The sequence below is a fragment of the Nothobranchius furzeri genome, chromosome 1 (assembly GCF_043380555.1).
Source record: "Nothobranchius furzeri strain GRZ-AD chromosome 1, NfurGRZ-RIMD1, whole genome shotgun sequence".
Classification (NCBI taxonomy): Eukaryota; Metazoa; Chordata; class Actinopteri; order Cyprinodontiformes; family Nothobranchiidae; genus Nothobranchius; species Nothobranchius furzeri.
The window spans coordinates 83,961,774-84,437,195 of NC_091741.1; the positions used below are offsets into that span (position 1 = coordinate 83,961,774).

Genomic DNA, 475,422 nt, shown 5'->3' on the forward strand with positions numbered 1-475,422 from the left:
CAGTGGCGGGGGCCTTGTTGGGTTTTTCTGACGAGTACCCCGAGGAGGTTTGGGGGGCAACGTGTTTGCGGGGTGTTAGGGGTTCTGAGTCTGCTGTGGGTTGTGGGACGCCCTTGGTGGAGGGTGTTGATGGTGAGGGTAGGAGTGTGAGTATGGGGTGAGCCTCCATGTGGGGTTGTGTGTTTTCACTGGGGTGTGAGCGGGTGGTGGGTTTTTGGGTGTTGGTGGTTATGTGGGAACACAGGGTGGGATGGTACACGTGCCTGTTGTGTGCAGTGGGTTGTGCTGGCTCGGTGTGTTGGCTGGTGTGGCAGCATTATGCCTTAATGGCGTCTAGCCTGCCTTATTTCAACAAAGAAGAAGAAGAAGTCTAGGAGGCAGCAGTGCAGGGGTTCTGCTGTCCTCCAGGTCTCAGACTTTGGTTTAAACCCCTTCGTTTTGATGAGTTTTAACTAATGGTTTTTAACTCTGGGATGAATGAGTTTTAAAGGTTAAAGCTCTGAGTGATCCGAAGGGATCTTTTGTTGATGTTTACTTAGTTGACTGAGTGATGAAAATTTTTTAAGGTTAACGCTATTCTGGTTTTAAGATCAACTTTAAGGATTTTAAAAAAACCTTCAGTTTCGGTAAAACTTTTAACAAAGTTTTAAACAGGTGTTTTAATTCTTGAATCAGTTTTCTTTTAACCGTTAACCATTTTGAGAACTTTTCGTTTGGCATATTTTACTAATGCTCACCATCTGTTTGCATTTGTTTAAAGCCTTTTATGACAATTAAACAATTTTTATTTCACTGTTCCAAGTTCTCATGTTACCCCCTCCTTCACATTTTAACAACACATCAGGGTTGTAAAATGAATGGGGGCTCGTCCGGGTGCAGTGATATTTGGTTCAGTTGCATTTTTGGGTGTCCCCCTTATTTTCTGTTTTTCGCAGATCTAGAAGCAGATTCTTGTACATCCTTTATTGTTTATTTGTATGAACTCCCCCAGCACCACCACCTCTCCCTTTCCTCTCCCCCTTTCTCTTTCATCTCCGTGTATGTTGGGTTTTAAAACAACTGAAAATATTTCTACTAAAGTTTTGGTATTACTGTGAGTAAAACTGTAAATCTTGTCTTCGGCACTCAGACATCATTCTGATTGCTTTACAGCTGGACAGGACAAGGGGGGAGACATAGTTATAGCTATTTTAGTTCATGCTGATTAGCTGTGGTAGGTCTCTTGAATGGGGCTGACTTAAAATGTTAATGGATTATAAATAGGTTTGCCAAGTGGTGCATATGACAATGAACATACTCACACACAAGGTTTTCAAACTATTTTCACCCTTGATCAACTTAACCATGAATGCTTATTCATTCCTTTATTATTTCCTTCTAAAGTCATCCTGCTGGTACGGATCTTTCTACGTGAAGAGGAGAAAATCCCTGTTTGTGCTCCAGTGATGACATCACTACATTCAGAGGGGTTAGTGACTTAGTGGTCACTGACACATACCTGCTAACTGCATGTTTATTTGCTCCTTAATCAGTAACAACTTCAGCTGAATGCTTCAAAACACAAACACACACCAAAGAGGAGTTATTTTTAGGATTAGATTGACAGCGGTCGCGTTGCTTTCTGCTGCAGTCTATTATTGCATGTAGGTGAGCTGGAAAACACCACAAAACTTTAGACACGGTTTTTATGTCAGCTGATAAACACGAGAGAAGAATCAGCATCAGTCAACTGGAAGAAGTAAACGGTATTCATGTACACTGTTACACTAGTACTAGACACAAATATGTGTCCTGATTAACACACGGAGTGCAGTGTTTAGCAAATCTGGTATTTCATGGACACCAAACCAGTAACAGTGTGATTCAGTGTTGGAAGGCCAGATGGAGTTGGCAGAAAACAATTAATCACAGAAACAGTTGATTTGTTTTAGGTTTCTTTAAACATTTATGATTAAATTGCAGATTAGAAGAAAATATCTGACTATCCTCTGTGGCAAAGCTGCAGCAAAAATGAAAAGAAAACCTGAAGACAAAAGAGACCTTGCTTTTGCAGCGCTGAATATGAAGCAACAAGGTGGTGCATTAGGTCAGAGATGGAGGAGAGGACCATAAAAAGTTGTTTTACTGTTTGCTCAAAAGCAAAACCACTTGTGATTGCTCAGTCAAGTGCTGCTTTATGAACTGTATAATATGTGCACCGAACATAGCACGCAACTCATTAGGAGACATGGTGGTAACATTATGAAACGGCAAACATGTTCTTTCTTTGGTTCCCTTCTATGGATTTATGCTGTATAGGTTTATTGTAGGACTTCTGTATGATCAGACTCTGGCTCCACATTAGCAAGATAAAGAAGCCCGTGGCAGGAAATAGATGGTAAACACTGGCCTTAAGTGAACACAGGGGGCTGTATTTTTATAACATTTTAAGAATCACTGAAAAACAAAATGAATGAAGCAAAAAAAGATTAATTCTTGTAATTTATCACAAACTAGAGACACATATCAATGGTTCAGGCAGATTAAGAAGGTGTGGAATTCAAAAAGTATTTTCTTCTTGTGCGTGTCGGCACAGATAAACTTGTTACAGTATAAATCAGAATGTCCAAATGGAATTTCCAGTTCCATTTGTGAATAAGTGACAGGTCTTTACATAGTTCCTGTCAGGTCCAGTTCCTGGGCAAGCTCTCCAGAATCCTGCGACGGTGCGAGGGGTTTGTTACTCCTGCTGCACACAGGTCCTCTTCAGTGATGCCACTAGAACAGAGATGAATAATTTTATACTTAATATTCTAAATTAACATGAATATCAGCACTCAGTATGAATTTTTGATCTGGCTGAATCTTGACATGTCACTGTTTATTTTACTTGACCTTAAAGAAATGGTGCACATTTTAAAGACTGGCCTTAAAACATGCCTGCACACTGAGACCGGTTTTCCCTGCTGTAAGCATTCCTCTTCTTTAACTGGCCATGAAAGCTCTGCCCCAACCACTCTCTTACCACACAAGCTGGAAATCCTTGTGAACTAAACTTTATCTGAAAGTGCTTTAAGGTTGTTTTGTCTGAGTTCTACATGGTAAAAAAAACTAAACGTTCTCCCAGGATGTGCAAAGACAAATGTACGGCAGCCTCGAAGTGACAAACACAACAAAAATAATGACGTTTTATTGAGAGAATTTCCTATTTCACAAATTAGAAGAAAACAGAATCAGAGCCAAACACACCAAAAGAGGATTTATCATCTCAAAGAGATGAATGTTTTTTTTCTTTATGGTTGGGTCTTAGATCTATAAGTGTTTTTGAATTGTCAAGTTTTTGAAAAGCTTTTTCTCAAAGATTTTATTAATGAATGTGTTATTGTTATTTTGTCCAAGGTTGTGTTTTGCACCTTAGATCCACCGTACAAAAATGTTACCAAAGTGTTTTTTTGTTTTTTGGTAGAACAAAGAAAGAGAACCTGGAGCTTTAATGTAATCAGTGCAGATCACTAATAATTTTAGCCTTCTTAGAGCTTAAAATGAAGTTTGAAAAGAGAAACAACTCATGGTGAACTCTGTAGATCCAAAGCAGCGAGTTTAGCAACCATGTGAAGCAAGTAGGGATGGGAATTTAACACATTAATTACAATTATCCATCCATCCATTTTTGTAACCCACTTTCCCATGCAGGGTCGCGGGGTGGGGGGTGGTGGGGTCTGGTGCATATCTTCTGCTGTCATTGGGCACACAGGCGGGGTACACCCTGGACAGATGGCCAGTCCATCACAGGGCAAAATTACAATTAATTAATCAGGGAAAAATAATACATTAACTTTACCCCTTGAGCACGAACACCTCCCAATTGGGAGACGGAAAGGGTAGCATAAAAATGTATGCCCTATATAACAATAATTACAATCAAGCTGCACCTCTGACAAAACTGCAGAGCCTGCTACAAGACCATATAAACCTATTTTATGTGCTTCAAACACAACTGAAACTACAATTAAATGAATCATGACAAATCGCTCTTCATGAAGAAAAGAAAGAAATTTTTTTTTTTTTTACAGTCAGGTTTTGTAGTTGGTAGATATCAGGCAGGAAGTAACTTCATCTACAGCCGTTTTTATAAAAGAATGACGTCATTTTGCCACAACGCCGTGGCGGCATCTGGGAACCTTAAGTCATTTATAAGTGGTCACACCGCGGAGATAATGTGGCGCAATCGTGTCCTTGGCGATGGCGGTATAAAGGGGGTATGGGGACAGTCTCTGTGCTGCCATGGACTTCCATTTAACTTGGACATAACTTGTTTTTTATTGTGATCGAAGCCATGCTCGTTTATTTTATTTTTTAAATAAGCCACTTCTAAAGGGGTCGGTTCCCCACAGTCTCTGGGCCCTCTCTAATGAGCTGACTTCCAGCTCTAACAGAGAAAAGCTCTCGCAGCGCTGCAGCACTCCAGTTTGCTGTCTCAGCTGATTCTGTTTACAAAGGTAATATTTATGGCCCATTTTTACTTTCATTTTCAGTATAGTTGCCAGCCATAAGTCTGCAGTAACTCCCCAAGTGATCATGACACCTCACTCCGTTGCACCAAGGCGCAATCCCCGTTTATAAGATAGACAATTACCGCGATATTACTACCAAGTGAGTCGGAACAAATTCGAGCATTGCCATGCCAGCATGGCGCATTTACAAGACATGCCATTGCGGTAATATTACGCTGATTTGTCAGCACAGTGTGTCATGTAAAAAAGGTTCATTTGAACTTCATTACAGCAGGAGGATCAAGCACACACAGCATTCATCTTGTAACTTTCAGCAGAACTTCCCCTGAATTCTACACTACACCTCTATATAAATTAGCAGTGCTCTGCTGCCACCTAGTGTTCAGTTCTGTACATATGCCAACAAATCCCACAATGGTTCCCTTTATAGTGAAACCAAAGTAATCCAAAAGACATAGTGGTTACAGAAATATACTCATTAAAGTGTGGGTGTGTCATCTGTGCCTCAATAAATTCGTTAAATATAAAAAAAATTGCTTGGGGGCTAATTTTCTCAAGCAAATAAAATGTGATAAATCAAGATTAATTAATGTATCCTCTGATTAATGAAAAATTTTTTAACCCTGTCCCACCCAAAAAAAGAGACAGAAACCTTTAGTGTGCACTGGGGTGAGTTGGGTAAGTTCTGAGTTTGGGATGGTTTAGATGAAGTTACTTAAACTTAGATCACAGACTGATGTCTGCTGCCGGGATGATGCAGACAGCTCATGATGACCTGACATAACCCTTCATTAACATAAACCATTACTTTCAGCTTGCTGGTATGGTTCCTTGTTAAAGCCACAGTATGACATGAAAAGATGCTGTTCCTGATTTACCTGCTGTTGTCATTTCCTCAGACTGCACTGAAATGATACAAACATCACCCTCTTTACTACCAACCACACTTTCCACTTTAACTTGTACCCTTTTAACTCAAATTTAAGATAAAAAAAATTAGAGTCTAAGAAAAGAGTCCCTTACCCTGTTTTCACATTTACTTACATCGGCTTCAGATTCTCTTCTGAAAACTCTAAAGCAGCATCGATAACGTCATGTGTATTAGTATTTTTCTTCGGTTACCTGAAATAATCTAGATCATCCCAGCCACTCAGACTAAGTCCCAGGGTGTATTTCTGAAGTCCCAGAGTACTGAGGAGCTCCTGCACAGTTTCAGGCGCACATTTCAGGACCGACGCCTGCATTGGGACAAAACAGACATTTAAATTTTCAAGAAAAGGACCAAAATCGTTTTCAGTTTGTCTCTGTGAGGAGTATCAGACCTCTTTCTCCCAGCTGTAGCCCCGGTCTGCCTGCTTTAAAGGACCATTTCTACAAGTCATCCTCTGCCTGGTTGCAGACTGGCCTCTCTCCACTGATGGGAAGAAGTCAACTTCACTGAGGGACTTGGCTATTTGTAAAGCAGTAAGGGAGTTGTCTCCTGTTGGTGCCGGGGGACGTTTATCCACGATCCAGGAGGCCGAAGAGTGACGGTGTGCTGAGTGAGAGGAGGTGTATGGCAGCGCCGATGGGGTCTTTGATGCTTGGACTGCATTTGTTTTTGATGGAAGGAGCAGGGGTTTATCGTGTCGGGCTGTTTCTTTGATCATTTCAGAGTGATTCATGTACAAGTTCCTCACGTTGCTTTCAGGCTGCACAGAGTCCTGGACATGAGTTTTTCCCTGGTGTCTGTCTCTGAGAGGTGAAGTCTGCTCTTGGTACTGTGGGATGGGGTTTCCAGAGGGTGGAGGTGCAGGAGCTGGGCTTTGGACTGGAAAAAGCTGATAAGAGGAGCTGGTTTGGGGTATTTGAAAGTCGCTGGTTGGAGCGCACTGAGGTGGGAGAGCTGGAATTTCAATTTCTGTAAAGTCTGATCTTCGGCAGCTCCTCCGGTTGAAGCCATGTCGGACAGAGACTTTTGGAAGCTGCAAGGCCTCGTTACCGGACCAGATCACCTGAGGGTCCCTCCTGTGGGGGAGACGCTCCTCCACTCTGGGGGGGACAGACACACCTTCAAAGATGAAGTAAGCAGGGTTGGTGTAGCTGCTCGGAGTGGGTTTAGCAGGAACTCCGGTCGGTCTGCAACAAGTGAGCATGTCTCACATTATAAAAATTCTTTTCCAAATCTTTTAAAATTTGTGTCAGTGGAAAGTGTTAGAAGATGAGGCCAAACATCACAGAAAAGGCAAATATAGGAGGGTTCTTGCTGTCTCAGTAGCTCACGAGGAAAGCCACTGGAGACCTTTTCAGAGAACAAATGAAGTTATGAGGAAATTCTAACCAACTTTCAGCATGAAAGGTTATATAAGGAACTTCTCCTCTTATGGACTTTCTGTTTCTTCTGTTGACACAAACTCAGAGATGTAACTCAGTAAGAGCCCTATGAAAATGATGAAAACAGTGTTTAGTGTATGTTCTCCTGAGGATAAATAAACTCCCACGAGACACACTAACACGAGTCTAAACAGAAGCTGAAGATTATTCCTGTTGCGTTTTCTATTTGGTGCGCTGAAACGTGTAGGAAAGTGACATTCACTGAGGCGTGTTGCTTCAATCTGACACAACTGTAACAAAATCTGTTGATAGGTGTTTATGCGGAGTTCTGGGCTTTCATTCTTGATAAATCATCAAACATGTAGACTTGTAACTGAGGAGCAAAACAACATTTTATTGGTTTCATGCTAAGTTTGTTTTTGGTGAGTTTTCTGAACAGTTTAGGAAATCCATCAGAAATTCACATTTTCAAGCAGGATTCTAAAACAACTGAGTTACTTTTTTTTTATTGCAAACAGATTTATTAGGAATACTGATTTTTCTTAATCACATTCAGTGGTTCTTACCTCGTTACTGGGAGTCGTGTTGCTGCAGGAGACACGTGTCCCCTTCCAGGACCTTTATCCTCTTTTTCAAAACAAAACAATTCTGAAAAAGTAAAGTTAGAGGAAATGAAAACCCGATTTTGTAATAAGTGAAACTTCTTCAAAGTGCTAAAGGCCTTTGCCAGTTTGCAGTCACAGAGCATAGTGTTTGTGTGTGTGTGAAAAATCTGACCTGATGGCACATTACCCAAATGTCCTGTTTCTGTGTCTCAGGATGCATCTGGTCATAGTCAGTCAATCAGGAGTCAAAAGAGGAAGCAGCCAATAGATACCAGTAGGTTTGCAAAGTGAAGTCGGGGGTGGGGGTGGGGTCATTGAAGAACCAAGTAGATGAAGCAACACGAGACTCCAGGCAGGGTCAAAGGAGTCAGAGACAGAGGAGGTGTAGAGGGAAGTGATAGTGCAAGCAAGGCAGCTATTCAGAAAGAAATATTTTTGGACGACCCACCATAGATCTTGTGCCGTGTGGCCCGTCTGTCTTTGGGAACGTGGACTCGAACCCTTCCTCGGATGGAGCCCATTTCCTCACCCCGGTGACTCAGAAACGTCTCAAATTTCTGCGAGGCTCCAGTCAGCGAACGCAGAGACACACAGCATTCGCCTGTGGAAATGATGTAGCATCACTTCTAATTATCTAAACAAAGTTCTCAAATGTTACATTTCATCACCTTCTTATAATGTTTCTAATGCAATTAGAAGCTAAACTGTGCAGGAAACGTAGTTTTTAACACTTTAAGCTTTTCAAACTGGTTTCAGTGGTTCTTGAGCCAGAAAGCTGAGCAACTTCACACTGGACAGCACTCTGCTGACCAGAAACTGACGTTTTATGGTTCTGGTAGGAACACTGGTAGGAGGGCTCTACCTGCTTTACGGCAACAACTGTTCACTGTGACAGTAGCTCATATAAAGGCTATCATTTAGCTTTTTCAGTTTGCCAAACATCAATAAAAGCACAGGAAGAATAAGAATTTTTACTTAGTTCTTTTTTTGTTGGCATCGTGGCAGGGCCTATTAAAAAAATTAAGACAGTAATGCGTTTGGAGATAAAGCAAAGAACTAAAACTAGAGTGAACATCGGTGCGGCCTACACTAGCCTGAGGAAGCTAAAGGAGGCTATGGATTTATGGACTGATGGCGACCTGGCTTTGTTGCTAACTGGACTTAACTATGTAATCATGTTTTTTTTCCTTTGTGACTTATTCAGTATCAGTTGGCTTATGTTAGCATTAGCTCATTGTTAGCACTAGCTACAGCAGGCGACAGTTTTTTTACAACAGTTTTTTTCAACCAGTAGGAGGGAGAAAACGGTAACTTATTAAGTGTTGCTTTAAAAAACACAACAATACAATCTGAAATGAGAATGATTGTTTTGCTTTTTATTATTATTATTATTATTATTATTATTATTATTGTTGTTGTTGTTGTTGTTGTTGTTGTTGTTATTCTTTGAGATGATTTGCATCTTTATGGACCAATCCCATCAAAGTGAAGCAACATTTAGCAATTGACAGGAAAGATCCTGTGACTGGACTGACCGTACGACTCGAATCCATCGCAAGACTTTACAGATAGTAGCAGGTGCTGGTCCTGGAGGTATTCCATGTCAGACAAGACTGGAAAAAGCTATGATAAAAATAAACACTTGAAGTCAACAAGACAGATCATTACATTGTGTTTTAACCATTTTCAAACAGACCAATTTACTGACTTTAGGGAGCTGTTTGGAGGTCCATCCCAGTTTGAGAAAGCCAGGAACATCACAACTCTGTGAGTTATTTTCAGTGGAGCGCTGCGTCTCTTCAAAAAGAAGTTTTAAATCAGCATTTACAAATGAGCATCATTATCCTTCATCACGTCTTTTTGACATGTGGTCATACCTTCCAGACAGGAGGAGTGAAACTCAATGAAGAACTTGGCCTTGCTTGCTGTCTTCACAATGACATCAATAGCTTCCAGCTCAATCCAGGCTCTCTCCAAGCTCAAACTCAAATCTGCTTGGATTTTTTTTTACAATTCTGTTTCATTTAATCATGAATATTTGTATTCTAACAATTTCTATGATAATACACACCCGCCCCGGAGTTGCATTGGGACATCACTCCCACTTGGAATGTGGCAAAAACAGGTGAGTGGTCGCTCGTAAATATGTCATCTGTGCAACCTGATGAGAAATAAACCAGTAATTTACTTTAAAGTAGATGTGTAACTTTTTGTATGAAGTTATAATAGTTTTATGGTTGATTAAAAAAAAGGGTTTCTGAAGCTCTTTTCTCTAAATCCCTCTCACAAAGCGTTTTCAGCAGTTTTACACTTGTCAATTTCAGTACCTTCCAGAATGAGCCTTTTGAGGCTTTTTTCACTTTAAAAAAACAAGCTGGAGTTTACCACAGCCACCCCTTCCCTAGTCAGCTGAGAAGGGGAGGGGCTTGTAGTAGAACCTCTGCTCCTGAGGTTTGGTTATATCAGAATTTACTGTTTAATCTCCACAAATAACACAAGCCTGAAGGAGTTCTGTCATGTGGTGGAGTTACTAATGCTAACGGTTAGTTTTTTGTTTTTTTGGAAAAATAGAAAAATTGCTGACATAAGTGGCGCTGCAGTCTACTTCCAGCACGTTTCCAGCATGTTTTAGATAATGACTACAGATTATTTGTTTGATTAAGTAATGAACCGCTCCTATAAGGAAGGCTGAGGAGACATTTCAGCTGACGAACACACAGAGAGGAGATAGGTTTCATTTTCAGTTTGACCACAGAAAATGAATAACTGACATTAGGGAGTACTAAAGGCAAGCAAAACTGCCAGGAGTGCCTTTAAATACCAAGTTTCTCTGTCTTTTTATATTGTTCAAAGTCATTTTCCAGGATTTCAACCAACCAAATGTTTAGTGTGAGAAAAAATGGTCAGTCTGCTGCCCAGGTTAGTCACAGTCAGTCAGACCCAACAAATCGAAAAGACTCAGTCCTCATTAACCTGTGGGTTTATTTCTTTCTTGTTTAAGGCATGGTAGCTTCATTTGTATAGCACATTCATGCACAGAGGCAATTCATTGTTTATGTTAAGATCCCATTGTGCACAATGGTAAAGCTATTTTTATACACCAAAATAATGTTTTAATTTGAGCTTGCTTCTTGAGAACATTTCAACACTGAGCAGGTCTGATTACTTGTTAACAGGTTTTCTGAGTAAATGTTGTTCCTTTTATACATTCACACTCACCATATGCGCTACAGATGATGTGCGTCTCTGGGTAGGACTTCCACAGAATCCTGTCACACCACGACGGCACATTAACTCGAACCTATAGAGAAGGGATTTTCTGTTACATAAACCACGAGGAACTGTGCAATTTTCTGCCTGCAGATAAAAAATACACAGAGAAAGATGAACTTATTTCTGTTTTAGACAGGAGGTTAACTCTAAACCTGCTATTTTAGTGATAAGATCAGAGAAGCTGCAGTCAAAGTTAGTTATCCCCATACAGATTACACCCAAACAGGAACAAGTTACAAAGAAATTGCCTAAAGAAGAGTAGACTTGGAATGAAGCAGCAGTGGATCGCAGGCCTGGGCAGTGGCTTACTGACTGGAAGGTCAGGAGACTGAGCTCGGCATTCGTGTGCTCCCACTGTTTGGCCTTTGAGTGAGATTATAAAGCTTATCTGCTCCGGGGGCATCGCTCCATGACTGATCCGCGGCTAAGATCCCAGTTTCTAACAAATCCAAATACGTGCTTGATGCCTCTGTCTTTGCTTACTGTGTCACTAATCTTGTATTGTAAATCTTACTCTTGAAAACAAAATGCACACACTGTATAAAGTACCTATTTATAGCTTAAAATGATTAGAAATGAAAGCCAAATCAACAATTCCTTTAAAATGGTGCATTTTGAGACATGGATGACTAAATTCCATGCCTTGGTTGCTAGTTTATTATTTGTAACTGTAAACAAACTGTATTTCTCAAAACGATTTGGCAGCTGGTGTAAATCCAAGTGGAAGTGTTTGTGATCCGATTCCAAGTGCAGCAAAACCAGACTCACCCCTGACGTCTTGTATTTTTGCCACAGGTAGCAATCCCTAGAGCCTCTTTCATAACGATACGTGGGCGGAAATGCGATCTTTTCTTCCTCTTAACCAGCATAAACAGATAAATAAAGCATAAGTGGAAATGATAAAATGAACCATTTATTGTTTGGTCACTCGTGAAGCTCACTGAAATTAAAAAAGGCCTTCCTCTTGTGTCTCTCTCGGGTCAACTGGTCTGCACACATGAGCTCCTCAAATTCTCTCTTGGAGACGTGTTTCAGGATGTCCTGGAGATAAATGGAAATCATAAAGGAAGCATACATTTCACAAGAGCAACGTGGCATCAGCATCTATGAGAGTCGGGCTGACCTGCACGTCCAGGTCGAGCCTGTAGTTCAGGTCTCCACACCAGAAGAGATGGGTGAAGCGCAGACTGATGTCAAATCCAGAGAGCTGTTTGTCACCCAGAGAGAGAAGCCTCAGGATGTCCACAAAGTTCTGGTTCCTCCTGGGTGATCAAATGTCCAAACAAGGAATTATTTAATCAGAAAAGAAACAAAACAAGATAAACATTTCTTACATGGAAACACACAATGAACCTTAGTACTTTGTCACTTCCAGAGGTCAGGTGGCAATTAACAAACCCAAAGGATGTCCCATTAAAGAGGAAGGATACTCCAACAGCTCCCTTATTTCCTGAAATGACAAGTCAAACTCAAAACCTTTTCTAAATACTCCTGGAATAATCGGTATGACATTTAGCTTTTATCTGTTTGTGTTAAGCTGTAAAGTTAAAATCTTGCAAGAAAAAAAAAAAGCTCACCCAAAGTGTTTCCTAAGCCAGTCTTCACACTGGCTGTGTTCACATGGCTGATGCCACTCTCATGCTCTGGTTTCACAAACACAGCGAGCCTGATGTTCCAGAGGGACTGCACTGCCACCTACAGGACATTACGTTACATTACAACAATTTGATCACTCAGTCTCTCTCTCTCTCTCTCTCTCTCTCTCTCTCTCTCTGTCTGTCTCTCTCTCTCTCTCTCTCTCTCTCTCTCTCTCTCTCTCTCTCTCTCTCTCTCTCTCTCTCTCTCTCTCTCTCTCTCGACTTGTTTAAAATTACTTTTTTAAATTCAAGAATGTTTTTCATTAAATAAAAAAAATACTAACATATATTTTAGTTTTGTTACGTGTTAAATGAACAGATGTGGGCAACAAGTTGTCTCCAGACCTCTTCTAAACATAGCACAATTAACCACTCAGCTAAGTCTAAATTATTATTTTCTGCTGCTATTTTTATATGGTCCTTTATGTGGTTAAAAGCAAGGCTGCAGAGATGGCTTAGAGGATTTTCTATCAGAAGTTAACGCAGGAAATAGGTGTAGAAGGCTATTTGAATGTTCAGCCTGCATGAAAAACTGAAATAGTAATTAAAAATGTTTTTCAGTGAATCACACTACAGGTTTTTAAGAGGCAGAGAAATAAAATTAAAGAAATTTATGATCTAAATTTTAGAATAGTTTTGAGGAAACCTTTAAAAGTGTATTAGCTAAAACGTCTTCAGTTAATATTCACCAAACTAAATTAACAGCATCTGAGTCATTTTAGAACCAAAAGATGAATGTTGAAACACACAAAAGGTTAACACGCTGCTGCAATAATATACTCATTTAGAGGTAAAACTGTAAGAGTATTTAATTGTTTAGTTGATTATTCAGGAGAATCAAGTCAAACTAGAGATGATTTCCCAAATTTAACATGTTATCATGAATTCAGTGATTTGTATCAAAAAGCTAGCAGTAACTGAGATGTTATAAACATTAGCCAGCAGAAAAAGTACAATAGCTCATCGTTCATTTGCAAAAACGTGTATGTTCTTTTACAAATATTAAAATTTGACAGCTGGTTATAAAACAAACTTTTTTAAAATATGCACATATTCTTAGCTCATGCTATATTTCATATACTGCACAAGTATCTGTATTCCAAATATTATATCAAATACACCCCCACCCCCACCCCCCCAAAAAGGTAGATAAAAGATAATCACCAGTTTAAAGTCAACTTGAGTATAGCTCCGAAGGGTTGCCTTGACATGTTCAGTCCACTCCCGCTCCCCCTGTGGGTTTTCCTGAGTTCCCAAAGCATAAATGTCATGAGGAAGCAAAGCAGTGGACTCATCAGGGGTGCGTCCCAATCCACGACAGGTCGCCCATGACTGCAGGCTTCGAGGAGGAGGGGAACCACCTGCAAACACACGAATGATGCGATAGGGAGCCTAAGTCACGCCCATCTACTTCCGGACCATGGGAAGAACGAAAAACGTAATGCAAGTCACTGCGGCTTTAAAAGCTATTTTTTAATTCCGCTTGTTTTGTGCCATGGATTTCACATATTATGTCTGTGAATTTTAAAGACACATTTTGATACCAAGGACATGCTTATTTCCAAACAGGGGGAAACGTTATTTCAGGTTTTGTGTGAAAATAAGTCCAGGACTACAAATGTGCATTACCAAAGTGATGTCATTGCTCCCGGCCACGGAGAAAAACAGAGGGGAGATGGCTGTAAGTTCAGCAAACTTCAAATACTTCCTTCAGGAGCAAAGAACCACCATAAACTGGCCATGTGGTAAGTAGCAGCTATGCTAGGGGAGAGGAGATTATTCGGCGACGTCGTATACGCGACGTGCCGATGTCTGATTTGTAGTTGTGCTAATTACGAATTTTTACAAGCTGATGAATCTCAAAGTACATGACTGGTGTGGTCGAAACTCATTATTACTTTTCATTTAAATAGAAATACAACATATGTGTGATCCAAAGCGTAAGGCGAAGCGGATTAGAAAATAGCTATTTTAGCCCCGTTGACTTGCATTCTTTTTTTTTTTTGCTCCTCTGGGGGCCCATGAGTCGACCGGAAAGGGAGGAGACTTACACTCTCTATGGTGAGTTTTCTGTTAACAGCTAATGAAAATTATTGTCAACACTGAAATGATTACCCATATTCCAGGTGCCGACAAACACCGACACCAGATCAGGTTGATCCAGCTGAGCGTGTGCGGACTTCATCAGCAGCAGGAGGTGGCAGAAGGACTCACATTTCTGAAGGAGATAAAAATGAAGACATGGGGAGAGCTTGGATTACATTTAATGATGAGTTTTGTTGTTTTATCTCACCTGAGCGCTTTCAAACGTCATCTCCCGCGGTGTGTTGCGGTAGCCGTCAACCATCAAATGTACCTTTGCTGGACTGTTTTGGAACTTGACGATCTGGACAACTGACACATGAAAATTAGGCTTTAGATTTAGCAAAACAATTACTAAATAACAGAGGCGTGACCAAGTCACACTTTGCAGTCACAAGTAAGTCACAAGTCTTTCCAGTCAAGTCGCAAGTCAAGTCTAAGTCAAAGACAACTAAGTCCAAGTCGAATCAAAAGTCAATGATGTGGAAGTCCAAGTCAAGTCTGGGCTGCATGGTGGCGCAGTTGTTAGCACTGTTGCCTCGCAGCACGAAGGTTGCAGGTTCGAAACTCTGCTGCGGCCTTTCTGCGTGGAGTTGCGTGTTCTCCCCATGCATGCGTGGGTTTCCTCCAGGTACTCCGGTTTCCTAGCCTAGTGAACTAGACCAAATTCTTGCTTTGCAAAGTTTGGTCTAGGCACACTCCATTGGAACCTCAGCAGCTCCTACCAGGACTCTGGCTGGCCAATCACAGCTCTCTAGAGGGGTTTCAAACACATAAAGAGCAGTGATTGGTCCATAACGGTGGGCCAATCATAGTGCTCTATCTGCTTAGTGAACAAATCACAGAGCTTTATCCGCTTTGTGGGCCAATCAGGGCACTCTATATGCCTGGTGGGTGGGATGATGCAACAGAGTGAAACAAGAGTATGTCACATTCATTGTCCAGTGGAATGTGGAGATCATTTGAAAGACAACGGTAGAACCCGCCCCACAACCGAGAGCCCTCAATGGAGCGTGGCCAGACTAAATAATACATTTATTTAGTCTGGCTTGCCAGGCTACCGGTTTCCCCCACAGATCACAACATGCCCTATAGGTTATAAATTGTAAGCTGCTTTGGATAAAAGCGTCTGCCAAATAAATAAACATAAACATAAGTCCAAGTCATTAACTTTGAATTTTCAAGTCATAATCAAGTCATCTATCCAACTTCAATTTAATGACAATGATAATAAATAAATTCCAGAAATAAAGCTTCTTAAAGCTTGATTTATTTGCCGAAACAAGCAGAAAGTGCAACTGAAACTGGTTATAAACAAAGTGCTGCTGCATTTAGCAGAACAAAATCAAACCCAGAATGAAGAATGATTTATGACTGTTGTCCATGTCGTGCCACTTTTGTACTAAAATATCAAATATGCTCAAGTCATCATCAAGTCAACAGATGCAAGTCGATTCAAGTCACAAGTCATTGGTGTTCAAATCCAAGTGAAGTTGTAAGTCTTTATAGATCTTATCAAGTCAAGTCAGAAGTAAAAAAAATAACGACTCGAGTCTGACTCAAGTCCAAGTCATGTGACTCGAGTCCACACCTCTGCTAAATAATGCTAAAAGGACTTGGTGAAAGGTCTGACAGATGCACTCTAGCAGAGTTAAAAAAATGCTTAGATGCTCATCTATTTTATTGTAAACACTAGCATGCTCTCTAGTGTTCAGAAACTAGTATCTATACTTAAAGGCACATTCAGGCAGTAAGAATGAACAGGAACGTGTGCTTACTTCTGTCATGCGAGACCCTTTCTACACCAAACGAGCCAGCCTTCCTGTCAAAGAGCAACACTCCAGAGTCCACATCCACGGAAACCGTCTGTCTGCCATACCTCACCATCTTCACCTAACGACACACATACACATCAAGACTGGTGTTTCTGCTGGATCATAAAATTAGTTTTTTAATTAATAAAATTCAAATATAATATGTGACCGATGTTATTGTGAGATAGCATCTTTGTTGGTCTGATTTACCTGGAAGGAGTGCACAGGGAGCTGTCGGGCTTTGTGTCTTATAGGCGTTACAGCGGCAGGCGTCGGGTCAGGAGGAGGTGGGCTGGGCTGAGCTGCTAGATTGTGGTTGGTCACTGCATCTTGTAAAGCTTTTAAAACCTTCATAGGAAGGAAGACCTTTAGTTTTAGTCATCAAACTGGTAAAAATCATTGTCAAGATGTCTTTAGGTTAGTGATGTCTGCAGGATTGGAGCTTAGCAGCTCATTGCTGCAAACTCACTTTTTTCTCCAAAGAAGAGAGGAGGCTGACCAAAGCTGAGATCTTACACAACAAGTTGTCAATCTCCATGTCTGGACCCTGGTTACCAAAACACAAGACAAAAGTCTCACTGGGAACAAACCTTTATCCATACTGGAAATTGGATGGTTTGTTTCAGTACCTGTGCCTTGGTGGACGATAACGTGCAGCTTGGATGGTCGAAGACTTTGGCCAAAGTTTCCAGACTTGCTAGAGTGAGATCGATTTCACTGTAGAACCAAAACCATGCATGCATTTTATTATCACCAGTCACCAGTGATAAAACAGTCACACACACACACACACACACACACACACACACACACACACACACACACACACACACACACACACACACACACACACACACACACACACTGAGCTAGGGTCCATGTGAATCAAGGACAATCACAGTTATGCTGATGATGCACAGTTGTACATCTCCGTATCAAATCCTGGATGGTGGAAAACTTTCTCCAGCTCAACCAGGACAAAACTGGTTTTAGTTATCTGTCCTGAGGCCTAGAGTGAGAAACTTTTACCAAGACTACAATCTCTGTCTTTTAATCCATCTCAGCAAATGAAGAACCTGGGTGCGATTTTTGACTCTGAGCTGACTTTTATTCCTCACATGAAAATATTACTAAAATAGGTTTTTATCACCTAAAGAGCATTGCCAGAGTCCACCCCATTCTCTATCGGGCCAATACACAGGCGCTGATGCATGCTTTTATCACCAGTAGAATAGAATGCTTAAAAAGAGCATCTCAGGTTTACAACTCTTACAAAATTCAGCAGCACGTGTCCTGATGAATACAAGGAAGCAGGAACACATCATTCTGGTTTTAGAATCATTGCATTGGCTCCCCATACATTTCAGGATCGATTTTAAGGTTCTTTTGATGGTTTTTAAGTGTCTTAATGGTCTGGGCCCTTCTTACCTCTCCAAACTAATTTTACCGGCCGTGGAGAATGAAGCTTTATAAATAAAGTTCGATTGATTGATTGAATAGATTTTGTGCTGTGGGACCACAGGAAACCCACAAATGTAGAAGGAAAACATGCAAACTTCACACAGAAAACCCCAGATGACTTTCAAAACCAGGACCTTCCCGCTGTGAAGAAAATAGTGCTGCTAACCAACATCGCAACCAAGTGGCACAAGAGACAATCTTCATCAAGTCATCATACTTTAATAAGAGTCTGTATATTTAAAACAATTTAATTTAGGAAAATCCAGAAAGATGCTAACCTGTTGAGACCTTGGCAGGCAGTAACCAGAGTGCGCTTCAGGTGCCTTAAAGTTGTTGCACCTTTATGCATGTTTTCAATGTCGAGAGGAAGCTCACTGAAAAGGTAGTCGTTGAGCAGGCTGATCACATCACCTGCAGCACTTTTAACAAGAAAACCCCACATTTATCATCTGTGCATCTATTTTAGAGTTGGCTTTGATTTTAAACTAAATAAAAGTAAGACTGAACTGAAAATGATCTTCGGTTCAGATAACAGCAGAAGATATAACCGCATAATTTAATTATAGCACATAAGCAGCCGCATAAAACTGAGTATTTCACCAATAGCAGCTGTCCTGGACTGATAATAGATACAGATGTCTATTAGCAAAGAACACAATGAGGTGTCACTGTGAATAACTCTGTAATACTATTCAATAAGAAAAACTGATGCAATCTGCAAAAGCTTCCAACCTCAAGTTAGTTTAACTTACAGGAGAAAAACAGAATGAAGTTGGAGCTATTTTTGTTAAAAATTTAACAAAATGAAATCAAACAAGTACTTGGATGTATTCAAATCTTGTAACTTCTCCAGGAAAATGGCATGGGGAGCTGGTTTTGTTGTTGGTCCCATAAAAGACACAGCATTAATGGGGGCTGGAGTGGGCTTCTCATCATCTGTGTGAATAAAAAAAAAAGAACAGTCAACAATGATAAAGCATTTAACCATACAATTTAATAAAACAATGTATTTTCCTTATTACAGCTGTCAGTCAGTCAAGGTCCTCATCAGGAGGGTGCGATCAATGGGAAAGTGAAAGTGAAAAGCTGAAGCTTTTCTTCACATCTGACTCCCAGTGGTCAAATAGAATAAAACAATAGAGAAGAGTGGAGTGGAATAGAGCATTCCTTTATTGTCCCTCAATGGGGACATTTTGGTGTCACAAAGGCAAAATATGGGCCATTCCCATCTGTACCGGGACGACCCGGGCCGGGTAGCCCCAGTCGGCCCCAGCCTGGCCCGGTTGATTCCACACATCCTTGTCTTACGCCCATGTGGGCTGATTCTACCCACCAATCAGAGGCTTGCTCTAATGGAAGGTGTGAATTTGCTGTCAGCAGTGGGTGTGTTGGCCCTGGTCGGCCTGAAGCAGACCCCTTCGAGAAGAGGGCTGAGAATGAGCCTTGGTTGGCCCGGAAAAATACCAGGCCACCCAGATATGTAAACAACCTACGCTACCCGGCCCGGGCCGACCCGGTACAGATGGGAATGGCCCATTACACAGGCTAGAACAAACCATGGCAGTAGCAAAAGATTTTGCTCTGCAGGTCAGTTTAAAACACTCCATTGTAGACTCAGCAGGTCTACCATTGGCCCAAAAAGTTCTGTGTCTGACCAATCATTTGTTGGGTGGACTGATTGCTAAAGCTGCAGTGAAGAAAAATACAAAGATGGTGTCAGGTCAGGAACGAGGCTCATTTGAAATGGCTTTGGCATCACCTTTGGTACTTAAGTCCTTCAAAGAGAAAAATGATGTAATTGGCCATTTCTTAATACTCAAGGACGCGAGTATGTTCTTGTGTACTAGACAAGTATGTTCTTGGCAAGGACACCAGAAAGTCTGTTCTACCGGGTACGGGAGGACGAGGACGGCATTTGGAACAGAACTGTACTCCGTTGTGTCCTGGCAACGAGCGCTGCTTCTTGCTACTGTTAAAAAAAGACCTGACAACAAAAATATATTATTTGTATTATATTTGGCCCACTTTTGATCAAAACTAATAAAATACTAGCATTTGCCACTCTTTAATGAATAATAAAAGTTTTTTTCATCAGAATAAACCTACGGTGCTTTTATTTTGATAGTGGGTTAGCCAATTAGCATTTTGAAGGATCTTGAAGAGTAAAACCCAAACACACACAGCAAAATTCACAATTTAAACAAGATTATTTACAATAACAGACAACTTTATATTATTTTATTTATATTTCTAATATAAAACATTATGGTTATTAGATTTCTCCTCTGACGTTCGGAGTTTAATGGTTTGCAACGCAATGCGTTATGGGAAACTTTGCCGTCCCAAGTCCGCAGAAGGATGCATTGATGCATCTTCGATACAATGGGCGGAGTAAGAACACATCCGGGAACTTTGAGCGAACTTGTCGTTATGCATACTTAGGATTGGAACAGTCCATGGGCCGTCAATGATGACGTTTCACAAGGACATGAGTACACAAGTTCGGACAAGTATGCATATTGTGAAATGTCCATCGTCTTTTCCACTTTTTCTGCTCCGTTGACTGGTTTCCATAGCGATGAATATGTCATGTTATTTGTTGCTTCCATTGGTCCTAACACTGTCCAAAGGCGTGCAGAGACCGTTTGAAAGACAATCGTAGATTTTGTTCTACGACTGCATGGTTTCAATAGGTTATAGAATGACAATTTATTTACATGTAGGTGCTGTGTTTCACTTTTGTTTTGTTTGTTTTTCATTACTGCTAAGAGGCTGTTTAAGGACAATTGCAATTCTGTTCAGGTGTCGCTAATGAGAGGGAGGAATACACTTTCCTACTGTGCTTAATCTGAGTTTATGCTGAGTGGAAACGGTTTAGAGGGAAATGCCATATAATAATGAAATAAATAACTGTTGGACATGAAGATGGACATGTTGAACTTTGATTGAGCGCACGTAAAAACAAAGCCTACAAATTAGGGATGCAACGATACCAATTTTTTCTGAACTGATACGATACCAATACTTGGATCCGAGTACTCGCCGATACCGATTATCGATACTTCTACCACACACAAAAAATGCAATGAATTGGAATACAGGTTTTATTTTGTTCTCTGCTTTCAAATGGAAAATACTGTGAGGTGGATAAAAAATAAAATATATTAATAGAAATGATCACAAAACTAAAATATTAGGTGAACAGAAATGGCAAGTTATAGTGAAGTCACTTTCGGGCAACTGCACTGGTATCGATTAACTTTTACCGATACGATACAGATTCTGATACCAATACTGGTATTTAGCAACAAGTAGTGTCAAATGTAGGATCTAGCTTTTACACATATATGGGATGGCTTGCCAGGCTAGCAATTACATTTATTGTAGGAGCAAAAAAGGAGAGTAAAAAATAAGAAATAAAGAGTAAAATACATTCAAACATAACACAGAAACACTTAAAATATTTAAAATACACATAGTTAAAAAATGCTGAATATGTACACATTTTAAGAAATAACAATAGAAGCATATTGTGTGGATTAAACAATGGTGGAATATATTTACATGGAATGGGAAACACGAATTGGAAACTGTGAAAATGCAATGAGTGTGTGCAGAAAAATGTGCAGTTTACAAAAAGCAGCAGTGAAAAGACACTGCATGGAGTATGGAGCAGGGGTGGTTGCAAAGACTAACAGCTGCTGGGAGGAAGGACCTGCAAAATGTTCTGTGTCCTTAATCTCAGTTGTCTGATTAAATAAAAGTTTACTTAATAACTGTCAAATAAACTAAACTAATAGGTTTGCAGGCAGTGTTGAATATCTGCACCTGTGAGGTGAAAATATTTACTGAATATTTTATATCTTATGAACATCTATTGACTTAAAGCTGGGGTATGTAGTTCAAGATTTTTAAAACAATTCCAAAATGCATTTGACCATCTGACCCTGTTCTATGAAATAAAGTACAAAATTCTTTCATAATGTATGTCCCATTAGCCCCTCCTCTGGCCTAACACCAAAACAAATAATTTACGAGAGCCTAGAGCATTGACCAATACATTTGTGTATCCAAAAGAGGGAGCTGTCAATCAACAAGAATGCTCCCCAGTTCCCAGCATGCACTGCAGGGTCGGCTTTGTACAATAACTAGCTTGAGTGCCAACTCAACCTGCATTGAATTATTGTTAGTGTGTCAACTTTAAGCTAACTGTGGAAGATGAGGGAGGGTAACCAAAAGGGATTTATCTTTTGTGTATTGGAGCATAGCGTTTAACCTCATGATACATCGAACCATTTTCTTAGTCTGTTGTAGCTTTAGCAGGGCAGACAACGTTTGTGAGTGTCTGATGCTGGTTTTAGACTTTCCCCTATGTAATGGAAGGAAATGACCGTTTCCCCACTCCTCTGCTCAGAACTAGTCTGCATGAGATATGGCCTCAAGGTCTCATGCATTTGCTTCTAACCTGCTTCTTTTCAGCTCAACAGAAGAATGAAGAATGGACTTTCTCCTTTTAATTAATCAAAGAACTCTATTTTAATAAAGCTAATCACGCAAAGTGTTAGTCAATAAATAAGATGTGACCAATCTGTGAAATCAAAACATTAATTACTTTATTAAAATCCTATAGAATATAAAGGTAATATGACTTAAAATGTTCCAATAGGACTGATCTCACGTAGCATTAAAAGACATGACACATTACTTTCACTGATCCAATCAGAATCTGCCAGATCTGACGGAGGCGTGGTTTTGGTGGTGCTTGGTAAATCTGTCATCTTTTCATTCGACCATAAACCAAAACATCCGAAGTAAAAAACTATGCCCACGCCATCTCTAACGCCAGTTCAAAGCGTTCTAGAGAAGTGTCGGAGTGGCCAATCCGTAACTTTCCTCTTCAACCGAAAGAACCAACGACAAGCTGGATAAAATCTGTTGCCGTTCCACCTGCTGCAATGGTTCCTTTCAGAATAAAAGCTGAACCATCACGACCCAGGTGGGTCTCACCAGATGCCAACAAAACTGTCGTGACCCGGGAGTATCTCAAGACTGGTGGTCGGCTGCCGTGGCTGCTTCTACAGGCTCCGGCTCCACAAAGGTCAAGTTGGACCTTTACACCTCCTGATCTAGACGGGGACTTCCGCTCAGGGTATGTAGACTGTCAAATGGCGTTGAATGTGTTTATGAATCTCTTAATCAAAGCTTAATGCGAAGACAACACCTTCAGTTCCCATCAGAACTAATCCTTTCTTCGGATTTGCTGGTTCTGAGCAACATTACACCTCACCCCCTTCACTGTCTCATCCACCTTAGTTACACCATACATTTAGTGTTAAAGTTAGTCTAGTTTAATTTGTTTAGTAATACATTTTTTAACTTTCAAACTTGACTCTCTCTCTCTTCTGTTGTCTCTGAGTGAATACGAAGCTGTTATCTAATCCCTGCAATAAAAAGTTACAGTCTTCTGGTTTAAAATAACCTCACAGATCCGTAAGGTTGATTTCATATTTACTATGGAATTCTACGCCTTATGGCTTATTAAATAACATGTAATTTAAATCATTACACCTACTTGAACACCACAGATTTGAATAAAGATGAGTTTAGCAGCTCCTGCAGAAGCAGTAAGAATCTAGTGTGTCTGAGCAGGAACATATCAACGCGTAACTTGTCCGTTAGCGCTAAAATGCAATTATGTGTGCGCATGCGCTGCATGAGGCGTGGCTTTTAGCTCCTTCCAGAAGGCAATAGCTGTTCAAATTTCAAAATCTTCTCCTTCTCCTTTTCTTGATGACGTCACTCTACGTACCCCAGTCTCAAAGGTAATTGACAATAATATAATTCCATATAAACAACCCACCTGAGCTCTCATCCCCAGTGTCTGTATCAGGGGCGACGGCGTAGAGGAGAGGGGTGACCAGACCTTTGTGGGGCTGCTGGTACCCCAACACCAGATCCTCGAGGGTCCGAAAACAGTTCACCTGCACCCCCTGTGTCGACTGAGGGACACAGAAATGCAACAGAAACATGTGAAAAATGAACATTCATCCAGTTAAAATGAAGGCAGATAAGACCACAGAAACTTTTTACTTGTTAGGGAACAATTTAGTACCTACAAGTACCATTTATCATTGTTTTCTTTTCTTTTTTGTAACCACTCATGGATTAAGTGACATCAGTAAATTAGTGGACATGCTGTATAAAGGTTGGGGTACCAGCAGCCCCACAAAGGTATTTTTTTCAAATGGGTACAAGGCACCTGAAGAGATAAACGCAGAAACACAAGGTTTTAAATTAATTTAATTAATTAGTATAAAAAATGTAAAAAGTTAAATATTCATTTTCAATAAAGCTTGACTAATATTATCTGGAGTGCTTTTTGACTCATTAGTGGATGTTTCAGAAAGGATGCAACAGCAAATCATCTTTCAAAGTCTTTGAAAACAAACGTTTGAATTTGCATGACAGAAAAAGATGCATGCAGGTGAGGTTGTGTGGAAAAAGATGCCCCAGAGGGATTTGAAAAGCTGTGTGACCAGAGGAAGGTGTCAGCAGAGACAGCTGGTTACAGAAAACGTTGGCAGCTCTGTTTTTACTGCTGTTGAACAATCTCAGTAAGTTTAAAAGAAAGAGGGAAATATCATTATGATCTACTCGCAGATGCAACACAAGCACATGGCCTGCTGCTCACTGACTTTGCATCAAACCCATACAAGCAGTGCAGTCAGAAATTAAGATCACATAATCGCATAGCTACCATTTGCATGTACTAATTTAACATGGTACACGTCAGACCACAGAGCAGAGCGAGCTACTTCCCCTGCCCTCTTTTTAGAATTTTTAGTTTTCATTTTGCGGTAACAGAAACCGTTTTTCTGGCTTAAGCGACCCAACTCTTTTGCCAGGAACGCTTCGAATAGTATTTTTTAAAACCGCAAATATCTCTTGAAAAGTCATTTAAAAGAAATGAAAAAGGAGCAACAGACTTCAAGAGAGAGAGAAAGACAAAAGTGCTCCCAAAATAGCACTGTGGCCTTCTTAGAAAAACAAAAAAGTAAAGCATGCGACTAGAAAGAGTTAGTGGAGCAAATCCGGTGGGGGAAAACACAGACTGGAGGTTTATACTGATGGCAGTGGAAAAACAAGTGAAAAGCAACAAAGTTAAATGTCCTTTTGGGAAAGTAGGGAATTTTTCCACGTTAAAGGCTTGAAAATTACATCCAGAGATTCTGGACATTAAACTTTAATGTGCAAAGTTTAAATCACAGAGATACATGTCTCATTCACAAAGTGTGCTTGTGTAATCTTATGGTTGAAGGCTTTCATTTTGCGTGAGTTTATCACAGTCTTAGTATTAAATCGCTTTTTAAAAAGGCATTTGCTCTCTCTTGCCTCAAGCTTTGCCACATCCAACAGACTCATTATGTCTAATACAAACACCCCCATGCATGTGCAGAACAAGCCAGCCCACCCATTGGTCGGTGAATTAGTGTGTGGGTCCAGCAGGAATCTCTGAGACATGAAAACAATTTCTTCTGTGTGCTGAGCTCATGCAGCAAGCATGCGTACACATGGCAGGGATGCCGTTCAAACAACAGAGTGCAGTTGTAAGAGTGAAGAGGGGAAACACAAACACTCCTGTTCTCAGACCAACAAGGGAAAGCAAACCAATGTTTGATGATTTCTGACTACTTTTATGCTGCTCCTCTGTATTTCAGGCAAAGAACCATGTGTGGCATTTAATCCTCACCTGAACTGCCAGAAGCCCGTCTGCATCAGGAAGGATACGATACGTGTGAACATGACGTTGGAATCTTTTGGGAAACAAAAAGAAATATTATAATCAACTTTGCAATCAAAAATGGTGTTCTTAAATGTATTGTTGAAAAACTGAACCAGTACAACAAGGCGCTAGTTGTTAAAGACATGAATTCTGACACATATAATAATAATAAAAGATCTAGACTGTAAGAATTGAAATGATTTCACTTAACCAAGTTATGTCAACTGGTTTCACTAAACCTACCTGCTTATATGTTAAGAGTAATACGTTGTTATGTTGTTGTTAAAATTAGGGGTGAGCCTAAGTGCCCCCCAAATGGGGGCCAGAAAAGTTTAGCGTCATAATTACATAATAACATATATCAAACTGCACCTCTCACAAAACTGCAGAGCCTGGGCTACACTATATAAAACTGTTTTACATGCTCCAAACCCAACTAAAACTGCAATCAAATGAATCATGACAATTAACTCTTCATGAAAAAAGAAAGAAAGAAAAAAAAGATTGTTTTCACAGTTATGCTTTCTAGTTGGTAGAAAGCAGGCAGTAATTTTATCCATATGAACTTTATTACAGCAGGAGGGACAAGCACACACACAGCATTCATCTTTTATCTCTCAGCAGAACTTCCCCTGAACTCTACACTACACCTCTAAATATATATTAGTAGTGCTCTGCTGCCATCTAGTGTTCAGTTCAGTGCACAACATTTACAATGTTCCATATCTATTTACAATTCATCAATAATACAAACTAATATTTACACATCCCAACATATCCCACAGTGGTTGCTTTTATGGGACCAAAGTAATAAAATAGACGCTGTGGTTACAGAAACATGCTCATTAAAGTGTGGGTGTGTGCCTCACAAACATCATTTTTAATGGAAAAAATTGCTCGGGCGCAAATTGCCTTGAACGATTTAATTGAAATTACCGTATTTTCCAGACTATAAGCCACTACTTTTTTCCCCACACTTTGAACCATGCGGCTTATAATGAGGTGCGGCTTTACTGAAGATTTTCCTTCACCTGCCAGGGGGCGCTTTAGCAGAAAGTGAAACAGGTGGAAGTCAAAAGTGGAAATCGAAGAAAGTGCTCATTTTAATTTAGCACATGCAAGCAGCCGGCACGACGAATAATTATTTTCAAATCCATACCCCCCATCATGGTAACTACACGTATGAGTTCATATGTTGCCGCATTTAAGCTGAAGGCCATCGATCTGGCAGTAAAGGAGGGAAACAGTGCTGCCGTACGTAAGCTTGGCATGAATGAATCCATGGTTTGGCGCTGGAGACGGCAGCGGGAAGAACTCATTCAAGCCAGCTTCACCCGGGGATGATGACAGCAACACGGACAGCGACACTGACATCACCACAGAAAAGGTATGTAACGAAGCTCTTCTGAGGCTGTTCAACTCCGACACTGAAGAAGAGGACTTTAATGGCTTTAGTGCGCAAGAGGAAGATGAGAGCGAATTACTTCTTCTGGTAGGCAAGTGTGTTTTATTTACTAACCAGGCATGTTTTGTGTGCAGTTTTCATTTTCTAATCATCCAGGGCTTATTAATGCTGTGTCAGCGCTGTTCTTTTCTTCTAAACATGCATGCAAATTACCGGTAATAACGTGTCAGTTCTGTTTTTACTTTATAACCATCCAGAAATATGAATGCTATCAGTGCTCACCCGTGTTTAAAATTCGTTTTGTTGAATGAAAACAACAACGAAAAACTTACGTGTAGCATCTTTCTGTCTAATTATCTAATGTTATGGCCATACATGCGCTGTGCGCTGGAGACCTGCATGTGGCTGCTACGCCATGGCTTGTATTTGAGTGTGGCGTGTGTGTGTAGAAAACCTTTTTTTTTTGTTGGTGCGGCTTATATTGAGGTGCGCGCTATAGTCCAGAAATTACGTTAATCAAGATTAATTGCAAATCCTCTAATTACTTAGATTAAATTATTTAACTGAGTCCCACCCCTAGTAAAAAAAAATATATTTACTACTTTTTACATTTAAGCAACTAAGTTCAGAGGAACCAGTTGACATAACAGTAAAGGAAATTCAACATTTAATTTTGTACGGTGTAGTTCTGTATATTTTGTGAACAGAGTACCACAGTGGTAAAGGACAAAATAAAGCGAGGATGATATAGTGAGAAAAGAATGAAAGGAAAGAGAGTACACTATGAGCGTCCAGGCTCAGCTCTCAGGAATGTTTCTGGCTTGGGCCGATGAACAGTCAGCGTAGTGCGGTTGCTGAAGCTCCAGCCCACTTTTAGGGGCCCCGGGGAGGAAAAGGGGGTAAGTGGGGAAACAAGGAGTCATAGGTTTGGGTCTGAATCTGGACAGAGAAGTCTAAGTGATGGATAGCTTCTTTACAGGCTGATGTCAGTCGTTGGTGCCATATGGATGTGATGGGATGAGTGAAGTTGCTAAATCAAATCACAAACAGCCAAAACATGAATAATATTTATGTCAAATCCAAATTAGATCCTTAAATTTGGTTTTGCTAAAGTTACAAGTCTTCTGGATGCTCACAGGTTCACACAATGAAGTTATTTGCAGAGAAGCAATTCAAAACTTTTATAAAACTCGTGAATTTTGAGTGAAGTGCTTCTGATTTTCTTTACCAAATTTGTATTTGCCTGGTATGTCTGAGGTTTATGTGTCTGTGACAGAGAAGACAGTCCCGTAAGTTATCAGTGTGTGTGTGTGTGTGTGTGTGTGTGTGTGTGTGTGTGTGTGTGTGTGTGTGTGTGTGTGTGTGTGTGTGTGTGTGTGTGTGTGTGTGTGTGTGTGTATACACTCACAGTAGGCACAATGCATAGGCTCCTGGCACAGACTCACTGTCTCTTACCAGGTAGCTGCCATCCCTTCCCGCCCGTGCCAACAAGTCCTCTGCACAAACTCGGCTGATGTCTCGGTGATACCATGATGCCAAAGCCATGGCAGTTAATAGTCCAATGTATATTCATACGAGTAATCCTCATGAGGTTCTGAACGCTGCAGAGATTCCACGTTTTCTGTGCACAGAGGGCACTGTCCTGGAGGTCAAGTCATCAGAGTACACTGAGTGCTTGATCTAAATGTCTAAAAGTTTCTCATGATCCTTTTCACCATGGCTGTAGTGTCAACCCCATCAGCTAGCACTTCCTGGGGTCCGGACTACTTTTGAGTCACCCATATCAGTCGAATCGTAAAATCTTCCTCATCAACAAGAAGTCCACCTCTCAGCAAAAACTCCAGTCCAGCGTTCTGATCTTTTTTCCAGTTTTCTTATCCTAAGCTCTGAGTTACTGCACCCAGGTGTGTGTGAGTGTGTGTTGATCCATCAAACATCACAGCTGTGTTGGGGAGAGAGTAGAAGGAAAAACTGCAGAGTCTGAATGAAGCAGCCACTCCTGAGGCTATGACGCTGACTCTAGCTTAACCACAAACACAAGCCCTCCTTTTGTCCCAAAACAAAGACCTACATGCAAACAGGAAAAGGAGAATCAAGAATGGCAAAACAAACACATCAAGCAGCACATGCAGCGCCCACACAGAGACACAAACGTACCAGATGGAAGTCAGTCAGCACTAAAACCAGACAGACATGCAACTGAAACCAGACTAATTCAAATGATTTCCCAGCTCTGCTGCCTTATAAGGGAAAGGGAACACCCTCCAGTGAGTTCAGCTGATGACTGCAGATGGTATTTTTTTGTTGCTTTTGCTTTTTCCAAGTCAGGTCTCCATTTGGGGAATGACTAAATGGGTGGAGGCTAATTCCAGGGGTCCACCTCTCACACTGGATTTTTGTGTCCTGTCAGGAGTGTCTCCTCTGCCCGTCCCGCGGTCTCCAGAGCTTCCTCACATTGCTGTCAGAGCAGAGGGTGTGAGCAAAGAAAAAGCCACAGGACAACCCAGTTAAAGCAGACAGAGGAAGTGACTCGGCATTCCAGATGGAGGACAGATCCTGAAGAATTCGAGAGGGGCTCCAGTGCGTGAAACAGCCAGCTACTTCCCCCTTCCTGCTGCTCTTCTCCCGTTTGTTTTCTTCTTCCTGTTTTCAGGCTTCTCCCTGGCTTTTTCCTCAAGTTACAAAACAAAGAGATTGCATCCCACTCACTGGTCCAGTCACACGTGTCTAATCCTCAGCCTCTTCTTGCTTTGAAACATCTTTATCTGCAAATAACACGATCTTTGTTGAGATCTGCCTTCTCTTTTTCTCCAATTCAGCCTTCTTTCCTCACTTTCCTCCTCCTCTTGCTCATTCTTTCCCTCTCAGCAAAACACTCTCCATATGGTTATGATCATCCCCAACATTCTTATTTTTGCCTTCCTAGCACATCACTCATTAGTCACCCCTCCTACGTCCCTCCCACTCCATTAGCAGGAGCATAAAACCATGTAGGAAGTCTCTCAGTCCCTCATTTACTGCTCTGCCTCGTGCTGCTCAGTAGGAATTTACAGACCGTCGACCACAGACGCCGCCAAAACAAACAGACACAACTCCGTCTCAGTCAGATGATGCATCTTCTTATTAATTAAATAAATTTTTCCTCATTAAAGGTGCATTATATAGAAATGAAGTAAAAATGGCATTGTGTGGTAAAGTTTGGTTACTGCAACCAATTTAAACAACTCTGGAGCTTTATGCCAGCCATCGTCCAATCAAAATTGTCTGTGCTGCAGTATTAGCTCGCAGGAGACACGACAACCTCACACTCACTGATAGTAAACTGTTGTTACGTCCCTCCTTCCTTTGTTTCGAAGGGAGAAAAACTGACAATCCCCACAGCTGGATATGAACCATGTTTCAGTGTAACCTTCCTTCCAAAATGACATTACTCTTTTAGGATTTTATTACTGTAAAATTCTCACCATATTCTTGCAGACTGCACCTTTAATGTACACACAGCACCCCAAATTGACAGAAAAAAACAGACTTTTAGAAACTTCTACAGATTTATCAAAAAAAAGTATTCAGACCCTTTGCTGTGACATATATTTAACTCCGGTGCTTTGAATTTCTTCTGATCATCCTTAAGATGGTCCTACACGATCAATGGAGTCCAGCTGTGTTTGATTATACCGATTGGACTTGATTAGGAAAGCCACACACCTGTCTATATAAGACCTTGCAGCTCACAATGTACATCAGAGCAAATGAAAATCATGAGGTCAAAGGAACTGCCTGAACAGCTCAGAGACAGAATTGTGGCGAGGCACAGATCTGGCCATGGTTACAAAAACATCTCTGCTGCACTTAAGGTTCCTAAGAGCACAGTAGGCTCCATAATCCTTACATTGAAGATGTTTGGGATGACCAGAACCCTTCCTAGAGTAGGCTGTCTGGCCAAACTGAGCTACTGGGGGAGAAGGGCCTTGGTGAGAAAGGTAAAGAAGATAATGCTGTCATGGCTGATTGTTCTTCTTTTGTAATATTGCTGTGTTGAATTTGGCTGTTTTTAATATCCCAACTACGTTATTTCTGAGTTCTGCTTTCTTTCCACCATCTGTGATCTGTTGACATGCTAGTTCTGTTGCTACTATGAATTCATCATATGGTATTTCTTTTGGTGTTACTGCAAAGTTTAAACCTTTCTTTAATGTGCGCTCTTCTGCTTCTGTTAGTTTGTATTGTGAAATGTTACATACCCATGAGTTTGGTGTGGAGTTGTCTTGTATTTCCTCCCTCTTTTTCTTGTTTATGAGTTTGTTTAACTTCTTTATGTGTCTTTCTTTTACTTTTGTGAACTCTTTTTCCTGTTTTTCCATCATGTGTCCTTTAATTAGTTACATTTGTTTATCGAGTTTGTAATTCCTTGTTAGGTCCAGGTGTCTTCTTTCCAGTTCGTCTTCTGCTCGCTTCTGTTTGGTTATGACGTTTCTTATCCTCTCCTTGAGCAGTGCTCTCTGTGTTCTTTCTATTACATTTTGTGCTGTCTTGTCTTTATTGTTATTGTTTTTGACTGCTTTATAATTTCGATCAGACACAGAGAGAGGTGAAAGAGAAAGGAAGAAGCAAGGGGGGGGGGGGGGGTCCATAAAAATGAACACTCAATGATGAACAAGAGTCTGCTTCTAGACCTGCAGAAAGAGAAAAATGAACCAAAAAAAGGAAGGGGGCACAGAACAACACACAACAATACAACCAGAGCAAACTATCACTGCGTCAACCTGATGAGGAAATATAAAATCAGCATTGTTTTACTGAACAATCACACGATAATAAATCACTGTGCATTTAGTGCCAACCATATCCTTAAGACATGTGTTGAAAATGCCCAAGTCCATACTTATGAGAGCACCATGTGAGCACCTGTGTGTGTACATGCGCTTGTATATGTAAGGTTTCTCTATAGGAACGTCCAATAGAGAGTGTGAGAGACCACAGATCTGCCCCCCAAAGATGTGTAGGAGATGGAGGGAGCTCCAAGTCCCAGAGATCCATGAGCTGCCCCAGAGCACAGGGACCCCAGGGAGACTGTAACCAGAAAAGCCCCAGCCCCCTCTCGAGAGGTGCAGAGGATTGCCCCGGGGGATCACAACCAGCAGCCACCGGGATCGATCAGGCAAACTCCAAAAATCTTAAACCCCCTGACCTGGGAGCCGCAAACACTCAGGCTCCGCGAACACTCAGGCTTCACTACTTACTCCTAACCAATCAAAACCACAGACTCGGGCATGCCACGTCACCAGCCCCTCCCCTCTCAAGCTAAAACAGAGTGTGAAGCAGCCACAGAAAGATGTCTAGGGCTGCCACGATTAGTCGACTCGTCACAACGACGCCAACATATACAATAGACCTCATTTTATAAACATTTTTTAAATCTTGCCTGCTGCGGCATGTTCGGAGTTTGCTTTCTGCCTTTCTGGTCATCTGCCGCTTTAGCGCAGTGGTGGCTATCCAGTTCAGCTTCACCAACAGAGAAAGTGACGAGTTGCAACATAGCTGAAAAGTTCGGGAGCATTATACAAATTCAAAGGAAAGGCCCGTAGAGTGCAAACTCTGCAAAGCGAAACTCTCCTTTCACAGGAGTACATCGGCGATGCACGAGTATCTTAAGAGGAAGAACAAAGTGTCGCCTTTGTAAGTTTACCTCTTGTTAGCTGCTAACATCAACAGAGAGTTACTTGTTTTTATAGGTGTAGTGACACCAGTAGTGGTGGTGATTTTATTGCCTTTAGAACATGTTTGTATGTCACGTAAATTTGCTCTAATTACAAACGCTAATGATTTATTTCATCCCTCATCATTACAGTGTTAATGAAAGTGCTCCTCTTGAATGGACGAGTTTGTTGCGTGCACACCTCAGCAAGCTAACATCCTGACTGAGGCCATTGTGAGCACGTTGGTCACAAGACTCCTGTCAATGGTCAGTACCAAGGTTTTAAAGCAGTTCAACCCAGGATACCATGACAACCACAGACATATGACAACTACTATCTACCAGGCTGATCCCATTTCACCACCATGATGGAAAAGAAGAATTAAACAACTTTTAAGGTGTGTGTGGGTAGGTGTCTATGTGCGTGTGTGCATCTTTGTCTCAGTTTCTCTCTGGACACAAATAAAATAAACATTAGAATATAAGCATTTTATGATAAAATAAAAAGATTGCTGACTGAACAATCAAGAAACTAATATTTTCTTAAAGCATAAAACATTTTATTTGTGTTAAATGTTAGTCTACTTTATTAGATATAACAGAATAATTAATTTGTTAAATAAACTAACTTTAATATATTTTATCTTTGCTGTAAAGCAGACCCTCAGAGCTGTCGATGATCCCCTGACTGCTGACGTGTGGACCAGCCGTGCTGCAGAGGCGTACCTTGGTGTGTCCTGCCATTTCCTGAGTTAAGATTGGAAGATGAAGCGCTTCAAGCATGCCACCATGCCTCTTGTGAACACAAGTCATTTTTGTGCACAATTTATTTTTGGTTTTAGGTGCCTACCTCCATTTGACTATAGCATTTGCATTAACAGGTTACAAAGTTATTCAAAAGTTGTTTGATAAGCTATCATCTTGTCTTTATTATTAGATGGCACATAGCTGATCACACTTCAGAATAGAAGCTGATGGGTATCTTAGAGCATCCTGGTGCAATAAGCTAAACTTTTATGAATGACACGATTAGTCGACTAATCAACAAAGCTGGTGATTAGTTGACTATTAAAATAGTCGTTTGTGGCAGCCCTAAAGATGTTGCAGCGAGAAGAGGTGGAAAAAAAAATCAAAATACCAAACATAAAATGGTCAGGGCTCCACGTAAAATATTTTCTACAATTTAGAAAATATTTTTCAATAATTCACGATATCAATCAATATAAAAAAATTATCAATATACTTTTTTTCTATATCATCCAGCCCTACTGTCCACCAACGTTCACCATCCAACCTGACAGAACTGGAGAGGATCTGCAAGGAGGAAAGGCAGATGTCCCCCAAATTTCTGAAATTCTGTGTTTTTCTGTCAATGTGGGGTGCTGTGTGTATCAATAAATTAATGATTAATGATGTTGTCTCACTGCACCTAGGATCAACTGAATAGTGTTTGTTGTTAGCCTCAAGGGCAACCTGCTGGCTTGATTATCACCTGTAAGTCACTTTGGACAAAAGCATTTGCTAAATAAACAAAAATAAAATGAATTTAAATGGTTTTAGCAAATGGCTGAAATATAAAAAAGAGTGAAAATTTGACAGGGGTCTGAATACTTTCCATACCCACTGTATGTAAATAAAATGCAAGTGCAAATGGGAGAGCCACAATCTGGACATGACTGTGTTAGGGGACATATTTAAACCCCAGTGACTTCCTTTTCTCTTAAGATGTACACTTGTTATTTAACCACCTGAAAAAATAATTGTTATTTCCATTATTATTTTTTTGTATTTCGTGACATCCGCGTTCCTGAGAAGGCTGTGTGAACAAAACCTGGCTGACGCTATCTAGACCGGACCAGGTCAGGCCAGGTGTGAAAATGCCAAAAATGACCATCTACACTCATAGTGAAGGGACTAAACGGTAGTAAGGAAAAAGATCATGCCTGCAAACTGAAACTGATCCGGATCTGTGTCCTTTTCACACATCAGTCATTGCCCACTGGAGCTTTGTTCATTACGATGGCATACTAGGGCCGCCATGCAGTGAAAAAATAAACTCTAGGAAGAAGTGTTGAGATGAAAATCTAAATATCAAGAGAATTTTAAAATGTTATTTCCAGAAAAAGCCAAATATATACCCCACTTTACTCCTTAATCTGATTTAATTTGTTTTGATCTATCTTTTTGCACTGTGGGTTTGGGTGTTTTAACTGAGGAAACTCAAAAACAATCTGGTATTTTAGTAAATACAGGGTTTAATTTCCTGGCTTATTCTGTACCAGCATCCACATTAAAACGCAAAGAGCTTCCTTTAACCCTTCACAATAAGAGTCTAAAACTTAAAAATGTGCCTCAAAGCAACCAAATCCTACTTGTGTTATTTCCGTCCTGTAAACCGTGAATTATTTTTATAAGTTTCAGACATTTAGAGGTGCATATAGACGATACTATAAGCAGCCGAGAGACAGCACATGGTGTTTAACAAAATGTCTTGTTGGTTGCAATAACGATCTAAACAAAACTAAGGAGTCCAGTTAGGCTCACTTCCCAAAAGCATAGATTTGCCTTTTTTTTCTCAACATTCTGATTTCATTCTGGTAATGATATTTAATCTCAACACTTCGTCCTTGATTTTTTATTTTATTTGCCTAATGATGGCCCTGATGCACCATGGTAGTTTATTGTATGTTCAGGAGTTGCACAAGAAAAACTGTCTTTATAGATTCAGGTTTTGCCAGAGAGTCCTGAGCAAGGTAAACAATGAATAACAAACAAGCTATGTGTCACGTTCAGATTAGGAGGAGTAGGACCCAATATGCAGAGCACCAGATGACATGAGGCAGGAGTAATTGAAAAGATGGTAGAATCATTTATTTGGAAGTCTTTCTCCAAAAAAAGGCGGACAGGAAGTCAAGCAAGGTATCCAGAAAACAGGAACAAGTTCAGGAGTCACAAAAACATGCAGGAGTCTCAGATTTTACACGGGGGAACAAAACACGCTGACAACAACAATGGACCGACAAGACAAGGTTTTTATAAACAGAGAGGAGCAATTAGGGAAATAGGCAGCAGGTGTGTGGAGTGAGGGCTGGAGGGAAAGCAGGTGAATACAATTATCTAAATGGGGAACAGAACCAGAGGAGGGCAGATAAACCTAAACCTAAAACTATAAAACACAAAACTAAACCTAAAGACTGAGGGCAAAAAATCAACAACTAATAACTAGACGGATAAGGAGGACTAAAGAAAGATAGATTAGGAATGGGGAATGATTAGAAAGACACCTGAGGGAAGTCTACAGAGGGCTGGGGATAATAGTGGGACACAAGAAGAAAACCTGGAGTGGGAACTGGAGGGGCTGGGGAACAAAGGGACACAGAACATGACACTATGATTACAGACTTCTTATGGTCTGTCATTTCAAATAATGATAGAACATTTTAGACTCACCTGACTTTAAGTGGAGATAAAATTACAGATGTCTTAAGGCCATGAAGGAGCTGCAGAATACAAATGATGTAACAGGTAACATGCTGAAACCTGTCCAACAGTCAGCCAGAGTTCCTACACTTAAAGCTGTTATGGCAAATCCACAGAACAAGCTAGGTTTTGAATGCAACCACGGTCACGGAACACTCACCCCTCTCCTCGGGACGTTTACTTGAGACGCTTCGGCCAGAACCAGAAACCAGAGATGTCGGAGGAAACGAGATAGTGCTAAGCACCGATCACTGTTTTCTAGGTCCAAACGCCTTTTGTTGTCCTCGACTTTAAATGGTGTTTTTCTTTTTGGGACTCTGGTAGTTTGTCCTAAATGGTAGCAGCTGGCTGTTTCTCCTTATCTGACACCAGTGGTGTTCTGTGGCTAAATATGTGAGTGCACAATAAATGGAGGACCATGGGAAGAGTGGAAATGGTTCTTCCATGGTTCTGCTGGACCAACAACCGGTTGGGCCAATAGTTGCTTTTTGGTTCTAAAGGTGCGAGAGAACCATTATTTTTTTTTCATTTTCTTTTTAATCTCCACAATATAATCATAATTATGCTTTGTTAGAACATTGTGAAGAAGCATGTAATAATGTTTTAAGCTAATTTTTCCCCCAAATATGCCATTGCAGCTTTAAATTCAGCCAATGCACCGAGAAATCTTCACGTATACTCTGAAGTGTAAACCTTAACTGAGCTGTAAAAGAGTTCCTGTAAATAGCAAACCCTACATCACCATCTTAATTTAGGTTGTATATTTAAGAAGAGGTAATACAGTGGTGCCCTAATGCACCAGGAGAAGTCAGGAGTCCCTTCAGGAGACCATACGTGCCGTTTATATAAAGTACCTGCCTGAAATGGAAACAGCTTAACTGTAAGGAGCTTATGTGTGTCTATGTGGTCCTACACAGCTAAAGCTGCAACAAAAGTGATAACAGTTTATCACAAAGAGACATCATATCCTCCCTGGATCTTTTTATGAGTTACCGGATATAAACAACACAATAAAACTCATGTAATGTTTATTCGTAACCTTTGGACCTGACTATTCAACAGTAAACTGAGCCGGATTTGAACTGTAGAGCCTTACAAAAGCCCATGTGCAAACAATATTTGATATTAACCCCTCAAAAAGTCTTAATGCATTGTTTTATGAGGTAATTTATGTAGGATGCCCAAAAGAAATTCCAGCATTTAACAGACATGAAAATTAACAGCTCCCAGTTAGATAAAAGTCCATGATCATATTATGCAACATCAACTTGCGCGCGCGCACACACACACACACACACACACACACACACACACACACACACACACACACACACACACACACCTTCCTCCTGTAGCTGCTTGTATAAGCTTTTTTGCTTGTTAACAATACCTTCTTGTATAACGAACCAGCCAACAATCTGTTTCCTACATTTGCTTTATTTAGTCTGTTTTATACACATAAATATTGCCTAAAGTTTTCAGGTAGTTGTTTTTTCCCTTTTGTCGCGGGTTTTAGGTTTACCTTTAAAGTGTGTTTGTACACATCAGAGTGGCTGTGCTCATGTTCATTCTCAAAAGTGAGACCCCCGTGGTATTATTGACATAAATCTCATTCCTAACAAATGGATTGATGATGAAAAGTTTAGAACATAAGATTCTTAACAAGTGCTACACTTTTGGAAGTGTGCTGTGTTGTCAAAATTCAATCCAGATGGTGGCTGGAAAGGCATGTTTAAAGGGAAAAAAACCTTTCTTGCTGATACAATTTAAGGTGCAATCTTTGGGATTCACTAAATAGTTTAAATAAATACAAACAGGTCAAGTTGTAAGAGAAGTAGCCAAAAGATTTGCTTGCAAACTTTTTGTTATTCACAGCTGCAGAAACCTCTCCCCACCATAAACCAAGCTGCATTAATATATTGGGCTGGTGTTAATTAATCTGATGACCGTTAAACTGCTGAGATTACACTCCTGATTGCTGATCCGGCAGCATGATTCACACCAAAGCTGTCTGGTCAGGGAAGCTTTAAAGAGATCTCAAACCTCGTCCCTGTGTGACACTTAAAGTGTGAACACAACACACCAATCTGATTCATTATCTCTTACTGCCAGGGTGTCGTAATCCCTTCAACATACCAATCATCCACACTCGTCGTCAGTAATTAATCAATTACTTTTGACTAAGAAAAGAGGATCTACCATCAGTCCTCCCTCCAATAGATTATCTACAGCTGATAAACGTATATAGGTGAACATCATGTCAATTATATCACTTCTTTGCAACTAAATAACACAGTTTACCAAAAACTGGTAAATCAGGGTTTACCAGGGTGTGAATGTGTGTGCGCACAAGTGAATGAGCGATTGTGTTGTAAAGCACCTTGGGGGGTTCTAGGACTCTAGAAGGCACAGTATCTAATACAGGCCATTTACCAAAAAGAATGAAGCAATCCACAGGACAAAAATTATATTTGGGAGGGGACAATTTAGTCAGATATTTAAAGAGCACTGGTCCTAGAATGTTGACATTGGAAAAGCAGACAGTAAAAATGTGGACAACTCAGGTTTTATGAGACAATCAGTGCAGCTCTTCAGATATTCTTACAACCAGGCCACCCTGTTTAAATAATACAGCCTTAAGTATTCCAGACTAGAAAACAAAAACTTTCATTAGAAGAATTAAGTTTGATAGGCTGGATTTAATCTAACTTGTCAATTTTCCATTACCTTGATACCTCTAATAAGATGATTAATTATCACGAGTGGGTGCAAATTTATGGTACTGGCTTGATAGCTTATAATGTCTAAGCTTTGACGTTTCTTGCTAGTTAGCCCTTTTACCTAATCTCTCAGTCTTCTTATTTCCCATTTATTTCCACTGTGCCCATCAAATAAGGGCATATAATACAACTAAATGTTATCTGTCGGATATGTGATTAATCAGCCATCCCAATGACCATTAGCACAAGCAGGTGTGATGGTTTTTGCATCAACAGTCATGTTAGTTTTTAGTCCTTGGTACTTGCACAACATAAAGTCAGAAGGTCACTGAGATTTCTGTAAATCGTCCGTAAATCCAGATTGCTTCAAGCTAGCCATCTGTCGTCGTGGCGCCCATGATTCAAATCCAGCTAATGCCACTCTGCTTCAGTCTAAGCTTTTAGAAAGGAAATCCTTGAAGTTCTTTCAATCTTTTACCTTAATCTGATAATACGTTCAAATCTTTTGAATTCTGTTAAGCTAATAAGATATGTTCAACTTTATTTTAAAGTCTTTTGGAATAGAATCAATATATCATTGTCAGGAGTTTCTGAAAATCTAAAAAGTGTAATTTAGCCATTTCTCCATTATTACTCAGAAATTAGGCTCATTAAAAAAAATAAACAACACCCTGCATATGCATGCATTTGTTTATCATTACGCCGGTGCACTCTCAGCAGGAAGATATAAGCAAACAATGTGCAACATTTAACAGGATTCATATTCTTTGTCCTTGTTTGAGGAGTAAAAATGGAATCCTGGAAACAAGAACTGTTTCCAAGTGGTTAAAAGATTGTGGGTTGTGTCTCTGCCTGTTTGTTTGCTGATGGGCAGATTACTTTTCAGCACAATACTGCCATGACCATTTATGATGCAGGTTTCTGATTGGTACCAAGCCGAGATTTGGGTGTTTTATCACTGCTTGGTCAGCTTCTACCAAGAATATTCTTTGGTTTCTAGGCAGTGCACCTGGTGCAATATCACAGCTTCACTATGCAAACATGCACTGTCAAAAAAGGGCGAACTACATATTTTTAAACACTTAATTTTAAATAAGAAAGTATCCCGTTTTTGATGCTGGCACCAGTTCTAACCCCGTCTCTGAGGTAATGCCATTTATGATGTAAATACATTATTTTCAACCATGTTGTGAACCAAGACAGTAGTTTTATAATGAATTAATCAGATTTATTCCAAATCAGCCACCCTCCTGCCTTGTATAAGCAGGTAGGAGGGCTTAGAGGTTGGAGGGGCTCACTGTATAAAAGCAAATGCGAAGGCAGTGATTGTTACTCGCTCTTCATCAGCACAGATAAGAGAAGACTCACACACGAAGAACAAGAGCACGGTAAGACATCTGTTTCTCTACTCAAGACATCAAGAGCTACACATATTGAAACTTGTTTTTTTAATAATGAATGTTTACAAAAAAAGTAAAACCTATTTGGCTGTGTGAATAAATGCGTTCTCTGATTATTTTATGTAACAAAACAGTAAAATAAGGAGGTTTGTGTGATTTTTGGAGAACAGTCTCACCATCAAGTGGAAACAGTAAAATTAAGTGATCTCATCCTATGTTGACAATGAAACAATTTCTTTTTTTTCTTTTTAATTTGCAGACTGCATCAGTAACTGCTGTCATGTCAAAGTAAGTGATTTCTTCAATGAAAAATAACTAAAATCCAACATTAACAGTTACTTCAGATTGCATGAATTAAAAAATATCCTTTTAATCATCTATTGGAACAATAATACTTTCTCTCTAAATGGGAATCTTTTCTGTTAGCAGCAATCCTGCTATCCAGAATGAATGTGTTTTGACTAAAACCCAATAAATTGTGACTTGATAATTCCGTGTGCTGAAAGGAGCTGCCAATACACAAATTAAAGTTAAAAAAAACATTGCAAAGTGGCTCAAATGTAACATTCCTGTAACACTTTCATTATTTCACATTTTGATTATTTGTGCAGGATGTAGAAAACCCCTTATTAGTGTGGATTATGTGGATTTAATCCCAGATAAGAGATTTACAAGACAAATGACTAGGATTAAACAGGATTACTTGGCAAACACATGAAAGAGGCAAACACAACCCGGGATTATGTTTTGTTTACAGTATGTGTGCAGAGCAGTACAGAACAATTCATTCACATTTTAATAACAAAATATTACCAGTTTGGAGATCAGTTGATTTATCTTGTCACAATTTGTTTCAAACAACAGTTGACTTTTTCCCCAAAGGAAATTTTTGAATTCCCATAATGTTGCATAAATATGAGCTCACGGGCACGCCTACTTTCAAAATCAGTGTTCGAAGTACCAACTTGTCTTTAAACAAGAAGAGCAGAGGTGTGGAGTGGGGATTTGGGGAGCATTGATTGTGTATTTAGAAATCACATCGTCTACAAAACCATAAGTAACGTTTTTGTGACAAAGGAAGAAATTATTGAAATACAAGTAAACAAACATTTGCTTCATTTGGGGAGTTTTCAGAGTTGGTCTATATGCCAAATTAAACTTGTAATACTCAGTATGTCCCGTCTGTGTCTTGTTATAGAGTTTTCAAAAAAACGAGTGGAAATGGAGTCGTAAGTGACCTCTAGTTATTACAACGTGGTGCCATTTTATCTTACAGCCTCTAAGAATAACTCCTTTCATTTCCCTCAGATCGCCCTGTACCTGGGGAGGAGAGACTTTGTGGACCACGTGGATTCTGTTGACTTAGTTGGTGAGTTAACGGTGTCGTTCTTGTAAAATTACACACACGTGGCATTCTGTTTCAGAAGTGACAGATTTTTTTCTCTTTACAGATGGAATAGTTAAAGTGGACCCTTCTGGCCTCAATGGTAGAAAAGGTACATTTACTTTTCTACTTAATAAAAATCCTCAAAGTCAGCCAACATAAACTAATGCTATCATCTTCTGCAGTATTCATCTACCTCGCCTGTGCATTCCGCTATGGCAGCGATGACTTGGATGTTATCAGCCTCTCCTTCAGGAGAGACATCTGGTTAAAGCGCATTCAGATTTATCCACCCACTAATGGAAATCCAACTAAGACTCCAATGCAGGAGTCCCTCCTGAAAAAAGTTGGTGAGCAGGGATGTCCCTTCTCCTTCCAGGTAGCGTAAAACCAAATAAATCCTGCTTTTCTCCAGATTCAGCTGCAATAACCACTGATCATATTTTCAGCTGCTTTTATGTCTACATGTTTCAGATGCCAACAAACCTCCCATGCTCTGTCTCCTGTCAACCTAGACCAAATGATCGTGGAAAGGTACATTTACCGTATAGTCGTAGTAGTAATTCATAATCAAATATATTCAGTTACACAATAGTTCAGTCATATTTACATAAATCATTTGTATGAAAAGTAGAGTAGAGTAGTAAGTAGAAGTATAGACTCGAAAAGCCATACCCATTTTATGATCTATTGTTAAGCTACTAAATGTAGACGATCACCTTGTTTTATTATGTTCTGTTGTAGGCTTGTGGAGTGGATTTTGAGGTTAAAGCATACCTCGCCAACGATGCTGATAATCCAGATGAAGTTATTGACAAAAAGTAGGTCTGGACACAGTCAAACTCTGTTATTTCAATAAAGATAAGGTCAATGCAAAGGCTTTACCTAACATGTTACACATATCTGTTTTCAGGGACACGTGTCGTCTGATGATTCGTAAAATTCAGTATGCACCGGCTAACAAAGCCGGACCGAAGGCTGAATTGTCAAAGCAATTTATGATGAGTGACAAACCTATCCATGTGCAGGCTTGCCTTGAGAAGGAGGTACATTAAACTCTACAAAATCTATAAAACGTTGGTATTCTGAAAAGGTTTTGTGAAATTTTCAAAACACATCGTTCTTATGTTTTAGGTCTACTATCATGGAGACCCGATCACTGTTAATGTAAAAATTAACAATGAAACTACAAAAACTGTGAAGAAAATAAAGATCACTGGTAAGGACCAAAACCACAATGTTAGAAATGAATGAATACAATAATTTACTCCAAATAAAATGAATTTTTATTTTTGTTTTTTGTTTTAGTTGATCAACTAGCCAATGTGGTCCTCTACTCCTCTGACACTTACACTAAGGAGGTTTGCGCTGAGGAGTTTGAGTATGTTTTTCTCTGTATTGAATGAGACTGACTGACTTTTCACTTTTTACATTTTAATTTGATTAGTTATGGCTTTCTAATAAAAATTCAACTTTATATAATACTTTAAAGCTACAACATGTAATAATTTTACAGTGAAATAATCACAAAACAGTCTAATGTCTCAATCCTGCTACAATGATGTTCTGCTGAGCTGTGGTGGTCTCATGGAGGGGGCCATCATCTAGCACACTGCTGCTAATCACTTAAACATTCTCCCTCTCCTGGTAATTCAATTCAATTCAATTCAAGTTTATTTATATAGCGCCAAATCACGACAAGAGTTGTCTCAAGGCACTTCACATAATAAACATTCCAATTCAGGACAGTTCATTCTCCATAATAACTTTTTGCTTTCCTTGACGTTGGATGTGCTACTGCTAGTTTACCCGTTTCACTAAAGATTCACTAGGATAAGTACAATAAAGTTTATCTCTCGCCAAATAGAATATCTAAAATACAATAAAGTTTATTAGAATATTTACTAAGAAATCACAATGTAACCATAGACACATTGCTTGGTGTGTGTGTGTGTGTGTGTGTGTGTGTGTGTGTGTGTGTGTGTGTGTGTGTGTGTGTGTGTGTGTGTGTGTGTGTGTGTGTGTGTGTGTGTGTGTGTGTGTGTGTGTGTGTGTGTGTGCCTGTTCTGTCTTCTCGATCCCCAGTGAGTCATGGAGGATGGCTGCTTATACTGAGCCAGGATCCTCTGGAGGTTTCTTCCTGTTAAAAGGGAGTTTTCCTCTCCACAGTCCCTAAATGCTTACTTAGTATGAAGACTGCTGTAAGGTCACTGACACTAGTCAGTCACTTGATGCAATTTGCTGGGTTCCTTATATAGGAAACATTTTTTTCTGATTGGCTTAATGAACTGACCTGGATTGGAATGTTTATTATGTGAAGTGCCTTGAGATGACTCTTGTCATGATTTGGCGCTATATAAATAAACTTGAAATGAATTGAATTGAAGGAAGTTTACACAGAAACAGAATTCCTTCTCAGCCGGCTTGGTGGTTGTCCGTTTTTCTCCTTTAAAAAAGCTAAAAAGGGACGTAGTCTGTGTTTACAATATGTGAGCCTACAGTGGTGCTGAGTCTGCAAGGAGTTAACACTGCAACGTTAGCATTTGTAATTTGACAACAGCCGGCAAAAGCTGTGTTTTATAAAGAACCTAAGCCGTAAACAGGACTAACCAAGAAGTTATTTCTTGTACAAGTAAGAAGCCACAGCACCTTTCTTTTTACTCTACTGGCTAAAGAAGGCTAGAGGCTAATGCTGAGCTAACAATGCTAACGGTGAATTAGAAGCAATTTTTTTTTCTTTTATTTTCATTTATTGACATTAAAGTAAAAATACAAAACTAAATTGCTGCAAGCCAAAATGAAAAAGGGGACAGAAAGAAGAAAAACTTATGTTGTCTGCCCCTTTTAACTAAAATAACATTAATACAAATGAAACAATCATATGATTCTTAAAGAAATTGAACAATATAGTTCCTGGACTTGTTGGCCAACACAATCTCAACCCATGAATTTGAAAAAAAAAGAGAAAACAATTTACACAGAAAGAAGCATTAAGTTATAGATCTATATACATACATATATACACATATGAATACATACTAGTCTGTTTGTTTGTTTGTTTCATCCCCCCAACCCCCCTCCCCTCACACATTTAAAATAATTAGTTTTAATAATTGGTTCCAAATATATCTCAAGCTACTTTTCCAATTACCAACAACGTCATATTACAGTGAAATGTGTTTATCTACATCTCAACTTACTGTGCATGACTCGTCTTTGTTTGTTATCTAAAATCATCTGGCAACAGCTTTGAGTGTTTTAAATATGGGCTGCAGTACCCAAATTTGACCATAGGATGTCACTCAAATGTTGTGCACCTAACTTCTACAGAAAAAATAAAAAACGTCTGGATTATTTTTTTTATTTGAAGGAACAATGATTAAAAATAATATAAAGTGAAGATAATATTAAAGTAACAATATATTTTCTCCAGCATCCCCATATTTTTAAATGTATTTTAGTTTAGTAGAATTTTCTTTTAGTTTCTTTTAGTTTAAATTACTTGAGTGCATGTTTCAAAAGAATATAAGAACTGAAATTTGATCTACGATGTGATTGACCTGCCATTTAAAGCATTATAATGATCATAATTAAAATAGTAATGTTTAAAATGTGCATTGTTTTTCATGTCTTTTCGTTTATTTATCTTTTGTTACACAGAGAAACTGTAGGTGCATGTTCCACATATGAGAAAAACTTCCAGGTAACCCCTCTGCTGGCTAACAACAAAGAGAAGCGAGGCATTGCAGTCGATGGGAGGCTAAAAGATGAGGACACCAACTTGGCATCCACAACATTGTAAGACAATCTACTTTCTCTCAAACCAAAGAGCTTAAAGTGAGGACAGGACAGGTTTTCATCCACTTAACGAGTGGCACTAATGCAGCAGTACAGCGTCTCATCCACTTACACAAATCCTCAGCTCTGAAAGGTAAACTATTCCTGTCCTCACACAGGAGTCAAGGGGATAAGGAAATGCAGGGAATCATTGTTTCCTACAAAGTGAAGGTTACTGTAGCAGCATCTGGAGGAGGGTGAGATGTTGCTAAACTGAACACATCAATTCAGAACACTTTTGTGTTTTTCTGATGAAGCATAACTTGTCTTGTTGTTATCCCTCACTGAAGCCTGCTGGGTGGCCTAACAGGAAGGTACTATCATCCTTGTCTTAGTTGTTATGATCTAGTTTTACTAAAAGGACACAAACAACATTTCCACGTATTAAAATTTTAACTTTTTTTTTCATCTCAGTGACGTCGTCCTGGAACTTCCCTTGATTCTGATGTGCCCCAAACCAGCAGGTTAGTATCATTTTCTTACACATACTAATTAATAAACTGGGATTATTGTCCTCAGACTAATAAAATGTCAATTAATCTTCTGATCCGGTCATTTTTTATTTTGTTTATTTGCTGCACATCATCTGTGAATAATGAGCAGAAGTGTAAGTATTAAAAATCCCTGTTGGAAGTATTTTCTGGTCATAACTGGTGCTGATTTTCTCTCCTCTGTAATAGTGTATTTTGTGAACTACAACAATTTGCAATGAGTCTCATTAGCTTATGTGAGATCAACTCAAATGGAGTATATTTTTAAATGTTGACTTCTTCAATGGTCATTGTCATTTAAGCATGCCAAAACTCTAAAATTAACCCTTCAATGTTCAAAATGTTTCTATGGAATCAGTGTTCCCTCACCTGGGTTACCAGGGACCCCTCTGGAGCCAGACCTGGAAGGGGGCATGCCGATGAGCATCTGGTGGCCGGGCTTTCACCCATGGAGCCCGAAGAAGACACGTGGGTCCTCCTCACCGTAGGCTCACCACTTGTGGGAGGGGCCAAAGGGGTCAGGTGCAATGTGTGATGGGTGGTAGCCGAAGGCGGGGACCTTTGCGGTCTAATCCTTGGCTACAGAAGATGGCTCTCAGTACATGGAATGCCACCTCTCTGGTGGTGAAGTAGCCTGAGTTGGTGTGCGAGGTTGAGAGGACTCACCTCAACGCATGGCTCTGGCTCCAGAACCAGGTTCCTTGAGAGGGGCTGGATACTCTACCACTCTGGAGTTGCCCCCACTGAAAGGTGTCAAGCAGGGGATAGCCATGCTAGTTGCCCCCCATATTGTTGCCTATATGTTGGGGTTTATCCTGGTGAACGAGAGGGTAGCTTCTCTTTGCCTATGTGTGGGGGAACGGGTCCTGACTGTTGTCTGTGCTTATGCATCAAACTGCAGTTCAGACTACCCACCCTTTTTGGAGACCTTTGAGGGGGTGATGGAGAGTGCTCCTTCCGGTGACTCCCTCATTCTGCTGGGGTACTTTAACGCTCATGTGGGAAATAAAAGTGAGACCTGGAAAGGTGTGATTGAGAGGAACGGCCCCCTGATCTCAATTCAAATGGTGTTTTGTTATCGGACTTCTGTGCTCGTCATGGATTGTCCATAATGAACACCATGTTCAGACATGAAGGTGTCCATATATGCTCTTGACACCAGGATACCTTAGGCCACAGCTCGATGATCAACTTTGTTGTCATTTTATGTGATCTGCGGCCACATGTCTTAGACACTCGGGTGAAGAAAGGGGCGGAGCTGTCAACTGACCACTACCTGGTGGTGAGTTGGCTTCTATGGTGTGGGAGGATGCCGGTGAGACCAGACAGGCCCAAACGTATTGTGAGGGTCTGCTGGGAACATCTGGCAGAGTCTGCCAGAAGTAATTTCAATTCCCACCTCCGACAGAACTTCCAAAAAATTCCAGGAGAGGCGGGGGGCATTGAGTCTGAGTGGGTCATATTCCGTGCTTCTATTGTTTATGTTTATGTTTATGTATTTAGCAGACGCTTTTTTCCAAAGCGACTTACAAGTGATAATCGGCATATTGCCCTTGAGGCTAACAACAACAATAACAACAACAACTTGACATCAGTCATGGAGAGTAGGGAACAAGGAGTGGACAGTAGAGAGGGGGGACGGGTACAGGCAGGGTGCTAGTTAAGAAGATGCTCTCTGACGAGCAGGTCTTCAGGAGTTTCTTGAAAATTGAAAAGGAAGCCCCTGTTCTGGTAGTGCTTGGAAGGTCGTTCCACATTTGTGGAACAATGCATGAGAAAAGTCTGGATTGTCCTGAGCGTGGTGTACGCACTGCTAGCTGACAGTCCTGTGATGACCGGAGCGGCCGGGCCGAGACATAAGCCTTTGCAAGAGGATTCAGGTAGTTGGGAGCCGTACCATCTCAGACTTTAAATGCTAGTGTTAGCAATTAGAATTTGATGCATGCTGCTAGCAGTAGCCAGTGGAGCTCAATGAACAGGGGTGACGTGTGCTCTTTTTGGCTGATTGAAGACCAGATGCGCCACTGCGTTCTGGACCATTTGAAGAGGTCTCACAGTACAGCCTGGAAGACCAGTTAGAAGGGCATTGCAGTAATTGAGGCGGGAGATGACAGTAGATTGCACCAGGAGCTGGGTGGCATGTTGTGTTAGGTACGAGTCCTATTGGGTCTTTTTGGCCTGTGGGACTCCAGAGGCAGCTGATGGGTACTGACAGGCCAAGCAGAATGTGGCTCGGGTGATCACAGAGGCAAAAACCCAGGCGTGGGAGGAGTTAGTTGAGACCATAGAGCAAGACTTTCCTATGGCTTTGAGGAGATTCTAGTCCACCATCCGGCATCTCAGGAGGGGAAAGCAGTGCGCTACCAACAATAGTATGAATGATGTGCTGCCAAACTCCACTCGAGACATTGTGGATTGGTGGAAGAGTACTTTGACGAACTCCTGAATCCCACGACACGTCTTCCAGTGAGGAAGCAGAGTCAGAGGACTTTGGGTTGGGCTCTCCAATCTCAACCGGTGCCAGAGCTTGGTCCGCATTGCCGGCAGTAAGTCTCGCTCATTTCCAGTGAAATGGCTGCCCTTTTCACTGATTCTGTTCATTACTTTTATGGACAGGATTTCTAGGCACAGCCAAGGTGTTGAGGGGATCTGTTTTGGTGGCCTAAGGACTGAGACTCTGCTTTTTGCAGATGATGTGGTACTGTTGGCTTCATCAGAATGTGATCTCTGGCTGTCACTGGAGCGGTGTGTGAGTGGGAAGCAGCTGGGATGATAATCAGCTCCTTTAAATATGAGACCATGGTCTTGAGTCAGAAAAGGGTAGAATGCCTTGTCCGGGTCAGGGATGAGGTCCTTCCCCAAGTGGAGGAGTTTAACTATCTTGGGGTCTTGTTCACAAGTGAGAGAAAGATGGACCGCAAGATCGACAGGCAAATTTGGTGCTGCGTCTGAAGTAATGTGGGCATTGTACCGATCTGTTATGGTGAAGAGAGAGCTGAGTTGGAAAGCAAAGCTCTCGATTTATGGGTCGACCTATGTTCCAACTCTTACCCATGGTCACAAGCTTTGGGTAGTGATAAGATTGCAGATACAAGCTGATGAAATGAGTTTTCTCCACAGGGTGACTGGGCTCTCCCTTAGAGATAGGGTGGGCAGCTTGGTCATCCGGGAGGGGCTTGGAGTAGACCCACTGCTCCTCCACATCAAGAGGAGCAAGTTGAGGTGGCTCGGGCATCTAGTTAAGATGCCTCCTGGACGCCTTCCTGGATTAGGTTTTCCAGGCACGTCCGACTGGGAGAAAGGAAGACCCAGGACATGCTGGAAGGACTATGTCTCTCGGCTGGTCAGGGAATGCCTTAGGATTCCCCCGAAGGAGCTGGCCCAAGTGGCTGGGGAGAGGGAGGTCTGGGCCTCCCTGCTCGAGCTACTGGCCAGATGGATGGATGGATGGATGGATGGATGGATGGATGGATGGTTTTTGTGTGATTACTTTCAAAATCCTCACATCTGCTCTGATTTGGAAAGCTGCACAGTGGCTGTCACTATTTGCATGAGATAAATTGATAAACCTACGTAAGAAGTGGACTACCTCATTCTACAAAAGTGCTTATATTTGAGTTATTTGTTCTATACATGATTGCTTGCTGATTTAGAGAATTTAAAGGGGACCTATTATGCAAAACTCACCTTGTGAATCTTTTTTTATGCTACCATGTGGATCTCTTCAAACACTACAAATGTGAAAAAATGTATCCATCCATTTTCTGTCAGTGTTTGGTTTTAGGAATTGTGTGCCTAAAACAAGCTGTTTCAAAAAATCCCTGTTAATGATGTCACAAATGGGGAAATTAAAATAGAACCACCCCTCACATCCAACCAAAAAGCCCCTCCTGGATATCAGCATTTCTCAGTTTATAGACAAATTCAGTAAGTGATTTGTGGGTGTCGCCATCTTGCTGCACCACCATTGCCGCAATGTCATTCATTTTGCTGTCATTGTAAATTGACCCCCTAGTGACAGCATGATGATTACCTGGATTGATTATATTAGACAGTGGCAACCAGTAACTGATGAAGGTATATTAATTCAATACCAATTTTAATTTATGAATTAATCATTTGTTTGAGGAATAACAGGAAAGTTTAATAGGGAGATAATAGACTGCACCGTTAAACATGGTGCTTATAGCTTAAGTGTGCTGAAGTTTGCAAGCTAACAGTGACATTCAATCGTTATGGACAGGCTATGTGACATAAAAAACAGAACACAAGTTTGTGTTTTGTTTTAGATATTCAAGAATACTTTATTTAACGGCTGACGTCTGATGACCAGAAAAACTGCAGCTACAGGTCTGTGATTGAGGGTCAAAATGACACTAGCTCGGAATGGGTCAGGTAAATTTTACACCTCCAGGTTGATTGCACTGCAGGCAGAGAGTGCTACTGCAGCCATGCCTCAGTGCTCCTAAGGTGAAGAAGGTTTCAAGCAGGGTTTAATAGGAAGGCCCTGCATGGACAACGATATCTTGCACAAGATTTTTTTTCCAGATCTAGAGTTTTCTGCTGTATACAGAACAGCTGACGACTGCACACATCCTCCCAGCTTTCCTCAACGTTCCTAGACTGCTTACTTTCAAAAGCCTGCTTAACACACAGCGCCTATGGCTGCCTGACTGGGAGCTACCATCGCAGTAATGGTGGGGATCGACTTCCGGTTATTTTTGCTGAATTGGTCAGCCTGAGCAATGAATGAATGAATGAATGAATGAATGAATGAATGAATGAATGAATGGATGGATGGAACCTGAGCAAGGGATGAGTGGGTGTGGCCAGCTTCAGCTTACGTTCTTAAACATAGTTTATGCTTCTGCGTCGGTACAGAGACATGCAGCATTATTATCCATCCTTTCAAGGGCTCTCCAGCAGGCTCACGAGGACGGACGAAGTTGAGCCCATTTTTCTAAACATCTGTCGAACGAGACAGAGAATGCATGCTTGTGACTGGTCAGGATGCCATTTTCATCAACAGCACCGCCATTGCCCCCTCAAAAACATAAAGAGAGCTGAAGATATCTAGCAGCAGATATGGAGCAGCTCCACCCTCTGTTGTCCTGATGGGGAATTGCTTTGCAACACTCCCCAGGAGACGGAGAATTCCAAGAGCAAAACGTTTCAGTGTCAGTGAGTGTACATCTCTCCCTTGTGGAGCTGACACAGAAGCATAAACTGGGCTTTACAGTGACAGAGCCCTGAAACTGCTTATTGTGGAAAGTACTGAAACTGTCAAGCATAGTAATGCTGAAGTAACTTTACATGAAAGGGATTTTGTGCAAAAAACTTCATGAACATGTCTTGTATCGACCATAGAACTATTATAACTACCGTATATAAATCATGTGTTCTCTTTAATTGTGTTGTTAAAATATTCATCTCCACTTGATTTACAGGACAGACATCGCATTTGAGAACATAGACGAATGAGAAAAAGGAAAATCATCTTTCTTACCAAAAATACAGAAGACAAATGATCTGTGAAGAAGCACAACTCTGTGTCATACATTCACTCCTATGGTCTTGTTACTCCTGTATATACATTTTTGTAAATTACATTAAAAGTTCAGTTACTTCCTGATATTTTTTGAATAGCGTTACTAATATAATCGTGTATAGCTAAATGTGTACTACATGTCAAGCATGTATTTGTGCAAAAAATTGTTTTAAATGTAGAATGTTGATTGTTGTATTGAAGCAATTTGAAAGGATATATATTGATGTTATGAAGTGAATACTCAAATAAACTCGTATCAGTCCTTTGTCATTTTGCATAAAATATATGCAAAACTGCAAATATGTTTGCAGTAGTAATAGATTGCAATATACAGTAACCCTTGGTGTCTTTGACATTTTAAAAGGCCTATAGAAAGCTGCAAGAAAAGTTGCTCAATATCAATTTTAAAAACTAAAGTCTTCTTCTTGGAAACAAAAAGGGGAATGAAAAAATTTGAGATGAATCAATGATTTAACTTAAGTCAGCTGCTTAGTAAACGATCCATTTGTGGTAAAAATCCATAGAAATGTACATTTTCACGATATAATAATAAATAAGGGATCCTAATATAAAAGAGTAGACTCTTACTGTTGCGTCTCGCTGTTTGCCCCTTGGTTGCGCTATTTCACTGCAGTCTGAGTAAGAAAACAAAAGCGCTGGCTTGTGCAGGAGAAAGATCCTCGGTTTGGTCTTCTCCCCGGTCTAGACATCACATCATTAGCCACAAGTCTGCTACTTTAGCTAGATATTTTACACAAAATGTCCACCACGACCGGCGGCGGCGAGTTTGGCAACCCTTTAAGGAAATTCAAGCTCGTCTTCTTGGGTGAACAGAGTGGTAAGATGGAGACGACTTCATAACAGTTTAAATGTCGTATTTAGAGAAGTTAGTGTCAGCATTAGCTACCTAGCGTCCCGTGTTGGCTTGTCTCTTGCCAGCTGGGCCAAGTAATCAGATGAGCATCAGTGACTAGCAGCGATGTGGAACAAGATGTCAAAGTAAACGTGTTAGAGATGACGCAGAATAGAAATCTACCAACCTATTATTTCCACATTCGCGCTGATAGGATTTGGTAGCTAGCGATCGTTAGCCGACTGCGGCTCACCAAGCTAGCCTAACAATTCACTGTTCATTCGAATACAAAAACATCTTACAACGGTGATAAATGACTTAAACTGTTGTATCAGTGACATTATTACACATTTGTTTGTTGCCAACGTGGAGCAATTGCAGTAATTTAGGGTTGCTCATGCATCACCACTAGCTAGCTATAGCGTGATGCTAAAAACGTAGCTAAGTTAGCCAACTGTGCTTATGGACGTTAACTAATATTAACTTAATTTTAAAACATGGGCCATTATTTTGGTTATACGCATGCTAACGGTTTATTTAAAAGGGCTCTCTAAAAATCTAGGGGAAATTAAGTTTTAATATCTTAATTTGACATTTTAACAGGTAGCTAGTAATTAGCTGACAGCATCTTCCAGAGCCACGTCGGCTTCTGTGTCCAGAGCAGCTGGGCTCGGCCTTTTTCCTCTCCGAGGTCATCTTCAGGCACTAAACCTCACGCTGCCATGTGTGGTCGTATTTTAGTAATGTTCTGTGTCATGTTATGTTTCTAACATCTTATGGAGCAAAAAGCTTAGAAGCAGTCGTGTGAATCTATGAAATGTTGTGGCTCCACCCTCACTGCCAGCTCAGCGTGTGGGTTCAGCTGTTCTCTGCATCAGTGATGGGAGCAGGTTTACTCACCCAGTGACATCACTGGCATTAGGTTTTATTTCTGGGATTCCAGCAAAAATATGCATTAAAAAATAGATTAGGTATGCATCTTTTGATCATCTTGCAGTGTTACTAACTTTCCAGCTGCTGAACACTTGACTTGCTTTGTTTCCTTCTTACAGTTGGGAAGACCTCCCTCATAACCAGGTTTATGTATGACAGCTTCGACAACACTTATCAGGTAAGCATAGATGAATCGTGACAGGCCATTAATCCTGGTCCTCAATTATCCACCACCTTGCATGTTTTATTTGTTGCTGTGCTCCAACACACCTGATTTAGTGGTTTAATGAAGTCACTGAGTCAGATCGGGTGGGTTGTAGTAAAGGTCTGGAACAGACAGAAAAGTGACCAGTGTTGGAGATCAGGTGTATATAAAGTTATAGATGTTATAAAATTTTAAACATCTTCGCACAGATGTAATCCATATTAATTAATCATTGCAGTTTCAGACGTTTATTGTTCAAGCTGTGTTGTTAGCCTCTGTAATGCTTCATTTAAGCCGGCATTCCTAAAGAGAAGAGAACGCTAACCCCTCATTTACAGCAAGTGTGGAATGGATGTAGACCTGAATCCATGTGGCTTCCAGACAGACTGCTGCTTACACTAACTGTGGATCGTGTGCTGAATGTCTCTGGAAAGTTGCTCACAAGTTCACGTGATAACAACTGCGTGTACAGAGAGGAGCTGGTGCACAAAAGTCACTCTTGTCTTCTCAAAGCATAATATACTGTGAAACAATATCCCGGTCATGAACAACAATGACAGAAGTTGGACAGCACAGGTGTTATTTACAAATAAACCTAGCTGGAACACTGGATCATGTAATTTCTTCAACTTCATGACAATCCGCACGCAGCATCCGGAAAAATTAAAAACCACGCAGAAACATTCCAGAGCTCAACATCTTGATCCGTCCCGCACCACAGCCAATGGAAATGCTCTGATTGGGCTCGGCGATTTTTGGTCTTTGCGACAGCCACACAGATTCTCTCTCTTGTAGTTTTTGTTGATGATTACTAATCAAATCAAATTCTAATCTTGGTAGAATGTCTAAAAGGTTCAGACTAAATCATTTTTTATTATATTACATGCTGATTAAAATTTTCTATTGTAAATAATGCAGTAACTCGTGTCTCATCCACAACTTTCCTCACTTGTAAATTTAGACTGCTGCTTTTGTTTACAAGCATAATAAAAGACAGATAAAACAACTCCACCCACTTGTTATTTAAACCTACATTCAAACACATTTATGTAAGACAGTTTGGATGGGATACACTAAAGATGTGGTTGACTGAAGCAACATTTTTAATAATATTTCTGATTATGATCAATCACTCTGAGGTTTATGCAGGCTGAACATGAAAACAGTCTCCTACACATCTCCTGCATTAGCTCCTGATAGAAAATAGATGGTGAAACTCTAGGATTTAAAAATCCTAACAGATCTACATCACACTGTCACTTATCATTCATGGACACACCCATCTTGACTCATGATGAGAAAGGCTGTTGTTAATTTGGCATTCAGAAAACTAGAACCCGTCTCGATTATTAGAAACTAAATATTAGCATTAGCAACTCGGCCACACAGTAGAAGCTCCTCTAGGCAGCGCCGGCACTCCGCACACCACGCACAGCGTGTAGGGCACCACGCTGGGGGAGGGGCACCAAACGCAAGCTTATGAAAAAATAATATATATATGATAAAGACAGATTTCAAGATGTGCTAAGCAAGTTAACAGCATGTTTACAGAGAGAAAACAATACAAAAAGGAAAGGAGATGGACCGTGTCCACTTTTCACTCTCTGTCCGGGGCGTCCGGACTGGGGGTTCTTGTTTTGATGAAAATGTCCGGCTCTTCATCCAGGAGCAGGGATCGAATTATGGGGGAGTTGTATATCCTACACATCCAGGGGAGCTGGAAAAAAAGTTTTCTACCTTTATGACATCATTTATGGACTCTTTTGAGCAGAGAGCAGACAGCGGCACAACGCTGATCGTTGTTGCGCAGCACTCCAGGCTGCTGCGTCCAGAGCTCCAGGCAGCTGCTTGTCCAGCACACGGTCCATTCTCAAAGTGGTGCAACCAAAAAACTATAATTTACACACGATCATTGATGTCCGCACATGTTCTCTACTTTCTGTCTAATTTGTGCCTGAAGCGCTCTGCTACTGCGGAGCTCATCACCTGTGCTGTGGTGATTTCACCTCACTGACGCAGCATCGAAACGCGCTCTCCGCTTTGCGGTCAGGAGATCCCTTTGATCTGCTCAAAAGTAACTGATGAGGTGAAAAAGTAAGAATCCAGGCAGCAGTTTTTCTGGAGAGTTTAGAGGAGATGCAGGAAGATGAGAGACAGACAGGACAGGAAAATAGTTAAATAAAAACAAGAAAACAAAACTTGTTGAAAAGTGTTGAAAAATAAAATGTAGATTTATCTCCACTACACGTTTTTACCTGTATAAAACAATAACAATACACATGTAATATTTATACATCTGATACAATTCAGATCACCTTCAAAACTCAGTCACACACCCAGGGCCGTTTCAAGACATTTTGGGGGCCAAGGCAAAATGACCCCCCCCACACACACACACATCACCACCACCACCCCATAACTGGGCTCCCCAGAAGCCTCTGTGTAATTCATACCCTCTCCAGTAGTGTTAGTTATATGGTGTTTATAAAAGCCCCTCAGACATTACTGACATGTTCTAATATTATCAGATGAAAAACTAAATTATCAGACATGCTGTCTCATCTGCTTCTTTTATAAACTTGCAAAAAGTAACAAAACCATTTGAAAGCCACTATTTGTGGATTCTCTGAAAGTTTCCATGGAGTGTGTGACAACTTATTTTTTCATTGATCCTATCGTCTAATCTCACAGCTGAAACAAGCATCCTTAATAATCTGTGCACAGGAAGCGTACCGATGCTGTAGTAAAACAAAAGGTATAATAATTTATTATTAATAAAACCTTGTTGCAGCACTAAAGCAGAAAAAATGAGATTTTACAATAAATATGCTAAATATTCACATATGAATTGTTTTAGAGCCCTTTAATTGGCAGAATCTGATATTAATTTAGTTCTTACAAAAAATGAGTCCCAAAGTGGTTTGTGTGGCGTTGCCATAGTGTGACATCATAGGCACAGATCCCCTGTCCTCTTGTTTGGAAATGGAAATATGGTCACCCTACATTAAACAAACTGTCCACCCGGGCTTTTGCGCTGCACAGAGACGCTTCGCTGCCTATGACTGAACGTCAGTTGAGAGTCAGTCTCATGCAGACTGACCAATGAAGAGAGGGCCTCAAGTTAAGACCCTCTCCTCATTGGTCAGTCCACACGAGGTGGGTCAAAGGTTACCCTGAGCGGGTTTCATGATGTCAGGCATTCAAGTACTGAGTATATTTACTGCATATTACAGTAAAATATTCTGTATGTGACCATATAATGGTGATCCTTGGGTCGTGATGATGGGGCCCTTGAATATTGTTGCCCAGGGTACAACAAAGTGTTAATCTGGCCCTGCTTATTGGGCATTCATTAGTAGCTGAGTGAGAGAAGCTGAGAGGGAGAGAAACTCAGAGAAGCTTTAGAGCTTTTTTACTGCTGGAGAAAAAACGTAGCAAGTCATCATCTTCCTAAATGCAGTTATTCTCTTCTGAATCAGCACTTCTATAAAGAAGAAGAAATAGTTAAATGCAACAAAGGGAAATATCCTTTTATTCAGCCTGTTCATGCGACTTGTATCAAAAAATAAGTCTGAACAGTGTTAAAGGTTGTTCATCTAAAAATAGACCTTGAAGAGTTTGAAGATTTTTTTGTTTTAATAAGTTCATCTTAAAACATCTTTCTCAAGTAAAATAAAGTTTCCTCTGTGAGGTCAGGTAGGCCCATCTGTGCTGTTTTGCAACAGAAATAAACAAATGAATCATATTTGTCCACCCAAATACTTGATAAATATCACAAAAACAGGAAGGACAAAAACACCATCAAGGTAAAGTAAGAAATTTTATTTTTAAATAAGCAGCTGTTTGTGATTAATCATGAGTTAACTATGGACATGATTTATATCATTAAATAGCGTATGTGGCCTATAGGCTATGTAACTGAGATTTAATATGAAAAATTAGATAAACCTATTTTCAAATTAGGTATTTGCTCTATGTTAATATATATTTCATAAACATTTATGGGCCAAGGGGAACATCAGCTGCTGATGGTATAATTTGAAGAAAAAAGTCCATTATGCTAACCTCCTCCCTTCATATTCAGAATTTTCTAGTTGTGTGTATATTGTGCCTCTCTAGTCCTTATTAAAGGTTAAATAGTTTTGAATTTAGTCATGCCACATGCCAGTGATTTATAAGCCAATATAAACCTATAAATAATCTATTGCAGTATTTTTTTTACCATGGTTTAAAACTTTTATCTTATTATAGAATGAATATGACAAATTATCTTTTTGTGTTTGAATGCAGGCTCAATGAGCAAGTACATTCAAGGAGGAGAAGGGTTATCATTGGAGAAACACACGTGCCACAATCTGTGCTTGTGGTGTGTGGACCTGTTACATAGTTCTAAATAATAACAATATGGAGTTCCTGTGTTGAGTATGTTATATTATGTAAATATCCATCCTACTTTTTGGAAATAATAAGCAGGTTGTGCATACAAGAGAATTAAAGAGTATTTAAGGCGACATACTATGTATTATTGTGTTTTTTTTTTCTTTTGGTGCCTTTGTGCTTTGGGCACCAAAATAGCAAGCAACGGCCCTGCCTCTAGGCTTGTGTTATTTGTAGAGATAAAACATCAGTGTTGCAAGACAGTGGTAAAGCCACATTGCTGTTATCCAATCTGAGGCGAGATGACAAAATATCAGGAAATAAGACTCCAAATCCTGCCGTGTTCTGCCACTCTCTGCTGCAGCAGACTTGTCCCTGCTGATCCAAGCGCTTCTGGGCTTTTTTTGACCTGAGTATGACTTGCAAGGCATTCATTCCTACTAGAGACCACTGCAAAAGTATTGATTGAATGAGTTTTCCACACATTTATTATAACTTTCAGGGTTTTTCCTGGCTCAAATTGAGGCAGAGGTGGTACCATCCTGACCATGCGCCAGCACATGCATACTCTGTGCATTCAACTGCCTCATTTTTTTGAAGGCAAATTATTTTTTCGTAAGTGTTCTAATCAAAGCTTCTGTTGATTAATTGACAACGTTTCAAGTGAAACAAAACTGGATTGCTGCTAAAAAATATGAAATAAAACAACAAAATTATCAGGCTGAAATAACAGACTCTTATTATAAAAGGCTCAACAATATGCATTAGATTGGTGTTTAGTTCCCTTTTTCCCATCTGATATTTAAAGTAAAAAATATTTTTAGATATTTGATCTACATTTCAGTAACATTTTAGCTTTGTATTAATAACACTTGTCTTAGTCAAAGAAACACATAAATACATCCAGTAAATTATAATGCATTTCATTAACATGCATTTGTGTTAGAAATGGTAATAACATATAATTTCTGCTGTTAACTCATTCACTGCCAGCTGTTTCCTGATCACTAACGGCCTTCGCTGCCAGCGTTTCTCACGAGTCACAGAACGTTGCGTGCTAGCATGATGTCGATGCCAAAACAACCGAAACCAAGAGGAGACTCACCTCTTACATCAGGAAGAAGCCGCGTGTTTTGAGCGTTATCCGTTCTTTCATAATCCGTTGTCGAATTGTGATCGGCAGACGCTTTTCTGGTTCGCGCCTCACTTTTTTTACAAGAGCGGCCCAAAACGACCTCCAAACACATGGATGTGTTGCTTCCTGATCATGTGATCTGTGACGTATGCGGATGAAGATCAGCTTCAGGGCTGAGATGTTTGTTCTCTCAGCGCGGGGGCTCGTTCCGATGCTCAAACAGTAAAAAAATGCAAATGACGACTTTAGTCGTCATTGGCAGTGAATGGTTGGATCTAAAATGACGACTTTAGTCGTCAATGGCAGTGAATGAGTTAACATTGTAATGATGGCATGTCTATTATGTATGGGTTGGCAATAATCCAGTTTAAATTATGTTCAAAGATAGAAGCGTTTGTGAATTATACTACAACGGCTTGCCTAAGCGCTTTTCGGTGCACCGCTGCTGATACAGCGCCCCTGTAGTGGTGTAACGCTGCAACTGCAGTTAAAATAACATCCATATAGCTGGGGGCAGAGTGAAATCAGGCTGGGGCGGCACAAAATTAGCTGGGGGTGGCTGCCATGCAAATTTGAACGCAGGAAATACCCTGACTTTAGCATAATAAACTGAGCTATATTTTTTCTTATTAATTTATTTTTCTGATACATGTTTATTATTTTATCTTGGTTGCTGGAAAAGCTTTTATTATTTTCTTGAGGTGAGACATATAGTGATGTCCTAGGAGTTTCTTACTGCATGTGTTGCCTGCATGTTTTCTTTTACCATTTGATGATTGTATGTTTTATTGTGAAAACAAATGCAAAACAAAAATAGCCTTAAACTAGCATAGCCTGAGCTTTGAAAACCTGCATTTGAACAAAGACGAGACAGATCAGCAGCAAACAACTGGTACCTGCTGTAAAGCATGGTGGTGGAGGGATGATGGTTGGGGCTTGTTTCCACAGGACCTGGCTGGGCATCTTGCAGGATGATATATTTGTATATATCTCCTTGCCAAAGTACGCTTTGAGACAAATATTTTGGGACAACAGCCTAGATTTGGTAAAACCTGAAACTGATGACATCAGGAACTGTTGGCCGAAATTCCCAAATAATGTGTGTCTGAGAAGTCTGATTTAGTCTGAACTATTGCCCTTATTTCCTGATAGATACGCCGTTATGCTGAATATGAAATGGTTTGCACTCACATAAAGCTTTTTCAGAGTAATCTTTTGATGTTTACACAAGATGTGGAAAACTGGTTATTATTGTTCCTGTTTATTACAATATTAGGATATGAAGATGCTCACATTTTCTCCAAACTAGTCATTGGAGCATCTGAAATCAACATAAAAAATACTGACCCACACGTAAATGAACCTTTATAATACTGAATATCTCTTCTTTCTACCTGCTGCGTTCAGTCCACGTTATACTCACATTTGGAGGACATAGTCTAAATGCACGTTGTTTGTTTTACAGGCAACAATCGGCATTGACTTTTTGTCAAAAACCATGTATCTAGAAGATCGCACGGTAAGTCCCATTCTACCATGTTGTACTGTGTTCTCATCATCCCACTGGTGAAGTAACAATACTGCTAAAAAGCACGCATCTGCTTTTTGTGTAGTAGCCACCATTTATTTCCTGCTCATCGTTCACATTGTGGTTTTTTACACTCTTACATTTGTCATTCATTTAAATAAAAATGTGATCACATATTTATATATAAATATTTAGTTCCTATCATTATTTGTCAAAATTTTGTTTCCTTTCCATCCCCTGGCTTGATCATGACATTCCCCCCTTCCCACGCTCCCTCATTTGTATCACTGCCGGCCGGCTGGCCACAGATCCGGCTGCAGCTTTGGGACACAGCCGGACAAGAACGTTTCCGCAGCCTCATCCCCAGTTACATCCGCGACTCAGCGGCCGCTGTGGTGGTTTATGACATAGCCAGTAGGTATCATGGCCTTGCCTCTCCTTGTTGTCCTTCGTTCATGACATAGAAGGGCAGAGACCCCAGCATTTAGCAGTTGGACAGCATGAGAGGCCTGTTTGCATCCGCTGTGGTGATTAAAAAGCTCTGGCCAGAAGGGTCTGCTTTCTAAATGCTGTCACAAATCAAACTGATTATCAGTGTCTGTAACTGTCTCAATAATACCTCAGCAGGGTCTCCTTTCACCAGCCTTGTATGTATAACAGTCATCATCTCTCAGCCTTCTGCACTTGAAAGAATCCCCCCATTCCTCCACCAAAGGCAATTACATTTTCTTTGCTGCTTTGCTTGCAAACTCTTGACATCTATCCCATTCTCCACTTCTGCATTTCCTCCCCTGCTTTCCTGTATCCTTACCCTTTTTGTGCTCTTCTACGTTCCAACCCTCAGGTCCGACTCCAGCTTTGGGACACTGCTGGACAGGAGCGTTTCCGTAGCCTAATTCCCAGCTACATCCGTGACTCTACCATTGCTGTGGTTGTTTATGACATCACCAGTGAGTCAGGGCTGTACTTCTAACTTTCCTGTAGGGGCTTTCTAACTGTAAGAAAAACAAAGTTTCTGCTTGTTTTTCTGTCATGATTTCTGTGATAGTGTTCAGGATCCTCTTGAGAACTTTTCTTCTTCATGCTTTTCTTCAGAAAACGACTGCCTACTAACACACGACTTGCATAAGATGACCTGTTTTTGTAAAGAAGCTAAAAGCTATTGAAACATGCAGTGTGCTTATGTGGCCTGAATGTCTGCCGCGTGCACTAAATTGGTCTTTTGTTTTCATTTGCAGATCTTAACTCATTCCAGCAAACTTCTAAATGGATTGATGATGTTCGAACAGAGAGAGGAAGTGATGTCATTATTATGCTTGTTGGGAACAAAACAGACTTGGCAGATAAAAGGTAAAAGATTGTGTGAGAACTGATTAGTTCATTTTTAACGCTGCTCACTAAAAAGCCATGTGGGTTTTAATTTATACACTTGTAGAAAACAGGTGGTGTTGCAGAGGTGTCTCAGCCATTCTGAAGTGTATTTAAAGCTTCCTGAATAGGTTTTTTTTGTCACTGCAGACATTTTTATTAGCAAAAATAGAGAGATCGCATATGTGTTAACAAGGGCTGCATTCCACTTCTGCAGAAGTTTTCCTTGACAGAACCCTTGCTAATGCTCCCGTGTCTCAGTTTGTAGTTTGGGCTGTTATATGTTTTTGTTGTTAGTCCTGAAGCAGACAAAATTAACAGAGATAATTTAGTTGTTGGTTTTTGTTTAGAAATTTAGGAAGTTTATTTTTAATATCTCGATCCAGACTTCCAGTTTGTGGCGATAACGCACTACAACGTTGCTCACTTACTACCATATAACAAACAGAAGAAGAACACCTGTGCTTACCCTACTCTTTCCAGTCAAGAGGCAAGGCAAGGCAGCTTTATTTATAGAGCACATTTCAAACACAGAGGCATTTCAGTGCGCTTTACAATTATCAGGACATGATATGAAAACACAAATGAAAATACACATAGATAGAATTACAGTTTAGAGCTAAAGGAGAAGACCAAGTTACAGTGCAGATTACAGTGGTCCACAGACATCATATATGTTGACACCCCATGGACTGGCACTGCCTATTCGAGCTGGCGTACCAGCGGGCCACCATCTTGGATGGTTTCCCATTCGCCCCCAGTGCATTTATTTCTACTGAGGAAGGTGCTTACCCAACAAAAAAAATGCACATGTTATTATCCTTTTTAACAAAATAAGACACATAGAATGGCATGATAGTTAAAGTGACAATGTGTAGTTTTAACCGTTAATCTCTGGAAATATCCATCAAAATGTTGTTGAAAATTAATTAAATGATGCCCAGTTGTTGAAAATTATTGGCGGCATTGTAACATATAAACATAAAAATCAGGTCTAATATACATCTGAGTCTCAGGGCGATGTCATATTAGACGCCATATTTCCTTCAATGGGAGCCTGTGAGGACAAAACGCATTTACTGATTTGTAACAGAGGTTACAACACTTTTGCCAATCATAAACATTGTTGTTTTACACATTTACCTCTTCACATTGCCTGTGTTGAAAGGGAGTCTGATGCATACAATCTGACAAAGTACTTTCGAAAATTGCGCTCCCAGGGATTTTTGACCCTAATGGCTACCATTGGTAAGGTCTTACTTAACTCACAAATACTGCTTGTTTGCAGTGATTTAGGTATGTATTGCCCCCATCTCTAGAGAAAATACACACAGTCAGTTTAAAATACAAATATAATTAAAAAAAAAAAAATATATATATATATATATATATATATATATATATATATATATAGGGTTAAGTGTCTTGCCCAAGGACACAATAGCGGCATTTTCTGGTGGGAGCAGGGATCAAACCTGCAACCTTCTGATTACTGGACAACCCGCTCTACCTCCTGAGCTACTGCTGTCCCTGATAATTGTTTAAACAAAGTTATGCAGGTGCATAAATTTGGGCACTGTTGTCATTTTATTGATTCCGAAACCGTTAGAACTAATTAATGGAACTCAAAACTGGTTTGGTAAGCTCAGTGACCCTTGACCTCCACACACAGGTGAATCCAGTTATGAGAAAGAGTATTTAAGGGACCAATTGTAAGTTTCCCTCCTCTTTGAATATTCTCTGAAGAATATCAACATGGGGGTCTCAAAACAACTCTCACATGACCTGAAAACAAAGGTTGTTTACCATCATGGTTTAGGGGAAGGATACAGAAAGCTGTCTCAGAGATTTCAGCTTCTGTTTCCACAGTTTGGAACATATTGAGGAAATGGATTGGATGGAGATACTATGCGTCATTCATCTATTCTGCACACTTTACACAAGGAGATGCTGTATGTGAGAGTGAAGCAGAGGAAGCCTTTTCTCCACCCACAGCACAAACAGCTGCTTGAGGTTTGCTAAAGCACATTTGGACAAGCCACCTTCATTCTTCATTCTGGAATAAGGTGCTGATGAAACTAAAACTGAGTTAGTTGGGCACAAGGGGCGTTATGCATGGAGGAAAAACAACACAGCGTTCCAAGAAAAACACCTGCTACCCACAGTAAAACATGGTGGTTGATCATGCTGTGGGCTGTGTGGCCAGTGCAGGGACTGGGAATCTCGTTAAAGTTGAGGGACGCATGGATTCCACTCAATCTCTGCAGATTCTGGAGACCAACGTCCAGGAATCAGTGACACGGCTGAAGCTGCACCGGGGCTGGATCTTTCAACAAGACAACAACCCTAAACACTGCTCAGAATCTACTAAGGCCTTCATGCAGAGGAACAGGTAGAACGTTCTGGAACGGCCATCTCAGTCCCCAGACCTGAACATTATTGAACATCTATGGTGTGAGTTACAGAGAGCTGCAGAAGCCATCAGACCTGAATGAACTAGAGATGTTTTTTAAAGATGAGTGGTCCAAAATACATACAGTATCCAGACTCACTGGAAGCTATAGGAAGCGTTTAGATACTGTTATTTCTGCAAAATGTCTGTTATTTCTACTAAATATTGAGTTTATTTATTTTGTGGTGCCCAAATTTATGCACCTGTCTCATTATGTTTATAAATTATTGCACACTTTCTATAAATCCTATAAACTGTTTCACTTCTCAAATATCACTGTGTGTGTCACTTATATGAAATCTTTAACTGAAACTTTTTATCGTAACAACCAACGGTTTATTTTACAGAAACAATGATGACAGCAAATAAGCATACACAGGATTGACGAGTTAACGACTAGACTTAGTGCTGCCCAGACTAAAGTGGGCTAAGAAGGTTTTTTTAATACATTTATCAGGGTATCTGTGGGTCCTTAAAAAGTCTTAAATTAGCTTTTCCAAATTTAAGGCCTTAAAAATCCTTAAAAATGACAAATAATACTTAAATACAGTTTCCAAAGGTCTTAAATTTTCAAAGACCCAATAAACAAGATTCTTTTATTTCTATAAAATTTTCGTGAATTTCTAGTCAGTGTTCAGCATTTTTTGTGTATGATGTTGGCGTAAGCGGAACCGTACACATTCAGTTGGTTGTGAAAGGGGGCTATTTTTAGATGCGCACATTAGCTGGTTAAGCTAGTGGGAGCTTGCGCCATGGGGAAGTGCAAGTTTAATGGTAACTGGATGGTTAATCCCATGTTCGCGACGTGGTTAGCACCGTTTCAGGCAATAGCTGGAAATTATAGCTTAAATTTAATTTTAAAAATAGCTTAAATTTGGTCTAAGTGGCCTTAAAAAAGGTCTTAAAAAGTCTTAAATTTGGCTCCCTTAAACCTGCAGATACCCTACGTTTGTTTCATTAAGGATTGTTTATTTAAGCTGATGCTGTTCAGTTAACTACATTGGACGAAGTTCTTACAGGTGTTTGAATTCAACGTGTTTTCAGTTTGTATGTGCTTGAACTAAATGACATTTGCTGTAGCCTAATGGGCAAGGAAGGGAAATGATGAGTAAGAGCATATTTGTATGGCTCATGTATCTGTAAATCACCACCGTTAAAGTTCATGAAAACGTTGAAAACTCTGCTTAAAGATGTTTGAGTTAGTTGACTATGATTGTGTACCTTTATCACTGAAGTGCTCCTCAGAATGGCTGAAATATCCCTTTAGGTTTATTAACCGTACCAAATCCTTGAACCCCAGTGTGTTTCCCTTCACCCAGGTTTGCCTTTTACCAGTCATCGTTATGTTGCACACTCCAGTCTTTATATTAATGACTCGAATACTTTTGTTTCTTATCATTTGAACATATTTCTGTTCTGCCCCTGTTTCTGTTGCCTTAGTTTTTGGTTCCTTGTCTGCCTTTCCACATCATTTAGATTTTGTTTTTTTTGTTCTTTTTATGCATGTGTTTCCCTTCACACACCCCGTCCCCGCCTCTCTTTACTCCCTCCCCCTTCCACCTGGGACCGTGGCAGGCAAGTTTCTGTTGAGACGGCAGAGAGGAAAGCTCGTGAGCTGAATGTGATGTACATAGAGACCAGTGCCAAGGCTGGTTATAACGTCAAGCAGGTTTGTGTTCAGCTACAGCAGGCTCCAACGGAGACTCGTTCTCTGGTTTCACAGGTCAAAATGTCCTATAGGTCGGGAAGGGTGTGGAACAGGAATAGTTGTAGTAAAGGAGTTGTGTTGTGGGTGAATGATTTCCTGCTCTCTCCTCTTTTCTACTTTTGGATTAAGTTTTAAACTAACTTCTCTTTTTCATCCAAAAGCAGTTCTGTGTTAAGCTTTCTCTTCTTGGTGTCTTTGTCCATTTCTTCTCCCCTTTAATTGTCCTCTTTGCCACGTTTCTTTTCGCATCTTTCCTTTCGTCTATCTCCCCTCCTCCTGCTTGTACCGGAGCAGACAGATCACCACGGAGGAGGGCGAGCAGAGAGCTAAGGAACTGAATGTCATGTTCATTGAAACCAGCGCAAAGACTGGCTACAATGTCAAACAGGTAGCATGTTTTTTCCCTCAGAGTAGTTCTGCTAATCCTACCTTCAGTAGCTACTTTTCACTTCTTCTCTTCTCCTCTTATAACTCATCAGAACTTGTCTTTTTCATCTCATGTTGAACCTTTGAGTGTGTAAAACTTCATGAATTGTCTTCTCACCCCCACAGGCCTTGCTTGTAGAGAATACTTTTGTTACAGCTGCAGCATTTATTCCTCCTTTTTTTGTTTGAGTCACCAGAACTTTGTCAGCTTTCAAAAATATTTGTGGGTAAAAAATTAAGAACGTTGGGAGGCTGTGTGAAGTAGAAAAATAAGTGACAATTTACAATGTAATGTAAAATGGAACAGATAAATCTTAGATTCAAGGATAAAATAAAAAATGTGTGTATATATATATATAATTTGCTGTGATAATGGAATGCCTGAAATATTTATTTGTAAAATTTTTGACACAGAAATTATATTAAAGGGCAACATGTAAGAATTCTGCAGCAAAATCATCACAAAACAGTAATGTCTCAATCATGTTAGAAGGAAGGTAACATGGAAACAGATTTAATTCTCAGCCAACTGAGGGGTTGTCATTTTTTCACCTTTCAAAAAAAATAAATAAAGAGGCATGTAGTTAATGTTTATATCCTTGAGGTTGCAGTGCGTCCACCAAGCTGACGCAACAGAGCTGGGATTTGTAATTCAACTCCAGCAGGCAGAAAGCTCCAGGTTTGTTTAAAGAACTGAAGCCAGTAAACAGGAGCGACTCAGAAGTTATTTCTTGTGCCCCTAAGAAGCCACGTCATCTTTGTTTTACATGGGTAAAGCAGGCTAGAGGCTAACAATGCTAACAGTGAGTTAGAGGCAAATAGTCATCTCTAAAAATATCTCAAGCTATACCTTTTCAGTTACCAACAACTTGATTTTACAGTGAAATGTTTGTGTGAAGTGTGTCAATCATAAGGTTTTACTTCCTTTAATGAGTCGTTCAGAACTAAAACAGCAAGACACCAAACAACCTGTCAGGTGAGATTGGCTCAGCTGATGTTTAGCGGAGGTTGCTTGTAGCGTGGCTGTGTGACCAAGACGCAGAGTGGCTGGTGTTGGGTTATACAGAGCACGCGGCTTTAATCTGGGAACGGCGACGCAGCGCTCGGAAAGAGCCAAGACTGAGCGGCAGTTCCGAATAAACAAAGAAGCTGACTTACTGGTGGTAGGCAGCGAGGAAAGATCTCTTTCCTGGTTTGAGGGCTGGTGAGTCTGAGAACTCGGGTCGAAGTCTGGCATGGACGATGATTGAGTGATAACTCAGCGGCGGCGCTTCCGTAAATAGAGTTGGCGTGATGACGCTGTCAACTCATGCCAGTGATGGGTATGCTGGGTAATGTAGTACTCCGCCAGTTAGGTCCGTAGGGGGTGGTTAGGAGGAGGAGTTCGTGACACAACCACACGTCCTCTAATGTCTGACAAATATTACAGTAATAAGCGTAGTAAGTGCTCCCTACCGTAAAACACCCAAGAGTGCTAACACCAGACATAACAATGTATTTTATCTACTTATCAACTTACTGCGTAAGACTCGTCTTCGCTTGTCATCTAGAAGTTTCTGGTTCTGATCTGTAACTGGCAACAGCCATGAAACTCTAAACAGGAGAAAGTGATTCCAGTAACCAGATTTGACCTCAGCATGTCATTCTTGCATCATTCTTACACATTGCGCCTTTAAACCCTAGTTGGTATACTACTTTCCCCTGAGGTTGATCACAGAGCAACGTCCAATAAAATCAGTCCCTAGAAAGTTATTTTGAGCCTTTAATTTAGTTGCAAACATCATTTGATACTGAATTTCTATTTTAAATATTATTTTGATTTAAACTTGATTGTCTATATTTCACACAGCGTCCCAACTTTACTAAAACACTTGTCATGTTGTTTAGTAGCGATAAGCATGGTGACCTTCACTTGTGTGCTTTTTTATCTACTTGGAATGGTTGTCACATTTTGTGTCAGTGCTGTTTGTCTTTGAGGCTCTTCAGGGAAAAGTAGTGAGTTACAACTTGTAACGTTTGCAACAAAAAACACATTTAGTAAAAAAACTGCATTCATGGAAAACCTGTCAAAGTAACAGCTTTCAGCTGAGATCCATTACATGGAGTTATAGCTGTTTTTGTCAAATGTCGAAAATGACCATGGGATGTCTGCCAGCACCCTCCACTACTACTACATGACATTTTAGCAGAAAATCTTAAAAGCTGACTGAGTTTTAGCCGTTTTTGGGTTCACTGATGTTGCTTCCAGAAGTCGATCAGCTGTAATTAGCCTTTCAGGAAGTTTCCAGAAATCAATAAAACAAATTCCTGTAAGGATTGATAATGATGCCATACAGTTTTTCTTTAAATTCAAGTATGTGATCAGCTGATTAACTACATTTCTTTGCTTGCTAGCTGTTCCGCCGTGTTGCTGCAGCTCTGCCTGGGATGGACAGCACACCAGAGAAGAGCAAAGAGGACAGTATCCTTTTGGAGTTTGGTTTAGGTGAAAGTCAACTTTAGCATAGAGGTAAAGCTTAACTCTGTTTAAAAAATAATAAATACAAAAAACATGTGAACGGGCTGGCACACATCCTCTACAGTGAGTTTTGGGGGCTTGTTCTAGAGAACTTTAGTTTTATCTGCTTCCACTTTCAGGTCCTCAGTTCTGGTTGTATAAAAACTCTTGAAGGAGTGGGGATTTCCTGCAGCGGTGGCAAAAACTGCAAAAAATAATCAGGTCTGGAAGCACATTGGTTTACTGAGAAGTTTAACAACAGAACTGGTGAGGTAAGCACGCAGCTCTGAGGGAAATCCTGCTACTCACGGAGTATTTTGCTTAACCCAGCCCACCTCAGTGATCGACATCAAATTGGAGAAGCAGCCAGAGATGACTGTAACCGAGAGCAGCTGCTCATGCTAGTACACCTTGTCCCCACCCAGCCTGCCCCCCAACACCTCACACACACACACACACCAACAGCTTGTCTCTCAGTGGCGACTCTCTCCACCCGTGGCACCCTGCCACTGGGATAAAGAGCCTATCTTTTGTTTTGTTTTTTCTCCTCTTTTTCAACTCGGTGACTTTTCAAAGTAACCATGTGGATGTGCATTACTGTACTGAATCAGATTATCTTTGGGGGAAAAAATTGTTCAGATGCAAACACTTAAAACAAAGATGTTAAATGATACGTTCAGATTTTTATCCAGTTGCATGACACTGTATATGATTGCAGACCGACTTAGCTAACCTCTCTTGAGTTATTGCACAGTTCAGATTCTTAGTGCTGTTACTCTTGTCGATGTAAAGTTGTAAACTGCTTGGGATCGTGTCAATTAATACCAGGTTTAATTCTCTGCCAAGTGTTTATATATATATATATATATATATATATATATATATATATATATATATATATATATATATATATAAATTTCAAATAGAAAAGTTTTCCTGAAGATGTTCTTTCTCTCAAGCTAGTCATATTTCCTCTAATTTTAGGGAAGTGAAAGCGGAATCTCACCAGTCAGTTTGCATCATAAAGCCGCGTTTGACTCAAATTCCCTTTTTTAAAGTCAAAAAGGATAAATGGAACCATTCTTTTTTCTGTCACAAAAATATTGAAGTCTTTATAGAGTCAAGCTGCCAAACTGGAATTGTGACAAAGTCAGTCCATTTGAAAGATTTTGCTGCCAAAAAAATGAGTTAACAAATGACAATGGACTGGAAACCATGAAAGGGAAGCCAATTCCAAAAAAAACAAGAAGGGTTACTGACCTAAACTTTGTCTGCATTGTGACTTTTACCAGCTATCGATGTTCAGATCTGCTGCACGCGTACTAACACATCTGAGGAGGAGTGTGAAGTTGCTCAAACGCATTTAGCTCGTCCCCTCTGAAGGACAGTCCTTCACTCCGATCGCTAAAGGACGTAGCCACCATGATAGTTTGTGTTGTGTTGATTACACTTGTTGCGAGACGAAGCAGCATGTTCACCATGCAGGATTTCTATGGATAAGAACACAGATGCCTTGCTTGTTTGTTCACTATGTTGTGCACTGAATCAAGCCACAATATTGTTAAATATCAAAGGAGCCTGCTGACCGGTTTATGGCTTCACCAGTCGTTTTGTAGAGCTGTTAGATAGACATCCTCAGATACAGCTAATGCTTACTAACACCCTTGCTATTTAAAAATAAATAAAGAGTGCAGAGAAGTTAGTTGCAGGATCCTTTACTGCGTTGCTTTTGCCTGTGCAGGACTGTTGGTTTTATGCATTTATTTATTTTGTAACTTACAGATGACATTGTACGCTTGACCAAAAGTACAGATGCTGACGCGCATGCTAAAGGGTTGTTTTTTTATTATTTAATTTATTGTTTGCGTGTCTGCTGGGGTAATATTTTTTTCTCCTGTGTGTATATTGGTTTACAGTCGCAGGTAAAGGCTGCACCATTTACACACACACACAGTTTAACACCATCCACAAACGACACCAGTCGTTGGCTGTTGCTTGTTTTGAACCGCTCTACAACCAATTAGAAAGTTTTAGGTATTTAATTGATTCGAAATGAAACATTTTATCACGAGCAGCTCTTCTATTGTCACTGACTAAATAACGCAGCTTTGTGCTATTCTGAATTGTGTCTGTCTATTTGAAATATGATGTCTAATCGTGTTTAGCAACGTTTGTGTGAATAATGTACTATTACTATCTTATGTATAAAAAAAGGAGAGTTAATGAAACACAAGTGTAGGCCTATCACGTGGAATTAAATAAAGATATTTCACCAAAATACACCATGTGTTATGTCCTCACTAATAAAGATGTTTTCTGACACAGTCGGGAAACTCTGAATCCTGTTGATCAGTTTCGTCTCAAGCGGCTGGACTGAATGTGAAAAAGCCATCTTGTGTTGGTTGGTATGTGTTGTGCGTCATCAAAGCTAAGTGAAACCACTCCATCAGTGGTATGAAGGGTTACAACAGACAGGCGTGGCCAGATATTACCATGGGATTGTATTTAAGAAGTATCTAGACTTCTGTATGGTTTTCTTGGTGAATGTTCAGGGTGTGTGACCGGAAGAATTAAAGGCATGGACTAAGGTTTTATAACTATGAGAATACACGTTTGCCTGGGTGTGTGTGAGACAGTCGAGCTGTTTGAGAACAAACGTCAGACTTGTGAATGTGCCCCAGTGAGCAGAGTTGTGCATAAAGGACTTCAACAGCTTACAGCTTTCCACCTAAATAATGGTTGTATAAGCTGCTGGTCCAACATAAAGAAACTCATCCAAACTTATTCCCCGACTACAGCTGTTTTCCCCTGAACTCTAGAGGGCTTATCTACAGTAAGCTGGGACAGCAGCCTTATCCACACTTATGGACTCCTGAACTTTTGCTTCAAAGACTCCTTTGATTATTTTCACAGTTTATGTGCAGAGTGACAACAACAAAAAAAAAACTTCCACAGGTGAAGAATGTTCTTGGGGACGTTTAGATCCGGTTTTGTTAACAGCTGAAATGTGGGTTTTGTCTCACAAATATAAAGGAACTGCTTTTTGATTAGGTTTGCTACAGCTAAGTTTCATTCTCGACATAAACTGGAGGTCGTTTTAGATGCTGAGTCGCAGAAACTTACTTTAAAACAGTAAATAAAAGGTGTGATTCAGATCTGTGGTGCTTTATTTTTATTTATAGATTAAAAACCTCATTTTCTTGGGAGTCCTGGCCACGGGGCAGCCAACGTTACAGTAGGTTTCTATCTGAAATGTAGATTTGTGAACAACCTCAGTTTGTAAAATCAGATTTGTTCTGATTGGATTGATGAGGTAACTACTAGCAGAGTGGGGCCAGTTCTGCGTGGATTACTACAGTGTCAAAACAACACGGATCACACAATGGTTTAGCAGTTAATGCTTTTATCACCTTTTTTCTGGTGGAAATAAAAACTTAAAGATCATTTTTACTCATGTTTAATACATTTGCAGTGGTCTCTAGCAGGAATTAATGCCTTGTGAGCATCGAGAGTCGTTTGGGGGGTGGGGGGCTCTGGTATGCCTGTTTGAGGACAATGAAGTAAGCTAAAGGAGGAAGTAGCTTCAGACGGCAGGATTTGGAGTCCTATGTCCTGATATTTGGACAACTCTTCTCTGATTGGATAAAAACAACATGACTGTACCACTGACTTGCTTTGCTCTGGAACGCTGTCTGCGATGTTTTACTTCCACCAATAACAAGCCTGAAGGAGTTCTGTGTATTAGCAAATGCTAACAGTTAGCTTCTACTAGCCAAGACATTCACTGCTGTTTCCTGGACGTTAAACTAACATCACCGTTCCTCGTCATGAGTCAAGTTGGGTGAGTCCATGAATGATGACAGTGTGACATAGATGTGTCAGGGTTTTCTGAACCAAGTAATTTTCTGTCTATTTTCTGTCAGAAGCTAATATAGGAAATAGGGGTAGAAGGCTGTTTTCATGTCCAGTCTGCATGTTAAACTCAAAGTGACTGATCATATTCAAAAATAAATAGTAAAAAATGGTTTCTCAGTTAACCCGTTCTTTAAAGCAGGCAATTTAAGTCTGTAAAAGGGTTACAGAATTGGTCATATACAGCATGCAGGCTCAAATGTATAAACCTTTACAACTTAGTTTTAATAATCTGTTAATTTAAGGTACCAGTAATGCGTAGGACAATTGTGCCCATCCATTTAGACATAATCTCTAATTTTCTAAACTAAGGTCAATCAATCATCTATCTAGCCCTTCTCTAGATAGATAGATCGATACTTCTGTTACTAACAACACCTCAGAATTAACTCTCGTCTGTGAAACTTAATGAACTCTTTAAATGTCACCAGGCCAAACTGTGATTGATTTAATCTTAATCCTATTTGCATTCCAGTCTGATTTAGTCATGGTGTAGTGGGTGCATCACCTCTGAGCAAACCTCACCCACCCACCCACCCCAGCCTGACGTTTCTGTTGGGGCTGAAACTCCCAGTGTCACCAGCGCTTGATTCCAGTTTGTGTTTAATGGTTTGAACTGGTTCACCACATGGTCATCGTTCAGGGACCCATCCCCCTACTCTTTGGGCGGGGCTTACCTTTGATCTTCTCCCCTCCCTCTACGCACACCTGGGTAAGGACGCTGTCACGCAAGCGGGTTTTGGTTGAATGGAATGGCTCTGGAATGCTGCTCGACTTGATCGGTGATCGGTGTGCATATATCAGCCTGAGCGGAAGGCAGCGGCCAGAGGAGCGGCAAATCATCCCCGGTGTTCAGAGACGGTTATTTACACCTGCCAGGGAGGAGCGGAAGAGAAGCGAAGAGTTAAAGGAATTGAAAGCAATAATGTCACGACAGCACTCGAGCATTCTACCCGGCGAGGAGGCCTTTGCTGACTTCAAGAAGCAGTGTTTGTCCACCGAGAACTGGATCAACAAGTACGACAGCGATGGGATGCAAGTGTGGATCGAAGTCCAGAAAAACAGTGTTCCCAAAGTCCACAAGATCAAGGTAGGCTCGCGCCAACGCTGGAATGAACTCTTTTAAAGTCTGGGGCCGCCAACTTCATATTAACGCTTGGCTCGTGTGCTTGTGTTTTAGTGTAAAATGGCCATTAAAGACGTGTCCGCTGCCACCATGTACGACGTCATTCACGACGGAGAATACCGTAAGAGGTGGGATCCCAACGTGCTGGAGAGCTTTGACATTGCCAGGTTGTCTGATAACGCAGATGTGGGCTACTACTCATGTGAGGACTCCAAAACGTTTCCTTTCATTCAATCTATTGTGTCTGTGTGACCCGCAACGAGTCTAGTTTAGTTCAGTTCAACCTGCTGCATCAAAACAAATGGACTTTTCAGAAAATGCTGTTTAAAACTGTTGTCTGTCAGCCTCATCCCAGCCGATACCCACTTTTCTACACTCATCTGGGCTATCGTCTTTCCATTCCTGCTCATTTAAAAACCTGCTGCTCAACACATTCCTTTTGTGGCTTCTTGTTGCACAATTGTATTTATTGTGACAACAAAGCGGTGCATGTGTCTGTGTGAAGATTTGTCCAACTTTTCCCCTCCTTTCTGCAGGGATTTGTCCAAAGCCGATAAAGAACAGAGATGTTGTGACTCTGCGTTCGTGGCAGGTGACGGATGATGAGTACACTATCATCAACTTCTCAGTCAAACACCCGGTACGCCTCCTCCACCTCCTCCACATCACATTCTTTGCATCTCTTTGTGACACTTTAGTTTGTTCTAACAGCTCCACCTACAAACACATGTCCCACTTGTGGTGGTGCGTGATGCCTTTTTATATCACCCTGTGTAACAACGCTTTTTTTTCCCTCCGTTGTGTTGCAGAAACACCCTCCTCACAGCCATCTTGTGAGAGCGGTCTCCATCCTCACCGGGTATTTAATCAAGCCCACAGGACCAAATAGCTGCACATTCATCTACCTTTCACAAGCTGACCCAAAAGGTAAGAACCTGCCTTATCAGGCAATCTGAACATTTTTGAAGACGTAATTTAACTCGTGTTTTCTGCAGGTTCCCTTCCAAAGTGGGTGGTAAACAAAGCATCCCAAGTCCTCGCTCCTCGGGTATGTATCCTCTCGCACATTGTTTACATTTGTGTGCTTAACAGATCAAAACTCAGTATTGGCATTTCTGAAGGGGTGCGTGTCCACGAGGGGAATGTAAAATGCGTACAGCAGGTGTGTGCGTGTGTGGGAGTGTGAGTTTCATGTGTCTCAAAGGACAATGGTAACCATAGGAGCACAACTGTAGGGGCAGATCCAGGTGAGACAGACTTGCTGCTGACAAAGGAGAATCTTGGCTCAAGCTTTTGCCCTGTCTTCCAGCAGAACTTGTTGTCCAGGTTTCACATCTTGCATGAATTTAAACTATTTAGAGCAGGGGTGAGGAACCCTGTCCACCAAGGGCCGCTATCCAGCATATTTTACTTTCCACCCTGCTTCAACACACCTGATTTCAATCAGCAGGTGATTAACAGGCTTCCGCAGAGCCTGATGAGCTGCTGAACAGGTGAATCAACCGCTGAATCAGAAGTGTTGGAGCAAAGACGTGCATGATACCGGCCCTCGGGGACCAGGGTTCCCCACTCCTCTGATTTAGAGGAAGGTTTATATGTGAGTGGGAAGCCATCCCTCAGCAGCTCATGTCTTTTTTTTAATGTGAGGACTGTAATTAACGTTATCCAAGAGTAAACTGGGGATCAGCTAAAGGTAAATGTATAGATTTGTGATCTAAGTGCCTAACAGAGGGTGAGCACAAACCTATTGGTGCTGAAGTAAAACTTACCTTTTTGCTGTCAAATTGAAAACACTGCTTCTGTTATGCTTATTGTGTCGAGAGTAGCGTTACTTTCCACCAAAACAAAATCATCTGAAAGCTAAACCTGAATTCTCTTTTTAACCCTTTGATGCATGAATTATGAAATCTTCAACCATGATTTTTTTAACAATTTTTTTTTCATTTATCTTTAGGTGTGAATGAAACAAATTTCATATTTACATATTTTTTGTAAAATTTTATTTACAAATAATTTATTACATGTCCACCTCAGTGGACAGTGTGCAATCTGAACATGAAATATGTTGGCTTGACTTACTGAAGTCCAAATGGAGGGGTTCAAATGCAATAAAGTCTTTAACAGCTGTGCTTAATAGCAAAATAAATGAATAACAATTTTAAGTACCTGTCCACTGTAGTGACCCTTATGCATCAAGGGTTAATTGAAGAGCCAGAGAAACCATTATTACTTTTGCTAACGATTGGTCACTCTGAGTTTTTAATTCAGGCTGAAACTAGTCATAGATAAATAGAAAATAGACAGTGAAACTCTAGGATTTGACAGATCTACATCACACTGTCTCATGGGACCATGTTTCGTGATAAAAGGCTGTTGCTGGTGTAGCGTCCAGAAAATGGCAGTCTCCATTAGTAGAAGCTAGCTGTTAGCGTTAGCAAATCCACCACACAGCAGAACTCCTCCAGGCTTGCATTATTTGTGGAGATAAAACATCATTGTTGTAAAGCAACATCAGTTGTACTGTTGCATTGCTGTTAGCCAATCAGAGGCGAGATGTCCAAATTTTCGGGAAATAAGATTCCAAAGCCTTCTGTGTGAAGCTACTTTCTCCTCCAGCTGAATTCTATATCCTGAAACGGGCGCACCAGAGCTTTTTTTTTCCTCCAGAGAACGACTTACAAGACATTCATTCCTGCTAGAAACCACTGCAAGTGTTGATCTTTGATTAAACAACCCCTTAAAGATGTGATTTACTCGTTTATTCAATACATTAGCAGTGTTCTCTAGTGTAAATCAGTGCCTTATGAGTCATTTAAAAAACATAAACACTTATGATGCGCCTGTTCTGAGATGCAGAAGTTTGCTGGTGCAGAGGTGGGCTAAAAACAGCAGGATTACTTATTTTTATTTGATATTCACACACCTCGCTACTGATTGGCTAACAGAATGCCGTTAGCCATGTTGTAAAGTCACCATCACCAGACACACTCTGCTCTCTCTCTCCTTGCTGCAAACATTTTTTTAAAGTCTTCCTGTGGGTGGGCGTGAACCAAGATGCACAAGGCCATGAAGGCAAGTTCAGTTTGATGCACAGGGTATCCGCGGGTCCTAAAAAGTCTTAAATGAGCTTTTCCAAATTTTAAGGTCTTAAAAATCCTTAAAAATGACAAATAATCCTTAAATACAGCTTTCAAAGGTCTTAAATTACCAAAGACCCAATAAACAAGATTCTTTTATTTCTATAAAAATGTAGTGAATTTCTAGTTAGTGTTCAGCATTTTTTGTGTACGATATTGGCGTAAGCGGAACCGTACACATTCAGTTGGTTGTGAAAGGGGGCTATTCTTAGATGAGCACATTAGCTGGTTAAGCTAGTGGGAGCTTGGGGCCATGGGGAAGTGCAAGTTTAATGGTAACTGGATGGCTAATCCCACGATCGCGACATGGTTGGCACCGGTTCAGGCAATAGCTGGAAATTATAGCTTAAATTTAATTTTAAAAATAGCTTAAATTTGATCAAAATGGCCTTAAAATTGTCTTAAAAAGTCTTAAATTTGGCTCCCTTAAACCTGCAGATACCCTGGACGCAGATCTGTTAGGATTTTCAAATCCTAGCATTTTACCATCTATTTCTATCAGAAATCTAATGTAGGAGGTGGGTGTAGGAGACTGATCTCATGTTCAGCCTGCAAGAAAAAGTTAGTGACTGATTATAATCAGAAGTAATCATTAACTCATTAACTGCCAGCCGTTTCCTGATCAGAAAAGTCCTTCTTTGGTGTGTTCTTGCTGTGTTGAAATTCTAATTCCATCTTTTAGTTCTTTTTAAAACACAGGTTTTATTTACCTGCAACGTTTCGAGCGTCAGCCTGACGAAGTTTGCAGCCACAAACGAAACGTTGCAGGTAAATAAAACCTTTCTGTGTTTAAAAAAAGAACTAAAAGGTGGAATTGGAAAAGTTCTTCGCTACCAGTTTTTTTTCAGCATTTTTACTGGTTTTTTTTTTTTTTGAAGACTCACAGAACGTTGTGCGCTAGGATGATGTCAACGGCAAAATGACCAAAACAAAGAGTAGACTCACCTCTTGCATCAGGAAGAATCTGCACGTTTCGAGCTTTATCTGTTCTTTCATAGTCCGTTGTTGAATTGTGATTGGCAGAAGCTTTTCCGGTTCGCACCTCACTTTTTTACAGCAGAGGTCCAAAATGATCTCCTAACACATGGATTTTCTGCTTCCTGATCACATTACCTGTGACGTACGCAGATGAAGATCGGCTTTGGAGCTGAGATGTTTGTTGTTAGGGTGCGGGGGCTCGTTCCGATGCCCACACAGTAAAAAACTGCAAATGAGGACTTTAGTCGTCATTGGCAGTGAATGAGTTAAAATTGGTTTTCAGTTAACCATACCTTAAAAACAACTGAAAATGATAAAGTAATTGATTTGTTCTTTGAGTAAAATGAAAATATTGTTTATATAGATCTAAGTGCCAAGCGTAGTGTTAGCATTTTTATTTTTGCCTATTTTTTAAATAAATCTATAAGTAACTTTTTTTATATCAGGCACAAAAAATCTGTTTATTTACTCGCCAGAACAGACCTAGAGAATAATAAACACCTAAAAGAAAAATGACAAAACCAATTAATATAAAGCAATCGGCATTGATTAAACTAACACCCAACCAAACAAAAGGTGCTTTTGTGAAGCGTGAAGGTGTGGTGCGATCCTCGCTTTCAGCTCTTTGATGATTCTCTTTTCGTTCCAGGTGATGATGAGCGTGCACAAGGCAGGGCAGAACTACCCGGCATGGAAACAGCAGAACTCCCCCAACCTGAAGCCGTGGCTCCACCCAGAGCAGAGCACGCTCGCCACAATGGACCCCGCTGAGCTGTCCATCCAGAGAGCGGACTCACTAGAAAACGTGGATGAACTCACCAAGCTGGATGTTATGGACAGCGAGAATAGCAGCTAGGTCGCACAGAAGCAAAGGACAAGGGGGGCGCCAAAAAAGGGGAAACTGGGAAATAGACTTCATATATAAAAAGAAAAGACTCTGGGACTTCCAGTTTTATGTGAAATCACCCCAGTCCTTAAGTTTTCCATGTCGCTGTGCCTTATTGAGAACATGAAGTGTTTACAGCTGTTTTAGGAGTGCGGATCAAGTTTCCATTGGCCTGATTGTGAACAGGGATAGGGGTCTTTGCCTCTAAAGCATCACGTTATAACAGGTCCTCAACCAGGTTGTCACTTTACATCCATGCAGAAGTAAAAGATAACAAGGCTAGCTGTTCACCAGTGACCTATTTCAATGTCTGACGTAAAACAAGATCAATATAAAACTCTTCAAAAGCAACTTTTTTTGACATGAGACACTTGAAATAGTCACTTTATTTTGGTAAAGTAATGAAAAAGTATATTTTGTGTTAATCTGAACAAAAACCAGTTTTTCAGCCTCATGCAACTAAATACCACGCTGTTGGATTAAGCGTTTGTATTGTGTCCTGGCTGCTGGTTAATTTTTCACTAACATTTTTTTTTGCCTTTAATAAAGAAGAATGCTTAAAGCTTTGCTGGGATTAACCCTAGCAGTTGTCCAATGAGGATGCTCTAAGCACACACAGGTGATCACTAGCTTAAGAGGATGACCTCTCCTTGTGAACGACGCTACCGTGTAAATATTTATGTCTGACACTTCACCTGAGCAGAATAGTGTATTGTATTTATTTATTTCTGTAAACTGATGAAGGCATGACGACTCTGTAATGAAGCCCCACAGGCTGAGAGAAGTTTTTGTGATTATTTTTTTTTTAACCTTGCAGTTTTGGCATTTAACAAATAAACCGGACAAGGTTTAGACGTCTTTTTAATCAGGGTCATTCTTTCTTTTTGTCATTCAATCTCTGGAGAAACCAACTGAGTCAGCAGAACAAGTTTCACCACTTATACCAGTAGAAACCTGGTGCAGGTTCTTCAAGTTCGAGAAATGTTTACGTCATCATTTTTGCTAAATTGTCAGTGTCATGCTGGGTTTGCAATATTTCAAGCCACTGAAGTTTCAATAGAAACACTTTATTGAAATGATCAATGGACAGAATAAAATGGCTGAAATGAATCAGTCGGGCACATCAACTATTTTGGATACATACCCATTCAATGGTTATATCCTTGTTCTAATCTACACTCTTTGGTTTTTGTAAACTAAAGGAAACCAGTTTTGGTCAAAAACTTGCACATCTTGAAGCTACTGCAGAAAACAAATAACCTTTCCACAAGCTTCACATTGTAATTTCAGTTAATTAAAAACATTAAATATTCTATTTAACATTTTGGCACCTAAAATTATGATTGAAACTATAACAAATAATCAAAGCACCAAATGGGTAAAACCTGTGAAACTAGCAGACAATATTACAGTTAAGTAGTCAGTATTTACACGTTTGATCCTTTTATACAATGACAAACATCTGTTAAATATTCTAAATTCATACATGCCAAATTTATTTCAAGTTAAATTCTCTTTATATCTAAAATATGTGTATTCCATTTGACTTTTTACAGTGCATATGTGTTAACCTGAATATTTTACAGAAGTGCACTGAAGACCAACTTCATCAACTTGATTTTAAAAGTGGAAAGGTAATAGTTATGCATGCACATGTTTTAAACACTAATGGACAGTACGGTCTAAACCGGTGGTTCCCAAACCTGGGTCTAGAGGGCCGGTATCCAGAATGTTTTAGTGGTTTCTCTGCTCCAATACACTAGATTCCGTGATTGAATCACCTGCAGCAGCTCATCGGGCTCTGCAGAAGCCTGTCAGTCACCTGCTGATTGAAATCAGGTGTGTTGAAGCAGGGCTAAATCTAAAACGTGCTAGAAACCAGCCCTCCAGGCCAGGAATTGAACCCTTCTGCTCTAAAACTGTCCACATCCTAATGCAGAGCCACAACCAAACCTCCAGTGAGTGATGCACTAGAATCACCACAGTGAAACATTGTGATTATTTTTAACAAATACAACAGTGTGCAGAACAATTCCCAACATGGAGGCCTGTCAGTGAGGCTGACTAATCAAACATTCGTCATCTTGCAGCTGAGACAGAACGGAGGCCAGAGTCTGTAGGAGGAAGATGATGACCTCCTGTCATGAGTTTGTGCTGCCATCTAGTGTACGGTTCTCTCCTTTTGCCTTTGGTAATCTGAAAAAAGAACAGAGACCTTTATTAGACAGAGCGCAGTATCCAGAATCATCACTACCAGTATGATATGATAAAGGTATTTAGCTTGTTTTAGATGTTTACTGTTGAAGCCTTTCAGTGGGACTGGAGCGATGGTTATCTGAGAACGTGGGTGTTCAAACATGCTGCTTTACGCCGACAATCTTCAGGAATGTGCTTTTTATATTTTGCACCTCAAACATAAAGTTTTACAAAAGAAGAATGTATCGACCCATTGAGCAATGACACACAGCACAGCTTGTGATGTACCTACACTAACATCTCAACAGCAACAAAACTGTCTGAGTTTTTGATTATCTGGTGTTTAAAATAATAAAGCAAAAGTCAAAGTAATTCAAAACACTGCAACGATGTAAATCAGGCTCGAAGCAAGGTTTTATAGATATAGGACACAAAAATACTCGGGACAAAGTAAAATATATGATAAAACATGCAAACAGACTCTTGATCTGATAGGGTGAAAAAAAAAGACTCACTGTAGGGGAAAAAGCGAACCCTCATCACAATTTCTCGTGCAGTTTTCAGAATTTCCACGGCCTAAAACAAAAGATGACAAATATATGAGAATAAAATAATTAGAAAAAAAAACTCTTTCCTACTTTGTCTTCATTGCAGCTCAACATTTGCCTGAAGCCAACGTTCAGAGAATGACGCAAATGATCCTTTTCACAAGATTTGCTGCTTCAGTGTTTTCAGATCTTTTTGTCACACGTTTCTATGGTTACGGATGTATACTACAGGCACTGCATTGGTTTCAAAGGATTATATTTGCACTAGCATCCAATTTGTGAATAGTCAATATTTACAGTGTTGGTCCTTTAAGATCACTACAGTCCACCCTGGCATGCTGTCAATTAACTTCTAGTCCAAATCCTGACTGATGGCGTTTGAGTCTTGCATAATCAATTCTTGAAGGGGGTTAGTTTTTGTTTATCCACAGACCTCTTTAGGACTGTCAAGTTCTCAATAGGATAAAGGTCTGAAGGTTTCCTGGACATGATGGAGCTGATCCAGCAGGCCAGGTCAATTTGCTGAAATAACACTGCAGCAGCCCAGAATGGTACTCTGTAGTTTCTACTGCTCCCATGAGCTTGAATGCAGGTCTGAAAATATTCAGGCATTCTCCTCATGAGCTGATGGTGTCCTCCTCCCAGATCCTGAACAGGACATCACTGAACTCCTGGACTGGTTCAACCTGGTGGTGTTGGATGACCTAAAACATGATATCTCCCCAGTTCAAAGCCAGGCTCCATCCATGTTATTGTGTCTTTGGGCAAGGCACTACACCCACTTTGCCTGCTGATGGTGGTCGGAGGGACCAGTGGCACCTGTGTAGGACAGCCATGCTTCTGTGGCTACAACATAGTTCATCACCAGTGTGTGTGGATAGTTCTACTGTAATTATAAACGAGCAACAAAACAGAGAGCTGCTAATGATCTAAACAACGGATACAGTCATGAATAATATTGGCCGTTGCAGCAACATGAGGAGAAAAACCACCAAATACACCGATGTGCTGCTACAGGAGGTGAGCCCAGGGCCTAATTAAGGCCACTGTCATGGAATTTGTTACTAACAGTTTGGTCAAAGACTCATCCTGTTCTTCCTGCACATAGGAGCAGATACTGGTCCTGATGATGGGTAAGAACCTTTAACAGCTCTTCCAGAGTACCTGCCTGCCTCCTGGAATCTCCTCCTTACTCTTAAGATTGTGCTAAGGGAGACAGCAAACCTTCTGGCTATGGCACATATTAATGGGCCATCCTGGTGGAATAGGACTGCCTGTGCAATATTTATAGCTGGGACTTGAATGCTGGATAGTGGACTAGCTTCCTGGCTTCAACGCACAAGATTTTCATCAGCAGGTGATAAACAGGCGAACAGGTAATTCAACCGTTAAATCTAGTGTGCTGGAGCAGGAAAACAACTAAACCATGCTGGACAGTGGGCCTCGAAGGACTGGAGTTCAAGTCCGCTGCTCTATAGGATCCAGGTATCACCTACCAGTAGTGCCACTGAAACTGTCATAAGCTGTCAAAGTAACATGAGGGGGGGGGAGTCCGATGCCTCCATCAGCAATACCACTCCTGTTATAATTATATATATATATATATATATATATACACACACATGCATATATTTATTAACAGACATCCCATCGCGTCAGTTTTACTCTTCATTAGGATCTGCAGTCAGAAAGGACAAACCCCGCTTTTTGTACATAAGTGATGAAAAAGGGCACTTTTGGCGTCAGGGGGTTTGACACAGAGGGTAGTTTACCAAGCGTTTGTTTTTGACATGCTGGGAGTGAGAATGTGTTGCTTAAACAGGTGCGGTAGAAAATGGATGGATGGTAAAATGCACGAGAACACTTTTTGTTTAACACTGTGGTTTCTGTGAATCATCTGAGAGCCATATGCAGTCATCAAAAGAGCCACATAGGGCTCGTGAGCCATAGGTTCCCTACCCCTGCTTTAAACAGTGTTAAAATATCTTCCTAACTTACTCTGGAGTGCTCTATGTCTTGGAAATCCACCTCATTCACAGAAAGAACCTGATCCCCCTCCTGTAGTCCTGCTCTGTGTGCATCTGAGTCTGGGACCACCTGAAAACACACAACACACGTCCTCCATCAACAACGTGGGTCTTTTTTGGGGGGGTTGGTGGGTCAGAAGGACCATAAATATATCAACCAAGAAGAGCTCCCCACGACACACAGACCTTGGATATAAAGATTCCCAACTGTGACGCCTTGCCACCACGGATGTTAAAGCCCAGCTGTGCTCCTGGAGGCTTCTTCAACACGATGGTGCGAGGGAGGAACTGGGTGAGCTCGTTGTTGTAGTCGGGGTGGTGAACCCGCTAAAAATGAACCAAAAAGTACAGCTGACAACACAAAATTATGCTTATGCAAGCTAGATTAAATCCAAGGAGCAGCAATAAACAGACTCTGGAATCCTGAGTCAACATTCTGATGTCAGGGCCAAATAATGAAGAGAATTTAAAGTAATAACAATTAGGTCAAGACTGGGATCAATCATATTCAACAGAGCTGTCATCAGCCAGCGAAACGTCTCACAGAATAGAAACTAGAGGATTTAAAAAATAAATGTTTTTTAATATCCGAGACTGAAATGTGACATACCTCTTGTGGAGGTATCCATGCCGGTGGATTTTCATAAGAAGGCAGGAATACCACCGGGAGCTGGTAGTCATCGTAAGGAATTTTCTGATCCATAACAATTGTTCGTGTACACTTCTGTCGAAAGAGATTCAATAAAGGTTTCTGGCCCCTCTGTTTACAAGAAGCGTATGAGAAAACAACGCCAAAGCAAACTAAAACCCCGACCTAGCAACACAAACCTTAATTTATTAACAACACGTTTCCGTTATTTAACGAAGACAAAAATTGGAACTAGGAGCTACTGAACTAGATGCTAACATTAGCATTCCTTCTGTTAGCTCAAACAACTTTACAACGAACACGCAGCGCCCGGCTCATCCTAATTTAGTATATAACTCAACATTATCATATAATAAAGAGCTAAGTAACATATGTTTAGATTATTTTTGGGGTAAAAAACATGAAAACTAACTTACGTACTAGTGAGGAAAGCTAACAGTTTGAACCAGACTGGTTCGGTTTAGTCGCGCCCCCTGCTGCTGAGGAGGAATATTACACTTCAAAATGTTGAAATTTCTCCCATCAGATCAGGTCTTTGAGTTGATAAAAGTTTGTTTTCTTTACTGGTCTTCTTTCAACACAGCTCCGTATGTTTACTCTGCTGTCTCCCTGTAATCCTTTTCAGTTATTAAAAAAATCCCTCCTGTGTTTCAAACGTTTGAGGAAATAAAAAAAAGTGTGTGACTCAGATGACTTCATCCTGAAAAATACAAATATATGTGTGTGTGTGTGTGTGTGTGTGTGTGTGTGTGTGTGTGTGTGTGTGTGTGTGTAAGCTTCTATGAAAGGAAGGCTCTCTTTTTTTTACCTTTGCAAAAGTTCTTTTATCAGTCTTTTTATGAGTTCAAGAGTCTTTACTCACATTGTTGTATTAATGTTTCACGTTGCTCCAGCACCCATAGAAAAAGCAAAGTCAACTGTAAATTATCTCTCTTTAGCACTTTTCTCTGCCGGTTTATATCTCCTCTTATTGCATACTTGAGTTCAAAAGATTTTAACTGGACCTCACATCATTTTAACATATGTTTGGTGTCTTGAACAACAATCATAACTTCTAATAGACTTACTAGGAGTTAATGTAGTTTTTGGTTTTGTTTGGTCCTCTAATACTTTCAGTCATTTTTTATGGCCCTGTGTTCCATCTACCCATGAGTGAAGCTTAGTATGGTATGTTTTAGTATTTTTAGATTACTGAAAATTTGGTTTTGCTTGTTTTTCTCGTTTCATTTTCTGCATTTTATAAATCGGTTTCCTGCTTTGTCTCTGTTAGTCTTTGGGTTACAATAAAATGGTCAAAACTTGACCAGCTTTCCCCTCTCCTTGTTTGAAAACACCCTGGGTCTCAGCATAAATGCAGAAAATCTATAATAAACCAACCACTGTCACAAGGATTTAATTTTAGACTCAAACTCCACAAAGCTTCATGCCAGCTGTTTAAAACGAAAAAATATGATAAAACAGGTTTGGTTGGCTTCATTACATTGAAAACTGTATTACCCAGGTTGTCTTTGTACTGCTTTGAAACATTTCAGTATGACAGAAAAAGCAAAAACTGAAGAATACTCCCAGCACTGTGTGCTACTGATAATTGTGTCAGTTTTGTTCTAAAACACTACAGAAGGTGCATACAAAGTGTGGACTATTTCTAAAACAGGAGCGTGTTTATAAAACTAGAACAATCTGTGTCAGCAATGCATGAAGTGTTACATGCTGCAGCAGGCTGAAGGCTGCAGAAGGTGTGGAACACTGCAGCATTTTTAAAGATTATTTCTGATTCTAATCAGTCACTCTTGAGTTTTTCCATGCAGGCTGAACATGAAAATAGTCTCCTACACCTATCTCCAGCATTAGCTTCTAGAAAACAGATGGTGAAACTCTAGGATTTGAAACTCCTGACAGATCTACGTCACACTGTCACTTAACGTTCACGGACTCACCCATCCTGACTCACAACGGTGAAGGCTGCTGTTGGTTTAGCATCCAGGAAAAAGCAGGGAACGTCTAAGCTAGAAGCTAAACACGGCAGAAGCTCCTCCAGGCTTGTGCTATTTGTGTAAATTAAACATCAACAAGTCAGTGATAGAGTTGCATTGCTGTTTTCCAATTAGAGACCAGATGTCCAAGTATCAGGAAATAAGACCAAAAAAAAAAAAAGCTCAGCTGTGATGTTGCTAACTTCCAAGTTCCTGGAAATGGTGAACCTGTGATTTTTTTTGCCTCCCAAGTACAACTTAAAGTACATCCATTCCTACTAAATGTATTGATTAAACGATTGTCCCACACATTTAATGTGGTGATTGATTTGCTCCAAAAACATTATAATTTATTTGCTTTTATCTTAGAGCAACTTCTCAGAAAGAAAGAAAACCTTGTTCCAATCTGCAAAATAAAAATGATGCCATTAACAAAGAGTTATGACAGAAATTATGCCATTTTAAATAATTGCTCTATTTTTATTGTGTTGGGTGATTAAAGAAAGCTTTTGTTTTTAGCCTAGGCCTGCATATAAAAAGATAAATAAACATGTTCACTTCTACTTTAGAACTTCATGAAGCAAGAAAGATGGCTTCCAATTTGGAGTTAGCTCCGGGAAAAAATAAACAACAATTTTAGGTCAAATCCAAAAAGATAAAGCAGTTTATTTGTGTCACTCAACTCTCTGGCTTGTCCTCTCACTTCCTGTCTGACAGTTTCACTCTCTCCCTCCTACCTGCGCTGTGTGCGTGGGCCCTCCCCCTCGGGCCAGCGCAGTCCGACGGCCCCATTCATGCAGATCCATTCATATTCAGCTCACAGATGCATCACAAGCTAAAGAAGGATGGTAGAAAAGGAGGAGAGTGAGGATGAAGGAGGCAAACGGAGAGAGGACCTGAAGAAGAGCGCGTCTCTGGAACTTCCGGTGAGTTCCCGCAGCTTTGACTCAACGCTTCTCCCGCTAATCACGGATTCATTTCGACCAGCTGCTATGTGATTAAGTGGCAAGATAAAAGTTTAAATTATCCCCACAATGCGGAGGATTAAGCGATTAAAGGAGGAAATCTCTGCGGACTGTGACTCCGCTTTTGGAGTTGAAGCAGCAGGGTTTTACCACTTTTCTCCTATAAGCGCATCACTCAGTGTTATAGCAAAATAAGTAATTAAACGGAAAGGAATGACTGGAAACGAGATTCTGTTAAAAACAATGAAAACAAACTATAAAATTAAACGTGAAATACTGTCTAAAAGTTTCATTTTAATAATTAATTTTCCTCTGCAAGATGCAGGATTTTAAAATGGCAAATATTGTACTGAAAATATTTTAAAATGAGGTATTTTTGCTGCTTTTACACTAATCTTCTGTCTAGCAATATTAAGTCAGTGTTCTTAAACCTGAGAAATATGGAGGACAAAAATAAGGTCAGGCTGAAAAAAATGACATTTCTGAATATTACCCGAACGTTTTGATACTGAGAAATGCAGGGAACCTGCATTAAAGACTTAACACAGGCCAGAGTTGGTCAGATCATCTCCTGATTTTCAGCTTCTGCAAAAATACTTTTTTGTGTTAAACTTTTTTTTTTCTTAATCTGGAGGCCAGGAGGGGCAGCAAAAGATTTGTGAGAAGTTGGATAAAGCCCCTAAAGATGCAATAAAACTGGTTGAGAGATGATTCGATACAGGTTTGGCCCTTGGGATAGGAGCCTGAATGGGTCAGGGTTAAGTGGCCCAACATACAGAAAATGTTAAATATAAAAATAAAACTGGACTGAACTTGAGAGAAAACGCTAGAAATGAAAATCTTAAAAGCTTGTAGAGGCTTGAAAACGTGATGATGATCAAGATCACCTTAGAGGAAAAATCCATCTTCTTAGAAGGAAACGTAAAATAAAAGTGAGTCAAGACTTCTGCACAGTCCTGCAGAGCAGTAGTTCCCAAACCTTTATTCCTTGAGGACCCCGTTGCCCATGTCCAAGACAAGGCAGGACCCCAAACAACAATGATCATTTAGAAACTTGAAACACACAGTAATACATTTTATGTCGAGTTTTCATAAACTGTTGGGTGTGTCATTGGAATTTCATTAATGTCATTTTACAAATAAAACCCCCAGTTTGGAAACCACTGCTGTAGAGTACGGGTTACCAAAGCTAGGATCAGGCCAACGTCTGCATAATTTTTTTTATTTTTTTATTATCTTTATTTCATTCAATAAAAAAAACACAACAGATACTAAACAATATTCATAAAAACACAATGTATATTTGAATGAAAATGTAAATGCTAAATTCAGTAGTCACAAATGGAATGAAGTAGAACAATTTATATCGATGTTTTTATTTCCTGATTTCATTATGTTCATTCAACCTTTAGACAGTTTATATTTTACTGTTTAGTGTCTTACTGGTGAAAGTAAAAAAAAAATTTAAATATAATGCAAAAGTCAGTTTATTTCACTGATTAAACTCAGACTGAGAGACCGTCTAAAGGCTCAGGAGCCCTTTGCAGGTGTTTTGAAGGAATTAGCTGATTAGAGTGACACTAAAAATACATAAAAGCAAAGCGGGGAGAAAACTTGTGGCTGTAAAAGTCAGAGTTCTGATGTTGGACATCTGCAGATCCCTGAGATGGATTAGGAGTGGGTTCCAGAGACGAGGAGCAACAGAATAAAATACATGGTCATCCAGTTACATGTTTTGTTTGGGGAACATGAAGAAGGGCAGCAGCTTGAGAGTGGAGGGACCAAGGGGTAAGCATTTCCTTGAGATGGTAGGGTGTGTTGCTGAGTGAGGAGACAGATTTTAAACAGTATTTTAGCAGTGATGGGAAGCTGTTGAAGCTGACGCAGTACAGAAACAATCTTTCACTGTTCTGTACTGAAGTACCTGCACGTTTGAAATACCTGCAAACAGCCTGAAGGAAATGGATGCATGGACCAGTTTTTCACCAGTTGGGTATTGTTTACTTAACCTTGCTCCTGGTAATTAATCAAAATGGGATGTGGTTAAAAATAAAAAGACTGAAGTTATTGCTGGACGGGAAGGCTGACTTTCCCTAACAAGCCTCACTGTAGCTACCAATTCTCTAGCCTGGTCTGCCAGACTCCTCCTGTGTTTAATTCTGCACAGAGAAAGGGTCTGGGAACTCTCCTATTCAAATAACCCCACCCTGTGCAAATTCTAACCGAGCCAATCAGCTGAGCAGCGTACGTCACACACCATAACACCGAGTTTGTCATAAACATGGTGGCTGAAGCGGAGTTCGCTGCGGCTTTTTCTCTGTTCTAAATGACTTGAATGTCTTTAAAACAACAAGTAGAAGCACGAAAAGCCTTTCTTCTAAAGGAATAAAAGATGTTTGCGCTGTTGCCAGATGCCTTTTTTTTTACGACAGCTAAAAAACTACAGCGTTGCGTGGTACAGTCAGCATTTCTGTCTTTTTTTCTGATTGGTTATTTTTTATCTGTCTAGTCCCGCCCCTCAAGTGCCTCTCTGAGTTACCAGACTCTTTTTCTGTGCAAAATTAAACAGGACGCGTCTGGTAGGCCAGGCTACCAATTCTCTAGCTGGAGTCGCAAAAAGGGAAAAGTTAAAGAGGGAGATGTTATTTAAAACAAAATAGGCATATCTTTAATTTAATAAGTTTTCCTTCACACCTGTGTAAATGTAACCCTTTCGAAAGGTTTATACGTTCACTTGGTGGAGTACACACACTTGCCCTTAGGAAGTTAGGATGCATATTTTAAATAAAGGAACAGGTAAAAGTCTGTGGGATTGTTTATTCTGCCTAACAGTACAGGCACCCCTGTTTTTACTAGAACTTTGGTGTTGCAGGCTTCGGTTCTGAGATGGAGGAGTTCAGCAATTAAAAAAAATAATAACACAGTTGCAGTGTCAGAGCGCCGCAATTAGGTCATTGTTGCAAGCCAGCCAACCACAACGAAGCATTTAATTGTTCTTGGTTGTAACAGAGACACGTTTGTTTCCTTTTAACCTTGTCTCTGTATGACAAAGTGGTTGGATTTATAATTTACATTTTTACAAACGTTATTGCACAATTCTTGGCTCGTGTTAAAACTTCCTGGTATGTTTTGTTTGCTCGGTGAACCACGGTGCCTTCTGTTTCACCCAAGTGCATGAACCTGCCCACACATGTTCTTATTAGAGCCAATCCTCATTTTTCTCAATAAGAACCTCATTAGTATTGACTTTTTCATCTTCAAGAGCAAAAATTAGCGTAGTGAGTGAAAGCTTAATTTTAATCATAAGTCAGTTGATCTTATCCAAACCTTGTACTCTGACTTGACACCCTGGGGGTGTTAACTGAAATCCATCCAAGCTATGTAATCTGGCAAAAGCACTAAGTGAAAATCAAGTTGGACAAGAAATGAGTCGCAAATAAGCTGTTTTCACAACAAAAACTCCTTATAACTCCGTCTTCTGCAGGTGACAAAATGACAAGTCTCGCTTTCCACCATGCCCGTTCCAGTAAGTTGCAACCGAAACCTGGCAAAGCAGAGGAATGTTAAGCCTCGACATGCTGACTAAGTGACCCGTTTAACACCGAGGTGACTAACAGCTTTAAAGGGGTGAATTAGGTCTGTTAAGTGTGCTTCTGTGAGAGAGACTGTTACTGTCTCACCTGTTGTAGATCACACTTTAAACAGCTTTGGTTTAGAGAAGCTAAAGAAGCTAGTCTCAAGGTGGCTAGTTACGATCTTCAGAAACTCTAAAGTCGTTCCCGCGGTTATGTCCCGATCTGATCTTAGGTTGCAGAGCTTTGTCCAGATCAAGGATTTTGTTATTGTTGTGGTGACACTCAGCTCTCCCATCTCTATTGTTGACCTACTTTCGATGGTTTTATACCAGTCATGTCATAAAAAGTCACCTGCTCTTTAGAGGGTCAGAAAAAAAGGACAACTTTCATCAAGAGCCATTTAAAATGTTTTGAGCATAATGTTTAAAGTTTATTTACTCAATTGAAGACAAACTGAGGAAAAAAGAGCTCATTGTATCATTGTATTGTTATTTGTGTCAAACACAGGATGGAGCTTCCTTTACAGTCTCTGTTTTCAATTAAATGGATAAACACCTTTTGGAATGCTGTTTATTTTATAATCTGGTGGAGTTTCTGCATCCTGGCCAACTACAACCTCAGTCCCAGATCAAAGTAAAGTGTTTGCAAACAGTTGTTCAAAACGGTGTTTAAAAGTTAGACAGGTTAAGTTAAAAATCTCATTCACTGAGAAACCATATGATACTTGTATATTTTTATACGTTTAATCTCTGAGTTGCATAAGCATTCTGAATAAGAAAACTGTCACCAACCCCTATTTCCTGTAGTAGTCGGTGAAGGAAAATGGACAGGAAAATGATCAGGTCAGAAAAAGCCACTCAGATTTACGTCACTGTGAAAGTGAGTGTTCATGGCCCCGCCCACTTTGGTTGTTGTTGATTTAGCAGTGAGGAGAGAGCAGACCACCTCTCAGCTAGTAGAAGCTAACCACTGGCAAATTACATCTCCACAACATGGCAGAACACATTCAGGCATGTTGTTACGGAGATAAAACATCAATGTTGAATTTTCTTTCAGCCAATGAAAGAGCGAACGGAGGCAGTGGAAGAGTTTTGTCACCATTAGCCAATCAGAGGTCTTTTTTCTGATTTGCATGTCATGAATAATGAGTAAAACTTCCTGCCAGTTACCCCACTCCTGTAATCAACTACTTCCTGGAACAGGAGCGCCAGAGCTTTTTTTTCTCCACAAAAAACAACTCAGGCATTCATTTATACCACAGACCACAGCTTCATTGAACTAAATGAATGACAGATTTTAGACATTAGTTTGAAGGAATAATGGAACAAATCCCATGATCCATGTAGAAAAACTGTCCTTGTTCTGTGATCCTTTACATGAATCAGTTTCTATTGATTTCAATGACTTTATTGTGGTCTGTATTCTGCAGGTCTCTATTTAGAAACATGAATAAAGGCTAAATAATTTCTTAATGAGACCTGATTTTTGAACTGGGGACGAAACAAACACAATCACTGAATCATCCCTTGTTTTAAACACATTTACACTACCGTAAGTATCACAACGTGTGGTTATTTATATTTTAAATGTACCTTTTCAGAGCTGGCCTCTACTTTTAGCAAGAATTACATAATTCCACCAAAAGACAATGAAATGTTCATCTAAGGTATTATTATTATTATTGATAATAATGATGATGATGACAGTAATAATGGATTGGATTTATATTACGCTTTTCTCAGCACTCAAAGAACTTTCCATTAGTCACGCACCCTCACATTCATTGCCGGTGATGGTAAGCTGCTGTAGCCACAGCCGTGCTGGTTTGAAGCCATTAGCTCTTTTGTTTATTCTAGACTAATCTGCTTCTCAAAACTGAAGTCATTCAAAGATCTCCAACATATAATATCATCATTGGCCACAACCTTTAACACCAAAAAGTTTATTAAGGAGGTCTGACCCATGTGTTTAAACCCAGTTATCCCTCAGAATGATTGCTTTATTTTTGAAATCTGTTTTGAGGTTTCCTTTTCTAAATGTGGTGTCTGTGCACGGTTGTGCCTGTCACTATGTCCATTTGTGCTGCAAAGGCTTGAACACACACACACACACACACACACACACACACACACACACACACACACACACACACACACACACACACACACACACACACACACACACACACACACACACAGACACCAGGCCGGACTGAGCTGTGCTCTGAATACCTCATGGTGCTGGCTATTGTAAGCACCAACACTCCCTCTTTCTGCACATGGGCCCCTATAAGGGGCTTATTGAACGGGGATTGCTTTAACACTCAAAGAAAACCCCCTTCTCATTGATTTTCTGTCACAATCATCTTTTTTTCCTCCTTATGGTTCATAGGTTGAATAGGAACGAGCCCAAATAAAGAATAATCTGGGTCTGCTTCACCCTCAACAAGAGAACTGGGTCTTGCTTGCTCCAAACAGAATCTGCATTTTGTTTATTGGCCACAAAAATCCGCCGGGATGACCCAAAAGGATGGCTTCTGCCGAGTTTGCAGCCGAGGCTTCTATAGCTGCCACTGGAGGAAGCAAAGTGAGAGAACCAAAAAAGTGAGTATAGTTTTTCTTGGAAATATTTTTTGTTTTGCTATGAGGAAGGTTGTTGTTAAACCGAAATGATGATGAAGTGATGAAAAGAGAGAGAAACTATGTGCCAAGAAAGACGAGCAAACTTGCAGGCTCCGACAGGTTTTGTGAGGGTTTTATCTGGAACAGGATTAATGAAGGAGGCGGGGGGTGCTATGTTTTGTGTGTGTGAAGGAGAAAGAAATTAAAGCAGGTGTGTTTACACTAGAGATTTCCTACAGAGTTTTTTTGTTGAGTTGTCTGGACGCAGGGCATGCAGTCAAGTGTAAAAATGTTGGTTTTTCACATCACAAATGAAATTAAACTCTTACTTTAACACAGTGTCATTTTTCTTTGAAACTTAAGTGTTCAAATGTCCAAATCGGTATTTATTCATTGTTTAGTGCTTTTATTCATTTCAGTGGTCTTGTTGCTGGTTCCTTTTTGTCAGCCTGGTTGCTGCGTTCTCCCTCTGCTGGATATATATTTGTCTGGCTGTGTATAACTCCCGAGATATGTTTAACTGGTGAGTAATCATCAATAACACACACACACACACACACACACACACACACACACAAGCTGAGAATCCTCTCCTTCTTGATGGCCTTTGTCTAATTCGTGCCTCTGTTCTGTTGTCAGGAAGCTGTTCACAGTACTGAACATGTGGGTGAACTGGTTCATGGTGGTGTTCATCATGTCTGGAGTCTTAACCAGCTACTGTGTGCTGCTGCTGGTGAGAACTGTTTAAAACAGACAAAGTATTGAGGATAACTAGTTATTCCCTAGAGCAGATATAAACAGATCTGATCTTTTGAAGTGGAAATGTGAACAATTTATTTGCTAGCTGTTTAAATGACCTCAGTTTGGAGAAATGAGCATTGTTCTGAAGCTATTTGATTAACTTTTACCTTCATCACCGACTTTCAATTCCATCAGAAATGTGATATTCCTTCAGGATTAGCCACCACTAGCTGCTATGTTATATATGCTTGTAAATTATCATATAAATCTGTTTTTTAAATAGAGTGATAAAAAAGTCAAATTTCATTTACAAAAATTCGAACGAACAATTATTTAATTTTACATACAGAGTTTTTTTTTTTAATTTTTTTAAGGTGGCAGCAATGCACTTTGGTTTTGACTTTGCTGTGTCATGCTTTCGGTTTATCAGTCTGGACTAAATTTGTTTCCATTTCTCCCGAAGAGGCAGAATTAGAATTGTTTAATATTTCCTTAGATCCCTATCTCATGCTAGGGCTGTGCAGTTCATTAAAGCTGGGGTATGCAGTTTGAAGAATTTGAAGTAACCTCAAAATGCTTATACTTGACTATCTGACTCTGTTCAGTTATATTAAGTAGGTATTGTTTCATAATTTATAATAAAAAGCTCACAATAATTTATGCAAGCCTAGAGCATCGACCGATAAAGTTTTCGTATCCAAAAGAGTGTTGTTAATCCACGAGAATGCTCCTCATGTACCCAGCATGCACTGCAGGGTCACTCATTAACGCACAGTCATCTTAGCACAACACCCTAGATTGCAGCTCCTGCAGAACCCAATAAAAGCCGAGGAGATAATTCAGCAGTTAGAGGCAGGTGTTTCTGAGGTGTAACATATAAAACGTTACTTGTCTGTTAGCACTACAAAGCGATCTGTGCGTGGTATGAGGCTTCACTTTATGCTCTTTCTGGAAGGGGGAGCAGACGTGGAAGCTATATGCCCAGTCCCGATACCCACACTGCAGCCTAGGGGTCCTCTGTGAAGTGTACTTAGAGAAGGTGTAATGCTAAAATTGTTCAAATTGCTGCAGAATTAGGACGGTGACCACCGCATCATAAACCACAACTTCCTAAATGGGGATGCTGGTTGCTGTTTGTGCCAATTTGCTGCTTGAAATGATATTAAAACTGAATGATGAGGGGGAAAAAAGGGATTAAAGGTTGAATGTGGAATAATTTCATAAAACGCTACATGGCATGGCACATTTAGAGGTCTGCAGAATGAATGTACACCATTTCCTTTAAAAGCTATATTTTAATAAAAAAAAATTATTAAATATTTATTTTGATGGGAACGACACTGGGTTTATGTTCATGTCTGCCAGCCAATAAGGGGACCATTGCGGGTTGCCAAACAATCCAATCGGCACAGAGAGGATGTCACTGTGGAAAATGGCGGAGCAGCTGCTTCTGAGCCCAAAAGATGTCGATATCCTTCTTAGAAGAGTAGTGACCATAAAAGATCTAAAACAAGCAGCTTGAGAGGCTGAGTCAGGCCGGCGTGACGCGCTCTTTACAAACATCAGCTGCGATTCCAAACTTGGGTTCCCAAAAACTTTATTAAAGTAACTCCAATTAACTCGAAACATAACATGCTCAAAATCAAACAGTACAACTATCACAGCGATCAACTGACGGTCAACAAAAATATGCGGCAACCCTCTCACCCACTCCTCCTTTTCCCAAATTATCTGAGCAGGTGCTGGAGATGATGTTAAATCTCTCCATGATCACCTGACTTGACACTGATCTCCGTTTACAACAAATAAACCCACCAAAAACACATCAACAAACATGCATATGTCTCCTATACAGAGTGAGTACAGGTGAAGCCTACAACAGATGGACCCAAATAAAAAAAACTTCACGTATCGGCAGCAAACCTGGAATCCCGACGGCTGGAAACCTTGTTCTATTCTACAACCTCCAAACACTAGATTACCTTTAGTGTTCATGTTCCATATTTCACCTTTAAATTGCTGGCATATCATGTCCAAATATACACACCATCACCGTTATCAGCTAACAATGTATTTCAACAGACATGTGATGCATCTTTCCAACAGAGAACTGCAGGCAATAATAAAATACTGAATATTTTGATAAAAATACTTAAATACATTTCTCGCAGCAGTGGATTGTGAACAATACCCCTCACCAAAGTTCACAACGACGCAGGCTCTGGCAAAATGCAGATCATGGATGGAGAAGGGGCGGGGCCAATGTCCACACTTGAGGATAGGGACACAATATGCACTCGCACTTCTGGACAGGAATGCACAATTGAGGGGCACAAGGGTGGAAGTGCGAGTATTGGGACCGGCCCATAGAAAATCCTCTCCTCGATGACGGGGTGTTATGGACCCCAACTTTTAATTTGTTGTTTAAGTTGGACTTTTTTTTAATCAACAAAAAGTACAGACATAAAGACGATTATTTTGTCTCATGTCACATTTGAAGCCTGCTTAGTGCATACATATTTTGCCACACCTTTTGAATGATGCATGCTTTCACCTACATCAGGGCAAGAAAGACTGCAGCATATAAAGCAAAGAATACAATAGTTTTAACCATGGCTCCCTACTACATGCTGTGTGTTGTTGCTTCTAGTGATGTCTTCTATGTGCTTTTTATTTTGAAGCTCTTTTTCTTCTTGTTTTGACATCTTGGTTTGCACAACAGCTCCTCTCTTATTTTATAGCAACACCATTTTTCCATGCTTTTTATGAGTGATGGATCAAATTAAGTTTAATTAAATGGTGTTTGTTTGTTTTGGACTAATGTCTGAATGTTATCAAATGTACTCAATGTTGTTTTTTATCCTAAAGGCTTTAGCATTTTCATGGTAGTCTATATTGAATCTAGTGTAAGAAATATATTTTGATCTCCTAATTGAGTTTTATCACCCCTAAAGCTCAACTCTGTAAACTGGTGTCAGCTGTCTCTTTAAAATTTGAGCTCTACATATTTTATGTGTTTGTGTTTATGTATTTAGCAGACGCGCTTGTCCAAAGTAACTTACAAGTGATAATGAAGCCAGCAGGTTGCCCTTGAGGCTAACAACAAACACTGTTCAGTCAATCCTGGGTGGCAGTGAGGCAGCATCATCAATCATAAAGGGAAGCGAACATAGAGTGTGTAGTAGAGTGGGGGACGGGTGCTGGGAGGGTGCTAGTTTAGAAGATGCTCTCTGAAGAGCAGGGTCTTCAGGAGTTTCTTGAGAATTGACAAGGATGCCCCTGTTCTGGTAGTGCTTGGTAGGTCATTCCACAATGGTGGAACGACACCTGAAAAGAGCCTGGATTGTCCTGAGCGTGATTTATCCACAGCTAGCAGACAGTCCTTCGATGACCGGAGTGGCCGGGCCGTGATGTAAGTCTTTACAAGAGGATTCAGGTAGATGAGAGCTGTACCATCCAGGACTTTGTATGCTAGTGTTAGCAATTTGAATTTGATGCATGCTGCTAGCGGTATCCAGTGGAGCTCAATGAACAGAGGGAGACAAGTGTTCTTTTAGGCTGATTGAAGAACAGACGCGCCGCTGCATTCTGGACCATTTGAAGAGGTCTCACAGTACAGGTTGGAAGACCAGTAACACTACACAGGAACACCAAACTTGAGCTGTTAAAGATTTAATTTGAGGACAACGCCTGTTGGAGATCACAGTAAATAATCACATGAAGAGAAATGAAAGCAACAACTTCTGATTCTGTTGAATTTTATGAATCCATCCATCCATTTTCTCCTGCTTATCAGGAGTCGGGTCGCGGGGGTAACGGCCTAAATCAAGAGGCCAAGACTTCCCTCTCCCCAGCCACTTTGGCCAGCTCTTCCAGGGGAATCCCAATGCCAGGCGAGAGACGTAGTCCCTTCAATGTGTCCTGGGTCTCTTTTAGGTCTCCTCCCAATTGGATGTGCTTGGAAAACCTCACCAGGGAGGTCCAGGAGGCATCCTAACCAGATGCCTGAGTCACCTCAACTGGTTCCTCTCGATGTGGAGAAGCAGCAGATCTACTCCGAGCCCCTCCCGGATGACCAAGCTTCTCACCCTATCTGTAAGGGAGAGCCCAGCCACCCTGCGGAGAAAACTAATTTCAGCCGTTTGTATCTGCGATCTCGTTCTTTTGGTCACTACCCAAAGCTCATGACCATAGGTGAAGGTTGGAACATAGATATACCAGTAAATCAAGAGCTTTGCCTTCTGGCTCAGCTCGCTCTCTTCACCACGACAGACCAGTACAACGCCCGCATCACTGCAGACATCGATTTAGTGCTGCAGCTTTCCCTCACTCGTGAACAAGACCCCGAGATACTTAAACTCCTATACTTGGGGCAGGACCTCATCCCTGACCTGGAGAAGACATTCTACCTTTTTCTGACTCAAGACCATGGTCTCGGATTTGGAGGAGCTGATTCTCTGCTGATTTTATGAATCATGATTTTAAAATATTATATATTTTTTCCCATTACTTTTCAGAAATACCTCTTATGGTGATGGAAAGTTACCTGTTTTTCATTTAATGAATAATGATTTTCGCTGTCTATCGTAGCTCTTTGCACTGGTCCAACTTGCCTTGAGAGAAAAACTTGACCTACACGTTCTGCACAAGGTAAGATAAGTAGTCATGTGATCACCCTTGTCATCAGGGGGATTTCTAGACGTACACCATTCTCTGTGCAGGTCTTCCTCTTTCTCAGCATGGCAATCTTCATCGGTGGAGGGGTAGCATTTACCTGCCGTTGGAAGGAAGAATTGCCAACTGTACCACTTTTACTCCAGGTACAGTGAGAGAGCCGATCTAGGTGTAAATATTAATTTTGCAACAAGACTGAGTTTTATGTAACTATCATGTAATTTTGGTGTTGGTCTCTTGGTAGGCTACAGCTCCTTTCTTGCAGTTTGGTGCTGTTGGAGCCTTAACGCTGCTCAGCTGGATTATCTTTCAATCTTTCAACGCAGCCAAAAAAGGTACACGACAGATATCTTTTATGAGTCAATGAAAGTATGAATCAACACTAACTGAACAGAGCAACTTTTCACCAGGCTCGGTAAAATGACAGTTACAAGAACAGGTTTTTCAAACATTTTTAAGTCTTAAGACCTGACTGCACATGAAATTTGACCTGAGGAGTTTATCTTAATCTCAACCTTCAGTTGCTGTTTATGTAAAAAAGTACGAAAGGTATGAGGTCTGAAAGCCATCTAAGTCCCTGAGACAACAGATCAACCCTAAGTCATGTCGTTTCCTCCATCGTCATCGTCGGGGCACAATTTGTTTCTTTTTTCTTCAAACATAAAGTAAAACGGTCCGGGATATCTACTTGTCTGGGTGAACTGTAGAAGTATTATATAAATACTGTTTTCTTTCAGATTTTGAAACTCTAAATCAAGGAATGAACCAAAATACTACATATTTCTAAAGATGTTGATGGTATCTTTGGGTTTTTGAAAAATGCAATCCTTCAGGTGATGGTAGTCTTTTTGATAAACAGATACTGAAGCCTTTAATTTTTTTTGCGTGTGCATGCCTGTATTGCTTCTTCCACAATTTTATAGAGCAAGTTTCAACCAAATAACCTAAAGATTAGAAGTTATTGACGTTTTTGTTTTTATACCAAAGCACTTGCACAACTGACACATCTAATCCAATTTCTTTTCTTTAAACTGCCCAAGCAGCTTTTGGAGGATTAACAAAGATGTTTACCTGGTTCTCTGGCCAAGACGAAGGACTAAGACCATCTTAGAAAGGCATTTTCACCCCGCTCGTGTTTATCATGTGGTGCTGAAACAACCTGCATGTGTCAGGGTTGATGTAGTTTTATGTAGCAAAGCTGGGAACAAACCAATGAAGGGAAAAAAAGAGATAATGTATCTAATGACACACACACACACACACTCACACACACATATAAATACATATATAATCTTTATTTATTTATTTTCCCCCAATTAAAGGTACTTTTTTATTCACACAAACAAAAAACTAGAATGCTTTATTTTTTTCCAGGTTCAAAGTTCCTGATTGCTTTGATATTTCTAGTCGTGTCAGCTGCCATCTTCCTGTGTCCCCTGCTTATCAAGTCACCATGTTTGATAGCTGTGGAGGAGTTGCCTGAAAAACCCAAACTCATCGGCCACAGAGGCGCACCAATGGTGAACATCCTGTTTAACTTGATTTGGCCTTAAAAAAACACTGTGTGTGTATTGTCTTGGATTGTGTAAGAAGGGCAGTGGCTGTGACATCCTGCGTGGAATAAGTTCCCTCAATTTGAACCAAAGAATGACATCAAAACATGGCTGTCTACCAGGAAATAATCTGTTTTCTAAAATTGTTGTGTTCAGAGTGCTCCAGAGAACACCTTGATGTCATTTAACAAGAGCATCGAGTGTGGCGTGCTGGCATTTGAAACAGACGTGCAAATAAGGTATGAAGGAAAAGCATAAATCTTTTCACTTGGTGCCTGAGTAATAGTTTGCATTCTTTTGTGCTTCAAATATGGATAAAACAAATCTGTCAATCTGTTTTGTTGGATTTTAGGAAATATGTGCCTAAAACAAGCTGTTTCAAAAGAATTCCCCGTATGTGATGTCACAAACAGGGAAATTAGAATAGAACCGCTTCTCACGTGCCAGAGCTGCTGCTGGAGGAACAGCTCTACTCTGAGCCTGTCCCAGATATCAGAGTTACTGAGATTAAAGCAACCTGACTAGGGGATGGGTGGGTGTGGCTAGCTTCAGCTTGTTTTCTTAAAGTGACAGAGCCTTGAAACGGCTCATTCTGGAAGTTACTGAAACTGTCGAGAATAAAACGGCTCTGAGTTTTTTGTGAAGGATTTTGTGCATAGAGCTTCGTAAGCATGTTTTGCATTAATTATTTATTCCTTATAACTTAAAGGAGCAATTTGTAAGAGTTCTACTATAAAATAAGCACAAAATGGTCTAATGTCTGTCATGATGGAAGGAAGGTTGCATTGAAATTGATTTTATTCTCAGTTGGCTGGGGCTTGTCAGTTTTTATTCTATCAAAATGTTCAAATAGGTATGTAGTCTTTGTTTAAAATCTGTGAGCCTGTGAGGTTGCAGAGTCTGCGAAGATCTAATACTGCAGCGCCAGCGTTTGTATTTAGACTCTGGCAGGCAAAAAGCTCTAGAGTTGCTCAATGCAAGTAAACAAGAGCAAGCCCAGCATGTTTCTTGTACCTCTATATTACTGTAACACACTCCACATGTTTCAACAAAAAAGCCCTTGAGCACCTTCAGTTGGTTCAGAACTCTGCAGCGAGGCTCCTAACTGGAGCAAACAGAAGAGCACACATCACTCCTATTCTAACATCTCTGCACTGGTTACCCGTTAACTTTAGAGTTCATTTTAGAATCCTGACTATAACTTTCAGTGCTCTACATGGTCAAGCTCTTCCCATACAGAAATGTTAAAGCCTTATGCTCCAACCCCAGCCCTCAGGTCCACACACCAGAACCTTCTAGAAGTTCCAAAGACCAGATATGAAAGTCGAGGTGATCTCGACTTCGGAACGATCTTCCTTTATTCTTACGTAGCATTGACAAACTGGGCACTTAAAAAAAAAACAGCTAGACCCATTTATTTAAAGCTTCTTTTACCTAAATCCTTTGTTTTCTTATTTTTAACTCAAATTGCAATCATTTTTCATTTGTTTTATGATATTTTATAATTTTATGACTTACCATAAAAAATAATTTCATTATGATGTTATGACTTTGTTTAATTTTGTTTTGATCTATGTGAAGCACTTTTTGATTCTGTCTGTGATAAGTGCTGTATAAATAAAATGTACTTTAAGAAGCCACAGGTAATGCAGGCTAGCGGCTAACGTTAAGCTAACAATGAGTTAGAGGCAAATAGTTGTCTTAGTAACTGCTCCCTACCGTAAAACACCCAAGTGTGCCAACACCAGATATGACAATATCTATATATACTTATCAAGTTACTTTGTATGACTCGTCTTTGCTTGTCATCAAGAATCTTCTGTTGCTGATCCGTAACTGGCACCAGCCATAAAACTCACAGAACAGGAATGAGAAACTGACTTTTAGTTTAGACAACTGAACTGCAGAACTGCAGTACCCACATTTGACCACAGGGTGTCGTTTGTTACTTCAAGATTCTAGATAACTTATTGTCATTGCTCAGGTGTACAACAAAATTGACTGTGCTCACTAAAGACAGCACATGTAAGAGCCAGTAAAATGAGTAAAATAAAATAACAATGCTAAAATAGAAGTCTCTCTCTCTCTCTCTGTCTCTGTCTCTGTCCCTGTCTCACACACACACACACACACACACACACACACACACACACACACACACACACACCTCAGACGCACAGCCAGTTTAAGGTGTATGGGGAGAAAAAAGTCTCGAGATCTGTGTGTGTATGTGTGTATCTAGATTTGTGTGTGCGTAACTCTTGATTTGTAACTTGTTTACATTTTCGTGTGTAACTTCAGCTTCTACACATACAAATCATTGAGTACACACACACACAAATCACCTGGTAAACACGGATAAAACTACAATACACAGAGATTAGTTTACAAGTACAAAAATCCTTTTGAGACTATTTTCTCACCCGACTGATTTGCGCGTACATGGCACATTTGAATAATGGGTGTAAGCTGGGAAACTTGAATTTCCTTTGGAATTAGTCAAAATTTGTGTTTACAAGTTTTATTCACGGACATCATATGTGAAATCCATGGCACATAACAAGTGGAATTAGAAAAGAGTGTTTTCAGCACCATTGACTTGCATTCATTCTTTCATTCTTCCGGGGTCTGAAAATAGATGGGTGTGACTTAGGTGACCTATGATGCTGTGCCTTCTCTTCTTTTGAACCCTGCTTTTTTCCAGTCAGAGAACCACTCTGCCGTTTATTAGTCATTTCTTATGACCCTTTCACTATGTTTTCATGGCTCACACACACACACACACACACACACACACACACACACACACACACACACACACACACACACACACACACACACACACACACACACACACACACACACACGTCTAAATAAACATTTGTAGATGATTAAAAATTAAATTATGGTTTATCTTTTATAACTACAGGATCCTGAGATACTCTATTTTTCCACAGAAAAACATATTTGTCCTGTCAACACAAGTTTAGACTAAATCCAAAGGAAATTTGGATTTCCAAGATTCCACCCAGCATTCAAATGCACCATGTACGCACAAATCAGTCAGGTGTGAAGAGAGTCTCAAAAGAATTTTTGTACTTGTAAACTGATCTGTGTGTAATGTAGTTTGTCCGTGTGTACCTGGGGATTTGCGTGTGCATACTCAATGATTTGTACAAATCATGTGTAACAAGTTACACACGAAAATGTAAACACAGGTTACAAATCAAGTTACACACACACAAATCTAGATACGCACGCACAAGTTTAGTTACACATGCACAAATCTAGACACACATGCACAGATCTTTTGAAACTTTTTTTCTCCCCATAAAGGTGCAAAAATGTAAAATTATAATGCAGTATTACTTATTGTACCTTTATGAAAAAAATGTTATTAAATGTCCTTTGAGAATGTTGAGTTTTATTTGGACAAATAAATAAGTGTAGATTATATCAAACAAAACAATCTGAGTGGAGAAAAAGTTGTTTTTCAGCATATTTTCATAATTAATGCAAATCTTTGTTTTCTTCAGTAAAGACAAGGCTGCCTTTTTGATGCACGACCATAAGCCTGGGTTTTTGGAAAGAACAACAAACGTTAAAGCAAAGTTTCCACACACAACTTTCAATCAAAGTTCAGATGTGACCCTAAATTTTTTGCAGAGCCTGAATGCAGGTGAATGGTTCCTAAAGGTAAGGACAGAGCCTGTTCACACTTGAAAGTTGAAAAAACCAACAAACAAACCATAAACAAGCCACATCTGACTTTTCAGACGGATCCTCATCAGACAGTCTCCCAGTTGTCAGCGGAAGATAAAATGACAGCCAGAAATCAGGTCATACCCTCGCTGCTTCAGCTCCTTCAACTCGCCAAACAACACGAAATCTCTGTGATATTTGACCTTTATAGTTCTGGGGAAAACGATACAGAGATCACAGTAGACATCATCTTAGATTCTGGTATCAACCAAAGTTTGGTAAGTCTGATCATTCTTGTGGATTCTCATGAAGATGTTTCATTATAAAACATTTTAAAAGTTATTTTCTCTTCATAGATTTTGTGGCTTCCTCCACACCGAAGAGAATATGTCAAACGAAGAGCTCCCGGCTTCATCCAGGTCTACAGTAATGAAAGTGACCTAATTAATAACACCGGGCGCTACCTAAATGTGGCTTACAATGCCCTGAGTAGGGATAAAATCAGGTAAAATAGTAGTGTTGAGATTTGCAGATAGAATAATTGCCAGGGAGTGCGAACAGTTGTTAGGATATTAGTGGTGTTTGTAGCATGTCTAGACACAGCTGGTGCTTAATATAGAGGTGTAATATCGACCTTCAGGGAATGCAGATTCAAATGACGCCCTGTGTTGTTAAACCGATGAACAGTTCAGCCACAAGAACACTTGCAGAGGAATGAAAATTATTGTTGCAACATGTCTGAAGAAGACCATGAGGTATTGCATTAGGAACACCTTAGGGACTTCACATCAGGGTTGCATTGAAGCAGCAACACGGCCCTTTGCTGCTGTGTTCCTTTATGGAACAGTTCTCACTACCACAGCACATTAAAACTCATTACTGATGATGTTTAAACTTGCATGAATGAAGAAAAGTTACGACGCTCCAAACCTGCTGGGATTTTTTTATCTGTTCTATTTGCATAGGCCTGCAAAGTTTGGTAGGATGCAGATATGCTAGATGACATGCAGAAGAATCTGTTATGTTTTCAGTGTTGCAGGAAAGAATTGCTGCTGAATTTGTTTTGTATGAATCCAGAGTGAAGAAATAAAAAACAATCAGCTGAGTTTATACTTAAAAGACGAGAATAAGAATATAGAAGTTTATTTCATTTTGAAGCTTTATTTAAAAAAGACTCAAACAGGGACAAAATGATTGCAATGTAAGCAAAACTGCCAAGAGATCTACTTATTGAAAAGTAAATTCAAACCCTGATTTTTGCAAACATTTACCAGGACTGTCGTAGACTGGGATCATTTGTACTCAAGTGATCTTTTAGAAGGAAATATAGAGACTTAAATGATTTCTTACATTCTGAAAATTCACATCTGATGTTTGCAAACTTTAAAGTTGGAGAACACTGAAAAACATATTTTTACCGTTTTTCATGCAGGCTGAACATGAAAATAGTCTCCTACACCTATCTCCTGCATTAGCTTCTGATAGAAAATATACTGTGAAACTCTAGGATTAGAAAAGCCTGACAGATCTACGTCAAACAGTCGCTTGGACTCACCCATCTTGAATCGCGATGAGGCTGTCATTGATTTAGTGTCCAAGAAACGGCATTGAACGTGTTGGCTAGTAGAAGCTAACCATTAGCATTAGCATCTAAACCACACAGCAGAACTCCTCCAGGCTTGTTATTTGCAGAGATAAAACATCAACAAGTGATAGAGTTGCATTGCTGTTATCCAGAGACCAGATGTCTATATATCAAGAAATAAGACTCCGTATCCTGCCGTCTGCTGCAGCACATTTGTCTGTGCTGTTCCAGGCACTTCTTGGTACCACCCCTCCCCCCAGAGTTCAATTTGCACGGTATTCATTTCTACTAGAGACCACCACAAATGTGTTATTTAAAGGGACTTTATGGAGTTTTGAATTTTTATGCTCGCGATTGCCCCCTCAGGCCAAAAGCGTAACGGCAGCTTCACTAGTAGGCTTGTGCACAAGGCGCGCATGCTGTACGTGCACACTCCTTAACGAAAATAACAACTGAGACAGTCCGTTGTGTGTGTGTGTGGGTGGCCCGGAGGACAGAGGACAGGAGAACGCGCAGCTAATTAATTAAATAACTTGGTTCTGTACCTTTCTCTTCTCTTCAGCACAGCCGACAAAGGTTTAAGATGTGTCAGTCCTCCTGCATGCTCAGATCATTCCCTTCCCTTGCTTGAAAAATTGTTCCAAAATTAAAGTTGAACCCACATCTTTTTTATCTGTGAATTGAATGCCGTTCAGCGAGTCTCAAATAAAAATTTGGACATCTTACTGTAAAAAAATATATCATTAATGTAAAAATGAAATTCTAAAACAACCAAAGTTCACAATCAGAATTGAACCCGGGTCTTCTGCACAAAAGCCCGAATTTTTACTAGGCGAGCTAAATCACAAGTGTTGACTGCTGTATCTGTAACATTTATATCCCTGATCACAGCTGAAACAACGTTCAAAGAACGGTTCGGAGGGCTATGCCTGAGCGTGAACGTGCATGAAGCGGCCTGCACGACCCGAGCAGCTCTCTTTTTCTGTGATTTTACAGAAAAACAGGCAATCACAGTAAAAATGCCAGGGCTCATTCTACAGGACCAGGGCATTGCAGGAGAATGTATGCAGAAGAAATTTATTATTTCTATACATGTTTTGGCTGTCAAACTTCCATATTGCCCCTTTAAACGAGTGTTCAACGCCTTTAAAAGATTTTAGAAACAAGTCATCTCAACTAGAATAGAATAGACTTTAATGATCCCACAGTGGGGAAATTCACTTGTAACAGCAGCACCAACTCTTAAGAGAACAATTTGAAGAAAAATAAGGGTGGTCAGCTGTGGCGTCCTGGGTGCTTTCCAGGTGTGCCTGGCTGGAGGTGGGGCTCTCCACCCTCCCTGCCCTGGGCACCCTGTGTCAGTGCCTCGGCTGCTGCTGTGGATCTGCTGCTGTCGGGGCCGATGGCTTCCCTGATGGCGTTTCCTTATCTTAGCTGGTCTGGCTCATCTAAACTCAGTTCTCTCTCTCTCTCTCTCTCTCTCTCTCTCTCTCTCTCTCTCTCTCTCTCTCTCTCTCTCTCTCTCTCTCTCTCTCTCTCTCTCTCTCTCTCTCTCTCTCTCTCTCTCTCTCTCTCTGTCTGTGTGTGGTGAAGGGGTTTTTATTCTCAGACTGTTTTTTTTAAACTCTGGGGATGGGAGGGAATGTGGGTATGCGGGGCCTTTTGAATTTGTTAAGCACTTTGAGTAACATTCATCGTATGATTAAGTGCTATATAAATAAAGTTTGATTTGATTTCAACAAAGATACACATATATACACATTGGCAGTAGTCTATTGTAACCTTCGACCACTAAAAACCACAAATAAAAATGAAAAACTTGGGTTCCAGAACTTTGCAGCATACTGTAGGGACACTGTAAGGCAAGAGGAAGCGAGGAATATTGAAGCTAAAAAGAACTGAAACGCCCTCTAGTGGCTGGATGGCTGGAATGTTGATATACTTGACTCTGTCTAAATTAATACGTTGTGTTTGTGGTCCCTGAACAAGTAAAAGTTACTATAATCTTCTGATTTAACATTCAAAGATCAATCAGGTTGATATTTCATATTCATGTGGAATCATCACATCTTATTGGTCATTATTAATAGGTAGTGTCAAAGTTAATTTCACTACATTCAACATAGAGATCCCAAAATGAAAATCATAAAAACATGGAAGCCCTTTAATGACTGTAATGAAAATTAACATGTGCAGAAGGCATCATGCCACATCTTTCACAACAGATCAACTCAGCTTTAGAAACTAATTTCTAAATGCTTCAAAGAACTTTGAACATCTAAAAAGAGCTTGCATGAGAAAAATACAACGTTAACCCTCCCACTGTCCTAATGGGTGTGACCCCGGGAGGAAAGTTGACCATTGAGCAGGGTTGATGGTTTATCCCTTGGGTTGATGTGGCAGGTGTGAGGAGTGAGCTCCACCTCACCCCTGCCACGTGGACCTCAAGGGATAAACCATCAATCCTGCTCAATGGTCAACTTTCCTCGTTGGGTTACCCATAAAGACAGTGGGAGGTTAAATGTTTATGTTTATGTGCTTAGCAGACGCTTTTACCCAAAGCGACTTACAATTCATTTATTTATTTTTTAACCTATAGGGTGTGTTGTGATAAACACCGGTGCTACGTTATTTGCAATAATCCCCAATATTACCAACGCAGACTGAAGTATGATGTTCTGCATTGATGCAGATGTCACTGTGAAACATCCCACCCACCTGCACTTTGCAGTAAACCAAACACATCTCCCCATAGCAACAGAAGGATAATAAGCACCGTCAAAGCAGCAACTGCTCGGGACACAAGAGCCAACACAAACAAGCACTTTTTAATTAACACAGGGGTCCAAACAAACATCCAAAAGAGATGCTAAAAGGAAGGGATTTTTTATGTTTTGATTCATCTAACTTCCCACAGCTGCAGACTACTGGATTAACATGTTGTGCACGTGTTCCTGATGATGACTTTTTATCCGACAGAGAACTTCGGAGACAGAACGTGTCGGTGAACCTGTGGGTGGTTAATGAGCAATGGCTTTTCTCTCTGCTGTGGTGTGCAGGAGCCAGCTCCGTCACCACCAACTCCTGCCACCTTCTGAAGGACATGGAGCATCCTGACTGGGTCATGGTGAGAAACACCCCCCACACACACCTACTGCAGCTGTTTATTGACTCTGTTAGTGTCACCTGAACAATGACGCCCTCAAGGGATGGCCAGGGCCACCTCTAGAGAATTGCTCCGCCCCCAGCCAGTGTTAATAAATCATATTATTGTTTGTTTGTTAGTTTGTTTCAAACTATAAATTGATCTCATTTATTTATCAAGACATAATTGTAAAACAAAATAAAAATAATACAATTAATTAGTAAAGAAATAATCAGAATAAAATAATACATATGTTTTTGCTGCTCACCATTTAAAGATTTTCAAGTCTCCATAGTTTTTTGTGAACACAGCAACAGGTGAATTAAATAATAAATGTGAAACATTTGAAATAACTGTAATATATGTTTCTGAAATGTTTGTGTTTGTAAAATTTAAGTTAAATGTTTTGGATATGGACTTTTAAAAATAAAAATGAATAAAGCAGCAATGCAGTACATCGCCACACACTAAACTCTACCAGAGTTGCAAGGACCAATTTGGTGGGCCACCCCAAAAATTTCTTGGCCCCATCTGGTCACCCCTATCAAAAATTTCTGGAGGCACCCCTGCACCTGAATACATGCAGTTTCATTGTTTACCACATTATTTTGTCTTTCCAAGAAGTGCAACACTCTTTGACCTTTTGGGGATGCTTGTGTGTTTCAGACACCTTCTACCTACATGGCAATATGGATCTCATTGGATGTCATCTCTGTTTTGATCATGATCTGTCTCTACGTCATTCAGTTGTAAGAAAAGCAGTTGTTTAAAAATAAATATTAGTCTTTGTTTGGTTTAATGATGTTGATGACATACTCCTCTTCTTTACTGTTTTCTGCAGGAAACATTCCAGTTCCAGACACGGTAATGTGAACTTACCTTTCAGTACAATGAAAACATTGATTTAAATGCACGCTAATGTCAAAATAGATTAAAAAGATATTTTAGCAACTTTTTCATATTTCTAAATGAATTTCTTGAGCCAGTATGGGATAAAATGACCCTTTACAGGGTGAATGAAACGTCACTCAGACCCCCCAAGCTGCCTAGTCTTCCTGTAATTTACAGTATTCACATTTTATTTTCCGTTTTGAGAAAATGAAATGATTGGATATTAAAACAGCTGCAGATGCAACTTCTGGTGAAGAAACGTTGAAACACACTTTTAATTAATGGCTTTATTATGAATAATGGGATTTTCTTGTCTAATAAATCATGAAATTATTTTTTTCTTTTCTAACTACAGAGACACACAGTAGGAAAGAACAGATTCCTTTCTTGCCTCGTAAAGTCTGACAGACCTGAATCATCCTTCCTGCACCACCACCGAACATTGGAGCTGCATCACAACAAGAATTAAACTGCAACTACACCATTTTTTAAAATAATAAACTGGAAACACTTTAGAGGTTTCTTCCTGTCTGGAACTTTACATGTTTTTTGTAAGTATTTGTAGCTGAACATACAGTTTCTGATCTGGTACCCTTTTTATCTCACCTGTTTTCGTTCAGCACTTTATTTCTGCTGGAGTTTGAGATGTTCAGTTTCACCACTGCAGGTTAATCCCCTCTGTACTCTGAGCCAAATGCACTAAAACATCTTTACACCTTTAAACTCTTCCCTGTGTCTGCATAATGAAACCTGCAACTGCACTGTCTGAGGAACAAAAAGTTGTATTTGAACATACTTGAAACGTACAATTTAAACGGGTAATCAGAAAATGTTTACTGGTATTTCATGTACATATAGTATATTTTTATTAATGCACTAACCCAGTGTTGGATGATCTGGAAGCATTGTTTTTATTAACTTTGTTCATTGTTAACTCTCAGGTAAATGGTTTTGGAACTGTTAATGGAATTATATTGTCTGTGCACAAGCATGACATGAAAAAAACAACAAACAAGAAATCAGTTGCTTTTACACTAATTGTTTTTTGCATGAATGTGTGGTGTTTTTACATCGACTAAACCAAGGGAACAAACACCTGAACCCAACAGTTGGATTCACCTGTTTTAAATATCACTAAAGTGCAGATTGATACAACTGTAAGGGAAGAGGACAGATCATTGATTCAATAAGCAATTATTTCAAATTGTGATGATGAAAATGCAGTTGTGTACATATGTTGCTGTTTAATACACTGACAATTCAATTTTTGCAGTGTAAAATAAAAATTATGCTTGTTTGTACTAGTTTCATTTGCATTATGTGAATGCATAAGTAGAAAACTTTTTTTTTCATTTCAATTACATATATTTATCAATTATGACAGTTAATGGATCACCATTGACAAAACGTCTTATGAAATTAAGTTAAATTGGAATATTTGTTTGCATAGACAAAAAAAACGCTACACTATCTGTGCAGATTAAACACAACAAACCCAATATTACAATTTAATTATATTGTCATATTTTGAAACCTAGCCAACCCTGATCGTATTTTTTGTATATGAAAATGTTGTACATACAAAACGTTCATGTCCAGTCTTCGTGCATGTTTAAAGTATTTTAGTTAGAACTACTGAAGTTAAAATTACAAGCTTGTTAAAAAAATCAATCAATCAATCAAACTTTATTTCAGACAAGGGATATGTCCATAACAAGAATAAAATAAAAAATAAAAAAATAAAAAATAAAAATAAAATACAAACACATTCTAATTACAAACCGTATAGGCAGTTGTTCCAATGTTTAAAAAGGACTGAGGAGTACCTCGTGTCACTGTAAGATAAAGATGACAGCGCTCTAACAACCGCGTTAGCTGAAAAACTCAGTCGGCAGATGAATTTGTACATGAAGAGCCTCAGAAGCGCATGAAAAGTAGGGATGTTACTCACAACAAACATGTGACTTGCCGAAGTCCATCTAGGGAGCTTCATGAGGATTCTAAAAGCATCCTGATAAGCCACTTGAAGCTTCTTCATTACTACCTTACTATAGTTGCACCACAAGTGGGCTGTATAGAGAGGAGTACAAAAGGAACGAAAGAGGGACACTTTAACAGGATCTGAGCACATGCCAAAGTTACGTGCCAGAGTGTTAGCCTGCATGTACAACTTACCGCATTGCCTCTTAATGTCCTCGTCATCACAGAGGTCACTTCTTAAAATGTGCCCCAAATTTTTTACTTTGCTTACCACTTCGAGGACCTGATTTGTTAAAAGATGGAAAATTAAGCTTCAGGTCCCCTTTAGTAGCAGCAATCATAACCACACTCTTTTTAGGGTTAAACAGGATGTCAAATTGCTCACCATACTTGGCACATGCCCTGAGCAGCTGCTGCAGGCCTGCGCTATAGGGAGACATGAGGACTAGGTCATCTGCATATATTAAATGATTTACCAGTCGGTCACCCACCAAGCATCCAGTCTTACTAGCATTCAGAGTAACAGACAGCTCGTCAAGGTACAGGTTAAAAAGGACAGGAGACAGAATCCCGCCTTGTCTGACTCCATTCGATACAGAGAAAGGTTCAGACACTTCTGTCCCCCACCTTACCTGCATTAGTTGATGAGAGTACCAGAAGTGCAAAATCCTAACTAGGTAAGAAAGGACCCCTCTGTTTTGTAGCTTGATGAATAATTTCTGATGATTGACTCTGTCAAAGGCCTTAGAGGCGTCTAAAAAACACATAAAAACAGAAGTATTATGCCTCATGTATTTGCTTACAGTTTCTTTTAAAGCATAAATACACAAGTCAGTACTAAGTTTACCTTTAAAACCAAACTGATTCTCTGTCATAGTTATAAAATTCTGCAGTCTTTCCAGCAAAATATGCTCAAACACCTTGGACAACACACTTGCCATCGCAATAGGCCTGTAGTTATCAATACAGGAGATTTTTCCAGTTTTCTCTTTGACTATAGGGACTAAGAGAACAGATAACATATGGTCAGGCAAGATTTCATGCTTCAAAAAGCCGGTAAAGCACAATGCAAGTAACACCTGAGCTCTACAGCTAGCGTACTTCATGTGCTCTGCTGATAGTTGATCCGGGCCGCAAGCTTTGTTTAAAGACATTTTCTCTATAGCGAGACGGACTTCATCAGCTCTGACAATCATACCATGATTGTAGTCAGTGTTGCCAACATTGAACCTTTCACTTAGGGCTGCAACAAACGATTATTTGGATAATCGATTAATCGATTAATCGGATTACATGGGGAAATTTTTAAAAACTGCTAGGGAAATGTTATTTCTCTCCTTCCTTCACTTTATTTAACACAACATTATTAGAAAACAGTTCAATAGCAGAAAAACAACATGCCATCACCTAAATTGTCTTATAAGGTGTATAGACAGAGACCCTATAAGCTACATCTATCTGTGACCTAAAATGCTTGGTCCAAGTTAAACAGCTTAAGGGCAATTGTCATCTGTTTTGTTTGATCTCATCTGTTGACATTTATTATAACTGGGGATGTCAAACAACTAATTTTTAAATGTAATTAAACATAGGCTGTGAATTAATCAAAATTGATCACTATTTCCAAAAATGACTGAAAAAATACCAAATAAAACAAAAGTAAATGAATGCCATCCTCCTTGTGATGATGCCCTGGGCAACTGCCATAAAGTCACATCAAGAAATGCTGCTGATCATTCCAATGATCCCAAATAGACTCACATTAGGCCACATGAAAGCAACTGAACCCAAAAATATATTAACCAGTATATAACTGCACTCTCACACAACACGCCTGCAGCAACAGTTAGGACTCCTCCCTCCCTTTTAAAAGCGTTTTTGCTTCCGAGGACATTGTGGTTGTAAAACCACATGCTAGTAGTCTGGCCTCGGTGTGATCAACCAGTTTCTGCGGGAATGTGACGGCGGAACCAGGGCCAGATTAACACTTTGTCGTACTCTGGGCAACAATATTCAAGGGCTCCATCATCACAACCCAAGGATCACCATAATGTGGTCACATACAGAATATTTTACTGTAATATGCAGTAAATATACTCAATACTTGAATGCCTGACAACACGTAACCCGCCCAGAGTAACCTTTGACCCACCTCGTGTGGACTGACCAATGAGGAGAGGGTCTTAACTTGAGGCCCTCTCTTCATTGGTCAGTCTGCATGAGACTGACTCTCAACTGACGTTCAGTCGTAGGCAGCGAAGCGTCTCTGTGCAGCGCAAAAGCCCGGGTGGACAGTTTGTTTAATGTAGGGTGATCATATTTCCATTTCCAAACAAGAGGACAGGGGATCTGTGCCTATGACGTCACACTATGGCAACGCCACACAAACCATGATGGGACCCATTTTTTGTAAGAACTAAACTAATATCAGATTCTGCCAATAAAAGGGCTCTAAAACAATTCATATGTAAATATTTAGCATATTTAATGCAAAATCTAATTTTTCTGCTTTAGTGCTGCAACAAGGTTTTATTAATAATAAATTATTATACCTTTTGTTTTACTACAGCATCGGTAAGCTTCCTGTGCACAGATTATTAAGGATGCTTGTTTCAGCTGTGAGATTAGACGATAGGATCAATGAAAAAATAAGTTGTCACACACTCCATGGAAACTTTCAGAGAATCCACAAATAGTGGCTTTCAAATGGTTTTGTTACTTTTTGCAAGTTTAGAAAAGAAGCAGATGAGACAGCATGTCTGATAATTTAGTTTTTCATCTGATAATATTAGAACATGTCAGTAATGTCTGAGGGGCTTTTATAAACACTGTATAACTAACACTCCTGGAGAGGGTATGAATTACACAGAGGCTTCTAGGGAACCCAGTTATGGGGGGGGGGGGGGGCATTTTGCCTTGGCCCCCAAAATGTCTTGAAACGGCCCTGGGTGTGTGACTGAGTTTTGAAGGTGATCTGAATTGTATCAGATGTATAAATATGTTTTTTACTGGTAAAAACAAACGTGTAGTGGAGATAAATCTACCTACATTTTACTTTTCAACACTTTGTTTTGTTTTCTTGTTTTTATTTAACTATTTTCCTGTCCTGTCTGTCTCTCTTCTTCCTGCATCTCCTCTTAATTCTCCAGAAAATCTGTTGCCTGGATTCTTACCTTTTCACCTCATCAGTTACTTTTGAGCAGATCAAAGGGATCTCCTGACCACAAAGCGCAGAGCGCGTTTTCGATGCTGCATGAGGTGACATCACCGCAGCACAGGTGATGAGCTCCGCAGTAGCGCGCTTCAGGCACAAATAAGACAGAAAATAGAGAACATGTGCAGACATGAATGATCGTGTGCTAATTATAGTATTTTGGTTGTGCCACTTTGAGAATGGACCGTGCGCTGGAAGCAGCTGCCTGGAGCACTGCGCAACAATGCGCTGTGCCGCTCTCTGCTCAAAAGAGTCCAACAATGATATAAATGATATAATATAGAAAACTTTTTTCCGGCTCCCCGGATGTGTAGGATATACAGCTCCCCCATAGTTCGATCCCTGCTCCTGGATGAAAAGCCGGACATTTTCATCAATACAAGAACCCGCAGTCCGGACGCCCGGACAGAGAGTGAAAAGTGGACATGTCCAGGGAAAACGGAACGTACGGTCACCATAGTCCTCATAAAACGAAATTATAGATACAGTATTTTGCTCGTGCCCTGGGCCCTTTTGAAGTTCTTGGGCCCTGGGCAATTGCCCAGTTAATCCGGCCTTGGGCGGAACCGGTTCGCAGCAGCGCAAGTCTGCCGGCTCTCCCTCGCGCTGATCTGACTTGCGCTGGTCTGGAAGAGTTGTGCTACACAACGAATCGATGACGCAATTCGTTGCCAACGCTTTTAGTAATCGATTTTCATCGAATTTATCGATTCGTTGTTGCAGCCCTACTTTCACTATTTACACAGTTAAAAATTCTGCTGAAGTGATTCTTCCAGGCTTCAACAATGTTCTTATCTCCTGATACCCCATTTATAGATGCGGGTAGCAGCTGCTTACTGATACAGGAGCGTTTTAACTCCTTCCAGAACTCCGAAACATCATTATTCTTTAGTTTGTTCGCTAAGGAGTTTGCCCGCATTGTTTGCTCATTTCTTTTAATGTAGCGAACAGCATTCTTGAACTTAACATTCGCGGCTTTCTTAGACTCCAATATTGAACCGGATTTTGGTTTACCAGCAGCTGCCCAGGCTTTATAGGCTACTCTGGACTCAGCATGTAACGCATTAGCATGCTCACTCCATCCTGGAAGCGGTTTAAATTTTGTTGCTCCTTTTTGGCAGAGGAACTCGCTGGCAATAATCAAGCTGTCCACAATATTTTGATACAAAGTGCATAAGTGCAGCCTGTGCTCCATATGTTCACAGTTAACATCTTTACACTGTAACGTTTCTTTGTGGACACTAACAGATCTCAGACTACAATCTGACAGTAAGGAATATTTCCTAATATCCTCAACTGACACTTTAGCCCAAGTAAGCTTCTCTGTGTGTGAGGGGCTCTGGTGTTGGAGCAGCACAGGCAAAGATTCACAGTTTACCACTAAGGAAACAGGGATGTGATCAGTTGTTGCCAGGGAGTATAAGATTTCCACCCTGGACATGCATTCATGTGCATCCTCAGTGCATATACAGTGATCAAGCCAGGAAGTTGAGTGACATGCCTCACTGACATACGTGTGGCTGTCTGCTGGCAGTCTCTCTTTGCTAGTTAAAACCAAGTTATTATGTACACAAAACTGAATCAGATGTTGCCCAAAGGTGGAGCGAGTGTCTGAAATATCAGCATTCATATCACCAACAATAAAAACACAATTAAACTCACACTGACTGATAAATGAGCTTAAAAAACCAAGTTTCGCCAGATATTCTTCTTCATTCTGCTGACTCTCATATGGCATATAAATATTTAAGATCATGAATACCTTGTCATCCATAACAATTTTTACTGCTATGCACCAGTCCACATTTAGCCTGACAACAGAAATAAAAGGATCATAATCCTTGTGCCATAGGATGGCCACACCTCCAGGTATCCTTCCTTGAATAATTCCAGATGACAGATCAGTAGTGGACTCCCCAGCACCAAAAAAATTGCAGTGAAAGGAGTTTAACCGATCCAGGTTCTGTTTGGGCAGCATTGTCTCTTGCAGACATAAAATGTCAACATCTTCCAAAAGTTTATCGACAACAATACGACGTGCCCTATCCCCAGCCCCGTTACCGAGGCACAGGCCACGGGAGTTATATGACACAATTCTCATGCTTTACTGGATGCTCCCTGAGTAAGTGGCTCCCCGCTGGGCCCACCCGCAGCTCCATCTACAGCCACAGCTCTGCACTTCTCATAGAAACGCCTCACGAAGGTTCCTTCAGGCCACAGTTGAGGATCATACAGTTCAGATACCTCTAATGTTAGAATGTTAAATGTTAGAATTTGGATTCAAGATGAGAAGAAAAACGTAAAATACATAAAAATGTTCGCTGTGAGTTGTTTTTGTTTCAAAAATGCATCTAAAAATCTGTGCTGCAAGATCAGCATAATCTATGTGGAGTTTATGCCTACATTACCCACAATCCACCTCGCGCGCAGACAGTTGTGTGGAGATTTGGGTGTGTTGTGCTTGTAGCTGCTATGGTAGCGGCTAATGTAGTCTCCAGCCTCGCAGAGGGATGCGGAGCCGGCTAACCAGCACCGGTAAGCAAACTTATTTAAACTGCCACCACGTATTCTTTTTATTTTTCGAACGTGTAGTCTACAGTCTCAGTCAAAGTTGAATTACTTGAGCTATCTCATCAGTGAACGTTTTTCATCCAGTTAGCTAACCACCCTGGTAATAAAGTTGGTGGAGTGCTCCTTTAAGCTTTTGAAGCACCACTTCTAACTGCCGGAAGATGGCGCGCATTTCAAATGAAAGCGAACGAGGTGGCTTCATGATGCTAAAAGGACAAATTAACGAACAAAAACGTAATTAAAAGGTTCATTCCAACTACAACAAGCACTCGAAGCTGTCTAGTAGTTGTTCTGGTTGTTTACCGTGTTTTGGGAGCTGTTGCGAAAGGGTCAGTGGCTGTTTTCCACGGAGGCGAGGCGTGTGTCCGAGGGGAGGAGGAACATGTCGGGCTCCAAAACTTCTGGAAAGTTAGAATCAAGAAAACATTCCCTTCTCATCTCGTCGTTATCCTAGAGAGTGGCAGTGGACCTTACTGAAGGACCGACGACATTTGAACGGACTGGGAGCGTCTGGCCACGGGATGAAAAACTTGAGTTGCATTCTCTAAAAAAACGAGAGTTGTTGCAGTAGGCGATGACCCTAAACTATCCATGTTTTTTATTTTCTTCTAAAAATAGTTCAATTTTAGATTACCTTTCCGGTTGGCACCATGGTGCACAAATACGGTGAGTATTGTTGAAGCAATTTAGCTGTAAATCTCAAATTTTTGAGATTAGTGCAGACAGTGCATCACAGTTTTTCGCTGCAAATCTTAATTTCTGATTTAATCCCAGGAGAAACCTTGATTATTGGCTCCTCAGATGGTGAGAACGTTATCTAAAGTTGTGGGCTGTAGTTTATTTTTACTGACTGTATTTTTCTCTCCGCCATTATATTCGCACTGTAAAGTAGCAGTTTTACCTTCGTGATGATGAGCATCCTCTGCGTGCTGTGTTCCTCACCACCCATGGGGTTCAACAACACTCAGCAGTGCTACTTTTGGCTGGTTGATAGACTTACAAAGATACAGCTGTTTGACACACTTTTTTGTCAGTTTGACCTTTTGGCAAAAAGTCTTGAGTTGTATGCATCAAAGGATTGTGCTTTGTGTATTTTTGAGTTGATCTGACAAAAAGGAAGATGTATTTTACAGGACAAGTCCGCAAGAGATTAGCATTTGATTGAATTTGTCAATTAAATACCGTACTCTGTTCATGAACTTAAGTTCATTCCTTTTGTCAAATGCAATGGACAAAGCAAACGTGTTTACTTTGCGCACAGTTTTTTGAAACATTTTGTTGCTAATATTTTCTGCAATAACATATGATAGCCTTTCTGTTTTCTTCATTCCCAAAATTCACTTTCAAGCATTTTTTTTTTGCCAAATTAAAGTGTGTTTTTACATAAACTTTGTAAACATTTTCTCTTTTCCCATTGTAGCTGCCTGAACAGCCTTGATCAGGAAAAAAAAAAGCATTTATTGCTGCCACTGCTGAGCTAAGACAAGTTTATTACTTTCGTGTCTTAAAGGGGCCATATCATGGAAAATCCACATTTTGGAGTTTTTTAGTTAGTAATATTGTTGTTTCATCATGAAAAAAAATCCAAACCCCTTTATTTTTTATTTTATTTATTTTTTTGCTACATTCATGCATTTTCCTGTTTCAGTTGCAAATGTTGGAGATCCTGAAATGGTTTAATGTATAAGTTGTACTGTATGTCACTCCATCTTCCTGCTCCCAACATCAGGCCCTGCTTTCCCCCCAGAAGCTAGTCTCTGCTCTGAAACCCGTCTCCCCTGGCCAGTGTCATAGCGTTTTATCCAAACATTATTTCAATAAAACTTTACATGGCTGTCGGTTTTGCATAACTCTTGATTTCTGTGGTTATTTTAGAAACGTAACTATCACCAGCAGTAGGAAAATACAGCCATTCTGTTACTTTCAAGGGACAGAATTCTCTTAATATTTCAGCTAAAATAACAATGTAATATGAAATTGTCATAGGTTTAAAAGATTAAGTTTCCATAAATTGCTGGGAAATTTATAAAACTGAAGCTGTTTTAATACAGCAGCAGACATCTTTGGTCTTGGTTGAACTCAGACTAGCTGTTAGATTATTTACTGAATAGAAGACATTCAGGAAGCTATCTAACATGGGTAAAATAGTAATTACTTACAACTTTCTCCCTAGAAACACACTTTAAAATAACAGTTAACATCAATACCATTTGAATATCCTCTGATTATGTTGAAATTTGCTGCATCTGCTGTTAAGACATACTGTATATTTATTTTGTGACACAGACACAGAGAGGGCGGTAGGGCTGCTCAGACAGTACCAGGCCAACCTGACCAGCCCAGAAGAGCAGGCCTTGAAGACCAGTGTGGGCAAAGTGTCTGCCATCTTGGGCAGCCAGCTTTTCCAAGCTCTTCTTGGTAAGAAAAAAACAACACCACCCTGAAACTTTGAGTCTTTTACAAAAGCCAACCCTTCAGCTAAAATCACAAGACCGTTTTTACTGAACTCTGTTGTCACCCTGTTTTTATTTAGCATAGCTTTTGTCAATAAAGTCTGTGCTGTTTTGTGGAAACAGGATGCAGACGGGGTCAGGTTATATTAATTTGTAGGAGATGTTAACTGGGTCTAAATGTTTGCCAATTAAGGTTTATGAAAGAGGCCTTTCAGTTTGCCTCACAGAGGTTTGCTGTATATCCTCCTCCTGTGTAGCATACTCAGATTGTAGTAAAATCCAATTAAAGTCATTTATGAAGCACAACCTATAAATAGACCTTGGAATAATTTAACCCTCTCAGGCTCAAAATAAGTTTTGATGAAAAGACGAACGACTAAGTACTTCAGGGGTACTTCTGAGTTAAAAAATGGTCATGAAATACGTATGTGGAGTAACCAGGTAGGTAGGGTTTAACTGTTGCAAATAGGGCTGAAACGATTCCTCGAGTACCTTGAATAATTTGAGTACAAAAAAATCCTCGAGTCAAATTCTCTGCCTCGAGGCTTCATTTAATTCATGTTTAATTAATTCATGGCTTTGCAATCGCCCGGGGTCACGTTTCACCCGGACCGAAATAAGTGACGCACATACACACTGCACTGAATGCACACGCGAGTAGCGAATGTAACTGAACTTTTTTTTAAGCCATGGCGAACAATATGGACCTCGGTGGAGTGCGAAAAAGACACAAAATGTCAAAGTTGTGGGACCATTTTTCACGTCTTAAGGCGGAAAACGTACTCCAGTGTAAATACTGTGAAATGGATTTCTAGAGCCCTGCATGGGCCTAAAATCTGAGCCCGTGTCCGGCCCGGCCCGAGGGGGTGGAGCCCCAGCCCAACCCGGTCCGAAAAGGTTTTCAGGATTCTCTGGCCCGACCTGAGCCCGACTTTTTTTTAACCAACTAAATGAAAACAAAGTGCGTCTCGCCTGACCAATGTGTTAAAAGACGTGCAGGATCCGATCAATTTGTTTTTCCCTCATTTACCGTTACGGAGATAACGGCGCAGGCTCTGGTGGTAATCAAGTTAAATTTGATCTCTTTCCAACAATTTTCACAAGAAAACAAAACAGTCAAAAGCTATTAGCCTACCACAACACCACATCCTCGATGCTGCAGCCTGACCAGGAAACATCCACATGTAAATGTCACTTCTGCAAGCGGACTCGGAGCCTCTACAAGATAATGAATTTTAGCCTGTATTTCTATATAATCTGCAGACACTGTGCGACCTTTTCATTTGTAGCAATTAGTTTCAGCTCACATCGCACGTCTGGTAGCAACACGTTGGACTTAAAATGTGCTAAAAATAGCAGTTTTTACAACACGTCAGACTTTTTGCCGTGTTGTTATTGATGTCCGTTGTTCCTCAGGATTGCTGCAGGAGGACACAGGTATATATGAGAGTGATGGAGGAAAACAAAATAAAGTAAATAAATGTTTTGTGATCAGTATAATTTGACATAACCACGGCAAACATGCTTTCGACAATCCTTGTTAGTGTGAGACAAAAAAGTGTAGAAATTAAAACGAACGTGTGTTAATAGGGAAACAGCTGGCGAGCCATGTTTGCGCCATGAACGGTTCTGGTGCTGTTTGGGCCGCAGCCGCTCGCATTTGTTTACTCTGAAGTAAAGTTGAAGTGCTGAAGTTTTGAAAACTAGTTTTGAATAAAACTTGAAGAATAACTGGCGATTTCTTTCTCATTTCAAGAGGCCTTTCATATTTTATAACATGCTATTTGATACAATGGTTTACAAACGCAAAAGAGTAATTTATTAGAGTACTCGATTAATAGATAAAAGATTCGATAGAGTACTCGATTACAAAAATATTTGATAGCTTAGCTGCAGCCCTGGCTGCAAATCTGCAACGCCTGCCTCCAGAGGGTTAATGTCTCAGCAGTTAATAATTCTATCCCAAATTGTACTCAAGTCTGAAGACCATCTGTGTTCACCAAAAGTCCTGGGTTCTAGTCTGGAAAAAGCTCAAAGCAAGGGACGACAGTCAGTGTGGTTACATGCACACCTAAATTGAGCTACAGCAGTAATAAAATCTCGTTTACATTTCCGTTATAAAAATGAATAATTGATTGAAATGCATTCCTCTCCACAATGGTAGGTTGTGCTCTTTCGTGTTTGACATTCTTCCAGTCGGTCTGTAACAGTGATATTTAACTCCCTTCCCCGAGGGCCAGTATCCAGCATGTTTTAGTTGTTTCCCATGCCCCAACACAGTTGGTTCACCTGTTCAGCAGCTCATGGAGCTCTGCAGAAGACTGTTAATCACCTGCTGGTTAAAATCAGGTGTGTTGAACCAGGGAAGCACCTACAACATGCCGAATACTGTCCCTTGGGTATGGGAATTGACTACTCCTGGCATATAGCGTTACACAAATGGCAAACAGACGCCGACAGATGGAGTAAAAACAAGAAATTCACAGTATGTGCGGTTGCATGCATACTGACCAACATCTAAGTCAATCCAGGTCGATCCTGTTCTAATTAGCTGGGAGTCTTTAACCTAGTTTACATGTACGTTAGAAAACCGGCCTCTCAAAAAAAGTTTGTTCCACTCCAGTACAGTAGGTGGCAACGTGCCCCTTTTCATATCGGCAATCTCCCAATTAGCTTATAGCAGGGGTCACCAAATCTGGTCCTCGAGGGCTGCACATGTTAGCTGTTTCTTTGGTCCTGCGCACGTGACTGAAACAAATGAGTAATTATCAGGCCTGTGCAGAGTCACGCAGAGGAATAAATTACTCCATTCAGGTGTGGTAGCGCAGGAAACACAGAAAACTAGCAGGATGGTAGCCCTTGAGGACTGGAGTTGATGACACCTGGCTTATAGCAACACAAGCAGTTGTAGCGTACCAAAAGGCTAAGTATTTCATCAGAATGACCAATAGTTAACTTTTAACTTGCAGGCCCAAACTGCTTCACACATCCAGTTCCACATCCTAACTGTCTGGTCTCCAAATCAGAAAAGGACTGCTCTACGACCTTACCAAATAAGGGAGCCATAATAAGTATTTCTCCAAGCTCCCTTATCTTAGCTGGAGACCCAAGGTCTCATGCAGAAGACGAGACTTTTACTCTTTGAATAAAGCTTATCGTTCTTGACAAAAATGACTTTAAAACTCCATATAATCATATTCTGTTGAATGAACAAGATGTTTAAATCCAAACTGTATAAATAATGTGTGCATTAATCAGTGATGGGTTAAAATGAATATTTTTCCTGTAATGGTTAATTTCAGATCTTAAATTACACCAGATCAGTTTTTGTTGATTTAATAATTTAATCTATCAGTATGAACACAATAATATCACTATATTATTATTATTATTATTATTATTATTATTATTATTATTTAATGTTAACAATGTAACTGCTATAACATTTTCACTTCACACTAAGAGTTGACCTCTAAGTATCTGAGTGAGGGAGTGATTTTTGGAGTTCTTTGGTATTGCCTTTAAACTTGTGAAATTGTGATTTGTCTAAATTTGTCAACAACAACTGATAAAAACAGAGATCACTTCCTGATCTAAGCAGTTCCCCAGCCGCCTCCCGATTCAGTCAACTGGGTGAGCAAGCATTTGGAACCATTCTCTCTTTTTACCAAGGTCACAGTCGCTCTGCAACGCTTGCGAGTGATATCAGACACTACAGCCTCAGACGTGGAACGTCTAACCTGCAGACCCTGGTTGCATCTCATGGCCGGTGAAATCTGAATTCAAAGGGAACTATGACTCTTTGAGTTTCCTGCAGCCACAATGTCCAGTGAACTCACCACTTGTGCTGCCTTCCCTCCAGACCGCCAAGAGCGACTGTCACACAAGGGTATCGTAAACTCTGCACAGTTGTGTTGGATGGTTTTCTCACTAGGGATGGGTACCTTTGACATTTGAATCGATCCGGTACTAATTCCCGGTACATACAAATCGATACCGGTACTTAACGGTACCAATTTTTGATACTTTTGAGTGTTTAATTTTTTTATTTCTCTTTTATAATTAAATATATATTTTTCTCAATATATAACCATATTTGATAAATATCACGATAAATAACATACAACTGTTTGTATTTTAACATCGTCCTTGTAGTTTTATAAGCTGATAATTAAACTGAAGCTAACATCTTTACTGTGAACTAAATTTACTGTGTATCTTCATTCCTTTTGCCGTCCTTTTTCAATTGATTTTTCCTACTGGGAAGTTAGAATTTCCAAGGAGAAAGCGAACGCACCATTAGATGATAACAACGGTGGCAATGGAAGCTAACATATCAAGCTAACGTTGTCTTAAACAGTTTATTTAACTCCTGGAGCAGATTTAAACGATGATGCCTCACACTTAAATCATTGTCACTGGTTTCATCTTCACCCAATCACCCGTCGCATTTAGTAAAGTGAAGCCAAACTTTAGAGCGCGTTCATGTTCTTCTAGTCGGAGTTTCGGAGTTCCGAGGAGAAAACGAACGCACCATTAGTGAAACGGAAGCTAACAAATCAAGCTAACGTTATCTTAAACATTTTATTTACCTACCGGAGCAGATTAAGATGAGGATGTCTCACTTAGATCGTTGTCGCTGGTTTCACCATCACGCAGTTACCCATCACATTTAGTGAAGTAGACCCAAGCATTAGCGTTCGTTCTTTCTACCATGCTGCTCTGTTTACAACTCGCTCACAGTGACAGATGACATAACGCTCTTGTGCATGCGCAGCTGTCTAGGCAAGTTCTCGTAGTGAAGGACCGGTACCGAAACGAGGCACCGTTTCAAATGAAGTGAATCGGTGCTCGGTCGGTACCTTAAAAAGCACCGAATTCGGTACACATCCCTATTTCTCACCAGTATCAGCTGATGGAGGGCTCTAGTTTCATTGCGCCCTTCGTGTCAGCGGACACGGTAGGGTTGGGGAGGGGGGTGGGACATGACGCTTAGCCTGGCGGGTGGCCAAGCAAAGCCTGGCGGACCGCCAGGCTTATAAAGCGCTGGGGGAAGCCCTGAATTGATAATTCATATTTATATGGAATATCACATCTTACTGGTCATTTAATAAATTTAGCTAATCCGTAATGCTACACAGTAAACGGGCTGGCGGGAGTGAAGCAGATGGAATTGAAACAGGGTTGGCTGAAGTAAAGTACAACAACAGTGCTGCAGCACATCTTATTTGGTACAGGCTGTTCTGTTGTATGGTGTTTCTCATGTTGCTTTGTGACGATGGTCTTATCAGAAGACTGCTTCTGCGGTCTCATCATTTTCGTAACCGGTTTAGTTCGGCTGACCCGTTTACATGCAGAATGTATTTGGATTGCTACCACATTATCTGGTTGCTTCAGCTCGATTAGAACCTGTTCGCCTTCATCCAGACTAACAGTTTTACATGCATTTAAAAAACTGACATGAATCTTTTTAGGGCAGTACTTCAGTTTTCTAATGCGCATGTAAGTGCACTGAGTAACTGAAGAAATGGACTATGCTGCAGTACAATGCATTAGGTATGTACTCTTCTGTTTTACAGTGTTACGACAAGATCACACATGCCCAGATTACACAGAGTAGCGGTGATATTATCAGAAGACCTCTTCCAAGGTCTCGTCACTTCTGGAAGGGGGAATGCCCAAGCCAGTTAGCTGAGCTGGAATGTCGTTTAGATGCAGAGAAAAAACTTTTTTTGACTAGGAGTAGCCCTGTACAGTTCTCCTTAAGCCTGACTAAGAGTGTTTACATGCATTACAAAATCTGATTTTAACCAGACTAATGCCTGGATCACATCAGTCGCGAAAGCACGACAATGTGCCGCGAAGCGCCATGGAACAACGGGCGTTTCTATTCGGCACCCTTGTTAACCTACGGTCTCGGTCACATTAGCTGCAAAGCGCCAGGAAGGCTTGCGCCCTTTAGCAATCATTTCGGCATGTGCTCCTAAAATTTTTTGAGTCGTGAGTCCTGCAATTCTGGCAGGAAGTCAAATCCGAACAAAAGAGGCAGGCCGGTAAATGTAACAAAATAGACATTTTTACATGCATGTCTTCAGCCGAACTAAGGCATTTCAAAATTCTGACTTCAGCTAGACTAAGGCAGTAATTTGGTTTTCTGACACTGTATATAAATGCACTGAGTGTAAACATTTGCTTTCTTCCAATTCCATCCATCCATTTTCGGAACCCACTTTGTCCACGCAGGGTCGCGGGGGGGGGGGGGGGGGCTGGTGCCTATCTCCAGCAGTCAACGGGCAATCAGGCGGGGTACACCCTGGACAGAGTGCCAGTCCATCGCAGGGCAGAGACACACAAGACAAACAATCATGCACGCACACACACTCACACCTAAGGACAATTTGGACAGACCAGTCAACCTAACAGTCATGTTTTTGGACTGTGGGAGGAAGCCGGAGTACCCGGAGAGAACCCACGCATGCACAGGCAGAACATGCAAACTCCATGCAGAAAGATCCCAGGCCGGGAAGCAAACCCAGGACCTTCTTGCTGCAAGGCACTGCACAGCCCCTTTCTTCTAATTCAGAAGACAAAAAAGCTTTACTTGAGTTTAAACAATGGTTCAGTGGTCCTTCTAATTACCAAAACCATGTTATAATGATCCTCGCCCTTGGGTCTGCTATTGCCTCTGCTGACCCACTGCTGCTTCTTGAGGGGGAGGGGAGTCATGACTCAGGCAGCAGTTAAAAGAAACAGTACGCTGTTGTTACTAGTGATGCATGCAAAAGAGGATTTAAAGTAGTTTCCCAAATAAGATTGATGTAAACCCAGAGCTTCAGGACAGGAACTATTACTCTTTTTCTCTCCAAGCCTATATTTGCCTTGGTTCCCGAATGCTTTGATACGGCCCTGGATGTGGGACTGACTTCTGGGGTGATCTGATTCTATCACATGTATAAATATTAAATGCTTACATATTATTGCTTTTCACTGGTAAAAATGTGTATTGGGGATAAATCTACCTACTTTATTCTTTTCAAGCGCTTTTTTTGTTTTCTTGATTTTATTTGAATAATTTCCTGCCCTTTCTCTCTCTAACCTTCCTGCATGCTGCATGTTTTCTCTGTCTTCCAGAAAAACTGTTTCCTAGATCTCCTACTTTCTAACTAATCAGCCAAAGGGATCTACTGAGCGCAAAAAAAAGCTTAATATGCGCTGCGCTCCAGCAGCAATGAATTGAAATCACCGGGGCACAGATTATGAACTCAGCTGAAAAGTACTTGAAGTACCAGAGAATATGGGCTGATATAAACGATCGCAAACAAATTACTTTGTTGTGGTGGAGCGGTTTTGTGAATATAACAGTGGGCGCGCAGGACGCAGCTGGAGTGTTTGAGCCATTACCGCTGCGTCCTCCCTGCTCATAGAATGCCCTCAAAGCTGAGTCCATAAATGACGTCATATATGTAGATACTGGATCTTTTTTTCAGTCTTCCTGCAATTTGAATTTTTAGGAGACCCACACCTTGATTCTGGGTTTAAAAATGCATTGTAATTACTGCGTTACTGACAATTGTACCGAGTAAATATTACCTTTTTCTTTCCCTGTAATGCCTTACATTACCACATTACAGCAAAAAGCAATGCATTACAGTAATTAACTAGAAAAATTGCATTTGTTGCACAAATGCTGTTTGAATGCTGGACAGCTGAAACTGTAAGCTGAAGCCGCCGAACAGCTGAGCTGAGGCTGAAACAAAGCAGAACTGTCAAAATGAGCTGAATGTATTTAAAGATTTAGAAGCAAAAATCACCAACAAGCGTAATGAAGCTCAGAATATAGGCGAAGAATGGATAAAAATGCTAAACAGCAGACAATTTTAATCTTTGAACATTTATTAAAAACTCGAAATTTGAAACGTTAATCAGCTGGCATTTGAATGAGAATAGTTTAACAGGTACATTTTTATAATTGGCTGGACTGTGGATTTAGAAATATTTGCTGATATCTGAAACTGATAGATTAACATATGTTCAGATTTGATATGGGATGGATGAAGAGTTGGATGAATGAAATAACGGATGGATTGTTGGATGGATGGATGGATGGATGGATAGATAGAAGCATGTATGGATTTATATGTAGATGGATGGATTCCTTAGGCCAAGCCGATCAATTTGATGTCTCACATGCGTGGGTGTGTAGTTCCATCTAGCCAGAAGATGATTGACCTCTCTCAACCAATCAGGGAGCTGGAAGGGAGCGGGGCACTTTCCCACCTTCTGATGGTCAATGAAATTGAACTTATTTCTAGTTTTAAGTACAAACAGTTCAAAAACAGGAGTCTGTTAATGGCTCAATATTCTTCTTTTTTATTCATTCCTATGAGACTTGGTTAAAGTGATTTGTAGTTCCTTGTGTTGCCATGGTAACAGATGACAGAAGTCTGCATTAATAAAGCTATGTACAATAACACATGAGTCATTTAAACTTTGAATAACATTTCTATATTAAAGTATGTTGATACAGCTGTGTCTAAAATGTTGTTAAATGTTGTTGCTAAGCACGTTGCCATGGAAACGCAGAGCACAATATCAAGTTAATACAAGACTCCTGGGACCAAGCAGGTTGAATTGATGTACCATACGTGTGGGTGCACATTTCCTTTTAGGCAGAAGACGATTGAAAATTCTCAGCCAATGAGAGAGCAATGAAGGAGGAGGGGGCGGTTCCTGCCTTCTGACTAGTGTTAAAATGTCAGCTATGCTGCTAGTTGTAAGTGTATAGAGTTTTAAGTGTATAGAGCTGGTTGGTTGGTTGGTGTGTTGGTCGGTTGGTTGGTTGGTTGGATGGATGGATGGATGGATGGATGTTTGGTGTGGTGGTTGGTTGAAATAGCTCCAAATTTGAAGGAGAAGAAGAGGTTCAAAAAGTGTACGGAAGCAGAATATGGAAGAATAAAGAGAAACAGGAAAACAATAGTTTGAATGCTTTTCAGCATTCAAACAATTACTTTTGTACCGCGTTACTTCCAACACTGCTAGCAAAAGGAGCAGAGAAACTAGCATGACCTTTTGATAAACTGTTTAAATGATCCTTCCTCATCAGAGTGGTAATTTGAGAAATATCATGAGGGGGATGCTTGCCCATTGGAGGTGTTCATCTTCATCATATAAGATAGGCAAAGAGCCACAGTAGGAGATGAATAATAAAAGCCAGACAAAAACATCATCAAGCCTTCTTTGTACCTGCTGAGTGCACTGTTAAGGAAAAATGATGATACACTGGATGAGCTGATTGCAACAAGCTGTTGTGTTGTTGTATTAAATGTTATCTTTTCCCTGAACATTTAGGAGTTGAGCAGGTCAGTCCTTTATGCTGAACATCTTTAGCTGCGTTTCCACTAAAGGTGTTCCAGGGAAATTTATGGGAGGGAGGACGGTGACAGGGAATGTACAATGTTTCGGTCCTCTCAGCCGATGTGTTCCCATACACAATCATCCCTTTCAGGACTTTGCTAGGATGTCAGCACATCGCGATCATTTTGGCAATGAGTGACATTACTTATTAGTGCCAAAAGTTGTCAACAGACATTAATAAAATTAAAAGGTTTATTTTGTAAAAGTATGCAGTAATTGAGTCGATTTGGGGGACAGGGAGAGGGGCTGTGCAACATAAAAAGCAGCATTCAATGACAAGAAATGACAAGAAAAATCAGTTGGTGACCACAGAGTCCTGTGAACTATGGCATTGTGTAGAGATTTCCACTGTATTTTCCAGTGCTGGGAATTTAGTAATGTAATTTTAAAGTAACAGTTACCTGTTTCCTGCTTCTCTGCCCAACTGGTTGAAAGTGGAATAATAACAGTCGTAAACAAACCTGCTGTAGCTAGCGCTAACAACGAGCTAACACTAAAATGAGCCAACTAATACTAAATAAACCACAGAATAAAAATATCCACACTGTTGGACAAAAAATATTATTACTTACAAATCAGTAGCAACAAAGCCAGGTCACCATCGTGATTTTGTAGCCTCCTTTAGCTCCCTCAAACTAGAGTAGACTGTGCCGAACTTCACTTCGGTTTTAGCTCTTTGCTTTACCTCCAAATACATTATTCTCTTACTTACTGACTTTCAGGCTCCACGATGATGCCAAAAGCAGACTTCTTTTTCTTCCAGTTCATTTTTTTATTGTTGATTGGTGAACTGAAAATGTCAACTGCTAGCAATACAGCTAACAGCCGTAAAGCAGGTAAAAAGCACCCCATGGAACACCTACCATCTCCACAAACTATCTAGTGCTGGCCCGGTGAAATGGAGACACGCATGCTACAAAGGTCTAGTAAGATCTGTTTTATTGGAGCATTTAGACTGAAATAGTTCACATAAATTATAGAAAATTATGATGTTCTCTTTTCATTTAGAACTTAAATATGCTGCTTTGCTGTCCTAATAGCTTTTAAAGCTGAGATAACGAGACACTAATCATCCAACAACGTGCAACAAACTGAAGATATAGGAAAAAGGTGTTAACTGCTAATACTCTGATTAAATTATTTCAACAGTTGGTTTTTTATTGCTTGTATTTTGCTGTATTTATTTCACATGTTTGCAGTAAAAGGTGCTTCACATAACCAGGCCCAGTGCAGGCTTATATATTGTTTTCTAATGTCCCGATGATTCAGGCTGGTGTGTATATCACCAGTTTAATCACAATAGGCTATTACACAGTGGATTTAAATGGGATGTTTGCCGATACCTCAAATTTCATCTCGGTACCTATTCGATTAAAAGGGATCCACCCATCGATATAAAACAATATCACAAGTGATTGAACACATTCAGGGCCGCGTATTCCACAGTGGTTAGCACTGTTGCCTTGCAGCAAGAAGGTCCTGAGTTCACATCCCGGCCTGGGGTCTTTCTGCATGGAGTTTGCATGTTCTCCCTGTGCATGCGTGGGTTCTCTCCAGGTACTCCAGCTTCCTCCCACAGTCCAAAAACATGACTGTCAGGTTGATTTGGTGTCTAAATTGTGCTTAGGTGTGAGTGTGGGTGTGCTTGGTTGTTTGTCCTGTGTGTCTCTGTGTTGCCTTGTGATTGACTGGCAACCTGTCCAGGGTGTACCCCGCCCGTTTACCCAGAGTTATAGGCACCAGCCCCCGCAACTCTGCATGGACAAGCGGGTATAGACGATGGATGGATGGATGGATGAACACAAGCATTTCCATTCCAATCAAAACCACAAAAAGGCAACTAGATCATCATTCAATATCTTTATTCCTGAAAGCTCAGGAACACTAAGGCATTTAGGTAAATAAATTTAAATATAAAAAAAAATATTCTTTTAACCAAGACTAACGTCAAAATAAAGGAAATTCCAAAATAAAAGCACATTTAAAATTGATTACCGATTTTTGCATTTTGAATCCACGCCATTTGCTCATTGACCATCTAATCAGTGTATCAATGTATTTTGACACTCCTGCTTTAGTCTTTTGTTACAGTTTCTTTCGTTCTATTTGTTAATCAGCCAGCTGCTCTTGAGCAAGGCCTTCCAGACTGTATTACACTGCCTGACTCAGGAAAAAGTCACACACACCTAAATTTTGTTGAACCAAGTTTACTTTTAGTTAATTTCCCTTTTCTTCATGTGTGCTGATGATGGCAGCATCTACGCAACTCAAAGAGGTTGAGATCTGGGCAAACCATGTGGAAGAGTGATGTCTCTGAACTTCTCATTCAGTACTTGATCCCAATGAATCCTGCGTCTAATGTGTCTAATGCTCCTTAAACATCAATCTGACATGGTGGTTTGAAGAATGAGTTGCTGCTTACTCCATCAATTAGGGTTAAATGACGTGTCGTCTGCTTAAACATTATAATTCTGTCGAATTAATTTCATGTCGTTATTATTTAGTTTCTCCATAGCTTTTATTTCAGTTCTTGTGAGGAGGATGGAGTGTATAAAACCTGTGTGTGTGTGTGTGTGTGTGTGCGCGTGCGTGCGTGCGTGCTCTGTCTTCACCATCCCCGGTGAGTTGTGGAGGATGGCTGCTTATACTGGGCCAGGATCCTCTGGAGGTTTCTTCCTGTTAAAAGGGTGTTTTCTTTTCCACTGTCGCTAAATGCTTACTTAGTATGAGGATTGCTGCAAAGACTCTGACACCAGTCAGTGACTCGATGCAATTTGCTGGGTTCCTTATATAGGAAACGTTTTGCTGATTGGCTTAATGAACTGACCTGAATTGGAATGTTTTGAGATGGCTCTTGTCATGATTTGGCTCTATATAAATAAACTGAATTGAATTAAATTAAAACTACTTTTCTTGTCATTTTATGTTAGAAGCAACAATTTGATATTAAAATGAAAAATACTTTTTGACTGGCACTATTGACATCCAGTAGTATATTTATAGAATCGACACAGACTCATTGGGGATTAGCTTTCCAAATCAGCATTCCTAACATTACTCACAAAGAATCCTCAATCAGAGCCCAGTCTGAAGCAGACAGGAAAATAAATTGCTCAGGGCTGCCTTGCCAAGCCTCGTCCACAAGTCTCTCAGCCCTCTGGATCTTCCACACAGCGTGTGAGAAGAAGAGGAGGCCTGTGGTCACTGTGTCTCAGGTGCAGGCCTGAAGAGCCTCCACCCCTCCTTCAACATGTGGTTTCCATCTGGAAGAGCAGAGAGGAGGAGCAGGCGGTTTCCCAGCTTTAACAGGAACATTGAGAAGTATAAACATTAGTCAGAATGTCTCCTATCCACTCCTGTTGTGTTTGCCTTCACATGCTCAGGGCCATGTGAACTGGTTTAGCGTCACTGTGGTGTCGGGTGGAAAAGTGGAAAGCTTTCAGAACAGAGGAGAATGAAGAAAAGCGGAGATTCTACAGTTTTTACAATCTAAAGACTGGATCTTTAAGTCTGTAAGAGATCTCTGCAACTTTGATGCATCGTGGGAAGTGCAGAGGTGTTAGATGCAACGTGGGAGGGTTTTTGTTACTGACCACTTGATTGGATGTCTACATGGTTGCAAAGTCATGAACAAAGATTGCCTTAATTGTGCATCCATCCATTTGTTCCATCATACAAGCATGTGGCAGAAGCATTGGGGGGCTGGGGGTTGAAACAGACACACGTTAAATTACAGAGGACCCTAAATGCCTGTGGAATGTTTTTTTAGACAGTGACAGAGGATGAATTGTTTACCCTGCTTTGGAATTGTGACCTAGTTTCCCATCATTGTCGTGTGGGTTGCTCATCATCATGTAAAGATCCAGAGGCACACTCAGTTTTTTTATTTATTTATTTTCTTTGCATGATTCACCCAAGCAGGAAGTTAAGATGCTATTTCAATTCAACTATATTGGTGAATGACAAAAATAAAGACGCCTGTTGCACACCAAGCCTGGTTTTGTTAAAGATGCAGGAAAAACTCTGTGATTTTGACCAAAATAGAGTTCCATGCTAAACAGTCCAGACCAGTGTGTTTTTAAAGGCTTCTGGTTTGTACTGTGTATCTTGTCTCATGGCCAGGAACTTCTGTGGTCCTTGGAATATTTCATACGTTGAGAAGGCCACAGATGTAAAAACAGAAAACTGTGTAACTGTGAATGTTAATGTGAGAATGAGATGTGATTGAGCACCTTTGTCAAGGTTGTTACCTCTCCCAGGGACAGACGAACAAAGTAATTAGAAGTGTTTCTGAATGCCAAGTGCCCGAGATGTAATGGTGGAGCAAAGAGTTTGCAAAGTGCACTTTTTAAAACTTTTAAAGCTAAACTAACTACAATTTTTATCAGAACAGTGTTTCAGTGACTAGATGCACAGGTCTAAAAAGTATGAACTAAAAATGAAGTAGAGATAAATCGTTTTTCCTGTATTTCTTAACCTCAAAAAATGTGCAGATTGCTCTTTAGAACAGCAGTGGTTTATCTCTGTATTGGTTCACAGATTTTATGTTACTTAGCTGGTACTTTTTCTCCTTGCATCTAGGAAAACTGTCACAGCTCTTCAGTACGTTTAGACAGACTCAAGTGTTCAGTTTCTGTAATCCCAGACTGATTTAATCCCGATCAGGTTTTTGTGGGGGCCATCTGTCATTCATCTGTCTCAGAACATCTTGTTTTTCTTTTAACTGGAAATCATTTTTATATCTTTGGTTGCTTATCTAAAGAAAAGTTTTCATACAAAAGATACAGTTTTTACCTGTGATTGCCCTGGAGGCAAAAGCCATTTGGGATCACATTATTTATGATTTATTTAGGCATTTTTAATTTTGCTGCTTGGTTAGATTAAGGGAAGAGTCTTCCTTTGATATAAAATACTGAACCTCAGTATCTTAGAAATCTAGACAAACCATTTCAGTAGCAAAAGATTTTGCTCTGCAGGTCGGTCTAGCCAGACTCCATTCCAGATTTTACATCCAGCCAGTCACAGCACTTTATGTTTGTAGAGACAGTGTGTCATTCGAAAAAGCATTATCCAATAGTGCTAAAAGAAGCTAACACGCAAAACTCAAAAGAGATGCAGCAATGATGGAGAGCCCAGTTCAGCAAGCATTCATGGTAACAGCGGGAAATATTGGTTATTGGCCATAACAGCAGTATTAATATAGGATATTGATATCTATATCCTTTTTATATTAGTGAATCCCAAAATCAAACAGATTGTTATTGTATTGATGTTTGATGCCAAGGAGTCCTAACAAACCAGAATATTGGAAACCCTAATCACATTTACCAATCGTGTGTCTGTGTGTGTGTATCTAAGTGAGGCTGCTCTTTAGTCAGCTGGTCAACAAATTGCTCTGCCCACACATGGCTTCACTCCTCCACATTCAGACACGGTGATGAGTCACATGCTCCATTTCGACACTTTTGTTCTCACAATGTCTTGTTGGGACATCTAATCTCCCTCTCAAACATACACGTGTAGAAGGTGGAACTTTGTTGAGTTTTTGTGTCCAAAAGGTGCATGCCATCAGTCAAGACTAAATATCTTAATTTTACACACATTTTGGAACTCATCCTGACCCGACTATGACCTTTTAGAAAGTTGATGAACTCTCCTGGAATTTCCTTATGTCAACGCTGCAGTTACCAGGCTTGAGGTTGACATCAGCAAAGTTGTCACAGTGCATTTTCTTCATGTTACTGACTCTCAATAAGTGACCACCAAACATGAGCCAAGAGCAGACAAGTGAAGAAGTGTGGCAGGGTTCAGGATTTGAAGCAAATGAAGCTTTTTTTTTACACTTAACATAAAACGTGAATGCAGGACTCCCTTTTAGTCAGTGTTTTGTCTTTTTTAAACCGAATATTCTACCTAAACCTTCCTCTGGTACTAAAAAAGAAAAGGTGAGAATAAAGTGCGATGGTATTTTCTGGTACTCATAAATCCTTTATCCTCTGTGCTCCAAGCACTCTGAAACGCACATAGATTCCAGATATAAGTGATATGCTATGATCTTTACATCAGTTCTGATTTTATAACCAGATTCATAAATTCACATAAATCATTGACCTGTGTCCATGCCATTCGGTTGCTAGTTTAGCATTTATGAGACAAAACCTGACCAGGCCCTATAGATGAGAAATTTTCTGTGCAGCATCATTCGTCACATTTAGAGTCATGCCAAGTAAATAAATACAATAAAAGATGAACTGCAATAATGGCAGGTATCTAATGATTACATTTACAATATTATTGCTTCTGGTTCTCCTAGCTATACTATAGTACTGTAACCATCCTCTAGTTCAGCTACGTATATGAGAGCAAAGCCTCCGTGTTGTACTGCAGAATGTGTGAGAATGAATGATAACAGCTGCCCTCGCCTCCCCGCTCACACCAACCGGAGAGGATTGCTCTCTTGTACTGGAAATAACACATGAATCACAGAAGGATGCCTTTAATTACCAAACCAAAGTGACATTTATGCAATAATGAAAAGTAATTCAATATTGAACTGCAGCTGCAGTCAAATAAATACGTTAAAACTAATTGAAATGTATAATTTTTTTATCCATTTAGAAATAATACAAATTTGTTCCAGAAAGATATTTCACCATCTACTTTAGTAATTTTGTGTTTCATTTATTACATTCGTTTTCTCAGGTACTAAAAGCAAACAGTTAAAGTTGTGGAACTCTGAAAAACCATTTATTATTATTTCTGATTATAATTGTTTCCTGTGAGTTTTTCATGCAGGCTGAACATGAAAATAGTCTCCTAAAACTATTTCCTGCATTAGATTCCGATAGAAAAAGTAGACAGTGAAATGCCAGGATTAGAAAATCCTGACAGATCTACGTCACATTAGCCACGCACCATGCACACAATTAATTAGATTGAACACCAAATCAGATAAAAAATTCTGCACGTAAACATATCAATCAGAATGTTCTGATCCGATTCGGCCCGATTGGAATGAAATTTCAATCTAATTGAGGGAGCTGGTTTTGTCCGATCATTGTTCCGATTGACGTGCATGTACACAGCCATTCGGATTATTGGAGTAAAATAATGCCCACTGTGCATGTGTGCAACAGCTAGTGAGCCTCCCCCCGCTGTCATGTAAACTACCTGACTTAAAAAATGACGGCCTACTTAACGAGCGCCGGCTTTTAAATTTGATGGCAAGCCGTCCCCATTTCAGTAACATCTAATCCATAACTTGCATTTTGTGGAAGTAAACTAAAAATCTGATTATTGCACAACTCATTTGACAAACATGTTCAAGTCTGAACTGGAAACACACAGATTCATTTTGGGTTTGCAGCATGCAAGGGCGTCAGTTTGTTTTCAGAATTGCTGGGGACAATAACCATACACTTGAGTGGGGTTTAAAAATTGCTGGGGACAATAAAGTAGGCTAGCACAGGGGTCGGCAATCCGCGGCTCTGGAGCCGCATGCGGCTCTTCCATCCATCTGATGGGCTCTCTGTGCATGTAAAATAATGAATGGATATTTAAATAAAAAGCTTTATATTTTACTGCATTAATTTTACACCTGTATGCCAATTCTAAATGTAAAGATTGTCTGCGTAAACCTGAACAGGTCCAACCCGGTCTTGTTGTGAGACCGGGTTGACGCGTCACGCTTGTGTGTAATCATAGGCGCTTTATGAGCTGAAGACGATGTGAGATTCTGGGATTCTCCTCAGACGGCTCCTGGATGTGTCGCCACACTGGAGACAGAAACAAGCACTATTCAGCCAAAGTTTCATAATCAGGGAACATTTTCTAAGTGACAAGTCTCTCTGAGAGACAGGGTTTGGAAAACACTTGCTTCAGTGGGAGGAACCTTCCCGCATGCGCTCTGCGTGGCTCTGGGGTTAATCAAGTTTAATTGTTTCTCTTTGCAACAATCTTCACAGGAAGGCAAAACAGTTAAACGGCAGGTTTCATATATTTCCATTTGACTGTTTATTTTGACAGATGAACTCAAGGATGTTGCTTGGTTTGAAAGAATTACCCCGACGTACACTGATGCGCATTGATGAGCTGACATTTTAATCGTTAACACACATCGCGGAGGTAAAATATTCCCATCAGAACATCAGAGCTTTATACTGGACACTGTGTTCAGCACGGCTCGGAGCGCCCACGGTGGACAGTGAGCTGAAGATCTGGGGTTCGCAGCGCAGTGCAGAACCGGCGCATGCGATAAGATTTCCTCCCACTGAAGCGGTCTGGAAACCCGGTCTCTCTGAGGGATGTGTCACTTGGAAAAATGTTCTTTTTATGAAATTATGAAACTTTGGCTGAACAGCGCGTGTTCCCGTCTCTAATCTGGAGACGCATGACGCGTAGAGACATTTGATCACGCACAAAGTTTATGTGGAGCAGAAGCGGTCGGGCCACGGCAGGTGAAACGTTCCTAGCCTACATGAAGGGAAACTGTTTAATTGTAACATTAATATGTTACTGGACATGCTGGTCTGGTTGGTTAGACCAGTGTTTGAAGTGGAAAACACACACACACACACACACACACACACACACACACACACACACACACACACACACACACACACACACCCCAATTAAAATAATGCTGATAGCGTGGACTAGAAGCCAGGTGATGGTTTACGTATTTAAATGATGATCAGGCTGATGTAAAATGTAATCTCCATCCACATCCAGACACAATTATCCTCTATTCTTTCTCTATTTGCTCTGCTCTTGTCTGGGCTGATCAGCTGATGGTGCGCGCGGCGCGCCTAACCAGCGGCTGATGCACATTTTACGCATTTGGAGAGGTGGGCGGGATGCTTTGCTTTTACTGGAAGATGGTCCACTTAACGCACGGGTGTAGACTAAATATTAATGACAAATGAATGAAAATTAAATTGTGAGTTTTTACTTCATATTTTATAAATAAAAAGGACGGGGGAACACATTTATGACGTCTTTTTAACTAAATTTTCTAGCGCGACCTGCCTGCTTCACTTAAGTCACTGCTTATTAAGGTCCGTCCAAAATTACCGTGGGAAACGGGTAATAATGGCTCTTTGATGGGAACAGGTTGCCGACCCCTGGTATAAGATCTGAGCTGGTAAAACAAAAATCCTCATCAGCAGGCATTTTTGAAAGTGGGGGGGACACAGCTGCCAATCACAAATTTTGCCGGGGACATGTCCCCGGCGTCCCCGGTTAAAATGACGCCTATGGCAGCATGGATCCCCGTGTCTGTTAACGCAGCAGCTGTTTCTGCAGCAGGTGGATGGAGACGTGCTCATAAAAAGACGGTAACATGGTTACACAGACCTGGTTTGAGCTTAAGGAGGCTGATGTTGAGTGGAAAAACATCCTCAGTTAAATATTCTGGGTGACTATCTGTGTAAAAGCAAGTTAACGCAGACGAGATGAGATGCGGTTCGTTTATGATGAGGCTTCCAAACTTTCTGAACATCTGTTTGAACCAAATTTTCTCAACAGTTTCAGCTGATTGTCACATTTTATTAATAATAAAACAACAGAGCTCAGTACTAAAATATAAGTCTGAACCCCCTCCCACCCCGCTTTGCGCTGGGCACAGCCATCTCTCAGACCCGCGGATCAGCTGATCAAGAGGCAGAGACAAGGATAACCCTTCCTTATTTTAATATTGCCAACAATAAAACACAGCAGAGTGTATATTTGCAGTTATTTACAGAAGAAAACATAACTTCTATGAGCACAATAAAATCAATTAAATGATTAAATGAATCAGGAAAGCAAGCTCCTCCTTGAACCTTCACCTTATCGGGTTGGAGGAGTTTGAGTGCCCTAATGATCCTAGGAGCTATGTTGTCTGGGGCACTTTGTGTCCCTGGTAGGGTCTCCCATGACAAATTGGTCTTAGGTGAAGGGTGAGACAAAGAACGGTTCACAGGATCTTTCATGGAAGTAAATTCAAAGAGTCGGAGTACCGGCCCGGAGGGTTACCGGGGTCCCACCCTGGAGTCAGGCCTGGGGTTGGGGCCCGTGAGCGAGCGCCTGGTGGCCGGGCTTTCGCCCATGGGGCCCGGCCGTGCACAGCCCGAACCGGATACATGGGCTCATCCAACTGTGGACCCACCACCCGCAGGAGGAACCTGAAGGGTCCAGTGCAATGTGGATCGGGTGGCAGACCAAGGCGGGAGCCTTGGCGGTCCGATCACTGGACAAGAAAACTGGTTTTTGGGACATGGAACGTCACCTCCCTGGCGGCGAAGGAGCAGGAGCTTGTGGCAGAGGTTGAGCGGTAACGGCTAGATATAGTCGGACTCACCTCGACACATAGCATTGGCTCTGGAACCCAAGTCCTTGAGAGGGGTTGGACACTCTCCTTTGCTGGAGTTGCTCCGGGTGAGAGGCGAAGGGCTGGGGTTGGCCTTTTGTTAGCCCCAAGACTCTCTGCCTGTTTTTTGGGGTTTACCCCGGGGGACGGGAGGGTAGCTTCCCTGCACCTTCGGGTTGGAGAACGGGTCCTGACTCTTGTTTGTGCTTATGCGCCAAATATCAGTTCAGAGTACCCACCCTTTTTGGAGTCCCTGGGACGAGTGCTAGATAGTGCTCCATCAGGGGACTCCATTGTCCTGCTGGGGGACTTCAATGCTCACGTGGGCAATGACAGCTTGACCTGGAGGGGTGTGATTGGGAGGAACGGCCCGCCTGATCTGAACTCAAGTGGTGTTTCATTATTGGACTTCTGTGCAAGCCGCAGTTTGGCCATAACGAACACCATGTTCGAACATAAGGATGCCCATCGGTACACTTGGTACCAGGGCAGCCTAGGTCGCAGGTCGATGATAGACTTTGTAGTCGTATCATCTGACCTGCGGCCGTATGTTTTGGACACCCGAGTGAAGAGAGGAGCGGAGCTGTCAACTGATCACCACCTGGTGGTGAGTTGGATCAGATGGCAGGGGAAGATGCCGCGTAGACCTGGCAGACCCAAACGCATAGTGAGGGTCTGCTGGGAACGCCTGGCAGAAGAACCTGTCAAGATGGTCTTCAACTCCCACCTCCGGCAGAGCTTTGACCGCGTCCCGAGAGCAGTGGGGGGACATTGACTCCAAGTGGGCCTTGTTCCACTCTGCGATTGTTGAGGTGGCTGTTGCTAGCTATGGTCGCAAGGTGGCCGGTGCCAGTCGTGGCGGCAACCCCTGTACCCGCTGGTGGACACCAGAGGTTCGGGGAGCCGTCAGGCTGAAGGAGGAGGCCTACAGGGCGTTGCTGGTCTGTGGGTCTCTGGAGGCAGCAGACAGGTACCGGATAGCCAAGCGGGGTGCAGCAGTGGCAGTTGCCGAGGCAAAATCTCTGGCGTGGGAGGAGTTTGGTGAGGCCATGGAGAAAGACTATCGATCGGCTCCAAAGAGGTTCTGGCAAACTGTCCGGCGCCTCAGGAGAGGAAGGCAGCAACTCGCTCACACTGTTTACAGTGGGGATGGGGAGCTGCTGAGGTCAACTGGGGCTATAGTTGGGTCCGATCGATAGTTGAATCTCAGATTGAGGAGGAGCAATGTGGTTTTCGTCCTGGCCGTGGAACTGTGGACCAGCTCTATACCCTTGCAGGGGTGATGGAGGGGGCATGGGAGTTTGCCCAACAAATCCATATGTGTTTTGTGGATTTGGAGAAGGCTTTGACCGTGTCCCCAGGGGCACCCTGTGGGGGACGCTCCAGGAGTATGGGGTGGGTGGCTTTTTGTTATGGGCCATTCAGTCCCTTTAGCAGAGGAGCGTGAGTTTGGTCTGCATAGCCGGTAGTAAGTCGGACCTGTTCCCGGTGAGGGTTGGACTCTGCCAGGACTGCCCTTTTTCACCGTTTCTGTTCATTACCTTTATGGACAGAATTTCTAGGCGCAGCTGTGGTGTGGAGTGTGTCGAGTTTGGTGGCAGGAGAATCTCGTCTCTGCTTTTTGCGGGTGATGTGGTCCTCCTAGCTTCATCCAGCACTGACCTTCAGCTCTTGCTGGGTAGGTTCGTGGCCGAGTGTGAAGCGGCTGGGATGAGGATCAGCACCTCCAAATCTGAGACCATGGTTCTCCACCGGAAAAGGGTGGCTTGACAACTCCGGGTCTGGGGAGAGGCCCTACCTCAAGTGGAGGAGTTTAAGTATCTCGGGGTCTTGTTCACGAGTGAGGGTAGGAGGGATCGGGAGATCGACAGGCGGATTGGTTCAGCATCTGCAGTGATGCAGAAGTTGAGCCGATCTGTCGTGGTGAAGAGAGAGCTGAGCCAGAAACCCAGGTTCTTGATTTACCGGTCGATCTATGTCCCAATCCTCACCTATGGTCATGAGCTTTGGGTAATGACCGAAAGAACGAGATCTCGGATACAATCAATCAATCAATCAATCAAAGCTTTATTTATAAAGCGCCTTCCGCAACCCTGTCAGGAAGCCCAAGGCGCTGAACATGGTACAGTAGAAGGTAAATATATTGAATAAATCAAAAATAAAAGCAATTCAAATCAGAAAATACAAATTACAAAATAGGTGAAACATTCTGGTACAGGACAAATGTGTAAAACAATGGATAGATTGAACCAATGAAAACTGTGAAATAAATTCAACATAAAAGAGGGATAAAATCAAACATGTTCAGGAAACGCCAAGCGGAGGAGGTGTGTATTTAGGCGACTCTTAAAGACTGGCAGAGATGGGGACAGCCTAACTGAGGGTGGCAACTGGTTCCAGAGTGTTGTTGCTAGGACTGAGAAAGCCCGGTCCCCGCGAGTACAACACCTAGAACGAGGGACAGCGAGCAGGCCTTGGTCAGAGGAGCGCAGAGCGCGTGATAGGGAATGTCTGTTCAGGAGTGTGGCTAGATAGGGGGGACCACCACCCTGGAAGAAATGATAAACAAAGACGAGGATTTTGAATTGTGAGCGATAGCAAACCGGAAGCCACTGCAGGGAGGCCAGAACCGGAATGATGTGGTCCCGTTTCCTGGTCCCAGTCAGGAACCTGGCTGCGCTGTTCTGCACAACAGAGGGCCAAGATCAACATAACGATCCACATTCCTGCTGTTGGGGTGAAAAACAATGAGCTCTGTCTTTCCCTCATTCAGATGTAGATCACTGGCCATTAGCCAAGACTTCACCTCGTTAAGACAGGACACAAAGGACTGGATAGAGTGACCTTTCTCGTGACACAATGGAGAGTAAATCTGGCAATCGTCAGCATAGAGATGGAATGATAGGCCATGTTTACGAAAGATTGACCCCAGAGGTAGCAGATAAATGGCAAACAAAAGAGGACCAAGGATTGATCCCTGCGGGACCCCCCAGCGGAGCCCCTCCCAAGATGAAAAACATCACCCAGTTTAACGCAGAATGTCCTGTTGTGGAGATACGATCTAAACCAGTCCAGAGCAGACCCTTTGATCCCAACCCATCGTTCCAAGCGATCGAGTAGAATCGCGTGGTCAACTGTGTCGAAGGCTGCTGTGAGGTCTAACAACAGAAGCACCACAGATGTACCCTGATCTAGTGATAGATATATATCATTTAAGACCCTCAGTAGAGCCGACTCTGTGCTATGGCCAGACCTGAACCCTGATTGGAAAACCTCAAACAGATCCGAGTCAGCTAAATGTGAGACCAGCTACTGATAAACGACTTTCTCAAGCAGTTTTGATGTAAAAGGCAGGGTAGAGATAGGTCTGTAATTTGCGATCACAGAGACATCAGCACCAGGTTTCTTCAGGGTCGGCCGAATAACTGCTGCTTTCAAAGCAGCTGGGACCACACCTGTGCTGAGGCCTCCCATTGATAATCTGACCAAGTGAAGGGCCAAGACACGGAAAGGCAGCCTTCCAGAGACGAGGCTGCAGGATGTCAAGTGGAGAGCCAGATGGCTTCTGCCTCGCAACAAGCTTACTCAGCTCAGAGTATGAAACAGTATTGAGGGAGCTCAGGGTGGGTGGTGATGGAGGAACTGGAACAGGGTCATCAGAGTTACCAGAAATGGCTGCTCTAATGCCTGATACTTTATGAACAAAGAATCTGAAAATCTTCAGAGTTTCCATCAGCTGTAGGAGACATGGAGCTAGGCTCCTGATACACCAGAACAGAATTAAGTGTTTTGTAGAGAATCCTGGGATTCTGGGAGTTTGTTTCGATGATGTCTGCAAAATATGCAGTTCTAGCAGCCCTCACAGCATCCTGATAAGCAACCAGTGATGCTCTGAACAACTCACGCGAGACCTGTAGGCCATCCTTTTTCCACTTTCTCTCAGAGGCTCTACACGCCCGCCTACAAGCCCGTGTGACATCAGATAGCCAAGGCTCCCTCCTAGGCCTAGACTTACAAAGCTTGAGAGGGGCAACCACGTCCAGGACCTGATTACAAAGTACATCAAAGTGTTGTGAATAGTGATCAATGTTAGATGGATCTGGGTTAAAGGTCTCTAACCTTACAGACATACAGCCCACAAACTTTGAAATAGTTTCTGCATCCAGGGCTCTGAACCTAGTAGCTGGAGCTTCACACACAGGGACAGGACATGGCAACGTAACATCACAGAGTATAGGAGAGTGGTCAGAGAACACAGGAGGCAGTCACAAGGTTCATGACAAGGAGACCAAAAGAGATAACCAGGTCCAGGGTGTGACCCTTGGCATGAGTTGGGGACGATACCCATTGAGTCAAATTGAATGAATCAAGCAAATTCAAAAAGCCTTTAGCAAGCACATTGTCAGGACAGCAGATATGGATGTTAAAATCACCAAAAAATAGGACATAGTCATATTTTAGGATGCAGTCTGCCACAAGATCACAGAAATCATTAAGGAAGTTAGAGTCAGTCTTTGGAGGGCGATAAATCAGCACAACGAGCAGGCGGGGGGAGATGCACAGTTCAAATAAGCACAGTTCAAAGGGAGAAAATGACATGGTGGGTGTAAGCTGTTTACAAGGAAAGCTGGATTTAAAAACAACAACCAGCCCTTCACCTCTGCCCCGTCATCTGGGGATATTAAAACAGGATCGGCCAGGTGGTACCAGCTCCAGCAGGGCGCTTGAGTCACCAAACGGGATTCATGACTCACAGATACAGAGAAAACCCAAGTCATGCTGAATAAAAAAGTCACAAAGAATAAAAGTTTTGTTCAGCACAGACCTGGCATCGACTAGACCAAACCGGGTCTGTGGCGGGGCTGCGGCACCGAGATTGCGCACGGGCCCAGTCCCCTCTAACTCTGTGCCTGTAACCGTGCGCAGATTCTCCCAGCAAACCCCAGTCTGGCGAGGTCTTCGAGCCGATTGGCCGTGGCGCGGTGCCAGTTCACCCTCAGAGCCGGCCAAGTTCCCTAGGCAGGGTGCCGAGTAATCCAGGAGACATCTCGGAACCACCGGGTCAGAAGCTGTGCCGAATCGGACCAGCCGCATCTTTAGGGATCCAGCCCGACGTCTCACGCGCCGGCTTCCTCTCTTTCCCCGTCTTCTCCGATGCTTCCTTCTCGAGCTGGGGCGGACAGAGGGCCGACACATCACGGCTTGGGGGCAGAGAGCACATGGGCAGTCCAACCAGCAGCGCCATCCGTGAGGTTCCCAGCTCGCGCAACCCGCTACATCAACGGGAGGACGAAGCCTCAGCAGCGCAGCTCCATCGTATGTCACCAGGGTATCCACACCATTCAAAAAAGTCATCAGAGACAACAAAAATGCATAAAAGCCAATAAAACGCCAATAAAAGCCAGTAAAAAGCAAGGTATTACTGCATAAAGAGGACGAGCAGCTTGCAGCGTGCACTCGCGCGAGCGCCATCTCACACTCTTTTTTTCTCTTTTCAAAATCGGCCGAAATGAGTTTCCTCCGTAGGGTGGCCGGGCTCAGCCTTAGAGATAGGGTGAGGAGCTCGGACATTCGGGAGGGACTCTGAGTAGGACCGCTGCTCCTCCGGATCGAAAGGAGCCAGTTGAGGTGGTTTGGGCATCTGGTCAGGATGCCTCCTGGACGCCTCACCGGGGAGGTGTTTCGGGCATGTCCTGCCGGCAGGATGTCCCCGGGTCGACCCAGGACACGTTGGAGAGGATACATCTCCAATCTGGTCCGGGAACGCCTTGGGGTCCTGCCGGAGGAGCTGGTGGAGAAGGCTGGGGAGAGGACGGTCTGGAGCTCCCTAGTTGGGATGCTGCCCCCGCGACTCGGACCTGGATAAGCGGAGGAAGACGACGACGATGAGGAAAGCAAGAAGAATTGTTTTTTCTGTTTTTACATTTTTCATTTTGTTTCATGATGTTTGTTTACAATTATTTATTTCTGGGGAAAAAAGACTGCATGCTCAACCTATTTAATCTGATTGAATAATTGGCGCATAAAATTTCACTGCATGATCAGATCATTTCAGTTAGTGTGCATGTAAACAAAGATTTGGGATTTCCAATCAACCAAGATTTTAATCGAATTGTGGAAATTTGGTGCATGTAAACATGGCTACCGTCACTTAACAGTCATGGACTCACCCATCTTGACTCACGACAAGGAAGGCTGTTGTTTTAGTGTCCAGGAATCAGCAGACAATGTCTCGATTAGTAGGAGCCAACTGTTAGCTTTAACTATGCCACATGGCAGAACTCAGGTCACGGGGCAGCAGCCTAAGCCCAGAGGCCCAGACTTCCCTCTCCCCAACTACTTGGGCCAGTTCCTCCAAGAGAATCCTAAGGCGTTCCCTGGCCAGCTGAGAGACATAGTTCCTCCAGCGTTTCCTGGGTCTTCTGTTAGGTCTCCTCCCAGTTGGACGTGCCTGTAAAACCTCACCAGGGAGTCATCCGAGAGGCATCCTAACCAGATGCCCGAGCCACCTCAACTGGCTCCTCTCGATGTGGAGGAGCAGCAGGTCTACTCCGAGCCCCTCCTGGATGGCCAAGCTTCTCAGCCTATCTCTAATGTTGCCCAGCCACCCTGTGGACAAAACTCATTTCAGCCGCTTGTATCCTCAATTTCATTCTTTCTTTAACTATCCAAGCTTGTGGCCATAGGTGAGAGTTGGAATGTAGATTGATCGGTAAATCAAGAACTTTGCCTTTTTTGCTAAGCTCTCTCTTCACTATGATAGACCGGTACAATGTCGGCATCACTGCAGAAGCAGCACCAGTCCGCCTAGAGTTATTAAAGTCAGAATTCTGAGATTAAGTCAGAATGCTGAGAAATATAATATTACATACTTCTAAACCACATGTCTTATACAAGAGTTACCTTTAAAATGTAAGGAAGTCCAGGCTTTTGTTTTCTATAACATGGGTTTCCTGGACAAAGGATATTTTTGTCTGTATACTTTTCCTATTTTTCTATTTTCCAGCTTGCTCTTTGGGAAGCCTTCTCCCAGGTGAAATTAACTAGCTTCTTGTCAGTGTTCTTTGTAGAAGTGTCCATCTTTTGCACATCAGCCCCTCCCCCCATTTATTTATTTATTTATTTCCCCAGGCATTTGACTTCCTTGATTTGATATTTTCAGTTCATCATCAGAGCCTGGCAACCACAGTTCTTCACTTATTTCATCTTCAGAAAAACCTAGACCGTTCACCATTGAATCCCATATTCCTACCTTGCCTGCTTGATCTTTGGGATACTTTTTCCAGGTGAAATTAACTCTTTCTCTTTTTCAGTGTTCTTTAGTTCTCCTGTTTATTTATTGTTATCAGGCATTATTCTTCCTTGGGAGATGTTTAAATAAAAAACTCTTTAAATTCTTAGAATGTTTTGTTTAGCTGGGCCTTTAACATGAATGTGTCAGTATTTAGATCTTTTACTGCAGCCAGCCACTAGAGGCCCTTGTTAACTTTCAGTTTAAACTTTCACTTAGGGAGCCTAAGTCATGCCCATCTACATCCGAACCATGGGTCCCTGGAAGAATGAAAAATGCATGCAAGACAATGGGGCTAAAATTTTTATTTTTTTAATCCCATGGATTTCACATACAATGTCTGTGCATTTTAAAGAAGCATTTTGATAACAAGAAAGCACTTAATTTCGAACAGGGGTAAAAGTAACTTTAGGTTTGGTGTGACAATACGTCCAGGACTACAAATGCACATCACCAAATTGATGTAATAGAACCAAACGCAGAGGAAAAATTGATGTAAGTTCAGCGAACTTCGAATCCTTCCTTCAGGAGTAAAGAACCACCATAAATCTGGCCGAGGCAAGTAGCAGCTACGCTAGAGGAGAGGAGATTCTGTGGCCAATGTATATGTGCCAACGCCAGATTTGTAGTCATAGGAATTATGAATTTTTACAAGCTAATAAATCTCAAAGTACATGACTGTCATGATCCTGCCATGCCCTGACCTCCATGCACCATCATTCACCTCATCAGCCTTCATGCATCACACCTGGTCCCCTCATCAAGCTCCAGCCAAGCCCTGTTTCCCCAGCAACCACAGTCAGCTCACCATCAAGCTCATGCCACACACTTGCCTCACCAGCTTAATATTCCACAGTCAACCACCAGCACTCTGCCAGATTATTGAATGCTCCTGCTAGTAGGTCTTCCAGCCTTTTGTCGTCCTGCCTGATCTTAGCCTCCTGACCTCGTTTCCACGCCTGACCCTTGCCAAGGAATCTGCCTCCCACCACGACCCTTGTCTGTCTACGACCACATCTCTAGCCTGCTCCTTGTACCTGTTTCGTCTCAACCTGGCTTCGACCCACACCTGCCTTTGACTCTGCCCGTACCTGAGTTTACTCCGGTAACTCCTCATATTAGCTTCAGGCTAATAAAGACTGTTAAAACGTCTTACTGTGTTTGGTGTCATCACGGGTCCTGTAGTTCAGTTCATTACTGAATAATCTGGTCACAACATGGACTCGATGCCAGGAAGGGTGACCCAGAGAGTAGAACACTCCATCTCCATTTTGGAGACCAAGATAACCGAACTCTTGGATCTACTCCGAACCAGCCAACAGGCTTGTCAGGTGACCAGTGCCCAGACATCTACCGCATCCACGTCCAGCGGTAGTCCCAGAGGCCGCACCACATCCACGTCCAGCGGTGGTCCCAGAGGCCGCACCGCATGCATGTCCAGCAGTGGTGCCAGAGACCTCACCACATCCACGTCCAACAGTGGTCCCACCTCCGCCTGTCCAAGAGGCTTTGCCCGAGGCTCCACCCATCCAAGGGGCTCCGCTTATCCAAGAGTCTCCGCCTGTCCAAGAGGCTTTGCCCCCAGTCCAGTTGGTGGCCCCTCCTGTCCAAGAGGCTTTACCCCCGGCCCAGTCGGCGGCCCCTCCTGTTCAAGAGGCTCCGCCCCCGGCCCAGTCGGCAGCCCCTCCTGCAGCGGCTCCACCTCCGGTCCAGTCGGTGGACCCGTCTCCAGGGATTCTGGTTCCGGCGGTCCCGTCTCCAGCCAAGTCGGCGCCTCCAGCCAAGTTGGTGGACCTGCCTCCAGGGATTCTGGCTCCGGCGGTCCCGTCTCCAGCCAAGTCGGCGCCTCCAGCCAAGTTGGCACCTCCAGCCAAGTCGGCAGACTCACCTCCAGTAGGGCTGTAGCGAAGCCTCGACGAAGTCGACGGCTCGATTCTAAAAATTTGTCGACGTCAGATCCGGAAGTCGACGCACCGCGCCCACTTGTTGCATCCCCAGGAGTTTGTAAATAGAGGAGGAATCTGCCTGTTTTTCCTCTAGTTCGCCCTCTTCTCCGCCTTCACTAACATCTCCGCCAAATACCGAAGACCCGGAACAACGTCCGTCCACTACTAGATTATTTTCCTGTTTTGCCCCTTCGTCTCCCGGCAACGGACAAACACTTCCGGGGTCAGATGCGCTGCTTCGTGTCTATCGCAGATGTAGAAAATCACCGGGAGCGCTTCTCCCTTCATAAAGGAGCTTCTTTCAGACATTAGGAGAGCTGTTTTGGTGGTAGCAGTCTCTCCTCCGTGCTGGTCTGTTTGCTGCTGGGTGTTTTTGGTTTATTTAAACTTGGTAACTTGAACTTAATGTTGGTAAAGCTACTGTTAGCATCTTCGCTAACAGCTTCTTGCGTTGGGATAAGCTGTTACATTTTGGTTTAGAGTTCATCTTTTTTGTGGTGTAGATCTCCCTTTTATTACATTTAGAGTGTTGTGGGTTTTCGGTTTAGTGTAAAATATCACCTGAGTTTGGTTTAACCCGTAAGACCACTCGCCTCACGCACATAAGTGACCAAAACAAAGCAGCATGGAGACACTCCATCTTCTACCACCTCTCAGGCAGCAGCCTGCACTCCCAAGTTCTACATGTCACCAGAACATAACCAACCGCAACACAATAAAAGCAGTGTTATACAAAATGGAAGGCCTGTAATGTTTATTCTCTTACAGTAAGAATTTATCAATTTTTTTGAGGAATTTATTTGAGATTTTCTGGTTTTTGTTAATTGTGCAATAGAAAAATAATCATTAGATTAATTTTCTAAATAGTCATTAGAATAGTCGACTATTCGATAAAATAATCGTCAGAATAATCGTTTTAAAAATAATCGTTTACCCCCAGCCCTAACCTCCAGGGACTCTGGTTTCGGCGGTCCTGTCTCTAGCCAAGTAGGCGCCTCCAGCCAAGTCGGCTCCTCCAGCCAAGTTGGCAGCACTGCCTCCAGGGATTCTGGTTCCGGCAGTCCTGCCTCCAGCCAAGTCAGCGGACTCGCCTCCAAGGATTCTGGTTCAGACGGACCCGCCTCCAGGGTTTCTGGTTCCAGCGGTCCCGCCTCCATCCAAGTCGGCGGACCCGCTTCCAGGGATTCTGGTTTCAGCAGTCCGGCCTCCAGCCAAGTTGGCGGACCCGCCTCCAGGGATTCTGGTTCCAGCAGTCCCGCCTCCGGCGCCTCCACTCAAGTCTGCGCCTCCGGCCCTGTCCTCGCCCGTCGCCGCCGTCCCTCAAGGGCCCTCCGGCTTCTGCCTCGTCACCGCCAGCCTCCCAGAGTCTCCTGGTCCCTGGTTCGTCGCCGCCAGCCCCCAAGGGCCCTCCGGCTTCTGCCTCATCGCTGCCGGGCCCAAAGGCCCTCCGGCTTCTGCCTCATCACCGCCGGACTCCCAGAGTCTCCTGGTCCCTGGTTCATCGCCGCTGACCCCCAAGGGTCCTCCGATCCCTGTCTCGTCGCCACCAGTCCCCCAGATCCTCTCTGCCTTTGCTCCTGGCTCCACGTTGCAGGCCTCCAGACGTCGATGGTCCCGACTCCCGATTCCTCGTCGCCGAGCCTCAGAGCCGCGACACCACCCTTCTTAACTCTGCTTCGTCAGGTGCCCTTTTCTGGGCCCGCCTTTATGTTATTGGTTTCTTTCTGTTCTCGTTTTATGACCCTCCTTCCTGGTCCCCCTCCTCCCGCTCTGCTCTAGTTTCCTGTGGGCCTCTGGTATCCGCCCTTGTAGGGGGGGTTCTGTCATGATCCTGCCATGCCCTGACCTCCATGCACCATCATTCACCTCATCAGTCTTCATGCATCACACCTGGTCCCCTCATCAAGCTCCAGCCAAGCCCTGTTTCCTCAGCAACCACAGTCAACTCACCATCATGCTCATGCCACACATCTGCCTCACCAGCTATATATTCCACAGTCAACCACCAGCACTCTACCAGATTATTGAATGCTCCTGCTATTAGATCTTCCAGCCTTTTGTCATCATGCCTGATCATAGCCTCCTGACCTTGTTTCCACACCTGACCCTTGCCAAGGACTCTGCCTGCCACCACGACCCTCGCCTATCTTCGACCACATCTCTAGCCTGCTCCTTGTACCTGTTTCGTCCCGACCTGGCTTCGACCCACACCTGCCTTTGACTCTGCCCGTACCTGAGTTTACTCCGGTAACTCCTCCTATTAGCTTCAGGCTAATAAAGACTGTTAAAACATCTTACTGTGTTTGGTGTCATCACGGGTCCTCTAGTTCAGTTCATTACAGTGACAAGCGTGGTCGAAACACCCATCATTACTTTTAATTTAAATTGAAGTACAACATATGTGCAATTCAGGCAAAGCGAGTTAGAAAATAGCTACTTTTGCCCCATTGACTTGCATTCATGTTTTCGTTCATCCGGGGACCCATGAGCCAACCGGAAAGGGAGGAGACTTTGGCTCCCTATTAGGTTCCTCTGTTTAGTTGTTACATGTGTGAGAGAGTCAGCCATCAACCAAAATGCTGCTCATATACAAATACTGGCCCAGAACCACAAAAGCAAGTGAACCGTACAATAATGGAATACAAGTAAAATCTAACAAATTTTAAAATATGAAGGTTTTTTTTTTTTTTTTTTTTTTTTTTTACAAAAGGCTGTGTTTTATTTCAGCAAATGAGATTTTACTGAAAAATAGAAGTCTAACACAAAAAAGAAAAAAGACCCACTGTGTCTGATGGTAGCAAATAATAATATAAAGTGAAAGTAGTTTATACTCTTGCTACAATGTTCACGTTGTTCCCCTGGTATAAAATTCTGTTATGTGATTCTCTTAGACACTGATTTGATGATAGTCAGTGCCTGAGTCATGTAGTTCAGCAAAAAGATATGCACTGCGTTTGCAAATGTGAAGACATAACATCCATGTAAACAGACAACTCCCACCCCCACAAGGAAGACATTTCCCAGAGAGCTAGTGATTGATCTGTGTGTTCTTTTACACAATCAATGCTCTTAGCTTTAAATGGCTGGGAAGTTAGGAGCAAAGAATAAATATGACAAAGTAAAAAATGCTCACATTGTGTTTGTTGTTAGCCAAGCTAAGAAAAAAAAAGCTCATTATTGTATTTTTTTTCCACAGATATTCAAGAGTGTTACGAGGTGACCTTGCAGCTGAACACAGAACAAACTGTTGTGAAAGAAGACAGCAGGCAGGATGTGTGGGAGGTAATTTACTGCTTTGCAATTTATTGTAGATTGGAGAATATCTGCTTTGTGTATGTTGCACTGGCTGCTGCTTGTGTTGTCTGGGTTGCTTTTACATGATAGCCAACACAAGTTGTCATTAACTGTGTTCCTCGCACTCCTACATGGAAATAGTTTTAGTGAGTCATGGTAGCTATGACTTCATCCTGGTGTTAGACAGAGAAAAGTCACAGGAAGGTACACATGAGTCAAGTTAGAGGGGTCGTACTTAGGTGAATTATCGGTGGTTATTAGGGTATGGAAACACAAATCATTTTTCATTGGGTTATTTGTCGCATTCCCAATATTTTCATGTCTTGCTTCAAAAGTAACCAACTAGTAAATTCAACTAGATTCAAGGTTCAAAGCTCAGTAAGGAGATGTGTTTGTGTGCAATGAATTTCTTTGCTTCCACACTGGATGCTAAAAGTATACACTTAGGAATAAAATAGATAATAATAAGGCAAAGCAGCTTTATTTGTATAGCACTGTTATGATCACCTAGCCTGGCAAGCCAGACTAAATAAATGTATTATTTAGTCTGGCCACGCTCCATTGACGGCTCTCGGTTGTGGGGCGCGTTCTACCGTTGTCTTTCAAATGATCTCTGCATTCCACTGGACAATGAATGTGACATACTCTTGTTTCATTCTGTGACATCATCCCACCCACCAGGCATATAGAGTGCCCTGATTGGCCCACAAAGTGGATAAAGCTCTGTGATTTGTTCACTAAGCAGATAGAGCATTATGATTGGCCCACCATTATGGACCAATCACAGCTCTTTATGTGTTTGAAACCCCTCTAGAGAGCTGTGATTGGCTAGCCAGAGTCCTGGTAGGAGCTGCTGAGGTTCCAATGGAGCATGCCTAGACCATTCTTTGCAAAGCAAGAATTTGGTCTAGTTCACTAGGCTAATGATCACCAGTTTCTACATGCTCCTGTTCCTGCTCCACTTCCCTGCAGAGAGGAGCAGCCCCTCCTCCGCTCCTGCTCCTCCCTCCTGCCTTCCAGCTGTGCTCAATCCCTAATCAGCTTCTGAGCTTTTAAAAGGGCACGGCCAGAAGAACCAGGGGGCAGAAAGAGTGGGGAATACCTTGAGAGTGGATGAAATCCAGACACACTTAGTTTAGAACCTAGTGTAATTTCATTGAGTTTGGTTTTGCTCTGAGTTCTGTGGAACTTTTAGAGATTGTGCTCAATAAAGGTAGGAAATTGGTTAGTTTGAACCTACTTCCTATGTTTGCTCAGTGGAGCATTTGTAGAGGTTAAGTTAACCTGTTGGCTGTGTGTGCTCAGTGGAGCATAAGTATTGCTTTTGGTGTGTTTGCTCAAAAGCGCTTTGATTTAGTAATTATCACTGTTTTGTTTCCATTACCTTAACAGCCCTGTGCTCGCCCTTAGTTGGTTTGGACTTAATCGGTTTACTTTCTATTTTAGCCCAAAAGGGGGAATAGCTGAATTTGTGAGTCTACTCTGACTTATTGGTTTATTATATTAGTGGAGCTGAGCTCCAGCTTGCGTGTTCCCTCAAGTCCTTGTTTTTTCCCTCTTTAGGAGGTCACCTTTAGTTCTTGTATTTAACTGACCTAGTAACCTTACACGAGTTTGGTCATTTATTCGTTATAAAATCGTTTGCTTTTAAAATCCTGACCCTGCGCCTTTTTATGTTACGACGTCCTTCACCAATACCATCACCAGTCGTAACATTAATGGGGGCTCGTCAGGGATCTTTCTTTCTATGATCGTAGTTAACCATGAAGGACCTTTTTACAGGCATGGGTTTTGCATTTTGGCAACGTTTTCTGGGCTGTGTGTATGAAATGGCACATTTTGAATTAAGGGCATTTGTGGATGCCCCGTCTCGTGAGGCATTGGAGGGCTGTCGGAAAGCCGACATGCTGCAGATAGCCGCCCACTTCAGTTTGGAGCTTCCAACCCCGATACTGAAGAGAGATCTGAAAACTTTGATTATGGACTACCTCACTAACCAGGGACTACTGCAGTCCTCCTCACCAGTTGCTTCCAGTCCTGACCGTGCTGCTCCGGATCCAGATCCAGACCCTAATCTGACTGATGGAGGGGAGTCGTCAACGGACGGGAACATGGACGAGGGTGAGGTAAAACCCCTTGTTTTCCCCTCAGGCGGATATGCAGCTGAAGGTTTGATGTCGGGGGAGTTGCAATTGAAACTTGAACTGGCCCGTCTTGAAGCCGATGAAAGAAAACAACGGATGCAGATGGAATTGGAAATGAAACGGCTTGATGCAGAAACTGCTGTACGCATCCGTGCGCTTGAGCTGGAGGCCCAAGTAAAGCCGACACCACAGATGACGGCAGAGGTGCCATCAGAACCCACTGTGAAACCAGCACTTGATCTCAGTAAGTGTATCTCCCTTATGCCTGTGTTCAGAGAAGCTGAAGTGGATGGTTATTTTGTCGCCTTTGAGCGGATCGCGACTGCTCTTCAGTGGCCGCGTGACGTGTGGTCTCTGCTTTTGCAGTGTAGGTTAAGTGGTAGAGCCTTGGAGGCAATGTCTGCTTTGTCGGTTACCGACAGTTTGAGTTATGAGCGTGTAAAGACTGCTATTTTGCAAGCTTATGAATTGGTGCCTGAAGCATATCGACAGCGTTTCAGACAGCATAAAAAGGCAGTAGGGCAGACTCATGTCGAGTTTGCCCGAGAAAAGAGTTCGTTGTTCGATAGGTGGTGTGCTTCAACTAAAACTAACTCATTTAAAGAGCTCAGAGAGTTAATCCTTCTTGAAAAATTCAAGAAATGTGTGTCTGGAACTTTTGTAACCTATTTAAATGAACAAAATGTTACCACTCTTTCTGCCGCGGCTCTGTTAGCAGATGAGTTCGCCCTCACCCACAAAGTTACTGTGATTAAAGAAAACGTAGTTGAATCCAGTGAGAAGCATGTAAGAGTTGAAAGAAGGCTCTCAGATGCTCGGGAGAACTGAGAGTGGTTTTTTTGTCACAAAAAGGGTCACCTGATAAAAGAATGTTTTCTGTTAAAAAACAAACATCCAAGACGGTCCGAAAAGCCCATAGAGGTTGCTTTTATAAAAGCCTCCTCTGAGACACCAGACCAAGCAAAGAAACTTAACCCTTGTTTTAAACCGTTTGTTCTTATGGGAACTGTGTCTTTGACTGGCAAAAGTGATGTTGAAAAACAAATTCTGATCTTGAGAGATACTGGAGCTTCTCAGACATTAATCCTCAGTAGTGTGTTGCCATTTACTCCTATGTCCTCAAGTGGATATTCAGTGTTCTTAAAAGGGGTTGAAATGGGTTGTGTAACTGCTCCTGTACACAGTGTTCACCTTAGGAGTCAGTTGGTGAATGGGGTTTTTAATGTTGCAGTCTGTGACCAGTTGCCAGTTGAGGGAATAACCCTGCTATTGGGCAATGATTTAGCCGGGGGTAGAGTTACCCCCAATTTAGAGGTTTTGGATTACCCGGTTGCTCACAGTGAGAGCCCTAACCAAGCAGATTTGATAACATATCCTGCATGTGCTGTGACTCGTGCCCAAGCTCGTAAAGATGTGGATAGTACTTTATGGGATACTGTTTTGATGCAGGATCTCTCAGAGGATTCTGCTGATAAGACCCTGACTAACAATCTACCGTGTGTTGCAGAGGGAAGTGAAGGCACCACTCCAGATCATCTTCAAGATGACAGGTTGCCTCTGACTCATGAAACCCTCTCTTTAGCTCAAAGGCAAGACCAAAGCTTGAAACCCTTCTTTGAGCAAGTTACTAGTGAAAATGTGGTAGATAAAGACAGCAGTGGTTTTATGCTTGAAAACGGTGTGTTGATCCGTTGCTGGCCGAATCCCGTTTCAGAAGGTGCTGATTGGGGGATAACCCGACAAATAGTAGTACCTCTGGCACTTAGACAATAGGTCATATCTATGGCCCATTCTAGTGATTGGTCGGGACATCTGGGAGTAAATAAAACATATCACTCACTCCTACAACATTTCTTTTGGCCGGTGATGAAAACACAAGTGGCCATGTTTTGTAAGGAGTGCCATGTTTGTCAGATGGTTGGAAAACCAAATCAGGTGATACACCCTGCACCCTTACGTCCTTTGCCAGTTGTAATTACACCTTTTGATCATGTGATTGTTGACTGTATAGGCCCATTGCCACAGTCGAAGACCGGAAAACGGTATTTGCTAACCATAATGTGTGTTGCTACCAGGTTCCCCGAGGCTGTTCCAATATCTTCTATTACAACCAAAGCAGTAATTAAAGCCCTAACAACTTTCTTTTCTGTCTTTGGATTGCCAAACATCATTCAAACTGACCAAGGGACCAATTTCCAGTCACGAGTGTTTAATCAGGTGGCCAAAACTCTAGGCATTACGCACGTCACCTCATCAGCCTACCACCTGGAAAGTCAAGGTGCTTTAGAGAGGTGGCATCAAACCTTAAAGTCCATGTTAACTAAGTATTGTTTGTCCACAGATAGAACGTGGGAAGGACTTCCATTTGTTCTCTTTGCTGCCCGAGAGACAGTGCAGGACTCTTTAGGGTTTAGTCCAGCTCAACTCGTGTTTGGACATACTCCAAGAGGACCTTTGAAGGCCTTAAAAGAGTGCTTTATCTCCTCCTCTCCCCAAGCAGGAGTCATAGCTAGCAAGTATGTATCAGCCTTCCAGAAGCGCTTGCAAGAGGCAAACGCTATTACCCGACAACATTTAGCAGTGGCTAAACGTAACATGAAAGACATTTTTGATAAAAAAGCAAAGAGGCGAGAGTTTCATGTTGGCGACAAGGTGTTAGTCTTGTTACCCTTGTCAGGTTCCTCTCTAACTTCCAAGTTTGAGGGACCTTTTGAAATAATCCAGAAGTTGAGTGACACTGATTATGTGTTAAAAAAACACTCGTAGATGAAAAACTCGTAAGTGCCATGTGAATATGATAAAGTTGTACCATTCCAGACCTGAACGGTAAACGAAAGACGTAGGTGTAGCTGTTGTGACCTCTGGCTCTGTTGCAGAGAAGGATGAGCTTGGAGGTGTATTTCCACAATACTCCAGTCCAAGGCTAAACAATTCTCAGGCTCTTCAAGCATTGCCTACACAACTAAGCCACTTGCCTTCAGACATGAAGGAAGATCTACTACAGTTGATCAGTGATAACAAATGTTTGTTTTCTGATGTACCAATGCAAACTACATTAACTGCTCATGAAGTAGAAGTGTCCTGTGCTAAACCCCTCAAACAGCACCCTTATCGTACTAGCCCACAAAAATGACAGATGATGAAAGAGGAAACAACCTACCTCCTCAAACATGGCTTTGCTAAACCCAGCAAGAGTCCGTGGAGCTCCCCTTGTCTTGTGGAAACAAAACCTGATGGGACTCCTCGGTTTATAACGGATTATCGTAAATTAAACTCAGTAACCATTCCTGATTCATACCCACTTCCTAGGGTAGATGATTGTGTAGACAATGTGGGATCCTCCAAATATGTGACCCGATTAGACCTTCTAAAAGGATATTGGCAAGTCCCCCTTACAGATCATGCCTCCGACCTTTCTGCCTTTGTTACCCCAGATGCATTTTTGCAATATACCGTCCTTCCTTTTGGTATGAGAAATGCACCTGCTACGTTCCAGCGCCTTATCAACCAGGTTGTAGCTGATCTCACACATTGCAGTGCTTACTTAGATGACATAATAGTATACACTTCCAACTGGCCTGATCATCTAAGAACTCTGCATTTGTTGTTTAACAGATTAGCCGAAGCTAACCTGACGCTGAACTTAGCCAAATGTGAATTTGTGAAAGCTACAGTAAATTACCTAGGAAAGGAAGTTGGGCAAGGACAGGTGAGAGTCCTTAAAGACAAAGTGCAGGCCATGCTAAAGTTCCACACTCCTAAGACTCGAAGGGACCTTCGCAGATTTTTAGGCATGGTAGGTTATTACCGTGGGTTTTGCAGGAATTTTTCAACTGTCGTACACCCTCTTACTGAGTTGATTAGTCCAAAAAAGAAGTTTGTGTGGACTTCAGAGTGTCAAACTGCCTTTGAGGCCGCCAAATGCTTGATGTGTCATGCTCCAGTGCTTGCGGCTCCTGATTTGAACAAGCCGTTCAAACTTGAGGTGGATGCTAGTTCAGTGGGTGCTGGTGCAGTATTACTGCAGGAGGATTGGGGGGGGGGGGTTCGACCACCGTGTGTGCTACTTCTCTAAGAAGTATAACCAGTATCAGTTAAAATGCTCAACCATAGAAAAAGAAACTGGCCCTTCTGCTAGCTTTGCAGCATTTTCACGTTTATGTTGGTTCCAGTTCCACCCCCACCATTGTGTTCACGGATCATAATCCTTTGGTATTTCTCAGCCGGATGTATAACCATAACCAGCGCCTTATGAGATGGGCATTGATCCTGCAGGAGTTTTTGATAGAGATCCGCCATAAGAAGGGGACTGAGAACGTTGTAGCTGATGGCCTATCCAGAGGATGCTAAGTATATTCGCCTATAGTGGTTTGTATGTCCCTTGTTTTAATCACCATTTTTACAATGTTTATGGAATTCCCTTGTAGGATGTATGGATACATCCTCTTTAGGGTGTGTCCCTTTTTATTATTTTAATAGTGTTGCAGTGAGGAGGTTAGTGTTGGCCTTCCGGTCATCTCGGGGAGGCTGTGAGGCGGGCTTCAACCATGGGCCACCTCATCTCCCGTTGGTTTTGTGCTCAATTTGCCCACCTTAGGCCCGCATGAAGACTAGGGTTGAGTTAGCCAGTGTTTCCTTAGGCAGTTAGAGGGAATGTCCTAAAGAACGTGGTGATCATTTGATAGACCTCTAATGATGGGACTTAAGGCATACAGACCATGGAAAGTAATAGACTGTAATAAAAAAAGAAAAAAAAGGGAATTTTGAAAATTAAATAGCTAAAATGCTTCGATTGAAATGTTGTTGTTTTTTTTCTCTCTTAAGCCGGGCGTACACTGTGCGACTTTTTCACTCGCAACGTTCAGCTTCAGCTCAAACTGTACGACTTCCTCGCAGAGCAGATCTTACGAGTCATGCGCTCACACTGCACGACCCAGTTCTCGCATGCGATCTGACTGCTCACACTGTACGTCTGGTAGCAACACGTCGGCCCTAAAAATGTGCTAAAAATAGCCGTTTTTACTCAACACGTCAGACTTTTTTGTCTTGCCTGTTGTCCTTCGGGAGTGCTGCAGGAGGACACACATGGATTTATGGGGGTTGGATGAGGAAAACGAAATAAAGAAAGTGAATCTGTGTTTTGTGATCAGTTTAATTTGACATGAACACGACAAACACGCTTTCTTGACAATCTTTGTGAGTAAAAAAAACGTGTAGAAACAAAAACGAACAGCGTGTGTTATTAGGGAAATAGCGAGCGAGCGGCGTTGATGCAGGATTGCGCGCGCATGCGCCGTGAGCGGTTCTGATACTTTTTTGGATCGTAGCTGCTCGCAGCGCCGCTTCAACAGTGCGATACCCTCACGAGGGACGAGCGAAATATTAAACACACCAGAAGTCCCTGCGACCTAACGACTGCTGATCGGCGGCTGGTCACGTGGTGTTAATCGCCTCTCGTAACCCCCTGTACACTACACGACCGCTCGGCGCAAAACTCGCCCCGATGTCGTGGCTTCTCGCACGACTGGAAAATCGGCTCAAAAAAGTGAAAAAGTCGCACAGTGTACGCCCGGCTTTAAGGGAGGTGGTGTTATGATCACCAGTTTCTACATGCTCCTGTTCCTGCTCCACTTCCCTGCAGAGAGGAGCAGCCCCTCCTCCGCTCCTGCTCCTCCCTCCCGCCTTCCAGCTGCGCTTAAATCCTTAATCAGCTTCTGAGCCTTTAAATGGGCGTGGCCAGAAGAACCAGGGGGCAGAAAGAGTGGGGAATACCTTGAGAGTGGATGAAATCCAGACACACTTAGTTTGGAACCTAGTGTAATTTCATTGAGTTTGGTTTTGCTCTGAGTTCTGTGGAACTTTTGGAGATTGTGCTCAATAGAGGTAGGAAATTTGTTAGTTTGAACCTACTTCCTATGTTTGCTCAGTGGAGCATTTGTAGAGGTTAAGTTAACCTGTTGGCTGTGTGTGCTCAGTGGAGCATAATTATTGCTTTTGGTGTGTTTGCTCAAAAGCGCTTTGATTTAGTAATTATTACTGTTTTGTTTCCATTACCTTAACAGCCCTGTGCTCGCCCTTAGTTGGTTTGGACAATCGGTTTACTTTCTATTTTAGCCCAAAAGGGGGAATAGCTGAATTTGTGAGTCTACTCTGACTTATTGGTTTATTATATTAGTGGAGCTGAGCTCCAGCTTGCGTGTTCCCTCAAGTCCTTGTTTTTTCCCTCTTTAGGAGGTCACCTTTAGTTCTTGTATTTAACTGACCTAGTAACCTTACACGAGTTTGGTCATTTATTCGTTATAAAATCGTTTGCTTTTAAAATCCTGACCCCGTGCCTTTTTATGTTACGACGTCCTTTACCAATACCATCACCAGTCATAACAAGCACATTTCACAGAGGCTATTCAATGTGCTTTCCAGGAGCAGGAACAGCAAACATGAAAATTAACGTGACAACATAAAAGAGCAGATTTTAAAGGTTCAATATAATGCTAAATCACCTTTTTTGAGCTTTTTTTACCAGGAACGTATGGAACAATCATGTCACTGATGTATGATGGAGAATGATTATTAAGAGCTTTATATGTGAGAAGGAGGATGTTAAAATCTATTCCGAATTTAACAGGTAGCCAACGTAGGGAAGCTAAGACAGGAGAGATATGATCTCTCTTTTTAATTCTCATCAGAACGCTAGCTCCAGCATTTTGGATAAGCTAAAGACTTTTAACTACGCTCTGTGGACTTCCTGAGAGTAATGAATTACAGTAATCCAGTCTTGATGTAATAAATGCATGAACTAGTTTTTCAGCATCACTCCTGATGCTTCTAATCTTAGCAATATTCCGAAGGTGGAAAAAGGAAAACATACAAATCTGTTTAACGTGGGATTTGAATGACATGTCCTGGTCGAAGATAACACCAAGGTTCCTTACTTTGTTCTCGGAGGTTAATTTAATGCCATTCAGGTCAGATGATTGACTAAGCAATTTCCTTTTCTGAATTTCAGGTCCAACGATGAGAACTTCAGTCTTGGCTTGATTTAAAAGCAAAACGTTTTGAGTCATCCATTTTTTTTGTCTTCAAGACAAGTCTGTAATCTACCTAACCGATTAGGTTCATCAGGGTTAATGGATAGATATAACTGATTTTGGTCGATGTAAAGATTTCTCCTGGAAACTAAAGAAAGTAGGCCACCGGGGTATTCAGGCATTTATAATCTTCCTAAACCTGGTCTGGTTTTGATTCTAAACCTGGATATTCTGACAAATTCCTTCTGCATTGGTGACAGAACAGCGTCGTAAAAACCATACTTCCTGTCTACAAAGACACACGCAATGGCCAGCCTAGGATATTTAAGTTAGACTACTGTTGTTTTGTAACAGACAGTAGTCTAGTGGTTAGAGTGCCATATTGACGTGTAGTTTTGCGGAGGTTTACCTCCTGGTCACGGCAGTAATTTTTTTCTTATTTTTTATCTGCACTTGCCAGTATTATTTTTTTCAACGATTTATTGGTAAATAGTTCAAAATCTAAGGACTAAATCTGTTTATTTTTAAAAAATTTTACTTTCTTTGTAGCCAGTGTGAGTCCATGTGAGGTAAGCAGATTTTTAAAAAAAATGCTGCTTGGAATTGACCAACAATGATCTTTAGAGACACAAAGTATTGAACAGAAAATAATCAATTAAACAAAAATATAAATAAATTATATTTGCTTCAGCTTGCTAAATAAATTACTGCAGACACTGGCAGTCGAACCAGCGTCAGCACATGGCGAAACGAGAAGAAAGGCAGGCACTTTTACTGCTGGACTACAGGGGAAAATACAACAGGGAACTTGCCTAAGAAGCTGTCTAGGCACATTTCATCTGCATAGGGTTAGCTTAGCTGAAACAAACTGTTTCAGTTCCAGGTATAAATTCAGACTAACAAAAATACATTTTTTTAAATAAATAACATCTCCATAGTGCCAACAGTAATATTTTATTACTGTACTGTGCCTACCTTTGCTCTCAAAGATTTAAAATAGCATGATCTGGCTCCTTTTAAGTCAGAATTAAAATTCACAAATACACAAATAAGATTAGTTGTAAGAATAAGATAAACAGGCTAAGTTAAAGACTGAGCAGTTACAGAGCAGAAGTTGCAGCCTAAGAAACTCTCAGTCAAATGAATACTTGAAAGTTTTTCATTTTGATTTAAAAGTTACTAAAGTTGGGGCACATTTAAGGCCATGAGGAAGCTGATTCCATCTGTGTGTAGCATCGTAGCTAAAAGCAGCTTCACCCTGTTTGGTTCTGATGCGGGGTTCTACCAGTTGTCTGCCTCCTAATGATCTCAGAGCCCTGCTGGGCGCATATAGTGCAAGTAGATCCGAGATGTATTTTGGTCCCATGCCTTTTGGTGATTTATAAAGTAGTAGAAGCACTTTGAAATCAATTTCAGGTAATCAGTGTAAAGAGTAGGAGTGATTGCTCAGTTCTCTTGGTTCTTTGTAAGATAAAAAGGCCCATTAAAAAATGCAATAAACCAATGAATATATAAACAATGAAAGTAGTGTAAACTATGCTGGTTATCCGGCATGCATATGTAAAGTAATGTGCTACATTAGCGAGTACATGCAGTCAATAATCAGGAGTGGATTATAGAGATAATCCGAGTGTCAGACAAAAACAAGGAAAATAAACGGGTTAACAACAAGTTCAAAAGTGCAGTTTTTCATGTGCAAAGTGGAAATGAAGTGTCCATGATGGGGGTTATCAGTTCAGGTGTTCAGAGTCTGATGGTTGTGGGATAGAAAGGGTTATTTGGACCAGTTGTCCTGCATTTCACACATCTGTACCACTAACCTGAAGGTTAAAGTGTGAAAAGTCCGTGTTGTGGGTGGGTGTGGACATCCCAAATTTCCCCAGCCTCCTCAGGAAATACAGCCAGTAATATTCATCAGTATCTTAACACAGTAGGGCAGCTCTTTGTCTGTCTCTGTGCTGGTGCACGGCTGCTTCTGCAGTTTTTTTGGAAACTGGAAACTGAAATTACTAAAATGGACCTGGTCAGTTGGTCACTCCACGCGATTGATAAAAATTTGTCAACGATGTAGAGATGGGTACCGAATTCGGTACTTTTTAAGGTACCGACCGAATTCCATAGTACCGACCGAGCACCGTTTCACGTCGTTTCAAACGGTGCCTCGTTTCGGTACCCGTCCTTCATAACGAGAACTTGCCAAGACAGCTGCGCATGCGCAAGAGCGTTATGTCGTCGGTCCCTGTGAGCGAGTTGTAAACAGAGCAGCATGGGTAGAAAGAACGCACGCTAACGCTTGGGTCCACTTCACTAAATGTGATGGGTAACTGGGTGATGATGAAACCAGCGACAGACAATGATCTAAGTGAGACATCCTCATCTTAATCTGCTCTGGTAGGTAAATAAAATGTGATAACGTTACCTTGATATGTTAGCTTCCGTTTCGCTAATGGTGCGTTTGCTTTCTCCTCGGAACTCCGAATTTCCGACTAGAACATGAACGCGCTCTAAAGTTTGGCTTCACTTTACTAAATGCGACGGGTGATTGGGTGAAGATGAAACCAGCGACAACGATCTAAGTGTGAGGCATCATCGTTTTAATCTGCTCCAGCAGTTAAATAAACTGTTAAAGATAACGTTAGCTTGATATGTTAGCTTCCATTACCACCGTTATCAGCTAATGGTATGTTCGCTTTCTCCTCGGAAATTCTAACTTCCCAGTAGGAAAAATCAAATGAAAAAAGACGGCAAAAGGAATGAAGATATGCAGTAAATTTAGTTCACAGTAAAGATGTTTGCTTCAGTTTAATCATCAGCTTATAAAACTACAAGGACGATGTTAATACAAACAGTTGAATGTTATTTATCGTGAAATTGATCAAATATTGTTATATATTGATAAAAATATATATTTAATTATAAAAGAGAATTAAAATAATAAACACTCAAAAGTATCAAAAATTGGTACCGTTAAGTACCGGTATCGATTCGTAGGTACCGGGAATTAGTACCGGATCGATTCAAATGTCAAAGGTACCCATCCCTACAACGATGACAACGGGAGAAGGGGCTCCCGGATGCCCTTCTGGGACAGACCCAGTTGGACACATCATGAACTCCTGGAAACAGTGGAACTTGATTTGTTTATCTCAGCTGTCTGTAAAGGATTCTGAAGATGTGTGGATATTCGTGGTGTTGGTGTCAGGTTTCCTGCTCATTGGTCTTGGAGTCTTCCTGGCTTACCGGAAAATTAACGAGCTGTCGAGGAATATTTGCTTGCTCCCGGAGCTCAGAGATGGATTGCACAGCGATGTGAATTCAGACTCACATAATTGTCTAGATGAATCGTAAGCTTGGAACTTTGGCCGCGATTCAGACTCTGGCAAAAGCGATGGATGCCATCAAGGAGCAAGTGGACGAATCAGCACGGATTGGAATAGATTAATATACGCCATTATTGGGATTTTGAGAGGTTGAGGACCAAGGAACTCTAAGACAGAGAGGAATTTATCTCTGTCTGGCCCCAAAACAATTTCTAATCTGAATCTGGTGGCCATGAGCCTGTAACCCCAAAATTCCACTATCTCCGCTCCGCTCCGGCACGAACTCCGCAGAAAAAACGGTCACGTTGTAGTCAATCAGAGCTGTTCCACTACTGAGGCCATGCGGTGCAGTGCGCTGCCCGCCATTCCACCATCCGGCAAAAATAGGAACGATTCCTCCGCAGTCAATGGACAGAAATCACAACCGCCCAACAGGAAAGGGAGCAAGCACAACTTCCGTTATTTCACAATAAATCGATAAAAAAAAAAGCATTTTTTGTTTCATATGCACAGGTTCAACAACTTTTAACAACTATCAGTGGCGGTTGAACTTTAAATGCACAAAAATAAGCCATAAATACAGTTTCTACTATCAAAGTAGACACCCTTTGTTGACCCAAACACTGCTGATCTCTCAACACAAATGATGGGCAGATTAAACAGTTCATTTCGATGCTTCTCCCACACAATGGGTGTTTGGATCTAACTTCCGCATTTATTGCTCGGACTGTATCGCAAGATCTCGAAAATCCCGCGCATGCCTGTTTGCGCACCTCAGGTCTCCGCACCGGAGCGGAGCCGTTGTAGAGCGGTTACAGTATAATTTGAGTTTGGAAGCGAGAGGCAGCGGAGAGCGGGGGTGGAGCAGAGATAGTGGACACACAGCAGGGGTTCCGATTGTTCTAGTCTGTCCTTTTTTCTAGTTGTTTTATCTATGTTAATGTTTGAGATTCATCACGGTATGGACAGTAAAGCCAGAGAAATAACAATAAATAAATGAAATTGGACAAAGGACATTTTTTTGGTGTACTTTGCCACTGGTCACCTAATGACCTTTGAATTAGTTGGAACTTATTTCTTTACATGACTTGTTTTGCTTTATAACTTTCCTTTATCTTTCCCCTAAATGGTAATGAAATCAATCTTAGGCTGACTTTTGTTCCCCTTTAACCAAATGATGTGTGAGCTCTTTTTTTTCAGAGATAAGTAAAAAAAAAAAAAAAAAAAAAAAAAAAAGCTTCTGCTGGATCCACATGTCTGAATGTTTGTGTGAACTGTAGGTGACAGCTTAAAAGAGAAGGCTTGTTTCAGTTTATATATTATATTGATTATATAATTTAGGGAATAATGTAATTTGGGCACAAAGGCTGGGTTTGATTTATTTAAGGAAACTGATAAACTGCCACAGAATTTTCTGATTAATATGCTGTAATTATATGAGTCTGATCATCATTTCAGTAATAAGTGGTTTTTAAAAGCTTATTTTTTTCTTATTTGGAGTCTATAAAAGACAACGTTTACTTCAGTAACTAGATACTCCTGTGTAAAAATCTGTAATATCTGTCCATCCATCCATTTTCATTCGCTTTTATCAAGGGTTGGGTAGCGGGGGCAGCAACCTAATCAGAGAGGCCCAAACTTCTCTCTCCTCAGCCTCTTGGGTCAGCTCCTCCGGGGAATCCTAATGCGTTCCTTGGCTCTCTCCAGTGTGTTCTGGGTCTTCTTTTGGGTCTCCTCCTGGTTGGACATGCCCAGAAATCCTCATCAAGGAGGCATCCTGACCAGATGCTTGAGCCACCTCAACTGGCTCCTCTCAATGTGGAGGAGCAGTAGATCTACTTCGAGTCCCTATTTGATGAACAATCTTCTCACCCTATCTCTAATTTCGGCTACTTGTATCTGCAATTTTTTTTTTCGGTCACTACCCAAAGCTCGTGACCATAGGTGAGGGTTGGAACTTAGATCAACCAGTAAATCAAGAGCTTTGCCTTCCGTCTCAGCCCTCTCTTCACCACGACAGACCGATACATTGCCTGCATCCCTGAGGATGCAGCATCCAATCCACCTATCGATCTCCCGGTTATGCTTTCCCTCAAATGTGAACAAGATCCCAAGATACTTAAACTCCACCACCTTAGGCAGAACCTCATCCCTAACCTGGAGAAGGCATCCTACCCTTTTCTGATTCAAGACCATGGTCTCTGATTTAGAAAAGCGGATTCTCATCTCAGCTGCACACTAGGCTGCAAACCGCTCCAGCAAAAGCTGGAAATCACTGTCTGGTGAAGCCAACAGGACCACATCATCTGCAAAACGCAGAGACTCAATCCTTGGCCACCTAAACAGCTTCCCTCACTGCCTTGGCTCAACCTAGAAATCCTGGCCAGAATCAGTGACAAAGGGCAGTCTTGGCGGAGCCCAACTCTCACTGGGAACGAGCTTGACTTACTGCCGGCATTTGAACCAAGCTCAGACACCGGTTATACAGGGACCTAACAGCCTGTATCAGAGTGCCTGGTACCCCATACTAAAAAAAAATTGTATTGTTAGAATTAAACTGAGGGCTGCGCAGCGACGCAGTGGTTAGAGCTGTTGCCTTGCTGCAAGAAGGTCCTGGGTTCGCTTCCCGGCCTGGGATCTTTCTGCATGGAGTTTGCATGTTCGCCCTGTGCATGTGTGGGTTCTCTCCGGGTACTCCGGCTTCCTCCCATAGTCCAAAAACATGACTGTTAGGTTGATTGGTCTGTCCAAATTGTCCTTAGGTGTGAGTGTGTGTGTGTGTGTGATTATCCTGTGTGTCTCTGTGTTGCCCTGCGATGGACTGGCTCTCTGTCCAGTGTGTACTCCGCCTGATTGCCCATTGACTGCTGGAGATAGGCACCAGCCCCTCCCCCGCGACCCTACGTGGACAAGCGGGTTCAGAAAATGGATGGATGGATGAATTAAACTGTAGAAATTCTTTTCCACTTAGAGAAAATGACTGCAGTCCTTTTCAGTCTTTCTCTTACATATATTGCTGGGTTTCATTCACGTGACTCTGCAGTCGCACAAAACTAAAATGGGGAACAGGAAGTGGTTTGCTCTGCTATTAAACACAGCGTGATGGATAAAAGCGATTGTACTAAGGCTTTGAATGAGCTGGCACAGATGCAATATCAGTAAAAAATACGTCTTCCTTTAGGTTATGACACATATATAGTTTTAAAAGTATGGCTTTTCATACACCCCGGAGGATTTATCCAGCACTGAAGTGATTGGCATAACAAACTACCTTTTGCTGCAAGCCTCGTATGCAAACCAAATGAAAGCCTTTTACAAGCCTGGAAGCCTATTTTATGTCAGGTTGATTAACCATTTAGTGATCCGGAGAAGCTTTAAATGACCGCTGTCTTGTTTTTGCTATTTTAATTTATGAAGTCATGATAATAATGCTATCGCTAATGCTAAAGATGAGTTTGTGCTAGGATCTACGTGTAAATAACTTTTTATACCTTTTAAATCAAAATTTCTGGTATGTTTGTTTGATTTAATAAGATATTAATGCCATGTTACAACACTAAGCTAACTGCTAAAAACATTTTGCACTCTGAGAGCTATTTGGGGTGAGGACATGTAAAAAACAGTAACTTTTTACCAGCCGTTTTGTTGCTGTTTCTAAGTAACTGTTTAATAAAAATGCCATAAAACATTTAGTAATCTCTCACCTGTTAGAAAGCAATCACTGTAAACTCCAGCATTGTCAGTTTAAGCTCCTGTTCTAAGCCGTAGATTATCGATCCACTTCTGCCGTCTTCTTTCAGTATGTTTTTTAAAATTAAGTCCTTTGTGGCGCATTACATTTGGGACTTGAAAAAAACTTTTGTCTTTCTCCCAATTAAAGCAATTGGAATAACTGTGGAAAGCACAGAAATTCTGCATTTTAACTCCCAGTCAACAGAGTAAATGGAGTTCTGTGCAACGCCAGCTACTTCCGTATCCCCATCTACATTTGGTGGTGTGGATGCAACGTCATGTGAAACCCAGCATTAAACAACTTTGAACTACTGCATTGAAATCTGGGGAATAACATATAAAACTTATATAAATTCCATTTCTATCTTGCAAAAAAAAAACAGCAATAAGAATAATTACCAGGAGCAACCACAGAGTTTCGTCCAATCCATTAATTATAAAATTAAAAACACAAAAGTTCTGTTACCTGGTGGACTATGATATTTAAAAATGTATGTACAATGCAAACAAAAAATACTTTCCTGCAAGTTTAATTTAAAGGTTTACAACAAGTCAGTAAATATTATTTTAAAAGACATTAATTATTTAAGTTACCTAGACATAGGTAATCATAAAGGAGTGTTGTGTCTTTATAAATGCAGTAAAAATATGGAGAAAGTTAAATATTGAAATCAAGAATGCAAAAACAATATTTACTTTGAAAAAACAGATTAAAAATTAAATGCTGAACTTATATCAATCTGTCACATAAATGAGTGAGGAAGGAGGGAAGGGGGAAGAAAAAAGGAAAAAAAGAGACGTGTATGCATATGTGTATACATACGTATTAGGGCTGCACGATATTAGGAAAACCTGCGAAATGCGATAACAGTGATTAATTTGCGATGACGATATTACTTGTGATAATTGTGCTGGGGTAAACAGTTATTTTTAAAACGATATTCTGACAATTATTTTATTGAATAGTCGACTATTCTAAAGACTATTTAGACGATTAATCTAACGATTATTTTTCCATTGCACAATTAATAAAAACCAGAAAATCTCTAATAAATTCCTCCAAAATATTGATAAGTTGGTACTGTAAGAGAATAAACACTACAGGCCTTCCATTTTGTACAATACTGCTTTTATTGTGTTGCGCTTGGTTATGTTCTGGTGACATATAGAACTTGGGAGTGCAGGCTGTTGTCTGAGAGGTGGTTGGAGATGGAGTGTCTCCATGCTGCTTTGTTTTGGTTACTTATGTGCGTGAGGTGAGTGGTGTTACGACCCTTCCTGGGGAGTTTGGCTCGTGTGCAAAAAGGAAGGGACAATTACATGAGATTTAAAAGTTAAAATGATGATCAGGTTTACAGTAATTACAACAACAACAAAAAAACATTAATCTTTCCATCCACAGGTTGGGAATAATAAAACTAATTCTGCCTGTGGGGAATTAAAACAAAGTACAAATAACTAGGGATGTCCCACTGGGCAAAGGTTACTGGGTTCTAGACCAAAATAAGAATCTCCAAAGGTCCAAACTCTAAAATGGGTGGTTAAACCAAACTCAAGGTGATATTTTAAAGCAAACCAAAAACCCAGAACACTCTAAATATAATAAAAGGGAGATCTACATCACAAAAAAGATAAACTCTAAACCAAAACATAACCGCTTATCCAAACGCAAGAAGCTGTTAGCAAAAATGCTAACAGTAGCTTTACCAACGTTAGGTTCAAGTTACAAAATACCCAGCAAACAGACCAACACAGAGGAGAGACTGCTACCACAAAAACAGCTCTCCTAATGTCTGAAATCCAAGATGGCGCCACAGACGGCTGCCTTGGTACTTTGGTGCGCTGCGATTGTTCTGTTTTTGTGTGTAAATTGCGTATCTGGGTTCTCCTACTCAAGAAAAGAACTCATAAGTTACAACACTATGATTCCGGTGGACTTAACCTCGTTTTTTGTTGCATCTGGGGCCGATTCAATATCAGCTTTGATCAGGAAAGTGAGACGCAGGAGGAGAGGTAAACGAGCAGGCGCGCTCGTGCGTCTGAGGAGACGGGGACTGCGCACGGCTCTACCTGGGATCTTCCTCTCTAATGTGCGCTCACTCTGCAACAAAATGGACGAGCTGACCCTGAAGAGGAACATAAACAGAGACTTCTCATCTGGGGTTCTATGCTTCATTGAAACATGGCTCAGTGAGGACACCCCCGACTGCGCGCTCCAGCTGGAGGGGTTTCACCTCATCCGCGCAGATCGGGAAGCGACTCTCTCCGGCAAGACCACAGGTGGAGGTGTGTGTTTTTACATCAATAATGGTTGGCGCACAGAGATCGCGCAGCATTGTTCTCCATCTCTGGAATATCTTTTCACAAACTGTAAACCATTTTACTCTCCGCGGGAGTTCGCCTCATTCATTCTAGGCGCTGTTTACATCCCACCTGACACGGACGTGCACGAGGCTCAGCGTGCGCTTGCGGAAGAGATACTGTGCATGGAGCGGACGTACCCGGATTCACTCATCATTGTACTTGGAGACTTTAACAAAGCTAATCTGAGCCAGGAGCTTCCCAAATATAAACAGTATATCAAATGTCCGACAAGAGAGGGGAAAACCCTGGACCACTGTTACAGCACAGTAACAGGAGCCTATCATGCAGTAGCGCTTGCTGCGCTCGGACTCTCTGACCAATCAATCAATCAATCAATCAAAGCTTTATTTATAAAGCGCCTTCCGCAACCCTGTCAGGAAGCCCAAAGCGCTGAACATGGTACAGTTGTATGTAATTATATTGAATAAATCAACAATAAAAGAAATTCAAATTACAAAATACAAATTACAAAATACAAAATGGAAATTACAAGATAGATGAAACATCCCGGTAAAATACAAATGTGTGAAACACAATTGGATTGAGTGGATGGATTGAGTGTACCAATGAAAACTGTGGAATGGATTCAACATAGTAGAGGGCCATAATCAAACATGTTCTGGAAACGCCAAGCCGAGGAGGTGTGATTTTAGGTGATTCTTAAAGACTGGCAGAGAAGGGGACAGCCTAACTGAGGGTGGCAACTGGTTCCAGAGTAACGGTGCTAGGACTGAGAAAGCCCGGTCCCCACGGGTACGACACCTAGACCGAGGGACAGCGAGCAGGCCTTGGTCAGAGGTGCGCAGAGCGTGTGATGGGGAATGTCTGTTCAGGAGAGTGGCCAGATGGGGGGAGCACCACCCTGGAAGAAATGATAAACAAAGACGAGTATTTTGAATTGTGAGCGATAGGAAATCGGAAGCCAGTGCAGGGAGGCCAGAACTGGACTGATGTGGTCCCGTTTCCTGGTCCCAGTCAGGAACCTGGCAGCGCTGTTCTGCACAACCTGTAGGCGACGCAGTGTTGACTGACACAACCCTGCATAGAGAGAGTTGCAGTAGTCAAGCCGAGAAATTATAAATGCATGCAGTACCCGCTCCAGGTGGGCTCTCGACAGCATATGCTTGATTTTAGCAAGGCGTCTCAGGTGAAAGAAACTGGACCGGATCACAGAATTGATGTGAGCATCAAATTTAAGTCCTACATCAAGTTTCACCCCCAAACTGGTAACAACTGGTTTTGAGTATGGAGAAAGAGGGCCAAGATCAGCATAACGACCCACATTCCTGCTGTTGGGGTGAAAAACAATGAGCTCTGTCTTTCCCTCATTCAGATGTAGATAGTTGGACATTAGCCAAGACTTCACCTCATTAACACAGGAGACAAAGGACTGAATAGAGTGACCTTTCTCCTGACACAATGGAGAGTAAATCTGGCAATCGTCAGCATACAGATGGAATGATAGGCCATGTTTACGAAAGATTGACCCCAGAGGTAGCAGATAAATGGAAAACAAAAGTGGACCAAGGATCGACCCCTGCGGGACCCCCCACCGGAGCCCCTCCCAAGAAGAAAAAACATCACCCAGTTTAACACAGAATGTCCTGTTGTGGAGATACGATCTAAACCAATCCAGAGCTGACCCTTTGATCCCAACCCATCGTTCCAAGCGATCGAGTAGAATCGCGTGGTCAACTGTGTCGAAGGCTGCTGTCAGGTCTAATAACAGAAGCAGCACAGATGTACCCTGATCTAGTGATAGATAGATGTCATTTAGGACCCTCAGTAGAGCAGACTCTGTGCTATGGCCAGACCTGAACCCTGATTGGAAAACCTCAAACAGATCGGAGTCAGCTAAATGTGAGACCAGCTGCTGATAAACGACTTTCTCAAGCAGTTTAGATGCAAAGGGTAGGGTAGAGATAGGCCTGTAATTTTCGATCACAGAGACATCAGCACCAGGTTTCTTCAGGGTCGGCCGAATAACTGCTGCTTTCAAAGCAGCTGGGACCACACCTGTGCTGAGGCTCCCATTGATAATCTGACCAAGTGATGGGCCAAGGCACGGAAAGGCAGCATTCCAGAGACGAGGCGGTAGAACATCAAGTGGAGAGCCAGATGGCTTCTGCCTCGCAACTAGCTTACTCAGCTCAGAGTATGAAACTGTATTGAGGGAGCTCAGGGTGGGTGGTAATGGATGAACTGGAACAGGCTCAACAGAGTTACCAGAAATGACTGCTCTAATGCCTGACACTTTATCTACAAAGAATTTGTGAAAAGCTTCAGAGTTTCCAGCAGCTGTAGGAGACATGGAGCTAGGCTCCTGATACACCAGAACTGAGTTTAGCATTTTGAAGAGAATCTTAGGATTATTGGAGTTTGTCTCAATGATGTCTGCAAAATAGGCCATTCTGGCAGCCCTCACTGCCTCCTGATAAGCAACCAGAGATGCTCTGAACAACTCACGCGAGACCTGTAGGCCATCCTTTTTCCACTTTCTCTCCGAGGATCTACACGCCCGCCTACAAGCCCATGTGACATCAGAGAGCCAAGGCTCCCTCCTAGGCCGAGACTTGCAAAGCTTGAGAGGGGCAACCACGTCCAGGACCTGATTACAAAGTACATCAAAGTGTTGTGAATAGTGATCAACATTAGATGGATCTGGGTTAAAGGTCTCTAACCTTACAGACATACAGTCCACAAACTTTGAAATAGTTTCTGCATCCAGGGCTCTGAACCTAGTAGCTGGAGCTTCACACACAGGGACAGGACATGGCAACGTAACATCACAGAGTATTGGAGAGTGGTCAGAGAACACAGAAGGCAAAGTCACAAGGTTCATGATGGGTAGACCATAAGAGATAACCAGGTCCAGGGTGTGACCCCTGGCATGAGTTGGGGATGATACCCATTGAGTTAGATTGAATGACTCTAGCAAATTAAAAAAACCTTTAGCAAGCACATTATCAGGACAGCAAATATGGATGTTAAAATCACCAAAAAATAGGACATAATCATATTTTAGGATGCAGTCTGCCACAAGATCACAGAAATCATTAAGGAAGTTAGAGTCAGTCTTTGGAGGGCGATAAATCAGCACAACGAGCAGGCGGGGGGAGATGCACAGCTCAAATAAGCACAGTTCGAAGGAAGAAAATGACATGGTGGGTGTAAGCTGTTTACAAGGAAAGCTGGATTTAAAAATAACAACCAGCCCTCCACCTCTGCCCCGTGATCTGGGGATATTAAAACACGAGCAGCCAGGTGGTATGAGCTTGAGTAGGGAACTTGTGTCGCCAAACGGGATCCAGGACTCACAGATGCAGAGAAAACCCAGGTCATGCTGAATAAAAAAGTCACGAAGAATAAAAGTTTTGTTCAGCACAGACCTGGCATTGACCAAACCAAACCGGGTCTGCAGCGGGGCTGCAGCACAGAGATCGCGCACGGACCCAGTCCCCTCTAACTCAGTGCCCGTAACCGAGCGCAGATTCTCCCAGCAAACCCCAGTCTGGCGTGATCTTCGAGCCGATCGGCCGTGGCGCGGTGCCGATACACCATCAGAGCCCGCCGAGTTTCCTGGGCAGGGCGCCGAGTAATCCAGGAGACATCTCGGAACCATCGGGTCAGAAGCTGGGCCGGATCGGGCCAGCCGCTTGTTCAGGGATCCAGGCCGATGTCTCACGCGCCGGCTACCTCTCTTTCCTCGTCGTCTCCGATGCTTTCTTCTCGAGCTGGGGCGGACAGAGGGCCGACACATCACGGCTTGGGTGGAGATAGCACGCGGGCAGTTCAACCAGCAGCATCGTCCGTGAGGTTCATAGCTCGCACAGCCCGGTTCCCAGCGCGCGCTGCCGGCTACATCAACGGAAGGACGAAGCCTCAGCAGCGCAGCTCGATCATATGTCAGCAGAGGATCCACACCATTCAAAAAAGGGATCAGCAACAAGAAAAGTGCATAAAAGCCAATAAAACGCCAATAAAAACCGATAAAATGCAAGGCATCAGTGCGTAAAGAGGACGAGCAGCTCGCAGCATGACCGTGCGCAAGCGCCATCTTACTCTGATTGTGGTTTATCCAATCCACGTGACCATCCATCTGATCCCAGCTTACAAACAAAGGCTAAAACTCTCCAAGCCTGTTGTGAAGTCAACAAGACAGTGGAACACAGATGCCACAGATGAGCTTCGCGCATGCTTTGAGACCACAGACTGGGAGGTAATGAAGGCCACCTCAGACAGTTTAGATGAGTTCACAGATACCGTCACCTCCTACATCCACTTCTGTCAGGACATCAACATACCATCACACACCAGGGTGAGTTATAACAATGACAAAGCCTGGTTTACCCCTAAACTCAAACAGCTGTGGTTAGAAAAGAGAGATGCATTTAAAAGGGGGGACAAGGACTCCTACAGAGACACTAAATACAGGTTCAGCAAAGAATTGGTCAAAGCAAAACACCAGCATCATGACAAAATGCAGCAGCAAATCTCTGAAAACGACCCAACCTCTGTGTGGAAAAGTTTCAGGAACATCACCAACTACAAACCCAGAACCCCCACCTCCACCGATAATCTGCTCTTGGCAAACAACCTAAACAATTTCTATAGAGCTCCGGACCCCACGTGACTCTCAGTTAGTGGACGCCATTTTGGCATGCAAAAAAGGTAAACAAACACGGATGTAACCATGAACGGGATCCGCTTGGATTTTACTTCGTCGGAGTTTACTTCACACTTTAAAACAGAAGAAATCGTTTTATATAGTCAGAAATTAAATAGACTAAACATCTCCGACCCTTACCGTGCCCCTGGGATACTTTTTAAAAACGCCAGAAGCTGTCGGAGCGGACTTCTTACCGGCACAACACCGGACCTGACCGGGGAACCCATTGGGATTTACCCGGAGGAGCTGGCTCCGGCGGCTGGGGAGAGGGAAGTCACGCTACTGCCCCCGCAACCCGACTCCGGATACGCGGATGAAAATGGATGGATGGACGGACAAATAACAGATTTACACGTAAGTAGTCGGTGAGACAGATAGCAATCCAAAGTGCTTTTTATGTGTGATCTGACAATTGATCAACCATTGCTTAAAATTAAATACAGCTTAGCCGGTTAATTGCTGTCATCATAAAACACGGAAACGGCAGCAAGCAGAACTCACGAGGCAACGTTTTACGTGATGTTTACTTGTTGCTGTGAGTAATAAGACAGAAAAAGCCACGCCAAAATAAGTTTAGGAAGCCCACTAAGAATCGTAATAAAAGCATTTAAAATAAATACCATACACAGTTGAGGAAACGTGGGTTTAAGTACCTGATATGAAGCAGTCGCTGCATAAGTGAAATCCTTTACTCTCGGGATCCCACAGCTTCATTTTAGCCTGGTCACTAGCGCGTTTTATTACAATGATCCAACGTTTGCGGCGCTCCGGATCTTGGGGAGTCCTGTAGATGGCTCATTCCTTATGTCGTCCGTGTCTGTTCTGCATCCTGGGGCACAACAGGAATCTACCATATTTCCCGTTTAATTGAGTTTTCTGACAAAAACAAATAGTCCAGCTGCCGGCTTCTGCATGCCAATATGGCGCCGTTTCGATTTGAACTGTTGCATGCCGGAAGAAGTGACGTCAACTCCCGGAGCTCTATTGTCGGTTTGATGAGCCATCAGGCAGGCCTCACTCCTTGTCCAGCCCCAACAATAGAGACATTGGTCAGCCACTCTCCTCTACAGAGCCATCACCATCACTGTGGAATTTACCTTCATCACCCTCCCCCTCACTCCCCATTGATGAGGTGTTCACATCACACACCTCCACCACAAATCTACACATTCATGAAGCAGATGTAAAGAAGCAGTTCAGGTCTCTTAACACACGAAAAGCTCCGGGCCCTGATGGCGTGGCTCTTGCCACTCTAAAGCACTGGGCTGAAGAGCTGGCCCCAGTGTTTACGAGCATCTTCAACTTCTCACTGGAGGAATCTCATGCGCCTGCCTGCTTCAAGATCTCCACCATAGTCCCTGTCCCCAAGAAACCAAGAAGCACTGGACTAAATGACTACAGACCTGTGGCTCTGACATCTGTAGTCATGAAGTCATTTGAGCACCTAGTTCTCCCCCACCTCAAGACCCTCACAGCCCCCCCTCCTGGACCCCCTGCAGTTTGCATACAGAGCAAACAGGTCTGTAGATGATGCAATCATCATGGCTCTGCAATTCATCCTGCAGCATCTGGACTCCCCAGGTACCTACGCCAGGATATTGTTCGTGGACTTCAGCTCTGCATTCAACACAATCCTGCCAGACCTCCTCCAAGACAAAATGTCCCAGATGAACGTACCTGACCCCATCTGCAGGTGGATCACTGACTTCCTGACAGACAGGAAACAATAAGTCAGGCTGGGGAAGAATGTCTCGGACCAACGGACCATCAGCACCGGCTCACCACAGGGCTGTGTTCTTTCCCCTCTGCTCTTCTCCCTGTACACCAACAGCTGCACCTCCAAGCATGAGTTTGTCAAACTAATTAAGTTTGCTGATGACACCACAATCATCGGACTCATCTCTAATGGGGATGAGTCCGCTTACAGAATGGAGGCTGAACGGCTGGTGTCCTGGTGCAGCCACAACAATCTGGTGCTAAACACCCAGAAGACAGCAGAGGTTGTTGTGGACTTTAGGAAACACACACACCCCATCCCCCCCTTAAACCTGTCTGACACTCCCATCACGATGGTGGACTCATGTCGCTTCCTGGGCACCACCATCACCCAGGACCTCAAATGGGAGCCCAGCATCACCACCATCAGAAAAAAGGCCCAGCAGAGGATGTACTTCCTGAGGCAGTTCAAGAAATTCAACCTATCACCACAGTCAATGAGGCATTTCTACACCGCTATCATCGAGTCCATCCTCACCTCCTCCATCACCGTGTGGTAAGCTGGAGCTACCACCAGGGACAAGAAGAGGCTGCAGCGTGTCGTGCACTCTGCAGAGAAGGTCATTGGCTGCAAACTCCCCTCCATTCAAGATCTGTACACCTCTAGGACATTGAGGCGTGCAGGTCGGATAATAGCTGACTCGTCTCACCCTGGACACAGTCTCGTCGACTCGCTCCCATCTGGCAGAAGGCTCAGATCCATTCGGACCAGAACCTCTCGCCACAAAAACAGTTTCTTCCCCTCTGCAGTTGGACTTTTGAATGAAAATCCTAGGGCAGCCCACTCAAGTTGATTGGTCCCAGTCACGTGACCCGATGCTGTGCTTGAACCATTCAACAAATACCCAGATTAATACCTACACGGAGTAGATAGCTGCTTCTCTAATTCTTGCCACTTTTTACATTAATAATTTTATCATGAGTGTTTTATTAGTTCTTATATTTGCTTATCTCTTAATTAATTTTTTTTCTATCTTACCTTCTGCACCAAAATACCGCAGCAATTTTCTGATGTTGTGACTTGGCACACATATGGCAATAAAAACTTCTGATTCTGATTCTGAAAGAAGCTCCTTTATGAAGGGAGAAAAGCTTCAGGTGATTTTCTACATCTGTGGTAGAGACTAGTGATGTGTCGGTCGTGAACGACGGGAGCCGGCTCGTCATTGGGAGCCATCCCCTCCCCTCCCCCCTCCCCTCCTTCTTTGGTGAAAGCTACATCAAAATGAGGTGCCGTTCGCCTCGGGGGCAGGCATCTAACCTATGAGAACCCACTCCATTGGCCAGGTGGGTGAAGAGCTCTTTTTGATTTGTTAAAAATACATCATGCTTTTGTTTGATTGACAGAATGCATTATGTGTAGCAAACATTTGCTATATTTATCTGTTCTTTACGAAATGCATATTACGCATGCTGATATCGTGATAACACTATGTTTGCGATGTATTGTGCAGTTCTAATACGTATGTATATGTGTGTGTGTATATTCTTCTTTCTGGGTTATTTGCTTTTCTCTTCTTTTCTCTTCATTTCTTTCGACTTCACTTTATAAATTGAAATTGTGTTTGCCAACCAGTCCAGAAGTAATTTTGTTCAAAGTTAATTTAGAATTATACTGTTGTTTCATTTGTATTAATGCTATTTTAGTTAAAAAGGGCAGATAACACAAGTTTTTCTTCTTTCTGTCCCCTTTTCATTTTAGTTTTAGTATTTAGTTTTTTTGCATATTTATTTTAATGTGAATAAATGAAAATAAAGTCAGAGAAAAGATAAACTTTAGTTGATTTATTTTAATATTTATTTTTACTTAAAATTAAACTGAAATGTGATCTCCTTTTATTTCATGGCAACCGTTTTAAAATATTCAGAAGAAAAGTAGCCCTATTAATTTTTACTTTAAAAACATCCACATGCTTGTACACTGAGATGTGTTGATTGGTTATTTCTTCACAAGATGTTCTTACTAGATAGAAATAATACATTCTGCTCTACAGTAGTTTAACTGTTAGAAACAGAAAAACCTACAACATTAGCAAACAGAAAAAACAATCAATCATCTTCTCTGATCTGCTCTGGAACTGTGAAACTGCATTATGAAATATATAAACAAATATTTGCTAAATGATCCTTGCATAGGCAGCTGATTCTATCCCATTAATAGTTTTAAATTATTTGGTCTTCAACATTTTTAACCTCTGTGTAAGTTTAGGACAGGTTTTGCATTTCTGATGCACTTTTCTCTAAGTTATCTTCACATTACTCATTATATCATCACAACCCTATTTCATAAACGACCATGTTAAACCTGTGCACTTTATGTTGCACAGTTCTTTTCTAGTCTATAATACAACAAAGGTGATAATAAAAATGAAATTTAATCCTCCTCACAAAAATGACCTTTAATCCTTTGGTTTTTTTTTTTTTTTACACTTTAGAGCCCCTCCTTCAACTCAATCACTCAATGGCTGTTTATGTTAAAGATTTGTGTAAGCCTTATATTGATTACCTACAGTCAGTTGGACAGGAGAGTTTAAAATAAACTAGGTTATATTAAATGAAGAAGGCCAGGACTGCTCCCGAGCTCACAAAGTTTGGGTAAGTGGCCGTGTGTTCAGAAAGGTTTCTCAGCAAATGTAAACTCTGTTCTTTACACAGTTTCACTATTAGTCTGATTATGCAAAGTTTGATAGATTACCAGGAAATGCAAAAAGACCCCACACAGTTTGTACTAATCAAGTGCCTCTTCATCAGCAGAGCACATCATCATCCAAATGTATTCATTTCTGTGGAATTTCAATCAGATTTCTCTATTAAGCTGTTGCACAAAGTTATTTACCTTTCAGTGTTTTACATGCTAAAAAGGCAGTGGTGATTAAAAATTTTGCATCCATGTATCTTGTAAACAGAATTTTTTTTAATCAGTCTGTTGTTTTCGGGGGTTGGCTGTGGCAGTGGAGTTTCCTATGTAAGGGAAACACTGGACTCAGGTAGTTTGTCCTAAAGTTGAAGTGGTAGCAGCCGGCTGTTTCTCCTCCTCTGATATTACTGAGCAGAGAACCTCTCACTCCATTGGTGTTCTGTTGCTAAATCCACAAGTGTGTAATGAGTGGAGGTGCAGGGAAGTGCAGCGGTTCAACAAGACCGCCTGGATGGTCCGATGGTTGGTTTTAATCCAAAACCTGTTGTTGGTAGAGGTTTTTAGACAAATGCAAGCGAACCACTTAAAAAAAAATTCCATTTTTAATCTCCACAATATATTCATAACTGTTGGAATTTTGTTAAGAGGCATGAAAAAGAAAGTTTGAAGCTAACTTGTTTTCCTAATTTGCCATTGCAACTTTAACTATTTGGTGTAATGAACTGAACTCAGTGCACTGAAAAGTGGGTTCAATTGGAAGGTTTACTTTGTAAAGTGCATTGAGACAACTCCTGTTGTGATTTGTCACTATATAAATAAACTGAATTCAACTGAACTGAATTGAATTGAGTTCACACTAGGGTTGTCACGGTGTGAAAATTTAACCTCACGGTTATTGTGACCAAAATTATCACTGTTTTCGGTATTATCACGGTATTTTTTTTAAAGTGTTACATTTTCAGACAACTAAATAAACCCTATATATCGGGAAAATATTGTCCTCAGTTTGTGTCTAAATTTTGCCTAAAATGAGTTATTTTGTAATTATGTTTTTTTATTTGTTTACATTTTTCCCCTTTAGTCTTTAAAATACCAATATTTGCCCATAACTTCTTATTTTTTGTCTGTTTGATGTCATCATTTAAAAATATAGATCAGATTATACTCAGTACTCAAGTAGCCTTCTAATCAGATAAACCCTATATCAGGAAAATATTGTCCTCAGTTTGTGTCTAAATTTTGCCTAAAATGAGTTATTTTGTAATTGTGTTTTTTTATTTGTTTACATTTTTCCCCTTTAGTCTTTAAAATACCAATATTTGCCCATAACTTCTTATTTTTTGTCTGTTTGATGTCATCATTTAAAAATATAGATCAGATGATACTCAGTACTCAAGTAGCCTTCTAATCAGATACTTTTTTACCCTTACTTGAGTATTAACCCTATATCAGGAAAATATTGTCCTCGGTTTGTGTCCTTCCAGTGAGCTTTGCAGATGTGGGAAAATGCCATCAGGCAGTAATCATTGTTAAATTCATAATTATTCTCGGAGAGAGACCAACTCTTATCTGCCCCTGGGAGCCCAGTAATGCATAGTGTCATTTAAATATGGGGGTGTCCTCGACACGGTTTATATGCAGGTAGCGGCGCTGCAGCTGCTTTATATAGCGACTCGTTGCATTCTCCCTCAACCCAAATCCTCGGATCACGCATTTTAGCTAAAACGCTAACGCTAACGTTGCCTTGTGTTGACTGTAGAGTTGTGGGTGATGGTCACCCAGATGTGTCTTGAGATTTGAAGCGTTGCTGCCTTTGACAGACTCTTTTTCTGCACGTGCTGCAAACAGGATAGCCGTCTTCTATCAACTGTCACTCTGCATTCTTTAAATATCCAAAAAATGCCCATACTTCCGATTTTGTCTTCTTTGAGGGATAATAAATGTCCAGAGCGCTGCTGTCTCCTCCTTTTTCCATTATTTTAGCTTTAGCTTCAAGAAAGTTTTGGTTGTAAACAACAAAGTGCGCATGTGTCGCCGGCAACTTTAGCAGATGATACGGTGGCTGGTAAGGGTCACCGCGCCTACACCGCAGCCACGGTAGTCCACCGAGATAATATATTTTTTTAAAAACAAGACTGTTATTATTGTTGTCAGCTTTTTTACCGGGGTTTACCGCTACACCGTTTACCGTGACAACCCTAGTTCACACCAACATATTTTTTGTAAAAAGGTTCAATAAAACCTACACATTTGCATCTAGCTTTTTCAAAAAGTTATTGTGACCCACTTTAATGTCCTGACTCACACTTTTATATTTGGTAGCAATTTCAGATTAGTTGGACTTCATAAACATGAAAAATGAAATAAATTTTAGTCACATTTCCAAAAATAATTAAAATATTTTTAACTAAATACATCCAAATCAACTGTCTTTAAATGATAAGAATAGGTCTAAGTTGAAGAGAGTAAAGTATAAAAAAAGCTAGAAGCCAATGTTCTCAAGAGGATGCAGGTTTCAGGAGGTTAATCTTTTTACTCTCAGTTTTCTGTCCGTTGTTTTTTACCAGCATATTTCAAACGTTTCCATCACTAACATTTGGCTGAACAATCATTTTCCTAATCTGGCTAAACACTTTAATGTGGAGCATTGTGTTTGTGCAAGTTGCTGCTTCGTACAGTGCTGTGTGTTCAGAATATATCACTCCTCAGTTAAGAGGACCCAAGCTATAAATTGCCACCATGGCATGAACTTTGTTCTGCCCTTCTAAACTCCCTGTCGTTCCTCCTGTGATCCAATGCCAAGCCTCTAATTCCAGGCTGTGTGGCTCCTGGTTTCTCCTCTGTCATGTGATTTCTGGATCCCAGATGGGTTGCCGGCACAGTCCTGGATGGAGAAAGATGCAGAAGCTTGTGAGGGTGAAAAAAACGAGCTATTTAATCGACAGCCATTGGAGAGCTCATCAGTATTCTAACCATGTTGTCACCTGAGTGGAGGATGGGAGGGAAACCAAATGAGTCTGCAAGTTCACTGGTTTGGTGCAGAGGAGCAGGTGAGAGAGAAGGAGGACCCCTTGGAAAATAAATGGAAAGAGATGTTTGAGAAGAAGTTGCTATTGGTTTTATTGTGTTGTAATATTTAGGTTGCAAGGTAATTATTATTTTAGAATCAAATACATTTAAAAAAAAACGTCTGCACAGGTTGCATGCATGTGTGTGTTTGCTACAGGGCTAGCTCTCAGCTGCCACCATTACCCTGATCAGGTAGCAGGGAGGGGAAGCTCTGGCTTTGCTACTCTGCTGACCTGCGTGTCACCTCTGTCATGAAGGAAGGGAACTGTCAAGCTAAAATCACAGAGTGCCTCGTTTTTTGACATTGCATTTTAAAAAAAATTAAAGATAACGTCATGAGAAAACTGTAGTCCTGCTGTATTTATCTTCCAGGTGAATCAGTTCAAAGCAGAAACAGCAGTCTGCATGTTTCTGACTCTGGTCGTTTATACAAAAACTAGTGGTGAGACTCGATTAAAAACATGTATCTAAATATTCAGAGGCTTTCTAATGCCTCTTGAACATCACGCAAAGCAGTTAACTAGAAACTGTTTTTACCACTTGAGACAAATTTCTAAACTCAGAACAATGGTGTCTAAAGCTGATCTTGAGTTGATTATTCACGCGTTTACATCATCCCGTTTAGACTACTGTAATAGTTTATTTTCTTGTCTAAACAAAAAAGAGCTGTCCCGCTTACAACAAGTCCAGAATTGTGCAGCTAGAATTCTGACCCGTGACAACAGAAGGGCCCACATTACCCCCATTTTAAAAGCTCTTCATTGGCTTCCTATCACATTTCGCATAAATTTTAAAATTCTTGTGCTGACTTTCAGAGCGCTGCATGGTCTGGCTCCATTGTATGTTCGAGACATGCTCTGCCCTTACACGCCTTCTCGCAGGCTGAGATCTATGGATCAAAACCTTTTAATGGTCCCACGTACTCAGTTCAGGACACGAGGAGATCGCTCATTCCAGGCCGTCGCTCCTAGGCTCTGGAATGAGCTACCTCTGTCTTTACGCTCAATCGACTCAGTTGATGTTTTTAAGAGCAATCTTAAAACCCATTTGTTTCTCCAGGCATTTTAAACTTAGTCTCATTCAGATTGGTTTTATTTGACACTGTATATTGTGGCTGTATTTTACTGTATTTATATGTTGTTGCCTTTTAACTTGTGAAGCACTTTGTGACCTTTTTGTCTGTGAGAGGTGCTATACAAATAAAGTTACTTACTTACTTACTTACTTACTTAATCTTGATTACTAGCATTTTTAGTAAAAAAAAATTGCCCCCATATAGACGTTTGTATATGTATGTGTGTATATATATATGTGTATATATATATATATATATATATATATATATATATATATATATGTGTATATGTATATGTATATATATATGTATATATATATGTATATGTATATATATGTATATATATATGTATATATGTATATATATATGTATATGTATATATATGTATATATGTATATATATATGTATATGTATATGTATATATATATATATGTATATATATATATATATATGTATATGTATATATATATATGTATATATATATATATATATATATATGTATATGTATATATATGTATATATATGTATATGTATATATATGTATATATATATATATATATATATATATATATGTATATGTATATATATATATATATATGTATATATATATGTATATATGGGCTGCATGGGGGCGCAGTGGTTAGCACTGTTGCCTCGCAGCACGAAGGTCGCAAGTTCGAAACTCGGCTGCGGCCTTTCTGCATGGAGTTGCGTGTTCTCCCCATGCGTGCGTGGGTTTCCTCCGGGTACTCCGGTTTCCCCCACAGTTCACAACATGCCCTACAGGTTAGAAATTGTAAGTCGCTTTGGATAAAAGCGTCTGCTAAGTGAATAAACATAAACATAAACATATATATATATGTATGTATATATATATATATATATATATATATATATATATATATATATATATATATATATATATGTATATATACACATGTATATATATGTATATATATGTACCGTATATGTGTGTATATATATATATATGTACATGTATATATATATATATATATGTATATATGTGTGTATGTATATATATATGTATATATGTGTGTATGTATATATATATATATATATATGTACCGTATGTGTGTATATATATATGTATATGTATAAATGTATATATATATGTGTATGTATATATATATATATATATTTATGTACCGTATGTGTGTATATATATATGTATATGTATAAATGTATATATATATGTGTATGTATATATATATATATTTATGTATACATGTATATATACATGTATATACATGTATGTATATATGTACATGCAAAAATCCAGTTTTTTTTTTGTATCTGCTACAGATCTCTCTGAAGAACTCAGCATTGACGGCTTCAGCAACGCTGTGCCACTCCGTGGATTTTCTCTTATTTGTTTTGCAAAAGCACTTCCTTTCATTTCTCCACCTCACCCACAAGTATCTGGATTTCTGCTTTTGAAATAGCGCTTCCTTGATCTGCGGTCGGGATCGAAATGCTGCAATAAGCCGGCTTATGTATATGCATGAGATCCACAAGGCACTTTGCATTGACCATTTATGGCAGTAAGTGGGCGTGGTGAGGGCGGGATGTGACTAAAAAGCAGCTGAAAACATTTGTAGATAGTTTTTGATTTATGAAGCAGAGATTGCATGCAGCTGTGCATACTCTATGTTTGATAGATCATGAACCTACTTGGCGTAAGTACATTTTTTTTGCTGAGCTTAAGTACGGTTTTAGTAAAGATTCTATGCAATGCTTGATAAATGAGACCCCTGATGACATGGGTATACTTCAAGATAACAATGCCAGGATTCGTCAGGTTCAGATAGTGAAAGGGTTTAGGGAGCGTGAGACATCATTTTCACACGTGTATTGGCCACCACAGAGTCCAGACCTTAATAACCCCATTGAGAATCTTTGGGATGTGCTGGAGGAGACTGTGCAGCGGTCAGACTCTACCATCATCAATGCAAGATCTTGGTGAAACTTTAATGCAACACTGGTAGAAATAAAAATAAGAAGCTTATCGAAACAAAGCCACAGAGAATGTGTGCCGTAACCAAAGCTAAAGGCATTCCAACCAAATAGAGTGTGACATATTTTTTGGTTGCAAATTTGTTTTTGGCCGGACCCATGACAATGGGTAGTTTACATTTTGTTTGCATTGCAAAAGTGTTTTGAAGTGTAATTTTATGCACACCAAATTATTAAAACTTGTTCTGCGTGCTACAGGACCAGGAGGATGAGGGTGTGTCTCGTGTGCGAGTGACCAGCAGGAAGAGTCCTCACAAAGTGGAGCGAGTTTCCGGCTTGGTGTCTCACTCTCGTGTCGACATGCCTAAGGTGAGAGTTTCTCAGTGAGGTTCCAAACATACAACTTCTACACACTGACTAGACCGAAGCATCTGCTGAAATGTGATACAGGTGATGTGATGATGTGAGGCCCAATGCACACACACACACACACACACACACACACACACACACACACACACACACACACACACACACACACACACACACACACACACACACACACACACACACACACACACCTGCCATGGTTACATTAAGGTTGATTACATGTAGAGTATTTGAATCCTGTTACTGTAGAATCACAGGGAAGGAATCTAGGAACTGATTTGTTAGGATTAGTTTAATCCCTCTGAACTGATGGAATTACTACAGTCTGGATTGTTAATAATTTATATTTATTATAGTGGTGCTAATATTTTAGGCTAAAATGAATCCCAATGCATCATTTTCATAATTAAAGGGGCATTATGGAAGTTTGACAGCCAAAACATGTATAGAAATAATAAATTTCTTCTTCATACATTCTCCTGCAATGCCCTGGTCCTGTAGAATGAGCCCTGGCATTTTTACTGTGATTGCCTGTTTTTCTGTAAAATCACAGAAAAGAGAGTTGCTCGGGTTGAGCAGGCTGCTTCATGCACGTTCACGCTCAGGCATAGCCCGTAGTATTTGCTATCTGTAGCTTTAGCAGCAGAGAGAGCGGTAGTGCCAACTCAGCGACTTTGTCGCTGTTCCTAACGCCTAGTGGCGAACCTAGCTACATTTCTGAGGACCCTTAGCTACTTTGTGTAGAACTTTCTTCTAGATATTTCAACACACAACAAAATAGCCATTTTCGCTCCGAACCGTTCTTTGGTTTGACGTTGTTTCAGGTGTTATCAAGGATATAAAAGTAGGGCTGCAACTAACGATTATTTTCATAATCGATTAATCTGTCGATTATTTTTTCGATTAATCGATTAATCGGTTTGTTACTGTTTAGCTATTTAACCTATACAAGTGATGGATGCATTTCAGTTAAGAAAAAAAAACATAAGAGAATTGTGCAGTTGACTGCAATCTATTTTATTGCACATGAACACAGTCAGCAGTAGAAAATGAGCTAAACAGTGCAAAATATCAGTCCAGAATAATTTTTTAGCATTAGCTGGAAGCCTGCTCCTTCCACCATGGATAGTGGCCTCATGTCTTTTACCAGCATGTTTAGAATAGAGTTTGTAAGTGGTATGAATTGCTGGGGGGTGAGTGTCTTGTTCCCCATGTAGTTGTCCATCGTTGCTTGTTTTTTTCTGCATAAGAAACACAAATAGACTGAAATAAGTACACATATAAAATAAAGCAGCACACACACTACAACACTAAATCAATGTTAAATTATTTGAATTAATTAACAATATACAGTGATCATTTATTTTGAGGGTTACGTTCTACAAAATAGCCCGCAACAGGAGATATTAAGAAAAAAAGTCTAATTTTTTTACTATTAAAAAGCTCAGAGTAAGAAGCTCATGAGGTTTTTACTTTGAGTCGGGAGTGTTTAAATTAGCTAGAGAAATGTGAAAAATGTTTATTTTGTGTAATACTGTTTAAGAAACATGATAAAAATGTGTTGTGAGGCGTTTTACAGCGTTAGACAGTAAAACAGCCTTTTAATAGTAAAAAAATGACTTTTTCTGAATTTCTCCTGTATTTAAAAATTGAAAGCGTACAACTATGCCGCGTTATATTCACCTGGACACAGCTCGTCTGTATATTTTTCACCGCAGAGTTGTCCTTTTTTGAATGAGGAACATAGTTATGGGTTTGTGCCGTTTTTCTCTTAACGAGAACATTCTTATAAACAGACGTGCTAAATTTGGCAAGCGCATGATACACAACACGGAGGAGATTCACGATTGCATCTAGTCAATCAGAAGTAGAACACCGCAGACTGACGCGGCAAAAAACATGTTTAACATCCACTATAACGAACTCAGCTAAAACACTAAGTCCAGCTTGTTTATTTTCTGTTACTTACCGGGCTGGCTCTTCCAAATGACGGCTCACTTGACCGCGGTGCTCTTCCTCTGCTGCATCAGCCCCCACATGCTTTCGTCTCAAATGTGCTCCCATACTCGTGAGGTTTTTGTCCGGGGTTTCTCTTCAGTTTTGTCGCTTCTATTTTTCTTCCGTATTTCCTCTTGTTCCGCCATCTCTCACAGCAAGATGAGCGTCAGTAACGTGGTACGTCATGAAAACCGAGGGCACCCATTGGCTCATTTCTTCTTCTACGGCTCCACTGGTAGATCAGTGGCTCATTACTGCCACACACTGGCGGCAAATTTAACAGCTTGTAACCGATGTCAGATTGTGGTAAAAAATAGACTTTATGCGGTAAAATATGATTATTAAACAACTAATCGATGACTAAAAAAGTTGTTAACTATTTTAATAATCGATTATAATCGATTAAATCGATTAGTTGTTTCAGCTCTATATAAAAGTTATAGATGCTATGAATGTTACTGGTGTGTAGCTCACCTTGTAAGATGTCTTGACTCTCGTGCAGAAGTCCCGGGTTCGATTCTGGATGCGAACATAGTTTATTTAGAGTTTCTTTTTTACATTATTGATATATTTTTTTTACAGTAAGATGCCCAAATTTTTATTTGAGAGTCGCCGAACGGCATTGAATTCACAGATAAAAAAGATGTGGGTTCAACTTTAATTTTGGAACAATTTTTCAAGCAAGGGAAGGGAATGATCTGAGCATGCAGGAGGACTGACACATCTTAAACCTTTGTCGGCTGTGCTGAAGAGAAAGGTACAGAACCAAATTATTTAATTAATTAGCTGCGCGCTCTGCTGTCCTCTGTCCTCCGGGCCACACATATACACACACACACACACACACACACACACACACACACACACACACACACACACACACACACACACACACACACACACACACACACACACACACACACACACACACACACAACGGACTGTCTCAGTTGTTATTTTCGTTAAGGAGTGTGCACGTACAGCATGCTCGCCTCGTGCACGAGCCTACTATTGAAGCTGCCGTTACGCTTTTGGCCTGAGGGGGCAATCACGAGCATAAAAATTCAAAAGTCCGTAAAGTCCCTTTAAGATGAGATTTAGACTATGAAGTAATAAACAACAATATCAAGAAACCTATGCACTCTTTAAAGAAAAAAAATCTTGAATTACCTGGAAAACTCGATCTCAAAAAATGATTGTGTTAATTTGAACTCAACAAAAGGTTTGTATTTTTGAAACTGCATGGCGGACTATGATGCTGTAAAACAAACAAATCATGGTCAATGCCCATTGTGAATTGCATCCTACTTTAGAAATAAAGGTTTTAGGAAATAATTTGGCCATTAAATGGACCATATAAACATTTTGCATGCTGCCATGTAGGTCTCTATTACCTCTATAAACACTCAGTGTGATTGTTTTTAGGAATTATGTGCTTAAAACAAGCTGTTTTAAAATGTCCCCATTTGTGATGTCACAAACTTGGAAAATAAATCATAGAACCCCTTCTCACCCCTTCAGTGGCAATGGCTCTGCTTTGAGCCCCTCCTGGAACTAGAAGCTTCTTAGTTATAGCAGCCTGAGCGGGGGATGGGTGGATGTGGCCATATCCAGTTTGTTTTCATAAAGTGAGAGAGCACTGAAGCGTACTGAAACTGTCTGGAATAAAACTGCTGAAATCATTTTATGTGAGTAGGATTTTGTGCTAAGAACTGCAGCGAATTTTTTTGTATGGATCATAGGACTATTATAACTTAAAGGAGCAATATGCAAGAATTTTACAATAAAATAATCACAAAACAGTTTATTGTCTCAATCCTCACGGTAGGAACATTATAATGAAACAGATATCCTTCTCAGCAAGCTGTGGGGTTGTCAGTTTTTGTCCTTTCAAAAAAGCTGAAGAGGGACATAGTTACTGTTTACATTCTGTGAGCCCACGAGGTTACAGAGGCTGCGCCAAGCTAACGCTGCAGCACCAGCATTTGTAATTCAGCGCTGGCAAGTAAAAAGCTCCAGAGTTGTTTAAAGAACCAAAGTCAGTAAATAGGAACAACCCTGGCATTTTACTTTCCTTAATGAGTTGCTCAGAACTAAAACCGCTAAATAGCAAACAACCACACTCCTCTAATGCTGGAGGCATACTACCGTAATAAGTGTAAAAGCTCCCTATGGTAAATCACCCAAGAGAGCTAACACCAGAAATAAAAATCTATTTATCTTCTTATCAACTTACTGTGTGCGATTCATCACCGTTTATCATCTAGAGTCTTCTGGTGCTCAACCGTAACTGGCAACATCCATGAAACTCTTGGAACAGTAGTGAGAAAGTGATGTTTTGTTTATGATAATAGACTGCAGTAACCAAATTTGACCACAAGATGTCATTCTTACTTCATTTTTAAATATTGTCCATAGAATAGAATAGACTAGAATAGAGTTGATTAAATTCACTTGCTACAGCAGCACATACACTTGAAGAATAGGAAGAAGACAAATAAGATTTCAGGTAAACACACAAAGGCAACAAGCTATTATTGTAACCTTCAACCACTAAATACAACAAATAAAAATAAAACTTGGGTTTCCATAACTGTGTCGCATAAGGGACACAGACATACTAGTGTGCATCAGGTATTGCACGAGTATTGAACACATACTGAGTATAGCATTGGTGTTATTGTGTACCAGGATAATGCCAGTACCAGTTAAACTGAGGAGTTATACACTCTTACTGCTGAGGGGATGAATGACCTATGGTAGCGTTCATTCACTTCCGCATCATGGGTCCCCGGACGAATGAAAAAATGAATGAAAGTCAGTGGGGCTAAAAACGGTATTTTCTAATCCGCTTTGCCTTACGCCCTGGATCGCACATATGTTGTACATAGGGCTGCACGATATTAAGAAAACCTGTGATATTCGATAACAATGATTAATATTGTGATGGCGATATTACTTACGATAGATAAAAACTTAACTCAGGAACAAAAAAAAAAAAAAAAAAGAAATAAAAAAATTATAAAAATGTAAAATGCTAAAGATGTGAGGAAAGGCAAAAAGAAAATGAACAAGAAAAAGCAATCAGTGGATATCGGGAAAAGCAGAATCGGCAAAAAGAGCAGAGCAAAGCTAACTCAGGTGTTTGCTAACCATCGAAATGAAGTGACGTCCGCCTCGGGGGTGAGCATCTAACCTATGAGAACCCAGCCATTTGGCCAAATGGGTGAAGAGCTCTATTTCATTTGTTAAAAAAACAATGCTTTCGTTTGATTGACAGAATGCTTTATGTGTAGCAAACATTTGAGCTGACCATTCATTGCGATATTTATCTGGTCTTTGCGATATGCATATTGTGCATGCTGATATCGCGATAATGATATGTTTACGATATTTTGTGCAGCCCTAGTTGTACTGCAATTAAAATTAAAAGTAATGATGGGTGTTTCGACCTCACCAGTCACGTACTTTGAGATTTATCAGCTTGTAAAAGTTCGTAATTAGCATGACTACAAACTAGAAATCGGCACGTTGCATACGTGACGTCACCACATAATCTCCTCTCCCCAAAGTAGCTGCTACTTACCAAATGACCAGATTGATGGTGGTTCTTTCCTCCTGAGGGAAGTTTGCTGAACTTACAGCCATTTTCCCTCAGTTTTCTCCGTATCTGGTTCGATGACGTCACTTTCGTGAAGCGCATTTGTAGTCCTGGACTTATTTTCACACAAAACCTAAAATATCGTTCCCTCCATTCGAAAATAAGCGTGTTTTTGGTATCAAAATGTGTCTTTAAAATCCATGGCACAAAACAAGCGGATTTAGAAAATAACGTTTTTAGCCCCATTGACTTTCATTCATATTTTCGTTCTTCCGGGGACCCATGATGCGGAAGTGACTTAGGTTCCCTATTGACCGTTTGCACGTGACGTCACGCCACTCATGGGGCCGCCCCATTCGCCATGATGGATGGCAAAAAGACTGTTTACACAAAACAAGCCAGTTGGTTTCACAGTAAAATGGTAACAACTTGCTACGTGGCTGGTTGCACTAACAGATAAGGATGTAAAGTCAACTTGTTTATTTTTTTTTTAAATAACGATCGAGACTGAGGACGGAGATGAACTGCAGCGATCAATCAAATGGACTAGCAGCACTCAGGTTTACAGCGAACATGTTTTTACCGGGTAAGATTAACGTTTATCTATTTCATGACGAAGACAGGGACAAATGTGATGCGTTCTTCTGATGGAAGGATATGCCACCATTGAGGACGCGCGGTACCATCCACTGTAGTGAAATGCGAGATAATTAATTACAATATTGTTCCAATGTATGATTACATATGTTAAAATTACGTTATTTAGTACGAGCGTCGCCTTTAAGAGAGATCTTGTCTCATCCCGGTGTGAGAGCAGCAGCTGAACACGCGGTGACACCACCAGCAACAAAAACTATTAGGGATCTGGACATTTTTTAAATCAGCTTCGGTGTAAAGTGAAACAATGTTTATAACATAATGTTATAAATCCAGTCGGGTGAATTTAGGCAAAGTAGGCAGCTTGTTTACATCGGTGAACAGCTGCAGAGAGAACTTAAGCTAACGTTCGTAAGCTAGTTAATAACAGTTAACTTTTGTAAATACCGCTCTCTATGAGCCCCATCTAGGTGCGCTACTTCTTCTGATAACTGAACATGGGCTTGAACTAGTAGAGGGAATGCTAAAGATCGCAAAAACAATTTCCGGCTCTACTTTTCCCTTTGTTTAATACTCGTGTCGCTCACTGTTTACAAGCTTTTGCCGTCCAGTGTGGCGGACCCACGTGATTAGGTGACGCAGGTGCAAAGGGTCAGTAGCAGGGATAGGTGGGTGTGGCCAGCTCCAGATAGTTTTCTTAAAGTGAGAGATCCCTGAAACAGCTCGCTCATTCTGGAAGGTACTGAAATCTAATATCTAGACTTCTAGAATAACACTGCTGATATCGTTTTATGTGAGTGGGATTTTGTACAAAGAATTTCATAAACATGTCTTGTATCAACTACAGAAGTATAATCTTTATTTTTGAAAGTCATTATGTGTCTCCTTTTTAACATTGGCAGCGTTAGCTTGTGACACACTGTACGGACTATGAGAAAATACAGAAAGATTAATTTTGTTTTAATATTCTTGGTAAATATTTATGATGTTGCATATTTTTATGAAAAGTTACAAAGAAAACAACATTTCTGCTTTTGAAAGCATTCTCTCACTTATTTATTGCACAGATTAGAAACAAAACGTGTTTTGCTGGCAGTCAGGTTTGGCTATCACCAGCTAGGTGTGTACCTGTTTAATCCTAGACTAATCCAATAACTTGCTGCTTTTTATGAAGCTTTTAGCCAAATAAACCATATCCTGGCATATCGGCTGCATACATGAGCAATGAAATCAGCCTTGGTGATCCGTCGTTCATCGCCTGTTACTCAGAATTGTCAGAGCCCCTTGTGTTCACATGCGTTCCCCATTACAACATGGCCAGTGGCACATGGCAGCACAGTGGCCACAGGCATTTGCTTCTCAGCTGAGCCCAGTTCTAGTGCAGTGAGGGGGTGGTGGGGGGCGTAGGCGAGAGGATCAGAGAGTAAAAAATGAGGGGGATGCAGTCCGTAAGCATATGGGTTCACCGTGTTTGTAGGAGAATGTCTGGATAAGAATCCAGTGAGAGTACAGGTTGCGCTCATGTTTGATCCTCCCTCCGTCACATGGGGGTGGAGGGAGGTGAGGGAGCCGAGCCAAAGAGACGCAGAAAATGAGAGGGAATGAAAGAAGGAGATGGGGGTGGGTGAAGAGAGGAAGATGTGGGGGGAGAAGCAAGGCGGCTGAGAGGCGAGGGCCGGTGCAGTGCAGAGCTGGAACGGACACCCAGAGCTCAGCCTTCCCCGAGTTGCTATGGAAACCACATTCCTCCCCCGCCTGCATCCCTACAGACTGCTCTGGCTCTCTATCTATCTATCTATCTATCTATCTATCTATCTATCTATCTATCTATCTATCTATCTATCTATCTATCTATCTATCTATCTATCTATCCATCTATCCATCTATCCATCTATCTATCTATCTATCTATCTATCTATCTATCTATCTATCTATCTATCTATCTATCTATCTATCTATCTATCTATCTATCCATCCATCTATCCATCTATCTATCTATCTATCTATCTATCTCTCTATCTCTCTATCTCTCTCCTCGCTTCTGTTATTCATGCTGTCTTTTTCATTCGTCTTTTTAATTTGTGTCTTTTTTCCTCTTTCTCATCTGCTTTGAAACACACACACACACACACACACACACACACACACACACACACACACACACACACACACACACACACACACACACACACACACAGAGCATTTCGCAATGATGCACACTCAGCAAGCACACCGATTTCAGGTGCACTGCACTCAGTGGCAAGGTGAATGGGCAATTACAGTTTATTTAGCATTCCCCTGCACTCACAGATGCATAAGCACTTTGTTGTTTTCTCGCCATCTCTCTATTTTTACTTTCCCCTTCTGTTCAGCACCATGCTTCAGTAATGCCCCCTCTAGTCATTGCGTTTCTGCCCACACACACAGGGCACCTTAGCTTCCCTTCTCCTCTGTTGTGGCATCTGTCGTGGACCTGCAGAACCTTCATCATATTTTTCCAAATGTTTTTACCCCTCTGCCAGTTTACAGTTCCTACTCTTAACCATAGCTCTTCTCATTTTTACTTCTGACTTTTTAAGCATGTAAACAATCCACACAAATGCTATTCCTCAACATTGAAGCTCTGTTAAAATCTCTCTCTCTCTCTCTCTCTCTCTCTCTCTCTCTTCTCTCCTCTCTCTCTCTCTCTCTCCTCTCCTCTCCTCTCTCTCTCTCTCTCTCTCTCTCTCTCTCTCTCTCTCTCTCTCTCTCTCTCTCTCTCTCTCTCCCCCTCGCTTTTCTTTGCATCTCAGTCATTACACACTATTTCTGCCTCCCTCTGTGTGTATGCTTCTATTATTTCATGAGCTGGAGGTGCTTGGTTTGGCGTGCATGTGTGTGCAGCGAAACAGCTGTTCTTTGCTGCTAAGACCTATTAATAGGAGTCATTGTTGAGTAGGTAGTTTTCAGGAGACCATTTAAAGATGTTTATTGGTAGCTTCAGGTTGTTTTGTTTTAGAAAATAAAACTGATCCCTAATTTCTCTCAGATTGACTGACTTTTTGTCTCTCATCTCACAACACAGACAGGTTGCAATTATATGATCAGTAAATTGTGAGTGCACTGAATGTAGACGTGAGTTTATTTTCTTAAAGTCTGAGTAATTAGCATTTTGTAAAAGAGTGCATGAAACAATTCCTAAGAAAGACCTATAAACTTGGTTTTCTTGCAGTAAATGGGTGCTACAGCATTAGTGCATTTTAAGACGGAGCTGCCCCTTTAAGACTGCCTCACTACCGACTGTCCTTTTATGGTTCTGCATCCGGTCAGGTGACAAAAGAGCAGTCACACAGCTTCTCTGAGAAATGCCTCGAAATGACTGAAAAAAAATCAATGCTCGGCCTGTGCAGCGGTTGGGCGTGTAATGCTCATTATGATTACATGAGTGTGTTTGTGTGAGTGAGTTAGTGTGTGTGTGTGTGTGTGTGTGTGTGTGTGTGTGTGTGTGTGTGTGTGTGTGTGTGTGTGTGTGTGTGTGTGTGTGTGTGTGTGTGTGTGTGTGTGTTACAGAATGTCCAGGTGGGTTTATGTAATAGGGGACTGTGTGCAGGCTGATGCTGAGCTGATAGTGTTGGGAGAGCTGTGAGGTGGGATGTAGAGAAGCATTTCTGTTTAAATGCACAAGAGGGTTTCTTCATATGAGCATCTTTTTTATTTACCTCCAGGTTTTTATGTACACAGATTATATGTATTATCATATTATATAAATAATTTATCAGCGATGATCAGTCAATTAATCAGACATTAATCTCATATTACAGTTTCTATATTGATATGAGTAAAGTGAAGATCAGCTGATGTTTGTGTCACTACTACAGAAAGGAAATTAATTTTACCTCCTAAAACTACCAACTGAGATTGAGTAATGACAAATTTTTTAAATATGAATTATTAGAACAAGAAGATGATGATCTAAGATAATCAGATGTCTTTATCAGGACTGTTGCTAATAATGCAAATGTGAACAATCAGGATTTAGCAGTAAAAATGATATTTATGCCTTATTGTCCAAATCTATAGGGAGCCCAAGTCACGCCCATCTACTTCCGCACCATGGGTCCCCGGAAGTAAGAAAAAATGAATTGTAAGTAAATGGGTCTATAAAAGCAATTTTCTGATCCCGTTTGATACGTGCCATGGATTTCACCGTGAAATTTAAAGACACGTTTTGATGCCAAGAAAGTGCTTTTTTTGTGCTTATTTTCAAACAGCGCCAAAAGTTATTTTAGATTTAGTGCAAGAAGACAAGAAAAGATGTAATAATGATGAAAATCTTTTTCTCATTTTGCATCCCATGTGGAAAATCTAGGGGTGTTTCTGCAAGAATCTGGTGGTACGCTAATCTGTCACAATCCAGGGGAGACGATACGACTTATTGTGCAGGGTATCCGCGGGTCCTTAAAAAGTCTTAAATTTGTTTTACCAAATTTAAGGCCTTAAAAATCCTTAAAAATGACAAATAATCCTTAAATACAGTTTCCAAAGGTCTTAAATGTCCAAAGACCCAATAAACAAGATTCTTTTATTTCTATAAAATTTTCATAAATTTCTAGTTGGTGTTCAGCATTTTTTGTGTATGATATTGGCGTAAGCGGAACAATACACATTCAGTTGGTTGCGAAAGGGGGCTATTTTTAGATGAGCACATTGGCTGGTTAAGCTAGTGGGCGCTTGCGCCATGGGGAAGTGGAAGTTTAATCGTAACTGGATGGCTAATTCCACGTTGGCGACATGGTTAGCACTGGTTCCAGGCAATAGCTGGAAATTTTAGCTTAAATTTAATTTTTAAAAATTGCTTAAATTTGGTCAAAATGGCCTTAAAAAGGTCTTAAAAAGTCTTAAATTTAGCTCACTTAAACCTGCAGATACCCTGTTGTGATATTAAAAGTTGGACAATACAAATTTTAAGACTGAACTTATTTTGAAAACTCAGGCCAGAGCTTCCAAGACACATCTAGTGTTATCTCAAGATCTCTTCTTCTGGCAGAAGGAAGACTGTAAAAACTGCTGCCACCTAGCTGTCAGAGTTAGAATTGCACCATGCAAAAGAAGTGCATTAAATGTTTGCATGTAAATTCTCAATAAAAAATCTACAGTGCTTTTAAATATTGATTCAGTATCATTACAGAAAGTATCACAATATTTCATTCTATCAGTACCTTTTTACATCCCCAGGAGTCATTTATGCTTGTCCCTTTGCAAGGAGAAAGATTTGCTAGCTACCTAGCATTAGAGTAAAGTCGCCTTCTAAGAAATGATTAAATTGTCCTTTGTAGCTAATGTAAATTGGTTATAAGTATTTATGGTATGATATTTTCTTCTTTCCTGTAGATTAACTATTGCCATTATGCAGCTGAAGTGTTAACCCATCTGTTCTCATGCAGTGGAGAGGTTGTTTCTTTGTCTTCCGTTCTACAGATCCATACTTTAGATTTATGACGATTCAGGTTTTTTGTCCCTCCTGATTGCACCGTTTTATAAATACGATTTGAGGAGTTTAGAAGAAGCCCAGTGTGGTTTGGAGGAGTGGATGTGATCGTGTGTGCTCGGATCACTATGCTTACATTCGTTCCTCCAAGCTCCGCCTCACTTCTCTCATTGACTTTAGAAGGGATTGTGGCTGCATCCTGGGGCATTCATATATTATTTTCTGGATTCTTTTATAAAGGACATATTTGCCTCGTTTTTTTCCTTTTTGCCCAGAAAATCTCTGTAGGTTTGAGTGAAATATCATTAAAATGAAGTGAGTTACTGTTGCATGTAATTAAGTGTGGCTGAGCCTGCTGTGTGAGCCTCCTGGTAGGGTTGCAACACGATGCAGTGTGCTCTTGTTTTAGGATCCCGCGCAGTTTGACAAGAACCTTGCTCAGATCTCATACGTCAGTTATTTATTTTTTTGTTAAATGCTTGTTGATCCAAAAACTGCATATGTTCACTTCAAGCCTGTAACGAAACAACATTTGTAAATGCTGTGTTTCTCATGAAGACACACCCAGCTCTGTCTTCCCATCACATTTCATTAATAATGCATACATACAGGGCTTTAATGGCGACACTGTAACATTCTCCATCCGTTCTCTATAAAGATGAACCTCTCTGTCGGGATGTTTTGTACCTAGTTGTGATCAACCCACAAATTCATAGGAATGCAAAATGGCTCTCGGGCAGTCCTCACACTCTGCTGAAAATATAACTGCCACAGATACACGAAAGCCATATAGACTCCCCTTCTCTGTTTTCCCTTCACACTTTCTCATTCTTAATCTCTTCCTCCACCCACTCGAAAGCCTAAGCGGGTAATCTTATTGGTTTGGTACACATGTGTTGATGTCATCATTGTGAACATGAAATAACTCCCCTATGGTTCCTAAACGAGGTTTCAGAGGGACAGTATTGTCCCACTGTGCTTATTTTGACCAGGTTCTGCACATGGGCAGTGAAATAATTCAGCAGCAGAGCTGCTTTGCCGGCAGTCAAGGAAATATGAAGAATGATGCAAATCACAGTGTGATTAAAAGGCACCCTCTGCCAAGAGGCAGGACTAGTGATGGCTGGGATAACAAGGGGCTTTAAACTGATGAGTATGAGCTTATTTACTTAGGTGTGCTTTGACACAGAGCACAAGGTTTGGGAACTGATGGCACAAGAAAGATGGAGATTCTTCTGCAGTGCTAGAGATTATCAGGGATTTGATCAGTGATCCGTTATTGTAAATTGGATTTCAGCTGCAGTGTTGTGATGGCATAACATGATTTAGACTCACGTGTCAGCTTTAGCTCCTGTTATTGAGATGCTGCTAAACTTATTTTTCTTTAAAAACAAATCTAACCACATGGGCAGTTTTTATATGGCATAATTAGTCGAGAAGTGCCATCTCACTGAAGCTAGGCAGCAGTGAGATGTGCATGTCGCTGCCCCTTTAAGAGCAGCTAGTGAAGCGCTCAGTTCTGTTGGTGCTGCTGCTGATGGCAGCGCTGCAAGTTGATTGGCTGTGGCTGTCAGGGCTGAGCTGCTAGAGGGATGCTGCTACGTATCCTCCCCCTCCCCCCTCGCTGCCCCCCCCCTCTCTCCACCTCCCTCTTGCTTGCTCACATCCCTCTGAATAATCCACATCTAGGGCAAGCTGACTGAGAGGCGATCCAGTGCTCAGCTCCTCTCTGCAGGCTGAGAAAAAGAGACAGAGAGCGAAAGGCAACGATTTTCAACGCAGGAGGAAAAACGTGACGTTTTTGACGGAACAGGAAGATAACAAGAATCAAAAGAGGAAGATTTTCATCCGCGGATATCATTTATTTATACATCTTGTTTATATATCTCTCTATATATTTGTACACACACATATAGATATTTATATATAAACATTTATCCTTGTACATATCTGTATTTGTGCTTGTCCGTTTATATTAATATTTTTATATGTAGTTGTGTGTGTAAATATATATGATATATAAACAAAAGAATCTCTCTCTATATATCTATGAATTTATATGCGTATCACTGTGAACCAAGAGAAGCAAGAAGACATTTCTATCATCAGGGCTGGTCTCTGATTGCGTGGTGGCAAACAATATCTTAAACATTTCCTTTGATCTTCTACGTCAGAGGACAAAGACTACGTGCTCATTTTGTATTTTTGTTTTCCTGTTGCTGCTTCCCATTCCTCTGAAATTCTTTTTTTTTCTTACATTGAAGAGGAGTAAAGTGGAAATTGGCAGGATCGGACGAAGAAGGGAAAATCTGAAGCAATTCCTGTGATTAGTGTTATTTCCATCGGCATTAACGCTCTTTGAGCTGATCGCAGAGTGCTGTGTGAAATCCTAGGAGGACGCAGAGACAGAGTGCCACGCCGCTCTTCTCAACATCAGCCTAGCCAGCACAGCCAGCATGCACAAACACCACCACTGCTGCAAGTGCCCAGAATGTTATGAGGTGACCCGGATGGCAGCTCTACGTAGGATGGACGCCCCAGCGTACGGAGGTGAATGGCAGGCAGAGCCCTATGGATACCCACCTGGGTATGGAGGAGGCCAGACCTTACCCCCTCCAGCCTCAGGAGGGGGTGGAAGCATGGGAGGAGGAGGGGGCACTTTGGGGAGAAGTAAGGGCAAGATGTCTGGTGGGGGCCCTGGATGCCCTAACCCAAAGGGCCAATCCAAAGGGGGCCCCAAAGTAAATGGCAACAACTCCACTGGACAAGCAGGATGGTGGCCCGAGTGCACCTGTACCAACCGGGAGTGGTATGATCAGGTAACTCTTCCACTTCGCTCTTATTTTCTCAAGCATGTGATGCTTAATGGAGGGGGCGGGGCCTGAACTGAGATAAGTTAGTCATAGTAAAGAAAAAAGATATATTGATCATGTATCAGCTGTGTATTTTAATGAAACTTTAGAAATTTTGTATTAATCTCAAGTTTTCTCATTCTGCATTTGTTGTCTGTGGTTCCTCTGTTGGAACAGGACTGATCTGGTTTCACTGCATGCGCGCACACACACACACACACACACACACACACACACACACACACACACACACACACACACACACACACACACACACACACACACACGGCGACGATGTTTGGGACTGATGCAGATGACTAATGCTTATAGATTTAACACACCTAGTGTATGTCGTCAAAGGCCTATGCTGATGCAGTAACCATAGGCCTAAAATGTCCTTATATTGACGCGGCACAGTGATGCAGTTTGCGTTTTCCCCTCAAACCAGCAAATTCTTACGTTGCTGTCCGACTATAAACCTAAATGTAGGAATTTGATTCCTTCTTGATCGACTGAATGAAGGATTGTGTCGCATAAGCAATGAGCAGAAGAAGAGATAATAAAATCGATGGTCTATATAAGAGTTGTTTTAGACTAGCCTTTTTGAACAAACATAGCACTATAGGATGCTGTCTAATACAAACCTGTTTTCAAACACTGCCCTTCTTACATGTTGCACAGTGTGAATGAAACAGCCTTTTTCATTTTTTTATTGGCACCATTTTGTTTCTGTTAACGCCATTTATTTACATGTCGTTGGAAATTACAGTTGAGAAAAGGTCAGGACAGCTTCAGAAGCTGTCTTTAATTAAGCAAGGTGCACATATGTGAGAATGAGAGCGATCTTGGGTGGGGGATGGGCAGTTCGTACGGCATGAGATCCAAGGAATGGTTCTTGCTGTGCACGAGTAAGTGTTTATGCAGCCTTGCATTAGCAATGAGTGATGCAGCATCATTGCATGCGCCGTTTTCATTTGTGCTCGATTGTGTTTTTGGACAGAAAAATAAGAACAGGGAAGGTGAGAAGAAAATGGAGAGGGAGAGTTCCTCCTAAGATGAGCTCTCGTATGAGCCGCAACCGCTCTGATATTAGCAGACTACCGCTGCCAAAGAATGCTTTCAGTGAAAAGGGAAAAGGAGAAAACATTGATGCCTTTTTTAGTTTGTATTTCATTACAGCTGCATCGAATCCAGTCAGACGTAACTCATGTTTCACACATTTGAAGCTTGCAGCAGATGTGATTATGTAAGCAGTTATTGCTTACATGAAGGTTTTAGTCTCCCAACAGGACTACCCCCTTTTTTCTGCCACTCATTTGCAGAATATGTGTTAATTAATTATTATATTATAAAAATCAGTAGCTGTTAAATGGACTCCCATCTTTAGCCTGCGTAACGATTCCTCCAAGGGTCGTATGTTTTCCTGAAATTGTTTTAATATATCGACGTCCTTTTAAATGATCTTTTCTACCTTGTTCAATGTGCATGTTCACCCCCGTCAAATCTGTGTGGGGGAAACGTACAGCCTGCCCTTCGAGCCTCAAGTACAGCTGAATCTTCAGCTTTACTGTGGAGGTAAAAGAGCTTGAATTGAATATGAGAAGTCAGGGATGGGGCAGAGGTTCAGTGGGGGAAAAATGCAAAGGTTGAAAAGGAGACAAATAAACCAATAAAGGCAGGAAGCGGCCTTAAAGAGGGGGAGGGGGTTATGTAAGAAGAGGCAGTTGGTGATGCTGTCAGTGAGAGAAGCTGGAGAGGCACTGACACTATGGGGAAGCATCTGTCTGTCCATCTTTTAAATCAGCCATGTCAATGACCAGCATGCGCCCCTCCCACCTTCCCGTGAACATGATGGCGTAGCTGGAAATACACATCCTCAATCACTGCCACCTTTTTGGTTCTTAGTTATCATTGCTCGTTCTAGTTGGGAAATGTGAATCCCACCCTTCCTCCCACTACCTTCACACAGCTGGACAGTGATCACACACACGCCCCATCACGCATCATCTTTACGCTTTCATAACTAACCAGCCTTTTGGATGTTAGCAGGGTGAAATTCAGAGTGATCAGAGCTAGCCTCTATAGCAGCATCACTAATGTGAAATGGCTCTGTAGCGGTGAACATTTCACTCTTGTGTGAGGAAATCATTAGACGGCCCCATACAAATGAACTCCTATCCCCCGTCATCTATTTACAAAGTGGTTGTACTGCTTTTGTCATGAGCTTGCTGGGTTAATTGTGGTTGATTTCAGCTGGGATTATAAGAGCTTTCTTTTAAAACAAAAGCTTTTGAATTTAAATCTGAGAAAAGTAGAGACCTCAGTCTACTGGGATCATCCATCAGAAAGCTCCCTTTTTCCCCGGCGGGCTCCAATCTGTCTTTGTCTGTTCTCCAACTCTGTGGCTATGATTAGCTTTAAATATTAATTGGATTTTATTTTATTTATTAGCGTCAATATTGGGTCCAAGATGCTCTGCCAGAGCTACTGTTTACTGCTGTACTAGCAGAGGCTTAAAAGCATGCAGAGACACAGTGGGCGTTCCTCACTTAACACTCCCATAGGTGATTATGACATGAAAGCCTCCGTGTGTGTGTGTGTAAGTGTGTTAATAGTTACACAACAGTGTATTGTACGTTTGAATGATGAGGTTTTTTTTCTAGGTTAGATTTAATTTGCTATTCTCCTAGCAGCCTTCCAGAGAGTTTCAATGTATTGGATCTACAAGTTCTACATGTTCAAATGTCTCGAGCTGGAATCCCAACCTGTAATCCTTACAGGAGCCATTCAAAACCAGCAGCATTCTAACTAGTTCTTAAAAGATTTATCGGAGAGTGTTTCTTAGATGTATAGTATATTATCAGAATCAACGTGCAGTCGTAACGGTACAGAATCGTCTGTGTGAACAGCAAGCCGCTGCAGATTTTAAATTTATGAACATTTTTACAATCATGATTTTCAAACCTGAACCACAATTGAATTCCAACTAGAGGTCATTCAGTCTCAAGTCACATGAATTTTAAAAGAAAATTGTTATGAAGCCTGGGCAAATCTCATAATATGCAAATAATCATCAGCATCATAATTTCCAAAATTAGCAGATAACAGTAAAGGTCCAAACCTACAAAAAGATTAATATTATAGTACTACAACTTCACAATCAACAGCTTCTTGAAGACGAAACTATGCATATTACCTGCACGAGACTGAAGAATATCATAGTGCTACAAGGCAGCTTTTGTTCTCCAATGTCATCATCCTTCAAAACTGCAACTTGCCTGGAGTATTCAGGCGTTTCTAGTATCACATACTTTGATGCAACAGAAAGCAAGTTGCTGCAGCATCAACACACACTTTAAGGATTTTATGGGGGGGAATTGTGGTGAATTGTCTGGCAGTCAGAAAATTGTAGATGTTTAGAAAAGAGCTGCTGTCCTTGAACGAGAACTTTTTTATTTTTATTTTTTTACCTTTTTTGGTAGAATCTGAAGGTCCTAAACCATGTTTCTGAAAAAGATTTTATACTGCAAAGTTTTAGTTTGTTGAATTTAATAATGTCAATATTTTGATGCAGAAAAAGCTTTATCATTCAAGTAGTTTCTTGACCTAATACATTTAGAGGAAACACATTATTCCCTGTCCTCAGCTAAGCTCAGTCTTTTTAAGAGCACATGGGTCTACTTACACGTGAAGAAGACAGGTCAGCTGTTAGAACATTTGGGAGGCTGTGGTTGATTTTCCATGGATTGAAGATTATGATATGATTGAGAAACTTAACTGCTTAAATATTTTTCTAAAACCGTATGGGACAGTACGGGTTTTGGTATTTCATTTTTAGCAAGGGTGGGATCAGCTGCTCGTCATTGTAGCATATGTGAGGCCGTGCTGGAACACAGAAACGTGACTTCTCTGTGTGCATCTGTTTACTACTCTACATTGCATTAATTTAGCTAGCACTTTTCTTTTAAAGCGACTCACTGAGGAGTATATTGCTCTAAATGAGTTTAATACAGACATTTACGGTGAGGTTTAGATCTCTTTTTCCAACTAATCAGAGCAACTAAGAGCTACTTCGCTTATCATCAGGCAGTAGAGAAAAAAATATATCAATAAATTCCCATTCATGTTTAATATTGTTTTATCTTTAGTGTAATTTATCTTTTTGTAGTGTCAGACCTTCAAATTACTTTATTAAACAATAAAATGAGTTGGTGTGAGCTCCTCTGCAGACGCTGCTGGTCACGCCGACAGGTGATTATTCTCTCCGACCAATTAGTACTCTGCAGTGTTTTAAGGTCACCATATGGTACCAGCTCTGCTCTATTGTAACCCAAGATTAGGTAGTACCAAAAAAGTATCACAGTTGGTGTTGATGTCAGAGAAGTGATGTGATGTGATACTACCTACAGGCAACCAAATAACATAGACCTACTGCAAGTGAAGTACCAAATAATAGGAAAATGGTCCATCGCACAGTTAATGGAAACTTTAATTGGTACCGAGTTTAATTTCTGTGTATTTTGTGATACATATTGGTTACGTGTATTAAAAAATCTGAAGGTAAACAAGACAAATACGTGGATGGTTGCCCATTGTGATATTTAAAGTGATATTTAAAGCAAAGAAAAATAGTTAAAAAAACTTTTATATTTGTATTTCACAGTTGGGTTGACTTGAAGCATTGTGTATGTTCAGCAAAAATAAAAGAAAACTCATTTGAGGTCCAGAAGAAGGAAAATCACATTAACAGCTGTAAAAGTAATTTATACACTCATTTAGTTTAGATTTTTGTTGTTCATAACAAAATATTTGATGGAAACCAATAATGTGGATTTACAGGTGCATTAAAGTCATGAGGGATGAAAGGCCTTCAAGATGAGCTGTAAAAGATTCCTAGAACTGTTTTCTTGTAGAGGCAATTTGGTCTCAACCTTATAAGTGAGGGCACCTTAAATGTATGTTTTACAACACTAATGTGAATTTATCTTCACAGTTTTTTTTGTGTCACAAATAAAACAGAATAGGAGAATATGTGGTGATTTCTGTTTGTAGTTCAGGGCCACATCCTTGGCTTTTTATTCACCTAAAGGTGTGGAACACAGGAATTTTTTTTAAAATTCTTATTTCTGATTATAATTGGTCTCTCTGAGTTTTTCATGCAGGCTGAATATGAAAATAGCCTCTTACACCTATCTCCTGCATTAGCTTCTGATAGAAAATAGTCGGTGAAACTCAAGAATTTGAAAATTCTGACAGATCTACATCACACTGTCACTTAACATTCATGGACTCACCCATCTTGACTCATGACGGGGAAGGCTGTTGTTAGTTTATCGTCCAGGAAACAGCAGAGAGCGTCTTGGCTAGTAGAAGCTAACTGTTAGCATTAACAACTCCACCTCACAGCAGAACTCATCTAGGCTTGAGTTATTTGTTGAGATAAAACGCCAGTAACTACATTTATATGTAGTTTATCTGAATGAGTGTGTACATGAACATCAATCGGAATTATGATGGGACAAAAGCACCTCTCTCAATTGGAATGGAATTTCATTCATCTGTCCATATCAGATCAGAATATTACGACTGACATGTTTACATAAAGAATTTTTGATCTGATGGGGCATTCATTCCGATTACTAGTTCCCATATAAAGGTAGCTACTTTTGCAAAGCAAATGGAGTCAGTGGTAGAGTCATGTTGCTGTTATCCAGTCAGAGGTGAGATATCCAAATATCAGGAAATAAGACTCCAAATTCTGTGGTCTGAAACTCAACTCTGATGTGGCTCACTTTTAGCTTCTGAAACAGGTGCACCTGGAGCTTTGTTTCTCGAGAGTATTACTTAAAAGGCATTTATTCCCACTGGAGACCACTGCAAATATATTGATTAAATACATTGCTCAGCATTAATGAGTACACCCAACTACATTTGTCAGAAAACCTTTAGTTTCCTTTCAGAATCAACATTTTCTATGAGATATCGTTCTACAAAATACTCCCACAAATTTGAGCAGTTGATTGCAAACAAAATGTGTTATTCGCACACACAAAAAAGTGATTTTCCTAACAAATCCATTCAAGTCCATGTTGCAAAAATGAGTACACCCCAATTATAGTCTTAGGAGAAAAGCCACACTTATGACTACAGATTTCAAATTAACCACAGGTGAGTCTAATGATTCATTCAAGAGGTTTCCAGCATGGTTTCCAGCAGACAGGTGACTGTAAAAGTGCATTACTTAGCAAAGAAAAGCCCTTCCCATTTCATGCTGTCTGCAATGGCTCCACATGGAAGAGAAATGTCACAAAATCTTAGAAAGGAAATCACAAAAAATGTGAGGGCTACAAGAAGATCAACAAAGTTTTACATATCAGTCAAAAACTGTAGCAAAAGTGATCCAAAAATTTAAGAAACATGAAAGTGCACCCATCTTACAGAGACGTCCAGGCTGTCCACAGAAGTTAACATATTGACAGAAGCGTCTTCTGATGAGAAGGTTTGAAGAAAATCACCACGCATGTTCACTGTAGTAAAAGCAGTAGAAAGCTAAACTGGAGTGACCACTTCCCTTGACACCATACGGGATGTCTTCAGAGGAATGGCATGTACTGGTATTATCCATGAAGGAAGCTTCTCTCAAAGTCCATGCACAAAAAAGCACACCTTGTATTTGCTAGGGCCCATGCTGAAAGAGATGAAGACTACTGGGACTCTAGACTCTAGAGTGATGAGACAAAGATCACTGTTATTGGAACATGGCTTCAAAACTGTATGGCTTCATAAAGGTGAAGATTTTAAAGAGAAATGCATGGGTCCTACAATGAAGCATGGTGGTGGCGGTGTCATTATGTGGGGCTGTATGAGTGTTTCTGGTGTTAGGGAGCTGCATTTCAATGATGGTATCATGAACGCAACAATGTACTGCTCTATACTGAAGGAGAAGATGCTGCCATCACTCCGTGCACTTGGTTGTCGTGCACTTTTCCAATATGACAATGATCCAAAACACACATCTAAAGCTACTGTTGCATTTCTGAAGAAGAACAGGGTCAAGGTGATTGAATGGCTAATTATGTCTCCTGATCTGCACCTAATCGAACACCTGTGGGAAATTCTGAATCAGCAAGTTGAGCATCTCTCTCCATCCAGCATCCAGGCTCAATAAGAGGTTATTCTTGAAGAATGGAAAAAGATAGATGTTGCAATATGTCATACACTTGTTCATTCCATGCCTAGAAGACTTGGTGCTGTCTTTGAAAATCACAGTGGCCATACAAAATACTAGATGTCGTAGATTTTGTTGCGGGTGTTTTCATTTTTCCTTCAACCAATTTTAGTAACACTGAAGATTTTGTGATCTAAGTTATATTATTAACCCTAATTTGATGTTATGGAGTTAAACAAGTGTTCAATAAAACCCAGCCTTGGGAAAATTCTGGAAATTGTTCTTTTGCTCATTGAGCTACTGATTAAATTTGTACTTTTTAAAGGGGATGTACTCATTTATGCTGAGCACTGTAAGTGATCCACACCTTTAATACTAGTGTTCTTATATATATATATATATATATATATATATATATATATATATATATATATATATATATAGTCCATTATAGTGTGTTTTTGCATGTATTTTCTTCTTTTGTGTATCAGGATTTTTAATGCTTCCATAAAATGCTCAGTGGTATGTAATTACATCCATGTATTTAGAAAAGCTGTGACTGGTCTGCTTTACTAGTCAGAGCAGTGTTTTTTAATTCTGCCACCACTCTAGTAGCATTTGACATATTTTATTGGTTATGAAATTCAGCACACACACCTAATTCATCAGTGCTGTTTAATTTATGTACCCCCTATATTGTAAACAAAATATTTAAAAAGCTCTAAAATACTCAATTTATGTAGAATTTAATACCATTTCTGTAGCTTGTAAACCCAGACAATTTGGTGTCTTTTTTGACTCTGTATTGTTGTGAGTCATAGATTTAATTGGGCTAGATTAGAGTAATTTAATGTCCAACAAAAACCTAAACATGACAAGTATGATTCCTTTGGAATTCATTGTTTTCATTTAGAGGGAATCGTAAAGGAATTTTCCTTCAAGTTTAAATACAACACAGAAGTGACGTTTAGGAAATAGATCAAACCAAATTCTCTAAGCCAATGCTCACAAGAACTTCAACATTCCCTTAGTTTTGCTTGAAACTGTTTCATCAGATTTTAAACACAAGCCTATTAAATATCTGTTTCAACCATTGGGACTGCCTTATAGCCATTGAAAGAATAGTCTTTTTAAATGTTAATGTTTTATGTATTAAGATAAATATGAATTTTCCACCTCATAAGGTATAATCTCAGATGATCAAAACACATCAACCACATGCATGCATGGGGAGAGCATGTTAACTCCACACTGAAAAGCTGCTGTCAGGTTTTGAACCTGCAGCCGTCTTATTGCATGGCGCCATTGCAACCACCTGTGCCATCATGCATATTCTGTTGTGTCATTTTTTGCTTAAGAAAAATAAAAGGTAAAATTCAAATAGCTGAGGCAGTATAAGCAAAATGAAGCGCTCATAGAGTATTTAGCCATACATTGTTACCGTGGCATCACTGTCCTGCTGCACGAACCTGTTTAAGGTAATCTTCGGCTGTTTGACAGATGCCTACATGTTTGACTCTAGAATGAATTACTACAATGAGTAGGGCTGCACGATATTAGGAAAACCTGCAATGCATGATAACAGTGATTAATATTGCGATAACGATGTGACTTGCAATAAATAAATACTTAACTCAAGAGCAAAAAATAATCTAAATCACTACAAATATCATAAAAAAGGTGTTTGCTAGCCAACCAAATTAAGTGCCAAATTAAGTGCCGCCTAGTGGGGGGAGGGCATCAAACCTATAGGAACCGACCCTATTGGCCAAATGGGTGAAGGGCTCTATTTGATTTGTCAAAAACATGCTTTTGTTTGATTGACAAAATGCATTATGTGTAGCAAACATTTGAGCTGACCATTCATTGTGATTTTTTTCTGTTCTTTGCAATATTCGGATTGCGCATGCCAATATCGCAATCACGATACATTTGCAATGTATTGTGCAGCCCTAACAATGAGTCTCAGTTATGTGGCTGCAAAACAAGTCCAAACCATCACTCCTCTACCATTGAGATTTTCACTCAAAATGGTTCCAGAATAAACTGTTAATTCACTAGCAACATTATGGTAGAGCTCTTTCAGCTGAAAAAGGCTTCCTTGTGTTAAATCTTCTAAAACAAATGATGTTTTGTCAATTTTTGTTGAATTTTACTGTCAGTAACTTTAGTATTCAACTAGGTGAGGTCTGTGGAGTGTGAGATTTACCTCTGAGGTCTTCTGAATTCCTCCCAGGGTTGCAGTGTCCTGCCTCCATGTGAACTTCCAGTGCCATCCTTGCTTTGAGAGTTTGGCAGCTGGTTTGAATGTGTTTAAATCTTTCTTATTGTAGAATGATAGACTATATAAATGACCTAATAATGCCTCCTAATGGACAGCAACAATGACTTTGTTAGACCATTTCCTATCCTCCTGGTGCATATGAAAGCGATAAGGTTGGACTTAATTTTTCATATAGTGCCTCTCCACTTCAGTATATATATATATATATATATATATATATATATATATATATATATATATATATATATATATATATATATGTAAGTGTGTGTGTGTGTGTGTGTGTGTGTGTATAACTTAATTTAAAATTTATCATTTAAAACCTGTAAGTTTGTAGTTAACTCTTAACCATCCAGCTACATGCTAGTTTCTGCTAACCAGAAGGCAAGGTAAGGCAGCTTTATTTATATAGCACATTTCATGCATGAAGGCCATTCAATGGGCTTTCCATTAGCAAGAACATTAAAATCAACGTGACAGAAAATACAATTTAAAAATTAAGAAGAAACAAAGTTAAAAGGTGAGCAAATACAGTGCAGAAGGTGCAACATAAGAACATTTATTCAAAGGCTGTTGAAAACATAAAGGTTTCAATTTCAATTTAAAAGTTTGTAGAGTTGGGGCACATTTGAGGTCATAAGGCTCTGATTCCATCTGTGAGCAGCATAGTTGCTAAAAGCAGCTTCACGCTGTTTGGTTCTGACCCGAGGTCCTACCAGGTGACTGCTTCCTAAGGATCTCAGAGCCCTGCTGGGTGGATATACCTGAAGGACATCTGACATGTATTCTGGCCCCATGCCACTGAGTGATTTATACACTAGTAGAAGTAATTTGAAATAGATTCTGTAGTTTACTGGTAACCAGTGTAGAAATGTAAGAACAGGAGTGATGTGCTCGGTTCTCCTGGTTTTTGTTAGGACTCTAGCAGCAGCATTCTGAATAAGCTGCAGTTGCTTCACAGAAGACGATATTTAATTTGGTGACACTAACGACCTAATCAGTTGTTAGTAGTATGGGATATTAAAAAACAAATACTTTTCATCCCCATTTTCACTTGGAATTCCTAATTTTGTTGAAGGAATCAACTGTAGCAAAACTCAAAGCTTTCTCACCTGCTAAGATGTCCACTGTGGTCATAAAAACCTACAGCTACACATACAGTAAAAACAACACTGCATTTGTTCTTCTGTATGCTGTTTGTGCTGTTCTTCCATCTGGATGTCTTCTGAGGTGAAATATAGTGAAATACCTGTGAGAATAAAACTGAAAATCAGAATGCATGAAGAACCCATGTAAAGGAAAAACACAGTCCCTTCCATGTAGACGTTAATGAATCATGGGTAATGCTCTACAAAACAAGGGAGAGAAGGTGCTCTAAAATATTTATGTGCACTTAAACAAAACTTAGCTTTTTTTAAACCCTGAGAGAAAGAGAGGATGGAGCGCTGGAGACAAAGCCAGTCAGACGTTGACAGCGTGCTAAGGAGACGAGTCAGCCAACATTATGGGGGCTGCTATAGCTGTGACCCAGGGCCTGAACCACATAATATCCAACCTCCTGTGTTTAAGTTAAAAGCCTCCACTCAGTCACTTTGTTGTCCTTTGCGTTGTGTTGCAGTCACAGACTGAATCTGCTCCTTTTGTTTTTTGCACAAAGGTTATTGTCTAAAATTCAGAGGAATCTGTTACCTTTCCGCCATGTTTGCTCTCAGTAAGTGCCTCACTAATTGCTGCAAGTCAACTTTAGTGGTGTGATTTATAGTTTGTGAAGGTTTTATAGTAGTAAAGGTGCCTGTGCCTGTGTGCGTGCAGGTGTGTGTATCCTGCTGGAAGCTGAGGCTGCCTGTCCCTGTGATCCATATGCTCATTGTCAGAGGCCCGGCCAGGGTTCATCCCCCATATCATCACGCTTGTTCCCCTCACTGGCTGTCACTGCCAACCAGGAGAGAAGAAAGGAGAAGGGAGGGGGATGCTGTTGGTTTGTTTGCTTGCTGCTTTGTTTTATTTAGTGATTTTTGCTGATCACTGTAGAGACCGGACTAGAAAGATGACAGTGCTGTGCAGGGCAGACTGGACCCCTGAATCAGCGATCGGAGCCTCACATTCCCTGTTAGGGAGAGAAGACCACTTTATAAACGGAGCTGGCAGCTTAAATGCTGCACCACCGCTGAAGTTAGTTTAAAGAAAAACAAAGTCCTCGTGACAGGTTTCATGTACAGTTGTTAACACCCCCCCCCTCCTTTTTTTTCTTCTTCTCTGCAGAATGCTCTGCCATCCACAGCAAAATGCACCATTTCCATCACCCACATGTTACCATGGAATGTGTGTGTGTGTGTGTGTGTGTTTGTGTGTGTGTGTGCGTAATCAATATTGGAAAAGAGCTAGCTAGTTCCCTAAACCTTCTTCATTTCTGTGGGGGTGTGTGGGTGCTTTCAACAGTGCTTTTAATCAACCATCGCAGCTGTTACTTTGGTAGTGCTTTAGAATAAGGTACATAAATCCCAAACAGTCAGTACAGGAAAAAAACAACAGCGCATCAGCTGAGTGGAAGACAGAAATAGCAATAAGTCCAAGTACCTTTGAAACCTACAACCTAGCGGAACATCCATGTGCCTGATCGTCGAGAGCCATTGTGTTTTTGGCCAACTGGCATTTTACTTATACCAGAATGGACTTTTGTTCTAAGGGACGTACATCAGAACAAACTAATTAAAAAGGCTCTTAGCTGCTGTCTGCTCCAGATCCCTCAGAGCTGATAGCTGAAGGAAGATTGTGCACAAGCTGCTCAACATATTAGACAACATCAGCACTAAATACTGATGAACCATCAGAGATTCTTGAGTTAGACGCTGCTTCTCCTTTGCTGCATTCCGTTTAGGATTAAATAGATGATCCACCAACCTTTACACCCATATTTTAAGTTATTATTTTTGTGATTTACAATTGGCATGTAAATGTTTATTTTTATCAGTTGGATTGAGCTAAATTTTCATCAGAAGATTCAAGAGATGCATTTAATAGTCATTTTTAAACAACTTGTCACCATTTTTGCTACATTACTTTCAAGCCACCACCAATGGCTGTCATGACTCGAGGTAAGTGCCTAACCCAAGACATGCAGAATGATTACTCGTTGGCAGGTTAGAAAAAATAAAGTTTTTTATTGCAAATGGGAACTGAAACAGCACAGGGAAGTCCTGCGAGAGCGAGCGGTGCAGCTCTAGTCCGTGTAGCGTTTGTGATGAACGAGAGAGGAGGGGAAGCCGAGGTGAGCGCTGGGCAGAGGGTGAGCGCTCCAGGGGGGGTGGGGTGTAGCAGAAGGAATCCAAACAGGAACAACGGAGGACGATGGGACGTGGTGTATGAGATCCAGGTTTCGTAGACAGCAAGGTTGGAGCTGGTGATGTGATGATCCTGAGGGGAAGGGAAACAAACGCCAGACGTAAGGGGTAATCAGAAAACGTCGTCCAAAATACAATCCGAGGTCATAAATCCAAGAGGCAAGAAACGAGTCTAACATGAACAAACAAGATCAAGTGGCAGGGACTACCTAGACTGGTACAATCATCCGGCACAGTGAGGTGTCTCCATCCTCCTTTTAAACCCACGTCCCTGATTTGGAAATCTCCTGCAGCTGCCGCTCCCTCTGCTCCTCACCTGTGGAGAATTAACTCAAGGCTGATGAGAGGAGATGGTGTGACTAACCTCTGCCCAGGTACATGACAATGGCTCCCATCTCTTCCTGCTCGGATGTTTCAGAGTAAAAGAACCTCAAAAGGCAGAATGTCTCCCTCTCTAAACAGGTTTTTAATTTAGCACATCTGCAGAACTTGGGTTGATAAATGACAATAGATTCTACTGAATAACAAAATTAGAGTAGATCTGACACTGTTGTGTACAAGTATGTGATAATTTACGCCCTATTTCCCATTCATTTAATGACTTTTATTTTTGTAAACCGAACCTTGACTTCTTCTACTGGAAGTGATTCAAACTCATCTTTATTCATCAAAATAAAGAATTAAAAAGATTTCCCTTTAAATTGAACTCTGAAAATTAGCCAATGAGCTCTTTCCTCGTGAGTTGTCCGGTTAGAGCTCATTAGTCTAACGTTTTAGACTCCTTTAGCTTTACAGATTTTAAAATTCAGTGATTCAGTTTTTACAAAATAGACTACTTGATAACGTTAGGTTAATTAAAAAGAACTAACTATTATTATTAGGGGTGTAATGGTACAATGAAATTGTATTCAGTTCAGTTCTGTGTTTTGAAAAGCTCAGTTAGATTAATTTTCGGTATATTATTATTATATATTTATTTATTTAATCTAAAGCGGCTCCTATAGTGAGCAGAACCAGGTGTCATCACAGGCTGCTGATCTAGCATGATGTTTGTAATTATATCACAGGTGATTTGTGCAGCTATGAGTGTCACGCTCATACAGACAAGTGGGTTTGACTGTTGATGCTCCTATATTCGTTGTAGGATGAAAACTTTACATCAGTTCTCACGGGGAAAGTTCAGCAGACGTGTTTGTTTACCCTTTTGCCGCTGCGTGCCGGCACAGTGTGAGAAAAGGCAGGGGTAACGCGACGCTCCGTTCAGCATCTCTGCAGGCTCCATAGTAGCAGCGACAGCCAGCTGGTTTGATCCGCTCTGACAGGCATTGATCAGAATTTGCAGATCACATTTTTTAAGTGGAGATCGGGTGCGTACAGCCATCATGCGTTGCTCAGTACAGCGTCCGTGCAGAAACTCGCCTAGGAACTTTTATCCGCTGCACTTACATCACGCAAATAAAAATTAATTATTTAATGGAAAAATAAACCGAAACGGTACGCAAGTGGACCGAACCGAAACGGTTCAACCCCCCGCCCCCATGAACATTACACCCCTAATTATAATATGAATAATAACAATTATTATTATTGTTATTGTTATTATTGTTGTTATTATTATTATTATTATTATTAACTAAAGAGTATTTTGTTTTAGTTTCCATATACAAAAAATAAATATGTGCCGTAATCCACTTTTTTCATTTTGTTTTAAAGGCGTGCATTGTGTGTGTGCGTGTGTAGAGGACATTTGGTGAAGCAATGCAGTTTTCATCCATGTGGAGCGGTTTTGAGTGCCATCTCTGTCTAATGCATTATCTAAGCAGCCCTTCAGCTATTTGGTCTGTGCTCTCATTTCTGTGTGTGTTTCAGTGTTCTTTAGTTTTGTCATTGTCCTCTCGTTGTGCTCGGCTTTGCGTCTCTTCATTTTTACGTTTTACAAACACAAATCACAGGTTTTATTCTGAGCATTGCAACAGCATTGATCAGAATGTACTTTCGAGAAACAAGAAAACAACAGTTGTGAAACATACTGCAATGCATCTACAGCTGTCATTTAAGGAGTGTAATGTTTATCAATTTTATTTGATCAGTTTTATCCTATAATGTTTTAATGAAAAACAACCGTATATTTACACACATATTTTACATCAGTGTTGCAGGTCTGTCTTGAAAAAGACATTTTATTCTCAACAAGACTAATTGGATAAATAAAAAATGTTAAATGTTCCAAGTCTTTGAGATGTAAAAGCTGTTTGATAATAAAGGCCAAATCACTCAAATTGAAAGTTTTAAAGACCAAGTTCACTCGTTTTTTTTTTTTTCAACACATTTGCAGTGGTCTTTCATATAAATGAATGCCTTGTGAGTCTATTTCTGTGGGATAAAAGCTCTGGCAATCCTGTTTTAGGAAGTACAAGTTAGCCAGAGGACAGGTGAGCAGAACAAGGCAGTATTTGGAGTCTTATTTCTTATATTTGGACATCTTACTTCTGAGTAGCTAACTGCATCATGACTCAACCACTGACTCTGCTTTGCAACGTGGATGTTTTATCTCCACAAATAACACAAGCTTGAAGGATTTCTTCTGTATAGTGGAGTTGCTAATGCAAACAATTAGCTTCTACCAGTATGGGGTAGAAGACTAGTTTCATTGTTACTCTGCATGTTCATATTGACCATATTTTAACTATAACAGTTTATCAGTGAACTTTGTCTTTAATAATTAAAAAAATGGATTGTTGATATTCATGACAGTTCTTTTCAGGTCATACACAATGTAACATTGATTAGCAGTAAAATAATTAACTTTAATAAGCTCTAAATGAACACTCAGGCTAAACAGTGTATTCAGTCTGTACATGTGGACTTCCTGTGTCTCCTCACAGAGATGGCAGCTAACACTGTCCAGGCCCAAGCCTGCTGTATGTCACAGAGCCACAGATGATCTATAAACATGTTTCCCATTTATTATCAGCCATTTTAATTAGTGAAATTTGATCCCATCTGGAAAAACGAGAACACGCATCTCAAATTTCTGAGCCAGAAAGATGAAGGCGAGCTTGTTGTCACTGTGTTATGGAAATAAACAACACAGGCAGTCCCAGTTTAATATCATACATTTTATTGCACTGTTGGTAAAACGTATCTACCCCTGCATTGTTGTCACAGATTTCATTACTTTCTTGTTTTCCTCTGTGCGTTGGATCATTTTTGCTAATATTTCTTCAGAATGGAACACGTCCTGTTCTCGCCACGATCAAAACCAATCTCACCTTCCTATAATTGTTTTTTCCTGTGTAGATTAAAGCGAGATCAACTGCAGAGTAGCGGGGAAACGTTGAGGTTTTTACAGATTGTTGAATTCATTTTTGTTTTACGGAGTGCGTACTGTCCTCACTGAGACATAGTGGTAGTTTCAACTAGACAGAGAGCTCAACTCCGACTAAATTTGTGAAAGTTGTGTCCTTGTAGTTTCCGAATTTATTCCACATACTTGCCATCTCATAGAATACAGAGTAAAACTGAAAAAGAAAATGAAAACAATGGAGTCATTTCTCTCTCTTCATTGATATGTAATTCACAGTAAACATAATATGGAATTCAAAAGCGTATAGCTGTTAAATAAAAATCACCTGTGAATGAAAACAGATTGCCCACAAAAGGTAGCGTATTTTAACAAGTAACATCAAATAAATGAATTATTATCAGCTTAACAAGAGCCTAACATGCAGCGCAACAGCGCCAACTGCCGGTAGAAAGAAGTAGCTAGATCAGCGTGTGTTGCTAGTATCACAGTCACTCACGTACACAGCACTTCCTGTTCTACGCGTGTTCTTCATGTCAAAATAAAAGAATACACAGCACTTTCTGTTCTACGGGTGTCTTCTTTGTCAAAATAAAAGCATGTAAATAAAACGTTCTTTTACACAATAATCTAAAATGCCTGTAAGGCAGAACACTCCCCGCCTGACCTTATTAGGGCAATTTAACAAAGGCTGAACCTTAGTCAGTAGGCAAAAGAAGAACTACTTCTCTAATCGGTCTCTGAAAAGTCTTTAAAGAGCCTTGACCTGATGTGTTTAGCTGGACTTCTCTGACTTTGCCATCTCGTCCTGAAAGACAGCTGTGATCTTGGCCATAGGCCACTTGTTGCGTGCAACTTGACAATCCGTCAGGAGCACAATGTCTCTGACTTTCAGATCCCTTTTTGTGTCTGTACACTTCCTTCGGGTCTGTAGAGTGGGAAGGTACTCCTGCTGCCAGCGGTGCCAGAACTCATCAGCCAGGGCTTGCACTTGTCTCCACTGTTTGCTGTAGAGATCCTTGTTTGTAAACTCTCCTTGGGAGGGGAGACCCCCACTTTCTGAGTGAGAATCATTGCAGGTGACAATATGGAGGGTGACTCTGGGTCACTGGAGACTGGGACTAGAGGCCTAGCATTGATGACTGCAGCCACTTTCATCATGAGAGTGCATAAAACATGGGTGAGCTGAATGTTCTCTTTGAGCTGGATTGCATCCCAGATCCGCCTTGATAGTCCAATAAGTCACTCCCACGACCCTCCCATGTGGGAAGCATAAGGGGGGTACCCACGAACAGTTCTGTTCACTTAAGAACATTTGCACAGTGGCATCTGGATCTTTGTGACTTAATCCTAGTTCCTTTGCAGCTGGAAGGAAGTTTTTCCCACAGTCTGACCTTATCTGCTTCACAGGTCCAAGTATTGCAAAGAGCCGCCTCAGTGCTCTGGATATATCCAGTGATGCAATGATCTCGATGTGGACAGCCCGTGAACTCATGCAGCAGAACAGCATCGCCCACTGCTTGCTTTGAGACTGGCCTCCTCTTGTGCGTCTGGAGACGACTGGCCATGGCTCAAACATGTCTACTCCAACATACGTGAAGGGTGGGCATACGAGTAAGCGCTCTGGGGGCAGGTCGGCCATGAGCTGCCCTTCTACTTTGCGATACAACTGATGGCTTTACTACACACTTGTGCAGGACCAAGGTGATGAGCTGCTTTCCACCTATGACCCAATACCTGGCTGCTCTGAGGGCCCCTTCAGTAAAGTGGCGGCCTTGATTTGCTCGTGGTATTGTCTCACGAAGAGCAGAGAGATGTGACTGTTCTTAGGCGAGATGATGGGGTTTGTCTCAGCTGAGCTCAAGTCTGCATGTTTTAGTCTACCACCAACGCAAATCAGATCTTCTTTGAGGATAGGGTTCAGCTGTAAAGTGTACTCTTTTTGGACACAGTGTGTGTGAGTGAGAGATCTGAGATTTCACTGAAAAGAAACTCTTCCTGTGCTGCTTTGGTTATGATGAATTTAGCTTGGGATAACTCATCAGGAATGTGTGTGAGTTTGCAGTAGTGCCACAGACTCCCTCTGTTTGTAGGTTTTAACTATGTGAATGAGCATAGCGAATGCTCTGGTGAGAGAGTGCATGGTTGAAAAGCGTGTGAATCTTGTGGTACCAAGTCCCACTCCTTGACTCTGTGGGAGGTAGCTGATCACTTCAGAATGCACCTCAGTGTCTGATTCAGGGTTTACGAGTTCATATGTTAGTTTTAAGTCTTCCTCACTACCGTCTTGTTTGTACAAAAATGCCGGTCCTGTGAACCATATTGTGTGTGTTAGTGAGGATGCAGGAACTGACCTGGATTCGTAGTCTGCAGGATTCTCCTCAGAACAGACGTAGAACCACTGGCCTGGTGTTGTCGACTGATGCATGCGTTGAATTGGATTGTGAACGTAGACATGGAAGCGTTTTGTTTGGTTGTAGATATATCCTAGTACGACCTTGCTGTCGCAGTAAAACCTAACCGAGTCCATGTTCAGGTCCAGTTTATCTTGGATTAGATCTGCAACTTCCATGGCAAGTACCATAGCTGAGGAATTGTAGGTTGGGAGAGTGGAACTAGTTTAGCTTTTCCCATAATGAATCCTACTTCCACTTGTCCTTTGCTTTGGACAGTTCTGAGGTAGGCTACAATTCCGAAGGCTTAGGTGAATGCGTCAGAAAACACACATAGCTCAGTGCGTTTGGCTTTGGAGAGTGAGTTTGCAGTGTATGCTCGGGGAATTTTTGTTCAATACATATAGAGACTCTCTCCACGCGTCCCATTCTTTGAGCTTACCTTCGGGAAGAGGTGCATCACAATCACAATTGTCTGCACTGCACTCTCTCAATAGACTTTTTACTTCAATGGTAACTGGTGCCATTCACTGTAGACAGAACACTCCTGCGAGTGAACTGCTTCTTGTCTTCTGACACTTAAAATGTGAAGGTGTCTGTGGTGGTCACCCATAGTAGGCCCAAACTGTGTTTGATTTGTTTAGGTCAGGGCCCTTTAGGAGGGCATCGTTTTGAGACATGCCACAGTATTTTGCGCTGGAATCAAAGACCACACTTATGTTTTCTGGTTTCTGTGAAAGAAATACTCAGAAGGTTGGCAAAAACCAGCACTCCTGGAAAATTTTATCCATGAATTTGAGAAACTGGCTGCTCATGCCTGGTTTTCTTTGTAACGTTTTTTGTAGAGAGTTGAATCGAGACATTACGTACTCACGGTTGTTGGACAGCCAGTGTCGCTAAACTCTAAAAGGTAAGGGTGCAACCCAATGATCTGACTTTTTAAAAAAACATTTCTCTGTCCATTATTTCCAAGAAGATTGTGTCTTCAATGGATGGGCCAAGTTTGTTGTCAGAGCCTGTTTCGCTGAAGATGCTCCATCCCAGGTTCTCCAATGTTGCTTTACCAGCGTTGCTCATTTGCCCCCCTCTTTGGCAAGCATTCTCAGTTAGCCTTGTGGTGCTTTTGCAGGGCATGCAGATAGAGGGACGGCCATTTTCTAATACACTTGTCTTGTATGCGTTCACATTTGGTTTATGTGCATTTTCCAAACACATCCCCAATCAGGACCCGTCCAAGGTCCAGTCTCTGTGCAAATGGGGCATTGTGAGGTCCATTTACTTGCTGAGGAACTTTGTGGACTTTCAAAATATCTCTTCCCAGTAAAATAAGGATTTGTGAATTGGGGTCGAGCTCTGGAATGTACTGAGCTATTTTTCTCAGATGAGGGTGGCCGCAAGCTGCATCGGTGTAGGGAATCAGTCCTGTCATTTAGTATTTCATTGCACTCAATTAATGGCGGGAGTGAGAGGACGATTTTTCCATCAAGATATTCGATTTGGAAACCTTTGGCTTTGTGACCAGCTGTTTTGATCGGCTCGGCACATATTTTTAGTCTGTAAGCTGGCCTTTTACATCGAACAGGTCAAAGAAGTCTGGGTGGACCGGTGAACGATTACTTTGGTTGTCTAAAATGTCATACACGTTAACTGCTCTGTCGCGCTCTCCATGATAATATACTCGAACCAGACAGATCTTGGTGCATGATCTACCTGTTTGCCCTGTGCCACACACCTGGGTGCATTGTGAGCTCACTGCTGTAATGCCAACAGCACTTTCTTCCTCCCCGCTGTCACTTGTTGGGGTGAGGACCTTGTAGGTACTTGAGGTGGTGGGTCTGAATGCATAGCGGTGTCGTGGCGATTGCTGTCACACCCTGTGCACCTCACCAGAGCTTTGCAATCCTTTGCTAAGTGGCTAGTTGAGTTGCAGCACTTGAAACAGATTCCGCTCTGTTTGAGTATAGCTTTCCCTTCCTCTATATTTTTTGCTTAAAATGTTCTGCATTTGTTTATCAGATGTGGTTTGTTGTGAATAGGGCAGTTCTTCTCTAGTCTATCCACTTTCTTTGCAAGTGGTTTTGTTGGTAGTCCTTTCTCTGTAGAGATATTGCTTTTGTGAACAGATATGCTACTGCCGTAGTTCTTTGGGGGAGCCTGATTTGGCTTTTTGATTGTGTGTGGCAAAAAGAAATTTGGTTCATTTCTCCTACGGGCTTCTTGACAGATGAAGCTTGTGAAGTGTTCAAATGGCGGGAATAGTCCATTGTTTTCCTCTTTGAACTTTTAGCCGACTGTTACCCATTTTTCTTGGATTCCATAGGGACGTTTCCCTAATATAGGTCCTATGCCTCTAGCAGTGTCTAGGTGTTAGTCCCATCAGGTAGCGTTCTTCCTTAGCTCCTTGTATCTCCATGAGTAGGTCACTTAAGTCTCTTAGTTTCCCATAATCTTTGGTACATATCTTTGGGAACTTTTTAAATAGTGACTTCTCTGTCACTTCTGGTGCAGTGTAACAATCCTGGAGTCGTGTCCAGGCCTTCTGAAGAGCTGTGTCTGGGTTTTCAGCGTCTACAGAGCAAATTCTTTTGACATGTTTGTCGGACTTCGGCCCGAGCCACTTAAACATTAAGTCTAACATTTAATTTGCTTTGAGTCCTACATTTAAAGTGGCACTGTAAAATGAAGACTGCCATGCACGTTTGTCATCAAACTGGTAGAGTCTTTTACTCATTAAGTCACGACTAGCCAGGTATCGAACAATGTGCTCTGTTTCAGGTGTTGCACTGGTGGCAGTTGCTAATGCTTGTGGGGTGAATGATTTTGTTAATGGGTTTAGTGAGACGCTGTGGTAGTAATGAGTTGGCTTTGCCTTTGGTTGGAGTCTGTTTTGTCCATAGTAAGTGGTTGATATGTAATTCACAGTAACCATAAATTGGAATTCAAAAGCTTATAGCTGTTAAATAAAAATCACCTGTGAATGAAAACAGATTGCCCACAAAAGGTGGCATATTTTAACAGGTAACATTAAATAAAGGAATTATTATTAGCTTAACAATAGCCTAACATGCAGCGCAACAGCGCTGACTGCTGGTAGAAAGAAGTAGCTAGAAATTTACCACTTGTTTAGCTAGCTCCACAAACTTGCCATTAGCACAAATGTATCAATGAAAACCGTGAGAAAACAAATAAGAATACATACAGGCGTTGCTTCTTCAAGAGTTAAACAAAGGTTTGCCAGTTTTCTGATTTTTAGTCTGTCTTTCTGTCTCTCAACTCATCTCTCTGCATCAGCGTGTGTTGCTAGTATCGCAGTCACTCACGTACACAGCACTTCTTTTTATAAGGGTGATTTCTATGTCAAAATAAAAGCATGTAAATAAAACTTTCTTTTACACAATAAACTAAAATGCCTGTAAGGCAGAACAGAGGTTTGTAGTCAGCGATCTAGTAGTAGAGTGTCCGCTCTGAGACTGGGAGATCAGGGGTTCGATTCCTGGTCGGGTCATACCAAAGACTTTGAAAAAATGGGACCCAATGCCTCCCTGCTTGACACTCAGCATTAAGGGGTTGGATTGGGGGGTTAAACCACCAAATAGTTCCCGAGCGCGGCGGTGTCTGCAGCTCACCGCTCCCCCAGGGGATGGGTCAAATGCGGAGAACAAATTTCGCACACACACCTGTGTGTGTGACAACTAATGGGACTTTGACTTTAACTTTAATTAAACATGCAGCTTCTAATTTCAAATCATCTTTCCTAGGCTTATGCTAGTCGGATACACATTTCATTGTAGACAGGTAACACATTTGTTGGGATTTGCTGATAGCACAATGACATAACGGATTTCACTTAATCACGTGTTACATATTTTAGATTAATCTGGATATAGAATCTTTTAATCACAGAATCGAGTTTAAAAACTAAAGCATTCGTACTTCATCCAGATTTATTTTTACTTGTCCTACAGGTGCCAGATGGAAGTTTAAACTGTCTGCTTTTATTTCCTAGAATTATTCAGTTCTTGGCTGAAATATTGTTTTATATATTTTGGTCTATTTGTTGTTTTTATTGGCTGTTATGAGGATAAAGATATTTTGAATACTGATTTAACTGATCAGCTAAGAAATGTAAAATAAGCAGACTTTTTTCCAGATTACCCAACAAATTAAAGAGATTTAGATATTTTTCTTACGATGTTTACATGACTTTGGTGTTTCTTTTATTGGGTGAGGAATTTCTTTAACATTTTTTTATTTTTTGTTGAAACTCTTTTTCTTTCTGTCATATGAGTCACTCCTGGAAACTGAATTTCCCAGAGGAACCTTCCCAAGGGATCAATAAGTTAATCTGAATGCAGTAGAAATTTGTAATAAATACCAGATGCTCCTGCCCCTTAATTATGTGGAAAAAAAGTTCCAACAGATTTAAGCTGCTGAAGTTTTTTTTTTCACTAAACAAAAAAAAACTGACTTGAATCTTGACATGGATTCTTTAAACAATCAGAACTTTGTAGACATTAAGCAGCCTTTTTGTTACCACAACACAGCTGTCTGCTTTTCTTCTGTAGCCTCCAGCCCAAGTCACACAAGTTCAGACATGCATGCAGAGAACAAAGAAGTCAGTTGTGTTTATTGTGTCTTGTAGCAGGAAAAATGTATCCCAACACATAATCATGAATATAAAAAATAAAACCACATCTGCTTCAGAACATGGTGTAGTGTTTTTATCTTGTTGACACATTTGCAGCTGTAGACTGACCTTTTTTCACATAATAACGCTTGTAGCATAACAGGGTTAAATGGGTCAGTCTTGACTTCATGCAAATAGTTATTTAGGGTTAAAGAGATGATAGTGCCATGATTCTTGTGGAAAAAACATTATTAGTAACAATAACACAACAATATTGAATTTGATGCTATGAAAATGTCACAGATAGCCTGGCTAGCCATCTTATATATGTGATTATATAGTCTGGCCACGACCTGCAGACAGAGCTCAGTAGTGGGGCAGAATCTACGGTCGTCTTTCAAACTGTTTCTACATGCTAATGGACATCAAACAACATGACATACTCACTGCTAAGGATGTCAGTCAACTGGGTAGTCCACCATACACTATTGAAGAAGATGAAAATACATCCTTTTTCTAAATAAAGGACTCTCTATCTACTCTTGACTCAAAGAGAGGCTCAAGCTAAATAGTCCAAAGTTGATGCCAAACATCTACGAGTCACCATATTTGTTTTTTGGCTCTGTCGCATTATCCCACCCACCAAACCGCTAGAGCAATGTGACTGGCCCAACAAACCAATAGATTGCTGTGATTGGCAAAACACAACCTGACTGGGCCAATGTTAGACCTGCTGAGGCTCCTATAAAGAGTGGCTAGACCGACATGCAGAGTAAAGTCATTTTGCTTTGACTACTGTCTGTCTAGATTTCTAGGCTTTGTCACTGATGCAGCAGCTCTGCAAAAAGTATACAGTTCATATTTTCTGTCTTAAAGGGAAAATATTCAGCAGTAAAATAAATGTGATGATGTCATTTCACTATAGAGGAGAACTGAGGAAGAAGATTGTGCAAAATGAAGCACAACACTTTGACTGACAGTTCAGATCTGCATGTTCTGTATGGACTGAAGTTTTGGTTACAAGTCATATAAAATCTTTATAACAACTAGTTCAGTTTATAAGGCATAATAGCCATAAAAATGTCACATCCGTAAGTAAAATGTTTGTGTTTTAGTAGCAAGTCAACCCCTGCCAGATTCTTACTCAACTCCCTCTTCATGTTTGAAAAATGCAACAAATGCTGTTGCCTTGCAGACCGAGAGGGCGGAGCCGCAAACCAATACACACACTCACAGGCTCACAACGACATTGTGACATCATAAGGACCAGTTTACATCATAGCATACCTCTTAGCCAATAGCAGTGGCAGATTTAAATTCAAATGCAGTGCAGAGTTTTTACCTGACAACGGCACAACACTGACAGTTTTAGGCAGAATATTTAAATTTTAACTAAAATGCAATAAAGTGCAAAACTATTGACTACACGTGTCTGCAGCACGATTAGACATGCATTTATGTAGTTTATCAGCAAAAGAAGTTGATCTGGGGGTGACTTGCTCTCTAATGTAAAATATAAGCTATCCTGGTTTAGGCTACCATGAAGTAAGTAAATGAAAAGGAAACGAGCATCTATTCTGTCTGAAGCGTTACAATGTCTCCAAGCACATCTGTAACTGATCTCTACTCCCACACTTGTTTAATCTGGCCTCTATTTTTGTGATTCCTTATCTGGAAAGCACAGCATTGTTCTATCTAAAAAAAAGTCAGGAAGATTATTTGGATTCAGAACAAATATTTACGTATTCCTCCATCATTAATGTTTCTCCACCACTTTCATTAATTTCAGCTGATATCTGATGACAAAAAAAAACAAGTTGCCTCAGTAATATATTTTATTTGACAAGGAGAAAATATTTCTGGGAAAGAAAATTTTTCAACCAAAACATTTTTCATTACATTAAGGCTGAACAAAGGTTTGTGATACATGAAGAAATACATATTTTGTTGTGTTGATGAAAATGTACACAGTGCACAGCTCGGCATACATTTAGAAAGCATTAAGACATCTCACTGATCGCCATATGTCTAAATGCTCCGTCTGCGTGTCCAGAGCGTCGAGAGAAGTATCACCGCAGAACCCTCACAGAATCTGCGCCAGCGAGTGTCTTTCATGTTGTGTCGATTTAGCCTGTGATGATGCAAGAGAGGACAAAAATGTGTGAAAGAGATTTGCAGGAAGAGATGAAGAAAATAAGAGGTTTGGTGGGGAAAAAGAAGATAGAACCAGTAAAAACAAAAAGAGGGAGGAAAATGGAGGATGAGGAGGGAGGATTGGAAAGCAGAGAGGAGGCTGTGCACAAAAACAAGCTTGTGTTGCCATGGTGCAGGCTCAGTCAGAGCTGCACAGTAGCTTTGCTGCTCAGCTAGCTAATTACCACCAACTGCAGCTCTGATACGCAGGCGACCAAAAGCTTTCTGGTTCTCTGAGAGCTTTATTAGATCAGCCCATTGGCACAACCGCACGCAGCACCAAACCATCTTCACCACAAGTGTGCATGAAGTTGTGTGAGAACAGGCTCTCAGTCAACAGAACCTGCACATCATGATCAGCTGTCTTATAAAGCCCTATGTGGGCCATTGTGGATTAATATTCACCATTAACATTTCCAATTATGTAATCTGCCTAATCCAAGGCCTGCATATGTTCACTAGAACATCTCAGCTGGCTGGAATGAGTGAGGGGAGGAGAGAGAGAGAGATGGTCTGTATGATCCATGCACGTACAAATCCTGAAAATCATTCATGTTTTAACAAAGTCTTTAATGTAAATGAAAGTCTGCATTTTGCTTATCTAATTCTAAACCCTTTTAATAGTTTGTCTATAAGTAGTTACTTCTTGAAATAATTGTTCAAACTTCATGTGTTAAAATATTTCATGGTTTTGTTCATTCAGCAAAAATCTCACTAAACCTCATTGTATTTGCTTTCTAAGCTTTGTAAATCAGTCGTTAACAACATATTTAAAGTGTTTGTTTTGAATCTGAAATATTACAGTGTTCAGTTCTGCATCAGTGCTGAAGATGGCATTGAGCACATTCAGTTTAACATTCTGGGACAACCGTAATCACTCAAAGACATCACAATGACAGAGCTGAAATGAGCAGAAATACATTTTAAAAAAGGATTAGGGGGTTCATATGCATGAATGTCCCCAGGGATGGTCATAGACCAGTTGGCGTGCTAGTCATGCTCTACTGGCGGCCCTCTTGTTTGTTGTTTTGCCATTCACACAGAGATTCTGACCGTTCTTCCACATGCTAGCAGGTTCTGATCAGAACAAGGCAGCCGAGCTCAGAGTGGGTTTGAAGAGAGCAGGAAGGTAATATCACTGACCTGGTTCAGTAAACTATCGTAATTTGTTTTTACTTATAATTGCATATGTATACTGTGTGTGTGTGTGCGCGCGTGCATATATATATATATATATATATATATATATATATATATATATATATATATATATATAAAGACTCCATTTTTGGTTCTTTTTTAAACGCAGATAAGGTTTTTCTCTTTACCTTGCTGACGTTTCGTTTGCGGCTCCAAACATCCTCAGAGCTGGCGCTGATGGTGGCGTCACTTCCTACTCCGTTTATCCGCGGGCAGCAGAGGAAGTTGTCGCCCTCTGCTGCCCGCTCTCCCCTCTCCAATGATGTAGTCCCATGCACGATCCAATAAGTAAACTCCATTGTCTCATCGTCTCGTCCCATGCACACTCTGCAATAAAGCATACATAACACAAACCGGATGCCAACTCAACACACGAACAATAGAACATAGAAAGGAGTGTGAGAAAGAAAAAAGACAAAGACACACAAGACCAGCAAAAAAAAAGCTGAAAGTACAATAAAGAAGTCAGCTGTAACAGATCACTGCACAAGAGAAAACCATGTAATGGACTGGGACAACACAAGGATCATAAACACCGAACAACAGAAATACAAAAGATGTATACTGGAAGCTATATAGATAAGGAGACGTGGATGTGGGACCATGAACAGAGACGATGGAGTTTACTCGTTGGATCGTGCATGGGACTGCATCATCGGAGAGGGGAGAGTGGGCAGCAGAGGGCGACAACGTCCTCTGCTGCCGCGGATAAACGTAGTAGGAAGTGACGCCACCATCAGCGTCAGCTCTGAGGATGTTTGGAGCCGCAAACGAAACGTCAGCAAGGTAAAGAGAAACCTTTTCTGTGTTTAAAAAAGAACCAAAAATGGAATTACAAGACAAACACAGCAAGAATGTACAAAAGATTTATAAAGACTGTTCTAAATAAGCAACCAGTCAGCTTATTATTATACATCAGTTCTTTACCAGCTCAACAGTTTTATTGCATTTTTACAGCCTTTCAAGACTCAGCCTTTAATCACAGGCACTACTGTTAGAAGTATTTGAGAATTAAAGGACTGAGTTTTTTTGTATCAGTGTGTTATCTCTCCAGTTCAGCTACAGTTCTGCTCTGATCTAAGCTGAGTTGAGTTATTTGGGGTGCACGGTGCATTTTGCCCTCCTCAGCAGGGACATCTCACTTGGCAATCGCCAATGTGCTACAATCGTTTTAAACAATCCCTCGTTTCTTCTCTCTTCCTTCTGTTGTTTGGCGCCTAATACATAAGCATATGGATAAACGTGCTCATGTATTCATGACTATCAGAAGGGAACTAGAAGCACGGCTTTTGTTTCTGTTGACTCGCCCATTGTCCTACTTACAGTAATTTTTCATCACTTTCAACACCTACACTTGTTGTAAGCCAAAACTTGGTTAAGGGTAGTGAATGGGGATATGTGAGTGTGTGGGTGTGTCCATGTGGAGCTTATAGAGGAGCATGAAGCCTCGGCTGAGACATTTAGATCTGCTGCAGAAGGTAAGGTTTACACTGACCCACAAGTTAAAAGAAGCTCTATTCTGTATTATCATTTAATCAGACCTCTACAGACTCATACGTTCTGACTTCAGTGTAGTTTATTCAGTCTTGTTTTATTCTCAAAGCTTCATTTAAATGCAACTGTGTGTGGAAGTCTTCGTTGAGTTTAAGTCAAGTAAACAAAAAACCCACCTCAGTTTGAGAACATTACTGGGATTATTGAAGCAGAATTGCAGTAAAATGTTCCCAATAAATAAAGTCTAAAATGTGGCTTTGTAATCTCTTCAGAAGAGCTCTGTAATGACATGGAAAGGTTAAAAAACAGAACAGGGTTTTTCTCAAAAGGAAACAGTGTTGTGTGTGTGTGTGTGTGTGTGTGTGTGTGTGTGTGTGTGTGTGTGTGTGTGTGTGTGTGTGTGTGTGTGTGTGTGTGTGTGTGTGTGTGTGTGTGTGTGTGTGTGTGTGAGTTAGTTCCTCTCTACAAAAATTCAGTGCTGTTGGGATAAAACCCCAAGAATAATAACAGATTTAGAGCTTGTGTGCAGAATAAGTAGTACACAGCCAACTAACTGTTCAGTCAACAGCTCCTCCTTAATTTATCTAACTGTGCCAGCTCTTTGTCTTCTGCACAGATTAATTTAGATTTTTTTCTACCCTTTGAGAGAACTAGGCTTGTCAGTGGTTCGTCTTCTAGAACTTCCTGATTATTGCTTTAATACTGTAGGACTTTGCTGATCCAGAAAAGTGTAAAATGTCGTCTTTGTGTCATGGATGAGGTCCTGATCCAACTAGAGGAGTTTAAGTCTCTTGCCATCTTGTTCATAAATGAGGGGAAAATGGAGCTGGAGATCATTGGCAGATTTTTGCTGCATAAGGGTGTTGTACTGGTCAGTCAGTGAAGACAGCTAAACCAAAAAGGAAAGCTCACAATTTACCAGTCTGCTGTGGTTCCAGCCCTCATCTATGACCACGAGACTGTGGATACAAGTGGCCGAAAAGAGTTGTTTCTGCAGCGTGGCTGGGCTCTCCCTTAGAGATAGGGTGAGAAGCTTGGTTATCCAGGAGAGGCTCGGAGTAGACCTGCTGCTTCTCCACATTGAGAGGTTCCAGTTGAGGTGGCTCGGGCATCTAGTTAAGATGCCACCAGTACACCTCTCTAGTGAGGTGTTCCAGGCATGTCCAACCTTGAGGAAACCTAAAGGAGACCCAGGACATGCTAGAGGGACTATTTGTCTCAGCTGGGAATGCCTTGGGATTTGCCTGGACGAGCTGGCCCAAGTGGCTGGGGAGAGGGAAGTATGGGGCTCTCTCCTTAGGCTGCTGCCCTCGCAACCCTAATCTGGATAAGTGAAAGAAAATAGACAAATGGGCAGATGGAAGTATGGATGGATAGATAAAGTTAAAGGGATCTTCTGCAGTAAGATGCTGTGGCAAAGCGCAATGAAATGTAAAGCAGCACCGAGAGACAATTATGTCGTCTGTCATGTATCATTTTTAGCGTAATGCTGTTCCTTTAAAAAACTGTAATGGTTGTAAGCAGAGTAGCCACGTATTTACCTCGCAAAGGCAGCTTACAGCACTGCTTTGCCATAATGTAGTTCAAAGTCTGAATTGAATCTTGCAATCACCTTGTGTTACTTACTGCTTTCATTTCCAGTTGATGTGATTATTGAGGTCACCAAGAAAAATTGGGATCATTAAGTAATTTTCATGACTTTTTCACACAAAATGTTTAGCTGTTACCATTCACTTACATTGTTTAACTTAAATAGCTAAAGTTAGCAATACTGCCAGATCAGCAAAATGGTTCCAAAATACCTTTTCCCACTTATCTAACTTATCTAAAATTCACTTGGGGTGGAATTAGCTGCTTTTCTAAGCAACAGCTTTAAAAACTGAAATCTTGCTTCCAAATCACACGTGGCTTTAGCTGATTTCTTGAGAAGTTTAGAAAGCTTGTGTTTCAGGATAACTTAAAGAGACAATGTGTACTTTTTACCCTTTATCTCTGAAAATATCCAATGAAATGTTGAAAATGAATAAAGTGATGCCCAGTTGTTGAAAAGTATTTGCTAATTCACCATAAAATTCTGGTCTAAAGTACATAGAGGTGGGTCTAACTCTCTGGGCAACGCCATGTTTGTTTCTACAGGAGCCCGTGAGGACTAAATGCATTTCATGATTTGTAATAATTGGTTACAAAACAGTCTCACCAGCATCTGACCCATTCAACACTTTTCATAGCTTCAGATTCAGAAGATAACATACACACAGACACCACCTCCATATATCAATACATTATATTAGAACGGGAAACAATTAAATGATCGAACCACAGAAGTTCTGTTACAGTATCTGATGGTGGTGAAAATCTCAAAATGGCAGCAGTCACTTTTGCCAAGCTCCAAAGGATCCAAAATAACCAGAGAGGAGCAAGTTGAGCAGCTTTGTCAGCTTAGCAACAAAGGGCAGCAACTACTGAAGAATGTGGAGATAACGTGCTGCACTGACCTCTGATGGAGGGGAGGAAGTGGGGGTGGAGATGTGTGAAGCCTACTGATGACACACAGGACCGGCTTCCTGCAGCATGGAGTCTCACCTCAGCCATAACTTACTGTCTGTCTTACCAGAGGTCCACAGGCTGATGGGAATTAGCTGGAGTAATTCTATCTTTAGAGAAATCAATCACGATTACAGACTGTGTGGTTAAAGCGATGATGAGGATTGTCAAAATCTCAGAGTGAGCTGTTGCCATGAGCCAGAGCACCAGTGATTCTGTCATCTTCTTGTAAGCAGCATTTGAAAAGGATGACTCAAGATGAGAAATAACAGAGAGAGATGCTACTTGAAGGGCTGCTTTAGCTACATGTGAAGGACTGCATAGCAAATAATAAATGTAAAAACTCTGATGATGAGAACAACCAGTTTCGATGGAATTATTTAAGAAATCAGCTTTAGGTATATTTAGTCAATTCAGACTGTGATATCAACTTTGTGTTTGTTTGCCATTGTTATGAGTTATTATTATGTTTTTCAACCATGATCTTAGAGGCTACAGTGGTAGAGGAGCTAAGCACCCTGTAACCGGAGGGCTGCAGTTTCAAGCCCCACTTGTGTCAGTCATGGTGTCCTTGAGCAAGACACTTCACCCTCCTCACCTGTTAGTGGTGTTTGGAAGGGCTGCTGGCACCAGTGTACAGCAACCTCTTCTGTCAGTGCTTCCCAGAAGAGCTGTTGTTATATTGTAGGTGATCTCCATCAGCGTGTTTGTCTGCATATATTAACTGTTGCAAAGCACCTTGGGGGGTTATAGGTCCCTAGAAGGAGCTTTATCAAATACAGGCCGTTTACCATTTTACAAAATGGTTTTAGGCAGGTGTGAAAAAATGCTGTAAGCAAAGATTCCTTTCAAAAATGGAAGTGTTAATTCTTTATTTTCGTCAATCAATGAAAAGCAGTGAGTGAATGAAAGATCTAAGTCAAATCAATATTTAGTGTGACCACTTGTAGTGTGTGTGTGTGTGTGTGTGTGTGTGTGTGTGTGTGTGTGTGTGTGTGTGTGTGTGTGTGTGTGTGTGTGTGTGTGTGTGTGTGTGTGTGTGTGTGTGTGTGTGTTTAGTAGTCTTTAACAGATTCATATTATAGCACCTACCATGGTTTATGTTGGGAGCATATTTGACATTTTTATTTTCCATTACAAAAGTAAAAGAAAAATATAAGATGTTTAATACAAGTCAGTAAATAAAAAGAAGCCAATTGTGCCAATATTGAATAAACAAAGCACATCATAATTAGAAGATCCCATTCAGGTTTTTTTTTCTTTGTGTTATGAATAAATTACTGTAATCAAATCAATGCACTTCTTGGTATTTTTACAGAAAATAAATCATAGTTACATTTTATGTTCATTTAATTTATAGCTTTGTTTTTAAAATTATGACCTTGGGTGTAAAATTTACAAAAACAAAATCACTGGTTTGTGGTCATCCTATTTGTTTTCATTCTCTTGTTTGTGTTTCAACCATCAAATTATTGTTATTACTATTTTCTAAACATTTGTTTATCCATTTATGATACATCAAAATGCCCACTTCCTGTCAAAGACAGACAGTCAGGCGGAGATCTGATTGGTTGTCAGTAGACTTGTAGGAGGCCTTCTGGAGCAACACTGTTATGAATATTCGTTACACTAAGTAGTTTTCCCTCTGTGGCTGCTCTTGGTGAAGGTCAAACTAGCCAGCTCTCATTTGGAGCTGCTCAGCGTGACAGAGAGGTAAGCCAGAGCATGCTTTTGTGATATTACATAAAGATGAGGAGGGAACGCTGCTGACAGCTGTGATGGGCTATTAATTATAGTTTCATGGCTGTATGTGTGTGTTGGGAGGGGCGGATATAGTCAGCATGCTCAATCATAGCCATCAAAGCTGGGAACTTTAAACTTTAATGGTGCTGTTTTATGGGGAAAGAATTAATTCTCATTTAAATAAGTGCTGGTGTTACAGAAGAAGAAATGTAACACAATAAGATTTACCTTTATTGCTTCTGGTTTCGCCCTTTTTTTCCTGACATTGAGTTTTGACTTTGTGGAGCACCTCTTGCTGTCATGTGTTCATCGTTCTCAGATCCATCCATCTGTCACTTCTGTGCTCGCCTCCCCTTCCTTCTTCCCTCTGGCACTGGGGGTTCAGTGTGAATGAGATGTTGGGAGCATGGTAATTGAGTTTATTGATTGGACTGCAGCGTGGCCTATGAGAGGCTAGAAGATCAGAGCAGCAGCACAGACTGCGTCTCTTAGCCCACATTCTGCTGGAAAGCATAAAGGTGCTACAGCCAAAGTCGTTTTATTTTCAGGTAAAATGTCTAAAAATCATTAGATGCATGCATTAGCAATCATCTGATTGACTGGACACATTATCTGAGTGATATTCTACCATGACGCCACCACCACAGCATCAGCTCTCATGTTTGTGTAAAAGAGGAGATGATAAGAAAACATTCCTGTCAGACATCCTGAACTCGTTTTTTTTTCCTCTCCTCAAAATCTGTGCTGACACTTCAAGACGAAAGCTGAAAAAAAAAACAACTTGTGGACCATTATTTAGAAGGGCCAACTGGTTTGATTCAGTCCTGAAAGGAGAGCAGACCTTTTGAACTCCAGTAAGGTTGGTCGCATTCCAGTTTTTATGCCTGTGAACTTTCTGGAATAAGGCATTCCCAACTACTTAGAACGACTTATTATCACACATAATTTAAAGCATTTTAATGACTTCTAATATACTTAGGCTTAATGTTTCTTTGGTTAGACACAAAACAGTTTTAATTCTTATTCCAATCGAAGTTTAAACAGTCAAACATAGCAGTTCAGAACATTAAAAAATCCTTATTTCACAATAAAAGAATCATTTTTATATGTTTTTTTATTGTTGTAAATAGGCCTAGCTTGCAGACTTTACTGGGTTTCCAAACTTTCCAGCTGAAGAACCCAGCTAAAGGTTTGCTTGTAGCACATATAGAGTGAAACCTGGAGGTGTTAGATTTCCACAATCGTCATCTTTGTGAATCACGAGCTCTCGTCAGTGACCAGTCAGCTCTGGTTCTGCTTGTACTTCTATTGCATGACTGCTGCTTCTGCAACACAATTCTTTATTAGAATAAACTGTTTAACACAACTCTCACCAGATTTAACAGATTCTTTAGCATCTTCTCTAATGGCTGTTGTGGTGTCGTCAACATTTCAATGGTTATAATGCATGGTGACATGTTGCTGTTATATTTTAGTCAATTAATTTACAACAATGTAAATTTGTTTAATACGGCAATGAAAGAAACAAGGTAATGAAAAATGTGACGCTTGAATGTAGGGTTGTTATTTTGATGTGGGCTAGCTGCAGTCCCCCTCCTGAACTGTAGGTATCACTACTGAGCAAAGACATTTATGTGATCAAAACTTTTGATATTCAAAGCAATAATGTTTCTAATATTTGTTCAGTTCATTTCAGTTTATTTATATAGCGCCAAATCACAACAAGAGCCGTCTTAAGGCACTTCAAAAAGTAAACATTCCAATACAGGTCAGTTCATTAAGCCAATCAGTAAAAGTTTCCTATATAAGGAACCCAGCAGATTGCATCGTATTTGTTACCAGGATATGCCGTATAGCCATTCAGTGACCAAACCCTTAAAGAGGAGCTTCACTGAGAATCCATGTTTTACTTATTTTTTTAAATAACCATTCACTCTGAGTTTTTCATGCAGGTTGAATATGAAGATAGTCTCCTACACCTATCTCCTGCATTAGCTTCTGACAGAAAACAGACAGTGAAACTCTAGAATTAGAAAAACCTGATAGATCTATGTCACATTGTCACTTAGCATTCATGGACTCACCCATCTTGACTCACGACAGGGAAGGCTGTTGTTGTTTTTGTGTACAGGAAACAGCAGAGAACCTCTCACTAGTAGATGCTAACCGTTAGCATTAGCAACCCCACCACACAACAGAAAGTAGGAAGACTCTAAATTCTGTCGCCTGAAGCTTATTTCTCCTCTAGCTGAATTCTTCGTCCTGAAACAGGCTCACCATAGCTTTCTTTTTTCCTAAGGTACAACTTACAAGGCATTCATTCCCACTAGAGACCACTGTAAATGTATTAGAAATATGAGTAAAGTTCCTCTTTAACTTCGGTATCAAATTAAGCCCCTATAAGGAAGGGTTTGTTATTGTTTGATATGTTTAAAACATAAATCAATTCCATTATCTATTGTAACTAGCATAGTGTAGTATCATATTATGTTTGGTATTGAGACATTAATTAAAAAAACATACAAATTATCTTGTGGCTATGCAGCATTTACAAGCAGTTCAAAAAAGTTTTTTTTTTGTTTATAAACAAATTTGTTTTCTGTTTAATCGTTAAATTACTCAAAACATTTAACTGTGAAACAGAGAATTATTTTTACTCTCAAAAATGCATGAATCAGATTTTCGGCTTGTTTGATCATCCTCCTACATTTGTTCACTTTACTTGCAATAAGTTAGCCTTGTACTACAACACTCCGTATATTTAATAGCAAAGACTCGTGTGGATTGCTTGGGCAAGTAACTGTGTCTTTTTGACTTTGTTGATTTTACTAAATATCTTCATCAGATCTCTTCTAAACTTGATCTATATTATCAGATGTCATGCACGTTGCCTGCTGGTGGTGGTCGGAGGGACCGGTGGCGCCAGTGCTCGGCAGCTTCGCCTCTGTCAGTGCGCCCCAGGGCAGCTGTGGCTCCATCGTAGCTCATCCCCACCAGTGTGTGAATGTGTGTGTGAATGGGTGAATGACTGATTGTGTTGTAAAGCGCGTTGGGGGGTTCCAGGACTCTAGAAGGCGCTATATCAAATACAGGCCATTTACCATTTACAGATTCATGTTTCGTTTAAGCAGAGAAATGTTTGTGTAGATGTGATGATGTAAACAGGCAGTACCGAAGGCAGCGATGCACATCCACCCTACAGCCAGGCATGTGTGAACCGCATTAACTGCAGTGAGGCAGCAGTGTGAAGCCAGAGAAATCAGGCGGGGGGGGGGGGGGGGGGGGTGGCAATGCAGGCTTTCTGGCCAATACCACGGAAGCACTGGTTGCCATGAGAACACATTGATTATTTAACAATTCTCATGAAGCTGCTGCCCTGCACTTGCCAAGGTTTACTGGGAATCTTTGTTGCTTTACTGTCCCCAGGGTCTGTGGCCAAGTGATGCAATGCCAACAGGGCTTGATATACATGGACTGTGATGCTGAGAGACAAGAGACAGACATACTGTCCCAACTGATATAAGAGCATGATGATAGATTGATGAATGGGAAACTATTATAGACAGATGGGTGTAAGAAGAGAGAAAGAAAGCACTGTAGCAAGTGTGTTTTCATCACTCCTTGTGGTCAGCAGGGACTTGTAATGATCTCATGCTGGGGAGGCAGTCTGGACTAACTGTAATTGTACACAAGGTCTCTGTGTCTGGTGTGCTCTCTCATCTGTCATATCAGTCCTTTGCAAACTCTTGATGTGAAATTGTTTAGGACAACTCTCAGTTAATGGGACAGCTGTCTGATAGGTAAAAAAATACTTGTTAATATAAGATGGAAATGGGTACAGGATCCATTGTAATTGGATCAAAGCCAGCTGTGAGTTCCTCCTATTTGCCATCTGTTGTAGCTGCATTATTAAGAAAAACATCTGTCTTGAAATTGAAAAAGGTGACTTTAACCCCAAAATTCCACTATCTCCGCTCCGCTCCGGCACGAACTCCACAGCAAAAACGGTCTCGTTGTAGTCAATCAGAGCTGTTCCACTACTGCGGCCGTGCGGCGCAGTGCGCCGCCCGCCGTTCCGCCATCCGGCAAAAATAGGATCAATTCTATTTTTGCCGGACGCCCGAGCACCTCCGCAGTCAATGGACAGAAATCACAACCGCCCAACAGGAAAGGGAGCAAGCACAACTTCCATTATTTCACAATAAATCGATAACAAAAAGCATTTTTTTGTTTCATATGCATAGGTTTAACAACTTCTAACAACTATCAATGGCGGTTGAACTTTAAATGCACAAAAATAAGCCATAAATACAGTTTCCACTATCAAAGCAATCGTCCTTTGTTGATCCAAACACTGCTGATCTCTCAACACAAATGATAGGCAGATTAAACAGTTCATTTCGATGCTTCTCCGACACAACGGGTGTTTGGATCTAACTTCCGCGTTTATTGCTCGGACTGTATCGCAAGATCTCGAAAATCCCGCGCATGCCTGTTTGCGCAACTCAGGTCTCCGCACCGGAGCGGAGCCATTGTAGCCTAGTGAACTAGACCAAATTCTTGCTTTGCAAAGAATGGTCTAGGCATGCTCCATTGGAACCTCAGCAGCTCCTACCAGGACTCTGGCTGGCCAATCACAGCTCTCTAGAGGGGTTTCAAACACATAAAGAGCTGTGATTGGTCCATAATGGTGGGCCAATCATAGTGCTCTATCTGCTTAGTGAACAAATCACAGAGCTTTATCCACTTTTTGGGCCAATCAGGGCACTCTATATGCCTGGTGGGTGGGATGATGCAACAGAGTGAAACAAGAGTATGTCACATTCATTGTCCAGTGGAATGCGGAGATCATTTGAAAGACAACGGTAGAACCCACCCCACAACCGAGAGCCGTCAATGGAGCATGGCCAGACTAAATAATACATTTATTTAGTCTGGCTTGCCAGGCTAGAGCCATTGTAGAGCGGGTACAGTATAATTTGAGTTCGGAAGCGAGCGGCAGCGGAGATCGGGGGATGAGCGGAGATAGTGGAATTTTGGGGTTAGGGATGGAAGAAAACGTCGTTACACTGAAATATCACAATATTTTGTGTTATGATACTGAATCGATATTTTAAAGCAGTGTATAGTTTTTTGGGGGCAATTTACATACAAACATTTACTCTGTCTTTTGTGTGGTGCAATTCTAACTACGGCCGCTTGTTGACGCAACAACAAGGTCTTGCGATACCACTGGATGTGTCTTAGAAGTATTTTCAAATCAAATTCAGTCATAACTAATGCAAAAAGTCTGGCTTTTGATACGCCAATATATTGTGTTGTCTCCCATGTATTGTGATATATATAATATGCATTTCCAGATTCTGGCTATTACTTTGAGGACAGTTTTTGTGGGCCTTGTTTCCACCTTAAAACACGTTTAAGGTGAGTTCATGAATATGATGAGATAAAGCATTTCTGTTTCTACATTGCAACATCTCCCCTTAAAGCAGACTCAAATCACCATGTTTTTTAAAATACTGCATGAAAAGGGAACATTTAATTTAACACGCATGTTGGAGCAAGTTTTATAGGAGCTAGTAATGTATAAGTAGCAGACTAGATGGATAGTGTGAAAAGTGCCCTCAAACCTGCATTCTTGGATGGTCAGCCAGTGGGCAACTGCTGTTTCAACAAGAAAGAGTGATTATATAAGTCGTCTTGGACTGTGGTTCTCTAACATTTAAGCTTCTGACCCACAAATTAATCCCAGCAGAGATGTGTTACTCCTACTGTCTTAGGTTCAAAAACATGCAATTACAAGCAGAACTAAATAAGAATGTAACAACACAACAGTCTTAATTAACTCACTATTTCACCAATTTATCACTGTTGTGTTAAATGTTTTGTGTCCATAATTAATTTTATGTTTATTAACAGTAATTTGTACATTTAGTTGCATTTCCTGAGTAACCAAAATTTCTCACACTTTGTGTTTTACAAACCACAATGTGCCTTCCAACCTTCCTTTGGGTAACTTAAAAAACAGCCTCGACTAGAAATTTTGACAAACCGTAGGATTAGCAAAGGATTTTTCTCTGCATGTCGGTCTAGCACGCTCCAGTGTAACCTCAGCAGGTCTACCATTGCCCTGAACAATTTTAGGTCCAGCCTATCACAGCACTCTGTTTGTAGAGAGATGTTGGGCAGGCTTAGCACCAGAGCTGCAATGGAGAAAAACTACAAAGATGGCTGCGGCTCAGGTACAGCACTTGTTTTGAAACGCTTTGACATCAGCTTTGGGCTATTTAGACTTGAGATTTTCTTTAAGGCATGAGCAGATAGAGGTACTTTATTTCTAAAAGATGAACTTGCTTCTTCTACAGCAGAGTGAGGCAGACTGCCCCATTGACTGATATCCGTAGAGATAAGTCCCATTGTTCGGTGCTTTGATTGGTCCTACTGCTGTCCAATTGCGTGCCGAAACAGTTTGAAAGACAACCGAGCTCTGTGTGTTGTAGCCAGACTTAATATTTACTTGGATAGTTATGAACATATTTTAGCAAAAGAAAGCTTCATCTAAGGTATTTTAACACATGAAGGGACCATGTTATACAAACTCAGTTTTGATTTAAAAAAATGTGGTAATGGTCGATATTTAAATAGTAATTTAAAATCCTCACATGATTAATCGCTCACAACCATAATTTCATTATTATCGGACCCACATTCACCCGAAACACACTGCAGACATTCTGATTCTCTTTTGGACTTTCTGTCTATTCTGCTGTGGTATGATGCAGATAGTGGACGCCAGCTGGACCGTAACAACACAGCTTCAGCTGTGAGTTACAGTAAACTAGTCAGCTGTCGTGGTCCTCAATCAGCTTTCTTTTAGCTGTTTATGAGATTAGCAGAGAGGTGAGGGCAGTGGGGGAGGTGTAGTCCTGCCTAATCCAAGATACCTTAACACAGCCTAATGTTTAATCAAACTCATGTAGTGATTACTCATGTTGAGATTATCGTGTGTTATTCCTCTTTGTCTGCATGTTACATGAGATTTGGGTAGTGGGATTAAGCAGCCGACCCAGGTTGCTTTAATGCGTCTGCATGCAGGTTCGGGGATCCCGCAGGGTCACACTGGTCCTCTGTGATTGTTAGAATAAGCACTGCAGGCATCTGACTGCAAAAGTGTGTTTTGTCATATGTAGTCTCTGTAATGGACTCAATGGCTTAGTCTGTCAGTCATCCAGGGACAACAGTGGCCAGTGTATTTCCCCATGTAGCCCTGAGGCATTCTCTCATCTTCTCTGTATCAACGTGGTTTCATGGTTCTCATTAAAAAAAAAAAACAACTGGCACCAACACAACTGCAGTTCTTCCATACTACAGACACATTCACTGTGAAAATCTCTTTGGGATTTTAGGGGTAGTAGATGAGGTTTTCAGTAAAAACGTGCAAACACATGCCAAGACGCAAGCATCTGTTTTTCCATATGCAGATTGCAGCGGAGGCTGGGTTGTGCTGACCTGGGACGGGAACCTCCACAGCTGTCCAGAGTCATTTCAGATCTCAGCTGAGTGCAGCAGGTCAAATTTACTCCCCTCCCATTCATACAGAAGACAAATTTCATTAGCAAGAAACTCTGCGCTGTGAAGTGTGAAAGGTTGGAGGAATGATAGACATAATGCCAGCAGCTTTTCGTCAGAGGGTCAAATCTTCTGAGAAGGAGCAGAGGTGCTGCTGGATTCAACCTCCTCACTGTAGCATCTTTAGTGAGGAGGAGTTTATAGAGGAAGCTCAACCTAAAGCAGCTTTAGTGTTCTATTTAATATTAATGGCATGAGTATTAGGTTTTGTCCTATTGGTACCCATTAATACCTTTTGTAATGGAAGCAAGTGGGACTGCTTCTTTTTATGGCAACTAAGCAATTAAATGATTTTTCTGTGTATTTTGTTGGACTTTCAGCAGTATGTTTTCCATGAGTGAGTTTGTAATCATATTAACAACAGCACTAAATGAAATCTTGAATGGTATAGATGCTAAAGGAGCTAAAGGTCATCAGGTTGCTCCTAAACAATGGAGAGTTTCTCAGACTGCTTTCACTACTGGGTCATCCTGCGGTGGGGACAGACACCAGGTGGCACAATAGAGCCCAGGTGGAGGTTCATTGTTTGGTGAAAGTTGACACGAAGAGCTTACTTTTTTGTACAGGTATTTAATTTTGTGCATGTTTTATTTTAAAACAGACTTGTTTGTGTTCATGTTTTACCAACTTTATTTTCATTACTGACAGGGAAGAGATTTAAATGAGAGTTCAGATCTTTATTGGTCTTTAGAGACTAGCTTGATCCACTGGGATCTTTTTATTAAAGTTAGGCAATCGACACATTCTGGAAAGTCTAACTTCCTAAACATTAAAGTAGGAATTCATCTGAGTTACACCTAAAAATGAAATCTAACTCTTCATACATAAATTGTTGCACATCCAGTAACAGTTGTTGAAATGAGACTGATGACTGTTTAAGCAGGAACTTTACTGTTTTATCTTTTTAAACCAGAAAATAAACATGTTATTACCATCATTAAACAGTTGGTTAGAACAATTTATAATGAACACGAGTCCTACAAAAGATGTGAGCTGTTGTTTATTATTATTTGTATTATTATCATCATCATCATCATCATCACCTTCCCATCTGTATATAATATTACTTTTTACACTATTTGTTTATTTATTGTTTACTAGGTGTTTGTCTGTTCCAGAGGAGCTGCATTGTAATCTCATTGTACTCGTGCATAGTGACACATTCTATTATTATTATTATTATTATTATTATTATTATTATTATTATTATAAAAGCTGAACAAAAGTTGGAATTTAATTTTTTTGATTAACAGCTTTAATGAACGTTCATGTGTTAAATAGTGGAACAGAAATAGAACAGTTTTAGTTAGAGGTGATGTGTTGTAATAGTTCCATTTCCATTTTATTTAGTCACTTAAATCTTTTAAACCAAATGATTTCCAAACCGTTGGTGTGTGTGGTTTCTGTGTGATGCTACACGGTGTAAAGTGGAAGTAGATGTGGGATAAACAGCTGAAACCCAAGCTGCTTTGTGTTATGAGGTGACCGCAGGATGTCTGGCTGTGGCGGGTAATAAGCAGCGGTCTCTTAGCCCCAGTCCTCATTCTCAGTCCTCACACCTCCTAACACAGCCCCCCATCACCACCTCGGCTCATCCTTTCCCGCATTCTCAGCCCCACAGAGACTCTGCGACTGTTCTAATAGCATCCGCTGCTCGCAGACAATAGCGTGTGTGTAGTTTATTACGTCTGCAGGCAGCCTCACACGCTGATCTAACGTGTGTCTCTTCCTTTTCACAGGCCAACCCTCCCCCCATCATTGTCAACGCAGACTCACTAGATGCAAGCCCTTATGTAAGTATCTGCTCTGGCTGTCTGTACAGTATGGATCCAGCCAAATCTCACGTCCTCTGCTGCATGAACATGTCTGTGTGTTTCCATGTATATTTGCAGGATACTACACAAAGTGGTGATTGTTTGTCCTCTCAGTTTTTCCAAATATTCCTAACACACCCTCATTATTTTGTTTACAGAGAAATATATTTTTATACAGTTGACATTTTGGCTTTTTTACGTTATTTTAGAGAAAAGGCATGATTTTCTTGCACAGTGGTATTACTAATTGTTTATTTTTTTTATTTTGACAGGTAAATGGCAGTGATGGCATGTATAAATATGAAGAGATCATCCTAGAGAGGGTAAGTTTTACCAGTTTTGTTCCACCAATTTGTCCTCAGATTTCACTCATTTAATTTCTGCAAGAAGGCTTTCTCCCACTAGGTGGTAGCAATCAGCTCTTTTCTAATTGATCCTGAAGAAACTAAACATGATTAATTTTGACATGGTTTAAATTAATCTGGGTGTTAAGTTGGTGAAAAAAGATCTCATGTAGAAGGAAACAGAATAATGCCAAGAATGTGTGGCTTTTGCATAATTCAGAGGCACATGTCATCAGCAGACAGCAGAAATGTAAAGTGCTCTCCTGTTTGGTTGTTCAGCAGGCACCCTGCTCTTGGCAGGGCTGGTTTAGCTTCTAGTGGAGGAGCTATACGTTTCTGCTCTCATTATTCCACCTACATGCTGATGTACCTCCAAACTCTGGGTGGATGTACAGTATTTCTCCACCTGTTTTCACTCTAAGTGGCATATCTGCATCCAGAAAGCTTAAATAACCTATGTGAAGTCTCATTTTAAAAGGTCTGTGGGTGTTACGGTTGGTGGCGCCGTCCAGTATAGGTGACTGTTCTATAGCAGAGCACTGGGAGGCCTCAGCCTCCTTTTGTCCTAATTTGCTGTGACCGTTGCTTATTAATTATAGAAAATAATAAAATGAGGTATTTTCTCAGTTGTCTTGTTTGATGCATGTCTCTATGGTTGTGGCTGTCAGATGCATCTGAACTCACTTGATTCAAAAGGGGCCTGTTCAGGCTCAGGGATGAGGAAAAGGTGGCACTGTCTATTTACTGGAGACGTATGAGAGGCGGACATTCTGGGTGCTTATGAGTGAAATTTATGACATATTGACCCAAAAAAAAAACGGGTTTTTTTTTCCGTGTCCTGTCTGGCTGTGAAGCAAACAGAATTGGTGTCTGAATGCTGGTGACAAGCCTTGCAGATTTACTCTCAGGTGGAGCATGAAAGCGTCTGCTTTTAATGTCACGCCTGATACTTAAACGACGTGGCACAGGAGTTAAGTGCTCGCCCTGTAATCGGAAGGTTGCAGGTTCGAGCCCCACTCAGTCTGTCGCTGTCGTTGTGTCCTTGGGCAAGACACTTAACCCATGTTGCCTGCTGGTGGTGGTCGGAGGGACTGGTGGCGCCAGTGCTCGGCAGCCTCGCCTCTCTCAGTGCGCCCCAGGGCAGCTGTGGCTACATTGTAGCTCATCCCCACCAGTGTGTGAATGTGTGAATTACTGATTGTGTTGTAAAGCACCTTGAGGGGTTCCAGTACTCTAGAAGGCGCCATATCAAATACAGGCCATTTACCATTTTACCATTTATTGTTATTGTTTTTTGAACGCTTTTTAATTCTGACCAGACACGGAGACAAAAGGTGCTTCTAGACCTGCAGAAAAAGAGAAGAGAAAAAAAGGGACACAACAACAATACAACAAGATCAAGCTATCACTGCGTCAACTTGATGAAGAAATAAATAATCAACATTGTTTAACTGAACAATCACACGATAATAAATCACAGTGCATTAAGTGTCCATCACAGCCTTAAGACCTGTGTTGAACGTGCCCAAGTCCATACTTATGTGAGCACCTGTGTGTGTACACGTGCTTTTTTATGTAAGGTTTCTCTATAGGAGCGTCCAATAGAGAGTGTGAGGGGCCACAGATCTGCCCCCCTAAAGATGTGCAGGAGACGAAGGGAGCTCCATGTCCCAGAGATCCAGGAGCTGCCCCAGAGCACAGGAAACCCAGGGAGACTGCAACCAAAAATGCCCCTGCCCCCCTCGAGAGGCTTAGAGGATTGCCCCGGGGGGCCACAACCAGCAGCCGGCAGAGTCCCAGGGGATATCGGCGGCAAGCCCACAGGCCCACCCGCAGCCTCCTACCCCCTAGCCGGCCGAGCCCGGGACCCAGCGACCCGGGACCCAGGGGCGACCACCCCCGCTGGGGACCCAGCAGAGCCCAGGGACCCAGACCCCACCAGGCAGCCACCGGGATTGATCAGGCAGATGCCAAAAATCTTAAACTACCTGACCCAGGAGCCACGACCCAGGCAGACCAAGGCACCGCACTCCACACCAGGTGTAGCAGGGAGAGGGGGGACAAAGATCTATATCATCAAAAGAAGTCCCAGGAGAAGGGAGGAGTCAAAGGCCCCACCTGACATATATACAGTCATACACAAACATGGTCACACACTCCCTCCCTCATGCTCACACATGCACATACAACCAAAGACTTACAGAAATGCACGCCGGACACCCACTCATGCTCCCCATACACACCCTATTCACTCTGGTCCCGGTACTGCTGCACATGGGGTACAACCATTATCAGTTCCCTGAGTTCGACCCTTTCTGCTGGGGGTGCTGATGAGCAGGCTCCCCCGCCCAACGCTGAGCACAGCAACCCACCCCAGACCCCAACCGAACAGCCGGATCTCCCTCCTAGAGAAATGTATGGGGATGGGGAGGAATGGCTGGTTGGGCTTAGCCGTCCAGGGAGCCAGCTCCCCCACTGGCCCCAATAGGCACCTCTGTTGTCAAAAATGACACCCAGAGCATGGAGATCCGAGCCCATCCTGCCAGGGCCCAAAGCAGCAGCATCACAGAGCCTCACGGAGTCCGAGGGCACCAACCCAGCCCCACCCCAGCAGAATATCTACGCCCATCCCTGCATTTGCACAACTTCCGGATTATAAAAGACATAGGACATCCAGGTAAGGTTGGGTCCTCCCCCTCCTGGTCTTCCCCCTCCCCTGTGATGGGACAGCAGAGGAGCCAAGGTCTACCTGAGGCCCCTGAACCCGAGCCAGGCACTGCTGCATGTTCCTGTCTTCTCCCCGGCAGCATACATGTCAGGACCCGACCCCCGAGACCATGCCCAGATCCCCCCACGGGGCCGGCCACCCCCACACCCCGAGCCCCCAGGCCCCCAACCAGACCCGTCCATGGGCAATACAGCTGCCGGGCAGTAACCCATGGCCACCGCCAAGACCTCCAAGGGGCCCTACTCACAACCGCCAGTAGTCCACCCCCCGTGGCAACCCAAGCGCCTCCAGAGGGGGGCAACGGCCCCCCAGTCCCAGACACCCCCAGTGAACCCACCTCCAGGGAACGTCCAGATACTCCAAACTCAGACCCTCCACCCCCTCACCCACATCATCCTGCAGGACAATATCAATGGTCCCCCGTCATCGCTATGTGATGGAACCGATCAAAGGAGCCCAGAGAGATTGATCTGAAGTGGAAGCAGAGGCTAAATCAAGTGTAATATGATCTAACAAAATATTTCTATACTGGTTGATGCATAGAGTATCTCTATTTTTTCAATTCAAGAGGATAGTTTCCTTAGCGATGCATATGGCAGTCAGAACCACGTGAGCCAAAGATGTTTCAATCGGGACATCGTCCAGGTTTCCCAGTAAACAAAGAGAGGGGGTGGTTGGGATATGACATTTCAGAGACGATTGCAGCATTCCCATCTGTACCGGGTCGGCCCGGGCCAGGTAGCGTAGGTTGTTTACATATCTGGGTGTCCTGGTATTCTTCCGGGCCAACCAAGGCTCATTCTCAGCCCTCTTCTCGAGGGGGTCTGCTTCAGGCCGACCAGGGCCAACACACCCACTGCTGACAGCAAATTCACACCTTCCATTAGAGCAAGCCTCTGATTGGTGGGTAGAATCAGCCCACATGGGCTTAAGACAAGGATGTGTGGAATCAACCGGGCCAGGCTGGGGCCGACTGGGGCTACCCGGCCCGGGCCGACCCGGTACAGATGGGAATGGCCCATTTCACAGGTCTTCACATACTCTACCCCTAAATTCCTGGACAGGTGGACAGGACCACAGTGCATGAATGTAATTGTCAGCAATGTTGTTTGTGCAGTGTGTACAGGTGTCAGATGATACAAACCCCATCTTGAACATCCGATGACCTGTATAGTGTACTCTGTGCAGAATTTTGTATTGAATTAATTGTAAATTGGGGTGTCTGATCATTTTAAAAGTTTTTAAACAAGTTTGGGACCAGAAGTTCTGGTCAAAGCTGACTGATAGATCCACCTCCCATTTTTCAATAGGGATTGCTATTCTATCGTCTATTTTGGACAGTGTCTTATATACTTTAGACAGTAGTTTGGGGGGGGGGCTTGAGATTATAGAAGTCTAATACCCTTGGTGGTGTTTGTAATTCTATTTTATTTAGCTTAAATTTTCATTTGACTACAGATTTAATTTGGTGGTATTCTAAAAAGCTATTCTTATCTATTCCAAATTGGGAGACTATTCTATTAAATGGGATGAAGTCCAATCCTTCATATATGTGTTCCAGGTATAGGATTCCTTTATTTTTCCAGTCCGGAAGGTTCATTATTTTGTTATTTTGCAAAATATCAGGATTATTCCAGATAGGTGTGCGTCTGCATGGTACTAGTGAAGACTCTGTCATTTTAAGATACTCCCACCATGCTGTCAGAGAGGTGCTGATATTAATACTTTTGAAGCTTTCATGTTTTCTTATGCTTGAGCTAATAAATGGTAAGTCTGAAATCTCTATCGTATTGCAAAGTGTCTGTTCTATGTCTAACCAGGACTCATCTAGTGGGTTATCTTGCAACCATCTTGGTGCAAAATGACAAAACATATTTTTACTGTTTTGTCATTTCATACATGCTACGATGCACTTTGTGTCCATGTTTAATCCATCCCACACATACAAGTGAATATATGTTGCACTCTGATGCCAATCACGATCTGTGTTCAGGGGAACTCTGGCCTGGGCTTTAGCATTGCTGGAGGAATAGACAATCCCCACATTCCTGATGATCCAGGGATTTTCATCACCAAGATAATCCCTGGAGGAGCAGCTGCCATGGATGGACGGCTGGGGTAAGTTTACCTCTTGCAACATGCTCCCCTCCTCCTCATCACCTCGTTCACTCCTTTGTGCTTTTTTCAAGCTCAGCTACACTCTCTATCCTCCCTCTACTTTGGCCTCTGTGGCTCTCCTCTTTAGCGCTTACCAACACCGCGTTCCGCCAGGCAGTACTGTGTAGGAGAGCAGAGTTTGTGTAGCTCACTGCCTCCCGGCTCTGTGCTGTGATTCACCGCAAAACCGAGGCGTGATTTGTTCAGGAGATTTCTGATGATCTGGGCCCCGTTTGGGTCACCCTTGTTTGTGTTTGTGATGTACATTTGAACTTTCCACAGGGTTAATGACTGTGTGCTGCGTGTGAATGACGTGGACGTTTCTGAGGTGGTTCACAGCCGAGCTGTAGAAGCCCTTAAGGAGGCGGGGCCCGTGGTGCGGCTGCTGGTGCGACGGAGGCAGGCCCCACCTGAAACAATTCTGGAGGTCAACTTGCTGAAAGGGCCCAAAGGTAAAAAAAACTTACAGAGAAAATTGTTTATTTTCAGGTATTCATGCTTGAAAATGACTGATCTTTCTGTTTGTTACTCATTTAGGACTGGGCTTCAGTATCGCTGGAGGAATTGGGAACCAGCATATTCCTGGAGATAATAGCATCTATATAACAAAGATCATAGAAGGAGGAGCTGCCCAGAAAGATGGACGTCTGCAGACTGGAGACCGCCTGTTAGCTGTATGAGCCTTTAGTTCCTCAGATATACACACATATCTACCATTTGAATCAAAATTCATTCATTTACTCAAGAGTAAAAAAAAATTGTTTTTTCTTTTTCTAGGTCTATCCAAACTCATGTTGAATATCTAGTGTTATTTACAAAGGCATGATTTAAAAATCAAAGTTTATTCAGTATATTTTACTAGTTAATCCAGTGTTAGATGAGTATATGAGCAGTGTCGTGTTACATTGCTACATTAAACAAAAAATGAGTCGAAAAACTGAAGCAGGGTGTGAAAACTGTCCAGGTTTATAAGGTTTTACAGTGTAATTAACAGTCAGGAGCTACTAATAAAATGCACTGATTAAGTGAGCACCTCCGTAAAAGCAGAGGTTTTGGCAGTTAGCTGGTGTGAAGCATTCAGGTGTGTGTTAACACAGACACGAGGGAAGAAGATCAGCAATATTTTTTTTATCTGCCCATTTATCTGCTTTAAAGATGTATGTATTGATCATTCTACATTCAAAAGGTAAACTATCAAAGAAATGACAAGAAAGTAAAAAATACATTAAGGTAAATGTTCAGATTCATTAAAATAAATAAGAAAAAAGTCTGAGCACGTGCAGATCATGTACTGGGTTTGGCCCATATTCTTTGAGAAAAACAGGACAGCACCTCGTACATTTCAGCAGAGTGGCATTTAACCCTCTCAGGCTCAAAATAAGTTTTGATAAAAAGATGAACAACTAAGTCCTTCAGGGGTACTTCTGAGTTAAAAAATGCTCATGAAATACATATGTGGAGTAACCAGGTAGGTAGGTTTTAACTGTTGCCAATCTGCACCGCCTGCCTCCAGAGGGCTAAACACATCCCAAGACTTCAGGATCAGATGAGGGCAAAATGGAGATGTTTATTTTTCCCAAATGTGCCGCGTCATGTTTGTCGAAAACCAAACGCTGCATATCAACAGAAACACCTCACACACCAGCTGTCAACTGCAGTGGTGGAGGTGTGATGATTCAGACTTGTTTAGCAGTGGCAGAGGACCTGGGCACCTTGGTGCCATTCAGCTTCCTATAAACTTTGTGCATCAAAATGATGACGTTCACAGAAGAATGAGGAAAAAACAAATGGAGCAATATGCTGGAATGGCCCAGTCAAAGCCCAGACTCAAAACTCATTTAAAAATAAAAGCTGTGCAGAAAAAAATATACAGAAAATGTAAAGAACATATTTGCTAATCAGGTCTAAAGCGGTTAAGATATTTTGTCTGACGTACTTTAACAGGGACATATTATGGTGTTTTATTAGGCTTTTATGTTTTATAAAGATTTTCACACAAAATCCCTCTCTCATGAAGTGATCTCTGCTCTGTTTTTGAAATTCTAAGAACGAGCCGTTTCAGGGCTCTGTCACTTTGAGGAAAACAAGCTGTTTCTGGCCACGCCCACCCATCCCCTCATTGGCTAGGTGTTTATCGCAATGAAAATGAGGGAGAACACTTCACATTCCTGTTTTCTCTACCAACTGTGTGCTGTGTCACTTTCAGATGATTTAAAATTCAGAAATAAATTAAGTTGTGTCTTATACACCCACACATGCATTTAAACGCTCCTTTAAAAAGCCACGTCAATCTCAGACCAGGGCAGCTAGAGCATGCAGCAGCCCCCATTCCACTTCTCTCTCCCTTCTGCAGTGGCAGAAGGGTACCCAGCCCTACCAACACTTCATATCGTTGCATGTGCAAATTCCCAGTTTGTTACGAAACAAAGGAGGAATTTTTGAAACTGCTTTGTTTTTTAGACATAATTCCTAAAACCACACATTGACAGAAAATTGACTGGCTTTATTTATTTATTTTATTTTTATTTTTTTTTACTTTTTTAGTGTTTATAGAGGCAGAAAGAGGCAAAAGGTCAGATTTGCAAAACATGTATTTTAAACAAATTATAAGTTAAAAAAAAAGAGAGAAATCGAGGTCATCTTTAACCTTTTTTTACTGTAACTGAGGAAACTCGTCTTGTTCTCTGCTGATGAAATGTACTGATCTCTCAGGCTGTGAATCATTATTGTGTTGGCTGGTGTGAGGACTTAGTGATGTTGTCACAGCTCCGCAAAGACAAACAGCTTTAAGGTGTTGATACAAGAATTTTTATCTCTTTTTTTCTCTTACTCTCATCCTTTGACAATTGACACATTCAGGTGAACAACATCGTGCTGCAGGATGTGCGTCATGAGGAGGCGGTAGCTGCACTGAAGAACACCTCTGATATGGTTTATCTCAAGGTGGCCAAGCCAGGACCCGTGCATCTGAACGACATGTACGCCCCTCCAGATTACTCCAGCAGTACGTATCTACCTCGTCACATTATGCTAATCATCCTGTAGCTCTAATAACAAAAAAAAGCTTTTCCATCTAAAATAAAAGAGGTCCATGATGGCATATTTCACAATAGAACTTGTGTTTTTCATCTTTATAAAAGATGTTTTCAGATTTTTTTATGTGTTGGATCACTGTTCTCTTTGCAAAAAGGCCTAGACACCCACATACGAATGTAGTAAATACTTGCACGCACACACACACACACACACACACACACACACACAGTTCTTTCCACAGCAACGACAAGAACAGTTCTCTGCCACCCACTTAGAGTGGTTGGTTTCTCACATCCCACCTGCTCATGAGAGCCCACGGTCTTGAGCTGCAGCTTCTCAGATTTTTACTGAGCAGTGATTTCAACATGTTTGTGGGCTTTTTGTGTGTTTCGAATGTTTGCAGTTGCGATGGTTCACATAAGCCCCAAATGCAGAGTTGGTGCCAATTTAGCATCATACCCTGTCGCTGACTCACACAACCTGTAATAGAAATCATTGTTTTATTGGGCTCAACTGCCTCCATCAAGTACAGAGGTGATTGAACTCGATGCTTAAAACTCTGGGGAAGCATATGACTAAAGCAGTGTGTGTACAGGAAGGAAATAATGAGTTTATTTTTGCCAGATCGGTACATTTGCTTCTTTTTTAAAATGTCAATTAGCCTATAGCAATTCTGATTTCTCATTTTAGCTGTGCTTTCGACCTATAATCAGGTGTTTTTATTTTTATTAACTATAATTGATTTAACAAATAAATGTTTATAGTGTCGAAGAAGTGCTGTTTCACCCCATGTGTGAAACAGAGACTCACGTAGAAAAAGAAATCTGTTTTGTTTGTCCTCAGTCCTAGAATCATGAAAAGTTGCTGAGTGGAAAACGGTAAAGCTGCTGCCATCCTGTGATCCAAAGATCACTTCATGTCTATAGAGTGTACCCGGTTTTTCATACAGCTCCAGAACAGCAGCCAGTAGAGACCTGAAGTGGTGCATAAACCAGTTATTATCTTGTGACACAAAATCAGAATGAACTCCAGACTCACTTGTTTTCTTCCTTGTCACAATAGTAAGGTCTTCCTCCAGTGACAGAGTAGCCAGCCTGATGCAGCCTGACCGTGACGAACAGCCATAGCTATTTATGGCAATTATACAAAACGTCCCAAAAAATTCACAGCGTGCGCCTTTATATTTGGCTTTCAAGCATTCAGAGTCTGTTAAAGTTTAGTTTTGATTAAAAGTTCTCCAGGTTTTCCAAAAGTTTTTAACAGTTTTTCTTTGAGCATTTTGCTGCTTTTTCACCAGTTTTTATCCCGTATACGAACATTTTCAAAGGAATGTGGTTTTTTTAAACTGCTTATCTGACCTGTGAGTCATCCCGATACCATAAGGCTCTTAAGCCTAAGGTTGTACTGTTGTCGTCTCGACAACCAGCAAACAACTTAGCAAGGGAACTGCATTAATTTGCATCATTATACCTTCATGCTGTCAAAATACACAAATTAACTTTTTTTTTTAATCTGAATCTGAAAAAATATCAAATCAGTTTCATACAGAAACCAGATTGTTAATAAAGTGCTACTAGTTGAAGACTTGACAAACAGTAAATGAAGATGTTTTATTTTTTTGTTCCATTTTAGGTGTTTAATAGAATTTTTTCCTATTTCTTATAACACAACTTTTATATACTCTTTTCTGTTGTTAATAAATATTATAGAACTGAGACTTGTCCTTTTGTTCTCCACTTCTCTACTTTTTTTCACATTTTAAAGCACAAACTGAGCAAAATCAAAAACTGGACACACGAGTGTAAAAGCAGCCAAAATCCCAAAAATGTTGTGACTTGGTATTTGCATGGCCTTAAAGGTGTGGTTGGCTGAAAACTCATTTTTTAAAATATTTTTTCCGATTATAATCAGTCACATTCAGATTTTCATGCTGGCTGAACATGAAAGTAGTCTTCTACACCTATCTTGTGTATTAGCTTCTGATAGGAAATAAAGTGAACGCTAGGATTTAAAAATCCTCACATTGTTGCATCACACTGTCACTTAACATTCATGGACTAACCAATCTTGACTCATGACATGAAGGCTGTTATTTTAGCATCCAGGAATCAGCAGCGTATTTCTCAGCTAATTTAAGCTAACTGCTAGCATTAGCAAGTTTACTTTCACGCCAGAACTCCTTCAGGCTTGTGTTATTTGTGGAGATACAACATCCATGTTGCAAGTCAGTGGTAGAGTCGGGTTGCTGTTATCCAATCTGGGGCGTGATGTCCAAATATCGGGAAATAAGAATTCTGTCATCTGAAGCTCAGCTGTGATATTGCAGACATGACTTGCTTAGGGGTTTGTGGGCTTTTCTGTGCCCTGAGTTATGCCTGCAAGGCATTCATTCCTTCTAGAGACCACTGCAAAGGTATTGATTAAACGAGTGATCCACACCTTTACAAATAAATGCATGTTAGCTACCTTAGCTAATGGACGTGTGAGCCATGGGAAAGTGCAGGTTTAGTGGCACAACAATTTTTGTTTCTGGAAAATAAACTTTTATCCTCTGCAGCGCATTTATCTTGACGTTCACGTTATTTTTAGCCCTTTCTGTTCCAATGAGGGCTTGGACAGAACAATTTGTAAGGTGGTCTCACTGCTTTTTTGTTCGGAGAATGCAAGGCATTACATTTGATCAAAGTTTTCTTAAAAGAAGGTTTTATATTGGACTTTCTTAAACCTGCAGATACCCTGGACCTGACCTCTGCAGTTTCTGTTTTTTGTTGTCTGTGTTTTAATCAAGTTTTCTTTCCCCCTACTGGCCTGGCCCTCCCTCCAGCCTTCCCCACCATGGTGGACAACCATGTCAGCCACAATTACGTGGGAGCAATGGAGCCCAAGCCAGTGTACCCACCTCCTCAGGTCACCCCGTCCAGGTACTCACCTGTTCCCCGCCACATGATGGGGGAGGAAGACTTCACGAGGTAGGTTAAAAGCAAACTCTCTCAGGCTGATCATTTCCCTCTCCAGTCACAGCCGTGCTGCTTTAAGAACGCAGGTCTGAACAAATCATAGGTGTGTCTGCCGCTGTGGTCCTCGCTGTTGAGGAAACCTGTCTGGGTTTAAACTATGTCTTCAAAGTATTTGTATTGTGTCTGGGTGTTCTTTAGTTGCCGGTGTGCTCCATCCCGTTGCTGTTTCATATGTATCGTCATGGCGATTTTGATGATACATGCTTGTACAATAGTTTTTTAAAACTCTCATTGAGTGTTTGAAGGAAAACAAACAGTTTGTATGTGTCAGCTCATTCGGGGTTGTGGTGGTGTGTCCAACATCGTAGCTGGACTTTGAGTGGTGGCCTGTGTCCTGAGAGAGGCTCCTCGTCTCTTCTTGTACTTGTAAAGACTATTTTAACCTTCCTGTCCAAGAAGTAGATCCAAAGTAGCATTTATAGGGACTTGATTGGACGGTCCCACGAGGCTTTGAGCCAGCTTAACCCACAGCTCTGAGGAGAGAAAGGTGCATTTAGTAATTTATGTATATTGGCACATGTTTGTGTGTGAGTGTTGTTCTGGATGAATGTTTGCTATGTTTCCCTGTAATGTCCTTGTACAAGCTGTCTACATGACTTGTGTGTGCATTTGTTGCTTCTTTGTTGGTATGTGTGCTTTCTTTGTGTCCTACACTTGTCCCGTTCACTGTGATTCCTGTACCCCACAGCAGGGCTGAACCTATTTACAGTGTCATCCACAAACCTGGGGATAGCAAGGCGCCCCAGGCCCTCTACAGAGGCTTCTCTCCTTTCCCCGCTCCCTTGTGCCAAGGTCCACTCCCCTTCTCTAGCAGGTACTAACCTAGTCCATCTTGCCTTGCTTAGCTAACCCTCCTCTCTGTAGCTCAGTAGATCGGGCCTCTGACAGGACAGACAAAAACGTACCTAACCACCAACATGTGGCGCTACAGCTGTGTAATAAACACAGAGATAGATTCAAATCTACAAGTGGATGAGAGGGGAGGGTTGCAGGGTGACGTTTGTGATTTCCTCTTTTAGATCTCTTTGTGTTTGCATGTATGTGCTTCCCCACCTCATGTGTACCTGACAGCTTTCTGCTGATACAAGGTGTGGTTTTGCCTTTCATGTTCTGTGACAAACTCACCGTTTGACCTCAGGTTCCCCTCAGAAACTGACGTGCATTCATGGACATGATTGTGATGACAAGATTGGACTTTCTGTCATTTCTTTGAACTTTTCTTCTTCTAGTGCAATCTGACACCAGTACATTAGTTTACCAAAACATATTTATAATAGTACATTAGAGGTTCAAGGCTTTAGAAGGCCATCTGGAAGCTCAAGGACAATTTTGGATTAGATAATTGTCTCATTTTCTCTATAGAGTTGGAAAACGATCAAAATTGTGTTTTAAAAAACTTGTAGTTTAGGAATTTGAAAACATAATTCCAAAGATGACAAAAATCTCCTCATTCCACAGATATTTAGTGTCTGTTATGATGAAGAATTCCCCCTATTTCCTTTCTTTACAATACAGAAAAGCATGTACCAAAGCATGATGCCACCACCACCGTGCCTTGTGTACATGGTTCTTGATGTTGGATGTACCACTTTTACAACACCTAACTGTGTTTCTACTGGACTTAAATATCCCAAAGAATCCACAAGATTCAGTTTTAACATCAAAACCAAAAGAGTGTAAAACTCACCTGACTTTAGACGCTGGTACCATCGATGAGCTGGCCTGTGCTTTGACGAGTTGCTGCTAAACATCAAATATAATTCTCTCTCAAGCCATAAAACTGTAACTGAATATTCTTAAATTGTGTATACGTACTATCCTTTTTCTCACATCTGTACACCTTCTGAGGACCTGCTCCTACGCTGGACTGTTTAAAGCAATGACCAAAGGCCTAATTTAGGCATGAAAATCATGTCGAATGAATGCATGCACACGTTCCAACCATATCTGCAGCGTTTGCTGCTGCTGTGAAGTCTTTCATGAGCGTACGAGAAACATGAAAGAATATAAAATATGCAGCAACAAATGAACATAGATCAGATGATGGTAAAAGGACCTGATTAGTATTTATTGCTGTTAGTCTGTGTGGATATTCTTTGTCCATCGGTTTTCTACTAATATGATTAAATCTATGTAATCCGAACAGTAAAATGGAGCTACACTTGCACCACCACAGGAGAGCAGCAGAAAGGGCTTCACGCTCTCACAAGCTGCCCAGTCCCATCTGTCAGGAGGCATTGATACAAACCAAGTCTATAGCTCAGCTCTGGCTGTTTCACTACTGTTATTATATTTACGGCAGAAGCTTGTGGGTTATTTTCTGTTTGGCATCGTCAAATGTGCAAAAGGCCCCCTGCATTTTGATTTTTTTAATTTATTTATTTTTCCCACAGTCTTGTTCATTGTGCATCACCACATGGACGAATGCCTGGATGTCTCTGTGTGAGCCATTGCTTGTGTTAAATTTAGCCTATATTGTGTAACATATATGCCACGCTCTGATTCCGATAAGCGTTTTCCTGAGTGAGAATAAAGAGCTCGGTATAAATGAAAGGAGAGACCACCCTTCACCAACGTTTCAGGAACATCTCACCAGCTGATCCGTGTAAATATAAACACACCACCTCCATGTTGTCGCAAAGTAACATGGAGAAAAGGCCCTGATCCGGTACAGTCTGGTAGACCAGCAGTCGAAGACAATCCTGCAGCTGTCATGATTCATCAGCACGCTGGGAAAATCAGGCCATGCACTCTGGTCTTACCCCTCTCATCACCTGCGCTGCCAGCACCAATCACACATGTGTACTGTACACAGAGACATTTGCTCAGTGTGCTGACAAATCAACATAAACACCGACATGCACTTTTAGAAGTGCACAGTTGTGACACTGTGACAAACCCATGCACACCAACACCCCCGCGCACCACACACCTCTTAAATCAGCTGGACAAATGAAAACCGCCTCCGTGTCGTGACCACGCGTGCACCTGTTTGCACCCGGCGTGTCAATGTATGTCAGGTCAGCTGTGTGATCAGAGAAGAGCGGCGTTGTCTCAGAGGACATCAAGGCTGACAAGCTGATGAGCATCTAAGCTCTATGAAGCTAACGGCCAGATTCCTTCCTCACTTGGATAATGCTGTTTCAGCAGGGTGCTGTAGAGCGTAGTAGGCTGGTTGTGAAAAACAAATCAATGCAGGCCTCCCTCTGCACTTTGTCCATCTGATATTATCCTCCCTTCCTTGTTCCTGTTCATGTCTGACTCGATGTTCATGTCTGACTCGATGAGAGATAAAGCCTGTGTTTAAAATGCTTTTGGTGTAATCACGCATCTATGTCCAGGGGTGACGGTGCACAGGATCCCTAAAACAAGCAGCTCCTGTCCGTTAGTGCTATCAGACTCTGTACACTGTTCTGTTTTGGAAACTTCAGCTGCTTGGATTCTTATCTGGCAGCGTCATCAAGGAGAAGCTTCTGTTCTGTGCTCAGTTCATTTACTGTCACAAAGACGGCTCTTAAAATGAAACCAAGATTAGCATAAAAGAGAGCAAGACCTTCAAAATAGAATGGAAAATTAGATTCAGAAACAAACACAGTCATGTTCCCTGAGCTTTGTTAATGTGCACCAAGGACAAGTGGAGTAGCAGTCGTACTAAATACGTTTTTTAAAAACTTTTAAAAATGGATTTACTTTTGTTTAGGAAAGAAATACGTAGCAACGGATCCTGTTTGTGTTCCCACATGAAACTTTGGTGTGAACTCTTCAGCCTGACACCTCTTGCAGCTGTGGCTGAGCTAATCAGTAACTCCATCTCCACTTGAAACAAACTAAATCTTTAACTGACGAATGCAAGAGTCCAGCCGTCTGTAGCGCTCTGACCTTTGGTTGGCAGTTTTAAAGGCTAACGCACAAAGAGGAGTCTAGAATAAAACCAGTGACAGCGGACTCCGCTGACCACACATCATTCTTTTATTTTAAACTCTGAGTCACAGATTGAGGCGTGAAGTTTAAACTGCCACCTTTTTGGGGAATAAATGTGCACCAGTCAAATTAGGGGAAAAGATCAGCCACAGAAAATCTTTGGGTGGAATCAAAGCAGTGAAAAGAGAGGCAGGGTGCAGCATATATATTTATCTCTATAGAAGCTTATATAACCTATTTGTGGATAGGAAAAGATGAAGCTTCACCATAGTAAGTGTCTGGATGTGTAAAATGGTGTCCATCTGCAGTGTCCACCATTAATCAGCCAAGCAGAGCCAATTACTGTGCTGTGCCCAGAGCAGCACGACCCACTGAACCTTGCAGCCCAGATATCCATTCACAGCTCTGGGATTGAGCTGTGACGGCCTCAGCCAGCACACTGAAGCACAGAGCGGAGATACAGAGATGGGGGGGGGGGGGCTTTTTTCACTGCTCTATAACTGTTTACATTCCTGGCATGGATGGCAAGGAGGGGAGGGGAAGCAGGTCTTAGGATAGAGAGCGGAAGCTTTATCCCTGCATTAAAAACCGTTGGAATTCACTGCCTTTTTCCACGAAAACGGCCAGGAGAGTCACTTCTTATAGGTAAACGCACTTAAAAACACACACATCCTGCTCCTTTAAAGTCTCGGCTGGAGGATAAGAAGACCTTATCTCTTGAAATATTCCACTTTATCTTCCTGTTGGGAAATCTAGCTTGTTGTCCAGTGTGCAGCCAGGTCATTGATTATGAGGTCGATAAATCAAAGGCCTGGAAGTCATGAAAGGCCATCCATGAGTCTGTTTACACTTCTACAAATTAACAAAGAAGCTTCTGGGAATTTATCTGCTTGGTCTCCAGAGGTCCAGGCTGACAGATGGGACTGCTGCTCTGTCGTGTTAAAAACAATCAAACTAAAGCTGCAGCGGCATGACAGCAGAGCCTGAACGGAGATCAGCTCTGACTAAATTCAACACATCCGAGCCACGATAAATCCAGATGTGATTGTTATGATTCTTACATCTGGGAGCGTTAGAGTTAAGTTGTTGGCTCGCTGGTGATAGGGAGAACTATTGTCACAGCCTGATGATGAGCTGTTTCTCATCACGCCACACATGGGCTAAGATAGGGAGCACAAGCCCCTGAAGACAAGAATTTAAAAGTGCAGACCACCTCTGTGAGGAGGGTCAGACAGAAAGAGGGGTCCTAGAGTCATGTTGAGCTGAGCCAAGATGTTTACGGTGAACATCTCCTCTTCTATGTCGCTGGTGAAGAGCCTGCCTGAAAACACAGTGAGGAAATGCTCTTTCAGAAGCAAGCACCGGATCTGGATCCTAAGGTAACCATGGAGATCTGAGTGCCTAGTGAAGCTGAGAAGAAACGCTCAAAATGGAAACCAGTTATTTTTAAGCCTGAGTTATCTGCAGGCACGGCACTGGTTTTAACATGCTTGTGGCAATTAGCTCAAGCTTTTTTCAATCATTCATACTAAGAAATATAAATAGCTATAATGTAAGTTTATTATCACACAAGCTGTCATTGCTGAACTATCTTAATACCAGCTCTACTTGTTAGAAACCTTTCTGACCAAATTCTGTATCATTTTATTTAGAATTGTTACAGCTCCATGCTTCTCTTGGTGGTTCTGCAACCATTAGCATTTGCTTTACTTGTTGTAGATTGTTTTACTTTTCCGTTTTTCCACTTTCTGAATGGAGCTGGATTTCTGGAGTGTTTCCTCAACAACCTTCGATGGCAAAAGCGTCTTAACAGGAAGTTTGAATGCAGCCATTTGGGAATGATTGTTCCTGTAGACCACAGGCCGAGTGCTGCTAGAGAAGTCCACTAATGGGAGACATGCGATGCTGTTTGTTGAGAGGAAATTATGTTTTTCTGCACAAAAGTAGATGCTAATCTGCTGATAAACTTTGAGTGTGTGTGTGTTCACTGTTAAGTTTCCAACAGTGTGTGTTCGCATGTGTGTAAGTTGTGTTCTCGGAGTGCTTCTGCTGCACTGAAGCAGCAGCGTGGCCTCCTGACTGTTTTAGAGCTGAGGCAGTCTGTGCAGCCTGCTGGATGATGAGTCATAGCGGCTGAAGCAGAGCTCCGGGAGGTGGCCTATTGTTAAGCATTGATTTGACTGGATGTTAGTTTGTGTGTGTGTGTGTGTGTGTGTGTGTGTGTGTGTGTGTGTGTGTGTGTGTGTGTGTGTGTGTGTGTGTGTGTGTGTGTGTGTGTGTGTGTGTGTGTGTGTGTGTGTGTGTGTGTGTACATTTTATTGCACGAGCTGCAGTCAATGGATATTAGTTCTTTAGCCCTAATCATGTTTCTGCTGCTGTTACTGGTTTAAACAAATACCTTAAATACTGTAGATAATATCTAATGAAGGGCTGACGTGCTTGTTTGGTATTTATTAAAAACAATTAACAGTAATTAGTAACACTTTCTCAGGTAAGTATCAATTAGGGAAGGATTTTGTAAACAGCAACAGCCTTTAGCTTCCGGATATTCTGGTAGTCGTGTTTTATGAGATGTAACATTACTTAAGTCAGTCTATTATAAATTCTAGGTGTGTTTAAGATCTTTAGTTTGTTATCGAAGTGATCTACTTCACTAATGTCCCAGATGGGCAAATATGTTTATTAAAAATCTTAAAGGGGGCATATTTTGCTAAACGTACCTTTTGCACCATTTTTGTGCTGCCATGTGGGTTTCTACTACCTCTATAAACACTCCATACATGACAGTCCTTCCTTTTTCTGTCATTGTTTAGCTGTAAGTATTATGTGCCTAAAACAAGCCATTTCAAAGAGTCCCTGTTTGTGATGTCACAAACGGGGAAAGTGGAACAGAACTACCTCTTGCGTTGAAGAGAGAGCTGTTACTGGAGGCGCAGCGGCTCTACTCCGAGATCCTCCCAGATATTGGGAGCTTCTCAGCTTATAGCAGCTTAAATAAGGCATGGGTGGGCGTGGCCAGCTTCTGCTTCTTTCTTTCTTTATTTATTTATTTATTTTTTACCGTGACCTGTCTGGCTGTGAAGCAAACAGAATTGATGTCTGAATGCTGGTAACAAGCCTTACAGATTTACTCTCAGATGGAGCATCAAAGCATCTGCTTTTAATGTCACGCCTGATAATTAAAACTTTATTGTTATTGTTTTTGACTGCTTTGTAGTTCCGACCAGACACGGAGTCAGAGGTGAAAGAGAAAGGAAAAGACAAAAGGTGGTGAGAGAGGGGGAAGGGGGTGGGGGGTTCAACAAAAATAAACAATAATGAACAAGAGTCTGCTTCTAGACCTGCAGAAAGAGACAAGAAAAAAAGCAAAAATAAAAAAAGGGACACAACAACAATACAACAAGATCAAGCTATCACTGTGTCAACTTGATGAAGAAATATATAATCAACATTGTTTAACTGAACAGTCACACGATAATAAATCACAGTGCATTAAGTGCCCACCATAGTCGTAAGACCTGTGTTGAACGTGCCCAAGCCCATACTTTTGAGAGCACCATGTGAGCACCTGTGTGTGTACACGTGCTTGTTTATGTAAGGTTTATCTATAGGAGCGTCCAATAGAGTGTGAGGGGCCACAGATCTGCCCCCCAAAGATGCGTAGGAGACGGGGGGAGCTCCAAGTCCCAGAGATCCAGGCGCTGCCCCAGAACACAGGAACCCCAAGGAGACTGCAACCAGAAAGGCCCCCGCCCCCCTCGAGAGGCACAGAGGATCGCCCCGGGGGGCCACAACCAGCAGCCGGCAGAATCCCTGGAGACATCAGCGGCAAGCCCTCAGGCCCGCGACCCAGTGACCCGGGACCCAGGGGCGACCACCCCCGCCGGGGACCCAGCAGAGCCCAGGGATCCAGACCCCACCAGGCCGCCACCGGGATTGATCAGGCAGACGCCAAAAATCTTAAACCCCCTGACCCGGGAGCCAAGAACACTCAGGCAGACCAAGGCACCACACCCCACACCAGGTGTGGCAGGGGGAGGGGAGACGAAGATCTATATCATCAAAAGAAGTCCCAGGAGAGGGGAGGAGTCAAAGGCCCCACCTGACATATACAGTCATACACAAACACGGTCACACACTCCCTCCCTCATGCTCACACATGCACATACAACCAAAGACTTACAAAAATGCACGCCGGACATCCACTCATGCTCCCCATACACACCCTATTCACTCTGGTCCCGGTACTGCTGCACGTGGGGTACAACCATCACCGGTTACCAGAGTTTGACCCTTTCTGCTGGGGTGCTGATGAGCAGGCTCCCCCGCCCAACGCTGAGCACAGCAACCCACCACCCCAGACCCCAACCAGACGGCCAGATCTCCCTCCTAGCCTCCAGCCCCAGGAAGCCAAGCAACAACAGAGGTGTGCTAAGACCCCTAGTCTCCCTCCACCTGCTCCAATATAGTGTTAGTGTGTGTTGATGAGGTGTATTCCATGGCTGTGGTGAGCGGGCAGTGCGGGCATTGTCTGGCCTATGCCAGCTGATGCCACCGCACCACCCCACTTGCACCCACAGCCCTCGGTGTCTAAGTGCAGTTTAAAATTGGAAGTGGGCACCGGCACTTGGGATGAGGCTGAGGAATCCCCCTGCCAAATGCCGTTGAATGCGCTCACTCCCAAGGCCCTAAGTGTGTGTTTGCGTGGAATGTCGTCAGTGGAAGTGTATAAAGTGCAAATAAAATTGGGGGGCAGGTTGCCACAGGAATGCGGAAATGGGGTCCATACCCGCACTTCCTGACTTGCCCACCCCCCAAGGTCCTATGTGCATGTTTGTGTGATGATGTGAGGGAGCAGGAGGAGAGAAATATGCGGGGATGGGGAGGAATGGCTGGTTGGGCTTAGCCCTCCAGGGAGCCAGCTCCCCCACTGGCCCCAATAGGCACCTCTGTTGTCAAATTGCTGCCCAGGGCATGGAGACCCCAGCCCATCCTGCCAGGGCCCAAAGCAGCAGCATTACAGAGCCCCACGGAGTCCGAGGGCACCAACCCATCCCAACCCCAGCAGAATATCTACGCCCATCCCTGCATTTGCACAACTTTCTGAATATATAAAACATAGGACATCCAGGCAAGGTTGGGTCCTCCCCCTCCTGGACCTCCCCCTCCTTTGTGATGGGACAGCAGAGGAGCCAAGGTCTACCCGAGGCCCCTGATCCCGGGCCAGACACTGCTGCATGTTCCTGCCTTCTCCCCGGCAGCATACATGTCAGGACCCGACCCCCAAGGCCCCGCCCAGATCCCCACGTGGGGCTAGCCACCCCAAGCCCCCAGGCCCCCACCCAGACCCGCCCAGGGGCAATGCAGCCGCCAGGCAGTGACCCATGGCTGCCGCCAAGACCTCCAAGGGGCCCCACTCACAACCGCCAGTAGTCCACCCCCTGAGGCAACCAAAGCACCTCCAGAGGGGGGCAACGGCCCCCCAGTCCCAGACACCCCCAGTGAACCCACCTCCAGGGAACGTCCAGATTCTCCAAACTCAGATCCTCCACCCCCTCACCCACATCATCCTACAGGACAATATCAATGCTCCCCCGGCATCGCTATGTGATGGAACCGATCAAAGGAGCCCAGAGAGATTGATTTGAAGTGGAAGCAGATGCTAAATCAAGTGTAATATGATCTAACAAAATATTTCTATACTGGTTGATGCAGAGAGTTTCTCTATTTTTTCAATTCAAGAGGATAGTTTCCTTAGCGATGCAGATGGCAGTCAGAACCACGTGAACCAAAGATGTTTCAATCGGGACATCGTCCAGGTTTCCCAGTAAACAAAGAGAGGGGGTGGTTGGGATATGACATTTCAGACACTTTGACAGGTCTTCACATACTCTACCCCAAAATTTCTGGACAGGTGGACAGGACCACAGTGCATGAATGTAATTGTCAGGAATGTTGTTTGTGCAGTGTGTACAGGTGTCAGACAACACAAACCCCATTTTGAACATCTGATGACCTGTATAGTGTACTCTGTGTAGAATTTTGTACTGAATTAATTGTAAATGGGAGTGTCTGATCATTTTAAAAGTTTTAAACAAGTTTGGGACCAGAAGATCTGGTCAACGCTGACTGATAGATCCACCTCCCATTTTTCAATAGGGATTGCTATTCTATCGTCTATTTTGGACAGTGTCTTATATACTTTAGACAGTAGTTTGGGGGGGTTGAGATTATACAAGTCTAATACCCTTGGTGGTGTTTGTAATTCTATTTTATTGAGCTTAAATTTTCGCTTGACTACAGATTTAATTTGGTGGTATTCTAAAAAGCTATTCTTATCTATTCTAAATTGGGAGACTATTCTATTAAATGGGATGAAGTCCAATCCTTCATGTATGTGTTCCAGGTATAGGATTCCTTTATTTTTCCAGTCCGGAAGGTTCATCATTTTATTATTTTGATAAATATCAGGATTATTCCAGATAGGTGTACGTCTGCATGGTACTAGTGAAGACTCTGTCATTTTAAGATACTCCCACCATGCTGTCAGAGAGGTGCTGATACATATACTTTTGAAGCCTTCATGTTTTCTTATGCTTGAGCTAATAAATGGTAAGTCTGAAAGCTCTATGGTATTGCAAAGTGTCTGTTCTATATCTAACCAGGACTCGTCTAGTGGGTTATCTTGCAACTATCTTGGTATATATTGCAGCCTGTTGGCTAAGAAATAATAATAAAAGTTGGGTAGATCCAGTCCTCTGTCTTTGGTCTTCTGAAGCGTTTTTAAGCTAATTCGTGAAGGTTTATGCTGTCAAAGTAATTTAGTAATTGAGGAGTCCAGAAATCTAAACCAGTCAGCTGGTGGTTTGTTTGGGATCATTGAAAATAAGTAATTTATTCTGGGTAAGACCATCATTTTAATTGTAGCAACCCTCCCCATGAGTGATATCGGTAAGGATTTCCATCTTGCAAGATCATCTTCCACTTTCTTTAAAAGTGGGATGTAGTTAGTTTGGTTAGATCTGCTAACTTGGGAGATATTAATTCCCAGGTATGTGATATTCCCTGACTCCAATTGTGTATTAAGTAAATTGACAAAAGAGAAATTAATTGGTAGAACTGTGGATTTTAACCAGTTTATAGAGTAATTTGAAACTTTTGAAAAAGAGTTTATCAGTTCTATTGAATGAGAGAGAGATGATTGAGAATTCCGGAGAAAGAGTAAAACGTCATCTGCACAAAGACTGATCTTATGTTCTATTTTCTTACACTTTATCCCTTTAATATCTGTTGTTTGCCTAATTGCTGCTGCTAGTGGTTCAATAAAGATAGCAAACAGTGAGGGGGAGAGTGGGCATCCCTGCCTGGTCCCCTCTGAAGACGGAAGCTAGCTGATATTTGGTCGTTCGTCCTGACACGTGCTGTTGGTGAACTGTATAATGTTTGTAGCATGTTCATGAAGAAGTTCCCAAACCCAAATTTATGTAAAGTTGCAAATAAGAACTTCCAGTTAACTCTTATCAAAAGCCTTTTCTGCATCTAGAGATAATATACCAGTTTCTATGTTTCTACTGTAAGAGAAATCTATCAAATTAAGTAATCTACGTGAGTTTGTGGATGACTGTCTACCCTTGATGAAACCAGTTTGGTCAGGTTGTATTATGAAGGGGGTTACCTTTTCTAATCTTTTTGCCAGGGCTTTACAAATTATTTTGAGATCAACATTACCATTAATGTAAAAAAAGAAACAAAATAAATTATGTTCACATCCAGAATCGAACTTGGGTCTTCCGCACGGGAGTCCGACAACGTACTGGATGTGCTATATTATCAGTGACATCTTTTGTATCTGTAATATTTATATTCCTGATGACAGCTGAAACAACATTCAAAGAACGGTTCGGAGCGAAAACGGCTATTTTGTTGCTAATTTGCAGGAAATATCTAGAAGAAAGTAGCTACGGGTCCTCAGAAATGTAGCTAGGTTCATGACTAGGCGTTAGTAGTAGTTGGCACTACCTCACTCCCTGCTGCTAAAGCTACTGATAGCAAATGCTACGGGCTATGCCTGAGCGTGAACGCGCATGAAGCAGCCTGCTCGACCTGAGCAGCTCTCTTTTTCTGTGATTTTACAGAAAAACAGGCAATCACAGTAAAAATGCCAGGGCTCATTCTACAGGACCAGAGCATTGCAGGAGAATGTATGAAGAAGAAATTTATTATTTCTATACATGTTTTGGCTGTCAAACTTCCATGATGCCCCTTTAAAATTTAAATATTCTGCTTAAAACTGTCAGTGTTGCACCGTCGTCAGGTAAAAACTCAGCACTGCATTTGAATTTAAATCTGCTGTCGCTATTGGCTAAGAGGTACACTATGATGTTAGATGGTACATCATGATGTCACAATGTCGTGAGTGTGTGTATTTGTTAGCGGCTCCACCCTCTGGGTCTGCTAGGCAACAGCATTTGTTGCATTTTTCAAACAGGAAGTGGGAGTTGAGAAAGAATCTGGTAGGCGGTGACTTGCTTTTTAATATTTAGTTTCAACAAGCTGACCAGCATGTCCAGCAACATATTAATGTTACAATTAAACAGTTTAACTTATTATTTATTGTATTTAATTTTATTTATTTATTTTATTCAATTTACGTTTTTTTTTTTTTCGATTCTCTCTCCCATTCAATTAATAAGAATAGCAATAAGTGCAAATGGAAGGCACCTAAAAGCCAGTTTTGTTTTTTATGTAATCACAAGCAAGACAAATGTAACCCTCATTTCTGAGATGAATAACGAATAAATGCACACCCTCTTGGAATAAAAGTGCCACGCTCCACGTCCGTTGTCCGTTGCAGCAAACCCAAACCAGTTCCAAACAACTGATGATTTCATTCTTTCTTAGGAACAAACTTCCCACTCTCACCGGTGGCCATTGCTGTTGCTGTTTCGTGTGCGTGCTGTGTTGTCGTGGTTATGTGAAACTAACGCTACGGAAGCTCCAGAGGGCCAAAAAGCCGCTATTACATAAAATTTGATTTACTTTTATTTAAATCGCCAGCAACAAAGAATTCAAATTAATTCATTACATCAATTTATCGCTGAGGTCTACTTAAAGTAAGAACACTTTGCCTGCCACATACTGGTTCTGCTGCTGGCCTGTGACCCACAAACACTGATTATGGTGTCCAGGCTGCAGCACCCGATATGTCATCTGACAAGGACCGATTGATTCTGTTGTGAGTTTGCAGGAAAGGTTTATTTATCATTACACAAATCTGTGCAGATTTTACAACCCAGTAGAACAGTACACCACCACCACCCTCTGCAGTAGTTTACAACATTTCTGCTGATCAAAAATGTTTTAATTCTGAGTAATCCTACAAACAGATTAATCTGTGTAATCTTCAGGCCTCAACCAGATCCTACTTTATTTTTTAAATAATTTGCTTATTTGCACATTGAGTAAGATAGCTACCATCTTTCTTTTGATTTCTGGGTGGTGGTATCTTTAGTTTTTAGAATAGTAGGCATCTTTTAGAGGAGCCATTGCCTGTTTATTGTTTGCAAATAAGTGGTTGAGTCAGAGTGTTAAAGAGTCTTACAGTTCTGTGCTTTTGACTGAACGATGACTGAACACGCCTCAACCCTAGCAGTTGTACGACACTCATGCTCCTTTCAATGTTTTTTACAAATAAAAAAATATATATACATATATGCTGATGTTTGGAAGAAAAGGTTTATTTTGAGATTTTTGACTCAGGAAAACCTTTGCATGGCACTGTTCTAGCATAATGGTTATTGCATGGTTATTTCATGGGTAATTATTGCTTTCCACCAGAGTGTGGTGTCCTCCACCTAAATCATTTAAACTGTTTATTTTAAGTACACACTTTCAACTATAAACATGGCAGATCCACAGTGAGAGATCTGCAGGCCTGCTTAAACCGAGTGCTCTTGACATTTGAGTGTCATACACAGTCTGAACTAAAGATGGCTGTGTGAAAACACCTCTGTATAAAACTTTGCATATGTTCTATTACACTTGTGCTCGTGTCTCTCAGCCATGATGTCTCCTGATGACTGTGTCCCACCCTTCACCTTGATGCTGTGTCTTCATTCGGCAGGGAGCCGAGGAAGGTGGTGTTGCACAAGGGCTCCACCGGTCTGGGCTTCAACATCGTCGGAGGGGAGGACGGAGAGGGGATTTTTGTGTCCTTCATCCTGGCTGGAGGGCCGGCAGATCTGAGCGGCGAGCTGAGGAGGGGCGACCGGATTCTCTCAGTCAGTATTCCCACCTCTAGCTTCCCGTTTCCCCACCATGTTAACAAGTTAGATGCAGTGAGATCTCCAGCCAACTCCTGCTGTCAGAATAATGACGGCCCATAGAATACCTGCCCACGCAGAAATGTCCTTGAGCAAGACATTAAATCCAAAACAACTCTGAGGAGCTAAAGCTACACTCTACCCAGAATTACTTAAATGTCTATTTTAATGCTGCTTGTTGTCTAAAACTGTTTGTGATGTAAAAAGATACCAAAAAACAACACAGGTCACAGTTGATTCTATGTTCTCATAATAATGGCAGATCTTACTCAGAAAGGTACAGCGACAACACTGATTTTCTGTGCAGAGCTCAGCTGAAATTATTTCTTTTTCTCTAAAATTGTCTGATTGTTTGCAGGTGAACGGCGTGAACCTTAGGAATGCCACACATGAGCAGGCGGCTGCAGCGCTGAAAAGAGCTGGACAGACTGTCACCATCATTGCTCAGTACAGGCCTGAAGGTAAGGCCCTGCTGCCTCTTGGCATTAACTCAGACCTTTATATCAGTCCTGTTGAGTAGTTTTGTTGCTCAAACTAATTTAACCAGTCCATTTTCCAAAATGAGCCTTGTTCCAAACGTTTTTCCTTTTTTTGACCCCACCAGTCGCCCTCTGAGTACTCATTTAGTGTGCTGCAACACATAATTGAGTCATTCTTGTGTTTGTGATACTTTTAGTTAAGAATTAGCTGAAACAAGATTTTCACAGCACGTTTTGACAGCATTGCTAATAATAAAAAAACATTAGTGGTGGTAATTCTTCATCAGGTTCAGAGTTAATCATTAAAGCTAAAACATCAAGTGAATTTGAGGTTTCAGGAGCCCCTCTAACCCCGGCTTTCCACGGGAGCCGTCAGCAGCACGTTACTGCAGCAGCACGTCTTGCTCGCGTAAGCTGCTGCTTGGCCCTTCCCACGAGACGCGAAGCAGCAGGGGAGCAGCTGTCACCGACAGAGCACGAAGTCACACGAGTGACTTCGTCAGTAAACACAACAAGCAGGAGAAAACTACAACATGGTTTGTGTTTTATGTTCTGTCCGTTTTATAATCACCAATACGGACCTGAAAAACAAAGGAGACCGCTAGCTACGTGATAACTTCTCACGGGGCCGCACAGTTAGTAACGTTTTTTAAAAGTAAAGCAACCGGAAGGCAGCACGTTCTTTATTCTGAAAATCTCAGGAGCTTCTCTCCATTTCCGCGTCCGATTTCCTGTCTTTCCTTCCCCCAAAATGTCGAACTTGACCCGTTTCAGAGGCGTCGTGCGTAGAAAATAGAACCGGCGCGTAAAGGCCGCGACATGCTGCTCCTGAGACGCGGCCGACTCGCGCTGCCGACGGCTCCAGTGGAAAAGGTTCTGTTGACCACAGCGGTTCCTATCAGCAGCTATGATGTGCTGCTGCAGTAACGTGCTGCTGACGGCTCCTGTGGAAAGCAGGGGTAAGACTCTTGTTTTGGTGACATGTCAAAGCTACCTGGAATATTATTTTGATCTCAGAAGGAAAAAATTATAGTTGATACTTTAAATGATTTACCGAATGAGTCAAAAGAAAAGGATTCAAATTTGCACATATTTTTGTCCTTTGTCCATTTTCCAAACCTCCACTGATTTATCCTTAACTCACCTGGAAATTGAAAACAAACATGTTTTATTATGCAGTTTTGCACCTGACAATGACGGAGAAGCTGTTCTCGGGTGTTTTCTTTGCCTTTCTGCTGCTGTAGTGCATCACTGTTTAATAAGTCTAGAAGGGCTGTCACCGTCCGTGACTAAGTTTGTGTGACTTTTTCTTAATTTTCACATGCATGTCAGAAATATGTCTGAGAAATTACAATACAAATCTTTGAAAAGTAGTACCTGCTAGTCGTCTGACTGCTTTATGTAAAGAGCAAAAATCCAAGATTTCAACTTGTGCACAGGTTCCTGTTATGATATTTTTGGGAATTTGAACTTTAGTTTTTGTTTAGGAAATGGTTCTCAAAGTTTCCAGCTTTCAGCCTACATAAATGCATTGGTGGCTACTTGTGCAGGTTTTAGTAATCTATCAATGGTAATAGGCCCAGTAAATAGCCCAACCATTATACTATAAACAGTGACTATACTTTTTATCCAGCTGCTGTTTTATCTCTTACCTGTTGTAGAGGGCTCTTGGAACTACCCAAATGTGGATAAACAGACATTGGTTTTGATGGAACTGGCAAGCAAACAGTTACTACACTGGGTTTAAAAACATTGCAGACTCAAGTCTTTCACCATCAGCCTAAGTCAATAGACAGAGAAACTCTTTGATTAGAAAAGCTAGTCTGGTACATGTCACATTGTCAAATTAGCATTAATGGACTCACCCATCTTGGTTTGTGACAGGGAAGGCTGTGTTGATGTAGCGTCCAGGAGAGAGCAGAGTGTGTCCCTAGTAGAAGCTATCCATTGGGTATAGCAACTCCACAACATGTCAGAACACATTTGGGCTTGTGTTATTTGTGGGCAAAAGACATCATCAATGCGTTTTTTTTTTCACCCAAGAAAGTAGAAGGCAGCAGAAGAGTTGCATTCCTGTTGGCCAATCAGATGTTATATATTTGCATATCATGGATATTAATGATCAAGACTCCAAATCCTGGCATCTTCCACACTCTACTCCAACTTTTCATTTCTGCTGCAGATAGCCACAGTCTTCTGTGGACAAAAACATGAAATGTGACATTTACACTGGTATAAATGTTTATTAAATAATGTTTGCACAAACTGCTGTGAACATCATTAATATGAGTGTTTTAGGAGAGCAGAAATAAATTATAACTGGCCCCATTCACAAGTCCATCTATTCTGTCAGAAAAAATCTGTTTCTCCAAGCTGAGGTTGTCCAGCGAGCTATCTACAACAGGTAGGATACTCGCTGCTCATAACCATTTCCCAGAAACATACATCCAAAGAAACTATTGCCACCTCTTTGGTTTACCACCAGTAAGTTTTCACACTGGTTCTCTAAATCTTCTCCATTACACTTTTGTTGGAGCAGCATAGTGATTTCTCTGAATTACTCATACTTTGGATATCTTGGCTGTTTACCTTTACATCATGGATTAGTTTATGATGGTTCCCTTTTTTATTAATAATTGTCCTGTAGGATTCTGGTAGTTGAAGGTTGTTGTGTTTTTGCCATTGTAAGCTAACAGGGTGGTTGTCTTGTAGCTTATAGACTAAGTTGTAATAAATGTTGGCAGGAGCTCCAAACGGGTGTTTTCGGTTTCGGTGTACCGTTTTAAACAATCATTTATCATTTTCCAAGCAGGAAGAGTCGATGAAAACCTGCACTGACAGGTTGCATTATGGGAAATGTTGGAACCAGAATGCTTGGGGGCTCTCAGGAGCTAGAGAAGATATATGTTTTATAAACATGCCTGAATAAGTCTGATAAAGTTCGTTGTGCCGGAAGTGACCAGTGGCTCTTTAACGGAGCAGCCCTGCCGGTGTACCGGTGATAAGCTCCCGCTGCGAACAGGGGCAGAGATTCAGTATTCATGTTCAGGGGCGGCTCCTGTGTTAGCAGGCTGAGCAGCAAAGTCAAGCCAACAGCAAGGCGGGTAAACCGCTGCGTTCTTCCCCGTTCAAACTACGAGCAGCCGCTGTTCGCGAACACCGAGCCGGGAAGCGATGGAAAGGGCAGAATAAGCGGAAAGTACGTGCCCCGTCGCCACTGCGACACAAGAGGAAGGATTCAACGTGCTGCGAGTGAAGGTGGAAAGCGGCAAACTTTTTTTATCTGTGTCTACCAGCCAGTGTGTGGATGGGGGATGGGCCCAGGGCTCGGGTACAACAGCAGCAGCAGCACATCCTCACCAACTCCCTAATGGCTGGGTGAAGAAACTACCGGCTGCGCCAGCGAAACAATAGCCTCAGTTTAACTCAGCAGAGGTAAGACGAACAGAAAAGCCGGTCCGGGGCCATTAAGTCGGCAAAAACAGGAACAAACTCCGTCCGTGAGTTGTAATCCTCATGTTACCTGTTAGGGACCGAGGACGTTCGCTGCTAAATTAGCACTAACCTGTACTGAAGAGGCAGAAGGTGCGCTTTGAACGAGCCGGCCTTTCTTCAGAATTAAAAGAGTTGTGTTACACACGATTATTTTTTTCAATACAACTTTTAATTGAATGACTGTTTACTGACAGCCTCACCTTTACCTCTTTAGCAAACACCTGTCATTCCCTGGCAGGAGTTTAATAAAACTGGCTTATAATAACACCTATTTGTTTGGGTGTGGGAGTCATGAAGCAGGTTAACGTGTTTTTGTCCACTTCTATTACCTTAACCTGTAAGTGGGGGGAGACAAGTGTGGTCAAACAGGTGTGTGTGTGTGTGTGTGTGTGTGTGTGTGTGTGTGTGTGTGTGTGTCAGCACGGTGTTTTCACCTCACCTGTGTGGGCTCCTGACATGTGTGCCACAGCTTTACTTCATCCACTAACCACTGGTCCGTGTTTCAGGCTGACGGGGGCAAAGTTCACATGTTGCTCAGCTTTTGTATTTTTCCAGGTACATTCAACAAAATGGCTCCACCAGCTTGACTGTGCCTTAGCCTCCTCAACACATTCATATTTCTGAGTAAATCTTTGTGTGTGTGTGTATGTGTGCATGACACGGTAATGCTATAAGACACTGGAGAGGATATTGTAAGCTTTGGTTGGACTATGACAGGAATGTGAAGAGGCATAAGTTACAGCATGTTCTCAATCCATACCTCTTTCTCATTAAGTAGCACGATCCTTAAAATGTACAATGATGATTCAAGGACTCTGGAAAAAGATGTGAAACACGATATTTGAATTGGATAGGGCTCGTGCTAAAAACAGGTTAATGCAATCAGGGTTATGATCCAGCCTCTAAAGGCAGATGGGAAGTTGTCATACTTGGCCCTGGTGAGTTCATGTCATCTAGCACGCCAAATTATTCAAGCAGAATCTTGAATAATTATGAGGTTAGTTACAGGGAATCTTTTGTTTTCGACAACAAATCTCACTTTCAGCCCTCTGCCTCTGTTGTCACTCAGTGAAAGACACTTATCAGTCACTGTATGGTCTTTGACTACTAAACTCACAAGTCAAGTACTCGCAAATGATTGACTTCCTGCATCCCCTCTGGTGACCTGAGATCTGAAGCCAGTAATCAGCGGGCATGTTCGTTAGAGTTAGGAGCAGGAGGAGGCCCCCCAAATGAGCTGGACGAGTCAGTCGGAGGAGGGTGGAGGATGAGTGCATGCCAGGCTAAACTGCCTGGAGTTTTCTCAGAGGCCGAGGCCTGGGCATCAATAGACCTTTGATCAAAGGCCAGCTCTGAAAACGACAAGAAGCCACAATAGCATAAACGGCTTCAGCGGGAGGCCTGTCTCTCTTTCTCTGTGGCTTTCTGGAGAGTCATCAGCTCTTTAACTCCCATCCAGGAATGACAGTGAGGGGTGTATTTGTGCATACTATCAGAGTGTAATTGGATTGAAATCTTTGCGTGTGATGGGAAATGAAAGGAGGGCTTTAGAGGAAATGTTACACTCCACACACAATTAAACTCACAACAGTGTTGAATTTGAGACCTTTGAAACATTTTAGCCAAGTTTTACATGCACCATCTGCAATGTGCTAATATTATCAGTGTCTAGGTGTTTGCATTTGCTCGTTTGACGGTCCTTGAGAATAAAACACTTTCTCACATTACAAGCACATGCTCAGTGTGTTGCTCAAGTTGATAAAAAGAGATGCCCCTCCAAATAAAATTATTTTAAAAAGTGTCCGCACACTTTAATGAGGACACAGAGTGGGAGTGAGATACAGGATAGTCCCAGTTTCTTTTAGCTGTCTTTTACTCCTGCGGGTCACTCCTAAAAATACATGCTCCCTCTGGAGCATTCATTGATTTAAACAACCTAGATTTTACCTTTATTGTTGAAGAGACCCACGTTTGCAGCACTTCAAAGGTGTGCTTGTTTAATGCATTACTCATGTGGGATTGATCACCACTAGGAGCTGAACTGGTCAGGAAAAAGTCTAGACAGCTCACAAGTTCTCCCATGGCTGATGGGAGTAATCGTTGCTAAATGGTTTTATTTGTACCTACGTATGTTTCTGAATGTAATGAAGATTACATAAATGTTTGTTGATAGTCTTCTCTATCAGTCACATGTGCTATAGCTGAGTTGTAATATTTTCTGCGTATTTGGCCATTTGTTGAATGAGGCTTGGGGGAAAATGAAGAAACACTCATGCTTTAATATATTTTTTATCTAAATTGACTATATTTGTCACACGAGAGACAGCAATGTGAATACAGCATTCATCATTTAGCCGTCGACCACGTTTAATCGATACATCTACTGTGGTCTCTCGAAATTTTTGCCCTGTAAGTCGAACAGGGGGTGGGGGTGCAGAAGCTCCGATGCACCTGTTTCAGGAACTAGAGGTGAGCCACATGAGGGGAGATTCAGATGGCAGGATTTAGTCTTATTTTCTGATATTTGGACAGCTCGCTTCTGATTGGATGACAGCAACGTGACTCTACCACTAACTCTGTTTGCTCTGCGACATGGATGTTTCATCTCCACCAATAACACAAGCCTGGAGGAGTTCTGCCATGCGGTGGAGTTGCTAATGCTAACGATTAGCTTCTACTAGTTGAGATGTTCTCTGCTGTTTCCTGGACGCTTAATCCTCCCACTGTCTTTATAGGTGAGCGTGCGAGGAAAGTTAACCATTGAGCAGGATTGATGGTTTATCCTTTGAGGTTCATGTGGCAGGGGTGAGGTGGTGCTCACTCCTCACTCCTGCCACATGAACCCAAGGGATAAACCATCAACCCTGCTCAATGGTCAACTTTTCTAGCAGGATCACACCCATTAGGACAGTGGGAGGGTTAACAGCCTTCCCTGTTGTGAGTCAAGATAAGGAGTCTGTTAATGTTCTCAGAGTTTCACCGTCTATTTTCTATCAAAAGCTAATGCAGGAGATGGGTGTCTGAGACTATTTTCATGTTCAGCTCGCATGAAAATCTCAGAGTGACCGATTATAATTAGAAATAGTTATAAAAAATGTCAGTGTTCCACACCTTTAAGGAGTTGGTCATGTTTGTACTTTATTTTCAGCTGGAATCATGTAACCAACTCAGATAAACACAACTGTAAAATATCACAATTAACCAAAAATCTAGCCAGGAGTTGAGAATGTTGCCTCGACTTATTAGATATATCTGACTGGGTGGTTTGGGGGTCTGAATGGCCATTTTTCAGGATTTCTTATGATGAAATAATTTCATTCTGATATGTATATGGAAGCCGTTTTGATTATACAGGCATGACCACTCAATAAAGTCGGTATAGACCTTTTACAGTAGACATTGGTTTCAAAGAGTAGGGAGAGCACAGGTAAATTAAAATGGCTGCATTCCTTCAGAGAAAGTTCTGCTTGTAAGCAAATCTTTACAGACCCAGCTGGTTGCACAGCTGCAAGAGTGGAATGTAACCCTCCTTAATGCATCTGTGCCTTGCCTATCAGTCAGAATGTCTTCTAAAAAGACCAGCTAGACATTGATTCTCATTACAAGTGGTCTATGAGATGTGGTCTGCAGAAGCAAATGTTCAGAGTGATCCTGGCAAGGAAAAGCACCAGTTAGGGCAACAGCATTTAGCCAAATTTATACTTCTCCGTCAGCATCAGGGTGGACACACGCAACGCCGTTATGCGTCACCGCAAGAGCCCTTGACCAGTTTGCAGAGGAAGACGAAGACAGGCCTCACATTTCAACTATCTGTCGAAAGCTTGTGAGTGATCAGGACACTGCTTCCTGTAAATTTGTCAACAGCACCGTCTTTGCTGCTTCAGAAATTATGAACACTTATTCACCCGTTTCTAAAGGGGTACAAAGATATGCAGCGAGCGTTTTATTCGTGGATGGAAAATATGAGAAACGTGGGTTTAGAGGTGCCGATTGCGTGGAGAGGAAGGAGGAACAAATTTGCTGGTGTTCAAAATTCTCTGAAATATATTAAAACAGTTACTGTGTTTACATGCAGCCAATAACATGTTCAAAACCCAGTTAATTGCAATAACTCGGTTCTGCTAAGCCATGTAAACACATGCAAAAACCGGGTTATTACCCCTAGGGTAACCCTTTTCTAACCCGAATATTGGGTCATGTAAACTCGTATAAGTATAAATAATTAGGCTTAAGTCGAGAGGCCCAGACTTCCCTCTCCCCATCCACTAGGGCCAGCTCTTCCGGGGCAATCCCAAGGCGTTCCCTGGCCAACCAAGAAACACGGTCCCTCCAGCGTGTCCTGGGCATTCCTTTAGTTCTCTGGTTAGACCTGCCCAAAAAACCTCACCAGGGGTGCGTCCAGGAGGAATCTTAACCAGATGCCTGAGCCACCTCAACTGGCTCCTCTTGATGTGGAGTTTCCCAGCCTATCTCTAAAAAAGAGCCCTGACACCTTGCAGAGGAAACTCATTTTGGTCGCTTGTACCCGCGGTCTCGTTCTTTTGGTCACTACCCAAAGCTTGTGACCATAGGTGAGGGTAGGAACGTAGATCGACCGGTAAATCCAGAGCTTTGCCTTCTGGCTCAGCTCTCTCTACACCATGACAGACCGGTACAACACCCGCATCACACCTTCATTTGGGACAGGACCTCATCCCTGACCCAGAGAAGGCATTCTACTCTTTTCCGACTCAAGAACATGGTCTCGGATTAAAAAATGTTGCTTCTCAACCCGTCTGCGTCACACAGCTGCAAACTGCTACAGCAAAAGCCAGAGATCACGTTTTGATGAAGCCAACAGGACCACATCTTTTACAAAAATCAGAGACTCTGTCCTCAGACCACTGAAACAGATCCCCTAAACACCTTCGCTGTTTCTAGAAATTCTGTCCATAGAAGTTATGAACAGAATCTGTAAAACATAACAGAGAAATTATCTTTTATATAGCGCCTCTCAAATCTCGAGAAGCTTCACAAAAAAAAATGTAAATATGGATGAGATTTTTTTTTAATGATTAACTCATTCACTGCCAGCCATTTCCTGATCGGTAAAGCCCTTTGTTGCCAGCGTTTCTCACCATTTTCACCATTTTTTTTAAAGAGTCACAGAACGCCAAAACAAAGCGGAGACTCACCTCTTACATCAGGAAGAATCCACGCATTTCGAGCTTTATCCATCCTTTCATAATCCGTTGTTGAATTGTGATCGGCAGAAGCTTTTCCGGTTCGCGCCTCACTTTTTTTTTTACAGCAGCGGCCCAAAACGATCTCCCAACACATACATTTTCTGCTTCCTGATCATGTGACGTGTGACATATGCGGATAAAGATCAGCTTCAGAGCTGAGATGTTTGTTCCCACAGTGCGGGGGCTCGTTCCGATGCCCACACAATAAAAGAATGCAAGTGAATGAGTTAAAATTTTCTTTAACATCAGAAAACATGGAAAAAAACGTGATTAAAAATGTAAGGAAAGGAGGGGAAATGAATATGAATGAGGGAAATCACTCAGTGGATCTTAGAAAGGCAGATTAAGAAGAGCAGAATAAGGAGATGATGATGAAGGTCACACCAAAGCCAGCCTGAACAAGTGAGTTTTCAGCTGCTTTTTAAAGGAGACCACTGAGTCCACTGATCTCAGGCTTAGGGCGAGAGAGGTCCAGAGTCTGGGGGCCACAGCAGCAGATGATCTGTCACCTTTGGTCTTTAGCCTGGTGCTGCACAACCAGTAGGTGACAGGGAGTGTGTCTTCTGAAAAGGGCTACTAAGCAACAAATGTATTAAAGAAAGCAGGCTAGCTGTGTGAATGGTTTAATAGATTAAGCTGTGTAACTGCCACATCATGAAAGCATGCAGAATTTGTGAATGTCTTGGTTTGATTCGGTAAATAATTTATTTTACAGGTTTGGGTCTTGTGATTTAATAAAGTTTCACTTTTACTTTGGTGTTGAGCACTGAATGAAAACATAAAAAAAAGAGTACAAAGGTCAAATTAAATGCTGTAAATGAGTGATTTGTCTGTGATTCAGTCTTTCAATTTAGTTTTTCAGAAGTAAAACCCAAACCAGTTTGTTGTAGTTGCCCCACTGATCCTGCTCCATGGTAACGGCCCCAGGGGTAACCTCTGACTGAAAGCACAGATGTTTCCACTGTGTTTATCTCTAATGTGTGTTTTTATACTTTTCCACATTGCTTAGACATGCTTGCCAAAGATTTATTAGCATTACTGTGGTGCACGTGTTTGACATCTGTCACATCACATGGAGCTGACGGTGCAGTAGTAGTTGTCTTCTTCCTGTGGCTCTGTTACAGACTGTTACTGTCACCACAGGAACGGCTCTTTACTCTTACAGCTGTATAAACCTTGATTTACATATTTAACTGTTAAGACTTCTATTTAATGTAAAGCGCTGTACAAACTAGTCTGTCACCTTTATCAGAAAGGCATGGCAGTGGTTTATCTTGCGATCCCCTGTCAGTCTTTACAGAGCCTTATTCTGATTCTTATTTCTACTCCTCCTGAATTTCCACAATTAAGATGAGTCATTTGGACGTCAGGAGCCTTAATAAGCAGTAACGGCACCCGCACTTTTCCTGCTGACAAAGCTCTCAGGCAGCTCTTCAGGTTGGTGGTGTTGTGAAGCAGGGCATTAAGGAGGCTTTCTGTATTTAGCTATGTTTTGTCTTGTCCTTCAGTTCCTCCTCTCCCCAGCAGCTGCTGCTGCCTCCATCCTCTTGTCTCTCCTCCACCTGAAAGCCAAGTGGAGCCGTGTGAATGTCTTGTTTCCTCGTACGCTCTCCTTGTTCTAGAAGTGCTGGATTGTTGCTCGTGGTTACAGCCAGTCAGGCCGTGTCTGGTTACCTCACCTTGCAGCGTCACTTTGTTGTATTGTTAACCCTTTGAGCAGGGAGGAGGGTGGAGAACCGACACGGGGCCCACTCTGTTTACTCAGAAATCCCTGTAGGTTTCATCGGGGAGTGATCTGGAGTCTGTTTTTGCACCTGCTCCGTGTTTCCCTGGAGCTAACCTCAGCCTAATCGTCTGAGCAGACCGTGGTTGCCCTGATGGATCATGGACTTTGATCTTTTCATGTTCATGATACCATAGGTGTTGCCCACTGAAGGTAGGAGGAGTCAACTCCTGCAGACACGGGTGTCAACGATGAAGAGGAAATCTGTGTTGTCTTGTTGGATTGATTGTATTCAGACATGAATGTGTTATATTGTAACAGACATATAATGTGTTAATGATTTATTTATTAGAGCCAACTCTCTGGGCACACCAGCTGTGCTAAAGAAAACACTTAGCACTTTCAGCTGCAGCGTAGAACACAAGATTTAGACAACAAAATAGGTTGCATATGTTATTTATTTTTTGTTTGTTTTTACTGTCCTGTTGCATCTTCTATGATCACCTGAGCCACCCATTTTTTTCTGGCTTCCTCTGCCAGGCTGCTTATCCAGCGGTGTGCTGTGGTGCGAAGGCCTTGTGTGTTCCTGCAGCCTGGGCTCAGAGCACGCTGTGCTCAGCAGGCTAATGAGAGCATTCCTAATGAGCAGGTCCAGCTGGATTCATACATCATCCCGCGCTGCCAAGCTGCGACTGGATTTACACACCTATGACTAATGGGCTTGCATTTGAACTTGTTGGAGGCCTTTGCTTTTTTTTTTTTAAACCTCACTAAAGAGCCAGTGTTGAACTTAATTTGTTTAATTAATTACCTGACATGAGACATTACTGGATGTGTAAGGCAGATCTGTGATAAACCATCTGTACCTGGGGTCATTAATCAGCTTAAGGATTGGCCCAACCCTCTTTCTATTCACCCCGGCTTGCTGCTGAGCTAACTCGAGCTCTGATCTCGCATCGTTTTCCAGTAAAGCAGGAGCTTTAAACGTGCATCGGTGAAGAATTTGCATGTAAACGCCCACATTTTTGGGTGATTTTTGACGTGTTTTTTTTTCCTCCCTTTCTCCCAACAGAGTACAGTCGCTTTGAGTCAAAGATCCACGACCTGAGGGAGCAGATGATGAACAGCAGCATGAGCTCAGGGTCGGGCTCCCTGCGCACTAGTGAGAAGCGCTCCCTCTATGTCAGGTAAAGCTTTGTGTGCAGGAACCTACATACATCAACCTCTTAAGATCTGCTGGTAAAACAACCACGCGTGGCATAACAACCTTCAGCCTGTCTGTGGGGGAGAAAGAAGCCCAAGTGCATGTTTTTCTAAAACCAGCCACACACACAGGAGAGCTTGATGTATTCTGTGCTGTTTGGGACATTGTTTTGACACCGTTCATCATGTAAAAGCTCAACAGATATTATGTGTTGTTTTGCCGCCTGGCGTGACATTGTCTTGACTTTGCTCAGTGCAGATTGGCAGAGGGGGCTTGTGGAGGTGACTTGTTATGAGGCTTTAGGCCACTTGCCAAACTGGATTGAGGTTCATTTAGAAATTAAAACAGGTGGCAACCCCCTGCTAACGCAGACACAGCATTACAGTGGAGGCTCAAGGTGAAAGGACTGCATGATGTAACTTTCATAGTCATAGTGCTTTCCTGCGTTCCACTTCCTCTCTGCTCAAAACAACTTTCTAGATTGAGTAGAATTGCAGAGTTGTAAAAATACCTAGGTGTTATGCTGTGCAGGGTATCCGCGGGTCCTTAAAAAGTCTTAAATTTGCTTTTCCAAATTTAAGGCCTTAAAAATCCTTAAAAATGACAAATCATAATAATAGTAACGCATTGAACTTATATAGCGCTTTTCCAGACACCCAAAGACGCTTTCACACACTCTCACATTCACACACTGCTAGTGATGGTAAGCTACTTGTAGCCACAGCCGCCCTGGGGAGGTCTGACAGAGGCGAGGCTGCCATTTGGCGCCGTCGGCCCCTCTGACCACCACTAACACAGGCAAGTTGGATGAAGTGGCTTGCCCAAGGACACAACAGCAGGATACCCCTGGCGGGAGCTGGAATCGAACCCATGACCGTCCGATCATGAGGCAACCCGCTCTACCACCTGAGCTACTGCTGCCCCCAAATAATCCTTAAATAGAGTTTCCGAAGGTCTTAAATAACCAAAGACCCAATAAACAAGATTATTTTATTTCTATAAAAATTTAGTGAATTTCTAGTTAATGTTCAGCATTTTTTGTGTACGATCTTGGCGTAAGCGGAACAATACACATTCAGTTGGTTGTGAAAGGGGGCTATTTTTAGATGAGCACATTAGCTGGTTAAGCTAGCGGGAGCTTGCACCATGGGGCAGTGCAAGTTTAATGGTAACTGGATGGCTAATCCCACGTTGGCAACGTGGTTAGCACCGGTTCCAGGCAATAGCTGGAAATTATAGCTTAAATGTAATTTAAAATATTGCTTAAATTTGGTCAAAGTGGCCTTAAAAAAGGTCTTTAAAAGTCTTAAATCTGGCTCCCTTAAACCTGCAGATACCCTGGCTGTGGTGTTGGAGACCTGTTCGTGTCAGAGGAGTGCTGACCAGTCTGACTCACACCTGTCTCCTATGAGACACAGAGCCAGCCCTGCTTCTGTGCAGGTGACTAAAGCCTGGTTTATGCTTCTCCGTCTGCTCCGCAAGGGACAGACACGCACGGATTGACGGAAGCGTTTTGCTCCCATACTTCTCTGTCTTCTGGAGAGTGTTGCAAAGCAATTCCTCGGCAGGACAACAAAGGGCGTTGCGCTGTTCTGTGGTATCCTGTCATGTATCGGTCCAGGATGGTGTGTTTATATTGTGTTTTTGTGTATATAAGAGACTTACAACACGGACAAATTTGTCTCTCATTCTCCTCCACCTCATCATGCGCTCCCCACCTCTAAACCCACGTTTCCTGTCATTTCCGTTAACAAATAAAACGCTTGCTGCGTATCTTTTCACTCATCCAGTCACGGGGAATTCAACGTTGACATTTTTAGAGTTTTTTTCGTGAGGTGTTCTTCAAGCTTCTCCGTGTCTGCCGCTAGTTATCCTCGGCTCTCTTTATGTTTTTGAAGGCGCAATGGCGGCGGCGTAGATGACAGCGGTGCCCTGACCAGTCATGAGCTTGCATTCTCTGTCTCGTTCGACGGATGTTTAAAAAAAGTGGGCTCGACTCCGTACATATTTGCGTGCCTGCTGGGGCCCTATGCAAGGACAGATAATGGCGTTGCGTGTCCCCGCACTGACGCAGAAGCATGAATCAGCCTTATGTCTGCGGTTGTGTTAGGAAAACTGTGGAGTTAGCACTGAAGCAGGAGACGCTGTATCTTCCCCAGCCTCAGGAATGTGGAGGCATGTAGGGTGCTCTTTGTAACGGTCACGTGTGTTTTAGCTCTTTGTAACACAAGAATGTCAAGGTGCTGCAACACAGTTAGCATGGGGGCTTTCACTCGTCAGCCCATGTTGATGGTCAGCCTGTTTACTTGGCAACAACAGAGGCTGACGAGCTTCCTCTGAATTGCACCATGATGGTGTCACCACTGTTTGTCTTGTCTGCAGCAGTTCCAGTTAAACATTATCGTTTAAAATCTCATGAAGCTAAGGCTACGGCCTGAGCTGTGAGGCCTGTAGACGTTGACTTGTAGGCCGAGGAAAGTAAAAAAACCTGCAAAGCAGGTATTCATGCCTTTTAGAGATCACTGTTGGCCTACTTGTCCAACTGGATACCCAGACTGCAAATAGTGGGTGTCTGTAGAGGAGGTTGTGAGGCAACAGCTGAAGAAAATTTCAGATAGAAAACTGTGAATGGCATGTTTTACCATCTGCATCAAGAAACCTTCAATTATTGTCTAAGTTTTGTATTCGAGAGCATACGAGCAGTGTGATTTAATAAAACAACAAACCACCCAATTACGTAAGAGTTGAATGTTCATAAACCACCCTGTTATGGCAGCTTTGGGCACATGGTACAGTGGTCTTAACTTATGTGTATGTGAATGTCTACGGGGTAAGTGGGGTAGACGGTAACCAACGCCTTTTGATTTTTGTAGAGCTCTGTTTGAGTACGACCGAACAAGAGACAGCTGCCTGCCCAGCCAAGGATTGAGTTTCACCTATGGGAACATCCTTCATGTGATTAATGCTTCTGATGACGAGTGGTGGCAGGCCAGGCTCGTCACACCTCATGGAGAGAGTGAGCAGATTGGGGTCATTCCCAGCAAGAAAAGGTACCACCGCAGTCCCCCAATCCTGACCTGTTCACAGTGAGACAAAGCTCCAGTGACGACTTAAAACACACAAATATTTTTTTTTCTAGAGTGGAAAAGAAGGAGCGTGCCAGATTAAAAACGGTGAAGTTCCACGGCAGGACAGGCATGATTGAGTCTAATAGGGTAAGTGTGGAGGGCCAGCTGCTCCTCGCCCTGGTGGCTGAGCGGCGGTCCTCAAAGCTGCTGCAGGGCTCCCAGGGAGATAGCCTACTTCCTCCAGAATGTGGGGAAGAGACCAGCACCTGCTCACTGGAGCGAGCACTCCTTTTACTGTATAGGTTACAGCACAGAGAACCTAAGTCTTTGTGTCCCTCTCAGCTCCAGTTAACTGAGAGAAAGCCAGCAACTGTCAGAGGCTGTCAGATGTCATGTTTACACACCAGTTAGCTGTAATGCGAAGTTTGTGTTAAATATTTATTATGCAGGAGATTCTGTTTGTTGAAATGATGTTTAATTTGGTCAACAAACTCCTTCACATTGATGTGCCATTCAGTGTCACCCATTGCCTGCTTCTCATTCTCATTATTCGATGTATATTGTTTACATTTCATTTGTTTTGGTTTTATTTGTTTGCATGTTGAGTATTTTCATTGAAATCTAGTCTTTTTTTGTTTTCACCCTCTCATTGCCCCCCTCCCCCCTCTCACCCACACATCAACAAGCAGACAGTCAGAGTAAAGCGCAAAAAAAGCTTCAACCTCTCACGCAAGTTCCCGTTTTACAAGAGCAAGGAGAATATTGTGCAGGAGTTGGTGGAGTCTGAACGTGAGTATCAACTGTGTGATCGAGTGTGGGGTGGTGGGTGTTACCTTTTTTACCCCCTCCCACGTCCTTCCCCGTCATGCTTCAGTTCTGTCTCTCATCTTTCATCTTTCCACTCACCTCCGGGGATGGTTTGTGTGATGGCACCACTCATCCCTTTCTCACCATCCCAGAGAGATTTCCCCCCACACGCGCGAGAGCCAGCGTTGTCGGGCTGAAGATGTGGGGTTCCTCTCTGGGTGGGGAGGGGGCGCCGGCACATCGTCCAGAGGAGTGTGAAGCTGCGTGTGTGCTGCCTGCTGCTTTAGCAAGTTTGTGGCTGCATTAACACGCAGGCCTCGTTTAATCCTGATCAGTTCTCTGGTCGGTCGCTGACCCACAACAAGGAGAATGGTATTACTGGACTGGAGCTTTAACACTTAACAAGTCAAATCCCATTTTAATGGGATCGGGCTTGTGTAATTGTAAGGCAGAGGCTTACTATGAACAAAGTGGAGCTCCGACTTGATGAGTATGACAGCACCGTACGTCAGTGGGCTCACTCCTCTTCTTCTCTTTCCCCAATTCTCACTAACCTCTTCTTCCTGTCTGCTTTCTTCTCTTGGTTTCTGCTCTCACCTGTCGGGACACCTAGGACTTCCCAGGGTTAAGCGATGACTTTTATGGATCAAAGAGTTTGAGTAAGTGTGTGGTTATACTGTGTCAAGCAGCTGTCCCCAGAGAAAATGCTTTGTCACTGCAGGGCCCGGCAGGGCATGCAAAAAACCACACACATTTAGAGTGACACACACACACACACACGTCAGATCCACAGTACATACAAGAGAGGCGTTCATATAGAAGGGGAAAGGGAGGACACTTATTCCCACCTTCTCCCGGGGTTGCAGTGAGACTACGGCAACATTTCTAAGTGGAGTTCCTCCGAGTTGGCGCGCTCCTGCCGCACTCCGGCGAACACGGTGGCACTTGGATGTTTTCTTTGGTTTTCCTCTGTGAGATCTATCGCTACAGTCCCAGATCTGGCAATAGGAAACATTTGCCCAGGGAATTCTGGGTCGTTTGGGATACTGTCACAGGAAACACTTAATTTCCTATTGCTTGCACCTAAAACCACTTCCTAATATTTCAATAGTGATGCTGCACCAAGCAAGACTTCTGCTTTTCTATAATTCCTTTTTTTTTTTTCAAACAACCCCATTGTTGAATGTTTTTTTTCTCTGACTGTGCAGACAGGTAAACATTTATTTAACCCATATAACATTATTCTAAATGTCTTTTAATGGTCCAAAGTTCTCCCTCTCTCCTTTACAGAATGCCTGACGTCCAACACAAGTGACAGTGAAAGTAGTTCAAGTGAGTTTGTTTCATGAATACCAGTAAATTATTTTAAAGGTGTGAAATAAATGAGTGGGTTACTATTTTGTGTGAATTCCCAAAGTGAAACATTAATGTTTTTGTCCTCTTCCAGAGGGCCAGGAGGATACAATCCTTTCCTATGAGCCAGTCATTAGACAGGAAAGTGAGTAGAACCATCTGTTCTCCATTAAATCACTTTTTCCTGCTTACACGTATTCTAACTGCCACCCCCCCTCTAGTCCACTACACACGGCCTGTGATCATTTTGGGCCCAATGAAGGACAGAGTAAATGATGACCTCATCTCCGAGTTTCCCCACAAGTTTGGCTCCTGTGTACCCCGTAAGTGCAACGCCTCCTCCTCATGGTGCACTAACGGAAGAGCAGTCACACAATAAACCTGCCTTCTCTGCCCTTCTCAGATACAACCCGTCCAAGGCGAGAGAACGAGATCGATGGCCAGGACTACCACTTCGTGGGCTCAAGGGAGCAAATGGAGAAAGACATTCAGGACAATAAATTTATTGAAGCTGGCCAGTTTAATGAGAACCTGTACGGGACAAGCATTTTGTCTGTCAGAACTGTGGCTGAGCGGGTAAGCATCCAGTCCTTCCACCATAGTGTTGGATTGATGTAGGAGTTCCTTTAGCTAGTCTCCTGAATCTTAAAAACGTGTCTATTTTCACCAATGTTTAACAACATTTTAGAAGCATCATCTAAGCCACAATCTCCAGGCCTTTCCACTGGGTGTGTAAGTGGTGCTTAACGTAATCGCTGCATTTTCCCATGAGCTCAGTGGCACGTCCGTTCCTATCAGGAGTGTTTCACGCAAAGGTGTTCCATGCAGCTGTTCCCACAATGTCAGAGAAAATTGTAAGACCACGTGAGATTTAGCCAGTTCATATGACAATCAAGAAGAAACATGACAGCATGAATCCAAAAAGGTCTGGTTTATTTTGTTCAGTTTACCTCGGCTACGAAGGTGTCGCAGGTAACGATGTCCTACTTTTTTTTTCTTGCTAAGCCAAGGTTTTTATTTTGAAAGTTTCTAGATGTTTTACGCTGCTTTCAGAGTTTGATGCGTTCTGAAAGTATGGCAGAAAAATGGCTCAAAGCCTCATTTTAGCAGAGCGACTCAACACCACTCTTCTGAGATGCATCCCAAACGCAACACTTCACAGCTGGTTGAAATGCACTCGTCTACTATAACAATGGCTAATGGCTAACTACACTTTGCAAATGATACACAAGGCTCACGCGTCCGGTGGAAAGGTCCAGGTAGTCCCTGAAAAATGTGTTGTGATGCACCCTAACAAAGTAATTTGTCATTGGTCTGGCAGCAAAGGAAGCACTGCATTCTGGATGTGTCTGGCAACGCCATCAAGCGGCTGCAGCAAGCACAACTTTATCCGATTGCTATCTTCATTAAACCAAAATCCATTGAAGCCCTAATGTGAGTAGTGTCCTGATCTGTAATCGTACGTCTGCAGTTCTGAGTATCTGTTAAAGCAACTGGTCATCACCATTTTCAGGGAGATGAATAAGAGGCAGACATACGAACAAGCCACTAAAGTATTCGACAAGGCGGTTAAGCTGGAGCAAGACTTTGGGGAGTATTTCACAGGTTGGTGTCACTGTGCTTTACTGTGGTTCATTCAGGAATAATCTCTCAGCTGGGTAAAGAACTGATGATATATTGAGATTTAAAGTTTTTAATGCCATGTGGACAAATACTGACACTTGTATGTTTTATCAGCTAACTCCACCTCATAAATGATCACAAATAGGATGCTACTCCAATGAAGACATTCTAAATTAAATTCACAGAACCAAGTTCTTAAGTTTGATCCAAGTAACTATAGTTTCTGAAACGATAACTAAAGTGTAGTTAAATTAGCTGTTTGGGTAGCCTCTGATTCGTCTCTCGTGTGTGTTTGCTTTCAGCTATTGTACAGTGTGACTCGCTAGAGGAGATCTACAACAAAATCAAGGAAATCATTGAGGAGCAGTCTGGGCCCTACATCTGGATTCCCTCCTCAGAGAAGCTCTGAGCTCCCTGCCGTCCCCTCTGTGTCGAAGCAGAGCTTCCCTCTGGCCTCCCAGACACCCCACCAACACCCACATGGCCCCCGCTCCTCACCCTCTTTTTACAGATATGTTTCATATCAAGTTTTAGTGTCATCATTATGTTACTCTCTAAATGAAAAAAGAAGTCTTATCGCCATTACTGTGACTGTGCACCCCCCTGCATGATTTCTCAACAAAATCCATTCAAGACTGGAATTGCCATTCCAAAGAAATTAGTCAAACAAAAACAAAAGGAAAACCAAATAAGTCCTTTTGTGAACTGAGACTGCCTAAAGATCAGACGGTGGCGCAGAAGTCAGGAGAGAGGAGTTGTGGTTGCAAAATGAAGTTGCAGGGGAACAGAGACCAATCATACCAAGTTGGAACACTTTGTAAATGTTCATCAAAATCACATTTAAAGACACCAGATGAGAGGTGGAAGATCAACTACCGTTTTGTTTTTAGTTAGTGGGCTTATTTTTCTTTTTTGTTTGTCTATTTTTTGATGACTGGATAAAATGGAGCCCTGCTGATGGTACTGTTCCTGTTCATGGAGTCATCACTCTTGTTTATACTGACTGAGGAAATAAGTGGAAGAGCCTAACCAACTGGTGATGCGTTTATCTCAGACCAGCTTGCTGTTTGGTTGTCTGCGCTGATGAAGACATCACAAGAGGCAGATCCAGAGGAAGAAACGTGTTGTGAATCTCTACATTTATATTATAAAATCACAAGTTAAATCATTCTGAGATTTTACAACATTAAGAATACTCTACATTTTACACTTAACTAGAATTGTCAATTTGGAGGGCTGTTAATTTTTTCTTGTATTTTTTTATTTAATATTTGTGGTTTTTAGCTGCTCTGTAAAGGATGGGGGTAGAGAAGTGTAACTGGGATCTCTGCAAAACACCAAACTGCCTTACATCTAATACAAATTCTGTTTTGTGACTACCTGTTGTCTGTGAGGAAGGGAGGCTGCAACATTTGATGAGGAAGAGATCATTTTGTGTCCTTTAGCTGTCAGCAGCTCTGACATTAAGTGCAATAGATTTTAAAATCCAGCCCAGGTGGGCTCTTTTGGTTTCTTCTTTTTAAACATTCTACCTGTGTGATTAAATAATTAGGCTTTTTACAATTTGGACAGCCAGAGCCTCCTAATTCCTGTAGAGCAGCAGACGACCCTCTTACACTCTCTGCCTTCCTAGAGGATTTTCTCCTGATTCGTCACATGGTACTGTCCTATCTGCCACCACTGTGGTGGACTTAAAACGGGTAGAACAAGACAACAGTTGTATTGGATGTTTTAACGATTAAAGAGTCGGTATTACCTGTTTGAAATTGTCCCCCTGCCAAAAACACTAAAGTTGGATTTGAGTAAACCTTCATTCTTTGTCTATCTATAAACTTATGAATTCTTTTGACACGTTGACAAATACTGAACCACTGTGTTGACCTCGTGATTCTGGGCTGAGAGACCAGCTCAGGAATTTTAACGTCCAGATACCAGTTCCCCCTGTGATTGAGTGGCCATTTTTGGGGGGGGGTGTTGGAGGAAGGCACTGCCACTTAGTGAAAGGTGTTTACAGCTGGGTTGTGTTGACTGGTTGGGCTGAGAGCTCGATCACGTCCATCAGTTTGGTAACTTTTGAGTTTGCGCGTGGCATCGTTGATTGAAATGACCTGCTGCACACGTTAGTGGAGATCCTGGCGTTGTGTGTAAACACGTGGATGTTGTAAGGTACATGAGGGAGAGGAGTGCTGTGAGGAGATCCAGGAATATTCTTTCTTAATCAGATCTTTGAAGACTGCAAAGGGATTTTTTTCTCTTTAGACCCAATGAGAAGTGTTTACCCAGACTTCTGGGTCTCTTACACTCTCCTGCCCACCCATAGAGCACCTGTACCCGCAGGTGTGATCAGGTGTGCCCATCTGCCAGGCACCACTGCTAAACCAGCTGTCATTACCTGTGTCAAAACCAGAGTTCAGGGAATAACCGAAGGGAACAGAGCCATTTATAAGCCGCTTGCAGACTGTTTCAAAACGGTGTGGTAGCTGAACAATGTAAATAAGCCCCCAGCGAATCCCCTCCCCCCAATCCCCTCACCTGTGCTTCGTGCATGTGTGACTCAAACTGGAACTAACATGTTTTATAGATCACAAATGTCAGGTAAGTAAAGTTTGAGCTACTCTTTGAGATATAATTTCCATACAAATGTGCTGTAATGTCGATATTTCTCTTCAAATGCCTATTGGAACACTTAACTAGTGAGATGGGAACCCAGTTCCCACAAGTAGGGCCTGTCTACATGTGACTTCTTGTGGAACGTGTCTGGGTGTATAGATTTAAAAAGAAAAAGATATATATATATATATATATTGTAAAATAAAATGATGCAGGCAGAAACCTACACAGCATCACAGAAACCAGGAGCATTGATTCATCATTAGAAGTTTAGGACTGGTCCTCTGGTGTTTAGTTGAAACACAGCTGACTGTTAAAAACGTGCGTGGTATTCATACCTCGGTCAGCCATGTCAAAGCCCAAAGAACTTGATTTCATTTTACTCTTTCCATTGAGGTGGAGGTGAAGAGATGGAACCTGAATGCCTCTGTGTGTAACTGATGAGGGTCGTTCTGATGAGAGAAATAATGACATGCTTTTATTTTATGGGTGGGGTAGGTTTCAGGGTTCTTGTTTGTACTTTTGGGTGATGATGTTTCTGTTCTAGCACACATGTGCAGTAAGTGCTTGCAAACATGAACCCTTTGATTGTACAGTAGTTTCCTTCCTGTCACTGCAGGTGGTACAGCCTATCAGGACACTCGGCCTCATGGTCTTCCCTGTCCTAGTCATGAGGGAATGCAGTCCTGCAACTTTTTGTTTGGGGTTTATTTTGGGACTTGACAAGAGTTTATTTGTTTGAAAATAAAATATGTGACTCAGTTATGATTTGGATGTGCTTGTTATTCCGGTTTGAGCAGCTTTGGCTCGGGCTTGAAAGTCAAATCATTGCAAACTACAATTTTAAGAGTTTGTATTTTTTTTAATCAGGAAAGCATTACGATGGGTTTGCAGTAAAACATTTTGACATTAACAAAGAACAGGAAAAGGTGCCGTTAACAAACTTGATTAACTCGGCTGAAGTTTAGACTCGGAACACAGTTGATCATCCAGATGGGAACCATTGACCTGGCCTTTTAGTTTTCCATGGTGTTCTTTTTTGCTTTGTCCAGTTGGTCCAGGATTTTACTGTAGAGATCCGACATCTGCACACAAACATCTGCATTAGATAAAACCTCTATGTCGCACAAGAAACATCTGTTCCTTTTGAAAAGAGGAAAATACATTTGTCTTAAAGGATACGGTTAACAGATTTCATCTTAATGCTAAAGCAGTGTTCTGGTTGGCAACACTGACTTTCACGCTGAATGTGGAATGGATGCAGTCTGTTTAGGTCAATGATCGTTGTGTCCAATCAGAGCATTTACACCAGCTGCAGTGCAGAGCTCTAGAGACTCTCTGTATGGACACTGCATGCAGATTGTCAAAGTTAAGAAATGACCTTAGCCAGTAAGGGAGAGCGATGTACATTCGGTATATTTCCAAATTAATCTCATGTTGCATTATTTTATCCGGCTTTAGTTTTATTATTGACCGAGACATAATATTTCACCTTATTTTTACAGGTATATTTACCAAATTTCTAATCATTTGGTGCTCATGTGGGTTAGGGTTAGGGCTCGCTAACTGCACCTGTGGGTGCAGGAACAAAGCCTGCTTGGTGCAACTACAGGAGAGGTCACCTTAAGAGCTCCTGCCAGTTTCCTGTTTTGGTGAGGCCTTTTAGAGGCTGCTTTTAATTTTAAAAATGCCCCTAAACCTCAGAAATATAATCAGTCTCTTATATCTTGCCATTTCATGAGTCGAGCCGTAACATAAATGGGGGCTCATCCGGAATATGTCAAACCGTTGGAGACTAAACGAGCCGGGTCATAACAACCATAATGTTTACCTGTGCCTCGTAGCTCTCCCGCAGAAATCCCAAATGATGGACAAAGCTCATAGCCAGACCACACCACTTCTCAGCCTCCATGTACTGGTTCAAACTGTACAGCATTATGCCAGTGTTCCAGGCCTGAGTCAGGAGCCACAGGGTCTCCATCTCTGGGAAGACATCCGGCTGCATAGGAGGCAGGAAGATGTTCAAAAGGCCATTTAACGGGGCCACCTGGGTGACTCAATTCACAAAGTTGTCTTTAGAACGACGGAACAGCAAGAAGGCAAGTAAACTTTCATCAAATCCTGTGCTGGTTGTGTTAACCTTTTACTATCACTGGAACAGGAAAGAAAAATGTGAATTGACTCATTTTTATTTTTATTTTCTCCATTCAGATTCCCCAACACTTAAAGCTTGTCCCTTTACTTTGATCCAAAGAATTAAACAGCTTTCAAGTGAGAACTCCCTCTGAAAGAGGAAATACGTGCTGCCTCAAAAGGAGCATGATGTCTGAATAATTCCACATCTCAGAGCTGCAGCTCACCGGCAGTGTGATGATTTGTACGGCATATTAACATTGAAACTGGCAGGAAGGGGCGGTGAATGGAAGCCTCTGCTAATTGAACTGCAGCTGAAAGCCCATTGATTTAAAAATAAATAAATAAAGGAGAAGGAGAGAGATTTCTAGAAGAGAAGGCAGCCATGGTGTGAAAGAGAGGGCTTAATTACATAGCACGACACATTTCTGTTGGAGAAAATGGGAGGTGGGAGCCGAGGGATGTCTGTGTGTGATTGGTGCCGACTCACTGCAGCTGATATGATGGACAGGGCCTCCTCGAAGTAGTCCCACACCTCAGCCAGCGCACGGGCCTCCACCTCTGCCACCCCACTCGGGAGGGACAGCTTGATCAGGTCATGAATGCACTTGCTATGACAGAGACAAGCCGCACAATCAGAAACAACCTCCACCCCAGTAACTTAGAGGAAATGATGAGGGTGGTGTATGTTTGTGGTGTAGTGGTGCCTGCAGTGGGCCAGATCAGGCTGGGACTGCTTCTTGTGCAGAGAGAGAGCAATTCTCAGAGCCTTCTTACACAGTCGAGGGAAGTAGGCAGGAGCTTCCATGGCCAAGGCTTTGTTTAGGGGGCGATATGAGAGCATGCGGTAAATACTACCAAGAACTACAAATATGTCTGATAAGGACAGATGATGCATGTTCTTACCCGCCATGGTCTCTAACACTTTGGCTTCAACGTTTTCAAGCTCCAGTACGGACTCAAGTATCACCTCAACTTTTGTGTCATTCAGCTTGGCGCGAGTTTCAAATTCATACAGCAGCAGGAGTGACTCTGTGGGGTCTGATGGAAAGCTTTCTATAAAAACATGAGGACAAATGTTTAGTTTTTCATGAAAGGTTTATTTCTTCCAACTTCAGCCGCGTTCGATTTTAATTTCACCTGATGCTTTTAGGGTTTTCCAAACCTCCCAGCAGGTCTGAATGTACTCCAGAGCCTGAGTGAGCTCCTCCTCCACCTGTGAGCCAAACAAGAGGAGTGAGGATTCTGGATTCTCTGTCGCCATCTAGTGTTAAGTTCCTTATCAAAGGCAGAGAGGGATTAAACTGAAACGCCTACGCCTGCACCAGTAATGTGGTTAGTCACCTCTCCTCTCTGCTGGTCTTGGTAAATTTCCATCCTTTCTAATGGAGAGCGTGCTAAATGTATAGGATGGTGAGTGGGTGGCACACCTGGGCGGAGTAAGGAGAATTCCTGCAGAGCTCCAAAGAGGCGGCAGCGGCCATCAGCAGACAAGTCTTCTGGCCCATGAGCAGAACGCGGTCAGTAGGGCACAGCAGAGAGAGCTGAGAGGTCAAAGAGCAAAAACAAACAAATACATCTTGAATGCAACTTTAGTTAAACAAGATGGCATTTCCTGTATTTTACATCAGAATGGTGTTGGCTCTAAAACATTGCATAACTCATGGAATGCCAATGTGTTTGGGACTATTTTTATAGCCTGTGGTAATAATAACCATAATCCATTCTTTAATGGGTATTTTATTCATCAGTCTTCCAGTGAACATGTTTATTCCCACACTTGTAAAACCAAAAAACAAAAAGGTTCATGTCAGACCATCTGCAGATGTTTGTTGTTTATATTTTACTTAACACTCCCACTGTCCTAATGGGTGTGACCCGGTGAGGAAAGCTGACCATTGAGCAGGACTGATGGTTTATCCCTTGGGTCCATGTGGCAGGGGTGAGGAGTGAGCACCACCTCACCCCTGCCACATGGACCCAAGGGATAAACCATCAGTCCTGCTCAATGGTCAGCTTTCCTCAACGGGTCACACCCATTAGGACAGTGGGAGGGTTAAAGTAAACCGGCTAAACCAACATCACATACAAAACCCACGATACAAATCTACTTGGATTTGATCTAACAAACTTCTGGTTAGAAAGTCAAGGGTGAGCAGTAAACATAATCATTATTCCCAAAGCAGCCTTTCATCCCGTTCAGGTGTCCTAATCTCCCTTCATGTACAGTAGATCATGATTAATTCTACCGACACACTTACCTGGTAAGACAGCACAAAGAAATCCCTCATTCTGTCAGGGCTGCCCTCACACTGCAGGGCTGAGTTCCAAGCTGCAACAACAACACAGGAGCCCACACACAGGTGACATGAGGGTGCTGCGAGAGGTCAGGTGATGCGTACCATGTTATGGAGTCAGTACCAGTCTTTCTGAACCAGTTAGCCGCCTCTATACGCTGCTCAGCAGCCATCTGAGACTGGCGTGAAAGTGTCTGCAGAGCTGTGATGATGACAAACATGTCAGAGTTAAATATGCAAAACACACTGCTTGCACCCAAATATTAAGTATACTCACCCATTTTTAAATATGGCAGCAAAACATCCAGATTCACATCCCTGCATTGATGAAGTGTGTTAAAACCTTCATTAATATATCAAATATGTTCGTGTTTCCTTTTTGCCTCACCTCCTTTCAGCTGATTCATCTGTGGTGGAGAACACGAGCCGAACCAAACACCTGTAAAAATATGAGGGAGACCTGGATCTAACCTCCTTTTTCCTCACCTACTAACATTATTATACATAGACACACTTTCTGAGAGGAAGTAGAAAATAGGTCAGTGGATCAGAGGTGAGTGGAAAAACTAACAGTTACTACAGTCCCAGAGAAACACCTAGCAAACATCACCTTATGTAAATAAATAATAATTACATTAGAAATGATTTTATTGAACAAACTACAACCCAAATTTATTCACACTAGCCACGTTTACATGCGCACATATAATCAGATTGAACGCCCAATCAGATTAAAAATTCTGCATGTAAACATGTCAATCAGAATGTTCTGATCCGATTCGGCCTGGTCTGAATGAAATTTCTATCCGACTGAGAGAGGTGGTTTTGTCCAATTATCATTCCGATTGACGTGCATGCACACAGCCATTCAGATTATTGGAGTAAAATAATGCCCACTGTGCATGTGTGCAACAGCTAGCGAGCCTCCCCGTCGTCATTTGGGCTGCCTGACTTAAAACCGTCACCTTATCGTGGTGGAGGAGTTTTGGGCCATTCCCATCTGTACCGGGTCGGCCCGGGCCGGGTAGCCCCAGTCGGCCCCAGCCTGGCCCGGTTGATTCCACACATCCTTGTCTTAAGCCCATGTGGGCTGATTCTACCCACCAATCAGAGGCTTGCTCTAATGGAAGGTGTGAATTTGCTGTCAGCAGTGGGTGTGTTGGCCCTGGTCGGCCTGAAGCAGACCCCCTCGAGAAGAGGGCTGAGAATGAGCCTTGGTTGGCCCGGAAAAATACCAGGCCACCCAGATATGTGAACAACCTACGCTACCCGGCCCGGGCCGACCCGGTACAGATGGGAATGGCCCATTTGAGTGCCGTAATGATCCTAGGAGCTATGTTGTCTGGGGCACTTTATGCTCCTGGTAGGGTCTCCCATGACAAATTGGTCTTAGGTGAAGGGTGAGACAAAGAAAAGTTCAGAAGATCTTTCATGGACGTAAAAACAAAGAGTCGGAGTACCCGGCCCGGAGGGTTACCGGGGTCCCACCCTGGAGCCAGGCCTGGGGTTGGGGCACGTGAGCGAGCGCCTGGTGGCCGGGCTTTCACCCATGGGGCCCGGCCAGGCCCAGCTCGAACCGGATACATGGGCTCATCCAACTGTGGGCCCACCACCCGCAGGAGGGACATGAAGGGTCCGGTGCAATGTGGATCGGGTAGCAGACCGAGGAGGGAGCCTTGGCGGTCCGATCCCCGGACAAGGAAACTGGTTTTTGGGACATGGAACATCACCTCGCTGGCGGGGAAGGAGCAGGAGCTTGTGGCAGAGGTTGAGCGGTACCGGCTAGATATAGTCGGACTCACCTCGACACATAGCATTGGCTCTGGAACCCAAGTCCTTGAGAGGGGTTGGACACTCTCCTTTGCTGGAGTTGGCTTTTTGTTAGCCCGGAGACTCTCTGCCTGTGTGTTGGGGTTTACCCCGGGGGACAAGAGGGTAGCTTCCCTGCGCCTTCGGGTCGGGGAACGGGTCCTGACTGTTGTTTGTGCTTATGCGCCAAATATCAGATCAGATTACCCACCCTTTTGGAGTCCCTGGGACGAGTGCTAGATAGTGCTCCATCAGGGGACTCCATTGTCCTGCTGGGGGACTTCAATGCTCACGTGGGCAATGACAGCTTGATCTGGAGGGGTGTGATTGGGAGGAATGGCCCACCTGATCTGAACTCAAGTGGTGTTTCGTTATTGGACTTCTGTGCAAGCCGCAGTTTGGCCATAACGAACACCATGTTCGAACATAAGGATGCCCATCGGTACACTTGGTACCAGCACAGCCTAGGTCACAGGTCAATGATAGACTTTGTAGTCGTATCATCTGACCTGCGGCCGTATGTTTTGGACACCCGAGTGAAGAGAGGAGTGGAGCTGTCAACTGATCACCACCTGGTGATAAGTTGGATCAGATGGCAGGGGAAGATGCCGCGTAGACCTGGCAGACCCAAAAGCATAGTGAGGGTCTGCTGGGTACGCTTGGCAGAACAACCTGTCAAGACGGTCTTCAACTCCCACCTCCGGCAGAGCGTTGACCTCGTCCAGAGAGCAGTGGGGGACATCAACTCCGAGTGGGCCTTGTTCCACTCTGCGATTGTTGAGGCGGCTGTTGCTAGCTGTGGTCGCAAAGTGGCCGGAGCCAGTCGTGGTGGCAACCCCCATACCCGCTGGTGGACACCAGAGGTTCGGGGAGCCGTCAGGCTGAAAAGGGAGGCCTACAGGGTAGGGCTGCAACAAACGATTATTTGGATAATCGATTAATCGGATGGGGTCTCGACACGATTAATCGATTAATCGGATTACATGGGGAAATTTTTAAAAACTGCTAGGGAAACGTTATTTCTCTCCTTCCTTCACTTTATTTAACACAACATTATTAGAAAACAGTTCAATAGCAGAAAAACAACATGCCATCACCTAAATTGTCTTATAAAGTGTATAGACAGAGACCCTAAGCTACACCTATCTGTGACCTAAAATGCTTGGTCCAAGTTAAACAGCTTAAGGGCAATTCTCATCTGTTTTGTTTGATCTCATCTGTTGACATTTATTTTAAATGTAATTAAACATAGGCTGTGAATTAATCAAAATTGATCACTATTTCCAAAAATGACTGAAAAAATACCAAATAAAACAAAAGTAAATGAATGCCATCCTCCTTGCGATGATGCCCTGGGCAACTGCCATAAAGTCACATCAAGAAATGCTGCTGATCATTCCAATGATCCCAAATAGACTCACATTAGGCCACATGAAAGCAACTGAACCCAAAAATATATTAACCAGTATATAACTGCACTCTCACACAACACGCCTGCAGCAACAGTTAGGACTCCTCCCTCCCTTTTAAAAGCGTTTTTGCTTCCGAGGACATTGTGGTTGTAAAACCACATGCTAGTGGTCTGGCCCCGGTGTGATCAACCAGTTTCTGCGGGAATGTGACGGCGGAACCAGGGCCAGATTAACACTTTGTTGTACCCTGGGCAACAATATTCAAGGGCTCCATCATCACGACCCAAGGATCACCATAATGTGGTCACATACAGAATATTTTACTGTAATATGCAGTAAATATACTCAATACTTGAATGCCTGACAACACGTAACCCACCCAGAGTAACCTTTGACCCACCTCGTGTGGACTGACCAATGACGAGAGGGTCTTAACTTGAGGCCCTCTCTTCATTGGTCAGTCTGCATGAGACTGACTCTCAACTGACGTTCAGTCGTAGGCAGCGAAGCGTCTCTGTGCAGCGCAAAAGCCCGGGTGGACAGTTTGTTTAATGTAGGGTGATCATATTTCCATTTCCAAACAAGAGGACAGGGGATCTGTGCCTATGACGTCACACTATGGCAACGCCACACAAACCATGTTGGGACCCATTTTTTGTAAGAACTAAATTAATATCAGATTCTGCCAATAAAAGGGCTCTAAAACAATTCATATGTAAATATTTTGCATATTTAATGCAAAATCTCATTTTTATGCTTTAGTGCTGCAACAAGGTTTTATTAATAATAAATTATTATACCTTTTGTTTTACTACAGCATCGGTACGCTTCCTGTGCACAGATTATTAAGGATGCTTGTTTCAGCTGTGAGATTAGATGATAGGATCAATGAAAAAATAAGTTGTCACACACTCCATGGAAACTTTCAGAGAATCCACAAATAGTGGCTTTCAAATGGTTTTGTTACTTTTTGCAAGTTTATAAAAGAAGCAGATGAGACAGCATGTCTGATAATTTAGTTTTTCATCTGATAATATTAGAACATGTCAGTAATGTCTGAGGGGCTTTTATAAACACCGTATAACTAACACTCCTGGAGAGGGTATGAATTACACAGAGGCTTCTGGGGAGCCCAGTTAGGGGGGGGGGGGGGGGGGGGGGGGCATTTTGCCTTGGCCCCCAAAATGTCTTGAAACGGCCCTGGGTGTGTGACTGAGTTTTGAAGGTGATCTGAATTCAGATGTATAAATATGACATGTGTATAACTTATTGTTTTTTACTGGTAAAAACGTGTAGTGGAGATAAATCTACCTACATTTTACTTTTCAACACTTTGTTTTGTTTTCTTGTTTTTATTTAACTATTTTCCTGTCCTGTCTGTCTCTCATCTTCCTGCATCTCCTCATAATTCTCCAGAAAATCTGTTGCCTGGATTCTTACCTTTTCACCTCATCAGTTACTTTTGAGCAGATCAAAGGGATCTCCTGACCGCAAAGCGCAGAGCGCGTTTTCGATGCTGCGTGAGGTGACATCACCACAGCACAGGTGATGAGATCCGCAGTAGCGCGCTTCAGGCACAAATAAGACCGAAAATAGAGAACATGTGCAGACAAGAACGATTGTGTGCTAATTATAGTTTTTTCGTTGCGCCACTTTGAGAATGGAAGCAGCTGCCTGGATCGCTGCGCAACAATGCGGAACCGGTTCGCAGCAGCGCAAGTCTGCAGGCTCTCCCTCGCACTGATCTGCCGGTACCGGCTCTCCCTCGCGCTGATCTGCGGCTCTCCCTCACGCTGATCTGCGACTCTCCCTCGCGCTGATCTGCGGCTCTCCCTCGCGCTGATCTGACTTGCTCTGGTCTGCGCGCAACGGCGGGCGGGAAGGGGCGCTTTTGGAAGAGTTGTGCGACACAACGAATCGATGACGCAATTCGTTGCCAACGCTTTTAGTAATCGATTTTCATCGAATTTATCGATTCGTTGTTGCAGCCCTACTACAGGGCGTGACTGGACTGTGGGTCTCTGACGGCAGCAGACAAGTACCGGATAGCCAAGCGGGGTGCAGCAGTGGCAGTTGCCGAGGCAAAATCTCAGGCGTGGGAGGGGTTTGGTGAGGCCATGGAGAAAGACTATCGATCGGCACCAAAGAGGTTCTGGCAAATTGTCCAGCGCCTCAGGAGAGGGAGGCAGCAACTTGCTCACACTGTTTACAGTGGGGATGGGGAGCTGCTGACGTCAACTGGGGCGATAGTCGGGCGGTGGAAGGAATACTTTGAGGAGCTCCTCAATCCCACCTACGCGCATTCCGAGGAGGAGCCAGAGCCAGGAGACCTGGAGATGGACTGTCCAATCTCTGGGGCAGAAGATTCTGAGGTAGTCAAAAAACTACACAGCGGCGGAGCCCCGGGGGGTGGATGAGATTCGTCCTGGGTATCTCAAGGCTATGGATGTGGTAGGGCTGTCGTGGTTGACACGTCTCTGCAACATTGCGTGGTCATCGGGGGCAGTTCCTGTGGAGTGGCAGACCGGTGTGGTGGTCCCCATCTTTAAGAAGGGTGACTTGTGGGTGTGTTCCAACTATAGGGGATCACACTCCTCAGCCTCCCTGGAAAGGTCTACTGCAAGGTACTGGAGAGGAGGGTCCTCTCCAGTTGAATCTCAGATTGGGGAGGAGCAATGTGGTTTTCGTCCTGGCCGTGGAACTGTGGACCAGCCCTATACCCTTGCAAGGGTGATGGAGGGGGCATGGGAGTTTGCCCAACCAATCCACATGTGTTTTGTGGATTTGGAGAAGGCTTATGACCGTGTCCCCAGGGGCTCCCTGTGGGGGACGCTCCACGAGTATGGGTTGGGTGGCTTTCTGTTAAGGGCCATTCAGTGCCTTTACCAGAGGAGCGTGAGTTTGGTCCGCATAGCCGGTAGTAAGTCGGACCTGTCCCCGGTGAGGGTTGGACCCCGCCAGGGCTGCCCTTTGTCACCGGTTCTGTTGATAACCTTTATGGACAGAATTTCTAGGCGCAGCCATCGTGTGGAGTGTGTCGAGTTTGGTGGCAGGAGAATTTCGTCTCTGCTTTTTGCGGATGATGTGGTCCTCCTAGCTTCATCCAGCTCTGACCTTCAGCTCTTGCTGGGTAGGTTCGCGGCCGAGTGTGAAGCAGCTGGGATGAGGATCAGCACCTCCAAATCTGAGACCATGGTTCTCGACCAGGAAAGGGTGGCTTGCCAACTCTGGGTCGGGAGAGAGGTCCTACCTCAACTGGAGGAGTTTAATGGGCCATTCCCATCTGTACTGGGTCGGCACGGGCCGGGTAGCGTAGGTTGTTTACATATCTGGGTGGCCTGGTATTTTTCCGGGCCAACCAAGGCTCATTCTCAGCCCTCTTCTCGAGGGGGTCTGCTTCAGGCCGACCAGGGCCAACACACCCACTGCTGACAGCAAATTCACACCTTCCATTAGAGCAAGCCTCTGATTGGTGGGTAGAATCAGCCCACATGGGCTTAAGACAAGGATGTGTGGAATCAAACGGGCCAGGCTGGGGCCGACTGGGACTACCCGGCCTGGGCCGAACCGGTACAGATGGGAATGGCCCATTAGTATTTTGGGGTCTTGTTCACGAGTGAGGGTAGGAGGGATCTGGAGATCGACAGGCGGATTGGTTTGGCATCTGCAGTGATGCGGACGCTGAGCCAATCTGTCGTGGTGAAGAGGGAGCTGAGCCAGAAAGCCAGGCTTTCGATTTACCGGTCGATCTACGTCCCAATCCTCACCTATGGTCATGAGATTTGGGTAATGACCGAAAGAACCAGATACAAGCGGCCAAAATGAGTTTCCTCCATAGGGTGGCCGGGCTCAGCCTTAGAGATAGGGTGACGAGCTCGGACATTCGGGAGGGACTCAGAGTAGAACCGCTGCTCCTCCGGATCAAAAGGAATGAGTTGAGGTGGTTTGGGCATCTGGTCAGGATGCCTCCTGGACGCCTCCCTGGGAGGTGTTTTGGGCATATCCTGCCGGCAGGAGGCCCCCGGGTCGACCCAGGACACATTGGAGGGGTTACATCTCCAATCTGGTCCGGGAACGCCTTGGGGTCCTGCCGGAGGAACTGGTGGAGGTGGCTGGGGAGAAGACAGTCTGGAGCTCCCTAGTTGGGATGCTGCCCCTGCAACCTGGATCTGGATAAGCGGAGGAAGACGATGACGACTTAAAAAATGACAGCCTACTTAACGAGCGCCGGCTTTTAAATTTGATGGCAAGCCGTCCCCGTTTCAGTAGCATCTAATCCATAACTTGCATTTTGTGGAAGTAAACTAAAAATCTGATTATTGCACAAATCATTTGACAAACGTTTTCAAGTCTGAACTGGAAACACACAGATTCATTTCGGTTATGCAGCATGGATCCCCGTGTCTGTGAACGCAGCAGCTGTTTCTGCAGCAGGTGGATGGAGACATGCTAATAAAGAAGACGGTAGCATGGTTACACAGACCTGGTTTGAGTTTAAAGAGGCTGATGTTGAGTAGAAACACATCCTCAGTTAAATATTCTGGGTGACTATCTGTGTAAAAGCACGTTATCGCAGATGAGATGAGATGCGGTTCGTTTATTAACACATGATGAACACTGGCTTCCAAACTTTCTGAACATCTCCTGTTTTTTAGTTGGAACCAAAATTTCTCAACAGTTTCAGATAAACCCCCTCCCACCCCGCTCAGCGCTGCACCCAGCTGTCACATCAGACCCGCAGATCAGCTGATCAAGAGGCAGAGACAAGGATAACCCTCCCTTATTTTAATATCGTCAACAAGAAAATGCAGCAAAGCGTATATATGCAGTTATTTACAGAAGAAAACGTAACTTCTATGAGCAAAATAAAATCATTAAATTGATTAAATGAATCGGGAAAGCAGGAAGAATTGTTTTTTTTTCAGTTTTTACATTTTTCATTTCGTTTCATGACGTTTGTTCACAATTTTTTTTTCCGAGAAAGAAAACTGCGCATGCTCAGCCTATTTAATCTGATTTAATAATTGATGCATAAAAACTAACGGCATGATCAGATCTTTTCAGTTAGTGTGCATGTAAACATAGATTTAGGTTTCAATCAACCTAGATTTGAATCGGATTGGGGAAATTTGGTAGCCTGGTCTGCCAGACTCGTCCTCTGATTAATTCTGCACAGAGAAAGAGTCTGGTAACTCACAGGCAGAGAGGCACTTGAGGGGCGGGACTAGGCAGCTAAAAAATAACCAATCAGAAAAAAGATGGAAATGCCGATTGTACCGCGCAACGCTGTAGTTTTTAGCTGTAGTCAAAAATGATGTCTGGCGATAGCACAAGCATCTTAGTTTTGAAGAAAGGCTTTTAGCGCTTCTACTTGTGGTTTTAAATACGTGTCTAGGGTTGTCACGGTAACCGGTGTAGAGGTAAACCCCGGTAAAAAAGTTGACAATAATAATAACCGTCTTGTTTTTCAAAAAATATATTATCTCGGTGGATTACCGTGGCTGCAGTGTAGGCGCGGTGACCCTCACCAGCCACCGTATCATCTGCTGAAGTTGCCGGCGGCACATGCGCACTTTGTTTACAGCCAAAACTTTCTTGAAGCCAAAGCTGAAATAATGGCCAAAGGAGGAGGCGGCAGCACTCAGGACATTTACCATCCCTCAAAGAAGACAAAGTGGGAAGTACGGGCATTTTTGGGATATTTGAAGAATGCCGAGGGACAGTTGATAGAAGACGGCTATCCTGTTTGCAACACATGCAGAAAAAGTGTCTGTGAAAGGCAGCAATGCTTCAAATCTCATGACACATCTGCGTGACCATCACCCACAACTCTACAGTCAACGCAAGGCAAGCTAACGTTAGCGTTTTAGCTAAAATGTGTGATCCGCGGATTTGGGTTGAGGGAGAATGCAACGAGTCGCTATATAAAGCAGCCGCAGCGCCCGCTACCTGCATATAAACCGTGTCGAGGACACCCCCATGTTGAAATGATGCTATGCATTACGGGGCTGCCAGGGGCAGATAAGAGTTGGTCTCTCTCCCAGAATAATTATGAATTTAACAATGATTACTGCCTGATGACATTTTCCCACATCTGCAAAGCTCACTGGAAGGACACAAACCGAGGACAATATTTTCCTGATATAGGGTTTATTACTCAAGTAAGGGTAAAAAAAAGTATCTGATTAGAAGGCTACTTGAGTACTGAGTATCATCTGATCTAATATTTTTAAAATGATGACATCAAACAGAAAAAAAAAGAAGTTATGGGCAAATATTGGTATTTAAAAGACTAAAGGGGAAAAATGTAAACAAATAAACAACATTATTACAAAATAACACATTTTAGGCTAAATTTAGACACAAACTGAGGACAATATTTCCTGATATACAGGGTTTATTTAGTTGTCTGAAAATGTAACACGTTTAAACAAATACAGCGATAATACCGAAAACCGTGATAATTTTGGTCACAATAACCGTGAGGTTAAATTTTCACACCGTGACAACCCTAGATGTGTCCAAGTCATTTAGAACAGAGGAAAGAGCTGCAGCGAACTCTGCTTAGGTCGCCATGTTCAACAAGCTCAGTGTGTGACATACGCTACTCGGCGCTGATTGGCTCGGTTAGAATTCTCAGGGGGTGGGGTTATTTGAATAGGAGAGTTCCCAGACCCTTTCTCTGTGTAGAATTAAACAGAGGAGGAGTCTGGCAGACCAGGCTAGAAATTTGGCGCATGTAAACATGGCTATTGTTTATTTTAGGTGTTTATAACTTCCACTCTCATAAATCCTGTTAGATTATAGCATATAGACCAGTTATTATGTTTGTTGTCTGCAGCCATTGGTAAATACAAACATAACATATTCTGTTTAGAAAAAATTCTAGTTTAGACCTTTAGAAAAACCTAAAAATCCTTTAAACACCAACTGCTTTCAGTTGTTTAAGCAGCTAAACACAACAGTAAAGCTGCCATTGCTGCCCTTAGTTAATGTGAAAATGTGCTTGTTCATAAGAACCATTCAGAGCTATAAAGACCCACCTCCTAATGACATCAAACTCAAGTAATTCATTCTTTTCATTATATACATTTTTCTTTTTGACCAAATTTTGTCGTTTCCACTTCTTATTGATTTACCATTCAGGTTATTCTACAGTTTCTATGGCATATCATTGAATGTCTTTGTTTTTACTGGTAAATTCTTAATATGCAGCATTTTAGTAAAACTGACAACAGCAACTCTATATTAGACTTCTCTAGTTATATGTGAGTATTCGCATACCTCAGAGCAGTCACAACTTGAGCTTCATCGTTGGAGGTTTGACACAGAACCTCCAGAGCTTTCATGGCTGCTTCCTGCTTTCCATTCTGCCACAGGGAAACACACATCCTCATCATCACTAAAACACATCATAGGGAGGAAGAGCTAATATGGCTGCTGCCCAGCAGAACTGCTGACAGGTGTTGTAATAAAATGAAGCAGAACTAAACAAAGGCAGGAGCCAGGCCGTAATGCTAAATAGAAGAAATAAACCAATTCTTTTTTGACTGAAGCAAGTGAGTGTTGAGATTGGGTCTACCTCCAAAGCAATCTGAGCAGCCAGACTGAGGAGATAAGAAGCTGCTGTGTCAGATACCAGCAGTTTGTCCTCCTTACATAACGGACTCTTGGACAGAAGTCCCATCGAACTCAGCGCCTCTGCAGCTGGGGCAAACAAGAAGCTTCATCAGCACAAACTATGATGGCAAAACAATCAGCAATAACTATGAATTAATGTCTCTCCTGTGCGGGCATGTTGATACCTTTCTCTGTGTTGCTCTCCAAAATAGCAATCTTGTAAATGCCGAACAGAGTAAAGATGCTTTCAGGATCGCACCTTTCTGCTTCTCTGATGGCGTCTTTGGCCTGAGAACGCATGTTTTAATATGAATGCAAACATAACGTCACTACTGCTTTTGCTGACTTGGCCTGCTGCTAAAGCTTTACCTTCTCCAGCTGCTGAAGCTGCAGAAAACAGGAGGCTCTGTTCCTCTGCAGTTTGCCTAAGTTGGGCTCTATTTGACCCGACTTAAAGAAACTCACAGAGTAGTTGTACCACTCAAGAGCCTCAGCATAGTTACCTGCCTGGGGGGAGTGAAGGTAAACTACCATCAACATGTTTGCTTCTGTCTGCATCAAACACATCTGTTAACCCTTTGATGCATAGTGGTCACTACAGTGGACAGGTACTCAAAATTGTTATTTATTTGTTTTTGCTATTAAGTACAGCTGTTGAAGACTTTATTGCATTTGAGCCCCTCCATTTGGACTTCATCAAGTCAAGCCAACATATTTCATGTTCAAAATGCATGCTGTCCACTGAGGTGGACATGTAATAAATTATTTGTAAATTATAAAATTTCACAAAAGATATTTGTTGAAATTTGTTTAATTCGCACCTAAAGACAAATGAAAAAAATTGTTACAAAAATCGTGGTTGAAGATTTCATAATTCATGCATCAAAGGGTTAATAAAAAATTATCTATAGATGCAGTTGTTCACATCTGCAGTAACATTTAAAAGCAACACGCAGATGAAAGAGAACACCATTTCTCTTATTGTAGTGATGGAAATGAGTTGCTATGGTCGGAGTACATAACATTTATTTTTGAAAAAAAAAAATCTGTTTAGCACACCTCGTAGTGTTTAGATCCCTGATCCCACAGCAGGACATGCAAACATGAGAGGGCCTCTGGAGCCAGCTGCTTACCGGTATAGTGACCTGTGAGAGTAGAAAAATAAAATACCTTCAGTGCATGTCCAGGATTTGTAATGGGTTACTCAATTTTTGTTTTTCTAAAGTGACTTTTATAGAAGTCACTACAGAACTGACCAGTAATGATGTTTTCTGTCTTCTGTTTGGCTAGCAGTTCCTTGCCTCTCTGCAGCAGCAGCTCAATATGCAGCACAAGAGCTGATCCCAGGTCAGGAGAAGACTCAAAGTGCTGACACACACGTTTCAAATACTCAAATGCCAGCAGATCTCTAAAATAACCCAAACACATATCAGCTGGAGTTAGATAGTGGATGTCTAAGGTTTCTGACAAGACACAAATATTGTAAAAGCGCACACGTTTGAGTGTGTGAGCATGCTGTGCATTTACCTAGAGGAATCACTAAGAGCTGTTTAAGGGTTAGTACCTGTCTTCAACCATGAGTAGTTTCACGATGCTCAGACACACTTCAAGAGAAACCTGAGATTCAAGCATCTCAATAAGTCCTGAAAACACATGTTTCACTTTAAAAATGTGCATTTCTAACACAGCTAAGGTATAGTTCACTGAAAACCCATTTTTAATGATTATTTCTGATTATAATCAGTCCCTGAGTTTTTCATGCAGGCTGCACATGAAAGTAGTCTTCTTCACATATCTCCTGAATAAGCTTCTGACAGAAAATAGACAGTGAAACCCCAGAACAGCGGTATTCAATAGGTACCTTCTGTGTGTGTGTGTGTGTGTGTGTGCGTGCGTGCATGTGTGTGCTCTGTCTTCTCGATCCCCAGTGAGTCGTGGAGGATGGCTGCTTATACTGAACCAGGATCCTCTGGAGGTTTCTTCCTGTTAAAAGGGAGTTTTCCTCTCCACTGTCGCTGCATGCTTGCTTAAAATGAGGATTGCTGTAAAGTCACTGACACGATGCAATCTGCTGGGTTCCTTATATAGGAAATGTTTTTCTGATTGGCTTAATGAACTGACCTGAATTGGAATGTTTATTATGTGAAGTGCCTTGAGATGACTCTTATCGTGATTTGGCGCTATATAAATAAAATTGAATTGAATTTGTGGCACCCACACCAGGCTAGTGTTATTTGTGGAGATAAAACATCAACGTTGCGGTACAAACTGAGTAATAGGTAGAGTTGCTTTGCTGTTAATCAATCTGAGGTGAGATGTTCAAATATCAGTCATCTGAAGCTCTACTCTGATGTGGCTCACTTCTTGTTCCTGAAACTGGTGCACTGGAGCTTTGTTTCCCCAGAGTATGACTTACAAGAGATTCATTCCTACTAGAGACCACTACAAATATAATGGTTAAATGAGTGAACCACACCTTTTAAGTTACCCACTGACACAAACGAACACTTCCCAAGTTCCCAGAACAAGTCCCATCCTTACGTGTTGCAGCCGGAGCAGAAGAAACCTGACCAGAGAAGTAAAAATCTTGGGAGTAGAGACTTGATCTAAGTTGCAACATCTCATTATTCGTCAATCTGTGTCTCCAAATTCTTAGCAGATAATGCTCCAGTGTCCAGTGGTAACCACATTCAGTATGAATAACTCATTGAGGTCTGGTATTAACTGACCTGTGCTGATAAGATTGTCTGGGGCCCCACACCTCATGAGGATTCTTATCTTTAAATACAGTCCAGATGTGCTCACACACTCCTGCCAGAATGCACAGAATCAATCAGGTATGGAGTATCATTGTGTTTCCAGAGAACAATGTGAGAGAATCGCTACTCATATCCCACCTTGTTGGCTAAGCTGACAGCATTCAGGGCCTGCTCCTGAAATTGCTGGCAGTCCCACTCGACATAAACTGTGGCGAGGAGCCGCAAAGCCTTAGCCTGTAGAGAGAGGAGAAATCCTTTTCATCATACAGCTGTTGCCATTGCTGTCACCTAATTGTGTTCTGTCTTACCAGAACATCTGATCCAGGTCCATACTTTACGTTTGTTTTCCCGATGTCATAGCTTTGGCTAAAAAAAAACAAGATTCTCACCGTTTAGTTTCTGAGCACTTGAATTTAAACTTTAAATATCGTCTTTACCCGAGCCAGAAAGAACTCTCCTCAAACTTCCTGAGATTGTACATTTCTAGTCCAAAGTTGTAGCACATGAAGGAGAGGTACGCCGTCTGTGTTCAGAGTTTGTTCACAGTTAACATCCCCCTCACTTCCAACAACAATATGTGCTGTGAATGTGATAAATCAATAAATATATACTGTTGTTAGAGTGATAATAGAGGGATTTTTTTACATCTTTTGGGAGTCGTTGCAACATGTCTTTACAGCGCTGCACGTAGCCCACAGCCTCATGGTGGTTCCCTTGAGTTAAGGCCTGTAGAGAAGATCAGACATGAACTTCCTACTAAATGTCAGGAAACAATGTGACACTCACTATCAGCTGCTCTAAATTTCCCCCTCATTGTTTCTCAGTTCACATTTTTGCTGTCTCACACTTCACACTGCAAGTCTGTCAGAACAGCACTTCCTAAGCTGCCAAATATCACAAGAACAAATATTCACATTGAAGGTGTCGAACATCACATCACATGCTCACCGATTCTGCCTGGCATGACAGAATTCTAAGTAGATCCTTCTCCACATCCGCCTTGGATGAAGAGCTGTCAGCTGCTGCATTGCTTCTGGTGGTTAGCTGGCTGTAGAGGGTTTCCAGGCTCTAGGGATGCAGCATCAACAGTCGTTTGTAAAAACACCATATTTCTGTTTGCTCTAAACTTGCACAGGTCTCAGCTCTCTCTTTCTCTCTCTCTTAGTTTGTGTGCTCATTTTTTATTCACCTTGACAGCAAGCTTCAAGAAATGATCTGCCATTTGGGGATTTTTGCAGTCCAGCCAGGTTCTCCCTGTTTTGCTGGCCATCTGTAAAGATTAGACACTGACAAATGGGCCTTGTTCTCCTGAAACGCTGAGCACTCACTGAGGATACCTGAAGCACTTCTCACCAGGATCTGCTTGCGGATGGTGCCCTCTGTTGGATTGTCAGGCTCACAGTAGTAGAGCAGACTGCATGCAACATGACGGACTGCATAGGAAAGAAAATGTTGCAGTATAATGCAATGTAGCTGTGACTCGCCCAGCTCATGCCTCACATTGTGTCAAATGTTTAATATTTTCTCTTGCTGTATTTATTATTCATTGTTGGAACTACAAATAATAAATACAGACAAACTAGGATGAAAATGGTACCTTTAGCCTTGGAAATTTCACTTAAAGCAGCACCCTTGTGTTTGGTAACTGCCCAGTTCCACAGCTGAACAGCACAGTCCTCAAGCTGCAGAAGACAATGCAGCTTATATATATTAATACACATTAATAATAAAAATTATAATACAATTAATACATTCTTATACGTTCTGTGATAAACAACTTCAGCATAAAAACCTAATAACTGTGCTGAAATATAGGTTATTATATGTTGAAATATTAGTTCAGCACTTGTTTACAAACATTATGTCAGACTTTATTTGAAGCAATATGGACCAGTATTGATCCCTGACTCTGACTGTGGGCTCCAGACCCTCTGAACATACCTTCACATCTGTTATCTTGGGTAAAAACTCTAAGCCAGAGATTTCAGTAAACAGTTCCTCTATAACTGCATCAAAATCTGTCAGATGTTTCTGCAGCAACTGTTCTGTGAGACCTGAGTAAAGGCAGAAGCAGATAAAAGAGTAGTCAACAAGACCCAAACAACAGATTAGGCCTCCACACACACACACACACACACACACACACACACACACACACACACACACACACACACACACACACACACACACACACACACACACACACACACACACACACACACACACACACACACACACACACACACAGAGTCTACAGAAATCCACCTAAAACTCAGACTGAGAGCAAATCGGAGTTCATAATGGAAAATCTACAGAAAATATTTCTAACTGATCAGGGTTTTTCCTGCGTTCAAATTTGCGTGGCGGCTGCCTTCAGCTATTTTTGTGCCGCCCCAGCCTGATTTCACTCTGCCCCCAGCTACATGGATGTTATTTTAACTGCAGTTGCAGCGTTGCGCCACTTAAGGGGCGCTGTATCAACAGCGGTGCACCAAAAAGCGCTAAAACCACTGCAGAAAAAGATGATCAAAAATTGCTTTTCTCGCTAGTTGGCACATATCTATGGTTGGTGCTATTGTAGGGTGACCATACGTCCTCTTTCCCCCGGACATGTCCACTTTTCAGTCTCTGTCCGGGGCGTCGGGGGGGGGGGGGGGGGGGGGGGGGGGGGGTCCCTACATTGATCAAAATGTCTGGTTTTTCATCCAGGAGCAGGGATTGAGTTATGGGGGCTAGATAACTGTCAGGGACAGATACAGTTTCTGCCTATTTTACAATATTTATGAACGCTCAGCGTAGCGGGACTGTTGAGCGAAGAGGACACAGAGCGCTCATCGTTGGTGCGCCCGCTGCATCCGGTGCACGATACATTCTCGAGGTGGTGCAAAAAAAGATTATTATTAACACATGATCGTTCATATCTGTTTAAATCCTCTGGTATTCTGTCTTTTAATCATTCCTGACGCGCTTATCCTGTGCTGCAGTGATTTCACCTCGCTGACGCACCATCGAAAAGCGCACTCCGCTTTGCGGTCAGGAGATCCCTTTGATCTGCTCAAAAGTAACTGATGAGGTGAAAAAGTAAGAATCCAGGCATCACTCTTTCTGGAGAATTTAGAGGAGATGCAGGAAGATGAGAGACAGACAGGACAGGAAAATAGTTAAATAAAAACAAGAAAACAAAGTGTTGAAAAGTAAAATGTAGGTAGATTTATCTCCACTACACGTTTTTACCTGTATAAAACAATAAGTTGTGCATGGGGTTGTCACGGTGTGAAAATTTAACCTCACAGTTATTGTGACCAAACTTAGCACAGTTTTTGGTATTATTGCGATATTTTTTTAAATGTGTTACATTTTCAGACAACTACATAAACCCTGTAAGCGCCTCGTGATTTTTATCTTGAGAGGCCCTATAGAAATTATACTTTCTTCTTCTTCTTCTTCTTCTGTATATCAGGATAATATTGTCCTCAGTTTGTGTCTAAATTTCACCTAAAATTAGTTATTTTGTAATAATGTTATTTGTTTACATTTTTCCCCTTTAGTCTTTAAAATACCAAAATTTGCCCATAACTTCTTATTTTTTGTCTGTTTGATGTCATCATTTAAAAAATATTAGATCAGATGATACTCAGTACTCAAGTAGCCTTCTAATCAGATACTTTTCTACCCTTACTTGAGTAATAAACCCTATATCAGGAAAATATTGTCCTCGGTTTGTGTCCTTCCAGTGAGCTTTGTAGATTTGGGAAAATGTCATCAGGCAGTAATCATTGTTAAATTCACAATTATTCTTGGAGAGATGCCAACTCTTATCTGCCTCTGGGAGCCCCGTAACGCATAGCATCATTTCAACATGGGGGTGTATGCGACACGGTTTATATGCAGGTAGCGGCGTTGCGGCTGCTTTATATAGCGACTCGTTGCATTCTCCCTCAACCCAAATCCTCGGATCACACATTTTAGCTAAAACGCTAACGTTAGCTTGCCTTGCGTTGACTGTAGAGTTGTGGGTGATGGTCACGCAGATGTGTCATGAGATTTGAAGCGTTGCTGCCTTTCACAGACACTTCTTCCTACACATGCTGCAAACAGGATAGCCGTCTTCTATTAACTGTCCCTCGGCATTCTTCAAATATCCAAAAAATGCCCATACTTCCCACTTTGTCTTCTTTGAGGGATAATAAATGTCCTGAGTGCTGCCGTCTCCTCCTTTAGCCATTATTTCAGCTTTGGCTTCAAGAAAGTTTTGGTTGTAAACAACAATGTGCGCATGTGCCGCCGGCAACTTCAGCAGATGATACGGTGGCTGGTAGCTGGTAAGGGTCACCGCGCTTACACCGCTGCCATGGTAATCCACTGAGATAAAAAAAAATTTTTAAAAACAATACGGTTATTATTATTGTCAACTTTTACTGGGGTTTACCACTACACCAGTTACCGTGACAAGCATAGTTATACACATGTAATATTTATACATCTGATACAATTCAGATCACCTTCAAAACTCAGTCACACACCCAGGGCCATTTCAAGGCATTTTGGGGGCCAAGGCAAAACGGAACACCCCCTAACCCTAACCATCGACCCTAACCCGTACATAATAGACATGCCATCATTACATTGTTAGCAGCAGAAATTAAATGTTATTACCATTTCCAATACAAATGCATGTTAATGAAATGCATTATATTTTACTGGATATATTTATGTGTTGTTTTGACTAAGATGAGTGTTATTAATACAAACCTAAAATGTTACTGAAATGCAGATCAAATATTTAAAAATATTTTTAACTATAAATGTCAGATGGGAAAAAGGGAACTAAACACTAATCTAATGCATATTATTGAGCCTTTTGTAATATTTTGCCTTTAAAAAAGTGAGGTAGTTCAGTTGAATGCACAGAATAGGCATGTGCTGGTGCAAGGTCAGGATGGTACCACCTCTGCCTCAATTTGAGCCAGGAAAAACCCTGCTGATGTTGATTTGCACGACAAATATGGGACTGTATCATTTAAAATACATTTATCATATTCTATCTATTCCCCTCCTTAGTGTGTGAAATTCCCAAATGTTAAAAAATCTGTTCGGCTGATTTATTTGCTACAGAGAAAAGCATTTTGTGTTTATTTAGCCAGAATTAATTCAAGATGAATATACTTGCAGGTAGAGCTGAAACAACTAATCGATTTAATCGATTATTAAAATAGTTAACAACTTTTTTAGTCATCGATTAGTTGTTTAATAATCATATTTTACCGCATAAAGTCTATTTTTTTACCACAATCTGACATCGGTTACAATCTGTGAAATTTGCCGCCAGTGTGTGGCAGTAATGAGCCACTGATCTACCAGTGGAGCCGTAGAAAAAGAAACGAGCCAATAAGTGCCCTCGGTTTTCATGACCTACCACATTATTGACGCTCATCTTGCTGTGAGAGATGGCGGAACAAGAAGAAATACGGAAGAAAAATAGAAGCGACAATACTGAAGAGAAACTCTGGACAAAAACCTCACGAGTATGGGAGCACTTCACTCTAGATGTCATGAAGACAGGTGACCTGCAAAATATGCAAAAACCATCTAGCATGGTACGGAAGCACGACGTCCCTAAGTGAACATTTGAGACGAAAACATGTGGGGGCTGATGCAGCAGAGGAAGAGCCAGCCCGGTAAGTATATAGTGGTCCATCACTACACGCAGATCAAATTTGGGACTTAGTGTTTTAGCTGAGTTCGAATGTTAAACATGTTTTTTTTGCCGCGTCAGTCTACGGTGTTCTACTTCTGATTGACTAAATGCAATTGTGAATCTCCGTGTTGTGAATCATGCGCTTGCCAAATTTAGCACGTCTGTTTATAAGAATGTTCTCGCTAAGAGAAAAACGGCACAAACCCATAACTATGTTCCTCATTCAAAAAAAAACAACTCCACGGAGAAAAATATACAGACGAGCTGTGTCCAGGTGAATATAACGCAGCATAGTTGTACGCTTTCAATTTTTAAATACAGGAGAAATTCAGAAAAAGTCTTTTTTTTTTACTATTAAAAGGCTGTTTTACTATCTAACACTGTAAAACGCCTCACAACGCATTTTTATAAAGATAAATGATCACTGTATATTGTTAATTAAAGCTAAATTAAAATCATATAAAGCTCTTAATAATCAAGCTCCATCATACATCAGTGATCTGATTGTTCCATACGTTCCTAACCAAGCACTTCGCTCTCAGACTGCAGGTCTACTGGTGGTTCCCAGAATATCTAAAATTAGGATGGGAGGCAGATCTTTTAGTTATCAGGCTCCTCTCCTGTGGAACCAGCTCCCAGCTTTAGTCCGTGAGGCAGACACTTTGTCTACTTTTAAGAATAGGCTTAAAACATTTTTATTTGATAGGGCTTATGGTTAAAATCTGATGTTAGCCTAAATCTGGACAAGTGGGGGAGTACAGGGAGGTGGAGTGTACAGTCGGTAAAGACGGCTCTCCCTTGCCCTGACTCCAACATGCCTCCATCTAAATTGGATAGATTATCCAGTTATCTCTGTAGTTATGCTGCTATAGGCTTAGACTGCTGGAGGACACACTGACCACTTTTCACACTCTACTGCTTTTTTCTACAGTCTGCTCTTTAACTGTACTATTTTCTGCAATTTCAGCTGTTTATTTTCTCTGTAAGTGTTTTTCTCCCCAGAAGAAGCTACAACGACGTTCTGCTGAGCTGTGGTGGCCTCATGGAGGGGGCCATCGACTAGCACATTGCTGCTAACCACTAAAACATTCTCCCTCTCCTGATAATGGCTTTTTGCTTTCCTTGACGTTGGATGTGCTAATACTAGTTTATCCGTTTAATTATAGATCCACTAGGATAAATACAATAAAGTTTATCTTTCACCAAATAGAATATTTACTAAGACATCACAATATAACTATAGACACATTACTAGTCTTTGTGAGTGTGCGTGCGTGCGTGTGTGTGTGTGTGTGTGTGTGTGTCTGCTCTGTCTTCTCGATCCCCAGTGAGTTGTGGAGGATGGCTGCTTATACTGAGCCAGGATTCTCTGGAGGTTCTTCCTGTTAAAAGGGAGATTTCCTCTCCACTGTCGCTTTATGCTTGCTTAGTATGAGGATTGCTGTATAGTCACTGACACTTGTCAGTGACTTGATGCAATTTGCTGGGTTCCTTATATAGGAAAAATTATTTCTGATTGGCCTAATGAACTGACCTGAATTGGAATGTTTATTATGTGAAGTGCCTTGAGACGACTCTTGTCGTGATTTGGCGCTATATAAATAAACTTGAATTGAATTGAATTAATTCAAATAATATAATATTGATTTAGTGTTATAGTGTGTGTGCTGCTTTATTTTATATGTGTACTTATATCAGTCAATTTGTGTTTCTTATGCAGAAAAAAAACAAGCAACGATGGACAACTACATGGGGAACAAGACACTTACCCCCCAGCAATGCATACCACTTACAAACTCTATTCTAGATTCTACATAATTTTTTATGGAATTTCCCTCTTATATTTTGATGCCAAAAAATTATTCTGGACTGATATTTTGCACTGTTTAGCTCATTTTACACCGCTGACTGTGTTCATGTGCAATAAAATCGATTGCAGTCAACTGCACAATTCTCCTATGTTTTTCTTTTTCTTAACTGAAATGTATTCATCACTTGTATAGGTTAAATAGCTAAACAATGAAACCGATTAATCGATTAATCGAAAAAATAATCGACAGATTAATCGATTATGAAAATAATCGTTAGTTGCAGCCCTACTTGCAGGAGAAGAATCATTTGGCTGAAGACACCCCAGAGCTCTTTTGTAAATACTATTTATTTTATGGAAGATATATTTTTTCCACTTATGAAAAACAAGATAAAGATGATCACATTTCAACTCCTTAAACCTTTTCTAAGAGAAAGTGAGTGACTAATATCTGGTTTGGAGATTATGATCCACTACTTCGTTTTCATTCAGTAAGTTTCAGTAAGTCCTTTGTGGCGCGACACACAAAAAAAAAAGAAAGAAAGAAAAAATAACGTTTGTTTTTGTCCCGATCGCACGGAATTTGGGCACTTTTACACCTAGTCCAAAAAGTAAATAAATCTTGAGGAGGCGGATGCACGGGGGGTGGGGGGTGGGGGGTGTGGTTCCATCTCACAGCGCTCCTCCGGGTTGCACACGTTCTGCTGCTGTTTCTCACCAGTATCAGCTGATGGAAGGTTCTAGTTTCGTTGCGCCATTTGTGTCAGCGGACACGGTAGGGTCAGGGGGGGGGGGGCAGGGCATGGCGCTTAGCCTGGCTTATAAGCGCTAGGGGAAACCCTGTTGTTTATACGTGACCAGACCTATCGTCGTGTTTGAGAGACTCTAATTCATTAACAATGGGTAAGTATGCTATTTATTAGAATATTTTAAGATCAATAGTACTTTAAAGTTATCAAAACTGCAGCTGGGTTTGTGCCGGCGGTTAGGTTTGTGCCGTAAAGCCAGTTACTATTAGAGATCGGCCTTTATTTACCCCTGCTGACAGTGAGACCAGCTAATGTAGGAGACCTGGCCGGTAATGGAATACAGGCCAATATTAGAGGATTTACGATAGGGTTGGGAATCGAAAACTGGTTCTTATTGAGAACCGGTTCCCAATGTTTCAATTCCCCTCATCACTTCCAGTTGAAGCAAATGATGTCACGGCGCTTGTTGCGTAGCTTACGGAAGCAGGAAACATGGCGTCTAAGCGGCATAAAAATCTCAAAAGTTTGGTTATATTTTACAAGACATTTTAGACTGGATATTTCATAATCAGGTGACTCAGGCTTTTCTCATGCCTTTTAAATTTTTTATCCACGATTCCTTATCTTAAACTTGTGTTACATATTCTGTTTTTAGTTATTTGTGTGTTTTAATATTTTATGATGCTTTGTTGTTTGTTGTCTATTAAATTTCTTTTATTTGTTTTCATTATTATTGTTTTGCAGAACTTTGGAGTAACAATGTTGCCATTAAAATTTAATAAATTTAAATATAAAAAATTTTCACTGATCACTAAGTCACAGGCTCAGTTACACATAACACTACTGCTTCTCTACAACAGCAGAGGAGAGCAGAACACCTTCTGTTTACCTCCCGCCATGTTTTTGACTTGTCCTGAGCGGCCACAAAGGTGGAAAGGTGTCATGCCACAGTCGCACACATGCGCAGTGGGCATAATTTGACTCCAAGGATCTAAATGGGTATGTACATGGACATCAATTGGAATAATGATTGAACAAAACCACCTCTCTCAATCCAAAATGGAATTTCATTCTGATCAGGCTGTATCAGATCAGAATATTCTGACTGACATGTTTACATGAAGAATTTTTGATCTGATAGGGCATTCATTCCGATTACTTGCACCCATGTAAACGTTGCTAGTGATCTCAGTGATTGCTGGTTAGAGACTTGACCAGTTTCATATTTGAGACCACTCTGCAGCCTTTCGCTGATCAAAAAACCACACTAGTTTTGTAGGGTGTGTAGGTGCCTTAAAAGGGAGGTCTTTATCTGCTTTACAGCTGTTAGCTGTTTTGCTAGCGGTTAGCATTTTCAGTTTGCCGATTTTCAAGAAAAAGCACAAGAGGAAAAAAGTGAGGAAGTTTGCTTTTTCTGTTGCCACCAGGGGCAGAAATCCCATTTCATTTTTGATTTTGTGGGGGACAGTAAACAGTAAAAATTCAGAGTAATTTTTTGGGGGGAGGCATGAAAAAAATGGCTGTCTCCTGCTGTATTGCAACTAGCAGGGTAGAACTCTAGCATGAGCAAGTTCACAAAGAAATAATGCAGATCAGCGGTGAGATATCAGCATATCAGTAAATAAAATAGAGCAAGACTCCAAATCCTACTCTGTTCTGCTCCCCTCTCCTCCAACTAACTTCTGGTTCCTGAAACAGGAGCGCCAGAGCTTTGTCCCCACAGAGATCCACTCAAGGAATTCTAGACAGATGAGGCATACTAGAGACCACTGCAGATGTGTTGAAAAATTAAAAACAAGTGAACTTGGTCTTTCAAAAAATTATGTTGGAATGTAAAGTCTAATGGTAAAGTACCACAACACCTCTGGAACCTTTTCACAATAAAGAGAAAGAGCGCCATTTAAAAATAAAATGCCAAAATATAAAGTGACTAAGCTACATGATGTGGAAGATATTTTTAAAAATCCACAAATTTTCATAAAAAATACTATTAATAATGGAAACTAGGGCTGAGAAATTAATCAAAAACGTATCGTTATCTAAATTTCTGACTCTTTGAGATAATTTTTCCCATGTCAATAAATTTGATAATAAAAAAATGAAAAGGTGTGTAGGTTGGCAACGTTCATGTCCCTTTAAGAAGCTGTTCTACCTTGAGTCACGTAAAGATGTGACTCAGCGTAATACATGTGACAGCCCCATCTAGTGGACAACTTTTGTTTCTGCGCATACCTGTAGTTATCGTCCTTTTATCGTTATCGAGGTGAAAGCACAATAGAAACAACATAAAAGGCATCTGGAAAGTATTAAATGGCGTAATTAGGAAAGAGACAGGGAATAATAACTATCCACAACATTTTATAGAGAGAAAAAATAATATTACAAACATGAATGAAGCAGTGGATGAATTCAACAAATATTTTGTAAGCATAGGATGTAAATTGGAGGAAAAAATAATAGTTGATGAGATACAAACGGATGCCACAGAGTATGTTGAAAGAAATAAAAATTCAGTTTTTTTAAGAGCAGTTGATGAGAAGGAGATTTATGAGATAGTTAGAAATATGAAGAATAAAACCAGTACAGACTGGAACGATATTGATATGAAAACACTGAAATGTGTGATTGAGGGCATTGTAAAACCATTAACACACATTTGTAATCTTTCTTTTCAAAAGGGGGTTTTTCCGATTAACATGAAAGTAGCAAGGGTAATTCCTATTTACAAGACAGGAGATAAGCATCAATTTACAAATTATAGACCTGTGTCAATACTATCACAATTTTCCAAAATATTAGAAAAGCTGTTTGTTAAAAGATTCGATAATTTTGTTGATCAATGTGAGTTGCTGACGGAATGCCAGTATGGCTTCAGGAATGATAGGTCGACAGTCCAGGCACTGATTGATCTTAATGAGGAAATAACAGAATGCATTGACAAAAAGAAGCATGCAATAGGGTTGTTTTTAGATCTGAAGAAAGCTTTCGATACAGTAAACCATGATGTATTGATGAGAAAAATGGAAAAATATGGTTTCAGGGGTATAGTATTGGACTGGATAAAAAGTTACTTATCAAATAGACAACAATATGTGCAAATAAATCAACATAAATCAGGACTAAGAGAGATACAATGTGGGGTACCTCAAGGATCAGTCTTAGGACCTAAACTATTCATAATGTACATAAATGACATTTGTAGGGTTTCACAAGTATTGAAGTTTGTATTGTTTGCAGATGACAAATGTTTTTTGCTCGGGTGTGGAATTGCAACAGGTCCTGGATGTGGTCACACAGGAAATAAATAAATTTAAAAAATGGTTTGATGTAAATAAACTGTCACTAAATTTAGAGAAAACAAAATTTATGTTGTTTGGTAATGAAAGTAGATACAATGAATTAGATATAGTAATTAATAATGTAAAAATTGAGAGAGTATATGAAATAAAATTTCTTGGGGTGGTCATAGACAGCAGGATCTGTTGGAAGCCACACATCAAATATGTTAGGGGGAAGCTTGCACGGGGCATTGCTATATTGGGGAAAGCTAAGTATATTTTTAATCAGAAAGCACTTTATATATTATACAATACGATGCTACTGCCATATTTGAGCTATTGTGTAGAGGTCTGGGGAAACACGTACAAAAGTAATTTACAAACAATAATGACAATGCAGAAAAGGGCTATCAGATTAATAACAAATGCAGGATATTTGGATCACACAAATGAACTTTTTATTAAAACACGGACAATGAAGTTCCAGGACTTGGTTAAATACAAAACAGCACAAATAATGTATAAAGTAAGAAATAAATTAATGCCTGATAAAATACAGAAACTGTTCACAGAGAGAGAAGGAGGATATAAACTGAGAGGGACACTAAACTTAAAGATACATAAGTTTAGAACAACATTAAAACAGATGTGTATCACAATAATAGGGGTTAAATTATGGAACAATTTAGAAGAAGAAATCAAAGTAAGTACAAATATAAATGTGTTTAAAATGAATTATAAAAAACATATTCTGAACAAGTATATAGTGGAAAATAGATGATTTATGTGGGTGTCCTTTATTCCAAGGAAAAGTAAATTGTATCAATTGTAAAAAGATGTTTTTTTTTCTTTTCTTTTTTTTCCATATAATTTGGTGGTTTTTTGGTGACTTGTACCATTTTGTTTGTTTTAATGTAGGTTTTGTGTTAGATTTAAGTAAACAAGTAAAAATGACTTGTATAAAGGGGTAGGGATATATAAGTTTCCACTTCAGCCTACTCCTTTTCAAACACAGATGGGATGATATGTATTTTTTCTGTTTGTGGTACTTTTTAAAAAATTATGTATGTTTTCTTTGTTTGAAATAAACTAAACTAAACTAAACAAAAATCCTCAATATATCGTGATATTGATTTTAGGCCACATCGCCCAGCCCTAATGGAAACTATCTGTAGAAATTCATAAAAAACTCCTGGGGTGACAGAAGCTGCTTTTATAGGACACACCATGCTGGCAAATCGGCGTAATATAGCCGCAATGGTATGTCTATTGTAAAGAAATTTGGCTGGCTCAGCCATATTTGTAAAGAAAAAAATTGACTGGCTCAGTTATATTGTAAGGAGAAACTGTCTTTACTCAGTTAAATTGTTAAGAAGACTCAAAGGTTGTTTTCATCGATAAACTGACGATAATATCTGTGTGTCTGTGTTTCAGTTCAATGAGGAAACCAGTTTGACAATTAAAAGTTTTAATTCTTCAAATTAAACTAATGATTTTGAAAATTGACAAACAGGAAATAACAATCAACATTGGCAACTTTGTGGGACAATCTTTAACAGTTGATATGCTGTTCTTGCTCAAATAGACCTTCTGTCAGTGAATGAAGATTGAGAGTGATATGATGTGATTATGGATGCGTGTGTGTGCAAAGTGTAGTGAGAATTGAACATGAGGTGAGATGGATGCGTGTGTGCATCTGATTTTGCTTCAGGAAGAAACAGGTGTCTGAGTGAAAAGTGATGGTTTGAATAAACTTAGGTTTAGTTGGAAAAGATGCATCAAAACGCTATCTGTCGTGTTTTGCCTCACCGAAAATCGGACCCTCTGTTGGACCCGGGACGTCACCTTAGGATGATGTTTCATCCAGGGCACCTTGGCTGGCAAAGAAGGCAAAGATGCGCCGCGAACCGGTCCAGAGTTGCCCTCGGTACACGTTGATGGTAAAGCGTTTTGTCGATGCGCTTTCTTAAGTTAATTCACTCAGAAATCAAAAGACTCGGTAATGAGTCTGCGTTAGAAGTCGCGATTCAGCTATTCTGTCTGGCTTGGCAGAACAGCGTGAGAAAGGGGGGAGAAACGAGCCAACCGGCTCCCCCCTTTTAGCGTTTACTCAGGTCCTCTATCTTTCGTTGTCAAGCACGAACTGAAATCATAAGACTGAAACTTACCAAAAACCTTTCTCCTCTCAAAGCAAACGTGTGCGTCAGCAAATGTGTTTGGAGTTTAACTGTGAGAATCTGTGTGTGGGTGTGTGTGCTTGAGTGTGTGTGTGTGAAGGTCAGCAACAAACACTCTCAACATTATCTAATTATGGATTCATTAAATCTCTTATAATTACCCCAAAGCATAATAGTCATTCATTTGATTAAAACACATTTATAATGAGCAAATTGATGATTAAACTTTTAACATTCAAAACAAGAAAAGGAAGTTTAAACTTTATGTTTTGACTTGTTATGACTACTTGTCCATGAGAGCTCCTTCTTCTGGTAGCGCAGGTGGCAGATGTTATGGTTTCCTCTCAGACTCGCTGGCGTTCAGGTCTTAATCTGTGGGTGAAAAGTTCTCAGCGACCCAGCTTTGACCCAGCTGAGTCCAACACCACCTTTGTGACAGAAAACCCATATTTCCTCACGTTACACTATAAACGCACCATGCCGGCATGGCGTTGCTTGAATTTTGCGGCATTCGTTCCGCCTCGCTTGGTAGTAATATTGCAGTAATGTGGTCTGTCGTATGCGCCCTGGCGCAACAGAGGCAGATGTCATGATGACGTGGGGAGTTATTGCTGAGCTCTGGCTGGCAAATTTATTGAAAATGAAAGTAAACACAAGCAATAAGGTTTGCTTTTTGAACAAAATCAGCTGAGTTGGCAAACTGGAGCACCGCAGCGCTCCATGAGCCTCTCTGTTAGAGCTGAAGCTCAGATCACCAGAGACTGCACAGGGACTGATGGGGACAGACACCTTTAGGAGCTGCTTGTTAAAAAAACTTAACAATCACGGCTTCAATCGCAATAAAAAGCAAGTTATGTCCAAGATAAACGGAGGTCTGCGGCAGTGCAGAGACCGCCCCCATACCCCCTTTATGCCGCCATCACCTATTCTTTTATAAAATTGCCATCCGATTGCGCCACATTACCGCCACGGTCTGATCTTATATACGACCTTTATCCTCCCCAGGCACAGCTCCCTGGGGGGCAAACGCTATGGTCCTATAAAAGCAGCCTAAGTTATATAAATTTAAGCTGTTGATTTTTTTTCTTTAGTCTGTCACTTTGGACCAGCTGTGATCAGCAGCAACACCAACAGATGATCAGACCAGCTGTATCACTACCACGTTTACATGTACATAATTAATCAGATTGAATGGCCAATCAGATCAAAAATTCTACATGTAAACATGTCAATCAGAATGTTCTGATCCGATTCAGCCCGACCTGAATGAAATTTCAATCCGATTGAAAGAGGTGGTTTTGTCCGATCATCATTTTGATTGACGTGCATGTACACAGCCATTCAGACTGTTGAGTAAAATAATGCCCACTGCGCATGTGTGCAACAACTAGCGAGCCTTCCCGTCGTCATTTGGACAACCGGACTTAAAAAATGACGGCCTACTGAAAGGAGCATGGGGCAGGAATTGTCCAAAAACAAAAAGTACATGTTCATTCTTGAGAAGCTTATGGGTGATGAAGCATTTTAAACTAAAAAGAATGATGAAACCAGTTTATCATTCCATTTTGTTAATCAGGCTTTGTGCTGCAAAATGCAAAACATTCCTGATCCGAATTTCCCGCGCTGTTTTACGGATATGACGTTAATTGACGCTTCAAGCGCGTTCTCGACAAGGTTCAAACCCGGAAAAACATTTGGAAGCTTGCTAGGTGGCGGTAACGCTTCTTTCACTACTAGCCACGTTAAAACCCCAAACAGAAGAGGAAGAACCCTGGAAATGGATTCTACAACTAGCAAACGACCAAGCGCAACTCAAAGCCCACTAAAGAGTGGCACAAAGAAGAAGAAGGTTTTATCAGCAGCATCTCGAGAGTCAAAAAGAAAATATGACAAAAGTCAGTCAGGGACTCGAATATCTATTGGTTACGCTCTGGAAGAATGGAGGCTGCTTCAACTGGATTTGAGCCTGAAAAAGGATGCGGACATGGCGCATTTTCTAGTGACCAGGTAAGTGTTTGTCTCCTTATTTCTGCTGTAGGTTTCAGTAACGAGTAGGTAAACATCAGAGCTGTATCTGCACAATTTGAGAAAATAAAATAAAACATATGGATTTAGATAATGCTGATTTAGGTAATCTAACAAATCTTTGTGCAGATGAACAAGAAACTTATCTAAGCTAACGGTGTTTAGCATATGGCTTCCTGATCAGTTTGAAAAAGCTAAAAGCAACCAAGGAGTAACCGGATCACTTCTACGTTTTGTGGACGATACGCCGCATGTGTTTGGAGATGAATGGATGTTCCGTTTATTCTGACGAGAAAAGTAAACAGAGCTTGATTTGATTATATGACGTCACCGCTCAGCCGGAGAGAGCTAGCGTGCGTTAGCATGTTAGCTGCGATCACGCTTCAGTTTGTAGAAGAGAACGGACATTTTCCAAACCAAAGATGAGTCTTTAGAATTATGTCATATTTGATCTACAGTCCAACCTCTAAGCAGGACTGTTACTTTAGTAGATAATGTTATTCGTGGGGTTTGTGTAACAGAACCCCATCGGAATATATTTCCCTAGCGCTATTGCTGAGAATAAATAAAATTAGGATTCATAAGAATAAATAATAAGTCAGCCATAACAACACGTTTGACTAAAAGTAAAGTTGTGCAGAAGTTTGTGTTTATTTTTCTAAATTTGTCCAGTTGAATGTAGGTCAGAATAAAATATGTTTGTGAAAATGATAAATCAATTTTTTTATAACTGACCTGCATTTTCATATTACTAGTTGTGCCACAGGTAAAGAAGCTTAGCCGTTATTGATCTATGTAAACAGAAGGTGTAGAGTCTCAACCAACTTGTTGACATTTTTGTTTAAAAATGTGTTTTCCAGCTACCGGAAGAAGCAGGCTCCTGAAACTGCAATTCAGGGAGAACAGCAGCTAAAATGTGGCATCGATTATCTCCAACTGAACCTGTGTCTGAGGGGTTAGTATCTTTTCTGTAAAACAAATATTCACGTTTTTGTGCTATGATATTTCATACATTAAATTACACCTTGCATATCCACACTTGGTTCAGAACTAACATCACACCACCAAACACTTCTGACATTATCTTTACAGGGAAGATTTTCTAATGGCTGGTGTTGAGGCGCTGATGACCTAGATTTGGATCCTTTTGAAGAAAGGTAAATTTGTTCATGAGAAGTATTGCCTTATACGCAGGAAATTACTGCTGTGCAAAAAAAGATAAAAACACAATAGATAAGCAAATATAGGTCATTATATATATTTATTTATGTTGTGAAGTGTCAATTCACACCAGATTGTTGTTATTTGCAGAAATAATTAATGACAGATGTATTAGGCTCCACATTTATCTCTTTAGAATCAGTACCATTTCAGGTAAGTTCCAGTATTTATCTTTACGTACAACAAATATTATTGTGTTGTCTGTAGTTTCAAATCCATGGATCTAGCTACGGATGCAGTCCAAATTGATGAGGACCAAGCAAACAACTTACACAACAGTGTGTGAGTTGCAATGTCTTCTTATCTAGGGGTGGGCAATATAAACGATATAAGGTAGAAATGATATAAAATTGGGTAATGATAGTTTTTGGCTATATCGCAATACGGCGATATTGTGATAACACATGACGTCACTAAGATGTGCACCCTGCTGACAATGGGACAACAGAATGGCGGTGACTGCAAGCATGGAGTGGGCGGAGGAGGAGGCCTATATGCCTCAAGTGGCATATATTTGCCACATGAGGATATCTAAAAGCATGTCAATTTGACATCTATAAACAGATGAAAAATTATATCGCAATATATATCGTTACTGCACATGCTTCAGATTATATCGCAATATAGATTGAGGCCATATTGCCCAGCCCTATTCTTATCTACACTCTTTTTTTAAACTCCAAAGTCTTAAAACAATATATTAATTCTACTTTTATTTATTGTTTTCATAACAGAATAGAACTGTTATGAAAACTTTGTCAGGCTGACGAAGTTTGCAGCCGCAAACAAAACGTTGCAGGTAAATAAAACCCTTCTATGTTTTAAAAAGAACTAAAAGATGGAATTGTTGTTTTTATCCTTGTTCACAGGCTGGGATCCTAAAGGCAATTTCCATCCTACTTGTGTGGCTGAAGGACATCTTCAACCAATTTTGGTACATTTGCCAGAAAGCACAACATCGTGATATGTTTAATGTAAGTATTGTGACATCTTTTGGACAACAAGACAACAATGCACATTGACATAATTACCTTTCTTTTCATAATAGTGCCAGCTCTCGTGTTTCTGTTGCTGAGCGCTTCTGTCACATGTAAAGTTTTCAAATAAAACTTATTTTTTCTGTTAGGACATGTGGGTGGGTGTGCTTCACCATGTCACAGGGAAGCATGAATGGACCCGTGGCAAATGTGACCATGGACCACTTGATGCAACGACCAGTGATAAAGAGCTCATGGTACCATGATCTCCACCACACGAGGCTCTTCAACGAATCATGTTCAACAGACGCTGGTTGAAGGATGTCACCAATCTGACCTTTAGGTATATTAATAACATTTTCATAAGCAAAAAAGCTAAAGTGTCAATATCAAAGCTGACAATTTACATATAGAAATTACAATTGTGGGTGAAAAGGCAATCAAAAGTGTGATTCCTAATAATCTATAAAGTTGTAGCTTTTGTTTTTTTTACAGGTCAACGTCAGAACTGGAGAGTTTCCAGAATTGCATTCTCATGTAATCTATGTATGATCTAATGCTGCTGTTCTCCTCTCCATAAAGGCCCCAGCTACGTGAAGCATCAAAAGACAGGAATGACTTCTTTCATGCACACAGATTTATTAGAAATTAAGAAAAAATACTATGTACAAATGCAAATAACAGAACTGTTTTTTATACATAAATAAAAATAAATATATTGCACAAACTGTTTGTTTATTTTTGGGTGAAAATGCTGTCTTCAGCTAAAGTTATTTTGAGGTATTGTGCTGTTTTGGAACTACTGTAGTTGTAGATAAACGGTTTGGATTTTTGGGTTAGGGTGCCCTCAGTCAGGAAGATGGTGTCCTGGCGTCTTGCCGAAACTCCAGGATATCCAGCATCACCCCTGGAAGACGGGTCACCACTCTCTCGAGAATATAATCTCTCTCCTCCTGGTTCAGGTGTTGTAAAGCTGTCTAGAAATTAAAGAGCATATGTTTACATGACTAGATTCATATCTCCAGTGAGTGATGTTTTTGTTTTTGGCATCTATCATTTTATTTTATTTTTTTACACAAATGGCTACAACCAACCTGCATCTCAGCTATACTGGCAGCTCTCAGCTGTGCAAGCCGGTCTCGGTCCTCTTCTCTGAAAGCTGTTCGCTGCCTACCCCGGCGCCCTGGTCCTCTTGAAGGAGCTCTGGACCTCAACCTGCTGCCCTCACCCCTTGAGCGTGTCCTTCCCCGACCCTCGAAGCGACCTTTTCCTCTCCCCTTTCCTTTAGCCCCTCGTCTCAAACTTTCCCACGACACATCAAAGTCTGTGGCAGGCTCGGGCACACTCCATCTGAACTGTCTTCCATCACTGCTTCCAATATGAATTCCTGAAAATCAATGACAGTAATGGAAAAATGACTGTATTACCCTGTAGGTCTTGTTGATATTATGATTTTATTTTGATGCATTTTTTGAACTAAACATTGATATTTATGTTCTTATTTACATTGTTGTGATGCCTGTCCTGTAATGAAATTGGTTTCACAAATGATGTCAGTGACTTGAAATTGGATGTTCTTACATGATGTATAAACAATAACATTAGCTTGTTAGTAAGCTTAGTGCAAAATAATAACTGTAATTTGTCTAAAAACATCAGAAATCACCTGCAGCCACAAAGCCTTATGCTGATAAAGTAGCATCATGTTACTGTCTTGCTCGCCAGTCACAAAACTGGCTTATGAATATTTCATAGGAAGGAGACATTGCTTTACATCACGAGTGTCATGGCTAAATTAAAATGCTAATGTTGTCATGAAATTTTACAAATATTAGACTAAAGTAACAATGTTACTTACTTCATCGCTCGACACCGTGCCTTGTTCGAGCCGCGCTCTGGCCGTACATCACTGTAACTTTTTTTTTTCTAGTGAAGAGTGTGCGCGCTCTCGTGCCGGGCTGCAGTTACTCACAGCGCCGAGTGCGTCGCTAATGAGTTTCGTTTCTTCATCCTGCCCCATGCTCCTTTAACGAGCGCCGGCTTTTAAATATGATGGCAAGCCGTCCCTGTTTCAGTAGCATCTAATCCATAACTTGCATTTTGTGGAAGTAAAATAAAAATCTGATTATTGCACAAATCATTCGACAAACGTGTTCAAATCTGAACTGGAAACATGCAGATTCATTTCGGGTTTGCTGCATGGATCCCCGTGTCTGTGAACGCAGCAGCTGTTTCTGCAGCAGGTGGATGGAGACGTGCTCGTAAAGAAGACGGTAACATGGTTACACAGACCTGGTTTGAGTTTAAGGAGGCCGGTGTTGAGTAGAAAAACATCCTCAGTTAAATATTTTGGGTGACTACCTGTGTAAAAGCAAGTTAACGCAGATAAGATGAGATGCGGTTCATTTATTAACATATAATGAACACAGGCTTCCAGACTTTCTGAACACCTCCTGTTATTTAATTTGAACCAGCTTTTCTCAACAGTTTCAGCTGATTGTCACATTTTATTAATAATAAGCCACAACAGAGCTAAGTAATTAAACATGAGTCTGAACCCCCTCCCACCCCCGCTCCGCGCAGCGCTGCGCAGAGCCGTCACGTCAGACTCGCGGACCAGCTGATCAAGAGGCAGAGACAAGGATAACCCTCCCTTATTTTAATATCATCAACAATAAAACGCAGAAAGGCATAAACCTACAGTTATTTATTGAAGAAAATGTAACTTCTATGAGCTAAATAAAATCATTCAAATTATTAAATGAATCAGGAAAGCAGGAAGTTTTTACATTTTTCATTTTGTTTCATGACGTTTGTTTACTTTTTTCCTGGGAAAGACAACTCTGTGCATGTTCAACCTATTTAATCTGATTGAATACTTGGTTCATATAAACTCACAGCATGATTGGATCATTTTAGTTAGTATTAGGGCTGTAGGTAAACGATTATTTTCAAAACGATTATTCTGACGATTATTTTATCGAATAGTCAACTATTCTGACTAATTACATGATTAATCTTATAATTATTTTTGCTGTACAATTGATTAAAACTCCTCCTTGAACCGTCACCTTATCGTGGTGGAGGAGTTTGAGTGCCCTAATGATCCTAGGAGCTATGTTGTCTGGGGCACTTAGTGCCCCTGGTAGGGTCTCCCATGACAAATTGGTCTTAGGTGAAGGGTGAGACAAAGAACGGTTCGAAGGATCTTTCATGGCGGTGAAAACGAAGAGTCGGAGTACCCGGCCCGGAGGGTTACCGGGGTCCCACCCTGGAGCCAGGCCTGGGGTTGGGGCCCGTGAGCGAGCGCCTGGTGGCCGGGCTTTCGCCCATGGGGCCCGGCCGGGCCCAGCCCGAACCGGATACATGGGCTCGTCCAACTGTGGACCCACCACCCGCAGGAGGAACATGAAGGGTCCGGTGCAATGTGAATCGGGTGGCAGACCAAGGCGGGAGCCTTGGCGGTCCAATCCCCGGACAAGGAAACTAGTTTTTGGGACATGGAACGTCACCTCGCTGGCGGGGAAGGAGCCGGAGCTTGTGGCAGAGGTTGAGCGGTACCGGCTAGATATAGTCGGACTCACCTCGACACATTGCATTGGCTCTGGAACCCGAGACCTGGAGAGGGGTTGGACACTCTACTTTGCTGGAGTTGCTCCGGGTGAGAGGCGGAGGGCTGGGGTTGGCTTTTTGTTAGCCCCGAGACTCTCTGCCTGTGTGTTGGGGTTTACCCCGGGGGACAAGAGGGTAGCTTCCTTGCGCCTTCGGGTCGGGGAACGGGTCCTGACTGTTGTTTGTGCTTATGGGCCAAATATCAGTTCAGAGTACCCACCCTTTTTGGAGTCCCTGGGACGAGTGCTAGATAGTGCTCCATCAGGGGACTCCATTGTCCTGCTGGGGGACTTCAATGCTCACGTGGGCAATGACAGCTTGACCTGGAGGGGTGTGATTGGGAGGAACGGCCCACCTGATCAGAACTCGAGCGGTGTTTTGTTATTGGACTTCTGTGCAAGCCGCAGTTTGGCCATAACGAACACCATGTTCGAACATAAGGATGCCCACCGGTACACTTGGTACCAGGGCAGCCTAGGTCACAGGTCGATGATAGATTTTGTAGTCGTATCATCTGACCTGCGACCGTATGTTTTGGACACCCGAGTGAAGAGAGGGGCGGAGCTGTCAACTGATCACCACCTGGTGGTGAGTTGGATCAGATGGCAAGGGAACATGCCGCGTAGACCTGGCAGACCCAAACGCATAGTGAGGGTCTGCTGGGAACGCCTGGCAGAAGAACCTGTCAAGACGGTCTTCAACTCCCACCTCCGGCAGAGCTTTGACCACGTCCCGAGAGCAGTGGGGGACATTGAGTCCGAGTGGGCCTTGTTCCACTCTGCGATTGTCGAGGCGGCTGTTGCTAGCTGTGGCCGTAAGGTGGCCGGTGCCAGTCGTGGTGGCAACCCCCGTACCCGCTGGTGGACACCAGAGGTTCGGGGAGCCGTCAGGCTGAAGAAGGAGGCCTACAGGGCGTGGCTGGTCTGTGGGTCTCCGGAGGCAGCAGACAGGTACCGGATAGCCAAGCGGGGTGCAGCAGTGGCAGTTGCCGAGGCAAAATCTCGGGCGTGGGAGGAGTTTGGTGAGGCCATGGAGAAAGACTATCGATCGGCTCCAAAGAGGTTCTGGCAAACTGTCCGGCGCCTCAGGAGAGGAAGGCAGCAACTCGCTCACACTGTTTACAGTGGGGATGGGGAGCTGCTGACGTCAACTGAGGCTATAGTCGGACGGTGGAAGGAATACTTTGAGGAGCTCCTCAATCCCACCAATGCGCATTCCGAGGAGGAACCAGAGCTGGGAGGCCTGGGGATGGACTGTCCGATCTCGGGGGCAGAAGTTGCTGAGGTAGTCAAACAACTACACAGCGGCGGAGCCCCGGGGGCGGATGAGGTTCGTCCTGGGTATCTCAAGGCTATGGATGTTGTAGGACTGTCATGGTTGACACGTCTCTACAACATTGCGTGGTCATCGGGGGCAGTTCCTAGGGAGTGGCAGACCGGGGTGGTGGTCCCCATCTTTAAGAAGGGTGACCTGAGGGTGTGTTCCAACTATAGGGGGATCACACTCCTCAGCCTCCCTGGAAAGGTCTACTCCAAGGTACTGGAGAAGAGGGTCCGATCGATAGTTGAATCTCAGATAGAGGAGGAGCAATGTGGTTTTCGTCCTGGCCGTGGAACTGTGGACCAGCTCTATACCCTTGCAAGGGTGATGGAGGGGGCATGGGAGTTTGCCCAACCAATCCACATGTGCTTTGTGGATTTGGAGAAGGCTTATGACCGTGTCCCCAGGGGCACCCTGTGGGGGACGCTCCAGGAGTATGGGGTGGGTGGCTTTCTGTTAAGGGCCATTCAGTCCCTTTACCAGAGGAGCGTGAGTTTGGTCCGCATAGCCGGTAGTAAGTCGGACCTGTTCCCAGTGAGGGTTGGACTCCGCCAGGGCTGCCCTTTGTCACCGTTTCTGTTCATCACTTTTATGGACAGAATTTCTAGACGCAGCCGTGGTGTGGAGTGTGTCGAGTTTGGTGGCAGGAGAATCTCGTCTCTGCTTTTTGCGGATGATGTGGTCCTCCTAGCTTCATCCAGCTCTGACCTTCAGCTCTTGCTGGGTAGGTTCGCGGCCGAATGTGAAGCGGCTGGGATGAGGATCAGCACCTCCAAATCTGAGACCATGGTTCTCGACCGGAAAAGGGTGGCTTGCCACCTCCGGGTCGGGGGAGAGGTCCTACCTCAAGTGGAGGAGTTTAAGTATCTCGGGGTCTTGTTCACGAGTGAGGGTAGGAGGGATCGGGAGATCGACAGGCGGATTGGTTCGGCGTCTGCAGTGATGCGGACGCTGAGCCGATCTGTCGTGGGGAAGAGGGAGCTGAGCCAGAAAGCCAGGCTCTCGATTTACCGGTCGATCTACGTCCCAATCCTCACCTATGGTCATGAGCTTTGGGTAATGACCGAAAGAACGAGATCGCGGATACAAGCGGCCGAAATGAGTTTCCTCCGTAGGGTGGCCGGGCTCAGCCTTAGAGATAGGGTGAGGAGCTCGGACATTCGGGAGGGACTCGGAGTAGAACCGCTGCTCCTCCGGATCGAAAGGAGCCAGTTGAGGTGGTTTGGGCATCTGGTCAGGATGCCTCCTGGACGCCTCCCTGGGGAGGTGTTTCGGGCATGTCCTGCCGGCAGAAGGCCCCCGGGTCGACCCAGGACACGTTGGAGAAGTTACATCTCCAATCTGGTCCGGGAACGCCTTGGGGTCCTGCCGGAGGAGCTGGTGGACAAGGCCGGGGAGAGGACGGCCTGGAGCTCCCTAGTTGGGATGCTGCCCCCGCGACCCGGACCCGGATAAGCGGAGGAAGACGAGACGAGACGAGACGAGACGAATTGATTAAAACCAAAATATTTTAAAGAAATACCACCAAAATTGTATAAATGACTTTATTACACAACGATTTTCCAAAGTCAAACATATTTTGCTTAAAACAAAATAAAAGCAGTATTATTATTGGAACTGTGTTCCAATAACTCTAGTTTAACTCTAGTTTTAGTGCAAAACAGAACACTGTGCAAGTCACAGCATGAACATCCCTGAGTGTTTAACACAAAATAAAACTGTTTAACAGTCTCTAAGGAAGAGCACCCAGTTTTACAGCCTGAACAGAAGTGGTGAGTGTGATTTTTGAGGACCTCTTCTTTATGTTCTTCTTTAAATTTCACCAGAGTATCTTCATATGTTTTTTCCATCTGGTTTGTGAACCACCACCTGGATGGACATTTGAAGCCGGGACAGGCGTATTCGACCATATCGATGAAGGCGTCACCCTCAACAAGAGACAAAGGCCTCATGTCTTTGACAATCAACTGTAAGATGAAGAAAATAAAAATATAGAAACAACATAGCATTTAACATTTAATTACTAGACAAATCACACAAGGACATGAAGAAAAAAAGAAGCCAACAAAAGCAAACATTGGAGATTAAAGACACTGGACCCTATTTTGTCATATTCGTCATCTGTTTTTATCTAAATGAGGGTGAATTTTTTTTACATAGTTAGCAGTTTCCACCTAAAAGATGCTGAAAGCAAGCAACAGTTAGCTAGTATTTATTACTTACTGTCAAGATCCTTTTATTCAGCTCGGCTGTCCTCTGAGTTGTGCATTGCATCTCTTGCCCAAGAAAAGATGACAAGGTTCTTTGCTTTGCTCTGGAAAACACAAAATCAATTCAAAGATTAAAAGCGTTTATTGTCAAATGCACAGTTAGAAACATGTTTCCCTGTTGCAATAAAGTCAACAATGTAAGCTACACAGAAGTATAGGCTTTGCAGAATGCAAATTAGAACATATTTGGAGCATATCAGAAAACAGCTATGAATGTATGGTATCTTAAATCTGCTCTTAGCCTTATTGCAGTGCTATGCCATGATTAAGTCATTTGAGAATGCTGGTGTGGCTAATTTTGTAATGTTAAGTCATGTTTTGTACAACAATACATTTTGTCATTGCCTAGCAGCAGTTACCTAGTTAGCGATTTGGGCCAGCATTATATGCTATCGCTAATTAACGTTAGCTAAATACAGCTGTGTTAGGCCAAACCAAACACGCCCTACCGAAGTGCGCAGAGCTCACGCACATGTTACACAAGCATGCAATCAATTTAGCAAATACTGACAATATGATATAATGTTACTTACTTCTGTTCGCGGGAGTCACGGGTAACAATGGGATGCCTCCGCTTCAGATGCTCCCTCATGGATGTTGTGCTGGTGTGATAAGCTAATTCCATGGTGCAAAGACTGCAAATAACGGCACATTCACGTTTTGTGCTCCGTTTAAAATAACCTCACACCTTTGAGGTAGGGCGCCGGGGTCCCTGAGACATTGCTGCTGAGTCTATCAGAAGAACAGCGTTTTGTTCTCCGCGCTGCTCTGTTTATATCACGTGGTGCGTCGACTTCCGGATTTGGCGTCGACGGTTTTTTAGAATCGAATCCTCGACATCATCGAGGCGTCGCTACAGGCCTAGTTAGTGTGCATGTAAACTGAGATTCAGGATTTCCGATCAACCAAGCAACTTGCAACCAGGCAACTTGCGAAGCAAAGCCCTAAAGCCAGAGTGAACATCAGTATGCCCTATGCAAATTTGAGAGAGCTAAAGAAGGCTAGAAAATCACAGACTGATGATAACCTGGCTTTGTTGTTACTAGACTAAGTAATTATGTTATTGTCCAACAGTGTGGAACTTGTTATTTTAAGGTTTATTTTAGTTGGTTCATCTAAGTGTTAGCTCATTGTTAGTGCCAGCTACAGCAGGCTGCAGCAGGGTTGTTTATGACCATTGTAATTTCACTTTCAACCTGTGCACCTGTACAAGAGACATGTTGATGTATGAAAATTTTTCTTGAGCTAAAAGCTGAACCTGCTGACATTCTCAGAAAATACCCTTGAGGAAAAAATATGTTGCAAATAGTGCTCAGTCAATACAGTTAGGCAGCTGATCCAAATTATTGGTTGCAGGTCATTTTTGAAAATAGAACTGAAAACAGATGCATCAGAAAGAAGTAGGAATGATCAATTGATAGCAAATCAACTCACAGCAACAATAGTTTAAATAAGTATAAACTAGTGATGCACCAATATGAAAATTCTGGGCCTATTACGATAGATATCAATTTCACTGTTAAGCAATGTCACCGATATTTGTCCAAATCCATATGCGGACATTAATGCTTCAAAAATCAGCTAAATGAAAATTATTAAAGCTGAATTTACATTATTATGTACACACACCACACACATTTACACTTCTGAGATGATTACAATCATTTTCACATGACTAAACAAATACACACCACCCCCTCACCCTCTGAAACTGGCAAACAAATGGAGACAAGATGGAAAAAACATTGGTTGTTAATATCGGCCCGGTTTTATTTATTGGGCCGATACCAATTTGTTGAAAAATCCCTAACATCGGCCGATACCGTCATTGATGCCGATATATTGTCCATCCCTAGTATAAACATATGAGTTGTTGCAATACTCTACCAACAAAATTTAGGACTGGCTAGTGCTCTGTACCACTTTATTGCTCACGCTGCTTCAAACCATAATAATCAGTGCTCATCAAATCTCAAATTAGCATTTAGAAATTGTCCTCAAGCCACACCTCCAATATCTCACGCTGCAGAATTAAACAGCAGCTCTAAATGACGTATTGAAGCTTTACCTCTATGTTTAAATAGAGCAAGGTGAGCAGCATAAACAACATTAGGTAATCTTGCTTAGTCACGTAGCTAAGTTGCTAACCAAGTACCGTTAGAGCATTAGCCAGGTTCAGTAAAGTTATTGTGGGATTTAAAAGATGATTGCTGGTCTAAATGAAGTAAACAGTTACTTACTTTTTACAGTTGACGGAAATTTGTCCATTTTTTTAAGTTTCTCTGCAAAAAAAACAAAAAATCTTTCACGTTAGCTTATTTCATCAGAAGAGGTCTAGGGTTGTAGCCAAACCGCTAACGGCCGCGAAAAAGAGCTCGAGCTTCATTAGTGCTACATTCGTAGACTGCTGGGAATCCTCAGACTTTCATTTTCACTGAAATCCTCAATTTAACAATTTTACCAATTAATACATGCGAAAGCTCCGCCAGTTTTTACATATGTTTTTTATCCTTTAATATTTTAAAGCAAGTAATATTTGCTTCATGAAAAGCAACAAAGCAGCGGTGATGTCAAGTTGTTTCTCCAAGTTATTTTCCAGATATTTTGGAAGTGAAAATTCAAGTCATTTAACGCTACAATGAACGCAACATTTTTTCTATTTTTATCTTGATTAATATAACACCAGTTAATTATCATTGAATATTTAGGCTTTATTTGTTTGACTATCAACTGTTTCAAAATAACCATTTAAAGATGACAATAACTACATTTAATCTCAAATAGCACGATAATTGTTTTCACTGTTAAGTAGTTTGATTTTGGATGGTCATATTCCCCATAAATTGCGCTTGATATCACCAGCTGAAGTTGTACATTGTGCGCTGTTATAAACTTTTATTTTCTGCATAACATGTATCTCATGCCGTGGAAGTCAGCTGCTCTGTTAGAGGCACGTTTGTAAGTAAACATTACAAATATTGCAGTTGTATTCACATGTGTAAATACATAATTAATATGATAACTGCATTTCTGTTACAGTTACATTAGGTAGCTTATAAACTTTCAGTATGTTTCAAAATATAACTATTTTACAAAATAATACTTTCATATCTTAGTTATGTTTCTCAGTGACAACATTAAAGTATTTATCTCAGCTTCAACTTCAAATAAACATGCTTTGGTTCCACATCTCACACTAGAGTAAATTATCACATAGTTGTCACATGTTTATTTAGAGAACATACTTTCTGACTCAAACTGTAAATGTAAAGATTAAATGTTTCATGTTTGACATTTTAAATAAACTTTTTTCTCTCCAGTTGCGCTGTTTTGGATGTTCACAACAAATCGTTCATGCAGAATTAAATTCAAGGATTTTAATAATAAATCATCAATAATTTTAATCCTGGAGGCCTAAACATATGCAGAAAAATACTCAGCAAAAAAAAATTCCCCTAAATTACAAAGTAATGTGAGGGTTCTGATATTTCTGACCAGTCTCTTTACACGTCTGAAGAAAAACCTTTCCACTGGTTCAGCTGTGTATACAGGAAAGCTCCTTGCTGTGTGTGTGTGTGTGTGTGTGTGTGTGTGTGTGTGTGTGTGTGTGTGTGTGTGTGTGTGAGTGCGTGCGTGTGTGTGTGTGTGTGCGCGCGCGCGCGCATGTGTGTGTGTGCGTGCATGCGTGTGGGTGTGTGTGTGGGTGTGCGTGCATGCGTGCGTGTGTGCGTGCGTGCGTGCGCATGTGTGTATGTGCATGTGTGTGTGTGTGTGTGTGTGTGTGTGTGTGTGTGTGTGTGTGTGTGTGTGTGTGTGTGTGTGTGTGTGTGTGTAAGACCAGTAAGTTCCCCGTAGTTTTGAAAAGCATCTAAAGCAAATGACTCCACATCCACCCTCTCAGTGAGGAACTTCCAGCAATTGTTCGTCAGGAGTCTTATCTGTTTCTAACAACTCCTTCTCTAAAGGCCTCATTGTGAAAACATGCTGCTACAATTTTGTCCAATTTTTTATAGCCTGTGCTTTCATGAATAAATTGTGAGTATATATGCATCTACGTAAATCTCAGTGTCATAAAAATACAGTTTAAAAGTAATTTTTACACTTCTGTTCCACGTCCCGTAAACATACAAGAAATGTAGTTTTATCGATTTATTTTATTTGCTCATATATACATATTCCTCAATTTTAAGGTTTAATATTTTCCTCAAAATTTAGAGCTATTCATTTCTAGTCAAGGAGGACTACAGTGGCAAACTAGACAGCCACCTAGGGTGCCCTCGGGGGGTGGGGGGTGGGGGGGGGGCTTCAAACTGCGCCCACACCACCACCCACTTGCCTAAAAAATAACGTTCTGCTGTCCATTTATAACTGGATTCTGAAGTATTAAAAAAAGATTTTGCTAATTTACTGAACTAAGCCAGTGATATTCCCATCCAGCTCTCTTTAATCCTACTCTGAGCTCGGCTGCCTGCCTTGTTCTGATCAGAACCTAGCAGTCCAGTGACACCGCATACCTACCCAGTGTCTCATTTAGGTCAGGAAAGTCCTGTATTTTACACCCCCCCCCCCCCCCCCCGCCCAGATATTTTGCCAGGAAATCTCCCAAAAAATCCATCACCACCTCCTCAAGGAGACCCGACAGACAGGAGTAACTGTGTTGCACTGTGACAGCGATCGGGGCACAGAGCCAGTAGCTGGGTTCATAGTGTTTGCTGTCCGGAATCCGGATAAAACAAGTTCTTTTACCACAGCCAAAGCTGCTGGTCAGCCTGCAGGAGACTGAGAAGAAGTTTCTTCTGTTAAAGAAGATGTTGACATGTTGAAACCATCTTCAGCACTGTGAATCATCGGTCTCGTGTAGGAAATGCAAATGTTAGAGCAATCCAAGTCACATGTGAAGAGTCCATTTACAGTTCCTGTCAAATGTTTCATTATATCTACCCCTATGTATTTGAATATAAATGATAAAAAGGAAGGATTTTAGCTGTTTTAACGTTCACTCTTGGCTAGGGTATTCCCCCAGATTTCCCCTGTGTTCAGTAACTGCAATGCAACTACATGTCACACACTTAAAAAATGAGAATATGGTGCAACAATTCATTTATGTGACTATTTCAGCCTAAACGGTGAAATTGACTCATTCCATGCAAAGCCAGATATTTCAGCCTTTATTTGGTATAACTGTGATGATTATGGCTTGCAGCTGATAAAACCTCACATTCAAAATCTCAGAAAAATAGAATACTACTTGAAATCAGTAAAACAAGGATTTTAAATGTAGAAATATCAGTCATCTTAAAAAGTACAATCATGCATTTATACATGGGGTACTTGGGGTGCTTTTAATGAAATAATGGACTTTTGCACCACATTGTACTTTTTTTTAAGTTTCACTGCTAAAATGTCAGAGAAGATAAGGATATCACCATGTGGACTCACAAGAGGTGCAAAAGCTGAACATGTGATAGTGATGAGCTGTCACACGCTTATATAAAGATGCACCACAGTTATGTTTACGTTTATACAGAGGTGTGCACACAGAGCTGTGAATTTACTGGGATTTATATTTTACATGAAGTGAAAAAGTCCAAATTTAAATGTTTTGCAACTTAATAATTAGATTTGAGAAATAAAGATGAGTTGAACATTGCTGATCATGTGCTTGTTTGTTACACCATCATGGGCTCACTCCTAAAATATCTGGGACAACCTGCAGCTGGATCTTCAGTCCAGCCACTCTCCTCAGCGTCTCTGCTGTACTCAGGTGAGTCTCTCGTGTTGGTAAACACTTGTTATGATTAAGTTTGGTTGACTTGTGTGAAAATAACATCATGTTGTGCCGTGACATTCAGATAATGTATTTCCATGGTTTTCTTATATTTATGGACCTAACCACCAAATAAGGTTTTACAAGAGCATACTGCTCCTCCTGCCACTAGCTGCTGCACCTGCTTGTTCAGGTGAGTGACCTCTGCTTTTATTAACAGCAACATTTATTCCACATTTGGTGTTTGGCTAATTAATGTCAAGATTTTAACGGAACTCACATTTATTTATTAATTGATGTATTCTTTAAAATATCAGGTTATAAATTGTGTTGCAGTCACACAATATATGTTCACATGTATGTTAGTTATTCTATATTTTGTGTACATGTGGTTAATCCATCTCATGTCAAAGATAAGAAATTGTGCTTCATTTGATCTGTAGATGCAGCAGAAGCAGCAGTCCATCATCAGTTGATCCTGCATCTATAGAGGACACAGTTGGTTTGGACTGGTCCACATCAGGTAACACCTGATTTGATTTTTCCTCTGAGATGATGGAAGATGTTTCCACTGTTACTTTAGCAGGACCTCAGTAAATGGTGAAGCAAAATAATAATAAGCACTGCCTAAGCTTGCTTATGGTGCCATTATGGTCTAGGATCACCCCTGGCCACTGCCCTGCATGTTTTAACTGTTTCCCTGTTCTAACACACCTGATTCAACAGTCGAACCACTTCTTCACCATGTCCTCAAATTAATGATCACCATTTCATTCAAACCAGGTGTGCAGGTACATGGACATAGAAAACATGTAGGTGGTTCCCAAGGACCTGCATTGAGCTGTTATAGAACTAACAGTGAGGCAAAACTGTTCTTATTCTGCTTCACCGTCCCGAGGCATGGTGCAAGAAATCTGGAGGAATTTCAGCACACAATAAAGACAAGAAGTCAAAGTACAACATCTGTGCTCTCCAAATCATCATCTGAGCACCGGGCAACAAATCTAAATCAAAAACTGACAAAAGTCACCAAACCCGCTCTGAACTTGAGACAGTTATCCACACCTTCATCTCCTCACGCTTTGACTACTGCAACTCTCTTTTCACGTGTCTGAGCAGAACCTCCCTGAACCGTCTGCAGGTGGTTCAGAACGCCTGTGCTCGGCTTCTGACCAAGTCCTCCAAACACACCCACATCACCCCGCTTCTCCTCCAGCTTCACTGGCTGCCAGTCAACTTCAGGGTTCATTTCAAGATCCTGGTTCTGGTCTATAGGGCCTTACATGGACAAGCACCATCTTACATTGGTGATCTTCTTAGTCCCTATACACCCCCAGCAGGTCCCTGAGGTCCAGTGATCAAAGCCTACTGGTTGTGCAGCGCACCAGGCTAAAGGTGACAGATCATTTGTTGCTGTGGCCCCCAGACTCTGGACCTCTCTCCCCCTGAGCCTGAGATCAGTGGACTCAGTGGTCCCCTTTAAAAAGCAGCTGAAAACTTGCTTTGGCGTGACCTTCATCACCACCCACGCTATATAAAAGATTGTTTTCTTTCTTTTCTTTCTTCATTGCTGCTCATTATTAGTGCAAAAACCTGTTTAATGTGATCACAAAGTGCCATGCATGTTTAAATCTCAATCTTTTACATCAAAATCTGGACCCGAAAAGAAAAAAATTAATACAAATTTGGACACAATAAGAAAAAAATCAGTTCTAGAGTTCACTTGGCTCCAAATTCCCCTAAAGCCTAAAAAAAGATCCTTATTGCTTAAATTCAACAAATTGTGTCCCATGTTGTCATGCCTCATAGGACTGTTTCTTTCATTGCTGCAGGGAATTGAAGAGGGAAAGCTCCTCACCACATTTCAGTCATGCTGAGCCTCACCCTTCAACTCTTCATCCACTCCCTGAAATGGAAGCTGCTGATTCCAGCGGTGGGCGGAAAGGTGAAGGCAGGATGTTCTTATTTCAAGAGCCTGCACTGTGACCCGCAGCAGCGTGGTTAATTGTTGTAGTGATAAAAGAAAACAGTCTGCGGCACATCCACACGCTGCAGGGTCCTGCTGGACAAAAGAGGATTATTTACTTTGATATTAAAAGTGGAGCATCCTGTTGGTGAAGATAAAAATAAAGCCAGCTTGTGTTTACTCTAATCACTTAAGCAGATAGATTCCGTCAGAAATCACATGAAGGGTTTGATTTGATTGTTTTTCCCTCTCAAAACAAGATAACATCCGTGACCTTTGACCTGAGCTTTACACTGATGAAAACAGAGGCTGGTTAGTTATCTGCTTCAGACTTTGACACCAACTACCCTTCACCCATGGGCCAGGTTATATTTATATTATTCAGGCGTTTGCAGCATTTTTGATTAACATTGACTTCATTTACTGAATACAAATGTAACTATGATAGAATGTAATAATCTAAAATGTTTCACTTCTGGGATTCCCTTTTCAAATTTACTCTAAAACATTTTAAATACCTTTTGAATTGAAAAAGACTTCAGGGATGAAGTCCAGCCTCTAGTAGAAGGGTTTAAATATCTCGGGGTCTTGTTCACGAGTGAAAGAAAGATGGAGAGCGAAATCGACAGGCGGATTGGAGCTGTGTCTGCAGTGATGCAGGCGTTTTACTGATCTGTCGTAGTGACAAGAGAGCTGAACCAGAAGGCAAAGCTCTCGATTTACCGGTCGATCTACGTTCTTCACCAGTGGTCACGAGCTTTGGGTAGTGACCGAAAGAACGAGATCGTGGATATAAGCAGCCAAAATGAGTTTTCTCCGCAGGGTGGCTGGTTAAAAGCTCAGTCATCTGGGTGGGGTTCGGAGTAGACCCGCTGCTCCTCCACATGAAGAGGAGCTAGTTGAGGTGGCTCGGGCATCTGGTCAGGATGCCTCCTGGACGACTCCCTGGTGAGGTTTTCTGGGCACGTCCAACTGGGAGGAGTCCTAAAGCAAGACCCAGGACACCCTGGAGGGACCATGTCTCTCACCTGGCCTGGAAACTCCTTGGGACTCCCGCGGAGGAGCTGGCCCAAGTAGCTGGGGAGAGGGAAGTCTGGGCCTCTCAGCTAAGGCTGGTGCCCCCGCAACCCGACTCTGGATAAGCGTTTGAAAATGGATGGATGGATGGACATTTTAAAGAAAACATGGAAAATGTATTAAAGGGTCAAACACTAATTCATTTAATTTTCGTTGAAAATAAAGTTGAGCAAAATGCATTTATGAAATAAAAATTATGAATCATTTATTCCTAATCAAAACCTGATTAACTTGTGTATCAGTTTTTGACTGATTGACTGACTGATTAACAGTAATTAAGTCATATTTAATATTATGATGTGCACTGATATCATCTATTTGTGTTTGACTGATATGTTTTCCCCCATGTGTAAAACAGCTGGGAGAAAAAAAACATCTGTTCTCTTCTGAGTGAAAATCATGTGTAAAACTGTGTTTATTTCACTATTGTACTCTGCTAAAACTTTTAAAACTGTAATATTTTTCTAAATAAAATTCATCCTTTTTGTTGCCTTATTTTAAATGTGTGCACCAAGGTCTAATAAATCATTAACTAGTAACATTTTACTAATGTAATCTTGAAAAAAAAATGAAAATGAACTTTAATTATAGCTTACACATTATTATTGCTTCTTACAACGTGACACCCTCGATTTATAAGATCAATGATTTTAGAGCTTTTTGTCATCAGTATTTGAATAATTATCTACTTCCGGTCCTCTTATTGATAAGTATGTTTTATATAAATATGTCCACGCTGATTTTTTTTTTAATCCAGAAGTGTCCAGTTCGGGGTGTCCTCCCAGTAAAGTGACGTGGCGTCCTTCCTCTGTCTTTATAAAACACGCGTCTCACGACCGGACTGAAAGTGCTGCACAGGAGCGAGAAGAGAGGCGCGCGTAAAAGCCAGGCACTGATTGATCCTTCCTTTCTAGTATCCCTCCGCTCACACACAAACGAAGAACTAAACTAAAATGTTGTAATTGTTCATGTTTCATCTCGTGGACACTTCCTGTTATTACTGAATTTGGTTGCACCTGCTGCTCGCTGGCACATCCGCCTCCTCTTCGCTGGAGCCGGTCTGAGCTGGAGAGTTCCCCCGCGTAACGCGTCATGGGACACTGGAGAACCACCGCAGCGCTCTGCTTGCACACCTGAAGCTTTTGTGGATTTATAGGACACGTTTTAAAAGACAACCAACATTATTTTTAAATGAACTCACACTGAAGGGAGACTTTGGTTTTACCGGAACTTAAAAAACAAAAACAAAAACAAAAACAAAAAAAAACTGATAGGAATTTTATCTCAACACTTTGACCTCGGTTAGGATTTTGGTGAAGTTGGCAGAATGACCTCGTTCATCTGCTTCATGATGATCGTCTCCTGCTGCTCTACATTCACAGCTGGTAAGAAATCAATTAGACCTTTTATTTGTGAATTTTTATTGGTACGCATGTCTGAAAATGACACAGTTGAATGAAATCGTCTCAGTGAATGAATTACCTCATACTTTTGTTGTAGTCAGAATTTTTTTTTTATTCTGAAGATAATATTGATTCTTCGGTTTGTAACTGATGCCTGAAGGTTTTTATATTGTTTGAACGTCCTGGACCTGCGGCTCTCACACACACCACTAGAGGTTGTCGTGTCTCTTTGAAGTTATTCTTAAAAAAAAAACTCAATGTATATAAAACTAAAACTTAATAAAAATTCTGATTCGTCTTGGTTTTGACTTTGATCTGATCAGGTTTTCCTCGGGTTTCTTCAAATTAAGTATTTATTGCTGTTTCTTTTAATAGATGACATGTTTATTCCAGCAATTGTTGGAAGATAAAACACTGGAGGAAAAATGCTTCATCTGACAGGAGAATCACCCTCATTGTTCCCGTGTTCAAGTCCAGCAAAACAAAGCAGAGAGTAGAAAACATAGATGTTCCTCCACCTTGTGCCAGGTCCACTGTACCACTGAGATACACACCGTAGCTTCCTCACTGCTTCCAAATAAACAGCCCATCCAAACAAAGGAAAGACTGTTCACATTCCACACACACACACACACACACACACACACACACACACACACACACACACACTTAGAGTGTATGAAGCTTTGTTTGCAGTGTTTTTAAGCAGATTTCCTTCACTGTCCACGCACAAAGCGTGGGAAAGACGCCCAGAGGAAGCGGATGCAAGGACAAGAAGCAGCCTGGAATTGTTCTGGCCAGTAGAGGTCACGGAAATGTGACACGCTACCTGAGCAAAGATTTCTTCCCGAAGCTTCTTGAGCTGATTTGCACTTATCTCAAACCTCACACACCAGACAATAGCAAGGAGGAAAGTGGGGCATTGTGTCTGCAAATAAACCTCTGACTGCTAGAGCCATTAGTTATCTTATGACGGGTTAGCTGGTAGTGCTGATATGTGTAGCAGGTTTGGAAAAAAACCCACAGATATGTAAAAAAGAAAATGATTAAATAAAATAGCTTCTTAAGGAACTAATTAATGAGACAAAGCAGAAAAACCTCATTTAAAGGATAACCTTATGTAGAACAGGTCAAGTGTGCATGTCTGTGACCTTTTGACACCAAATCAAACAAATCAGAATGACTCCAGAAGTTTATTGCAGCATGTTTGATGTGATGAAGTTCTTCAAGTGAATTTACTGGTTGTAAACTGGTCAAATTAAAGAGATGGGTTTGTCTCTGATATGTTTAATATTGTGATATTCAAGTGAGAATTTGGAAAACGAAGATTTCCTTCTACTTTGCGTGGTAGGGTTGATCCTTTAAAACTGCGGTTCTTAAACGTTTCTCCACGCGGACCCCCTTGCTTGTGTTCAAGACGGGCCAGGGCCTCCCCAGCCACAACTCTTACCCACATTAAAAGTGATTCATGACAAACTTTAAACAGACATACACAGTTATAACTCTTATACAGAGTCTTAATTGTACTATTGACTGTGTTATTGCTATTTTATTAATATAATTTTTACAAAAATAATTTTTATAACCATGCAACCTCAGTAAAGGCAATCTTGCGGTGGTGACCTCTTTGGGGGGTCAAGGACTAAGTTGGGAACCACTAATTTAAAATACTGTCAAGGTCATTTTGAAAGTCTTTGATTTAGAACAGGTGGATGCTGGGTTTCTTTTATGCTTTGAAAAGTTTATTTTTCCTCTTTGGACACTTGAGAAATGCTGTAAAACTGGAGTGATGGGCTCAGCCAAATGCGGTGGGAGACTCTTATCTCGCTGGTTTTATGCTTGAGTCCTACAGGCAGCCCCGAACAAAAAACAAATCAGTCTCATTAAGTATAAGATTTTGTAGTTTTTTCCATCCTTTTAAGATCATTGCAGCATATGATCCAAATATCTGGATGCAGCCGTATGATTTCTTTAAATCCTGCATGAGATTTCAATTTCAAGGAGCTTCTGTCTGCCTGAGCATCCTAATTAAACATTATGGAAAGGGAATTTACTGGATTTTGGTACTTTCATGCAGGAGATTCCTGTTTGTTGGCTCTGCTTGACTTTATATAACCTTGCATGGCCACCCATCATGGCCAGATGTTCATTTCATTTGCTTTTTTAAGAGGAGTCTGGGGCATTTTGCCTTTCAAACCTCCAAAGGCTAATATAGGGCTGGTAAAAAAGGTGCTCTCTACAACTGTTGTCTTAACCTTGCAGTTGCCAAAGAGAAGAGGTCCTGCAGGAAGCATCCAGAGCAGTGCTGACTGATTCCTATTATGGCAGGTGGTAGCCAGTTGTCTGTACTTAGCTTTGTTTTCAGATAACAAAGAGAAAGTTGTTTGTTTCATATACGACTCTAGTCTGGGTAGCTGCTGCACTTTGCTGGTAATTTGCGAGTGCTTCCCATCTTTCACTGCAGTCACACAATGCAGACAATGACTCATGCACATTTTCAGCAAACTTTCCACATTTTCAGCCTTTTGTTGTGATACAAATGCAGCAGATCAGTTGTTAGGATTCGACAAGGGAACAATAAAGCTGTCTGGTATTGTTACTTTTGCCCTTATAGTTCCACAAAAAGATTAACCTCCACCCGATTCTGAAGAAGGCTGCACGCTTTTGTTACCAGACAGGAAGTACGGGAACATGAATTATGCTCTCTGCACAAGAGATGGGAATTCCGCACATTATCGCCAGCTCTTGAAGGTCTGCAACTCGGGGTTTCCTGTTCAATTCAGAGCCTGTACAGTGATCTGTTACAGTAATAGATGGTTTTTATTATGCAACATCAGTCAGGAGCTACTGGCAGACAGCAACCTTCAGAACAAAGGCTCACATCTTTAATGCCAACTTCTGTTCTCTTCTGGTTTCTTTCTGCGTATTTGATGCGTGTGTCACTTGCTTCTGTGAGTTCTCATGATTTCAACTCAATTTTCATTTTTGTTTTTACAGAACTTTATTACATTTCTTAAACACTTTGTATTTTTGTCTTAGATTTGCAAAACATACCTTGCTTTCCAATGCAGGCGACAGCAAATAATTTCAAACACATTTACACTATAGCATAAATCTGCTTTGTATACGTAAATCTACAGTAGCCGTTGTAGACATATTCTTTACATTTTGGGTCATGTTTGTAATTTAGTGCTCACACACATTAATAATTTCATCCATTCAGCATAGCTTACCACAATGAACACTAATCCCCCTATTCTGCTCTATTCTTCCTGTGATGGCACCATAAATAATAGAATAGACTATTAATCCCACAGTAGGGAAATTTACTTGTTAAAGCAGCAACAACATTTAAGAGAATAATTTGAAGAAAAAAATAATAACAAAGGTACACATAGGCAGTAGTCTAGTATTGTAACCCTCGATCACTAAAAGCCATAAAAAAAGGAAAAAGCTTGGGCTCCAACACTATGCAGCATACTGCAATAGACAAGGACATACCATGTAAATCTGGTATTGAATGAGTATTGAGCACATACTGAGTATTGCATTGATGTTATTGGGTACCAGGATAATGCCAGTTCCAGTTAAACTGAGGAGTTATACACTCTTACTGCAGAGGGAATGAAAGACAAACGATAGTGTTCTGTTTTACATCTGGGATGTCGCACTCTGTGTTAAGATTGGACTTGGAGACCCATGAGGACAACCAGACACAGTAAGCGCTTTAAGTCTTTTATTTACAGAGATATAGCGTTACCAGAGACTGATGGGGCTGAGGCTGAGGCAGGGTGGTGAGGAGGCATGGGTCAGAGCCAGAGAGATCCGTAATAAATCCAAGGGGAAAGGCGAGAGGCAAAATCCAGAGACGGGTCGGTGTTCGGTAAACCAGGTAGAATGAGAGACAGAGTCACAGACAGGGAGCAGACAGGAGGCGAGGTCGAGAAGCAGATCCAAGGTCGATATACCAGGCAGGCTTGTAATCAAAGCAACAAGAGCCAAACAGGGGCGAGGCAAGGTTGAAGGTTTTAGGCGTTCAGTAATCTGGCGCTGCCTTGGTGTTGGTCCAGGTGTTTTATAGAGAGCGTTGCAGGTGGAGCTGATGAGGAGTTAATGTGAGACAGGTGGTTTGGATGAGGTTGATGGCGAGCTGGTAGTGGTTGCTGGGGAAACGGGGCTTGGCTGGAGCAGGGGCATGACAAGTCTGCCTCTGAAGGAGCTGTCCATGGTCTCCACTGTGGAATGCAGTGGATTTTTAAGATGAGGTCATCTTCTCCAGTATCCTCCTTTCTCACGTCTCCTCAAATGAATTCAGTGGGCAGCTCAGAACTGAGATAGCTTTGTGAACTAGCTTGTTCAGTCTCTTTTTGTCTCGGTCAGAGCTGCCTGCACCTCAACAGACCACAGCAGAGTGGGTAAAAGAGCCAACCACAGAGTGATAAAAGGATTTTAGCAGCAGGGAATTAACTCAGAAGGACCTCAGCCTCCTGAGAAGGTGGAGGTAGCTTTGGCCCTTCTTATACAGAGTATCTGTGTTGCTGGACAAGTTCAGTTTGCTGTTGAGATGAACACCCAGGTACTTAAAGGTATTCACTACCTCAATGTCTGCTCCCTGGATGTTTACTGGTGAGAGAGGAGGAGTGTTTCTCTGGAAGTCAATCACCATTTCCTTTGTCTTACTGGTGTTCAAGCGAAGTTGGTTACGCTCACACCAGTCCACTAAGTCCATGATGAGTGATCTGTACTCCAGCTCATTCCCCTCAGACACACAGCCGACAATGGCCGAGCCATCAGATTACTTCTGGAGGTGACAGCTGTCAGCTGTTGGTGTTGTAGGTGAAGTCCGAGGTGTAGAAGATGGAAGAGAAAGGGTGAGAGCACTATACCCTGTGGAGCTCCAGTACTGCACACAACCACCTCAGATGTACAGTTGTGTAGCCTCACGTACTGTGGCCTGTTGGTGAGATAGTTGATGGTCCATGCAGTCAGATGTTTGTCCACTCCTGCAGCCCTCATTAACTGCTCCTGGTCCACCCTCAACATCCCCTCATTTACCTCATCAGTGCTCTCGTTGTTAAATAATGTGCTAAAAACTCAACCAGCTCATCTGAGGAACTTTCTCACTGACCTGGTTGCAAAAGGACAAAAGATGATGAAAAGTACCACACTGACCAGTAGAAATAGCAGCAATGCTGAAAGTATGTGACTGAAATGGAATGTAGATAGAATAGAATATACTTCTGCCTTCAGACAAACAAAAAGAATGGTAACGCTTTACAATAAGGGTCCCTTTATTAACGTTACTTGGTGATCTGTGTGGATCATAAAATACATTTGGAACTCTCACCTCGTGACTTTGGTATTCTTCTAACTGAACTACAAAAATCTCAGTGAAAAGGAAAAATGGTGGATATGTTCTGTGTTTAGCTGGAAGTTCATGACCATATTTGGCAGTTACTGTGAGAATATAGAGAATAAAATGAAATAAAAAATTAAGAAAACTGAACAGGTTGAAAATATGACCAAAGCTTTATACAAAAACATCCAAAGACCACTTGGAGTGACTAATAAATTTTTTTTGCACATCTGGAGACCTAAAATGCACAACACACTGTATTTAAGGGCTATAAAGGCAGATTTTCCATGAAATGCCCTCTTTAAGCATTAATAAACTATTAAATAAAGTACTAACAACTGCTTAACCATATTAAGTAATGCATCACTAAGCAGACACCCCTCATGGCTCTCTTTCTAAACCTTAAAGAGACAATTTGTAGTTTTTACCATGAATCTCTAGAAATATCCATTTGAATTTTGTTGAAAGTGAAATTAATTATGCCCAGTTGTTGAAAAATTTTGCAGATTTTGTAACATATAATAATCAAAATCAGGTCTAAAATACATGGGGGATGTGCATAAGATGCCACGTTTCATTCTATGGGAGCCCATGAGGATAAAATGCTTTTGCTGATTTGTAACAAACAATTACAAAACTTTTGTCGATCTTAATTGTTGTTTTACACATTTACTTCTTCACTTGCTGCCAGTGATGAAAGTGAGTCTCATGTGCTTGTTATTTTGCTAAAGTTTGCACTCTCCAGGGCTTATTGGCCCTAATGGGCATCTGTTGTCTTGCTCCAACACAAAAATACTGCTTGCTTGCATATCTACTGCTCCCTATTGCCAGAAAAAAGTGCACTGTCACTTTAACATAGCAGACCCTTTGTTTATTAATTATGCACTAAACCCTTATTGTAAAGTGTTTTCAAAATATACATTTTCTCTGCTATAAATATCTCAGACTCTGGGAGAGTTGAGTCTAAAAAAACTGATTTCATTTTCTTTTTTTATTTTTTCATTTTTAATTTCCTGACTGATAGTGAACCTACCCACGAACATTTTTTTCCAAACCGTATATCCTGTGTCTTTCTGGTCAAATCAAATCCAAGTGAGGATGTACTATTTGACCCTTATCTCAGGATCTGAAAGGCTGAAGACCTGGTCGTGATTTGGCTCAAAAACCCCTGCTCCTCTCCCTCCCTCTTTCACTCTGTTTGTTCCATGCCTGTCCTTTTCTTGAGCGATTCTTAATGAGAACCAGCTTCAGGGCCCTTTGAACTAACAAAATAAGCGTAATTCTGGTATTTTTCAGGCGATATCCTGGAGGAATGCGTTGCACAGCTGTTACAGGGGGGTAAGAAGTGTGAGGATGCTTTCAGAGGTCAGCGTCAGACAGCAGCAGGAGGGAGTAGTGAGGGACACAATCACACAATATGTTTCTCCGTTTTGTTTTTATTTTAACTGGATGCTTAGGACCCTCATGGAGTCGTAAATCTGTAAAGAGTCATTAAAAAAGACGAGTTTACCTTCATTGTTGCTTTTGAATCTGAGTATTATTCAAAGAAACCAACAGAAACTTGTCAGGGTGATGCATTTCATTCCAATTTTATGATTCATTACATACGTTTCTAGAAACTCATTTACTTTCCAATGATTCAGTTTATCTGAACTCCCAAAGGAAAAGTAGCATCAGAGTGTTAATTGGGAAAGTTAAATTAACATCTACTAAACTTAAGACAAACTGCATGAAACTCTGTTGATATTTATGTAATAGCAGAAAGCATGTACTGTACCAACATGAAAGTGTGTGAGCCACAACCCTTCTCCTCCATTTACCCTTGAACAATAAAACAATGATGTTGTAATATTTTGAGAGGAAGTGGATCCCACTGCCAAAGCTGGCAGTTTCAGCTCATGAGCTAACAGCTGTTCTGAATAAGAGAGGAAAACTCAGCCATCATGCCTGAGTGAGCGTTTTTTTATTTATTTATTTTGTGTGTGTGTGTGTGTGTGTGTGTGTGTGTGTGTGTGTGTGTGTGTGTGTGTTGGTGGTGAATGTGGTGGCCTTGTCAGCGATTCCAGGTGGGCATTTGTGCTTGCACATGTGTATCCATCAGCTTATTTTTGTGTCTATTTCGTGGTAACACCATTGTCTTTGTCACAAAATGTGCAACAAATGAGGGTTTCCCTGAAGACTGTCATGTTTGGAGCACAGACCTAATAAAGTTGTTTTTTGACAACGAAAGCAAGCTGTTCAGGGATCTCACTGAAAAGACGGAAACTACATGTGGGACTGGGACACCTCCTGGGCTCTAGGGAGAGCCACACAGTGCTTCCTATGTAGATCTGAGTTATTGAGCCTCTCAGCAGATTCTGCTGGCTTGGAAACAACCAGAGGCCACTGTTGAATCAAACCACTCCATCACATCATGAGAACAACACTCAGGGTGCAAGGTAGCAGTGGATTAAGTGAGGGAACATCCAAAGATCCAGTCCACCTGTATCCGTTGTTGTTTCTGCTCATCCCAAACCAGAATCTGCTCAACAGCTCACCCCCTGATCACGGAGGGTAATTGCTTAAAGACACAGGAGCTGAACTAAACTAAACAAACCCACATAGCTTGCACTGAAATGATTCATGGGAATTTCCAGTCTAGTGCTTTAGCGTAACAACGACTAACATGCACCATTAAAGAAATGCTGTAAATGCACTTATTTGCTGCAGTGGCACCCTCAAGGGTTGGCCAGGGTGGCCATGGCCACCCCTAGAAAATGGCTGGCCCGCACAGAGAAGACCAATGTTCTTTATTAACTCATATTAATGTTCACACAAACCATAAATTCATGTTATTTAATCAAGAAATAAATGTAAAACCCACGTTTTTTTTTTTCAAATAACGAGTAGACAGTGGCAGAGTTTGCTGTGGCTCTTTCCTCTGTTCTAAATGACTCAAATGTCTTTAAAACCACAAGTAGAAGCGCTAAAAGCATTTCTTCTAAAAAAAAAAAAGATATTTTCGCCGTTGCCAGATGCCTTTTTTTTTACTACAACTAGAAAACTACAGCGTCGTGTGGTACAGTCGGGATTTCCGTCTTTTTTTCTGATTGGTTATTCTTGAGCTGGCTAGTCCCGCCTCTCATGGTTTCTCTGTGGAGAATTAAACAGAGGACAAGTCTGGCAGGCCAGGCTAGAAATCTCCATAGCTTTTTGTCAAGACAGCATCAAGCAAACTAAGCAACAAAAAGAAATTGAGTTCTGGAATAAAATTTGAAATAAAATTTCAAATAACAGAATTTTTTATCTGAAATTTGAGTTAAGTGTATTGGATGCATATTGTGCTTTTTAATGAAAACGAATAAAGGAGCATGCAGCTCTCCCAGAGTTTTCACAAGGAACAATTTGGCGTGCCACCCCAAAATCCTCTCTGGCCCTGTCTGGCCACCCTTATAAAAATTCTGGGTGTGTCTCTGGTTTTCTGAACAACTCCACTAATTTCCGTTCTTGGTTTTTGTGGTTCTGTGTGATTCAGAAGGACATAGGCAGAGATATCCTAAGATTGTTCCTTCTGTTGATCAGCTGGTTCTTCACAAGGACGATTTGTTGAACCTCACTTGCAGGTATGTGACCAAGTTGATGGATATATGTAGTTAGTCACAGTAAATCTAATTGTTCAACCACTCACTTTTGTGATTTGTGACAATCAACCCCATTTGTCTTAAATGTGTTTCTTCATTCCCTCTAAATGATCTATTTTGAACTCCTTTTGCAACTTTTACATGTGAACATTTGTGTTACTATCTAAGAGAAAGGCCAGAGGAGAAATAATCAGGACCTGACTGGGTCTCTGGCCACAAAGAAACAGAGACAATCCATGACAGGAACCAGTAATGGTGGTCCACAATTATCAGTCTCTCACCATTTCCTTTTGGGATGGTGGCACCCAAGTGGTGCATTCACATTTCTGGAGAATTTAGGGCATTGCATCATTTTACAGGCCTGCAAAGAATGCACAGAAACTAACATCTTTTTAATGGGATGCTTCCCTACAAGGCGATTTGTTAAGACACACAGAACTGAGTTGTTTTCTGTCATTGGCTGAGAACTGGTGGGTGGTTGACCCAAAATTTCTGCAGGCAAAGTCAGTGGTATGCAAGACATGTTTGATGTTCCTCTGGGATCCCTTTAATGAAGGAGTTTAAAGTAGGTTCTCCATGGAAAGAATCCATTAGCCAAGCAAATCTTTCAAGAGAAACATGTTCCCATGTGAAAGTTCAAGGTATTGGGTGACTCAACATTAACTCCAAATAAACTTAGGATGAACATCAGGCCAGAGAATCCCAGGGGTGGAAGCAGCAGCTGTCATCCTGAGCTGAAAAGATTGCAAGGCCGTCTGCCAGCTGTGACACTTGCACTAAAAATAGATGTAAACTATGCTGTGTTTTCTGCATGGAGTGGATAAATATTGTCATGTCTAACACTGTCCCTATATGTCTTCATTCAGAGGTCAAGGTATCTTAAACTGGACACTTGGAAATGCCCAACGCTCAATCTCATCAGAGGGTGTGAAGGTAGAGCAGTGTGATCCCAAACATTACTCTCACTGTACCAAACTTACAATCAAGAACCTGACTGCCAGTGACACAGGAAGTTACTTCTGCTCAAGAGCTGGTTCAGACCACAGCGCATCGGTCTATGTCTTCGTCAAAGGTGAGACCTAAGAAATTATCCTGCTTCCCCTCCTTGGTATTTCTACCAAGCCATCTCTGACAAAGTAGTCTAAACTGGTGGAAAAAAGGTTGAATAAGTACTCAATAAATGAGAAGCTGAAACCTTATTCATGCATTTTACTTTAAAGCCCTGCTGCCCTGCTTTGAAAATGGTTGTTTGGATGGATGGATGGATGGATGGATGGATGGATGGACGGACAGATGGATGGGTGGGTGGGCAAATGGATGGATAGATAGATAAGAGGATGGTTGGATGGTTGGATGAATGGATGGACAGACGGACAGGTGGATGGATGGATGGGGATGGATGGATGGACAGACAGATGGACAGGTGGGCAGATGGATGGATAGATGGATAAGAGGATGGTTGGTTGGTTGGATGAATGGATGGACAGACGGACTTACTTTGAAGCCCTGCTGCTCTGATTTGAAAATGGTTGTTTAGATGGATGGATGGATGGATGGATGGATGGATGGATGGGGATGGATGGATGGACAGACAGATGGGCAGGTGGGCAGATGGATGGATAGATGGATAAGAGGATGGTTGGTTGGTTGGTTGGTTGGTTGGTTGGATGAATGGATGGACAGACAGATGGACAGGTGGGCAGATGGATGGATAGATGGATAAGAGGATGGTTGGTTGGTTGGTTGGATGAATGGATGGACAGACGGACTTACTTTGAAGCCCTGCTGCCCTGATTTGAAAATGGTTGTTTAAATGGATGGATGGATGGATGGATGGATGAACAGATGATGGATGGATAGATGATGGATGGAAAGATGGATGAATGGATGATGGATCGATGGATGGACTGATGGGCGGGCAGATGGACGGATGGATGGATAGATGATGGATGAATAGATAAATGGATGATGGATATAGATGAATGATGGATAGATGATGGATGGATGGATGGATGGATAAGTGGATTATGGATGGATAGATAGATGAATGATGGATGGATGGATGGATGGATGGATGGACTGATAGGCAGGAGGATGAACAGATGGGTGGATAGATAATGGATGGATGGATGGATGGATAAGTGGATGATGGATGGATAGCTAGGTGAATGATGGATAGATGGATGGACTGATGGGCGGGAGGACAAACGAATGGATGGATAGATGATGGATAAATGGATGATGGATGGATGATTCTGTTAATCAGTGATTCATAATTATATTTATTATAATTATATAACAGGTAGTAGTATTTTAACATTCTGGGTGTTTGTGTTCAAGCTGAGGTGTTGTGAGTCTCCTCAGTAGGAGGCAGAGAAGACGAATAGTTTTTTAGTGCTGTGGTTTCATCCTGAAGTCAGAGAGTGAACCCTGATTATTCAGGAAACTTTGGTCAGTGACTGATTTCCTGCTTCAGCTACTGTTTCCGAAGGCTCCTCTGAAACCTCACAGGTTACAGTCACACACTTCTAACCGGAAACCAGAACTGTATGAAATATCAGCTTTAGCCCATTCCACTTACCCTTATTTGAAACTTTGAGTCTATGTGGACATATAGTTCTTAGATGTTAGTCCAGGAAATATTTAGCTTTTTGGTGAAGCTTGGTGCTCTTCATTTCCTTTCATGTTGCTCTGGAATGTGGCCCATACTTTTTCTGGCCCACTGGCTTGTGTTTAGTCTAGCACACTCTTTACAATGATCCCTGGTTATTTATTAGATTATGATCCACACTCATTGTTCAGATAAAAACAACCTAATCACACCACTAATGGTTGAGCTCACACCAATCACAGACTATTTGTGCAGCCCTTTAGTTCCCAGAGTTGCTGTTTGATGGCTGGCCGCTCAGTTGGAGCTGACCTAAAAGCTCGTTCTGGGCTCTGCAGCCTTATCAGTGTAGAATTAACTAATCAGCTGATCTTTGAGTCGAATGCCTCAACTTTTTCCTCATTCACTCCCGATTATCCAGATGATGGAACTATTTGCTGATCTTTAAGGCATCATGGGAAGTTGGAGTCAATCCTAGGACACTTTGAGCCAAGATAAGAATTTGCCCTAAAGGACTTTTAATCAATCACAGAGCTGAGACAGACACTATTTGCACCAGGGAATCTTATCAATGTGTTTTTCACAAGTGCTGCAGAAAGTTAATGTTAGCATCTCACTTGGCTGTTGGCAGCTAGTTAGAGACACAAAATTGAAAGAAAATGTGCAAAATTACAGCCGGATTCTGAACTTGTACCAGTCACGTTTTCAACTTTTGGCAAAATTTTTGTCATGCAAATATAACAAATATTGCTTATTTTAGTGTGGAAATTTTGTCCTAAAATAGTAATATATATTTGCCATTTGCCTACAGTTTCTTGCAATTTTGTTACAAACCCCTCCCAATTTAATCACACGTTTCTTTCACTTTGTAACATGTAATTTGCACGAGTCTCACAGCTGTTACAAATATTGCCAAACGTTATGGATTAACACAAACATTAATTGCAACAAGAAATAATTTTTGTGATGAATATTATTTGAATAATCTTCCTGACATGCCCAGATGTTTATAAAAAACACATATTTATCGTAATTGCCAATTTCGTAGGATTCCAAGTGTTGACTTAATTTTTTACACATTTGTGTCACCATCAGTCTAATAAGACAAGAGCAACAAACCACACAAAAATACACAAATTAGTTGCTGTTTGTACAATGCTAGAGGTGAACTATGCTGTTGCCTGGTGCTATCTGAATAAAAAACCTGATTGATTTTAACTGTAATAAACTTAACAAAATTCTAACTTTGATGCAACATCTATAGCTCAGTTTCCTCTAAATCTGCCTCAAAACATATTTTACTACAAAGAACAAAACAGAAAGCCGTAAATTATTCCAAATGCAGCTTTAGTCAGAAATCTACGATAAATGTTGTGAATATTTAGTGGCTTTAATCGTCTTGCAGATCCTGAGCAACCGTTTGTCAAGCCCTGTGACACAACGCCGTACGTTCTGGGCATCTTCAGGAACGAGACCAGCCTCGTGGTGCCATGCCGAACATCCTCACCTGATGCTGTTGTGACACTGATGGGGGTAAGACCTCACAAAGACAGCCATCACACCAAATCTACAAATGCCTTATCCTTGTGGGGTATATTGTTTCACTCCATGGTGATACCCAATGTCCCACAGACTTCGCTGGATGTAGACTTTGGGGAAACTCACGCTGTGTGTCAACTGAAAAAACACGATTGTTGTTAATATCCCTGCAGGGTGGATCTTTATTTGTCTTCTTGGGAAGAAAGAAGTTGTTTCCACAATGTACGCAGGGTGTCTCACTGGTTCTCACACCCTTTGTGCATTATGACCCTCAGAGACAACGACGGGGCGGTGCTCTGTCTGAGGGAAGCTCTCTGGCAGGGAAGGTAGTCTCTTTGTCTGCTTCCTGCTTGAGGAGGAAGGTGCTCCAGGAGTACTTCTCTCAGAATAGACCCATGGCCTAAATTTAGCCCCTCATCTCTTACAAACAGCCGGAAATGCAGAAGAAAAACTGCACGCAGTGTGTCCAAATGCAGGAAGTGACCGCAATCTTGGCTCATAGAGTCACAGAGCTGATCCCGGAAAGAAAACTTTTTACACTAACAACAGACATACTTTTTTTTCCGGACTTATTCATATTTGGTGTCATGTATCATCGTGCCTGATATAAACAAACACATTAAAGTGTGATGGCTATGCAAACTTCCTGTTTTGAGTAAATTTAAGACAGTCTTCCTTCCCATTTGTCCCTCACCTTAAGCCCCCACATGGGAACAAACAGGAGCAGGCACGTACATCCTTTTCAGAGTCTATTTGAGGCTCTCCATTAAGAAAACAAATAAATAAATAAAAAGGGCAGAGGTCAAGCTCCATAAACAATCAAAACTAATTAGACATTTAGTTCAATAGACGTGGGTCCCCAGGTGAGCTCAGCTAGGCATGAGTTACATATCAAATGAGGTTGAGTGCTTTCCCCTCACTTTGTCTGGCTCATTGACTCGGGCAACACAAGTGTTGTTTTTTAAAATTGTGTTTGCTTTTATAACTGCAGGCCCCAGCTCTGTCACAGGAGATTGTTAGAGGAATGGTGTGGGATCCTAAGGTGGGCTTCACAATCCCTTATGGTTCCTACACCAGCTACATGTTGCTCACCTGCAGCACCAACGTCAATGGGCACCATTTCCTGTCAAAGTACATCCCTAAAAGACAGAGTGAGTCCTGCTTCTATAGTGCAATTTCAAATGTTCTTGTCTTTTTAGCTAATAATAGTCTTTATATGTGTCTCCATTTAACAGCTTTGGTTCTGAAAAATGTGAAGATCACCCCAGAACACACCAAGGTGTTAGTTGGACACACTCTTGTCCTCAACTGTAGTGGAGAGACCACCCATAATGGTAGAATAACCTTCACCTGGGATTTTCCAGGATCGAAAGTAAGTTCATGGTTCAGGAGTGGTTTTGGAGGAATCAGGCTCTGTGGTGTTTACAGTAATGGCTTTGTCTCCAGGACAATCGACACTACATGAGCAAGTCTGTGCCCACACCTGCTAAGGTTCTTGTGATGAGCAGCACCTTGATGTTGCCAAACGTTACCATGGAGAATAAGGGAGAGTACCACTGCAAAGGTGAAATCGGACTCAAACCCCACATGGTTGCATCAGCAAAAGTCACTGTCTACGGTAACAAAAGTTCCTTCATTGGTGTAGAAAAGTTTCACATTCATGCTGTACTTTCTGTTTCTGTGAAGTTTTACTTCTTCATCTTTGATCTTTGTCTGCAGAGCATCCATTCCTCCACATTTCCAACAAACGTGACACAGTGACTGTGGTAGAAGGCAGGAAGAGGCTTGTGTTGGAGCCCAGGGTCAACGCTCTGCCGCAGCCAGACATAATAGCATGGTGTGTAATGATTTCAATGATAATTTTAAATAGAAATCCAGGAATTTATATTCATATTTTTATCTGATAAACAAAATTCAGCCTCACATGGACAAATATAACATAAGCAATCAAGAGTGATGGAGCAAAGATTTTAAATTAGCAACATTATTTGTTTGACCTCCACTCCTTATAGCATAAATTATAAAATAATAATAAAAAAATATTCAACCTGTTTTAACCTTTCAATGTCCACACCAAGCCAAGATAATGTTCCCGGTCTTGCATTATTTCTAGATTTTATTTTAGTTTTATACACTCTAAGAAATTAAATTTACGTAACCAAGCTACATTAACAGGCTACTCTAAACCTTGTTGCTCACGTGTAAAGAGTAATATACAGTACATGTACTATTAACACAACAGTGTTTCTTATTTTTACATTTGGGTTTAGTGGAACCAGTTGGCATAACTTGGTTAAGTAAATTCAACATTTCCTTTCTTACAGTGAAGTTTTATTAGTTAAATGAGCTATAGTGACTTCATTGTGCTTTTTAAATTATTAAAATTATTCAACTTTAGAATTTGTTTGTGGGTTTTCTTAAGAAGGTTTTGCACTGTTAAACCTTTCTGCACTATTCATTCAGCTACTATGATCTATAATAGCTGAATTATTGTTAAATGTTGTGTTTAAACATACGGTACATAACCTTAAAGCCGTGGAACACTGAAAAACAATATTTAAAATGTTATTTCTGATTATAATTGGTCACACTGAGTTTTTCATGCAGGCTGATCATGAAAATAGTCTCCTACACCTATCTCCTGTGTTGGTGTCTGATAGAAAATGTCACACTGTCACTTAACATTCATGGACTCACCCATCTTGGCTCACAACAAGGAAGGCTGTTGTTGTTGGTTTAGTGTCCAGGAAACAACAGAGAACATTTTGGCTAGTACAAGCTAACTGTTAGCATTAGCAACTCCACCACACGGCAGACGTCCTCCAGACTTGAGTTATTTGTGGAGATAAAACATCAACGTTGGAGTCAGTGGTACAGTCACATTGCTGTTAGCCAATCAGAGGTAAGATCTCCAAATATCAGGAGTTCCTGGAATTTTGCACTGGAGCTTTGTTTCCTCATAGTGTGACTTACAAGGCCTTCATTCCTACCAGAGACCACTACAAATGTATTGATTAAACAAGTGAATCACACCTTTAAGAACTCACACAATATTAAGAAAAGGTTTTGTTAAAATGATTAATGCACTTTATTGTAACTTGACTATAATTTTTTTATTCAAATTTCAGGTATAAAGATGGCGACCTAATTACGAAGAATTCCACATGTTATAAGATGTCTGATTACAGACTAATCATCACTAGGGTGGAGGAGAAAGACGATGGTGTTTTCACTTTGAGCCTGGGCAACAGGCTGAAGGGCCTGCACAGGAATGTGAGCTACACTCTGGTAGTTCACGGTAAGTCAGCACCCTTTACCTGGTAGTCACAGCTGATTTGGAGTAAGTGAAGCCTTTCTTTGCTTCCCTGCTGCAGCCGCTCTCAGTACAGTTTGCTGGATTGTAGGTAGCAGCTCTAGAATGAGAGGAATCTGGGGGCTTGTTGTTTCCAGGGCTGGATTGACGTTGCCTGGACAGCTGTTGTTGATTTTTGGGGCTCTTTTGAAGGGGCTTGGCTCGGTGTGTAAATGGGCCGAGCTCTATTGTGCTCTTAGACTCCAACCGCTCAAAAATGCCTCCCCCCAACCCCCTGGTTCCTTACACTTTCTTGCATCCTCACCACGTGTATACACAGAGCAGCTCATATAAACACGTTCCACACATTAGAAACACATCTGGCAAAAAACAAGGCCTGAGCATGTAATCACAGTTATGATGGTTGCTGATATCTGTTCACGCTCGAGGCTGTAACCTCTGAACAGAGTAGTGTCGCTTACCATTCATTTGCATCAAATTCTTTAAACATTTCTGAGAAACATTACTAGCGTGTCAAAAATAGGGGACCCCCCCACCCCCACCCCCCTCCGGCTTGTATAAACTTTATTTATGAACCTTGACTGCTGTGCTTCACACGACTTTTATTTATTGGAATGACAAAAATAAAACAGGCAGACACAAATAAACAAGAGTGATTCCTGGGAACAATTACAGAACTATTTTAAACTTTGTTCATATGTGTTGTTTGGGTTCTGGTCCATGTTATGAATGTGCTCTGAGGGATGCTGGGTGTTTTTTTTTCTCAGTTAGAAAATGACTGAATGATGTGGTCAAACTCCAAGTATCTTGGTCTGTTGTTCATTACAGCACACATGGTTGAATCAGTGAAGTGACCTGGGCATCGCTCTCTGACCTAAAATCTAGGGTCAACCTGTCATCCGGCCATTCTTCTTCCACAGAAAGTGTTTAAAGGACAATTGGTGTCAGTGGCTCCTTTTCATGGCTATCCATCATGAGTGTCGCCCCTCATTAAAAATACATTATCAAATACCACAATAAACAGGATCAGGAGAGTTGATTTAACCTGCTCCTCTTTGATTCTGCTTGTAATTATGTGAACTCTTTCCTCACAGTGAAGCCGACCATCTTGGAAGCGGAGCTCGCCACCAAGGACGTGCAGCCCTACCTGCTCGGCAAGCAGTATCGACTAACCTGCTCTGCTTATGCACGGCCCTTACCGAAAATCACCTGGTTCTGGCAACCGTGTAACTCAGACAAAGCACTTAGCAAGTGAGTTACCGTCTAGCTAATTTAATTTAGAATTTTTGAGTCTAACCTGTTTCACGGCTTATTAACTTCTCCCATCTTGGAAAACAAAAGACGAAGATGACTAAACAATTTTTTAAAAACAGCTTCTATTTATCTGTCAAGATAAACATCATGAGGCACTTCACAAGAGCACAAGCGTGATATGTGTTTATGTTTATGTATTTGGCAGACACTTTTGTCCAAAGCGACTTACAGGTGATAATTATACCAGCAGGTTGTCCTTGAGGCTAATAACAAACACTATTCAGTCGGTCCTAGGTGGTGGTGAGGCAGCATAAAGAATCATAGAGGGAAGTGAACATAGAGTGTGCAGTAGAGTGGGGGACCGGTGCTGGGAGCTAGGGTGCTAGTTTAGAAGATGCTCTCTGAAGACCTGGGTCTTCAGGATTTTCTTGAAAATTGACAAGGGAGCCCCTGTTCTGGTAGTGCTATATATATATATATATATATATATATATATATATATATATATATATATATATATATATCATGTTAAAAATATCATCATTGAAAATAAAAAAATTGGGAAAATGAAAACATTTAAACTAAAAAATGAGAGGGAAAACAAAAATAAATGAGGAAAGTTAAAGTCCCATTAGTCTAACCTGGCCTGCCACACTCGCCCTCTGTCTATTCTACACAGAGGATGAGTCTGGATACTTAGATGCAGAGAGCACCAAAGATGGCATTGGGCTCAAACATCTTTCTTTAGAAGAAAGTCTTTTAGCGCTTCTCTTTGTTGTGGTTTTAAAGACATGTCCAAGTCATTTAGAACAGAGGAAAGAGCTAGAATGCCAAGAGGGTTATTTGAAAGGGAGCTTTATCAGGCCCTTTGCTTCCCATGAGGAAGGGTTGGCATGGCTGACCAGCTACCATTAGCCATCACACTCTGGTGAAATTCATCTCCATATTTGACCCATCCCCATGGGGAACAGTGAGCTGCAGCTCTGGCTTCACTTGGGAACTATTTATTTGGTTTAAAAACCCCAATCAGACCTCTTAATGCTGAGTGTCAAGCAGGGAGGCATTGGGTACTTTTTTTAAGTCTTTGCTATGACTCAACCAGTATTTAAACCCCAATCTCCCAGTCCCATGGCAGACGCTTTACCACTAGGCCACGGAGAAGGTTATTTTTTGGAACGGATTAATTAAAGGTAGGATTTACATAAAGGCTAAATAACTGTTATTATTTGCTCTTTAAAGCTTGTTTATTGAATGTGTAAGTGCTGCTGACTGGATAAAAGTTAAAATCAATAAGAAAATAATTTAATTTCAAAGATAAATTCTGCAGAAAATGTGTTTTAATTCCATAACAGGGCTGTTATAAAAGTTTGTTTTTAATTGACATTGTTTCAATAGTAAATCCAGTTTAAAAATGTGTGTGAGAGAGAGAGAGAGAGAGAGAGAGAGAGAGAGAGAGAGAGAGAGAGAGAGAGAGAGAGAGAGAGAGAGAGAGAGAGAGAGAGAGAGAGAGAGAGAGAGAGAGAGAGAGAGAGAGAGAGAGAGAGAGAGAGAGAGAGAGAGAGAGAGAGAGAGAGAGAGAGAGAGAGAGAGAGAGAGAGAGAGAGAGAGAGAGAGAGAGAGAGAGAGAGAAAAGAAGGTACATTGTGAACATGACTAGTTAGTGTCCAGGCACCTGTTCAACAAGTGGAAAATTGTTGGAATGATTTCCTGAAATCATTTAGACTGCAGAACTGGATCAGCCTATTGCACATGGGCATGGACATGATTATTGTTTTGTGTGTGATATTGGACTTTGTCATTGTTCCTGTTTTGGTAAATAAAGTTAGAAATAAAATCTTGTGAACACCAATCCACTCAAGGAGCAATGGCTGCCAGAGAGTTTTCTTTGAGCTGGAATAGCTTGATCTTGAGGAACAAGGACGTTTGTTACAAAGAATTCAACCCGAGACAGCGGAGTCAGTGGAACGTCTGTCCACTGCCGCCGCTATGTTGTTGGGCCAATCACAGACGTGCGCTTTCTGTTGCGTTTGACGGATAGTTAAAAAGTGGGCTCTATGTCTGTCCTTGCGTACTTGTTGGAGAACCCTTCCACTGACAGATAATGGCGCTGCAGGTCTCCACACCTCCGCAGACGAAGAAGTACACACTAGGCTTGAGATTGGTCAGCTAGCCACTTCCTTTGCATTTATCAGCAGCACTGCCATTACCCAAGAAAAATCAAGAGCCAAATATATCTAGTAGCAGACACAGAGCAGATGGAAGAACATCTTGACATATATGACCATAAATGCAACCTTTATCGAAGGAGTACAAAGACATGCAGCAGAGTTTTTATTGTGGTGAAAGTGGCTTTGGAAGTGGTGACTGCATGAAGAGATGGAGGAGAATGAGGGACAAATACATAGACACAAAGTAAAATACTTTTTCATGGAGCGGGAACATGTCTTCAATGGTGGCAGAATCCCCCCCTCACGAAAGTGCTAGTCTTGTCTTGGCGGGGAACGCTCCCCAGGCAACTAAAGCGTTTGAAAGCAAAACGTCTCCATCAATGCGTGTGCACGACTCCGCCCCCAAACTGACAGCGACGTATAAACTAGGCTTTAGTGTAGACAACAGAGGCACCGGTCCGACCCAGGGATCCCACTTTCAAACCAATCTGCTCTGACTCAGCTGACCGTGTCCCCAAAGATAACACATAAATCAGCGCTCAGTAACTCTGTGGGCTGAATTGGGAACATGGGGAAAATATATTAATCTCAGATTCCCAGAGTGGATACAAACAGTGGAGTGACTCTGCATGAATGCTGGCCTGGTTGTGAACCCGCTAACAGAACAAACATTGAGACGTTCTCAGACATCCTGGGCTGTCAGTGGTAGCAGCAGACTTTTGAGTCTTCAGATCAGGAAAACAATGGACCATTACACTTGGCATTTCAAGCTCAGACTCCATTGACAAAATCAACACGGTGAAGTGAAAGAGACTACATTATGTTACACGCTATATCCACAAGTTTTTCACTGTAGTTGTACTCAGTCACTTTTCTCAGAGAACAACTTGTTCCTTCCAGATTTATGATAAATTACAGCAGTGCTGAAGTCTTTGAGCAGACCTAGAGATAATCAGAGCTGGCACCAGGAACAGTGGCTGCACTAATGAGACCAAGGAGGAGCCTCAGCCCAATAGGAGGCTAACTGTGCACCTCTCTGTACTTTCAGTCCGCTAAAATGTAGCAACTAGCCTTAATCACATCTCATTCTTTGGAGAAATACGTTTTGAACACCAAAGAAGTGAGAAGTTATCAGCTGAGCATCAAGGTCTTCGAATCAGTCTTATCTCTTCTGGACAGTGTGTGTGTGTGTGTGTGGGGGGGGGGGGGGTAATCCTGTCTGAGGTGACGCACAGCCCATCCTGTCACTGCTGCTGTTTCCTCCTTTGCCTCTTAACTCATCAGGCTGATTGTTCACCACCACAGGCGGTGAAGGGTCGGGAGGAGGCTTTCAGAATTGGATTCTGTCCATTTAAGTTTCCTGCCTGATGAGGGGCTCTTTCATGTCAGTGTAATATGTTGTTCGCAGGGCATGTTTTAAAGTTTGATGTAAGAAAAAAGTGAGTGTTGTTGCATCTTGATTGATTTTATTATAAGGAATCTGTGTTTTCTTTGCAGTTGTTCCACAAACACAGAGACGATCCAGGTCGGGCCCAATGACCGGGAAAATTATTCCCAAAACTGGATCAAGACCATAAATGTCAAATATGAACTGGTTAAAGGAAAAAACAAGGTATGTGTTATGCATTTTTATTGTAACACTGGTGACACTAAAAATGTGTGAACATGCATCAACAAAAACACTCCTCAAAGTTTCCTGATTTCTATTTCTCCTGGAGGTAAAACGATAAGAATCGTCCATCTCAATGTTTCCTTATGATCCATGATCAGAACATATTTAAATCCTTTCAGCAGAAACTCGCATATTGATTTTTACGAGTTTAAAAAGGATTTTTTTTTTAAAAAGCAACCAGGAAAACCAAAGAAAACAAAGCTTGTGTGTGGCTGCAAGCAGGAAGCTCAGCCAACGTGAACGAGCGTCCTAATGACTTTGTGATAGTTAAAGAAAGCAAAATATCTTCAGATCTTTCTAACGTCTGAGTGACTTTTGGTTGACTTCAAAAGCTGTTTATTGGCTCCATCTGATTCAGATGAAGTCTGACGGCTGGGACTGCACACACGCAGTTCAACTGCTTGTGAAAAATCACACTCTCAAACATATGTCTGCTTCGGTTAGTTGTTTCTGGTGTCATGCTCCAAAACACCAACCTTCAGGCTAAAATGCTGCTTCTCTGACCTCTACTTTACCCAACAGTGAAAACTAAACCTGGTCCTGGTGAAAAATACCTTTCATTCAGTTCAAAAAGTCTCTATTAGAGTAGCTGAGACGCCCGTAGTGACACAGACCATTTCCTTTAACTGGAGTGAAGGGTACCTCTGTGTTTCAGGATTATAAGGGGAGAAATCCAGAAAATGAAACCACTACAACAATTTTATGGCTCTTGCCAGAGAGGCAAATTTTTATTGTTAAGTCATATAATTTTTTTTTTGCCAAAAGCTGAAAGAACAAAGTCTGCATGACCTTTTGTATGATACAATCTGTGAGTTGTAGAAATAGAAGGTGGCACTATAATATGCAAACCAGTGACACCAAAACATTTTATTCTAAAAAACAACTCATTCATGAGTTTTCATGCAGCTGATTTTCATTTCAGTGCACAGATTTACATACCGAAAGAATGAGATCACAGATACCAGTGGCCGAAATGAGTTTTCTCCTCAGGGTGTCTGGACTCTCCCTTAAGCCGGGCGTACACTGCACGGCTTTTTCCCTTTTCTGAGCCAATTTTCCCCTCGTACAGGAATGTACAAGATCAGGGTGAGTTTAGCACTGGGCGTTGTGTAGTATACCGGGGTGGGGGTGGGGGGGGGGGGGGGGGGGGGTTAACGAGAGGCTATTAACACCATGTGACCAGCTACCAATCAGCATTCAACCCAGATGTTCACCGCTGTTTCCTGGATGCTAAACCAACAACAGCCTTCCGTCATCGGGGCAGCAGGTAGAGCGGGTTGCCTCGTGATCGAAGGGTCATGGGTTTGATTCCAGGTCCCGCCAGGGGTATTCTGCTGTTGTGTCCTTGGGCAAGACACTTCACCCAACTTGACTGTGTTGGTCAGAGGGGCCGACGGCGCCAAATGGCAGTCTCGCCTCTTGTCAGACCGCCCCAGGGCAGCTGTGGCTACAAAGTAGCTCACAATCACTAGCAGTGTGTGAATGTGTGAGTGCATGGAAGCATCTTTGAGTGTCCTAAAAAGCGCTATATAAGTTTGCTGTATTATTATTATTATTATTATTATTTTTATTATTATTATTATTAAGGTGGGTGAGTCCATGAATGTTAAGTGACAGTGTGACGTAGATCTGTCAGGCTTTTTAAATCCTGGAGTTTCACCATTTATTTTCTATCAGAAGCTAATGCAGGAGGTAGGTGTAGGAGACTATTCATGTTCAGCCTGCATGTTAAATTCAGTGATCGATAATTTTTTTTAAAAGTGAAGGACCTCTTTTACATTTTGCCAAGAATTTAAGGAAAATTGCTGCAAATAATGTCATCATGTTTTCACTAACACATTCGTGTTTTGTGTGTTTTTACCATCGACATACTGTTTTTACACAAATTTCAAAGGGGATAAATTATGCGTAACTCACCTTTTGCATCCTTTTGTGCTGCCATGTGGGTCTCTAATGTCCATAAATCTGTCCATCCATTTTCTGTCAGTGTTTGGTTTTAGGATTTATGTGCCTAAAAAAGCTGTTTCTAAAAGTCCCCGTTTGCCATATCAGTATAAGTAGAATAGACCCACTTCTCACACGTAAGAGAGAGGTGCTGCTGGAGGAGCAGCAGCTTTACTCCATGCCTCTTGCAGATTTTGGAGCTTCTCAGCTCATAGCAGCCTGAGTGGGGGCGTGGCCAACTCCAACCTTTTGTCTTTGTTTTACGTGTTATTCAAGTTAAATAACTGTTTTATCATATGCACTGAAACTGACAAATTCCAATCCAACTGTATTTACAAGGCAGTTTAAAAAAATCACACACACACACACACACACATACACACACACACACACACACACACACACACACACACACACACACACACACACACACACACACACACACACACACACACACACGCGCGCACACACACACACACACACACACACACACAACTAAAGTGCTTTACATCAAAAAACATTATGTGTGAACGACAAAATTGACAAAGGAAAGAGAAAAAGAAAAGACACAAAACAGCCCTTTATATTTTATAAAATCAAATAATTCTTTTAATTTCTGTAATTTATTTGTCCAAAAACAGCATTGTTGTCTCCTTTATGAATAACTGTGTTTTCAAAAAGACCGAATGTTCCTTGTTTAAAATAACCTCATAAAACTTTTTACCTTCTTTTAATTACTGATACCTCTTCTTTTAATGGGTTTGAAATAAATCTCTGCGTTAACCACTTTCACACCTAATTACAGTAAATTTGATTGTTTTCACATTGCATCAGCTCTAATAAGAGTCTGACATAAACTAGAGAGGCTCTGGTACTCGTGGCCCATTGCTGGTGTTTTATGAGGGTTAGGGCTCAGGGTCAATAATAACAAGCAGCCGTTTTAAAAGATGAAGGATTTGTTGGAAGCAAATTCCTCTCTGTCACTTCACATAAATTGTGCTGGTCAGTGAATTAGAACATAGTCAGGCCAGCCTGGCCTCTGAGCGGCACTCCGCAGGGTCCAGTAGAGAGGCAGACTGGTCCAGATCACAGTAAAAATAAAACACAAGCGGGGGGCTGAGGGAAGAGACGGCATGGGCATGAAGGTCGGAGTGTGTCTGGTTGGGTCTCCCCATGAGGGGGCATTTAGATAATCTCGTGTTTTGTCACTGTGAGTAACATTAGACTCTAAGAGCTCTTCATTAAGCCTTTACAGACGACAGCGTGAACTGGACAAAAAAACCCAACTATGTTTCTCTGTCTGGATGTTTGTGCCTCGAGTGTTTTAAATGGTTTCATTTCAGCTCAGATTTAACGCAATAGTCACTACCAGCCTAACAATATTCCAGACACCCACACCCCCAGCCCCCACCCCACCCCCATGCATGTGGCCATGAAAGTGAGACAGATCTCTGGTCTTCATCCAAGTTTTATTTAGTCTGTTTTAAACATTAAAATGTTTTTGCTGTAAATGGAGGTTGTCATTAGAGGTGCTGTCCAGGAAATAAGTTTACTTCTGATGATTTGAAGGAGACTTTAAAACTCCAGATGTATCCTTTCATTACCATCAGGCTCTGGCGATGATAAAACACACCAGGCAGGGGGTGCACGCTGCACCACAAGATGCTCTGTTGGTGATCCAAATACAAATCAAGTGCAGAATTTAGCTGATTATTGATTCAATCTTTTGCATTATTTATTTGCTTGTTTTAGACGGTGAGCACCCTGTTGATCGGAGAGGCTCGCGTTTCTGGAATCTTCTCCTGCATGGCTGAGAATGCCCTTGTTGGCACGAGCACAATGGAGATTCCTTTCTATGTTGACGGTAAGTAGAAATAAAATTTAAAAAATGACTAAAATCTTAATCAGACTGCATGGGGAAATAATTCTGTTCTAATTGTTAAACCTGCCACGGATTATTTCAGGAGATCTGCATTGCACGCTGTAATGACCTGCAAGAGCAGGGGTGGAATGTGCAGATTGTGTTGTGCAATAAAGAGTCCAGAGGGGGGCATTAATTGAAAACATCTTCCACTGTAGCTGAACAGCTTCAGGGCGGAAGAGAGGCGAGTGTGTCCTGAGCCATATGGAGAGCTGTAATGGCACGCGTTTAAAAAAACAACTATGAATAACTGCATTCCTGCTCCAGTGCCAGCAGATCATTCCTCTTCCTGGCTGAGCCTGTGTGCTATGAGAATTTACTTTTTATGTGCATCTGAGCATTTCCAAATGTTCCCCAAAGAAATATCTGTGAGACAGTTATGTAAAAACAGCGGGGATGAGGTGTCGCTGCGGATAAACACAGTAAAGTAAAACACATTTACTCTAAAACTGTGTGAATCACATCTCCTGAAGGGCGAAGGGCAGCGTTCACAGACACAAGGGGCTTTAGATAAACCTTTCATAGGGAGAATGGCAAGAATTATTCCTTCATAGTAAAAACAATCCCAAAAGGAATCCAGCTCCAGAGGTGAAGGCGACGGAGAGTGATGGAATGATTCAGGAGAAGGAGAAGAAAGAGGACAATTGTAATAACAGCTGTCATTTCTTACGGAACAGAGAATGCTTTCCAGCAAACTGAATAAACAAGCACAGTCTGGTTCCCCCGGGTCACACAGTCAGCCTCGCTCCAGTTGGAGCGCAGAAGCGCCGTCAGCAGCGCTGGCTGCCTACATGCTTCCAATTAATAGTGATTAAACTGGAAACAACAGCCGATCTGACATTCCTTCACCTCTGATGAAAAGTTTACATGAAAGACTTTTGTACAAATTAGAAACGTGCTGTAGGACATGTGTTAGACTGAGTATTTATCTAGTTTGGGATGTTTTATGAGGATAATGTGCTTAATTCTTCTTCTCTGTCACTTCAGATGACCCAGAGGAGGTCAACATCCAGCCTCAAACTGCTATAGAGGGCAACAACATCACCTTGACCTGTCGGGCAACGCGTTACCTCTACACCGGCCTTAGATGGGTGGACTCCAGGAATCAAACCATCACTTCCAGCGTGTCTCAGCTTCAGATCAGCAACCACTCCATTTCTCTTGCTTTATATCTGCACAACGTGTCTCAAAGCAGCTCTGCAGGTTACACATGTCAGGCAGATAAGCTCCACAAGGAGGTTAAATCCAAGACTGCGTCGCTGATTGTAAACGGTGAGTTAGCTGCTGGTTGCCACACCGTTTTCATCAGCTTCAGGTATTTTGAAATTGTTGTGTGGGTGCTCTGCAAGTTACTCCAGAAAATAAACTGGAAACATTGGACAGGTTACTTTGTAAAAATGAAATAGACTAAGCAACATTAATTCTTTTTTTTTTTTTTTGAAGAGAGAAAACAACCACACTTCAGTCAGAATCTGACAAATCAGGACGTGAACAGCAGCAGCACCCTGGTCATGGCTTGTTACGCCTCAGGAGTTCCTCAGCCTTACATCATGTGGTTCAAAAACGGTGTAAAAGTGGAAGAAAGTCCAGGTAACCTTCAGAACACCATGGTATACGATACGATATAATGTGAAATAATACAACGTGGTTCGGTTTAGGATACAATAAAATACAATAGGATGGGAATTAAACCAATTTTTACTTGTTCTTTTTACTCTGAGTTTAACATGCAGTGAAAATAGTCTTCTACCCCTATTTCCTGCATTAGCTGCCAATAGAAAATAGACAGAAAAACAATCGGCTTAAAAAACAGTCAGATCTACGTCACACTGTCACTTAACATTCATGGACACACCCATCTTGGCTCGTGACGAGGAAGGCATAGTGTCCAGGGAATGGCAGAGAACCTCTAGGCTAGTAGAAGCTAACTGTTAGCATTAGAAACTTCATAACAAGACAGAACTCCTTCAGGCTTGTGTTATTTGCGGAGATAAAACATCAGTGATGCAGAGTGACTGGAGGCAGTGAAGGAGTCGTGTTCGAATGGCTGGAACGATGCTAGGAGTAAATAAGTCGTTAGGTCACTTGTGTTGATGTAATCTACATAGATATGAAATTGCACTGCTGCAATAGTCTTTTATTTTTAAAATTACCAGTGATTTTACACTAAAACCATGTGTGATTTCCTGTCTAGCCCATGTTAACTGCAGAAATTGACGTGTCCCAGAAGCGACTCGCTGCCAAAACAAAACCCGATCCTATCTTTAGCGATGCGGTGCGCCGCTTCTGGGACACACCTGAAAATGTCTGCATTGTGGCTGGTTTGACTCTAATGGATTATGTTGGAAGCAGTGACGTTCTGTGCTGCTAATGCTTCCAGTGTGAAGTAGGGATTATACTCCAAATGCTGCCGTTTTCTGCTCCTCTCTTCCCTGGCTAACTACTACTTCCTAAAACAGAAGAGCTTTTTTATCCTCACAGAGAATGAAAGTGCAAACTGTCAAAACAACTTTGTCCAGCCTGCAGTTACAGTAGAAATCCAAATAATTCTGACCTGATTTCATGTCTCTGATGTCTGGGCGTCAGGTGTCAGCCTGCAGGAGGACGGGACTCTGATCATTGAGAGAGTGAAGAAAGATGACGAGGGTGTGTACGAGTGTGTGGCCCAAAACATGGAGGGATTCGCCAAAACGAGTGCTGTTGTCACGGTGCTCGGTGAGTCAATCTGTCAAATAAAAATTATAATAAATATATCAAACTGAATAATTAGTCCAAGCAGTTAAATGTTTTTTTTTCTTTTATAATCCTGCGTTTCTAGGGAAATCAAAGAGGCCCTTTTGGCCTTGTGTTTTCTTTTCATCACTACAAATTGCTCTGGTCTGAGACAAAAAGCTCCCGATGGAAAATTGGCAGCTGCCAGGAATGCCAAGTGAATTCCTTCTTGGGGTTTATGATCATAGCTTTGGCGGAGGGCCCTTTTGTAGAGGACATAACCTCTGTCAAGTGTTAAGAGGGTCTCTAATGAGTCTTAAAATATTGACTGCTGCTGCAGCCGCGACAGGCTGGAAACAGGCAGAGTCCATCGCTGGACACGAAGCTTCTCAGACAAATTGTTTCAGAAAACGCATAAATAAAAGTTCATTTCTTTCATTGATCAGAAACACTCTTCTCTTTCAGGAGATGATGGGAAGCCAAATATTGAGGTGATAATTCTGGTGTGCACTGGAGCTGCGGCCACTTTCCTCTGGCTCATGCTCATCTTGTTCATCCGGAAGCTCAGGAGGGTGAGGGCGACGTTGCTTTACTCCTCACATTATTTGTGAAATTCTCCATTTCCTCTTTTTAATACCAATGTAAAGTTTAGCTGGTTGTGAAATGCTGCTAAGCTGATAGATAAATTTAGAATTTTTTTTAAAATTGTGCAGCATGTCTGGAAGGGAACTCTATGTACTTAATCTCACTCGTGTGGGGAGCACAAGACAAAACTAGGTGTGATGAAAGAAGAATGAAAGTAATCCTTGTTTTATGTATCTGAACACATCAGCAACCATCTCATTACAAGATGGGTCCGTCTATCATCATTGATCCTGATGAGTATCCCCTGGAGGAGCAGAACGACCTCCTCCAGTACGACAGCAGCAAATGGGAGTTTCCTCGTGATCGCCTGCGACTCGGTGAGTGCAAGTCTTACATTTCCATTTATTCAGACCTAAAAGATCTTTGAGTTATTAGATTATCCTTCAGAAAAATGCATTTTTCAGAAGGATAATCTAACAACTCAAAGGTCGTTTAGGTCTGAGATGCTAAATAAACTAACCCAAGGTTAAAAGTTTTCAAACAGGACATTAAGATACATGATGGATGTGCCCCCCCTGCAGCTGCAGCTTTGGGTCATCATTTATATCTGACCTCTGCTGTCACCCTGACTCAAGTCAACCATAAATTTGTTTGAAAAACTGCCACATGAGAGCTCCAGTGGCCTCCTGATGGGAGGGGGTCACACTGACTCGTTTCTGTTGGTCTTTGCCCCAGAGAGACACACTTGGTGTCGTTCTATTTATCAAACTGTTTCCTTCTTCACCAGGTAAAATTCTGGGCCACGGAGCATTTGGGAAAGTGATGGAAGCTTCCGCCTTTGGAATCGACAAACTCTCCACCTGCAAGACCGTTGCAGTGAAAATGCTGAAAGGTAGCATGCCTGAACTTCAGCGTTTACTCCTGATGGGTTTATTCTTCTGCAGACCCATGAGCTCCAGCACCACATGTGCAATTAATATGTGCATGGCTTAGTAGTTCAAAGAATGCAATTAGACGTGTTTGATGCAAAGGGAGGAAGAAGTGAAGGCAAAGACCTCTAGCCCCGCCCCCAAATCCACTGAGTTCAAAAGTGTAAAAGATCCAAATGAGCCAGAAAAATATTCCTGTTTATGATGTCTTTAAGATTTTAAATACAAAAATAACTTCATAAACTTCAAAAATAATAACCTTTTTTTCTTTTCTTTACTGAAACTTGAAAAAAATTAAAAAACTTCTAAAACTCCAACTTCCCTTTCTTACACTGAACACAGATTTTTGCTTGTTTTCTGCGTTCATAAAGAAACAGTCAACACTCATCAGTGAGTATCGATATTGAGGTGGTCTGTTAGCCTCGGCCAGGCTTCCAGCTGCATCTGTTGTCCTATGATTTATTTATGTGTGTATTAATCGTGTTTGGATATAAATCATAGATTATCTGAGGAAAGCAGGTCGCAGGTCAAACTTAATGGAAAGCAGAAACTCTGTGACTTATCCCTGCTTTTGGTTTTCCTCTCAAGTATGTTTCAGAGCGATCTGCATCATGGCATCGTGCTTTAAGCCTTTCAAAAACAAGCATGTCGAGTCAAAGTTTATCACTCTAAATGTGGTTTTTCAAAATAGTTTCTGATACCTTTGTAAACTTTGACCTTTTTAAACCTTTTTTCTCAAATATAAGTAAACTGAGCAGTCACCTCCTTTTTAATATAAATGCTAAATAGGCTATTTTTCCCTAGAAGACTGGGCAACATTATTATATATAGAAAAACATTTGTTTTGCATAAACATAAAAAGATTTATGGAATCGTTTGTATAACCTATACTGTGTGAGAAGCTGGGATTAAACAAATTATGACAATGTTTTTAAGTTTTTAGCATTTAAAGGGATACTTTGCAACTTTTTCATATTTTCTAATCATTTTCTTGGCCCATTATATGATAAAATAACGCTTTACAGGGTTAATGAAAGGCCGCCGAGCCTTATCGCCCCCCAGCGGCCAGAATATTCGCCTTGCAACTTCAGATTTGCCGGTCCGGTCTGCGGGACTTGGAAAAAATGAGCTGACATACCTGGCGCTGCAGTCTGCTTCCAGCATGTTTTAGATCATGAACACAGCTGATTTGTTCAATTTAGTGATAAATCACTCTTGTAGACTCTAAGGAAGGCTGGGGAGACATTTCAGCTGTTCAGATAAAGGTGTTAAAAAGACAAACACACAGAGAGGAGATAAGTTTTGCTTTCAGTTTTACAAACGGACACTTAGGGATGTCAAAAGCAAGTCAAAACTGCCTAATCTCCCTTTAAAAAATATACATTTCATCTGTATTTGACCTATTTTTCCAATAATTTGATGTTACTACATATTAGTTTAAAATTTAGACTTTTGGTTGGGATTTTTGAACAATAAACACTAAAATTTGAGAAAAATGTACTTTTTACTAAATCTACATGTTTTTGCCAAATGGCCAAAAACTTTCATAATCATACACACATACACATTTTGCTGCTAGAGAAATCAAATCAAACTTAAAACGTATTCTTTACTTTCTTGTAAACATAATTGTGTTTGATGGAGTTTCCTGTTGTTGCAGGAGGTGCTACGTCCAATGAGCGTAAAGCTCTGATGTCAGAGTTAAAGATTCTGATCCACATCGGGAATCACCTGAATGTGGTCAACCTGCTGGGAGCCTGCACGAAGCCTGGAGGTGAGCATCAGACCAGCAGGCTGAATACATGACTGTAGGTCTGCGAAAGTGTCTGCTCAGGTATACAACTTTTTTTTCCATCTTTCCAAGGACCCTTAATGATGATCGTGGAGTTTTGCAAGTATGGCAACCTGTCCAACTATCTGAGAAGCAAGAGAGACGACTTCCTGGTGTACAAGGTGAGCTCTGATTTATCATTTCAGCTAAAGGTTCGGTGGTGTGGCTGTTTTAACACATTATTTGTGTGTGTGTTTAACCTCCTCCCATTTATCCTGATGTGTGTGTTCCTGACCAGAGCCCAGACGGTAAGGTGGTGTCGGCCGGGTCGGGCTGTGAGCTGAGCGAGCTGATGAAGCGCCGCCTGGAGAGTGTGGCTAGCACCGGAAGCTCTGCCAGCTCCGGCTTCATCGAAGATAAGAGCTACTGCGACTCAGAGGAAGAGGAAGAAGGTAAAGGCCAAGCTCTAAAGGCCTCCCCCTCCTCCCTCTTTGTCCCTCCTGTTCCCTGCAGATTGTTTTTAGGTCTGATGGGATGTTTCCTCCTCCTGTTCAGAAGCAACAATCTCTGCAGTAGGAGCCACTGTCTCCCCGCTGAGTCTGGGGAGGCATCTGCTTGCTTCCTGTCCAAACCCAACGCGCCAGCCATGTTGTTTCTGATGTGTTGTTTCAGATCTGATTAGCTGTTTACTCAGGTGGGGAGGTGGGAGGACTCCACACGTTTCACCTAAAACACAGAAGCACCCACTCTTACGTCTCGTCTGTGACGGATGCTTTAAAGACAACCCCCCCCCCCCCCCCCCCCCCCCCCCCCCCAGCAGGATCACTTTAGTTTCATTTGATCTGAGTTATCTGACAGGTGTAGGATGATCACATCCACGGCTTTTAGAAGCACACCGTAAATGAGAAGAATCACTGGATTTATGAAAACACTTCATCTACTTTTCTCTCCACAGAATCAGAAGATTTATACAAGCGAGTGCTGACTCTAGAGGATTTAATCTGCTACAGTTTTCAGGTTGCAAAGGGCATGGAGTTCTTGGCTTCACGCAAGGTATTCCTGAGACAAATTCCTACATCTTATATTTATGTTTATTTATTTAGGAGACGCTTTTATCCAAAGCGACTTACAATTTATAACCTATAGGGCGTGTTGTGATGTGTGGGGGAAACCGGAGTACCCGGAGGAAACCCACGCATGCATGGGGAGAACACACAACTCCACGCAGAAAGGTCGCGGCCGAGTTTCGAACCTGCGACCTTCGTGCTGCGAGGCAACAGTGCTAACCACTGCGCCACCATGCATCTTGTTTCATATTATCATTAAAAAATAATAAATCAACACTCAGTACAAAGCAGAATTTAAAAGACGCTGGATCCCATCTGATTTGACCCACTGTAGTGGTGTTTGTTTTATAATCCCCTCCTGTGGTTTGTAAAGGATGTCAACTTTGATCTCATTCATCCCTTTAAGTCATTCATAGTTTTGAGGAGACCGGATGAGACTGATTAGAGAATAACCCATTGTTATAAATTACCTGCCACAGACTATTTCTTGTTCTGTATGTGAAGGGAAAAAATATTTCCTGTGGTCCTTCTGCTAACAGATTGACCACATGTGTCTCCTGCTCGGTACCGTGTAGAAGTGCACTGACGTGCAGAAAACAGAAGCTGTAAATGTTAATATCTAATTAAACATGATTGATTTCCCATTTTTCCAACAGTGCATTCACCGGGATTTGGCTGCACGAAATATCTTACTGTCTGAGAACAACGTGGTGAAGATTTGTGATTTTGGACTTGCCAGAGACATTTACAAAGACCCAGATTACGTGCGCAAAGGAGATGTAAGTTGCATAAACCCGTGTTAGGTTTTTTTACTCATCTGTTTTGTATTTATAGCATCGCAAAAGGCTCCAAAGATTTTACATTTATCAAAAGCAAGAGAATCTAAACCTGACTTATCAGGAAACAAATGATCCAATCCAACTGAGTCAAGCTCTTGCCAGAGGTTTTTGCAGCTTTTACAAGGTCATTGGTGTTTGAGGTGAAAAGAGTCACCTGATCTCAATACTTGGTCTCAGGCCCGGCTGCCGCTCAAGTGGATGGCTCCTGAGGCTATTTTCGACAAGGTCTACACGACTCAGAGCGACGTCTGGTCCTTCGGGGTTCTCATGTGGGAAATCTTCTCTCTGGGTAAGAGTCACAGAATGCTTTTCTGCAGCATCATGTTCTGGTTCATGTTACCTGAAGCAGTTCCTTCTGTTAAATATGTTAGAAACTTTTTCTTGCTCTGTTTTAGACCAGAACACAAACAGGCGTTGCTGTAAGGGAAAGAAAAAGCTAAATGATGGTTAAGATGCGTTATGTACAGGTTTTACACTACATTGTGTTCCTTGTAGTATGGATGCAGATTATGGATTTCTCTTTATTAACACTACATTACAGCTTTTTTGTCTTTATAAAATACATAAATATTAAAGAAAACTTTGTAAATCTAAAATTATTAAGCCAGCTTAAGTCACTCAGGGTTTAACAGATGTTTTGAACTTTAGGGATAAGTTTGTCTTTGAGGTGCAGGAGGCCTCGGTGACCATCTCCACATTTTATAACACCTTTTAATCTTATGTAAGATCCACAAAGTGTTTTACAATCTGTTTCTCATTTGCTCGCTCTCTCGCTCTCTCTCTCTCTCTCTGTCTCACACACACACACACACACACACACACACACACACACACACACACACACACACACACACACACCAATACAGCCCTTATTATTTTTATTGCACTTTATATTATTCGTTTCTCACATCCTGATGATCCTGTGCCTGGCTGAGCCTGAGAAAATCCAACGAATCCAGCAGAAAATAGAATCAGGAATCATGCCTTGATTGGTCTTCAATCTGTGGCTCAACACGCTTCAGAAAATACTGTTATAGGGACACAAGGGGACACAAGGGGATACGAGGCGAAGGGCAGAGTCAGATTTTTTGTCATATAGTTTACTTTGTGATATAATTCTTGACTGACAAAAATCACGCTCACATCACATAAACATCAGGGTGGACTGGACTGACTTAGAAAACAACAATTATTGGGAGCGTTGGACTCTAATTGTGTTTGATTTCACGGCTTTGTGAATAAAAATGGTATCAGCTTTGTTTTGTGGGAGGTTAGATCTGGTTGGTTTTGCTGAGAGAGTTTGATTGGGAGATATTTTCACTTACTGTTGAACACAAACACGCGTCGCTGCCACCTTTCATGCCAGAGTTTTAAAGACCAAGTTCACTTGTCTTTTCAACACATTTGCAGTGGCCTCTATAATAGCTGAATACCTCATGAGTCGTTCTCTATGGGGAAGAAAAAAATCTGGTGCTCCTGTTTTAGAAACTAGTTGTGAGCCAGGGGAGAAAGTAGCAGAACGCAACAGAATTTGGAGTCTCATTTCCTGATATTCTGACATCTTTTCTGATTGGATAACAGCAACGCGACTCTACCGACTCCGTTCACTCTGTTAATGTTTTATCTCCATCGATAACACAAGCCTGAAGGAGTTCTGCCATTTTGAGGAGTTGCTAATGCTAACGGTTAGCTTCTACCAGCTGAGACAGGCTCTGCTGTCTCCTGGACACTAAACTAACAACAGCCTTCCCTGTCATGGGTGAAGATGGTTGAGTTAATGGATGCTAAGCTTAGCAATGTGACGTAAATCTGACAGGCTCTTCCAATCTGAGTGCTTCCCCTCGGGTAGAAGAGCCTTTTCACATTTATCCTGCATGTTAAACTCAAAGTGAACATTCCAATTTCAAAAACAAGTAAAGTAAAAAATATCAGTGAAATTGGTCTTTAAATAAGTGTCATACCTTGAAAAACTCAAGTGATTTCTAAATGTTTGAATTAGAAATTCAGTTATTTATTTTGTTTTGGAAGAAAATGTCTTTACCTTCACTTGGCTAGTGATAGATCTGGGACATTTGTTGGACGCTCTTGTTAAGGACAGTGATTTTCTGGAAAGTCTTCACTGTTTTAACCAGTCAGTGAAATCTTTCTTATGAGAGTTGGACCACCTTTATGAAGCAAGAATCCACATCCTGTTGCTTCTGTCCGGTCACTGACTGGTCCTGGTTCTGGAGGGTTTTTCCTATTAAAAGTGGGTTTTCCACTCCCTGGTCTCCCATCATAAGGCACTTGTTCAGAATAGAGGATTGCTTTGAGGTGAAGATTCGGTGCAGTTTGCAGGTTTATTTAGATAATTTATTATTAATGAACTTAAAATAATCAGATTACATAACAGTTGACTTCAAATCTGGACCAGTTTTGAATTGACTTTGAACTAGAACCTTGTTTTCATACTGTTCTTCAGGGTGACGTTCTTTTGTGCTGCACAAAAATTTAAATTGGCATCACAAATTAACTCAATGAAACACTAAGATTTGTTCTTTTTATTAGACCATTAGACTTGTTTTATGATACACACTCAGCAGTTTTTTCTCATAGATTTTCCCCTGAATGTTGTCTAGTGGAGGATGGTGGTTATTTTATCTCTAGGAAGTGTTTTATCACCAAAAGGACAGTTTGTGCAGGTTAGTTAATTAGAATCACCAAAAATATTTAAATATAATGAGATAAATAATTCAGAATACCTTAACACTTTTTTCTGTCTGAAATTATGTATTTAGGCACATATTTGGTCCTAATGTTAAACTGACATAAAGATAAAAACTTTGCATTTTCACTTTAAAACACTCAATCTTCATCTTCTGGTGCTATTTTTGATAGCTTATTTTAATAACTTCAATGTTTGTTCACTCACTCTGATTCAGATTAACTTTTTAAAACTCTAGCAGCTTCAAATAAATCCGAATAATTTGTTTAATGGAAACTTTAACTCTGAGTTCGGTTCAGCTCATTCTGTGTTTTTTCACACCAATTTTCACCTTTTAAAAACCTGAGTTCACATCAACTGCAGCTGGAAATCCGACCTGTGTGAACAGTAACTCCTGGAACTGAATGGTTTTTCCTACACAAATATCAGATTGGCTTTGTGAGATTTGGATTGCTACAAAAATGATTAATTATGTTGTTCAGGGGAATTTAAACAAACAAAAATAATACCTAATGTGTCGAAAAAATGTGAAAATAAGCGGAACATTGCTAAACCAACTATTTCAGTAGTATTAAGTAACAGTAAAACAGCAGATTTAATACTACATTTTTTCTTGTATTGTTTTCCCATGACGTTCACGAGGCTCTTCAGCTCTGCATTAAATCTTTATTCCCCACATTAATGGATCAAATGTAAATAAACTCAGCGGAGGTTCCCCTTTCGGCCGGTGAGGGATGAATTAGACAGATTTATGTCCCAGCTGAATGAGAATAACAGATATATATTTTACTGTACATGCAGAATGAACCAGATCTTCATCATCCAGCTGTTTCTAATCTGAACTCCTTTATCACAAATTACATTTCAGCAATCGGGTAGTTTATCATGTGATTTTAAAGTTTTGCTTTAACTTTCATGAAAACATTCTTACTTTTCCACTCATTAAAGTTAAACTAAGTCATCATTAATGCCGTTACTCCCCGTTTTCCATATGTAGAGTCCCATACATTATTTTTTATTGCCTGTTTTGCTGTTTGCTCATCTCTGTAGTGTTGGAAAAGTGTGTCATGAACCACACTGGATGTTAGAATTTGGGGTCAAACCTGTTTGAGAAATACCACAGCTTATTGCCTCTGCGACAAACAATGTAGCTCTGTTTTAATCAATTCTACAGTTTTTGAGCTAAAATGTGATGTTATGATCACTGAGTGTTATTTCACACTCTGAATTCACCAACAGATTCCACATCTGTTGTCATTACAATGTAGAGTTAGTAGCTCTGTCTGACTCACAGAAGTCTTGCAAAGGGTCATCTGCTCCTCATTCTGCTCTTTCACCCAAACAGCACCCGTTTCAGTCTGCAAACATTTAAAATCGGCAATATGCACATACTATACAGAATTAAACCAGCCCATGTTTTTGTAAATTCCTGCTTTTTGTTTTTAAAGGTGTAGTTCACTGAAAAGCCCTTTTTTAATGATTATTTTCTGATTATAATTGGTCACTCCCGAGTTTTTCATGCTAGTTGAACATGAGAATAGCCTCCTACACCTACCTCTTGCAACTCTTAGCAACTTCATCACACAGCAGAAGCTCCTCCCGGCTTGTGCTATTTGTGGAGAGAAAACATCCTTGTTGCAAGTCAGTGGTAGAGTTGCTTTGCTGTTAGCCATTCTAAGGCTAAATAAATAAGATTTAAAAAACCTGCCGCTGGAAGCGCAGCTGTGATGTGTCAACTTTTAGGTCAAAGAAATGTTGCAGCGATATATTATTTTCCTTCGAGAAAGACTTACAAGGGATACATTCCTAATATAGACCACTGCAAATGTATTGAGTAAACAAGTAAACCATTCCTTTGAAGCTGCAAATTAACCAGTGACCTACAGTCTAAAGTCTGACCTTGTTCTTCATCCAGTAAGTTGCGCAGATCATTCAAAGAAAACAGCTAAACGCTTCACCCTGCTGCCATTCATGAGCATGTTCCTATGGCATAGTGCTGTTTGCTTTGTGTGTGTTCTGATGCTGAGAAGGAGCTGATAACAGGAAGAATGAAAACACTAAGTGAGCGTGAGACAGGCACAATGAAAGTGAACGTGTCTGTCTGAGTGAATGTGACATTTTGTGATATTGCGTAACATTTTTATTCGCTTTCGTTTTTATGTTTTTCACTATGTGTGATACAGTTGTCTTCCTCTTTCCTCCTCCAGGTGCCTCTCCTTATCCTGGTGTGCAGATTGATGAAGAGTTTTGCTGCAGACTAAAGGAGGGGACTAGGATGAGGGCACCAGATTACGCTCCCACTGAAATGTGAGACTTTATTTATTTAAAACAGCAAATAAAAAGTTAAAACTCTGTTGCACACATGTTCAGCACTTCTAACTTTACTTGCTCTGCCCGTTTTCTATCATACGTCATTCCAAGCAGCTATATCTCACTGTTCATTTTCCTCATTGGAACTACAACAGATAAGGATCATGGGTGATCCTGCTCTGAAGGTTACAGGATGAAACATGCTGATTAGTGACACAAGCTTTGACTGGCAGTGATGTAGATGTACCTGAGCCTCCTGTGTGTCTAAAGGCCAAAACGAGTTTTCTGATTAGAAACTGGAGGACTCCGTGCCTGCTGCAGAACACAATCCTCTGCCTTACTATAGTTTCTGTCAGGCAAACCCTTGTAATCCATCTGAGTCTCAGTATGATGTGTGTGCATAATTTTGTGTTTGGTCCTAATATAAAGTGACCGACAGTTTTTGTTTATTTTGAAAGCAAAACAGTACCTTATGCTTAATTATATTTTATCAGAAAGTGCTGAATTTCCAAGTGTTTTGAGTGGCAAAACTGACATTTATGAGTTATGCAAAAGAAATGCTGATTGGGACTGATAAAACGTAACCCAGACTGTGGGTTTCAGTCAGTCAGTTCAGGCTATCTATGACGGAGCTGCCAGATCAAATACTTCACATTCTAATGGCAGAGAGGTCTGCCTTTCATTTAAAGCCCAGATAAACTCTGTCAAAATCAAACAGGGCGCGCATCTATGCACTCAAACCCAGTGGGGTGAACTCTTTTGATACCCTCTGCTGTTTATCTCAGGTGTGCTTAAGCCCAGGCTCTGACACCATGACCCTGATCCTGAACGTGGAATAGAAGGAGAATTAAAACCACATGAGGTTACTGGCAATGTCACTCACTTTTTTTTTTGGCTCAGCAGCCATGAATTCATCTGGAATGTCATCTAGCCCCTGTTATTAAGATCCCCGGTTGTGATGCATCGTGGAGGAATTTAGCGGATGTTCTGCAGAGAGGGTGAGCACAATAAAAGGATGCTCATTTCCCATCCTGCCACACTTAAACCTCCATAATTTTAAGTCTTGTGCCGAATCCATATGCCATAGGTCTCTGTGACCATGTGGAGCTATGCTATTTATTCCCATTAAGGAGTAGAGAGGAAGTGTGATTAAAATGGCACGGTCATACAATGTGTCTACTTCCTGCTCGGTGGAATGTGTATGAGCCGTTGGAAGAAAAACCACCTGGACACGCTGTTCATTTAGATGGGAGCTGCAGCTGCTTGGCCTCTTTAAACAGAGTTTGACAGTTACATATGTCGAGGTGGTGTCTACAAACCAGGCTCTGATGATGCAAAGGGAATCAGAAAGGCTATTTTACTGACTGCTGCAGATGGATTGCAATCAGTGGCGTGCTGTGAATGTGATTGAAAAGAGCAGCGGTGGAGCTCTGTTTCTAATTTTCCACTAAAGAGAAGCGGTGCCTGCATTCACGTGAAGGTACTGAATCCTTCCACTTAGGTAGAGATGCTGACAGCCTGTCAGAAAGCTGACAGAGCTGCTTTTTTGTTTTTGAGGAATAGAGAATCTGAAAAGAAAACATGATGTAGAGGTGGAGCAGATGTGGTTTTTGAAGCAGGGGATGGGATGAAAGGGCCACCAATCCTGAGGTTGTTCTTCTCGTCCTGATGAAGCTCCCAATAAAGAAGGATTCTTTACTCGTAGATACCAGGCCATGCTGGACTGCTGGCAGGGCGAGCCGCAGCAGAGACCCACTTTCACAGAGTTGGTGGAGAGACTGGGGGATCTGCTTATGGCCAGCGTGCAACAGGTACAACACATTCAAAAACTCTAACGAAATTCTTAATTCCCACTCCAGAAGTAAACATGTTCCAGTTCTGCAAAACAATTATCAACAGTTTTAGTCAGAAACACTGATTGCATTCAGGAAGCAGAGATGAAGACCAGAGAGTGCAGGATGTAACTTGGAATAGAAGAACTGCAGTTTAAAACAACATCATCTGTCCCATAAGGAGCCACACTTACTCCAAAACATGTGCCGAACATGTGTAATCCTTATTTATGTAACGTTCGATATGAACGCTGTTCAGTGTCATTGTCCTGCTAAACTAGATCAACAATAAAATACGATATAACCCCTACTGCACACTGGAAGCAAAAGCGGCGTGGAACGGCAGCGAAATGGAACCCCTTCAAATAGAATCCATTATAGTCTATGGAGTGTCACAAACCAGCAGCGAAGCGGCAATTTTCAGACGCGTCCCAGAAGCGAGACGCCGCACTGCTAAAGTTTGGATCGGGTTCTATTTTTTTTCCATGAGCCACTTCTAGGAATGTGTCAGTTACTGCAGTTAACATAGGACTAGACAGGAAATCACACATGATTTCAGTGTAAAATCCCCAGTAATTTTCAAAATAAAAGTATTGCAGCAATGCAATTTCATGTATATGAAACTTACATGTGACCCAATGGTTTATTTACTCACAGCATCGTTCCAGAAGTGCAGCAGTGTGTTTTCATGGCTTTATTCCTGGAGGTGGAGAGGAAAACCCTCATATGACATCAAACAGCTACATAAAATGTGATTTCCTTATTTTTGGTTTGATGGCAAATTGCGTAAACAAACCGTAACCTTTGAAGTCCCAAGGGATCGTGTGATGTTGCGAGGAGGTTGCCGGAAATCTCGAGGGATTTTGTGCACTTGAGTGCTGTGATTGTCTCGAGTAAACCATTAAGCCGTCGTTCTGCACTGCTTTTGCTTTCAGTGTGCAGTAGGTGTAGGAAGACTAACCACTTTACTTTTAAAGGGGACATATGAGAAACTTATCTTTTGCATCCTTGTGTGCTGGAATGTGGATCTCTGCTTCTATACACACTCCAAATGAGAAATAAATTCATACATCCGTTCTCCATCAGTGTTGGGTTTTAGGAATTATGTACCTAAATCAAGCTGTTTCAAAAAGTCCCTGTATGTGATTTCACAAAGGGGAAAAGTAAATAGACCCACCTCTCACTTGCAAGAGTAGAGCTGCTGGAGGAACAGCAGCTCTACTATGGGCCCCTCCCAGATGGGTTGTGAAACTAGAGGATGGATGAGCATGGCCAGCTCCAGTTTGTTTTCTTAAAGTGACAGAGCCCTGAAACGGCTCATTTTGGAAGGTATTGAAAACGTCAAGAATAAAACTGTGAGGAATTTTATGCAAAGAACCGAATGAACATGGTTGGTATTGACCATAGAACTTACAGTAAGAGGCACATTTCCTATGATTTTCTTTCACTTTCTGCTTGAGAGGAAAGTTCCTGCAAATGAATGTAGATTTTCCAACATGTTAAATGAGATATAGACAATAGACTGCATTACATTCCTATAATAAATTATTTTAAATGAATCTGTAAAAGTGAGCTAATCAAAAAGCAATTCTAGTGCAGGAAGTCTGGCCGTGAACTGTGCCACTGCCTGATCCAACTTTATGAACTTTGGATTTATTGAGCATGACCGTAATTTCTTTGGCTGCTCGCCACCTTTAGATGGGTTTGTTTGCATTAGCATCTGTAACATCAGCCATGAATCTCACTGTTTTGTTGATTTAGGAGGGCAAACACTACATACCCATAAACACAGCCTTGCTGGTGAAGATGGGAGACCAGACTGCTGCGGTGGAGACAAGGGAGACACGCTCACGACCCGTTTCTCGCCGCGATTCAGGAGGCAATTGGTGAGAGATGGATGCAGCTGCACCAAATCTGCAGAGTGTATCTCCTCACTCAGGATACACCATTACATCTAAAGCTACCTTAAGTTTTTAATTCAAACAAACTTCAGCTCAGAATGAAAATTTATCTCATGTTTTGCCTCATGGCCAAACTCCTGCAGAAGCAGCTCTGCACAGAGCTGGTAGTTGTGTTGGCTTGGATCTGCTGCCTCCATGTTTGTGTTAGGAGGAGTAAATCATCTTTCACACACACACACACACACACACACACACACACACACACACACACACACACACACACACACACACACACACACACACACACACACAGTAAATCCTATGCCTGTTGCAGGCAAACAGAAAGAATTCAATAATTTTTCCATTCTGTGCTGAAAATGATCCAGAACAACTATTGTTCCTGTTGATCCCGGCCTTAGTTCAACAGAGGAGTGTTTAGCTCAGACCCAAGGACAATGAGAACTAGACTGGTGCTCGATAAGACACACACACACACACACACACACACACACACACACACACACACACACACACACACACACACACACACACACACACACACACACACACACACACACACACACACACACACACACTACTCCCAAGCTTTTGGTAATGTGGCTCTTATCAGGAAATTCCCCATAAAAACACAGAGCCAGCTTTAAGATTTAAGCTGCCTAAAATAATATTTGTGGAACTCACGGGTTTTCACAGCTCCTCAGAGTGTGTTTATAGAGGAGGCGCTGAGACGCAGAAGTGACAGCTACCTCTGAAGTTAAACTGAGCTTCTGTTTGAAAGTCCAAGTGTTGAATTGTAAAGCAAACAGTGTGTGTTTTCAGAGTACAATGTCATGGATGCTGCACATTGTTGGCTTAAGTGATTAACTTCCTGCAGCTCTGTTGCTGAACTCCACTCTGGTGAAATCAAAGGATTCCTTAAAACGATTTAAGGAGATCTCAAATAAGTTTTGAATTTTTGTTTAAGGAACATCAAGATCCGTCCTGCTAGCGTAAAAACCTTTGATGAGGTCACCATGGAGGAGGGGACAGATGAAAACCTTGAGGTGAGACATTCTGGCTATATCTGGATCAGAAACAGGCGCAATATGCTCAAACCGCTGTTGGGTCTAACTCAAGCAATGCATGTGTTTTAAGTTCTAATGAAACTTTTAGAAAGTTATCATTAAGCCCAAATCACACAGCAAGAAAATCATGCCAATTTTTGACCAACCCACCCCTCTCAAAAATCTGAAAGTCTTGCACGATTGCATGATAATTTTAAAGACAATCTTTTCAGATAATCCTACCTTGTGTGGTGTGTTAGGAGCGCTCTGCTCTGCTTGGATACAGATTGGGTTTGCTCTGATCATAAATTCAGGCTTTGAAACATGTTGGATTGTCTTGGTCTGATGTTGGGGGACAAACGAACGTGCTCGCCTCCGCCTCTATGTTTGTTTACATCAAAGTCACGGTTTATCTTGTGAAATTTTCCACCTGTGTGGGTAATGTTTGTGAATGAAACCAGTTTGTGTGTAGTGTGTTGTTTTTGCAGAATTGCTGCACACCACACACGCACATGCATGCATCTGGGACTTCAAGGTGTCACAGATCACCATGTGTGGTTTCTCATGATTTTAAAATCAGCCAGCTATTTAAAAATCCTGCTCTATGAACCGGGCTTAAAACATTAGCACAATAAGTGCTTTCTTGGTATCAAAATGTGTCTTTAAAATTCACAGACATATGTGAAATCTGTGGCACATAACTAGCAGAATTAGAAAATAGTGTTTTTACCCCCATTGACTTGCATTCAATTTTTCGTTCCGGGGACCCGTGGTCCGGAAGTCGATGGGCGTGGCTTAGGCTCTCTGTACAGAAAAGCTCCTCCAGGCATGAGTTATTTGTGAAGATAAAACTTCAGCTTTACTAGTCAGTGGTATAGAGTCGTAATGCTGTTATCCAATCCACGGTGAGATGTACAAATATCAGGAAATAAGACTCTAAATCTTGTTGTGTTGCTGCAGCAGACTTGTCCATGCTGATCCAAGCAATTATTGGCTTTTTTTGCCCAAAGTACGGCTTGTAATGCATTGATTCCTACCAGAGACCACTGAAAATGTATTGATTAAACGGGTTTCCCACACCTTTAATGAAAAACACTTTTAATGAGCACCTGAAAGAAATTGTAAGAAACTCTAATAGAGTTCATTTATGTCACAAACTCCTCCCGCTGACTTCATTCCAATCATTCCTGCCACCAACGTGGCGGCTGACGTCATCACGCCGACACTACTTAAGGAAGTGCCGGCGTTTCATTCATTGCTCAGTCATCGTTCTCACCAGACTTTGTTCCGAGTCTCCAGGCTTACCAGCCCTCTAAACCTTCCAAATAAACCTTCAGGAGATAACCACGCTGGTTATTCCCATCACTCCGCGTCTGGGCAACAGATCCTCTCAGTCACGCTTCAGATCTGCCAACGAACCTGACAATTTACAAATCATTTACAAAACACAGACAAATCTTGAATGTCAAATCACTTTTTTTCATACATTAAATACATAAAATGGTTTAAATTCTTTATCTTTTCATGTCTTCATCCTCCTCAGGGTCAGTCGGACAGCGGGATGGGCCTTTCCTCTGAAAACATGAAGACACTGATGCGGTTCGAATCGTTGGCAGGACGACCTCTGAGCATCATGGCTCTGGCGTACGTATACACTGCGCAGAAAACACTCCAAAGGCCCCGCAAAGCAGCACAAACACTCCAGAGATGAGACTACAAAGTACCTGCTGGGAAACCAACCCACTGTGCTGGAATGTAGACACTATAACCTTCACACACACACACATACAAACACACACAATGTTTCTTCTGCCTTAGTTTTCATCTTTTGTCTGAACGTGAGGCGCGACGGGGATGTGGGAGGTGGAAAAGCTTGACAGTGACTAACCTAAAAGCTGAAAACAAAAGCAGAGTGAAGTTTGGCTGGTTTCAAGAGAAAACACTAAAACTCTTTGTTTTCACCGAGGAGCATCCCGAATGAGAAACCTCCCAGTCTGAGGCAGCAAAAACACTCAAACCAGTGACGTAGAGAGACTCAGAAATCCTGCGGATTCTTTATGACTTTAAGATGTGGATTCTTGAAAACACTCAAAGCTGTTGGGAAGGAGGAAAATGTGAGACAGTATGTTCTCAATTTAGAGGATTTTCTATGAAAAAAATAGAGTCAAACGTGAGGAGGATGTCTGTAAATCTTTCTGGTATGAAAGCTTCTATCTGAAGCTTTACATGTTAGGTTTATAGCAGCTTGGTGGTATGGTAATTTAAAGGGTCAAAACTCTGAAATTAATAATTATCTTCACTGTTCTGCCTCGGCTGCACGAATGCACAATTTTCTGTGCAGCTGTAAATCACTTGGAGCTCAAATCTCAGTTCAGCTGAAAATGAAAGAGTCTAAACTTGAGAAAACAACAAAAACACTTATAAATTACTGAGACCTAACATGTAAACAACTGCTGGGAGAATAACATGAGACGTGCTCTCCGAAGCGCTGCAGTAAATTTACAGCTCGCCGAACCTACAGCCGTGCTCTCACGGGGTCTTTTAGATCTCAGAACTAACCGTGGAGGGCTCGTTATGGGCCTACTTGTCCCATCAAGGCCTCAGACTCAGACAAAGAATCAGGCCCAAGCCTCCAGAGAATGATCTTTGCTTCAAAGGGAGCACTTTCTCGCTGTGCAGCCACTCCATCACTGCCACTTTTAAAACTATAGAGGGTTTTACAAGGACCTCCCCTGCTGTAGCTGCTCTGAATAACGGTCCACCTGATGCTCCTCCAGCTTCAGCACTCCTCTGACTTCACTTATACATGTTTTAGGTTTAAATCCTGTTTTATACAAGAGGGTTGCCCAGATATAGCCTACACTGGTGATAAACGAATAATTTATTCTTAAAGAAAATCAATTTGACCCTGATCCTTTAAGTGTAGCTCCACTTTTCCTTTTGCACTGTACATGAGATCTTTTAAAATCTCGTTAACCAGGTAGTTTATTAATCCAGACTAAAATTCCAGTACAGCAGCCTGTCTTCCTCCTGCTGGGAACTGACCCTTTACCCCCCAGAGCGAAGCTCTGGAAACCCATGGCAACGCCCGACACAATAAGACTCAGTTACTCATATTCTGGGAATCTAATGAAGCAAAAAAAAAAAGCTTGGGATGATGGATAGAATCATGGGAAAGGGGGACAGTTTATGTGATTATTTGGCTTTATTAAAAAACGTTTTCAAAGGAAAATAACAGGCTTTTGTCATATTACAGAAACAACCTTTATTTTAAAAAATCCTAAACGTTTTCAATCCATGAGGAGCCAACTATGACTCTTTAGATAAATAAATATATTTTAAAAAATAGATATGTTGTTTTAAAGTGCAACAGTAATGACAAAATATTTAAATTATTCAGCTGAGAAATACACAGAGGATTTTTAGAATAAAGGATTTTATTTAATTTGTACTTATCAAAAACAAAATATTTATTATTATTATTATTATTATTATTATTATTATTATTATTATTATTATAGAACCAAACAGAATAGAATAAAATAGTCCTTTATTGTTTGTGGAAACCACTTTGCATTGACAATAGAGTTATAAATGTTACTGTCTTGTTCTGCATCCAGTGGTTACCTTTTTCATTTTTATTTTTTCATTTTACACTTTTTATCTAACGTCTTCATTTTTCTCCCATTTTCTATCATATCTTTCAATATATATTTTTATTGTTTTTGTTCTTGTGAAGCGCCTCATGCTTTTTATCTTGAGAGGAATTATGCAATAAATCGTTTCTTCTTCAAGTGAGGTAGAAAAACACGCCATCAACATGATTAAACATTGAAAACAGTACAAGGTGGTAGAAGACAGTTAAACACCTTATGTAGGAATATGTGTGCAGGTGGTTAATGTGCAGTATTATTGTTAGTATTGTTGTTTGTTTCCTATTGGACAATGTCATGTAATTCAGAATCAGTTTTTGGTGATTTTCAACTAAATATTCACCATTTTTAGTTTATTTGAAATCATCCCTGCACATTTTCATCTTAAACAGCCATGTTTAAGTCCTGTTCCTGTGTGTTTTCAGGATGAAGGCAGTGAGTAAGAGTAAAGAATCAGTGCTGAATGATGCAGAGAAGGACAAGTTTCCTCCCACTGTTCCACCTTTAGACTTCAGTCTGGATGACTCGGCTCTGGACGACAGCCTGGAGTGTCACAGCCCTCCACCTGACTACAACTACGTGGTGCGCTACTCCACCCCTCCAGTGTAAAACCTCCCGTCTTTGACAAACTGGTAGTGACAACCTTCAAAGCCTTGGTTTCCTCCTCCAAAAGATTCTCTGTAGAATCGCTTGAGAGGAAAACCTGAGATTTCCTCATGTTCTGTAACCAGAGCTAGTGTGATGCAAAAGGAAACCTGTGGACTGTTGATTCCTCCAGCTTTCATCGATGCTGCTGGCCCATTCCACCTTCACTGTGACACGTCAAACAGCTGAAAACAGGCTCAGGTATTTCTTTGATCTACTGTGAAACAGCTTCAGCACCGATCCGAAAACCCAGCAGGAAAAACGAGGGAAAGGTTACACCTCACAAGGGAAGGATCTTCATTATTTTAGACCCTCTTAAGGAAAAAAAAAACTATTAATTCAATAATACGAGCAAAAAGCAGAGTAAAAACTTTCAACATTTATTGTTAGAAGATGATTTTTTTTCTATCAGTGTTATTTTTTATAACAAACTCAGGTTTACCCAGAGGGAGATAAAAATGAGCTATTTTAATTTCTGTGGGTTTTAAATCACAGGATGATGAGGAAACAGGGTTCAGATTTAACAGCTTGACCATAAATTGCATCAAATGCAAACACAGACCACTCATGTTAGACTGGTGTCCAAATAAAAGGATTTTTTTTTGCTTCTTTTTGTTTTGTTTTTAGGTCAAACCTGAAGAACAACAGAGATTGTGTAGTAATTTGTATACAGAAGCAGTTAGAATACACATAAAATACTGATAGTTTATTCAAAAAGCACGTAAAAAATGTGTTTATATACCTATAACTACATCTGTTGTTACACTGTCACTTATTCACCTAGTCTAATCCTGTTTAAAAGCTAACCAAAGTATTTTTAGCATGGTTTTCCTGATTATAACTGTGTAAAACTGTGTTTTATTCCACACTGTTCATGCTGCTGTACCGAGAGAGCACCAGCCTGCTACGCATCACACGCTCCACCACCATGAAACTTCTTTACGTTACCGTTTTAAACATTTTAATATAGGATGCAGAACCTTCAGTCACACCTGTTTTCCTGCCTGTGTATATGTGCACACCCTGCATAGTTGCAGCTATCTACTACTCATCAACCACTAAGAAAATGTGTTTTTTTCCCAGATGTTATTGTGTTCCATGGAAAATGAGTATGCACTGATACTACCAAGTAAACTTTGTTTTGTCATATTTTATTGAGATAGTGTTGTAACATTTTGAAAAGATTTCATATTTTCTTTTTTTTACCTCGTATTTAACTGTTATCTAGTATTAGTAGGAAATTAACATTTGCCACTGTTGTTGTATTATAATTTTTAACATCTGTAAGGATTTCAAGCTTTATGTGTTTAGTTGAGAGATTTCAACCTCACAGTAACATTTGCAAACATTCTGAAAACAAAGAAAAATGATGATGTTTTGCATTACTAAAACAGAAGTCAACCCTGCATGGTGTGAGAACTTTGTTTTAAGAAGAATGATGCTTTGCAGCACTGTTAACGGTGCTTATGAAGTAAATAAATAAATAAATATATATTTGTAAGTCACTTGCACTCCTGACTTGCTTTCTTTTTAAGAGTTCAAAGGCTCATGAAGTAAGAATGACATCCTGTGATCAATGTGGGTACTGCAGACCTTATTCAACACATACAAGGCACTCCTCACTACTGTTCAGTGAGTTTCTTGACAGTTGCCAGTTATGGATCAGCACCAGAAGATTCTAGGTGACAGAAGACGAGTCATACACAGTAGGAGCTAAACACATTTCACTGACATTTTGAGTTGTTGCTTATTGAAAAAGTAGCTTGAGATATTATTAGAGTGACTATTTGTTGATAATTCCCCATTAGCATTGTTAGCTCAATGTTAGCCTCTAGCCTGCTTCACCTGATATTAAAGTAAAAACAAAAAGGTGACTTCTTAGGGGTACAAGAAATAAGTTCTGGGTCACTACTGGTTTAGGATGGGTGGGTGGGTGGAGTCTCTGCAATCCAGCGTCTCACAGATTGTAAACAAAAACTACGTCCCTCATTGGCCAATTTGAAAGGAGAAAAACTGGCAACCCCCGAGCAGTCTGAGAAGGAAATCGGGTTCAATGTAACCTCCCTTCCAACATGAGACATTAGACTCTTTTGCATTTATTTTGCTGGACAATTCTTACTTATTGTACCTTGAAAATGTAAAAATTTCCAATGGACCTTTGAGATGAAAATTTTAAATCTTTTGTTAATCCAGCTGTAAGTTTTTTTTTATTTTAAACCCAGATTGTCCTTAAAATAGGATTTATGGGCAAAACAGAGTTTAAAATAAAACAGTACCAAATTCAAGTGTTGTTCATTATTTACTCAGCTTCCTGCTAAACACTGCAAAGGGGGAAAAAAAGAAACCAGTGATATAAGAGCAAAGGGCAGTATTTCAGCAGAGAAATGCACCACTGCAGTGGCTCAAAATAAAGATGGATTTGCGTGTTAGTGAAAACTGAAATAATTTCAGAGGAAAGTTATCTGTTCATCCCTCACCTGATCCTTGTTTTATCTAGCAATCCCTCGGGGTCTTTTAGACTAGTCATTTGTAAATCAAATGCTTCTGAGTAAGACCTAGTGATGTTTGCTTAGATTGGAATGTGCCATCAGCCTGGCCCGTGCTGAGAAACACCCACTTCCCGCTCGTGACAAGGTGTCGGCAGCCTGTCTGTTCCCGGGGACAATGCCCCCTCCGGTCAGGAGAGGAAGGAACTCTTAATCATCCTCATCAGGACCAGAGGGCGCCACACACGGGTCTTCCTATGGGAGCCCCTGGTTACCGGCACTAGGTGTGTCCGAGGAGTCCACGCACACAGCAGACCTGGACCGTCAACCATCTCTGTTTGGCCTTTACCGTGTTTACAGTCAAGGTGAGCGCCCGGCAGTAAATTTGATTTCTTGTCAACAACTTCCTGTGTGGACTATTTCAGGAATACAAGATGCAAACAAACAACGGAAGGACGTCAGGAGGGGAGAGGTACGTTCATGGCATGCATTTTTTTAGGTGTTGTGTAACTGTTCCTTTACTGTATTTTTCCAAACTTACACAAGTTTCTGCTCTGGTCCTGAGTCAGCGGAGACATGATCTGTTTTTTATTGCAAAGATCCAATGCTGCTCATCTGGACTGGAAACGTTTAAATTACCAGATTAATTAAATACAACAATATCTGACATAAAGTTGCTTAGGATAAAACTTGTCCATCTTTACTTGTAACTTTTCTCTTGCAGAAATGTGAATTTTCTAGATGTAGGACTAATAAAAGTGTGAAGATTAGTGACTTAAAAGTCAGGTGGGGTAGGGGAGCAAAAAAAGATCATTTGGACCAGTAAAAACATTAATTACAAAAACATCATAAAAAATGTGACCACAACTCACTAACACAACATGTTCACATTTTTATGGAAACAGAATAAATGAGTATTTTATTTCTTCTGAATGAATAATCTTACTTTTATTTATGTATTTATTTTGCTTGTGTCTTACTTGTGCCCTTCAATAATACAAGGGAAAGTGATAGGGACATATAGTATAAGGCAAGGCAGCTTCATCTGCATAGCACATAGCACAAACATTAAAATCAACATGACAGCTAAATTAAAATACACAAATAAATTTAGACCAAATTAAATACACAAATTAATCTCACATTTAATGATCAGAAAAAAGACAAAGTTAAAGACTGAGCAGTACAGGTGCAGAATGTGCTGCATAAGAGACATTCATTCAAAGGCTGATGAACACATGGAGGTTTCAATTTTGATTTAAAAGTTAGTTGGGGCACATTCTAGGTCATGAGGAAGCTGATTCATCTGCGTGCAGAATAGTGTGCAATTTCTTATGCTGCATCGTCTCCACTAATCTGTGATGTAATTGTTCAACCTTAATTCTGTCTTTTCTTTTTAGCTTTAAATTATAATTTTACCTGTATATATTTTTATTTGTGTTCTCCTGTTTATTGTTGTGCCATTCCATGCTAATTGCAAAGCACACTGAATTACCCCTGTGTTTGAAATGTGCTATATATATATAAAGCTGCCTTGCCAAAAGCAGCTTCACCTGTATGGTTCTGACCCGAGGTTCTACCGGCTGTCTACGTCCTAAGGATCCCAAAGCCCTGCTGGGCCTATATACTGGAAGGATATCCAACATGTATTTTGGCTCCATGCCACTGAGTGATTTTTAAACTAGTAGAAGTACTTTGAAATCGATTCTGTAGTTTACTGCTAACCAGTGCAGAAAACAGGAGTGATGTGCTCGGTTCTCTTGGTTCTTGTTAAGACTCTAAATATAAAGAACAAGCAAATCAAGAAAATAAGTGCTCTGGTTAAAGTGACAACGTGTGTTTTCCCCATCAACATAGAAATATAGGGACAATGTCTTTCCATAGGCTCCAATAACACATTTTTGAGGGGAAATGGGAGGTGGCCTCCACTGCCATTTTGACCGTGTCACAGGTTCCGTCAAGCCCAGACAATTCCACAAAAGGGAAGAGAGATGGAGCTGAGGATGGGGCTGTAAGGCTGGGATCAACTGACGGCACCTGGTTGAACTAGCTACAAGCTAACCTGAAGCTAACGCTGAGGTGGGAGCTAAGCTAACGGATGTAGCTATCGAGCTACAACCGGAGCTAACTCTGTGGAACAACAGAGACCTGAAGCTCACATGGAGTTTAAGTGGAGGTTTGCAGCACTTTTTCATGAATCTTTCTGTGAATAAAAAAATATTAAATCGGTAAGTTTATAAGTTATTTCTGTAATGAAAATATATTTTGCTTTGAGCAAGTTTTCAATATTTTCAACATACCGTATTTTCCGGTATTATAAGTCACTCCGGAGTCACACCAGCCATAAAATGTATAATGAAGAAGAAAAAGACATATATAAGTTGCATTTTGGGGGGAAATTTTATTACTTTTTTACAAAATCTGAGACCAAGCGTTTCACATTGCAAGACAAGTACCGGTAACAATAACAGAATAATGCACTGCAGCAGCGCGCCACGGTATCCAGCAGAGGATGGCGGTGTTTGAAACCCTCCCAGCGGGACAGGGGAACTCATTCATGGGTCGGAGTCGGCCCGCAGCAGCGCGGTGTAGCCTACATATTTTGTTATATAAGTCGCTCCGAGTATAAATTGCAGGACCGGCCAGACTATGAAAAAAAGTGTGATTTATAGTCCGGAAATTCTGGACTCAGTACAATTCACCAAAAGTAAAGAGACATTATGCAGATGAAGTAAGCACACGATAACTTACTGGAAGAAACAGAATTATCATGAGAACCAGAACAAGAGAGCCTGATAATAGTCATGTGAAAACAACAGTTTAAAAGTATGTATGTATAATAGAAATAAAATATATTAGAATTAGTGTAACTCACTGTGATCCAAACAATAAATCAGCCATAGCTGATTAGCAATCATGAAATGAGGTCTGGGAGTTTTTAAGTTTCATTCTTTTATTACATTTTTTTACTTAGATCTGTAAAAAGGTCACCATGGCAGCTTGTGTGTCTTCAACATCGGCTACACAAAGCAGCAAGTGTAAGTACCAAGTACCTGTCTTGACCACTTTATGTATGGTTTTGTACTTTAAACAGCTAGGCCAAACCTGTTATTTTTTTCTCCATAGCCATTTGGGTAATTGGAGACAGCTACGTGAGGCGCGGTGCCCAGAGAGCTGCAGAGACCCTCGGAGACAACCTTGGCCTCCCTGACGTCTGTGTCTCCTGGTTCGGTTGGGGCGGACTGACGTGGAAAGACCTTCTCCCCTTCTTTTTCCACTAAATGCGAGGAAAAGCAGCTCCAGGTGTCCTCATCATCCACTGTGGCGGCAGTGACATGGGGGTGGTCAGCAGTGTGAAGCTGGTCAACAAGATGAAGGAGGACCTGCACCGGCTTCACCTTATACAACCTCATATGATGATCATCATGTCATCCATCACCCAAAGGTGTAGATGGAGGGCAGGTGTAAAACCTGCTAAAATTGAGAAGGCAAGGAGGTTTGTCAACAGTGTTATGGCTACACTTATTTCTAGCTTAAATGGTGCAGTTGGTGTGCATCCTCCTATCAGACATGACAGTCCAGTGACATTTTTGTCAGACAAAGTTCATTTCACAAATAGGGGAAATGATATATTTTTAACTAATATTGCCAGTTGTCTTAATGGCCAGCTCCAAAAGCAGTGAAAGACTTCCAGGTGGGAGTCTCGTTGCTTTTGAATTTGGCCTTTAGGACAGGTTTATTTTCAGGCAAACAGGATAAACATAGGGTGAGGTAATGAAAAAATAGAAATATTTCAATAAATTAACATTAAAATTATTTATATGCATAATTAAAATAAAAAAACATGTTTTGAAATATATAAAGTGCACCAAACTTGACTCAGTCCATTCAACAATTCTAAATGGACAATTATGTAACTCATCAATTAATTATTTGAAAGGATAATTTGTCAATTAAATGCTGAAAAAAATAAACAATACATTAATGAGGCAAGAACTTTTTAAACTTGAACATACCTACACCCACAAGTCTATTTTTACCTGGTTAAAACCATCTAGCTTATGTGCACTTTTTAAAACACTGCCCAGCAAACATTCGGACATTTAATGACAGTTGAACGGTCACAACTGTAAAATAATTTCACAGGAATTAGGAAAGAATAATGACATCAACTCTATGTTCCTTGGCCGGACTCAAACCTGGATCCTCCAGAGTGAGAGTCACCCGCTCTCGCAGCTGAGCTATGACAGCAACTGCTGACTCTCAGATTTTTTTATATAGATAGGTAGAAAGTAAAGTGCGGGGTAAACTAACCAATCAGAGGACAGGGAAGATCTGCCACAGGCCACGCCTCCAGAGTGCCAAAAGCCCTCACAGCCGAGCAAGCGGAATTAGAAACTGAGCGCGCAGAGAGGCTGCCGCGCGCACGTTTTCCTCTGCCGTGTGCTCGTTGGCAACGCGCGCACGCAGGTTTGTCACTTGTGCACATTCTTGTGCGCTCACAGACACAGTTTGCTCCCTCTCAGTGCACAAATGACCTCTCGCCATGTATATTTTCGCTCGCGAGTCCCGTTCACGCGTGCGCTGCCTTGTATATTTTCGCTCGCAAGTCCCGTTCACATGCGCGCTGTGGACCCAATGCGCGTGCACGGGTTGTGGCACGGGTCTGACGCGATAAGTTTTCCCCAACAATAAGGGGCAGGACATACCTTGCAAGCGTGTTCAAGTAAGACCTTAACAACGGATGGCCATTAGGGTCAAAAATCCCTGGGATTGCAATTTTTGAACGAGTACTTCATCAGATCGTTCAACCTCCAGCAAAATGACAAACTGCCAATATTTTTCAACAACTGGAATTAATTTAATTTAATTTCAACAACATTTCAACGGATATTTCCAGAAATTAATGGTAAAAACTACACATTGTTTCTTTAAATATGAAAAACAAAACTAAGTAAAAATCATTAGGTTTTCTAGTTATTTTAGTGCATTTGTTGCAATTTAATATGAATCGTAAATGATGGCAAGCACAGATTATTAAAATGTAAACCACAACATGCAACAAGCTACTCTTCCTCTGCAAAATGCTATGTTACCATATAATTATTTTTTAGGGAATTCAGAAAACAAAAAATTTCTGTAGCAATTTATTTATGCACTCAAGCTGTTTATAAACAAGTTTAAAAATATTAGATGCTTGACAGAAAATTTTAAGCTAATAAATTGACATGTTACCTGAATGTAATGTTAAGAGAATTCTAAGTGCAAAATGTAGTTTGGATTTAGGAATTATCATAATTTATTATAACAAATTTATATTGTTTTTAGGTGGTTTTAATTGAAAGAATCAAATGGTTCCTTTTTATCTGATCCTTTTTTTTTTGCCCTGATGGTCCATTTTTCTCCTCAGCAAATAAAAAGTTAAAAACATTTACACCAAAATGGATCAAAACATTTTAATACAAGTTATAAACAATAATCTGAACTAAAATAGCATCTCACTTCAGTTTGGCATCAAATACAAATGATGCTAGCAATTAAGTCATTATTCAAGTTTTAATTAGTATCCTGTTTATTTCACACACACACTAAACTGGTTTTTTTTTTGTTTTTGTCATATAACAACTGAACTTGTAATCCTCTTAACCCCCTCCGACCATCCTCTGACCACTTCCACGGCCCCCTGTCAAAGCAAACAGAGTTGCAAAAACACTCATTAATCACTGCAAAAGAGGAGCTGATGAGTTCAGGGAACATCTGAAGTTGTGACCAAAAAATATCTGCGTGACAGCTTGAAACCCCATCATACAGAAGACCTCGACTGAACCATATAATCATGCAAGGAAACATGAAAATAGGAAGAAAGAAAGAATACCCCCCCCCCTCCACCCCCCTGGGAAATCTTTGACCAAGGCCAGGCTGCAGGTTAGCTAAATGGCTAAAAAAAATGGAGAACAGAAGCCTTGTTAGAACATGAATATTGGAACACGCCTTGGCGGTTCCTGGTGATGTATCTCCTAGGCAACCGGGGCGGGACCAAGACATCAAGGTGAAGTTCCTTGGTATTGAGAAACACCCTCTCACTCCTGCAGTTGCACGCCACACTGTAAAATCTGGTTTGCTTTGCTTACTTGAAAAAAACCAATGCACTTAAAATGATAAGTACACGAGACTAGATAACTGTATTGGAGCTACTAATACTGACAAAGTAAAATCAACTACAACTTATTTTAACCAAGTCAAACTAGTACAAAGTACTCAGCAATTTGTTTATTGAACTAGTTTTTCTGAGTTGTATATACTTAAGCAGCAGTAAACTAAGAGATTTTTTTCTGTACATTTTACTAGTTTTACTTAGTAATACTAGACAAGTGTATTTTACTTTGTATACATTAGAAGCTCCAACACATAATTACCTAGTGTCGTGCTCTTTTATTTTAAGTGTACTTATTGTACCTTTAATTTAAAACCAATTCAGTACTGCTAAAAATAAAAGTACGTTTCAATTTCTTCTGTTTGTGCGTTTTTCCCCACGTTTAAATGTTTTACTCAACAGATTTCAGTATCAGATGAAGGTAACCTGACTAAATAATAAAGTTAGGTTTTATAATTATTATTATTATTTTGTTATTATTATTATTATTACGGGGAAAACACTGTCCAAAGTAACAGGGCAATGTGGAAAAAGTAATTGACCCCTAAACTTAAGGTCAAAGGTTATCGTTGTCTAATGAGTGAATTTATTTGCTGATCTGAAACATTTTAGTGTGACAATAAACGCAAAGCAGAAGACATTTGCAAATACTTTTTCAAAATAAAACACAACATTTTGTGCTTCAGATCCTAATAAAAGATTTCCCAGTTTGTGACTCAGTGCTTTTTTATTTGAAACGTCTGCAGATAATTTGTTTTTTATTGGCAACTATGTCAGTGTACAGCCGAAACCACCAAGATATTGATTCTAAGAAAAATTGTTGCTTTGATATTCCATGAATGAGCCACAGCTGCAGCTCTTTTACTTAATCAACAACATTCACACTGCAGTTTATTTTAAGCTCCAATGCAACAATCCACATATAAAATTATTTTCTTCAAATAGTTTTCTTTGATAATAGTTTTTCATGGGTTAGTTTGTTTTATATTGTTCTCACAGCCAACTGTTGGTTCCTTTTTTAGAATTTGTTTATATCTTTGTTATGGAAAATACTTGTATTGTTGCTGAAAGTGAAGAGAAGCTGTTTTAATAGAGGTTTTGCGAGTTTGCTTTGTTTTGTTGTTGTTGCTGATGGTAAGACTATTCCTATTTTATTCATTACATTTTTACGGTTAGTTTTTAATTCTGTCGTTGCTTTATTGTATTTATCTGAAATGTACAAACACATCTAAATATCTTAGTGGAAGCATGCTGAAAACACCAAAATCTTAATTTTTATGTCTGACTATCACATTTAACTGCAGGATTTGATCGCTTTATGATTGAAAGTTTAACTGTTGTTTTGAGGCATGTCGTGGACTTTATTTACTTTAATTACAACTGGTTGGATGAAGAAAGCACCTTCATGTGCACTTGTTTTACAGTTGCTCTAACAATGATTTGTAAAAACAGTCCCACGACATCCATGTTTGTCATAACTGTCTTTGATGTCCTTCTGCACAGATGTTTGTAATTACAGATGACAACTCATCACTGGTTCCTGCCTGCATCGACCATCTAATAATAACTGCAGATGTTCCTGACCATCCAGAGACGAGCTGTGGTCCCTTCGCTAAAATCTTTGAATTATTTTTCATTTGAACATTTAGAGAAATAATGTTTTTACGTAATCCTCTCAGTAGATTTTGAAAGTGCCTGTAGAAGTGGAGCTGTTTGTTAACAGAAATGGGGCAGATAACCAGAAGCACACATTGTCTGTGAGGGAATGACTCCTGGAAATTAGTCACGGTTAAGAAAGCAGGCTGTTGTTGCTGTGGCACAGATTAGCCTGACTGGTGCTTCAAAATCTATCCAGATGTTCCCAAAACAGCAGAAGTTAATGACACTTCTGCTAAGTTGTGTAATTTTATCCAGTTTCTAGACATTCAGCAAACACTCTTATGCTACGAGTCACAGAACTCGAATAGTCAAAATAAGACATTGTCTGAATAAATTCCACGTTGTATTTTTAGTAAATGAGGATCTGAGCTTGTGGTTCCGAAGGTCTTTAAAAGGACTCAGAGATGAGAAAACTTAACAATATACAGTCAAATTTAACAAAACTGTGAGAAAAATCTGGCTTTTACCTGCAGAGTCTTGATTTCTCTTGAAGGCAGACAGGCTCACAGGGCAACTCAATGGCGCCATCCAGTGTCAGCCCAGTTGGTGCACATGTGCAGATTAAAGAAATTGATTTAGTTTGTTTAGCAAAAAATAAACATAATTTCTTCTAACTCACACATTTTTCTCAAAGGGGTGTTCAGATTTTGTTGAGTATGTTTCTGGAGAAAGGTTACGATCAACTCATATCTCACCTGCAGCAGATAACCAAATGGCCTTTGGAGAAACTAGGATTGGTTCTCCCTGGATTCATAATGTGACTGTTGATCACAGCGGGGTCATTTACAAAGGTGACTTCCTTAAATGTCTCAGTCATCTTTACACAGCTCTAATTTAAAAAAATGTTACAGCAGTTCATGTGAACACCGTTTTTGTCGGGCTACACAACTGGGGTTGTGTTGTAGCATGTGTTTTGAGCCAAGCATGGAGATACTAGCCATGATGGGCAGACTGACACGCAATTTCATCTAGGGACATCAGATGAGTCATGAAGGGAAACAGGATTGTAGGGATGTTCCAAAATAAAGAAGACTGACTTAGACAGAAGTTGTCGGAAGATGTACCTGGGAGCCCAGAACTCGGAGCGTGAATCTCTGAGTGTAGAGAAGAATCAAATCAAATCAAATCAAAGCTTTATTTATAAAGCGCCTTCCACAACCCTGTCAGGAAGCCCAAGGCGCTGAACATGGAACAGTACAAAGGTAAATAAAGTGAATAAATCAGAAAATAAAAGCAATTCAAATTACAGATTACAAATTACAAAAAGGTGAAACATTCTAGTAGAAGACAAATGTGTAAAACAAGGGAAAAAGTGAACCAATGAAAACTGTGAGATAAAGTCAACATAAAAGAGGGCCAAATTCAAACATGTTCAGGAAACGCCAAGCGGAGGAGGTGGGTTTTTAGGCGACTCTTGAAGACTGGCAGAGATGGGGACAGCCTAACGGAGAGTGGCAACTGGTTCCAGAGTGGCGGTGCTAGGACTGAGAAAGCCCGGTCCCCGCGAGTACGACACCTAGAACGAGGGGCAACGAGCAGGCCTTGGTCAGTGGAGCGCAGAGCGCATGATGGGGAATGTCTGTTCAGGAGCGTGGCCAGATAGGGGGGAGCACCACCCTGGAAGAAATTAAAAACAAAGACGAGGAGTCTGAAGTGTGAATGATAGCAAATCGGAAGCCAGTGCAGGGAGGCCAGAACCGGACTCATGCTGTCCCGTTTCCTGGTCCCAGCCAGGAACCTGGCTGCGCTGTTCTGCACAACCTGAAGGCGACGCAGTGATGACTGACACAACCCTGCATATAGAGAGTTGCAGTAATCAAGCCTAGAAATTACAAAGGCATGGAGTACCCGCTCCAGGTGGGCTCTTGACAGCATGGGCTTGATTTTTGCAAGGCGTCTCAGGTGAAAGAAACTGGACCGGATCACAGAGTTGATGTGAGCATCAAATTTAAGTCCAGCATCAATTTTCACCCCCAAACTGGTCACAACTGGTTTTGAGTATGGAGAAAGAGGGCCAAGATCAACATAACGATCCACATTCCTGCTGTTGGGGTGAAAAACAATGAGCTCTGTCTTTCCCTCATTCAGATGCAGAACGTTGGCCATTAGCCAAGGCTTCACCTCATTAATGCAGGACACAAAGGACTGGATAGAGTGACCTTTCTCCTGACACAATGGAGAGTAAATCTGGCAATCGTCAGCATAGAGATGGAATGATAGGCCATGTTAACGAAAGATTGACCCCAGAGGTAGCAGATAAATGGCAAACAAAAGAGGACCAAGGATCGATCCCTGCGGGACCCCCCAGCGGAGCCCCTCCCAAGAAGAAAAAACATCATCCAGTTTAACACAGAATGTCCTGTTGTGGAGATACGATTTAAACCAATCCAGAGCAGACCCTTTGATCCCAACCCATCGTTCCAAGCGATCGAGTTGAATCGCGTGGTCAACTGTGTCGAAGGCTGCTGTCAGGTCTAACAACAGAAGCACCACAGATGTACCTTTAGGACCCTCAGTAGAGCCGACTCTGTGCTATGGCCAGACCTGAACCCTGATTGGAAAACCTCAAAAAGATCAGAGTCAGCTAAATGTGAGACCAGCTGCTGATGAACGACTTTCTCAAGCAGTTTAGATGTAAAAGGCCTGGTAGAGATAGGCCTGTAATTTTCGATCACAGAGACATCAGCACCAGGTTTCTTCAGGGTCGGCCGAATAACTGCTGCTTTCAAAGCAGCTGGGACAACACCTGTGCTGAGGCTCCCATTGATAATCTGACCAAGTGAAGGGCCAAGACACGGAAGAAGCGATCGACTTCCATTTATAGAGGACTTGCTGACGTGGTGGGGGCGTCACTGTCTGTGGACTGAAGGGAGTTGGTGTTCTGACTGTGAGGTAGCGGGTTCTAGGACTGGTGAGATCTGGGGTTTGTGACAGGTTTCATGTTCACATTTCATTACTATTCCAGCAGAAACAGAAACTTCTGACCAAAAATGTCACAGATGTTTGTCTGCTTTAAACAACTGCAGTTTTTTTAAATAACCACACACTGAAATAAAAAAGTTTATAAAATAGTATCACTGACTGCCATGAAGATTTCTTAGACTTGGGAGTTATCCAGTTACTAATGAGCTTTTGGCAGAATTAATCTCGGTATCTCCAAACCAAGGCTACTCAAAGATCTGAATTATTTAATGTCACTGAATCAACTCGCTCCAGAATATTTTAATTAACAGAATAGAATAGAATAGAATAGAATAAAATAGAATAGAATAGAAAGCCTGTAGTTATTGTTATTTACCACATTAATCAATGTGCACACAAACATGCAGCTTCATGAATAGATTTGTGCACAACTACACTAACAAATGCAACAAATCCAAAACTTTAATTAAAATCATGTGGTGCATCAGATTAAAATAGCATAAAGTGGACAGAAATTACATTTATTTATTAGTTTTTTAATGTATAAAACAACGTCCTCCAACTGCCAGTTTTATAAAACACGATCCTTTGGCTGCTTCTCAGTGGTTGGCTGAGTAACAGTGAGTGAGTTTTTGAGGCTCTGTTTACTTTAGTTCAGGGACAGACACCCTGATCTCAGGGGTGGTGACACCTGGAAGGAGGTCAGAAATGTATGAAGAAGCATCACATTGAGGTTAAACTTGGTGTGTGTGTGTGTGTGTGTGTGTGTGTGTGTGTGTGTGTGTGTGTGTGTGTGTGTGTGTGTGTGTGTGTGTGTGTGTGTGTGTGTGTGTGTGTGTGTGTGTGTGTGTGTGTGTCGACAGTCAGGAGGCTAACGTCTGTGTGCGGTTTTGTTCTCTCCCACAAGGGGGTGTCAGTGAATTAGTTTCCGCCAACGTCCTGTTCAAAAGTGATTGGAGCGCTGATTCATCACTAAGCAGTGAGATGGTGACATAACGCACTGGGAACATAGAAACATCATTTCTAGAGGTGATGTTGGAGAAAATAAAAGCAGATGCTTATTTACCCTTTGCTTCTTAGCCCGTTTTGAATGAAAACACATTTAATGCTAATGAGCTGACACGTTTTGGTTCTTATGTTTTAATTTGAGTCTCTGCTCATAAATCCTGTGTTTGAAAAAGCTGCAGTTTTAATTTTTTCACCTTCCATCACCAATAAATCTTTTCATAAGTAAACAGATTGAGAAGAGCTCTTTTTTAAATATTTAGGAGGTAACAGAGTTGCTTCAACTGTCTCATAAATGGTTTGTGACCAATAAACACCTAATTCGGATGGTTTTACTGACAAAGTTCAGGCCTGAAGCGGATTATTTCTCATTATTTATTCAGTAGGCTATCAACAATCAAGCACTGAGACACGCACAAAAAACGCGGAGCTGCGCAGCAGCTTCGTGTAAAGTCACAGATAAAAACTCCTTTATTGCCGTTTCAGAGGGGAGCTGTGTCACAGGCCGCTGTTTGTCTCTCAGAGGGGGTTGGAGGAGTTTCCTTGTAACCGGAATTAGCTGTGAAGTGCGACCTTGAGGTGTGAACGAATACGAAAGCTCCGGCTTGCTGTAAGGAAAAGTCTCCCATACTTTGCACCTCGTTTGCAAGTGAATATCTTAACAAATACGTCGGGATATACGTGTGAAGCGTGGTCCGAGGCCCTGAATTTTCCCACGCGTTTCACACAGAAGCATTTCTAACATCTGAGTTTTAATTAGAGGAGTGAAACTATGAGTATTTACCTGATTTATTCAATATTAGGAAAAAACAATATAGAGAATTTCTCTCTGGAAGGAGAACTATTTCCTTATTTGTGATTAAACTAATCCGTTTGTGATTACGCACAGGCCTCCCGTCCAAAGGTGTAGCCCGGGTTAATTACTGGTTAGTGCAGCTGATAGGTTGCGGAGATAATTTATTCATGGAGAGGACAATTCGTGCTCGGGATAGGCCCGCTCTCAGGTGATGACGTGCCCGGGGACAGTTGCAGGGGCCAGCAGGGCTGGCGACTCTGGTCTCTCTCTTTTGGATGCAAATCCACAAGAGTCGAGGAGCTGCCTGACGTTAGGCAGGCCTCAGTATACCTTTAGCTTCTTGTCAACTAAGACACATCATGTGAGGCTGGAGACAAACTGGAACTGCGCCGTGCTTCACTCTGGGAACCCGTTTGGACTATAAACTACGCAGGGATCGTTTATTTAACATCCGCAGGGTCACAATGTCGCCTTAAATCTGGCTGCATTAACCCTCTGCTGCTGAAAAACAATTTCATAGCGATTTTACAAAAACATGTATGTTGGATACCTACTGGATAAAGACAGCGGGATGTATCATCAAGGACCAGTGAGAAGATCGAGCATCAATCTGCCACCACAGAACTTTGTTTCCACGCCACAGTACCCAGACTTTACTGGATACCATCATGTGCCAAACATGGATACGCACACACAGTCCGGGCCCAGTTGGGGCCCTTCTTACGGCTCTCCAAGGGAGGACTGGGGAGCATACAGCCTGGGACCCCCTAATACTCTTCCGCCCCCCATGAACAACTCATCTGGACCGGTTCCTTACTGTACACCAGAGTATGGTCACATGCATCCTCCCGGGTCCGCGGTCCTACAGCCGCCGCCGGACAACGTCACTGTTGCACAACTTTCTCCCGACAGGGAAAGACGCAGTTCCTATCAGTGGATGAGTAAAACCGCACAATCATCCTCCACAGGTGAGATCCCCATTCGTGAATTCCAGAACACGCGATGCGCGCCTGAGCGTTTGGGTTTTACGCAAACACGCCACTTCATCCTAAAAATACAAAGGTTGAGATTTTGTGTAAAAATAAATAAATGCGAACTAGAAGGTGGCGCAAAACAAAGACTAAATTATCCCAAGTCAAATGTTATCTGCTGTGGTGGGAGAAAAGTTGGAGGAAGAGAAAGGTGTGAGGAATCGGCGCCATGCCCATGTTGTGATGTTAATGCCATGATTCTGGGAGATGTGAGGATGGCTGCCCTGTTACGTTGTTTGTTGTTGGGAGCGTGATCCGTCAAATCCAGGCTGCGGCCTTTTCGCTTTCAACACCTCCCTACTTTGATATGCGCCAACCTTTCTTCCTTTCCCAGAGTTATTTTACCAGGAAACGCGTCATTTCCACAACTCCATAATGCGTCGATGACGTTGAATGACAAAATCATTTTAATCTAGTATTTAATTAGCTTAGTTCTCGGGTAAGAAAACAATAAAGTTGGCGTTTGCGTAAAGGCGCTCATAACCGTTTGTCTTTAATTATCTGGTCTCTTAAAGTTTTTTCTAAGGATCTGGGCTTAAAACGTTGAATTATTTCTGAACGAATCGAGCCCTTTTAGCTTTCTGGTCGGCCTTTACGCATATTCTGCTCCTCTGCCGATTTATTTATTTTGTCTCAGCGCTTTTGTTATGGGTTTCTCTGGTGTGAGGAGGATCCGACTCGTAGATGTTGTAAGTTCGCTTTCATCCCAACCAAATCAAAAAGCTCCATTTGCGTATCTGATGGTGGAGACAAAGAAATGTGGATTTTAGACGCTGATTACAAAGCCGCGGCGCTCGGTCCTGTGGGCTTCGTGCTGGGTGGAATTCCCACCGTCTTGGCTTCACGCGGACTATTAAAGAAAATAATAAAAAATGCATTTGAAGTAATGATAAAAGAGGATCGTTATTCTCATGCTGTGTTTGTCCACGTGACAGGTAAAACAAGAACGAAGGAGAAATACAGGGTAGTGTACACAGACCACCAGAGGCTGGAGCTGGAGAAGGAGTTTCATTTCAACAGATACATCACCATCAGGAGGAAGTCTGAGCTGGCTGTCAACCTGGGTCTGTCCGAGAGGCAGGTAGGAACAGTAACGCTGCACTAACCCACCATCACCAGAATAAAGCCGACAGACTCCCGGGAAAACGACTAAACATAAAGCGTAGTTGAGCTTTAACAAACTGTCTTCACTGTTTGGTCTGGGTGTTAATAGAAGGTGGCTCCAAAATCATTCATGTGATCAAGTGTGTGTGTGTGTGTGTGTGTTTCCATGTTTTGGGTTGCCAGAATTTTTATTTAAATTCTTGTCAGCATTTTTCACTTGATAATTTGTTGTTGTTTAAAAGTTAGAATAGAACTGAAGTATTTACTGGGGTGGGGGGAGAAAAACATAAAACAAAAAACATTTCTTTATTTATTTGTTTGTTTATCTTTAATGTAGCCTAATAAATGAGATAAATGAGGGTGCACATTTGTGTATATGTTGTTTTTGCTATTTTATGATGATCTATTCAATTTGTCGTGCAAAATCTAGATAAACAAACTTTAAAGAAATGCAGTAATAACGGGTTGTTTGTTACATCTGCATTGTTTTATTTTTAAGGTCTGTTTCAATGCATTCACATTTTCAATGTGATTCTACATTTTCATAAGCTTTGTTTGTTGCATCTAGTTATTATTTGGGCTATAAATGGAAAAACCAAACATTTTCCATTTTTGTGCCTTTTTCAGGTAAAAATCTGGTTTCAGAACCGTCGAGCAAAGGAGAGAAAGTTGATCAAGAAGAAGATGGGCCAGTCTGATGGTAGCAGCGGGTCTGTGCACAGTGACCCGGGTTCTGTGAGCCCTCTGCCGGTACCGGGATCTCTCAGTCCCACAGAAATCCACAGCTCTCTGTATCCTCCTCCTGGAATGAACACCTTGCCATCAATCAGGAATATACAGCAAGTGACTGTGATTCAGTAGTTCACCTGTGGACCTCCTCTCCTAACTGAGCACTCCGACACACTCACAGAACACTTGACAGGCAGCTAATGGATCCAAACTCACACAGGCTGTGGAGAAACGTTTGATTGATAGCAGCTGAATGCTGGAGGCTCTTCAAATAGTGGTTTTATAGAATAGTTCAAAACGATGTGGGGATTGCAAAAGGAAAGAAAATTTGTGTTTCTAAAGTTTTAAATTGTTTTTGAGTTTATAAGATATAAATTTCCTGTTTTTATGAGTTAATGTATGTGTTTGTGCAAAAAAATTGTAAAAAGGTCACTCCTGTGGAATTTGGAAATGGAAAATATGCATTGGAATTCATTGCGTTTACTTGACAAATCATTTACACTGTTTGTTCGTTTTTGTGCATATAAGAGCAGCTAGTACTGATGCAGGTCCAATGGCAACATTACACACGTACATAAATAAAGTGCTTTTGTAGTAATACTCTTCATGTATTTGTTTTCTAATTTAATTACCTTCTTTTGAGGCTGCAAACAACCTTTTAGTCAGGCTGAAATGATAAATCAGATAAAATCAGCTACGTGTGGTCTAAATAGGCTTTTATTTGTAATTTTAGCTATAAGTAGGTCATTTTAAATGATCTTTTTGGCATTTTTCAGCATAACTCTGTTCTCCTTAAGAAAATGTGTCCTATTTTAATAAATGTAGGAAACTTTAAATTAATTTAATTTACAAAAGTAAGAGCATAGGCTAAATGTAGGGATTTTTGTAGAGGCATAATCAAGTTTTGGTTGTTTAATTAAAAAAACAGTTAAAGATGAAAGCAACAATATTACCATAGTCTTTTTAAACTGGTTCTCAATTAAGAAAATGGATTTTACTGAAGGTAAACAATTTATCTGTTGTCAAATAGAACTGGTTTGATCTCTGGGGATTAAGTCAGACTGTGTGTGTGTGTGTGTGTGTGTGTGTGTGTGTGTGTGTGTGTGTGTGTGTGTGTGTGTGTGTGTGTGTGTGTGTGTGTGTGTGTGTGTGTGTGTGTGAGATCATAACAAGTTAATTTCTATACTCTAAGAGTCAACGCTATAATAGATGCACTGCCTTTTATCCATAAAGTGCCCATTCGCAACCTAAACTTTGACTCCTTCTTAACAGCAGACAAATTGGTCATTTATTACAACAGGTTTTACTCAAATAAATTGTAAAACATGAGTCTTTGTAAAAAATTTTTTTAAATTATTTCTTGTAGCATCTTGATTATAATCTGGAGAGACTGAATTTAATCCAACAAGATTGATGAACTAACTGCTAGTTCAAGCACAGCTAAAATAAAGGTGCATTGGAACAGCTCTGATCCAGTTAATGTATCAATCGTCACACCCTTTTTAACTTTTGCATTACAGTTCATCTTAAAATCAATTTATTTACATAAACAGAAACGGTCTTAAAATAAAACTTGGGCCTTTGCTCCAGATATCGACATTTACATTCTTTCTATCTTGAATTGATATAATAATGTTTTATGGGGGGGGGGGGGGGGGGGGGGGATTATATTTAGATACCAACCCGTGGGTCTAATTTTGGCATCCAGAATGAAACCCTTTCCTAAATGCTATGAATAGAAAATTTTACCTCCAAAACAAAAATACTCTTTCCAACTATTCTCAGCAGTTTGCAGTAACACATGTTATAAATATGCAAAATTAATGATACTGGTAATCACTGCCATTCACAGCAATGACTGAAAATGACAGCTTATTGTGTCATAGAATAGAAGAATAGAATAGAATAGGCTTCATTGATCTCACAGGGGTGACATTTACTTGTTACAGCAGCACAAACAATAACAATGCTGCAGGTAAATACACAAAAGCAAAAGCTGTTATTGTAAGCTTCAATCACTAAAAACGATGAATAAAAAGGAAACTTGTATTTAAAAAATATGCAGCGTTACTGCATTAACTGAATACAAGTTTAATACAAAAATACTCTCAGATGTCAAACATTGATTTGATGTCACATATGAATACCCCAAAATAACACACAACTGGGTTTTCACATGTGTAGTTGGTCCACTGAAATAGCTCATCAAGATAATCATGAGTGTTTAAATTAATCCATGAGCATGTGGAAAATAATATTTGTTAACAGGAAGAATCATGGATAGCTGCGACACATTTGTAAGTTCATTGATGCGAATCTTAAAATAAATCTAGAAATTTTTTTATGAATAAAACTATAGCTACATACTCATTAGATGGACAAAACTTACTAATTATATGTAACAACGTCTTGCCATAACCCTAGGCCGCGTTGTTGTGCGTCATTGCGCAGCCGCGCAGGATACGTCATGAGCATCTTACTCCCCAACATGTCGGACTTTGATACCATTTATGAGTTAGAAGACGAAGAGGATGAACACATAGTGAGTGAGGGGAACTTGCCCAGATACTGCCCGGAGCCTGTGGTCATGCGAGGTGCCGGACACATCACTGTGTAAGCAGAGCCGTGTTTCTACTTCCTGTTTGACCTGGGGTTCGCTTTGTTATTATTAGCCTGCTTAGCCTGATGCTAGCCTGCGTGCTAACGTGAAAATGACAACGAAAAAAAAACTGCTTAAGAACTGTTCAGTTCGGACTGTTTGGATTTTTCCTGTTCAGAACAACAAAAGACAACTCAAAGTAAAGATGCGTTGTCCCCATGGCAACCGTAAACGTTTAGCCCAGCAGTCGATACTAACGTTAGTTGTGTTTACATGTGATTAACCGTTAGCCAGAAGTCTTATCACGTCCTTCCACATCAGTAATGTTTTTACCAGTCATCTTATCAGTGTCCCTGCCTTGAGCTCTGCGTTATACTGGATGATTGCTCATTTTAGTAAGTTTAATCATTGTTTACGCGTGAAGGTCAGCCTCTCGGGGGCAGACATTAAATGCAGACTGGAAATCATTGATTGGAAATCAACCTCCCCAATCATCATCTTCATCGTGTGAAGGAAATTTGTCCCTGTTGGCAACTTTCTTTAACTTGACAGGAGGTGATGGAGAACAGAGACGTGAAAACTCAACCACACCGATGTTAGCTTGGATCCTAAAATTGCACAAAGTTGCATTAACGGAAAACAAGAAAATACCTACACTATATTATCGTGTTGCTGCTTATATAAAAAATAACTGATCTCTAAAATACTTCATATAAAAACAATGCAGATTGCTAAATGTTTAGTATTTACATTTGTAATTGTTATTGTAATTAATAAATTACTTTAAAGACATAGAAAAAGTTGTTGAAAAGCAACCATCCATCCATTCATTCATTCATTCATTCATTCATTCATTCATTCATTCATTGTCTGAACCAGCTTTGTCCACGTAGAGTCGCTGGGGGGGGCTGGTGCCTATCTCCAACGGGCAATCAGGCGGGGTACACTCTGGACAGAGAGCCAGTCCATCGCAGGGCAACACTGAGACACTCAGGACAAACTATCACACACACACACTCACACCTAAGGACAATTTAGACAGACCAATTAACCTAACAGTCATGTTTTTAGACTGTGGAAGGAAGCCAGAGCAGCTGGAGAGAACCCACGCATGCATAGGGAGAACATGCAAACTCCATGCTGAAAGATCCCAGGCTGGGCAGCGAACCCTTCTTGCTGCAAGGCAACAGCTCTAACCACCTCGCCCACTGTGCAGCCCGTTGAAAAGCAACCATTACCATTAATTTAACAAAAAATGTATTTAACACAAATGTATTTAATTACTGTGTTAGATAGTTTACTAGTGTTTGGTATAATAACAGCAATGCCAATCTAATCTATTTAAGTTCCTCTTTTTTTTTTCTTCTAACTCTGATTTCCTAGCAGTCTATATTTCAAGATCTACTAATATTCATTCTGAGGATGGACAAAGTCATCTGTTTTTATTTGGGAGTAACACGTACTAGATAAAAACGATTTAATGAAGTCCAAAAACGTGAATGCAATAAATATAGAAACAAAAGTTTCCTCAAAATTAAATACATTTTAATTCAGTCCTTTTGAAAGACCTATTTTTTTTAGACAGAGCAATAATATTTAAGTACATAAAAGTTGTATAAAAGAGCGTTTTTTTAATTATTTTTTTGCTTAACAAGATGAGTCGACTGAGAACTCATTCTCGTTTACGACGACGATCTGGCCTTTTCAAGATCCATGCTAAAGTGCTGCTTAGAGACTATTTTGTTTTTGTTGCACCAGATTTCAAACGTGGTTTTATAAATATTTTTTAAACCATGTTTAATGCTGTTTTTTCCCTTCAGGTTTGGACTCAGCAACAGATTTGACACAGAGTTTCCCTCGGTTCTCACAGGAAAGGTACAGATGCTGTTTTGTTTTTGTATTTTCTTGCACTCCTACAGTTATTTTCTGTTCAAATCCAGGCCGGAAGAATCGAGCAATTAAAGCTGCAGTGATTCTTTTGTTCCATCGGGTCTTTAACAGCCCCAACTTCCCCAAACTCCCCATTCAGACTTCCCTGAGTGTGTTTTGATCTAACGGAGATGCATTAGGAGTACTGCTGTATAGAAAAGAGCCTGAATCCAGCTCTGTAAATGAGTAAGCTGCGTTTGGGGCTCGGTTGGTGGGGACCCCAGTGTTTTGGAGGGTCCGGCACCAGGTGATAAAATAATGAAATGAGGACTGTGCCGCAGACAAGAAAGGGAAGCTTCCTGGGTCGGACGCAGAAACACAAAAAGGCTGTGGGGGTAAGAGTAGGCCGAGGGAAGTCTGGAGCAATAAAAAGTACCTTCAGCATTGTGACCCAGGGTGACATGTGATGGATGAGGTCACAGTTATGATGATTGAAGGGTGCAGATCAGACCCTGCTGGGCTTTATTCTGAGGTCTTTTGCTGTTTGCAAAGAGACCTTTGCATCCTGTCATAAAAGATTACGACCCTCGTTTTATGGCGTACAGACTCGGCAAGGAATGAGCATCCATTCAAGTTGTTTGGCCAGCACGGCCACAGGCACTGAGCTTATCTCTCCCTTTGACTCCCTCCTCGCCTTGAACAGTCTAAAGCTCGGACAGCGAGCTAGGGACATAGAATTTGAAGATCTCACTCTGCACGTTGTTGGTTTCCTACACCTCTTTGATCCCTCTGCTCTGTCAAACATGTCTTGCATCGTCCCACTCCTCAGATGTTTGGTTTCGTTCTCTTTCAGGTAGCACCAGAGGAATTCAAAACCAGCATCAGCAGGGTGAATGCCTGTTTGAAGAAGAACCTGCCGGTGAACGTGAAGTGGCTTCTGTGTGGCTGCCTATGCTGTTGCTGTACAGTGGGCTGCAGCCTGTGGCCTGTAATCTGCCTCAATAAGAGAGTAAGCCTGAGTCCTTGCTGACAGTTTAACTCTCCCTCACATCAGCGCTGATCATTCAGGGCTGTTACAGCAATTCAGACGCATTTGTGCAAGTGCAGAGGGTAATAACGACCTGCGTTGGGTTTGTGGCTCTGAAATGACGCGTTGCACTCCTTACCAGCTCAAGGGTGTGTCATTTAAAAGGCTGTGTTACTTCAACAAAGTGGAAATTACTGGCTGGTAAATTGGGAGTTCAGTCCATAAATCCTAAAAGTGCAGCTGTTTACTTTTACCTGTTAGAGCTGAGTTATGAGTAAGTTGTTTCTTCTAATAAAGTCACATTTTTTCCCCTTTAAAAGACAAGACGGTCCATTCAGAAGTTGTTGGAGTGGGAAAATAATCGGTTGTACCACAAGGTAAGAAGGATGTCGGGTCTTGTGAAAGTGTTTAATTAGTTTGTGTCAGCGTGTGTGGTGTGAGTGGAACATGGCCGTGATGGATAATCATCATTAATCTGTTCTGTGAACTCCAAGCTGCCATATTAGATCCTCAGAGCTTTTTCAGGGCCAGATCCAGAAGTCTGAGCGGACCGTGAGGTCGGCAGTAAAAGGCCGTGGTAATTTTGTTTTGTCTCGCAGCAACAAATTACAACTAGTAGCTTTGCAAAGGTACAAAGGAAGCTCTCCAGGGTGTCTGGCCACAGTTTGACCTCTGTGAGACCAGACAGCCCTGCTGCCACATTCCCCCATGCTGAAGGGGAGATTTCAGACAGATTTTCTTTTCTTTGTGTGTGTGTGTGTGTGTGTGTGGGGGGGGGGGGGGGGGGGGGCTCTTTGTTTCTGTTTAAGAGCAACTGGGATGTTGATTCATTGTGTTTGTGTCTTCTGTCTTTAGCTGGGGCTGCACTGGAAACTCACTAAAAGAAAATGTGAGAGCAACAATATGATGGAATATGTGAGTATCCTGCCACAAAACAGCATTGTAAGTGTGAATACGTTTCCATTAGTTTATATTAGCTGATACACTTGTGAAAAATGTTCAGTATAGTATTTTATGAGGCAACAGTTTGAAAGAATTATTTATTTTTATTTGTTTAGCAGTAAAAGACAACAATATCAAAGCATTTTATTGTAAATGAGAAATGACACAAAAACAAGATAAAAATTGCACATTACTGAAGCTACATTGGGGCATCAGCTGCTCAAAATGTTACTAAAGTATCAGGTTGCCATGATAGACGCAGATTTAATTGGTTAATAAAGTTTTATGGTAAAGTTTACAAACTTCTCATTGATGAGATCAAATTTACTATCCACTTTGAAAGAAAACTATTAGAATACCAAAAAACACACAAACCAGCTGTGAATAAAAAGGTATAATCTATGTAAACAATACAGTTATGGGTTTATCAGAAATAATATATTATTTACTAAAAAATAAAATGTTCTAGTAGGTAGGAAACACTTAATGTTTTGAATTATGTGTTGATGCGCACACATGTGTGTGTGTGTGTGTGTGTGTGTGTTTGAGTCTAACCTGTTGCAGGTGGCTTCTTGAACAGCCTCTGTTAGGAGAAATAATGTTTTCTTTCTACAGGATCAACAGTTGTAGCTAACGGCTAGTTCTAACATGGACATAACCAAAGTTTTTAACTGTCGTATGAAAATGACTCTAATCTTGTAAACTTCACTCCGGTCCATGAGGTATTTTATAACCCTCACATTAAAATGTCAGAAATAATAACATAATTAACATTTATTAAGGGACCTGCTGCTGATAGCAGCGCCCTTACAGTCCACTGGAGGATTTGATCTCTTTATTATTATTCTTCCGCGGACGTTATTGCAACTCGAACGGCAGCGTGCACCCCCACAAATCATACATCAAAACGAGCGGCTCGGCCGTTGGAGGTGTTCTTTTACTTTCATAAGCGCTCCGATTCTGCATGGCAAAATTATTATCAAAAACATTTAAAAAATTCTCTTTTTGGTTGAGTGCATGTCTCAGTCTGCCTAGCCAGTTCAAACTCCCACGTACGTGTGCAGCCACTTACTCTTCATCACCGGAGAAAATGATCTCTTGATTAGGAGTGTGCAACTCCCCAAATGTTACATCAAAATGACCGGCTCGTCCGTGGGGAGAGTGGTATGGCACCCTAAAATCACCCAAATGTCATGATCTTGGGTTTCTCACCCCAGTGTCACTCAAATTACATCATTTTGGGTTTTTCAACCCAGTGTCACACAGATACCATGATTTTGGGGTGATTACCCTACAGTCACCCAAATACCCTTTTTTTATTATGAGTGTGTGCCACTCAGAGTTTTCATACAATTACAACAATTAGCATAATTATCAACTGAACATGTGCATAATTAATTGATTAATTAGATGGCAGGCCCTTTAAAGAGGCATTTTTACATTATGCTTGAACCAGGTGGCAGGTCCCTTTTTAAACTTTCTTCAGGATTTTTCTAGTTAAACATATTACTGTTTTGGGTTGGGCGATAAAACAATAGCAATATATATTTTGAAATAACTTTTCTTAAATAGACATGTGAACAGGTCGATAGAACTTTAATATAAAGAAAAGAGCCACATGGCTCAGGAGCAGCCAGACGGACACGCTGCTAATGGCTAATGTTAGTGTAGCTTTAGCCCACTCCAGTAACGGGTTAATTGGCTGGTGAGAATTGAAAGTACGAGCGCTCCGAACGGAAAAAGAGATGGAGGACATTGCGAATGATGACTTTCAAAACAAGGGACAGTTGTGTGGATGTAGTCTGGTTAGTAGCAGTGCTGCAGCACTAAATGTTGTGCGCAGGTAGTGACAAAATCTTATTTTAGAAAACAATGCCACCAATTTGCTGCAATGCCGAGCCGGCATCAGGGAGCCTTTGGTTGTTTATAAGTGGTCAGATCGTGGTGGTAATGTAGCGCAATCATGTCCTTTTTACAAAGATTACGCAATTGTGTTATAAAAGGGGGTATGGGGGTGGTCTCTGTGCTGCTGCGGACTTCTATTTAACTTGATCATATCTTGCTTTCTGTTGCGATCAGAGCCGCACATATTACTGATTTTCACAAGCTGCTCCTAAAGGCGGCTGTCACTCACAGTAGCCCTGAAGGGCCAGGTGAGCTGAGCTCTAGCTCTGAGAGAAGCTCATGGGGCTCTGCATTGCTCCAGTTTATCATCTCAGATGATTCAGCTCAAAAAAGCTAAACTTTTACTTTTTGGTCATTTTATAATAGTTTCCTGCTGGAGCTCAGCATTGACTCCCCACATGACACAACACCACCCTCTGTTGCACCAAGACGCAATATGCATTCACAAGTACGCTGTTGTGGCAATATTACTACCAAGCATGGCGGCACAAATGCTGCAAATTTTCTGCATGCCGGCATGGTGCGTTCATAAGACACACCATGGTGGCAGTATTATTCTGATTTGCCGACATGGTGTGTCTTCTAAAAAGGCTGGTTGGGGGAAACCACCCGCTGGAGCAGGGTGTTTTAAACCCAGATGAGAGCAAGATTGAAGAGATTTACTGTAAGCACCATGCATGTAACATTTATTTCACTATTCTACACGACCCAAAAAGCACAGGCAACGTCTATTTTATTGTTTTTCTATGGTTTTTTTGGCCCTATTTTTGTTTTTATAATTTGTTCTTAACTAAGCTATATTTAAAACAAGAAGAGACATTTGAGAATATTTCGATGCCTGTTTTACTGAGTTTTCTCCTATATAGAGCTCCGGGAGTTGACGTCACTTCTCCCGGCATGCAACAGTTCAAATCAAAACGGCGCCATTAGGCAGGCAGAAGCCGGCAGCTAGGCTATTTGTTATTGTCAGAAAATTCAATCAAACGGGAAATATGGTAGATTCCTGTTGTGCCCCAGGATGCAGAACAGATGCGGACAAGATAAGGGAAGAGCCTTATACAGGATTCCCCAAGATCCGGAACGCCGTAAACGTTGGATCATTGTAATAAAACGCGCTAGTGACCGGGCTAAAATGAAACTGTGGGATCCCGAGAGTAAAGGTTTTCGCTTATGCAGCGACCACTTCATATCAGGTACTTAAACCAACGTTTCCTCAACTGTGTATGGTATTTATTTTAAATGCATTTATTACGATTCTTAGTGGGCTTCCTAAACTTATTTTGACGTGGCTTTTTCTGTCTTATTGCTCACAGCAGCAAGTAAACGTCACGTAAAACGTTGCCTCGTGATTTCTGCGTGCTGCCGTTTACATGTCTTATGATCACAGCAATTAACCGGCTAAGCTGTATTTAATTTTTAAGCAATGGTTGATCAATTGTCAGATCACACAAAAAGCACTTTGGATTGCTATTATCTGTCTCACCGAGACAGATCTCAGACAGATCCTGAAACGCTCCTGCCTGACATTTATTTTATTCACGGGAAAAAATCAAACTAGTGATTTCTCTTGGCGTTCAGTTTACACATTCAAACAGCACAGCACTCTATATAAACTACTTACGTGTAAATCTGTTATTTGTCCATCCATCCATCCATTTTCATCCGCTTATCCGGAGTTGGGTAGCGGGGGCATGTAGCGTTGAGAGGCCCTGACTTCCCTCTCCCCAGCCGCCGGAGCCAGCTCCTCCGGGTAAATCCCAAGGGGTTCCCCGGCCAGGTCCAGTAACAAGTCCGCTCCGACAGCTTCTGGCGTCGGAGCAGGCAGTAACGTCGAGAGTCCCAGACCTCTCCCCAGCTCCTCCGGCCGGGGGAATCCCAAGGGGTTACCCCGGCCAGGTCCGGTAAGAAGTCCGCTCCGACAGCTTCTGACATTTTAAAAAAGTATCCCAGGGGCACGGTAAGGGTCGGAGATGTTTAGTCTATTTAATTTTTGACTATATAAAACAATTTCTTCGGTTTTAAAGTGTGAAGTAAACTCCGACGAAGTAAAATCCAAGCGGATCCCGTTCATGTTCATGGTTACATCCGTGTTTGTTTACCTTTTTTTTCCTGCCAAAATGGCGTCTACTGAGAGTCACGTGGGGTCCGGAGCTCTATAGGTTAAAATAAAACTAATTTATTAATCCAAACAATTATATAACGTTTCATGATATGTTCAGCTTTTGAAAATAAATCTTTAACATAAGAAATAACCTTCTGATATCTTCAGATCTCATTTTGAAATACCAGAGAATGTTAAAGATCGACAAATATAGCAATTTCCTTTTTATTTTGATATATTTATGGATTTTGACCAATGCGAAAATTAATATTGTGATATGATTATTTTCCATATCGCCCAGCCCTATTACTGTTTAAACACTTTGTATTGAAACATATTCCTTTTTCTCTCTCTGTACAGGTGATTCTTATAGAATTCTTACCCAAATATCCGATATTCCGACCGGACTGAGGACTGTTGTAGGACCGGATGCGGGGCCCTCGAATCTCCTCCGTAGTGCCTTGTATATACAGTCTGATGGGATAAGGGTCTGCAGGGGCGTCCCTCCGGATGAGCCCGTACATCTCCCAGTACCTTGTACATTAAGAGTTAGCAACACTGTCACTTTGCTTTAGAGCAGAATTTGCACATTTGATCCCCAACAGAACCAGACATGCTCTCCACCTCCTCGTTGTTGCACTCTAATGTGTTTTTATTAAATGTGTTGAAAACAAACAAAACTCTAAAAAAGTGCATTTACCCCTCCAAACTCACTCACACCTGTTCTGTCAGTAATTCCTTCAGAGGAATGTGATGCCTCCACCCTCCATAAGTACCCTTGCCTTATGTATTTAGAACAAAAATAAATATATGAATATATCTCTACGTGTACCGGGGGAGGAGGGGTGTGAGCGATCTAACAGATCTGTTGATGTAGAGGTTGCTTGTTGGGTTTCTGCACTTTGAATCCAGCTCTTTACAAGTAGATTGGATGGTTGAAGCTGCCACCACCACCCTGGCTTCGGTCTTTTACATTACCCTTTGTACAACTCACTCATACCAGAACTTGACCTGTAAATACCATGTTAGGATAAGCTGTACATTGGTGTATTTTTGTTTACATATAAAGTTACATATAGCTATTTAGTTGTTTTTTTGCCAATATACTGCTGTACCATAGTTTTGATTAACGAAAGATGTCTATATGTACCTTCCTAGTTTCTAAGGACCTGTTTACCTTGTAAGCCATATAGTGACAGTGTATCTGATGCCAGAGTTAGGACTGATTATTGCACTTGAGCCCGGAGGAGTCAGTTTTCATGCTGCAGTGCATCCCAGCAGCAGTTTAAGTTGTGGTTTTTGCCAACAAGTCCTTTGTTAAACGTTGATGTTTGAATTTGTATTCTAATTTGAACTCTACACTGTTATTTTTCTTTATTATCCAACTTTGCATTGTTTTTGTAGTTTTCTACTCCCTTTGTGCCGTGTCAGGGCTCTTTTGAGGCTAAGAAGCACCTCCTTTTACTATACTTGATGTGTTGCCGAGACAACTCCCCTGTTCCAGTCATCCTCTCAAGTGGTTGTGTCATTTTTCTGGAGTCTATAGTCAAGGGAATTCCTGCATTTCACTGTAATAGAGTGCCTCTGGAGTAGTAAAGAACCACAGGCTGAATTGTTCTCTGCGAAGCAGACTTTAAATCCTCCTCCCATTATTGTTACAGTTCATGTAAATGTTTATTATAAGGACCTATTTCCTTTGGAGAGAGAGAAAATAAAGGGTTCATTTTGATTTATCTTTTACACTGCTTTGTTTTGATTTAAACGCAACATGAGCTGATGTTCCGAGCGCAGTCGGCTGCCCTGAAACCACTGCAGAGGGCTGTTTGTTACCTTTAACAAGGTGCTGAGTCGTTAACTTTAACAAGACTAGCTGCAATTACCATCCATCCATCCAATGTCTGAACCCGCTTGTCCATGTAGGGTCGGGGGGGGGGGGGGGGGGGCTGGTGCCCATCTCCAGCGGTCAATGGGCAATCAGGCGGGGTACACCCTGGACAGAGAGCCAGTCCATCGCAGGGCAACACAGAGACACACAGGACAAACTATTATGCACACACACACACACACACACGAGCGCGCGCGCGCGCACACACACACACACACAATTTAGACAGACCAGTTAACCTAGCAGTCATGTTTTTTGGATTGTGGGAGGAAGCCGGAGCAGCTGCAATTACCCAACATTTATAAAACTCAGGAATGCTGTTCCTACTCTAAAGGGCAGATCAGTGGTCAGAGCATCGACATAAATGTACAGTCAGAGTGAAAATATGTCGTCATGCTTCTACTGTAACCCCGCCCACCTCCGTGAGTTGAGCAGCAAGCTTCACTTCAGGCTGGCTGCTTCTGTTTTCCCATCTACTTGTAAGCTTTTAGTGAGGTTTTACAGCAGCAGAGGTTTACATTTGTCACCAGAGTTTGTGTTTCATTATTTTTAAAATGTGCAATATACATTTAAAAAGTCAATACATCTCTTAATATTTATTGAACTTTAAATATAAAACAAACTCAAAACTGTAAAAACAAAAACGGGGTGTTGGGGTCCTTTCTTCAGTCTAGTAGTGGTGGCAGTTGGCCACACAGATGCCCAATCTTTTTTTTAAAAATCGGCTTTTAACAGTAATTTCGGCCATTGGCTGATATAGGAAAAATTGAATGTATCGGCCGGCCAATAATCAGTCAGCCTCTAATGTTTACACATAGGTCACAGTTGACCAAAAACTACATTTCCTTTTAGCTATTGATTCTTTTTGTGTAAAATCATTATTCTGAAGATGTCCTAAAGTCCAAATAAATTATTTTAACTAGGGATGTTTGATATTATTGGTTTACCATTAATATTGTTTTCAGTCTTTTAATGTCACAAGTTTTACATACCATACACATACACCACACTCTTACGCTACTTCTCTCTCAAATTTTAAAACTAACAGATCTGAGGTAAAGTTTTGAGACATTTTAGTTTATTTGGTACAACTTGTGAAGTAGAAATTTGCCCTGTGTAGTGAACTTATGATCTCCTCACAGCACGTAGCTATGTGTAGCTTGACAGCAAACAATGACTAAAACAAGAACCTTCACTGAGGCTCGCTTTTATCTGAAGATCTTTATAAATGTTTGATTGCCGTAGATGCAATATGCAGAAAAAGAAAAAAATACATTAACTAGTGATACATCTCATCATCACACTTGCTGGAGACAAAACCAATATGCCACTTTTCCTTCACTTGTGATTTTACACATAAAATGTTTAAAAATTTAGATGTGCATGATATATTTGTTTTTCGTTTTATGAGAGGGGGACCCCGAATATATCAGTATCTGATATTAAGAGTCAGAAAATATCGAGCATCCCTACTTTTACCTGAGTTAATTTGAGCTTTTTCAGCATTTTTCTTACTTTTGCAGGTTTGTGGGACTTTGGCTGCTTGGATCTCTGTTCAAGTTTCAGTGAAGCTCCAGCTGATGGATTATATTTTTTAATAATTTGTTGTAGCCTGCTGAGGTTTTTAATATCTCTGGTCAAATTGCACAATGGAAACTCATTTTTAAAATAATTTATTCATCACTCTCATGCTGGTTTCCTTTGAGATTTTAAAGCAGTGAATGAATTTCTTTTCATGTTTGAGTGTTTGCATTGCTGTCGCACCAACTTGTCTCTGATTTAACAAATCAGTGACAGACTTTTCTAGAATGAGGAGAAACATCTTTAAAATTTTGGGGGAAAAATACTTGGATTTCTGTTTAAGATTTCCATAGTACAGAGACGTGTGTGTGTGTGTGAGTGACCAGTCCTGTCACTGTCATTCATCCTGAACACAATAATAATCAAGCTTTGTATCATTTTATTTGCATGTCATTCTTGCAGAACTATGAAACACAAAGACATTTTAACAATGAATAAGAGTCAAAACTCTTGAGATTTTGGGTCCATCTGACCACTAGAGGTCAGAGTGAACTGTCTAATAAACTGTACAGATCATTGGACACCTATTAAAAACATCTCTGGATAAAAACAGAAGTAAATTAACACAAATAAGACTTGATAGAACATAATTTTGTATGATTTTAATTGAACAAAATGAAACAGATTAGATTATGTACATATAACCAAAGCTACTTGTTGAACAGGTCCTGCATGTATAAAGATGCAAACAAGGCCACTGGTAATGGGCTCTCATTCATGTTCCACACAAAGCACATCTTTAAGGCGCGTCTCCTTGTCCACCAATCCCTACAAGGCACCTGCTTCTTAAAGTCTTTTAAAGTGGGACATTTAATCATTGGGATGGGAATAAATAAGAGTGTTGAGACTGAGAATTGAGTTAAGATGGCCTGTGTGAAACCTTTCGTGTTTGAGAGCAGATCTGTGATTCTGTTCTGATTCTGTTCAGTAATTTCACTCACCTTGTTGCATGTTTTTAAAGTGCTGTCATTTCAGATTAAATCCCACAAACAACTGAGCAGTTTGGCATCTGTAGATATGTTCATCAGCCATTCAATCAACGTCAACGAGTCCGGGTTTTAACGTTCTACACAGAGCTCTTCACTTTGCACTAAGAAAATGTTAACTGCCTACTGACGCTAACATTAAACACGTAACGTATTGAACAGAATCAGGAAGATCAAAATCCTTCCAGTTTGTATTTAGATTATGAACCATTATGTCGTCATTGGTCCACCTTGATAAAACCAGATTAAAACCCCAAAGAATCAATGGAATTAGCTTGAATTTAAGTACACTTTCATGGTACAGAGTGCAGCTGAACAGGGCTACGTGTCTGTGTGTCCCATTCACCACGTATGAATAAAATATGTTTAGCTACACTAGACTACCCGGCCAGGACACCACGGTCAGCGTGACTTTATTCTTCTGTAGCTTGAGCATGGGGATGAGGGAGGAGTTGTTCATCCCCACAGTCGTAACTCCGTTCACCGCTACAATCTCATCACCGCACCTGCAGGGAAATGCATGTAGTTATCGTGAAATCTGGTGAGAAATGGCAGGTTAACACAAGTAGACAATTAAAACTTACTTGAGGCGTCCGTCAAAATGAGCGGGCGTACCAGGGACGATGGTTTTGATGAAGAAAGGCTGCTGCTGCCCATGGCTCTCCTCGTAGCCCCCAACGATGCTGAAGCCCCAACTCTCATTGTTGGTCTTCTGCAGGACGATGTCCCGGCACCAGTGCATGTGACTAAATGACAAAGAGTCTGAGTGAGGACTTGAGTGTAAAATGGAAAAGAACAGAGATGCAGTGGACACAGCTGTACCTTGGTAAACCCAACCACTGAGTCCAAAGCGGAGTCCAGGTGTGGGCGTCATCTCGTTGGTCCTCCATGAAGTCAAGCTCGTCCCCGTTTCCTCCCTCCGTGTCCTCCTCCGAGTTCTCAGAAATGGTCTGTATGACCCGTAAAATCACCTGGGACTGCGCTGTTTGAGTCTTCAGAACAGAAACCGCCTCGTTGTAGGTCAGCTGAGTCAAGTCCACACCATTGATGCTCAGCAGAACATCACCTGAGGAAGCGAGGAAAAACACTTGAGAGCTGTCACTGCTGCTCTCTGCAAAACAACGCACAAATATATGAGGTGGGTCACTTTCTGCTACTACGACACCAAACTGTAGCCTATTTGTTATGTTGATCAAAACAATCTTGAACTGGGTCGATTTCAATGGTTAATCAGTTTTTATCAAAAATACACACACACACACACACACACACACACACACACACACACACACACACACACACACACACACACACACACACACACACAATAATAATTTAGATTTATAGAGTTTAAAACAAATGCATCATGTTTTTCCCAATGATTTATAACAATGGTAAAAATAGGATGAATTACATCAAATTTCATTTAAACATTTATATCAGAATGGAGGCCTACCACTACCAAGGTTTTAGACTTTAGCCTTCTTTGTTCTTTGTCAACTTAACCCTGATTGCTGACGCAGTCTTTCCACTCTGCCTTAAAGTGGTTTCCTCATCCTGAAGGTTCTCTCTCTCTCCCATCCTGTGCCAAATTCCTTCAGCCACCTATTGTTTGCCATAAAATGACCAAACTGTGATGCAGCTTGGGAAGATCCTGTCCCCAGTGGGCATGTGTGTTAGAGACATTTTCCAAAGAAAACAAGCAACATTTCAAACACCAGAGGAGTTAATTATTCGCCACAAGATCATGCCTGATCAGCCTTTTTAATCAATGACAGATAAATAAAAAACTTTCAGCTGGATCCATTTTACTTTTATAAAATGATTGATTTCAGTTTGCTGTCACTAACTGGATGAATTAAAACTGAAGAGGATTGGGAGTTGACACTTCAGAGAAGCTCAGGTTTCTTTAGCACACATCCCCTCTGTTTAATGACCCTTGAGCAACACATTGTGTTCCTGAATGGAAGCAGGACGAGAAAACAGAATAACCCTTTTCCTATTCAACCAATTGTCATTTCTAACCCTTCTTAGACAAAAGCAGTTCAAGGACCAGTGTGGAGCCAGTGTCCAGTCTTTAAACTCAAGACATTTAAATAACCAAAGAACGCTCCCCCCCGAACAGAAAACGGGTTTTAAAAAAGCTCAAATACTTTCACGGTCCAAGACGGATTAATCAGAGTAGCTCTATTGTTTTATCAGATCTCAAATCATCTGCTGATCAATAAGTGTACAAAAAAAAATTTTACTTTAAAGGTGCGGTTCACTCGTTTAATAATTACAGTGGTCTGGAGTAGTTATGAATGCCTTGTAGGTCTTACTCTGGGTGAAAAAATCCCAGAAGAGCCTGTGCCAACAGGGAGAAGTCGGCTGGACGAGAAAGAAACTTCAGACGGCAGAATTTTTGAGTCTTATTTCCTGATACTTGGACATCTCACCCCAGATTGGATAAAAGCAACATGACACCATCACTGACTGGCCACATGGTTGTTTTATCTCCACAAATAACAAGTCTGGAGGAGCTTCTGCCATGTGGTTAAGTTGCTAATGCTAACAGTTAATTTCTGCTAGCTGAGACATTCTCTGCCATCTGGAGGTTAAACCAGCAACAGCCTTCCCTGTTCCGAATCAGGATCAGCGAGTCCAACCTACAGCTTGATGTAGTGTAGAGGTCAGGCTTTTCTAAGAGTTTCACGGTCTATTTTCTATCAGAAGCTAATGCAGGAGATAGGTGTAGGAGACTATTTTCATGTTCAGCCTACATGAAAAACTCAAAAGATAGATTATAATCAGAATTAATCAATAAAGAAGAAGAAGAAGAAGAAAATATCATTTCTATAGCGCCTCAAAATAAAAATCACGAGGCGCTTCACAAAATCAAAAAATTTTAAAATATAAAAAGAATTTAGAAAATATTTAAAAATATATTTAAAATGAGCAAAAATAGGCAATTGTGATAAAAAAAATGTTAAGAAAGAGAGGGTGTATAGGAAAGAGGGAAATCAGTGGATCCTGAGGAAGGTGGAATAGGTGGGGAGAGCAGAATAAAGAGAGAGTGGTGATGAAGGTCATACAAAAGGCAGCTTGAACAAGTGAGTCTTCAGCTGCTTTTTAAAGGAGTCCACTGATCTCAGGCTCAGGGGGAGAGAGTTCCAGAGTCTGGGGGCCACAGCAGCAAATGATCTGTCACCTTTGGTCTTTAGCCTGGTGCACTGCACAACCAGTAGGCTTTGATCACTGGACCTCAGGGACCTGCTGGGGGTGTAGGGACTAAGAAGATCACCAATGTAAGATGGTGCTTGTCCATGTAAGGCCCTGTAGACCAGAACCAGGATCTTGAAATGAACCCTGAAGTTGACTGGCAGCCAGTGAAGCTGGAGGAGAAGCGGGGTGATGTGGGTGCATTTGGAGGACTTGGTCAGAAGCCGAGCACAGGTATTCTGAACCACCTGTAGACGGTTCAGGGAGGTTCTGCTCAGACACGTGAAAAGATAGTTACAGTAGTCTAAGCTTGAGGAGATGAAGGTGTGGAGAACTGTCTCAAGTTCAGAGCGGGACAGAATGGGACTCAGCTTAGCAATGTTCCTGAGATGGAAGGAAGAGCGAATAAGAGAACTGACATGAGAATCCAGGGTGAGAGCTAGGTCAAAGGTCACACCAAGATTCCTGACCAGAGGGTTTGGTGTGAGAAGCAAGCTGACCAAGAGAGTCTCTGACTTTGGGAACCAGCTTGTCTGGGGCACAGATGAGGATCTCAGTCTTATCTTCATTCAGCTGAAGAAAGCTCCCACCATCCAGGTTTTGATAGAGTCTAAGCAGGTGTGTAACAGCTGCAGCTTAAGACATCTCATGGGGCTTAAAGGAGATGTACAGTTGGATGTGTCTGGACAAAAAATGAGTTTTCAGCGAATCACACCTCAACAGATATGACCCGCTTTAGACCATCTTACTCTTTAATCCAACATTTGCATCTATTCAGTTTTCCCCACAGACCTTAAGTCTCCAGCAGCCACACCTGTAGGTGAGGAAGAACTCCACGTAACAGTGTGTGGTTAAAAGGATGGTAGCTGCACGACTCATTGCTTTAAAACGCTTCTACTGCGGTTGTGTCGGTGCCGACAAAAAATGGCTTCCATACTTTGAACTACCGTAACTCTTCAGCCGTTTGCAATCAACTTAATTCCAACAGATTCTGAAAGTTGAGCCTCTACGCTTTCCAGTGGTATACAACACATTACGGTAATGTTACGCAAGTCCCTGCCCAAGAACCAGGAAATGATCACACTTCCTAGAGGAGCGGAGGAATTGTTTTCAACGCATATTTTCAACTTCTATCTCTTCTGCTGATAAAAATAATAAATATTTCCAGTAAATATCTTACTTTGTTTGTATATAGTAATTTTAGGATCTATTTAGTAATTTTTGACATTGTTTAGCCGTGTTTGTACTCGTTTTACCAACCATAGTTTTTTTCTCAAATATATTTCTAGCTTTAGTTCAGTATTTTATTTTATTCAGTTTTCATTTTCCAGTATTTACTGCTTGAATAAATGTTATATAATTTGATATATTTTTAATTTTAGAGATTCTTCTGATGAAGAGTCATCCACCATCACCAGCAACAGGCAATGTCAGAGACAGGATCTTGCTGGAGATGCTCCACATCTTCTGGACTCCTGGACAACAAAGTCAAACCCAGGTACCGTCGACTCACGCCACCCAGATTTATCCCCAGAAGAACCCCTGGCTATCAGCTTCCCCTCATGGATGAAACAGGTACACTCAGTGCAACAAACACTCCCTGGATGTGCAAAGAGTGCAAGGAAGGGTTCTGTCTGCAGCAGGACAGGAATTGCTCTGCAGAAGACCACAGCAGCTAATACGCCTGAACACTGACAGACAATATCACCTGAAACTCAGACACTGAAAGTTGTACATGTAAAAAAAAATCAATACAAGGTTGTAATCCATGTTAGGTTACATTTATGCCATTTCAGATTTTTTATTCATGTACATTTGTATTTTCTATCCATAAATTTCTGAAGAAAAATCAAATCCGTTTTTAGTTTTTTCTGTTATTACATGCTATTTTGGGTCATTTAAAACAAAATAACTGCAAAATCTTTACAGATATCGCAAGCTAAGCTTGTCCTGAAAATAAGGTAAATGTTTTTATGCAGATAGGACCTTTTTTGACCGATTTAGATAAAGATAAACATGGCCAGGAGGACTTGAACAATGGCAGTACTAGTGACAACCGGACAGTAACGTCTTACCCCTTCTTTCCACCGGAGCCGTCAGCAGCCGTCAGCAGCGCGAGTCGGCCGCGTCTCAGGAGCAGCATGTCGCGGCCCTTACGCGCCGGTTCTATTTTCTACGCGCTACACCTCTGAAACGGGTCAAGTTCGACATTTTTGGGGGAAGGTAAGACAGGAAATCGGACGCGGAAACGGAGCGAAGCTTCCCAAGATTTTCAGAATTAAGAAATGTACTGCTTTCCGGTTGCTTTACTTGAAAAAAGTTACAAACTGTGCTTCCCCGTGAGAAGTTATCACCTAGCTAGCGGTCTCCTTTGATTTTCAGGTCCGTATTGGCGATTATAAAACAGACAGAACATAAAACACAAACATTTTGGAGCCATGTTGTAGTTTTCTCCTGCTTGTTGTTGTGTTTACTCGTGTGACTTCGTGCTCTGTCGGTGACAGCTGCTCCCCTGCTGCTACGCGTCTCTGGTGGGAAGGGCCAAGCAGCAGCTTACGCGAGCAAGACATGCTGCTGCAGCAACGTGCTGCTGACGGCCCCGGTAGAAAAGAGGGGTAAGTTTCTACCGACTCTTCAGTGGCTCTAAACTCTGTAGCTGCTGCTGTGCATCAGAAATGGCAGAAGAGTAGATTCTTCATACAGCTGTGAAACAAAGTTTCAGCTCATCCGTTTTCCGTTGTGAGTTTTCAGCAGCTTATCATCTGTAGCATCTACAATGCTTTTATGTTTTTGTTCAGTCGTACGGGTGCCTGCAGGACCAAATCACTAGAAGTCTCCATGTAATCAGCAGCTTTGCAGCTCGTGTAAGCATCAGAATGAGAATACTGTGATTTAGGATAACATGGAAAATTATAATGTTGTAAATGTAATCGCTGTGTGTCTTTGCACCGTGACACAATTTGTTTATACACAAATGTGTAACCATTGAGCTTCCTGTATGATGATTTAACCAACTCACAGGGACTAAATCTTCATTTAGCCACAACTACAGTAAATAAGGTTCACCTTTTATTCAACCACAGGTGAGGAAAAAGCTTTTTACCAATTAGCTAATAATTAAAACTGGTCAAAAACCAAAATCACCTTTACTATTTCTGTACATGAGATTATTACAATATCAGTATTAAAACATATTAACCTGTTTAGATCAGATTATACGTTAATTTATTCCTCAACAAGCAAAAATAATACAGATTATTTTTCTGTATTAAAACGTTGCTTTTGTACATTATTATTTATTCTGTATTTTTCCACTTTATTTTTTATTCTGTGCCCTATTGGATTTTGGTTACACATTTTTGATTTTGTGACCCATCATTTTTCATCCAAACCCTTCTGAGGCCGAGTAGAGGGTGTCAGTTCATTTCAGATGTAATTGCGTACCCTTTTTGATGGTGCCATCTCGATGCAGACAGCCAACAGGCTGCACACTCGTGATGTAGACGGGCAGCCGGCTGCGACAATCCCTCCCTCCGGCGATGGTGATGCCCAGAGAAGTTCGAGGCTCCTTCTTCAAGCTCACGGTCTTCTCCTGACAAAAAAAGCCACCAGAAGGATCCTGGACAAAGAACAGGAAATATTACAAAAAAGGTTCCGTTAAGTAGTAATAAATGACTTATTATCTAAATCATGAAGCATAAATTCATAAATGTCCTTCTTTGGTGAGAAAAATGAATCAAGTCTGTGCTGCTAATCAGTTTCAGAATCTGTGACCTAATAGATCCCTCCCTGAGGGCCACTTGTAGAAACAAATGTGAAACATTTGAGATGGAGCTGAGAGGCAAGGGTAGAGGCCACGTGTGAGGATCAGCACTCGCTTCTCGTAGTGGAAAAGATGTGTGGAAAATGACGACTCCAACCAGCCTCCTTGATGCTCTCTGGGGTCTGTAAACTGTCAGAAGGGAAGCTTGGGGGAGGTGGAGGTCTTCCTTCCCACAGCAGGGCGCCCATCCCCCCCCCCCCAGCAAGACGAAAAGCTTCGACTCCACAGGCAAAAGCTAACTGTTACAGCTTTGATCCTCTTGCCTTCCAAAGAAACAACCGAAACAACAACAAGACAGTGGCCCCGTAGCGGCAGAGTGAGCAGCTCTGGGGAGCTTTCATCTCTGCTCATTAACGCAGGTGTCTGCTCTAAAAATCTCACCCCCAGCTGTTCGTTTTACTGAGCGTGTATGGTTTAACAGGACAATACTAAAGCAAACATCAGACTGACCTAACAGAGGTACTTCAGCTCCAGCTACCCACAGCTACAGCCACTGATCATCATTTAAACAAGTGGACAATAAAAGGCCAGAAATGTAACCACCATCCAAGATTTCTTAGTTTGGTTTGATAACCCGATAACCCGCTCAGCCATGGGCTACATGATTTCCTTTTAAATAAATATTCCACCAGGGGGCGCACCTGAGGACTAGGGTTTGCTTCAAGGATGTTGACTATAACACACTGCCACATTAGATGGCTTCTGCATTGAAGTTGGTATGTAAAGCTCCTTATTTCAAACTGCAAGCGTAAATAAGACACCTACATCTGCTGAACCATGAGGTGGATAAAGTGCCACTAAACACACAAAAGACCCACACACGGCAGGAATCCACTTATTTCACATCACATGAGGTCACATTGGACATTTTTCCACAGATGACTCAATCTTATGACCATCTGCATGTGACTTTAGGTGGAGAGCTGTAGAGTTAACTTTATGCATTAAATACGCTGCTGGTGTGAGCTCGTTTTGACTGAGATCTGTACACATTTGCACAGCTAACATCACAAACAAGAGAAATGAGTACAAACAGGGATGTAATCACAAATACTTGGTCTCGGAGTAAATATTTCATTAATACCTTTAAGTAGGTGGACTGACGCCTGTAGTACTGCGGCTCTGGAGCCCGTCGAGTTCCTCTGCTGTGTTGTCCCTCCCTGCTGCCGCCTCCTTCCTCCTGAGTCTCTGCAGGCCGCATTACTGCAAAGTTCACACACTTCTCACTGACCTACAACACATAGGGTCATAAACAAATAAAATGAAATGACATCCACCTCATTTTTACAAGCTTACACAACAAATGCAATTTTCTGAAATTCTTATTTTTAGTTTGAAGTTTTATTTTGTGAATTTATGAAGACCTTTGTCTACCCAACAGACTGATTAAAAGCTTGTCGTTTGTGGTAGACCACCTTTTAGTTTGTCAGATTGATGCTACTAAAAGCCTAACCCAGTAAGATTCAAACCAAAGACAAAGCCTGTTTCATTGTAATGAGTTGAGGACATTATTGCTGATTTAGTTGATGCTGTTGGCAGTTAAATTGATGCAAGCTGAAAGAAAACAATAACAAATGTGTTGTTTTTTGCTGCATGCTGCAGTGGGACTTCACACAAGACCTTGCATAATCTGTTCGTGCATTTTTAGCTAAATTTCTGTATAACTGACTAAGTTTTGATCATTTTTGCGTGTTTAAAGACTAGCTGCGGTGGCCATCTTGAATCAGGTTAACTCCAAATGTAAGTCAGCTGTTGTCAGTGATTACGTTCTGAGGGTTTCATTTTCTAATAAAACAGTGTATCAGGAGATATTATGGCTAAAGATCATGTACGCACGGTGACACCATTATCTTACCTGTATGATCTGGGCAGCGCTCTCAGGTGTACCGTGCATCAGGTCATGTCCATTGATGGCCAAAACTTTGTCATTGTTCTTCAATTTTCCATCTTTGGCAGCCAAACCACCAGGTAAAAGGTCCAGAATAAAAACACCGCTTTCCTCAGACTTGCGTATGAGTTTGATGCCAAGCGGTTCCGTGCGGTGAGTCTTGGTTAGCATCACATGCAGGACTTTGCCCATGTTCAGAATGGATGGAGCGCTGCCCTGAGGACTGTGAGAGGACTGAGGGGCAGTGGAGGTAGACGGCTGTTGATCGGACCGCTGATCTCTGATTTTAAACCCTTTCTCCTGCATGACGGTGAGCCTGAGGAGGGCAGGCTGCTGCAGCACGGTGATGGCCCGGGCGTGGGGAACTGAAGCCAAGCTGACGTCATTCACCTGGAAACGAGACACCTCAGAAATGAAACGCAGCGACTAGAAAGGCAGCTCAACACAAACCATCACACATACTGTACATGGATCTGGTTGTTTACATGAAGGATCGTTTAGTAAATAAAGCCATTTTGTAACTTCATTTATAGCAGCACCACTAATATTTACATTGTTAGTAACAGGTATGTTTGTGTCTTCTTTGGATAAAAACATTTTTATAGAGTTTATACTTTAAACAGAAAGTAAAGCCTTGCAAAAAACTAATCTGTTTGTTCCAGGGAAGAAAGGGAGATTCCAGGATTCAGAGCTCAGTCATGAAATCCACAATCATCTCCAGCATATTTCATAACTCTTAGCTGGCGGGGTTTTATCTTTCATTTCCAGTTTGGGGATTATTTGGCTTTAGAGGGGAAAAGTAGCTTCAGAAGACACTGTCAGCCCTGTATGCATCTCCTACCAGGTCATCCTAAAGTTTAGCGCTGAGAATCGAGAGGGTTTCTGCAATTTTACAACACATTCTCAAAAATGATCTTCAATTTCTCATCAAGAGATGAACAGAAAAAGCTTACAACATTAAATACTTACACATCTAAAAAAAAGCAACCTTTTTTTGTTAAACAGCATATAGAGAAGCTCAGTGTTTCGTCCGGACATGTTTGACATTTAACCTTCTCAAAGCAAAAGGCAGTAAGTCAGTCAGCAACAGCAGCCAGTTACAGTTGCTCCCTGTGAAATGACGAATGTTTATGTGCCTGGTGACCACACCCCGTCGCCATGGAGATATAACATGCTCATCTTGAAAATCTTCTTTCTTCTCATTCCCGCTGAAAACCACCTTGTTTACAATGAGAAAGCAGCTACTAGTTTGTGTGTGTGTGTGTATGTAAACTGATGAGGTTAACCGTGTCACGCCATGCTGTTTTCCCACACTCTTGGGGGAAAAAAAAGAAATCAGGGCGGGGCAGCAAAATTAGCCAGGTGGGTTTATTCACATTTTGTAGATTTACTGTGTGTGTGTGTAATCTAGTAGAATCCCAATGTTGCATCAGATTTTCTTGCTAAATTGTGTTCCTGCATCCTCATGTAAAACCTTTTGTATACCTTTATAAGAAGACACTTTTACAAAGAAGTCAGATATTAAAGTTGTGGTTCACTTGGTTTAGTCAATACCTTTGCAATGGTCTCTAGTATGAATGAATGCCTTATGAATCGTACTCTGGGGAAGAAAAGCTCAGATGTGCTTGTTTAAGGTACAAGAAAATTGCCACATTAGAGGAGAGCTTCAGAAGGCAGGATTTGGAGTCTTATTTCCTGTTATTTGGACATCTTGCCTTGGATTGGATAACAGCCACCGACTTTGTTTACTCAGCAACGTTGATGTTTTATCTCCACAAACAATACAAGCCTGGAGGGGTTCTGCCATTTTGTGGAGATGCTAATGCTAACCGTTAGCTTCTATAAGCCACGACATTCTCTGCAGTTTCTTGTGCACTAAACCAACAACAGCCTTCCACGTCGTGACTCAAGATGGGCGAGTCCATGAATGTTAAGTGACAATGTGACGTAGATCTGTCAGGCTTTTCTAATCCTAGAGTTTCACTGTCTATTTTCTATCAGAAGCTAATGCAGGAGGTAGGTGTAGGAGACTATGTTCATGTTCGGCCTGCATGAAAAACTCAAAGTGATTGATTATAATCAGAAATAATAATTAAATGTTTTTTCAGTGTTCCACACCTTTAACAAATAGGTCATGCTGCTGAATTCATCTAGACACACTCAAAAATGTAAATGAGGAAACATGACAGCTGCCTGCTACTTCACATGATCCTGATCAGAATCATTTTATTTCACTGAACATGAGAGATACAAGCTGTTTCTTTGGGAGCATTCAAACCTTATTGGCAGGTGGTGTAATACAGACGATGGGGATACATCAAAAAAGGGTTAAAATTATATATATATATATATATATATATATATATATATATATATATATATATATATATATATATATATATATATATATACACACACACACACACACAAATAAATGTGTGTGTGTATGTATATACATATTTTTTTTCCTCAATGAAAATGAATTATGAATAAAAGTGTGATTGTGCCCTGCAGGGACGTAGGATTTGCACTTAGTTGGCCCTGACGTGCTTTGTGCTGTCTAGTATTAAAAGTCAGTTTTGTTGAGTGTAAATATGAAATACAATCTTGTGCTAAAGTCATTAGCAACACATTTTTCCATTACATTCCATGCCAAGACAAAGATGTTTTGGTTGATAGTTCCTGCAGTTTTAAAAATATCTTTCCGTAAACACTGGCTGTTACTTAAACTATTCTTATGCAAGATGAAAAGGCAACAAAGACGCACCAAAACAGTTCAGTTGAGTGTTTTTGTTTTTCCTGGTTCATTGTTTAAGTTTCAATCAGACTTAAAACATATTCTTTTTAAAAGGACTGGCCTAAAATGTTAGTAGCTGCCAAAGTGCTAACAAAAAAATTCAAAGGCCTTTCAGAATGCCTGGAAAAAAATAATTTACCACGTTTAAAGACTTAGAAAATCAAGCTGCTTAGAAGAGAATCTGACAGGTATACACATAGTTAGGCAAACAACCTCCTAGCCTAGTTCCATAATGATTCAATGGGAAACCTTTGAAACCTAGCACTGTGGGAGCATAGCCTAACCCTTTCTTTTGTCTCACCTCTAAAATGTGGTCCCCTGGAGCCAATCTGCCATCACGGGAAGTTATTGAGTCTCGGATAATCTCCTGGATAACAATATTTCCAAGAGGAGTATCTCTTCCCCCCACGATGCGAAGACCCAGATCCTCCTCAGGTTCTTCTCTAAACAGCTCCACCACGTTGGCCTCGGCTACCAGACTGGACCTCTGGGGGGTGTTGTCTGAAAAAGACGACCACCAAAATTTCACTTTACAAAGCATCCTGGGTGTCTAAAGACAAGTTGCTGAGGCAAATCTAGAAGACCCATCTTGATAATTATGAGTAAACAAAAACAATGGTATCAGATTTTAGAAACAGTTAAAAAAAAGATATAAGATCAAAACAAGCAAAAAATCCTTGGAAAAAAAGATTTACCAGGTATCTAATGGTCAGTGAAGTTTACATGCACAGCTAAGTCAAGCTACGTAATGATCAAGGCAAAATTGGTAGCCTTTATTCTGTTTATGTTTATGTATTTAGCAGACGCTTTTGTCCAAAGTGACTTACAAGTGATAATCGGCATGTTGCCCTTGAGGCTAACAACAACAATAACAACAACAACTTGACATCAATCATGGAGAGGAGGGAACAAGGAGTGGACAGTAGAGAGGGGGGACAGGTGCAGGGATGGAAGATGCTCTCTGAAGAGCAGGGTCTTCAGGAGTTTCTTGAAAATTGAAAAGGAAGCCCCTGTTCTGGTAGTGCTTGGTAGGTCATTCCACATTTGTGGAACGATGCATGAGAAGAGTCTGGATTGTCCTGAGCGTGGTGTAGGCACTGCTAGCCGACGATCCTGTGATGACTGGAGTGGCCGGGCCGAGACTTAAGCCTTTACAAGAGGGCTCAGGTAGATGGGAGCCGTACCATCACGGGCTTTGTATGCTAGTGTTAGGCAATTAGAATTTGATGCATGCTGCTAGCGGTAGCCAGTGGAGCTCAATGAACAGAGGGGTGATGTGTGCTCTTTTTGGCTGATTGAAGACCAGACGCGCCGCTGCATTCTGGACCATTTGAAGAGGTCTCACAGTACTGGCTGGAAGACCAGTTAGAAGGGCATTGCAGTAATCGAGGCGGGAGATGACAGTAGATTGCACCAGGAGCTGGGTGGCATGTTGTGTTAGGTATGGTCTGATCTTTCGTATGTTATACAGCGCAAAGCGGCATGAACGAGCAACAGAGGCAACATGATCTTTAAAGGTCAAGTGTTAATCAATCACGACACCCAGATTTCGAACTGCCTTTGAAGGAGCCAGAGATAGGAAGTCATTTTGGATTGAGATATTGTGCTGTATAGATGGTTTTGCTGGGATGACAAGTAGTTCAGTTTTAGAGAGGTTGAGTTGGAGATGGTGGGATTTCATCCATTTTGATATGTCAGAGAGACAGTTTGATATTCGTGCAGAGACAGTGTGGTCGTCCGGTGGAAATGACAGATAGAGCTGGGTGTCGTCTGCATAGCAGTGGTAGGAGAAGCCATGTGATTGAATGATCTCACACAGTGAGGTGGTGTATATGGCAAAGAGAAGAGGTCCTAGTACAGAGTCCTGGGGGACTCCTGTGGCAAGATGGTGCACGGTACAGGATTGTCCAAGCCAAGATACACTGAATGATCGTCCTGTGAAGTACGATTCAAACCAGGCGTGTGCTTTCTCTGTGATGCCCATGCTAGAGAGTGTGGATAAAAGGAAGCCATGGCTGACAGTGTCAAATGCAGCCGATAAGTCGAGCAGGATAAGCACTGAGGATTTGGCAGTTACTCTAGCTTCTTTTAAAGAAGTCACTGCTAACAGAGCAGTTTCAGTGGAGAGGCCCTTTCTGAACCCAGATTGGTAAGGGTCAAGCAGACAGTTTTGTGAGAGGTATTCTGTGATCTGCTTGAAAGCCACCCTTTCAATGATTTTGGACAGAAAAGGGAGGAGAGAGATAGGTCGGTAGTTCTCCACATGATTTGGAGGAAGAGATGTTTTTTTTAGCAGATAGGCAGTAAAAAACGATTAAAATTATTGACTGAAGTGCGTTCCACTCCTCCACAGTAGGTGGCGACATGTATCCTTTTGTGTTGGTCCTTTTGTGTTCTTCCAGTATAGGGAGCCTAACGCCGGGGACACACCGGCCGCCGAAGCGCTGCATACATGGGCCGCAGAAGCGCCGCATACATGGGCCGCAGAAGCGCCGCAGACATGGGCCGCAGAAGCGCCGCTTGCCGGCGCTCCAGCCCGCGCCGTGCAGCGATCGTTTCGGCGTCTGCTCTATTTTTTTCGCGAGCCGCGGGTGAACCGCATCAATTCTGGCAGGAAGTCAAAGAGGCAGGCCGGTAAATTTAACAAAATAAAGCATTTCAAAATAAAATTCTGCGATAGCCAAATGTGTTCGTAAACAGACACTGAATAAAAACCACACAAACACGCACACGTGTGTGCGTGTGTGTGTGTGAGACACCCAAAACCACGTGAAGGGGGTGTGGTTTTGGGTGTCTTTCAACCGGAGCAAACAGGACAGAGAGGCAGAAAGTCGTAGGCCAGCTATTAACAACTGGCTCACACCATAGGTTCACACACACACGTACAAACACACACAAACAGCAAGGGGGAGAGGGGTGTAGAGGAAAAGAGCAGAGAAAAGGCAGAGAGGAAATGGAGGACACCAAGTGGTTAAAAGAAAAACTACGAGGCGCGCCTCGACCGGAGCGGAGAAACAAGCGTCTGGTCTGAACTAAGCAGCGAGCAGCGGCCGAATTTTGTGAGCGCTTCGCCTCCCGGTGCTTCGGTGGCCGGTGTGTCCCCGGTGTAAGTCACTTCCTCATCATGGGTCCCTGGAAGAACGAAAAAATGAATGCAAGTCAATGGGGCTAAAAATGCTATTTTCTATTTCCACTTGTTTTGTGCCATGGATTTCACATATGATGTCCGTGAATTTTAAAGACGCATTTTGATACCAAAAACTCTTTTATTTTCGAATGGAGGGGAACGATATTTTAGGTTGTGTGTGAAAATAAGTCCAGGACTACAAATGCGCTTCACGAAAATGACGTCATCAAACCAGACACTGAGAAAACTGAGGAAAAAGGGCTGTAAGTTCAGCTAACTTCCCACAGGAGGAAAGAACCACCATAAATCTGGTCATTTGGTAAGTAGCAGCTACTTTGTGGAGAGGAGATTATGTGGAGATGTCACATATGCGACGTGCCAATTTCTGGTGTGTAGTCATGCCAATTATGAACTTTTACAAGCTAATACATCTCAAAGAATGTGACTGGCGTAGTCGAAACACCCATCATTACTTTTCATTTAAATTGCAGTACAACATATATGTGATCCAGGGCATGAGGCTAAGCGGATTAGGAAATAGCGTTTTTAGCCCCAGCATTCATGTTTTCGTTCTTCCGGGGACCCAACAGCTGACCGGAAAGGGAGGAGACTTAGGCTCCCTATTGTACTGTACTAATTGTAGTAATTGATGGTGATACATGCAACATTGTGGCGATGACATAATCAGAGGACTGCTTCCACAGTCTCGTCACTTCCAGAAGGAGTGCCCAGTCACAGCTTGGTTGAACCATTTACATTCAGAGAAATTTGGTTTCATCTGATTGGGCGGTGTGTGCGTGTGTGTGTATGAGCATGCATGCTAGTTAATGGCTCATTTCTCCAACTGAGAAACTCAAGAGTGGCGGTGGTGCTGTAAGTCACTACCTCAGCGCTACTCTCTCTGTTCGCCAGGCGGTGCCTCCTTTAGGTACATTTTTCAAACAGGAAGTTTGGGTGACATAAGACTCCACCTAGGGTGACCAACCCTTTTAAGGTGCAGTATGTAAGAATATTGTGTGAATTGTACAATGAGAAGATCCCGAAAGAGTCTGATGTTTCAGTCATTTTGGAAGGAAGGTTACACTGAATCATATTTCATATCCATCTGGCTGTGGGGGATTATCAGTTTTTCTCCTTTTAAAACAAAGGAAGGAGGGTCATAACGACGGTTTACCATCAGTGAGTGTGGGGATGCCGTGTCTCCTGTAAGCTTATACTGCAGCGGCCACAACTGTAATTTGATGATGGCTGGCAGAAAGCTCAAGAGTTGTTTAAAGCAGTTGCAGTAACCAAATTTTACCACAGGATGTCACTTTCACTTCATTTCTACATAATGCATCTTTAATGACAAGGATATCGGTTCACAGTGTATGATGGTTTGAGAAGACAACTCTGGCTTTTTTTTTCTTTTTTTTTACCAACTCACCTCTACGCATGTAGTCGTTATCACAGGAACTCGCGAGCAATTTTCCAGAGACATTCAATAAACAATTCACAGTCAGCAAAAACGGCAGCTTTTGGTCCACTTTTGTTCTGTGCTTGATGTAGATGAGGCCTAACTTTGACCCCGAAATGCTTCAAATTTGGAATCGGGTTATAAAACGTGAGTCCATTTCATGAACACACCAATAAAAAGCAATAAAAATAACTTTTTCTTTTTTTCATTAGGGGTAAAACGTGAGTTCAGAAAAAGTGAAAAAACAAAGTTCTACAGCTGTTTCCAAAATAAAACACTTTGTTTTCACAAAGCTAGAAGATGCCTGATAGGAGAACATTCTTCAGCCAGATAAGGTTAAGATGAATTTTTGGTTAACTCTTTCATGATACAGATCTATGGAGGAGGCCTGAGTCTGGATATCAACAACATTAACATTAAAAAAAAATTGTGGCTTATTTTGCATTTATTTCCCTGCTTTGATAACTAATTTACTTACATGTAATGAGGTGGAACTTTTGATCACATGACCTTTTGATTGCTCTGTAATGAACATTAACTTTCTATTTCATTTCAACATAAACTGGTTACATAATCTGGTTAATTTTTAGATCTTTACAATCATCTGACCTCTTTCGACAAATCATAAGTTCACTGAATGTTTGTGAAAGAGGTTGAAGTTCAGATTTGTAAGCGCTCTGGGGTTGTTTTAAACAGACTAGGGACATATTGTTCTGCATTTTCAAATGGAACTGTATTTTCTGTTGGAATTTAACAGAACAGTGTGGAAATCCTGTTATTTTTTTCTGGTGGTCATGTAAATACCTATTTCATGGACACACCAAGAAAAAGCAATAAAAATACCTTTTTCTTTTTTTCATTAGGGGTAAAAAGAGTTTATTATAATGTAGGGTATCATTAATGAGAGAATATTAGTAATATTTAAGCAATAATGATGTAAGGTATTTGTTTAAATTATTATTAGTAGTAGTAGTATTATACCATTTTTAGTTTAGGACTTTTTACAGTGCATGTCTGAGTCAGATACAGGGACTAAACTGTGCTCTAGTAAATGGGGTAATGGGTTAAAAGGGCCTCTCGTTATGAAAATTACACATAAGGTTGCACATGGGAAGAGTTATAAAAACATATCTGGTTTGTGATTGGTTGAGCAAATGTTTAACTTCTCTTTTATAAAAGCAAAAAGGATCTTCCCAACCTCTAACTGCTGACCAAAGCAGGAAAAAACATTAACATTAATAAACATCAACTGGAAACGTGCAAAAATTCCCCACTGCCGTGTCAACCAGTGGCCTGTTTTTAAGCCTGATCTACACATGTTAGTGAATGTGTGTGAGTGTTGAGGTGAATGACTGTGTTGTTAAGTGCCTTGGGGGGGTTCTAGGACTCTAGAAGGCACTGCACCAAACACAGGCCATTTGCCATGTTCCTCTAGCACATAGCAACCTATTTTACCCATCACCTCAAACACCTGGCCTTAATACATCTTAGTTGCACATCCATGTCATGTTTGAACACACAAGATGGATTTCCTGGTTGATCTGCCACAGTGTGTGTGCATGCATGCATGCGTGTGTGTGTGTGTGTGTGTGTGTGTGTGTGTGCGCGCGCGTGCATGTGTAAAAGAGGAGGAAGTATGTGGCACAGACAGATTTAATCAGCAAAGCTGGCGTTAACCAGGTGATTCAGGGACAGCAGTGTGTTGTATGCAAGCAAACACCGACAGGGCACTGACTTGCCTCTGTAAATGTGTGCGTTACCAAAGAAAAGCAGCGGCATTAAAAGTTGTGTTGTTTTTGGGTTAAAACTGCAATGGCAAATTTGGAAAACAACTTAGCTTAAAAAATGTTTTTTCATGCCTTTTAAACATTCTAGCATAGTATAGATATACATTTATTGTGAAGATTAAAAAAACAAACAAAAAATTTTTTTAAAGTTGTTTTCTTGCATTTGCGCAAAAACCTCCAACAATAACTCGTTTTGGACCGAAAGCAACTATTGGACCGGATGTTGGTCTCGCTGAACCACCGCACTTTCCTGGGACAGCATCCTCTGATCGCTTCTCTGTCAATAATCTTAGTCTCATGGTCTTTAAACACATATGTATGCATATTTATTAATCATCTATGATGATGACAAAAGCACAAATGCCCAAGAAGACACTTCTTATCAGTTGCATGGCAACCGTGTTTCAGTGGACTTTGGTTCATGGTGTGGGTGATCTGAAGCTTACGGGGTTTTTCCGACACTGAAGCTGGTTAAAACATCTGTGAGCTGGTACATGTTCCTACAGAGAGACCGACGATTCACCTCAGCTCGACAACATCGAACCCTTCAGGCTTCAAAACTTAAGTGTCTGTTTCACTCCAGTAAGGAACGCGTTTCCAAATAAGCCAATAAAGCTCTACAAGTATCAACACTCAGGCTTTCCTGTTGCAACACATGCTCTGAGATAATCATACATGAGTAGGGGTCTTGTTTTGCTGTTATGAGGATAAAAAGGCTTCATACCATCCTCCATTTCCTCATAAGCAGGATTAATGAGACCGGGTTCAGACGGATCTCGGGAGGGATTTCGAGACAGAGCAGCTGAATGCTTATCATCTCCAGAAGACTCCCCATCATTCTTACGTCCTTTCAGTTCATGCCAAGAGGGCCTCTTCCTCTTCTCTGCTTCCTCCCGCAGCCTCCTAAAAACAGGACATCTGAGAAAAAACAGACATGAAGGGCACGACCATTATTTCTATTCTCAAGAACAGCACATTAATATTAGACTATAAATAAACAGAAGTAGATTGCTCTGAATGTGTCAGCAATCGAAGATCTGTGGGAATGTATGAAGATCAAACAGCAGAATTACAGATAGATATGATGAATATTTGTAAGAAAAAAAAACTCTTAGCAATACAGAGTATCTGCTGAGACTACAACTGGTCCCTGGTCCTTGAACTCTGCATCCCTGCTGTTTGCTCTGGGAGGCGGCAGGAGAGCAACTCGCCACTGACAACTGAGTAATGTCTGACTGCCAGGGTGAAAAGAAACACTCTGTCCATGTGGAAAAACATAAAACAGTCCTGCACCTTCCCTCAGCCTGGTACTGATAAGGCTGTGTGTAGCACTCACACCCAGAGGGGTAACGGTCACAATAGGTGACATATGAAAGGACATGAAGAAGAGGCACATGCGATTCTGATAACCTGATCGGAGGAACTTTAGGGAGATTTCCACTATGGCGTTGGTGCACGGAGCTCTTTTATCTGTGATATAGTCAGTGGGGTAAATGGTTTTACAAAGCTGGTGTTTGAACCTTCTATGCATTCTCTGCATCTCTACTGTAATATGGACAAAGAAAGGGAAAATTCACAGTTCATTTGATCGTCATCTACCACTGCTTCAGCCCTCACAGTGATGACCGGACTTTCTTTTCCCCATTAATCTCTACTGGTGGGACCCCAAGGCATTCCCCGGCCAACATAGAGATATAATTCCTCCAGCATGTGCTGGGTCCACCTGGGGCCTCCTATTGGTGTGGCACGCCAGAAACACCTCATCCAGGAGGCTTACAGGAGACATTCTGACCAAATGCCCCAACTACCTCAGATGGCTCCTCTTGAGGTCATCCAAGGAACTCGAGTGAGCCGAACATCTCTATCTCCAAGGCTGCATGGGACCAGCCACCCTACAGAGGAATCTGATTATCACTATCATGATAATCACCATCTAAAGCTTGGATTGATGGGTAAATGAAGAGCTTTGCTTTCAGGTCCTTTCAGAAGTATGCAAATGCAGTTATATCATTTGGGAAAACACCTATGAACTCTGCGTTTCAATGATATTGAGCAGAAATGAGCAAAAAAACTGCATTTTTCTGTACTTTTAATTTTTGTTCCATCCAACAAAACCATAAAATAAACCAATGGTGTCCAATCCTGGTCCTCCAGGACTACTGTAGGTGTTTTACAGGTTTCTTTGCTTTGCTGCACCTTTCAATGGGTTATGAACAGGCTTCTTCACATGCTGAACAGGTGATTCAACCATTTAATAAGGTGTTAGAGCAGGGAAACATCTAATCTGTGGCTCTTGAGGATGAAGACAAACAACAGTTTAAACTGAATAACAGTTGGGAGAACTTTGATACAAAAAATTATTAATGTATTGAAGAACATTGTTGTTTTAAAAAGGCAGTGTGTAGTTTCCTGGTGCTAGGGGGCAGCACATACATTTAAGAATAGTTTTACACAATTTCACCATGACTGTCGCTAGTTTAAAAAAACATTACGTTAAATGTTGTTGCCCGTGGAGCAGAAAGCATGCAACCTCGGCGTGACTCCTCAGATTTGTCCTTCAGTAAATTCCATGAGAGAATGCAATGCCGATTGTAGTTTTCTGGCACTCAAGTTTCCGGATCTGCTTGGGGTCCTGCGCCTGCTGCTGATGTCATCATACTACGGCAAAACAGCTCGACCAAAATATATTGCATCTCTTTTTTGATTCTGTTCTTTCATGTATGTTTTGGAAAGAGTTTAGCAGTTTTGTTATTAAATTCGTGTTTCTTACTGCCTAAATGTTTTGACCATGGTAACATAATTTCCAACCAATCATCTAGCGTGATGTCATCAAACAGGCGCATGACCCCTAACCAGCACGCTATGTACTTTAGACCTGTTTTCATGGTTGTGTGTTATAAAGCCGCCAATATTTTTCAACTGTTGAATTATTATTAATCCATCATAATAAACTAATTCAGGTGAACATTTGTGATTAAATCATAAATATGAACTTGAGAAAATTGAAAAATTGAAATTGGGAGAAAACTGAGGTAAACCAGTTAAAAACTTTTCCAGTGTCATGTGTAGAGACTTCTTAAATACATGGATGTTTTAAAATGTTTTTGAATCGCACACCTCCCATGGTATCAGATTTTCTACGGATATCCCCTGAAGCCACTGTGATGAGTTATCACCATCTTTCCCAAGAGTCTTACCTGTTGTGCAGGTGAGGCTGCAGCTCGCAGCGCTGCATTTGCTGCTGGCACTCTGCATAGTGGGGACACATCACATTGAGCTTGTCCAGCAGGTTCCTCACCAGTAGGCTGGAGGGACGGCACTGGTGCAGCTGCAGACGCAGCCGATCCACGGGGCAGAAGTCCTTCTCTTTCAGGAAGTTACTGAGACAATGAAAGCAGTATGTGTGGCCACACGGAGTATCCATGGGTCTGATCAGAGGTTGTAGGCAGATGTGGCAAACCAGTTCATCGTCCACCTCATCCTGGTACTCGTACAGGTGGGTGTCCTGACCCTCATGCTGCTGACCGCACTCTTTACACACGCGTGCCCACGACAACGCTGCAGGACTGCTGGAAGCTTTGATTTCTGTCGTAGCCATCGTCTGAGGAAGTACAGTTCAAAGCTCCACCAGAATCATCTTCTCAAAAATCCTGGCTGGTAAAGTTCAGAAGTTTATATCGCCATGCTCAAAGTTCAGCCTGCTTCACTGGTGAAATAAACATCCATAGTTAATGCTATCTTGTTGTCTTCATCTTGATGCTCTGTAGAGAGAGAGAAAGACGCTGTGAGGTACACAGCAGCAGTTGAACTGTTCGCACTCGCACTGGCCGGCACCACAGGAAATCACAAATCCACAGAGGAGCAGCAATATGGCAGCAAGCTACAGCTGCTTCCTCTCAGTAGATTTCCTGTGGGACAAAAGGAATTTTACTAAAAGTCACGACTAAATTCTGTGAAACAAGGCAGAAAAAAGGGCCGAAGTTAAACTGCTGTTCATGGGAAGAACAAACGAATGGTCCTGAATATGTGTAAGTTAATTGGGCAGAAATGCAACTGCACTCATGACCCCTTCAGTACTTCAACGCCAGCGCTCCCCCTCCCATGCAGCTCCATATCTCATAGTACATTCCTCCCAGATGGAGAAATTAGACTGGGCATATCGTCTTTGCAGAAATGTTTAGAAACATGCATAGAAATAATTTAAATCTTACCAAAAGGGATCCCCTAATACGGTGAGTTAGCAGCAAACAGACTCAAAAACCAACACTCCGAGCAGGACTTTTTACAGAGTAGAGAAAACATTTTTTGCATGGAGCTTCATGTGGAAAAAGTAAAGAAAAGGGTCCCTACCTTCCTACTCCAGCTTGATGATCCCAGTCTAGATTTCAGACACACTAACAAAATAAGAGCTTTATTCTCAGCGTCACTGAAGCGACCCACAAGAGATGGTATCTGCAGTGTTATGCATGGAGAAGCCACTGCGTGCAAACCTGAGACTCTAGCAGTCGCCTGAAGCCTGAATGAAACTAGAGCTCAGCTTCACCAGCAGCAGACCATCAGATTAATGGTTGTTTGTCAGAGGTTGTGTGCAACAGTTTTAATGTGTAAGAGCTCCAAAAGCGCAGCTTTGAGGAATGCAGAATGGGTTTAAAAAGGCAGCTTCAAAAGGAAAGAAATGTTCTTGCTGCCCCTGTTGCCAGTGCCAATAAATATGCGTGTGTGTGTGTGTGTGTGTGTGTGTGTGTGTGTGTGTGTGTGTGAGCTCATACTGCTGCTGCTGTACTGCCACAGGTAAAGGACTGTCAGTAAATGATTGACAGCAAACACAAAAGCAGTGTTAGAAATGTGTTTTTCCATTTGACTTTTCTTTCCACGGGCAGCTCCTTTTATTTCAAAAATAAATAAAAAACAGATTCTTGGTTAACTTTGTCTTTAAAAGGGGTATCTGGGCCATTTTGAAGTGTGTCGTAACTTTTACAGACACTTCAAAATCATCAAAACATCCCTTTTAGGGAAAATCAAAAATAGACGTTATAATGATGTTATGGTGTTAAATTTTTATGAGTTTCTTTGCTAGAGCAGCTCATAATCCTTCTTTTGAAGTGTGCCCCTGAACAATTTCTATCTGAAGGGTTAGCCACCATCTTTGGACCTCCCCTCGATGTTACAAACACATCCAACACCTGGCATGAACACAGAAAACGTACATAGGAGCTACGGGGTAGAATGGCATTCAGCCTGAAGCAGAATACGCAGCTCCAAAGAATTTACAGCTAATCCAACACATGACTTCATCAAAGCAGACGGCTGCTTCACATAAGACATCCAAGAAATCTCGATACAGTCAAGAATTGTAGCATCAGAAAGTTTCAGGTCCTGAAGCCATCAGATATGGATCAGTGCTCGTTAAATTTGAAACAAACACAGCTGCTTTGCTTTATGTTTCCCAAGAATACAACAGGAAATTAATCCATGTACTTTTTCTGTTTTGTAATCCTTCGTGTGAACTGATGATTTCTGGGATTTTAGCAGCTGGTCAGGTATTTATAATAATGTAATAATGTAAGATCTAAACAATTAAGAAGATTAAAAGACATTTGTTTTGTTAAAAATTATTCCATTCGATTTATTTATAAAGCACCTTTTGTACCAGCCAAGGAAGACTAAAGTGCTGTAAAAGAAAATCAAATAAAGTAAAATCACAATAAGAGAGGGAAACAAAAAAAAAACCATTTAAAACCAAAATACAACAAAAACAAGATAAAACACTGAATCAAGGGCTTTCTAGCAACAGGATCTAAAGCGCAGCTTCAAACTTGCTTTAAAAATCCAGAGGGACGTGCGAGTTGGTTCCAGAGTATAGGGACCAACACTGCAAGTACACGGTCACCTCTGGACGAGGAGCCGCTAACAGATCCTTTTGTGCCGAGCGCAGTGACCTTGCTGGCGCTTACATAGCTAAAAGTGAAGCCAGATAGGGTGGCATTGTTTCTGACAGACTGGAAAACAAAAATCTACATTTGTTGGCATATTAAGCAAAGATTTCAAACATTCACTGACCTCCCACCTAAACCTGGTTATTTTTCGTTTCACAACACTCAAACACCAAATATGTTCCAAAACCACTGTGCACTAACGGGCATCAAGGGGAGAGTCTGCTGGATTAAAATGCAGAGTCATGTCACTTGAAAACAGTCTGTAGTGTATCTCAGGCTACGCTCTTCTCTGTCATGTTGCTACTATGCACATTGAGACTGTGGCAACAACAGCGCAGACACGTTGTGTACCCTAAAGCGAATCCACACTAGTTTGACACTTTTTTAACCAATAAAAAATATCAGTTGATCCCAAGAAGTTTGATTAACCAAGAAGACAAGATATTATCCTGTAAAACAGGAAAACAAGTTTTTATCATGAGAAATTCAAAATCTCTTAAAACTGAAAATATTCAGTGGGAAAGAATTAACATAATAAAATGTGGTCCATTGTAGTCGCTAATGCTAACAGTTAGCTTCCGCAAAACCAAGACATTCAATGCTGATTCTCGACGCTAAAACAACAACCTTCCCCGTCGCGAGCCAGTATGGGTGAGTCCATGCGACCGGTTGACGTAGATCTGTCAAGATTTTCTACCTCTATAATTTCACTGCCTATTTTCTATCAGAAGCTAATGCAGAACATAGGAGTAGGAGGCTAGTTTCATATTCAGTCTGCATGAAAAACGCAGAGTGACTGATTATGATCACAAATAATCATTATAAAAATTTTTTCATTGAAACACACCTTCAATGAAACAGAATTAGGTACATGATGGAGGCTAAGAGCCTGAGAAAAGCAGTGATTTACAAATAAAACAAAAGTGACTTAAAGGAATTAATACGAGTCAAGATGCAAGGAAAACTTTGGCACTGACTCAAAACGTTCAATCAGAAAACAATGTCTGTGATAAAGTCAGGTTAATCAAGAAACATGGCCTGCCATGACTTGTACAAACCTAAAAGGCCTTCCACCATTGTTGTACTCCAACAGAACCCCATTTCATCAAATACTTTTTCTATGGACCATTTAAATCAAGGATGCCATAATGAAAATACTCCTACATTATAAGCAGCTACACCTTTCTTTCACAGGGGTTTAACTTCAACTAAAACAATGGCTGAACTAGATTGTGAAGCATCTGAATGTTTAATAAAACTCACCGTTTCTAAATGAATTAGGGGTATGTTGTCTTGGTTCTATCAGAATATTCTTTCTCTCACATGAAGCCTCAACAAGAGGGAACTTTATCCATATGAAGGGCTTTGTAATCACGTGAGAATATAAGCTTTCAGGGGGAAACGTCTGGCCCGGCCGCGTCCTCCGGGCTCCTAGAGGATTACCGGAGGTAGGTTTTCTTCAAAGCTGGATTGAATCTCTTGATTTGAAGGCTGATATGAATGAGTCACATGCGCTGCAGCCGCACCCTCCATGAACACAGGTGAGGCCTGATTAGACAATCGTTTTTCCAACCTGCGTGGCAGGAGGACTAGAGTCATCCGCTTTTATCGCTAACCACCGTCTGGCATTACTAATAACAATAAATACAACACACAAAAGAGAGACTAATTAAACGAAAACCCAGCCATGAGCAACTCAGACATCAGTGTTTGGGTATCAAAATATCGAGAGAATGTCTCAAGCATGTGAGACATCAAATCTTAAATACACATGTAGAACCAAGAGCTTAGTGCATAAAAACATGTGCTTTAGTTTTTTCCTCAGTACAAAGCCTGGATTGTTCCAGAGCTCGAGGTAACTTCAGATAAGTGGGATGTTGAGCCAGAAGTAAAGAAGTCTGATAGGTTACTACGATGTGAGTTTTTCATACGGCTTCCACACTTCTGTGCTCACATGGGAAGGAACACTTTACTTTTGTCTACTGTTTCACTTGTTGATGTAAAGAGCAAATACTGATCTGCACCAGTTACACTGTTTCCATCACCAAAGCTAAAAGTGGAAATAATAAAACACACCACCTTTTGTTTGCCTGAGATTAAGGCATTTACATGCAAATTCCACTGCTTTACATACAATCACCAATGTCTAGTTTGCAGTTTCCGGAAACACAAGCATTTAAACACATCGTTACCCAAACGTTGTGTCTAACGTTTATAAACTAAAATTACTTAATACTCATTCTTCTACCAGACTGGCACAGCATCTTAACCACTAATTACACAGCTGTAAACTATGACCATGCCTTCCATCTTGTGTATCAAAGACAGCAGCGAGGCAACAAGCAACAACCTGTCACATTTTGAACAGTCAGTGTAAACAGGACCAGTGCCAATCATTAGATGTTTTCTGAAATTTCTAATAAAGCTACGATGCCGATTTTGAAAAACAGTTTAGATTTAAAAATGTTTTCATGTTTTAATGCCTCTTGACAATGTTTTAACATAGTACAGCTATAAATATATTGTGAAGACTAAAAAAGTAATAATAAAGTGGTTCTCTAACATTTATCTAAAAACCACCAATAACACATTTTGGATCAAAAGCAATTAGACCATCCAAGTGTTGGTCTCACTGAACCGCCGCACTTTCCTGGATCCTCCATTCATCTCACACTCATGTATCTAGCAGGAGAAAACCAGTGGTGTGAGAGGTCCTCCGCTCAATAATATCAGAGAAGGAGAAACAGCCGGCTGCTACCACTTCAGTTTTAGGACAAACTATCAAAGTCCCAAAAAGCAAAACAGGATTTGACAACAAGAGAAGCTTGGACCTAGAAAATTGTGACCGGTGTTTAAAACTACAGCGCTCCCTTCGTGGCATAGCAGTTTCGCAGATGATTTTTTGCTTGTTTGTTTTTTACGGCGCTTTGTGTTCTGCGTTCAAAGGTACAAAGGTTTGAACTTTGAATGCTTTTACACGAGAGAAGTGTGAAAATGTCTATGTCTGTCTGAGAAAAGTGTATAAACGCTTGTAGTGAGGGGTTTTACAGCCTTAAACCATTGTGGCGGTGTGTGTCTGCAGGGGAGAGGGGAGCGGCTGCGTCAGTGGGAACGCATTAGTAATCAGCGCTCCTGTGTCCTTATGGTGTTTTCGACTTGTCCTCTGAACTTGGACATCCCGACTCCTGAGTAGGAAAGATAAAGCAAAACATCCCCAAAGTCGGACCTTCCAGTTGGAAACTCAACATTCAAAATGGCAGCTCTCCTCATCAACAACAGTAACTTTTGTGTGAAATGTGTTTATTTTACAAAATAAGAGTGCATTTAAAATGAAATGTTACATTTAGTGCTTTCAACTCTAAATTGAACATTGTAGCCCATGGTTATTTAGACATTTTTTATAGTTGCTCTGGGTAGTTTTTCCCAGTTAATTTTACTCTTGGTTTCAGGTCTGGTAAACTTTCATGACTTTGTGAACGCTCACGGGATTTCCAGGAAATCCCATGAGAGTTCAGGGAGTATAAAAGGGTGGAGGACCCAAAAGTTTGGGAAGCCTGTGTGAACAAAGAAGTTCACGGTTGCTGCAGGTATGTGTCTTGGTTTTCGCCTTTAGTATAGACTGTCATTCTTTTCCCTTGTTGCCATCTCATATGCTGAAATGTTTTGCAGCTTGTGGATGTGCCTTGGAGAGACTCATGATTTGTATGTGACTGTAACCTGGGAAATGGTGAGTAGCTGTTTAGCTGTTAGCCACAAGCTAAAGCTGGCTAACAAACAGTGCTGTTGGGTTACTACTTTTTTCTGGTTCAGTTGTTTGAATAAGAGCTCTTGCTTCATTTTTCTTTTATTTTTCTTGTTTCATTCATCTTATTACTTTTGATTGTGGATTGTTTTGCCTAACCAGTTAAGGAATGCAAAGTTAATCATGTACATGTGAATTTGTTTGAATTAGATTAGAATGTATTTGACTACGTATGGAAAGGTTAAAGGGTACCATGAATGTTAATATGTGGTCCTGTTTATGCAGACCAGGTCTTTTGGCTGCGATCATCGATTAGATGACCCGATGCTGTTCCCTTTCCACTTGATGGCGAGCTACCACTAGGCCGAGCCCAGGCCTAGAGAACCTTATCATTTCCTGCTGGTGTGGTAGGAGTTGCTGTTGATACAAGCTAACCGCTTTGGAGACTTCACACAGAACTGGTTTGATCTTTTGGACTCCTTCATATCTAATGGACTCGGTAACGGACAATGTCTGAAATCTGGAATAACCTTGGACAGATATGAGTACAAGCTTAAGACTCTGTTTCAACTAACTTATTGAACTTTGAAAAGGTTCAATCCTGGCAACATTGACTACAATCATGGTATGATTGTCAGAGCTGATGAAGTCCGTCTCACTATAGAGAAAATGTCGTTAAACAAAGCTTGCGGCCCGGATCAACTATCAGCAGAGCACATGAAGTATGCTAGCTGTAGAGCTCAGGTGTTACTTGCATTGTGCTTTACCGGCTTTTTGAAGCATGGAATCTTGCCTGACCATATGTTATCTGTTCTCTTAGTCCCTATAGTCAAAGAGAAAACTGGAAAAATCTCCTGTATTGATAACTACAGGCCTATTGCTATGGCAAGTGTGTTGTCCAAGGTGTTTGAGCATATTTTACTGGAAAGACTGCAGAATTTTATAACTATGACAGAGAATCAGTTTGGTTTTAAAGGTAAACTTAGTACTGACTTGTGTATTTATGCTTTAAAAGAAACTGTAAGCAAATACATGAGGCATAATACTTCTGTTTTTATGTGTTTTTAGACACCTCTAAGGCCTTTGACAGAGTCAATCATCAGAAATTATTCATCAAGCTACAAAACAGAGGGGTCCCTTCTTACCTAGTTAGGATTTTGCACTTCTGGTACTCTCATCAACTAATGCAGGTAAGGTGGGGGACAGAAGTGTCTGAACCTTTCTCTGTATCGAATGGAGTCAGACAAGGCGGGATTCTGTCTCCTGTCCTTTTTAACCTGTACCTTGACGAGCTGTCTGTTACTCTGAATGCTAGTAAGACTGGATGCTTGGTGGGTGACCGACTGGTAAATCATTTAATATATGCAGATGACCTAGTCCTCATGTCTCCCTATAGCGCAGGCCTGCAGCAGCTGCTCAGGGCATGTGCTAAGTATGGTGAGCAATTTGACATCCTGTTTAACCCTAAAAAGAGTGTGGTTATGATTGCTGCTACTAAAGGGGACCTGAAGCTTAATTTTCCATCTTTTAACAAATCAGGTCCTCGAAGTGGTAAGCAAAGTAAAATATTTGGGGCACATTTTAAGAAGTGACCTCTGTGATGACGAGGACATTAAGAGGCAATGCGGTAAGCTGTACATGCAGGCTAACACTCTGGCACGTAACTTTGGCATGTGCTCAGATCCTGTTAAAGTGTCCCTCTTTCGTTCCTTTTGTACTCCTCTCTATACAGCCCACTTGTGGTGCAACTATAGTAAGGTAGTAATGAAGAAGCTTCAAGTGGCTTATCAGGATGCTTTTAGAATCCTCATGAAGCTCCCTAGATGGACTTCGGCAAGTCACATGTTTGTTGTGAGTAACATCCCTACTTTTCATGCGCTTCTGAGGTTCTTCATGTACAAATTCATCTGCTGACTGAGTTTGTCAGCTAACGCGGTTGTTAGAGCGCTGTCATCTGTAACTTACAGTGACACGAGGTACTCCTCAGTCCTTTTTAAACATTGGAACAACTGCCTATACGGTTTGTAATTAGAATGTGTTTGTATTTTATTTTTATTTTTTATTTTATTCTTGTTATGGACATATCCCTTGTCTGAAATAAAGTTTTTGAATTTGAAAGTGCACTGCTGTGAATATTGTAATAACAAGGGAACTAATACAACACATTTGGTTGCACAGCAAGTCTTGTTCTCTTGGTTTTTTTAAGCACAACTCAATGTAAATCTTCCCTGAGTGAATTTAGTCTCCTGATCATTAGTCTCTCTACATTACAATAAGGGTCAATTAAGTAATTCATATACATATATGTTACAACATTCTAAAAGTTGTTTGCATGTTGAACATACAGCTTAAAATGAAATTAGGAGTCTACAAACAATTGCTACTTGGGAAATGAGCATCGCCATGTTGGAATTCTGACTTCTCCGACTATTGTAACCAGAACACGGTTAACTTGAGTGTGACCCCCATTCCCAGTTCCGACTTTCGAGGTAAATCAAATGCACAATTATATACAGGAGGAGGAGAAATGAGTCTGTACAACCGGGGTATTCAATTGCGGTCGTGGAGGACCGGTATCCAGCATGTTTTAGTGGTTTCTCTGCCCAAACTTGATTCACTGGTTAAATCACCTGTGCAGCAGCTCATCAGGCTCTGCAGATGAGTTGCTGCACAGGTGATTAATAAAGTATCTTTGAATTGAATTCATTACCTGCTGATTGAACTCGGGTGCATTGAAACGGAGTTAAAAACTAAAACGTACTGAATACCGGCCCTTCAGGCCCAGAACTGAATACCCCTGCTCTACAATGTGACGACCAGGCAGCGAGAGCCTGAAATGCGAGTGAGTGTGTGCAAAATAAACTGTTCACCCATGCATGCTGGAAATAAAAATGTTGAGACATAGACATAGACATTCTGGTGGGTGTGTGTGTGTGTGTGTGTGTGTGTGTGTGTGTGTGTGTGTGTGTGTGTGTGTGTGCGTGTGTTCAATAGTAGTTGCGTATCCTACAATAATTGTAAAAACTGAAGCCGCAGATTTTGCCTATTGCGGGTTATTTTTAGAACACAACTCCCACAATTAACGAGGGACCACCGTATCTTGTTTAGTCCGGCATCGCGGATTTCCGGTTCCTGCGGAAGCGTGCGTCTCAGGAAGATACTCGTGGGGAAGGGTGAGTGTTGCATGATCGTGTTTGCATTTAAAACCTAGCTAGTTTGCAGATTCGCCATTACAGCTTTAAAAATTGAGATGGCACAAAAAGTCCAACATTCTCCAATTAGTGCTACTCTGTTGCAGTTAATCAGTGTTGCAGAAGGTTGGGTCAAAACTACGAGGCCCCAAGAAGATCCCTGGATCAAACTAATGCCCCAATAACAGTTATACTGTGTCTTTACTGAACACACTAAGCTCAAACGTGTGAATCCCTGTGTTATCTAATCATTTTCTTGTTCTGCTAGAGAGGGTGCAACTTGTGGTGTTGGTTTTACAATACTATAACTATCTCTTATTACATATGCACTGGAGACACAAACTCCATAATTTTGGTGGCAGAATTAGCTAAAAATGGCAAGAATCTGTTTACCTTTGATTAGTGTTACTGTTGCACTCAGTTCTGTAGCTCACTTCCTGTTTTGGATTTTTGGAAGTTTTGGAAACTAAAAAAATAAAATAAAATATAACACATATCACAATGCAACTTAGACTTGTGGATCTATACAGAGTAGTGAATGGTTTTTAAACATTTGATCTTGATTTTAGGTGTAGATTTTGTTGGACTATAGAAATTATTTTAAGCTGGGTAAATGCTTCCCCTTGTTAAGGTTGGCTTTAGACACCTGAATTAGTCAGAATAGGTTTATATTTTGTCTTGAGATTATCCCAAAGGTTGAGTCTGGACTCCACTGTCTGTCTTAAAATAACAAGTGTGGGGTTCAGCGACGATCTCCAGAAATTCAGTTAAATTTATAAGATGCACTGAAAAAAATAAGCTGGAGATTGGAATCAGCCCATATTAAGTGTGATCAGCCTAAAATTTGAAAATAGACTTTTTTAGCCATTAATGTATCAAAGGCAAGCAGCAAAACAAAAATTAAAGGACTCGCACTCACTACGCGTAAACAGTACTGGTTTTCCAAATTGCTTTGTTTCCATTTGAATTTATCAGAAATGGGAAAGACTATATTCTGTTTATCTGAGATGAATTGTAATAGTTAAAAATCTGTGCCAGCCAGTCTGAACTGTAGAAAATTACAATTTTGTATAAGCTCTAATAACAGAATAGGTGCACCTCTGCTCTTATTTTAATTATGTTCTGTTGAATGCCTTCTTAAGCATGGTTTTAGTTCAACCAGTGGTATTTGGCATCAGAAGCTTCTGCTGGGTGTATTTTGGAGATCATTATGTTCAACAGTTTGGGAATTATGATTATAATTTATAATGCTGGAAATACAAATAATACATATAAGAATCCAAATATATATTCTAAATTTAAATGCTCTAAATGAGTTCAGTTTAGCTCAACATTTAATCAAAAACACATAATGAAGATCTTATGATCCGTAATAAAGATCTATGACGTAAATAACTTACCTGAAACACCCCTTTATTACCACTAACCAGGGCTTTCCACCCTGTCAGGTCTGACCCCATTAATAACCCTCTGCCCCGCGTTTGACAAGACCCTACTCCTCTTCTCTACACCCCTGTGACAGATCCCAGGGACCGAGGAAGCAATAAAAGTTGGGTTTTACTGTTATCAGTGGAATGTTTGAGGGGCATCGCAGGTAGCTGGACGACGTGGCTTCACCTTGCTAACAGCTACACACCTTGAGCAGAAATAACTCGCTTTTCTGTCACCGACTAGACTTGTTTTCTGACAAAAACGTCGTCCTTGTTGTTTTAAAACCAGAATGGTCTCGTAACCCTGTTAGTTACCAGGAATAAAGCTCGTTTTGCCTCGAGTCGACACTGAAACTCGTCTTACCTGTGTGAAGGTTGTTTTCCGGAAGTGGCTAACGTGTCGCTGGCTAAAACAAAGAGCTCCAGGTGAAACAACGAAATTTAAACCACCACGAAGGGTCTGGTCGGAGTCTACACCACGTTCGGTCTCGTTTTACCTCCGCAGCTGCCAGAGAGAGAGAGATCACAGCCTGCTGCGGTTTCCTGGTGGAGTTCAACCTGGAGGCGAAGTCTGGGCAACTTTCCCAGTTTCGAGCAAATAGAGCCGATCAGCTCAGGAAGAAGTGTGTCCAGGTGTGTGTGAGAGCACACAGCACAGTGTCTCATAGCTGCAGCCTGCTGGGAGGATGCACACAGCACTGTGTGCTCCGTTTATGTTATTTATAGAAACGTATGTGGAGCGTTTTATTTCTGTAGCCTACATAGAGGTTTATACCTGTATCAGAAAAACTGGTGTAATAATTTTTCTATGTCTGATTTCAAGGTTGTCAAACCAAAGGTTTATTTAAATTCTGATTTGTTTTATTTCTAAAAAGTATTCATGCATGAGTTGTTAAATGTTAGAGGACTTCTCTTGGCTGTTAAGGGGATCCATGCATTTTTATAATCCAAGGTCGGGACTCTGCCGGCTGCTGGTTGTGGACCCCCGGGGCTATCCTTGTGCAGGGGCGGGGGCTTTTCTGGTTGCAGTCTCCTTTGGGTCCCTGTGCTCTGGGGCAGCTCCTGGATCTCTGGGACTTGGAGCTCCCTCCACCTCCAATGCATCTTTGGGGGACAGATCTGTGGCCCCTCACACTCTCTATTGGACGTTCCTATAGAGAAACCTTACATAAACAAGCGCGAGTACACACACAGGTGCTCACATGGTGCTCTCATAAGTATGGGCTTGGGCACGTTCAACACATGTCTTAAGGCTGTGGTTGGCACTAAATGCACTGCGATTTATTATCGTGTGATTGTTCAGTAAGACAATGCTGATTTTATATTTCCTCATCAGGTTGATACAGTGAAAGCTTGCTCCTGTTATACTGTTGTGTATCCCTTTTCTGCAGGTCTAGAAGCAGACTCTTGTTCATCATTGATTGTTTTATTTTTGTGGACCCCCCCCCCCCCCACACCTTTTGTCTCTTCCTTTCTCTTTCACCTCTGTCTCCGTGTCTGGTCAGAATTACAAAGCATTCAAAAAACAATAAAGTTTTAAGTATCAGGCGTGACATTAAAAGCAGATGCTTTGATGCTCCACCTGAAAGTAAATCTGTAAGGCTTGTCACAGCATTCAGACATTAATTCTGTTTGCTTCACAGCCAGACAGGACACGGGAGAAAAAATAAAATAAAAATAATATATAATAAAATGTACTATATATATATATATATATATATATATATATATATATATATATATATATATATATATATATATATATATATATATATATAAATAATCCAAGGTCAGGTCAGAGAGGTAACAAATGTAGGAGGGGATATATCCTAGCCTAGAAAGCTAGACTAACCGTTGCAGTAGCAAAAGAATTTGCTGTGCTGCTGGATATCCATACAGACATCCATCAGCGCAACAACATTCCCCAACTCCCCTTGTGGCATCCCACATCATTCCCAGGCCAGAGAGGATATATAATCAGGGGACATGCTTACAAAGAACATCCTAAGGAAGGAATCAGTCACATGTCCAGAACACCTCTGTTTCATTTTGATGTGGAGGACGAGCTGCTCTACTTCAAGCTCCTCCTTTGACCTCTACGGCTGAACCCTGCAGAAGAAGCTCATTTCAGACTCTTGTACATGGGATCTTGTGTTTTCGGTTACAAACCTGTAGTGTAATGGTTTATGCTCTTTTATGAAAGATGAATGCATCCTACATATTAATTCGGAATATTAATTTTAATAAATTAATAACCAAATTTGATAGGGTTAAGAAGACTCAAAGGTTGTTTTCATCGATAAACTGACGATAATATCCGTGGTTCTGTGTTTCAGTTCAATGAAGAGACAAGTTTGAAAGTTAAAAGTTTTAATTCTTCAAATTAAACTAATGATTTTGAAATGACAAGCATAGAAAATAACAATCAACATTGGCAACTTTGTTGGACAATCTTTAACAGTTGATATTTTAAACTTGCACACAAAGACCTTGTGTTGGATGTGTGAAGATTGAGAATGATGTGATATGGATGCGTGTGTGCGTCTGAATTTGCTTCAGGGGGAGAAAAGGTGTCTGAGTGAAAATGATGGTTTGAATTAAACTTAGTTCTTATTAGAAAAGATGCATCAAACGCTATCTATTGTGTTCTGCCTCACCGTACGAGGACCCTCGTTCAGATCCGGACCTCAGGAGGATGTTTATCCAGGTCACACCTTGGCTGGCAGAGGAGACAAAGGTGTGCGACGATCCGGTCCAGAGATGCCCCCCGGTACACGTTGTTGAAGTGTTTGCAGATGCGCTTTCTTAAGTTTAATTTACTCAGAAAATCAAAGACTCTGGACGAGTCTGCGTTAGCGGTTGCAATTCAGCTATCCTGTCTGGCTTGACCGGGAGAGCGTGTGGGTGGGGGTTGGGGGAAGAGCCGGTGGGCTCCGTTCCCCCGTTAGCGTTTATTCACACGTCTTCTCTCTGTCGTTGTCAAACACGAACTGAATAACATGAACACTTACTTACCAAAAGCCTTTCTCTTCTCAAAGCAAACGTGTGCGTCAGCAAATGTGTTTTGAATTTACTGTGAGAGTGTGTGTGTGTGTGTGTGTGTGAGTGTTTGAGTGGGCGTGAAGGTCATTATAACATCTTCCAACATTATCTAATTAAGTATTGATTCATTATAGTTCATTATGATTACCCAAAGCATAATAATCATTCAATTGATTAAACACATTTATAATGAGCAAAATGATAATAATGATTATTCAACATTTAAAATAAAGAAAAGGAAGTTTAAGACTTTGTTTTGTTATGACTAGATTTCATGAGAACTCCTTCGGCTGGAAGCTGCAGGTGTGGGATGTTGTGGTTTCTGTTGAATCTTGCAGACCTCATGTCGGCAAAGGTCTTAATCTGTGGGTGAAAGTTCTGAGCGACCCAGCTCTTGACCCAGCCGGGCAATACAACCTTTGGCACAGAAAACCCATATTTCCTCACGTTACAAACCTAATCTCATGACTGGTTAGATTTGAAAAGAAGACAGACTGAGCTCAGTCTTTATCACAACAGATCAGGGCAACAATCCAAATCAATCAGTCCATTTTGCTCCATCCAACCATCTCTCACAAGTAAGATCCCATGACAATTTGAGGCATTTCACCTCTTTCCACTCTAGAACCATGGTCTCAGAATTGGAGCTGCTGCCTCCAGCTCTGTGAACCAACCATGGATTAGGAAAATGGATGAATCACCTTTTCAGACTTTTCAGTTTTTTGGGGGGGGGACAGCAGCTCAGAATTTAGAGCGAGTTGTCCAGTAATCAGAGGGTTGTGGGATCAATTTCAGCTGTCGGTGGAGACCGCTGCTGTTGTGTCTTTGGGCAAGACACTTAACCCACATTGCCTGCTGTTGGTGGTCGGACGGACTGGTGGCACCAGTACTCCGCAACCTCGCTTCCACCAGTGCGCCACAGTGCAGCTGTGGCTACATTGTAGCTCATCACCAGCGTGTGTATGACTGAATGTGTTGTGTGTCATGTTGTGGGGCAAGAGTCTAACCCAGGACATGCAGAATCAGAGTCAGAGTCAGGTTGCTTGAAAATAATATTTATTGACAAAACGATGAACTAAGAGCACACTGGAAAACCAGCGGGTGCAGAAACGGGAAGCAGCGTGGCTTAGAGAGACAAGACGTGTGTGGGAGGGGTGAGCCGGGGTAAGTCCAGGGAATGAATGTAGAGCGGTTGAGGTGAATGGTGAAGTTGGATAAGGACTGGGGTGGTTCTGGAGAGGGAGCGAGAGGTGGAGGAGATCGGGTCGGCACTTGGAGGAGGGTGAACCAGGAGACGAACCAGAGAATAATCCAAAACGGCGTCGGGAAAAATCCTGATAGTAATCCAGACCTGAGGTGACAAAATCCATAAAAAGTATCAATCCAAGTCATGAGAGAAAAACACACTAGAGAAACTAGAGCTAGAGATAGGCAAGGGCTAGAAACTACCAGTCAGTGGCAATCATCCGGGGCCGAGTCATGTCCACCTTCCTCCTTATAAACCGGCCCGCTGATCAGCTGATTAGAAACAGCTGTTGCTCCCTCTCCTGAAACCAAGCACTCAGAGATCGTGAGAAGATGAGAAGAGTACCTACCCCGGCTCATAACATTGTGAAGCACCTTGGGGGGATATGACATCCTAGAAGGTGCTATGCAAATACAGGCCATTTACCACCATATTAGAAGTCCTCTGAAGTTGTAGCTGTGAAGAGCACTAGACTTGAAGATGCTAACAGAACCACATAACTTTAAGAAAAGCAAAGACGAGACTCTGAGTTTCCCAAACCAGACACCATTCCTCCAGGAATCAAGATACTGTCCATGACCATAAACAGGACCAGAGACGTGGTGGAATCCAACCAACTCTGGAAAAGAGCTTCACTTAGGTCTGGGTGGACGGGGGCACATGACCCCCCCCCCCCCCCCCAAAGACCCTACACACTTTTACTTACTTTTTGTGTAAAAATATGTGCAGAACTACAAATTTGCATTTGTCATCGAACCAGACACGGAGAAAATCAGAGGAAAAATGGCTTTGAATTCAGTGACTTCCTTCAGGAGGAGAGAACCACCATAAATCTTGCCAGCTAAGTAGCAGCTACGCTAGGGAGAAAGATTCTGTGGTGACGTCATTTATGCAACGTGCAACATCTGATTTGTAGTCATAATAATTGCAAATTTTTACAAGCTGATAAATCTCGAAATACGTGACAGGCGTGGTCGAAACACACATAATTACTTTTCATTTAAATTGCAGTACAACATATGTGATCCAGGGCCTAAGGCAAAGCGGGTTAGTAGCTCTTTTCCTTTGACTTGCATTCGTTTTTTTCATTCTACCAGGGACCCATGAGCTGAACGGAAAGGGAGGAGACTTAGGCTCTTTATACAATATGTGACTTACATCTTTGATGACGTGACAGATACACAGGGCTTCTTCATGACTGCAATGCTTTAACATGCTTATTAATTTGGAGTTTCGAAGTTTTTGAAAGAGCCTGAATTTTCATATTGAATGTATTGAAACTTTAACTTTTTTTATTTATCCAGGTGAACTGTTTGAGAACCACTTCTCATTTACAAACAAGACCTGAAAGTGGTTGAAGCTCAGTGCCTTTTGCATTTGATGGGAACAATGAAGTGAAATGTATGTTTGAGCATTTTTGTTATGTTAATGTGGTAATCATCACTCCTATAAGGTACAGGGAAAACTTATAAACTTGATTACATTTCTATAATTCATGTATTTGTATTTGACATGTATGAATGTGCATAGCAAGTACATAGTGTGGTTAATGAAATGAAAAAAACATTAAATTCTCCACATATTGTGCCAGAGTTTATTTGTCCTCTTCTGACTTTTCACTTTAATTTGCTTTGATCTGGCCCTTCACCTGAAATGTCCTAAATGGATTTCTCACTATTTTTGAGTACAATAATATCTGCTTCATTCAAATTTCTACTCCCTGACAATCACAGCAATGGAAACTGAAAAAAAAAAGTTTTTTTTCAATGAAACGTATCAGCAAAGGTGTCCCTTTTATAATTTGTGTGATAAAATAAAAAATGCAGCAACTTTCTTTTCAAACATAAAGTCCAGTTACTACACTACAGAGGTATGGTATTTATTTATTTATTCATCCATTTATTCATTTATTTTCTTTATTTTATTTTATCATTGAGATCCTGATTAGCTCCCACCATAGTGTGATAAATGACAAAGCTTTTTTTCCTATTTCACAGAATGGTTCTCAGGTAAAGTCTAAAATTAAATAAAATTATTCTTTTCCGAAGACAAATCTTTAACAATACACAGATAAGTTCCAAGTGTCATCACTGTACATTTGAACAGGTTTATTCTAGTTTACCGTAGATAATAACTTTCATTTTGGTTTTAAGTACCTTTGTAATAAATTAGAAGACTGTGTTGTCTAATAAGATTCTTACTTGTTTATTAAATACACGAGGGCTCGGTGGAAATGAAAATAACAAATCTGCCCAAATTTGATTACCAGTGATTACAAGAATTTAAATACCCAGGTTTCACATGTTTTAAATGAACATTATATTCAAAATATGATCAAAACAAAAAACTACAAGGATGAATATTGGTATGCACCTGATCTCACTCACTTTGTGTGCACTCAGTGGCGCCCCCAAGGGGGCTAATTGTTACTAAAAAACATCTTCTGTTATAACTAGTTTTAAATGCCATAGTTCCCATCACTGATCTCCACAGGCTAAATGCTCCCAGAGATACCACAAGGGCCAACTTGGTGTTCTTCCACAAAATTGCCACTGGCCTCAATAACCCCCATGAAAATATTCTGGGGGCACCACTGTGTACACTCTCAGGCAGGCAATGTTATAAAACCTTACTAAAAAACTCACACATAAAATTAGGTTTTGCATCTTCACACTTACCTTAAACTACATTTAAGAGCTTTGGGTGTAAATAACTTTGCAAATTTAATATTGTTTTTCTTGTAACATCAAGCATTTATTAAATATAAATTTCTTATTTATTAGGTAGGTTGCAATATAAAATAAAAGAATCAGAATATTTTTTACATTTTTTTCCTATATAAAATGTTTCTGCTTATTCCCCCCCCCCCCCCCCCCCCTATTTAAAGATAAATTAGTGTGGTGGCACCTGGGGTGGCCAGTCAGATTCCAAGGGTGGTATGTGCTACCCCAGGCCACTCCCTGGACATGCCCCTGCACCAGGTGTGGCAGGGGGAGGGGAGGCGATCACCATCACCGGTTCCAAGAGTTCGACCCTTTCTGCTGGGGTGCTGATGAGCAGGCTCCCCCGCCCAATGCTGAGCAAAGCAACCCACCACCCCAGACCCCAACTAGACGGCTAGATCTCCCTCCTAGCCTCCAGCCTCGGGAAGCCAAGTGACAACAGAGGTATGCTAAGACTCCTAGTCTCCTTCCGCCTGCTCCAATATAGTGTTAGTGCGTGTTGATGAGGTGTATTCCAAGGATGTGGTGAGCGGGCAGTGCGGGCATTGTCTGGCCTATGCCAGCTGATGCCACCACACTACCCCACTTGCACCCACAGCCCTCAGTGTCTAAGTACAGTTTAAAATTGGAAGTGGGCACCGGCCTTCTGGATGAGGCTGAAAAATCCCCCTGCCAAATGCCGTTGAATGTGTTCACTCCCAAGGCCCTAAGTGTGTGTTTGCGTGGAATATCTTTGGTGGAAGTATTTAAGGTGCAAATAAAATTGGGGGGCAGGTTGCCACAGGAAGGAATGGCTGGTTGGATTTAAGCCCTCCAGGGAGCCAGCTCCCCCACTGGCCCCAATAGGCACCTCTGTTGCCAAAATGCCATCCAGGACATGGAGACCCCAGCCCATCTTGCCAGGGCCCAAAGCAGCAGCATTACAGAGCCTCACGGAGTCCGAGGGCACCAACCCAGCCCCACCCCAGAAGAATATCTACTCCCATCCCTGCATTTGCACAACTTCCAGAATACATAAGACATAGGACATCCAGGTAAGGTTGGGTCCTCCCCTTCCTGGACATCCCCCTCCCCTGTGATGGAACAGCAGAGGAGCCAAGGTCTACCCGAGGCCCCTTAGCCTGGGCCAGGCACTGCCGCATGTTCCTGCCTTCTTCCTGGCAGCATACATGTCAGGACCCGACCCCCAAGGCCCCGCCCAGATCCCCACACGGGGCCTGCCACCCCCACACCCCGAGCCCCTAGGCCCCCACCCAGACCCGCTCAGAGGCAATGCAGCTGCCAGGCAGCGACCCATTGCCACTGCCAAGACCCCCAAGGGGCCCCACTCACAACCGCCAGTAGTCCATCCCTTGAGGCAACCCAAGCACCTCCAGAGTCACAGACACCCCCCAGTGAACCCACCTCCAGGGAACGTCCGGATAGTCCAAACTCAGACCCTCCACCCCATCACCCACATCATCCCGCAGGACAATACCAATGATCCCCCATCATCGCTATGTGATTGAACCGATCAAAGGAGCCCAGAGAGATTGATTTGAAGTGGAAGCAGAGGCTATAGAGCTCCGCGAGTTGACGTCACTTCTCCCGGCATGCAACAGTTCAAATCGAAACAGCGCCATATTGGCAGGCAGAAGCCCGCAGCTGGACTATTTGTTATTGTCAGAAAACTCAATCAAACGGGAAATATGGTAGATTCCTGTTGTGCCCCAGGATGCAGAACAGATGCGGACGACATAAGGAATGAGCCATCTACAGGATTCCCCAAGATCCGGAGCGCTGTTGGATCATTGTAACAAAACGCGCTAGTGACCGGGCTAAAATGAAACTGTGGGATCCCAAAAGTAAAGGTTTTCGCTTATGCAGCGACCACTTCATATCAGGTACTTAAACCAACGTTTCCTCAACTGTGTATGGTATTTATTTTAAATGCTTTTATTACGATTCTTAGTGGGCTTCCTAAACTTATTTTGGCGTGGCTTTTTCTGTCTTATTACTCATAGCAACAAGTAAACGTCAAGTAAAACGTTGCCTCGGCCCTCGTGATTTCTGCGTGCTGCCGTTTACGTGTTTTATGATCACAGCAATTAACCGGCTAAGCTGTATTTCATTTTTAAGCAATGGTTGATCAATTGTCAGATCACACATAAAAAACACTTTGGATTGCTATTATCTGTCTCACCGAGACAGATCTCAGACAGATCCTGAGACGCTCCTGCCTGACATATTTATTTTATTCATGGAAAAAAATCAAACTAGTGATTTCTCTTGGCGTTCAGTTTATACATTCAAACAGCACAGCACTCTATTTAAACTACTTACATGTAAATCTATGTTATTTGTCCATCCATCCATCCATCCATCCATCCATCCATCCATCCATCCATCCATTTTAATCCGCTTATCTGGAGTTGGGTTGCGGGGGCAGCAGCCTAAGTCGAGAGGCCCAGACTTCCCTCTCCCCAGCCAGGGGCGCAGATAGGATTTTCAAATTGGGGGGGACAAATTTTCAATGCACTCTCCCCCAATTACACACACACACACACACACACACACACACACACACACACACACACACACACACACGCACATGCACACGCACATGCACACGCACATACACATACACAAACTATTGCTAGCGCCTTAACTAGAGCTCAGTCAGTTTGTGTAATTTCATCCAATGGTTTACGTAAAAACTAACACTATTATGTACGTGTTTGAAGCCATTATGCAATGGAATGCTGGCAACAAAGCTCTACCTGATCAACATCATAAATAATAAATGATCCGCACTTGTATAGCGCCTCTCAGAGTAAGGACTCCAAAGCGCTTTACACTACAGTGTGTCATTCATCCATTCACACACACATTCACACGCTGATGGTGATGAGCTACGATGTAGCCACAGCTGCCCTGGGGCACACTGACAGAGGCGCCCCACTATTTAATTCAGTCATTTGTTATTCTTCCAATCAATTACAAACCAAAACCTCATGCTTTATGCAAAACATGAAATGATTTTCAGCATAACAATCTTTACAGAAAACATAAAAGCCCTAAAAAACTGCACATAAAATATATCTAAAAAACGAAATTCACTTATCACTTAGAGCAGTAGTTCCCAAACTTTTCAGCCTGACCAACAGATGTTCCTTCATATTTTTATGTTATTTCGAAATTTTCATTATATTTGGAAAGTTTTTATTTATACATAAATATATTAATCTTTTAAAATTTTATATTTTACTTTTTTATGATTATGTGGCACACTTGACTTCCATATTTAACGCATCGGCATCTGCCCCTTTTTCACGGCTTTTTTTACATTGTCGCTACGTCTGTCATGTTAGCGGTGTTTTACCATCATTTCTACATCCATCACGTCCCAGAGAAGGTTCAACCAACATCAAACCCAACGTTTGGAGCTTGTTAACTCCACACACCTCTTGTGCAGCACCGGCTGTCTGATGCTGCAGCAGCGTCAATCTTACCGGCTGGATGAGTGAATTTCTTCATCAGAGTCAATATTCTGCTTCATAATCAGAGTCAGTCAATACCAGACAAACTGATCAGTCAACAAAGACCAGACCTGCCGGTAATTATAAGTTTTATCTAATATTTGTGCTCTTCATGTTGCACATATCTCCTCCTCTCCCTGACTGGAAGCCTCTCAGCGGGAGGCGATTTTCAAACTCTAAAAACTCCAAAACTTTGCTCAGCCTGAAGGTTCCGCATCTCCACTATCTTCTGGTGTAAAGTAGTAACTTCATGAGGGATCATATTTGTAGATGAGACTTGTTAAAGTCAGCAATGAGGCTTTGGCACTTATAACGAGTAAGTCCCAACACTGACAACAATGTACTGAAACTAGAACCAACATGCATAAACAGGTAGATCGGTCCCGCCTACTTACATTGTTGGTCTTTTTTAAATACGCAGTAATCGTTGCTTGTCTTTTTCGCTTCATCCTGCATCCTAGCAGCAGCCACATTGGCACCACTGGAGTCGGTGTTTGTTTACGTCATGCTGCATTCATTGTAATTGGAAAAAGGAGCTTCAAGCGCTTAACCTCCAATTTTGTTTTCTTTCTGGCCTTAGTTGGGGGGGACGGATCGGGGTCGATCTGACTCTGGGGGGGGGGGACATCCCCCCGTCCCCCAACCTATCTGCGCACCTGTCCCCAGCCACTTGGGCCAGCTACTCCGGGGGAATCCCAAGGCGTTCCCCGGCCAGGTCCGGTAAGAAGTCCGCTCCGACAGCTTCTGGCGTTTTTAAAAAGTATCCCAGGGGCACGGTATGGGGTCGGAGATGTTTAGTCTATTTAATTTCTGACTATATTAAACGATTTCTTCAGTTTTAAAGTGTGAAGTAAACTCCGACTGAGTCAAATCCAAGCCGATCCCATTCATTTTGTTTACCTTTGTTGCCTGCCAACATGGCTTCTACTCTCTGAGAGTCACGTGATGTCCAGAGCTCTATATCAAGTGTAATATGATCTAACAAAATATTTCTATACTGGTTGATGCAAAGAGTATCTTTATTTTTCCAATTCAAGAGGATAGTTTTCTTAGCGATGCATATGGCAGTCAGAACCACGTGAGCCACAGATGTTTCAATCGGGACATCGTCCAGGTTTCCCAGTAAACAAAGAGAGGGGGTGGTTGGGATATGACATTTCAGACACTTTGACAGATCCTCACATACTCTACCCCAAAATTCCTGGACAGGTGGACAGGACCACAGTGCATGAATGTAATTGTCAGGAATGTTGTTTGTGCAGTGTGTACAGGTGTCAGACGACACAAACCCCATCTTGAACATCTGATGACCTGTATAGTGTACTCTGTGCAGAATTTTGTACTGAATTAATTGTAAATTGGGGTGTCTGATCATTTTAAAAATTTCTAAACAAGTTTGGGACCAGAAGTTCTGGTCAAAGCTGACTGATAGATCCACCTCCCATTTTTCAATAGGGATTGCTATTCTATTGTCTATTTTGGACAGTGTCTTGTATACTTTAGACAGTAGTTTGGGGGGGGTTGAGATTATAGAAGTCTAATACCCTTGGTGGTGTTTTTAATTCTATTTTATTGAGCTTAAATTTTTGTTTGACTACAGATTTAATTTGGTGGTATTCTAAAAAGCTGTTTTTATCCATTCCAAATTGGGAGACTATTCTATTAAATGGGATGAAGTCCAATCCTTCATATATGTGTTCCAGGTATAGGATTCCTTTATTTTTCCAGTCCGGAAGGTTCATCATTTTGTTATTTTGCAAAGTATCAGGATTATTCCAGATAGGTGTGCGTCTGCATGGTACTAGTGAAGACTCTGTCATTTTTAGATACTCCCACCATGCTGTCAGAGAGGTGCTGATACATATACTTTTGAAGCTTTCATGTTTTCTTATGCTTGAGCTAATAAATGGTAAGTCTGAAAGCTCTATCGTATTGCAAAGTGTCTGTTCTATATCTAACCAGGACTCGTCTAGTGGGTTATCTTGCAACCATCTTGGTATATATTGCAGCCTGTTGGCTGAGAAATAATAAAAAAAGTTGGGTAGATCCAGTCCTCTGTCTTTGGTCTTCTGAAGCGTTTTTAAAATAATTCGTGGAGGTTTATCCTGCCAAAGTAATTTAGTAATTGAGGAGTCCAGAGATTTAAACCAGTCAGCTGGTGGTTTGTTTGGGATCATTGAAAATAAGTAATTTATTCTGGGTAAGACCATCATTTTAACTGTAGCAACCCTCCCCATGAGTGATATCGGTAAGGATTTCTATCTTGCAAGATCATCTTCCACTTTCTATAAATGTGGGATGCAGTTTAGTTTAGTTAAATCTGCCAACTTGGGAGAGACATTAAATCCCTAGGTATGTGATATTCTTAATTCTGTTAAGAGCTTTGGGTGTAAATAACTTTGCAAATTTAATATTGTTTTTCTTGTAACATCTAGCATTTATTAAATATTAATTTCTTATTTATTAGGTAGGTTGCAATATAAAATAAAAGAGTCTGAAGATTTTTTTACATTTTTTCTATATAAAATATTTCTGCTTATTTCAATCACCATTCCTGTGGTGGAGGTCGAAACTTTAATATTCATAGATACGTTTTAAAACGATAAGAGACAGAAAATACAAACTACTAAAGCTTGTTGTGGTGGTTTATTTTACTTACATGTTTGAGTAACTAAACCAATTGTTCAGCATTTCTAGACTGAAGCGTCAACATCTGGATGCGGAGCAGAAGATTTGTGCTGGTTTTGAGATTGTACTAGTTAAAAGGACAGTGACACATTAACGGTGTAAAGCCCTCAACCCCCTGCAGAATGGAAGGGAAGTCTCTGAGCCATAAAAACTCTGTGAAAGCCCGTTCCTATCAAGATTTATAGCTAAAGGAAACCCTCAATACAAGCGACATCTGCTGATACGATCACACAGATTAAAAATCTCCTTGGAGGCATTGCAGCTGTCAACTGGTCAAGACACCCAGAAAAGAAAGCTAGAAGTGTTTTAAAGGTACATGAAGGTTTTGCTGAATTTAATTGCCCTAATTTGTATAAAAAGCACAGAATAGACATTCTTATTGGTTAAATGTCATTTATTTATTCTGGAATCAGAGAAACCTGAACCTTGGAGCAAATTCAAGGACACAATCACTTAAAAAATAGCAGCTTTGAACAGTTTTTAGGAAATAATTCATAAGTATGCACAATGGCTGCTTTTTGAGTGTAATTTTGTTAATGAGTAATTCTTTACATTAAAATGTCATAAATGCTAAGGTTTGAGTGACACAGACTGATTTGTAAATGCATATTTACTTTGTGAAATTATCTAGATGTCCACATCCAAAATTATTGTGAGGAATGTAAACAAATCCAAGACCAAGGAGGGAGGGTGGTCCGTGAGCCAGGAATCCTGGGAAAACAACATCATCCATTACATCATCTGTACATTTTTTCCATTTTCAGTTACTGAAAATGCTGAAATTCAGTAAAAGTTTCTCATTAAAAATCTATAGTTTTGATAATTAAAAATGTATTACAAAATGTATTAAGTTTCCTAGAACCCATTATTTTATATTCTTAACCCTCTCAGGCTCTAAATAAGGTTTGATAAAAGGACGAACAACTAAGTCCTTCAGGGGTACTTCTGACTGAGTTAAAAGATGCTCATGAAATACGTATGTGGAGTAACCAGGTAGGTAGGTTTCAACGTTGCATATCTGCATCGCCTGCCTCCAGAGGGTTTAATGAAAGCACCCATTCCCTACAGCAGGAAAGCCACACCAGTTATTACAAGAGGCCTGCCACATATTGATGGAATTCTGTATACAAAAGAACAGTGCCACCCCCAAAGAAGAGCTGAAAGCAGGACAGAACAGATGACCCTTGTGATCCAGTGTCTTAAAGACATCACAGGAAGAGTGTAAATGTGAATTTTAGGACATGAAAAGTCCTAAATGTAAGAAAAACAAACAAAATCTAGATCCCTTTTTTGTTTTTCACAGATGTTTCACTTTCCGTCCACGTAACTTTCTCAGTTCTCCATCTGAGAGGCGAAACATCTTCAAAGAACAAGAAAAGAAGTCCAGTCACTTCAAAAGACCTCCTCCGTTGTGTAGAGAGAGACGAGGCAGAGATTTAACTTGGATGGTGTCACAAAAATAAACTGAACTCAAATAAATGAATAAACTGAACTGACAAAAATTCAATGTTGGGATGAATATGGAAAGAGCTGGAGAGTGAGATTTTCCTGCCAGAGCCGAGGGTTGGATGACAAAGGGTGACACCATGTGTTGAGTTCATTCATTTTTTAAATAAACTGTTGAGTGGGTATGAAAAGCCGTGATTTTTATGTAAATTATCCATTTATGTTACAAAGAATGAACAAATGAATAGCGTCCCAGCATTAAATTTGGTGGGTGATGGGAAACTTGGATGTGGGATGAAGAGAGACAAGCTCACCAAAGGTCAAACAACACACAACATGTCCTAAAGCGCAGCTTCGCTCCTTCTCTCATCACACGGCTCCATGTTTGAGCTACAAGTCTAACTAACAAGGAACGGGGTGTTTGTCTTTCCTGGGATCAGTAAACATCCTCAACACAAACACGTTCCTCTGCAGCGACAGAAAAGAAACTCGCACCGTGGAGGCAGCTGCACTCTCACTCCCCTGGGCCTTTGATGTTCCTCAGAAAGGGCTGATAATGGAGGCTCCTTACAGCTGAACTCTTGTAATTGGAGTGTGGATGTAACAGGACGCTGACACCTTGAAGTCATTGTCCAATGTGGACTGTGGAAACTTAGAATGGAATTTCTCTACCTTACCTTAAAGTCTGGAACGAAATGAAGGAACATAACTCTCCATCTTTCCACAGTACGTTCCAGCTTTGACATGATTGTGTTGAAACAGAGAATGTAGTGAAGCAGGTGCTTTCAGGCATTACGGCTGATGGTGGTGTGGTTGACATTGTCACAGATCTTTCTGTGAGGAGTTTGGATGTTGTCCTCGAGCATGTTCTTCTCTGAGCTAAACCTTTGAGATTGGAAAACAGCATAGAAATGAATCATTTTTGTTTATTTAAACTAAATATTTAAATACAATTTAAAGACCTTTCTTCTCTGCACCTTTATTATTTGCAACAGACAGGCTTGTATCTCCTCATCTGCTCTCTGTTTTTAATCGTTACTAAGGAGACAGGTGGGATGCTTTCATTCTGCAGCAGCTTGCTCACCCCTCCTTCTGGCCACTTGTGGCTAAATAACGTCCCACCTCCTCTGTGCCCTGGGCGAGACAGCGAGGCATTTGGCTCAGGCCACAGCTTGCACTGCAGCCCCGGGTCTCGTCTGGCCTCCGCAAGACAGCTTTTGATCAGTGACTTATGGCTCAAAAGACACAGACCACACTCTGACAGTCAAGCTCCTTGTTCCGTGGGAAATAGCCGGGTCACTTTCATTTTACCGCCATTTTTTGTCTCATTCTGATGAAGCAGAATGTTAAAGTTGATATTTAGAGAATAGACTGCCTTTTTTAAATTTACAAAGTAAAAATGTTTTTTTTTTCATTTTTTCAAATAATCAGAGCTGACGCAGATCTGAACAGAATCCACTGTGTGTGAATATTCTCCATCCCCAGATGATCTTCAAGGACTTGCTTGTTTGTACCTGCTGTGTCATTCTGCTCGTCCACTCAGCATGACACCCTGTAGCCCAGGATCAGCCTTTCCCAGATCAAAAGACTTCTGTGGATCTTATCAGATAATATTCTTGTCCGCCTTCCCTCCCCTTTGAGTCCAGTCTCCTCTCACTGCTGACCTGGAGCGTGCGCGCTGTTTGTTACGGCCCTTTGGCCTTTCCTCCTCTTATCACTGTGATGGCCAGGCTGTGATAAGGCAGGTCCAGCCTCGGGACAGAGGGAGGGAGCTGTCCGCTCTGCAGCAAATGTATAACTTCAAAACCTTAGAGCTGTTCTCTCTTCTCAGTGTGTTTCACACAAAAGACACGATCTCTCGACATGTACGTCAGAAACATATTTAAACGCTTCATTTTCACGAGAACCGAACCTGCCCTGCATCCTTTTTATATTTATATATTTGAGGCTTTTAAGGAATTTGAAATCTTCAAACTATTTGCTGAAAACAACATGGCCACGCGTGTCTTATTGGAGATGTTTTTTGTGGAGCAGACAGAACAACAGGGGAGACTGGTGTCCAAAGTCACGACCCAGCCCTGACCTGCGTGAAGGAAATGGTCGCGCTGCTCAAGACAAAGCAAGGCAAAGGAGAGTCTGAGGGGGCTGGCCGCTCGGTTTCTAACAATGGGGTTCGTGCTTTTAGACTGTGGGCCACACAAAGGCCAGAGAAACACCCTCCTACCCACTCCCACATTGCAACAGAGCTGGCGTTTCACACCGCTCTGTGAACAACCATTCAATCAAACTACTGTTTAACCTGGCCTCTGGCCTGCACTGAAATCGAGATGAGTCTGGCGGGATGAATTTAGCTACCTGACCTGCATGACCCTCTCGTTGTTTCAGTGTCAAACTGCAAGATGGGCTCCGTTTTGTCATTATTTCTCCAAATTCCTTAAAAGTGTGTAATCAATAGACCACCCAATAAATAACATGTCTGCTGAATGCCGCATGGCTCCCTGGGGAACCAGAGACATGACCAGGCCCTCCGTCTGGGTCAGCTACCCTCAAGCCAGGGCTCCTCTCAATGCCCTGCTCCACCTCTCTACCTGTAGCTCGAATCAAGGTGTGGGGGGCTGCATATCAAACACACCCGAGCCTTTGATGTGGATAGAAACACAAACACTGATTTGAGCAGAGTCGTAACAGCTTATTTGTTCCCTTTAGTCATTCATTGAGCAGCTTGCTGAATGTGTGTGTCTTCAAAGGAGTGCTGTATGCAGCGGTGGTACAGTAGCCAAGGAGGCCCTGAGAGCCGCCTGACCTGGAGAGGTTGAGGAGAGGCCATCTGGCTTCCTGTTCCTCGGATTCGATATTGATTTATTGATTGTACGTAGGCAGATAAGGGGAGGGCAGCTGCCAGAAGTTCTCCCCTCAGACAATGGGCCTGCTGGTCATCAGCTTTCTGACTATATATGGTTAATTGTTGGAATCACTGAAATTGTAGGGAGAAAAATAATAGTAATAAACTACTGCATCAATCTAAGCTTGGACTGAAAATACAAAAAAATCAATTCCAAAATTTGCTAAATATTTTTAAAATCCTAAATAAAAGTATGAGTTGTGATCATTTGATTTTTATTTTGAAGAAGAAAAAATGATCTTTTATATTGCGCTTCACAAGATAAAAATCACAAGGTGCCTCACAAGAACAAAGGGATTTTTAAAAAAATATATCAGAAAAACAAGGAAAGTAAAAATATTTGTGATTAAGAAATGATTTTCAGTATTGAAGCACATTCACAGGCCTGTAGAGCGATGAAACAGTGGATTAAACTTTTTTGTAAGAAACATTAATGACATGCAAATTCCCATTAATTGTTCCTAACAAAACACAATGACTTCTCACAGTTTGCATCATCACTGGATTCACACAATTAAAGTCAGGCCTCCATGCAAAGCAAGTCTCCCATTCCTGTTAAGTGAGCCAGGCATGGACATAGTTTGTGGGGGAGAGATGTCACCCTCACTTTTTCCAAAGTCAATATTTGACCATCCAAAAACAATATTACGCTATATATAATAGACAATGGTTCATCACTAGGACCAAACGAAAAACAAATGTTTGTGTTGAAGCCTGTTTCCCATTACAACTTACTGTAAAGATCCCCCCTTCCCCCCAGTCCTCATGCTGGTTGTGTGTCCCCCACTTCTAAAGTCAGAACTACGTTCATGGAGCCAGGAGCAGTTTGGCCTGAGCCTTCCAGTTAGGGGCGTGAACTGCATTATTGCCTCCCTTTTTTCTCACAAAAAACCTCCCTTTACCCTCTTCTTTACAAATAAAGACAGGCTAACTCTAGAGTCTGCTCCCCAAAGTCGTCCTTTCCTTTCCCGTCCCCTGCCAACTCAAGTCTGATGAGACTCTGTGAGATGGAAAAATAAGAACAATTTAAGGCTCTCTGGCATTGGGCGCCCTCTGTTGATCGTTGTGAGCTCACATCCAAACAGAGGTCCTGCAACGATGCACTTCAAAGTGGGAGATCAAGGCTTGACTTGCGCATGACATCCAGAGAATGACAATACCACAGCCAACCTAGAGCTACAACAAGCTGCAGAGACACAAAGGCATGCAAGCAGCTCCCGCACTATTTTTCCTTGTGAAGGAAGTGTTCATTCAGCAGAGGGATGTTCATTCAGGAAGGAGGCCTTGCTTAGTGTGTGATGGGCAGAGGCAACATAAGGAGTGGAGATAGGAACAGTGCAGGAGACAGAGTGGTGGCCACAGACTGTTGGAGGCTCCCTGTTTGATTGTTGAAGCATTAATTGATAAGGAACAGAGGTAGGCAACATCATAGAACTTATCTTTAGGACATCAGATTGTCACGCACATGTGAGAGTGAGATCAAAGAAGTCCAAAAGTGATTTTCTTCTGTTGGAGCACAGCAGTAAATTACAACTTCTCTCATCAGCCAGTGATCCAGCACCCGTCCGCCACTCCAACACTTTAAAAAGTAAACAGTTTGCATTTATAACACATTAATACATATAAGTTTCAATTGGTTTTGACATTTTCCAGCACTGACAGGCACTATCCCATTCCCGCAGGGGGATCCACACACCCTTCGTTCTCAGCTCAAAGGGGGAGAGCAGGGAACCTCTTGTGATCAGGATGTAATTTCCTCTGCTTGGCTCTGTTGTTCCTGAAAGCGTCTGTGAAGTAGCCAAGTGGCCCAGGCAGAGACAGAAGGTGGGCACCTCGAATGGATCTGAGGCCATCAGCCCGGCAGGGGAGGGAGTTTCTCCTGGTGGGCCGAGATGAGGAGAAAACAAACACGAGGATGAACCAAGACAGGCAGCTCAAATCCCTGCTGGTGGATACACCTTACAGTGGGTCAGACATGATTTAAGCTGATGGTGCAATAAGAAAACAAGTTTAAGGATTATTTTTGGCTGGAACATGAAGCTGAAGCAAAACGTTTAATCAAGACAT

General features: G+C 41.5%; 12 protein-coding genes and 2 long non-coding RNA genes across 40 annotated transcripts; 9 read left to right on the plus strand and 5 right to left on the minus strand.

Annotated features, from left to right (window-relative positions):
- Positions 1-1,921: 1,921 nt before the first annotated feature.
- Positions 1,922-28,556, minus strand: inppl1b (inositol polyphosphate phosphatase-like 1b). 2 transcript variants are annotated; one of them, XM_054739212.2, is made up of 27 exons: positions 28,275-28,556; positions 25,429-25,492; positions 23,539-23,677; positions 18,500-18,614; positions 17,957-18,097; positions 16,847-16,934; positions 16,687-16,764; positions 16,428-16,565; positions 16,182-16,296; positions 14,615-14,715; positions 14,437-14,539; positions 13,486-13,682; positions 12,262-12,379; positions 12,038-12,134; positions 11,808-11,946; positions 11,626-11,725; positions 11,453-11,541; positions 10,631-10,712; positions 9,483-9,572; positions 9,289-9,402; positions 9,120-9,208; positions 8,947-9,034; positions 7,860-8,012; positions 7,373-7,454; positions 5,816-6,611; positions 5,616-5,731; positions 1,922-2,757 (listed from the first exon to the last, which is right to left on the minus strand). In XM_054739212.2, exons 1-27 carry the CDS (start codon positions 28,409-28,411, stop codon positions 2,664-2,666), a joined length of 3,663 nt encoding a protein of 1,220 aa, XP_054595187.2. In that variant the 5' UTR covers positions 28,412-28,556; the 3' UTR covers positions 1,922-2,663. The 2 variants fall into 2 exon arrangements, with proteins under 2 accessions (XP_054595187.2, XP_070406790.1); XM_070550689.1 differs by having other exon boundaries at positions 28,322-28,455.
- An 11,171-nt stretch (positions 28,557-39,727) lies between these two features.
- On the plus strand, positions 39,728-45,851 carry arr3b (arrestin 3b, retinal (X-arrestin)). The gene is made up of 15 exons (XM_015948937.3): positions 39,728-40,149; positions 40,421-40,449; positions 41,360-41,390; positions 41,470-41,530; positions 41,613-41,657; positions 41,731-41,924; positions 42,020-42,079; positions 42,290-42,366; positions 42,459-42,591; positions 42,680-42,764; positions 42,854-42,926; positions 45,206-45,343; positions 45,502-45,579; positions 45,673-45,696; positions 45,797-45,851. The coding sequence occupies exons 2-15, from the start codon at positions 40,442-40,444 to the stop codon at positions 45,849-45,851; spliced, it is 1,062 nt and encodes a 353-aa protein (XP_015804423.3). The 5' UTR covers positions 39,728-40,149; positions 40,421-40,441.
- A 6,265-nt stretch (positions 45,852-52,116) lies between these two features.
- Positions 52,117-71,183, plus strand: rab41 (RAB41, member RAS oncogene family). 5 transcript variants are annotated; one of them, XR_008562878.2, is made up of 9 exons: positions 52,117-52,259; positions 53,327-53,385; positions 60,390-60,443; positions 61,297-61,402; positions 61,691-61,802; positions 65,848-65,941; positions 66,275-66,368; positions 68,801-68,867; positions 69,244-71,183. XR_008562878.2 is itself a non-coding variant. In XM_015948975.3 (8 exons), the coding sequence occupies exons 1-8, from the start codon at positions 52,181-52,183 to the stop codon at positions 69,306-69,308; spliced, it is 636 nt and encodes a 211-aa protein (XP_015804461.1). In that variant the 5' UTR covers positions 52,117-52,180; the 3' UTR covers positions 69,309-71,183. The 5 variants fall into 5 exon arrangements, 4 of the variants coding, with proteins under 4 accessions (XP_015804461.1, XP_015804452.1, XP_015804445.1 ...); XM_015948975.3 differs by lacking the exons at positions 61,297-61,402; positions 66,275-66,368 and adding an exon at positions 60,761-60,866; XM_015948966.3 differs by lacking the exons at positions 61,297-61,402; positions 65,848-65,941 and adding an exon at positions 60,761-60,866.
- A 2,231-nt stretch (positions 71,184-73,414) lies between these two features.
- On the plus strand, positions 73,415-79,807 carry stard14 (START domain containing 14). The gene is made up of 6 exons (XM_015948905.3): positions 73,415-73,905; positions 73,996-74,143; positions 74,478-74,581; positions 74,751-74,868; positions 74,937-74,989; positions 78,706-79,807. Exons 1-6 carry the CDS (start codon positions 73,444-73,446, stop codon positions 78,910-78,912), a joined length of 1,092 nt encoding a protein of 363 aa, XP_015804391.3. The 5' UTR covers positions 73,415-73,443; the 3' UTR covers positions 78,913-79,807.
- A 181-nt stretch (positions 79,808-79,988) lies between these two features.
- On the minus strand, positions 79,989-87,231 carry pdzd11 (PDZ domain containing 11). Of its 4 annotated transcripts, none has more exons than XM_054739224.2 (6): positions 87,073-87,231; positions 84,324-84,437; positions 83,900-84,040; positions 83,685-83,783; positions 81,654-81,714; positions 79,989-81,138 (listed from the first exon to the last, which is right to left on the minus strand). In XM_054739224.2, exons 1-6 carry the CDS (start codon positions 87,139-87,141, stop codon positions 81,104-81,106), a joined length of 519 nt encoding a protein of 172 aa, XP_054595199.1. In that variant the 5' UTR covers positions 87,142-87,231; the 3' UTR covers positions 79,989-81,103. The 4 variants fall into 4 exon arrangements, with proteins under 4 accessions (XP_054595199.1, XP_015804400.1, XP_015804392.1 ...); XM_015948914.3 differs by lacking the exon at positions 87,073-87,231 and adding an exon at positions 84,783-84,883; XM_015948906.3 differs by lacking the exon at positions 87,073-87,231 and adding an exon at positions 84,779-84,868.
- Positions 87,129-111,091, plus strand: gdpd2 (glycerophosphodiester phosphodiesterase domain containing 2). The gene is made up of 16 exons (XM_015948898.3): positions 87,129-87,261; positions 93,267-93,478; positions 93,916-94,019; positions 94,136-94,229; positions 98,828-98,887; positions 98,959-99,057; positions 99,156-99,246; positions 100,286-100,431; positions 100,621-100,703; positions 104,001-104,160; positions 104,241-104,444; positions 104,523-104,671; positions 108,731-108,878; positions 109,563-109,645; positions 109,738-109,760; positions 110,143-111,091. Exons 2-16 carry the CDS (start codon positions 93,392-93,394, stop codon positions 110,190-110,192), a joined length of 1,581 nt encoding a protein of 526 aa, XP_015804384.3. The 5' UTR covers positions 87,129-87,261; positions 93,267-93,391; the 3' UTR covers positions 110,193-111,091.
- Positions 111,092-117,411: 6,320 nt separating this feature from the next.
- On the plus strand, positions 117,412-289,047 carry dlg3 (discs, large homolog 3 (Drosophila)). Of its 9 annotated transcripts, none has more exons than XM_070550717.1 (24): positions 117,412-117,516; positions 119,839-119,970; positions 152,207-152,292; positions 186,352-186,462; positions 242,658-242,711; positions 243,005-243,055; positions 247,798-247,922; positions 248,244-248,413; positions 248,499-248,635; positions 250,821-250,965; positions 253,804-253,966; positions 268,059-268,215; positions 268,616-268,718; positions 280,252-280,366; positions 283,257-283,433; positions 283,523-283,598; positions 284,141-284,240; positions 285,549-285,590; positions 285,706-285,756; positions 285,833-285,934; positions 286,015-286,187; positions 286,933-287,045; positions 287,125-287,216; positions 287,537-289,047. In XM_070550717.1, exons 1-24 carry the CDS (start codon positions 117,492-117,494, stop codon positions 287,641-287,643), a joined length of 2,607 nt encoding a protein of 868 aa, XP_070406818.1. In that variant the 5' UTR covers positions 117,412-117,491; the 3' UTR covers positions 287,644-289,047. The 9 variants fall into 9 exon arrangements, with proteins under 9 accessions (XP_070406818.1, XP_070406824.1, XP_070406833.1 ...); XM_070550723.1 differs by lacking the exon at positions 117,412-117,516 and adding an exon at positions 117,851-118,218; XM_070550732.1 differs by lacking the exons at positions 117,412-117,516; positions 119,839-119,970; positions 152,207-152,292; positions 186,352-186,462 and adding exons at positions 199,798-200,965; positions 254,703-254,828.
- LOC139069786 (uncharacterized) lies at positions 187,477-188,916 on the minus strand. The gene is made up of 2 exons (XR_011520483.1): positions 188,453-188,916; positions 187,477-187,724 (listed from the first exon to the last, which is right to left on the minus strand). It is a non-coding gene; the product is annotated as an uncharacterized lncRNA (long non-coding RNA).
- A 1,771-nt stretch (positions 289,048-290,818) lies between the features above and the next one.
- On the minus strand, positions 290,819-335,406 carry tex11 (testis expressed 11). 5 transcript variants are annotated; one of them, XM_015948886.3, is made up of 29 exons: positions 335,252-335,405; positions 309,816-309,928; positions 309,472-309,556; positions 309,228-309,307; positions 309,064-309,144; positions 308,823-308,942; positions 308,520-308,600; positions 308,312-308,397; positions 308,183-308,240; positions 308,013-308,108; positions 307,845-307,926; positions 306,680-306,758; positions 306,372-306,523; positions 306,175-306,260; positions 305,485-305,622; positions 305,301-305,403; positions 305,078-305,202; positions 304,780-304,865; positions 294,663-294,713; positions 294,552-294,592; positions 294,399-294,476; positions 294,239-294,309; positions 293,408-293,521; positions 293,118-293,193; positions 292,884-293,033; positions 292,685-292,793; positions 292,468-292,588; positions 291,676-291,843; positions 290,819-290,929 (listed from the first exon to the last, which is right to left on the minus strand). In XM_015948886.3, exons 1-29 carry the CDS (start codon positions 335,277-335,279, stop codon positions 290,861-290,863), a joined length of 2,727 nt encoding a protein of 908 aa, XP_015804372.3. In that variant the 5' UTR covers positions 335,280-335,405; the 3' UTR covers positions 290,819-290,860. The 5 variants fall into 5 exon arrangements, 3 of the variants coding, with proteins under 3 accessions (XP_015804372.3, XP_070406814.1, XP_070406815.1); XM_070550713.1 differs by lacking the exon at positions 291,676-291,843 and having other exon boundaries at positions 335,252-335,406; XM_070550714.1 differs by lacking the exon at positions 309,816-309,928 and having other exon boundaries at positions 335,252-335,402.
- LOC139071842 (uncharacterized) lies at positions 324,391-326,089 on the plus strand. Of its 2 annotated transcripts, XR_011521654.1 has the most exons (4): positions 324,391-324,566; positions 324,704-324,768; positions 325,702-325,806; positions 325,959-326,089. It is a non-coding gene; the product is annotated as an uncharacterized lncRNA (long non-coding RNA). The 2 variants fall into 2 exon arrangements; XR_011521653.1 differs by having other exon boundaries at positions 324,527-324,768.
- A 7,528-nt stretch (positions 335,407-342,934) lies between the features above and the next one.
- On the plus strand, positions 342,935-391,190 carry kdrl (kinase insert domain receptor like). Its single transcript, XM_015948787.3, has 30 exons — positions 342,935-343,206; positions 352,095-352,182; positions 353,067-353,272; positions 356,214-356,341; positions 357,339-357,498; positions 357,583-357,719; positions 357,794-357,965; positions 358,067-358,184; positions 359,476-359,645; positions 360,755-360,911; positions 364,580-364,694; positions 368,451-368,562; positions 369,607-369,891; positions 370,063-370,209; positions 371,206-371,334; positions 371,797-371,903; positions 372,164-372,293; positions 372,704-372,808; positions 374,506-374,619; positions 374,710-374,798; positions 374,915-375,068; positions 375,572-375,669; positions 376,340-376,462; positions 376,700-376,811; positions 381,434-381,533; positions 383,242-383,347; positions 385,130-385,254; positions 386,255-386,333; positions 387,877-387,977; positions 390,412-391,190. Exons 1-30 carry the CDS (start codon positions 343,149-343,151, stop codon positions 390,593-390,595), a joined length of 3,909 nt encoding a protein of 1,302 aa, XP_015804273.3. The 5' UTR covers positions 342,935-343,148; the 3' UTR covers positions 390,596-391,190.
- Positions 391,191-405,913: 14,723 nt separating this feature from the next.
- Positions 405,914-409,117, plus strand: cdx4 (caudal type homeobox 4). Its single transcript, XM_015954097.3, has 3 exons — positions 405,914-406,621; positions 407,620-407,765; positions 408,416-409,117. The coding sequence occupies exons 1-3, from the start codon at positions 406,189-406,191 to the stop codon at positions 408,647-408,649; spliced, it is 813 nt and encodes a 270-aa protein (XP_015809583.3). The 5' UTR covers positions 405,914-406,188; the 3' UTR covers positions 408,650-409,117.
- A 1,832-nt stretch (positions 409,118-410,949) lies between these two features.
- chic1 (cysteine-rich hydrophobic domain 1) lies at positions 410,950-422,598 on the plus strand. Of its 4 annotated transcripts, none has more exons than XM_070555129.1 (6): positions 410,950-411,130; positions 412,937-412,991; positions 413,839-413,994; positions 414,333-414,389; positions 414,868-414,927; positions 422,369-422,598. In XM_070555129.1, exons 1-6 carry the CDS (start codon positions 410,985-410,987, stop codon positions 422,441-422,443), a joined length of 549 nt encoding a protein of 182 aa, XP_070411230.1. In that variant the 5' UTR covers positions 410,950-410,984; the 3' UTR covers positions 422,444-422,598. The 4 variants fall into 4 exon arrangements, with proteins under 4 accessions (XP_070411230.1, XP_070411220.1, XP_015804261.1 ...); XM_070555119.1 differs by lacking the exon at positions 422,369-422,598 and adding an exon at positions 419,321-420,700 and having other exon boundaries at positions 414,868-414,954; XM_015948775.3 differs by lacking the exon at positions 422,369-422,598 and adding an exon at positions 419,321-420,700.
- Positions 422,599-422,788: 190 nt separating this feature from the next.
- On the minus strand, positions 422,789-456,429 carry lnx2b (ligand of numb-protein X 2b). Of its 3 annotated transcripts, none has more exons than XM_015948749.3 (10): positions 456,155-456,429; positions 444,689-445,252; positions 442,216-442,409; positions 435,423-435,622; positions 432,292-432,714; positions 431,521-431,667; positions 430,058-430,232; positions 424,235-424,478; positions 423,997-424,158; positions 422,789-423,918 (listed from the first exon to the last, which is right to left on the minus strand). In XM_015948749.3, the coding sequence occupies exons 2-10, from the start codon at positions 445,087-445,089 to the stop codon at positions 423,783-423,785; spliced, it is 2,082 nt and encodes a 693-aa protein (XP_015804235.3). In that variant the 5' UTR covers positions 445,090-445,252; positions 456,155-456,429; the 3' UTR covers positions 422,789-423,782. The 3 variants fall into 3 exon arrangements, with proteins under 3 accessions (XP_015804235.3, XP_070411216.1, XP_054595175.2); XM_070555115.1 differs by having other exon boundaries at positions 456,288-456,428; XM_054739200.2 differs by lacking the exon at positions 456,155-456,429 and adding an exon at positions 455,761-456,131.
- Positions 456,430-475,422: the final 18,993 nt, after the last annotated feature.

Bases quoted from the DNA above. Each gene is read 5' to 3' on its own strand.
- rab41 (XM_015948975.3), top strand. From the start codon at position 52,181: ATGTCCACCACGACCGGCGGCGGCGAGTTTGGCAACCCTTTAAGGAAA. The intron at 53,386-60,389 runs GTAAGCATAGAT...TTTGTTTTACAG, and splicing joins GCTTCGACAACACTTATCAG to GCAACAATCGGCATTGACTT. The intron at 61,803-65,847 runs GTAAAAGATTGT...GGACCGTGGCAG, and splicing joins ACAGACTTGGCAGATAAAAG to GCAAGTTTCTGTTGAGACGG.
- stard14 (XM_015948905.3), top strand. From the start codon at position 73,444: ATGGTCATCGTTCAGGGACCCATCCCCCTACTCTTTGGGCGGGGCTTA. The intron at 73,906-73,995 runs GTAGGCTCGCGC...CTTGTGTTTTAG, and splicing joins CCAAAGTCCACAAGATCAAG to TGTAAAATGGCCATTAAAGA. The intron at 74,869-74,936 runs GTAAGAACCTGC...TGTTTTCTGCAG, and splicing joins TTCACAAGCTGACCCAAAAG to GTTCCCTTCCAAAGTGGGTG.
- dlg3 (XM_070550732.1), top strand. From the start codon at position 200,603: ATGCACAAACACCACCACTGCTGCAAGTGCCCAGAATGTTATGAGGTG. The intron at 242,712-243,004 runs GTAAGTATCTGC...TTATTTTGACAG, and splicing joins CACTAGATGCAAGCCCTTAT to GTAAATGGCAGTGATGGCAT. The intron at 286,188-286,932 runs GTAAGCATCCAG...TTGGTCTGGCAG, and splicing joins TCAGAACTGTGGCTGAGCGG to CAAAGGAAGCACTGCATTCT.
- gdpd2 (XM_015948898.3), top strand. From the start codon at position 93,392: ATGACCCAAAAGGATGGCTTCTGCCGAGTTTGCAGCCGAGGCTTCTAT. The intron at 94,020-94,135 runs GTGAGTAATCAT...TTCTGTTGTCAG, and splicing joins TCCCGAGATATGTTTAACTG to GAAGCTGTTCACAGTACTGA. The intron at 98,888-98,958 runs GTAAGATAAGTA...TTCTCTGTGCAG, and splicing joins ACCTACACGTTCTGCACAAG to GTCTTCCTCTTTCTCAGCAT.
- arr3b (XM_015948937.3), top strand. The intron at 41,531-41,612 runs GTGAGTTAACGG...TTCTCTTTACAG, and splicing joins GGATTCTGTTGACTTAGTTG to ATGGAATAGTTAAAGTGGAC. The intron at 42,927-45,205 runs GTATGTTTTTCT...TTTGTTACACAG, and splicing joins GTTTGCGCTGAGGAGTTTGA to AGAAACTGTAGGTGCATGTT.
- tex11 (XM_015948886.3), bottom strand. From the start codon at position 335,279: ATGGACAAATTTCCGTCAACTGTAAAAA. The intron at 308,109-308,182 runs GTAAGACAGAAC...CTCTCTCTACAG, and splicing joins GACCTGGATCAGATGTTCTG to GCTAAGGCTTTGCGGCTCCT. The intron at 304,866-305,077 runs GTAGACCCAATC...TCCCTGTGGCAG, and splicing joins CTGCTCAGATTGCTTTGGAG to AATGGAAAGCAGGAAGCAGC.
- lnx2b (XM_015948749.3), bottom strand. From the start codon at position 445,089: ATGGCTACGACAGAAATCAAAGCTTCCAGCAGTCCTGCAGCGTTGTCG. The intron at 435,623-442,215 runs GTATGAAGCCTT...CGTCTTTTTCAG, and splicing joins TTATGAGGAAATGGAGGATG to ACAACACCCCCCAGAGGTCC. The intron at 424,159-424,234 runs GTACAGCTGTGT...TTTGTCATTTAG, and splicing joins CAGTGGTTGGGTTTACCAAG to TCACATGCACTGGTGCCGGG.
- chic1 (XM_070555119.1), top strand. From the start codon at position 410,985: ATGAGCATCTTACTCCCCAACATGTCGGACTTTGATACCATTTATGAG. The intron at 411,131-412,936 runs GTAAGCAGAGCC...TTTTCCCTTCAG, and splicing joins GGTGCCGGACACATCACTGT to GTTTGGACTCAGCAACAGAT. The intron at 414,955-419,320 runs GTAAGTGTGAAT...CTCTCTGTACAG, and splicing joins TCCTGCCACAAAACAGCATT to GTGATTCTTATAGAATTCTT.
- inppl1b (XM_054739212.2), bottom strand. From the start codon at position 28,411: ATGGCTTTGGCATCATGGTATCACCGAGACATCAGCCGAGTTTGTGCA. The intron at 13,683-14,436 runs GTAATCATTTCA...GTGTGTTTGCAG, and splicing joins TGTCGGCACCTGGAATATGG to GTGGTTCCCCTCCTCCTCGA. The intron at 6,612-7,372 runs GTAAGAACCACT...CACTTGTTGCAG, and splicing joins ACACGACTCCCAGTAACGAG to ACCGACCGGAGTTCCTGCTA.
- cdx4 (XM_015954097.3), top strand. From the start codon at position 406,189: ATGTATGTTGGATACCTACTGGATAAAGACAGCGGGATGTATCATCAA. The intron at 406,622-407,619 runs GTGAGATCCCCA...TCCACGTGACAG, and splicing joins CGCACAATCATCCTCCACAG to GTAAAACAAGAACGAAGGAG. The intron at 407,766-408,415 runs GTAGGAACAGTA...TGCCTTTTTCAG, and splicing joins TGGGTCTGTCCGAGAGGCAG to GTAAAAATCTGGTTTCAGAA.
- kdrl (XM_015948787.3), top strand. From the start codon at position 343,149: ATGACCTCGTTCATCTGCTTCATGATGATCGTCTCCTGCTGCTCTACA. The intron at 372,809-374,505 runs GTAGCATGCCTG...CTGTTGTTGCAG, and splicing joins TGCAGTGAAAATGCTGAAAG to GAGGTGCTACGTCCAATGAG. The intron at 385,255-386,254 runs GTGAGAGATGGA...TTTTTGTTTAAG, and splicing joins CGCGATTCAGGAGGCAATTG to GAACATCAAGATCCGTCCTG.
- pdzd11 (XM_054739224.2), bottom strand. From the start codon at position 87,141: ATGGATCTGCATGAATGGGGCCGTCGGACTGCGCTGGCCCGAGGGGGA. The intron at 84,041-84,323 runs GTATGTCACATT...GTTCATTTTTAG, and splicing joins CATGGATACCTCCACAAGAG to CGGGTTCACCACCCCGACTA. The intron at 83,784-83,899 runs GTCTGTGTGTCG...GTGTGTTTTCAG, and splicing joins TGGGAATCTTTATATCCAAG to GTGGTCCCAGACTCAGATGC.